At 40.5% G+C, this 576,716-nt stretch overlaps 2 protein-coding genes and 1 long non-coding RNA gene across 15 annotated transcripts; 2 read left to right on the top strand and 1 right to left on the bottom strand.

The window, feature by feature from the left end:
- The first annotated feature begins 99,585 nt into the window (after nucleotides 1-99,585).
- On the top strand, nucleotides 99,586-381,873 carry LOC140187362 (protein phosphatase EYA1-like). 4 transcript variants are annotated; one of them, XM_072242619.1, is made up of 17 exons: nucleotides 99,586-99,732; nucleotides 214,938-215,062; nucleotides 236,504-236,569; nucleotides 241,515-241,581; nucleotides 244,055-244,197; nucleotides 246,125-246,247; nucleotides 273,926-274,008; nucleotides 275,568-275,748; nucleotides 279,773-279,915; nucleotides 285,017-285,100; nucleotides 330,436-330,525; nucleotides 365,972-366,030; nucleotides 366,147-366,307; nucleotides 367,935-368,049; nucleotides 371,601-371,722; nucleotides 374,091-374,191; nucleotides 381,160-381,873. In XM_072242619.1, the coding sequence occupies exons 2-17, from the start codon at nucleotides 214,942-214,944 to the stop codon at nucleotides 381,238-381,240; spliced, it is 1,740 nt and encodes a 579-aa protein (XP_072098720.1). In that variant the 5' UTR covers nucleotides 99,586-99,732; nucleotides 214,938-214,941; the 3' UTR covers nucleotides 381,241-381,873. The 4 variants fall into 4 exon arrangements, with proteins under 4 accessions (XP_072098720.1, XP_072098749.1, XP_072098740.1 ...); XM_072242648.1 differs by having other exon boundaries at nucleotides 279,776-279,915; XM_072242639.1 differs by lacking the exon at nucleotides 99,586-99,732 and adding an exon at nucleotides 103,698-104,059.
- A 71,620-nt stretch (nucleotides 381,874-453,493) lies between these two features.
- Nucleotides 453,494-556,384, bottom strand: zmynd8 (zinc finger, MYND-type containing 8). Of its 10 annotated transcripts, none has more exons than XM_072242670.1 (22): nucleotides 556,286-556,377; nucleotides 547,903-548,097; nucleotides 542,311-542,408; nucleotides 533,553-533,698; nucleotides 501,787-502,005; nucleotides 501,032-501,145; nucleotides 499,430-499,522; nucleotides 496,393-496,480; nucleotides 490,113-490,168; nucleotides 489,707-489,784; nucleotides 486,906-487,021; nucleotides 484,898-485,388; nucleotides 483,910-484,059; nucleotides 483,132-483,284; nucleotides 481,110-481,652; nucleotides 479,017-479,388; nucleotides 477,504-477,700; nucleotides 475,039-475,119; nucleotides 474,859-474,937; nucleotides 473,670-473,909; nucleotides 472,432-472,589; nucleotides 453,494-454,490 (listed from the first exon to the last, which is right to left on the bottom strand). In XM_072242670.1, exons 2-22 carry the CDS (start codon nucleotides 547,983-547,985, stop codon nucleotides 454,389-454,391), a joined length of 3,657 nt encoding a protein of 1,218 aa, XP_072098771.1. In that variant the 5' UTR covers nucleotides 547,986-548,097; nucleotides 556,286-556,377; the 3' UTR covers nucleotides 453,494-454,388. The 10 variants fall into 10 exon arrangements, with proteins under 10 accessions (XP_072098771.1, XP_072098761.1, XP_072098787.1 ...); XM_072242660.1 differs by having other exon boundaries at nucleotides 490,113-490,183; XM_072242686.1 differs by having other exon boundaries at nucleotides 490,113-490,183; nucleotides 501,787-501,930; nucleotides 556,286-556,376.
- On the top strand, nucleotides 554,468-562,663 carry LOC140187424 (uncharacterized). The gene is made up of 3 exons (XR_011883094.1): nucleotides 554,468-554,519; nucleotides 558,680-558,772; nucleotides 562,235-562,663. It is a non-coding gene; the product is annotated as an uncharacterized lncRNA (long non-coding RNA).
- Nucleotides 562,664-576,716: the final 14,053 nt, after the last annotated feature.

Consider the following 576,716-nt stretch of genomic DNA (forward strand, 5'->3'; position numbering starts at 1 on the left):
TTGTGCTTATTTTTCACTCTAAAATGGTGTAAAATTAATAGAGCATGCAATATTTTCATAGTAGAATTAAGTAGTTTTACTTGTATCTTTTCACTCTGCTTTTTCAATTGCAAGTCACTTATGATATTGCTAGTTTATTCAACAGCAAATTCTCTTTGAGACTTAATGCAATTTCATTGACTGAACCATTTCCAAGATAACTAACTGTTAAACTTTTCCTTTTCTTCCTTTCATTATGTTTAAATCACTAAGTCAAATTGACAATGGCACTGTGACAACACTAATAATGTGATGTGAATTCCTATAAAAATTACTACAAATATATCGTACTGCGAACACTCAAGTTGAGTACAATGTTCTCCTAAAGCACAAACACAATAAAATCTACAGATGCTGGAAATCCAACCAACACACACAAAATGCTGGAGGAATCCAGCAGGTCAGGCAGCATCTATGGAAACTAGTAAACAGTCGATGTTTCATGCTAAGACCCTTCATCAGGACTCAACCTTTCTCTTAAAAGATGGTTAATCCTGCCAAGACCCTTCATAGGGACAGTGACGATAATCCAGCCCAAAATATCAACTGTTTCTTCATTTCTATAGATGCTGGCTGACCTGCTGAGTTCCCCCAGCAACTTGTGTGTGTTGCTCTGGATTTCCAGCATCTGCAGAACCGCTTGTGTTTGGATAAAATACATAGCTTTTGTGACATATATGCAGCCACTAATATATCCCCAATATATCCACATATTTAGTCCATGTGACTGCAGTTGAAATTTTCCTCCCTGTTCAACCACTTCATTAATTTGTTCCTATTGTTAACACTTTTTGATGTGATGGGATGAAATTATGCTGTTTCAGTGATCTCATCTTTCTGTATTAAACATTTGACTTATTTGATGTTGCAGTGTTTGCCAAGTTTGGCAATTAGCTTGCAGACATTTCATCATGAGTTGATGCAACATCCTCAGTGCACAGTTGTTGGTGTTTCTCTCTGGGCACGCTCGCATTTATACAGACCCCTGTTTGCTTGCCTGGGTCCTGATTGGCTACCCCTTCAGTTGACCTTTGAATTCTATTAACTCGCTTTTCTTTAGCTCTTAGAGGTTCATAGATGTCTTATTTTTTTTGGAAAAGTATCTAATAATTTCTGATATCTTTCCCTGCCATCACTAACTGCTAGTAATATCCTTTGAATTGTTATACAACCATTTTATTCTGAGTTGTGACCTGTATTAACGTTTCCTACATAGGTTTGCAGGGATCTTGTCATTGAAAAGTCCTTTTCAACGGATTATTAAAAAATATGCAGCACAAAAACAAGGCATTTGATCCAAACATCCAATATCAGCATTTATTCTCCATTCAAACATCCTTTTAACCTTCCCTATTTATCTCGATCAGCATAAACCTCTTTTGCCTTCTTGCATATGTGCTTATCCAAGTTTATTTTAAATCTGTGCACCATTTTCACCTCGACTCCCTGTGGTAATGTGTTCCACGATTTCACCACAGTCTATGAAAAGGTTTCTTTTGAATTCCCTGTTTGAAAGATTTAGTGCTCCCGGTAGTTACTAAATTCACCTTTTGCCCCGCTGTTGCAGTGAATGAGTAAGATCTTGGCACTAAATAGACAAAAACCAGCAGTTAGCCAAACACCTTGCCAACATACCCTCAGGAAATGTTCATGCCCATAAATCTAGACTGTGGTTCTTCAGGTAAGTATGTGCGAGCCTCCAAGAGAATAACGGTGAAACGCATTTTGAACAGAATGAGCAGGCAATTTAAGCAGTGATAACAATTTTGAAATCTTTATTTGTACCTTATTTTAGACACACTTTAGCATCTGCAGAAAGATACATGATATGTAAACATGTAATGTCTCCATTTTAACTTATTTACCATACACACAGTGGCTGGCCTGGGTGTATCTTGCTGTATTGTGACATCACACTCACTGGCTAGAAACTAATCCCAGGTTAATGGGTTTTTAATGTAAGCGGTCAAAAGTAACATAAATATTTTAGTGACAGGTTGACAGACATTAAGTTAACATGTTAATCCTGGCTGCAGGCCCATTTGTTACCAAGTGGCCTTTACTAAAACACTGGTGATGTCAATTTTTTTTCTGAGTTACAACACTCAAAAACCCAGAGCACGACAGCAGGGATATGTAACAGTTCAAAATCTGATGACGTCTTTTCTAAATGTAGTCAAAAGACAAAATTATCGTAGTGTTCGGATGCACACATGAAACAGAAGTAAATGACAATGACCTAAGTACTGCTGAATAAAATTTGTTTGACTTAAGTATATAGTATTCTTACTGTGTGCAAAATTTGGACGAGTCTTTGGGGCACTTTGTTGACCTCACTGTGCATCGGTGATATATGACTGACAGATTCTTGTTAAGCATTTGTGTTCAATAGGCTACAATTCTGGATGAGTACCTTGAGTTGGACTGTCATTGGAATGAGCAATCTAGTGATTGATGATGTGCTGATGCATAATGTAAGGAGTATTTATTCATCCAATTACATCATCAGTGTGATTCAGACCAAGGGTTCCAATGAAAACGTACAAGTAAATATTAACGTTATAGTTATTCAGGATTTGATCTTTTGAATCCAAATTTAATCAAGTGGTACATTCAAAGACAGAATACATCTTGAGACACAATGGCGCATTCCTTGAGAAAGCCAAAACAGAATGGTGGGATCTGGGCTAGTGCCAAAGTTCTCCCTCATTACCAGGCCATTTTGTAATTAATTTGTAATGAAAACTCAGGAATTCTTGAAAGAACATTGAAATATACGGTTTGTGTCAAATCAAATCAGCAAGGTTTGTGCTGGGGGGCAGCCTGAAAATGTTTCCATGCTTCTGGCGCCTACATAACCATATAATCATATATAACCATATAACAATTACAGCACGGAAACAGGCCATCTCTGCCCTTCTGGTCCGTGCCGAACTCTTACTCTCACCTAGTCCCACCGACCTGCACTCAGCCCATAACCCTCCATTCCTTTCCTGTCCATATATCTATCCAATTTAACTTTAAATGACAACATCGAATCTGCCTCAACCACTTCTGCTGGAAGCTCGCTTCACACGGCTACCACTCTCTGAGTAAAGAAGTTCCCCCTCATGTTACCGCTAAACTTTTGCCCTTTAACTCTCAACTCATGTCCTCTTGTTTGAATCTCCCCCACTCTCAATGGAAAAAGCCTATCCACATCAGCTCTATCTATCCCCCTCATAATTTTAAATACCTCTATCAAGTCCCCCCTCAACCTTCTATGCTCCAAAGAATAAAGACCTAACTTGTTCAATCTTTCTCTGTAACTTAGGAGATGAAACCCAGACAGCATTTTAGTAAATCTCCTAAATCTCCATAGCATGCCTGCAACTTACTAACCCTAACTGAACAGCTTTGGAATGTGGGAGGAAACTGGAGAGGCTGGAGGAAACCCTTGTGGTCATGGGGAGAATGGACAAATTCCTTACAGACAGCAATGGGAATCGAACCCTGATCGGTGATTGCTGGTCCTCTAAAGTGATTGTGCTAACCACTACACAACCATATTCTTCTTCTCACAGAATAGGACAGAAATTTTTGCTACCTCCATTCTTGGCCAGCTTTTGATCATAATCTTAGGTTTGTACAGAGTAAAACAACTTATTTTCTTTGGCTGTGGATAGCCAATTACAGAAACCAGGAGACCACTTCACAACAGAGAGTACATTTTATATTCTTCATACTCAGAGTTATCCATTACCATGTAGTTAACAAAAACATGTTGTAGGATGACAAATTGGAGCCCATTAAGTGTCACGGAAAAACAGAGAGATCTTATAATGTATGTCTACAAATCCTTAAAGGTAATACTTATTTACTGCTTGTTACACAGCTGGTGTTTAGGGCAGCAATGAAGGTCCTCCACCTCTGTCTGCCACAGTTAAAGAAGGATTCTTTATTGCTGTTTCCATAACAAATTTTTTTGACCAGTCAGGGTAGTTAGCTCTGAGTTGAACCCCCGAACCTGAAGGACTGGTGGACCACTCTTAGTCTGGCCTCTACCCTTCAACAGTTTGGCACTGGTGACCCTATCAAGAGCCAAAGCACAAGGCCCTGACTAGCCAACATGGCTCCCTGTGTAATGGAGGCATGCAAGCCTCCAAACTCAACGACAAGGTTGTGGTCCTCTTGGAGGTTAAAGGTAATAGGGCAGGTCATTATACTGATTCAAAAGCCAATGAAAATTAGAAAAAACACAGATGCCAGAAATCTGAAATAATAACAGTAACATTCAGCAGGTTTGACAAAGGGCCCTCCACCTAAAACATTAAATCTGCTTATTTTCCCACTGACAGAACATAAAGCAAAGAACGTGACAGTGCAGGAACAGGCTGTTCAGCACACCATGTCTGTGCCAACCGTGGGGTCAATCTAAACTAAACTCATCTGCCTGCACAAGGTCTAGTTCATGTGTCCAAATATTTCTTAAATATTGCTGTTGTATGTTTTCACACTTCCCTGGCAGCATGTTCCAGTCACCAATCTGATTCTATGTAAAAACAAACTTATTCCATGCATCCCCTTCAACACTTTCCTTTTCTCATCTTAAACCTATGCCTTTTAGTACTTGACATCTCCATCTTGTCTCAGTGTGTAATGCGCCAGAGAAAACTTTCTGAGATTGTCTGATCTCTCCCATTAACTAATGCTCTTTAATCCAGGCAACATCTTGGTGACCTCCCTTCAAAGTCACCTAGCTTTTTCTTCATTGTGGCAACCAGAAATACACAGAAGACTCCAAATGTGGCCCAACCAAAGTTTGCTACCACTGCAATATGTTTTACCAACTTTTATATCTAATGTCCTGACCAATAAGGCAAATGCAATGTACCACCTTGTCTACTTGTGTTGTCAGTTTCAGGGATCTGTAGAGCTAAACCCCAAGGTCCCTCTATATCTTTATGCTCCTAAGGGTCAATTAAGCTCCTAAAAAAGCATCATCTCATACTTGAACAACAGGAATTCTGCAGATGCTGGAAATTCAAGCAACACACATCAAAGTTGCTGGTGAACGCAGCAGGTCAGGCAGCATCTGTAGGAAGAGGTGCAGTCGGCGTTTCAGGCCAAGATCCTTCGTCAGGACATATCATCTCATACTTGTCCAGATTAAACTCCATTTGCCATTATGCTTCCCAAGCATTTAACTGATCTCGTTTTGGCTGGATCCTTTCACAACATATCCCACCATCTCCAATTCTACCAGTTTTTTGTGACTGTTTGAGTATTTGCAGCACTTTCGATGATTAATAAACAAATAGCTTTCTTTCATTTATTAGCTGAGATAGAGCACCTAAGAGCAGAGAGTTTGTTTTAGAACTGTTCTAAAAACTAGTTTAAAACAACTTGGGCATTGTCCACAGTTCTGTTCACCACATTATCAGCTGAGGCTTTAGAAAACACTGGTGAGGCCTTACTTGGAGTATTGTGAGCAGTTTTGGGCACCTCATCTTAGAAAGGATGTGCTGACACTGGAGAGGGTTCAAAGGAGGTTCCAGGATTGAAAAACTTGTCATATGAAGAGCAGTTGATGGCTCTGGGCCTGTATTCAGTGGAATTCAGAAGAATGAGGGGTGACCTATTTGAAACCTATCAAATGTTGAAAGGCCTTGGTAGAGTGGGTGTGGAGAGGATGTTTCCTGTGGTGGGAGAGTCTAGGACCAGACACATCCTCAGAATAGAGGGACGTTCTTTTAGAATGGAGATGCCAGAGAGTGGTGAATCTGTGGAATTCATTGCCACAGGCAGCTGTGGAGGGCAAGTCTCAACCTATATTTAAGGCACAGGTTAATAGATTCTTAATTGGTCAGAGCACGAAGGGACATGGGGAGAAGGCAGGAGATTGGGGCTGAGAAGGACAATGGATCAACCAGGATGAAATGGCAGAGCAGACTTGATGGGCTAAGTGGTCTAATTCTGCTCCTGTATTTTATGGTCTTATTACAGAGAAAACAAAACTGTGACTATACTGGTGATGTGCAGAGGATATTTAAAAGGATGTTGACAGATATGGAAAACTGCAGCTTCATGTAAAGACTGAATAATCTAATGTTGATTACTCTGGGGAAGCTTAACTTACGGTATAAAATTATCTACAGAGTATGTAGGAAGTACCTACTTCCCTTAGCACAAGAATATAAATTGGTAGACAGATAAGTGGCAAGATGAGGGAAAACATTTTTACCAAGAGTGGGTGGGGATCTGCAACTTACTGCCTACAAGCATGGTAGAGGCAGAAACCCTCATCGCAATGATTATGTAAAGAATGGTGTCCTGAAAGACTGTTAACCATGGACAGAAGTAAAAATTGGGCTGGATAGCTTTTATTTTATTAGTACAGACTCCTTGGAGGGAATGGCTTTTCTCGGCATCATAAACGTTCTCTGATTTCATTATTCTATGACACCTTAATTTGATTCACAAGGCCAAAGAGTCTTACACTGAATACTTTCAAGTGTGAGAAACACAAAGTGATTTTTGTTGATGACATTTTTCTCAGTGGTAGAAAGCTTTGGTTAGACAGTACTTAAGAGTATCTTGTACAGTCTGATTGGTACAGCTATAAGTCAAATCAAGTTTAATTATCATTCAAACCATACATAGATACAGCTGAATGAGACAGTGTTCCTGTGGGGCCAAGGTACAAAACATTCAAAATAGCAAGCAAACATTCAAAAATAGCAAGTAACATAATTCAAAATATCAAGCAAAGAAGCATATTCACTCTGGGGAAAGAAAACATACAGAGTCAAAGATCCTAAGCGACAAAGTCCAGCAATCGATGGTACAGTCTCCCAGCAGTGTACAGAGGCATGCAATCCAGCCTGTCTATCCACCGCTCAGACACGGGAAATCAGCACTGATGGGAGAGGCGAGGCAGGACAAGAGAGTGAAGAAGAGATTTACCCAGACGTAGCCTGGAGTGGGGGGCTGTCAGATTGGATAGGCTGGGTTACTCTATCTGGGATGTAGGAGGCTGATCAGTAATCTTAGAGAGCATTATAAAATTATAAGGGCATAGATATGATAGATGGGCAGAATCTATTCCAGGGCAGGGGAATCTAGAACTAGAGGGCTCAGGATTAAAGTGAGAGTGGAGAAATTTATAAGTATTGGTATTGGTATTGGTATTGGTATTGGTTTATTATTGTCAGATCTACTAAGATACAGTGAAAAGCTTGATTTGCATACTGTTTATATAGATCAAATCATTACACATTGAGCTAGAATACGGTGAAACAATAGCAGTGCAGAATGTAAAAACTACCGATAGTGGGATAGAACCTGCCCTTGAGCCTGGTGGTGCGTGTTTTCTTTCAGGCTTTTGTACCTTCTGCCCAGTGGAAGAGGGGAGGAGAGAGAACGTCTAGGGTGGGTAGGGACTTTGATTATGCAGGCTACTTTAGGGAGGCAGCAAGAGGTGTAGACAGAGTCCATAGAGCCAAGGCTGGTTCCTGTGATATGCTGAGCTGTGTCCACAGCTCTCTGCTGTTGTTAGCAGTCATGTGAAGAGTAGTTGAAATACCAAATCATTATTCATCCAGGCAGAATACTCTCCATTGTGAGTAGATAAAAACCTGTAAGAGTTGATGGGGACATGCCAAAGTTCTTTAGCCTCCTGAAGAAGGAGAAACATTGTTGAGCTTTCTTTGCCGTGACATCAACATAGCTGAACTAGAACAGAGTGTAGATGACACTTACACCTAGGAACCTGAAGCTCTCCACTCCCTCAACCTCAGCACTGTTGGTGCATGTAGTCAATGACCAGCTCTTTTGTTCTGTTCATATTGAGGGAAAGTTTGTTGTCATGACAACATGTCACTAAACTCTCTATCTCTTTCATCGTCAGATAAAGGGAAAACAATGAGTAAATTTTACACATAGAGAGTGATAGGTATTTGGGATGAGCTGTCAGAGGAGGTGGTAGAGGAAGATATATGTTTAAATGACATGTGGTTAAAGAGGAAAGCTGCAGAGGGATGCATGACTAATGCAGGCAGATAGGATAGACACTACACATAGCACGGGGAAGGTGGGCCAGAAGGGTCTGCTTCTGTGCTGTGTGTTTCTATGTTCCTCATATAAAGATCTCCAAATGTCAAGCTTTACTAGGAACAGATTTTTGTTGACCATATTGTTGATCTTCTTCCAGACTTCCAGCCAGAGACTCATTCCACCGAGATGCAGCACTGAGCGTCATAGGAAGTCATTCCTGCCTGTGGCCATCAAACTTTACAACTCCTCCCCTGGAGGGTCAGACATCCTGAGCCAATAGGCTGGTCCTGGACTTATTTCATAATTTACTGGCATAATTTACATATTACCATTTAACTATTTATGGTTCTATTACTATTTATTATTTATGGAGCAACTGTAACGAAAACCAATTTCCCCTGGGATTAATAAAGTATGACTATGACTATGACTATGACTTATTCCTTGGCATGTAGATTAGAGGCAAGAGTCTTCTCTGAGGATCATCATCTTGTCGTGGAGCAGAAGCTTGTGAGTTCCTGAGATCCCAACAGCAATGTCGTCTGGAGCTTGTTGCAGGTAGAGTCACACATGGGGATAAGGTCAAGGGGGAAGCCCCAAATGAAGAGTATTCCAACCATGACGTCAACAGTGGCTCCTGGCAGAAGATGATGACACATCACAATGGCAGTGAAGGTGGAGGATTGTTGCCACAGTGAAGCTCCCCAGTAATCTTGCCTGTCATACCACTGGGTCTTAAACCTGATCTGTCAAGAACTGTTTGGTGGCTGCACGTGCATCAACCTCCCCACATTAAGCAGTCATGCACTCCATTATGGAAATAACCCCTTGGGAGAACATCATACTCGTTTCAATGATGGCACTAAGGCGAGAGTGGGAGGAAGTTGTACATCAGCCATAGATCTTCACACTATTTTTAAGACCATTGCTTAGACTCTTATAAGTAGCATAGCTGAACTGGGGAACTATTAACCTTGCATACATGCATTTAATAATTTATATTTTCACAGCACTTTTTATACATAAGTACTTGTAGCTTCTTCGGTGCAGCAGATAACAGACGGATTTCAATGTGGGACAGGGAAGTGGAAGAAGAATTTTGAGAAGAGGAGGCAAATGTACATTTGAAGGGCAAAGACTTAAACTCAAAGGGACTGGTAAGGTCCAGTGGAGAGTAAGGGAGTTTCTGAAGGGTTGGCAATGTCATGAAAGCAAAGATGTTGTTGGTAGAAATGAAGGAGCTGGCAAAGTAACAAACTGGAAAGTTTGTGCTACGTCATCTGCTGTTGGACCATGGAAATAGAGAAGTCTTATTCTGCGGAGTGATTTGCAGTGAGTTCTATAAAATTGAAGACAATTTTCTGGATTGAAGACAGCAAAGGAAAGCTGCAGGAACAGATGGGAAGGGATGTGGATCATAGTGTGGAAAGAAAGAAGTTGCATCACGTTAGGTACATTAAGAAAGCTGAATAGTTTATACTAGGCACTGTATGAATTATTAATTATTAAATTCTGTAAACACATAATAGATCAAGCAGAAATCTCTGAAGAGAAACAGCTAACATTTCTGTTCAGCGACCTTTCACAGAACTGGAAGAAGGCTGAAATTTAGAGGTTTTAAGATTAAGAGCCAGAGAAGTATGAAATGCTTTTTTTTAAACTTATATTGGCCAATTAATACACAGCCATTAAAACATCCTGGCTCAATCTATGTGGGAAACGCAATTTCAAAGGAGATTGCTAACAGACTCACCACGTCTTTCTACAGCTTGATTCTCTACGGATTTTCACACTCATTCTTCTTATTCTGCATTGATTCTACTGTGGTTACTTTTCAGCAGGACTGCAGGGAGGATGTTATATACTTGACAATACTGAAAAAGTGGAAATTGCGGTCACAGTGCATAATTGTTAAATGTCTATGTCCAGCCAAAAACAAATAGAAAAGCTCAATCATTGCCATGGACACCAAGTAAGCATAACAATGATCATTTCTTTATATTCGCAAAGGTCTTTCTGTAAACCTTTCTAGGTTAGTGTACTGTGAATAGAACTATACTTAGGCTGGCTCTTTACAATAGAGGTAAACTACAGTACATGCAAAATACAAGGTCTGCATAAATTGCAAATTTTCAAGAAGTTGCAGGTTCTTCAATTTTAGATCTCTGCTGTCATATTTTGTGCCAGGCCTTTGAAACCGTGTCCAGTCCCAATCATCCTTTAGGGCAACACATACAAAATGCTGGCAGAGCTCAGCAGGTCAGGCAGCATCTCTGGAAAAGAGAAAACAGTCGATGTTTCGGGCTGAGATCCTTCTTGACTGTTTACTCTTTTCCATAGATGCTGTATTCCACCAGCATTTGGTGTATGTTGCTTTGGATTTGCAGCATCTGCAGAATTTTTCATCTTTGGAGCTAAGTCATTCTCTTGCGCTTACCCTTTCTTACCCTCACTCTTCTCCGGTCCAGGCTGAAGTGGGAGATACCATAGGTGGACAATATGAAGGATTTGATGTGTGCAGGGCCAGAGAGCATGGAAAATGGGGGTTAAAGTAACCTGTCTGCTGAATCAGTCTAACCCCACCAGTAGGAGACAGTCAGTAGGACGTGTGCCTAGGACTAGTCGCTAGGGCTGTGCCTCTCCCGGGCCTTCAGCCGGCTGAGTGCCACTCGACTCAATACTTGGCCCTCAACAATGGATGGCAGCTGGGGAAGAACAGCAGCTAGTTCTCGTCATAACTCACAAGAAAACAATGTATAATATTATCTTATATGATAATGTAGGTTTTCCGGTCAAGATGGTGCATACCATCTTGACTGAGGTGGTATAAAGAAGAGGGGTATTTTGGGGCTGATGTTCTTGTTGCGTTTTGTGCAGGAGGGAGGGTTTGGGAGGCTGATCATTGTGTTGCCATTCTTTTCTGTGCAGGGGGAATTGGGTTTGCAATTTCTCCCTGAACTGACTTTCATGATGTTTCTTAGTTTTGTGGCTTCCTGGAGAAGAAGAATCTCAGAGTTCTATACTTCATACATACTACTTGATAATAAATGAACCTTTGAACTTTGAACATGCAAGGAGTTTGAACAAATCTACTCGATGACCATGTGTGTTTCCTTTGGGTACTCTGGTTTCTTTCCACATTCCAAAGGTGTGCGGGTTAGTCTTACTAAATTGTGGGCATGCATTGAAACTTGGACTGTACCAGTTGCTGACTGTACGTTTCCATGTTTTGATGTACATGTGACAAATAAAACTAAATCTAATATTTTTATATTTAAATGTATAAAAAGCAAGTTTATGTAGCTTAAGCTCTTTCTGTTTAAGAAAGAACATGCTATTGACTTCTGAAAATTACTGGAATTGGTAATTTCTGCTATTTTTTCTGAAAATCAGCCACATAATTTTTTGAACATTATTGTACACTTGAAGCAGGGGCTTGGTATAAGTTAGTATATTATAATCTCATTTAGTCTATGTGATCAGAAGGTAATTATTTCTAAACTCGGCATTTTGTACAGCTTTAAGTTATCGTTCATTACGTGCTATGTTGTATGACATGGGCAGTCATGGCCTTTCCATGACCATGATTGGTCTCAGCAGATTTTCCTGAAGTGGTTCGCCATTGCCTTCTTCTGGGCAGTGTCTTTATAACATAGGTGACCCCAACCATTATCAATGCTCTTCAGAGAGTGTCTGCCTGGTGTCTGTGGTTGCATAACCAGGACTTGTGATATGCACCGGCTGCTCATATGACCATCCACCACCTGCTACTATGGCTTCATGTGACCCTGCTCGGGGGTGGTGGCTAAGCAGGTGCTACACCTTGCTGAAGGGTGACCTGCAGGCTAGTGGGGGAAAGGGGCACCTTACACTTTCTTTGGCTAGAGATGTATCTTCAACCCACCACCTAAGTGTTGAGTTATAAATGTAAAGTTAGTCAATCTGATTGTTAAATGATTTAAATAATTCTAATCTTTACCTATGCATTGTATCTTGGAATGCATCCAAAATATTAATTATTCTGAGTCAAGATCACATTTTCCTTGTAGGTCTGTTCTGCTCTTATGCTGTAATTTAACTTAAGATTATGGGTTTACCTATTTCACTCATTTTACTATCCCGACCCAGTATAAAACATGTATTTTTTATTGTGATAAGAATGACTCCAACAATTGGAGTGCCTTCCCCTTGATGTCCATTGACTTCTACATTACTAGATGACTGACCCGCATGATTTACTCCTTAGGGACATTCCTGATGGATGCTGAGATAGTGGAACCCCTTTGATTCTATAATGACTACAAATTTATGCAGTACAATCAATGGAATCTCCTTTCCATTATATCATGAAATGATTAGACAATAAGATATGTCCCATGATCCTCTCATACCCTTTTGCCAATCACCTGTCCAGCTCTTGGTTCCATCCCTCCCCCTCCTGTCTTCTCCTATCATTTCGGATCTCCCTCTCCCCCTCCCACTTTCAAATCTCTTACTAGCTCTTCTTTCAGTTAGTCCTGACAAAAGGTCTCGGCCCAAAACGTCGACTGTACCTCTTCCTATAGATGCTGCCTGGCCTGCTGCGTTCACCAGCAACTTTTATGTTTGTTGCTAGAAACAGAATTAGGCTAGTTGGTTCATCGAGTCTGCTCCGCCATTTCCTCATGGCTGATCCAATCTTCCCTCTCAGCCCCAGTCACCTGCCTTTCCCCCAAACCCATTCATGCCATGACTAATCAAGAATCTATCAACCCATGCCTTAAATATATATAAAGACTTGGCCTCCAAAGCTGCCTTGGTAAAGAATTCCACTCTCCACTCTCTGACTAAAGAAATTCCTCCTCGTCTCTATTCTAAAAGGATGCCCTTCTATTCAGAGGCTGTGTTCTTTGGTCTTAGACTCTCCCACCGTCGGAAACGTCCACTCGATCAAGGTCTTTCACCATTTGATCGGTTTCAATTAGGTCACCCCTCATTCTTTTGAATTCTAATGAATACAGGCCCAAAGCCATCAAATGCTCTTCCTATGACAAGCCATTCAATCCTGGAATAATTTTCATGAACCTTCTTTGAACCCTCGCCAGTTTCAGCACATCCTTTCTAAGATAGTGGGCCCAGATGCGCTCACAGTACTCCAACTGAGTTCTCACCAGTCTCAACATTATATCCTTGCTTTTATATTCGCGTCCTCTTGAATTGAATGCTAACATTGCATTTGCCCTCCGCACCATAAACTCAACCTGCAAATTAGCCTTTAGGGAATCTTGCACATGAACTCCCAAATACCTTTGCACCTCAGATTTTTGTATTTTATATTCATTTAGAAAATAATCAGCCTTTTCATTTCTTCCAGCAAAGTGCATGACCATACACTTCCCAACACTGTATTCCATCTTCCACTTCCTTGTCCATTCTCTTAATCTGTCTAAATCTTTCTGTAGCATCTCTACTTCCTCAAAACCACCTGCCCCTCCACCTATCTTTATACTATCTGCAAACTTTGCAACAAAGCCTTCAATTCCATCATCCAAATCATTGTCTTACAATGGAAAATGAATTGGTCCCAACACAGACCCTGTGAAACACCACTACTCACTGGCAACGAACCAGAAAAGGCTACTTCATTCCCACACTTTGCCTCCTGCCAATCAGCAACTGCTTTATCTTTGCTAGTATCTTTCCTGTAATGCCCTGGGCTTGTAGCTTGTTAAAAGCCTCATGTGTGGCACCTTGTCAAAAGCCTTCTGAAAATCCGAGTACACAACATCAACTGAATCTCCTTTTTCTATCTTGCTTGTTATTGCTTCAAAGAATTCCAATCAATTTGTCAGGCCAGATTTTCCCCTGAGAAAACAATGCTGACTATGGCCTATTTTACCATGTGCCTCCAAGTGCCCTGAGACCTCATCCTTAATAATCGACTCCAACATCTTCCCAACCACTGATTTCAGGCTAACTGGGCTATAATTTCTTTTCTTCTGCCTCTCTCCCTTCTTGAAGAGTGGAGTGACATTTGCAATTTTCCATTCTTCTGGATCCAGGTATCATTAGCATCAAACTTAGATTGATGGCCTCTGATGTTTGGTGTTAAGGGTACCCTTAGAGCTCCAAAAGTGTGTGTGTTAAGATTGCTGGTGAAGCTGACTTCATGCGTTCAGTTAGCAATATTGTCAATTCTACTTTAAAAAGGGATTGCTTTTCTTCATTATCCAACTACTGCCTATCCAGGATGTGAATCGTGTGAATCAATGAACTGGTAAAACTGAAACAATTCAGCATCATAGGACAATGGAAGAAATTGTTGGAGGACAATCCTTCCACATCCAGAATAACACTGCAGGAGATTCTTCTGGGTGCGTCCAAGGGCCAGCCATCACCAACCACCTCATTATTGACTTTCCCTTAATCCCAGGTTAGATGTTCAATTCTGTTTGCAACTCCTCAGAAACGGCTGGAAAAATGGGCTGAAAAATGGCTGGTGGAATATAAGGCAGACAGGTGCAAAGTGTTGTACATTGGTTGGACCAGTCTGGGTAGGTCCTCCACAGTGAATTGTAGGGCACTGAGGAGTGTGGTAGAACAGAAGGATCTGGGATTTCAAGCCCATAATTCATTGAAAGTGGGGTCACAGGTAGATAAGGTTGTAAAGAAAGCTTTTGGCACATTAGCCTTCACAAATCATAGTATTTAGTACAGAAGATGGAATGTTATGTTGAAGTCGGTGAAGCCTGATTTGGAGTAGAATTGTATACAGTTTTGGTCACCTACCTACAGGAAAGGTGTAAGTAAGGTTGATAGAATATGGAGAACATTTACAAGAATGTTACCAGTTCTAGCAACCTGAGTTACATGGAAAGAGTGAATAGTTTAGGAATTTATTCCTTGGAATGTAGAAGATTGAAAGAAGGTTTGATAGAGGTATACAAAATTATGAGGGGTATAGAAAGGGTAAATGCAAGCAGGCTTTTTCCACTGAGGTTGGGTGGGACTACAAAGAGAGGTCATGGGTTAAGGGTGAAAGTTGAAAGATTTAAGAGGAATAGAAGGGAAACCTTCACCCGGACTGCTATGAGAGCGTAGAATGTGCTGCGGGTACAAGTGGTGCAAGGGAGTTTGATTTCAATATCTAAGAGACATTTGGATAGGTACATGGATGGTAGGGGTATGGAGGGTTAGGGTCCCAGTGCAGGTCGATGGGAGTAGTCAATTTAAATGGCTCGGCACAGACTAACGAAGGACCTGTTTCTGTGCTGTACTTTTCTATGTAACAGATCATAAATGCAAAAGGGCATGATTTCAAACTTATGCTGATACACGGCAAGTAAAATACAGGGCACAGAAGTGCCAGAGTCTTACCACCTGCCCTTGACCTTCAAGGGCACTAACATTGCTGAGTTCTCCACTATCACTATCCCGAGTAGTTATTGTATACTGAAGCAACAACTCTGCTGCCGAGACCACACTGGCGATGCTCGGATACTCAACAGGGCGAGTATCTGGAGGTTTGTGGCTTGCTGTACAGAACTGCACTAAGCCCCACCACTGGTGATGCTGTAAGCATCTGCAGAGGAGGACCAGGACCATATTCAAAAGGCAATGCCTCAGGAAAGTGGTGTCCATCATTAAGGACCCTCACCATCCAGAACATGCTAACTTCTCATTGCTACCATCAGGGAATAGGTACACACTCAACATTTTAGGAACCGCTTCTACCCCATTGCCATCAGTTTCTAAATGGACCATAAACCCAAGAACACCATCTCAATTTTTACACTACTTATTTACATTTACATATATTTCTTATTGCAACATAAGAAATAAGGTCAGGGCATGAAGTGATTTAGCTGGGGGTGGGGGGGGGAGAGAGGCGAGAGATTGGGGCTGAGAGGAAAATTGGATCAGCCATGATGAAATGACAGAGCAGACTCGACAGGCCAAGTGGCCTAATTCTGCTCCTACATCTTATGGTTTTATAGTAATCTTTTATGTATCGCTCAGTACTGCTGTTGCAAAACAATGAATTTCATGATGTATGTCAGTGATAATAATCCTGATTCTAAATCTGATTCTGATTCTGATTTGGAGAAGGGGAAGAAGAGAAAGATGAATGTAGAAGGTGACCATGACAGCCCCTCACTGCCTTACTGGCTATGAGATGTTGTTACAGGTACAATTAATTGCCCTCATCCCCACGGTGCGAAGTGTCACCTCCCCCGCTGCTGACGACTACAGCATCCCTTCACCACAATGCAGACTAAAAGCCATTACATAATAACCATTAAAACAAATGCGTTTATTTAAAGTATATACAATAGTGAAACAATCACCCTGGTTGATCCTCTTAGTGTCTGCCTCTTGTATACTCTTCATATCCTGGAGTTTGTATGTGTACTACTATCCAGTGACGGCAGTAGGGTTGGAGGAAGGCTGTAGTTATGCTTGGAGGAGGACCTTGAGAAATTGTGGGTCATGCGGTCTTGGCTTTGGTTGGGCTGACTGTCTGACAGACAAATCAATGGCAGTGTTGGAGTGGCAGGAATGGAAAGACAAATACTACCTTCCCGCTGGATGGATACAGTGCCAAAGATAAAAGGATTAGCTTCATTTCTCACACGTATTTCGAAACATACAATGAATTGTATTGCTTGTGCCAATGACCAACAGAGTTTGAAGATGTTGCCGGTTGGTTGCCGGTTACTAGTGGTGTTCCGCAGGGGTCAGTGTTGGGGCCGCTTCTTTTTACGATGTATATCGATGATTTGGATGATGGATTAAATGGTTTTGTAGCTAAGTTTGTGGATGACACCAAGATAGGTGGAGGAGCAGGAAATGTTGAAGAAACGGAAAGGTTGCAGAGAGACTTAGTCAGTTTAAGAGAGTGGGCAAAGAAATGGCAGATGAGATACAACGTTGACAAATGTATGGTTGTACATTTTGGAAGAAGAAATAATCGGGCAGATTATTATTTAGATGGGGAGAAAATTCAAAAATCGGAAGTGCAAAGGGACTTGGGGGTCCTCGTGCAGGATACCCTAAAGGTTAACCACCAAGTTGGATCGGCGGTAAGGAAAGCGAATGCTATGTTGGCATTCATTTCAAGAGGAATAGTGTATAAGAGTAAGGAGGTGTTGATGAGGCTCTATGGGGCATTAGTGAGACCTCATTTGGAATATTGTGTACAGTTTTGGGCCCCCTATCTTAGAAAGGATGTACTGATGTTGGAGAGAGTTCAGAGAAGATTTACGAGGATGATTCCTGGAATGCAAGGGCTAACATACGAGGAGCGTTTGTCGGCTCTTGGACTGTATTCATTAGAGTATAGAAGAATGAGAGGGGATCTCATAGAAACATTTCGAATGTTGAAAGGGTTGGACAGAGTAGATGTGGAAAGGTTGTTTCCCTTGGTGGGTGAGTCCAGGACAAGAGGCCATAGTCTTTGAATTAGAGGTACACAGAGATGAGAAGAAATTTTTTTAGCCAGAGGGTCGTGGATTTGTGGAATTCGTTGCCACATACAGCTGTGGAGGCCCGATCATTGAGGGTGTTTAAGGAGGAGATTGACAGGTATCTAATTAATCAGGATATCAAGGGATATGGGGAAAAAGCTGGAAATTGGAACTAGATGGGTGAATAGTTTAGCTCATGGGGGAGCTGTGGAGAAGACTCGATGGGCCGAACGGCCTACTTCTGCTCTCTTTGTCCTGTGATCTTGTGATCTTGTGATGTGCTGGGAGCAGTCTGCAAGTGTCACCACACTTCCAGTGTCAATATAGCACGCATACAAACCTCTAACCCTAACCATACATCTTTGGAATGCGGGAGGAAACCAGAGCACCCTGAGGAAACCCCCTGGTCATAGAGAGAACGCATAAACTCCTTACAGACCGTGGCAGGAATTGAACTCCGATCACTGATGCCATAAGGCATTATGTGAACCACTTTGGTACCATGCCCCACACTTACTACCCTAAACCATATCGCACAAACCTCATAATCCGTCAATGGACAAATTGCTGGACTTGTAGAAGGCCCTAAAAGTCTATTTGAAAACTGGTATCCTGAACTATGATGCTCATTGCATCAGCCAATAGATGCCACATCATGGTTGGCCACCTATCCTATGTTCCACATGCTTTCTGTCTTGTCTGGTTGACTGTAGACTGGAGGTGTGGATGCTGACTGGGAGAGATTTTTAATTGCCTTGAGAAGAGATGTGAACAGTAATTAAGAGTTGTAGAAGGGACATTAAAACAGGTGTTGTTGATGGTGAGGAGGACAGTCTTAGGTTACAGAACAATATTGATTGGCTGTAAGTTAAGTAGAGCAGATGAAATTTGATGCCATTGAGTGCGAGATGATGCATTTTAGGGGGGTCTAATAAGAGTAAGACATATGGCATCAATATTAGATCCTTGGAGAATATCGGGGAACAGAGCAACCTTGATGTACGATTTCATATATTTGCTAAATGTCTATAATAAGTGATGAAGAAGGTATGTAGGGTGTTGGTCTTCATTAGCTGGGGCACAGAATGTAACAGCATGGGGGCTATGCACCAACTCTGTAAAACTTTGACTAGACCCTGGCTGGGGTATTATGTGCAGTCTTTCTTGCAATACCACAGGAAGTCTGTGAATGCACTGCGATGTGTGCAGGGGAAATTTATCAGGATGTTGCCTGGGGTAGAATTTTCCAGTTATGAGGAAAGATTAGGTAAACTGGGTTTCTTTTCCTTAGAGCTCAGGAGGCTGAGAGGGTGACTGATAAAGCTATGCAAACTATAAGGGGTGTAGGTGGGATGGACGGTGAGAAACTTCTCCATTATGGAGACACTTAAACCAAATGGACACATTGTAGGTTTAAGGTGTGGAGTAAGAGGGTTACGGAGGATCTGAGGAGGAACTGTTTATCACCCTGAGCATGATTAATCCAGAAAACGTTGCCTATGTTCATGCTGGCAGGGGCAGGTACACTCACATTTATGAAGTATCTGGATGAGCATTTACTTAAATTGCTAGTACACAGAAGGCTATGGACTAAGTGCGGGTAAATAGGATTTGCATGGTGGGCTAAGAGACCTGTTTCTACACTGTACGTATGTCTCTATGATCCTATGAGCTAGTGAGATATGGCATTTGGAGATGGATTGACATCCACTTGTTTCAGTCTGGAAGCTCCACATCCAAATCCATGTGGCTCATCTCCTTGCTCTGTGCTTTGAGCCTATTCTCTCCCTTTGCCTTGTTTGTCTGTCTTTTCCAGATACCTTGGGCCCTATGATCTCAGAACTTGTCTCTCCCCCTTTCTTCCTAACCCCCTCTCCCCCCTCCCCTCCTCCCCCTCCCCTCTTTCCCCCTTCTCCCCCTCCCCCTCTCTCCCCCTCTTCCCCTCTCCTCCCCCTCCCCCTCTCTTTCCACCTTTCTTCCCCCTCCCCTCCCCTCTTTCCCCTCTTCTTCCTTCTCTCCCTCTCCCTCTCACCCCCTCCCCCTCCCCTTACCCTCTCTTCCTCTCTCTCCTCTTTTTCCTCCTCTCTCCCCCTCTCCTCCTGCCCCTCTCCCCTCTTCCTCTCCCTCTATTCCTCTCCCCCTCTCCCCCTCCCCTACCCCTCTCCCTCTCTCCCTCTCTCCCTCTCTCTCTCTCCCCTTCTCTTCCTCTCTCTTCCTCCTCCCTCCCTCTTTGGGTTCTGTGCATCACTGATGATGTCAGCATCCAATGGTCATCTCATTGTCCTTGGGAAAGTGGTGGTGAGATGGCTGCTGTGGTCTGTCTGGTGAAAGTCTTCACACATTATCTCATCTCCTGTTAAAAAAGTAACTTGGTAAAAGGGTTAATTATTGTCTCGTGCACTGAGGTACAGTGGATGCATCATTTTGCATGCCATCCACACTGATCATTCCATTACAATAGGCAGGCAATAAGTTGCAAGGACGTAACAAGGTAGGCTGTGAAATCAAGAATCCATATTATCGTATTCGGGGACAGTTCAATAGTCTTGTAATAGCAGGATAGAAGCTGCCCTTGAGCCTGGTGGTACGTGCTTTCAGGCTACTGAATCTTCTGCCTGATGGGAGGAGTGAAGAGAGAGAATGCCCATAAGACCATAAGACACAGGAGCAGAATTAGGCCATTTGGTTGATTGAGTCTGCTCCGCCATTTCCTCATGGCTGATCCAATTTTCCTCTCCGCCTCAATCTCCTGCTTTCTCCCTGTATCCCTTCATGCCCTGAACAATTAAGAATCTTTCAATCTCTGCCTTAAATATACATAAAGACTTGACCTCCACAACAGCCTGTGGCAAAGAATTCCACAGATTCTCCACTCTCTGGCTGAAGAAATTTCTCCTCGTCTCCATTCTAAGGACGCTATTCTAAGGCTGTGTCCTCTGATCTTAGACTCTCCCACCAGTGGAAACATTCACTCTATCAAGGCCTTTCATCATTTGATAGGTTCCAATGAGGTCACCCCTCATTCACTTGAATTCAAGTGATTACAGGCCCAGAGCCATCAAATGCTCTTCATATGACAAGCCATTCAATCCTGGAATCATTTTCATGAGCCTCCCTTGAACCCTCTCCAGTTTCAGCACATCCTTTTTAAGATAAGAGGCCCAAACCTGCTTAGAATACTCTAAGTGAGGCCTCACCAGTGCTTTATAAAGTTTCAACATTACATCCTTGCTTTTATATTCTCGTCTTCTTGAAATGAATGCTAACATTGCATTTGCCTTCTTCACCACAGACTCAACCCGCAAATTAACCTTTAGGGAATCCTACACAAGTCCCTTTGCACCTTAGTTTTTTAGAATTTTCTCCCCACTCAAAAGATTGTTTACCCTTTCATTTCTTCTATCCAAAGTGCATGAACATACACTTTTCAACACTGCATTCCATCTGCAATTATTTTGCCCATTCTCCTAATCTGTAGCCTCTCTACTTCCTCAAAACTACCTGCCCCTCCACCTATCTTCATATCGTCTGCAAACTTTGCAATGAAACCATCAATCCATCAATCCATCATTCAAATCATTGATATATAATGTAAAAAAAATCAGTTCCAACACAGACCCCTGTGGAACGCCAATAGTCACCGGCAGTCAGCCAGAAGAGGCTCCCTTTGATCCCACTCTTTGTCTCCTGCTAATGAGCCACTGCTTTATCCATGCTAGAATCTTTCCTGTAATGCCATGGGCTCATAGCTTGGTAAGCAGCCTCATGCATGGCACCTTGTCAAAGACCTTCTGAAAATCTATGTACAAAACATCAACTGATTCTCCTTTGTCTATCCTGCTGTTATTTCTTTAAAAAATTCCAACAAATCGGTCAGGCGAGATTTTCCCTTGAGGTAACCATACTGACTATGGCCTATTTTATCATGTACCTCCAAGTACCCTGAGACCTCATCCTTTGTAATTGACTTGAACATCTTCCCAACCACTGAGGTCATACTAACTGGCCTATAGTATCCCTTCTTCTGCCTCTCTTCCTTCTTGAAGAGTGGAGTGACGTTGGCAATTTTCCAGTCTTCCGGAACCATTCTAGGGAGGGGAGGAAATGTTGACTCAGACCATGAGAGGCCTGCGTCGGGCATTTTCATGCTTTACAAGGCACAGATTGGAAGTCTGAGTGGGGTACCACTCCTCACACAGACACTAGAGCAATGTGTGGTTAAGTGCCTTGCTCAAGGACACAAACACACTGCCACAGCTGAGGCTCAAACTAGTGACATTCAGATCACTAGACGAATGCCTTAACCACTTGGCCACATGCCCATTCTAGAATCTAGCGATTCTTGAAAGATCAATACTAAAGTCTTCACGATCTCTTCAGCCACCTCTTTCAGAACTTTGGGGTGTAGACTATTTGGTCCAGGTGGCTTATCTACATTTCAGTTTCCCAAGAACCTTCTCCTTAGTTATAGCAACTTCACACTGTTCATGACCACGACATCTGGAACCTTTACCATAACTGCTCGTGTGTTCCACAGTGAAGACTGATGCAAAATACTTATTTGTTTCCGGGGTCTGGGGTCAGTAGGATCTTTGATTATGTTGGCTGCTTTACTGAGGCAGTGAGACAGAGTCCATAGAGGGGATGCTCATTTCCATGATGTGCTGTGCTGTGTCCACAACTCTTGTAGTCACAATATGGTCAAGGTCCATTTTTTTACAGTCATGGCCAGAACAATGATAGTTAGATCCAGAGATGATGAAGGAATCTTGAATTTACTGTCTGTCAGTTTGTACCAATGATTTTGATAATGGGCTCAAGTACAAATATCCAGGCTTGCTGTTGATACCGAGTTGCATAACTATGTAGCTGATGAGGAGGATGAAGATGAAGAGAAAGATTTTAGGCAGATAAATGGACGAGTCCATGGCCAATGGAATACAATGTGGAGAAATGTGAGGCCAACCACTTAGGTAGTAGAAATAGAAATGAAGAATATTTTTTCTAAATGAGGAAAGGTCAAAAGATGTTTGTATTCAGAGGAGCCTGGCTGCCCCAATACCGTGGCAAAGTCTTATGAGGACAGGTTGAGTGAGCTAGGGCTTTTGTCTGTGGAGCAAAGGAGGATGAGAAGTGACTTGGTAGAGGTGTATAAGATGATAAGGTATATGAGATGACTGAGCTAGAGACTTTTCCCCAAGGTAGAAATGGCTAATACAAGGGGCATAATTTTAAGGTGACTGAAGGAATATATGAGGGGGATGTCAGAGGTAAGTTTTTTTTATACTGGATGTGTGCAATGCCTTGGCAGGGTGTAGGTAGAACTGGATATATTAGGGGCATTTAGGAAGCTCTTAGGCAGACATATGGCTGGTAGAAAAATGGAAGGCTATGTAGGAGGGAGGGGTTAGAATGATCTTAGAGTAGGTTAAAAGGCTGACAAAATATCATGGGCTGAAGGCCCTGTAATATGCTGTAAAGTTCTACGTTCTATATATCCTAAGTTAAGATACAGCAAGCAAGTAAAAAGGTAAACAACGTATTAGCCTTTAATGCAACTAGATTTGAGCACAAGAGGAAAGATGTCAGACTACAATTATATGACGAGGTAAGGCCATTTCTGGAGTATTTTGAAGAGGACTGGTTTTCCTATCCTATTGAGCATTTGGTCATAATAAAGTTCAAAGTTCAAAGTGAATTTATTATCAAATTACATATATGTCACCATATACAACTCTGGGATTCATTTTCTTGCAGGCATTCACAGAAAATACAAGATGCATAGAAGAATTAATTATAATGAATAAATAAGTAATAAATATCGAGAACATGAGATGGTGTTCTTGAAAGTGAGTACATAAGTTGAGCGAACAGTTCAGTGATGGGGCGAGTAAAGTTGAGTGAAGTTATCCTCTATTCAAGGGCTTGATGGTTGAGGGGTGATAATTGTTCCTGAACCTGGTGGTTTGGATCCTGAGGCTCTTGTACCTTCTTCCTGATGGCATCAGTGAGAAGAGAGTATGACATGAATGGTGAGGTTCCTTATTGATGGCTGTCGCTTTCCTGCAACAGCTCTTTATGTAGACGTGCACAATGGTGGGGAGGGCTTTACCCATCATGGACTGGACTGTATCCACAACCTTATCTATGCTCTTCCATTCAAGGGCATTGGATTTTCCATACAAGGATGTAATACAACCAGTCGATATATTCTCCACCACACAGCTATGGAAGTTTGTCAAGGTTTTAGATGACTGCAACTTTTAATTTTAGATGGCATGCCAAACTTTCACAAACTTCTAAGAAAGTAGAGGCGCTGCCATGCTTTCTTCGCAATTGCACTTGTGTGCTGCACCCAGAACATATCCTCTGAAATGGTATCACCTAGAAATTTAAAGTTGTTGGCCCTCTCCACCTCTGATGAAGACTTGCTCATGGACCTCAGGCTTCCTCCTCCTGAAGTCAATAATTGAAGCCTGCTTTTGAAGCAGTTGTGTACCTCAGGCTGCTGAAGGGAGAGATTAAGGATATCAGTGAACACTACAACCAGCTGATCAGCACAGGTCTTTAGTACTCAGCCAGGTAGACATCTGGGCCGGTTGCATTATATGTGTATATGTAGCAATACACACAAAATGTCGGAGGAACTCAGCAGGCTAGGTAGCAACCATGGAAAAGAGTAACCAGTCGACGTTCATAGATTGCTTCTTGAAAGGGTGTGTTGGCTTATGTCCGAGAAGAAATTAAGCAGACCGCTGCTGCACTTTGGAAGAGGTGATCTCATTGAAACATACGAAATTCTTAATGGGAGCTGACAGCTTAGATAACTTCATATGTCATTCACCCGTTGTTAATGTGTATTACTTCACTCACCTCATCACTGAACTGAATCCACAACAATAGACTCATTTCAAGGACTCCACAACTTATGTTCTCAGTGTTATTTATTTATATATTTAATCTTTTTTTTATTATTAGCTTTTTTTGTTTGCAGGGTTTAACTTCTTCTGCACACTGATTGTTTGTCAGTCTTTGTGTGTAGTTTTTCATAGATTCTACTGTATTTCTACTATGAGTGTCTGCAATAAAATGAATCTCAGGATAATGCATGATGACATATATGTACTTCGATAATAAATTTACTTTGATGTCAGGATAACGGTTCTCCTGCCATCATGGTTAATAAGGAGTCGGCTATTCAGGACTGAGACATGAAGAAACTTCTCCACCCAGAGGACAGTGAATCTTTGGAATTTGCAGTGCAAGAGGGATGTGGAGCCCAACACATACAGGGCAGAAATAGATATATTTATAGATATTATGGGAATTAAATGACGCAGGAAAGTGGCACTAAAGTAACAGAACAACCATGATTTCATTAAAAAGAAGCGAACAGCCAACTTCTGCTTATATTTCTTATGCTCTTATATTTGCAACAAGCTTTAAATTAATACAACATTGCAAATTTTCAGATACACTTTGGACCTTTAAACAGGTTGCCTTATTTTGTTTAAGTATACTGTATTTTTAACATTGTGTGCAATGTTGTCCTTGCCAGTCATCTCACGTGTGTTTAATATAAAAGCTGCCTCCAATATATTTGCAATAAAATTTGTGAGCTATAATAAAAATAGCTTGTCATTTAACTGCTAATACAGTCTTACGGCATTAAGCCAGCAGAGTTATTATGACCTAATTAAGTGCCCTCACTGCAGAGTAGGATGAAGGAATTATGCTGGCTTTGAGGGCTAGCCTAATGGATCCTGAATGACACCACAATCAATTTATGGGTTTCAGATTTCCTGGCCTCAAACAAATATAAATCACAATGCCAAAAGAGTGCTTAAGTGAACAACATGGCTACCTTGGCCCTTGCTTAGTTACAAGAGCAAAGGTTAGCAGATTAATCTTCAACTGGGTAGGCAGTAGAAACGTGTAATTCTGAAGAGGGTGAAATAGAAGAAATTAAGGCCAAAGAATAAAATATTGAGAGAGTGTAATTTTCATCAGCCTAAGCCTGGTACAGAGAATTCTTAATGTGGTTATGAAGTCAAGTGTGATGTGGTCAGTTTATGAACCTTCAAATGGATAATTTTTACACCCAGAGGAATTCAAAGGAGCAATATGAACAGAGATGGAATAAAGCTGTAAAGTCAAGAAATTTGAAGCAGTAGCAGAAAACACAACCCTAAAACAGACATTAATGCTTGTTGACATTCAGGATTTAAGATTGTTTACTGTAATTTTTAGTACAGAACCGTAAAGGAGAGTGAAATAATTGTCACTGCAAATCCAAGCCAGCACCAAAAACAGCGCAGTAAGATAAAGAACACAATAATAAAAAAACAACAAATACAAATACATAAGATAGTTTATGTACATAGATTGATTATTTGTACATAAAGTGATACTAGGTACATGAGTATCTGTACATAAGGTGACTCTGACAGGAAGCAATAAAGTATTGGTGGTGGGTTAGTAGGTGGAGATGTTGAGCAGCCTTACTGCTTGGGAAAAGTAACTGTTTTTGAGTCTGGTGGTCCCGGGTGTGGATGATACATAGCCTCCTCCCTGATGGGAGTGGAACAAACAGTCTATGAGCAGGCTGGGTGGGAGCCTTCATACTAGTGAAAATATTAGTCATAGTTAAAAAAAAATTAATTCAATACGATTATCGCATCCCTGTTGCAGAAGGGATCTTTTTAGGAAGAAAGTACATCTTCTTTCAAGTTGTCTTTCTATCCTGTTTTTCAAAAATCTGAGCATCATTACCGGGATTGGAATATATGGTTTCTTCATTTTGAAAGATTATGGTGGTTCTCACTTCCTGCAATCATTGACGTGAAGATACATCCACAGGCTGCTTGTTTGGGAGTTCCAGAGTCTTGACCCACTGAGATGAAGCAATGCCGTCCAAGTCAGAATGCCTTTTTGTAACCCATGCATTTGCCCATGTTCTATTAAAAACTGCTGCAATTGGTTCATTCTTTTTGACTTGCGTGCCCAACAACATCAAAAATATTGCCTGATTTCATCCTTATGCTCTGCCTTATTGTAATGCTGCCAAAGCTATCAAACATTTCTTTATCATTTCCAGACCAATCCTGGCTCATTTCCCACTGACTCCTTCTCAAAGCTTTAACATGTCAAAATATCTGCTGACATTACCCTGCATCTAGACCAGCTCACTACTCAAAACACTCGGTCCGCAGTCACCCAATGCTTGCAACCGAAAATGCTCATCATTAGATTTAAACTCCAAACATGTTCACAACCTTTGTTCGCTCCTCCATTTCTGCGCTCTTTCTGCAGGATCTGATGTGTTGTCCATTCTTTATACTGTACTACAGTCTATGTCCCACATTATATGTGATTTTGTTGGAATATCTTCAGCCATCTCGCACCCATATCTTTGTAACCCTCTTACGAAACTCCCTACTTATTTCACCTTCTGGAATGGCATGTCTCAATAGGCTGGAAGGGCCTACTCCATATTGTATACCTAAAATAAAATAAATTGGAGAAAATTGAGATTTTTTTTTAGATTAGATTATCAGGACACTCAGTCCTCGTTTATTGTCATTTAGAAATGCATGCATTAAAAAATGATACAATGTTCCTCCAGAATGATATCACAGAACACAGGATAAACCAAGACTAAAACTGACAAACCATGTAATTATAATATTGACGATCTTCTAAGTTATGAATATGTTTGATACAGAAGACATGGAGAATTCATCTCTGAGAATAAATTAATGAATTCTCCATGTCAGAATCAGAATCAGAATCAGGTTTAATATCCCTGATGTAGGTTGTGAAATTTATTGTTTTGCAATAGCAATAGAATGCAATACATACGAAATACCATGAATTACAGTAAGATATATGTATATGTAGAAATTAATTTAAATAGGTAGTGGCAAAGGGACCAAAAATAGTGAGATAACGTTCATGCGCTGTTTTGTTGTCTGTTCAGAAAGCTACAGGCAGAGGGAAAGAAGCTCTTCCTAAAATATTGAGTGTATATCTTAATAATAAGTCGTTGACGGATCAAATAGAGAACTTAGGAAGTGTTTAATTATGGACGCATGGAAGTCACTGTCACAAGGGATGGCATTAATACATTTAAGATAAATTTTGTGAAATACGGGAAAGAGAAAGGAATAAAAGAATATGGAACCTGTCTGGGAAAGGTTCATTAAAGTGAGATGATTGTAAATGACAGACCATTTGGTTTGAAGGGTTTGTTTTTGCACTCTAGATTCCACATAATTCTAAGTAGTTCCTTCTAATATATACTTTAGCTTGAAAATAAAAATACGATGCATGACCTTTTCCCAGCCATGGAGGCTTCCTGACCTGCTGAACATTTCCAGTATTTTCTGTTTTTATTGTATACTTTGGTTTAGTGAGTGATTTTCCATAATTAACATCTGTTGAATGCCTTAAGCTTGTAACGTCCATAGTACATATTGTTAATACTGCTGTAAATGTAATAATCATTTAGATCAACTGATATTGCACCTGTGGAAGTCTACGTATGACTACTTTAAGTCAGAGACACAAGAGATTCTGCAAAATATTGGAAATCCAGAGCAACGCACCCAAAATGCTGGAAGAATTCAGCAGGTCAGGAAGCATCTATAAACAGCTGACCTTTCGGGCTATAAGATCATAAGAAGCAGACTTAGGACATTTGGCCCATCGAGTCTGCTCTGCCATTCAATCATGGCTGATCCTTTTTTCTGCTCCTCTGCCTCATTCCCAGGCTTTCTTCCCGTAGCTTTGCTGCTGTGCCCAATCAAGAACCTATCAATCCCTGCCTGAAATACACCCAACCACCCGGCCTCCATAGCTGCCCGTGGTAAAAATTCCACAAATTCACCACCTTCTGGCTAAAGAAATTTCTCCTGCATCTCTTTTAATGGATGCCCCTCTATCCTGAGGCTGTGCCCTCTTGTCCTAGACTCCCCCACCATGGGAAACATCCTTTCCCCATCTACTCTGTCTAGGACTTTCAAAATTCAAAAGAATTCAATGAGATCCCCTCCACATCTTTCTTAATTCCATACCCACAGCCGTCAAATGGTCCTTATATGATAACCCTTTCATTCCTGAAATCATCCTTGCATACCTCCTCTGAACCGTCTCCAATGTCAGTACGACTTTTCTTAGATGACGAGCCCAAAACTGTTCACAATACTCAAGGTGAAACCTCACCAGTGCCTTATAAAGCCTCAGCATCACATCCCTGCTCTTGTATTCTAGACCTTTTGAAATGAATGCGAACATGGCATTTGCCTTCCTCACCATAAACTCAAACTACAAGTTAACCTTTAGGGTGTTCTGCACAAGGACTCCCAAGTCCCTTTGCATCTCAGATTTTTGGATTTTCTCCCCATTTATTAAATAGTCCACACATTTATTTCCTCTACCACAGTGCATTACCATGCATTTTCCAATGTTGTATTTCATTTGCCATTTTCTTGCCCATTCTCCTAATCAGTCTAAGTTCTTCTGCAGCCTACCTGTTTCCTCAATGCTACCTGACTCTCCATCAATCTTTCTACCAATCAACCAATGTCCTAACCATGTTAGTAACTTCCTTGTAATACCATGGGCTCCTAACTTGGTAAGAAGCCTCATGTGTGGCACCTTGTCAAAGGCCTTCTGAAAGTCCAAATACACAACATGCACTGCATCCCCTTTATCTATCCTACTTGCAAGATAGAATTCTCCTGAAAGAATTCTAACAGGTTCGCCAGGCAAGATTTTCCCTTAAGGAAACCATGCTGACTTTCTTCTATCTTGTCCTGTGTCACCATGTACTCCATAACCTCATCCTTAACAATTGACTCCAACATCTTCCCAACCACTGAGGTCAAGCTTACTGGTCTATAATTTCCTTTCTTCTGCCTTCCTCTGTTCTTAAAGAGTGGAGTGACGTTTGCAATTTTCCTGTCTTTTGGCACCATGCAGAGTCCAATGATTTTTGGAAGATCATTACTAATGCCTCCAGAATCTCTATCGCTACCTCTTTCAGGACCATCTGGTCTGGTTGACTTATGTACCTTTAGGTATTTCTGCTTTTTGAGAACCTACGCCCTTGTAATAGTAACTGCACTCACTTCTCTTCCCTCACACCCTTCAACATCTGGCACACTGCTAGTGCCTTCCACAGTGAAGAATGATGCAAAAGACTCATTTAGTTCTCCATGTCCCCCATTATTATTTCTCCAGCCTCATTTTTTAGTGGTTATATATCCACTTTCATTTCTCTTATATTTTTACGTATTTCAAAAGCTTTTACTACCCACTTTGATATTGTATGTTAGTTGCTTTCATATTTCTTCTTTTCCCTCCTAATGATTCTTTTAGTTGCTCTTTGTAGGTTTTTAAAAACTTCCCAATACTCTATCTTCTCTCTAATTTTTGCTTTGTTGTATGCCCTCTCTTTTGTTTTTACATCAGCTTTAACTTCCCTTGTCAGCCACAGTTGTACTATTTTGCTATTTGAGTATTTCTTTGTTTTTGGAATATATCTATCCTGCTCCTTCCTCATTTTTCCCGGAAACTCATGCTATTGCCGTCCTGTTGTCATCCCTGCCAGCAACTCCTTCCAATTTAGTTTGGCCAACTCCTATAATCTCCACTGTAAATTTCCACTCCTATAATAACATTGTAATTTCCCTTACTCCACTAAAATACTGCTACATTAGACTTTACTTCCTCCCTATCAAATTTCTAGTTGAGCTCAATCATATTGTGATCACTGCCTCTTAAGAGTTCTTTTACCTTAAGCTCCCTTATCACCTCTGGTTCATTACATAATACCCAATCCAGTTTAGCTGATCCCCAAAGAGACTCAATGACAAACTGCTCTAAAAAGTCATCTCATAGGCATTCAACAAACTCACCTTCTGGAGATCCATTACCAACCTGATCTTCCCATTTGATCTGCATGTTAAAATCTCCCATGACTAAATTAAAATGTTGACCTTTTTTCACTCCTTTTTATTTCCGTTGTAACTTGTGGTCTACGTCCCAGCCATTGTTTGGAGGCCTGTATATAACTGTCATCAGGGTCCTTTTATCCTTGCAATTTCTTAACTCAACCTACAAGGATTCAACATCTTCCAATTCTATGTCTCATCTTTCTACTAATATGATGCCATTCTTTACCAACAGAGCCATGCCACCCCCTCTGCCTACCTTCCTATCCCTCCAATACAATGTGTAACCTTGGACGTTCAGCTCCCAACTACAACCATCCTTCAGTCATGATTCAATGATGGCCACAACATAATACCTGGCAATCTGTAATAGTGCAACAAGATCACCTACCTTATTTCTTATACTCTGTGCATTGAGATATAACACTTTGAGTACTGTATTTTTAGATTTTTTAGATTATGAGAACACTCAGTCCTCTTTTATTGTCATTTAGAAATGCATACATGCATTAATTAATTATATAATGTTTCTCTGGAGTGATATCACAGAAAACAGGACAAACCAAAGACTAACATTGACAGAACCACATAATTATAACATATAGTTACAGCAGTGCAAAGCAATACCATAATTTGATGAAGAACAAACCATGGGCACGGAAAAAAAGTCTCAAAGTCCCCGAGTCGATCGACTCCCGAGTCCCCGAGTCGATCGACTCCCGAGTCCCCGATAGCAGGCGGCAAAAGGGAGAAACTCCCTGTCATAAACCTCCAGGCACCGTCAACTTGCCAATGCCTTTGAAGCAGCCGACCACAGCCGGCACTGAGTCCATCCATCCGAAAACTTTGAGCCTCCGACCAGTCCCTCTGATACAGCCTCCCAAACACCATCCTCTGCTGAGCGCCTTCGACCTAGCTCCGGTCGCTGAAACAAGCAAAACCGAGGATTTCGGGGCCTTCTGCTCCGGAGATTCTGGTTACCACACAGTAGCAGCGGCAGCGAAGCGGGCATTTCAGAAGTTTTCCAGATGTTCCTCCGTACTCTCATATCTGTCTCCATCAAATCAGAATTGTGCACGGTCCCCTACTTGACAGATTACAGATATCACTCACTGGAGAGGCCGCGCGCGCTGCCATCGCGCTGCCATCTTCTTCTCCTCCTCCCTTTTTGGTTCTGCATCCCTAATGCATTGATATTCACCCTGCAGGCTGCAATTTTGTCCTATCATCTGCTTGCCCTTCCTGACAGTCTGACTGCATGCTATCTTTGCTTTTTTACCATCTGTCTTATCCTGATTCACTTCACTCCTGTTCCCACCCCGCTGCTAAATTAGTTTAAACCCTGCTCAACAGCTCTGACAAACCTGCCCAGGGACTCAGGTGCAACCCATCATTTTTCCACAGGTCATACCTCCCCCAGAAGAGATCCTAATGATCCAAGAACCTAAAGCCCTACCACTGCACCAACCTCAGCCACACATTTATCTGCCAGATCATCCTGTCTCTACCCTTACCAGTGTGTGGCACAGGCAACAATCCAGGAATTACTACCCTGAAGGTCCTGCTTCTCAGCTTTCTGCCTAGCTCTCCAAATGATCTCTTCAGGACCTCTTTGCTTTTCCTTCCTATGTCCTAAGACATCTGGCTGCTCTCCCTCCCCCAAGATGCTGTGGATGTGGTCCAAGACGTCCATGGCCCTGGCACCTGGGAGGCAACATACCATGTGGGTGTCCCGTTCACGTCCACGGAATCTCCAGTTTGTGGAGACAGACAGGACTGAGGCTCTTCATCACGACTGGAAAGGAAGGGAGAAGAAGCCAGAATAAGAAGTGGGGGAGGGGAAAGAGTACAAACTGGTGGGTGATAGGTGAGCCCAGGTGAGGGGGGAAGGGGGTGGAACTAAGAATCTGGGAGGTGATAGGTGGTTGAGGTAAAGTGCTGAAGAAGATGGACTCTGAGAGGCTATTTTGATATGGAATTTGATTGGTTTAGGCTTTTTTTTCTTAACAGGTTACAAATTGTTGTTTATGATCTCTAACTTCACCACCTATTTCTTCAGCACTTTGTAAATAACGATCTTTAGAAACACTGTCGATTTGAGTATCTCCACCAATGCTCCACCGGTGTTGGTAGTGTTGGTGAGAGAGCTTGGCTTTCCTTGCGCAGGAATAGAAGTAGCAGCAGTAGACTGAGTCCCTCAGATCAATCCCGTAGTTACAGAGCGTCTCAGTTCTGCATAGCCTAATCAATGTTCAGCAACAGAGAAGCTATGTAGGAAAGAAGTGGGCGGGGGCCCAGTGGTTGTGTTCAAATGGAGAGTGAGGAGGTTATTTAGAATCCTTTAAAGATACTTGGGGGATTTAATAGGGTAATTACCAAGAACTATTTCTGCTGCTTGCAAATATAAAATGGTGGGTGTGTGTGTAAAGAGGGTGGAACATGCTAAAACTAAAAACTAGGCTTTTCAAGAGTGAAGTACAGAAAAGCAGAGACACATGGCAATTGTTAATTTTACATTTGATGTTGATAGAGTTTTATTGACTGAATGTATTGAAGGGATTGGGGGGGGGGTAAAAGCAGGTGCTTGGAATTAGTTTGAATATCAGCTGTGACCTCATTGAAGAGTGGAACAGATTCAAGGAGCCATTAGGGACTTCTCCTGTTTCTCTTGCATTGGCATGAGCATGCTCAGGGCATGATTCAGTTCAGCACAAAATAGATGCAATTGCACCAAAGAAGCTAAGCTAAAATGGACTCTTGCCTGGCTCAGGGAGGCTGTTCTCGTCACTGCTCTGGGGCCAGGCAGAATCAATGAGGTTGCATTGAAAGCCTCAACAGGAAGTTTACCATTGCACGCTATTTTCAGGATGGCAGCTGAAATAGAAAGCTTGAAAACTTGCCCCACTATCCTTCAGATATCTAACTATAAATATGCTTCAGGTATCTAAATATGGATTGTATCTTCTCTGGGTAATAGCAAAAAGAAAACAATTAAACCATCTGAACTGTTATGTCCACATCCTTGGATATAATACAAATCTGGGAGCTATCCTTCAAGATGAATCCTTGTCCAGTCAACTTTTACCCACACATTATTTCCTCCAAGGTTGCAGCCTCCGACAGTCAGTTTGATCTTGTGCATAAGTGGTGAATGATAATATTTGAATGTTTATGACATCAGTATTACACAAAGCTGCATTATCTTGCATCACATCTTTATTATAATAGACAGAATATTAATTCTGAGAAAAAAAGTGAGGTTTAACAAATCTAAATGGCAAGGTTTTAACTAAAGATTCAACCCTGAAAGATAAAAGGTTGGTAGTTTATCATTACTCCATGTCATTCTATCCCAGTATCAAGAATTAAATTATCAACTGGGACAAATAATAATTTTGAATTGTCCTCTTATTCAAGAAGTGCAAAGATGGGAAGCATGATGGTGCAGCCTGTGGAACTGCTGCCTCACACATAGATTCCATCCTGACCTCTGGAACTGTTCATATTGAAGTGAGCAAGTGGCTTACTCCTGGTGCTCTGATTTCCTCCCATAATCCAAGGACATGCTAGTCAGTAAGTTAACTGGCTACCCTGGCATGAGGGTGAGAGGAAGGATATGGCAACCATTGATGGGAATATGGGCAAAGTAAAAAGAAGATTCATGCAAATGAGCTCCTGGTTATTGGTTGGACTTGGCATGCTAAAACGTCTGTTTCATGTTGCATGATTCTATAATCTTCTGAAGATACACACTAATTAAAGTTCAAAGGTCAAAGTAAATTTATTATCAAAGTACATGTACATCACCATATACAACCCTGAGATTTGTTTTCTTGCAGGCATACTCAGTAAATCCAATAACCGTAATAGAATCAATGAAATACTGCACCAACGGAGCAGACAACCAGTATGCAAAAGATAAGAAACTGCAAATACAGAATGAAAGAAAAAAAGGAAATAATAATAATAATAATAAATAAGCAAAAAATATCGAGAAGATGAGATCGAGAAGAGTCCTTGAAAGTGAGTCCATAGGTTATGTATTAAATTGATACAATTCAAAATCTCCAGAAGAGTCCATCAACAACTAACTCCATAGCTGACACAAAAGACCACAGTTCAGAAATAGTGAAATGCATATGTCAGGTCCATTCCCTACAACGATGAAGACATATAATATATTGCTTGGGTGGTTAACTGCTTTAAATCCATACTTTCATTGATGATAGGAACATTCTGTGTTAGTCAGTCTGAATTGCTCTTCACCTAATTCTGCACCAAAGGAAAGCTACAATTATTAGAAGTGCAAACAAGCTTTCAATCCATAATTTTAAGCAGTAGTTTTGCTAAAATAATGCATAAATGCTTCAAAGATCTTTGTGAATAGCAAATATTAGAATTAAATTAATGATTGGCCATAACTCAGGGGGAACCTTAATGGTAACTCAGAGAAAATTTCATTCATCTGTTTTGAAGGGTTTTATCTTTGAAAACTTTCTCTAGTTCCAATGAAAGGTCATCAATATGCAATATTAAATTTATTTCTCTTCCCACAGGAGCTGCCTGATTGGCTGATATTTCCAGCATTCGCTTTTTTATTGCAGATTTTTAATTTTTTTTGTGTTTCAGTTTTATTTTTGTTTACTTACATGAGATTTAAGTGTGGCATCATCATGCTGTGGCTGTTATGGTTCGAGGGATTATAAAATGGTGAAACCATTGCCTATCCTTATTCCCCATAATAATTATTAGGAAAATGTTAGGGATTACATCAGATTCCACTTGCAGGAATGAGAATCTGGAAAAGTGCAGACTGGAGAAACAGTCCGAGTGATGAATGTGTTGGAGACTTTGAAAAATCATGAGGTGATTGGTTGTTGTGGGGGTGGGGACTGGTTGTAAAGTGGAATGGATGAGGAGAAAGCCTTCTCAGGCAGGGGATTTTCATTATTAAAGAAATCAAATTGGAAATAATTGGGAAGAAATGCAAGAGAAAAATGAGAATTGTATTCAGGAAGCAAGTTGCCCTGATCTGAAATGCACTGCATACTCAGAGGTAAATTTCAAAAAGAAACGGATTTATTGAAATGAATGAAATCTACAGGGCTCTGGAAAAAGAGCCAAGGAGTGGGATTAATTGGTTAGCTCCTTTATGGAGCTGGCAAAGGCATGACAAGCAGTTTGGATTTGCTGTCTGCTCTCTGATGCTATGTTTTCATAAATACCAATATACAACTTACCACTGCTTCATTTCACATTTCAGCTAACAATAGCAAGACCATTTAATGAAATGTTAAGACATCATTCACATTAACCATTCTTAACAAGGCAGACTTCAGTTTCCATTGCTGAAAGCAAGATCAAAGTGCCAGAGATAGCACCTTTGGAGCATAAATTTCTATTTAGTTAAATAGATGGCAAAGAAGACTCTGGGTTTAAAAAGCACCCTGCAAGTCTATTGCATACAAGGCCAAAATTATTCTTTTAATCAAGAGTTTTATATGACTTTACTGAATGACCTTAATAGAATGATCTATATAAAACAATTTCAAAGCAACTTAAAATGAAAAAAATTTCTTTGGCAAAAAGAAAAGTGAACGTACATTCCACTTACAAGTGAGAGTAAGGGAGAGCATCTGTAGCCAGCAGTTTTGTTCATGCCAGGTAAATCATAAAAATTGTTGGATATAATGTAGTTTCCATCTATGCAATATTAATATTACCCCATAAATATGTCACATAATCATAAAATACATTTAAATCAATGCAGCTACTTTCTAAAAATCAAACTCTACATATAAATCTTATTGTTATTTACATTCCAGCTTTTGGTAATTAGTTAAAACGGTGTTACTAATTGTTTGGTCTGTAATTAGTGAACTAAACTTTTAAACTCAGACTAAACAGAACTTGCTTCACAAAATATTGGAGCATGAAATGTGAATTATGGCTTGTCATGCACCCTAGTTCTTTTCCATCTTGTTTAATGATTGTCTGGACAAAATAACAGTGTAACCTTCTGATATTTTTATTAGTGCAAGAACATCTGAAAAAGTATTAGACTTTAGCTGTGTGAAGGCACAAGCTGGGATACAAGAGGTTTAGATTACTCCACCCACATTTTCAAAGCAGCGCAGTTAAGTATTTGGATCTGCAAGGTGCCATTGAAAAATGAGAATGTATTTGGATCTGCAAGATGCCATTGAAAAATGAGAATGTTTAATGCAGCAAGCAAGATACGTGGGTTATGACCAAAGAAAGAAAATGGCTGGATCGCTTAGCACCTTAGTGTTTATTAGGTGCGTCAAAAATCAAACTTACAAAAATATGCGAAAATAGTGGAAACTGCCAATATTTACAAAAAGGTATCTAACAGAAAACACAATAATTGCTCCATACTTATATTCTTGTCCAGTGTGAACTCCTGTCTGTCCCTATATCTCTCTCACTGAGGGCAATGAGCTCCGTTTTATTAGCACCATGACTTATCATCTTTAATTAACCACACTTAAGACTACACAAGAATTTGAATATGATGCACACCACAATGTAGATACAGTCATATTACCAAATAAACAGAACTATCTACATTAAATACAACATGCATGCATTTACTAAAGAAATGAAATATTCCACTGTGTATGGTGGGAAAGGCACCGTAAAACCAAGCTGAGCACATCAGCTCAGTTTCGGACCTGCTACGAAAATATACCGGGGAAGACATTGAAGAGTGTACGCTCAGCACAACAACAGCAGAATGATAAGGCAATGTTTGTGTGTAAATGTCCATGTTTAAGAAGTGCGTTTACTGAGTGCTCTCCATCGCAATTCGTTCCATGTATTATGGTTGCTAAATGTGTGCAAGTCATGATGGCCACAGTATTTGAAGCCATCATTAATAGATGGCTTCAATAAAATATGGATCAATATATCTGTAGTTGAGGGATACAGGTTTGTATGTTTGAACGAATTTCATTAATGGATCATATCCTCAAGCACATTGAAAGATATGTGCGATTGAAGGTCACACATCTGTCTAGGTTTGGATCTGAAGAAACTCCAGTCTCCAGCTGCCAAACCTTGCAGCCAGTACAGGTCCTCCTCAGCAACCAAACCCCTGACTCGTGTACATCTTGGACGTACGAACAAGCACCAATGGGAGGGATTTGCTGGCTGTTGTGAGGCTGCAGGCATCATCTGTCAAATGGGAACTTAATTCTTGGCTGCATTTCCAACTTGTGAACAATTTGAATTATGAACAATTCAGAGGATAGGTAAATTAAAGACTTTGTAATAAGACCTTTGTGCCTTTATTATGATGTAGTGGGTGGGCTGCACAAGAATCTATAATTTCTTCATCCTGTATGTGTGGATCAAATCGAGGGAGAACTGCAGGTACAGCAGCAAGAGAGACCAGCAGATTGACACCTTATCATAATAATATTATTATTCACAAAGTAAGATTCTCAATATAACATAAACAAATTGTAAATGCTCTGACTACAATACCTATCTATATCAATTGCTGAATTAAGGTGAATCCTTATTTTATGAGCATTTGGGGGAATAACCTGATAAAATACTGCTGTGTACTTACAAAACATTAATTTATGCTTTTTCTGGCAAGAACTTGCAATGACCTGGAGTAAGATCTTCCTAATCTGGGGCATTGCCACTAACATCCGATTCTTTGCAATAAGGCAATTTTCATCCTGTTCCTTCTGTTCCTTCTTGCTGCTGCTCTTCAACTTTGGTAAATTTGTACATCACTGTTTTAACAGCATAATGTAACATACAAGTACTACTTCATCAACAAAGTGCTTGTAATACACCTAATACTGGAAAAAACATTAATAGTCCCAAGGCACTCTATTACATTATTTCCTCTTTACATTCATCTTCCTAAGTAGTATAAGATGATCAAAATTGACAACATTACAGTTCTAACAGTTTAGGACATGTAACCAGGGTTTTCAATGCAGTTCATCTCATTCTTTGAATGGTTTCTGTAATTTTAATTTAATCATCATTTCGTATTTGCACCTGCATGCAAATTATCTCTTTCAGAGTTCTGACCAATTACATTAATGACAAGGAGAACGTTGCAGAGAAGGTTCACAAGAATGATCCTGAGAACGAAAGGGTTGTTGTATGAGGAATGTTTGATGGCGCTGGGATTTTGAAGAATGAGTGGAGGGAACTCTTTGAAACCTACTGAATATTAAAAGACCTAGATAGTGTGGATGTGGAAAAGAGGCTTACTATAATAGGGGAGTCTAGATCTAGAGGACATAGCCTCAAAATGCAAGGACATCCATTTAGAACAGAGAGGAGGAGGAATTTCTTGAGTCAGAGGGTAGTGAATCTGTGGAATTCATTGCCACAGAAATCTGTGGAGTTCACGTCATTGGGTATATTTCAAGTGGAGGGTGATCATCATCATCATCAGGTGCCATGCCCAGTTTGAGCTTTGACTGCCATGGCCCACACACTCCGGTTTCGGGTCAAGTGGATCAATTCATTGGTACTCATTTCCAGTTCTCTGGCTGCTGTCTCCATCATCATTTGTCTTTGCCTTCCTCTTGCTTTCTTCCCTTCAATCTTTCCCATAATTACCGTGCATTCTAACTCCTCTTTCCTAATCACATGTCCAATGAAGTCACGTTGCCTTTTCATGATCTCATACATTATTTCTCTTTTTGTGCTTGTCCTGTTCATGACATCCTCATTAGATATTTGTTTCGTCCATGATATTCTTTGCATCCTCCTCAAAAACCAATCTCTGCTGCTTCAATTTGTTTCCTCATGTTACTAGATATTGTCCAACATTCTGAGCCATATAACGTAACTGGATAAATGTAACATTTCAGTACTGAGGCGGGTTGTCATGCCTGGTTTAGTATTGGTCAGTCTGCTCTTCATTCTCGTAAAGGTGTCTTTTACCATCACTATTCTTCTTTTGATGTCCATGTCGCACCTGCCATCTGATGTCACCCAGCTTCCTAAGTAACAAAAGTTCTGTACTTGTTTTATGTCTTCCCCATTTATTCTCAACCTGCAGATAGGATTCTCCTTGTTTTTGGATATCACCATACATTCTGTCTTTTTGCAATTGATAGATAGACCCATTTTTGCACTTTCTTCAGCAATTATACCAATTGAATTTTGTAGTTCTTCCTCCATACTTGCAATTAACAGTGTCATTTGCATATCCGAAATTATTGATGTTTTCACCGCCAACTTTGATTCCCAAGATGTCTCTTATTTTTTGTAATATTGTTTCACTGTACACATTAAATAAATCAGGGGAGAAAACACACCCTTGTCTAAGGCCTCTCTTGATTTTCGTAAACTGACTCACTTCTCCATCTATTCTTACGGCGGCAGTTTGTTCCCAGAACAGATTTCTGATTAGGCGGAGGTCTTTTGAATGTAGATCTAGAGTTTCCTGTAATATTTCCAATAACTTATTGTGCTTCACTTTATCAAATGCTTTTGTGTAGTCAATAAAACAAACAAAAAAATCTTTTTGCACTTGAATAGCTCATTCTAATAGTATCCTTAACATCAATATCACGTTTCTTATACCTTTGTCTTTCACAAAACCACATTGTTCTTTACCTATCTCAGCTTGTATCTTATTTTTAGCTCTTGTCATCAAAATTTTTAGAAGTATCTTAGTGATATGACTCATTAAACTTATGGTCCTATGTAATTCACATTCTATTGCTCCAGGTTTCTTAGGAAGAATGATAAATACTGATTTTTTCATCTCTTCTGGTATTATTCCAGTCTCATAAATGTCATTGATTAAATCAGTAAGTTTGTCAATTCCAAGTTCTTCAAGGGTGATAATTTGTTCTGTTACTAATTCATCAGGACCTGCTGCCTTTCCCTTCTTCATCTTATTTATTGCATTACAAACTTCAGATTTTAAAATACTTGGACTTTCAATGTTCTTCTTAATTTCTGGTTTTTCGCCTCAATCATCTTCAAACAATTCCTGAATATACTTAGTCCAACTGTTCATAATCTCATCTTTTTCCATGATAATAGACCCTCCTTTGCTTTCAAACATCCACCTAAAGAACAGAGGAGCTTTTTACCAGTGATATTCTTGATTTGTTGATGTAACCTTTTTGGATCAGTAATAGGGATTCTTTCTACTTGCTCACATTCCTGGTTTAACCATTCTTCTTTGGCTTTTTGACATAAGCTTTCAACTTTTTTATCTAAGGATTTATATTCTATAGGATTTGCTTTCTTCCATTAGATTCTTGATTTCATCTGTTATCCATTTATTCTTTGTGCTTTTTTCTTTTTTAGGAATCACTGACTTTGCTGATTCTACCAAGGCATCCTTTAGAGAGTTAAATTTAATTTCTACATCATTGCTATCATCTTCAACAGATTCTATTTCTAGACTTTGAAATCTATTCCTTACTTCAATTGTAAATTTTTGTCTTAAGTTCTCTTCTTTAATTAATTGCGAGTAGTCAAGGGATTATTCAGGTTTTTGCTTCTTTAATTTTTTAAGTTTTACTTTTAGATGACATGGCTGGGTCATGGTCACTATTACAGTCTACACCTGGATATGTTTTGCTACTGAGTTTCTGAGTCACTGAGTTTCTAAATCTTTGGTTTATAGTAATAACATGATTTCTGGTGTATTCACCTGGACTTTCCCAGGTCCATAAGCGTCTTGAATGGTTTTTAAAGTAGGTACTCATAATGACCTGATTATTCATCTTGCACCATTCTACCCATTTCTCACCTCTTTCGTTTTTCCCCTAGTCCAAATTTTCCTATGGTATTTCCATCAGCACCTTGTCCTACTTCAGCATTTAGATCTCCCATGACAATAACAATATTTTGAGATTTGCATCCATTCTTTGCTTGTTCAAGCTCTTCATAAAATTTATCTTTATCCTCATTTGTTCCATCTGTTTTTGGTTCATATACCTGTATAATTGCTAAATCAAATAGTTGTCCTCTGAATTTAACACGGAGCACTCTTTCTGATATTGCCCAATGTCCTAAAACACTTTTTGCCATGTTTTTATCCATAGGAATTCCTACTTCATTAGTATGGGAAGTTCCACAAGAATAAATTAGTGTTTTCTTTCTATTCTGACATGTTCCAGCACCTATCCGACGAACTTCACTAATTCCCATGATGCTAATCTTTAGTCTTTCCATTTCATTTATTACATTCTCCAATCTTCCTGCTTGATATAGGGTTCTCACATTTCAAGTGGCAATAATTTTCTTTTGTGTTAATTGAATTTTATGAGCAGTAGCTTGATGATGGGCGGGGATCCCCTGCTGCCCAGAATCAACACTACCGAGCAAAGCATCTTCGGAATTGTCTTGAAGATCCTCTTGACACTGTTGTTGTGCGATACATTTTGTGAGTTTGACCATGGTTTTCTTAGCAAATAGATTCTAGGAAACCTAGTATCTAGCAACAGTAGTTTGCTATTGCCTTCCGTTGGGTGAACTAAAGAAATCGCCATTTCTCTTCCCAAATGTTCATCCGCCTGTACTATAGCCATTGACATTTGAGGTCCTAGCTCATCCACCTTCTCCGTCATAAGTTCAGTTACTGAACCTGCCGGATCTGCCGCTGGCCTTCGCTCGTATCCTGAGCAGGAACCCTTGCAGGTGCTACCGTTCCGGGTCAGAGCGGCCCTGGGAGCAATGAATGACTAAGGGGTAACTCCACTTTCCCCAAAGCTCTGAAAGTCCCCAATCAGAGCCTCATCACTGGTAGCAGTTTAGAGTCATAGCCAGGACTGGGAGGGTGATAGGTTCTTGATTAGTAAGGGTGGAAAAGATTATGGGAGAAAGGCAGGAAAATAGGATTGAGACGGATACTAACTCAGCCATGATGAAATTGTGCCAAATGGCCTAATTCTGCTCCTATGTCTTACGGTCTTATTGCAAGGTGATTAATAATATAATTGTAATCCCTTGTGCCTTATACTAAAGAAATAACATATATAAAATAGATTTGAGAGTCCTTCTTCCAAATCCACCTTTTTGATAATGATGGTTCAATGGTCAGACTGAAGCTTACTTTCACAGCTGAGCTCTTTATTTGCTTTTTCATATAGGTTAATATTCTCATGGGCTTCGAGTATATAATCTGCCTCTACTGGAAAGTAGCATGCGTGTATTTTTCTCAAGATACTCAATAGTCTAGATGGAAAAACATTCCCTTGTGAGTCAGATAGTCACTGAGTATTGGTGTTAGTTTATTATTGTCTCACATTCCCAGATACAGTGAAAAGGTTCCCTTGCATACTGTTTATACAGTATAGCTGGAATAAGATAAAACAGTAACAATGCAGAAAAAGTACTGTTCAGGTAAATGATAAAATGCAAGATCAGAAGGAGATAGATAGTTATGATTTCACACTTTACATCAGGAATGGAACATAAAATTTCAGCTGATAAAAAAGGGAGAAGTACTTGGTTGTATGTTGGATGAGATTGCAAAACCCAGTTCATATTTCTCTTAGAGTCATAGAACACTACAGCACAGAAACATACCCTTCAGCCTATTTAGTCTGTGCTGAAGCATTTGAGCTGCCAAGTCCCATTGACCTGTATTCGGACAGTAGATTGCCATGCTCCTCCCACCCATGCACCTGTCCAGATTTATCTTAAATGTTGAAATTTAACATACATCCACCTCTTCCACTGGCAGCTCGTTTCACACTCTCACCAACTTCTGAGTGAAGAAATGCCCCCCTTAAACATATCACCTTTCACCCTTAACCCACAACTTCCAGTTCTAGTCTCACACAACCCCAGTGGAAAAAGCTAGCTTGCATTTACCCTATCTATACCACTCATAATTTTGTATACCAGTTGAAAAATATCTTCTATGATGGACTGATAGCAGATATACAATAATAGAATGATATTAACATGATGGAATGCAGAGAAAATGGCTCCCAATGAATTGGAACACCTAGAATGGATCAACTGATCCTTCAGCACTTTGATTGGAGTTTGCTAGACATAAACTGATTGCCATGCTTTCTGCAACGAGTAACACAAGCATCTTAAAGCGCAGGTACACGTATTTGGAATAGAATGCCACTCCATAAGGCTATAAGACCATAAGACACAGGAGCAGAATTAGGCCATTCAGCCCATCGAGTCTGCTCTGCCATTCCATCATGGCTGATCCTGGGTCCCACTCAACCCCATACACCTGCCTTCTCGCCATATCCTTTGATGCCCTAACGATCAACTTCCACCTTAACTATACCCACTGACCTGGCCTCCACCTCAATCTGTGGCAGAGCATTCTCTCTGGCTAAAAAAAAATTCTTCTTACCTCTATTCGAAAAGGTCGCCCCTCAATTTTGAGGCTGTGCCCTCTAGTTCTGGATACACCAACCATCAGAAACTTCCTCTCCACATCCATCCTATATAGCCCTTTCAACATTTGGTAGGTTTCAATGAGATCTCCCTGCATTCTTCTAAATTCCAGTGAGTACAGGCCCAAAGCTGCCAAATGCTCTTGATATGTTAACCCCTTTATTCCTGGAATCATCCTCATGAGCCTTCTCTGGACTGTCTCCAATGACAACACATCCTTTCGGAGATATAGGGCCCAAAACTTTTGATGATACTCCAGGTGTAGCCTGACTTGCATCTTATAAAGCCTCAGCATTATCACCTTGCTTTTATATTCTATTCCCTTGAAATAAATGCCAACATTGCATTTGTCTTATTTACCACCGACTCAACCTGTAAATTAACCTTCTGGGAGTCCTGTATGAGGACCCCCAAGTCCCTCTGCACCGCTGATGCTTGAACCTATTTTATGCAAGCTCTATTTTCTTATGGTCCTGAACAGACTGCAGAAAATAGCCAAAAGGGTATATCCCGAGTCTCAGTTCGGTTTCAGGTCAGAACGCTCCACAATTGACATCATCTTCTCCCTTCGACAGCTACAAGAGAAATGCAGAGAGCAAAGATAACCACTCTATGTCGCTTTCATTGACCTCATGAAGGCCTTCGACCTTCTGAGCAGAGACTGCCTGTTCAAAATCCTCGCCAGGTTTGGTTGTCCCCCGAGGCTCCTCAGGATAGTTCAGTCATTCCACACAGACATGAAGGGCGTTGTTCAGTTTGACGGCTCTTCTTCGGAGGCCTTCAACATCCACAGCGGTGTGAAGCAGGGCTGTGTGCTTGCCCCCACCCTGTTTGGCATCTTCTTCGCAGTCATGCTGAAGCACGCCTTTGGAACATCAACTGATGGCGTCTACCTCCACACCAGATCGGACGGGAGGCTGTTCAGTCTGTCCCGGCTGAGGGCAAAAACCAAGGTTCGCGAAGTACTCATCAGGGACATGTTGTTTGCAGACCATGCGGCACTGGCAACACACTCTGAAGAGCAACTGCAACGCCTCATGGACAGCTTCTCAAGAGCCTGCTAGGACTTCAGCTTGACCATCAGCCTGAAGAAAACCAATGTGTTGGGCCAAGGCGTTGAGCACCCTCCTGCCATTACCATCAACAACTAGAACTGGTAATGGAGCTGGTAATGTCACGAGTTTACATACCTTGGCTCCACCATCACGGACAGCCTCTCCCTAGATCCCGAGATCAACAGACGGATCGGACGAGCAACCTCAACATTCGCCAGGCTGACAAAGAGAGTCTGGGAGAACAGAAAGCTGATGACGCACACCAAAGTTGCAGTCTACAGGGCCTGCATCCTCAGCACGCTGCTTTACGGCAGTGAGACATGGAACCTCTACTACAGACAAGAGCGGCGTCTCAATGCCTTCCAGCTTCGCAGCCTGAGACGCATCCTGGACATCATGTGGACTGACCGAGTCACCAACAACGAGGTCCTGTCCCGCGCCCAGATACCCAGCCTCTTCACCCCGCTCCAACAACGCCGTCTCCGCTGGCTGGGCCACGTACATCGCATGTCAGATGGGAGAATCCCGAAAGACCTGCTGTACAGGGAACTGGCCTCTGGCAATAGAGCACAAGGGCGGCCCCATCTTTGTTTCAAAGATGTTTGCAAAAGAGACATGAAGTCACTGAAAATGAACGTCGAGAGGTGGGAGGACATCGCAAGCAATCGCTCTCACTGGAGGCTGGAACTACGCAGAGGTCTTAAAAGAGGAGAAGAGAAGCTGAGGTTTGCTGCTGAAGAAAAGCGCACTTGTCGGAAAAACAGCACCAAGATAACACTGGAGTACAGCGTCTTCAAGTGCAGTCACTGCAGACGAGACTGTCACTCCCGTGTGGGCCTCTACAGCCACAACAGACGCTGCTCTAATACAGACTGAAGCAAGACTTTCCAGGCACAGATCCATGGTCTCGCGAGACTAACGGATGCCACCACCATTTTCTCTTTCTGAATAATCTAATGCCCACCATCATCTTCTCAGAACAACAAGAAACAAGCAGCAACTGGAGTATCGTCAAGGTTGATCGCATTCTAAGGACTGAAAAAGGACACTCATGTGACATGATATGTGCTGCAATCTCCATATTAAAGGCATTAACTTTTGCCATTTTTTTCGTTGTTAGAGAACTTCTCTTAACAATGCTCCTCACATCTGTCTCGACCTTCTATTTATGATGTCCATAATACCCCTGCTTACCTTTCATTGGTTTATGTCATGGGTTCCCAGCTTGGGGTCCATGGACCCCTCAGCTAATGGTAGGGGTCTATGGCATAAAAAAGGTTGGGAACCCCTGGTTTATATTAATGGTTCACTGGTTTCCCACATGCCCTTTTATTTTGAAAAATCAATGTCTATGATACCCTGGTTCATGTGACAGAAGTGAACTGAGCAGATAGCTGGGCATGTGAATCTTCTCAGCTAAGCTCCTGGATCAATTAAATGTGGATATTTTTTTCAGTCACGCTTAATCCTTAATGAATCTTTCGTGTTTTGACATTATTGTGTATAATAAGCCTTTACCAAGCATAATGCAATTGAAACGATTAGAATCTTGCCATCCTCTGCAAATCTACATTGACTGCCCAGTGTGTTTGAAACACAAGCTAGATTCCATACTTCTTGAAAGTAACTTTAAATATCTTATTAGGGGGCAAGTATCAATAAAGCACAGATGGAAATAGGAATAAAGGAGCTTTCTGAAGATACTGTGATTTGATCTGATTAGATGGCAACCATTGCCAGATTTCTTATTGCAAGCAATTAGTTTTTATACTAGTAAAAAAATTTTTTAAATTAGAAATTTGTTGTTGGTTTCTCTCTTTATATTGCTCTGTTGCGAAATATAGTTTTCTTTTATTTCAGATTGGCCTTACATGTATCACATCATTTGCACTTTGTTTTTACAGCCTTCTGATTGAGGGCAATGTCTCTGTATTATAGAGTCCATTTAAGAATTATAGATTTTGGTCCATTATCATCCACTGGCATCCCAAACCTATCAATAGTTGGTGAAGCCAAAAGAGAATTCAGCCCTTATAACCCTTTTACCTGTCATTTAATTAAATTATCCCATAATGAAATCTTCCCTAATGAGCTGGATTTTAATAATTTATTAGCTACTAAAGCATCACTCAGGATATCATCAATTATACATGACACAGTGGACTTTTGGATTTTTCAATCCATCTTCTTTTCATTTGTGGTGCAATTCATTATGGGCAGAGCATAGTTACTTAGGGCTCCCAGGTGATTGACATGGAACGAGAGGTCAGATTATCAATATACTCTGCCTAGAGCTTGCCAACAGACATGTGTTAAATTGAAACATATTGTTACACACTAGACTTCCATTTTCATCTTTCTTATTTATCATCTGATAGACAAAACCTACACCCAGTGGCCACTTTATTAGGTACCTTCTGCTGCTGTAGCTCATTCGCTTCAAGTTTCGACATGCTGTGCACTCAGAGTTGTTCTTCTGCACACCACTGTTGTAATGCATAGTTATTTGAGTTACTGGCACCTTCCTGTCAGCTTGTACCAGTCTGGCCATTCTCTTCATTAACAAGGTGTTTCTGCACACAGAACTGCTGCCCATAGGATTTTTTTTTGTTTGATTTTCTCACCATTCTCTGTAATCTCTAGAGACTGCTATGCATGAAAATCCCAGGAGATCAGCAGTTTCTGAGATCCTCAAACCACCCCATCTGGCACAAATAATCATTCCACTGTCAAAATCACTTAGATCATATTCTTCCCCATTCTGATGTGTGGTCTGAACAACAACTGAACCTCTTGATCGTGTCTGCATGCTTTTATGCTGCCTTATGATTGGCTGATTAGATATTTGCATTAATGAGCATGTGTACAGCAGTATTAATAAAGTGGCCACTGGGTGTAGAGTTTGGAGCCAAGGAATGTCAAGGTGTAAATTTATAAACTTTGGCTCCACCAAAGGTCATTTACAAAAAAAAATATATTGAACATTGTACACAGCTGATTAACACTAAGTACAAAGTAAATTTTATTATCAAAGTATAAATTTATAGAATGGTAACTATAACAGAATCAATGAAAGTCCACGCAACTAGGGCGTTCAACTAGAGTGCAGAAGACAACAAACTGTGTAAATGCAAAAAAGTAACAATAATATAAATAAGTAAGCAATAAGTATCAAGAACATGAGGTGAATGTGAATCCATTAGTTGTGGGAACGTTTCAATGATGGGGCAAGTGAGGTTGAGAGAAGTTATCCCCTTTCTTGGCCGAGGAGTAATAACGGTTCCTAAACCTGGTGGTGTGAGTCCCAAGGCCCTTGAACCTCCTTCCCAATGGCAACAGCAAGAAGAAAGCATATCCTGGATCACTGGTCCCCAACCTCCAATCCGCGAAGCATGCAGGTGTGCAGCGGTAGCCGGGAAGCAGCCAGCACATCTTTAAGAAAAAAGCCGAAATAAACAAGCTAATTAATTAGGTGCCGCCCCACACGTAAATTTCGGTCCAGATCAGAAGCGATTGCCGATTTCACTTGCTCTACGCAATTGGCAATCGCCTCTGATCTGGGTCGACATTTACGTGCTGGGCAGCACCTAATTAATTAGCTTGTTTATTTCAGCTTTTTTCTTAAAGATGTGCAGGCTGCATCCCGGCTACCGTTGCTCCCCTGCATGCTTCACGGCCCGGAGGTTGGGGACCACTGTCCTGGATGGTGGCGGTCACTGATGATGGCTGCTGCTTTCCTGCAACAGTAATGATGAGAAATGTCTTTGGCTTCCAGGTTTTCTGCTCTCATAGAATAAGGGATAGAATATGCAAAAGGTGCAGAGACAAGGATTAATGTGTGAGCTGTGAAGTCAAGAGCAGGCATGTATTTGCTGACTCCAGTGAAGATGTGTGAGCTGCAATCTTGAGGCCAAAGTGAAAGGCAGATAAGTTTCTTCTGAGGCTCGGTATGTGAATTCTGGACGAACACAGGGCTACCCACAGTACCTGGAGCAAACACACAAACCACAGGATGAGCAGGGAGCTGTTAATCAACTGCACTGTGATACAGGCATCCACTCAAGATAAATAGATGATCTGTCTCAAAGACAGATACAAGAGAAAGTATGAGTGAACAAACAAACTTGTGATGTATAGAACCAAAAACAAGATGAGAGAAAGCTGTTCTGAACCATGTGCCTGAATGCATACTGATGATCCATTTCAGCATTAGTGCAGTTGTCTTCTGCCAAGTCGCAAACTTACCTTTCCATTCGAAACGCAGAAATCCCCTCAACTAGCAGCCTTTTTCTTAACTTTCTTCCCTATACAGCTCCCATCACCTTAGTTTAGCTTCCTAATGGTGAGGAAGTAAATGGCTAAGTTATCCTTATCCTTGTAAAGGTATTAAAGTGCTTCAGCTGAAATGGAAGAAAAATCATCATCCCCCCACAGTTGCAATTACTTCAAGTCATATGCCTCTGTTAATGTAGAAAACTGTTACAAGGGGCTTCATCAAAATAACCTCAAATAACATTTGATCATATAATGGAAAATCTAGGCAGATGACTGGAGGATTAGTGAAAGCAGGAGGTTTTGAGTGTCTTGCAGGACAGAGTGTGATTTTATTCAGCGATGAAGAATGGCTTAGATTTAGAGGAAGACCTATCTTAGGCAGTTGTAGTTGCATAAGTAACTGCAGAGTAAGGAAAAGGTGAAGCCAAGGGGAGATTTAAAACTGAAGATGTGATTTGTTATTTTGTCAGGAGCAAGTTTAATTCTTGTAGCCAGGAATTGAGGATGAATGAATCCTGCTACGTGACTTTCATAACTTTATCCAGCCCATGTGCTTGCCGATCTACATCATCCCATGGTTAAGTAACAAATTAGCTTTACAAGACCAACCATCTCTTCGACATCTCTTCGACATCTCTCTGCTTGTACACTTCCAATCCAAAACCGTTCTACCATCTTTATGTGGGGCCTTCCTGTTTGAGTCTTTTTATTGCTGCAAATTCTTAGGAATTTGGAGAGCTCCATTTTCCGTCGTAGGAACAGGTACGTCCAACATTTCTCTGAATAGATGTAGTTCTCCATTACCACTGAATAAGGAATCATTTTGCACCCAGCTGCACAAGCCAAATCAGAAAACTGGAGCTCTTTAAAAGTAATTAAATGATCAAAGAATAAACAGAGTAGGTGTTGAAAACAATGACTAAAACCTCATCACTGACTTTATCAATCATAAAATAACTGAGCGATCTACTATCATGATTGCAATATCCTTTGATTTCCCTTGTGAGGTATAAATGTCTTTTCATGCCAACCAAATGTATTTAGCTAAGAGAAAAGAAAAGTAGAAATGTGATGTTTGGCCAATGGATTTCTTCTCAAAAGCCTAAATTCTGGGAATCTGTGCACCTTTCTCCTAAATATTGTCTACCAGCTGCATTTTACTTACTGTGTTAGAAATCAATCTCTCTAAAGATAGGGCAGACCTTTAATAGAACTCTCTGCCATATCCCTGATATTGGAGTAGTATGCAATCCATCAATACATACTCTCCATCAATATGTTATTAATAATTAACTTCAGCTCTGTGCAGATGAGGGCAGTATTTCAAGAAGCTTGTTATTTTACAGATTGCATCGTCATCATTTTATTGATTCATTGGTGCATTACTAGTAGCTAAGCAATACCATAGGGCAGGGAGTGTGTGTGTGTGTGTGTGTGTGTGTGTGTGTGTGTGCGCGCGTGTCTGTGTGCGTGTGTGTGCATGTGTGTGTGTGTGTGTGTGTGTGTGTTTGTGTGCATGTGTGTGTGTATGTGTGTGCGCACACGTGTGTGTGCGTGCGTGTGTGTGCATGTATGTGTGTGCGTGTGTGTGTGCGTGCGTGTGTGCATGTGTGCGTGCGTGTGCGTGTGTGTGCATGTGTGTGTGTGCGCGCACGCATGTGTGTGTGTGTGCATGTGTGCGTGCGCGTGTGTGCATGTGTGTGCGTGCGTGTGCGTGTGCGTGTGTGTGTGTTTGTGCATGTGTGTGTATGTGCACGTGCACACGTGTGTGTGCATGTGTGTGTGCGTGTGTGTGTGTGTGTGCGTGTGCGTGTGTGTGCATGTGTGTGTGTATGTGTGTGTGCGCGCGCGTGTGTGCGTGTGAGTGTGCGTGTGCATGTGTGTGCGCGTGCGCGTGTGTGTGTGTGTGTGTGTGTGTGTGTGTATGTGTGTGTGTTATTTGATGGTGCAGAAGTAGGATTAAAGAGAAAAATGATTAAGAACATGTAATTTGTTGCACTTCAGTTGATATTTTAACTTTAGATTTACCACCAGTGGTATAAGTTTGAAGAGATTTGGTATGTCACCAAAATTACTTGCAAATTTCGACAGATGTGCCATGGGAGCATTCTAACTGGTTGCATTTAACGATCTGGTATTGGGGTGGGGGAGTTACTGTACAGGATTGTTATAATCTGCAGAGCATTGTAAAATTAGTCGGCTCCATCATGGGCACCAGCCTCTGTAGTATCCAGGACATCTTCAAGGAGCAGTGCCTCAGAAAAGTGGCATTCTTCATTAAGGACATGCCCTTTTCTCATTGTTACCGCTGGAAAGGGGTACAGAGGCTTGAGGGCACTCATTGATTCAGGAGCAGCTTCTTCCCCTCTACCAACCATTTTCTGAATGGACATTGAACCCATGAACAATACCTCCCTATTTTTTTCACTATTTATTTAACTATTTTATATATGTACTTACTGTAATTCAGTTTTTTATCTCTATTATCAGGTATTGCATTTTACTACTGCCGCAAAGTTAAGAAATTTCATGACGTATACCAGTGATACTAAATCTGACTCTGATTCTGACGTAGATCCTCTCCTTTGTAGGTCATTGTAAGCTTTCCCCTTTGGCATATGGCTCACCCTCCTCGATTTCTAATGGGATACAATGCACAATGCACCTTATCATGAAACTACTGACTCATGGCAACATGTGGCTCTGTTTCATGGGTGCGGTCCAGCTTCTGATCCCTCAACCAGAAGGTCCCTTGTGATTCTTCCTCTGTTAGCTCATTGTTCACTGAGGAGCTCGGAGAGCGAGCATTGTTAATCTCTTCATCCACAAGCGCTAGCATCGTCCTGTCCCTTATTATCATCTACAGCGATTTGCAATTCTATGACAACTTTATCAGCAAAACTTTCCCAGTTCCCTTTACTTAACTGTAACCAAATAAAAATTGACACAAAATCTCCTATTAATACAGGTAGCATTGGTTAAAGTAGTTTAGTTACAAATTTTGGTCCAATGACATGAATTTAAATCCAATCACTGCAGATGGAGACCTTAAGCTCAGAATCAGTGTCAGGTTTAATATCACCAGCGTATGTCACGAAATTTGTTGTCTTTGCAGCAGCAGTACAATGCAGTACATAATAAGAGAAAAAAAGTGAATTATAGTAAGTGTATATAAATTAAATTAAATTAAAAAAGTAGTGCTAAAACAGAAATTAAAAAATAGTTTCAGGGTTCAATGTCCATTCAGAAATTGGATGGCAGAAGGGAAGAAGCTGATCCGAGATCACTGAGTGCGTGCCTTCAGGCTCCCGTAGCTTTTCCTGCTCCTAACGGTAGCAATGAGAAGAGGGCATGACCTGGGTGATGAGGGTCCTTAATGGTTGGGTGCTGCCTTTAAATAATTACATAAATCTGGAAGAAAATAATAAATGATGGCCAGATTATCATTCAGTAACAACTATTGCTTTTTCTTTAAAGATTAGCTTTATTTGTCACACGTATGTCAAACATCAGAACATGCAGTGAGATGCACTGTTCCTGAGTCAACGACCAAGACCATCCGAGGACTGTGCTGGGGGCAGCCCACAAGTGTCACCATGCTTCCAGCACCAACATTGTATGCCTACAAATCACTAACCCTAACCAGATTCCTTTAGAATGTGGGAGGAAACGAGTGCTACAGTTATACAGGAGAACACACAGTTATAGAGAGAACGTACAAACTCCTCACAGGCAGTGGTGGGATTCGAACTCTGATCAGTGATCGCTGGTGCTGTAAAGCGATTATCCTAACTGCTATGCTACTGTGCTGCCTGCACCTATGCCCTATCATCTATACACCAAAGAATCTCCAGAGCTACAAATATTGTTAACGATTAACCGAATAAATAAACACAAAGAGTGGCCGAAGCTTGATTTGATAGTAAATTTCAGGGATTGCCTAAAATGAATGGAGAGATAATGAGGAAGATTGGATTAACAGGGGAATTCCAGATCCTAGATTCTAGGCTACTGAAGTCGAGTCATAGATTGATATAGCAAGGACACAGGCTCTTCAATCCAGTCAATCCACACAGAGTATCAACCACCCAGTTATACTAATTCTGCATTAATCCCATCTTCTCCATTCCCACAATCTCATCAACTGCTCAAGATTTTACCACTCACTTACGCACGGCCAGTCACCGTTTAACCTGCCAGCCTGTGTGCTTTTAGGGGCATAAGGGAAAACTGAAGGGTCTGTAAGGAATGGGTCATAGGAAGGACGTACAAACTCAACACAGGACTAAACGCAACAACTGAAGTCAGTACTAAACCCAAATCTCTGGTGCTTTGAGGCACCAGTTCTACTTGCTGAATGACCGTGCTGCTCTAGACAGATTATAAACTGGGATATTGAAATTGCCAAGATTAGAGCATAGAGTTTTTACATGGACACAGAGGCTACAGGGCTAAGGAGCTTTTATTCTGTCTTATTCTATCCTCAGTTTCCATTAGAAGATTCCTGGACAAGGTAGCTGAAACCTGTTGCTGATCTTTTCCCACTCCCTAACACTGTATTGCAAGGAAACAGTGATGCTGCTTGTTTGGAACTAATTCTGCATTATGTTAATTTTGGATTTCTTTGTTGAATTCAAAACTTAATGGGTAACAGGTCATAAATGTAAGAATGTAAGAAATAGGAGCAGGAGTAGGCATTTAGCTCGTCAAACCTGCACCACCGTTCGATAAGGCCATGGCTGATTTGGTTGTGGGTTCAGCTCCACTGACCTGCCCCATTACCCTTAATTCCCCTGCTCTGGTAAAATCGAACTGTGACTTAAATATATTTAGTGAGATAGTATATGCTGTTTCCCTTGGCAGAGAGTTCCACAGATTCACTACTCTCTGGGAAAAGCAGTTTCTCCTCATTTCCATTCTAAATCTATTCCCCCAAATCTTGAGGCTATGTCCCTTAGTTCTAGTCTCACTTATCAGTGGAAACAACTTTCCTGCCTCCATTGCTGCTATCCCTTGCATGATTGTTATATATTTCCATACGATCACCTCTCATTCTGAGTTGCAGGGAGTATAGTCCCAAATGACTCAATCTCTCCTCATAGGCCAAACCCCTCATCTCCAGAATTAACTTGGTGAACCTCTTCTGCACTGTCTCCAAAGCCAGTTTATATATTTCTTCAGTGCTCCAGATGCAGCCGTGCCTATACCCTGTACAGTCACAGCATTACCTTCCTGCTCTTAAATGCAAATCCCTCTAACAATGAAGGACAACATTCCATTTGCCTTCTTTATAATCTGTTGCATCTGCAAACCAAACTTTAGTGATTCAAACACTCCTAAGTCCCTCTGCACAATAGCATCCTGCAATATTTCAGCATTTAAATAATAATATGATTTTCTATTTTTTCTTCCAAAGTGGATGACCTCACACTAATCAATGTTGTACACCATCTGTCAGACACTTGCCCACTCGCTTAACCTATCTGTATCTCTCTGCAGGCACTCTGCATCCTCCACGCAATTTACTTTTCCATTCGATTAAATATCATCTGCAAACTTAGATACATTATACTTGATCCTCTCTTCCAAATCATTAACGTATATTGTGAACAGATGCAGGCTGATCACCAACTCCTGTAACACTCCAGTCACCATTGACTGCCAACTAGAGAAATATCCATTTATCACAACTCTCTGCCTTCTATTGGTTAGCCAGTCTTCTATCCATGCTAATACATTATCCCCAATTCCATGCATCCTCTTATTGAACAGCTTTTAGAAATCCAAGTATACAATATCCTCAAACAACTCCAGAATGTTTGTCAAACACGACGTGCCCTTCATAAACCATGCTGTCAACACACAATAGACTAAAAGTGATACCCATGCAAAGCATGGAGCCTGATTATTTGATCTAAGCCCAAGAAAATGAGTAGCTCGAGATTAACGTAGATAGCTGCTTTCTTGTATTATTATTTGCCATGCCTTCTTGGCTGCAGCTACCTTGTAGCTGGTTGATAGGGTTTGAAGTAATTCATTCCCCAATGTATGAGCTGAACATTAGAAGATCATTTATTAATGGTCCAATCACCAAGGAACACTCCTTGATAAATCAGTTAGTGTTATAGTGCCTATAAATGTTACCATCGGAAGCTCTGTAGTAATAGTTAAGTCCTAAATGATTGGCTTCTGACAACCATAGAATCCTCTCATTGCTGCAGATTTTCACTCTGATTCCACTGATCTCATTTTCGCTTGCGTCCAATGGTGAAATTTTTATTGAATCTTATCTTTATGACAGGAGCTACTTTCAACAGACATAGTGGATTGATATATAGATCAGGAAAGTAAAATATTTAGGGCTGGGTGTTTCTTGCAGAACCTAAGCACAGTTAAGCAGGCTATTGTTGAATAGGAAAATCGAGGGCTGGAGATACTCAGCAGGTCAGGCAGCACTTGTGAAGAAAAAGACTATTCCTGCACTGCAGCTTGATGACCTTATATCAGTTCTGACAGGCATTGACCTGAAATGTTAACCTGAAGTGGTCACAGATATCCTACATGTTCAAAGTTCAAAGTAAATTTATTATCAAAGTACATATATGTTACCATTTGCTATCCTGAGGTTCATTTTCTTGCAGGAATTCATAGTAGAATCAAAAAAGAGCAATAAAATCAATGAAAAATCACACACAAAGACTGACAAATAACCAATAGGCAAAAGGAGGCAAACTGTGCAACTACATACATACATACATACATATATACATATGTACATACATAAATAAATACATACATACATACGTACATACATACTTTTGAGGGTATGAGTTGTAGAGGCCTTGAAAGTGAGTCCATAGGTTGTGGAATCAGTTCATGTTGAGTTCTTCCAATATATTCTGTATTTAGATTTCCAGAAAATGCAGATTTTTTTAAATCTTCAATTACTGTTGGTAAGGTGTCCATTGATGGCATCATAAAGTTATCTTCCATAACTTTACTGATGATTATTTGTAGATAGGTTAAGTTTGTCTTGAGTCTGGAGATAAGTCCTCCACAGCTACTAGTTAAAATAGTCATAGTCATACTTTATTGATTCCGGGGGAAATTGGTTTTCGTTACAGTTGCACCATAAATAATAAATAGTAATAGAACCATAAATAGTTAAATAGTAATATGTAAATTATGCCAGTAAATTATGAAATAAGTCCAGGACCAGCCTATTGGCTCAGGGTGTCTGACCCTCCAAGGGAGGAGTTGTAAATTTTGATGGCCACAGACAGGAATGACTTCCTATGACGCTCTGTGCTGCATCTCGGTGGAATGAGTCTCTGGCTGAATGTACTCCTGTGCCCACCCAGTACATTATGTAGTGGATGGGAGACATTGACCAAGATGGCATGCAACTTAGACAGCATCCTCTTTTCAGACACCACCGTGAGAGGACCAAATGTTGGTCCACCTATGTACCTTCCAATTTCTTATAACCCCTTGATTCCCCATGAAACTCTTCAGATTCTAGTTACCCCAACCCTACTGTTATGTACACTCCTCTTCCAAAACTTTACTGATGAGGGACAAAATCCACTCATCCTGTCCTGGTGGTAAAGGATTTGCAAAATCATTGGTTGAGATTTTGGGCATTATTTCTTAATGTTGGATTTGACATTAGGCTCATACCAGCTGTCTCCATACACTGCATATACACATTTGATAATGAATTGTTGTGCAAGCAAATGTACCTCTAGCTTCTAGAGGTTTGGTGAACATTACAGACAATCCAGAAGGAGACATTTAGAGAATTCTGACACCGTTCAGTGCTCTATACCCAGACATTTAAAATGTTCACAGAAACAGCCCATCTGGTCCCATGCTTGCCTCCTAGTTCCAATTGCACACATTCAGCCCATCATTTTCCAAGTTTCTAACTATCCAAATGCCTCTTAAATGTTGCAATTGTACCCACCACAACCACTTCCCCTGGCAGCTGTTTCCACACAATCCCTATCCTCTGTGTAAAGAAGTTACCCCTCAGGTCTCTTTTAAATCTCTCCCCTCTCATCTTGTATCTGTGCCTTCCCAACCCTAGGGAGAATGTACCTCCTCCTTGATGGTAGGAATGGGATGGGAACTTCTTGAGTGATGGGGATCCTTAATGATGGATGCTGCCTTTTTGAGGCATTGCTTTTGAAGAAGTCCTCAATGCTGGGGAGGCTAGTACCCATGATGTTATCGACCTTCTGCAGCTTTTTCTGATCCTGTGCAGTGGCTCCTCCATAACAGGTGGTAAAGCAACTAGTCAGAACGCTCTCCACCGTACATCTGTAGAAATTTGCTAGAGTCTTTGCTGACATACCAAATCTCCTCAAGCTCCTAATGAAATATAGCCACTGTCATGACTTCTTTGTAATTACACCAATACGTTGGACCCAGGACAGATCTGCTGAGATGTTGACACCCAGGAACTTCAAACTGCTCACCATCTCCACTGCTGATCCCTCAGTGACGACTGGTGTGTATTCCCCTCAAAGTCCACTTCCTGAAGTCCACAATCAATTCCTCGATCTTATTGACTTTGAGTGTAACATTGTTGTTGCAACACCATTCAATCAACTGATCTATCTTACTCCTGTATGCCTCCTTGTCACCATCTGAGATCCTGGCAACAATAGTTGCGTCATCCACAAAATTATAAATCGCATTTGAGCTGTGCCTATCCACACAATAGTGGGTGCAGAGAAGAGTAAAGCACTGGGCTATGCACACATCCTTGTCAGTGAGTAGGAGATGTTATTTCCAATACAGATTTCCAATCTGTATTGACTGTGGTCTACCAATGAGGAAATTAAGAATCCAGTTGCAGATGGAGGTGCAGAGGCCCAGGTTTTGGAACGTGTTGAAAGGTACTGAGGGTATGAAGGACTTGAATGCTGAGCTGTAATAAACAAAGGGATTGCTGTTGTCCAGGTGATCCAAGGCCAAGTGAAGAGCTAGGGAAATTGCATCCGCTATAGACATACAGTGGTGGTAAACAAATTGCAGTTGTTCCTGGTCCTTGCTCAGGCAGGAGTTGATTCTGGCCATAACCAACCTCTCAAAGCATTTCATCACAGTAGATGTGAGTGCAACTGGGCAATAGTCCTAGAGGCACCTCACCCTGCTCTTCTTGGGCAGTGGTATGATGGAAACCATTTTGCACTGTGGTAACCTCCGATTGCAGCAGTGAGAGATTGCAGATATCTCTGAACACTTCCACCAGTTGGATGACACAGGTTTTCAGAGCCCTACCAGGTACACTGTTAGTGCCTGACGCCTTGCAAGCATTCACCCCCTTGAAAGATGTTCTGACATCAGCATCGGAGACAGAGATAACAGGGTTACCAGTTGCTGTAGGGATTCACTCAGGTATAGCTTTATTCTCCCTTTCAAAGTGTGCATAAAAGACATTGAGCTCGTCTGGGAGTGAAGCCTCGCAGCCATTCATGATGTTTCTACTACTACTACTGATGTTAGGCTTCACCTTATTGAAAGTATAGTCTGTAAGCCCTGCCAGAGCTGACATGGCTCTGATTCCACCTATAATTTTAAATGAGAATTGTTTCTTCACTCATAAACTAGCCTTCCATTGGTTTTAATTTCACTTTTTGTATAATTCTGAATCACTAGTCTTGAATGCCACAGATCTAGCCCTCAGCAGACTACAAATTTCTTCGTTCATCCACGACTTTTGGTTTGGGTATGTCTGGTATGTTTTCGAAGACACACACTCATCCATGCAGGTTTTGATGAAGTTTGTGACAACTGTGGCATATTTATTCAGACTTGAAGATGAATCCCTGAATATTGTTCCCGAGTATTGCATAAAGTTTAAAGCACTTAATTGTCAATTGTGCAATGCAGAATGATCACTCTTCCTGTTTTAGGTTCTCTGCTGAGCCTATTAATCCTCTATTATGTCTAAAAACTTGACACTGTTGCATAGATTTACTGCCTAAGGTACTTCTTTCTCTGAAGTAGAACATTTCCCTTGCCCTCTGTCCCCTTGGGGTCACCCTCTCCTCCTGGCGTAGCTGCACTAAAAGCGAGCAATAATTGGGGTAGCCATTTTAAGGGCCTGAGATTGCGGTACTTTCCCCTTCTTTTATGAACTCTTATTCATAGTTTTGTTGATTAAAACTGAGTTAGAGCTTACGACAGTCCTTTGTAGTTAACCTTAACAACAACCTCATAATTCTCTGGGATCCACTTATAACTCCACTTCTAAAAGCTAAAAATGTGACAAGGTCTTTTTTCTCTCACTAACCATTAATTACTTCTAAAATGGAATTAGAATGTAGATTCTTTTAGGTTATCCATTAGACATTCTTTTGGTTTTTGCATACATTTACTAATTTGTCAGGATGAGTGCACAGCAGAAAACATCGCCTTGGGTAGGGCAGGTTTGGGCCCAGCCTGTATGCCTGGAGAACTAGCCTGCTAGCTCTCACTTTATGGCTATACAAATGAAGAGTGAACAAACAGGCTGTGGAGGGCAGCTGTTATCCAGAAGTCTCAAATGTGTGATTTCAGGAAAAGAATGGAAAAAAGAAAAATAAAAGGAGCTATCTACAAAACTTTATTTTAATATCTAATTGAATTTAAAGTCAAAGTTAAAATCAAGTTTATTGTCATATCTACAAGTCCATGTATTTTGTACTTTCTGCACCTTGTGGCTCATCGGGCGGCAACCTTGCTGTTTCTTTTAGCATTTTCTCTGTTTTTTTATGAGGCCAAGTTGCTAGCTTGACACTCAACCCAGCACAGATGGGAAGCACGTAAGGAACCGGCCGGATTCGAACCAGGGGCCACTCACCTTGAAGTCCAGCATGGATGCTGCTACACCACTGGCTGGCTAGATTAAATGTGTAGGTACAATGAGAAACTTGATTCGCAACAGCTTCACAGGTACATAGCAACATATAAGCAGCATTCAGAAGAAAAACATCAATTAAACACAGATGAATTATAATTTTTACAAGAAAGAACAAGTTAGAAAAAGAACAACTAGGTTAAGAAGTCCATTTTAGTGCAAAGCGATCAAGGTGGTCATAGTGTTGCCAAACTGTAGCGATTAGGGGTTTGTCTGATGGTTCAAAAACCAAATAGTTGAAGGGAATCATAGTATTTTAGAAAAATGTTGATTTAGTTAGGTGGGCTTATAGTTTAAATTAGCCACATGCCTGAATCATCTGAAGCTTTATAGGGAACCCTCTGAATAAGTCAAGCAAACATTCTAATTTATGGAACCTTCTATGTGAGCTGGTTGATCCATAGGGAGAATCTGCTGTTTTCTCAATACACAAATCCAAAATAACCACACTTAAATAGCAAGTGTAAATTTGCACTCCCCTGTTTCCATGTGAGAGTGAAGCTGTTGAGACATGTGGCTAGGAGATAAAAAAAAAGTTCCCAACCTCATCTACTGCCTGCAGCTCCTTGCTGACACACTGAATTACAGAATTACAAAGTAAAAATAAATTGATTATAAAAGTATATCTATGCCACCATATACAACCCTGAGTTTCATTTTCTTGTGGGCATACTTAATAAATCTAATAATCATAATAGAATAAATGCAAGACCGCACCAACAGGGCAGAAAACCAATGTGCAAAAGACACCAAACTGCATATACAAAAAGAAAGAAAATAAAAGAAATAATAACAATAAATAAATAAGCAATAAATATCAAGAACATGAGATGAAAAGTCTTTGAAAGTGAGACCATAGGTTGTAGGAACCCTTTTGATTACTGGAACACACAAACAAGATACATATTTTATGATGCTGAAAGGTTTTTAATAAAAGATTCATCAAACATATATTACCTGTCCACTTTTTATTATTTATTTTAATTGATAAAGTCACTTTAATGGATTTTGCAGTTTGTAACCACCACTGGATAAATCATCTGAGGCTCTTAAACAGAGATACTCTGACCTTGACATTCGGCTCTCTAATAATGATAGAGGTCGTGAGCTTAGAGAGCGCCAATGGGCCAAAGGGTATTGCTCCTCTGCCAAGAGTTATAGAGTTCACGAATATTTAACAGTAGTGCTGTATTTCATTTCGTTTGCCAAGTCTGACTACCAACTGGCTTTGCAAGCAAAGATAAGGCCCGCAATGGTTTGATTCTGTGTGGATACTGTACAATGTTGGATTGAAGAGTAATCTTCATAAAAACAAATACTTTATATTGAAACTTTGCATATATATTTAATTTTCATTTCCACATTGAATATAAAAATCCAATATAGTGTTAGCATTAAAAATAGATAAATTTACTGCTACATTTGAAACCTTGACAGGTTAGGGTGAGAGCAAAGCCTTCATTCCAAACTTTTTTCAATGTGTATTTCCATGTAAAATTTTCCAGATGTGGGGAACAGTGATTGTGTTACTGGTCAATTAATCAAGTGAAAGCAAGTTCAATTCCCAATGTAAGTGTTTGAATTTTTTTTGTGAAAGCCTGACTGATTGACTAAAGTGCTTTAGGAAAAGAAACTTGATGTCCATATCCAGCATGTGACTTTAATCACACATCAATGTGACTGATCCTTTACTTCCCTGAGTGTTGACTTAGCAAGTCACTGTGTTGTACTAAAACATTATAAGGAGCTCAAGAACACTACTTTCTCAGTGTAACTCAGAGGCGGCGCTGTAGCTTAGCACAATTGCTTTACAATGCTAGCGATCACTGATCAGGGCTCGAGTCCCACCGCTGCCCGTAAATTTATAGCTTCTCCCCATGACTGTGTGAGTTTCCTCTGGGTGCTCCGATTCCCTCCCACATTCCAAGGACGTCCAAGTAGGGGTTAGTGAGTTTGTCACAACCACAGATTTGGCAGCACAGTAGATACGACAAATGCACTTGTGAATTTGCACGTGTCAGCTAATTATTATTTAATTGTGACAGTATTTAACTCCAGACTTGTCATCATAGTGATTGTCAAGACTTGGACAGAGCACAGCACCTGTTTGCTGCCTGTTTGCTTTCAGCCTTCCCTGAGAAATTGGACTTTCGAGTCAACTGATTCTGAAGACTAGCAGTATTTGTTTAATGTTTAGATTTTCTTTTCTCTTAATTCTCTTAACTCCCCATCTTTGAGCAAGAGAGGTGTCCATAAGATTCCCAGCTGCACTAGAGTCAATAAGCGCCTTAAGTTCATGGATCTGAGACCTCCACGACAAGGAAGCTGCGAGCATTGCTGAATTAGAGGAAGCAGATTGAAGAGCGAACCGACCCGTCAGGACTCCCCTCCCTGCTGACGGGTTTTCTCTTTTACTGAACGCTTGGAACATGCCGCCCGGATGTGTCCTGGATCACCACAATAGAGGCAAGAACCTGCTCTCATTCATCCAAGTGAGACTGGGCTTGTTGGCACGAGGTTATCTGTCTCATTGCCTCTGTAACTTCGTTGAGAACAGATTCCATTGCCTGTAGCTTGTCTCCTACCTGACCAATGAATCTCATGGCCGAGGTCAGCTGCTCTCTCTCTGCTGGGTCCATCTTTGTGTGTGTCAGATCTTGCTGTTACCAGGTTCGGATATGGCCCAGTGCGGAGTGAGAGACCCCGAAGCAGGTCGATAGTTCACAAGCTTTAATGTGAACAGTGTTAAAGAGAAAATAAGCAATATATGTTAGGTCAAATGGGGCCATTAGCTAAAACTCTCAAATAGGAAATGAAGCCTACACTGCGGCTGAAAAGAAAATCTAAACATTAAAACGAATACCACTAGTCTTCAAAATCAGTTGACTCGAAAGTCCAATTTCTCAGGGAAGGCCAAAAGCAAACAGGCAGTGAAGCGTTGCTGTTCTCTGTCCAAGCCTCGACAAGGACTACGACAACAAGCCTGGAGTTAAATACTACCAGGACTAAATAATAATTAGCTGACACGTGCAAATTCACAAGCAGAATTGCCATATCTACTGCACTGCCGAATCCGTGGTTGTGACAGAGTTGTTGGCATGCTATATTGGCGCCAGAAATATGCTCGTGTGCTGCCCCCAGGACATCGTAAACAACGCATTTCACTGTATGCTTCGATGTACACACGACAAATAGAGTTAATTTTTCTTTAAAAAACTGAGAATGAAAGTAAATGTAGACTTTGCCACTGACCAGGCAACGAATTAAAATGTTACAGTGTAATACAAGAAATGTAGAAAAGATAGTTAGGTTGTCTCCCTTTGATTTGTCTTTACATCAGTGAATGAGACCACTCATGTATGAGTGATAATCCCATTCTTGCTAGGGGTAGAACTTCAGGGATAAGAGCAAGCGCTTATCTGGTAACTTGGTAAATTAGTTTGTTAATGTCACATATACTGAGGCACGGTGAAAAACTTGTCTAGGATATTGTCTATACAGATCAATTCATTACAATAGTACATTGAGGTAGTACCAGGTAAAACAATAACAATGTGCAGAATAAAGTGTGTCAGTACAGAGAAAGTGCAGTACAGATAGACAATAAATAAATTCTGAGATTCTAAATAGACCACAGTTGCACTTGTTTATAATGTGACTTGAAAAGTTCTCCATGTTAATCTCTGACGGCAGCAGCAATCACATGTAATGAAGTGCCTCAACACATTTTGGAGTATTATCAAAAACAAAACAAGCTTTGATATTGGCTTATAAAAAGGATTTTTCATCATGACTTAGTTTGAAATAACTCTGTTGAACCTTTGGAGATGGACTGCTATCAGAATGAATAATTGAGCAGTAGATTTCCTAGTTCCAAAGATTGTATCCGTTATTACGTCTTTCTTTTGCAGTCTTTGGTAACCATTACTTAAAAGAAATCCTGATTATAGCAGACAGATTGGGTCAATATCATCCAGTGAGTTCACAACTGCGTCCAACTTTCAGCAAGTCTTTTTGTAAACATCTGGTCCATTCTCCCTAAAGGGTAGGATCTCTCAGTAGCTGCATGGAGAATGATCAGAAATCAGGTAGAACAATAGGTGTAGTGTGTGTGTTTGTGTGCGTGTGCGCTATCAATCTGGTTGAGCAGCTTTTAGGAATAGTGGGTCACCACTTGTGCAACACAGATGGTGACTGTCGATCTCTCTAAATTCATTCTGATACTCAAAGCTGCTTCTAATTTGGCATTAAACTGGCAGTTTCAGTTAGTCAGGCCACAGTAAAGTGGAAGAAATGATAAAATGCCTCTCTAGAACAACAGGGAGTACTGTTATAAGGAATGCCAAGGACAAGTAATTAGGACAGAAAGGAGAGAGTTTTATTCTCTGTCTAACTGCCCTGCATCTCACCTCAGAGTTTTTGATGCTGGTACTGGAATCTGACAATGAAAGCACATTTTAATTCAGCCACATTGACACAAAGTTCCCTGGAAAAGCAGTACAATATTAGATGCAACAGTTTGATTATGTGGCCATTCACTTACTGCACTGTATTCTGAGGTCCATGCAATTGATCTGGCGATATCTTTGAATCTCTTCACAGTGCCAGGTAAATTAACTGAGATTCACGTAATTAAAAAAATCTGAAACTTAAAACAACGCACACAGGATGCTGGTGGCACTCAGACAGAGTGTAGGTGACTGGGAGATCCTGCTTTCCCTGGCGGACAAAGCGTAGGTCCGCTCTGTCCACCAGAGAAAGCCGGATCTCCCAGTGGCCACACATTTTAATTCCACGTCCCATTCCCATTCTGATATGTCTATCCACGGCCTCCTCTACTGTAAAGATGAAGTCACACTCAGGTTGGAGGAACAACACCCTATATTCCGTCTGGGTAGCCTCCAACCTGATGGCATGAACACTGATTTCTCTAACTTCCGCTAATGCCCCACCTCCCCCACGTACCCCATCCGTTATTTATTTATATACACACATCCTTTCTCTCTCTCTCTCCTTTTTCTCCCTCTGTCCCTCTGACTACACCCCTTGCCCATCCTCTGGGTTTTTTCCCCCCTCCCCCTTTTCTTTCTCCCTGGGCCTTCTGTCCCATGATCCTCTCATATCCCTTTTGCCAATCACCTGTCCAGCTCTTGGCTCCATCCCTCCCCCTCCTGCCTTCTCCTATCATTTTGGATCTCCCCCTCCCCCTCCCACTTTCAAATCTCTTACTAACTCTTCCTTCAGTTAGTCCTGATGAAGGGTCTCGGCCCGAAACGTCGACTGTACCTCTTCCTAGAGATGCTGCCTGGCCTGCTACATTCACCATGAATTTGCAAGACTTTTTTTACATCAAGACTTTTTTTTCAAAATTGTCGGCTCAACCTCTTAGACCATAAGACCATAAGACATACGAGCAGAATTAGGCCAGTCAACCCATTGAGACTGCTCTGCCGTTCCATCATGGCTGATTCCAGATCACACTCAACCCCATATACCTGCCTACTCACCAAATCCTTTTATGCCCTGACCGATCAGGAAACAATCAACTTCCACCTTAAATATACCCATGGACTTGGCCTCCACCACAGTCTGTGGTACAGCATTACACAGATTCACTACTCTCCGGCTAAAAAAAATCCTCCTTACCTCCATTCTAAAAGGTCGCCACTCAATTTTGAGGCTGTTCCCTCTAGTTCTGAATACCTCAACCATAGGAAACATCTTCTCCACATCCACCTTATCTAGTCCTTTCATCATTCAATAGGTTTCAATGAGATCCCCACACATTCTTCTAAATTCCAGTGAATACAGGCCCAAAGCCGCCAAATGCTCCTCAAATCTTAATCCCATTTATTCCTGGAATCATCCTCACGAATCTCCTCTGGACTCTCTCCAATGACAACACATCCGTTCTGAGATATGGGGCCCAAAGCGGTTGACAATATTCCAAATGTGGCCTGACTTATCTCCTTGCTTTTATATTCTATTCCCCGTGAAATAAATACCAACGCTGCATTTGCTTTCTTTACCATAGACTCAACCTGAAAATTAACCTTTTGGAGTCTTGCATGAGGACTCCTAATTCCCTCTTCACCTCTGATGTTTGAATCTTCTCCCTATTTAGAAAATAGTTTGCACTATTGTTCCTTTCACCAAATTGCATTAATATACATTTCCCAACACTGTATTCCATCTGCCACTTTTTTGCCCATTCTTTCAATTTGTCTATATACTGCTGCAATTACATTGCTTCCTCAGCACTACCTACCCCTCCACCTAACTTTGTATCATCTGCAATCTTTTCCACAGAACCATCAATTTCATTATTCAAATCATTGACAAACAATGTGAAAGTTAGTGGTCCCAGTACTGACCCCTGAGAAATCCACTAGTCACTGGCAGGCAACCAGAAAAGGTCCTCTTTATTCCCACTTGCTGCCTCCTTCCTGTCAGTTATTCCTTTTTCCATGCCAGTATCTTCCCTGTAACGCCATTGGATTTTATCTTGTGTAGCAATCTCATGTGTGGCACCTTATCAAAAGCCTTCTGAAAATCAAAGTAAATGATATCCACTGCTTCTCCTTTGTCCACTCTGCTTGTTACTTCCTCAAAGAGCTCTAACAGATTTGTCAGGCCAGATTTCCCTTCACAGAAACAATGCTGACTTTGACTTATTTTATCATTAGTCTCCAAGTATCCCAAAACTTCATCCTTAATAATATACTCCAACACTTACCCAACTACTGAAGTCAGGCTAACTGACCTATATCTTCCTCTCTTTTGCCTTGTTTCCTTCTTAAAGAGTGGAGTGACAATGGCTATCTTCCATTCTTCTGGGACTATGCCAGAATCAAGTGATTCTTGAAAGATCATGACCAGTGCATCTGTTATCTCTCAGCAACCTCTCTCAGGACTCTGGGATGTAGTCCATCTGGTCCAGGTGACTTATTCACCTTAATATCTTTGAGTTTGACAAATACTTTTTCCTTTGCAATAACAATGGCACTCACTCATACTCCCAGACATTTACAGACCTCTGGCACACTGCTAGTATCTTCCACAGTGAAGACAGATGCAAAGTACCCATTAAGCTCATCTGCCATTTTTTGTCCTCCATTACTACCTCACCAGCATCATTTTCCAATGGTCCAATCTCAACTCTCACCTCACTTTTGCTCTTTATATAACTGTCAAACTTTTGGTATCCTGCTTGATATTATTGCCCAGTTTACCCTCATGTTTCATTTTTTCCCTTCTTATACTTTTTAGTTGCTTTTGTTGGATTTTAAAAGCTTCTCAATCATCCAACTTCCCACTCACTTTTGCTACCTTATATGCCTTTTCCTTGGCATTTATGCAGTCCTTAATTTCCCTCGTCAGTCACGGTTGCCTACCTGTGCCATTTGAGATCTCTTTCTGTGGAACATATCTATCCTGCACCTTGATAACTATTGTCGGAAACTTCAGCCATTTCTGCTCTGCCATCATCCCCACCAGTATTCTCCTCCAATCCAGCTGGGTGAGCTCCTGTCTCATGCCTCTGTAATTCCCTTTATTCCATTGCGAATAACGTGACTTTTGTGACATGTGACTTATGCTTCTCCCTCTCAAATTGCACTATGAATCAGTCATATTATGATCACTGTCTCCTAAGGGTTCCTTTACATTAAGCTCCCTAATGAGATCTGGATTATTACACAATACCCAATCTAAGATACCATTTCCCCGAGTAGGCTCAAACACAAGTTGCTCTAAAAAGCCATCTTGTAGGCATTCACAAATTCCCTCTCTTGTGATCCGACACCAGCCTGATTTTTCCAATCCCTTTGCATATTGAAGTCCACTAGTATAATTGTGTCATTACTCTTATTACATGCCCTTTCCAGCTCCCTTTGCAATCTCAACCCTACGTCTTGGCTACTATTTGGAGGCCTATATATGATTCCCATAATGGTTTTTCACCCTTGCAGTTTCTTAATTCCATCCACAAAGATTCAGCATTATCTGACCCCATGCTACCTCTTTCTAAAGATGTAATTCCATCTTTTACCAACAGAACCACACCACCGCCTGTGCCTTCCTGCTTGTCCTTATGATACAAAGTATACCCTTTGATGTTACGCTCGCAACTACTCCCAACTCTTTCAGCCACGACTTAGTGATGCCCACAACGTCAAACCGACCAATCTCTAATTGAGCCACCAGTTTGTCCTCCTTATTCCGAATGCTATGCACATTTAAATACAGCACCTTCAATCCTACATTCTTCACCATTTTGAATTTTGCCTCTGTGGTACAATCTAACTCTTTGCTCTGTTTGCATTTGTATGGAATCATTGGTTTGTCCTTCCTTGCACTCATGTTACTTCCATCATCTACTTGTAAACCTGCTGGTTCATCCTTAGCTCCATGATACTGGTTCCCTTACCCCTGCCATATTAGTTTAAACGACTCCCAACAGTTCTAGTAAACCTGCCCACAAAAATATTGGTCCCCCCTCGGATTCAAGTGCAACCCATCCCTTTTGTACAGGTCCCACCTGCCCCAGAAGAGGTGCCAATGATCCAGAAATCTGAATTCCTACCCCCTGCTCCAATTCTTCAGCCACGCATTTATGTGCCACCTCATTCTATTCCTATCCTCACTGTCACATGGTACAGGCAGCAATCCCAAGATTATCAACCTTGAGGCCCTGCTTCTCAGCTTCCTTCCTAACTCCCTGTATTCTTTTTCAGGACCTCCTCCCTTTTTCTACTTATGTCATTGGTACCAATATGTACCACAACTTCTGGCTGCTCACCCTCCCTGTCTTTCCTTTTTGGGTTCTCAGAATCGCCTATCTGTCCCCCTGACTATGGAGTCCTCTGTTACTGCTGCCATCCTCTTCAGTTCCCTGCCCTTCTGAGCCACATGACCAGACTCAGTGCCAGAGGCACAGCCGATATTACTTCTGCCAGGTAGGTCGTTTCCCCACCCCCCACCCACTAACAGAGCTCAAAATCAAGTACTTATTGTTGAGAGGGATGACCAAAGTGCTGCTATCCACTATCTTCCCTCTCCTCACATTTATCTGTCTCCTGTAGCCTTGGGGTGACTATCTCCCTGTCTATCACTGCTTCACTTTCCCTAACAAGCCAATAGTCATCAGGTTGCGGCTCTAGTTCCCTAATGCGGTCTAGCATCTTGATGTACCTGGTGCAGATATGGCCGTCAGGGAGGCTGGAAGTCTCCTAGAAATTCCATATCTGATACCCAGAACAGAACACTGGCTCTGTAGACATACCCACTATTCTGTCAAGATTTAAATAAGAAATAAGTAATGAACTTACCTACACACCTTGCCTTTACCTGTTCTCACTGAAGACCTGCTGAGCCAAAGCCTTACTACTCTGCTCAGACTACTCCAATGACGACCACTCCCGTGATGATTGCTCTGCTAGGCAGTACCTCTCTTTTATAGAGACTGGGTTTTTAACGCTCTTTGCCAGATCTGCGCAGGAATGCTTCTGTTGCATCTGCTCAGCTTCAGAATATAAGAAGGTTCCTTTAGAAAAAAGATAAAGAGGAACTTCCTCAGGCAGAGGGCAGTGAACCGTGGATTTCATTGCCACCGACGGCTATGGACGCCAAGTCAATGGTAACCACATGGTACGACAGAGATGTGCAGAAGAGCATCTTTGAATGCACAACACATCAAAACTTGAAGTGCATGGCTACAGCAGTAGAAGACCATGAACATACACTCACTGTCCATTTTACTAGGTACCACCTGTACCGACTAAAGTGGCCACTGAGTGCATGTCAATGATAATAAACCTGACTCTGATCAAAGACTTATCTATTACGGCTCGGGGCAGCAGAGATCAGAGTTCAATTCCAGTCTCCTCTGTAAGAAATTTTGGATATTATTCCCATGTTGTCTTCGGTTTCATCCGAGTGCTCCTGTTTCCTCCCACAGTTCAAAGATGTACCAGTTAGCAGGTTAATTGGTCTTTGTAAATTGTCCTGTGATTGTCCAGTGGGTTGTTGGGTGGCTCAGCTCATTGGGCCAGAAGGATCTGTTCTACACTGTATCTCTAAATAAAATTTAAAATTTAAAAGTAAGTTTATCATATAAAAGGTCTACTCGGGCATGTGGATACATGCATCAGAAGTGGCAGTACTCCAAACTCCCCATTTTGTGAGTGGTTGAGATCACTGGTTTGGGAGATTGAGAAGCCTTAGCAGTGCATTTAGTAGACAGTAAACATAACGGACACTTTCCACGGGCAGTGAAGGAAATCAAAGTTCAGTGGATGACAATCAAGTGGGCAGTTTTGTTTGAATGATGATCCACGTGATTGGAGTTCTACTCAGCAAAGCAATTGGAGAATATTTTATAAAATTCCAGACTTGTGCAATGTAAATTGTGGAACATTCTCTGAGCAGGTTGGAGGCAAGGTGCTCAGTGCAGAATATCAAAGATTGACTATTAATCAGCACACATTCATCTGTAGCTCAAGTCTTCCCATTTTGTGCAATGGATTGCTTCAGGGAAATTGTTCGTAGAATTGAACATTGTGGAATCAGCAAAGATTCCCACCTCCTAATGGAAGGAATTTCATTAATGAGGGATTCGAATGTTTACAGACCTGGGGAAGTATCCTCTGAATCTCCTCAACTGATATTGTAATGAAGAAGGAACCCAAGAAATAGTAGAGCGGTCTAACAAGGGGTATGAATGAAATGTAAATTTAAAATGATCTGGAAATTCAGCCACAATGTGCAGCACAATAGCATTTTATCAATGGCCCAATCTTTGAATATGATCAACTAGCTTGTCTGCTAGTGGAGGATTTTCAAGTATTTGACCTAATTTTGGAGCCTCTCTGTATGAAATAGAGAGATGAATGGAGGCAGGTGGACATTTGCAGTGACATTAAGTGACATTACACTGTTTACCTGATGTCACTCTTGTGTAATTCTATCTTGGATTTGAAGCTACCAACAGTGAAATCCACAAAGCAGTTCTTGACTGATGGACTGAACTCCTTTAGTGCTGTTTAAAAGACGTGATCATACCTGGGCTTTTGCCAGAGATCCTGAGATTCCACAACCCCACAGGAATGCACGCTAGATGTTTCCTTGTTGCTGATTGCATCCATTGACAAAGTTGCCAGACACCCTTTCCCATCCATCAGGTTACTGTTTCTTCCTAATTCCTATAACAATTGTCTCTGTGGCACCCAGCCCCCACATTCCCACCCTCTCCTATACCACTCGCAATCACATCCCACTCAGGATCCTTCTCCCCAGATCCCTACCTGAACTCTAACATTCCACAACTGTGATCTTCCTCTCACACCAATGTGTCAGGCCCACTCTGCTGCTAACAAGGCTTTGGCAGAATATTGGAAGTTGAGACTCTCACCTAAAGTTGACACATTCAAGGCTCTGGTCACCTCTTTCTTAATAGTAACCTTAACAACCAGGAGTAGGGGATGTATAGACCACTTATAACGTTTTTTTTAGTAAAACAAACCATGTTGCAAAGAGAACATGATGTTGATGTTCATCCATCTTCGATGTTGATGAGGACTTCGACACCATTGTGATGGTGTCGAGACTAGCACGTGGTTTGGATTTAAGTGAGGGAGAGTTGCGCAAAGAGAACATACCAGCTAAGTCAACATTCTGGTCATTCTTACTAGTGTAGAAGAAAGACAAGGCCATTACAAGTGATTGCAGATCATTTGATATGAAATGAGGTCAAGGGTATGTGATCTAACTCACACAACATACACACAAAGTGTTTCATGTGGTGGGAAAATCTAAGACCAGAGGATACAATCTCAGAATAGAGGGTCATCTTTTTCGAATGGAGATGAGGAGGAATTCCTTTAGCCAGAGAGTGGCAAGTCTGTGGAATTCTTTGCCACAGGTTAGCTGTGGAGGTCAAGTCCTTATGTATTTTTAAAGCAGAAGTTGATAGATTCTTGGGTGGTCAGGGCATGAAAGGATATGGGGAGAAGGGAGGAGATTGGGGCTGAGAAGAAAATTGGGTTGTCATGATGAAATGGTGGAGCAGACTTGATGGGCCAAATGGCCTAATTCTGCTCCGATAACTTATGATCATATGGCCTTAAAATGCTGGAGAAACTAAGCAGATCAGACACTACCTATGGAGGGAAATGAACAGTCAAGACCAGTCCTAAAGAAGAGTCTCAGCCTGAACCGTCGACTGCTTACTCCCCTCCATAGAAGCTGCCGGACCTGCTGAGTTCGTCCAGCATTTCGTGTGTGTTGCTCAAGATTTCTAACCATCTACAGAATCAATGTGATCTAAATGACAGGTGAGGATAATTTTCAAACTGAAATACAGAATATTATGGAAGTGTACAGGGCAGTAATCTGATTATATTGTGTATATCAGTAAATTAAAATATTGAGTTAGCTACCGTGCTGAAATTATTATGGGGTTCTGATCATGTCATAAACTGGGAGTAAAATTTGCTCTATTTTATATTATTTTATTTCATTTAGAGATTCGAAGTTCAAAAAGTTCAAAGTAAATTTTATTATTGAAGTACATAATATCACCATATACAACCCTGAGACTCATTTTCCTGAGGGCATAGTCAGCAAATCTACAGTACAGCAACTATAACAGGATCAGTGAAAAATCAACCAGAGTGCAAAAAAAAACAGACTGTGCAAATGCAAATATAAATAAATAGTAATAAATAATGAGAACATGAGATAATGTATAAGGACTCCCTAAAATGAGATCATTGATTGTTGGAACATCTCAATGATGGGGCAAGTGAGTGTAGTTATCCCCTTTTGTTCAACAGCCTGATGGCTGAGGGGTAGTAACTGTTCTTGATCCTGGTGGTGCGAGCACTGAGGCTCTTGTACCTTCTACCTGATGGCAGCTGCAAAAAAAAGGGCACGGTCTGGATGATGAGGAACTTTGATGATGGATGTTGCTTTCCTACAACAGTGTTTCATGCACATGTTCTCAAAGGTTGGGAGGGCTTTACCCGTGATTTTTCTGGGTTGAATCCACTACCTTTTGTTGGATTTTCCATTCCATTCAGCATGGTAACAGGCCCTTCTGGCCCACGAGCCTGTACTGCCCAATTATATCCCTGTGACCTATTAACCTGTATGTCTTCCAAATGTGAGAGGAAATGGAAGCACAGGGAGGAAGTCCACACAGTCACATGGAGAACCTGCAAACTCCTTACAGACAGTGATAGAAAGTTACCCGGTTAGCTGGTGCTGTAATAATGTTACGCTATAGCACTGCCCCTATACTACTGTGTCGCCTCATTGATTTCCTGGACACATACAAAAGTTGATTTTTCAACATTAGAAATTGCTTATAGAATGTAATATATGTGAAATAATGGGTGGATAAAATTCACTATTGTATATAAATTAGATTTATCTGTACGTATACACATGAATTTGCATGTGCACATCCACAAGCTACAAAGGCTGCTACCTCTTATTAAATCCAATTATTTTAGAGTTAAGGTATTTTCCCTCATACTGTTTGCCTCTACAGTACTTGTTGTGCTTGCCAAGAAAGTCCTTCAACACTTAGTCTAAGTAGTGCTCAATATGCACCACTCCCTTACAGAGACTGAATGGCATCACTGAATAGAAAAAAGAATACTATCAATCATAAAACAATTTTTGGTCCATCCCTTTCAGCCAACTCCCATTTAGGTAATATTTTCCATGACTAGAGCCAAAATGAAAAGCAATATAAAGCCAAGAAATTTGTCCGGTATATCTTTGAGCCAGAATTTGTGGCCAAAGTAATGTCAATTATAATGGTGCTGTCTGCTAGCAATGCATAACTCTTGCAGTAAGTTATGAGGAAGAGCTAAACCTTCAAATGCAAATTGATATGAGTTATTGGATAATATTTTTGTTATTGAATTTAATGAAATTGGAACCATAACTATTTTTCTCTTTAGCTCATGAACAATAACTGCAGAAGTAACATAGTGGCTACCATGCCGCTATTGCAGCTCAGGGTGTCGGCGTTTGGAATTCAATTCTGTTGCCATCTGTAAGGAGTCTGGACATCCTCCACGTGAGCACGTGGGTTTTAGCCGGGTGCTCTGGTTTCTTCCCAAAGTCCAAAGACATACCATTAGCAAGTTAAGTGTTTGTTATTCCTCTCAGTGCTTCGTGGTGCATCAGGTGGCAACCTTGCCATTTCTTTGGCACTTGTCTGCTTGTACGAGGCCGAGTTGCTAGCTCGATCCTCAACCCAGCATGGATGGAAAGTGTGCAAGGAGCTGGCCCAATTCTAATCCGGGACCACTCGCTGATGCCACTACACCATCAGCCGGCTAGTAGGTCATTGAAAATTGTCCTGTGATTAGGCTAGGTTTAAATCAGGGGGTGTTTGAGCAGTGTGGCTCACTGTGCTGGAAGGGCCTGTTCTGCACTGTATTTCTAAATAAATTTTTTAAAAAGGTACAAAGGCCTTTCAGCACAATTGGATTTATTCTCCTCCCACGCCTTTGAATCCTTTTGCTTTTGCTCTGTTGCTGCAGAAGCAAAGTTGCTAAACAGCTGCTAAAATATGGTAGATTCCCAAGTGTGTGTTTTATATACCACCACTGTCTGTTTCAGATCCTCAGCTGAACTGGGGAAAACATTTAATGAATCTGTGGTATTCCCTTGTTAGTTACTGTGTCTCCGGTTGGATAGTTATATAATGATAAGATTGAAACAAATGCAGTACAAGTTATCCTGAAATACTTCTTCACCTCTCTACCAGATTTTAATTGGATAGATAACAACTCTATTTGCTGCTCAGTAAATGGTTTAAAGGTCATCTATGGCTTAACCAATTGATTTGCTACCTTACAGAGGAGTTCATCCTAAATGCCAGTAACAGATGTAGTGAATGATACTGTAGTGATGCACTTTGGTATCTTTTTTGGTTTTTACCAGGGTCGTCTAGCATTTGCTGGTCTAATCAACCAGCATCACTGACATTGCTCATAAAAGGAGAATAAATTTGCCCTGAATAAGATTGGATCAGACTTTTAATACTGGATATTTCACTTGCCATTTACAATTTTCTCTATTAGCCACTCTTGGAAGACATCGAACAAGAATCCACCTCGACACAATAGATTCTGCAGATGCTGGAAATCCAGAGTAGCCCATAAAAAAAACTGGAAGAACTCAGCAGGTCAGGCAGCATCTATGGAGGGGAATGAAGAGTCAATGTTTCCAACCAAGATGAAGGGTCGATACTTATTGCTCATTTACTTATTATTAATATTTCTTCTTTTGTATTTGCACAGTTTGTTATCTTCTGCACTCTGGTTGAACGCTATAGATGGGTAGACTTTCATTGATTCTGTTATGGTTATTATCCTAAATATATTTATTGAGTTTGCACACAAGAAAATGAACCTCAGGGTTCATTTTGTTGCGTATATGTACTTTGATAATATATTCACTTTGAGCTTCAAACTTTTGAAGGGTCTTGGCCCAAAACATTAATTCTTTATTCTTCTCCAATTAGTTCACCTATTTTTCTTGCACAATATGGGTAAAGCAGACTGCATGTAGTTATTCCATACTTGAGACCTGCTGATCACTGTTTTGGATGGAGCTGTTCCATTCGGTTCAAGATGCATGCCATAACTGATTCAATCACTGAGTAAAATATTCATATAAAAGATCTATTCTTGCTTTAGGACAGTTTTGAGTTATTCCACTAGCCCTAAATTGTCATGAGATTAATTCATATCTCACAACGTTAAAAGGTAATAACCTTGAGGCTATCTGATAGGTTCTGTCTCTACATTATGACGAATGCTAGGTGTTCTAATACACTTTTGCTTGTTGACTTAATTCTGTATTTTTTGACTGGGAACCCTCTAATGAATTGCTTTCCGGTGCTTCAGTGATTTTAGGCTTCCTCGTAAGGATGGACCAGTGGAGATGGAGAACTGGGGATAAATAGCAATGCATACGGGGAGAGCATGAGTACATGCAGAGGAGACATTGCAAGACAGGAGGCAAGACAGTTATGACTGAGCTGAGGAGAAATTCCTTCACCTATAGGATGGGGAATCTGTGGAACTCTCTGCTATAAAAAGGCAGTGAAGGCCAATAATAAATGTATTTAAGGAAGAGATAGACACCAAATCCATGAAATGTGTATGGGAAGAGGGTAGAGAAGTGGCACGAAGAAGCTTTCTAAGTAGTCATAGCCACATTATGTGGGTTGGTTGTGACATTTGCTTGATTCAGATTCATTTAAATCAGGCAAGGTAAATGGTCACATTTTGTACAAGGAAGCATAGAGTGAAGTGTATCATTTGCGTTAGCCTTGTGTTGTGCTGGGGGCAGCCTGCAAGTGTTGTCACACACTCCGGTGCCAATGTGTTATATCCACAATGTTCAGCAGAACAGAACAGGACACAAGTAACAAAACAACAACAGCAAAAAAAGCCCCTTTCCTTCCTCCCACCTGCCCAACCACCCATACAGACAATTCTTCAACTCTATTTGCTTGAGGAGCAATATCTCAGGCAAACTTGGAAGAAAGACAGCTACCATTGAACTGTGCTGTCCAACAGAGTCACAATTTGAGCCACATACTAGAGCATAAAATAGACCTTTTCCACATTGAAGCTGGTGACATGCAGTAACTCCGAGCCAAGTGTGACCTATAGGTTTCTGTTTTTCAGCTACTGGAATCACAGAATCATATGATAACCTAAGGCAGGAAAAAAATTTTAGGGCATTATATCTCTGCCATTTACCTTGCCTGATTTATCCAATTTATCCCACTCTTCCCCCATGTTCCAGATGGTCTGGCATTCCTTTCCTGTCACGTATAAATTTCTTTATGAAAGTTACTATAGAATCTGCTTCTAAAATTCCATTAGTAGTGTAGTTTAATTCATGATAATTCACTATTTTCAAAAACATCCCCACGCTGCCTCTGATTATTTTGTCCATCACTTTAACTTGATTATTACAATACAGATCCATGCCACTCAGCCCCTCAGGACTATACCTGTTTCTCATATAGCTATTCCATCATTCATTCTCTCCTACGGCCTATTCTCTCTCTCTCTCTCACATGCTCACTAGCTCACCTTTGATTATTTTGCTACTTGTCTTCACTGAGGGATAATTGACAACAGCCAATTAACCAGCCAGCTCATCTTTGCACTGCAAGAGGAAACAGCAACACACACAGTTATGGGAGGAACATTCCAAGCCCCACCCAGACAGCCACTGAAGTCCAGATTGGACTTGGGTCTCTGGAGCTATGAGGCAGCAGCATTCATTGCCATGCCTGGTTAAGTGGGTCATATGCACTCAGTGCCCACTTTATCAGGCACCTCCTCATAAAGTGGCCACTGAGTGTATATTCTTGGTCTTCAGCTGCTGTAGCCCATCAACTTCAAGGTTCAACATATTGTGTGTTCAGAGATGCTCTTCTGAACACCACTGTTATAAAGTGTGATTATTTGAGTTTCTGACTAGCCAATCTCCTATGACCTCTCTCATTAACAAGGCATTTTCATTACAAAACTGCCACCAAATGGATTATTTTGCACCATTTCCTCTATAAACTCTATAGATAGATATGTTTGAAAATCCCAGGAGATCAGCAGTTTCTGAGATACTCAGATCACCTCTTCTGGTACCAACAATCATTCCACAGACAAAATAACTTAGATCACATTTCTTCCCCATTCTGATGTTTTGGTCTAAACAACAACTGAATCTCTTGACAATGCCTGCATGTTTTTATGCAATTAGTTGCTGCCCTATGATTGGCTGATCAGATATATGCATTAATGAACAGATGTGTTGTGTACCTAATAAAGAGGCCATTGAGTGTGTATAATTCTGAATCACCATTGTGAAAAGCCTTGCTCACACAACCTTGTGCATCTATGAGATACTTCACCAGTAGCTAATATCTGGAAGGTGTGAGGCTGCTCAGCATTCACTTAGTACACAGATAGCTAAGGAGAGCGACTTTGAGGGATTTTAGAGCTCTCATCTGTCAACAGAAGTACTTTAGTATGAAATATTGTGAGTATCACATACAAAATGCTGGAGGAACTCAGCATGTCCAGCAACATCTATGGAAAGGAATAAACAATGGACGTTTGGGGCTGAATCCCTTCACCCATTTCTGATGAGGAACCTTGGTCTGAAACATTCCTTTCCATAGATGCCGTTTGACCTACTGAGTTCCTCCAGCATTTTGTATTTGATACTCTGGATTTCCAGCATCCGCAGAATCTCTTGTGTTTTTGAAGTATTGGGACTGTTCTCTTCCCACATAATTTTGCAGTTTTGTACACCATTTCCTGCATGTGCCCCAATCTCCTTCAAGATCTAGATGCACTTGTACTAGCTGAAAATTGCCGTCAAAGCAAACTCATTCTCCAGGGATTGTCTACAAATGATACTTTGCTAGCTTTTACAAAAACATCTGTGAATATTTTACACAAGGTTGTTCAGAATTGTTATGTGCTGCTTAATGTAGCATTCTAAAACAGTGATGGACACAGTGGGTGTTCAATTCTCACATGAGATTGTCATGTGGGGAAATGGCTTATTTGCAACCAAAAACCCCTTCCACCATGTCGGCTTTTGATTGGTCTGTTTGAAATCTGTAGCAGCGCTTTCCCATTGGTTGCCTTGTGTGCCACAGATCTGGTGTCAGGTTTCAGCCACCCAAGTATAAAGAATAATAGAGTGCTGCTAGAAAGTTAGTGAGCCGTGTAGAATTTTCTTTATTTCCGCATAAATATGACCTAAAATGTGATCAGATCTTCATGTATGCCCTGAAGCTAGATAAAGAGAATCCAATTAAATAAATAACGCAAAAAAATTATACTTGTTCATTTATTTATTGAGAAAAATTATCCAATATTACATGTATTTGCTGGAAAACGTATGTGAACCTCTGGGGTAACGCCTTCTACAAAAGTTATTTGGAGTCAGGTGTTTCAATCAATGAGATGAGATTGGAAGTGTGGTTGTAGAGGTGCCCTGCCCTATAAAAAGGACACACAGAGTTAGAACATGCTCTTCTCAAGAAAGATCTGTTTAAGAGCACCATGCCTCGGTCAAAACCAAAAAGGACCTTGGAGGAAGAATTATAGTGATGCATCCAGCTGGAAAAGGCTGCAAAAGAATTTCTAAAGACCTGAGTGTTCATCAGTCCACAGTAAGAGAAATTGTCTCTAAATGGAGGAAACTCAGTACTGTTGCTACTCTCCCTACAAGACTGATCCTGCAAAGATCACACCAAGAGCACAATGAACTGAAGGAGGTGAAAAAGAACCCAAGGGTAACAGCAAAGAGACCTGCAAAAATCTCTAGAACTTGCTAAAGTCTCTGTTCATATGTCCACTCTCACACTGAACAAGAATGGTGTACTATAGATGTGAACTTCCCACTATTCTGGACATTTACAAAGACAGGTGTGTAAAAAGGGCCCGAAGGATCATTGGAGACCCAAGACACCCCAACCACAAACTGTTCCAGCTGCTACCATCTGGGAAACAGTACCGCAGCATAAAAGCCAGGACCAACAGGCTCCGTGACAGCTTCTTCCACCAGGCCATCAGAATGCTTAATTTATGCTGAAGCAACTGTATTTCTATGTCTATATTTATTATAAATATATAATATTTATTAATATTTATTATAAATTACTATTATTATATTTATTAATATTTATTATAATAATATTTATTATTACTATAATTGCACATTGCAAATTTGAATGGAGATGTAACAGAAAGTTTTTTTACTCCTCATGTATATGAAGGATGTAAGTAATAAAATCAATTCAATGTTCATGGAAGGACACCACGGATGAAACTATTGCTCTCCAAAAGAAACATTGCCGCATGTCTCAAGTTTGCAAAAGACCACCTGCATGTTCTACAATGTTTCTGGGACAATGTTCTGTGGACAGATGAGACAAAATTTGAACTTAATCCATATTGTTATGTTTGGAGGGAAAAGGGCACTGCACACCAACACTAAAACCTCATCCCAACTGTGAAAGGAGCATCTTGGTTTGCGTAGTCTCCAGCCCCTTGGCGTGAACATTGAATTTTCCAACTTCTAGTAATTCCCTCCCCCTCCCTTCCCCCACCCCAGTTTCAGTCTGCCCCCTCCCCCTACCTCCCTCATGGTTCCGCCTCCTTCTACTACTCATTGTGTTTTTCCCTATTCCTTCTTCACCTTTCCTGCCTATCACCTCCCTGCTTCCCCTCCCCCACCCTTTGATCTTTCCCCTTACTGGTTTTTCATCTGGCACCTACCAGCCTTCTCCTTCCCTCCCTCTCCCCACATTCTTGATAGGGCCTCTGCCCCTTCCATCTTCAGTCCTGACGAAGGGTTCCGGCCCGAAACGTTGATTGAACGTTTCCACGGATGCTGCCCAACCTGCTGAGTTCCTCCAGCATGTTGTGAGTGAATCTTGGTTTGGGATTACTCTCCTGTCTAAGGGACTGGAAGCTTGCAATTGTTGAGGGAACAATGAATTCAAAATTGTATCAAGAAATTTTACCAGAGAATGTCAGGGAAGCAATCCGTCACCAGAAGCTTAATAGAAATTGGATAACGCAACAAGACAATGATCTAAATAAATTGAATTGAATTGAATTGTCTTTATTACATACATCCTTCATATACATGAGGAGTAAAAATCTTTATGTTATGTCTCAGTCTAAATGTGCAATGTGCATTTTATAGTAATTTATAATAAATAGTATGTACAACAGGATAGTCAATATAATATAGAAATACAATTATGTCAGCATGAGTTAAGCAGTCTGATGGCCTGGTGGAAGAAGCTGTCCTGGAGCCTGTTGGTCCTGGCTTTTATGCTGCAGTACTGTTTCCCAGATGGTAGCAGCTGGAACAGTTTGTGGTTGGGGTGACTTGGGTCCCCAATGATCCTTCAGGCCCTTTTTACACACCTGTCTTTGTAAATGTCCTGAATAGTGGGAAGTTCACATCTACAGATGCACTGGGCTGTCTGCACCACTCTCTGCAGAGTCCTGTGATTGAGGAAAGTACAGTTCCCATACCAGGCAGTGATGCAGCCAGTTAGGATGCCATCAATTGTGCCCCTATGGAAAGTTGATAGGATTTGGGGGCCAACACCAAACTTCTTCAACCGTCTGAGTTGGGAGAGGTGCTGTTGTTCCTTTTTTCACCACACAGCTGGTACGTACAAACCGCACGAGATCCCCGGTGACGTGGATGCCGAAGAACTTAAAGTTGATCACCTCCTCAACCTCAGATCCATTGATGTCAATAGGGGCTAGTCTGTCTCCATTCCTCCTGTAGTCCACAGCCAGCTCCTTTGTTTTTGTGACTTTGAGGGAGTGGTTGTTTTCTTGACACCAAAGAAGTATCAAAGAGATAGTTTTCTTGACAGAAAAGGGTAAATTAATAACAAAATGGTTTAAAAAGAAGAAAAGTTGTTGGAATGGCCAGTCAAAGTCCTGACCTTAATCCTATAGAAATATTGTGGAAGGACCTGAAGAAAGCAGTTCATGGAAGGAAGCCCACCAACATCCCAGAGTTGAAGCAGTTTTGTAAGGAGGAACAGTTTAAAATTCCTCCAAGCTGATGTGCAGGACTGATCAACAGTTACCAGAAATGTTTGATTGAAGTTATTGCTCTGCAAGGGGGGGTCACACCCTTTACTGAAAGGAAAAGTTTACATACTTTTTCCAACTAATACGTGTAATATTGGATCATTTTCCTCAATAAATAAATGAACAAGTATAATGTTTTTTGTGTTATTCATTTCATTGGATTCCCTTTATCCAGTTTTAGGATCTACATGAAGATCTGAGCAGATTTTAGGTCATATTTATACAGAAATAGAGAAAATTCTGCTGGGTTCACAAACCTCCCAGCACCACAGTATGTGTAGGAGGCTTTCTCTTCTTTTTTCCTTTGTCTCCAGAGCACACCTCACAGAACCATTGGGAAGGCATGATCCACGTGCACTTTTAGCCATTTATTTTTGCAGTTTGTGTAACTTGGGGGAACTTAATGTTTGGTTGAACCTTTTACTGTTTATAAATAAATGATTAATATACTTATTCATGTCAATGTTTTCTACCTCACTCGCCAAACCTATGTACCTGCTTCCACAATATAGGCATGGAGGATGTTAAATATTAGCTCATTACTTTAACCAAATGATGATTCACAGACCAGAGAGTTTGTGATTCTTATTGAAGAACAGCAGAATCAAGTTTATTATCACTGACATATGTGTCATGATTTTGTTTTGAAGCAGTAGTGCAATACAATGCATAAAATTTACTCTGTGTCTATAAGAAATATATAAAAAAGTTATAGAGTGCAAACAGAAAGCAAATTAGGGAGGTAGTGTTCATGGGTTTATGGACCATTTAGAAATCTGATGGTGGATGGTGAACATGGGTGAACAAGTTATTTAAAATGCACTGACAGAAAAAAAATTGACAGTCACCTGGTCTTAAATACCATAACTAACCATCAATGCAAATAGGCTTTACCACTGCAGTGAATTATCAGATCAATCAATAGTAGTCAGCACATTCTCCTTCTCAGCTGAACTCAGTGCACTCTCTTCCTTTAACTCTATCTTGTTTCTATATTGTGACAGCCTACCTCTGCAACCAAATGCTTGTTCTAATCTATTTCTCTATCTAACATGTCATCTGTATTCATATATTTTTCTCATGACCATGAAATGGCCCATGAAATGTTTTCTACACTAAATGTTCTACATCAATGCAAGTTGTTGACAGTTGCACAAATATTTGGTACATTACCTTTTACAAGAACAATTTGACAGCTTGGTAAAGTGCCATATATGGTACTAAATTGTTATCAGTTTGCGTGAACTTTTTGCAACTGTCTCCAAATGAAAAAATCCACCTATAAAAGAGTTATATCCTGAAATTGATAGGTGAGTTATACACACACAAACACACACACACACACACACACACACACACACTGGCCACACTACTTGGCGGCACGGGAGGTCGTTCCTGCCTGTGGCCATCGAATGTGCAGCTCCTCCCGTGGAGGGTCAGACACCCTGAGTCAATAGACTGGTCCTGGACTTATTTTCCATCTGGGAAAGTTTTGCATTTTGTTGTTTGATTGTTGGGGTTTTTTGTATTGCTATATTTACGCTCTATTCTTGGTTGGTGCGGCTTTAACGAAACCCAATTTCCCTCGGGATTAATAAAGTATATCTATCTATCTATTATTAGGTACTTGAGTGGTCTTCTGCTGCTGTAGCCCATCCATTTAAAGGTTTTATATGTTGTGCACTCAGAGATGCTCTTCTGTACACCACTGTTGTAATTCATTATTTGAGTTACTGTCACCTTCCTGTTAGCTTGAAGCAGTCTGGCCATTCTCCCCTGATCTCCCTCATTAACAAGGTGTTTTCACCCACAGAAATGCCACTCACTGGATTTTTTTCTACAGGATTCTCTGTAAACTGTCGAGACTGTTGTGCGTGAAAATCCCAGGAGATCAGAAATTTCTGAGGCACTCAAGCCACCCCATCTGGCGGCAGCAGCAATTGCCATGGTCCAAGTTACTTAGGTCACACTTCTTCCCCATTCTTATGTTTGGTTTGAACAACATCTGAATCTCTTAGGTACATCAGCATGCTTTTATGCATTGGGTTGCTGCTACATGATTGGCTGATTAGATATTTGCATTAACAAGGAAGTGCACAGGTGTACCTAATAAAGTGGCCACTGAGTGTAAATACTGTGAGCATGGCATTGTAAGTGGAAAAATTCCCATTTAATAATGTTTTAAATTAGTCATATTTACAGGTTTACTAGTAAAACTTGTTAAGGTGAGTAATTGTGTTTTTATATGTGGCAGTGACTTGTCCCTTGGAATGCTATCGGAGAGTATGGTGTGACACTGGTGTGGATATTCAGATGCTTTATATGAGCTCTAAAGATATTTGAACTAGTCACAGTATTAAAAGGTTTGAGAAGATGTAATGCTTTTGTCAGCATGTACACAAATTTTCCATCAAAAACTTCAGCAATGACCAAAAGAAATCAACAATAGAAATAGCTAAAGTCTTATTCAATTTAATTGTGTCAGTGCTGATCAGATCCACAAATCACATAGTCTCAATGTTTCAAACCAGCTTTTTCAGCAGAATTTACAGAGAATACTGCCTAAAATATTTCCATTCAGCATTCAGGTTTGGATTCAGTCCAGGCTCTGGCAATAAAGGTTAATCCTAGTGATGTGCTGTTTACTAGGATGACCGAATTTCACAGTGCAGACCCGTTGGGCAGGAGTCCATTGTGCAGAATGGCTCCTTTCCATAGCCTGAGTGTATAGATCCAAACAGCTGCAAAGAGCTTGGAAAACATTTAAAGAATGTGAAATTAAAATTTTACATGTAAGATGTGAATGTTTCAGATTTTATTGTGATTGCAAATAATGCTGCTCTGGAAATGCTATTGGTGTTTCTTAATGATGTACAGTCCACTACATGGGTTATGTAGATGTTGCATTGAAAACTTATGTTTAAGTAGTAGTATACAATCACTTGAGCTGAGTATGATGTTCTCCCAAGGGGTTATTCCCATAATGGAGAACAATATTCCAGATAGTCAATTATTTCAATTATTTCTCCTTTTATACGTCTTCTACTTATTCTTTTCATCTCAATTGTGTTTCAGAAACTGTTGGAGCCTGTGGCCTAGAATTTGGAGTTCAATCAGGTCACCTAGCACTCTGCTGTCCCCAAGAAACTTCAAGGAGAGGGCTGCAAGCATGAGCTGTCTCAAGCAGAAGACCAGAGACGAGGCGCAGGGCCATGATTGACTCCATCTCTCACCAATCAAAGCGACAAAGAAGATTTAAACATTGAGGCGAAATGTGGAGGAGGCTGAGTCGCTCTACACGAAGGCAGTATTGAGTTGGCAGTTGGGAGGCCACCTCAGGCCAGCGATCGGAGGACTGTGTTGGGCCAGCAGTTGGGAGGCTGTGGGTTGGTAGTCGCTCTCCACAGAAGGAGTGAGTTTGAGTTGTTGCTCTCCTCGATGCTGACGGAAGATGTTTCTGAAATGCCAAGACTTACAGTATATGATTATTGGTGTGGATTGTAGCTTATATGGTCTTCTTCAGCTTTCTGTGTGTTCTTTCTTGTTGTTTCTCGGCTGGGCAATCTATCAGTTTTTTGTGTGCGAGAGATGGGGTTAGAGGTTTGATGTTCCCATTACCGTTCTCTGGATGGGCAATCTGTTGTTTTTTGTCTGAGGGAGTGGTTGGCGAATTTGGGGTTTGCAAGTTTTGTTCCTTTTTCTTTTTCATGCTGGAGGGGGAGGGGATTAATGCCTTTTCTTTCAACGACTCCATGGTTTTTCTGTATTTCATGGCTACCTGGAGAAGACGAATCTCACAGTTGCATTCCGTGTACATACTTTGACAATAAAATGAACCTTTGAAACATTGAACCTTTGTGTGTAGTGTGAGGTTGTTTAATGTGCAGATGATGATGCATACACAGCCAGCACACAGTCCTTGACAATATGGGTCAGGGTCCAGTGGCATGGAAATGCGAGATGATTGGGGACCCTTCACTGTGGCAACAATCCTCCTCCCTCGCTACCATTGTGATGCGTCATCATCTTCTGTCAGTCCCACCAAATGAGATTTTGGTTAGATTGCTCTTTCTCTGGAATCTCCCCCTTGACCTTATCATGGGTGAACCTTCTAGGAGCCAAGCTCAAGACGGCATCGCTTTCAGGATCTCACAAACTCACAAGCTTCTCCACCATGACGAGGTGAGAATCTTCAGAAAAGTCTGTTGAAGTAAATTTCCTTTGATTTAGGTCCCTACTGTATTGGAGCTTGAAATCCTGCAGACAAAGCAGGGAAAGTGACTGAATTTTATATTTAAAAAATCTACAAACCTATCTATCTGCATAATATATATAGGATTCTCATATGTGTGTGTACATTTTGGCATGCAATGCACAGACTTAATTTATTTTTGTATCATTTATTTACCGTGTGAAGAACGCACTGGCAAAGCAAGCAAGCTTGCGCATCTTCAGCTGCCCTTCTTAAGATACCTCCATAAACTGCTCTATTTCATAGGATTAAAGTATTCTCACAGTGATTTCTTTTACCTGAATAATTAAACTTCTTTTCACTTGGAGGTTTTAAGCAGTACTTAAAAATTACCCTCAGCTACAGATATAACAAATGGTTCTTTTTGTACTTGACTCCAATCCTAAAATGACAAATAAAAGAAGCATCATATCGAACATAGAACATGCCACAGTAGTGTAGTGTTTAGTACAACTTTATTACAGCTCAGGGCATTGAAGTTCAGAGTTCAATTCCGGTGCTGTTTGTAAGGAGTTTGTACATTCTCCTCATGACCACATGGGTTTCCTCCGGCTGCTCCAGTTTCTTCTCACGGTCCAAAGATGTACTGATTACTAGGTTAATTGGACATGGTAAATTAGATTAGTAGGTTAATTGGACATGGTAAATTAGGCTAGTGTTAAATATAAGCATTCTTCTAGGGTGCATCACAACCTGGTATGGAAGTTGTCCTGTCCAAGACCGGAAGAAGCTGCAGAAGATCGTGAACACGGCGCAGCACATCACACAAACCAATCTTCCGACCTTGGACTCACTTTACACCGCACGCTGTCGGAGCAGTGCTGCCAGGATAATCAAGGACATGACCCACCCAGCCAACACACTTTTCGTCTCTCTTCCCTCCGGGAGAAGGCTCAGGAGCTTGAAGACTCGTACGGCCAGATTTGGGAACAGCTTCTTGCCAACTGTGATAAGACTGCTGAACGGATCCTGACCCGGATCTGGGCCGTACCCTCCAAATATCCGGACCTGCCTCTCGGTTTTTTTTGTACTACCTTACTTTCCAATTTTCTATTTTTCTATTTATGATTTATAATTTAAATTTTTAATATTTACTATCGATTTGTAATCCAGGGAGCGGGAAATGCAGAATCAAATATTGCTGTGACGATTGTACGTTTTAGTATCAATTGTTTGGCGACAGTGAAGTATAAAGTATATAGGTGGGCTGCTGGTTGTCGCAGCTTGTTGGGCTGGAAGGGCCTAATTCCATGCTGTATCTCTAAATAAATTTAAAAAGTAAAATCATAGAACATAGAACGTCAAACATTACAGTACAGTACAGGCCCTTTGGTCCACACTGTTGTTCTAACATTTTAATCTACTCTTGGACTAATCTAACGTTACCCTCCTACATAGGCCTCCATTTTTCTGTCATCCACGTGCCTATCTAAGAGTTTCTTAAATGCCCCTAACGTATCTGCCGCTACCACCACTCCCAGCAGAATGTTCCATGCATTCTCCATTCTCAGTGTAAAGAACTTACCTCTGATATCCACTCTATACTTTCCATAAAGGTATGAAATTATGTCTCCCTGTATTAGCCATTTTTGCCCTGACTATCCACTCAATCTACACCTCTATCAAATCACCTCTCATCCTCCTGCACTCCAAAGAGAAAAACCCTAGCTCACTCAAACTATCCTCTTAAACCATGCTCTCTAATCCAGGCAGCATCCTGGTAAATCTCCTCTGCATCCTCTTTAAAGCTTCTACATCCTTCTACGTGCTTCTATCTAAATGATCTACATATAATGAGGCAATCAGAATTGAACACAATATTCCAAGTTCAAAGTTCAAAGTAAATTTATTATCAAAGTACATGTATGTCACCATATGCAACCCTGAGATTAATTTTCTAGTGAGTATACTCAATAAATGTATAGAATAATAATCATGAGAGAATCAATGAAATACTGCAAACACGAGGAAATCTGCAGATGCTGGAAATTCAAGCAACACACACAAAAAATGCTGGTGAACGCAGCAGGCCAGGCAGCATCTATAGGAAGAGGTACGTCGACATTTCGGGCTGAGACCCTTCGTCAGGACTAACTGAAAGAAGAGATAGTAAGAGATTTGAAAGTGGGAGAGGGAGGGGGAGGGGGAGATCCAAAATGATAGGAGAAGACAGGAGGGGGAGGGATGGAGCTAAGAGCTGGAAAGTTGATTGGCAAAAGGGATACAAGGCTGGAGAAGGGAGCGGATCGTGGGATGGGAAACCTAGGAAGAAAGAAAGGGGGAGGGAAGCCCAGAGGATGGAGAGCAGGCAAGGAGTTATAGTGAGAGGGACAGAGGGAGAAAAAAGAGAGAAAAAAAGGGGGAGAAGGAGGAATAATAAATAAATAAATAAATAAATACAAATAAATAAATAAATAAATAAATAAGCGATGGGGTACAAAGGGGAGGTAGGGCACTAACGGAAGTTAGAGAAGTCAATATTCATGCCATCAGGTTGGAGGCTACCCAGACGGAATATAAGGTGTTGTTCCTCCAACCTGAGTGTGGCTTCATCTTGACAGTAGAGGAGGCCATGGATAGTCATAACAGAATGGGAATGGGACATGGAATTAAAATATGTGGCCATTGGGAGATCCTGCTTTCTCTGGCGGACAGAGCGTAGGTGTTCAGCGAAATGGTCTCCCAGCCTGCGTCGTGTCTTGCCAATATACAGAAGGCCGCACCGGGAGCACTGGACGCAGTATATCACCCCAGCCGACTCACAGGTGAAGTGTCACCTCACCTGGAAGGACTGTTTGGGGCCCTGAATGGTGGTGAGGGAGGAAGTGTAAGGGCATGTGTAGCCCTTACACTTTCTCCCTTCCAAATGAAATACTGTCCAACTAGGGTGTTCAACCAGAGTGCAAAACACAACAAATTGTGCAAATAAAAAGAAATAATAAATAAGCAATAAATATTGAGAACATGAGTTGAAGAGTCCTTGAAAGTGAGTCCTTTGGTTACGGGAACATTTCAACCAAAGGGCAAGTGAAGATAAGTGAAGTTATCCCCTTTGCTTTAAGAACCTGATGGCTGAGGGGTAATAACTGTTCCTGAACTTGATGGTGTGAGTCTCTTGTACTTTATTTTTAATGGCAGCAGCAAGAAGAGAGCATGTCCAGGTGGTGGAGGCTCCTGATGATGGATGCTGTTTCCTGCGACAGTGTTTCAGACAGATGCCCTCAATGGTGGGGAGGGCTTTACCCATGATGGACTAGGCCATATCCAATATTTTTTGTTGGATTTTCCATTCAAAGGCATTGGTGTTTGCATACCAAGTTGTGGCCTAACCAGGATTTTGCAGAGCTGCAGCATTACCTCGCAGCTCTTGAACTCAAGGACTACACACTATATGCATTCTTTAACATTCTATGCCAGTAAAAAACTGATAATTGCTTATTGTGAAGAATGCTGGTTGGTGGTGTAGTGGCATCAGCACTAGACTTCAAGGTGACGGGTCCCAGGTTTGAATCTGGCTGGCTCCTGGCATGCTTTCCATCCGTGCTGGGCCGAGCATTGAGCTAGCAACCCAGCTTTGTTGAAACACAGACAAATGCCAAAGAATCAGCAAGGTTGCCACCCGATGCACCACAAGGTACGGAGAGGAACACTGTAACATTAATGTGAAGAGTCTTGAAGTTCAACAGGCTTGAACTTTAGGTTACTCATTACTAGATAGTTTGAAACTGGATTAGATTAGAAAAATAAAACAAACTGTGAAAATTCTAATGATTGGGAACTGGGAAATAGAACAGTAACAACAGTGCACCACTATCTCTTTAGTTCTCCATCCTGTGCTCACTCAGGGCTTCTCTGACTCATTGTTATAAGAAACTCCATATATTCCTGAGAACTTCACCTTTAGGTTAGGTATACTGCAACTTGATGGCCTCAGCAGTGAGTTCAACAATTTTTGAAAAATATATGTTCAAAATATTATTTAACATCACAAGTAGTTGACTTCTTTTAGAGTTAGTATTGTATTGTAGGAATCATGGCCATGAATTTGTGCATACACTTTGTGGCCACTTTATTAGATACCTCCTTTGCCTACTAAGGTGGCCACTGAGTGTGTCCTTGTGATCTTCCAATTCAAGGTTTGGCATGTTGTGCATTCAGAGGATCTGCACACTACTGTTGTAATGTGTTGTTATTTGAGCTTCTGTCTTCTTGAATCAGCCTAGTCATGCTCCTCTGCCCTCTTTCATTAATAAGGCATTTTCACCCACAGTACTGTCACTCACTGGATTTCTTTGTTTTTTGCACCTTTCTCTGTAATCTCAAAAGACCATTGTGCATGAAAAATCCCAGGAGATCAGCATTTTCTGAGATACTCAAACCACCCTGTCCAGCACCAACAATCAGTCCATGGTCAAAGTCACTTTGATCAAATTTCTTTCCCATTCTGATGTTTGACCTGAATGACAGCTGAAGCTCATGACCATGTCTGCATGCTTTTATGTATTGAATTGCTGCTACATGATTGGCTGATCAGATATTTGCATTAATGAGCAGGTGTACAGATGTACTTGCTAAAGTGGCCACTGAGTGTAGAAAGCTCATAAAACAGCAATGTAATGAACAACCTGAAAATATTTGTTTAGTTAGTTAAGGGTTGTTGAAGTTCAGCACACCATAGAGATTTTGACATAGTGCAAAGGATCTATCATTTTGGTCCTGGAGAACAGGCAAGTAGCTAATGTTGTTTCATTATCCAAGAAGGAAAGAAAGGATAATTGTGGGAATTATAATTGTGGAGTCTCATGTCAGTAGTAGGGAAGTTACTGGAGAGAAACCTTAGGGATAGGATTTATGAGCATTTGGAAAACCTTGGCCAAATTAGGGAGAGCCAGCATGGCTCTGTGAGGGGTAAGTCATGCCTTACTAACTTAATTGAGTTTTTCTGATGAGGTGACAACACTGATTGATGCTGTGGATGTTGTCTACATGGATTTTATTAAGGCATTTGACAAAGTCCTTCATGGGAGGCACATTCGGAAGATTAAGGTGCATGGGATCTATAGTGAATTGGCCTTTTGGATTTAGAACTGGCTTGCCCATAGAAGACAAAAGGTCAAAGGGGCTTATTCTAGCTGGAGATCTGTGATTAATGTTTTCTACACAGAGAGTGGTGGGTGCCTGGACTGTGCTGGTGTCTGTATTGGGACCTCTGCTGTTTATGTATATAAATAACCTGGATTAAAATGCAGGTGGGTGGGTTATTAAGCTTGTGGGTAATATGAAGGAAGATTGGTAGTGTTGTGGAAAGTGTAGAAGACTGGCAAAGAATACAATGGGACATAGATCAGTTGTAAGTATGGCTAGAGATAGAGTTTAACCTGTCCAAATGCAAGGTGTTGCACCTTGGTAGGTCAAATACTAAGAGACAGGGCAAGAACCTTAACAGTGTTGATGAGCAGAGGGATCTTGTGGTCCAAGTTCATAGTTCCCCGAAAGTGGCTACACAGGTTGATAGGGTGGTTAAGAAAGCAAATGGCACGCTTGTCTTTATTAGTCAAGGCACTGAGTTAAGAAGTCAAGAAGCTACGTTGTAGCTTTACAAAACTCAAATTAGGCCACATCTGGACTATTACATACAGTTCTGGTCACCCCATTACAGGAAGGATGTTGAGGTTTTGGAGAGGATGCTGAAGAGGTTTATCAGGATGTTGCCCAGATTAGTTAACATGTACTATAGCGAGAAGTTGGAAAAACTTGGGTTGTTGGGAGCAGCAGAGGCTGAGGGAGGAATCTGATAGAGGTTTATGAGACTATGTAGAGTGGAGAGAGAGTTTTTCTTGCAAGGGTTGAAATGTCTAATTCCAGAGGATGTGTATTTAAGTTGAGAGGGAGTAGTTTCAAAGGAAGTGTGAGGGGCAAGTTTTCTATACAGATAGTGATGGGTGCCTGCAAGGTGCTGCCTGGGGTGGTGGTAGAGGTTGATACATTAGAAACTTCCATGCAAAAGCATAGAAACAACCTTAAACCACAGACCATATCTTCACCGGAAATGAATGCAAAATACACGCAGTGGCCGCTTTATTAGGCACAGCTGTACCCACCTCTCTTTATGCAAATATCTAATCAGCCAAGCATGTGGCAACAACTCAATGCATAACTCAAAAAACTCAATGTCCTCCCTCAGTACAGGACTGGGATGGCTAATTCTTTTAAAAGTCTGAGGTAAAGTTGCAACCAACTGAGCCACAATAACAAGAATTCTAGGAACTTCAGGTCATAACCAGCACTTCTACTTCCTTGGAGAATAAGTCACTAACAACAATGGATCTGTTGTAACCATGTGTACCTCCTTTGTATCTATCATTTTGTCTCTTCACTGTCCAAATGCTACTGCCAGTTACTTTGCAATCTTATCTGTGCGTTCATTTGATCATCCCTGCCTCCAGCTTATCACTGAATATTTTTTCTTTTAGTTTTTCACTTTGACACTCACCACTCCCACCTCCTCTTCCTGGCTTCCAACTTTCCTTATCAATTGCTAAATCTAATGACTTACAGTTCTGATGAAAGGAGGTGAAATGTTTTCCTTTCAGCAGATGCTTCCTGAACTGCTGAATATATATTTTAAAGCATTTCTTGTTATTCTTTCTCTATATTCATTTGGACTGACCTTAAAGCACTTCTAATATGCATTCAGTAGTCATTTTATTAGGTACCTCCTGCACCAAATAGGGTGGCCACAGAGTGTATGTTTGTGGTCTTCTGCTGCTGAACCCCATCCACTTCAAGGTTCAATGTGTTTTGTATTCAGAGATGCTCTTTGACACACTACTGCTGTAATGCAATGTTATTTGTGTTACTTTCGTATTCCTGTCACCTTGAACCAGTCGGATCCTTCTCCTTTGACCTCTCTCATTAGCAAGGCGACTCACCCACAGAACTGATGCTCACAGGATGTTTATTGCTTTTTGCACCAGTCTGTGTAAACTCTGGAGACTGTTGTTTGATGAAGATCCCAGGAGATCAGCAGTTTCTGATATACTCAAACTACCCCATCTGGCACTGACAATTGCATGGTCAAAGTCACATTTCTTCCCCGTTCTGATGTTTGGTCAAGCAGCACCCGAACAAGGAAAAGGATAGTTAATGTTTTGGGTCCATTGACTGCCTCTTTCCCTCCATGGGTGTTGCCCGAGTTGCTGGCATACGAACATGAGACTACCTTGTCGCATTATCACAAATGTAGGATCACCATAGAAACCTTGCACTCCATGCTATCAACTATTCTTTGAATACCTCAGTTAATAGTTTTATTAGCATTGAATCAGTGCTTGTGTCTACTTGTGCAAAACAGCTACAGTGTAATAACAACCTTTTGCTTATGCCAATTGTATTATTCCAATGAAAACTCAGTTTCTCTATCCACCAATGCTGCCTGACCTACTGACTATGACTATCTCTCGCATTTTCTATTTTTACTTTGGATTTCTTACAGATGTGAGTTACTTCTGTTATTTTTTTCTATTACTTGCAATACTTCTAAATGTAGCTTCATTCTCTCTAATAGCAGCTGATTTAGAGTGAGATGAGTACAAAAGCAGAATTATGTGATAGTCAAATTAAAAAGAAAACAGGAAATACTGTAGTGGAAGCACACTGTATCTGTGGAGAGGGAGAGAGAGAAAAAGAGAGAGACAGAGCTAAAACTTCAGTCAATAAACTATCATGAGATGTTTCAGTCACCACAACACACACAAATACTGTAGCAGCTCAGCAAGGCAGGCAGCATCTATGGAAATGAATAGGCAGTCAATGTTCCAGGCCGAGACCCTTCTTCAGGGCTGGAAAGGAAAGGGGAAGACACCAGAATAAAAATATGAGGGGAGGGGAAGAAGGATAGCCAGAAGGTAATAGGTGAGGCCAGTTGGGTGGGAAAGATACAGGGATGGAGAAGAAAGAATCAGATATGAGAGGAGAGCAGACCATAGGAAAAACTGAAGGACGACGGGCACCAGGGGAGGTGATAGATGTAGGGGGCCAGAGTGAGGAATAGAAGAAAAGGGAAGGGGAGGGAATTTGTTTTTTACCCAGAAAAAAAATCAATATTCATGCCATTAGGTTGGATGCTACCCATCCAGACGGAATACAAGGTGTTGCTTCTCCACCCTGAGGGTACCCTCATCTCGGTACAAGAGGAGGCCATGGACTGATATGTTGGAATGGAAATTGGAATCAACATGTTCGGCCACCGGGAAGTTCTGCTTTTGGTGCTTGGAGCAGAGGTGCTCAACAAAGTGGTCCCTCAATTTATGATGGGTCTCACCAACGTAGAGGATGGTCAGGGTCACCACATCAGTCAAACTGAATACCACTCCTCCCTTACGTATGACTAGAGTCCAACAACCCGATCTGGCAACAAGCCCAGTTTACTTCAAATGAGTATGACTACTCCAGTACAATGAGTGGAAATGATGATTGAAATGTCAACTTTATCATTTGTTATCTATAAATTCTTGATTCAGCTCCCTGTCTGAAATCTCTTACATACCTTTGCTTTGGAATCCTGTGAACTTAATATCATGAAAGAAAGTTTTAATTTAAAAGCACATTTTGAAGTATTTCACACACAGATCTTTCCATGGAAATTGGGCCCAGAAGTTCAATGATATGTTACCAATATTTTGTGTATGACCAATTCCAACCAGCAATTTAGTACATTTGTATACATATTTTGTTTATTTTGCCTACATGTGTTGTATATTGCTTTGCATGAACATATTATCTTTCCCAAAACTACAATGTGCAAATTTTGGTGTATGATGTCCATCTCCTTTATATTAAATTTCATTGACTGATTTTATTAATACTTTCATCAAAATAACAAGGAAAAGAATTTCAAATTAATGCTTCATTTCTATCTTCATATTTGCATTCAGATTAAACTGAGATGCAAAATATAGATAGGAATTAGGTTTTTTTTCGTGTAAGCTACTTTGTTTGTGCCTCATTTGAACATACTGTATATAAAAATTATATCTGCATATTAGGTTACAAATGTAGATTCATTTGAATTTTTATCAGATATTTATTCTGTAGTTCTCTGTTCACATCATAAAATAAATAAATCAGTCCATTTCAATACTGGATAGAGGAATATTAAGGGAAATAATGTATCATTCTTCTAGGCATTGATGTCATGATTACCCCTTTGGTTAGTCTTTCTGTACAGGCATTTTAACAGATAAGCATAAATCATGAGTTGAGCAAATAACAATGCATTGTCAATTACATCCTTAAAGGAGAGATCATTTGAACATGAATAATGTGAGTGATTCCATTCTCATTTGACTGACAGTTCCATTTTGTATTTGTCAAGTCAGCTTTTCAAAATCCAGGAAGTCGCCATGACTGTTTTCTAGATTTTTTTAAAACAGCTTATTTCAAAATGAAGGTAATTCTAAAAATCAACTACAGGAAGTCTGGGAGTAGCCACCAGTGAAAGTAATCTGTGAACAGGAAAATATTAATGGTTAAAAACTGGATCACCTATCTCTATTCAACACTGAAATATCCAACATGGTGCACACCAACATTCTATATTTGACTCTGAAGTATGAAAATAACACACAAGAAAATGGAATTAACAAAATATAAACTAGAAAAATTAGAAAAGATCCAAACCAAGAAACAGTTATGAAAACTATTAACTACCTATGCTCACCTCGAAAGTAAGCAAAATATTTTCTTTAGGATCTAATATTATTACAATAATTCCATTTATGAATGTGTTAAAACACTGCTAGACGCACAATAATTTTTTCATTGACTTGACGATGTTACTTATTGAGCAAACCACTTCTCATTCCAACTGTATTTTGGCATTGTTACTAATGCTGTACTTAATTACTAATCTGACCTGGTCATAAGCTAATTTTAGTACTAGTCACTAACTATACCATAACCTACAGACTCAGTTTCAGGGACTCTACAATTAATGTTCTCAATGTTATTTATTGTGGTTTATTTTTTCAATTTTGCACAATTTATCTTCTTTTGCACATTGGCTATTTGTCAGTCTTAGTTTATGTATAGTTTTTTTCATAAATTCTGTCTTATTTAATCATTTTCCTGTAAATGCCTGCAAGAAAATAAATCTCAAGGTAGTATAGTTGACTTTTATAATAAATTTACTTTGACGTTGATAGTAATATTCAGGTTAATATTATCTTATCATAAAAGCAAGAGGATTATGTCCAAATTACTAAACTCATTTGATTTATACATTCAGTACACTGTATACCCCATTCAAGTGCAGGACATAAATGCAAGCCTTTAATTGTTCTGCTGCTGCATCCCATTTATTGCTCCCTCGCTTGCTATTAAAGATTCTCTGCAGACAAAAATGGGTCTATTTTTTTGTGTCTGAATCCATTTTGCCCCTCCTTGTTGGAATATGCAGAGATGGATGATGTTTTCCAAATGATGCCTCAGTCCACTCATGGCAAGTAACCGCAGCCTTCTCTTGCTGCATGGCACTTGCTGGCCCCTGGTCTTGCTACATTAACATGGGAATGTCAGTGCTGATTCTGTTTCTTATGGAGATCCCACATACCCTTAGCTGTAAGACTGCAGCCCTCTGCAGCTCAGATTACAGCTCCTTAAAATAGTAAACACTTTGACCTTCACTCAGAGGAAGCGAAGGATGGCTGGGCTCCTTTCTTCTTCTCTTTACTTAACACTTTATCGTTGTTTAAATAAATCTTCACAGCCCATTGAAATTGTTAGTATGAGGGTTTTTATTCTTTTAATCATGTTACTGTAGGGGGCATCATCCAGTTGAGATTGTTAGTACAGGGACCTTCATTTCATTGGTATAGTAAGATTAGTTATTCGATCAGAATGATTACTGTAAGATGCATTTTTGAATTTGAATTGTTGCTTTAGCAATCACTGCTGTAAATTTCAGTTCCATTCAAAAATACTTGTGATACTTTTGGCAATCTTTTGATAAGTAGTTACAATCGTGGTTTTGTTTTTTAAGGGACATTTGGGACATTTAACTGTTATCAAATTATTTCCCATGGGACACAGAACTGAGCCAGGGAGTATAATTGTAAAGGGGTGAGAGTGCTTGGGGGAGGGGAGGTTAAAACAGATAGTTTCTTAACATAATCCCTTTTCATTTTATATGTGGAATTTCATACTGTCCACCTAAGACTGCACAGACAAGTATACTTCATGCTTCCTGATAAACCTGTAAAATAAACAGGTCTATGGCCACATCCCTTTATATGTCTTGAAATATATTTTGTGGCAGGCAAACAGTGCAAAGGCATAAAATTATCATAAATTATAGAATAAATGAATAGTGCAACAAAAAAGAGATTACGGGCTAGTGTTCATGAACTGTTCTGAAATCTGATGGCAGAGAGGAAGGAATTGTTGAACGTGAGTCTTCAGGCTCCTGCACAAATCAAATTTCACATCAGTGATTAAAAAACCTGATTCTGATTCGGATCCCAGTAGATGAAATGAAAAGGCACAAAATTTATTTTGAGATTCCTTTATCACACTTATCTGTAGAATGGCAATGTGCTGCTTGGATTCCAATCATCATTTGTCATAAGTAACAGTGAAATTATTGAATGGAATTCTCCAGTATATTTTTACATCTTGATTGTATCACCTACAGGTTTCTCTGCACAACAAAACACATTTTCCAAATACCTTTCAGAGTAAGGTGTAATTTGCTTCCTGGATTAAGATTATTTTTAATTGATCATATTTTAATTGAAACTGGATTTAAAGTTTCTAGGACTCTACAGCTCAAGTCCTCAGTATTATTTATCAATTAATTATTTATTAATATATATTTTTTGTAATTGCCAAGTTTGTCTTCCTTTGCACATTGGTTGTTTGCCATCATTGTTTGTCTGTGTGATGTTTTTCATTGATTCTATTGTGTTTGTTTTTATCTAACGTGAATGCCTGCAAGAAAATGAATCTCAGGATTGTATATGGTGACTTATGCATACTTTGAAATAAATTTGCTTTGAACTTTGATAGTGTTCAAGGCCTTTAGATCTGTGATAACTCTGTTGCTCCTATTTGAAAGTAAAAAAAATGCATCAAACGATTATAATGGAAGAGAGAGAAGACGGGTCTACCAGGTGTGTGCTGGTATCTACTGGAGAAATCCTGTCTGCTCCATTCCTCTGGTTTTCCCTATAGTCCTGTGCTATTTTCATATTTACCGATTACATTCCCTATTGAAAGCTCTAATTAATCCTGCTTCCATTTCTCTAATAAGCAGCAAGCTCCCCTCCATTTACCCTTTCCACCCACTGTGTGTCTTTGTAGCATAGGTAACTCATTTTCCCCTGGTATTTGAACCACCTGTTAATGGCTTCCTTTTATTTACCCCGTCTAAACCAATTCCGACCTGGTACACTTCTTCCACCTTCTTTCCTTCAAGAATAACAAACTCGTTTTTATTTCAGTCTAATTTTGAAGTTGAAATCCTCCGTCCTTATAACTGTAAGTCTTTTCTGCACCCTCTCTCTAAGATATTCATATCATTTCTGTTGTGCGGAAACTAGAACTGGCAAGTGAATGGTTAGAATATGAAAAGGTACACTAACTGAATACAGATCAAAGTCAAAAATAATTATTAAAAAGAGCTGTGGCTTTCTTATTAAATTTCTATTTTTAAAGAAATTAGTTTCCCCTGGTAGTTACTTTGCTTAAGTTTCATGAAATTTTTCAGAGACTATTAGCAGGCATTAACCTAGTTAAAATAAACAAATTGTCGTGCACATTAAATCTCGAGCAAAGATTTTTTTTGCAAGCGTGTTAAACAACGTTCAGTCGGGAAACTAATCCCATTCACATCGACAGGTCACAGATTAGGCCTCGCCATAGCGAAAATCGTCTTTTATTCCATCTACTCCCGTGATATGAACTAATTTATTCTGGAATATTAATGTTTTTGCATTCGACCGACTCCGAAGTGGTGGGCCGGAATGAGAATTTTGCCGCTCACAAGAACTTCAATTATATTTGCACGTTTGCCATTTTAATATTCTCCCTGCAATTTAACGAGTAACGCTTCCATGAAAGCGGCGAACTAATTTCACATGACAATTCTCTACATCACAACACGCTTCTTTCCCTCCGATACCCGTCTAACTTCTCCGATACCACTAGGTATCCTACTCAGCATTGATGAATTCACTTAACGCAAATACTAGATCATAAATGGACATTAAAACTCATTGCAACCTTTTCATAAACATTGAAGAGTGGATCACAAGCTTTGCTTGAGGTTTATTGCCTAATAAATATTCAGCGTGATTTGGGTGTAATCTTATCTAGATCATTTTCGGTAATGCTTGGTTTATTTGAAAACAGTGGATTATTTCCGCTTGTGTTGTTGTTGCTGAGAAGAAGCCCTGAAGGGCTGATCATTTTACCCTTATTTTCCTTATATGGGAAGTGGTCGCTCCGGTACTGTCGGGCTGTTTACTGCGCGAGTTAAAATCTAGGTGTGTGCATGTTGCGCCTGAGTTGCCTGCCCTCTCTGGCATCGCGTTCTGCTTCCTTTGGATAATACCGAGCCTTCTCCATGGAGCTATTTCTCACATCCTGCTGCTCGATTTCCAACGTAGGTTTGAACTGCGCGCAAGGTGAGTTTAATGGTGAGGTTGTTAGATTAAATCTTGGTTGGGGTTTTAAAGACTTTCTCAATTGCCAGGGGTGAACTTGACACTGCGCGGCAAAAAAAAGTGTTGAAAGCATTCGAAGTTTCTGTGCTATGTTTGGGAAGAATCGGGTTTCAAGACGGATAGCAAATTGCTACAAGGTTTTAAATACACGTCCAGTCGTCAGTCTGGCTTCAGATAGGATTCATTTACGCGGAGGTCTTTTTTTGTTTCTAATCGTTAGCTATAGAGTAATGGTGCTAGGATAGATCGCGTTTATAACATTTTTGGGGGATAGAGGCTGGCAATATTGTCGTGACAAAGCAGCAAGTCACGCGGGGAGAATTCAAGATTGTACAATGTCATTTCCTGTACACAAATGTAAGGAGAACGAAATAATTGCTACTCCGGATCCAATGCAGTGGTGGAAACGGCAAGTGTTTTCGAGGGCGAGAGCGGACTACACGAAGGCTGAAATGGTGCACAGAGTTAATACACTGGGATTGACGAGAGACCCAGCAACTGCTTGCTACAGTATCTGTTTAAGTGGTCAATATATTAGAATAAACCATGAACAACAGGTTCAATTCTATGGCAACACGTTTTTTAGGTGGCAATATTAAGTCCAACTTTCAGCGTTGGACGCACTTGTTACATCCAACCCCAATCTCCTTCTTAATTTCCACTTTTCTCAGTTCCCATGTTTTTCATATCATAGGGTCTGGAGTCTGGTGTATTTACCCTCTCCTCCCGCCCCCGCCCCCCAGCCTCTGCAAACCTGCTATGAAACCATATACAGCGAGGTGCACATGACCAGACTCCCTCTCGCCTCCCCCTTCTGCGTGACCTGCATACCGCATCTCCCAACTATGTTATGCGTCAAGACTAACACATACAAAATGCTGGAGGAACTCGGCAGGTCAGGCAGCATCCATGGAAAGGAATATAAATAGTCGACGTTTCGGTTCAGGCCGAGACCCTTTCCGTGGATGCTGCCTGACCTGCTGAGTTCCTCCAGCATTTTGCATGTGTTACTCTAGATTTCCTGCATCTGCAGGATCTCGTGTGTTTATGCGTCAAGACTGAAGTGCAAGGGAGACTGCAGGTGAAGTCTGCGAAAAAACCATTGGTCCGAACGGTGTGTGGCTTAGCCCTGACAGAAACCTCTTCCTTTTCTGCTTCTGACAATTTTAAGTAAACAGTTGTCTACCCAAACTACAGCTCAGAGAAACCCACCATGCAGACCCAATACTTTCCTACATACTTCAGTTAACCACTGCTCCACATCCCATTCTCACCACCCAAGAACAGCAACGTCCAAGTAGAGCGGCCGTTACAGAGCAGTCGATTTTATGTATCTGTTCAGCATAGTCCAAAGATCATAGGACTAGGAAGTATATTGATGTTCTAAATCTTATTCTTTGTGTCACGGAGGTTAAAGACAGGACCAAATCTAATGCCAAAGCCCGATTAAAAATACACCAAAAAATGTTACTGTAAACGCGTCAACTGAACGAAAATATAAACTGACATTTTGAATTCAAAACCTTCGCCAGAACTAAAGTGAGTTATTCTATATCTTTTCTTTGCATTCGATTAACTCATTAAACCCGAATCTGTGTTTCTCAGTTTAGATATAGTTGTAACCTGAGTCCCACCAATGGCAAGCCACACTCTCAAGAAGCGTTGAGGGGGCTCTAAGTCATTTTCTCTCGTCTCTACCAGCATTGCTAAATTTACTTTGCAATCTATTTATAATTCGGTAATTCTTTATTAACACAACTGGCATTCATATTACAGTACTTTCGTTTTCTGAGGTGGCAATTATAATCAACAGATAGTCTCTTGTGTCCAAGAATCGTTCCATATTGGACCGGTTCTTGTCTACAAGAGTAAGAGCGAGCTGGTAAGCAAATCTGCAAGCAAAATAGTGCGTTTGGGGCTGATCAAAAAGTTATTTGTTATCGAAATGACTACCTCATGAACTGGCGAGATCTCTCAAGCACGTCCATCTGATCGGAACATTGACCACTGAGCAACATTTCCACACCTGGCGCGAAACACCGCAAAGCGCATTGTTTGGCTTAATTGAAAAATAAGTTCGCGAACTGAGGCGGGCCCTCTGATCCTGAATTTCTGGAGAAATCAGCACCTTTCTTCAATGGCAGTACAGGATGCGGCAGCTTCATTTAGCTCTTAGTAGTTGTGCAATGGTTTGTTAAATTGTAGTTTAGAGCAAAGACTTCCGTTGTGATAGACATGATGAGCTATCGTTTATTTCAGCAGGAGGTTAAAATTAATCGTTAGCTCTCGATAGGGATAAAAATATTCAGTACCTCTGTGACTTAACTGAATTTTGCCGTTTATAATTAATCGCCAAGTTGAATGGCTTGCATTCGAAACAAAATTTTCTGAGGTGACTATTTTTTTCAATTTGGAGATGTCAGAGTTCACTTCACGATCTCTACGTGAATCTTCACGAATTCATTGTATGCTAATTCCAGCGAACACCAAAAGTACAATAAACCTTATGTATTTCACCTGTGCAAAACAAAGGAACTTCGTCTTCTTTCAAGTTAGTCTCCTTTAAAAACAGAATTATACCGCTAATTGACATATTTATTAAATCATCCAGCGCTTGTATATTTAAGATTTTTGTTGTGCACATTACCGATGAAAATTAGGGTTGTTGTAAGATTACGAGCGAACTCTTCTGGTACTCTGATATTTACTGCTAAGGTGCCTGTGGGTGGTTCCCTTGGAGTTCTCAACGACGTAACCCGAAAACAGCATCAGGAGGACCGTGATGAAAATCAGGCAGTTCCATTAGTCCAACTGGGAACCATTCAATGCGCCTAGCGGTCTGACCATGAGCAGAGTCACTCCATGTAACAGTGTAGCTCATAAAGACAGAGAGAGAGAGAGAGAGAGAGAGAGAAAAAAGCTGGGCTGACTGTATAAAAGTTAGATCCGTTTCGTTGTTAATTCCAGCTGTTATATATTACAGAAAATTCACAATTTCCGAAAAATTGAGAATAAGATATAACTTGTTGTCTAGACTGTCCATCAATGACAATTCAACGGAATTACTGACCTTTGCAAACAGTTTTCTGTAACTACCTTGTAATTCATTCATCTCAAGTCTTTGGTGTCTTGATATATTGCAGCAGAGCATTATAAAGTATTTACTAAAATAATAAACCCAGCGGCATAAATCACAGAAAGTTCTGTGTGGTGTGTGAGTGAGGAGATATATGCGTTGGTATAATATAAACTGGTATTTTCTTGATGTAAATCAACCTTAGTCATTTCTAAGTGGTCCCGTGAAGGTGAGCTCTTCGGCTCTGTCTGTCTCTCTTCCCGAAGGAAAGCATTCCCAGGTAGAGGAATATTCTAGCTCTTCATTCACTGTTTGGCTTACTTCTAATGAAAACTGCATTGCCTACGTTAGGACCCAAGGTACCCCCACCCCCACAAAAGAAACTATAAAAAAAGGTATTCATTTTAAATAATCACAACCGATAACGTGAAACATCAATGCTTTTGCTAACTGTGAAAAGCCAACATGAAAAAAAAAGCGGGCGGGCGGGATGTACACCAGAATCCCGAAGCAATTGGTACAGACCCGGTAGTAAGGTGCTTAAGCAAAGAAAACAGAAGGTGAGCCTTTTTTTGTTATTCAGCTCTGGGCTGGGTCTTTGTCTGAGAGCGCTACTGATAATATCTAATTGAGCCAGATTCAAAGTCTGACCGGGTATTGATCAAGAGAAAAGGAAGAGGGGGAGGGGAGGGAGTTGGTGGGGGGGGGGTAGTAGGGGATTGCAGTGGAATTTATCAGTGCCTTCTGCTAGTAGTCATTTCGGGCTTTGCTGGAAGCTGGCCCGGATCCCTTGGGTCTTAGAGTTGTGCAAGTCTCGTTTGGGACAGTGCCTCGCAGACTGAGAGCAGCATCTAACAGCAGGAGCAGTCAGTGTACATAAACTACTCTGCCAGGGACTAGTTTAAAAATGCACTTCAGATAGCCTAAAGCAGAACTAAGATGTCATGGAAATAAAGACCTTCATCTTCATTATGAGAGCAGCTTTGTAGAACTCGAGTAGCCAAGCCCACTAGAAGTCAGGAGGGAAACCCTGAAGAATCCATCAACACACGAATCGGTGCTGGGACCGCGAGCGTGCTCCCGCTGCTGTTAAATTGTGTGGAACAGACTAGCCGCTCTCAGACCGTCGACAGTTCTACAGAATAGCAACAGCTGCAGGGTTAGACTTTCTGCCTTGGAGACACGGAGGAACACCGGCCCGAGCAGTGGTGGGTAAGCTCGCTCTCGCCTCATGTTGCGCGCGGCGTCGTACATCTTGGCTTCGTGTAAAATGCATTTTAACAACTAAAAATCTTTTGTAAAACGAGTGGTACCAGTGGTTTTCTGCGTTAACCTCAGCTGCATCTCCGCAGATTATACCGAAAAGATACAAACGTGCTCGGGTTCAGAACAGCTACAGAGTGGGGTTTATTTACCGAAGTCCGAAACACAATTATCTTCAAGCTCTTGTATGATGGGGGGTAATTACAGTAAATGGGAGGCGATTTCGGCAACAGAATTATGAAATTGTACTTTCGTGCGCGACCGTTCACGCTGGCGTGAAAACCAGAGCGGGACAAATAACCTACGAATCAGACTGAGAGTACATTAGATTGATTGAACGAGAGCAAAGATCCCTGTTAAATAATAGATAATGCAATTTGATTCTGGATCGTCAGATGTTGGCATTCATTTTTCGCCTTATTTATGATGCAAGTAGAGACATATGAGGCATGTAAAAAAAACTACAATTTTATAGCGATGTGGGAATTAAATAGAGCAAGGAAGAGAACGAACTGTGTAAGAGTGATTCTTATGCTAAAATATTCGTACTTTTTGTTAGTGGAATATCAATGTTGTCATTGTTTCGCCTGACGAGAACGACCGGCAAAGCTGAATGTGGAAAGAAGTTGCGGAGTAGGGGTGTGTAGTGTTTGAGAGGTCTGTAGGATTCCTACTGATATTGAACATAATCATAATGTTTGTCAAAATTGGCATGAAAAGGGCCAGAAACAAATTGTACTCATCTGCGAATTGCCCTAAGCCTAAGGAGACTTTACAGACCTTAGTGTCCAAGTTCTATTTCGGTTGCAAAATATGTTCTATAAAAATGTTAGCAATTTTATTTATTAATATTAAATCCTTAATTTTCATGAATAATTTATTTTTAAAAATGAATATTTTTTTCGGCCCCCTTTCTCTCAGGCATAAAGCCCGACTATCTAAATATCTTAGAGGACTAGAATATTTCAAAAGTTTTATTTCACAATGATTTCTGGGGCATTATAGTTCTATCATGAAATATGAAGAAAAACGATTGTATTTTTAAAAAATGTAGATTAGTGTTGGATCAAAGTTCAAAGTACATTTATTATCAAAGTATGTATACTATATACAACCTTGAGATTCGTCTCCTTACAGGCAGCCACAAAACTAAGAAATCAAATAGAACCCATTAAAAAATAATACCATCCAACACCCATGTGCTTAAAACATATGAACAAAATGAGAAATAGTATCTGTAGTTTCAAACTAAATCAATTTTTAATTACAAAGGCAATGTATAAGGCTTTAAACTAAACAAATAACAAAGACCTTCTCAATTGGACCAAAAAGATTTTCCTGCATCTCAAAATTGTTATACAAATATCATCTGTCAATCTGCTGAAGATATAATCAGAATTTAACGCTAAAAATAATTAGAATTGGGACTTAAAGTGTAGTTGCTTGATTAATATGTAAAGAGGCAAGCAATAGTGTGATATTGCATCTGAGATTATTTTATTTAAATATATTTTAGGCAAACTGTTATTCGACATTCTGGATTCTATGTAAGGAAGGAAAAATGAACAATCTTTAAATATGTTCTTTTGGTGTCCTGAACCTGCGTCTATAGCCAGTACATTGCAAATGACTTCTTGGCAATCCTCATTTTTAATGTCCCTGGCAAACCTATAGGAATTTAAAACAACTCAATTTAGCAAGAGACTTTAGCCAAAAAAACAACTTATAAAATTATTTTACTTATACCTTAAATTAAGATGTAACACTTTTGAATTATAAATGAACATCCCAACATAAAATTTAGAGTTAGGAAAAAATATGTACTGGACCTACAGTGGTTGAAAAAGGTTCCAAAAATAATATATGAATTCTACGGAGTTTAAGTTTAATCAGGTTTCTTAAAAAGTGAGAGAGGGTCAGAGGCAGAAGGCTTGTTCAGCTTATTAAGCTTTGTTTAAGGAGCCTCACTTCAAATCATATGTAGGCTCACTGATCAGCATACAAAGTTTTTAACGTTGTAATTTCAACTATAGCGAGGACGATAACAACAAAATTGTGATTGCTTTGGAAAAAGATGTGACTAATCGTAATGGTAGTTTTATCTGGTCAGAGTTTGGTGACAATATAAGAAGCAGACAAGGAAATACAGGGTTTTATCTACCAACAAAAAAAAAGTAGTAAGTTAAGCTATAGAAGATGCTTGTGAAGGTCCTAGTCTTTTATAAAAAAGAGGTTTTAAATGTTCACCAAACACTGAGCTGCTGACAGAGGAGGAAACTGAAAAACTGGGGCATGGCTTTGCAGCTTTTAGTTTGTTTGCTACACTCCTTAGCTGAAAGATTCACTCAGAGGACAATCAAAATACAGATAGTCCGGCAAAGACAAAGGGACTCTTCTTTCCTTCCTGACTGATCACACTGCTACTAATGGATTTCCACCAACACCCTCTACTAGTCAGGCGAATGAAGATAAACCAGATTTAGGTGACAAATAATTATAATGGTGTCTTAATGACAGTGAAAAAGGGTTCTGTTGTGCTGAGCCTTTGCCCTGAGTTAGCTGCTGTGCTCTTTACTCAGGGCTCTACTGAAATAGTAGCACTTGGCTACCTAACGAGCCATTGGACTGAAAATACAGAAAAGATTATAAGCAGAACTCAACATTTCAGTTCATCCTTCCATTTACAATTTAATGATTTCTCTTAAGAAGTATCACAGACTGATATGGGTGACAATGACATCAGTACTTGAATTAGTAACTACTCTGCTAACAAGAAAATAGTATTAGAAAGGATGAAACGACAATGTGTTTTTAAAATGATAATAAGCACCACGATTACAGGAATTTATATTCCTCATGAAGTTAGTATTGAGGATAAATAAACTTATACAATGCCAAATTCATTAAGTAGGTAGGGAATATGTACTTATCATGTTTATTGGATGCAGAAATAACACAGAGACTAATATCAGCCTCTTTTCCCTGATCTTTCTACTATGTTCTGAGTTATCCTGGGGTGTACTGATAGACAGAGAAATAATTATTTTGGATTTCATCTCTGGAATAATATTGGGAACTTTAAACTGCATAATTTAATTTTGTGATTTTAAGAAGTGATTGACATGATTGTGCACATTTGATTGAAATTGCAGTAAATAAAAGCAATACTGTAATTTCTATCTTTGTTATTCGGGGTAAATTATGGTTTAAACTGTTTACTTCAATAAACACTTCTGATACAATTTTTAATGAAATAACATACCTATTATACGATTATTTCATCTTTGTGGAACTTAATTATGCTGCAGTGATACAGGTGTGTTGCATTTTAGCAGGATTACATACATAAAACCCAGCTTGAATGTAATTGTTCTATTTCTGAATGTAGAGATAGTTATGCAGCGAATGTGTTATAATTCAACTTACCTTTATAATTTCAGTGCCTTTCTGGAGCTTAGTTTCCATGATCCAGAACTCTGCAGTATAAGTACTTCCATGTGTGCTTATAAAATGTATATATGCTCTTCAATCATATTTTATTTGAGCTATTTTTGTAAAGGATTAGACACAGCCATTTTCCTTTACATCACTGGAGATCAATAGAAAATTCAGCTTTGCACTTAACAATTACTTTTTATCCCCCCCCCCCCCAAACCTTGTGGGCATGCAGAATTTCATAGTGTTTTAAATCTTCTGCCAAAATTTGCCATGAAGACTGACCATTCTCGTACTCAGCACAATGCTCATTGGTTCTCTTTTTGGGATGTATTATAATAATTAATAAATAGAGGTACTGCTTCATGCACACACGAACCACTCCAAATAACACATGAGCAATGGAGCCTTAAGCAGAATAGAATGCCACGTCAATCTGTAACATGAATTTCATATCTAACTTCTTGCAATGTATCTTTAACTCCATTTGAGCATAAGTAAACATGAAATGGAATTTCATTAAAAATACACTTTATTAAAATTGTTCAGAATATTACTGTGCACTGAAAGTGAGGTTTTATTTGGCATGTAAGTTATTGTACATAGTTGCTAGTAAGCATATTAATAACAGCATGGTTAAGGAAATATCTTACACATAACACAAATATGTGCATGATGGAGAAATATTCTAATTTCAAAATACATAGATCTCTGTATTCATGGAAGGATACACAATAATTAAATAAATAATTTAATTAGCATGCACCCTGTCCTACAATAGTGACCAGTAACTTCACATAAACTGCCTCTGGTGTATTTATTACCAGTGAAAACAGCATCATTTTCCACAGGGTGTAAAGTACACTGCACATCACATATAATTAAATGTAACTACTACATATCACATGTATTTATTATGTAACTACCATATATCACACGTATTTAATATGTAAACCCAAAAATACAGCCACAGTAATAACTAAGCACTCAAGCATTTACAGTTAAAGTAAAATACTAAGAAACTTTATTGTCACCAAACAATTGATACTAGAGTGTACAATCATCACAGCGATATTTGATTCTGCAAAACCTTGTTTTAATTGACTGTTTATTTGTGAATGTAAATATTTAAATTTTTAGCCACCAACAAATGAGTGCTTGAATATATAATTATATTTATGCTTTTATACATAAATATTGCCCCCTGAACGTAAGCTCTTTTATGCTCTTTTAATGACATGCTTTCTGCTTGGAACTAATATGGCACCTCTTAGTTTGCTACAATAAATTGCTATGTAAATGCAGCATAATAGTAACACTGCACGTGAATGTATTGACATGTGTACAATATATAAATGCACTAAATGCATCTGATGTACAAAGTCAGTATTAGGATATCCAAATTGAACCCAAACATACTTGCATGTATATCAATAGTTAATAACAAAAGCTGCATTGAAAATAATTAATTATGATGTGAAAAAACTTACAGAATTACACTGTTTATAATGAACATGGAAAAACTTGTTGCATTGTAAATGAATTACTTGTGTGTGTAAGCACATTGAGAAAAATATTGTATAGCTTGCTATATATTTAAATAAATCAGCACAAACAGCCGAGGATGGAATATTTTAGTTATGAAGAGAGACTGGAAAGTCCATGTCTGTTTCTCTTGAGCAGAAGTGGTTAAGAACAGACATGCTTATAGGTGTATAAAATTAGCTTAGATTCACTTTACTCTTGCCCCGCCACCTTCCCAAGTCCTGATGCAGGGTTTTGACCTAAAATATCAGCCATTCCTTTTGCCTCTACAGATACTGCTTGACCCACTGAGTTATTCCAGGAGTTCACTTTTTGCTGCAGGATATAAGAAGTATCTAAACAATGACCTGAATTGCATAGAGAACCCTAGGATGGATTAATTCTGCTCCTTTGTCTTATGGCCTTGTGGTCTTATAAATAGCTAAACCATACACTAAGAGCAGGAGCAAGCTAGTTATTTCATTTGATCTCAGCTGATCTGACCCAAGCCTAAATTTCTCTTTTGTAATAGTTACATATGGCTCATAATTCCTTAATCATTCAAAAAAATTAGCTATCTCCCTTTAAAAAAACAATGATCTATCCTTCACAATTCTCTTGGGCTGAGGTTTCCAAAGATTCACCACAGTCTGCAAGGAGAAATCCCTGAACAGTTTTAAATGACTGGCTCCCTAATCTTCTAAATTATGCTCCTCCTACAAGGCACCCCATCAGTGGAAACATCGCTACATCTATCTATTCGTGACCCTTTAGGATCTCATTCTTCTAGCTCCAAAGGAGGGACTGTAGGTCTGATTAGACAAGCTTCTAATCCCAGACATTGTCATTGCGAAACTTTTCTGGATTACTTCCAATGCTGGAATTATCTTTATTTAAATACGTGGACCAAACATATGCTGTACATATACTAATGATGTGGCCTCAACAACACTCTGTTCATTTGTAAAAATACTTATCTAATTTTAAAATCCTACCACCTATGCACAATGGCCAATTGTCTTCTTAGTTACTTGCTACATCTGCATACAAATATTTTGGGTTTTATACACAAGAACACCTAGATGCCTCTGTGCTTCACTCATCTTCAAGATTTCTTCATTTAGAGAGTAGTCTTCCCTTTGATTCCTCTTTCTGAAGTGCATGACCTTACACTTTGCTGCACTCCATTTTTCAAGTTTTATCCACTGACATAAACAATCTATGTTGCAGAGCTGGAAAATCCTCATTGTATAACTTCCTCTCATCTATTTTCATGTCATCAGCAAACTTGGACACCTTTCACTGTTCCCCTTCCTCTACTTCACTACTATAATTAGGGGTCAAGGACTGATTCTTGGGACACTATTAATTATGTATTTCCAATCCAAAAAAGACTCATTTACTGTATATCAACTCTCTGTATGATAATTAGTCTTCCATTCATGTTAATCAACACATCTTTCACTATCTCAATCTCTTATCTTGTGCGAGGTATGATTATATTAAACTGGTTTATATTTGTCACATAATGGAGATGAGGAGGAATTTCTTTAGCTAGAGAGTAAGTGGTGAATCTGTAGAATTCGTTACCACAGGCAGCTGTGGAGGCCATGTCTTTATGTCTATTTAAGGCAGAGTTTGAGCCATTCTTGATTGGTCAGGGCATGAAGGGATATGGAGAGAAGGCGGGAGATTGGGGCTGAGAGGAAAATTGGATCAGACATGATGAAATGACGGAGCAGACTCGATGGGCCAAATGCCTAATTCAACTCCTATATCTTATGGTCTTATGGTCTTGCATTGGGTTACAGTGTTTTCCATGCAGAGTATTTCAATATAACATTACATTGAGGTTAATAGAATGAAGAATACTGTGTTACATTGGCAGAGAAAGAGCAGTGCAGGCAGACAATGAGGCAAAGGCCATAATGAACTAGATAGTGAAATCAAGAGTCCAGCTTATTGTACTAGGGGACCATTCAAGAAGTTAGTAATGGGTATTTAATGATCTCATAGAATTGGATAGATTTATTGAATATCTGGGACTGGATAAAAGCCATTAGCTAAGTAAAATGGAGTTTATGATTCTTTTTCAAATTACATTGAAGGGGTTGATGATTATTTATTGAGCACATTGATGTGCAATTAAAGACAGTTCATGCTTGCTAAGTGCATCAGAACTGGTGAAAGCACTTCACATTTAATAAATGTATATCAGCAGGTGCAAAATTGCACTCAGAGTTGAGACAGTCTCCTATTTCCTTTCACCAATTAAATGGCTGTATGCAGATTGTCTGGAGAAAGCCCAGAGACTCCTGAACTTTACGTCGTTGTCATCTGCCACAATTAATTTCTGGCCATCTGTCAGACTAAATATGCTCCAGATAGATGTTTCTATGTTTGTGCCTCAAGGATCCTATTAGTTAGAATACTTGATATTGAACTGGTTTCCAGTGAAATAAAATGTATGTAGCCAAAACGAGTTAGTTTTTGAAAAAGAGAAGCCAAAATTCCTGGTAGACTGCGCATTCTCGGAACTTCAATTAGGTACAAACTGCCTTGATAAATGTTGTGGCTGTGTACAGAGTTTAAATTCTCAAACAGTGAGGTCAGATTGAATTACAGCAAGGAATTTTTTTTTGTGTATTAAAGATTTGATAACTTAAACATAGTGGACTAGTTTTCATGAGCCACATGCACAAGATGGAAAGAAAGTAAATTGTCATTTTAATGCATTAATATTGGTCCAGGATATATTGGAGAAGTGCTTCTTCTACGTGGTACCATCTGCTAGATGTCCATTACACCATCCTTAAACTAGGAGAAAAACGTTTATACTGCAAGTGGCTAGGTGGCGTGAGGTGGTAATGGGGAAGCAAGGTCAACAGAACATCTGTGACTTTGATGACTTATGGGATCAACTACTCCTCTTAAGCAAAGAAATTTAAAGATAGTGAAGGCAACAGAGGATGGAGAAGGAGAAAACATGGATAGCATCCAATTAAAAAGGAAGGCTGTCAAAGGAAAGATTGGCATAAGAAAGGGAATAGTAACAGAAGGGAAACGTGATAAAGAAGAAGGAAAAATAAGACAGAAGATGTTATAGCTTTAAAAAATACATAGGATCGATTTACCACTTGTAAAATCGAGACTCCATGGTTTCATTTGCTCTCTTTCTGAGCCTCTGAATGGCATTGCAAGGACATAAATCTCATCTTTAAAACAGTACTTATGTTGTTAACTACCAGCCTTGACTTCCTGCACAGAGGTTGATTTCTTTAATGGTGCAAATACAGTGATTTCTTGAAACAGATGTGGTGTTGACATTGATCTCCGGATTTTGCAACACTAATAGAGAGGTGACTCAGCCAACAGCTCACCATGAATTGCTATTTTCTTTTATGCTATAATGTTGGAATACACATTTATCACACTATTATTTCCTTGTTAAATTCTGGACCATTTATCAGGAAAATGTTTGAATCCAATGGAAAATTTTTACTAATGACTATGAATGTAAATGATATACAAAGAGGCTTACAACTTGAATTGTGTATCAGACATGGCAGGAGCTGGCATTTTGAATTCCCATGCAATGATCATTATAGCAGCAAGTTCTTTGAGCTATGGACAATGGAGGTTCTAGAAGATAAACTACTTAGAATATTCGACAATTTTTTTTGTTTTTTTTTAAATAACTTATCTTCTGATTTCAATTTATTGCCTAATAACTTTGTGAATAATTTACTGTGTATATTTAGTTACAAGGGAATCATAAAATAGTTGGCTTAACATCGGTATCCAGCCATAACACAACATATTATTAACACTCACTTAAAAAGGACAAAGCATAATACAGTCTGTATTTTCTACTTTTCTTTTACTATTTTAAAATACCACATTATTAATAAATGGTAAAAGTAAAAACAGAAAATAAAGGAAACAGTGGTCTAGGTAGCCTATGCAGAGGGAGAAACAGAGTTAATGTTTCAAGTCGATATACTTTTAAACTGTTAAGTTTAATGTAGTAAAGAGTCAGGAAATAAGGTTAAGTCATGTCTGTTAGTTTTTTTTGAGTAAGTGGCTGATAGAATGGGTATTATACAGTTTTGAGAAGGTGTTTCCTAGGATGGCAGAGATATCTTGATATATCTAAGGTGTATGGTATTACATTCTAACAGTGACATGCAAAAAAATAATGCGTAAAATGCTGGAAAACTTACCAGGTCAGATGGTATTTGTTGAGAGAGAAAAACAGGGTTAATGTTTAAGGTCATTAATTTTGAAGAGGAAGTTGGCTAAGTGACAGAGAATACAGACTAGTGGTTAATGGACAAATACATCCCAACATTTTTTTAAAAGTACATTAACCACTGCTCGTCTGGATCTGGCACTAAGGACACAACATGAAAATTGGCATAAGTAAGAAAGAAGAATGTAAGTGCCTTAAGGAGGATATAAACAACTTTGTAGATTGGGAAGATAAATGCCAGATGAAATTCAATATGGAGAAATGTAGAGTGGTGCATTTTAGGAGTAGCTAAAAGGATGGTTAAAACATGGTAAACGGGAAAACTTTGATGAGAATAATGATAAAGTGAAGCTTAGACGTTCAAGTACAGACAACAGAATATAGATGAATTTGTAATAAAGTATACATATATATCTTAGATTCTTCAATCATGGAATCAAGTTCAAAAGAAAAGACCCAATAAGTTGAGAAAAACAGGATGTAGAATGCTAAATATGAGAAAGTCTGCAGATGCTGGGAGTCTAAAGTAACACACAAAACGCTGGAGGAATGCAGCAGGTCGGGCAGCATCCATGGAAAAGAGTAAACAGTCAACGTTTTGGGCTGAGACACTTCACTGAAGAGATGTAGAAAGGATTCGGAGTGCATTTAATTTAGGAAGGATGATAGCACTATGGACAGGTCATAGAAGAAATTTACTGAGAAACTGGGGGCAAGATATTTTCTTTAAGTTTCACATTGATTCCTTCCATAAATGTGAAATCAATTTAGAAGAGATCTGATGTAGTTGTGAATATTAGAGTTATGAATAGTAGGCCATAAGGTCATAAGACATGAGAGCAGAATTCAGTCATTTGGCCCATTGAATCTGCTTAGCCATTCGATCATGGCTGATTTATTATCCCCCTCAACACCATTTTCCTGCCTTCCCCATAAACTTGACACCGTGACTAATCAAGAACCTATCAATCACCACAGAAGCCATTCATCAGCCAATTTGATTCACTCCATGTGATATCAAAAAAGGACTGAAATTACTGGATACAGTGAAAGATAAGGCACCAGGCAGCATACCAGCTGTACTTCTAGCCAAGCGATTCTAGTAACTTGTAGCATTGCTATGTGCCTGAAGATGTGGAAGTTTGTCCAGATTTATTATAAAAAGCACCACAGATTCAACAGAGCACACAAAATGTTGGAAAAACTCAGCAGGTTAGGCAGCATCTATGGAAAAAAGAAAACAGTCATTTCAGGCCGAGACCTTTCTTTTACTCTTTTCCATAGATGCTGCCTAACCTGCTGAGCTTCTCCAGCATTTTGTGTGTGTTGCGTTGAATTTCCAGCATCTGCAGACTTTCTCATGTTTGTGATTTACAAATTCAACCCAACTAGTTATTACACAACCAGGCTACTCTCATTAAACAGTAAAATTATGAAATCTAATATCGACAATACTGTCAAGTGACACTCACCAATAACCTACCTATCTCTACCTGGTTCAGACCACTTTACATCAGACCTCATCACACCTTGGTTGAAGGAGCTTAATTTCAATGGTGGGCTAAGTCCCCGGCCTTGCAAGCAAGGCTGCACTTGAATGATTGCAGCATCAAGGGGCCTGGGTAATATTACATTCCGAGAGCAACGGGCAAACATTCCAGCAAATGGAGTCACTTCCCACACAAAGGAAGATGGCTGTAGTTTCTGGACATTAATTATTGCAGGGGTTCCTCAGGATATTGTTCCAGGGCCGAATGCTGCTTCACAAGTGACCTTTCCATCATGTGGTCTGAAGTGGGGAGGTTTGCCCTGTTCTGTTCCATTTTCAGTCCCTCAACACATGAAGCAGTCCTTTCAACAAGACAAGGGGAACATTCAGATATAGACAAGGACAACATTCAGATATAGGCTGATGTGGAAAGGAACACTCACACCTAAAAAAAGCACCAGGCAAGCACTATTTCCAATGGGAGAGGTTCTAACTCACTTATTCTTGATTTTTGTTGGCAGTGCCATTGCCAAATCCCCCACCAAGAACCAGTGATCAGAAATTCAGCCACGTAAATAGTGTTGCTAGCAGCTCAGAGGTTGCATGTTCTGTAGTAACTGACTCATTTCTTGATGTCCTATTTCCACCATCTACAAGGGACAAGTCAAGAGTGTGATGTAATACTGTCCTCTTCCCCTGGACGACTGCAGCTCCGGCAACTTTCCACAAAAAAAGTCAAAGTTCAGAGTTCAAAGTAAATTTATTTTTGAAATATGTATATGTCACCACTTACATACTTTCTTGTAGACTTTCACAGTAGAACAAAAAAATACAATAGAATTAATGAAAACCACATACAAAGACTGAATAAACAAGCAATGTGCAAAAGAAGACAAATTGTGTGAAACAAAGTAATAATAACAATACTGAGAACATGAATTGCAGAGTCCTTGAAAGTGAGCCTGTTTTTCTTGCAGACCTTCATAGTAGGTCAGTAAAATACAATAGAATCAATGACAAACCACACACAGACTGACAAGCAACCAATGTGCAAAAGAAGACAAACTGTGCAAATATAAAAAGAAACAAATTATGATATAAATAAATAAATAACACTGAGAACATGATCAGTAGAGTCTTTGAAAGTGAGCCCATCGGTTGTGGAATTAATTCAAAGTTGAGGTGAGTGGAGTTATCCATGTTGGTTCAGGAGCCTGATTGTTGAAGGGTAATAACTGTTCCTGAACCTGGTGGTGTGGGACTCAAGGCTCTTGTACTTCACGGCATTCAGAGACTAGCAGCCTACTTCACATTACTTCGTTTTAACCACCCTAAACATTCATTCTGTAAACCCAAAGTGCACAGTGGCAGAAGTGTGTTCCATCCAAGAGGGAGCTTAGGATGCTTACGTGATTGCTTATGGTACTCCTGCAGATCCTCAGCTTTTGATGTCAAAGACAAAGGTAGCAGACACATGGGAATACCACTACGTGCAAGTCCTTCTCCAATCATAAACTATCCTGGAGGGATTAGTGTTTGGGTGTTTTTAAAATTTGCTTATTATCCGGTTTGGCACAACATTGTGGACCGAGTACCCTGTTCCTGTGCTGTACTGTTCTATGTTCTATGTTTCTTCATCATTGCTGGGTCTAAATCCTACTGCTGCCTCCCGCCAGCCAACAACACTCTGAGAATGCCTTCATTCACGAAGAAATGAAACAATTCAAGAAGATGGCCCACACTACATACGCTCAGTGTCCACTTTATTTGGTACACCTGTACACCTGCTCATTAGTGCACGTCTCATCAGCCAATTATGTGGCAGCAACTCAATGCATAAAAGCATGCAGACATAGTCAAGAGGGTCAGTTGTCCTGACGAAGGGTCTCGGCCCGAAACGTCAACTGTACCTCTTCCTATAGATGCTGCCTGGCCTGCTGCGTTCACCAGCAACTTTTATGTGTGTTGCTTGAAATTCCAGCATCTGTAGAGTTTCTCGTGTTTGAGGTTCAGTTGCTGTTCAGGTTAAACATCAGAATGGGGAAGAAAAGCAATCTAAGTGACTCTGTCTGTAGAATGATTGTTGGTGCCGGACAAGGTGGTTTGAATATGTCAGAAACTACTGATCTTCTGGGATTTTCACACACAACAGTCTCTAGAGTTTAAAATCCAGTGAGTGGCTGTTCTGTGGAAAAAAATGCCTTATTAATGAGTGAAGTCAGTGGAGAATGGCCAGACTGCTTCAAACTGATAGGAAGGCATCTCTGAATGAACAACACATCAAAGCTTGAAGTGGATGGGCTACAGCAGCAGAAGACGACACCGAGTTCCACTCCTGTACCTACTAAAGTAGTCACTGAGTATATAAATGGCAATTACTCAAGAACAACACACGCAAAATGCTGGAGGAACTCTGCAGGTCAGGCAGCATCAGCAGAGTCTCTTCTGTTGATGATTTACAGAAGGGCAATAAATAGTGCACTTGCCAGTCACACCCACGTCCCTTGAAGTTAATAAACGTAAAAATAAAATGGACGGAGTGAGAGATTAGGAAGATTTGTTTCAAAGAGGCTTGTTTTGGAATGAAATGCCTTGCCAGAGTTCTCCTGGAAGTGAAATCTGTAGTAATTGAAAAATCTGGACTCGAGATAAATATTTGAAAAGCAGCAAACAGGAGTGCGGTTATATGCAAAGTGCTTTCTGAGACCTGAAGCTTCCAAGATGGGTCCGTTCAAGAAAATATTTGCCTTCCATAATTTCTGTTGCTTCCAAATGTTTTACAGTCAATTTTGTGCTTTTGAAATGTCAATGGTATTGTACAACTGTTATAATCCTGGTGTTATCTATACATCCTCCCAGTGGATTATGTGTTTTTTCCCCGGGAGCTCCAATTTCCTCCCACAGTCCAAAAACATACTGGGTAGGCCAATTGGTCATTGTAAATTGTCCCCTGATTATCTTAGGGTTAACTCGGGGGTTGTCGGGGGCCACTCAAAGGGTTAGAAGGGCCTATTCTGCGCTGTATCACTAAATGAATAAAGAAATAAATAAAAATCCCACATTCGCTCAACAGAAACTTTGAACTAATTATTGGCAGATAACAAGGAAAAAAAAACTGCTGTAATTGTGAGGAGTAGAAAAGGATTATAGCAATGCATTTTCATGGTGCTCTGTGGAAGATTATAACTTGGCATTTCCGCATTGCACCGTGGTCCTACAGGGTCAGGGACTTGTGAAAGTTACAATGAATGTGGTTCCAATACAGCGTAGATGGAGATGTTTCTATGGGTGATGACATCATACACCATTGACATTATTTTATGTAATTGATTAGAATGGCTTGCAGAATATTTTTCTTCATGAAGACATTGTCTCCCTAACCTAACCCAGCTGTGTTTTGTTGGAAGGCCAGCAGCATTCTCACTATGTGTGTTGTTTTTTTTTTGGACAGGACCACCACAGGCAAGTGAGCTTGTTGGAAATATATTCTATCGACTGGCCAAAAAAGATGAGTTTTAATGTGAACTGTATAACATCTAAAGGCTGTTAAAACCTAAACAGGTTATTACAACTTCTTATGAGCTCCCAGTGCTATAGAACTGCTCCATTACATCGTAGCTCAGTTTCGAATGCATTCAAAAGGCTGTAATGGTTATGGAGAGAAGGCAGGTGAATGGGATTAACCATGATTGAGTAGTGCAGCAGAATCGATGGACTGAATGGCCTAATTCTGCCCCAAAGTCTTGTGGTTTTATGGTCTTATGGATCAACATTTGAATAGCATTGAAATAATGGTTTATTAAGTTGCCAGGATCAGTTATTCATGTGAACAACCATCTCCCTCAGTTGTGGAAGCCAACAGATTAAATGGTAGGAAATAGCAAAGGGTACATTAACGTTAAGCCTGTACAGTTTAAAAACAATGGCTGCCTCTTCCTCCAACTTCTGCTTTGCGATTGGAATTAGAATTGTAAACACAAAATATTCTGCAGATGTTGGAGATGCAGTGTAACACACAGAAAAAGCTGGAGGAACTCAGCAGGCCAGGCTGCGTCGATGGGGAGGAATAAAAGGTCAACATTTTGGACCTTCATCAGGACTAGAAAGGAAGGGGGATGAAACCAGAATGTAAAGGTTGGGGTGGGGGGGGGGAGAGGGGAAGGAAGTCAAACTGGAAGGTGATAGGTGAAGACAGGTGAGGGGGCGGAGATTAGGAGGAGATCCTCACCTATCAGATCCCTCCTTCTTCAGCCCTTTACATTTTCCACCTATCACCTCTCAGTTTCTTACTTAATTCTAGCCCCCTTCCCCACTCACCTTCTGCCTTACCTGACAATGGATAGCCAGCACCTTCTTTTCCTGGGTGGAAGTGGCACGAGGGCATAATTTTAAGGTGATTAGAGGAAGTATAGATGGGATGTCAGAGGTAGGTTGTTTTTACATGGAGAGTGGTACACACTGCCAGGGTTGGTGGTAGAGGCTGATACATTAGAGAGATTTAAGAGACTGTTAGGCACACGGAAAATGGAGGCTATGTTGTTAGGGAAGTATTGGTCTTGGAGTAGGTTAAAACGTTGGCTCAACATCATGGGCTGAAGGGCCTGTACTGTGCTGTACTGTTCTATGTTCTATATTCTAATGTTTTGGATTATGTGACAATTTAGATAAATGGAGTTCTGTTAACGACACTCCATTAAAAAACAATTAAATTAATAGCTAGAAGTACCATGGCAATTTTGGAGGATTTAATTTCTATTCATGTTCCATTAACTCATCACCAGCCCAATGTAAATCGCTGCAAACACAACTAATTGACTACAAGAAAAAATATGGTCTTGTCAAGTTCATTCTGATATGAATCCCCCAGAAAAACCACAGGGAGACCAAAAACCAGACTAAACATCCATTTACAAAAATGCTACTAACTAAAAGATTGATGCTATCAATCATTACCAACATCCTTCTCTGCAATGCTGCCTGAAACCCTCAAAGAAAGTGGTATGTGTTTCATAGAGTAAATCACAAAGCAAATGGATTTTTAAAAAGAACATATGAGTCTTAGATGTGGTTAAATCAATGCATTATGCATCATGTCACAAAATTACTTATTTTGCGCGAGACATAGCTTTTAATTTTTTTCTCGAAAGATTATTAAACATATAAATAATTCTTTAAAGAAAAGACTAAAAGTTGCACAATTTTGAAGTCTTTTAGACAAGGGATTTGGGAATAAATTGGAACATAATAGAAATTAAATCCCCAAAAAATGCTTTGGTATAGTTCACTATTAATTTGATTACTTTTAATGAAATATTGTTAACACAAATCTTTGTAAAATAAAGTATCTTCCTTTGCATTCTTCAGAGTCTGGAAAGTCTATAAACTGTGGTGTTAAGAGGGAAATAGTGATCACCAATATCACATTACATTAATCAAAAGCACTTCAAATAGAATCAGTTCCATTTTTGGCTGTTAATCTACTGGATCTATCCCATTTAGATTGTACACTTGTGGATGTAACTTATAGGTTGTGTTTTGGATGTGATTCTTCCCTTGTGCCTTGGAAAATTCTGGAGAAACTTTCAAATGGGATTTTTTTTCTTTTATTTTCTAGTGTGGAGCTTTAAATTGTGGTTGGAAAAATATACAGGAACCAGTGATTGTACATGCAAATCATGGTTTCTGTTAGCAGATCTATGCAATACGTTAACACAAGTTGTGAAGATCTAATAGATTCCAGCATACTCTAATATTTTTGCAAGTGGCATCTTAAAAGTAACTTAATGCATCATTACAAAATAGTTTGGTGGAGCAAGAGATTCAAGCACAGTCCGTCTACAAAATTAAGATGAGTTATCCTTTGGTCCATCTTGTGTCCTTACTCTTGTCTAATCCGGAAGAAATAATAGTTGAATGCATTTGTGTGATGTACTGAGGGTAATGGAAAACACGGAGCAACCAATCCCAGGTTACGACTGCTTGACTTATGGACACTTCTGAATACAAACAAGTCCTTATAACATTATTAATTTCAGAAGTCCAACATATGTGGACTCCTATGAATAGCAGAACTAGTGTCCTCACTCTCTCCACTTTTAGTGATCATTGTGTCACATCAGTTTTGTGTGCTTTTGATGCCAGTGATTACAGCAATATGGTAATAGTTGAAGGATTTCTGTATGTTTTCCTACTGATAGACAAATTGACTTTATGGATGTTTATTAACAGTCTATTTTAAACCAGGGAATAGCCTATAGATGCTCACAACAACTGTTGCAATAATATTTACAGTCCGAATCTTTATACATGTATCTAGCAACTTCAATGTACTATACTGCAGCACGGTACCGTAGTGGTTAGCACAAAGCTTTACAGTACCAGTGACCCAGGTTCAATTCCCACTGCTGCCCATAAGGAGTTTGTACATTCTCCCCATGACTGTGTGGGTTTCCTCTGGGTGCTCGGGTTTCCTCTTACAGCCCAAAGGTGTACTGGTTGGTAGGTTAATTGGTCATTGTAAACTGTCCTGTGATTAGGCTAAGGCTAAATTGGGGTTTATTGGGTGGTGCAGCTCGAAAGGCCAGAAAGAACTATTTCATGCTGTATCTCAATAAATAAAAAAAATATTATTTTAAAAAGTGTAAGTAAAGAGAAAGGGGGATAGAGAGTTAGAGAGAGAGGGTTCCAGACTTTAAGAAAAGTGAGGGTAGGGACCAGTTAGCAGAATGTCATGGCAACCAAAGGAGAAACAAGGTCAGAGATGTGCCAGTTAACAATAAATAATGTGCTACAGAAACAAAGGCACTCTACTATTTCACCATGCACAGTGCAAACCAATGGCACTTTCACTGTACGGACAAAAAGAATTTTCATTTTATCCATTCATCAACAAATTTACTCATAACAATTTTGTGGTGAAATTATTTTTTTAACATATCTCTAAGTATAGTTTACCAACACGTTTCAAATCCTGATTGATTAAATATGTCCAGTGCTCAGGCCCTCTACTCCTCCAACTGGTCCAGACCACTAATCATTTTCTAATAGGCTGGAATTTATATTGCTTGTGCAGCAGTGCCAATGATATGCACTGCCTAACACAACATGGTCCATGTAGCTGAATCTCTTTCCTCAATTGCTTCCCCCCCCCCACTGCATGCCAACCCCAACCCCTACTTCCCCATGCCAAAATTGCAGTAAGACTTCACAGCAATCATTTTTATAGAATTTGGGTGTTACAAAGTACAGAAAAAGGACTTTTGCTCCAACCATCTAGCACCTAATTTCCACCAATCGTAAACCAATCCTTGCCACATTCCCATTGACGTTTCCCCAATTCTGCCATTCACCAGGGTCAATTCAAAGTGGCAGATTAACCTTATCAAGTAGCATGTCTTGCTGTGGGATGGAACTGGAGCTCTCACCCGTGGTCTCAGGGAGAATGTGCAAACCCCACATGGGTGCAGACCAGGATTTACACTGCATGTTGGAACTGTGAGGCGTTGTCTCTTCCAGCTGTACCGCTATGCTGAGGTCGGAACTATATTTGTGAAGCAGCTCATCCGAATCCAGTGTGTCTAACCATGCGCAGTGTGTCCCCACATCTGGATCACAGACAGTGCATTGCATGGTAGGGAAGCTCAGGAAGTGTCATTGTAATAATGGAGACAAGCCTCAGATGCAAAATAACCAAAATGCTTATAGCACCTGTAAAATGCTGGTAGATTTTTTGCCCAATCAGTGCATCATCATGACTATGATTATTCCTGGCCAATTTTCTACAGAAATGGTTTGCCATTGCCTTCTTCTGGGCAGTGTCTTTACAAGATGGGTGACCTCAGCCATTATCAATACTCATTAGTGATTGACTGACTGGCATCAGTGGTTGCATAACCAGGACTTGTGATGAGCACCAGCTGCTCCTACAACCATCCACCACCTGCTCCCAGGGCTTCACGTGACCCTCATCCAGGGGCTACGCAGGTGCTACACCTTGCCCAAGGGTGATCTGCAGGTTATGGAGGGAAGGAGCACCTGGAACACCTTACACTTCCTTTGGTAGAGATGTATCTCTAGCCCACGAACAAAATATATATACAAGGTTTGTATATTCGCCCAGCAGTTGAGTAAACTGACATGCAGTGATGAATACGCTTGACAGAGTTGTTGTGGGGAACTTACTTGGGGAGCAGGGCAACAACCCAAAGTCCTTGACATCCACAAGCTGGCAGTTCTTAAGATCGACTAATAGCCTTTGGGCACGCAGGAAATCTGCACTGAGCAGAGGTCTTGCCTCTTTAGCAGGTGTATATAAAAATTAGGTTTAATATCACTGGCATATGTTGTGAAATTTAACTTCATGGCAACAGAACATTGCAATATATGATAAGTACAGAAAAAATGGAATTATAATAAGTATATGTATGTAAAATAGTTAAACTAAAAATAGTGCAAAAACAGGAATAATTAAAAAAAGTGAGGTAGTGTTCATGGGTTCAATATCCATTTAGGAATCAAATGGCAGAAGGGAAGAAGTTGTTCCTGAATCACTGAGTATGTGCCTTCAGGTTTCTGCACCTCCTCCCTGATGGTAACAATGAGAAGATGGTATGTCCTGGGTGATGGGGATCCTTAATGATGGATGCCGCCTTTCTGAGGCACTGTTCTTTGAAGATGTTTGGATATTACAGAGGCTAGTACTCAAGATAGAGCTGACTAATTTTACAACTTTCTATAGTTTCTTTCAATCCTGTGAAGTAGTCTTCATTCCACTCCCCCCACCCCCCAATACCAGATAGTGATCAGCCTGGCAGAATGCTCTCCACGGTACATCTGTAGAATTTTTGAGTGTTTTATGTATTGCGCCCCACGACCTACCAATGAGTGCATGCAAGTATTAAGCCTCCTCCCACCCCTCTTACTTAATCCATCAATAGAATTTTCAAAAGATGTCCATCGACTTTAAATGCTAATCTTGATGTCATAAGTAATGTACTTTTTTCAGGTGAAAAGACTCCCAATCATGGAAACAGGATACTGATTATGGAAGTAAATTTGCAGACCAAGTATATGTTATACAAACTCGTGATTAATGTTTTTGAATAAATGTTAATACTCTTGAAATGTAAATTACATAAAGAGGGAAATTTTAACTGCATGCTAAAGAGGCAAAAGTGCAAAACGACTGTCAGCAGAGGAAGGAGCATGCTGCCTTACAAACCACCCATCCACCAATTCTGTCAGGCATGTCCTGTCCAAACTATGGTGCCTAATAACACAAGAAATAAGAGCAGGATTAGGCAATTTGGTTCTTCAAATCTGCTCAGCCATTCAGCAAGATTTTCTACCCAACTACCTTATATGTTGATCCCCTTAATATCCGGAAACCTATTGATCTCTGCTTTGAAAGAACTCAATGATAAGAGCCTGAACAGACCTCCGGGATTGAGAATTCCAGAGTCACCGATTCTGCAAAGGTTCTAGTGAGCCTCTACAGCAGGGGTTCCCAACCTGGGGTTGATTGACCCCTTAGTTAATGGTAGGGGTCCATGGCATAAAAAAAGGTTGGGAACCCCTGCTCCGTAGCAAATGTAGGAAGCAGATCAAATTGTACATAATACTCCAGAGGTAGCTCAACAGGGTCCTATCTAAATGCAGCAGTATGTCTTTGTTCCCGTATTCCAATCCTCTTTTTGATAAAGGCCATCCTACAATTTCTCTTCTTACTCTCTTGCTTCATTGCTTGGTAGAGTCTATGGGTCCCATGTTCATCAGTTACTAGATAAAGCAGTCCGTAAGACAGTTATTCTTGATCCTGAAAGTCTGCTAATTTTAAAAAATGTCCATTTTGCTTTTCTCCATTTTCTACATTTAGTAAAGCTGTAGTATAGCTATCTGATTCAATAGACTATCTTTACACTATTACACAACCTCTGGGTTATGTATGTTTGGGACTGTTGGTTGTATGAATTGGGCTTTTGATCAAGGAATCAAGATCTAGTTGGTTTAAAGGTTGCTCAATTTAATGTAGAGAATGCTTTAATATGCCTGCCTTTAAGTGTGATTTTTTTTTCTTGTTTATTTGATTGCTCATTTATTGATATAGTAAAGATGATGAATAAGAACATGATAAACTAGAGCAGGAGTTATCTAATCAGCCCTCAAGCCTCCTCTGACATTCAGTTACGATAATGGCTGGTTGAATCTTGGCTTCAACTCTATGTTCCAACTCCACAAACACTCGGAGTATAAATGTCTCTCAGTCTCTACCCTGACTACATTCAACAATTCCTCCTCCATAGTTCTCAGGCTAGAGAATTCTGAAGAAGCACCATATTACAAGGGAAGGAATCCTTTCTTACGCCATGCTATTACAATTTGGGGCATTGGAGTTGGAAGTTCAATTCTGGTGCCACCTCTAAGGAGTTAGTACGTTCTCCCTGTGACCACATAGGTTTCCTTCGGCGGCTCCAGTTTATTCCCATAGTCCAAAGACATACCAGTTAGTAGGTTAATTGTTCATTGTAAACTGTCCTGTGATTAGGCTAGGGTTAAATAGATGTGTTACTGGGTGGCATGGCTTGTTGAACTGAAAGGCCTGTTCGGTGCAGTGTGTCCAAACAATAATAAAAATAATCTTAAATGAGAAATGCTTATGTGCTTCTCATAAACCAACACCTCTACTTTTTGAGGAGGCTGAAGGGAGCTGGATTATGTACTCTATATTCGCATCATTCTACGGTTGTGCAGTGCAGATAATCTGAACGACCTGCATCACTGCGCTGCGGTGGACAAGAAGGCTCTACAACGCATTACTGGCACCATCCTACCCATTATCAAGGACATATATACAAAAAGATGCCTGAAGGATGCTATCCATCCTGCTTGTGGACTGTTTGTCCCACTCCCATCAGGTGATGGCCACTTGACTCAAAATCAATTACTTTCCCCAAGCAGTAATGTTGACCAACACCTTGACCTACTCACCCACCCCTCCATGCCCCCTAACCACCACTACTTTATCATTTCCTGTCGGTCATCTTACGTAAGACACTCCTGTGCCTAGGGTTACTTTATGGACTTGCATCTTTATATTTATTATGTTTTTCTTTTATTATTGTGACCCTTATTGTGTTTTTTTTTGTACTTCTTCAGATCTGGAGTCACAACTATTTTGTTCTCCTTTTCAGCTGTATGTCAGAAGTGACACTAAACAATCTTGAAACTTAAAACTATGACTCCAAGTTCTATATACCCCCATGGGGGGGGGGAGAACATCCTCTCAGCATTCACCCTGTTGAACCTCTGCTGTGTCTTATACAGTTCAGTCAGATCACTCATTATTCTTCCTTACTTTGCTTCAGATATTAACCTCTCCATTCCAGCGAAGCTTCCCTGCACTGTGGTCTCATCCAGAACTGAAAAGTGGCATCAAAACTTTTCGACTTTTGTAGCTGTGTCCTTTTGCAATCAAGGTTGCCATTTCACTTACCTTCCTAATTGCTTGCTGTACATCCACAATGCTTTTTTTCCCCTATATCAGGAACAAATTTCCTTATATCACAAGGTATTACACCATAATTAATTTTTATCCTTCCACTGTAAAATAATTTCACAATTTCCCCATATCTTCCATCTCTTAATTTCATGTCGACTCACTGGACTTGTACTCTACTTACAAAAGATTGTAATGACCAACTGATATCTAAATGACATTTCGCTTCAAGTCAAATCCAGTTGAGTTTATTGTTGCAGGCAAAGTGCCGTGAGATACAGGTAGAATGAACAGCCTGCCTGCAGCAGCATCACACACATATAAATCAGACAACACACAGAACACTTTTTAAAAAAAAAACAGGACAGTGAAGAAAGAAAAGACTGTGCAAAGCAAGACAAAAATACAAATAAAAATACAGAGACAAATCCATTCAAAGATTCAAAGTCAAAGATTCAAGATACATTTATTATCGAAGTATGTATGCAGTATACAAACATGAGATCTTCTTCCCACAGAGGCCATGAATCCAAAAAAAAACACATTGAAAACCTTTCAAAGAAAACGTCAAACACCCAACATGTAAAAAAAACACACAAACAGCAAACAACACACAGAACATAAAACATCAAACCACAGAGTCCTTGAAACAGTCCAGGACTGTTCCATTCCATTCACTTTAGTTCAATTTTTCATTGACTGCAGGCATAGACCCAGTCTGCCCCAATCAAAACCACACAAAGTAGCGAAAAAACAGGAACCAGAAACACATATAGCATGAACTGTAGAGTCCAATTGACAAACCACGTCAATTAAACCTTGCTCAAGACCCAGGCAGTACAGGTCTGGAGCCATCAAACGTTCCTCATACTTTAATCCTTTCACTCCCAGAATCATTTTCGTGAACCTCCACGTGGACCTCTCCAATGCCAGCTCTTCTTTCATTAGATATGGAAACCAAAACTGCATACAATATTCCAAATGTGGTCTGACCAATGACCTATAAAGCCTCAATATCACATCCTTATATGAGTATGAAAAGTGGAGAAATAAAAGCAATCTTTTTTTGTCTGTGGCTTTCCAACTATTCACCCCTAAGCTGAGTGGAAGAAGGGAGAATTTTCACAAAGCCCTATTGCAGATGTTAGTTTTACTATGGTATTGTGTCACCGGCTTCCAGTCCTCATCACAGAACAGCAAATGATAAACAATATAGTAGCAGAGTGGTTGTCCATCGGGTCCAATGATGCCAGGAAACCTGTGTGGTAGAGTTTTTAAAGTGGAAAAGCCATTGCACTGGGCCCAGTCGTATGAACAAGAGTCACAAACTGGGGTCTTCCTTGGTTGCAGTGGATGACCCTAACATCTTCTGTGCCTTGTCGTGTCCTTTGCTCTCCACGGAGTGTTGCAGAACTACCTCCCTGGTTGTTGGATCTCACTGCAGATCTCATCCACCCAGTTCTCCGGAACTGACTTTGCATGCTAGGACGGGTATGCCTCCTATCTCACCGGGGTCTGAGGCCCGCTGGCTACCCGCCTGTCGAAGCAGTGTGGCCACTGTTGCATGCAGACCTGGAGTCACAGGTGAGAGCTGAGTATCCAGTAGGGACCACATGTGAGTGAGCTGCCCCAGAATGGACACGACAAGCCCCTTCACCAGAGGTGCTACCACTCCCTGGACACCCCATACACCCCAGATGATAAACTAAAGCAATGATAATCACCATGAAGGGAAGTTGCCATTGGACTGAATAATTACCTTAAAACACTGGTTAAAAAACGGTGATTAAATGAGCTGCTGTGTGGAATGGATTGCTAATGGGGCCATTCAATTATAACCCTATTTCAGCAGGACTGTAGCAGGCAGAGTGAAACATATCACTTTTATTAGTGTACAGGAATCTTGTGAGAGCAGAATGTACAACATTGCTTTGTGGATAATTATCCTTCAATGAAATGGCTATTAAATGACAGATTAGTTATACTATAGGTGACTATAAAAAGATTATCAAGAATTCCAACTGAGATTATTCTTCTGCGGCTCAAATCTCTCTCACAATAAACTTTCGTTAACCTCTGGGAATCCTGTTTACATGAATTAAATGTGTCATGGAGAGAAAAGGTAAGTTCAGACAGAACAGTGTCTTAGCAACAAATTAATGTGTTGTGCTTTACATGGAAGGTTCACTCATCCTAATTAGTTTTAAAGCCATGTGTATTTAAGGAGCGATGAGGCTCAGTGTGTGCTCTTTTTAAAGAACTAGATTACTCTGTGAAATTAATTTCAATATGTTATGTTTTCATAAACAATATACATGTTTTGAAATATATCCATAAGGCAGGTAGACATAATGAATAAAAAATAATACGGGAAGTGTCATCATACAGTGTGTGAGTCTGCAGTTTAACACAACACTCTATATCCATACAGGTACCTATTCCAGCACTGTCAAAGATTCAGATTAATTTATTGCAAGCACATTGAAACAAACAGTAAAATACATTGTTTGCATTAACATCCAACACAAGCTAGGGATGTACTGGAGGCAGCCTATAAGTGTCGTCGCTTATTCCACCACCAACATAACGTGTCCACAATGCTTGGCAGAACAACGCAGGACATAACAAGCAATGAAACAGCAACTGCAAAATAAGCCCCTTTCCTCCCCCTACCCACCATTGTCCAATGGCAAAGCTAAACCAAGTTAATAGTAACCTTATTAGCAATTGTGGGTGGTGGTAGGGACTTATCACCACTCCAAAGGAGGTGTAAGGCACTCCTTTCCTCTGCTAGCCTGCAGGTCACCCTTGGGCAAGGTGTAGCACCTGCTTAACCCCCTCCCCTTCCCCAGTCAGGACCATGTGAAACTCTGAGCAGGGAGGTTGTATGAGCTGCTGGTGCTTATCACAAGTCCTGCTTATTCAACCACTGACCCCAGGAAGACCATCTCCGGAGAGTATTGATAATAGCTGGGGTTACCTGTCTTGTAAGGACACTGCCCAGAAGAATGCAGTGACAAACTACCTCTTTAGAAAAATTTGCCAATATCAATTGTGGTTATAGACCATGATCACCCATGTCATACAACATACGAGATGGCCTACAGGGACGAGGTTCAGCACCTGGCTGCGTGGTGTACTGACAACAATCTGGCTCTTAACACTCAGAAGACCAAGGAGATCATTGTGGACTTCAGGCACGCCAGGAGTCACACTCACATCCCCATCTACATCAACGGAACTGTAGTGGAGTGTGTATCAAGCTTCAAATTCCTTGGTGTCCACATTTCCGGGGATCTCACCTGGTCCCTGAACTCTACCATCCTGATCAAAAAGGCGCAATAGCACCTTTATTTCCTGCGGAGCATGAAGAAAGCTCACCCCGTCCCAGGATACTGACGGATTTTTACCACTGTACCATTGAGAGCATACTCACCAACTGCATCTCAGTGTGGTATGGCAATTGTCCCGTATCGGACCTCAAAGCACTCCAGCGTGTGGTGAAAACTGCCCAGCGGATTATCGGCACCCAACTGCCCACCATTGAGAACATCTACCATAAACAATGCCTGGGCAGGGTGAAAAGCATTATCAGGGATACATCTCAGCCTAACCATGAACTTTTTACTCTCCTCCCATCCGGTAGGCACTACAGGAGCCTCCACTCCCTCACCATCAGGCACAGGAAGAGGTTCTTCCCTGAGGCTGTGACACTGCTGAACCTCCCATCACAGCGCTAAGCAGTATTGCATCCGTATTGTACTCTCTCAGTACTTTTATATTTGTGTGCTGTAGCACTTTTTTCATTCGCAGTTATTTTGTAAATAACACTATTCTTTGCATTTCTGGTCAGATGCTAAATGAATTTCATTGGCTTTATATCTGTACTCAGCACAATGACAATAAAGTTGAATCTAATCTAATTTAATAGCACATAATGATGATGATGATGATGATTAGCAAATAGTTGTCTGTATAATTCCTGAATATAACAGGGCAGTGATTCACATGTTTCCAAATAAATTGTAGTATTGGTCAGTAATTTTTATATTATACAAGACAGTGTGCTATTTGATCCTTAGGTATAGATACTGGTCACATTAGGATAAGGCCACAAGTAACCAAGGTATTAGTATTCATGTGATTTGTGCAATTCTAAGCAGAATGCTTGACCATATAAAATGGGCATGGATCTGTAAAGGCAGTTCACATTGCCAATTTAAAACCAAGACTATTTAATGGTACACATTTGGAGACAATTAGTGAGAAAATTGATCAATAAAAACATATAAATTCAAAAAGCAGTTCTGTAACTTTTATTTTCAACATTGCCAATGGTTTTAAAATAATGAAAACTTTAAAATACAAACCACAGTTATTTAATAAAGGATATTGTAGTTGTTCACAATCAGTATCAGGTTTATTATCATTGATATATGTCATGAGGTTTGGCAGCTATACAGAGCAAGACATAAAATAATTACTGTAAGTTACAAAAATAAATAGTGGAAAAGAGGAGTGGTGAGATCATTATCAGATTTTCACTTCACTTGGCAAAATCAACCTGCAGTTATCTATCACCTTTAAATTAACATTCTAGGAATTTTTGAGGCAGTACATTATATACAAAGTTTGGTCATCTCAGTCAGAAATATGGCTAAAAGCTTTGTTAACTAGATGGGTTTTAAAATTGAAATGGTTTATGGAGAGGCTGGGATGTTTAAAGCTTGTAGAACACACACAAAATGCTGGAGGAACTCAGCAAGTCAGGCAACATTTATGAAGGGGAATAAACAGTTGATATTTCAGGCTCTGGCGCAGCCTCCCCTACATTGGGGAGACCCGATGCAGATTGGGGAACTTCCTCATCCAGCACCTTTGTTCTGTTCACCGCAAGAAGTAAGATTTTTCAATGGCCACTCATTTCAACTTGACTTCCCATTCCTACATGTCTGTCCTTGGCCTCCTCTTCCACAGTGGGGCCAAGCTCAGGTTTGGGGAGCATAACATTCCAGCTGGGTAGCCTCCAACCTGATGGCATGAACATAGATTTCTCTAACTTGGTATTTACCCCTCTTCTCTCTTTTTCCAATCTCCATTCTGGGTCCCCTATTACCTCTTCCCTTCTCCTCACTGATTCATCATCTCCTTTTGGTGTCCCTCCCACTTCCCTTTCTCCCATGACCACTGTCTTCTCCTCTCAGATTCCTTCTTCTTCAGCTAGTCCACCTATCCCGTCCCAACTTCTTACTTCATCCCCTTCCCCTACTCACACATCTCCCACCTCACATAGGTCTAACCTATGACCTGCCAGCTTATACTCGTTCCCTTCTACCACCCCCTTCCCAACTTTTTCTGGCTTCTGCGCCCTTCCTTTCCAGTCCTGATGAAGGTTCTTGGCCCAAAACACCAACTGCTTATTCCTTTACATAGATGGCGCTCAATTCATTGAGCATTTTGTGTGTGTTATTGAAGATTTCCAGCATCTGAAGAATCTTTTGTGTTAAACATTATGAGGCTAATTGTGGGGGATGGAAAGAACAGAGCTGGAGCAGGAATAAAAGCAGCATTACTGGAAGAACATCAGTACTGATGAAGAGTCATTGACTTGAAATTTTAATTAGTTTTTCTTTCCACAGATACTGCTTGACTGTTCTGCCAGCATTTCTGTTTTTGTTTCAGATTCCAGTATCTGTAGTTTTATTTGTTTCCTGCTTGGGCTAGACAGGCCGCCAATGAACACAGGGATATGGAAGAAGCCAGGCTGGCAGCATTCTAGTTTTAGTGACTTACAGTAATTCCATGATATACTAAATCAGTGTAGCCCTGGAAATCGTTAAGTAAAATGTAGTACATTGAAAAGCCCATGAAAGATGCAGAATGAGTGCTTTAGTGCAGTCTATTGCTATGTGTAGGGTGTGCTGCATTACATGTTACAGAGAAAAATACCTTCCTACATTGATACATCTATCCCAAAAAGGCATTGGTGTTGAAAAATTGCCATGCTAGTGTAGCAGGTCGCACAACGCTTCACTACACGGGACATTCCGGAGCTTGGAGTTCAATACTGGCACTGTCTGTAAGGAGTTTGTACATTCTCCCCATGAACTTCATAAATTTCCTTCATATGCTCTGGATTACTCCCACAGTCCAAAGATGTACTAGTTGATTGGCCATTGTCAATTGTCCTGTGATTAGGGTTGCTGGGCGTCGTGGCTCGTTGGGCTAGAAGGGCCTGTTCCACACTGTATCTCTAAAATAATAAATAAATTGTGGCGTTACTTTCTAGGACTGGAGGAAGACATTCAAGTTTAGTTAAATGAAAGTGATTTGAAGACAACAGTGAGTATTTTGCTGTTGAAAATTTGGAGATTTGAAGCCTATACAAGTCAACTAGCACAGGGGTGCTGGGTCAATGGGAAGAGATACTTTTAGAATGAAGTTGTTTCTTATCAACTGGCTGTATTTTGGTGATAGGAGAACAAGGATTTTCTGAAGATGCTTTTCTAGTAAGTGAGCCCCAAGTGTATGAAAAGTGTCAGTTTTCCATCTATAATCCCAGTTGTCCAAGGACAATGTATTATTTTCTTTCCTCTCTGCCTTAAAAGTAGTGTAAGAATGGTATTTATTACAGTTTAAGGAGTAAATTTCTTACACCAGCAACTGGGACAATCCAGAACAATTGAACAAATCCAAGTTTCACACTGTTAGCTGCTAAATATCAGAGTTAATGACGTGTACATGACAGATCTATAAAAGGCTCACACTGTGTGCCAAAGGCTGGATCTGACTTATAGTAACGAAACAATGGAAAATCTCATGCATTTTTCTTGAGCCTGTAAGGAAAACTGGTACACCACCCAAAAACATTTATGGCTATTTTTAGTGGAACTCAATTTGAATGGATTTGAATAGCAACAAATGGAAAACTGTTGGAATTATGGTGTGAGCCCTTTCAAATTTCAGTTCACGGTTCAAAGTAAATATTATCAAAGTACGTATATGTCACCATATACTACCTTCAGATTATTCTTCTTGTGGGCATCCACAGTAGATAGAAGGAAACACAATAGAATCAATAATACACTGCACAGAAAACAAGGACAAACAACTAACGTGCGAAAGAAGACCAACTGTGCAAATACAGAAAAAACAATGATCATAATAAATTAATAATTTTGAGAGAGAATTGTTATGTTTTCTAACTTCAAAACATTAAATTAATTCAAAGGAAGACACGGGAGTCCAAACTGTGAGCCTAACAAGAATGCTGAATCAAACATATATACACACACACACATATATATACACACAAGATTGCTCAAGTATTACTGAAATATTAAATACAGAACAAGAATGAGTTGTAGAGTGAGTTCATAGGTTCAGTGTTGGGGGTGAGTGAAGTTATTCACACCGGCTCAGGAGCCTGAAGGTTGAGGGGTGATAACTGTTCCTGAACTTGGTAGTGTGGGACCTGCGGGTCCTGTACCACCTTCACGATGGCAGCAGCAAGAAGAGAGCATGGCCTGGATGGTAGGGTCCTTAATGATAGATCATTATCATCACATAGTTATGTACAGTATTTATTTATTTATTGAGATACAGTACAGACCAAGACCTTTTGGCCCTTCGAGCCGCGTCACCCTGTAGTCCCCTGATTTAATCCTAGCCCTATCATGGGACAATATACAATGATCATTTAGCCTACTAATCAGTGCCTCTTTGGACAGTGAGAGGAAACCGGAGCACCTGGACGACACCCATGCGGACACAGGTGGAATGTACAAACTCCTTACAGACAGCAGCAGGCATTAAACCCGGGTCATCTGAACTGTAAAGTGTTGTGCTAACCACTATTCTACCGAGCTGCCCTAAATCATTATTGTCTTAGCAGCCTAAGAACAAGTATACAAGGAACAAAATTGAAAACACGAGAGATACCTTTCCATTGATACTGCCTGACCTGCTGAGTTCATCCAGCATTGTGTGTGAGGAACAAAATCATGTGATTTCCACTTACTGCAATCGACCTGATTAATTTCAAAAGTAATCAGTATACCAGTTGTACCATTTCAGTATTTTGTAAGATGCCCGCCCACATATTTTGTGCATCATGTAGAAATGGTCCCCAGTACCCTAAATTTCCAGTTGCAACTGATGCCTTTTAGTTGAACCTCTGGTGAATTAGGTGCAAGGATGAATGATTATCTTACGGCATTACCTTCCTTCCACATAAGCAAGCAACAGGTGATAGTTCTCTTTCGTACTTATTAACCTAATTTCTTATATTGCAGGGTATGAAACTCATTTACCATTGAGCTGCAATCCCATAATTCCCTTAAATGCCAACACACTTCTCTGCAAGGTTTCCATATGTTACAGGATATGGCCCGTGTAATTCCTCTAACTCCCATATAATTTCAAGATGCTTCCAGGTTCTGGGTCATGCTTTTCCCAGATATCAAAAAATTATGACCCATAAGATTCCTGATTATCACTGGTTACCTATAATGGCAGACATAACTCTTGTAACGAAAAGCACATTTGCAAACATACTTCGACAGTTACATCTCAGTAATTTGAAACATCTCCTGTTCAAAACTATTTGAAACAATTTCTCTTTACACTTGCCAAAGTTCTTTTTGAATTCTGCCAAAACATCATCATCAGATTGGCTTTTATCGGTATTCCCAAAATAACTGGACTGAAATTGATAACACATATCCTAAAGAAATTGACAGTGTACAGTTAAGAAAGGAAAATGGAGCCTCCTGATGGGGTGAGATTACTTCAGATGAGAGGCTCATAAGCACGAGAATTATACACACACAAAATGCTGGAGTAACTCAGCCGGTCAGGCAGCATTCATGGAAAGAAATAACGAGTCAACATTTCGGGCCGAAACCCTTCATCAGGATTGGAAAGGAAAGGGAAGGAAGCCAGAATACAAAGGTGGGGTTGGGAGGATAGGGGCACAAGTTGGCAGATGAGGGAAGCCAGTTGAGGAGGAAGGTAGGTAGGTGGGTTGAAGTGAGAAGCTGGGAGGTGATAGGTGGAAAAGATGAGGGCTGAAGAAGAATAAGTCTGATAGAAAAGGAGAATGGACCATGGAAGAAAGGGAAGGAGGAAGGACACCTGTGGGAGTAGATAGTTGGGTAAGGAGAAGCGAAGAGGTAAGAAGGGATCCAGAATGCGAAATGTAAGGGGGAGGGGAGAAATTCCTGGAATTTAGAGAAATCAATATTTATGTCATCAGATTGATGACAACTCGGATGGAATATGAGGTGTTACTGTTCCAACCTGAGAGTGGCCTCATTGTGACAGTAGAGGAGGCAGTGGACTACATGTTCGAACAAGAATGGGGATTGGAATTAAAATGACAATTTAAACGCCGGCCCAGCTAGTCTGGGGGCTCTTCTCTCCGTGATGCTAAGGCTGTGAGACTGCTCCTGGCTGCTGTGCTCCGTATCTGTGAATTTTGCGGCCATCTGGCCCACTAATATGATGAACTGAATACCGAGGCCTTGGGCCTGCTCTGGAGATTTGGATCGAAGGACTCAGTTTTTGGTTTGCAATGCTGTTGTTGCTCACTTCTATTGTTTGCTTGATTTGTTTTCTGTTTTTTTTTCCCTCCTTCTCTGAAGGCACTGTGGATTGTTCTTAATTTTTTAAAAATTGGGTTTTTCTGAGTTCCTTCGAAGCAAACAAATCTCAAGCTTGTGTAACTTATACATTCTTTAATAATGAATGCACTTTGAATTTTGAAATGGCCGACCACTGGGAAATCCTGCTGGTTGCGGACAGAGCAAAGCTGCTTGACAAGCACTAGAATTAACTTGTGAGGCTAAAAGGCCTGTTCCTATGCCTAAATGTAACATGTACCACAAAACAATTTAAATTATCAGAGTTCACAAAGTACTTCGAGTCCAATTAGATATCCAATCATTTGAATAGTATTCTCTTGTGGTCACCAAAACAATCACCAAAGGAGGTGTGGAAAAAATACAAGTAAAAATGTGCGTTAAAAGCAAAATGTCCATTGAAATCTAAAAAATGACTGGGGGCTATTTTTTCTGTATGTGGGTGTTAATGTGCTTTCCAACACTTTCTTTGATTATTACAATCAAAATTAGGACAAGTTAACAAAACCTGAATATCATTTTGAGATCTTACAGAAGTAGCTGAAGATCTAGGTTTTTTCTTCATCCTCCGTCCTCCACTCACACACCTTCCCCTCATCTGGTCTCACCAATCATGCAGCCACTTTCAAGGAGCAATTGGTTACTTACCCTTATTTTATGCACTAAATAACTGGTGGGTTTGAAGGACAATTGGAATCTGGCTTGCATTTTCTACAGTTCTATCCTCTCACCCAATCCCAGATGGTGGTTAAAGTTTATTTCAAATTTTTCAGTTCTATCATTAAAAGATACGAACAAGATTGCTTCCCCATCCTTGCGAAGTCTATGGAGAAGGTAATGTCAGCACCATCTTCACTAGTCCATCGTACTGCATTTAAGGAAGAATTTTAAATCCTGCGCGAGAAACAGGCAAAAAGAAAGAAGTTACTTGCCAGGAGTCTCCAAGGAGCTGGTATAAAGAAGCAGTCAGCCTGTTTCTCTCAGGCAAAGGAAAGGCAGGTCAGTGGGAAAGGGGCTTGGTGGAGTCACATCGGCATATAGAACAGAGTTAATACGGATGAATCAGATACTCAGACATTCCTTGAACAACGGGGAGGAGAGTATTACAGAACCCCATTTATCAAATAATAAAGCTCCTACAGCCTCTGACACTTAATCCACTGGAAAAAGCAGGGTGATTAATCCACCCTATGGTGTAGATGCATCGGCAATAAGACATCTAGACATTAACATTGTGTCAGGCGTGTACTAGACCAAGAAAGTTAAAATCCTACTTCTGTTCATGGGCAAGAATTCTGAAGTAAAATTCCTGAGATTCTTTAACCTGATTTTTATTTCTATCTTTAAGTTCTGTGCTTCTGGGTCATTAGATGCACAAGTACAGAGTGAAACTTAAGCAATCTCTACAGACAGAGTCCATCAATAAAATGTTGAGTAAATAATGGATCAGCTAAATTATAGATTGCTATAAATTGTTTATCAAGTATTCCATCCCAGGTTATTCATTAATGGCTCAACTCTCTTTCGCTATTTATCCTCTGGTTGACCTCATGGTATCTATTCACAGCAACTGGCTGTATCATTAGAAGGAAAGACAAATTTAAATACAGATTCCTTGGCAACAAAATAAGACACTGTGCTACGCATGGATGGCTCACTCAAATCTTGGTTGGATTTCAATCCATAGACACTCATGAGTGGTAAGCTTCATCAGTATCCCTTTTAAGAATTATCTTGTGAAATTATTAATAATACATTAATTTATATCTTAAAAATATCCATTTTGAAATGCACGTGCATTTAATATTACTATAGGCATCCGTTATTCTCATGAGACTATGGATTTGCACTTTGGAAGGTTTCCAGGGCGCAGGCCTGGGCAAGGTTGTATGGAAGACCAGCAGTTGCCCATGCTACAAGTCTCCCCTCTCCACGCCACCGATGTTGTCCAAGGGAACGGCATTAGGACCCATACAGCTTGGCACCAGTGTCATAGCAGAACAATGTGTGGTTAAGTGCCTTGCTCAAGGACACACACGCTCCCTCAGCCAAGGCTCGAACTAGCGACCTTCAAAACACTGGACAAACGCCTTAAACTCTTGGCCATGCACCAACACTAGGGGCATTTAATAAATCTGAGTCTATCTATTGGGTGATTGCAGAGATGAAAGATGTCCATTAGATATGATTATAGGTTATAACAGTATAGTTGAATCAAAAACTCCATATGCATTAACCAATGTGTTTGAAAAATAGTCCTTCTTAAAACTTTAATGGTCGATTAAATTTGTTTATTCTGCTTTCCACGTACTATTATATCCATTTAGTTAACACATCTTAAAGGCATTGACAATGTGCTAAAATCACAAAACAAGCATCGCACTTCTGATGAATCATATATAATTTAGGCAAAAACTATTACCTCAGGTAGTTGCGAACAACTGAATTGATATTGATTGGCTCTATGTCCTCTGTTGACAAAATGTGTAGTAATTAAAAAGCAGTGGCACTCAGTCAAGGAAAGGAATTCTTTAAAGAGTCAGATCAACATGTTTAAATATTTTTCAAAGGCAAAAATCCATAAGAAAATTAAGAGAACCTTTATGCAGACTCATCCCATGGATTACATAAAAATATAGCAGTAGGTGCAGGCCAGGTGGCTCTTTGAGGTTGCTGTGCAATTCATCAAGGTCTTCTTATTTTATCTATTTTCCTGCACTATCCCATATTCCTTCATTTCCCTTAACATTCAGAAATCTGTACAGTTGATCATTAGTTGAATAAACTCAAAGGATGAGTCTCTCCAAAGAATAGAAATCCAAAGATTCACCCTTCTCAAATTCTTCTCCAGTCCTAGGTGGCCTACTTCTTATTCAGAGACTCTTACCCTAGTAGACCCGACCAGCAGAAACATCTTTTCCGCATCTAGCCTGTAAAAACTATGTACAAAGAGATCTCCTATTACTCTTCCCACCAACATCCCATGTAATGCAAGAGTATAACTGTACTCTTTTACCCAAAACATCTTAAATAATGATACATTATGTACAAAAAAAAACAGAAAACAGTGAGTTAGGAAGGAAGTTGAGAAGCAGGACCTCAAGGGTAGTAATCTTGGGATTACTGTCTGTGCAATACAACAGTGAGAATAGGAATAGAATGAGGTGGCAGATAAATGCATAGCTGAAGAATTGGAGAAGGGGTCAGGGATTCAGACTTCTGGATCATTGGGACCTCTTCTAGGGCAGGTGTGACCTGTACAAAAGGGACAGGTTGCACTTGAATCCGAGGGGGACCAATATCCTCATGGGCAAGTTTGCTAAAGCTGTTGGGAGTGGTTTAAACTAATATGGCAGGGGAATAGGAACCAGTATGATAGAGCTGAGGATGAGCCAACAGGTTTGCAAGTAGATGATGAGTGTAATATGAATGTAAGGTAGGACAAGTCAATGATTGGGTACAAATGCAGACAGTGGAAATAGTTAAACTGTACCACAGAGGCAAAATTAGAAGTGTGAGGAATGCAGGACTGAAGGTGATGTATTTAAATGCACATAATATTCAGAATAAGGTGGGTGAACTCATGGTGCGATTAGAGACTGGTCGGTATGAGGTTGTGAGCATCACTGAGTTGTGGCTGAAAGAAGGCCATGGGAGCTTAATATCAAAAGGAAAGGCAGGAAGGCATTGGCAGTGGTGTGACTCTATTAGTAAGAGATGGAATAACATATTTAGAAAGAGGATCTTCAGAAAGAGAATGTCGAATCTTTGTGGGTGCTAGGAAACTGCAAGGGTAATAAAAGTACTGTGGGAATCATATATAGGCCTCCAATAGTAGCCAATATGTAGGGTTGAAATTGCAAAGGGAAGAGCATGTAATAAGGGTAATGTCACAATTGTAATGGAGACAGGTTGCTGTCAGATCACAAGAAAGTGAATTTATTGAATGCCGATGAGATAGCTTTTTTAGAGCAGCTTGTGTTTGAGCCTACATGGGGAAAGGTTATCTTGGGTGTTTAACAATTCAGATTTTTATTAGGGAGCTTAAGGTAAAGGAACCCTTAGGAGTCAGTCATCATAATATGATTGAATTCATTCTGCAATTTGAAAGAGAGAAGCACAAGTCAGGTGTATCAGTATCACAATGGATTAAAGGGAATTACAGAGGCATGAGAGAGGAGCTTGCCCAGGTGGATTGGAGGGAAATACTGGCGGGGATGATGGCAGAGTAAAGGTGGCTGAAGTTTCTAAGAATAGTTCACAAGGTGCAGGATAGATATGTCCCATAGAAAAAGAAGTTCTCAAGTATAAGGGGAAGGGAATTTTGGATGACAAGGGAAGTTAAGGACTGCATAAAAGCCAAGGAAAATGCATGTAATGTTGTAAAAATGAGTGAGAAGTTGAATGATTGGGAAGCTTTTAAAATCTAACAAAAGGCAGCTAAAAAAAAGCCTTAAGAAGGGAAAAGTTGAAATATGAAGGCAAACTAGCCAAAAATATAAATCAGGATACTAAGTGTTTTTTCAGTTACATAAAGAGTAAAAGGGAGGTGAGAGTTAATATTGGATCACTGGAAAATGATGCTGGTGAGGTAGTAATGAGGGACAAAGAAATGGCAGATGAAGTTAATGGGTATTTTGCATCAGTCTTCACTGTGGAAGACACTAGCAGTGTGCCAGAGGTACGTGAGTGTCAGGGAGCAGGAGTGAGTGCCATTGCTATTACAAAGGAAAAAGTGCTAGGCAAACTGAAAGGACTTAAAGTGAATAAATCACCTGGACCAGGTAGACTAAATCCCAGAGTTCTGAAAGACGTTGCTGAAGAGATAGCAGATGCGTTGGTCATGGTCTTTCAACAATCCCTTGATTCTGGCATGGTCCTGGAGGACTCAGAATTTGTAAATGTCAGTTCAATCTTTAAGAATGCAGGAAGTCAAAAGAAAGGAAATTATAGGCCAGTTAGCCTAAACTCAGTGGTTAGGAAAGTGTTGGATTCCTATTATTAAGGATGAGGTTTCGGGATACTTGGAGACCAATGATAAAATAAGTCAATATTAGCATGGTTTCTGTCAAGGGAAATCTCACCTGACATATCTGTTCGAGTTCTTCAAGGAAGTTACAAGAAGGGTAGATAAAAGAGAGGCAGTGGATGTTATTTAGTGGATTTTCAGAAGGCAATTGATAAGGTGGCACACATGAAACTGCTTAACAAGATAAAATCCCATGGCATGACAGGAAAGATATTGGCATGGATGGAGGAATGGCTGACACACAGGAGGCAGTGAGTGGGAATAAAGGGGACCTTTTCTGGTTGGTTGCCAGTGACTAGTTGTGTTCCTCAGGGGTCAGTATTGGGACCGCTACTTTTCACATTGTTTGCCAATGATTTAGATAGTGGAATTGATCGCGTTGTGCAAAGTTTGTATGGGATACGAAGATAGGTGGAGGGCTAGACAGTGCTGAGGAAGCAATGTGATTGCAGCAGAACTTCGACAAGTGGAAAGAATGGGCAAAAAGTGGCAGATGGAATTCCATGTTGGCAAATGTATGATAATGCATTATGGTAAAAGGAACAATAGTGCAGAGTATTATTTAAATGGGGAGAAAATTCAAACATCAGAGGTACAGAGCAACTTAGAAGTCGTTGTGCAAGACTCCCAAAAGGTTTAATTTACAGGTTGAGTTTCTGGTAAAGAAGGCAAATGCAATGTTGGCATTCATTTCAAGGGAATGGAATCTAAGAACAAGGAGATAATTCAGTGGCTTTATAAGACACTAGTCAGGCTATACTTGGAGTAATGTCAACAGTTTTAGGCCCCATACTTCAGAAAGGATGTGTTTCATTGGAGAGAGTCCAGAGCAGGTTCACAATGATAATTCTGGGAATGGAGGGGTTAACATATGAGGAGTGTTTGGCAGCTTTGGGCCTGTACTCATTGGAATTTAGAAGAATGCTGGGGGATCTCATTGAAACCTACTGAATGTTGAAAGGAGTAGATAAAGTGGATGTAGAGAAGATGTTTCCTACTCAAAATTGAGAGGCGACCCATTAGAACAGAGGTAAGGAGGAATTTTTTTAGCCAGGGAGCAGTGAAACTGTGGAATGCTCTCAATGGGTATATTTAAAGTGAAAACTGATAGTTTCCTGATGGTCAGGGCATCAAAGGTTATGGCAAGGAAGCAGATGTTTGGGTTTGAGTGGGATCCAGGATCAGCCGTGATGAAATAGCGGAGCACATTCGACGGGCTGAATGGCCTAATTCTGTTCCTCTGCCTTATGGTCTTATAGCCTAATAATTAGGTAACGAGTTTCCTTCATAATCATTTGCTGCAGCAGCAAGTTGGATTTCCAGTTCAAGTTCCTTTTCAATACCAACCATACCCAGTCTCTCGCTTTTCTGAAAAAATACTGTTTTCATTTTTTCCTGTTTCATATACCAAAGAGGATAACTTCACATTTTCCTACATTATATGGCATCTGCTATGTTCTTGCCTGCTTGTTCAGCTTGACTGCATCTTCTTATATAGAGATAGATATAAATATAGACTTAGATATATATATCTCTTCTTAATATCTAACTCCCTACTCATTATCTCACCCGAGTTTAGTGTTATCAGCAAACATAGAAATATGGCATTTGGTTCCCTCAGCAAAGCCGTTGATTAGATACTGAACAGCTTGGGCTACAACATTGATCCCTATCATATGGACTAGTCTCAGCCTGCCTATCTGAGAAAAATCCAGTTATTCCCATTATTTCTTTCTGTCCAATAACAAATATCACTGGACAACAAATTTTTTCAAAAGTGTTGCTTCCTCAGAATTTTTTTTTTGTGTATGGTAGACCGCTTGAAGGTGAACACAAATATAATTTCAGACTACTTGCATCACATAGGAACTTGGAGAAAAAACAGATTAACTTTTATTGAGTATAATGTGTTTAATTGCATAATGGTGCTGATGCTTTGCAATAGTTCAACTAAGCTAAAAATATTCTGTTAATGATTTTCATTTGCACTCAGTGTCTGAGGCTTCTCGCTTAAGTGTCCAACAATAATTCGCTAGCATTGATGTATTCCAGTTGCCCTGGTATCTTTTCTACATGACTGCAATGTCCTGGTGAAACCTTTCACCATGCTTGTCACTAACAGTACCAAGATTTGCAGGGAAGAAGTCTAAATGGGAATGCAGAAAATGAATCTTTAGTGACATGTTGCATTTCATGGTTTTATATGCTTGAAGCATGCTTTCAACCAGCTGCATGTAGTTTGGTGCTCTGTAGATGTCGAGAAAAATTTCAATAACTTCCTTGAATGCCTTCCATGTGATTTTCTCTGGTCCCACTAGAAATTCTTCAAATTGCCTCTCATTGATGACCTGTTTGATTTGTGGACCAACAAAACTGCTTTCCTTAATCTTGGCATCAGTTATTCTGGGAAGCATCCGTCTCAAATATCAAATTCCTTCAAAGAAATTTTTGTGCCTGGTGATAGCAAATTCCATCCTTACAGTCCTAAACCCAATGATTATTACTAAAAACAAAAACAACAGGAATTCTGCAGATGCTGGAAATTCAAGCAACACACATCAAAGTTGCTAGTGAACGCAGCAGGCCAAGCAGCATCTGTAGGAAGAGGTGCAGTCGACGTTTCAGGCCGAGATCCTTCGTCAGGACTAACTGAAGGAAGAGTGAGTAAGGGATTTGAAAGTTGGAGGGGGAGGGGGAGATCCAAACTGATAGGAGAAGACAGGAGGGGGAGGGATAGAGCCAAGAGCTGGACGGATGATAGGCAAAAGGGGATACGAGAGGATCATGGGACAGGAGGTCCGGGAAGAAAGACAAGGGGGGGGGACCCAGAGGATGGGCAAGAGGTATATTCAGAGGGACAGAGGGAGAAAAAGGAGAGTGAGAGAAAGAATGTGTGCATAAAAATAAGTAACAGATGGGGTACGAGGGGGAGGTGGGGCCTAGCGGAAGTTAGAGAAGTCGATGTTCATGCCATCAGGTTGGAGGCTACCCAGACGGAATATAAGGTGTTGTTCCTCCAACCTGAGTGTGGCTTCATCTTTACAGTAGAGGAGGCCATGGATAGACATGTCAGAATGGGAATGGGATGTGGAATTAAAATGTGTGGCCACTGGGAGATCCTGTTTTCTCTGGCGGACAGAGCGTAGATGTTCAGCAAAACGATCTCCCAGTCTGCGTCGGGTCTCGCCAATATATAAAAGGCCACATCGGGAGCACCGGACGAAGTATATCACCCCAGTCGACTCACAGGTGAAGTGTTGCCTCACCTGGAAGGACTGTTTGGGGCCCTGAATGGTGGTAAGGGAGGAACTGTAAGGGCATGTGTAGCACTTGTTCCACTTACACAAATAAGTGCCAGGAGGGAGATCAGTGGGGAGGGATGGGGGGGACGAATGGACAAGGGAGTTGTGTAGGGAGCGATCCCTGCGGAATGCAGAGAAGGGGGGGGAGGGAAAGACGTGCTTAGTGTTGGGATCCTGTTGGAGGTGGCGGAAGTTACGGAGAATAATATGTTGGACCCAGAGGCTGGTGGGGTGGTAGGTGAGGACCAGGGGAACCCTATTCCTAGTGGGGTGGCGGGAGGATGGAGTGAGAGCAGACGTACGTGAAATGGGGGAGATGCGTTTAAGAGCAGAGTTGATAGTGGAGGAAGGGAAGCCCCTTTCTTTAAAAAAGGAAGACATCTCCCTCATCCTAGAATGAAAAGCCTCATCCTGAGAGCAGATGCGGCGGAGACAGAGGAATTGCGAGAAAGGGATGGCGTTTTTGCAAGAGACCGGGTGAGAAGAGGAATAGTCCAGATAGCTGTGAGAGTCAGTAGGCTTATAGTAGACATTAGTGGATAAGCTGTCTCCAGAGACAGAGACAGAAAGATCTAGAAAGGGGAGGGAGGTGTCGGAAATGGACCAGGTAAACTTGAGGGCAGGGTGAAAGTTGGAGGCAAAGTTAATAAAGTCAATGAGTTCTGCATGCCTGCAGGAAGCAGCGCCAATGCAGTCGTCGATGTAGCGAAGGAAAATTGGGGGACAGATACCAGAATAGCCACGGAACATAGATTGTTCCACAAACCCAACAAAAAGGCAGGCATAGCTAGGACCCATACGGGTGCCCATAGCTACACCTTTAGTTTGGAGGAAGTGGGAGGAGCCAAAGGAGAAATTATTAAGAGTAAGGACTAATTCTGCTAGACGGAGTAGAGTGGTGGTAGAGGGGAACTGATTAGGTCTGGAATCCAAAAAGAAGCGTAGAGCTTTGAGACCTTCCTGATGGGGGATGGATGTATATAAGGACTGGACATCCATGGTGAAAATAAAGCGGTGGGGACCAGGGAACTTAAAATCATCGAAAAGTTTAAGAGCGTGAGAAGTGTCACAAACATAGGTTGGAAGGGATTGAACAAGGGGTGATAAAACAGTTTCGAGGTATGCAGAAATGAGTTCGGTGGGGCAGGAGCAAGCTGAGACAATAGGTCAGCCAGGACAGGCAGGTTTGTGCATCTTGGGTAGGAGGTAGAAACGGGAAGTGCGGGGTGTGGGAACTATAAGGTTGGTAGCAGTGGATGGGAGATCCCCTGAGCGGATTAAGTCGGTGATGGTGTGGGAGACAATGGTCTGGTGCTCCCTAGTGGGGTCACGATTGAGGGGTAAATAAGAGGAGGTATCCGCGAGTTGTCGCTGTGCCTCGGCAAGGTAGAGGTCAGTACGCCAGACTACAACAGCACCCCCCCTTATCGGCGGGTTTAATAATAAGGTTAGGATTAGTGCGGAGGGAGTGCAGAGCAGAGCGTTTCGAAGGAGTGAGGTTGGAATGGGGACAAGGTGCGGTAAAGTCGAGACGGTTGATGTCCCGTCGGCAATTAGCGATAAAGAGATCCAGAGCAGGCAGAAGACCAGAGCGGGGTGTCCATGAAGAAGAGGAGGGTTGAAGACGGGAGAAGGGGTCATCGGTGGGGGTGGAAGAGTCCTTGCCGAAGAAGTAGGCTCGGAGACGGAGACGGCGGAAGAAAAGTTCCGCATCATGGCGAACATGGAACTCACTGAGGTGTGGGCAAAGGGGGACAAAGGTGAGGCCCTTACTGAGAACAGAGCGTTCTGCCTCCGACAGTTGAAGGTCAGAGGGGATGGTAAAGACCCGGCACGGATGAGAGCTGGGATCAGAGGGGGGAGGGGGGAGGCTGGGGGTGTCAATGGAGAGGGGAGGGTTGGGGTGAGAGGAAGATAGAGCCTCTGAGAGCCCAGGAGTTGACGGCGGGATCTGAGGAAGACGGGGCTGCGGAGTGGTGGTGGGGGAAGGGGAGACGGGAGTCACAACAGCAGCACATAAAGACCCGGCCAGGAGTTCAAGGCCGGCGTCGCAGTTGGTGGTTGCGCAATCGCTGTGAAGGTGTCCATTATCGTTGCTGGAGTCCGGGGTTTGAATATGCTTTTGAGTATTATTACTAAAACCTGTTCTGCCATGCAGCAGCTGTGCCGCCTAAGCATGCCCAAGCATGCCTGGACAAGATAGGAAACTTTCCAGTTTACGTTGTAGGCAACATTTCAATTGACTTGAATTATGAATTGAAATAATAAACATAAGTTTATTTTTAAAAATGGTGCGTGATAGGGAAATTTCATGGTGATTTTCATGATCAGTAGCCCAAAATTCATAAGATACACCTAAAGGTACTCAGAAAGCAAAATCTTTGTTGTCCAATGTTAACCCACATCAGTATATTACCTCAATTTACCTCAATCACCAGTGAATCTATGTATCTTTTGGTAAACCTCTTGCACAGGAACTTATTGAGAGCATCTCCTGAAAATTCACATCCACTTCACAATTCCTTCAGGATTATTGACTTCCTCATTCTTGTTAGTATTTCTAAAAAAAAAACAAGAATAAAGCAATTATATTTACGTATATTTACGTCGTGCCTTTCATGACCTTGGGACTTGTTGAAACTTTTTATTTTCAGTTAAGTATTTTTGAAGTATGGTCATTCATACAGTGTAGGAAACACTCTAAAAAAGGTAGATGTGTCAAGGTCATACAAATATCAATGAAATGATCACTAGTTAATCTTTTTAGTGATGTTAATTGCAGTATAAATGTTAATCAACAACTGGAATAACTTGAAAATCACAAAACTACAGATACTGGAAATCTGAAGTACAACAGGAAATGCTGGGGATATTCAGAAGGTCAGGAAGCAGCAACTGAGTTAATGTGTCAAATCATTGGACTATCATTGCAGTTGTTGTGATGAAATGCTATTAACCTGAAACAATACCTCTATTGTATTTGTCCAATTATCTTACGCATTTTTTTGTTTATATCACCTTTCAGGTTCAACATACTTTCAAGTCAGTGAGCAAATAAAACTTTAGTCTAGTTGCGCTACTTATGATGGGCTTGACTTCCTAAGTTGAGGGAACTTCTAAATGAGCAACAACTGTTTGGGTTTGCTAGATGTTGGTAACGTTAGTGGGATTGGCAGAGTGGTAGTGGCAGCCAATTAAGGGCTAGATAGAACATAGAACTGTACTACACAGTACAAGCCCTGTTGAAGGTTCGGAGGAAACAAAATAATCGTGAATAACTCAGTGAAAGAAAAATGAAAATAAAAATAGAAAAAAAGTCAAAAATATTTCACCTGTCTGGTCGCACTTGTGGAGAAAATGGTAAACCTTTCAGGTCAATAACCTTATGAAGCAGGATTTGAAGGAAGAAGTTAAAAAGTTTAAATTTCCATCATGTATATGCTCCATATCTAGAATAATAAAAGGCCAAAATTAATTATATTTGAAACACCTGAAAATAGGAGTCTTCTTGGAAGGATGAACCAAGTTATTTGCATTTTAATTAAGTTTGGTTTTATGCAAATAAGTTTTGTATTTAAAAGGCCCATAGTAACATTTCAGTAAACAGCTTTAGTAACACTTCCCAGTTGTGTCATTATTAAAATACTTAAATAAAAGTGCTAAATTAAAGTATTTCAGTAAGTTTGCTGTTGATAGTATATCCTAGAACTCAATACCATTATCCCCTCAAATCTAATCAATGCTTCCAGACCTTGGCCTCAATACCTCCTTGTTCAATTGGATCCTTGATTTCCTCAGTTGTAGACCCCAGTCGGTTTAGATTGGCCCAACATCTCCTCCATGATCTCCATCAGCACAGGTGCACCACAAAGCTTTGTGTTTAGCCTCCTGCTCTACTTGCTTTACACTTATGACTGCAGCTAAGCACAGCTTCAATACCATATTCAAGTTTGCTGATGACACCACCATCATAGGCCTAATCAAAGCTGATGACAAATCAGCATATAGGAGGGAGATTGAAAATCTGGCGCCACAACAATAACCTCTTACTCATTGTCAGCAAGACCAAAGAGCTGATAATTGACTTCAGGAGGGGGAAACCAAAGGTCCATGAGCAGTCCTCATCAGAAGCTTAACTATGGAAACTACTGTATATATTGCCTGGATTCAATCTTTAGTTTCTGTTAACTATGCAATTGACCATGAAGCTGCTGCAAAAGTATTCAATTAAAAAGAATGAGCACTCCTAAACCTGCAAAGGATAGGACTGGACTATGTTGATTGTCCGGACCTCTAAAATGAAGACACACTTGGGTGAGCTGATTCAGAGTGCTGACGGTTATTACAGTTAAGGAAAGAAGGATGAGGCGGGAAAGAAGAAAGGGTAAGTGGACTGATAGTATTGCATCATTCATGAACTTGAGGTGGCACAATAGGGTAGGGGTTAGCATGATGCTATTACAGCCCCAGTGATCCAGGTCCAATTCCCATCATTGTCTTTGAGTTTGTCCTTTCTCCCTGTGACCATGTGGATTTCCTCCAGGTGCTCCTGTTTCCTCCCACATCCCAAAGACATATGGGTGTGTAGGTTTATTGCTGTCGTGGGTGTAATAGAGCGGCGTGATCTCCTTTGGCTGGAAGTTCCTGTTACCATGCTGTGTCTCTAAAATAAAAATAGATGTATTCGGTGACAGAGGCATCTTGGAGGTCCCTCCAGGTTACTCTAGTTTCTATTCCTTACATTGTTCTACTGTTTTTAAGTAAATCAGGAAGAAGATTCAGATTAGTTTATTGTCATGAGCACCAGGATGAAATGAAGTTGTTTGACTGTGTGTGGCTCAAGGAGTAATCGGTATACAGCATAATAATAAATGGAACAAAACACAGTGGTGAGTGTGATGCAACAGAATGGTGGGAAAATGCAAGATTCAAAGTACATTTATTATTAATGTACGTGTGCAGTATTCAACCCTGAGGTGGTTCTTTCCACAGACTGCCATAAAACAAAGAAACACCATGGAACCTATTCAGAGAAAACATCAAACACCCAACACGCAAAAGAACAAATCACATAAACGGCAAAAAAAAAATGAGTGAAAAACACACAGAACATAAAACATCAAGCCATGGAGACCTTGAAACAGTCTAGGAATGTTCGGTTTTATTTGGTTCACTTCCATTTTTCATCGACTGCAGGCCGCCCCGATCAAAATTGCACAAAATAGCAATAAAAAAGGAGTAACCAGTACCAAGAAAGACACATTACAAGAACTGCAGAGTCCAATCCACAAACCACGTTGATTAAACCTTGCTCAAGACTCTACAACCCGCAACAGAGTGGTGCACAAATAGGCAATATTATCTGAAGTCATACAAAAATGAATCTCTAATGTGACAATGGAATAACCAAGAGAGGTAGAGTTATAAGTCCAAACACTACTGGGAAGGGGTTGTGAAAGAGGTGACCAGAGGGAGGAAACAATTTGGTTTGCAGGGGAAAGGTACTATTACTGGCCAATCAACCAACTATTGTGACACAGCTTTATTTGATTTTATTTTCTTGTTCAGCAAACTATGAACCTGAAAAACCAGAAACAGAAATTAGTAAACCTTTTCTAATTTTAGTGCAGCTACTAAACTGTTAATGTTCAGTGGGGTGACTTGAAATTGCTGGAGTAAAACTGGTTGCATTCCACACATTGTCTGCTTTAATGTCTTAAGGCCCATATGGAAATGTCAGTTCTGTTCTGCTACTCAACTCAAATCTCCTCTTCTCATGGTTTTTAGCCATCAGAGCTCCAAAAGCTACATCCAGACTTGCCAGTGATCTCTTTCCATGTCAGCAGAAGATATCCTGATTTTGCTGACATTGTGTATGTACTTCTGCACGTACAGGTGAACATGTCTGTAGGAGGGTAGAACCATGCGCAGTAAACCAGTGGCATTGTAACATCCAGTCAAATTCAAAGATGTCAACAAGGGCTCAGCAGAAATATCTGGGGAATCTGGACAAGCGGAAACAACAAATCATTACCAGGATTAGAATTGTAATGGACATTGGTAGTCAAATTCGTGTCTGAATTTTGGTTAATATTATTATGTAACTTTTTCTATGGATTTTAGGTGTCCTGCTGTCCAAGATGTATTGAGGGCTTGTTTCATTTATTTATTTATTTACATTGCGAAACAGGTCCTTCCAAACCTTTGAGCCACACCGTCCAGCAATCCCCTGATTTAATCCTAGCCCTAATCACATGATGTCATAATGACCAATTAACCTGCTAATTGGTGTGTCTTTGGATCATGGGAGGAAACCGGAGCACCCGGAGTAAACCCACACAGGCACAGGGAGAACATACAAACTCCTTACAGACAGCAACGGGAATTGAACCTGGGTCGCCTGTACTACAAACCATTGTGCAACCACTAGCAGTTCTAATTCTTTTCCCCTTCTTTCTTCGAGAATTGAAGCAGATTGATTTAATAAATTGCTAAAATTAATTCAGGCAAATTGCATCAAAATATTTAGCAACTTCTTCATCCTATTGTGGTAAGCTTTTTTCTATTAACACAGTTTCTATACAGGTACCTGCTGAAGTTCTATATTTGGAACCCAGTAACAACTTAAAGAGCCATCTGCTCCCTTGCCTTACTTTCTGTATATTGAACATATGATCTTAACTCCAACATTGGAATTTATAGCTTCAGTATTGTCCCTCCAGAAATTCCTACAAGTCCTGTGCTGAACATTTTAGTAGACTAAAGAGATCTGTGTTTTTAATTGCTCACGTTGTTTTAACACAATGGTAAGTTTGGAGTTAGGAGTCATTTTTGCTCCTTCATGTTCTATATTATATTTACTACGTGGGGTGGTGTAGCAGCTAAAGCAACAGTTTACAGCATCAGCAGCCCAGGTTTATTTCCCACCTCAGTCTGTAAGGAATTGTAAGTTCTCCCTGTGACTGTGTGGGTTTCTTCCAGGTGCTCTGGTCTCTTCCCACATTCCAAAGATGTATAGTTAGTATAGTTAATTGGTCATATGGGTGTAATTGGATGGTCTGAGTTTTTTTTTGGGCTGCAAGGGCCTGTTACTGAGGTGCATCACTAAATGAATAAATACACTAATTATCTCTATATATATGTTGTTATTGATGAGTGTCATCGAGTCATCCATAGTGTGGTTAGTGTAGTGTCCATAGGGCTTTCATGGCAAGATACAGAAGTAGATTATCAGGCCCTTCTTCCACACAGATACTGTTGCTGCCCAGGTTGGGACCCAGCTGGATTCAAACTCAGGATCATCTGCCTCAAAATCCAGTACTGATGCCACTACACCAATGGCCAGTCCATATATATAATATAGTAAAAACTTTTTAATTGCAGCTGATCTGGACGTGATGAATTAAAACAGTGAGGGAAAACAATGATGGACCTATGAGGTACAGAACACCAGAGTTGTTGGGAATATGTAATATAAACTGGAAATGTTCAGTCTATGCTCAGGCAGCATATGTGGATAGAGAAAAGCAGAATTAGCATTGTAGATTAGTAATTTTTCATTAGAAATTACTGGTCCTAATGAAAACTGGAATGCCTGGTTAACTGAAAATGTTAAACAATAATTCAGCAATTTCAGATAACAGAAATTTTTATTTCTGTTTCTTTCTGTCCTCTGTTTTCATCCCTCTCCTTTAAGTTAGCGCCTCTCCATCCAGCATAACTGCCTCTTACGTGCATTCTCCCTCCTTCAGCTAACACAACCATCACTGAGGCATTAAGGCTCTCCTGACTCCCTTCATTCTTCTTCCACTCCCCCCACCTCTGCAATTTAAGCATGTTGAATTTATAACTTCCCTTAGTGCTGATGATAAGTCATGAACGAGAAACATTAACGTTGTTTCTCTCTCCACAAAAGTCACCTGAACTTGAGTATTTCCAGCATTTTCTTTTTCATTCAGTCTCAAATCTGAGCTTTCTTTCTGCAATTAAACATATTTATTGAAGAAAATTAATAAGCAATTGGACTGTAGAATTTACGCATATGCATCTAGTAAACTGCCTATCCCCTGCAAAAGGAAGATATTGTAAATTTTCCATCCATTTATGAATATACTTAAATCATCATCACACCTTCCCTTTTGTCTCTCTTATTACTGGCTAAATTAATGGCTAAATATTACTGTCATTCTTTGATTTTAGTATTTTTGATTAAATTCTTCTGAAGATACTAGAACCTAGGACATATGACATTAGAGCACAGTTCAGGCCCTTCAGCCTACAATGCTGCACCAACTGTTTAACCTACACTAAGATTAATTTAACCTTTCCCTCCTACATAGCTCCCCATTTTTCTATCATCTATGTGCCTAAGTTTCTTAAATGCCCATAATGTATCTGCCTCCACCAACAACCCTGGCAAAATGTTCCATGCCTCTGACATCCCCTCCTTTTCTCCATCACCTTGAAACTTTTTCCCCACACATTAGCCATTTCCACCTTCTCATCTCAATTTCTCCTTGTCTACAACTTTCAATTGGTTGCCAAGTGTAGTTAGAAATTTTTAAATGTCAGTGTCTTTCAGTAAAGAGAAGAGGCTGTCTTGTATGTAATTGTACCAATAATAACATATGATTATGTTAGAAACTGTGTCAAACTTAGTCTCAAATTTATTACTGTGGAGGTAAAAATATTATATCTTTGCAACATATCTTTGCACAGGCTGAGGCACTGCATGTGTTGTCAAACTCTGAGATATTGTGCCTGAGGTAAAGGGGCAACTATCAGCTCAGAAAGGGGGAAAAAAAACTGCTTCATATTAGTTGCATGAACCTAAAGTGAAGTACATGAGTGTTTGAGTTCGATTTCAATCTTTTTTGATTAAGCACCACTCAAAATACTAGAATACATTTTAAAGGGACTTGGATCAGGATTCCCTAAAGATTAATTTGCAGGTTGAGTTGGTGGTGAGGTAGGTAAATGCAATGTTAGCATTCATTTCGAGAGGACTAGAATATAAATGCAAGGATGTAATGTTGAGGCTTTATGAGGCACTGGTGAGGCCTTGCTTGGAGTATTGTGAGCAGTTTCGGGCCCTTTATCTTAGAAAAGATGTGCTGATTTTGGAGAGGGTTCAAAGGAGGTTCAAAAAACTGATTCCGTGATTGAAAGGCTTATCATATGACTGGAGTTTGATGGCTCTGGGCCGGTACTCACTGGAATTCAGAAGAATGAAGTGGGGGGGGGGGATCTCATTGAAACCTATTCAATGTTGAAAGGCCTCAAAAGAGTGAATGTGAAGAGGATGCTTCCTATGGTGGGGGTGGATCAGAGGACACAGTCTCAGAATAGAGGGACATCCATTTCAGATGGAGGTGAGGAGAAATTTCATTAGCCAGAGAGTTGTGAATTTGTGGAATTCTTTGTCACAGGTGGCTCTGGATGCCAAGTCTTTCGGTATATTTAAGTTAGAGGTTGATAGGTTCTTGATTAGTCAGGGCGTGAAAATTATGGGGAGAAAGCAGGAGAATGGAGTTGAAAGGGAAATGTTTCAGCCATGATGGAGGAGGAGCAGACTCATGTGGGTCAAATGGCCTAATTCCGCTCCTATATCTTATGGTCTTATAGGCTGGCAGGATTGTTGCCTCAGTGATAGAGAGCTGTGGACATTTGATATCAGGGAGTAATTTTACCTTTCTGCGTCAATTAAAATAACATTGAATAAGAAGCCTATTTTGCACCTTGTGTAATCTTTATTTCCAGTGACAATAATGAAGAAGTGAGACCTGAGTGTATGCTCCCGTGTAGGACTGAGGGAATGCTGTACTGTTAAAAGTTTTGTCTCTTAGATAAGATAAAGAACTGAGAAGTGATCCATCTAGTCAATGGATATTACAGATTCAGGATGGCATCTAGTAACTCATAACGTTCTGCAAGCAAACTACCAAGGAAAATAAATTAATTCACCATCTTTAATTTATTGCTTGGGAAATATTTTTGGTATAGAATATTCTGATAACATCTCCACCAGATAAAATGCAACATGTCATAGGAATTACTTTAAAGTTGTCTTAATATGCCATTATGTAAAGATTTCTTCACACCAGGGATATTATGAGGCTGTTACTTTATGGGACAAGCTCAGTATTATTTATTCAATATGGTTCTGATTAATGCAGAAATGAAAGTTTGACAGTGATAAACTTGATTGGCAGTTTGGCTTGTTTAGAATAGATAGCTTCAGTTTCAGAGTCATTCTGCAGGGACACAAGGCATTCAGGCCAACTGGTCGATGGTAACCAAAATGATCATCTCAGCTTTCATCCATGGTGGTAGAAACAGAATGATAAAAATCAAATAACTCCTTAAAATGATTGGTCATATCTTTTTAATCTCCATTTATCTCCTCTTTCTTGCCACAGCTATTGTATTATAAAATACCTACATGGCTTAAATGATGCTTGGGAATTACTCCCTGAGCACTGTTGACTTATACATATCTTTTTTTAAATCAAGTTCCTAGTTAGATGGAGGTGTTAACCAATTTAAAACATACAGGTTAATGTGTCCACTGAAACACAAAGGATTAAATGAAATCACATTTAGTGTAAGTGCCACACCAGCAGTTTGGAAGTGTTAATTTCTGTTGTTTTAAACCTACCTAAAACTGCAGTCTCATCAGCAGACATGTGGGAAACATCTCTTTAGAAGTTTAAATGGGTCTTTGAATTATTGTGTCTTCAGACCTCACCAATGGGGCGTTGTCTATACATTTATGGGCATTACCTTAACCTCGAGGACCCACTGCTGGGGATTAAAGTGATTTGTAATTTTACTCTGACAGAAAGCCTCTCAGACCAACAACATTCAGGAAACAATAATGGCTGAGTAAAGGTCAAAGGGCAGGGGGTCAAAGAGAAAAGTAATTAAAAACGGTTTAGCAACATGCATGTGCTAAACCTGGGTAAAAACTAAAAGCTAGAAGAAGTACTAATTCACTTTATAGTGTACAATGAATCCCTAGTGATTAATAATACAACATTTGCAATCCATCAGGATTGTTTGGCTTATGGTGAACAGAATTTGCATGTTGAGTGCTTAAACTAAGTAGCAAGCTTTACAACAATATAGATCTAGTAAAATCATTGTTCAGCCTTTGAAGCATTGTGAACTGCTTTAAAGCTAATTTTTTAACTTAAACCATAAAGCTCTTCTTCATTGCAATTTTATGAAATAGATGGTATCATGACCTATTATGTTAATGTACAACATCAAGAATATGCATTGAATCCCATACAGAGATGTAGCAAAAATCTAAGTTCCTTGCAAAGGGAAACCCATCACATATATTAATTTTGAAGTGAGATTGTTGGGTTCATTGACAGCCAATTTTGATGTGACACAATACCCAAGACATTTACTTTTGGTAGTGCTGGTTGAAGGAAGAATATCTAGACTTTTTTAAAAAAAAGGTATGAACTATGGTTTAATAGTGGTAGCTAAAGGACCATTTGGTTTATTGAGCCCCCTCCACACACTCAGATATCTAGAACATCTTAATTCTGGTCATCCTGCAATCTCTACCCAACCTCCTGGAAGAGGCGCATAAATAATAATTCCCAATTCTCAAAAGGCCAATTAAAGATGAAAAAAACCTTTGAGAAATTCTTCCTTTCATACTAAAGCAATCAAAACTATGTCAAGTGACTATAATGTTGACAATTTATATTACCTTGTGTATTGCCCTCTTAATGATGTACATTGAATCACAATCCCAAATGCATGAACTGGCAATATGCTATGCAGCCCTACATAACCATTGTGACATCAAATCAGTCCCTGGGCTTTTCTGAATCCATCTGAGCAGGCAGATTGAGCCAACGCCTGCCTTTATTGTTGATAATTTTATTGTTAATAAGTCTTAACTCTTGACCAAGGGTTGAGAGTAAATGAACAGTTTATTGTAAACATCTTTCATTTGTAAATGAACAGAGAGTCAATGCATGATTTTATTGTAAATAACTTTATTGAATAAGGACTCAGAGTCAACGAAATGTTTTTTCTTATATGTAAATAACTATTTTGTAATACTTCTGAATAAAGTATTTTTGGAAGAAAAAAAACATCTGCTCTGCGTGTCAATGTAGAGAATCATAGAATGTTAAAGCATAATAAGAATCTACACTGTCTATAGTGCCCATGTTAGCCAAGAATGGATTACTTCCCACTTTTACCTCTTGGTCCCTATAGTCTCCAATTGGTCATCTGTGTACTTAATAAATGTAGTAAAGGTTTATGTCTCCAACATCCTTTGAGGGAAGAAGATCCAAGCTCCAATTACTCACTAGATAAAAAAAAATACCAGATTATGTGGATCTTGTGATCCAGACAAGAAATTCTCCTATACTATTGTCCTTTTTCCAAAGAGATCACCTCTTGGTGACATGGCAGTTGACAATTTGTGAAAAAGATGCTGGGAGTATCTTCTAGGGTAAGGGGGGGGTGACTATTATACAGGCAACTTAAACGTCTGAATTCATGATTATATGTATGCATGTATAATGTGAATATATTACTTCATGACATATGGAAGTGATAATAAACCTGATTCTTTACATTCATTATATAAGGTAAGAATATAGAATCCAGATTTTATGCAGGTTGGCAACTTAGCCTTAATGCTATTATTAAAGAGCAGAAGATAATGTGAATGCTCAAAGTCCTTGGGGAATGGTGAGTTGCTTTAGCACATTCTTGAAGTGCACATCAGTAAAGTGCTCCTGAGACTCAGAGACAGCAGTCAAGTCCAAGTCATGACATGTGGTGTCTTCTGGATTTAAATTTTTTAATAAAACCATAAATGTTTGATTTGATTATATTCTGACTTTGATTTAATAAGGCAGGTAAGAATAGAGATAGAGAGATAAAGATATCAAACCCAATACCCACCCAGACACTACTGTTATTAATGGAGATGGGTTAGGGGACAGGTGGTCACCCATTTCATTATGAGGAAGCGTTTGCTTCTCTTTTGATAAAGTCATGGGAGCCGGATTTTTCTGGGACTCTTCAAACCAAGATCAAAGTAACTTTATTATCAAAGTATATGTCACCATATGCTACACAGATTCATTTTCTTCTAGGCATTCACAAAACAGAAATATAATAGAATCAATGATAAACTACATGTAAACCAAGACTAACAAAGAACCTAAATGAGTCAAATTGTGCAAATATAGAGAGAAAAATAAATAGATAAATAATACTGAGAACACAGGTTTGCAGAGTCCATGAATGTGAAAGGATTCTGTCCATTAGCTAAGTACACTCACTGAAAGGCTCATTGGCCAACAGGAGAGGTTACTTGAGGTTTCCTTACAGATGTCACCATTGGCCAATGTTCATCCTCTCTTCAATCTACAAGCTGCTTTTCACCTGCTTTCCTACTCAACTGGCTACCAGTCAGGCTGACAGTTACATGGAAACCATCCTGAAAAAAGAAAAAAAAATAAATAAATGGGTAGTGTATCTTGCATTTATTTTACGGTGAAGCCAAAACTTCCATAATGCCCTTTTGAAGATCCTTCAGATATGTTGTGACAAATCTGAGTAAACATTGGGACTATATCGTCTCCCAGGATCATGCTAAAATTCAGTACATCGCAAGCAAATGTTGCAGATTGGATTAGAAAAACAGTTGAAAAGAAAATCCTACAAAAAGTAGTGGAGATTACCCAGTACATCATAGGTAAAGCCCTCCCCACCGTTGAGCACATCTACACGAAGATTGTTGCAGGAAAGCAGCATCCATCATCAGGGATCCCACCATCCAGGATATGCTCTCTTCTCTCTGCTGCCATCAGGAAATCGGACTGACACTGTCAGTTTCAGGAACAGTTATTACCCCTCAACCATCAGGATCTTGAACTAAAAGGGATAGCTTTACTCAACTTTGCACCCCATCATTGAGATCTTCCCACATCCTATGGACACAATTTCAGGAACTCTTCATCTTATTGTTTGTTTATTTACTTCTGTCTTCTTGTATTTACACAGTTTGTTGACTTTTGTACACTGGTTGAACGCCAAGTTGGTGCAGTCTTTCATTGATTCTACTTTCGTTATTGTGGATTTATTAAGTATGCCTGCAAGAAAATGAATCTCAGGGTTACATGTGGTGGCATATACAGTATATACTTTGATAATAAATTTACATTGAACTTTGAACTTCAAAAATCAGTACCTCTATCTGCTGGTTGATAATACAATACTATGAAGTACCAAAGAGTTGAATTCTGTTTACATATTTCTGTGATATTCTTTTTACATTATTTTAGTCACCTTTAGACTATCAGAATTAAGCACAATAGATTATGCATGGAATTTATAAATCAGAGTATTAATACAACTTCCTACAAACATTTGATTTTGCATCTTTGGTAAACAGCTTAGGTGGGCCAGGGCTTAATGGTAATTGTTTATTCGTCATAAAACAAACTGAAACTCCTCTTCAAAGCAGAGTCACCAGATGGAGAAAATACAGCTGTTTTATTTGACAATAAAAACTCAGAAAGCCTTTCAATTTTTCTGGTTGAAGGTGAGGAGGCAAAGCAGGCAATTTTATAATGTGTGTTTACTTTGACCACAGAATTTTACAAATCATGCCACAAAAGTTAAACCAGATGTTGAATTAAGGCACCCTTTCTGTTTTTAATAGATCTTGTAATAGTTACTATAACAGACAGTCCATGAAATACATTATTCTTTTTGGTTACAGAAACATATCACTATATATTGGGCCTGAATTTTCTTTTGGTCCCTTGATCTTCCTTTATTACAACTGTTGGAAAGAGGTTATCAAGGCTCTGCCCAGTAAGAGGAAGCCCAGAAATTCTAATGAGGGATAGAAGGTAGAATTTACATCAATGTTCCTGCTTGGAGAAAAAATGCTGCAGAGCTTCTGGGTTACTCCAGGCATCTTGTCCAACACCACAAGACAACCACATACACTTTAGAAATAGGAAAGTTTCCCAAGTTAGTGCAGAAAGTTGTTATCAAATAAGATTTGACACAAGGACAGGTAAGAAAATATTCAGGCAGCTAACCCAGACATGGTGAAAGAGTTAGACATTAAGAAATGACTTAAAGAGGAAGATCTGAAAGTGTAATCGCTGCTGGAGGGCTACATTAATGTGCAAAAGTCTTAGGCGTCCTAGATTGTTTTTTCACAAACATGAAGAAATCTGCAGATGCTGGAAATTCAAGCAAGACACACAAAAAATGCTGGTGAACGCAGCAGGCCAGACAGCATCTATAGGAAGAGGTACAGTCGACGTTTCAGGCTGAGAGTGTCCTGACGAAGGGTCTCAGCCCAAAATGTTGACTGTACCTCTTCCTGTAGTCGCTGCCTGGCCTGCTGCGTTCACCAGCCCTTTGTGTGTCTTGCTAGATTTAAAAAAAAACAACAACAAACATGGTTTCACCTAGTATGGCCTCTGCAGAGCCCTGATCTTAATGTCATTGAGGCTGTCTGGAATTACCTGGAAAGCCAGGAGCAAGTGAGACAGCCAATGCCTGCAGAAGAACTGTGTCAAGTTCTCCAAAATGCTTAGAACAACTTAACAGCTGATTTTCTTATAAAACTGCGACCTGAGAGAATTGATGCAGTTTTAAAGGCAAAGGGCAGTCACACCAAATATTAATTTGATTTAGTTTTTGATTGCTTACTGCTCTTTATAGTAATTCTTTTTGATATTCAGAAACTTTTCATTATTTTTGAAAGCTTCTTTGCTTTACAGAATTTTTTTCTACCTGTGCCCAAGACTTTTTCCACAGTCCTTACTGTAAATGCTCAAAAGTGATGCATTGGCAGGCTGGTATTTTTTATTTTCATTTATTTAGAGATGTAACATGGTAACAGGCCTTTCAGGCCCAAGGAGCCCACACTGCCCAATTAGACCCATTTGACCAATTAACCTCGAAAGACACACGCCATTGCAATGTGAGAGGAAACCAGAGCATCTGTAGAAAATGCATGCAGTCATGGGTCGGGCATACAAACTCCAAACAGACAGCAGCTGAATTGAATCGGGTCACTGGCGCAGTAATAGAGTTATGTTACATTGCCACACAATCTTTAAGTGATAACAGCGGTGGAGGGGGAGTACGGCCATAGAAAAGTTTCTGAATGGGACTGATGCAAGTGTACATATGTGGTTACTTCCCGAGTGGGAATGAACGGCAGGTGTAAAGGATAGGGCAAATTAAGATGTGGACAGCGAATATCTTAAATGAAGCAATGAGTAGAAAGAGCTAAGCTAGTGGTACATGCAATAACAACATTGCTAAGGGTTTCGCCAGCAGCATAGCCAGAGTCAGATACTGTTTCAGAACTGCAGGTAGTTTTCGTTTGGGCTTGTTCTCCAGAGCATTTAGAATCTAACTCGGAACATTCACTTGTGAGGATATATTTGACAGGTGTTCTGTTGTGGCCTTTGGAAAGGTCTTGGAAGCATTGCAACCAAGGGTAGCTGAATGTATTTGTTACATCTAGAAAATAGTGAGGGATAATAAATCAGCAGTGATGGAATGGCAGAGCAGACTTGATGGGCCGAATGGTCTAATTCTGCTCCTATGTCTTGTGAATTATAATTTATTGCCTCTGAAGTCAAAGAAAAAGTTACAGGCTCATTCTTGCTCTCCTCTATCTCAGAGCAAGTTCTCTGCAGTAATGACTCCTCTGCTGTGTCCTGTTCAGTAATGGTGAATCAGTGCATTGCCAGAAAAGATAGCAATCTTGTGATTTTATGGTTAGCAAAGCAAAAATAAAACCTGCAAGTGCCGGAATTCTGATATTAAAGCTGAAAGTGCTGGCACCCCTCACCGGCACTGACCTGCTGCCTGCTGCCAGACCTACTGAGCACTTCCAACATTTTCAGATGTGTTATTGGGTTTGGCACCAACAGTTGGCCCTCTGCCCTCCCTCTTCTAGGAACCGAATATAATTTTAGCCCAGATCACAGATGTCAAATGTGCTTAACTTTTCTTTGAATAAGACCAGATGATGAAATGCTTACAATACCAGGTTATTTGACATAAAATTGACTTACCTTTTCTTAACTTATACAGGGGTATGGTGATTTTGGTTTTGAAGTATCACTAATTGCCCCTAAGAGTTTAATAATGAACCATTGTCCATGTAGTGTGACGGTTGTTTAAGGCTGAAGAGCTTTTTAAGACATTTTGTAGTGCAGCTATGGGGTCAATTACATTACTATGGATCTGAAGTTAGTTAAAGGTGTGTAAAGTTGGTAAATTATTTTCTTAAAAGAACAAGTGATCTAATCTTTTTTGCTTTAATGACAGTTCAGTACTTTCATAGTGAACATTTCATGCCAGATTTTATTTAACCACCTCTGTGGTCAAAAAAGCACAGCAGCATTTCCACTTCCTGAGGAGATTGAGGTGTGTGAGGCTCCCTCCCCCCATATCCATTCGAACCAAATTTACAGGAGCACCATCGGGAGTGTCCTGACCAACTTGCTAACCATCTGTTATGAAAATTGCAAGCCATCTGACCACAAGGCTCTACAGATGATTGAGAACTGTTGAGAGGATCATAGTGATCTCTCTTCCACCCATCAGCAATACGCATCAGCAGCACTGTATACGCAGGTCCCTTAGCATTGTCAATGATGGGAAACAGCTTCTTCCTCCAGGCCATAAAACAACTGAACTCCCTGCCAACACTCAGGTCTGATCACACATGAAGCACCAGTAGTGTTATACTGTTTACTTTTTAACTTGTGTCATAAGTGCATGGTATTATTTGTTAGTTTACTAATGATTTTATTACTTTGTGTTGTGAGTGAGTTATATGTACTGTGTTGTGCACCTTAGTCCAGAGAAAGATTGTTTCTTTTAGCAGTATATATGTGTATGATTGCATGACAATAAATTAAACTTGAACTTGAATTAACTAAGCTGTTCAAAAATGTCACCTCAGAATGAACAATACATGCAAGCCCTAAATTCTGAGCAACCTGAGTCAGCTTTGCACTCATTTCTTAGGCACATTGGTTTATGTACCTGGATTATTTCTCCAAAAAGCATACACAATTTACAATCACATTCATCATTTCTTTGTCCCTCAGTGACACTCATGTAATGGGAGTTACTGACATAACATAAAGGAAGCACTAACATTTGTAGTGCCTCAGCCTGGAAGAAGTTGGAGTATATATAGAAAAATGGCATCCCCTACCTTAATTGTCAGTAAGCACTGGCAATGACTAAACCCAGGTGCAGAGGAACAGTAGAGCACTAGCAACAACTGAATCCACATGTGGAGGAATGGCAGACTCCTATGTAGAGGCAGAAACAAGAGATTATACTTGGGAATTCCAACACAGCATTGGTAGCACAACCAAGCAACACCACAAGATAAATCATTCTCCACAGGATGACTCCACAAACAGCCCTGTCTGTCTGTCTGTCTGTATCTTGTTTTACGGCGGTTGGCATCCAGCTTAATGGTGCATTACCGCCACCCTCTGCTCCAGAATGTGCACTAGACATACATTCTAAATCCCTTCACCCAATCTCTCTCTCACACACACACACACAAACCTACACTTCACCCTCCCATCTTTGACCATCCTAGTATCCTATTCCTGTTTATTCGTCATATTCTATAAAAAACCCCTGTACCCCTTAAAAATGCTAAAAATACCCGGACTTGTGCTCTCTCACCCATGCCCAGCAACCCTTTTAATGTGAATTCCTGCATCCCCAACTCCCTTAATTTATTTCTCATCATCTCTCTCTGTATCCCATACTTCCTGCAACTCAGAACTACATGTTCTACTGACTCCTCTTCCTGACATTCCTCACACAATCCTGTCTGGTGTTTCCCTATCATTTTCAATGTTTTGTTTAATGCACAATGCCCCAGCCTTAACCTAGTCCACACAATTTCCTCTCTTCTGTTTCCATTACCTACCCTAGTAACTGCAACACTCTTTTGTATTTGATATAAATGCCTCCCTTTCCCCTCCCTGTCCCATCTTTCTTGCCACATTCGGTTGACTTTTTCCCAGATTACACACTTAACCTCTGCTTTACTGATACTAATGTGCATTTCCACATTTTCTTTCTTTAACGCCCTCTTTGCCAACTCATCCACCCCCTCATTCCCCTTCACCCCTACATGTGCTGGAACCCATAGAAATTTTACCTGACCTCCCTGATTTGCAATTCTTGTAACTAACTGAAGGACTTCATAAAGTACATCTTGCCGACTGTTTGTGTGAAAAGACCTTAAACTTGCTAGAACTGAGGATGAATCTGAACATATCAATGCTTTGACTTGTCTGGCTTTCTGCACCCATTGCAACGCAACCAACACTGCCAGCATCTCCACTGTAAACACTCCTAACTTATTAGATGTTCTTCTACTGATTCCAATTTCTTTTGCTAATATGACCACCCCAAACCCTGTCACTCCTGTTGCAGGTTCCTTCGCACCATCCATATAAATGTGAGTATAATCGCTATACTTTTCCATCACATGACAGTTAAATGCATTTACCAAATCTGTTTTATATCTTTCTTTCCTTTTTACCTCTAACAAGTGCCAGTCTATGTCAGGCCATACAAGCTTCCATGGAGCTACAACCGGATAAACTACTGAAGGACTTATCCTCAGATCAAATACTCCACATTCTTTCGCGTTATCATTCCCTACCCGACTAAAGGTATCCCTCTGAAACGTCCCATTTTCCCAGCACTCCTGCAACACTCCTTTAGTAGGGTGAGAATCATTGTGCCCCTGCAAGTTAGCCAGTAGTTTGCCATCAGTTGCATCCTTCTTAGTTCCAAAGGCATTATTCCCATTTCTACCTGTAGGGCTGACACTGGTGACGTTTTAAAAGCCCCACTGCACACTCTCAAGGCCTGAGCCTGAATCACATCCAGTTTCCTTATAAGAGACCTAGCTGCTGATCCATATACTATATTTCCATAATCCAATACAGATCTTACTAAAGCCACATACATTCTCTTCAAAGCTGAACAACTTGCTCCCCATTCCCTACCAGTCAAACATCTCATCACATTTATTACTTTTTTACATTTCTCCTCAGCTTTCCTGATATGGTCTGCCCATGTTAATCGTGAATCAAATATAACTCCCAGAAATTTAAATGATGCAACCCTTTCTAATTCAACCCCATACATCCTTAACTTCTTCCCTACCTCAACCCTTTTCCTGGTAAAAAATATAGATTGAGTTTTGTCTACTGAAAATCTACATCCCCAATCATAACCCCACTCCACCACTTCATCAATTGCTTCTTGTAGTTTCCTGATTATATGGTCCATGTTCCTGCCTCTTTTCCACAAGGCCCCATCATCCGCAAACAGTGACCTACCTATATCCACTGGTACCTTTGTGAAGACATCATTGATCATAATCATGAAAAGTAATGGGCTAATCACACTACCTTGAGGTGTGCCATTTTCCACTATGTACTGTTTTGATAATTCTGATCCAATCCGAACTTGAATTTTTCTACCAAACAAAAAATCTTTAATCCAATTAAAAACTCTCCCACCAATCCCTATCTTGTGCAGTTTAATTAATAATCCTTCCTTCCACATCATATCATAGGCTTTTTCAATGTCAAAGAACACTGCCACTACTGACTCTCTATTTACCTGGGCCTTCCTTATTTCAGTCTCTAACATAATCACTGAGTCCATGGAATTCCTTCCCTTTCTAAAACCACTCTGATAACTTGCCAGCATTCCCCTTTTCTCAAGCTCATATGATAACCTTTCTGTTATCATCCTTTCCATTATCTTACATATACTTGACGTTAATGCAATTGGTCTGTAGCTAGTGGGTTTTGACAGATCCTTGCCAGGCTTCCTTATTGGAATTACTACTGCTTCTTTCCATGCACTTGGTAATCTTCCCTCCTCCCACACTCTGTTATAAAAATGCAGCAACTTCAAGAGCGCTCCTTCTCCTAGATTTTTTAGCATCACAGAGCATATCAGATCTTTCCCTGGGGAGGTTGGTCTCGATCTCTTTATTGCTCTCACCATTTCTGCTAATGTAAATGGATCATCAATTATATCATCTGTTCCTTCCCTCCTGCTTAACACACCTGGGTGTTGGCTCATGATTCTTTCCCTTCTTCTTCTCCCTTCTTCAGACAAATTTTCTGAACTGTGTATCAGTACAAATGACTTGGCCATGACCTCAGCCTTATCCCTACTGGAGACTGCAGTTTCCTCCTCAGATATCATTACTGGATATTCCCATTCCCTTCTATCTCCTCCCATCCTCTTAATCATTCCCCATATCTCTCCCACAGGTGTTGCTCTTCCTACCTTGTCGCAAAAACTCCTCCAACTTGCCCTTTTAGCTTGACGTATAGTTCTTCTCACCACTGCCTGTGCTTTCTTATATTGAACCAAATGCTGCATATTATGGGTTCTTTTAACTAGCCTGAATGCTCTATTTCTGCTTTTTACAGCCTGACAACATTCCTCTGTCCACCATGGTACCAGTTTTCTATTCATCCTATTTTTACTCCTAGGTATAGATCCTTCTGCTGCCATGATAATTGCTGAAGTCACCTGACTGTTTAATTCATCTACATTTCTAGAAATATCAATCTTTGTCAACCCTTCTTCACTCATCTTCTGGAACTTACCCCAATCAGCTTTTTCAAACACCCACTTTGGGGTTCCGCCACCTGGTCTTACTTCAACTCTCTCACCCACTGAACACAAAACTGGGCAGTGATCACTGCCTACTGCTGAAGCAGTCCAAACTCCCCAGTTACTAACGCCAGCCAAGGTATTAGACGCTAATGTAATATCTAACACTGACTCAGTTCCTGTTGTTATATCTATCCTTGTCCCGCTACCATCATTCATATACACCAAATCCCTTTCTTCCATCAAATCTTCAATTACCTTTCCATTTGGATCTGTAATCTGATCCCCCCATATTGTGCTATGAGCATTGAAATCTGCACACCACACTACTTTATGTCTGTTTTGTCCTTATATCTTTAATAGACTGTCCAAATCCAACCTTTTACATGGATTGTAGTAGTTAATTATAACCACTCCCTCCCCTCTCTCCCACACTTCCACCACTATGTATTCCTGATCATCTCCTTTTTCCAGTACCCTATATGGTATACCTTGCTTGATTAACATAGCACAACCCCCTCCTCCCCCTAGATTTCTATCTTTCCTTATCATTGTATACCCATGTACCACAAAGTCTAAAGTTGGTTTCAACCAAGTTTCCTGAATACACACTACATCCGGTTTTACAACCATTTCTTTAATAAAGTGCTTGAATTCTTGGCTATTGGCCACAAACAGCCCTAAATGGGAGTCCACTTTAAATAATCATAGAATACGGAAAACCCATGCCAGTCACTATTGACTTGACAAGATTAAATGGAAAGCACCAGAGCTTAATGACTCTAGTTAAGACAATAATTATTAAATACAGATGCTCAAGTAACTTAGAAGCTCAATGCTCTGTGGAATGCTGCAGAGCTCATGACATTAATGAACCAGTCTTTTCTTCAGGAAGAGTGCAATATCCTAAGTTACCAATGTTAGGCCCAGTTATTGCATCTTGTGTCAGAAGCAATATATAATGTGGATATTTTATATTCTTTCAATGGCTTAAAGCATCACTGGCAAGGGCCGATCCTTAAGTACTCTAGAAAAGGTCAGCTGCCTTCTCGAATCATTGTCATTCTTGTGATGCCAAATAGAAAATTGGAGGGTTTTGACACCATTGATAATGGTAATCCATTTCCATGACAGGAAAATGTGTGATTTGGACACAAAAGTTACCAAGAACACACAACATGTTACTTATCATTTCTGGAGAGAATAATATAATATTTAGACTAATTACTCTTCATCAGAATCCAGAGCTTAGAAATTCAGCAGTTTTTAAATACAGTAAGTATAAGGTCAAATAAATCAATGGGTAAGGTTTGTATCAGGGTGTGGGACAGGGGTAATTTATTTGCATTTTACGGCTGGAATAAATTAATCTCAGTAACAATCTCTACCTGGAATAACACAACTGGGGGAAGGGAATGGGCTTAACCAAATTCAACCTGGATTCAATTTGGAGTTGTTTTTTTTCGTCCCAATGTCATGTGGCCCATTTTAATCCTCACGTAACTAGTCCATTCCTTTCTCTCCTAAATGTTTCTTGACCAGTCTTTGACCAGCACCAGAGATTAAAGACATTTGGTAACTGATTTTCTACTGCATTTTTTTTAAATTTGTTGTTCCTCTCTCAACTCCACAGCCACACACCTTTCACTAGATTGAAATGAATTCAGGCAATCTGCTTCAAGGTTTTGTCAATTGTAATAATTTTTCCCATATTTTTTTGGTTGTGAGATAACAAGGAGTCTAATAGAAAAAATACGGTATGTGAAATATAACGTTTTGTGAAAGATGAGGTCACCTCACATCTGTGTTTAATTGACATGGAAGTTTTACTTTCATTTTTGTATAGGGTTGTGGTCTGGTATTAAATTACCATCAGTTGTTGATTCAGGATTAACTAGATTTAACAAATTTTTACTGGACTTTGGAATTTATATGATTTTTTTTTCACTTTGTATTTATTGTGTGGGTGGAAACAATAAGAAAGATTTTTATTCCAAGATTTTGTGGTCAAGAAGTGCTTATGCTTAACAAAGCAGTCATATCATCAGTGTATTCCATGGCAGACCTTGTGCAGTGAGCAACTTCTTCTGTATCAAAATAAAACCTGTCTCACAACAATGTCATTCAGCAGCAGTGGCTGTGAATATTGTACTGAGCTCTGGCTCAAGTATTGCAACAATGCCTTGCCAACTAAGCACCCTCTCCCATTATCAACACAATAATGAATCAACTTAACACAAGGTATAGGTTTGGGCCAGTTTTACAATATAGTTTTGCCAAGTGTCAACGGAACATCTATATGATGTGGTGACCTTGAGAGGGCATCAGGGACCAGTGTTAAATGGGAAAGTATTAATACATCTCCTTAACCAATCACTCAAAGCAATCAATAGCGAGCAGTGCAGACTGTAAACCAGGAAGTGTCAGCCAGAATTATGAACTTAATGATAAATCAGATATAGAGATTGAAATAATAAGAGGGAAAGAATGGATTGTAATAGAAATAAATTGCAGACAAAAATGTATTATCTTTTTTAAAAATCCCTAGCAATGTTACCGAAAAAACATAATTGGCAGGTCAGTTTTATTGAACTATGCTCCTAAACTGTGGAATTCAATACCCAAAAACTATAAGCAATGCAGACTCAGTGGACACTTTTAAATGCCGACTCAGAACCTATTTATTTAACCTTGTTTTTAACTGATATCTTTTTTGGTCTTTTATTTTCATTTTGCACTTTATCCTATTATAAAGCACTTTGAACTACATAGTCTGTGTGAAATATGCTCCATAACTAAGTCATTATTATAATTATTATCTGAACCTGCTCAACTTGTAAAAGCTGCTTTCAGAGCTAAAGTAGTTGTTTGTACATCTTAAAAAATTGGATTGCATAGCACTCATTTTGAGGTGATATTGAACTGGAAACATTCTTGCTTCATTCACATGAACATATTTGACTTCATCATGCCATCATCACATACCTAAAGCCATTGGTGGCCTTGAAAACTTCCACCCATGAAGAGGTAATTTGGAGTGGAGAGTCCATATTATAATTGTCATTGAACAGTGTCAGTAGAACTAGCAGCACATTGTACTTGTTTACTGTTTTCTTTGTTCTTTTTGTTGATATCAGATAACCTGACCAAACACCTTCTGATGTCAGAATCAAAATCATGTTTATTATCATTGACATTTATCTGATATTTGTCATTTTGTGGCAGCAATATAGTGCAAGACATTAAAAAAGTACTCCAAGTTTCAGTAAACAAAGAGTGCAAAAGTAGAGTAGTGAGATGGTGTTCATGGATTCATGGTCCATTCAGAAATTTGTTGGCTGAGAGGAAAAACATTGAGTGTAGGTCTTCAGGATGGGTATCTCCTTCTTGTTAGCTGTAATGAGAGGAAGACATGCCCCAGACATTAAGGGCTCCTAACAATGGATACCGCCTTCTGGAGGCACCACCTTTTGAAGATGCCCTCAATGGAGGGGAGGATTGTACCTGTGTTTGAGCTGGCTGAGTTTACAATTTTGTGCAGACTCTATTGAACCTGTACATAGTGTAAATTCAGGTTGATAAAGACCTTCCAAAGTTCACAAATTATTCTTGAACTAACAGTTTCCCCCCCCATCATATAGCTGCTAACATATTCATTTAATAGGTGATGACCCTTCCAGCACTGTGTTATTGTTGAGGACGGTATCTTGGCCATGACTGGCCAGCTAGGGTGGTTTGGGGAGCGAAGAATCCAATAGTCCAATTAGTAATATGTCTACTCTTACAGAGACTCCAAAGCCATGACATATTAAGCAATCCTGTCCAGAGTCTTTTGAGGCTCAGGTCTTCATCCCTGAGATTGGTGACATTCTGCAGGAAGCCCTTTAACTAAACCTTCATGTCTGAACTGCACCCTCCATGCATGTAAGGTCACATTGACTCAGTTTCCTTGCCTCTGAGTTGTTCCAAGTGGCAGAAGTAAACGGTGGCAGTGTCTCCCAAGCTCTACAATAAAATGCACTGAACTTGCTTCAAAGTTAGTCCCCTTGCTTTGTTTTTAAGGAGGAACAGGTAATACCTTGGATAGTACAACATACAATGTTAGTATGTTTCATACCGACATTGCCGGCTTCCCACAACTGCAGGCAAACACTGACTGTAGAAACTGGCTGCCATTGAATGCCCTTCATGGTAAATGATACTGCTTCAGGTACTCACACCTCTGGATGAAATACATTTCCTATGAGAGTCTCCATTCTGAAGGTGTGACAATATCTTACATACAAGGGCATAAAAAGGACTATTTCAGTTGATCAGATACATACCATCTCCCAAAAGAGCCATCTCATTCTTCCCCTCCTTACTTCACTGATATCCTGCAACTTATTTATCCTCACCTGTCCATCGACTTGCCTTTGGTTCTGTTATCACATAGCTCCACCAAGGGCTAATTTACAGAGACCTATGTGCCTTTAGGATCCAGGAGGGAAGTAGAAAACCTGGTGAAAACCCACATAGACATGAGCAGAGCATGGGAATTCCTAACAGCCATCACCCAAGGTCAAGATTGAACCCAGGACCCTGAGGCAGTGATTGAATGGCATCTTCTTCAAGCCCCTTTACACTGTCTGCCACAACAGGTGGGATTTCCTGGTGACCACCAATTATAATTCTACTTCCCATTCCCATTCCCATTCTGACATGTTAGTCCATGGCTTCCTCCATTGCCATGATTAGGGCACTCTCAAGCTGGAGGAGCAACACCTCATATTCAGAGTGGGTAGCCTCCAATCTGACAGCATGAACATTAATGTCTCTAACTTCGATCATTTCTACCCCTCCCACGTAATGTTTTTCCATTGCCTATTCTGCCTCCCTTCTTATGCCCTCCCTTCTCCTCAGCTCCCTCTGGTGTCCATTCACCTTCCCTTTCTCCAATGGTCCACTGGCCTCTCTTCTCAGAATCATTCTTCTTCAGCCCTTTACCTCTTCCATTGTCAAGCTTCTCACGTCATCGCCCATTACCTGGCTTCATCTATCACCTGCCATCTTGTATTCCTTCCCCTCCCCTATCTTCTTATTCTGTCCATTTCCATTCCAGCCCTGATGAAGGACCTCAACCCGAAATGTTGACTCTTTATTCCACTCCATTTGGATGTTGCCTGACCTACTGAGTTCTTCTAGAATTTCGTGCATTGCTGATGGAGTAGGTTCTGTGCCACCACACTGTGATTTCTCTCAGCGTTGCTCCACCAATGGGAAGAAGATGACTGTTGCAGCCACTTCATGGCAAGCTCTTTTTATGGTGGCCCTGCCAGGTCCTGATGCACAGGAGCATTCTCTTTGACCGAGCCACGCATATCCCTTTAAGTGAATATAGAAGTTGTCTGTATCTGTCTGGTTTCAGTCATTGCTGTGAAATGTAAAGTATGTGTTATAACAGCCAAGCAAAATGTGCACTTTAGGGCTGAATCTATCTTCTGAATGCTGTACAGCAAAGTTTCAGAGCTACACACAATTGTGCAACATCCCATTATAGCACTTGTTTCTAGTGTAAACCATCTAAATGGTATCCCAGACTGGATGTTAGCCAATTTTTGCGAAGTTTCTTCTTGTCATGTATTAGAGCACTAAAACTGGGTACAATCCAATTTCTGGACTCTTAAACTGACAGGCACCTTCCTACTTGTGGTGAGTTTAGTCCATTTCTGTTCAGTAACTTCATGCAGCTAAATGGGGACCCAGATGTAGGCTGTCACTTACACAGGGACAACTCCATATATTCTCATTTAACCATGGTCATCAGAGATTGTTGCCTAATTAGTGTATAAATAACAGTGAACTCACTTAACCTCGACATTATTTCATCGGAAAAACCTGTCAGCAGTTGGGAACAAATGTTAAAATCTCTGGCCAAATTTTTTTTTCTTTAGATATTCAAAGCAACATTCCAGAGCTTTTGTGTGTTTTTGGATAGATAGGCTGCCATCGTTAGAATGGAAATAATGTTTTGAAGCCTTTGTAACTCCAAAAGTAAAACTTGTTTTCAGCTTTCCAGTGTCACAGAACACAATTATATTTTTTCCTGAATTTCTAACCAGAATTATAAAACCTGAATTAATTAAGTAATTAAAATGTCATCGATTCATACAACACCAAACAGGCCCTTCAGCCCACTGACCACCAATCACCCATTTTTACCTGAGTCCCAGGGTGGCGATGGTTAATATGAGAGGACATAATTTTAAGGTGATTAGAGGAAAATATAGGGGGGATGTCAGAGGTAGCTTTTTTACACAGAGAGTGGTAAGTGTGTGGAACACATTGCTGGGGTGGTAGTAGAGGCAGGTGCACTAGGGACACTTGAGAGACTCTTAGATAGGCACATGGATGAAAGAAAATGGAGGGCTATGTAGGAGGGAAGGTTGGATTAACCTACCCCAAGACATTAAGCTTAAAGATTGGTACAATGTTGTGGACTGAAGGGCCTATACTGGCTGTACTATGTTCTATGTTCTCTGTTTAATTGTTTTAAGGCAGTCATGTATCTGGGCTCTAATCCAGGTCCACGAATGATAGGTAAGCCATTGATTAAGGCTTAGATCTGGGGCTATGGGCATGATAAATGAGGCATAAATTAAAACTAGGATCTTGGCCTAAAATATATCAACTGAGACTTAGTTTAATGCTTGAGTCCTCAGAAGTGACAAGTGGATACAATCATTCGACATTAACATCCTCATATGATTGATTGTGGAATTAAGGATCATGTTCTGAAACTTTTAAGGGAGGGATTGTTGAGAAAGGAAAAGAGCCAGCAGTAACGATCAACTAAAATTGGTCTTTATATATGCTACCTGAAATTATACATCCATCAGGAGCAAGCGAATAACTAGAGAGCAAGTAGGGCCACTCTAGGATAAAGGAGACAGCATATACTTGGAGGTAGAGGGAGTGGATGAGTACTTTGCATCAGTACTTACCAAGGAGAATGACCTGGAGGATAGGGAGATCAGTGTGGAGTGTGCTAATTAGGGGGCGAGGGCATTTTGAGATAAAGAAGAAAACAGTGTTGGATCTCTTAAAGAACATGAAGGCTGTTAAGTCTCCAAGTTCGGTTGGGATTTGCCCCAGATAATTGAGAGAGGTGAGAGATAGATTAACTGATATTTTTATGTCCTCTCTAGTCACAGATGAGGTCAGGAGGACTGGCAAGTAGATAATACTGTAGTCAAGACTTTTCATCAGAGTCCTGATGAAGGGTCTCGGCCCAAAATGTTGACTGTTTACTCTTTCTCATAGACACTACCTGGCCTGCTGAGTTCCTCCAGCATTTTGTGTGTGTTGTTTGGATTTGCAACATCTACAGATTTTTTGGAGATAATATAGTTTCGTTAATCAAGAAGGAAACTAGGGATAATCCTGGAATCTGTAGACTGGTGGGTCTTATGTCAGTTGATAGGGAGGTTACTGGAAAGATCAGATTTATGAGCATTTGGAGCAACTGGTCCACTAAGCACTTGAAGTTGAAGCCTCCACTCCATGCTCGAAGGCCAGCGACGTGGACATGGGGACAAAGGACATTCAAGTCCAAGCCTCCAGTCCAGCGATGTGGACGAGCAATGAAGAACATCCGTGAATATCGGGCTGTCCCAGATTGATAGGTGCTGGGATCAGATGTCCATGTGAGCAGGTGGCAAGAGCTGGTTATTCCGTGCACCTGGCGTTCGGAGTCCTGTCATCAACCAGTCCGGGGGGAGGTCAATACCAAAGATTGAAACCCAAAGGCCGATCAAAGGTCTGGAAGTGAAGTTGATGACTGAAGTCTGGAGCCTAGAGGGTCAAAGGCCTGTCCTGGAGTTGAAGAACTGTGTGACTGTGTGTGTATTCTGTGCAGTTCTGCTGAACATTGTGGGCATGCTATGTTGGTGCCGAGATGTGTGGTGACAACGTGAGGGTGCCTGTAGCACATCCCGAGGTGCATTGGCTGTTCACTCAAATGACACTTTCCACCATATGTTTCGATGTACATGTGGTAAATGAATCTGAAAACTCTGGCCTAACTAGGGACAGTCAGCATGGCTTTGAGCCATGCAAGTTTTATATTACGTTCTAAGTCCTGTCTTGCTAACTTAATTGAAGTTTTCTGAGGAGATGATTAGATGATTGATGAAGGTTGAGCTGTGGATGTCATTCATATGGATTTTAATAAGACATTTGATAAGGTCCCAAATGGGAGGCTTATTTAGAAGATTAAGATGCATGGCATCCACAATGAATTGGCTGTTTGGATTCAGAACTGGATTACCCATAGAAGACAGAGGGTAGTGGCTGAAAGGGCTTATTTTAGCTGGAGGTCTGTGATTAGTGGTGCTCCTCAGGGATCCATATTGGGACCTCTGCTCTTTCTGATTAATATAAATTGCCTGGAAGAAAACATAGATGGGTAGGTTAGTAAGTTACAGATGATATGAAGATCGGCGGTGTTGTGGATAGCGTAGAAGACTGGCAAAGGATGTAGCGGAAAATAGATCATTTTCAGATATGGGCAGTGAAATGGCAGGTGGAGTTTAACCTAACTAATTATGAAGTGTAGCACTTTGGGAGATCAAATGTAAAGCAAAACCCTTAAGAGTGTGAGGTGCAGAAGGATCTAAGACCACAGTTCCCTAAAAGATAGGTTGGTGAAGAAGGCATATGGCATGCTTGCTTTTATTAGCTGAGGAACTGAGTTCAAGAATCAGCAAGTTACTTTGCAGCTTTATATAACGCTAGTTAGGCTGCAGCTAGACATTGCATTCATTTCCGGTTTCCTCATTATAGGAAGGATCTGGATTGGAGAGCATGTGTGATCAGGAGAACTGATCAAACTTGGGTTATTTTCTCTGGAGGCTGGGGGGAGATCAGATAAGATTGTGAGAGGCATACTCTAGGTAAAGTAGGCACAGTATATATTTTTGATATAACTTAATTCTGGAATGAAAAAAAATGTAATGAGAACCATTCACCATGGTATTTATTGCAACTAGGCTTACTTAATGTCTAATACCAGAGGGCATGCGTTTATGGTGGAGGAGGCAAATTCAAAGGAGATGTAAGGGGCATGTATTTTTTAACACAAAGTGTGGTGGATGCCCAGTATGTACTGGTGGTGGAGGCAATTACAATAGAGATGTTGAAGACGCTCTTAGAGTGGCATCTGAATGTGCAGGAAACGAAAGAATATGGACATGGGATAAGTTTAGTTGGCCATTTAATTACTAATTTAATTAGTTCGGCACAAGATTGTGGAATGGTAGAATCTAGGAGGGAATGGGGCAGAATATTAAGAGAGTAATCGGGATTAAAACAACTTTAGTGCAAATGGATACATGATGTTCTTTGCAGACTCAGTGAACTGAAAGTCCTGTTTCTGTGCTGTAAGGCTCAGTGGCTCTATGACTGTATGATGCTGAAAACTTTAGAATGACACAGACATGCTATACACATTTGCACTTGCCCTGCATTTACTTTCTATTCGCACATAGAATGTGCTCAAAGCTTTGAAGTATAACTCAAGCTCTGACAAATGGTCATGCAAAACGGAGAATAATTTCCCACAGATTGCAAAAGGAGAAATTCTAACCATAATTATGAAAGGAATTGTTTGCCAATGTTATACTAAAACTTTTCACTCAAAATGCTAGTATATTCCTAACATCCAAGAAGCTGTATGCACATAACACAAAGGTGATTGAATCCCTGTAGAAAGAGATTTTTAGAAAACATTGAAAGTAAGCAGAAATAACACTAATCCTTTACTGTGGTGTGCATCATAGAAAGAAATGTGACCCTTTGCTCAGGTTGTGATTCCTTACCATTTCCAAAACCTAGTATGAACCTAATGACTGGGCAAACTGCCCTGTAATTTTATAACCCATGTTCTGTGAACTAATTTTGTTATATGGTTGTGTCTTACAACATATTTTTGATATAAATTAATTCTGGATTTAGAAAATGTAATGAGAACCATTCACCATAATATTTACTGCAACTATGCTTACTTCATCAACCCAACCATCAGGTTTTGTGCTGTAGGTTGTATTTATTGTGTCTTTGCTACAAAGTCTACGTTTTCTTTCTTAGAGGCTATTTAATTGTAGGTCAGAATCAGATACCACCAATTTCAATGGCTAGAAAAGATGAGTCCATTTCAGTTTCAAGAACGTGCAGAAAGGAGATTGAAATTACTGCTTTAGGGCCTCTTGGCTCAGCTGATGCCACTTTCACCTCAGAATCACAAGGTGGTGGGATCAAGTTACACTTCAGAGAATTCATCACAAACTCTTGACTGGTTCTCCAATACTGTTAGAGGTGCCATCTTTAGGGTGAAACATTAAACCAGGTTCCTCCCTGCTCTCTCGTATGGACGCTAAAGATCCATGGCAGTATTTTGAATTATCACTGGTGATCTTTCCAATAGTGATCGCTTAACCAACATAACTAAAAGGAGATTACCTGATCAGTATCACATTGCTGCTTCTGGCTGCTGCATTTCCTACATTACAACATTGACTTTACTTCATTAGTAGTTCAAGAAGTCCCAAAATGGAGATAAAATGCACTAAATACAGTAAGTGCACAATGGTCTTTCCATATTACTGAAGCTAAAATTAGATGACTAAAGGGAAATTGTTGACTTAATGTCAAAATAAGAAACTGAGGCTTATGAAAAATATAGACCAATAGATCAAGTAGATTTTAGAATTAATATTCCCATTAGGTTCAATAAATTTTCGTTGTCTGAAACAAAGGCATTAGAATACACTTCAGATCCATGTTTTTATGGCTTTTGATCATCCTTGTAGGAACAAACAGAAAGTTCACATAGAGTTGGTGTTCCAATAGTGAGCGATTTATTAGAATCGGGTCAGTACCAGACCAGCCAAAACTGATCTACCTGAGCATAAACTTGGTAAAACTTTTACATTTTAAGTTGACGAGATCACCAGTAAAACTACATTTTGATAACAAAATGGTGGTGACAGGAAGACTTAATTTAAGTAACAGACATCGTCCTGATTACAGAACAAAATGATTATCCACAGGTCCAACAGACAATCCAATTTTCTATCACAGCAATGGGTGCATGCTGTAACATAACTCGTGAAGTTCCTGAAACTCGGGTGTCATCGCTGCTCTATTCTATGTCTCTACTTTTGTCTGTGGCTCCCTGCGCATTAGCACAATCCACATCACTATTTACTATATTAGTTATTAGCCCTCACTATTCTTTCCTCTACAATAATCCCCAATTAGCCTTCCCTGGTGTCTTCGCCCATTGAAGAATTCAGCCACACTAATAACTATACCACAAGTAGGCCATGAATCAGACACATAATAAGTACACTTCTTCACCAATTTTGCTTCATTCTGTGAGGCAGTATTGTCTCTAATAGCATTTTCATAGTAACTTACTCTGTAAAAATGTAAATTTTGCTATGTATTGAAATAAAGCAAAACTCTAAGTCCCCTACCCTCCCATCCATCACACTGTCTAAACAAAATGTGGAAAGTGTTATGTCTTGTAACTTCAAAACATTAAACTAATTCAAACGAAGACTTGGGAGTGCAAAATACTGGTCTAACTTCGAGATTACTTTAAGCGAGGCATGCACATATCACGTAACATGATGAAGTATGCAATTAATGTATTTTTACAGATAACCTGTACTTAATTATTTAAATGAACAAGAATGCTTAATCAAACTACATATGTGTATATATCTACAAGATTACTGAAATATTAAATACACAACAGATAGGAATTGTAATGCATTGCTAAGCTACATCACCAACAGCCCACTGGCTGGCGTTGGCTTTAACAGACGCACTCTGCCTTGCCAGCAATGAACTGCTAATCAGAATCATGTGGGATTTCTAAGCATCCGATTACACAACATACATGGTCCAATAAAAGTGCGAGACAAACACTTGTTATGGAATGCATACCACGTCCCTTAGACCACAGAGTGGATAATACTATTTTAGCACAAATCAGTGCAAATAAAGGTGAAATGATTTAAAGCAGCTGTGCTTTCTCTCTCTCTCCCAATCACCCAGAGTGATCTGTTGCGAACATAAGGAGCCACTGCACATGTGCGCACACAGCTCCTGCGAGGTAAACCTTGTGATTGTAAATAAAAGCAGTAGCGATTTAAGTGAAGCAAATGTCCCTTATCGTGCAAAAACAAAGCAAATCCATTTCTGCTTCTCAAATTTTCTTCCATCTAGATTGATTTGCATGTAATTATAATTCAATTCCCTTCTGTGCCTAATAAAGTGGCCACTGAGTGTCTGTTCGTGGTCTTCTGCTGCTGTAGCTCACCCACTTCAAGTTTGACTTGTGCCTTCAGAGATGCTCTTCTGCACACCACTGTTGTAACATGTGGTTAATGTGCTTCGGCGAAGAATGGCCCTGCAGCCTACATTAACTGGCGGTGCAGTGCTGAACTGAACTAAACTGAATACTACTTGACTCTTCAGAGTCAACGAATGTTTTTTCTTATATGTAAATAACTTTATTTTGTAAAAAAAATCTGTTCTTATTGGAAGGACCACGGTATAGGTTTCTTCACCCGCGGGAGTGTGAGGGGCCGGGTGGAGGGGAGTATACCCCCTCAACAATGATGTGGTAAGGTGAACAACTGGAGTGCCACATGGGTGGCCATAAATATGGATAGGTACTACCTTTAATGGAAACGTATGTAAAAGATGGAAAGTTATTGAATGGTTTATTGTATATATCTATTTTTAAATAAAGTATATTTTGGGGAAAAAATCTACTTGACTCCTGGTTTGGTGCTTGCCATTCTGTGTACTGTCTGCTTGCTTTTAGCCATTTGTGCAATTTGTTCTCTTTTTTTGCATGTTGGATGTTTGATGTTTTTCTTGAATGGGTTCCCTGGTGTTTCTTTGTTTTGTGGTTGCCTGCAGGAGGATGAACCCCAGAGTTGTATTCTGATACATATCTTGATAATAAATGCACTTTGAATCTGAGTCTTTGAATCTTGAACCTTCCTGTCAGCTTGAAGCAATCTGGCCATTCTCATCTGACCTCTCTCATTTTTGCCCACAGAACAGCCACTCACTGGATTTTTTTTTTTGTTTTTTGCACCATTCTCTATAAGCTCTGATACTCAAACCACCCCGTCTGGCACCAGCAATCATTTCACGGTGACATTTCTTCCTCATTCTCACTCTCCACTCCACATTGACAAATACAAATATAAGTGTATATGTGCCTAAGACTTCTGCACAGTGAAATGAAATGAAATTATCCCTAATGACCCAAGGAACATTGGTACAAAAGGAATTAACCTGAATCAGATATACCTTGACTAGCCTGTAAGACAGCTCCTCCATTTCACAGGAAGCAAGATTGGAATATGAACACCTTTATTGTATCCAAATCCAGTTTGTGGTTCAATGAAGTTTGTGTCTGGATATATGGAGAGAATTGGTTACAAAGGAGAATTACCTGGGGAGTGGGACTACTCTGTGAGCTGAGTGGGCTGACTGGCCTCCTCCAATGTCATAAGGAATCATGAAAATATATTGAAATGTGCTTTTCCAGACCATTTCAAGGAACATTTAGGAATCAAGTACACTACTGCTAGTCCAGAGTTACATACAGGGAGATTTTCTAAGACTGAAGATTAGTGTTTAATTTTTAATAATAATCCTGTGGTCAGTACTACTGAGTCTAGATTGTTTAAAAAACATTTTTAATTAACTGAAAATAATTTATCAAATTGCATGGTTGGCTGTGATCTCACAGCTCTGTTTAGGCCTCTTGATAACTAATCCAGCAATTTGACATCGGTATTGCCATTTTCACAATGTTTACAGACAGTCCTAACCCATCTTCTTCTTTATAATTCTGCAATTATTTTCTACCTCAAGATTTTTCATGTATTCTCTAAATCATTCATTATTCACATTTAATCTATGTGTTTTGGTTTCACTGTTTCATTCTGCTTTGAACTGTAACCATTCAATAACAGTGCAGGCTCTCCTCAGGTAATGAACGGGCTCTGGGTGCCCATGATTTTGTTCATAAGAGATCTTAATGGTGGATGCTGTCTTCTTGAAGAACCACCTTTAGAAGGTGTCCTTGATGGTGAGGAGCTTAGTGCTCATGATAGAGCTGGCTGAGTTTACAACTCCCTTCAGTTTTTTCCAATCCTGTGTATTGGTGCCTCCATACTAGATGGTGATGCAACCAGTCAGAATGCTCTCCAGTCTGTTGACATGTTCTTGAGTCTTTGCTGTCAAACCAAATCTCCTCAAGTTCCTAATGAAACATAGCCATTGGTGTGCCTTCTGAATTGCATCATTATATTGGGCCCAGTTCACATAGATCTTCAGAGATGTTGACATCCAGGAACTTGAAGCTGCTCACTCTTTCCATTGCTGACCCCTCAATAAGGACTGTTGTATGCTCTTCCGACTTCCCCTTCCAGAAGTCTACAATAAATTCCTTTGTCTTGTTCATTTTGAGCATGAGTTGAAGTCGGGCATTCTTAATAGAAGGACAGCCTGTCCTACACTTTGTTGGTTGCAATAAAAATAGAATTCTCAGCAGGTCAGGCAGCATGTGTGGGGAGAGAAATAGAGTTAATCTTTCAGACTCTTCATCATAACTGGTTGTAAAGTATTTTGGAACATCCGGAAATGGACATGAGAAGTGCAATTTAATTTAACTTTTTTCTGCTTCAGTGCAAACAGATGTTCCATATCATTTCACCTATGGGATCTGTGACTTTTCTCTATTTGGAGAATTTTACCCCACTCTTAGCGAAATTATCCTATTCTATCTGTTTGGCTGGTCTGGATGAAGAACAATAATTCTCCCAAGTATGTTGAGCAAAATTATTCATCCAATAAATAAACATGCATCTGTTCCAGTATTCACATTTATTCTTCATGGCACGCATTGTACAGTAATTAGAAATAATTAGAGACAAATGCAAAATTTATCAGTATTATTGATAAAATTGTATATATATCCAGCTGTTTGTATATAATGGTATAAATTATATATAAATATATCATTATCAGATGAAATAATGGACAACTTTCTGTTTGAAATATCACTATTTCAAGATGTTCATTGAAGTATTTTTTATATCACTTTTAAACCTATGTTCAAGACATTTCGTGCAAGTTTTGATACAGGTGGTAAATCTAGACATTTAAAAGTATTGAGAAAGAATGTTCCTCTGTAACAAACCATTAATCCTACTTATATTTTCAACTGATATGTTATTCACTCTCTCATACTCGCTGATATAGGTTGACAGTTTATATACATTCACCCAAGTACATGGAAAAACATTAAGTATTTTTGATGCCGGGGTGAGGGATGGGCAGTGCAGGTTGCTGCTCCATGAGCTTTACTCTCTGCACTGAACTGAGACTGTGGCCTGTAACTAACAGGCTGTGATGTCTGACTTTGTGTCTGACTTTGTCTCGCTTTCGACTCACTGTGGGTTCACTGTCGTGAACTTTAGTTCAGAATGCTATTTGCTTACTTATATTGTTTTTTCTCTCTGCACATTGAGTGTTTGTCTTTTTTATATAATGGGTTCTATTGGGTTTCTCTGTTTTGTGGCTGTCTGTAAGCAGACAAATCTCAAAGTTGTATAAAGTATACATACTTTGATAATGTACTTTGAACTTTGTACTTGGCAGATGTTCACAGAGTGAGCGTTATCTCAGAGTCAGTAGAGCTTGTGGGCACTGTGTAGCATTTGACCCCACTCTTCAAGGCATAAAGTTTGAAGACTGGGTCAGAGGCTACATAGTTTTACACATATTGGTGAATGGAAGACTTGGTCATACTGGTTGTGAATTTTTTTTGCTTTTCTTCAACATTTCTTGTTTATTTGCTGCCTGAGAGACGAAGTTATTCAAAGGGCATGGTTTCCTCATAATGACAGTAACTGCCAAGATAGTTTCTTCATTGCTTGAACTTTCCAGCTTACAGTGTCAATTCCAAATTGCTTCATAGATCATAAACACGAGATATTCTGCAGATGCTGCAAATTCAGAGCAGCACACACAAAACGCTGAAGTAGCCCAGCAGGTCAGGAAACATATAACAGGGAAATAAACAGTCAACATTTTGGAAAAAGAATCCAGTCCTGATGAAGGGTCTCTGTCCAAATTGTCAACTGTTTATTCTCCTCCATACATGCTGTCTGACCTGCTGAGTTCCTCCAGCATTTTTTGTGTGTTTCTTCACAGATGCTTTGAAGATGTGTTCATAATGTATCTTTTGACCTCTAAAAGTTTCTTGGTTTAGGATGAATTGCCAATGAAGAAGTTGTTTGGAGAGACACTATTCTAGCATGTGCTTGCAGTGATGTCTTGTCTCATTACAACTAGTTTTAGGTTCAGACACTGAAGTTGTCTGGTGGTTTTTCCATTTGTTTCAGAGGATTGATTGAAGATTGTCCAGATGGCACTATTTTGAGGTCGTTCAACATTTTTGAATGGAAACCCAGGTTTTACAGCCATTAAGAAAGGACGTCATTGAAGCTTGGTTAGAGTCCAGGCACTATAATTGTTGAAAATGTGGTGTAATTGCTTCCCGTAGTAGAAATTGTACTCCTTATTGTTCAATGGGCATATTTACATATATATATAACATGTGTTCGTACAACAGATACAAAATTCTTGTTTATTGGACAAATCTCCACCTACAAACATTGTTTCTCATAGCCAAACCATTTAGATTGAAAGAATGCAGAGAAGACTGAAAGAATACAGAGAAAATTTATAAGGATGTAAATTCAAGGGTCTGAGTTATAGGGAAGGTTTGAACAGTTTATGACTTTATTCCCTAGAATGTAGGAGAATGAGGGGAGATTCCATTGAGGTATACACAATCATAAAGTGTTGGATGGCACAAAACAGCTGAATGAAGGCAAGTCTGAAGTTGTCCTATTTGGCCCCCCTGACTCCATCAAAGTGATTACCAACAGTCTTGGTAACCTGTCCACCCTTGTCAAACCCCATGTCAAAAAGCTTGGTGTGATATTTGATTCCGCCTTTAAGTTTGACAAGCAAGTTAATGCAGTAGTAAAAGCCAGTTTTTTCCAACTTCGTACTATTGCCAAAATCAAGTCGTTTCTCTCTTTCAAAGATTTCAAGAAACTCATCCAAGCCCTTATATCCTCCTGCTTGCACTACTCCAACTCCCTGTATACTGGGATTAGTCAGTCGTCCCTGTCCTGCCTGCAACTGGTCCAGAACGCCGCAGCCAGACTCCTGACAGGTGCCCGGAAGAGGGACCATATTACTTCTATCTTGGCCTCACTCCACTGGCTACCAGTACCGTTTAGAATTGATTTTAAGGTTCTCCTGTTTCTTTATAAAGCCCTAAATGGGCTGGCTTCCTCCTATATCACAGACCTTCTAATCCCTTATTCTACTTCCAGGTCCCTTAGGTCAGCTGACTTGGGGCTCCTGGCTGTCCCGCGATCTAAACTTAAGCTCAGGGGTGACTGTGCCTTTGCTGTTGGAGCCCCTAGCCTGTGGAACAGCATTCCCCTCCCTATCAGATCTGCCCCCTCCATTGACTCTTTTAAGTCCAGGCTCAAAACTTACCTTTATTCACTAGCATTTGAATCTTCCTGATGTGGCTGATTTTTGGCTTGTGCCTAGGCTCATGTGTTGTTTATTTTGTGCCTATAAGCTATGTGCCTTGTTGTTTATATCTGTGCTTCTTATATTTGTGATTTTAGCTACCTGTTATGGTTTGTACAGCACTTTGGTCAACATGGGTATTGTTTTTAAATGTGCTTTATAAATAAATTTGACTTGACCATGAAGGGTATAGATAAGGTAAATCCTAGCAGGCTTTTCACACTGTGGGCAGGTGAGACTAGAACTAGAGGTCATAGGTTAAGGGTGAACATTGAAATACTGTGTTCAAGGGGAACCTGAGGGGGAACTTTTTCACTCAAAGACTGGTGAGAGTGTGGATCGAGCTGGCAGTGGATGTGATTACAGGTTCAATTTCAACAGTTAAGAGTGATTTAGATAGGTACATAGATGGGAGAGGTAGGATGGCTATAGTCCAGATATGGTTTAATGGCAGAATAACAATTTGGCACAGGCTAGATGACCAGAAGGGCCTGTTTCTGTGCTGCAGTGCTCTGTGACTCTCTGACTCTAAACTCAAATGAAACTCATGTGAAAGAGGTGTTCATCTTTAAGATTAACCACAAAGTTCATTTTAACACATGACTCTTTTACATAGTGATTTTTAAAAATGAAACTCTTACACATCTTTAACGTATGAAGCAGCATCAATCTTAGGCTTAGGCAGAATCACAGTGTCCTTGTACGGGAGGTTGACACAAATCAGATATTTTAGCCATTGAGAGCCATTCCTCTTTAAGGTAAATCAATCCAATCTAACCTCACTTTTTGATAGAAAACAGTTAATCCATCTCCCTACCCAACCTCTCCCATCCAAAATGTGAGGAATCTGACTTCACTTCCTCCAATAAACCCAAAATCTTACACTTAAGAATAACTCAACAGTACTCGCTCTTTTTTCAATAAACAAGTCTTCTACTCTTCGAGTGAGTTTAAGTCAAACTACCTCTACTTCCTTTCAGGCAAGAACCAGTTCAAAGATGCCTTGGGGCATAGCTCAACCTGACCTGACTTCCAGCCAAAACAATTATGTTCACAAGTCTAAATCAACCCCCGTCAACAAGAAACAGTAGACCACTGCTCTGTTCTTAAACCAGCTGATAAACCCCTAATCACTACAGTTTAGCAACACAATGATCACATTGGCCACTTTACACCATAATGAACTTCATTTATTTTTGTTTTAGTTATATTTTCTGGATAAACCTGTATATAGTTAATGGTTAATTTATGGGTTTTTTTGTGAATACTGCTTATAGGATGCTATGTGCCTGTGGTGCATGCAAGTGCATACATGTATTTTTGCGTATGATAATAAAGTCACCTTTAATTTTGATTCTAAAAACAACTATCTTCCAGCAAGAGCTTCAACATCTAATCCACAATGGGGAAATAGTAAAAAGATATACAGTACTGTGCAAAAGTCTTAGGCATGTACTGTATATATAGGTAGATGTCCTAAGACTTTTGCATAACACTCTATTTGTCAACGTGGAGCAGAAAGCGAATTTGTAAATCTGGAAATCTGGCAGGAGCAAAGATGTTGGGCATGGCGAGTGTGGAGCGCCACGGGAATGGTGTGAGACAGGTGGCAGAGAAGAAGTGCCGGGGCAGGAGGTGGCATGGGTGCAGACACACTTAGCCCTGAGAGACCAGACAAAGTCACAATTGGTTTATAGAATGTCTCTCTGGTGCTTCCCACTCCCTCCTCTCTCCCTTCCCCTTTTCCCCAACTGTGATTCCCCTCTCCCTGCTCCCTTCCCACTCTCAGTCCACAATAGAGACCCATATCAGAATCAGGTTTATCATCATTCACAAATGTCATGGAATTTGTTTTTTTGTGGCAGCAGTACAGTGCAATACATAAAATTACTACAGTACCGTGCAAAAGTTTTAGGCACCCGAGGTATTTACTGCATATATACCTGGATATTTAAGATGTCGGAAAGGATCTGTAGCTTGGGTTAAGGATGTTGTTGTTGAGTAGCTCGCCAAGCTGGCTTGTTAGCTTGCAGACGTTGGTAACTGTTCATCTCTTATGTGTCCTGTGATTAGTCCGTAATCACAGGACAATAAAAGATGAACAACTACCAACATGTCATTCGAAGTTGAACTGATGATGGTGCCTATCTGGGTAACGAAACGTCTGCAAGCTATAAGCTAGCTTGGCAAGCCACTCAACAACAATACCTGGATATATATGGTACTGTTCATAGGTAAAAGGAAGATTTAAACAATGGAGGAAGAGAAACCAGTTCATGCTTTCCTCTCGCGGCTGCCATCGGGAAGCAGGTACAGGAGAAATACACACAAAATGCTGAGGAACTCAGCAGGTCAGGCAGCATCTATGGAGAGAAATAAACAGTCAAAGTTTCGGGCCATGACTCTTCTTCAGAACTTGAAAGGAAGGGAGAAGACGCCAGTGGGATGTAATAGGCAGGTGAGGAAAAGAAGTAAGAGGCCAGAGTGAGGAATAGAAGAAGAGAAATCAATGTTCATGTCATCAGGTTGGAGGCTACACAGACAGGATATGAGGTGTTGCTCCTTCACCCTGAGAGTAGCCTCTTCATGGCAAAAGGAGGCCATGGACCAACATGTTGGAATGGGAATGGAAATAAGAATTAAAATGGTTGGCCAATGGGGAATTCCACTGTTGGCAGATGAAATGAAGGTGCTCGACAAAGCTGTCCCCCAATTTATACAGGGCTTCACCGATGTAGAGGAGGCCACATTGGGAGCACCTCCAACGGATTGGCTTGTCATAGTCATAGTCATAGTCATACTTTATTGATCCCAAGGGAAATTGGTTTTCGTTACAGTTGCACCGTAAATAATTAAATAGTAATAAAACCATACATAATTAAATAGTAATATGCAAATTATGCCAGGAAATAAGTCCAGGACCAGCCTATTGGCTCAGGGTGTCTGACGCTCTAAGGGAGGAGTTGTAAAGTTTGATGGCCACAGGCAGGAATGACTTCCTATGATGTTCTGTGTTGCATCTCGGAGGAATGAGTCTCTGGCTGAATGTACTCCTGTGCCCAACCAGTACACTATGTAGTGGATGGGAGACATTGTCCAAGATGGCATGCGATTTGGACAGCATCCTCTTTTCAGACACCACCGTCAGAGAGTCCAGTTCCATCCCCACAACATCACTGGCCTTACGAATGAGTTTGTTGATTCTGTTGGTGTCTTCTACCCTCAGCCTGCTGCCGCAGCACACAACAACAAACATGATTGCGCTGGCCACTACAGACTCGTAGAACATCCTCAGCATCCTCCAGCAGATGTTAAAGGACCTCAGTCTCCTAAGGAAATAGAGACGGCTCTGACCCTTCTTGTAGACCGCCTCAGTGTTCTTTGACCAGTCCAGTTTATTGTCAATTCGTATCCCTAGGTATTTGTAATCCTCCACTATGTCCACACTGACCCCCAGATGGAAACAGGGGTCACCGGTACCTTAGCTCTCTTCAGGTCTACCACCAGTCTTTTTTACATTAAGCTGCAGATAATTCTGCTCACACCATGTGACAAAGTTTCCTACCGTAGCCCTGTAGTCTGCCTCATCTCCTTTGCTGATGCATCCAACTATGGCAGAGTCATCAGAAAACTTCTGAAGATGGCAAGACTCTGTGCAGTATTTGAAGTCCAAGGTGTAAATGGTGAAGAGAAAGGGAGACAAGACAGTCCCCTGTGGAGCCCCAGTGCTGCTGATCACTCTGTAAAGTGTTGCCTCACCTGGAAGGACAGTTTGAGGCCCTGAATGGAGGTGAAGGAAGAGCTAAATGGGCAGGTGTAGTGTTTTTTCACTTGCAGGGGAATGTGCCAGGGAAGAGATTAGTGGGGAGGGAGTAGTGGAGCTTATTGGAGTGCAGAAAGTAGGGAGTGGGTGGGGGGGAGGCAAAGATATGTGTGGTGGTAGGATCCAGGAGCCTTGGGTCCCACACCACCAGGTTCAGAAACAGTTCTCATCCTTCAGCCATCAAGCTCCTGAGCCAGTATGGATACCTTCTCTCACCTCAAATCTGAATTGGTTTTGCAATCAATAGGCTCACTTTCAAGGACTCTACAATTAATGTTCTCAATATTATTTATTTAAATCTTTTATTTTTATTATCACTTGTTTGTTTTTGTATTTGTTTATCAGACTTGGTGTGTAATTTTTTTCATTGATTCTATTGTATTTCTTTGGTCTACTGTGAATGCCTGTAAGAAAATAAATATCACCACAGTATATGGTGACATATACATTCATATTACATTTAGTATTTGAGTAGTCATAATCTAAATCTCATAAGAAATTATGTTGAACTATTGAAGAACAGGAATTCTCCATTGGCCTTTCTTCCTAAACTAACATTACCCTTTCAGAAAAATAGTGTAGGAGCTAATTTTCTGCTTTAGTGAACCTCGATGTGTTCATATTGATTACTATACTTCCCTAAATTACAACAGAACTTCACTTCACAGGTAACACACAGCAGAAGAAACAGTCGATGTTTCATGTTGAGACCTTTCATCAGGTCTTGGCCTGAAACATCGACTGTTTATTCCACTCCGTAGATGCTGTTTGGTCTGCACAGTTCCTCCAGCATTTTTTGTTTACTGCTCTGGTTTTGCAGCATCTGCAGAATCTCTTCTGTTTATAATCCACTTCAAAAGGAACTCATTTGATTATTAAGTACTTCACAATAACAGGAAACCATGAAGAAGGGAAGTTTGTACTGAGATCCGCAGATCTACTCATTCTATTTTCAATGGAACTGAATTTCAGATACTCCATGTTACATATTAGGTTTGACCAATTCAAGAATAGATACAAGTTCCATCTATAACAGAAAGCAAACACATGGGTTGCACAGAGGAGAAATAGTAAAAGAAAGTTACAGATGCAAATCATTTAGATTTAGATGCAAATCTAAACAGAAACATGGAGTAAGGCAGAAATGAGCAAGAAAGAATTAATAATGCACCATATAACTGAAATATTTATAAAATGGAACAGAAGGAACTACAGTACTATGTAAATGTCTTAGACATACTAAGGTGCCTAAGACTTTTGTACAGTGCTGCAGTAATTTTATGTATTGCACTGTACTACTGCCACAAAATAAAAACAAATTTCATGACATATGTGAGTGATGATAAACCCTATTCTGATATGGGTCTCTTATCATGGACTGAGAGTGGAAAGGGGGCAGGGAGAGGGGAATCATGCTTGTGAAAGGGGGTAGGAAGAGGGGAGGGAGCAGAAAGCATCAGGGAGACATTCTGTAATGATCAATAATCCAATTGTCTGGAATCAAATGACCTTGCCTGGTGTCACAGGGCTAGATGTGTCTGCATCTGTGCCACCAACACCCCCCCGCCCCATCCATGGCACTTCCTTCTCTGCAACCTGTCCCAAACCCCTCCTGCGGTGCTCCACCCTCGCCATTCCCAACATCCTTTGCTTCCTGCCAGATTTACAAAGTGGCTCTCCACTCCACATTGATAAATACAGTACTGTGCAAATGCCTTAGGCACCCTGGCCAAATACTTTTGAACAGTATGGCCTGTGCCAAGGAAATGTACAAAATATATCCCCCATGCACTATCCCAGATTTAATATTATCTGGAAAATATGCAGACAATAATAAGTCTGATGATCCACTTTATACAAATTAAAGCACTGAGCATGAATTGCAATAATTTCATTATTCTTGTATAAATCAGATTAAAACCCATTTGTCGAATTGCTCCTGATGTGACAGATGACTAAAAACTTCTTAACAGGACCACGCCAGAGGAGGGGCAATCCATTAACATTATCAGCAATGACATTTCCAGAAGGTTCTCCTGTGGATAATCTTTATTGGATTGATTAATCCAAAGTTTATCCTGCTGTGCACAAGTTATGGTCCTGCAACAAATAATATTAGAAATACTGCAACATAGATTCTATAATTTGAAATAGAGATGCCATGTAATTTTAATACGCGCAATTTGATGTAATTGTATGTTTTGATTGTGTGCGAGCTGTGCTTTATGCAAATATTTTTAACAGATTTAAAGTCACCAGGGAACTGTTGCTTAATCTCATCAGGAACAGTCTGTAGAGAGTCAAACTTCTGATTTAATTCACTGAGCCTTACGTTAATGTTTGAAGTACTTTAGCGATGAACAGCTGTACTGGGAAGGCCTAAGGCTGCATTCTGTTGCGTGCAAATAAATGAACAACTGCCATTGGACATAAATTTTCCACAATATTCTTTTGAAATAAGAATTGTTAAATGGGAGAAATTTTACACTGAGAAACAACTGCTGCTGGACTTGTCTACCACTGTCACACTCTCAGCTCTGTTCAACCAACTATGCCAGGCTGTGTACAAATATTTCAACCAAAGACATACATATGACTCCCTGTGAAGAGTTTAGGTTAGACATCATCATTTTCAGGCTTCTGTCCCTTCCTTTCCAGTCCTGAGGAAGGTACTCAAGCCCAAGACATCTTTCTTAGGTGCTGCCTTATCTTCTTCCAGTATCTGCAGAATCTAAACACAAGAACTTCTGCAGATGCTGGAAATTTCAAAGCAGCACACACAAAATGCTGGAGAAACTCAGAAGGTCAGGCAAGATCGATGGAAATGAATAAACAATCAATATTTTGGGCTAAGACCCTTCCTTAGGACTGGAAAGGAAGGGAGAAGATGCCAGAATAAAAAAGGTGGGGGGGGGGGGAGTTGAGGTGAATGAGGATAGTTAGGAGGTGATAGGTGAAGCTGGATTAGTGGCTGGAGAGGAAGGAATCTGACTGGAGAGGAGAGAGAACCATAGAAGAAATGAAAGGTGGAGGGACACCAGGTGGAGGTGATAGCCAGGTAGAGAAGAGGTGTGAGACCAGAGTGGGGAAATAGAAGAGGGGAGGGGGAGGAATTTTTTTTTAACCAGAAGGAGAAACCAGTAATTACAGTGGCATGCAAAAGTTTGGGCACCCCTGGTCAAAATTTCTTTTACTGTGAATAGTTAAGTGAGCAGAAGATGAACTGATCTCCAGAAGTCATAAAGTTAAAGATGAGACATTCTTTTCAAAATTTTAAGCAAGATTAGTGTATTATTTTTGTTCTGTACAATTTTAGAGTGGAAAAAAAAGGAAAAGAGCACCATGCAAAAGTTTGGGCACCCCAAGAGATTTGAGCTCTCAGGTAACTCTTACCAAGGTCTCAGACCTTAATTAGCTCATTAGGGCTATGGCTTGTTCACAGTCATCATTAGGAAAGGCTAGGTGATGCAAATTTCAAAGCTTTATAAATACTCTGCCTCCTCAAACCTTCTCCCAACAATCAGCAGCCATGGGTTCCCTAAGCAGCTGCCTAGCACTCTGAAAATTAAAATAAATTATGTCCACAAAGCAGGAGAAGGCTATAAGAAGATAGCAAAGCATTTTCAGGTAGCTGTTTCCTCAGTTCATAATGTAATCAAGAAATGGCAGCTAACAGAAACGGTGGAGGTCAAGTTGAGGTCTGGAAGACCAAGAAAATTTTCAAGAGAACTGCTTGTAGGATTGTTAGAAAGACAAATCAAAACCCCCGTTTGACTGCAAAAGACCTTCAGGAAGACTTAGCAGACTCTGGAGTGGTGGTACACTGTTCTACTGTGCAGCGACACCTGCACAAATATGACCTTCATGGAAGAGTCATCAGAAGAAAACCTTTCCTGTGACCTCACCACAAAATTCAGCATCAGAAGTTTGCAAAGGAACATCTAAACAAGCCTGATGCATTTTGGAAACAAGTCCTGTGGACTGATGAAGTTAAAATAGAACTTTCTGGCCGCAATGAGCAAAGGTACGTTTGAAGAAAAAAGGGTGCAGAATTTCATGAAAAGAACTCCTCTCCAACTGTTAAGCACGGGGGTGGATCGATCATACTTTGGGCTTGTGTTGCAGCCAGTGGCGTGGGGAACATTTACTGGTAGAGGGAAGAATGAATTCAATTAAATACCAGCAAATTCTGGAAGCAGACATAACACCGTCTGTAAAAAAGCTGAAGATGAAAAGAGGATGGCTTCTACAACAGGATAATGATCCTAAACACACCTCAAAATCCACAGTGGACTACCTCAAGAGGCACAAGATGAAGGTTTTGCCATGGCCCTCACAGTCCCCCGACCTAAACGTCATCGAGAATCTGTGGATAGACCTCAAAAGAGCAGTCCATGCAAGACAGCCCAAGAATCTCACAGAACTAGAGGCCTTTTGCAAGGAAGAATGAGTGAAAATCCTGCAAACAAGAATTGAAAGATTCTTAGCTGGCTACAGAAAGTGTTTACAAGCTGTGATACTTCCCAAAGGGGGTGTTACTAAGTACTGACCATGCATGGTGCCCAAACTTTTGCTTTGGGCCCTTTTCCTTTATTGTTATTTTGAAACTGTAAAAGATAAAAATAAAAAAGTTTTCTTGCTTAAAATATTAAAGAAATGAGTCATCTTTAACTTTATGCCTTTTGGGAATCAGGTCATCTTTTACTCGCTTAGCTATTCACAGTAACAGAAATTTTGACCAGGGGTGCCCAAATTTTTGCATGCCATTGTATGCCATCAGATGGAAGGCTATCCAAATGGAATATAAAGTGTTGCTCCTTCACCCTGAGAGTAGCTTTATTGTGGCACAAGAGGAGGCCATGGACCGATGTCACAATGGAAATAGGAATCATAATTTGGCCACCAAAAGTTCTGCTTATGGCAGATGGGGTGGAGGTGTTGAATCTTTTGTGTTTAACATCTCTCCCTTTAAATCTTTTATTTGTGGTAGCATATTTCTGATAAATTAATTCAGCTCTTTGTACATATTCATGTTTCATCTTTAAATGGGTCATCCCTGTGAAGCTAGACATGTAGTGCCAACCACTGCCATTTTCCTCTGGTGAAGGTACCAGAGGCTGGAAAGGGCAGTCTGTGTGACCCGCCTCCCGATGAAAAGCCTCAGCTGAAAATGTCGACTTCTTATTCCTCTCCAGAGATGCTGCCTGCCCTGCTGAGTTCCTCCAGCATTTTGTGTGTGTTTCTCTGAATTTGCAGCATCTGCAGAATCTCTTGTGTTTTGTGCAGATTTGCAGGCTATTATTTATTCAGCAGAGTGTTCCTTAATACAATACAGAAGTAAATGTCTTGCATACCTGGAGCTTACGCAAGAGACTGACTGCTTCCACTTTACTTTGGAGAGCTAGGCGTGTACTTGGACATGAATAGAGAGATGCTGGGCTGTAATTATCAAGCCGTTTTGTCTAATCAGCCTCGAGGTCACCATTCAGATACTGAGCCCTGCTCATTTCATAAAGATGTGTTTGATTTGAGGTGCAAGTGGGTGGTCAGTCTGCCTTCAGACAGCGGCCCTGGAATTAGGTCACTGATGGGTGGGGTGTGGGGGGGGGTGGGGAAGAGCTTCTGCAGATAAACTTTCACAGCAGAAGTCACATCTGATCCATATTAATCAATAAAGTATGAACATGCATTCACAATAGGACAGACTGTGAGCATGCTGAGATGGGGAGGGTTGTGAAGTTTTGTTTTGCAGTCGATAGGAGAGGGGGAGGGTGGCGGGAGTCACTGCTGTGTGCTGAGCCTCACTGGGGACTTAATGCATGACTTCTCTCCTATGAGCTGCTTTTAGAGAGAGCTATCTTTTTTTTGTAGGAAGATCCGGCAGCTTACCTTGACTAAGCTGTTTTGCATGAGGAGTCGAAGTGTTTCAGGGAGGTCCATATCCCAGCTGTTGCCTGTGATAATGAATGACCCTCAGTCAGTCTGCTGCCTTCTGTGATTGGGGGAGGAGCAGATATCCAGGAGGCAGAAGAAAGGGCCAAAGTAATATTAACCTACACACAATGACGCTCAAAGAGAGCATTTGCTTCCAATCTGGCTGGTAGAAATGTGCCCGTCACATTCGGCTCCAGAGCTTCATAAAGTGAAATGTGCAACAGATGGATCTGCATTAATGGGACATTTATTTCACTTCTATCAGATTTAAGTTTAATTGACTGTCCTGTCTTGTTGCTATTCAGAAGCAGGTGAGTACAGCTCCTGGCAATGAGTAAGTGTTTTGCTACAGGCTGATATAAATAAAAGTTTTTTTCAAAAAATCACTATAATTGTCAGTATTCTAGCAGGGAAATGATTTGCATGTTACTTTAAACTGTAGTTCTTACTGCTGGCTTACAGTGAACACCCACTAATGGGAAAATAAGAAGGGGTTTGGCCTGAAACGTCAACCATTTACTCTTTTCCAAAGATGCTGCCTGACCTACTGAGTTCCTCCAGCATCTTGTGTGTGTTGCTTTGGATTTCCAGCATCTGTGGACCTCCTCGTGTTTGTAATGGCAATGTTTTGTAATATTAATTATGCTGGAGCTGACTCATTTAAAACTTTGGATTACTCAGTAGAGTTGGAATAATATTCTTTAATTTTATACAATATGTGGTGTTTCTGCTAGCCAGCAAGGTGAAAGTTACTCATCGTAGCGTGGAACAGTTTTGATCTAGAAAGGGGTTACTCACTGTAACTGTATGAAGCTCTTGACAATTGAAGAAGATTTTGGCTTTGCAGTCTGTCCTTATAACTGTTCTCCATGACTGTGTGGGATTCAGGTCCAATGAGGCAAGCGAAAGGTTCCACACTGTGTATGTTTGGTCCCTGCTTACTTAGTGCAGTAAACTTGTGATTGCAATGATACTGCTACATTGATTCAGAATTACCAGCAGCCCAGGCTTTGGAAGTAAGGCCTCTTTAGAATCAGAATCAGGTTTAATAGGGTCAGATGTCATGAAATTGGTTGTCTTTACAGCAGCAGTGCAATGCAATACATAATAATAGAACAAACGTAAATTACAGTTTATATGTTTCTATATATATAGTTAGATTACGTAGTGCAAAAATAGAAATAAAAATAGTGAGATAGTGTTCATGGGTTCAATGTCCATTTAGAAATTGGACAGCAGAGGAGAAGAAGCTGTTCCTGAATTCAAGGTTATTGTTTCTTTGGCAGACTAGAACGTTTTGTATGAAAGTCTATAACATGGAGTGCTTATTTTATTTACTGGACTTAAGCAATGTAATTCAAGGTGGATTTTTAAAAATTGAAATGCTGGACTTGAAGACACATCCACAAGTAGGATCATAGTGAGAGATATTGAAGAGGAAATTTAGATTCAATTAGCCAATGTGAGGACTACATTGTCTAGTCCATGAAGCTGGTGCTACCTGGTCAACTGCCTCCACTGATTACTACATACAGAACATGGCAACCTCATGCTTTCCTCTCATTAGATGATTTGCTCACCCGGTCAATGTAATCCATGCTATGTAGAGGATGCGTGTGTCAGCAGAGAGCCAGTGTTGTTACATGCCAGCACCACTTAAAGAGGACAAGCATTTTGAGGGCAAAGGAAGACTATTCTTGTTCCTCTAGGGAGGCGGCTGCACGGAAAACCCCTATTCCTCCTCTTAGTAAAAGATGGGGAAAATCAACCCAGATAAAGCCTGTGGGGAAAGTACGTTCATTACACTTCGCTGTTTAGAAAATACAGATGTGACGCACAATTATTTTACTAATATTTAAACTGATCAAGTGCAAATGTGATTATTACAAATGTGAAACTTGAATGAGACATTTGCACTAGGCATTATTTTGCTAATAGTGCCTTGTCAGTTTTGAATGGCCATCAGTCAGAGACAGGGCTGACAGACTGGAAGTGATTACATTTTGGGTCCTTACTCCTCCTCTTCTCCTGGGCTCAATGAAATTACCCTTATCAGGATATTTTTGGCTGCTCTGAACATTGCTGCCTTGTGCTTGCTTCAGTTGAGCATCCCTAGTTGACCCTCGGATTTGCATTCCTATGTATGTGATAGGACTCAAGTAGTGTCACGAGTCTTCTGACTGATCAATGTGAGTGACTAGGATGATCAAGGCCACATAATGATACGTGTGGTCGGAGCAGAACATGATCATAAGTTTAAATCTCTGTTTCTGGGGTCATTGCTGACATTTTCTTAGAGTTGGGATGACACAGTTGAGTAAGGCTTAGTATAACCCCATTACAGTGCCTGCAACCTGGGTTCAATTCTCTCCACCACCTGTAAGGAGTTTGTACATTCTCCCAGTGACCATGTGGTTTTCCTCCAGGTGCTCCAGTTTCCTCCCAAATTCCAAAGACGTACAGGTTAGTAGGTAATGGTAACCCCACTTTATAAGTATTCTCACATGTGAAGTATAATTATCGTGAAACTAAATATGAATATTTGTGATTCCGCTGTTAAAGAGATGAGCAAGTTTATTTCTTATTTCGGAACTTTAGCAGCAGCCATTCAAAAACCAGCTTAATTTTGTATTCAATAAAGCCAATTAAAATGGCATGTATTAATCCACAGTAATAACACATGCCACAGATGAAGCAAGTTTTTGTAGGGTGTGTACTTTCTCTAATGACAACTCAGCTGTCTTCAGGGTCATGGTCTGTAACTCTGCCTAACCAAAAACTGGATGAAAAGGCTATCAGGAACCGATTTGATAACTATGTCAGTTTAAATGGGAGCCTCATGGTAAAACACCACACTTATTTGAGGTTGAATTTTGTCATCATTTTTATTCTACATCAAAACTTCAAAAAGTGCAGAACAGAAGAAAAGTTGTTAAGAAGGCTTTTGACAGCTCTCCCAGCTTGGAGGTCATAAAGTTAATTGTAGCATCTAGTATAATTGATGCAGTGTACTGTTTTATTTTGAATGTCCAAAAAAGGAAGGAAGATGGAAAGGAATGTCTGGTATGATCAAAAGGAAGAGGAATAGAATAGCACATGGTACAGACAAAGCCAGACTATCTCTGTCTCTCCCCTTGAATGGAACTGGAGGGAAGTGAAGCTGTTCAGCTCCAAAGAGAGAACAAGTCAGAACAATAGAAAAACAGTTATAAATAAAAATAAATAAATTTAGCTAATATTGTTCAACTGTTTGGAAGTATGGTGGGATCTGTACGCGCTAGCCCTCCCCCCCCACCACCACTTTAAAAGCTCAGGCTGTTTTCAATAAAGTCAAATGTTTTTTTCAATAAAGAGGTCAGTGATAGGAAGACCCAAACCAGAGAGTTCAGTGTAAAGTTCTAGGCCAACACTCTTGCACGATATTGAGGGGGTGCCACACTTTCAGACATGAAAGATTTTAAATAAGACATTAAGCTTTGACCCTGTTTACTCGCTCTCATAACATGACATGAATTGAGTTATCTCCAATGGCCTGAACTCAACTGACATTCTGTCAATGGGTCGTCTAGTCATTGGGCTAGATGGTGCTGACAGCAAGTTGATGGTGCTGAAGAAATATCAGTGCACTTCACCCTTATACACAGAATGTGGCGGAGGTTAGATGGACTGGTTCTTGAGCAGACCAATGATTCTGAAGGGTTTTTTTGCCATGTGCTGAGCTTTGGGAGTTGAATATACATTGTATCTCATTCTTCCTCCCAGCCATTTTGATCATTGATAAAAATGTGTATAATTTTTAATTACTTTTTAATGAATATTAATATAGTTAATTTACATGAATATAACATTAATTAAGCTTATGAATGATAATTTTCAATAAATTTATTACTTTTTACCTTCCTAAAATTAATGATATTCTAAAATTATTTAACAGTCTGTCCAGACCTGCTCTGCATCAGAACAGTGCCTCTGTTAATTGGGGACAGTTACAATCAAGGAAAAGTCCTTTGGCACAAGTTTCATAAAGGTATAAGGGCAGTTCGTGGGTTGGGCAGTATTACTATCCATTGTGGTCTGGTCTCTGTACCTGCACTGCTTTGCCTTGAAGAAGGGTTATGTCAGTATTGCCAGTAAGACACTAAGAGCAAAATGCAGATGCACCAGTGGGGAGTGAACACAAGGGTCCAACATGGTCTAGTCCAGTTATCACAGTGCTACTTTTGGGAACTTTCAGTGTGCAAATGAATTGCAGGGTTTCCCATGTTACAGCAGAGACTGTACATAACTATTCAGAACCTGGTTAGTGTAATTCTAATGCTGACCTATTAATGGTAGGTTAAAGTGACTATGAAGTAAATCAATAAGACGCAATCATTGGCAAAAGGCTTGTGGTTTCTAAAAGATTATTGTTTGAGGAAGCAGTAAAACAGCAGGTAGGTAAAAAGTTAAACAATTTTGAAACCTATTATAAAAATAGTAGAATTGTTAGATGATATTACAGTCGACCTTCACTAATCCGACTACCTATAATCCGGTTCCTTCGATAATCCGGCACTGATTATGCTTAATGTGATCCTTCTGTAATTCGGTATTTTCACTAATCCAGCACTCCTCTGGTCCCAATGGTGCTGGATTAGTGAAGGTCGACCTGTACTTTCTGGGGTGGTATATTGGAACTGAAGATTGCCTAGAGGTAGGGCAGGTGCAGGTTCATGCTTCTGCACAAGCCCCTTCATGGGGTGCTCAGCATTATCCAAGAAAATATTAGTCTCGGAGATGAACGATGATAGAGGAGGATTAGGATTGAGAGGTAGATCTTTATCATCCCCAAACATGGAGGATCAACAAAAGGCCTGAAATGGCCAGAGAATATTGTTAATCCATTATCAATAGCGCTCCAAGAACACTATAAGGGGCATTTTCCCTGTAGGCAATCCCTCAGGATCAAAGGAGTGTCTGTTCATGGATTTACTTAATATGATATGGGTGTTGCACAGCAGACGCGACAAAATGAGGTCTTGGTCCAATGGTTAAAAGGACTAAGATGATTAAGGACTAGACTTAGCATACCACATACATGGACACACATAGGTACAAACGCATGCACATCCGTACATCAACACAGACACCTTGGCATTAAAATATATTTTCTGTAAATCCTTATGGAACATCATCATGCTTATTTTCCAGTTCCACCCTGTTCTCCCCCTGCCTTAGCTCCATAATTATCCTCAGACACAAAGCCTGCAAGTCAATCTGTACTTCTCTAATTCTAGCCTCCTATATATCCCAAACTAAATTGCTGTACCATTGACAGCTTTGCCTTCAGTTGCCAATGCCCACATACTCTTTAAGACTTCTTGAAACTCAAAAAATTCTTAGACCTGGATTTTGGTCAAGAGAATGTATTCCTTATGGAAGTTGATGTCAACTTGAATTTCATTACAATGTCATGAAGTGTTTTGGAACAGTTTCCATTGTTAACAACACTATACAAAGGGAAATTGGTGTTGAAAATGACTTAGAAGGTTGCTAGATAAATGCAAGACTTTTTGTTGAAAGAATGGCATGCTACTTCCAATAAAGACTTGTGGAAAAGTAAGATTAATAAAGGAAAGCTCATTCTTGACAATTTTATGACAAGTAAAATTGAGTGGGAAGTATAAATGAATAACTAACACCAGATATGATACGGCATAAATTATTATCTTCACACGAGATTCAAAATCTTGTCAAACTTCTCCCAAAATAGGGCAAATATGTTTGTTGGATAAACATTGATGGGCAGTTTATAAAAACATTGCTTGTAGCAAATGAGATATGCTCAGAGAATCCTCAAATCATTGTTTAAAATCAATTAAGATATGTTAAAATTAAAACGCAAAATAAAGAGGTGAGTTCTTTTCCCTTAGAATATGCCTTTCTATAACAGTAAATAAATTGATGATGTAGCCAGGGGTTGAATGTACCAGCTGTTTCTCAAGATAAGAGAACGTTTATGGCCCTTAATCTTTTGGGCTATCTGCAGAATGAACAGAAGCGGTGAGTAGAAAGGTGAGTTCTTTCTTAAGAGTGACTCAGAGGTATCCATGTGCTGTAGATGAAGTTGCAACAGTGGGGATCTTTTGAAGTTGCACACAGCTGTCACCTCTTGTATTCTGCTCTCCGACCAGAGTTTAGAACAATTGTACAAATGCTGAGTTCAGCCATTTCATCATATGCCATGCCTAGAGGGCTCCAAAAATACAAGTCAGACCCCACAAACGTCTGAGTCACATGGAAAGTAATATTGCTGTATTTGAAACCAGTTGTCATTTTTATCTAAGGCTTTTGTATACAAAGGTAGCTTTTTGCCATTGATGAATGCCACAATGTAATTAATAGTTGAGAACCCCACCACATAATGAGACATATTATCCCTGGCTTTTTATTTTCTCCATGTTCTATTCATTTCTCCATTCTGGATTTTAATAAAAGATTCCCAGAATCTATATTGGAAACTGTTCACGTTAATAAACCAGAATCAAAACTGTAAGACTGGGTCCCAATTTAAAATTTAAACCTTATCATTTTGCCTTTCAGAATCTGACTGACTTACTACAAACTTTCTATTTGTTCTATATTTTCAAGATCATTTACATCTGAATGTCAAAGCAGCTGGGCTCTGAAATTGTGCTGTTTTCAGAGCGTCAACTTGCTGTAGGCATTAATGTTGCAAATCAATTGACAGATTGTGAATCATGTTGTGAAGCAGTTACTTTCATCAGCACATCCCTCCCGAGCCAAAGGTCCTGTATTCTCAGAAAGGAACAACCACTTGTCCTTTTTTTTCTGTAAATAAGACCATATACCTTTCCCTCTCGAAGAGCTGTTACATTTCATCATTGCACTCAACAGCATTCCCCCTCAATTTAAAATACATTAATAATGGTAAATGGTCAAAGTTCAAAGTTAATTTTATTATCAAAGTGTGTATACTTTATACAACTGTGAGGTTCATCTCGCTGCAGACTGCCATGAAATAAAGAACTCCAACAGATCCCACTAAAAACAAAGGAAGACACCATCCAATCACCCTCTGTGCAGAGAGGTGGGGGGGGGAGAAAAAAAGACAAATCATGCAAACAATAAAGCAAGCAAGCAGCATTCAGAACTGAAGTTCACAAAGCCAGGCATCATTGAGGTCGATTCAGAAGTCCACTAGTTTCAGGACACAACCTCAGTCCAGCACAGAGACTACCAAACCCCGCAGAGCAGTGAGCCAAACCCCGCAGAGCAGTGAGCCAAACCAGCCTGTCTCTCACCTCCAATCCCAACACCACCACCATTTCAATCTGGCCTGGTGCTTAAATCGTCCACACTTCATTCGTTCCTCACCCACAGGCTTGGGCTCTTCTGGCTTGATACAGTCAGGACCCGACCTTTCCAATTTGTCTCAGCTCTTAAATCAATCAAACCTCGGAACTTTCCTCGCTTTCCCTTGCCTCAGGTCTGCTGGAACGAATTACCTGATCTTTCTGGTGTTTGTTGCAAGTTCGAGTTCTTTCTTAACATTTTTGTAGTGTTTAGAAATCATTGGTTGTTTCGGAAAATAACTCCCTTTTTATTTATCATATGCCTTTAAGAGAACATACTGTACTGTATGATAAATTTCGGAACTTGGTCTGGATAGAGTGAATAGATGTTTCCATTAGTAGGTGAGACTAGAATCAAAGGGCACAACCATAGAATAAAGGGACATCACTCTAAATCTGAGCAAGCAAAAGAATTCTTCAGCCAGAGGGTGGTGAATCATGGAATTTTTTGCCACAGAGGGTTGAGGAGGCCAAGTCATTGGATGTATTTCAGGATACTATGTGCTGTTCCTTGGCTGTCTTCGATCACAGGGAATATATGGAAGCTGTATTTGTCATATGTGCATTGAAATGTTCAGTGAAATGTCTTGTTTGCATTAACAACTTTCACAGTTCGAGGATGATGTGCTGGGGTTAGGCCTGGAGTGTCTCCCTGCTCGTGGCACTAACGTAGCATGCTTACTTACGCGTACATCATTGGAATGTGGGAGGAAATCAGAGCACCCCAAGGTCATGGGGACAACATACAAACTCCTTACAGACAGCAGCGGGGGCAGAACCCTGATCTCTGGCACAGTAAAGCGTTGCTCTAGCCACTACTGTGCACTCCTATATAAGTTAAAGAAATCATAATTGTCAATGAATAGATATTTGAACTACATTAATCTTTTATGTAAATACCCTTACATGAATATTGAAACATCAGAACTAATGCTTCACAAATACTATGGGTAACATTCACATTTTAGTCATTTTCTTGATGTGAACAAGTGGGAGAGGGGTTGAATTTCTCTAGCATTCTCTTCCTTGTCCACTATACCTTTGGTGCAGGGTCATTTTAAAACCTCAGGTTAACAACACAAGGTTCTCTAGGGGCTTTATTTATTTATTTAATGGTACATCTACATGCCCAACAACCCCACAACCCCAAATAACCCTAACCCAATCACAGAACAATTTACAATGACTAATGAATCCACCCAGTACATCTTTGATCTATGGAAGGAAACTGGAGCACCCAGGAAAACCCATGCATTCCACGAGAGTCCTCCTCACAGGGGTACACAGACTTCTGACAGAATGGTGCCAGAATTGAACTCTGAAATCTAGAGCGCTCTGAACTGTAATATTGTCGTGCTAACCACTATGCTCCCGCAGTGTCCCAGAGGTTTCCTTAGATACTCAACTGTATGTAAGTTGACATTCACAGAATCTCTTCAGAGAAATTCAGTTGCTGAGGAGAGTTTAGCAGTTCAGATTTCTTCAGAAGTGAAAATATGTCTCTTTCTCTATAAATATATTGTTAACAATTCAGCATCAGAATCAGTCAATCTGTAAATCAATCCTTAAATTAGGTAAATTCTCAACAGAAATTGTAGAGATAAATAAGATCCATTATTGCTGTTAGTTTATTATTGTTATGTGTACTGAGGTACAGTGAAAAGCTTTTGCTTTGTATGCCATCCAGACAGATCATGCCATACGTAATCATACTGAAGTACTAAAAAGAAATCAGAATGCAGAATATAGCATTGGAGTTACAGAGAAAGTGCAGTGCAGGTGGACAAATAACATGCAGGGGACATTGGTGAGGTTGATTGGAAATGAACAGTACAATAATTTATCTTTTAAAAGTTAAATTCAGACCAACACCCCCAAAGAGACTGGAGCCATAATCCAGTGCCTTAGACAATTCAGCATGCTCTCTGCTCATTCACTGACTGAGATTGGCTTTAATTTTAAAGTTGTTCTCTACTCACTGACTGGGGTTAGCTCTAATATTAAAGTCACCTTACAAATAATGGCATCATCCCTCCTAACCTCATAAATGTTACTTAGCATCACAAGACTCCTACATTTCATCAGTGGTCACTAAGTTATGCCTAGTTTCAACCACTTCACTGCTGTTAGCTGTGCATTCAGTAGTCTCAGACTAATCACTAAAATCACACTACAAGTGTGTACAACTCCGAGTTAAAGCTTCTGCCTTGATTGTATAAGCCAAACACACATAGTAGCAACACCTGCACCTTGAACTCTGGTCGGAAAATTTGGGACCATTGTTTGTAATGGAATTGAATTTTGAAAGTATTGTATAACCTACTACTCTGTTGCACTTCTAGTTGTACTGATCTAAGTTAAGCATTCCAGCTTATAACTACCACTTTCTTCCAAACACTTACATGCAGAACAAGTTGTTTCAAAAGCCAGCTCTTCATTGGTAGGACCCTACAGAGTACAGGGCCATTGCTAAATAAATATCAAGCCTCCCCCCCTAGAAATCCTTGCAGCTGTCAAAACTGTTGAGAGACTTTGTCCATGTATGACATTCACAAATATTGAATAATATCCAAAAAAAAGGAAATTAAATTATTAAATCTATTTATATTATTGAAGATACTAACATTGAGACTGTAAGTTAAAAATTTAAGCATTTAAAACAATAAAATCCATTTTAGTTAAATCATAAGCAAGAGAAAATCTGCAGATGCTGGAAATCCAAGCAATACACACACAATGCTGGAGGAATTCAGCAGGTCAGGCAGCATCTATGGAAAAGTGTACAGTCAACGTTTCAGAAACGCAAACAACAGGAATACTGCAGATGCTGGAAATTCAAGCAACACACATCAAAATTGCTGGTGAACGCAGCAGGCCAGGCAGCATCTCTAGGAAGAGGTACAGTTGACGTTTCAGGCCGAGACCCTTCGTCAGGACTCAAGCGTCCTGACGAAGGGTCTCGGCCTGAAACGTCGACTGTACCTCTTCCTAGAGATGCTACCTGGCCTCCTGTGTTCACCAGCAACTTCAATGTGTTGCTTGAGTCAACTTTTCAGGCTGAGACTCTTCATCAGGACCCTTCATTAGTTGAGTACATTTTAATTAAGATTCAAAGTACATTTATTCTCAAAGTATGTATACAGTATACATGCACTGTACATGAGATTTGTCTTCCCACAGGCAGCCACGAGACATAGAAGCACCAAGGAACCCGTTCAAAGAAAATATCAAACACCCAACACACAAAAAAAGAACAAATTGCCAAACAGCAAACATGAGCAAAAACCACTGAATGTAAAACATCAAACCACAGAATCATTGCAACAGCCTTGGAATATTCTGTTTAATTTAATTAAGGTAATAAATTAAAAGTAATCAAATTTATCTCTCTTTTCTGAAGTCTAACCTGGCACAAGATTGAAGGGTAGGTTTCTCAACTTCATTGTAAGGAAACAATAGTAAGTTGCCCTCAAACTCTGGACTGTAAGTGGAGTCTAACATAGAACACAAATAAACGACAGCAACACACACTTCTCAGAACTGATTCCAATTGTTGTTTTGGCCTTCAGTGGATGAATATTACCCTCCACTGGTTTAGTATGAATAAGAGTCAGGTCTAATATCACCTGCATATATCATGAAGTTTGTTAACTTTGCAGCATCAGTACAATTCAATACCTAACAATAGAAGAAAAAGCCATGAATTACAGTGTGTATAAAATGTATATTAAATAGTTAAATTAAATAAGTAGTGTAAAAACAGAAATGAAAAGTAGTGAGTAGTGTTTATGGGTTCAATATCCATTCAGAAATCTGATGGCAGAGGGGAAGAAGCTGTTCCTGAATCGTTGAGTGTGTGCCTTCAGACTTCTGTACCTCCTTCCTAATGGTAGCAATGAGAACAAGGCATCACTGACATATGTTGTTAAATTAATGTATTGGTGTTCTGATGAAGTGCCTCAGTCCGAAATATCGACCCTTTATTCCTTTCCGTTGATGCTGCCTGACCTGCAGAGTTCCTCCAGCATTTTGTGTGTGTGTTAATGTTGTTAAATTGTTGTTTTGTGGCAGAAGTACAGTGTAAAACATAAAATTTGCAATAAGTTACAATAAATAAATAATGTGAAAGAAGAATAGTGAAGTATTCAGTGAAGTGCTCGTGAATAGTGTTAATAGGTTCATGGATCGAATGGTGGAGGGGAAGAAGCTGTTCCTGAACACTGAGTGTGGGTCTTTAGGGTCCTTGATGATAATAATGAGAAAAGGGCATGTCCAAGATGGCGTGGGTCCTTAATGATGGACGCCGCCTTCTTGAGGTGCCATCTTTTGAGGATGTGTGGTTGAGATTAAATTTCTGTCAGCTCCTATATTTTTCACTCTTTCTTGTTCTTAAGTCTCCTTACTCCCTAACATCCATCATCAAGCATATGGTTTCCCATTTGCATTTCTCCTTTTGTGGTCTGTCAACTTTTATCTGAAAATGCCACGGTCATGTTGTACTGTGTCAAAGCCACTGATGTTGTTGCTACTCACGCAGTCAAGGGCTAAGTTCTCACCCAATTATTGGCTTTGATCACCACTCCGACAGATAAACAGGAACCTTACAGAGATAAAGGAGGCTGAAGCCAATGTTTTTAAGTCACTAGCTGACAGAAAGTAGGGGAGGCTTCCTAATTTAATCATGCTGCTGTCTTTCATTTTCAATTATCCCACTCTGGTGAGGCAGCTTTATATTCTGTGGAAACATGTCTTAGCAGGGTTTAATCTCTCTGTCTCCTCTGTACTTAAGGCAAATATGAGCAATTTAATTAATCAGGAAATTATGGGATTATTTGCCACCTATATTTTGTCTATCTACTGGCAAGGTATAGCTTGAGCTTTTGGGGTATTTATTTCAAATCTTCAATCTGGGTCAATGCAATTAATTTCAAAAGGTAGTTTTAATGTCAAATTTCAAAGTTCAAAGTAAATTTATTGTCAAAGTACATATATGTCACCATGTACTAACCTGAGATTAATGTTCTTGCACACGTTCACAGTAGAACAAAGAAATACAATAGAATCAATGAAAAACTATACACAAAGACCTGCAAGCAACAAATGTGCAATAGAAGACAAACTGTGTAAGGACAAAACAAAAAGACAAATAATTATAATATGAGAATTAAGTTTTAAAATTCTCACCTTTCTGATTATTTATAAAACCTTCTCCTTCCCTATAATTGATCTAGATTTCTGCATTTCTCCAATTCTGGCCTCTCGAGGATACTCAGTTTCATCCAGTCATGCAGTACCTAAGTTTTAAAATCAACAATGAAGCCAGAGGCCTGCGTGACCATGGGGTGCTGAGTGGATTGCCTTCATTGTGTAATCTCCCCCACCATAGAAACCAGGATAAAGGGAATTCAATGAACTTTGTGTGATATCATGAAACAACCAGGAACACTTAAAACAGCAGTGGCAATGACCATAGAGTATTCTGTCTGTATAAGTGAAAACCTGATCTCTAGAACAAGCAACACACATAAAAGTTGCTGGTGAACACTGCAGGCCAGGCAACATCTCTAGGAAGAGGTACAGTCGACGTTTTGGGTGAGACCCTTCGTCAGGACTAACTGAAAGAGGAGCTAGTAAGAGATTTGGAAGTGGGAGGGGGAGAGGGAGATCTGAAATGATAGGAGAAGACAGGAGGGGGAGGGATGGAACCAAGAGCTGGACAGTTGATTGGCAAGGGGGATATGAGAGGATCATGGGACGTGAGACCTAGGGAGAAAGGGGGAGGGGGTAAGCCCAGAGGATGGGCAAGGAGTATAGTGAGAGGGACAGAGGGAGAAAAAGGAGAGAGAGAAAAAGAATATATATATATAATGGATGGAGTACGAGGGGGCGGTGGGGCATTAACGGAAGTTAGAGAAGTCAGTGTTCATGCCATCAGATTGGAGGCTACCCAGATGGAATATAAGGTGTTGTTCCTCCAACCTGAGTGTGGCTTCATCTTTACAGTAGAGGGGGCCGTGGATAGACATATCAGAATGGGAATGGGACGTGGAATTAAAATGTGTGGCCACTGGGAGATCCTGCTTTCTCTGGCGGACAGAGCATAGGTGTAGGCTCCATAACAAGCCATGTCTCAGCCAAGCTGGTTTGAGACAACTGTTTCAGTGGCATCTACCTACTGGCATCGGGACAATTGCCCAGATATATCCTGTTCATAAAAAGCAGAAGAAATCCAATCTGGATAGCTTAAACAACCTAAACATAGACACTAACCTTAACATCATTCCCCCTACCACACAGGATGGCACAGTAGTGTAATACTATTACACTACCAGTGACCCAGGTTCAGCTCTGCCACTGTCTGACAGGAGTTTGTACAATTCTCCCCATGTGTTACCATCAGATGCTCCAGTTTCCTCTCACATTCCAAAATGGTGTGGGTTAATATAGGTTAAATAGTCACACAGGTGTAACCAGGTGACATGGGCCAGGAGGTCTTGTTTCTGTGCTGTATCACTAAATAAATTACTGTGCTGTGGCTACAGTGTGTGCCATTCACAAATGCATTGCATTCACCTAGCCTTCTCTAACAACACCTCCCAAACACGTGGCCCGTGTCACCAAGAGAGACAAGCAGCTAACATCCCTGTTGCATTCCTCTCTAACATGGAAGTATATAATTGTTCCTTCATTGTCTCTGCATGTAAACGCTGCAGTTCACTACCCAACAGCTCTGTGGGATTGTCCTTACAAGGAAGACAGCAGTGTTTCAAAATGGCAGCTCATTTCAAGGGCAATTGGGAAAGGGAATTGGATGCGAACTTTTGGAATCAATTAGGCATCTAGAAAAATGAATAACTTTTATAATAATTTGTGTATATTCCACACCACCTAAAGAGGCATAATCTCAGTGAACTCCCTCATACCACTGGAACGATAGAGCCAGACCCTCCTCACTAGTGAAGCCTGTCAACTAGTGATATTTGACAAAGTGTGCAAATATTTAATCCTCCCACATTCGGTTTAAAATTGCACTGGAGTCCAAAAGACATCTGGAGAGTACTGATTATTAGATAGATTCCTACTATTTCCCTCAGGAGGACACCACAGCCATCCTGCAGCAGGCTGTTGTACAGGAGGGTCATTGACTCCTTTATAATGTTCAGTCACTGAACTGACACCAATTTTCTGAAAAGAAATTATGTTTCACTATACATAGTAAACTGTACAAAAAATAAAGAATTTGAATGAAGGTGCCAGATTTTGATAATTTCTGGGATGAAGAATTATCAGATTGATTCCTAGGTTGGTGGTATTTTCCCTTAAGCAGATATTGAGTAGGTTTGGCCAATGGTCACTGGAGTTCAGAAGAACTTGAGATGAACTCACAAAAAGATAAAATTCTGGGAGGGTTTGGCAGGCTGAATGGTTTCTCTTGGTCAGAGAGTCTAGAACTAGGGGGCACTACTTCAGGGCAAAGGACCAACTGCAACGAGGGGGAATTTCTTTACTGAGAGTATTGCAAACATTGAGAATTCCTTATCCAATGGGGCTGTGGATGACTAATCATGAAGTATTTTCAAGCCTTAGTTTGTTAGCTTTTCGGACTCTTTGGCAGGGGGGAGTGGTGGAATCAAGGGATAGGCAGTAATGTAGACCTGAGGGTCAATTACATCTTATTAAATGGCACAGTCGGTATTAACAGGTCAGGGAATCTATTCCATTTCCAATAACCTTATGTTCTTAATGAAAAAAAGATCGACTCTGGCAATACCATATTGCAACAAGGATGAATCACAAATCTAAAGATTTAACCTTATAACACCTCAACTAGAGTCCTTCTATACCCCTATAAAAGAATCTGTTGGTAGTATTTTACTACTGTCTGCCACTTTGCCTTCAACCTTATCTGCTCCAAGCCTAACTGAGAGGGGCCAGTGACCCATTTTCTAACAAGTAGTTCCTAGTTCTGCTCACGGAAGAGTTATAGGTTAGGAAAGACTTGGGTATATTTTGTTTATACTGTTGATTTCTAAAGTATTTTTATATCAGAAGTAAAATTTTCATAGTTTGCTATAAAGTTACACTTTCTACTGCGTCGTGTGCAAGCAAAATATGGATGATGATGGAAATCAGAAACAAAATGCTAAAAGCCACTCATCCTCTGTGGATAGAGAAAATATTCATTAGGTGAGCACCTATGTAGAGATAAGATCAAAGGTAAAAACAAACTTGCACATGGCACCTTCTGTATACTGCACTTACTTATGAAATGTGCTTTTGCTATACAGCGATGTGACACTGGCTTCCGTTCCAAAGATTGACTGCTGAGCAGGTGAGGAGGGCTGTGGGGAAACTCTGACCAGGCAAGGCATTGGGACCGGATGGTGTGAACCCTAAGGTCCTGAAGGAGTGTGCTGAACAGCTGTGTGGAGTTCTCCAGCACATTTTCATTCTGAGTCTCAGCCTGGAAAAGGTCCTGATTGTGTGAAAAACATCATGTGTGGTCCCAGTACCCAAGAATGGCCAACCGAAAGTCTTGAATGACTACCGTTCAGTGGCCCTGACCTCACACATCATGAAGACCCAAGAGAGGCTGGCCCTGTCTCACTTCCAACCCCTGATCAGATCAGCCCTCGATTCCCCACAGCTTGCCTACCAGGAGCATACTGAAGTCGACGATGCTGGCATCTACCTGCTGAACAGAGCCTACTCCCATTTTGGATAAGCAGGGCAGCACTGTGAGGATCATGTTTTTTGATTTCTCAGGTTCCTTCAATACCATACAGCCCTCATTACTGGGGGAAAAGGTCCGTTCAATGCAGATTTGCACTTCCATTGTATCCTGGATAATGGACTACCTGACTGATAGACCACAGTTTGTGCAGCTTCAGAGCTGTGTGGCAGGCATGGCTATTAGCAGCACTGGGGCCCCCAGGGGATTGTATTGGCTCCCTTCCCGTTTACCCTGTATACTTTGGACTTTAGATACAACACTGACTCATGTCATCTGCAGAAATTCTCTGATGGCTCAGCCATAGTTGGGTGCATAAAGGGAGGATGAATACAAGGCCCTGGTGGAGGATTTTGTCAAATGGTGCAAGCTAATCATCTGCAGCTCAACATCAGTAAGACAAAGGAGATGGTGATGGACTTTAGGAAGACTAAGCCTGCGCTGCTCCCTCTTACTATTGACGGTGAGGACCTGTAAGTACCTAGGGTGCAGCTGGATGACAGACTTGAGCGGAGCACCAAAACAGAGGCTGTGTACAAGAAAGGCCAGAGTCACTTCTACTTCCTGAGGAGAATCAAGAGTATTCAGGCCTCTCTTTCATATGTTCTACCAGTCTGTTGTTGTCAGTACAACCTTCTATGCAGTGGTGTGCTGGGGCAATGGCATCAACATGGGTGATGTCAACAGGCTCAATAAACTGATTAGAAAGGCTGGCTCTGTTATAGGAGTCAAACTGGACACACTGGAGGCTGTGGTAGAACAAAGGACCCTACAGAAAATCCTGGTAATTCTGGACTATGTTTCTCGCCCTCTGTGTGCCACCTTGGCTGAACAGAGGAGCACTTTTAGTAATAGACTAAGACAACTGTGCTGCTCCGAAGAGTGCTATATGAAGTCATTCTTACCCTTGGCCATCAGGCTCTAGAACGAGCAAACCTACACCCAGGGAAGTGATGAACCCTCCTGTTAGACTGCGATAACTTATTTTCTTATTCTTTCTTACTTCTCTTTTAATATTTGTATATTTGTAATGCTACTGTGACACTGTAATTTCCTTTGGGATCAATAAAGTATCTGTCTATCTACCTATGATGCCCAGTGTCTTTTCTCCCCACCACTGTCTCTAAATGGTCAGATTGAAGACTAGATGTGCTGAATTTTCTAAATAATGGAAGGAACTTTTACGTAGATTCTTCTCACAAACTCTTTTCCTTAGCCAATAACTCCAGCCTCCTGCCAATGGCAGCTCTGTGAAAGTGAGCTAAATTGTTCACAACACTGATGCGCTCTTGATCCTGAGACGAGGTTCAGGCCATATTTTTGTACCATCTGTAAGCCTGATGTTTTTGAAACCAGAAGTATCTCAAAAGAATCACTCTACTATATCTCATTCTTTACTGCATTATCTGTAAACTCGAAGATCTGACCTACCTCCTTAGTTCCACTTCCTTCAAATAAAACTTCACCGCCCATGGCCTAACACACACAGACTCCATCTATCCACCGCCCCTAGTCTTGCTGACTTATATTGGCTCCCATGTAAGCAAATTGCCCATTTTTAATACGTTCACCTTTTTCTCAAATCATCATGTCCTCTCCACATTCTAATTTTGTGACATTCCTCAGGCATAAATTTTTCTGGGACATCCACACCCATTTAATTCTGCCCTTTTCCTTCATTCTTAAGATAAGTTGCTCCACCATTGGTGATTGTGCCTTCAACTACTAAGCCCCCAAGCCCTGGATTGTCTCCATTTCCTCACCTTTAATTCACGCTTTAAGAGCCTCTTAAAAAATTTAAAAGGTTTTTGCATGTCAGCCTATTGATTCAGTATTTGAGGAGGTGTCTATGAAGTGTCTTCAGATATTCAGTTAGTTAAAGGTCTGATTTAAATACAAGATATTGCTGTCCTTTGCTTTTAAACTTCCTAGCTTGTAATTTTGATGTTCGTCCTTCAGAAGGGGATGAGTTACTGATAATGAAGAAGCGGCCTCAGGATCAGAATCAGAATCAGGTTTATTATCACCAGCATGTGACGTGAAATTTGTTAACTTGGCAGCAGCAGTTCAATGCAATACATAATCTAGCAGAGAGAGAAATAATAATAATAATAATAATAATAATAAATAAAATAAAACATGATAAATGAACAAGTAAAACAATTACGTATATTGAATAGATGATTAAAAATGTGCAAAAACAGAAATACTGTATATTAAAAAAGTGAGGTAGCGTCCAAAGCTTCAAAGTCCATTTAGGAATTGGATGGCAGAGGGGAAGAAGCAGTTCCTGAATCACTGAGTGTGTGCCTTCAGGCTTCTGTACCTCCTACCTGATGGTAACAGTGAGAAAAGTACATGCCCTGGGTGCTGGAGGTCTTTAATAATGGACGCTGCCTTTCTGAGACACCGCTTCCTGAAGATGTTCTGGATACTTTGTAGGCTGGTGCCCAAAATGGAGCTGACTAGATTTACAACCTTCTGCAGCTTCTTTCGGTCCTGTGCAGTAGCCCCTCCATACCAGACAGTGATGCAGCCTGTCAGAATGCTCTCCATGGTACAACTATAGAAGTTTTTGAGCGTATTTGTTGACATGCCAGATCGCTTCGAAGTCCTAATGAAGTTTAGCTGTTGTCTTGCCTCATTATGACAAGGGACCAGGTTAGATCCTCAGAGATCTTGACACCCAGGAACTCTTTGCACTTCTGATCCCTCTATGAGGATTGGTATGTGTTCCTTCGTCTTACCCTTCCTGAAGTCCACAAATACTTGGGCTTTTCAAAGTAGGGAAGAGGTTTGCCTGTTAATTATAACAGAAGTGAACATAGTCAAAAAGTACAATTTATTAAGAACAGTGAGATTCAGGTAATGGAAAATCACAAGAGTAAAGAGTCATAGCAATAAATGTTGAGATTCCCAATATGAATATTCCATTGAAATGGATGTGTGAATATTTATGAGCAATGAATATTTTCTCTGTTTTACAGCAGCATAAGATAAACTAAAATAGACAATGTGTATTTGTTTACATTTTGAATTAAGGATCTCTAATGTGCCAATAGGAGTTGTTAAGCTAAAATGAGTCCCTAGCCATATGGTGAGTGAGGATTCCTCTAGACACAGAGTATTTCTCCAGTTGATGTTTACAACACAGGCTCCTGATGATGGCAAATTCTACTGAGATTCCAAGCAAAATTTTATCATGCAAAATTAAAATTTACATGGTGCGAAAAACAAAAAAAGATCCAGTGAATGACAGTTCTGTTGGTATAAATGTCCTTATTAATGAAAGGCCAGAGGAGAATGGCCAGACAGATTCAAGCTGACAGGAAGGCAACAGTCGCTCAGGCAACCACACATTACAACAGTAGTGTGCTGAAGAGTGTCTCTGACCTCACAACACATTAAACCTTGAAGTGGATGAGCTATAGCAGTAGAAGGTCATGAAAATACACTCAATGAGTGTACTTTGGCTGTCAAAGTACAATTTATAGTTGTATCGTAATTCTTTCCACAATCTAAATTAAGTACGGCAGAGATTCTTAAGCACTTTGACGCTTCACCCACTTCAGAGAGTTTTGTTTGATTCCATGATTCCGTTGCTCTTCAGAGGCTGAGTTTCCCCAGCATTTTCTGTTTTTGTTTTATTCTAAATGTCCGCCCTGCCACCCAACAGCAGTATTCTCCACTGCTGGGATAGGGAAACACTTCATGCACAATGCCTACATACAAGGAGATATAGTAAACATGGGTTACTTTATCTATATGACTAGCATATTTACATTTGCACTTAATAGCTTGCACCATTAGACAGAAACAAATTCACCTGCAGCATTCAAAAGGGGGCTGAATAAGTTTAATATCAACATCTAAGAGAACTTTGGAAAAGTACGTTGATGGGAGAGGTGTGGAAGGTGATGGTCAAGGTGTAGGTCGATGGTCAAGTTCAGTTTGCAATAGATGGGCTGAATGGCCTGTTTGTGTTCTGTAGTCTATGACTCTGTAGTGTTAGAGTAATATGAAAATATCAACTTTAACAAAAATGTAAATGTAACATTATAGAGATAATTAAATGTAACATTAAAGAGAGGGCACATAATATAGCAAAAATTAGTGGGAAGGTAGAGGATTGGGAAACTTTCAAAAATCAACAGAAGGAAACTAAAAAAGATATGAAGAGAGAAAGTATGAAACATGAAGTTAGGCCAGCCAATAATATAAAAGAGGATACAAAAAGTTTTTTCAGGTATGTAAGGAGTAAAAGAGAGACAAGTGGATATCAGGCTACTGGAAAATGCTGCTGGAAAGGTAGTATTGGGGGACAAAGAAATGATGGAAGAACTGAATAAGTATTTTGCATTTGCCTTCACTGTGAATGACACTGGCAGAATGCCAGAAATGTGAGAGTGTCAGGGCAGAAGTGACTGTCATTACTATTACTAAAGAGAAGGTGCTTGGGAAGCTGGAAAGTCTTAAGCTAGATAAACCACCTGGACCAGATGGACTACACCCCAGGGTTCTGAAAGAGACAGCTGAAGAGATTGTGGAGGCATTAGAATCTTTGAAAACTCACTAGGTTCTGGAATAGATCCGGAGGACTGGAAAATTACAAATGTTGTTCCACTCTTTAAGAAGGGAGGAAGGCAGAAGAAAAGAAATTGTAGGCCAGTTAGTCTGACTTCAGTGGTTGGAAAGATGTTGGAGCTCATTGTTAAGGATGAGGTTTCAAGGTACTTAGAAGCACATGATAAAATAGGCCAAAGTCAACATGATTTTCTAAAGGGGGAAGCTTGCTTGACATATCTGTTGGAATTTATTGAGGAAATAACATACAGGAGAGACAAAGGAGAGCCAGTAGATGTTGTTTATTTGGATTTTCAGAAGACTTTTGTCAACGCGAGTTTGCTTAACAAAATAAGAGCCTGTGGTATAATGGGAAAGGTACTCAATGGATTGAATATTGGCTGTCTGCCAATAAAAGGGAGACAAAGGGTGGAATAAAGGTGGCCTTTTCTGGTTGGCTGCCAGAGACTAGTAATGTGTCACAGGATTTGGTGATGGGACTGCTTCTTTTCATGTTGTATGTCAATGATTTGGAAGAAGGAATTGACAGCATTGTGGCTAAGTTTATAGACAATTCGGAGACAGATCGAAGGGCAGGTAGTGTTGAGGAACTAATGTGTCTGCAGTAGAACTTAGGCAAATTGGTAGATTGGACAAATAAGTGGTAGATGGAATATAATGTGATGTTCCCATGTACTTGCTGCTCTGTGTTTTACAGTGATAGACATTGTAGGTTTGTGACATGTGATTGGAATGACCTGGGCAAGTAACTGTAACATTCTTTAAAGTCTCTGCACATGCTATCAAATGATGAAAGTATTACTTTTCATTCCAGGTGCATGGAAATGTTAGATCTGGTGATCCCACAAAACCTGACTGCAAGTATTGAGTGTTCCAACAATTCAGACTTCAACAACAGTCACATCAATAACATCTCAGAGACATCAAATGGAAAAACAGGTAGGGAAACAAATCCAACAGGTTTATTTGTGACTATAACTTGGTCTCGGAAGATGCTATCATTACTGGAGGAATAACAGGAAAATTATTAATTGAGATATCAGAGTCCTTTTAGGTGTTGCATAACTAAGCTAAAAAAATACATTGAATTCCTCTAATGTCAACTAATCAAAACAAGATTAATACTTGTATTTTTGACAACTCCAAATGCCTAAGAATTCACCCTCAGTTATTAGTGTTAAACATGCCAATGGTAACAAAAATTGAGATGTTTGTTGAAAGCAGAATACAATATTTAAAAGTATAAAGTGTATTGGGCCACTAACTGGGAATCTATTCCTTAATACCTTGACTAATTAGACTTAGAGTAGATGTTCCCACATATGAGTGTGGAAGGGACATTCAAAGATATGAGTCACAAATATTCAATAGGGAGCCAGTAGGAATTCAAGAGGAACCTCTTTCCCCATCAAGTGCTCAGAACATGGTGTGAGCTCGACCATTGGGTCGTTGAGTTAAGGAGGATCAATGCATTTGCGACAAGTGAGGTAAATATGGCGATGGAGAAGATTGAATCACAACAGGAGAAAGCTCACAAGGTGCATGAATATTTGGATGGGACAATTCAGATGAGTGGGCTATCAACTGGGTGGCTTCATCTTGGAGGAGTGTGAAGGTTGGGTCATAGGAGGTATTTAAAGAGAAGGTACATAAAGATTGGGGATTTCATGGCTAGGGGGAATGGGCACAGAAGAGGAGTAGAGACCTTAGGCAGATCAGACATTATAATATTTAATGGCAGAGCAGACCAAAAGGCCTAATCCTAGTTGTATATTCTTGTATTCATGTTTATGTTCTATCCTATAAATCCAAAGTTTTTTCTGTGTAAGGAGTGGTGCAAGGATATATTCAGAACTCATAGGCTTTGAGATGGGAAACCAAATAAGCGTGTTATGGAACTGAAATTATCCCTTTTCCTACCCCGCCCCCAGAAGTTTCAAACATGTGGAAAATCTGCAGATGCTGGGTGTCAAAATAACGCACACAAAATGCAGAAGGAACTCGGCAGGCCAGACAGCATCTATGGAAAAAGAGTACAGTTGATGTTTCGGGCTCAAGCCGTTCATCAGAAGTCCATACTCTTTTCCATAGATGCTGCCTGGCCAGCTGAGTTCATCCAGCATTTTGTGTGTGTTACCTTCCAGAGATATTCTCTGATTTAAATCAATGGCAAATATAACATTGTGACGAATGGAACAACAGGCTGGAGACTACCAAGGTGGAATATGAGTTGCTGTTCCCCTAATCCATGGGTTCCCAACCCTTTTTATGCCATGGACCAATACCATTAAGCAAGGGGTTTGTGGACCCCAGGTTGGGAACTCCTACTCTTATCAAAGTATAGCTTCAACTTGGCGGTAGAGGAGGCATGTCAATGTGGAAATGGGAAACAGAATTAAAATGGCTGGTCACTGGGAGATCCTGGCTGTTACGGCAATGGAGCGAAGGTTTTAATGAAGCAATCCCTCAATCATTGTGGTTTTTCTGTACAAGTCATTGGCTGATGAAGTGTTGTCATAGAAGACATGCTAGGGATAGATGTTAGGTGCTGTAATACTCTCTCCTCAGTTTGTGAGACACCGCATGTCCTTTGTTGTTATGTTCATCCAAGGTGGTGCTCAGAGCTTTGGGAATTAGAGGTAAAAATCTACATTCACCCACCATCTGTTCAAAGTTCAAAGTACAATTTATGATCAAATTACATTTAATGCATTTTACCGTATACTATTTTGAGTTTCATTTTCTTGCAGACGTTTAAAGGAAAATAAAGAAATATCACAGATTTATGAAAAACTATATACGAACATAGACTGACAAAAAAATCAAAGCGCAAAAGAAGACAAATTGTGCAAATGAAAAATAATACTGAGAAAATGAGTTGCAATGAGTTCCTGAAAGTGAGTCTGTAGGTTGTAGAATCAGTTCAGTTGTGGTGAATAAAGTTATCCACGTTGGTTCAGGAGCCTGACTGTTGAAGGGTAATAACTGTTCCTGAACCAAGTGTTATGGGACCAGGGTTTCTTTACCTCCTGTCCAGTGGTACTAGCAAAAATAGAGCATGCTGTGGATGGTGAGGGTCTTTGATAATTGATGCTGCTTTCCTCTGGCAGCACTCCATGTTAATGTGTTCAATGGTGGGAGGGCTTTGCCTGCAATGGATCACTTTCTGCAATCGTTTCCATTCCTGGGTGTCTAGGTTTCCATACCAGGCCGTGAAGCAACCAGTTAGGATACTCCCCACTGTGCATCTACAGAAGTTTGTGGAAGACTTTGGTAACATGCCAAATCTATACAATCTTCATGGAAAGTAGATGCACTGTCATGCCTTTATTGCAATGGCACTTGCATACTGGTCCCAGGGGAAATCCTCTGATATGATAGCGCCAAGGAACTTAAAGCTTCTGACCCTCTCCAGCTCCATTTCCCCTAATGAGGGCTGGCTCATGGACTCCGACTTCTTCCTCTTGTAGTTGATAGTTCGCTGTTTGGTTTTGCTGACATTAGGTGAGAGGTTGTTGCTATGGCACCAGTGAACAGATTTCCAATCTCCCTCATATATGCTGATTTGTACCTAGCTTTTGATTCAGCCAACCACAGCGGTGGGTCATCAAAATTAAAAACTGTTGTGGTGCAAGGTAAAATCTGGTCATAGTAAAAGGTCAAAATACATGTAGGTATAGGTGCAATGCAATACTCCCACGTAGCAGCTTCACAGGCACATAGCATCATATACACAAGAAACATTCACAAGAAAAACAAATTAAATATGTTTACTATGAATATATGTTTATTATGTATGTAAGGCACCGTGGTAGAGAAGCAGTTAGTGCAATGCTAGGACAGCTCAAAGCATTTTGGCGTTCGGAATTCAGTTCCAGCGCTGAATGTAAGGAGATGGAACAATCTCTCAGCAAAACTTCTAGGTTTCCTCCAAGTGCTCCAGTTTCCTCCCACAGTCCAAAGATGTACCAACAGGTAGGTTGTAAATTGGTCATTGTAAATTGTCCTGTGATTAGAAGAGAGTGAACCCTCCCAAAGCGGAAGGTCCTGATGGACTACTTGGTAAGGCTCTGAAAACCTGTGCCAACCAACTGGCGAGAGTCTTCAAGGACATTTCAACCTCTCACTGCTACGGGCTTCAAAAAGGCAACAGTTATACCAGTGCCTAAGTAGAATAATGTGAGCTGCCTTAGTGACTATCGCCTGGTATCACTCACATCTACAGTGATGAAATGCTTTGAGAGGTTGGTCATGACTAAGCTAAACTCTTGCCTCAGCAAGGGCCTGAACCCATTGCAGTTTGCCTATTGCCACAATAGGTCAATGGCAGATGTAAACTCAGTGGCACCACACAACCTTAGATGACCTGGACAGTACAAACACCTATGTCAGGGTGTTGTTCCTTGACTATAGCTCAGCATTAAATACCATCATTCCCACAATCCTGATTGAGAAATTACAGAACCTGGGCCTCTATACCTCCCTCTACAATTGGATCCTCGATTTCCTGACCAGAAGACCACAATCTGTACGGATTGGTGGTTACATCTCCTCCTCACTGGTGCACCTTGAGGGTCTGTGCCCACTGCTCTACACTCTCTATACCTATGACTGTGTGGCTAGGCAAAGCTCAAATCCCACCTATGAATTTGCTGATGATACAACCATTGTTGGTAGAATCTCAGATAGTGATGAGAGGGCGTACAGGAGTGAGATATGCCAACTAGTTGAGTGGTGTCACAGCAACAACCATGCACTCAACGTCAGTAAGACGAAAGAGCTGATGGTGGACTTCAGGAAGGGTAAGAGGAAGGAACGCGCACCAATCCTCATAGAGGGATCAGAAGTTGAGAGAATGAGCAGTTTCAAGTTCCTGGGTGTCAAGATCTCTGAGGACCTAACATGGTCGCAACATATCGATGCAGCTATAAAGAAGGCAAGACAGCGACTATACTTCATGAGAGAGTTTGAGGAGATTTGGTACGTCAATAAATACACTCAAAAACTTATAGATGTACTGTGGAGAGCATTCTGACAGGCTGCATCACTGTCTGGCATGGGGGTGCTACTGCACAGGACCGAAAGAAGCTGCAGAGGGTCGTAAATTTAGTCGGCTCCATCTTGGGTACTACCCTATAAAGTACCCAGGACATCTTCACGGAGTGGTGTCTCAGAAAGGCAGCATCCGTTATTAAGGACCTCCAGCACCCAGTGCATGCCCTTTTCTCACTGTTACCATCAGGTAGGAAGTACAGAAGCCTGAAGGCACACACTCAGCGATTCAGAAACAGCTTCTTCCCCTCTGCCATCCGATTCCTAAACGGACATTGAACCCGTGAGCACTACCTCACTTTTTTAATATATATTATTTGTTTTTGCACGATTTTAATCTATTCAATATACGTATACTGTAATTGATTTACTTATTTTTTCTTCTTCTTCTACTTCTATATTATGTATTGCATTGAACTACTGCTGCTAAGTTAACAAATTTCACGACACATGCCGGTATGGAGGGAAGGCTGGGGCGGGGTTCTGAGTTGGATGATCAGCCATGATCATAATAAATGGTGGTGCAGGCTCGAAAGGCCGAATGGCCTACTCCTGTACCTATTTTCTATGTTTCTATGTTTCTATAATAAACCTGGTTCTGGTTCTGATTCTGAATAGTGTTGGGACAATTTAAGTGTCGGGTCAGATTGAAAAGGTTAGGGTGTTGGGGCCAAAGGCGAAGGACGGATCAGTTCAGTTTGCTGCTCTGCAACGTGTACTTGGCTCTGCTCTGAACTGAGGCTGTGGCTTCATGTCCGTGAACAGACTCACTTTTGTAAACTTCAGTTCTGAATGCTATTTGCTTTCTCTTATTGATGGCATGATTTTTGTATTTTTTTTCTCTGCACATTGGGTGTTTGGTGGTCTTTTTTTAGTAGGTTCTTTTGGGTTTCTTTGTTTTGTGGCTGCCTGTATGGAGATGAATCTCAAAGTTGTAAAATGTATACATACCTTGATAATAATTGTACTTTGAACTTTGAACTTATTTGGGTGTGTTGCAGGGTGCTGCAGCTTGTTGGGCTGGAAGAGCCTGTTTCCTGCTGTACCTCTAAAGAAATAAACATAAAAATAAAATGTATACACAATTTTTACAAGGAACAACGCAATGAGAACAGACAAAAATGATCAAAGTGTTCACTGTGATTAGAGTTTCGCTGCTGGGTTCAAGAACCAAATGATTGAAGGGAAATAGAGGTTCTTGAACTTGGTGATGTGGATTTCAGGCTCCCGGACCTCCTGCCTAATGGTATTAAAGCCATAGGCCACTGCTCCCCCCTGTCTATTTAACTGCTGGTTGCTGAGTTTCTCTTTAAATGCTTAAATGAGTATGGATACAAGAGAGATTAAGGCAGGGGTTCCACACTTGGGGTCTATGGACCCCTCGGTTAATGGCACAAAAAAGTTTGGTAACCTCTGGGTTAAGGAAAAAGCCACGTTAAGTGTTTTTTAAGTACTAATTTCTGTCCAGATCGTGAGGATTTCTCCTTAAACTCTTGACAAACCTTTACTTCTATAAATGCAGTATTCAGACATTGAAATGTGCCAATTTATTAAAAAGCCACTGTTTAATTCCACTGGAAATAGTTCTTAAATTACTTCCCTCAAGATTGATTCAGATTTTAATCAAATCTCCTGATTTTCTACACCCAACCCACTGGAGGAAAACTCTCCACGCCTAGTAGTGATTTAGGTATATTTTTGTAAATAAGAGGCTACTTCATCCCCATCACATGCACGCTAATCTGCTTATAACGTGGACTTCCAGGGGTAGTGGTGGAGGCAGATTGAATAGCAGCAATCAAAAGGAAGTGGTTAAGTTCTTGAAAGGAAGGAATTTTCAGGGCTTATTTAGGGATGGTGAGTTAGTAGGACCAGCAGGATTTTTCCAAAATAAAGCCAGTACTGACTTGTGCACCACGACCAGTTCATAATTCAGTGATTCTAAGAGAAATATTTCTTTAAAAGTATAAGTGTGATATGTGCAACATCCTAATCTGTATTATAAGGAACAATTTCAATTCAATCCAATTCAAGTTTAATTGCTGTTTAACCGCATATGACTACTCATGAATACAGCCAAACGAGACAGTGTTACTACAGGGAGAAGGTGCAAAGACTCATTACCAACAGTCACACACAGTAAGCACACAGATCACAATCACGTAATAAGATTTGTGACTATCCTCTAAGTTCAAAGAAAATTTATTATCAAAGTATATATATGCCAACATAAACTACCCTGAGGTTCATTTTCTTGCCAGGGTTCACGGTAAAACAAAGAAATACAAAAGAATCAATGAAAGACTACACACAAAGACTGACAAGAAACCAACGTGCAAAAGAAGGCAGACTGTGCAGATATAAATAAATAAATATTGAATTGAGTAAAAATCTTTATGTTACGTCTCCATCTAATGTGCCATGTGCAGTCATAGTAATTTTTAATAAATAGAACGGTCAATATAATATAGAGTAGACTCAGATCAGTGTGAGTTCATCAGTCTGATGGCCTGGTAGAAGAAGCTGTCCCAGAGCTTGTTGGTCCTGGCTTTTATGCTGCTTTACTGCTTCCTGGATGGTAGCAGCTGGAATAGATTGTAGTTGGGATGACTTGGGTCCCCAGTGATCCCACGGGCCCTTTTTACACACCTGTCGTTGTAGATGTCCTGAATCATGGGAAGTTCACAACTACAGATGTGCTGGCTGCCTGCACCACTCTCTGCAGAGCCCTGCGATTAAGAGAGGTACAGTTCCCATACCAGGCAGAGATGCAGCCAGTCAGGATGCTCTCAATTGTGCCCCTGTAGAAAGTTCTTAGGATCTGGGTACCCACATGAAAACTTGCTCAACCGTCTGAGGTGAAGGAGGCACTGTTGTGCTTTTTTCACCACACAGCCGGTGTGTGCAGACCACACGAGGTCCTCGGTGATGTGGATGCCAAGAAACTTGAAGCTGCTCACCCTCTCAACCCCAGATGATGTCAGTAGGAGTTAGCCCGTCTCCATTTCCTCCTGTAACCCACAACCAGCTCCTTTGTTTTTGCAACATTGAGGGAGAGGTTGTTTTCTTGACACCCTGCGTCAGGGAGATGGCTTCTTCCCTGTAGGCCACCTCGTTATTGTTTGAGATAAGGCCAATCAATGTAGTGTCATTGGCAAATCTAATTATACTGAGAATATATAAATAATACTGAGAACATGAATTGTAAAGTCCTTGAAAGTAAATCCACTGCATGTGTCCAGGGTTCCGTTCAGTGTTGAGGTGAGTGAAATTATCCACGCTGGTTCAAGGGCTGATGGTTGAAAGGGGGGATAGCTATTCCTTCAACCATTGGACTCCTGAACCAGTGTGGATAAATTCACTCTCCTCAACGTCGACCTGATCACTGAATACAACCTATACATCCGCAATGCAAGTACTCCTTTATGCATTAATATTTCAGGTAAAATACAAGAGTAGTATGTAGGGTGTTGTAACCTGCAACCAGTGTATTTGGTTGGAATAAATAACTATTCAGTAAAAGCAGTGACTCAAACTGTGAACATATCATTCCTGAAACATTAGATCTAGTAACAACCAGCTCAGAATCCTCACTGCATATCACACCACCACAAGCTCAAACATCTGACCGTGGCATCACTTACAAAAATGTAGGCACAGCTTGCCAGACACAACTAAGCAAAGTGGCACTGAAAACCCATCAGGCATGAATAGCTTGAGTATCGGTTTAGTTTAACCTTTTCACCCATTGGAGGAAAAAAACACGTGTTAAAAAGTAGGATTCATGTTAAAAACCATTCACAAATGGCAGTGAGACTGTATAGAAACGATGGCATGAAAAAAATTATACAGCAGGGGATTAATACTTCGTTGTTGATGTTGTTCCTTTCTGCACCTTGTGGCACATCGGGCAGGCAATCTTGCCCTTTCTTTAGCATTTGTCTGTTTTTTTACGAGGCCAAGTTGCTAGCTCAATAACCTAATACTTTACATGTGATGAAATCAGGAAAATGGTTTTACAGAGTTGAATTGAATCTTTGTTCCTGTTCGTATTTACGACGTATGCAACAGCTATTTAGGCAAATATGTTCATCATTATCACTTTATTTTTAGTTCAATTTTTAATGACCTTTACTTAGATTGTGGAAAACATGATAGTACACTGCATCACCTCCTATTGTATTGCCAAGCTGGGACAGGTATACTGGTAAAGTCAGTTATGCGGAATGTAATTACAGAACTGTTTTTATCCTCTCCTTATGGTTCTGCAAATTTCCTTTCAAATACTTACCCAGCCCACTTCTGAATGCCGCAGCTGAATTTGTCTCTGACTGATGGTGCAAACTATTAAATGTATATGTAAATATGTTCATCATATAGATAAAGTATGTGTGTGGCTGCCTGTTAGGTAGTGAATCTCAAGCTTGTATAATGTATACATACTTTGATAATAAATCAGACATCCCACCTCTCCCGGAAGTTCCGGGAGTCTCCTGCATATTAATATTGGCTCCCTGATGCCCGCAAATTATATACAATGTCCCGGAAATTCATTTTTTTTGAGAGCGAGCGTGAGAGAACGCGCGAGAAAGAGTGAGAGAGCGAGCGCAAAAACAAGAAAGCAAGTGAAAGAGAGAGCGACCACAAGAGAAGGAGAGCACGAGAGAGAGAGAGAGACCAAGAAAGCAAGCGCGAGTGAGAGCGACCACACGAGAGAGAGAGCGAGAGCAAAAGCGAGAAAGCAAGCGTGCAAGAGAGAGCGAGAGCAAGAGCGAGAGAGACCACAAGCGAGAGTGACAGAGAGAGCGAGAGCAAGAGCAAGAAAGGGACAGCAAGAGCAAGAAAGCAAGCGCGAGAGAGCGACCACAAGAGAGAGCGCGAGAGTGAGAGAGCAAGCGTGCGCGAGAGAGAGCGAGAAAGCAAGCGCGCGCGAGAGAGAGAGAGAGAGAGAGAGAGCAAGAGCAAGAGCGAGAGAGTTCCAAAAAAAGTCAGAGTGGCAGAGTGTTCCAAAAAAATATATAAGACTTACGTCACCGCAGACTACACTAAAGTGTACGCCTGCCTAATAGGGGTCAAAATAATGACAGTGTTGCTCGCTGCACTGTTTGCAACAGTGATCCTTCTATTGCCCATGGTGGGTTCAGACTGTAAAAGACATGTTGAGGTGAGTTTAACAGGTGTCATTTGTTCATTAGCATAGCTAACGTTATTTAAACTAGCTGACTAGCTGCTAAGGAGCTACTCTATTGCAGACATCCCACCTCTCCCGAAAGTTCCAGGAGTCTCCCGCAAATTGATGGTGCTACCTCCCTGAAATGAGTTTTTGCAGGGTGGGATGTCTGATAAATATACTTTGAACTTTGAAGTGTTTCCCTATCCCAGGATTGGAGAATACCGGTATTGAGTGGTGGGGTGGACATTTAGAATAAAGTAAAAATAAAAGCAGAAAATGCTGGGGAAACTCTGCATCTGAAGAGCAACAGAATATCACAGAATTAAACAAAACTCTCTCAAGTGGGTGTAACTTCAAAGTGCTTAAGAATCTCGGCTGTATTTAATTTAGATTGTGGAAAGAACTGTGATGCAACTCAATATTGCATTTTGACAGCCAACATACACTCATTGGTCACTTTATTAAGTACATCCTGTACCTAATAAAGTGACTACTGACCGTATGTTCGTGATCTTCTGCTGCTTTAGCTCACCCACTTCAATGATGATGTGTTGTCTGTTCAGAGATGCTGTTCTGCATATCACTATTGTAAATCACAAAGACAAGAAAGTCCGCAGGTGCTGGAAATCCAAAGCAACACACAAAAAGTTCTGGAGGAACTCAGCAGGTCAGGCAGCATCTATGGAAAAGGGTAAGAAGTAAGGTCTTGGCCCAAAACATTGACTGTTTACTCTTTTCCATAGATGCTGCCTGACCTGCTGAGTTCCTGTAGCATTTTGTATGTATCATTGTTGTAACATGTGGTTGCTTGAGTTACTGTCACCTTCCTGTCAGCTTGAACCAGTCTAGCCATTCTCCTCTGGCCTCTTTCATTAAAAAGTGATTTTCAACCAGAAAACGGTCATTCACTGGATGTTGTTTGTTTTTCGCACCATGTAACCTCTAGAGACTGTTGTGTGAAAACCCCTGGAGATCAGGAGCTTCTGAGACACTCAAACCACCCTATCTCACACCAACAGTCAGTCCGCAGTCAAAGTCACTTTGATCACATTTATTCACCATTCCGATGTTTGCTCTGAACAGCGACTGAACCTCTTTACCTTGTCTGCATGCTTTTATACATTGAGTTGCTGCCGCAGGATTGGCTGATTAGGTATTTGCATTAACCAGCAGATGTACCTAATAAAGTGGCCACCGAGTGTATTTGCAGCCACTGGCAGACAGTCTTGGCTAAGTGTTTCTGTGATCTCATTTAACAAATACATATGGTGGAACCAGTGTAAAGGTGGTTAGTGTTACTGAAACCTCCTTTGCAAAATCAATACAGTTTAAGTTATCTCAATACTTTGAAATCTTTGCACATGTGAGCCTCAGTCCACACTGACTCATTTAATAATTAAATTGCTGACCTTGGGAAGCTCAACTGATCTTAGTCTGAACGTAAGTAAATTGTTGATGGAGGTCATGAAACTATTTATGTTTAAAAAGGATAATACAGTATGCTACCACCCTGGCTATCTGTTTCAGGAATAATATTATTACATCACTTTCGTCTTGCAAAGGGTGATGAGCCTGTGGAATTCCCGACCTAACTGGGTGCATTGGCAAGACCAATGAAGGAATCTATAGAGGAGGTAGATACATTTTTGGTAGCTTGAGGTATTGATGGTTATAGGGAACTGATGCAGAAGAGAATTTGATGCCTCAGGCTGATCAGCAATGATCATTGTAGTCAGGGGGCAGCAGGATGAAAGGGCTAAATGACATACATCTGCTCCTTGTCTCATCTGTTCTTGTAGTCACTATCTGACATGTACAAACGTTTGTACATTGGACTTCGGCTGTTAGTCTGGGCAATGCATTTTAGGTAGGATATCAAGATTACGGAGGGGAAATGATCCCAAGAATGAGGGACTTCAAGTGTCCAGAGTGGGAAGAGAACACGGATTTTAGTTTCAAATATAACAGATTTTTAAAACCATAAATTAGTGAGTTGTTTTGTGATGTCACCTCTCTCGCTGTGAAACAGGGACACCCCTTTTTCCCTTATTAGGGAGAGAGAAAGCCTGTGGTATGTCGAATTACCGGGTGAACGAGTAGTCTTTGGGGTACTGCAAGTCTGTGTCTTTATTGATGCTTTGCTGTATGCTTGAATGCTTGGTGGGGGTGGGGGGGTGCTGATGTTTTTTTGCTGGTGGGGGAAGGTGGGGGATTGTTGCTTTGCTGCTGCTTGTGCGTCGGAGGGAGGAGTTGAGGGGGACTTTGGGGTTCTAACATTTAACTGTCATTCATTCTTTGGGGCACTCCTTTGTTTTCATGGTTGTTTGCGAAGAAAAAGAATTTCAGGATGTATATTGTATACATTTCTCTGACATTAAATGTACCAATTAAAACCTATTGAAGTGTCTGTAGTATGATCACACCCCACGTGTTTCTGCTATCCATCTGTACTTGCACTGAACCACTGAAATGAGACCATTCACTACCTTGTTATATTTGGACTTGTTTCCCTGATACAAATTCTAAACATTGGGATGGGTCAATCAGAATACTCCAACATTACTGACCTCCTGATTGTGTAATCACATTCAGATTTTAATCACATATCTGGTGGCTTAAATTCATTATATAGCAGTGAATTATTTCTGTCTAGTGCTAACAATCTCTGATTAACCTTTCATGACAAAGACATGCATTGTATCTGTGAAAAACTTGTTCAACTAGCTTTGCTGCTAATAGTTCTTTGAAAAGATTTTTGTACTTCTTTTTTCTCTATAACACAACAAATTGGATCCAAGATTGGCTTGGCAATAGGAGGCAAAGGGGAGAAGGCAGGAGGTTGTTCATGTGATTAAAAGCCTGTGACCACAGGTGACACACAGGGATCATTGTTAGGATCCTCTGGTTACAGGCTTCCAAACACGTAATTAGGATCCCCGCTGTTTGTTGCAATGTTAGCATTCATTTCGAAAGGACTAGAATATAAAAGCAAGGATGTAATGCTGAGGCTTTATAAGGCATTAGTGGGACTGATGTGAACTAATTTAGGGCCCCTGATCTAAGAAAAGATGTGCTGGCATTGAGGAGGGTCCAGAGGAGGTTCATGAGAATTATCCTGGGAATTTAAAGGGTAAATCTATGAGGCACTTTTGATGGTTCTGTGGCTATACTCACTGGAGTTTAGAATAACGAGGGTGGATCTCAGTGAAAGCTATGGATTTAGTATTGAACAGCCTATGGAGTGGATGTGGAGAGGAGATTCACCAAGGTGCCTGCTGGGATGGAGCATTTCAATCCTGAAGGGGGTGGGTTAGACTGGGTGTGTCATCCATGGGGTGGAGAAGATGAGGAAGAACCTGACAAATTATGAAGGACATACAATAGTTTCAATAGTAAAAAAAATGTTCCCTACAGCAGAGATGACTGAAACCAGAGAGCAGAGGTTTTAAGTAGGAGGCAGAGGATTTTGAAGGGATTGGAGGAAGTATTTTTTTTACCCAGAGGGTGGTTGCAATCTGAAACCCACCGCCTGTGCGGGTGGTGGAGACAGGGAATTCCACAACATTTGAGAAGTATCTGAACAAGCACTTAAATTTCCAAAGCATATAAGGGTAGGAGCCAAATACTGGAAAACTGGATTTGCATTGGTGGGTACTTGATGATGAGTATGGATATGGTGGCTAAAACGTTTGTTTTTGTGCTGGCTGACTCTGTTATTCGATGCATCTAACTAGATGAAGGCATTTTTGAATCAAATTGTGAAATCACAAATGTACCAACATTTTTTAAAAAGTCTATTGTACACATATTTCAATACCCCAACTTTCAAAAGTATCTTACAGCCAAATATAGTTGCTAAGGCAATATAGGAATGGCAGCCCTGAAAACTCTCACAAACAGCCATGCCATGTGATATTGACCCAATTATTTGCATCAGCTATCTTGTTTGTTGCACAAATATTGACCAGGAACCAGATGATGTTTCACCTATTTTTTTAACTTCACCATTGGTGTAATCAGCCACAAGGAATGCCACTGTGCAGAATGACAAATTAAAGCACTAAATATGTAACCTACTGTGCCAAGTATTGGGCATATTTCATTTCTTTCAAACTCATGGAATGAAAGGGATGTTTTCTAAAAATAACAAGCAGGAAATCTCACACTCAGGTTGGAGGAGCAACACCTTCTGCCTGGAACCCTCAATCTTATGGCATGAACATTGATTTCTCTATCTTCTGGTAATTTCTTACACCCCCCCACCCCCACTGGCCTTCTCACTATTTCTATTTTCCATTCTGGTTCTCCTCTCAACTTTGCTTCTGCTCATCTGCCCATCACCTCCCTCTGGTGCCCCTCCTCTTTCCTTTTCTCCCATATTCCACTTCGCTCCAGACCTCTACTTTTTCCACCTTTCACCTCCCAGCTTTTCACGTCATGCCCTCCCCTTCCCCATCTTCCTATCTTCCCCTCAGCTGGTTTCACTTGTCACTTGCCAGCTTCCCCTCCGCCCCCATCTTCTTATACTGTTTTTACCTCCTTCCTTTCCAGTCCTGGTGAAGGGGCTTGGCCTCAAATGTTGACTGTTTATTCCTCTCTATAGATGCTGCCTGACCAGCTGAGTTCCTCCAGCACTTTGTGTGTGTTAAACTGGAAACCAAGTGGGTGAATCTGGAAACTAACCTCAAGAAAGACACTCCAGTTTTTTTTTATTAATCCAAACTAAAATGTAAATTTATGAATGAGCAATCCAGGCTAATTAATGGATTGAAATCGATGGGGACCACGTTAATTTCCTCTATTTCTTTATATAACCATATAACCATATAACAATTACAGCATGGAAACAGGCCATCTCGGCCCTTCTAGTCCGTGCTGAACTCTTACTCTTACCTAGTCCCACCGACCTGCACTCAGCCCATAACCCTCCATTCCTTTCCTGTCCATATAGCTATCAAATTTAACTTTAATTGACAACATTGAACCTGCCTCAACCACTTCTGCTGGAAGCTCGTTCCACACAGCTACCACTCTCTGAGTAAAGAAGTTCCCCCTCATGTTACCCCTAAACTTTTGCCCTTTAACTCTCAACTCATGTCCTCTTATTTGAATCTCCCCCACTCTCAATGGAAAAAGCCTATCCACGGCAATTCTTCTCTGAGGTTGGGGCAGATGGAGGGGTGGAAACACAGTTTCCATCTATTAAGACACTCGTACACGACAAGTTTTGCATCCCAATTCAAAACTCTTTCCAACATTATCTTTACTGATCTTAAAGTAGAAGTGCAACACAGCTGTGTTTGTTCTGGGTGTACTTTGAATCAGTACCATTTACTTACAAAGAAATAGCTGTTAGTTCTGATCTAGATACTGACTATTAAGAATTGAAGTGGGAAGAGCTAGTGCTGCCAACATGTGGAGTCATCAATTCCCTTCTGTCATCAAATGGGAGACTGATGAGTACATGATTAAGAGAAAGTAGTTTACATGTTGTATCTTGAAGCATCTCTTTTCTTTTAATTTCTAACCCTTCACTGCGTGTCAAAGGTTAGCTGGAGCCAGACAATGGTTTATAGAATAAGACTACAAGGGAGAGGAGCAGAATTAGGCCATTCAGCCCATTGAGTCTGCTCCACCATTCTATCATGGCTGATTTATTATGCCTCTCAACCCGTTTCCCCTGCCTTCTCCCCATATCCTTTGACACCCTTACTAATCAAGAACCTATCAACCACTGCTTTAAATAAACCCAACAACTTGGCCTCCACAGCCATCCGTGGCAATGAATTCTGCAGATTCAACATCCTCTGGCAAAAGAGTTTTCTCTTCATCTGTTTTCTGAAGGATGTTCTTCTACTACTAGGCCGTGTCCTCTGGTACTAAACTCCTCCACTGTGGGAAACATCCTCTCCACATCCCCTCTATATTTGATAGGTTTCAATGAGATACCACCACCACCCCCCCCCCGTCCCATTCTTCTAAACTTCAACGCCAACAAAGGCTCCTCAGATGTTAACCCAATCATTCCCGGGATCATTCTCATGAACCTCCTCTGGACCCTCTCCAATGCCAGCACATCCTTTCTTAAATAAGGGGCCCCAAACTGCTTACAATACTCCAAGTGTGGCCTGACCAATGCCTTATAAAGTTTCAGCATTAGATAGATAGATAGATGTACTTTATTGATCCCGAGGGAAATTGGGTTTCGTTACAGCTGCACTAACCAAGAATAGAGCATAAATATAGCAATACAAAACCACAAACAATCAAACAACAATATGCAAACTATGCCAGATGGAAATAAGTCCAGGACCAGCCCATTGGTTCAGGGTGTCTGACCCTCCATGGGAGGAGCTGCAAAGTTCAATGGCCACAGGCAGGAATAACCTCCCATGACGCCCAGTGTTGCATCTCGGTGGAATATGGCCGGAGTCTAACAGCAAAAAGTTCAATATCCGGTCTACAAACACGTTCCTCGATCGTAATATGACCAGGATTGCACCATCTGTTGTTAACCAGAACAGCAAGCCCCCTCTCCTTTACGCTTACCGCCCTCAGTGCACTTCCGGTCAGCCCAAACCCTTGCTTTTCTATTGTAGTCCTCTCAAAATGAATGCTAGTATTGCATTTTCCTTCCTGCAATTCAGCCTGCAAGATAACCTGCATGAGGACTCCCAAGTCCTTTTGCAACTCTGATTTCTGAATTTTCTTCTGTTTCTGAGAATAGTCTACGCTAATAGAATCTCACGACACAAGAAGTCATTCTGCTCAGTGATACTGTCCTGTGTCTTTGAAAAAAAACAATCAAATTTGTACCATTCATCTGCCCTTTTCTTGCAACCTATGGCTAATTTGTCTTTAAATATTTATCCCATTCCTCGTTGAAGGTTATTAGCTTATTTAGATGAACTGTATTCTAGATTATAATAACTTGGTGCAAAAGGATTTATGTTTCTCACCTTTGAGTCCTTTGCCAGTTATCTCAAATTTGTGTCCTCTGGGTAACAGCCTTTTTCCTAGATGTTTGTGAAGATTCGGCATGTCATGTAAAACACTGGCAAGCTTCTATAGATGTGTGGTGGACAGTATATTGACTGGTTGCATCATGACCTAATATGGAAACACCAATGCTTTTGTATGAAAAGCCAATAAAAAGTAGTGCATATGGACCAGTCCCTAATGGGTAAAGTCCTTCCCAGAACTGAGCACATCTGCACGGCGTGCTGTTGCAGGAAAGTAGAATCCACTGTCTAGGGACCCCACCAGCCAGGCCATGGTCTCTTCCCACTGCTGACCTCAGCAAGATGGCACAAGAGCCTCAGGACCCACATCCCCAGGTTCAAGAACCGTTATTACTCCTCAACCAAAAGGCTCTTGAACCAGAAGGGATAACTTCATTCCTCTTCACTTGCCCCATCACTGAACTGTTCCCACTGAACTGGACTGCCTGCAAAAAAATAAACCTGGTGTATCTGGTGACAGATATGGACTTTGATAATTAATTTACTTTGAACTTTAATGGAACAGATCTTCCTTAATTAGTCTAAAAAAATTGTGATTTTAAGCACTTCTGCTAAATTCTCTCAATGACATCTCAACTCTGAAAGCCAACAATATCATGTTAAGTTGTGTTCTCTGGAGCAGTGGAGGCTGCGGGAGATCTCACAGAGATTTAGAAGATTATGAGAGGCGTAGATACAGTAGACAGACAGCATCTTTTTCCCAGGGTTGAAATGTCTAGTACCAGAGGGCATGCATTTAAGGTGGGAGGGAGTTATTTCAAAGGAGCTGTGAGAAGCAAGATTTTTTTTATATTGAGAGAGGTGGGTGCCTGGAATGCATTGCCTGGGGTGGGGGTGGTGGTGGAGGCAGATACATTAGCGACTTTTCAGGGACATTCAGATAGTCACATGAATGTGAGGAAAGTGGAAGGATATGGACATTGTGCAGGCAGAAGAGATTAGTTTAGTTGGCCATTTGATTACTAATTTAATTAGTTCGGCACAACACTGTGGGCTGAAGGGCCAGTTCACCGTAGAACAAAGAAATGCAATAGAATCAAGGAAACACTGCATACAAAGAAGACAATCAATGTTAGTTCAATAACAAAACAAACAATACTAATAAACAAGCAAATAAATAATACTGAGAACAGGAGTTGTAGAGTCCTTGAAAGTGAGTCATAAGAACATAAGAAATAGGAGCAGGAGTCGGCTATCTGGCCTGTCGAGCCTGCTCTGCCATTCATGGCTGATCTGGCCATGGACTCATCTCCACCTACCTGCCTTACCGTGGCAAAGAGTACATATTGACCTTGCTGGGCCACTCATGGACTCCATGTTTCTGATTGCTGAGGATGCTCATTTGAAGTGGCCAGAGGTTATCCCAATGAAGTCAACCACCTCAGCAAAGACTGTCCCTGCTCTGAGGACTATCTTCACCGGAAGTGACTTACCAAAACAAATCCTGAGTGACAACGGACCATGAGGGAAAATGGTATCAGACATTTTAAGATAAGACACCTACCTAACCCCAAAATCATACCAATTAGTAGGTTAATTGTCCATTGTAAATTGTCCCGTGATTAGGCTAGGATTAAACTGGAGGATTGCTGGGTGGCGTGGCTTGAAGTGCCGGGAGAGCCTATTCCACACTGTATCTCAATCAATCAATCAATAATAGATAAGTAGATAGATAAATAATAAATAGATTAATAGATGAATAAGTAAATACATAGATAATAAATAAATAAGTGTTTTTGAATCCAAAAACTAAAGGGACAATGCTGAACTTATTTAATCATGCACAGGTATGATAGTGTGAAGCTTATGTTAAAAGATAAAGGGGGCAGAGTTATGAATTTTAATCCCTTCCTTGTGATTTGTGAAAGAAAAGATTATCAGTAAAGAATAATGAGAGAGGTTTGAAGCTTATTTCTTTTCAATCACGATATTCCATAGCCCAGCAGTTTTATTAGACTCAGATGTGCATGTAGAATCAAGCAGGCTTTTAAACTAGCAGTAGCTACACAGATTAATTGGATAGCGTTTCAGATAGTCGGCCAGGTGTGCTGAGCTAAGTGGCTATCTTCCACATTGTGAAAGATTATTGTGTTCCTCATTCAAACATCCTGAGCCAGTTTTGCCAAGCTGAAACTTGGCCAATTTATTGTTATTCCACTTCTTAACTTGAGTTTCTTCCTCTTCTGTTAGTACTTTGACTTCTGGTTCACTTACCTACCTGAACCAGCACCAAAGGCAGCAGTAATCCACTGTGATGAGGCATATCTGAGAATGTTCTCACACTTGCTTTCCAGGTCTTGGGCAGAAGAACTGCCAAAACTCAGAAATAAGGGAATAGATTCCTGCAATTTGCTGGTATTTCGTTAATTCTTCTGCCAAAGGAAAACCTCAAAAGAAATTCACAGGTTATAGTTGTAAGTGATTGCATTTGGATTTTATTTTGGTTTCTTTGATCTTCTGCCCCAAGTTGTGCCTTGTTGTTCTGCCCAAATGTTGTCCTGAAGTATAGTGAAAAAATGGCAGAAAGTAACAACGCTTGTTTTGAATTGATTTTATTTATTGATATACAATGCAGAAAAGACCCTTCCAGCTCTTGAAACTATGCCACCCAGCAATCCCCCAAATTAATCCTAGCCTAATCAGGGGACAATTTGTAATGCTCAATTAACCTACATTTTTGGATTACGAGAGGAAACCGGAGCACCCAGAGGAAATCTGCATGGTCACAGGGCAAATGTACAAACTCCTTACAGGGAGCAATGGAAATTGAACCTGAGTCATTGGTAAACACCATGCTCCCGTGCTGTTTTATAGCTACGTAATGCTGCATTAGGGTTAGGATTCGTAAAAACAAAACCCGTATATCATAGACTATATGGACAGTATACTGTGAATTTGATTATCTTAATATTCCAAGATTTCTCTGAAGTTAGAGCAGATAATTGGGAGAATCCATATGAAAGTAAGCAACTGTGTATTAATAATTGTACAAGCAGACTACAGGAATATCAAATATATTCACTTTAGAGCTTTGGACTGCAAGTAAAATTGCACTAATTTGGATTCTATTCTGCAATATTATTAATCTCATATGTAAACTGTCATTAGAAACTTACTTTTGGTGAACTGACCCTCTGGAATTTAAATACATGCCTTAGTCGATGTTCAAATGTTCAAACATTCAAATTTCAAAGTAGTTTATTATCAAAGTATGTACAGTATATATCACCATATATTATCCTGAAATTCATTTTCTTGCAGGCATTCACAGTAAATCAAAGAAATACAATATAATCAATGAGAAAACTACACACAAAGAAAGACTGACAACCACTGTGCAAAATAAGACAAACTGAAAATAAGAAATAAATTAAGTAATACTAAGAACATGAATTGTAGAGTCCTTGAAGGTGAATCCATAGGTTGTGGAGCAGTGAGTCCTGATGGGGGATGGAAGTATAGGTTGTGGAGTTAGTTCAGAGCTATGGTGAGTGAAGTTATCCATGCTGGTTCAGGAGCCTGATAATTAAAGAGTAATAACTGTTCCTGAACTTGGGACCTCAGCTCCTGTACATCTTATCCCGTGGCAGCAGCAAGAAGAGAGCATGGCCTAGATGGTGGAGGTCCTCAATGACGGATGCTGCTTTCTTATGGCAGTACCACTTTGTAAATGTACTCAATGGTGGAGAGGGTTTGGCCTGTTATAGACTGGGCCGTATCCACCACTTTTTGTAGACTTTTTCCATTCTTGGGCATTGATATTTCCATATCAGGGCATGATGTATCCAGTCAGGATACTCTCCACTGTGCATCTATAGAAGTATGCACTCACTTCCCACCATTCTCAAGTTCCAGTCTGAACTGCTGCTACACTTGTTCTTGAAAAATGTCGGAACTGGTTAAGTCAATAACTCAGATGATTATCATTCCATAGTGGATGGTACACCCGTGAAGAAATTGAGCAGCAGGTACATATTTCAAGTCCTGCTTATATGACCACTAACACCAGGCAGACAATCTCTGAAGAGAATTGATAATAAGTTTCATCTATCTTGTAAAGACACTGTCCAGAAGAAGGCAAGCTGCTTCTGTAGAAATATTTGGCAATAACAATCATAGTTATGGAAATATCATGATTGCCCACATCATACGATACGTCGTAGCACATAACGAACAAACAAATGGCTGGTAAATTGTGTCAGGCATATCAGGCAAAATTTCCCCAATATCTCAACATGTTGGAAATCTGCAAGAAGTCTCACTTCCCAGAAATACATCCCCAATTGGTAGCTTTATAGCACTATATACATTTTGTGCTCTGCCTCAGAAATGTTTCCAATGAAATTGAAGAATTGAAGCTTGCATGTAGAGCACAACACACCAACAGCATCAATTAGCATATTTAGTGTTACCAACTTGAGATAAAAATTTTCCAAGGAAAGTTGGGAAGGGGGCACTAGGAAATGCAAAAAAGAAACTCATAAAGAGAAAATAAGCAAAAGAGAAATTCAGAAGACAACCTTGTGAAAATGAACAAATAAAAAAGGAAGAGCGAAAGAAATGTAAATATATTTATTGCCACTTTCTTTTTATCCTTTCCTTTTACTAAAGAGGAAAAAAAAAGAAAATCAAAGATATAGATGAGCACAGGAATGGAATGGAATATATTTCAGATGTCTTAAATGGAATGAAAATTTATTGTTTTCGACTAATATTGTACAGCCTTCCTGTAGACTTTGTTGCTTCACAGATCTATTCTCTACTGTTTATTCAATGTTCAAAAGTTCAAAGTAAATTTATTACCAGAGTACATATATGTCACCATATACAACCCTGACATATCTTTTCTTGCGGGCATACTCAGTAAGTCCAAGTAACATAATAGAATCAATGAAAGTTTCCAAAAGGACGGACAAGCAACTAATTTTGCAAAAGACAACAAACTGAAAGTACAAAAAAGAAATCATAATAATAATAAATAAATAAATAAGTATCGAGAACATGAGATGAAGAGTCCTTGAAAGTGAATCCATAGGTTGAAGGAACAGTTCAATGATGGAGCAAGTAAAGCTGAATGAAGTTTTGTTCCAGATCTTGATGGTAATGTGCAGTAAATGATGTATTTCTTTTCAGATAAATCAGAGTCAATGAGTAGCAGCGAAATTGCCACAACGTCATTAGAACATCTCTCTAATCCAGGTATGTTTACAGTGTTGATGCTTGCACTTATTCAAAATATACTGTAGAGTGATAAATCAAACCAGAAGTCTTTGGCTAAAGGCCTCTACATTTATTAGATAGGAGGGCCCTTCTATAGTTATTCATCAGTCCATACACCTCCTCACACATATATACTGTAATAGTAGAGCCCACTTTATTTTTCCAAGAGAAAACTTTCTCTGGTTACACAACTTGAGCAGATCTTTTATAGCTAGGCATGGCAGCCTCTACTTATGCATGGTGCAGGATGTCTTCTCCAGGTTTGTGGACTGGAAAAAATCAGAAAGTTACACACAAAGGAGGTTATTCAGCCGATCATATCTACAATGGCCAAAAATACAATGGCTCAAGGGGATGCATAGCTAGATAAGTTTGCTAACTTTTGCACTTTTATTTTTAACACTCTAATGCAAAAGTATGCATGTGTGCTCACAATCTACATAAGTTATATTTTGAGTGGATTATTGGGATGGTCATACCCCTGCGGATGCACCCTGTGTCTTTGCAACCATACTCTTCTACACATCTTGCATCCTTTGCACACGTTCCTCCTCAGGGTAATCCTACCTCTCAAATCACAGTCCTTGACCCTGTAAATTATGATATATTTTGTATTTCTTTTCAAGTTTCTTTTAAACGTAGTGTAGGTTTATGCTTCCACAATGAGTTCCAAACTCCTTCCACTCAATTCTTTTCAACTTCACACCAAATTTCCACCTTCATTCTATGTCCTCCTGTTACTGATCTCTTTGCTGAAGGAAGTTCACTCTCACAGTTCAGAATCAGGTTTATTACCACGGTCTTACATGATGAAAAATGTGTTGTTTTGCAAAAACATAAAATTATTATAAAGTACACAATAAATAAGTAATGTAAAAAAGGAATAATGAAGTAGTGTTTATGTGTTCATGGTCCGTTCAGAAATCTGATGGCAGAAGGGAGGAAGCTGTCCTTAAATCATTGAAAATGGGTCTTCAGGCTCCCATGTATTTCTGTGCATTCCAACTACGTGGGGTGGCACAGTAGTGTAGTGGCTGGCATGACACCTTACAGGACCAGCAATCAGGGTTCCATTCCCGCTGCTGCATGTGAGGGGTTTGCAAGTTCTTCCGGTGACACACATGGGTTTCCTCTGGGTGCTCCAGTTTCCTCCCACAGTCCAAAGGCCTACTGGTTGGTAGGTTAATTGGTCATTGTAAATTGTCTCATGATTAGGCTAGGGTTGAATCAGCGGTTGCTGGGCTGCGCAGCTCGAAGGGCCAGATGGGCCTACTCCATGCTGTATCTCAATAAATTTAATAAAGTTATCCTCATCCTCTGAAGAAAACAACTCAACAAAGCCTGTCTCTCCACATAAAATTCTAAAGCCCTGGAAGCATCTTTCAAAATCTCTTGTGGCTCCTCTCCATTACTTTTATATGCATCCTGTAGAGTGGTGACCAGAACATAGAGTACAGCATGGAAAAGGTTCTTCGGCCTATACTTGTCTATGCCAGCTAAGATGTGTATTCAAGCTACATGTGTAGTGCCCAAACTACTCCGTACATAGTTCTCTAGCATTGGTTTAATTGATTTAAATTGTTCTCATATTATCTGCTGACCCATAAAGTCAATGAATCAGCTACCATAGACAAGTTTCCTATTGCCCTTCTACCTTTCCCACTTGGTCCTAGACCTCTAGCTACGAACTCTAACATCCCTCTGTTCCTCTACATTTCACAATATTGCATGTTCATTTCCTTCCCAAAAACATTACCTTCCATGTCTTTGGATTCATTTCCAGGAAGCAGAACTTCCCGGTGGCCAAACATTTTAATTCTGCTTCCCATTCCTGTTCTGACACATTGCTCCATGGCTTCCTTGTGTGACATGATGAGGCCACTCTTAGGGTGGAGGAGCCAGACCTCATATTCTGTTTGAGTATATAATCTGATGGCATGAATATTGATCCTAAACAGGAGAAAATCTGCAGATGCTGGAAGTTCAAGCAACACACACAAAATGCTGGAGGAACTCAGCAGGCCAGGCAGCATCTATGGAAAAGAGTACAGTCAACATTTTGGGCCAAACCCCTTTGGCAGGACTGGAGAAGAAAAGATGTGGAGTAGATTTAAAAGATGGAGGGAGGGGAGGGAGAAACACAAGGTGATAGGTGAAACCGGGGGGGAGGGGTGAAGTAAAGAGCTGGGAAGTTGATTGGTGAAGAAGATACAGGGCTGGAGAAGGGGAAATATAATAAGAGAGGACAGAAGGCCATGGAAGAAAGAAAAGTGGGGAGGAGCACCAGAGGGAGATGATGGGCAGGCAAAGAGATAAGGTAAGAGAAGAAAAAGAGGATGGGGAATGATGAAGTGGGGTGGGGTATATTACTGGAAGTTCGAGTAATTGATGTTCACACCATCAGGTACGAGGCTACCCAGATGGAATATAAGGTGTTGTTCCTCCAACCTGCATGCGGCTTCATCACAACAATAGGGGAGACCATGGATAGACATATCGGAATGGGAATGGGAAGTGGGATTAAAATGGGTGGCCACTGGGAGATTCTGCTTCTTCTGGTGGACAGAGCATAGGTGCTCAGCAAAGTGGTGTCCCAATCTGAAGCCACACCAGGAGCACTGGACACAGTATATGACCCCAACACACTCACAGATGAAGCATCACCTCACCTGGAAGGGCTGTTTGGGGCCCTGAATGATTGCGAGAGAGGAGGTGTCGGGGCATGTGTAGCACTTGTTCCGCTTGCAAGGTTAAGTGCCTGGAAGAGGATCAGTGGGGAGGGACGAATGGACAAGGGAATCACATAGGGAGCGATCCCTGTGGAAAGCAGAAAGTGGGGTAGGGGAAGGAAAGATGTGTTTGGTGATGGGATCCGTTGAAGAATTAAAAAAATCCTTTAAAAATATTTCCTTCCCCTGCCCTCTTTGGTTAAATAAAATTAGGCTTATGTGAATATGGAGGACTACCAGTAGTTATAAATTTGAAAAAACATTCTACTAGTTAGATATCCTTCATATTCACAAAAACCTACAACACATCACAGTTACAACTGGCAACCTTTGTTTATCACTGTGCCTTAACTGTAATCATTCAAGCACTTGTTGATTTTGACACTGAAGCTGCAATAATAGGGTTACATTATGAATGACATTAATCATTGCCTAATTTTACCTAACCAAAGAGGTTTCCAAAGGTAACCTTTCTGACTGATGTTTGCACCATCCCTTAATTTCTTTGACTATAAAGAAGTTTGTTTGGATTTAAATAACAGTGCAAATGAACTCAGGAGATAATGAATCTTTCAGGGCTGCCACAGGAGAATATTTATAAATGGACGTTAAAAGGATCATTAACCAGCAATTAAATAAACATACAATTCATAAAACCTATGGAAAGAGCTCTACCAGGGAGACAAGTAACCAATTATTTGGACTCAAGAGGACACTATTTAACTGTCTTAAATTAACAGATTTTACTTTGAATGAGTTACATATAAATAATAGTTGATAACAATTAAAGATATTAGAAACGAGTTCTGATAAGCAATTGCATCAGATTATAACCTGTTATTTTGTCAAATGTTGTGCATCTCAAACATGTTCTTTTGAGTTTAAAGCTTGTAGTGTGCTAGGTCAGGAAGGAAAATATCTTTTAAAAAAATATGTCTGAGGATGTGGAAGTCATGACTAAGGCTAGTGATTATGTTCAAGTTGCCCTTATGAAAGTGATACCAGTACTATCAGACCTTGGCTTCTGGATTGTGGAGTTCCGTACATGTGCTAATTGTCATAATACCTGCAAGTTTAACATATTAATATCACTTAACTAAATATTCATCTGTTAAAAATAAACACATCAACTTTAAGATTTAAGTTTTAAAATTTTCAAATTTAGTTTGATATACAAATTCAATAGTGAAAGTAAGAAATATCTGAATGATTCCTCTAGGCTGTATTCCCAAATCTCCTTTGGTTTTGTTTGGTTTTTTACTCCTCCCTACAGGTGGTGTGTCAGCATTGACAACAGAGAAAACTCCTTCCCTTGAGAAGTTTTAATGATTTTTATGTCAATCAATTCAATCATTCACCACTGTCATTCATAATGGAATTTCCAATGTTCCCTCTGTATTTTTAAAATTTAAATTACTATTTTCAAAGAGATTTGTCATTTCAAATCATTTGAAGAGGTTATCAGTCAAATAATTGAACACTTTTTGACCACAATTTTACGCTTGCAATTAGTTTCTTGCAATATGTTGCTAAAATGAAATTATTGCAATTCAAGAACTACAAAGTTGAATAAAACTCTTAGATGTCCACCTTCTTTTATTCTCATTAGTGCCATTTCACAATTATCCTTTGCCTTCCATTCTCACTGTTTCAAGCTATCTTTTCCGTCATTTATCTTAACAATTCTCTGCTTGGTTTGATCATGTGACATAGCCTGTAATCACCCCTCTCACTTATGTTTAACCCTACTTTTACTGTACCAGTAATGTAATTTCTCTGAATATCTAAACAGAATTTCTAATCGTTAAAACAATTCTATAAATTGTAACAATTCTATCTTTTATATGATAAATGAAAAACAATTTCATATCATGCACTTCAGATTGTGCCCTATAAAACAGAAAATCTCCTTCTTATAGATACACAGAAATATGTTACAGTATTAAATCTACTTATCCACCTTTCTATTTCATTGATTGATTCTTAGCCTGATTGATTAGCATTTGGTGTAAACCAATCACAATATATGTGTACTATATGATGAAAATTAATATTAATTGATGCTGATGAATAATACTTTGTGCTATAAGAAGAATATTGCATGATCAAGTGCTGTAGTCTAATTTTACATTTGTTGTTTCTTCATTATTTGTCAATTAACTGTATTGTCTAATTGCTGGCTTTACATTCTTTAGCTAATAGAAGTGATATTTTCAGTAAAAGGCAAGCACATCAGTTTTCGTCCCAAGTTTATACATCAAAGTAAGTTATCTTTAAGTAACATTTTGTTTTAATTTATAATGGGGATTTATCATTAAATTTATAATTTACATGAGGATTTTTACTCCTCATGTATATGAAGGATGTAAGAAATAAAGTCAATTCAATAATGTGTCATTTCACATCTTAGCAAGAATAAAGAACGGTACAGCACTGGTCATGCCATTTGGCCCACATTGTTATGTCAATCCAAATGCCAATTTATACTAAATGTCCTTCTCTTGTGGGAGGGATCATCCTCCATTCTCTTCATATTGATGTGTTTATCTAAAATCTTCTTAAACTCCACCTTGACCTGGATAATCTGCTACTTAGGGCTATATAGAGTTGGTCATTGATGAAGTTGAATCCCTTTTGAATTCATCAGAGGTCTGAGTGCTATAAGGCACCTGCGACGTGTATATTGTTTATAGTACCACTCAATATGGAAAAGTGCAATCAAACCAAGCCCATGTGCTCCTGGCAAAAGGGAATTCTTCATCATCTCCTTGGATGGAGAGACTTAGTGTCATTGTCAATAAACGGAGGACATCAAACTGTGAGATGTTGCAGATATCTCTGACTAGCCTGAAAGGTGCCATGTGCATCCATGTTCACTGACACACTCAGCTTGGCAGCCAGTGTCGACATGGTCAATGCCCTGCTTTGAGTTGTGGTCACAATACTTGGGCAATTTCAGTGATCAGCTCCGCAGCGAAGCGTAGTGATTTTATATACAGTTCCTTACAGATGCTCAGCCAGAACTTGTTTTTTCCTTGCACACTTTTCATGAGGATGTGTTTCAACTGTTCACTCCTTAACCCATCCTGCACCAACCCCCTGTCTTCCAGCAGCTGGTCTTGCTCTCTATGAGGTCTGTTCATTCTTTACTCCAAGGGGAATGTCTACTAATGGAGTCACTCTTGGGGGCAACTGGTTTGTTCAGAAACCTTGAAGTCAGGAAATGGTCTTTCAACACCTGCCATTATATTCCCTGTAGACGTGTGTAACTTGAAACAATTACAAAGAGCACCAATACATGTAGAATGGTAGCAACAGCCACAAGTAATCAATTAGCAACTAACCTGTAAGTGGTTGATAATCCCCTTAAATAGCCCTGTTGGGGGTCCTTGTTGCTGTCAGACACATGTTCAGCTGTGCAACATTGAGAGAGCATAGGCTGGAAGCTAACACTTCAAAATGGCTGCGTGTGTGTGTGTGTGTGTGTCAACCCACAACTTGCATCGATTGTCATCACGATTCTTACTGCTTTGCATAATTCCAATCAAAACTCACTGTGAGAGCAAATGAATCCCCACGTCAATCTGTAGATTTGGCTATGTGTTCAGCAGTCCAGTTCTGAGGGACACTTATGACAACTGAGATACCTCACGTTGTCTGTGCCAGCTTCTTGTGCTGGATGACATGTTTTGAGAATGAGTGTGATAAGTAAGAAGGAGCACAACAAGTTTTCCTACATGTTGAAAGGCCCTTTGATTCCACAAAAGATTACAGAAAACCACAAACTGGAGCTTACTTATAGCTCTAAGTTGTGGATGCAAATGCCTTCCATCAGTTCGAAGAGCAATGCCTCTTTTCAAAGTAAATTTATTACAGAAGTGTGCATATGTCACCATATACTACGTTAAGATTTATTTCCTTGCAGGCATTCACAGTAAAACAAGGAAAGACAATAGAATTGATCAGAGCAAACAAAGACTGCCAACACTGCAAACAACCAAGTTTTTCTGACTATGCACTTGGGGATTTTAGGAGGAGTTCAAAGATTTCAGAGATTAAGCATTCCAGTCCTTCTGTCTCTCATTTCCACCATTCTTTCATTCTTGTAATTGCAGATACTTATTCATCCTTTCCGATTTATCCTTGCTTCTTCTTCTGTTGTTCATTAATGCTTTTCCTCTTAATCACTTTCACACTGTCCTTCACTTCTTCTGTCAATTAAACCCTCTTGCCCACCATGGACCTTCTTTTCTGGTCCCTCTACCCTTCCCCGTATCCTATTTCATTTAATTCAAAGTTATTCCCAAAATACATACACAGTATGTCATCATATACTATCCTGAGCTTCATTTTCTTGCAAGCATTCACAGTAGAACAAAGAAGTACAATAGAATCAATGAAAACTGTACACAAACAAGAAGTAACAAGCAAACAATATGCAAAAGAGGTCAAACTGTGCAAATTTAAAAAATAATAATAACTATATAAGTAATGCTGAGAATAAGTTATAGATGTGCTCAATTTCCTCGGTTCCAAAGAAAGGTGATCAAACCAAAACTCTTGTTTCTCCTTTTCTGACCAGATGAGTGATCCATTGGGCATTGGGGCTGTGGTTATTGCTACTGCATTGGGATCATTTCTTCACAGACTTCCTAATTGGTGTTGTCTAATAATTTAGAAGAAGAGATAATGTAATGTAAAGTTCGATTTATTAATCATTTATTTATCTATTTAGATCATATCCCCACATTATTCCTCCACCTTCCCTCCACGGCATGGCTGCCTACGGACAGGCGCAGTACCCTGCAGGGATTCAGCAAGCGACTGCTTATGCAACTTACCCACCACCAAGTCAACCCTATGGATTACCTTCCTATAGTGAGTACAGACAGCATACCATACACTTGTTATTTACTCAGTCAGACGTCAATAAAATGCAGCAAAGTAGATGAAAGCTTCAAATTGACCCCTAAAAATATTCAACTTTATAGAATAATCATGTGAAAGCTATCAGGAGCTAATATATCAAGACAAAGAGTTGACCAGTTGGGATCGAGATGAGGGAAAACACTTTTACACAGAAAACTTTGTCTCAGGAGATCATAGATCAAAAGCTGAGATTACTTCTTAAAAAGTTATATGCTCCAGTTAAGCTCCAGTAATAACTACTGACTGTCACAAATAGATAGGGTTGTAAAGAAAGCTTTTGGCACCTTACCCTTCATAAATCAAAGTGCTGAGTAGAGGAGTTGGGATGTTATGTTGAAGTTGTATTGGACATTGGTGAGGCCTATTTTGGAGTACTGTGTGCAATTCTGGTCACTTACTACAGGAAAGATATCAATAAAATTGAAAGAGTGCAGCTAAAATTTACAAGGATATTGCTGGGACTTGAGGACCTGAGTTATAGGGAAAAGTTGAATAGGTTAAGACTTCATTTCCCTAGAGCATAGGAGAATGCAGGGAGATTTGATAGAAGTATATAAAATTATGTGGTTGGGGCGTTGGACTAGCGATCTGAAGGCCGTGGGTTCGAGCCTCAGCCGAGGCTGCATGTGTGTCCTTGAGCAAGGCACTTAACCACACAGTGCTCCAGTCTACCCAGCAGAGAATGGGTACCGGCAAAAATGCTGGAGGTTAGCCTCGTGATAGACTGGCGGCCTTTCTGGTGGTGGGGGGGGAAGTCTCGTACTCTCAGTCATCTCACACCACAGAAACCGGCATAAGCACCATCCTGATGGGCCACAAGGCTCGTGACAAACTTTAATCTTTAATATAAAATTATGAAGGGTATAGGTAGGGTAAATGCAAGCAGGCTTTTTTCCACTGAGGTTGGGTGAGACTAGCACTAGAGTCAGGGGTTAAGGATGAAAGGTGAAATGTTTAAGGGTTACATGAGGGTTATCTTCACCCAGAGGGTGGTGAGAGTGTGGAGTGAGCTGCCAGCAGAAGTGGTGGATGTGGGTTCGACTGTGACATTTAAGAGAAACTTAGATTGGTACATGGATGGGAGGAGTATAGAGAGCTATGGTCTGGGTGCAGGTCAATGGGACTAGGCAGGGTAATAGATAAGCATAGACTAGGTGGGCCAAAGGGCCTGTTTCTGTGCTGTGGTGTTCTATGACTCTACTGATTATAATGTTTATTTTTGCAAATCTTGTGTTCCAAGCATACCAGCCTCAGAATATAAAATAAAACGGTTGTTAAAGATACACATATTGCCAGCAGGCTAGGCGTGGATGTCAAGTTTGGCACAGCATTATAGCCTGGCTGCAAACATTTCACTTTCCTCCAACCATTCCCTCTGAAAGGTTTGTCAAAACGATCTGTAGAATCAAGTAGTGAACTGGATGATGTACAGAATTGATGGGAATGTTGAGAGCATACTGTAGGCTATGGAGGAAACTGGGGGGGAATGGGTTGTTCTGTGAGCCAACATACACTTGATAGCCAAAATAGCCTCCTCTGATTTATAAGGAACTATGAAAATATTCCTGGGATGGACAGAGGTCATGTCAAGACACTGAAATTGAGAGCTCTGGCAAGCAACATAATTAATGAAGTAGGATGTTTGTGTTGAAATAGAGGATATTAATATTTTAACACCTCAGTCTCTCAAAACTAGATGGCCTACTCAAGTCGAATTAATGTCCAACATTAAACAGAAGTATTAATTAGCTTTCAATTAAACTCTTGAAAGAGTTACTTAAGAGAATGTTTCAAGGTGTATTGTGAGCGGATGAATGACACCATGTCTGTGGTTTGACTTGCATCTTCCTGAATTAATAGTCTGCTTTTCAATCAGGCATCAAGACAGAAGATGGTCTGAGCCAGGCACATTCACCAGGACAGTCGGGATTTCTTGGCTATGGCTCTAGTTTCAGTACCCCTTCACCGGGGCAAGCACCTTATAGCTACCAGATGCACGGTTAGTATTTGCTATGATGAAGCATGTTTCCCACCCCCAACCCCAACATTAAAGGGTGCAGAGTTGTGTAGCATTTAGTACAACACTTTACAACAACCAGCTGTAAGTTTATTTATCACGTGTACATTGAAGCATACAGTGAATTATATCAACTGCGTTAACAACCAACAGACCCAAGGGTGTCCTGGGGTGGCCTACAAGTGTCCATAGGTAAAGAGGCAGGCATGAGCAAAAGAGGCATCAAATTGCAAACTTGTAAGTCAGCTGTTTTTGAATGGATGAAGTTTGCAAAAACCTCAACTACAGAAGGTGGAAATAAATAACAAAGGAAGTAATAAAAAAAGAAAACGCACAGGCACAAAAATTATGTCGACAGACACAAGAGGGACTGGCAATCTAGAGCAATATGCACAACATGCTCCCCTAGCACATTGTGTTATAGCACAAAATCATGAGGATTGGAAGAGGAGACAGAGAACTATTTAGCAATTTCTAAATTAGGGCAAATATTTGGATTTGATTCCTTAGATGATGGAAGGTAATAAAGGTTGTTGAGGACAGGATGGATATGCGGTAGCTTGCAGGAATCTGAGATATTAATAAATTGAAACCTATGTAAGGCAAAGTTCAAGAGCAAGTGAGAAGTCGGTAGCTGAATAACTCAGGAGCAGTGTAGGGGCAAAGAGTGACGTTGGACGTAGGTGGCCTCAATGATGTATGAGACAGAGGATTTAAAGCCTGGCTGTATAAAGAACATTGTGTGGGAACCTCCTGAAATGGTCTGCATTTGATTACAGCCTGTTCTGCAAAACATATGCAGCAATTTCTGTGGAGCAAAGGCTACATTTCTAATTCAGCGCAATACAAGAAGCTAAGTACAACGCAATGGACCATTGCACCACTTCTTATTTTCTCACAGTTACATTTTGTCACCCAAGGTGCTTCTCGCCCACTCCAGCCTTCTCCTCTTTTCCTCAATCCTGCCTTCTCCCTCTCAATGGCTTGAATTTCCTGTTCTATCAGAATGACTTTGGTGGAACCTCACAGTTGTAAACAGGGGAAACTCTTAAGGAAATTTTAATCAATGCTATGCTTCTAAAGTTCAAAGTACATTTATTATCAAAGCATGTATAATTTATACAACCTTGAGATTCATCTGCTTACAAGCAGCCACAAAACAAGAAACCCAAAAGAACCAATTTTTTTTAAAAAAGGATCAACACCCAATGTGCAGATAGAAGGTAAAAAAACAAATCATGCAAACAATAAAGTAAGCAACAGTATTCGGAATGAAAATGAGTCCATAAACCCGAAGCCTGGAGCAGGTCTATAGCCTCAATCTCAGTTCATCACACAGCGGGGCAAAACGATGTGAAGCTCGCAGACTCTTAATTTCTACTCTCCACCAACACATCCACCCCCTGCCCACTGAACAGTCAAAAGCACAGGAAATATCTCACTCCATAAAGGATCCATTTTCATTTTCATAAACAGCTCTCATGAAATTGTGATAGATTTAGCACCCTTTATTAACTGATAACATCAATGGTGTACAGCTCTCCCAGCTGTTTACACACAGCAAAAAAAAGGTACAGTACTTAGTTTAACACAGCAGGAGATGCAGATTTACTTTGCTAATGCATTTTCAAACATTTCATGGATTAAGCTTCTTAAATGTAACAGTCACAAAAATGAAGGATGATAAATGTCCTTCTAAGACATTTGGGGTTGTTCCATGCAGTTAACACATGTTATAGCAGCACATGCACATTGCAATCCCCTTCAAAACTGAATGCTATTGCCTTCCATAATACTGCAACTGTTAAACTTTATGGTATATTTCACACCATTAAACAAAGTTGAGATTTCTACTCTAATTTTATATCCCGCTGTCAAGAACTTAATTTGAAAACTGAATCTATGTGATTTTGGATCCATTTGCTGGCTTCAATGAGAAAAAATATCATATTGAACTTAAACAGTTAAATGGGAAAGCAGCACATGCAAAATGCTGGAGGAACTCAGCAGGTCAGACAGCATCTATGGAAATGAATACACAGTCGATGTTTAGAGATGAAACCCTTTTTCGGGACTGAAAAGGAAGGGGGAAGACACCAGAATATAAACGAGGGGAGGGGAAGGAGACTAGCTAGAAGGTGATAGGTGAAGCCACGTGGATTGGAAAGTTAAAGGACTGGAGAAGAAGGAATTTGATAGGAAAGAGAATAGATCATAGGAGAAAGGGCACCAGGGGAAGTGATAGGCAGTTGAGAGGAGAGAAGAGGTTAAACCATAAATTCTTCAGCCATTTAAGAATATGTTGAGTGATTAAATCAAAGTGAAGATAGAAAATACTCAACAGTAACTAGAAATATATCGATGCGATCTTTAATGTGAATCACTGCCTAGGCTAGATATTTAATAACTAGAAATATATCGATGCGATCTTTAATGTGAATCACTGCCTAGGCTAGATATGCAATTGAAACTTAAACTTTAATTCTGATGATGTATGGAAGCTTTCAAGAAATGGGTGACTATATTAAAGAAAGCCCCAACTCTCCAATAGTTCAATAGTTTCATTTAATATCAGAGAATGTATACAACATACATCCTGAAATTCTTGTTCTCCGCAGACATCCACAAAAACAGAAATGCCCAAAAGAATGAGTGAAAACGTTAGAATCCCCAAGCCCCACCAACTCCCCCCTCCCTCACACAAGCAGCAGCAAAGCAACAACCATCCAGGGGTCGGTGATTGTTATTTGGCTGTGTTTTGCTGTAGGAGAGGGGAGAATTTTGGGGTCTGCGAGTTTCATTTCTTTTCCGTGTGTGGGGCGGGGGGGGGTGGAGTTGATATATATATTTTTCATTAACACCCATGGTCCTTCTGTATCTAATATCTATCTGGAGTAGACAAATATCAGAATTGTATCATACATGCATACTTTGACAATAAAATTAATCTTTGAACCTTTAGCCCTCCCCACCCACTTACTTCAGCAAAAAAAAGCATCAGCACCTTTCACCCACTAAGCAATCGATAGCAAAACGCCCAGAAGAGACCATGATCTGCAGTACAACAGAAACTAATCGTTCACCTGACAATTCGACATACCAAGAACTTAACTTCGGTAACTAGAAATAGTTGACTGAGAGATAATTTGGTTCCATTGAAATCAGTGGAAACTGAATATTAGGAGAGGATTTTAGGAGTTGAAAGTCAAACTTATACCCATATTGCTCCAGTGGGGCAGCTACCCACGCTTTAAATTATCTTTCTGACTCAAGACAGGTGCCATTTTATTGGATGAGTGCCAATTCTCTCATCAGTAAATAGAAAACATGGAAAGTTATCTCCACTGTCTCCTATACTTATCCCAGACTCAGAATCAGGGTTAATATCACTGAGCAACACACACAAAATGCTGGAGGAACTCAGCAGGCCAGGCAGCACCTACGGAAAAGAGTACAGTCGACATTCCGGGTCAACACCCTTCAGCAGGACTGGAGGAAAAAAGCCCTCCTCATCTGGACTCCTCATTTCTTTCCCTCCAGTCTTGCTGAAAGGTTTCGGCCTGAAACGTCGACTGTACTCTTTTCCATAGATGCTGCTTGGCCTGCTGAGTTCCTCCAGCATTTTGTGTGTGTTGCTTGGATTTCCAGCATCTGCAGATACTTTCTTGTTTGTGATTTAATATTACTGACATATGTTATGAAATTTGTTATTTTTGCAACAGCAATACAATACATAAATAATATTATAAATTAAAATTATATAAAATGAGCAAAAGTAGTAAGGAAGTGTTCATGAGTTGGTTCATTGTCGGGTCAGAAATCTGGCGGAAGGGAAGAAGGTGTTCCTACAATATTGAGTGTGTGTCTTCAAGCTCCTGTACCTCCTCTCTGATAGCAGTCATAAGAACAAAATTATTATGCTTGCTAATATATTGGTCTTTTGAGTGTTTTCTGTGTGCACATTGGCTCCTGCTTTGCATATGGAACAGTATTGACACTTCAAATCTAATTTATTACCTATGAAATCCCTTGGATGCTTCAAAGGATATGGAAGGGGCTGGGAGAAGGAATTGGAAACTGAAGGGCAAAATTTAACCCAGCCAAGGCTCATACCGCTGAACTTCCAACAAGGATCATTAACTGATCGGCAATAGCAACTCTAATGTATTATCCTTTCCTTGCCTCTTCCCACTGAGCATCATCACCAATAATAGTGGGACAGAAAATATTGGAAACATTCAGCATGTCAGTGGGCAACTATAAAAGGAGAAATAAAAATAATGTCACCCACAGTCAGGTTTCTGTTGGGGGCATTTTTTCTTAGCACAGATAGAGCTCAGAATCAAAGTAGTTCTTATCTATGTGGCTAAGCAAATTAATCAGCCAAGGTATTAGCAGCAACATCTTACATTTAACAATTTTCAAAATTCAAAGTAAATTTATTATCAAAATACAAATATGTCACCATATGCAGTCCTGAGATTCATTTTCTTGTGGGCATACACAGTAAATACAAGAAATACAATAGAATCACGTAAGACCGCACCCAACAGGGCAAATGACCAGTGTGCAAAAGAGAACAAGCTGTGCAAATACAAAAAGAAAGAAAAATAATAATAATAAATAATTATTTATTGAAATGTGATTCAAGAGCTTGATGGCTGAGGGGTAATAACTGTTCCTGGAACTGGTGGTGTGGGTCCTGAGGCTGCTGTATCTTTTTTTCTGATAGCAGCAGCGAGAAGAGAGCATGGCCTGGATGGTGGTGGTCCTTGATGATGACTGCTTTCATTGAAAGGCACTCCATGTAGAGGTGCTTGCTGGTGGGGAGGGTTTTACCCATGATGGACTGGACTGCAGCCACCATTTTTGTTGGTTTTTCCATTCAAAGGCATTAGTGTTTCCACACCAGGCCAGGATGCAACCAGTCAATATCCCTTCCAACACTTTTCTAGAGAAGTTGGTCAAAGTTTTAGATAATACACTGATTAAAAGGTTTTGGATAGGTATCAGTTTCAATCATTGAAGCATCACCTGTGGCAGAAACAAATCTCATTTTATTTTTTTAATGATGCTGACTGTTCATCTTATCTCTTGAACCTGTCGGGACACACTTTCAATTCGGAGTAAACCGAAAAATGCAGCCACATCCCAAAGTAAACAAGGGAAAACAAGTCCACATTGAAAATAAGACTATACTGGTTGAAGATCAAAGCTCCTTCTAAGGGCTATGTCAATCAACTTATAAAATCAGCTAATTTTTTTGTTTCAGTTTAGGTTGGAATTTACACTCACATGAACACTGAACTATAATGCTGAACATGCCTGCACTTGGCAGAGTTAAATTAAACCCCATTGTTCAAAGCTGCCATAACACCAGGTGTGCAGTGTCACAGTTAACAACTCTGAGCTTTTCAATAACAGCTTCCGGTTGTAAGTGGTGAAGTGACTACTCTCTCCGTTGTACTTGTGTGGCATTGAACTAATTCCGGTTTCGATAATATTACATTATACAATACCAGTTGAACATGATGTCCTCTTTGAAGTGGCCAACCTGACACATAAATGGGCCGATTGGCCAACCATGACCATACCAACCTTTTCCACTTTGGCAGTAATCCCATTTGCCTGCATTAGCACTGCATCTTTGTATACCTTCCATATTTAAATATGTGCCTAAATGACTCTTAAACATCGTATTTCCACCATCGTGTCTGGCAGTCCTATGATACAAGTGACATTTGATACATTGGTCCTATGATACACTGGCAGACTGTTTAATATCATTGCTGATTTTTATTTCCATAGAATTCATTGAAAATAAAAGCTAGGAAAATGTAAATCATTGTTGTTTCACCATTTCTTGTTTTACACTGTCTCACAAAGTCAAGATTAACTTCTAGGACCCATAAAAAGGCATATGATCTGTTGGTCTTCATTAGATGGGGGGATTGAGGTCAAAAGTCAAGAAGTAATGTTGCAGTTCTATAAAATTCTGGTTAGACTACACTTGGAGTGTTGTGCTCAGTTTTGGTTGGAAGTGAGAGGGGGCAGAGGAGATTCACCAAGATGCTGCAAGGATTAAAGATCGTGTTTTATGCAGAAAGGCTGAGCAAGATAGGGCTTTTCTCTGTGGAGTGAAAGAGGATGAATGCTGATTTGATAGAGGTGTAAAAGGTGATAAGAGGCATAGATACAGTAGACAGCCAGCACTTTTTTCCCCAGGGTGGCAATGGCTAATACAAGAGGGCATAATTTTAAGGTGATTGAAGAAAAGTATAGGGGTATGTCTGTGGTAGGCTTTTTACACAAAGAATGGTAAGTATGTGGAACATAATGCCGTGGGTGGTGATAGAGGTAGATACATTAGGGACTTTTAAGAGACTGTTTGGTCGGCACATGAATGAAAGAAAAATGGAGGCTATATGGGAGGGATGAGTTAGATTGATCTTGGAGTAGATTAAAAGGCTGGCACAACATTGTGGGCCAAAGAGCCTGTACTGTGCTGTAATATTCTATGGTCTACATTCTAAATCATGAAACCACACAGAACACTTCTTACACATGAGTCAGTTTCTGCTCAGAATGTACAATGGATCGGAATTGGAATTTTAAACGTAAAGTTAAGACAGAATAGGTTTGAAACTTCGTCTCGTTGCCACCAGGGAGATAGCTCAGGATCTGTATGTCATTCCTTACATCAATAATGGCTGCACACCCTAATTGAACATTTTTGAAAGAATTAGGCTTTAGGCATGGGAAAGGATGCATTACACAGGTCATCACTGTGACTCTAAATCCAGTTACCTCCATGCTGCATTATTTCCAAGACGTGGGTAGTACGACACACCCAAAGGTTCAAATATCATATTCACTGCACTTTTGGTTCTGTAGAAGATTCAATATTCTTTAAAACCATACTCCAGCTTTTCATCCTGCCTTTTTTTTCTCCATTGCCATTAGAAAACCAACCATCACTACTTTATCATTTCACAGTCACTCATGTGCCTAGCATCACTTTATGGATATACAGTCAGTCTATGTATATAAGTAAGCTTTCTTATGTATTTATAATTATATGTGTTTTTTTATTATTATTGCGTTCTTTATCTTATTGTTTTTTCGTGCTGCATCAGATCCAGACTAACAATTATTTTGTCCTCCTTTACACTTGTGTATTGGAAATAACGTTAAACAATTTTGAATCTTAAAATTGAACTGGCAACATTAAAACAGTTTTATCCTTTTCAATACACAGACACGTAGTGGAGATTTCTCATTATAAATGCAATAGTTTATGGAAATAATCATTTTTCACCTTCACGCACAAAATGTTGGAGGAACTCAGCAGACCAGGCAGCACCTATGGAAAAGAATAAACAGTCAACATTTCGAGCCAAAACCCTTCATCAGGTCTGAGAAAGAAGAGAGAAGATGCCAGAATAAAAAGGTGGGGGGAGGGGAAAGGGGCTAGCTAGGAGGTGATTGATGAAGCCAGGCAACTGGGAAAGGTCAAGGGCTGGAGAAGAAAGAACCTGATAGGAGATCTTCCCCTTTCCTTCTCAGTCCTGAAGAAGGGCCTCAGTCCAAAATGTCGACTGTTTACTCTTTTACATAGATGTTGCCTGACCTGCTGAGTTCCTCCAGCATTTTGTATGTGTTGCTCTGGATTTTCAGAATCTGCAGACTTTCTTATGTTTGTGATTTGTCAAGTTGACCGGATTTCTCTTGACGTATGTTGGTCTTTGCTCACTGATCACTAAAACAAGTAATGAACTGAAAATAAATAATTATTCTATTTTTTTCTCCTGAGGTAAGTTAAACAGAATCAGTAAAACTGAAATTTACTTTGTCTTGGATATTAGAGACTCTATCATCTTTGGAAGGACAGTTTGATTGCCTGTTTTTGTTCCTTTGCATTCTGCTTGAACAACTGAGTCAAAGCTAATGTTTGACCATTATGGTTATTCTTCATGAATAATCTCACTTCTTCCGCCTCAATTTCATCTCTCATAATCTCTCATCTCTCATAATGACAGCACCTCTCTGATTTGTAGGCAATTAAGTTATAGCTGAAATCTAAACTCTTGTCCCCTGATTAAGAGCCAGCCCTTTACCTCTAGAGATATTGGACATTAATGCATCTCCAGATTCAGTGTTCCAGCACGCCTTTATTATTCGTGGCCAGCAATGAATTTCTGTCCTGTTATACCTTGTAAAGAGACATAAAAGCATATTAACCCTTCATGAAAATCTAAGTACAGGTCCATCCTAAGGAGGAGAAGACTAGTCTTTCTCATGGGATCTATCAATTTCTCTCAGCAGGCTTGTCTCAAATCCTGTCTTTTATGGAGACTTTGGGAACTCTACAAGCTTGAACTTTGATCTTAACAAAAAGGAGATTGCTCTTTTTTTCCAAGAAGAAAAGTTCACATAAGTACACAACCTTCTCCCCATGCATCCAATCTCCAAATACTTCAGAAGTCCCTTTATAACTTATTGCAACAGCTAAACTTCTGCCATATATAATTTAAAAGCAAAGCCACCATAAACTCCTGTGTCCTCTTGGCCTCTCACTCTACACATGGTTCTCATTTGGCACAGTCTCTGAGACTGCCATGGTGGTGAACACAGCACGAGAGCAGCTGCTTCCTTCAGCAGAGGTCAAACCCCTCACTTTAAACAGCAGGGTAAAAAATCACTGCAGAAAATCACCCCATCAGGTTCCAAAGTGTTCAAACAAACATGGGTCGACTGTAAATATAGCAGAAATAATCACCTTTACTGTTTCAATATAAGCGTGAAAATGTGCCTGTTCCTATGAAGCTATAGGCTACAGTGTTAAAATACAAATGTGGGAAATGAAAACCAGGTTATCCAAATTGGGCAATAAACCACAACAAGTACAATTTGGCTTTCTATCATTGCACTTTTTAAAAAGTTGCTTCAGAGATGATAAAGAGCATATCTTCTAAATTAAATTGTAAACCACAATTATGAAATATATTCTTGAACTACATTGGTTGAATGTCTTACTGTAATAAAAACAATATTCTGTATGTGTGCATAAAGATCTTCCAATTATACCATGCAAGTATTGATCATAGATGTTTATACTATACTGTTGCCAAGTATTTTAACTGAGAAGTTAGCCTGTTTATTTGAAACAGTTTGAATTCTATGTTGGTAACAGAGGTAAAGACTGATGTTCGAATCTCTTGTGTTAAGGAATGATGGGGTTTATTTGTTAACATCCACATCCTTACTGCCTGTTATGCTGCTGGTGTTAGAGCAGCAACGAAGGTCCTCCATCTCTGGCAGTGTTCAGGTCTTCTTTCATCGTGTCAATAGCTTCCTCTCAGTTTTCGCTACTGGCAGTCATGCAAGTCCCAGGCGGAAACTCAGGAATATCGTCATACTCAGAAGTAGAAGGACTCTTCATTGCTGTTTCTGTAACAATTTTGTTTTACCAGTCAGGGTTGCCAGCCCTGAGCTGAAACCTCGAATGTGAAGGACTGGTGTAGCACTCTTAGTCTGATCTCTACCTTTTAACCTGTTTGGCATGGGTGACCATACAAAGAGCCAAAGCATAAAGCCCTGACTCCAGCCAAGATAGCTCCCTGGGTCGTTGAGGCACGCAAGCCTCCAAACTGTACAACTAGGTTGTGGTTTTCTTGGAGGTAACATCCACATAGCGTAAATTTATAGTGCAAATTTCAGTGAAAATACAAACAGAACATATATTATCTATTTTTATTCCTCTTTGGAGCATCATTCACTGACCAATAGAATTAACTGTCTCTCCTAGTCAGATATCTGGACAGTAAATCTAATGGAGTTGTAGTTGGAGTAAAATGCGAGAAATACACTTTCATATATAAAAGGTTTGAGAATAGAAAAAGGATTCAATTAGAAAAAAGAAAGTTTCTCTATACTCTTTGCTTAATTCAGACCTTTAATGAGAAGAGCCTTTAATAATGTCAGTAATGCACCAAGCCACAGTCTGAATATTAATTACACAACAGGACAATTCCACAAAACTTTAAATACTCCCTTAAGATGGCAAGGGAATGACCGCCAGCTATTTGCTGGTGATAATCAATGATATTGTGCATATTATGAAACAAACGGATTGCCAACACAAGTGGTTTGTTTATGAGTATTAGGATGATGAGCAGCTACTGAAATTATGGGCTAGACAAAGCTTTACACTGTATCAGATTTTATACTTTTAAATGTGTTTGAATTGGGCTCTTACCAAGTTTCCTTTTAGATATTTCATCTCATGGCAAACTACTTAAAAGAGAGACAAAATACACCTGTGTATTTCCAGTTTTTTTAAAAAACTCCCTTGAAGTAAGCAGCAGGAAAGGGATTTAATGACGTTCTCTTGGATATAAGGCTGAATTAATTTCAGTACTGCTAGAAAAGGCTGGAAGCAAAACACTCAGTTCATTCTATACATAGGTTATTTCTATTAGCAGCACACTGACAGTGATAAATATAAGACCATAAGACACAGGAGCAAATTAGGCCATTCAGCCCATCGGGTCTGTTCCACCATTTCATCATGGCTGATTCATTATCCCTCTCAGCCCTGCCTTCTCCCCTTGACACCCTTACTAATCAAGAATTCCACTTTAAATGTACCTAATGACTTGGCCTCCAGAGCCATTTGTGGCAATGAATTCCACAGATTTACCACCCTCTAGCTAAAGAAATTCCTCCTCATCACTGTTCTGAATGGATGTCCTTCTTTTCTGATCCTAGACTCCCTATTGGTATAAGAAACATCCTTTGCACATCCACTCTATCTAGGCCTTTAAGTATGAGAGAGATTTCAATGAGAACCCCCTTCATTCTTTTAAACTTCAGTGAGTATAGGCCCAGAGCCATCCAACACTCTTCATACACTTACCCTTTCATTCCTAGGATCATTCTCATGAGCCTCCTCTCGACCTTCTCTGATGTCAGCACATCCTTTCTTAGATAAAGGCCCAGAACTGCTCACAATCCTATTCTATATGCCAGATAATATAATTGTCAACTCTAATTATTCATCCGCTGGTTATTTCCACTGACATGTTGTATTATACTTAAGAAATTTATTCCATTGAAGTCATGTGTTGTGTTCAATATTACTTTATGGCCCAGTAGCATGTTTAGTGTTACAGAATGATGGTGCATTTCTAAGGAAGTGAAAGCCCAACAATTTATCTAGATGAATTGGAAATAACTGCTGAAGTGGCCCTTGAGTTACTTTTCAAGTGTATTCAGTTGAAAAGTGGAGAATGCATAATGAAGGTATTAGCTTTTCCCCTTTGCCAAGTCATTTCAAGTATATAATAATAGGTGGATTACTAATATTTACTTCCACTTTTAATTACCTATCATTGCCTGAGCAGGCATTTAGTTGTTGATCATTTATTGTTTGATTTGTAGGTACCGTGCAAATATCTCTGGTCAGTCATAACTCTAACGAAAACTAATATACCTTTCTCATTTTATTGCCAGAGCAAGCAGTGGGAAATTTAACAGTAATCCACTCAGTAAGCCAAGGCTGCTGTGGAATTGCATAGACTTGATGTTTGCCTCTCACAGCGTTGAACTTAAATTCAATTCAAAGTACATTTATTATCTAATTATGCATGCAGCATACAACCCTGAAATTCGTCTTCCACAGACAGCCACAAAACAAAGAACCATGGCAGCAACCCCTTCCAAGAAAAACATCACCCCCCCACCATGCAAAAACTATTGCATAAATGGCAACAAAACAAAATGCAAAACACAGAATATGAAACACAAAATCAAAAGGTGTATTTCAGTTCAGCTCAGTGTTCATTATCCGCAGGTTGCCCCAATTAAACCATCTCAAATATTAGCAATGTCACATGTAAAACATCCTTGACCAGTCCATTTTGCCTTCACTTGTGAAATATTCATCCATACATTAGTACCTTAATTCAACATTGTGCCAGTGTTCTTTTCATTCATTCCCTAGGCTTAAACTTAACTAGAATTCGAAAGCCATGTCTTTTCTCTGATAAGTTCTTTGCCAGCTATGTACCCTAACCTTATTCACTGCTGTTGGCTCCCCATTTGATAGCTTTTGAAATGAAATCTCCAAATCCTTCCCTATATTAGATTATGAGGACATGCAGTCCTCCTTTATTGTCATTTAGTAATGCATACATTCAGAAATGATACAATTTGTTCCTCCAGAATGATATCACAGAAACACAAGACAAACCAAGATTTAAAAACTGACAAAAAACACATAATTATAACATATAGTTACAACAGTGCACACATTATCGTAATTTGATAGAAGAACAGACCATGGGCACAGTAAAAAAAAGTCTCAAAGTCTCTCGAAAGTCCCGTCATCTCACGCAGATGGTTGAACGAAGAAAACTCTTCCTTCCATGAGCTTCCAGCGCCGCAAACTTGCCGATGCAGCATCCTGGAAGCACCCGACCACAGTACGACTCCAAGTCCGTCTGAAAACTTCGAGCCTCCGACCAGCTCTCCAACACCGAGCACCGAGCACCATTATTCTTTGTTTTCAGTACAAGGTCCTCCAGCTCCACTTCCCTGTCAAGTTTCTCCACCTTCATACAATAAATTGACTGTTGCACCTTCATTATACCATTCTGGCCAAATTTACACCATCTGGGACCACAAACAGAAACTCGCTTCCTGTTTCATCTTTCTACAGATTTGCCTTAACAATGACAGTTTTCTTGTTGCTGATTCAGAACAGTGTGAGTTTACCTACTTCCGAGGGCTAATTGAGGCCGATATTTCATTGCTCTGTAGAGAATGTAATGCACTATCAAAAATAACACATTTCACCTGAGTTTCGAAAACTGAGACCCTCTCTACTTGTTTATGGTGGGATAGTTAATGGAGCTGTTATCTCATAGCTACAACACCTGGGTTCAATCCTGAGCTCCAGTACAGTCCCTATGTAGCTTGCATACTCTCATTGTAATCATGTGGGTTCCCCCAAGTGCCTGTTTCCTTTCACACCCCAAATATATGTGAGCTGGCTGAAAAATTGGCCACTGTAAATTGTCCCCTTGGATGTAGGTGAGTGGTGGAAACTGGAGGACGTTGATACAAATATGGGGAGAATAAATTGGGTTTAGTACAGGATTAGAGGACACAGGAGACTGAAGATTTTGGAATCTGGAGAAACACATAAAATGCTGAAGGAACTTATTAGGTCAAGCAGCATCTGTGGAGAGAGTGGACCCTCGACAGTTTGGGTCAAAACCCTTCAGAATCAGGTTTAATATTACCGGCATATGTTGTGAAATTTGATGTTATGCGGCAGCAGGACATTGCAATACATAGCAATAAAACTGTAAATGAATACATATATTTAAAAATTTAAATTAAGTAAGTAGTGGAAAAAGAGAAAATAAAGTAGTGAGGTAGTGTTTGTGGGTTCAATGTCCATTCAGAAATCTGATGGCAGAGGGGAAGAAGCTGCTCCTGAATCATTGATTGTGTGCCTTCAGGCTCCTGTACCTCCTTCCTGAGGGTAGCAAGAAGGAAAGGCATGTCCTGGGTGATGGGGGTGCTTAATGATGGATGCCGTCTTTTTGAGGCATTGCTCCTTGAAGATGTCCTGGGGAGCTGGGGAGGCTAGTTCCCATAACGGAGCTGACTGTGTTTACAACTTTCTGCAGCTTATTTCAACCCTGTGGAGGGCACTCCTCCCCCCCCCCCAAACCCCATTCCAGATAGTGAAGCAGCCAGTTAGAATGCTCTCCACGGTACTTTCATCTGGACTTAGTGTAGATGAGGTCACTGCAGTCCGGGTATGACAAATATTCCATGATACCATTCAAATAACAGAAAAGAACACCACCAATGTCTGGGTGCCAATGTTGGCACGTGGCCATGTGGTTAAGGCATTTGTCTAGTGATCAGAAGGTTGCTAGTTCGAGCCTTGGCTGAGACAGCGTGTTGTGTCCTTGAGCAAGGCACTTAACCACACATTGCTCTGCGACGACACCGGTGCCAAGCTTAAACAAGCATAATGCCCTTCCCTTGGACAACATCGGTGGCGTGGAGAGGGGAGACTTGCAGCATGGGCAACTGCTCGTTTTCCATACAACCTTGCCCAGGCCTGGGCCTTGGAAACTTTCCAAGGTGCAAATCCATGGTCTCATGAGACTAACGGATGCCTATAAATGTCTAGGCCACGATCTCCTCAGTCAAAGCTGAAACAGGTGATACTGATCATTAATTTCAGTGTTTTTTTATGGGTGCCTAATGCACCCTAAGTGGCCACTATGTTTCCTACATTTACTGAGTAATTTCAAACAATTCTGTGTTTTGGGACATTCTGAATTTATGGAAGACATGGTGATATGGAAGTCTTTATTAATATCTTGTTAAGAAAACCTTTGGCTACCTATAATAACTACTCACAATTTTTATTTGGATATGAAGTAGACTATTTGTTACTTCAAGCAACCCATATACGTGTAAATCTTGACATGAAACTTGACATCAAAATCAACCCAATTGCTTCATTTCCTACTGCTTCCTGCCCCTCAGTGCTGGATTAATGTCCTTGTATGTTTTTAACTGGACAAGCCTTTGATAAGTCACTTGAGGGCCGTGAAATAAGCATTATAGCAAGGGAGCATTGATTGACTGGGTTTTACCTAAGGCAAATCAAACTCTTTGGAACCAGTTCACCAGGAAGAAAACTGAAATAGTTTGAGTTGCTCTTTACTTATGTTTAAAAAATTAAAAACGCCAGATCTACATCCTGTTTCTGTAAGCAGTAGACGTTCTTGTCAGTTGCATTCCTGTACTATAAATTGTATCTCCATAGCCAACACTATAGTTCACCATGAAATCCATCCATGTTTTCACCCATGGTGGAAGGGAGACAAGGTACAATAGGTGAGTAAGGGTAAATGGAGACGCAGAAACAATACAAAACAAAGGAAAACCATTATCATAGTTGGTTGTTTTCATATTGAGCAGATTATTGTGCAGTGGTATTGTTTGATCTTCACCATCATCATATACTGTGTCGTATGATGTAGGCGAATGTAGTCCATGACCATGATTGCTCATGGGCAATTTTTCTAGAGAAGTGGTTTGCCATTGTTTCATTTGGGTAGTGTCTTTAGAAAACAGCTGACGCTAACCATTATCAATGCTCCTCGGGGACTGTCTGCCTGTCGTCAGTGGTCACAAACCAGGACTAATGATGCACACCAGCTGCTCACACAATGATCTGCCGCCATTGCTTAGGGTCCTTATAAACAGTTATTTGTCCCCCTGCTACAATTCAATGATAGCCTATGATGTGAGAAGACCGAAGGAATTTCTGTAAAAATGATTAATACTTTACATATAAAGCCTTGCCACATGAAAAGACGTGTAAATCACGAGCTTCCAGCACATGAGTGAGTTATGACACTCTCTTGAATGGAGGACACTCCCAACAATATACAATGTCCCATTTATTCAATGGGCTTAGTTCTGAACATGTCCTGGAATGTATCTTGTAGTTCAGTCCGTTAAGATGTAATCTCGGGCAGTTATTAGTTTTATTCTTATTGTGATATTCACATTCCTGAGCAATGGAATTATCTTCAACTCCCACAGAATTAAGAAGGGCGTCATTTTGAGGTAGTGTGAGTAAAGCAGGGTATCATATTGCTAGAGTACAGGTAATAAACTTTTAACATTCAAGTTCTTTTTTAGTGTTGGTTGCCTAAAGCTGTGTCCTCTCATTGACAGACTTAATAAAGAATGATGGATCTATATGAAGTGACATTGTTAAGAGTAAAAAAAATCCAGCCTGCTTTGTTTCCCAGCTCAAAGATACAAGGGCTTTTTTGTTTTGGTATCAGTTATTAAGATTTTGCCTTACAGCAATAAAGCTACCTTCTTTCCTCTGCCCTCCATTCAGAAGAAAAGAATTAGGTATTTTGCATGTGATAGTTCAGACAAAACAGGTCTACTGGGGCCTGAAGGAAGAAGAGTTTATACAAAAGTAAAGCCCGTGCTTCCTGTTTTTTGGCAAAGGGGCTTTAGGGCCACGTGGTACTGAGGTGTCTTGTTAGGGCACTGGTTTTTCAAAGGTTTTATTTGCAGGGATGACCCAGTTACTGAAGGTTTTACAGCTGTCCCCTCCAACCATTTAAAATTCATTTAAGAGAATTTCATTAAAATAAGCATCATAACTCAAGACAAATGATGGATGGAATTCTTCATCGTCCTGCTGTGTGAAGAAGACAGGTACAGAATGAAGCAGAAAAATAGTTCATTCTATAAAGAGCAAAGCTAATGACAGCACCATCTGCCTATTATTCAAGTGAGCAGTCCTACTGAGAATTAACATTCCATTTCCTCCCCTGTAATGGAAGCTCATCAGATCTATTTCATTAGAAGTTTGAGGACATTTGCTATGTCACCAAAGACACTCACAACTTTCTACAGATGTATCATAGAGAGCATTCTAATGGGCTATATCATCATCTTGTATGGGCGGGCCACAGCACGGGATTGAAATAAGCTGCAAAAAGTTCCATCATGGGCCCTAGTTTCCCCAACATCCAGGACTACTACTTCCCCTCTGCCATCAGATTTCTGAATGGACATTGAACCCATGAGCGCTTTTTTAATTTAACTATATATATGGTAAATTACAGTTTTTATTATGTATTACGATGTATTGCTGCTGTATAACAACAAGTTTCACAATGTATGCCAGTGATATTAAACCTGATTTTGATTCTGGTTAATTCTGTGCTATGTTGTAGAGAGCAGAAATACCAGTAACCAAGAACTGTAGGATGATGTTTATTAGTAAGAGACTCGATTATTCGGGTTGATACTTCTACTCAACAGTTGAGAATAGAATCAGTCAGAATAAGCCACAGTTTTCATTAAATTGGAGGGTTATTTACAACTACTTTAGATTTTTGGCACTTTTGTGTTTGTTTCTGTCATTTATTTCTCCTTCTCCACAGACGTGCTTAGCACCTTGTGATTTCAAATAGCTGATGGAAACAATCTAGTTCTCCAGTCATTTCAGTGCTGCTGTTTGGTCAGTCCAATCACAGGTCAGCAATAGGGCCATTCCCACCCATGTAATTGGAACTATTTAAGAACTGATATTCATTTCTAAGTTAAAAATAACAGTTCTCTAATTTTCCTTATCATCAAGAACTCTTTTCTTAGTGGCTTGATAATGGTACAGAATACCATGTTTCTCCTCTTTGCCATCCAGTTTCTGAATGGACATTGAACCCATGAACACTACCTCACTGCAGTTTTTATTTCTATTTTGGCACTACTTATTAATTTAACTATGTAGTATATATACTTACTGTAATTCATGTTTTTTTCAATTATGTATTGCGTTGAACCGCTGCTGCAAAGACAGCAAATTTCACGACATGTGCTGATGATATTAAATCTAATTTATTTATTTATTGAGATATGGCAAGGAACGGGCCCTTCTAACACTTCCAACCATGCCACCCAGCAATCCCCCAATTTAAAACAACACAGATTTCCAGCATCTGCAGATTTTTTTGTGTTTGGGGTCCCCCAATTTAACCATAGCTTACTCACAGGACAACTTACAATGACCAATTAACCTACCAACCAGTATGTCTTTGGACTCTGGGAGGAAACCGGACATCTTGGAGGAAACCACACGGTCGTGTACAAACTCCTCAGAGGCAGCAGCAGGAATTGAACCCAGGCAACCTGTACTGTAAAGTGTTGTGCTAACCACTGCACTACCGTCCACCCCATTCTGATTCTGATTCTCATAATCTTTATATAAAGTGGAATTTCAGCTCATGATACTTATTCAAATATTAATTGAAACATAATATATATAATCCATCAACGTTATCTGAATCAAGGCTGTAAAGACCGGAAATGAAACAAAAAGTGTAATCCTATTTTCTCTCGTTTGTGATTTCACTACGTTTTTGTTGCATAACAACAAATATCATAACATATGCCAGTGATATTAAACCTGATTCTGAGGTGTATGATCATGATTTCCCCTCTTTTGATATCTGTTGTTCATTAATTTAAAATGTTTTAATTTAAACTGTGAATGTTAATTACATAATTGGAGGAATTATCTTGCAGAAGTTATTAAAGACCAGAAAATGAGGGAGTTGTTTTTAATGCATACAGTTAAGGTTGAAACGTGTAAAGTTAATGAAAGCATTTCTACTGAAATTAATCCACCTCCCACAAACTGTTTATCTCAGTCACCTCTCTAAGCCGTGATCTTTGAAAATGTTGATTATTTAAGTAAAATATATTAAACAAAGTAGGAATAAAGGCAGATTTTTAGAATAGCACAGAACATTCAAAAGTGGCCTCAAGAAAATTAGAATAATGTGTTTCTTCCTCCCATTCCCCCACCGTCTAACTCTGACTCCTCATCCTTTTTCCTCCTGTCTTGATGAAGGGTCTCAGCCTGAAACATCAACTGTGTACTCTTTTCTATAAGTGTTGCCTGGCCTGCTGAGATCCTTCAAAAAAAATAGTGAGGTGGTGTTCATGGGTTCAATGTCCATTGAGAAATCTAACACAGCGAGAAAGAAGCTATTGCTGAAACGTTGAGTGTGTGCATTCAGGCTCCTGTACCTCCTTCCCGATGGTAGCAATGAGAAGAGGGCATGTCCTGGATGGTGGGGGTTCTTAATGATGGATGTCATCTTTCTGAGGCATCGTCCTTGAAGGTGTCCTGAATGTTGCAGAGGCTAGTTCCCATAATGGAACTGCCTGAGTTTACAACTTTCTGCAGCTTTTTCTATCCTGTGCAGTAGCACCCCTCCCCCAACCCACCTCCCTATACCAGACAGTTCTGCAGCCAGTTAGAATGCTCTCCACAGCACACCTATAGAGCCTTGAGAGTGTCTTTAATGACATACCAAATCTCCTCAAACTAGTAATGAAATATAGCAAACACAAGGAAATCTGCAGATGCTGGAAATTCAAGCAACACACATCAAAGTTGCTGGTGAATGCAGCAGGCCAGGCAGCATCTCTAAGAAGAGGTACAGTTGACATTTTGGGCCAAGACCCTTCGTCAGGACTAACTGAAAGAAGAGCTAGTAAGAGATTTGAAACTGGGAGGGGGAGGGGGAGATCCAAAATGATAGGAGAAGACAGGAGGGGGAGGGATGGAGCCAAGAGCTGGACAGGTGATAGGCAAAAGGGATATGAAATAATGAAATATAGCCCCTGTAGTGCCTTCTTTGTAACTGCAACAATATGTTGTGCCCAGGATAAATTCTCAGAGGTATTAACACCCAGGAGCTTGAAATTGCTCACACTTTCCACTTCTGATCCCTCCATGAGGACTGGTGTGGGTTCCCTTGTCATACCCTTTCTGAAGTCCACAATGAATTCTTTGGGTTTACTGGTGTTGAGTGCAAGATTGTTGCTGTGACACCACTCATCCAGCAGATCCATCTTGCTCCTGTATGCCTTCTCTACCATCTGAAATTCTGCCACAATAATTTCATCAGTAAATTCATAGACGGCACTTGGGCTTTGCCTAGCCACACAGTCAAGGGTGTAGAGAGAGTAGAGCAGTGGGCTAAGCACACATCCTTGAGGTGCGCCGGAATTGATAATCAGCAAGGTGAAAATGTTATTTCCAATCCGCACAGACTGTAGTCTTCTAGAGAGGACATGGAGTATCCATTTGCAAATGATGATACAGAAGACCAGATTTTGGAGCCTTTGGATCAGAACTGTAGGAATGATTGTTTTGAAAGCTGAGCTATAGTTAATAGACAGCAGCCTGACGTAAGTATTAGTATTGTCTAGGTGATCCAAAGTGTGTAGAGCCAATGAGATTGCATCCTCTGTTGACCTATTGTGGCGATAGGGTAATTGCAGTGGGTCCAGGCCTTTGCTTAGACAGGAGTTTATTCGGGCCATTACAAACCTCTCAAAGCACTTCATTGCTGTAGATGTGAGTGCTACTGGATGATAATCGTTAAGGCAGCTCATCCTGCCTGTATTCCTTAATTACTACTAATCCTTTTGAAATGGGTTATTTATGGTAATTACTTAAATAATCACTCCCCAGACTAAAAGATGTCATCATATTCGTTTATGTTTAATGTTCTAAGCAGGTTCTTGGGTGCACTGGGAACCTAGGTCCTAGCTGAATCACATGGTTATTCTCAATGATAGATGTTGGCTGCACTCACACAACAGCTTGAACAGCTGGTGAAGATCTTCCCCCAGGTTCACTGGCTGTCAAGGATGCATTTTAAATTCAATACATTTTTAAAAGTAAAAAGACTCTAAATATTTATGATTTAAGATTGTTTATGGTCATTCATCAGAACACATGTAAAGGAGAATGAAATGGTGTTACTCCAGATCTACTGCAGCATAAAAAAACAGAAAAAGTATAAAGAGCACAATAAAAACCACAAAAAATATAAATACATAAGATTAGCTTCTACACATAGACTGATTGTACGTATAGAAAATGATGCTAGGTACGGGTGTATCTATACATAAGGTGACTCTGACAAGAAATGATAAAGTAGTGGTGGTGGGGTGGTGTGGTTGGGTGGGTTAATGGGTGAAGGTGTTGATCAGCTTGACCTCTTGGATGAAATAACTGTTTTTGAGTGTGGTACCCCTGCGATGGATGCTGCGTAGCCTCTTCTCTGATGGAAGTGGGACAAACAGTCCATGAGCAGGGTGAGTGGGACCCTTCATGATTTTGATGGTCTTCTTCTGGCAGCTTTCTGTATGTATTCTGTAAAGACACACAGATACACACACGCACATACCAACAGAAACTTTAAAAAACAGTGCAGAATATTAATTCTCACTTGTTAAAAAGTTTTACTCAACTTTCTCACACCAGCTGATTTTGCTGTTCCTGTCAGTCGGCCAGTTCAATGCAATGTGGGTTAAGTTATTGAATTCTCTGCAACACACACAAAATGCTGGAAGTACTCAGCAGGTCAGGCAGCATCTACGGAAATGAATAAACAGTCATCATTTGGGCTGAGACCCTTCTTCAGGACTGAAAAGGAAAGGGGAAGCTGCTAGAATAAAAAGGTAGAGGGAGGGGAAGGAGGCTAGCTGGAAGGTGATGGGTGAAGCCAGGTGGGTGGGAAAGGTCAAAGGGTGAAGAAGAAGGAATCTGATTGGAGAGGAAAGTGGACCATAGAAGACAGGAAAGGAGGAGAGGACTCAGGGAAATGATAGGCAAGTGACAAGAAGTAAGATGTCTGAGTGGGATTCTCTGGTCTGAAACCTGGGAAATCTGTGGAAACTATCCCATCAGACACCATAAGATGTTCACCAACAGAGCGGCATTTGAGCTTCAAGCTTCGAACTTTGAGTTGTCCCATGCTAGCTCTCTGCTAAATAGAGGCTATACTGCAGCATCTACTGGGGAACAACCCAGTAATGGGAAAACAGCCAGTGCAACTATGTGAATTCCATCAGAAGATTGGTCCCTGTTCTGAATGAGTATATCGCCAAATAATGACTACTTTCATTAATCTATCTTTTTGCAAATAGATAGCTGTTAACCTCTTTTAGTGCTAATTAATGGTCCCAGGTGCTTACTTATATATTACAATGGATTAAACATTTGATAACTAGTGAGCCTATCAACCTGTACTCATCTGTAAATCCATAATTGAACCAATTAGTGTATGTGTCAATATTTCCATACTTACATGAATATAATTATTAAAACCCTCACCTTTCTACTTATCTGTACCTTTCCCTGTTTACTTTTCTTTCATTCAGGTGCAGACAGTTCATTTTCCAATTTTTTTTGCAGTAATGACATTTACCTACAATTATCTATCATTTTGTTGTACTAATATCCATCAATATCAATCTATAAACGTATTCATCTTGAAGCAAGCCTGTTGTTAAATCTAGCCATCTGTTATTCAGTAAATCTTTCCATCTGTCAATCTACATCGGTTAATCAATAATTCTCACCACCTGTCCAGCAATGGAATTCTGGATTAGTAAATCCATCCAGTTACTAATGTATAATTAATATGTTTTCCCATCTGTCCATTTGTAAGTCTAACAAAATGTAAAATCTGCTCATTCACAATCTGACAATTGATGCATATGTCCATACATCTACAGTATCTGTTTTCCCATCGCCAATTAAATGTATTAATCTTTAACCAATCTTTGTATTTCCACCAGAATCTATCTCTATTCAAAGTTAAAAAGTAAAGTAAATGTTATTATCGAAGTATATATACGTCATCGTATACAACCCTGAGATTCATTTTCCTGTGGGCGTACTCCATAAATCTATAGAATGGTAGCGATAATAGGATCAATGAAAGATCGACCAGAGTGTAGACAACAACAAACTGTGCAAATATAAGTACGTAAATAGCAGTAAATGACAAGAACATGAAATAATGAGATAAAGAGTCCTTAAAGTGAAACCAATGATTGTAGGAACATCTCAATGATGGGGCAAGTGAGTGTAGTTATCCCCTTTTACTCAAGAGCCTGACAGCTGAGTGGTAGTAACTGTTGTTGAACCTATTGGTGTGAATCCTGAGACTTTTTTACCTACTACCTGATGGCAGCAGTGAGAAGAGACCATGACCTGGTTGGTGGGGTTCTTTGATGATAGTTGCTGCTTTCCTATGACAGCATTTCATATAGATATGCTCGATAGTTGGGAAGGCTTTACCTGTGATGTACTAAGCCGAATCCATTTCCTTTTGTAGGACTTTCCGTTCAAAGGCATTGGTGTTCCCATACCATACTGTAATGCAGCCAGTCATTATACTCTCCACTACACATCTATAGAAGTTTGTCCAAGTTTTAGCTGTCATGGCGATTCTCCACAGACTTCTGAGGAAGTAGAGGCGCTGTCATGCTTTCTTCATATTTGCACTCATTTGCGGTATGAACATGAAAATATTTCTGTATCCCATTCAGTTGCAAATTTGCCCACATAAAAGTGTATTGAAGTTGAGTCCATTCTTAGCACTATCTTGCCTGTCTGTATATATAAGTTTATCAACACATTTGTGCCCATTATTTGAAACAAATATTAAGTGAGGAAAAAACAATGCAATATAGGTCTTTATTTCTTGTAGTCCTTGTGCAGGATTTCCTAAAGGTTAATTTGCAGATTGAGTCTATGGTGAGGAAGGCAAATGCAATGTTAGCATTCATTTCAAGAGGACTAGAATATAAAAGCAAGGATTTGATGTTGAGACTTTATAAAGCATTGGTGAGGCCTCACTTGGAGTATTGTGAACAGGTTTGCACCCCTTACCTTAGAAAGGATGTAAGGATGTGTGAAACTGGAGAGGGTTCAAAAGAGGTTCACGAAAATGCTTCCAGGATTGAATGTCTTGTCATTTGAGGAGCGTTTGATAGCTCTTGGCCTGTATTCACTAGAATTCAGAAACTGAAGGGTGACCTCATTGAAACCTATCAAAGGGTGAAAGGCCTTGATAGAGTGGATGTGGAAAGAATGTTTCCTATGGTGAGAGAGTCTAAGACCAGAGGACACAGACTCAGAATAGAGGGCATCCTTTTAGAACGGAGATGAGGAGGAATTTCTTTAGCCAGACTGGTAAATCTGTGAATTCTTTGCCACAAGCAGTTGTGGAGGCTACGTCTTTATGTATTTTTAAGTCAGAGATTTGATAGATTCTTGATTGGTCAGTACATGAAGGGATACGGGGAGAAGGCAGGAGATTGGGGCTGAGAGGAAAATTGGATGAGCTGTGATGAAGTGGCGGCGTAGATGCAATGGGCCAAATGGCCTAATTCTGCTCCTATATCGTATGGTCTTACAGTCTTATGGTCCACTTTCAAGGCCATTGGAATTCAAAACTGAGGAAGGAATGTTTTAGCTGTGCAAAATTTCAGTCAAATCTTATTAGTACTGATTTTAGTTCTGGACAAGATATCACAAGCAAGATATATTCTCAAAAGAAGTTAAATATTCTTTATTTTAGAAAGTTGAGGGCTGATCTAATCGGGTTATATAAAATGACTAAAGGATAATGTACAAGAAATAGAGAAACTATTTCCTTTTGTGGGGAAAATCCAGAACTAGTGTACATAGTCTTAAGATCAGAGCAGGCCATCTTGAGAAAAATAGCAGGAAGGTTGAGTTAACTTTTCACAATTGTTGTGACTCCTGGCTCATTTCAAAGGATGCATCTGACTTTGGACCTCAAGCAGGTCTTGGCAGTGAGTATTGTCAGAACATCCAACGTCAGGAGCCAGTGAACCTGACTTCATTGTTACCCTAATGTTACTCAGTGTTTATGTTCTTAAACTTTAATCTGGAGAGTGATCAGGGGCACCATGAATGCCCTGGGTTAATGATAAACTATTTCCCAGGTTCCTTGGCTTGACAATAAACTATTTCCAAGGTTGTCTTTCTGTTTTATACCACATAAATGCCAGTTTATATCTTAATTATTAATCCATATCTCTAACTGTTACTAAATAAGCCACTGTCTCCCATCTATAATTACGGGAATAAAATTAGCGAATGACCAGTTTTGTTTTCAAAAGCACTGCCACTCAACCATCAGGCTTTTGAATAAAAGGGGATAACTGTACTCGCTGTCCCATCATTGAACTGTTCCACAACCAATGATCTCACTTTAAGGACCCTTTATCTCATTATCTCAATTTCTCATTATTTATTGCTATTTATTTATATTTGCATTTGCACAGTTCATTGTCTTCTGCACTCTGGTTGATATTTCATTGATCCTGTTATAGTTACTATTCTATAGATTTGCTGAGTATGTCCACAGGAAAATGGATCTCAGGATTGTATATGGCAACTTTGATGATAAAATTTACTTTGAACACTGAACTTCCATAAACAACTTTGCCTTTGCATATGATAGTACCTGCACTTTGTATTGGCATTCAAATCTATATCTCAAAACTTAAGATCCTGATACAAAAAGCTATGTATGTTTGTTTATCTGTTATCAGCAATGAAATATGACTTACTCTGAACTTTTTTCAAAGTAAAATTTACATTGAACTTTGAACTTTTTTAATAGTTGGTGAAAATTATTAGTCTTTGCGAACAAAAATTATTGTGTAATATTTGGCAGCATGACATCACAAACCTTTTAAATGACTATTAATATACTAAGATCTTAATATGTCAATTTTAATTCTGTCCATTTGTAAATGTATCCTGGCAGCGTTCATTCTGTCCACCTGTAACCTTGTTTGAGTTTAAAACCACATACTTTTCATTACATACTGTAGCCTATCCATTAACCTTCCACATAATTTAGAGGGCTTACCATCTGTTTGTTTAATGTAATTCACCTGCCAGTCCATAAATCTGCCCCATGTCAATCTATAAACCTTTTCTCCTGTTAGTTTACAGATCTGCCCAATCTAAAATCTATCAGTGTGCAAGCCTATTCACCTATCACTGTATCCATGAATCTCCCTTTCTATGATTACGTCTTTATTTTTTGTTTTGCTTCACTTAATTTTCATTGCAGTTATCTTCATGAAACCCTGCAGTTGTTAAAATCAGTTATATCAGATGACCTAAAAAAGGTTATAACTGAAGACATCGGAATAATATGAGAAAGTTGAATGTGTGCATGTGCAGCATATATAAAGTGCGAGAGGAACTCAGCAAGTCAGGCAGCATCTACGGAGCGGACTAAGCAGTTCACGTTTTGGGCTGAGACCCTTCATCGGAACTGGAAAGGGAGGATGCAAAAGCCAGAATAAGAAAGTGGCAAGGGGGAATGAAGTAAGAAACTGTAAGGTTGGGGTTCCCAACCTTTTTTATGCCATGGACCCCTACCAGTAACCGAGCGGTCCGTGTGCCCCATGGTGGGAAACCCTGCTGTAAGGTGATAGGTGGAAGAGGTAAAGGGTTGAAGAAGAGAGAAGCTAATAGGAGAGGGCAGTGGACCATGAAAGAAAGCAAAAGTGGAGAGAGGCAATGGGCAGGTGAGAAAAGAAGGGGTGAGAGCGTAACCAGAAAGGAAGAACTGCAAAGGAGCGGGGAGGGGAATTAATGAAAAATTAGTTGGCTCATCACGTCTGTTGACCATCAAGTAATTATCTTTATTAATTGCATTTACTAGGACTTGAGAAGGGATGAGAAAATCACTTCAATCACCTTCAATAGGTACATTTAATGTCGGAGAAATGTATACAATATACATCCTGAAATTCCTTTTCTTTGCAAACATCCTCCCCAGCTCCCCCACCCATACACAAGCAGCAGCAAGGCAACGATCACCCCTCTCCACCAGCAAAAAAGCATCAGCACCCCCCACCGAGCGCTCAAGCGTGCAGCAAAGCATCAATAAAGACACAGACTTGCAGTACCCCAAAGACTACTCGTTCACCCAGTATTTGACATACCACAGGCACTTTCTCTCCCTAATAAGGGAAAAAGAGATGTCCCTGTTTCACAGTGAGAGGGGAGACATAACAAAATAACTCACTGATTTATGGTGTTAAAAGTCTGTTGCATCGCTTTTCTGAGCTCTGTGCCTCTGGGCACACAGCCAACAGCAAACCCAATGCTTCTGATCTTCCTTGTTCTCCCTCAATGCGTTAATCGGCGGCACCAGCGTTGAATCCGCCAGCCTCCAGAGCCACAAAAATCCGGCACCCTGAAGGCATGCTAGCCTTCCAGGCTGTGTCCTTGGCATATCGAAAAGCAGCCAGTCGTGAGGCCTAGAGAGTGGGTCCCATTCCCTCAAAGAACCAAAGTCAGAATGTAACACCAGGTCAGGGTCTTCAAAAGAACCTTGAAAGGGAAAAAAGAGATTGTCAAAGATAGAAATAAAGTTGTTTCCAAAGACGCAAGCAAAGGAGTCATCGTTTAGTGCCATCATCACTAAGCTCCACCCTTTCAGTTCCCTTGCCCATATCGCCCTATTTTTATTATGGATGTCTAGTCTCTGTACATTTCCATCCCCCATCAGGAAAGCCTTTGAAGTTCTCTGCTTCTTTCTGGGCAACAGACCTAACCAGATCACCTCCTCCATCTGGCAGAACTGGTTCTCACTCTCAACAATTTCTCTTTCTGCTCTTCCCACTTTCTCCAAATCAAAGATGTATGGCCCCAGCTATGCCTACCTTTTCATCAGCTATGTAGAACAGTCCATGTTCCAAGCTACACCAATACACTCACCATCTTTTTCTCTGCTACATTAATGACTGTTGGGTGTTGCTTTCTGCACCCATGCTGAGCTTGTCAATTTCATTAAATTTGCTTCGAACTTCAACCCTACCCTCAAATTTACTTGGTCCATCTCTGATATGACTCTCCCCTTTTCGATCTCTTTGTTTCCATCACCAGAAACAGTTTATCTATTGACATCTTCTACAAACCCATTGACTCTCAAAGTTATCTTGACCATACCTCTTCTCATCAGTCCTGATGAAGGGTCTCAGCATGAAACATTGGCTGTTGATTCTCCTCGATAGATACTGCCTGACTTTTTGAGATCCTCCAACATTTTGTTCGTGTTGCTCAAGATTTTCAGCATCTCCAGAACCTCTTCTGTTTATCTCTGTACACACACCTTATCTTTGTGAATTGAATATAATGAGTGTGTTCTTCTTTCACAGGTAATGGTCTGACAGCAACATCAGGGATTTATCAGGGAAACAATACAATCACCAGCTCAACAGGCTTTAACAGTGCACAACAGGTATTACTGATATTACTCAATTCAATAGATATCTGAGATGTCTCTCAGAAACCAGCTTTGTAACAACTGTGCTGTCTTAGCTATAAAGAATACAATCCATGTTTATTGCTTGTTTATTTATTATCATTATTTCTTTCTTTTTACATTTGCACAGTTCATTGTTTTTTTGCACATTGGTTGAACACCCAAGTTGGTGCAGAGTTTCATTGATTCTATCGTTATTATTCCATTATGGATTTACAGAGTATGCCCACAAGGAAATGAATTTCAAGATTGTATACGGTGACATATACATACTTTGATAATAAATTTACTTTGAGCTTTGAACCAAAACTACCTGAACTTTGAGAAACCATTGAGAAAGACATAGTTCCTTAGAAAGGACTGCGCAAGGTCAATTATTCAAGTACTGAAATGGCAGATGTGGAAAAGAACCAATGTGGCCCTCTTAATGATACACTTAAGACCACCTTCTGGGCTAGGGTAGTAGGAGATTTCGATAGTTAGACTGCCCAATTGCCACCTCTTGTCAATTATTGGATGCAGCTGAACAGATATAAAGAAGCAAACCATAAAAAGAATCCCAAACCAAGCCCGGAAGCCATTATGCCATGTAACAATAATTCCATTTTCTATTTTAATCAGGTTGTGACTACCTGAGCTTCAACACAAAAATATCCTCTTTTTTTCTCAGAGCTGTATTTTGCTCATAGATAATCATAGAGGAGTGTTAATAAATGTTAAACCAATTCTGCAGCAAAATCTGCTTTCTTCAGCACTTATAGATAGTACTATAGTGGGAACAGAAAAAAATTAAGTGAGCAAGGGCACTTCCATCAAGCAAAAGAAAGTTTTTTTTTCCGAAAGAAAGGACTATGGTAATAAGGAGTGAAGCCTGTGGTATTTATCATCTATATGAATCAGTTAATCAAATTAGTTTTAAAATACTGTAGAGGTTTTGTGTCTTGGCTGTGGAAAGTTCACTTCTTGAATAAGAGCCAATCCTAGTTGGAGATTTCATCATGTGACAGTCTTCCTCCCAATAGCCCCATCCCCACCCAATGAGCTTATTTCTACAGTGGAAAAACCAACAGGTTCTTCAGCAAATTACTGAGGGATTCTGCATTCAGATAATCTTTGCTTTCATGGTTCCACAGTTCCACCATGTTAATAATTGAGACTTCAGCCAATTAATTGTCAGTCTCATCTGGGACCCGAGGTAAATATCACCTGAGGTGATAATTCTATTTTAATGAGTGATGCATCCACACTAGACATTTTAGTCAGTATACCTATAAAATGGTTTAGGGATCCTATCAATTTGTACCAGCCCATTTACTTTTGAAACTCCCATTTAACAGGGATGATGCTTGGATTTTAACTTCTGTTCCACATTATTTCTGCCACCTGAACAAATGTGAAAATCACTTTTATAATCTGTGATAGAGTTTGTGGCATTGGGCTCGAAACACAGTTCAAATTACTCAGAAAAGTGTTGCTGATGCTTGTATTTAATTTGATTAAACTGACAAGATTGTTGGTTGCTTCTGTTTTTTTAGGAATATGCAACATATCCAGGCTTCCCACAAGGGCAATATCCACAGTATTACAGCTCTCCATACAGTTCACCTTATGTAACAGCAAACAGCATCAGTCCATCGGCCATTTCCGGAATGACCTATCAAATCCCGGAACCACCAATCGCTATAACCAATCAAACAAGTGTAGAGTCAATGTCAGGTAAGGATAGGACATAAAATATAATGGGCACATAAGGAGAAACTTCTTCACTCAGAGGGTCGTGAGAGTGTGGAACAAACTGCCAGCACAAGTGGTGCTTGTGAGCTGGATTTCAATGTTGAAGCGAAGTTTGGATAAGTATATGGATGATAGGGGTATGGAGGGCTATGGTCCCGGTGCAGGTCGATGAGAATAGGCAGTTCAGATGGTTTTGGCATGAACTAGATGAGCTGAAGAGCTTGCTTCTGTGCAGTACTTTTCTATGACTCTACAACCCTATAAATCTTCAATTTTTCCAGTAGTAAGTGTTTTTTTCTGCTATTTCTGAGCTCTACACACAGTATTGAACTAAATTAATTCTCTGCAAAGAGCTTGCAGAAGGCTAGAAACTGAAGATCATCAAAAGATATAGTATCAATAATATTGGTAATCGGTTTATAATTTTCACATGTACTGAGATATAGTGAAGAGCTTCTGTTTGTACGTGTTCCAGACAGATCACTCGATACATACGTAGGTACAACAAGGTAGTACAAAAGGAAAACACAACAGCAAAATGCAGAATACATTGGTGCATTTGTAGATGGGGTGCAGCGCAGATAGACAAATAAAATGAAAGGGTCACCTTGGGGTAGATTGACAGATCAAGAGTCCGCCTTTATTGTATTAGAGGTCTGATCAAGAGCCTTATAAACAGGATAGAAGTTGTCCTAGAGCTGGGTGGTATGTGGCCTTACATTTTTGTATCTTCTGCCTGATAGAAGGAAATGAGAGAATGACCGGTCCTTGATTATGTTGGCTGATTTCCCACAGCAGTGCATAGTTTTACCACAGATTTGTATTATGATTGTTAACATCATGATAAGCAATTTTTTGGAGGGATAACATTATTTAAGTTGAAGTGTGAGAACTAGTTGGGTAGAGAGCAGTGTGCAATGGAGGATATCTCAACCAAAACCATCTAGCAAACAAATGAGAGGACCAGGGAGGTTCAGAAGAACAACTCTGGGAATGAAAGGCTTATCATATGAGGTGAGTTTGATGGCTCTGGGCCTGTACTCACTGAAATTTAGAAGAATGGTGGGATCTCATTGAAACCTATTGAATAATGAAAGGCCTAGATAGAGTGGATGTGGAGAGGATGTTTCCTATGGTGAGGGAGCCTAGGACCAGAGGGCACAGTTTCAGAATAGAGGGACGTCCATTTAGAATGGAGATGAGGAGATACTTCTTTAACTAGAGAGTGGTGAATGTGTGGAATTCATTGACACAGGCGGCTGTGGAGGCCACATCAATGGGTGAAATTAAGGTGGAGTTTGATAAGTTCTTGATTAGACAGGGCATAAAAGGATACTGGGAGAAGGCAGGAGAATGGGTTTGAGAGGGAAAATGGATCAGCCATGATGAAATGGCAGAGCAGACCCAATGAACCAAATGGCCTATTTATGTTCATATCTCATGGTCTTATTACCAGAACAACAAGTTTTCAAATCCTACACAACATAACTGTAACACTATATTGCTGGAAGTAAAAATCTTATCACTTGATTTTTAAGAAAGGAAATGAATTGAAATACTGTTGGCATTGTCTGCAAGTTAATATATCACTGTCAACTCCTTTTGGAAGTGATTAAGTGGGTTTTCAATTATTACAGATAAATGTCCTATTCCCCTGTCTTACAAGTAATGTGCCAGACTCTCTCCTACAGGCCTCCTGCAGGTGAATGTACAATTTCATTCCCCATACATAATTCAGCAGTCCCTCTCCCACCAGTAAATCTGACCATTCTCCTCCACTGCAGCTAAATCCTTCCTCAGTTAGTAACATGCCAGCCACAACTCCGAGACCAACTCCATTCTGAGCTTCTGGAAGTTAATTTGACCACTTTAATTGCATTCATGCCATGCCAATCCCAACTGCAAATGGATTATTATATTGTATTCATCAAGTATATAGGCAGAAATATGAAAGCATAAATAATATATGAAAACTAATTACCCTTCCCTGCAGTAGGATAAAATTATTTTTGATCTTTTACCTCAGTGTTTAATTACAGATTAATGTTGGTGACATATTGAAATATGTCAGTTCAATAAAATTGCAAGAACTTATTTTACACATTTGATTACAAATGACGAGCTTCAAAAACTTTAACTTCAGGAAGTATTATTAGACCTGGGTGATTATAAAGTACTGAAACAATATCAGTCTGAGGAACAGGAGTAGCAGGAATATGTCATTGTTCATGAATTTAAATAGTTGCTTTGGGGTGACTGCTTTAATGTGGAAATCTGGTACAAATCAAAGTCTGCCTTGAGTAGAATTCTTTATAAATTGCCTTCTTACTGAAGGCTTATAGTGTAAAATGGAGAAATGTGAGAAGGGAGCCACAATGCGAGGGGTACATTGGTTTTGCCAACTTGTGGAGATTCTTGTGGCACATCAAGATGATTGTGAATGACTGTAAAAAATACATTGCAATGAATAATGTTGAATGGAATTGCAATCTAAACAATTCATTGAAGACTGGAGGATGTGGCAGACACACCTGGAACCACTTCCAGTGGTTTATCGCCTGTCAATCATTGTCACATTTTGCTGTTACAATGCAAATCACGGGAAATGTTTACACTCAGTGAGGTGGGAATAACAGCCTTATTTGAAAACAAAAGAAAGACTTTCATTTAAGTAATGCCTTTCATATCACTTTGAGACCATCACAGATTTCCTTACAGGCAGTAAAATATTTCTGAACTATGATTATAATTGGATTGTAGGAAAGACAAGAGCCAATGCATACATTTAATCTTCCATAAGAAAAGTGTATTAATGACTGGGTAATCTATTCTAGCAAGGAAGTGCAAGGCATAAGTATACTTGGAAACTGGGAATAACTCAGCTGCTCTCTCTTAATATAGATCCGGTTAAGGTTTTGCATTGGATACTTTTTAATGCCACTTTGGAGAGCAGGTCGGCCTCATCCTAGAATGTCACATCCAAAAGACATCTCCGGTGATAGTACCTCAGTTGTCTGTCAGCCCAGAATCACTATTCGAATCTGCAAACTGACTCCATTCAGTAGCAGACTCACTGTAGAAATCAACCAGAGCATGTGTGGTGAGGGAAAATCACAGAGCTGCCATTGCATTATCAAGTCCAAAGTAGCCTCTTTTATAACGAGCATCACTTCCTTATGATGCCACTTGGCCCATCGAGTCTGCTCTGCCATTACATCATGGCTGATTTATTACCCCTTTCAACCCCATTCTCCTGCCTTCTCCCTTTAAACTATGATGCCTTTACTAATTAGGAACTTATCAACCTCTGCTTTAAATGCATACAATGACTTGACCTCCACAGCTGTCTGTGGCAATGAATTCCACAGATTCACCACACTCTGGCTAAAGACATTCCTCTTCATCTCTGTTCTAAAGGGACATTCTTCTATCCTGAAGTTGTGCCATCTGGTCCCAGACTGCCCCGCTATAGGAAACATCCTCTTCACACCCACGCTATCCAGGCCTTTCAATATTCAGTGGGTTTCAATGAGATTCCCACTCAATCTTCTTAACTCCAGTGAATCGAGGAACAGAGCCATCAAACACTCTCCAGGCATTAACTCTTTCATTCTGGGATCATTCTTGTGAAATTGCTCTTGCCCTCTTCATGCCAGCAAATCCCTTCTTAGAAAAGTGGCCCAAAACTGTCCACATTGCATTGCTTTCACATTCTTGAACCTGACTAACTTACATATAAAGCAATAAAATTTAATCCATGGTCACCAGTGACAAATAAGCTAAGTGGTATCCTATTGTGACTTCCTCCCTATATCCCATCCCACTGCCTTCCATGTAACTAAATACCGTATCAGGAAGTGAACACTGTAGAATGTGTGACCGATACGATAATGCCTGCTTTATAGTGGAAATCAGAACAAATTTCTTACCTTCATATTGTAATTGTTTCAAAACTCTGAAGTACTTTGTTGGATCGGTGCAGAATGGCCTGTTGTATTCATTCCAGGAGATTACAGTACTGTGAGTCGACCAAGGACCCCTGTGAAAGATTTGGATTCAGATCGGCAGCGGAGAGCCTCAGATGGAAAGTTGCGAGGAAGATCAAAAAGGAACAATGATCCCTCCCCTCCTCTAGACAGTGACATTGAGGTATTGTCCGCGTAACAATTTTAGCAGAACTTTTGGATTCTTTCCAAAGTGTTACTGTCTTATAAATCAGTTATAATTCTACATTGAACTACAGGTGCTTTCTTGGTATTATGGTAAAACCGCTTCCCAAGTTTAATATCATGTAACCACAGGAATTAGGGTTGACTGTGACAAAATTAGTGTGTGTCAGAATCAGAATTCCAGTGTGTATGAATTATACATTTAGTATAAACTTTAGTGGATACCTCCTGCACCTAAGTAGCCACTGATTGTATGTTCATGGTCTTCTGCTGCTGTCGAACATCTGCTTCAAAGTTCAACGTGTTCAGAATCCCTACATTCAAAGACTCTCTTCTGCACACCACTGTTGTAGGGCGTGGTTATTTCAGTTACTGTCGCGTTCCTGTCAGCTTGAACCAGTTTGGCCATTCTCCTCCGACCTCTCTCATTTGCAAGGCATTTTCACCCACAGAACTGCCACTGTTTCTCACACTATTTTCGGTAAATTGCAGAGACTGTTGTGTGTGAAAATCCCAGGAGCTCAACAGTTTCTTGAGACAGTCAAACCATCCTGTCTATCGCCTACAATTATTTCACAGTCAAAGTCACCATTTCTTCCCCATTCTGATGTTCGGTCTGAACAGCAGCTGAACCTCTTGACCTTGTCCGCATGCTTTCATGCATTGAGTTGCTGCCACGTGATTGGCTGATTAGATACTTGCATTAACGAGCAGATATAGAGGTGTATCTAATAAAGTGTAATTCCACTCATAATATTGGAGATCCGCAATGTGAAAGAGTTGACATTACAGTTAAGCTATTGCCTCATTAGAGAGTTAAGTGTGTTGATTTTCCCTCCTCTTCACTGGGGAATAATCTCCAGCTTTGTGTTACTTCAGAAATCCACACAGTGTTGCTCCAGCCTAGGTTAAGATCTCTCTCAACACCATCGGCAAGCAGTGAAGCTAATTTGTAGCCTTGCCAATGTAGGTGGTGATTTTTTTTTTAGCTGCTTTGAATCTCTTTTTTTCCTGAGAATGTTTCCTCTGTAGTGTCATGTCCAGTAACGCTACTCAATCTAAAACGTACAGCAGCATGCCATTGGCTTTCTGCCAAATATTTGCCCACCCAGCACCATCATTCCTCTCCTCCTCCATAACCCCTGCCGACTTCTCTATACTGGGTCTAATATCTGGGTCCTAGTCTCAGTGGTGTGACAGCAAAAACTGTGGATGTTGGAAATCTCAGTTAAAAGCAGATATTGCTTTAAATACTCAGGCGGTTTGCAGCACCCAGACAGAAAAACAATATTATTGTTGTGGATTTCCTACAGCATAAATATCAGTGATTTTATGGTATCCCTTTAAAACCTGCAATGACATCCTCTTTTACAGTAACCTGGGATCCCAAGTGAACAATCATTCTATGTGACATTGTATTACACAGGACTGTGCAAAAGTCTTAGGCACGTATATATAGCGATGGTACCTAAGACTTTGGCATAGTACTTGTCTACATGGAGCACTGTATTTGTCTATGTGGAGCAGAGAGCGAGTGTCTAAATTTGATCGGGAATGGCAAGGGTGGAGCGCCACAGGAGGGGTTTGGGACAGGTAGCAGAGAAGGAGTGCCAGAGGTGGTGGTGGGGGGGAGGGGTGGTTTTGTAGGTTCTGACACACCCAGCAGGCATTTGATTTGAAATAATTGGTTTATAGATCATTACAGAATGCCTCTCTGTTGCTTCTCACTCCCTCCTGTCTCCTTCCCCTTTTCCCAACCATGATTCCCCTCTCCCTGCCTCCTTCCCACTCTCAGTCCACAATAGAGACCCGTATCAGAATCAGGTTTATCATCACTCACATATGTCATGAAATTAGTTTTCTTTTGTGGCAGCAGTACAGTGCAATACATAAAATTACTACAATACTCTGCAAGGATCTTAGGCGCATACGTACATATAGCTTGGGTGCCTAAGACGTTTGCTCAGTAATGTATTTTTCACCTTGGCTGTTGAATTGCTTCTTAATACATTCAAGTGAGATACCATCTCCACGGCATGCATTTTAGAGTAACATATTTTCAATGCATTGTTTCTCAATACATTTCTGTGACTTATCCCCTTAATATTTAGTTTGTGTTTTTTTTGAATAGTGCATTTGAAATCCATATAGGTTTTGAGTAAAATAACTTCTCTGAGTTTGCCACTGGATTTTTGTTTCATTATTTGGGAGTTAGGTCTATGTAATATGATGTTAAACAGCAATTTCTAGATTTTGTAGAAAATTATTTTTATTTCAGTTCAATTCAAGTTCAATTGTCATTCAGCCTTGTGTGAATAGCCATGAATACAGTCGAATGAGACAGTGTTTCTCTGGGGCTAAGGTGCAAAACACAGTACAAACAGTCACACTGTACAAAGCTTACATATCACAAACAAGACAGCAAGTACATAAAGATATCAGTAAGATGCAGCCACGCCAAAAAAATAGTCCAGACCTGAGCCACGAATGCCGCAGAAATCTGCAGTCGACCACAATACAGCTTGACTTCTGCCCGGTGAACATGAGTGAAGTGGGAAAAATCTTAGAATTTATTTCTTAAAGATGAAAATAGCCAAAACCTCCTTTCTTTAGAGCCATCTGTGTGCGTCTTCATTTTGAATTTCACCCAAAGGCATTCAAAAAAATTCTTATTTAATCAGCAACGAGTTTTGAAGTATAGCATAATTTCTTTGATTTAAATTATTATAATATTTTGGTTTATACTCGATTTCTTTTTCATATTGGATAGGAGGTCCTGTTCTGTACTCCCACTCTTTCATTCAGTATCAAGTGCCTGCTTAACTCAGACAGTACAATCAGAAACCCGAGAGTTCATGTATCACTCCAAGTCTTGAGTGGATAATCTTGGATAACATTCCAGGGGAACAATGAAGGAGTACTCCAGTGATGAATGATTTGAATTTTGGTAAAAGTATTAAGTACGTTTTTGGAGGGAGTATTCAAAATATCGTGGGGATATTTTTAACACTGGGAAATATTCTAAAGCAGCTAATATTGATACATCCTGTTTTACAGTGAAATCAGAAGAGATATAAGATAGTGATTGAATCAAAGTTATTAATTTTATATTACTGTATGAATTAAAATGTCCCCATAAAGCACATTTTCAAAGAGCAGCAACTCTCTGTAAAATGCATTAAACATTTGTTGTGCAGCAGGGAAAGGTACGGATATGAAATGAGTAATGTGCCAGGCAGGCTGCATCCTGCAAGTTCAGGGAGCGAGACCTGGAATAGGGAGGAGCAGATAGGGGTGGCTGGTATGAAGAGGGAATGGGATGAGGACATGCAAAATCAGAATCAGGTTTAATATCACTGGCGTATGTCATAAAATTAGTTTTGGTTTGAGGCAACAGTACATTGCAATACATAATAATAAAACAGTGAATTACAGTATGCGTATATGTATATATATAGTAGCAATGAGAAGAGGGCATGTCCTGGGTGATGGGGGTCCTTGATGATGACAGGAAAGGGAGCTTGTTGGGATGGTCATTGTTGGGGGAGCGAAAGGTCAGAAGGAAGTGTTAGGGATGGTAGAATGGTAATAATCCTTCACTATTTCAGGAAATAGACACAAGCTTGGGAAATGGAGAGGATCATTAAATCTAATGGGATATGAGGGAGAGGCAGATAAGGAAATTGCTTTAAGGGAATCTGTTCGTCAAGTTGCCAGCATTAGCTGGTAATTTCTTAGAAGTGTCTTAAAAGTCACATTAAATCTCTCTCCACCGCCACTTGAAAGCTATCCGAGAGGCTCAGATACTGAGGAGGGTATAGTAGTAGTCATAGTCATAGTCATACTTGATTGATCCCGGGGAAATTGGTTTTCGTTAGGAGAGTCTAAACACAATACCCAGATATGCATTGGATGTCATTGGATGCCACTACACATATCCAGTTTGGATCGGGCCTGAGAAAGAAAACGTAATGGTTCCCCAATTTTAGAAATCATTCATTTTGCATAGACATTAGCTTGCATAGCGAACAAAAGGCGAGCTATACTGTTCTGCTTCTGAGATGGAATGTTCAAAATGTCCACGATAGCATCCTTCCTTTAACCACCAGCACCCATAGAGAATTAAATGGTTACTTTTTCTCTCTGATTTTCTTTTTAACGTAATCGTGTTGAACACAAAATAGCACTTAGTTTAGCCACATCTATGGCTGCATTTCAGACCGATTTTATAAAATGCTTTTTGACCATTTTCAGGATAGAGGATATATTCCTTCCTACTGCCCATTTAATATATTACAATTCCTCAATATATCTTTGTCATGATTTATTTCCACAGAGCAATACTTTGCAGTAAAATAAATAAGTTTAATACTGTTTTTATTACACAGAAGTCCATGATTCTTACAGGTGTTTGGAGGATTGAATTCCAGGATTCTATCTGCTTATAATTAGGGCTACTGGTTCACAGTTTCCAAATGAGTCCAATTCTATTTTCTTTAAACGAAGCAGTAGGGTTTTCTGGGAATTTTACCAGTGCTTTGGGCCTAATATTCTGAGATTCCAATCATTTTTCTATGAAAACTGAAAAGTAACAGCTTTTGTTAATTTAACACGTGATCAGCCTTGATGATTTATAATAACACCTTAAAAATATTTCCTGAAGTATTCGACTATTAATATTGCCATTGAATGTTTATTCCTGTCCTAATTCACTTACCTCTCTTGGGGTGGTGGCGAGGACAGGATCACACAGACAGTTGCTACTAGTGCTATTTGTCCTCAAATGCAACCAGCAACTCCAAAGAATTGATTGATATCAATACAGCCTGAAATAAGTAATAATTCCATTTGTTTTGTTTTATTTATTTGATTTAATTAGAGGTACAGTGCCGAACAGGCCCTTCTGACTCTTTGAGCCGCGTTGCCTGGCAACCTACCTATTTAACACAAGCCTAATCACAGGGCAAGTTACAATGACCAAGTAACCTACTAACCAGTACATCTTTGGACTTTATAGGCTGACAATATTCAGCCATTTCCAGAGCTAACCTCTTTCTTTCTTGTTGTTCTTTTCTCCACAGCGGGTTTTTGTGTGGGACTTGGATGAAACCATCATTGTTTTCCATTCGTTACTCACAGGGTCATATGCCACCCGATATGGAAAGGTAGGACCTGTACTCAAAGCCCCTCAGAGGATAAAGAATGCTGTGTGTGTATTTATTTACCAAATGAATAGTAGAAGCCCCCTTTTATGTGGTATACAGAGGCTCTTAATTAATCCCTTGAGGATTCGGGTAACATTAACTCAATCGACTGAGACAATGTTGTGCTTATGAAGAAACCACTGCAAATTAAGTTTCTGTCAGCTTGTGTAACTTGCTTCGCTGTATGAGGCTGTATCTTTGGAATTTAGAAGGCAACTGTTTTTTCAAGGGATTATAATAATAAAATATCGAGCATCCGTCACCAGATGTGGAGAAAATAGAAAAATCAGGTGCTTGAAGGCTCCCTTTTAAAACAGCATTAACATTCTAGCATGAGTTCTTGTGTTTTCAGCCAGCTCATTGTAAAGATTTTATGTTCTCAGGGGCCATATGGGAAAATAACGTTTGTTCAGCAGAACCCAATCCTGTGGTATGGAAATGTGTGCTTCATGTTGCCCATACATCATGGTGCAGTTCCAAAGCATTAGAGAGAGTCACAGGGAACAAGGAACGTCACAAATGCAGCTTTTCAATACACGCGAGGGGACAAGTGAGAAGAGCTTTTGATCATCCTATTCACCATATCACAAGGAGTAGTTCTAATGAGAATTAATACAATCAACTCTCTCTTGATGAACCCTATGCAAAGCTGGTGCATATGCTTATCACACACCATAACTAATAACTTCCACTAAAACCACTGAGCAGAGGAGGCCATCCCATTTAAACACATGTCCGTGGACCTAAGGCACTTTGGTTATTCGGAAAAGTTTTCAACACCTGCTTCCATATTCCCTTGTTACCACAGTGACAATATCTCAAACAATTTGGTTAGCTATAAGCTTATTTGAAACTTTTTAATTTTGTGAAAATCACAGATAAACACAAAGCATTACTTATATATTGCTCACTACTATCCCTGGAAATCCAGAGGCAGTAAATATAAAATGTTGGTTAAAGTTCAAGCAAAACAGAAAAGAGAAAATGAGAAAATTCTACTTTGTGTTATGCTTATATATATATATATATATATATATAAGAATCACATAGGTGTATCATAACAAATTAATTAGTTACTGTAATCACACTGTTGCCCCAACAAATAAAATCCTAATAGTAGCAAGACTCAAGATCAATTTTTTACCTTCTCATCCAAAAATAGCCTTTTTGAGATCATAACACCACAACTTCAGCAGTGCTGCAGAAGTTCAGTGCTGAGTTATGTGCTGAAGTCTCTAGTAATAGGCATGAAAAGACGACAGTGAAAGTGAAAAAGGCCGAATGACAAAATACAAGGTGTATTAGATTAAAAACCTGCCCGCAGTGACACTTAACACACACTTGTCTTCCAACTTTTATATCTGTCCAACTGTTTTTTTTTAGAAGCTGTTGTCTCAACTATTTACTCTGGTAGCTCATTCCACACATATATATTTATATACTACTTACCTTCTGTGTAAAAAAATAAGTTGCCTCTTAAGTTTCTCTTAAATGTTCCCCCTCTCACCTAAGCCTATTGATTTGTTCAAACTAAATAAATGTATTCTTGCAATGAATGTGGTCTTCCACATAATTATGCCCAAGGAGAGGGGGATTTAATACTGTTTGTGGTGAAATCATAAATTTGATTATCAACTGCCAACTCTTCTAGATTTTTTTAGATCTTTTGTTGGGTACAGTCATTACTAACGAGGCAAATATGCTGAGCCCACAGAGCTAATGAGCAGCAGTCTGTCAATGATACTGTACATTTTTAAAGTGCTCTTTTGAGGACCTGGCAATGGACACAATGGGCTGTAAGATTTTCTGAGTTATCACCTTTCCTCCCAAGATTTCACTCTTGACAGAGACACCTGCATTGCATGAACTTGTGAGAATCTTAGCTGAAGCTAACACTGCGAAGATGTCTGGGTTTTGGTAGGAAGTAACTAATGTTCCATTCTGAGATCCATAGCTAATTGCTTTGCCATGTAGCATTTCCAAAAGGTCAACGTTCTCTAAACAAAATGCGATGTCATAGGTTTAGAGTACTTTTGCCCCCATAAATTTCTTAATCAAATACAAAGGTAGGAAGCTCAGCTTTGTGGTGCCTGAAGTACTTACTGTATAACATGCAATATTTAGATATCTCTGTGTCCAACTTAAACAGGACGTTAATTTCCTCGGATATTCAAATGAGCAACCTAATACCAAGTCATGTTGGTTAATGCCAGCCAAAGCAGGCTTAGAACCTTCGATAAACACAAGAGATCCTGCAGATGCTGGAAATTAAAAGTAATACACACACACACAAACACAAAATGCTGGAGGAACTCGGCAGGTCAAGCAGCATCTATGGAGAAGAATAAACAGTCAACATTTCGGGTCAAGGCCCTTCATCAGAATTTTCCCCTTCCTTTTCAGTCCTGAAGAAGGGTCTTGGCCTGAAATATCAACTGCTTATTCATTTCCACAGATGCTACCTGACCTGCTGAGTTCTTCCAGCATTTTGTGCATGTTGCTTTGGATTTCTAGTGTCTGTAGACGTTCTCATGTTTATTGCTACTGCATCTTTAGGTTTAGTTTTACCCCGCTGGTAACCAGTCTCATGATGATCCATACCAAGGTTCAGTTGTCTGATAATAGGCAGACAATCCAATGCTTTATTAATTCACTTTGATAGGAAGGATTGAAGCATAAAAAGAATCATTGTTATCCCAAAGTAGTCATCATAAACTAGTGAACCCTGTGGTAGCTTTTTTGCAGTTTTCTGTTTAAAAGCTAGAAAGTTAGAAGGTGCTTAAGCCCTGACCACCTTAGTTTGTCCTTATGTTGAAAAATAAATGTCCTCCTGTGTCAAGGATCAACTTTCTTTGCCATTTACATTTACGTGTATAAGGAATTTGCTGTGGTGGTTTGGCATGCATCAAAAAGCAACATTCAACAATTATAATGAATAAAGAATTATAGAGAAAAATAAAGTTGGAGTTTAAAGCATTGAATAAGATGTGTATAAATACATAAATGCCAGCATGTATTTACAATGTAAACAGCATTATAAAAAATGGTTTAAAGTGTTTACAGTGCAGTGTAGTGACCGAGGTAATAAAGGGCGATTGGGAGATAATGATAATAGTTGATCAGATTAACTGCCTGAGGGTCTTTGCTGGTATTCCCACATTTGCTGAGGGCTTACTTCCAGAACTACTGGATGTAAATCACTTTCCATTAACTCCTGATGTAGCCAATAGCAGTAGGTATGCCCACCTGGCTTGCAAGGAACTCCTGAAAACTGTTGCCAGTTTGTATCACCTGCCAAATGATTTATTCCACCCCCGCCCCAGAACCTACAGAAGCCAGCACACACTGTTGCAGCTATCCCGGTGCAGTGGGGCTGCAGTAGCTGATGTGCCAGTGAACATGCACTTGGTAACTGGATCTCACAGCAGATACCTGATGCCCACATTGAGAGAGAAAGGAGATGCTGGAAATCCAGAAAAACTCACACAAACTCAGCAGGTCAGGCAGCATCTATAGAGAGGAATAAACAGTCGATGTTTGGGCTGAGGACTTCCAATGAAGTGCCTCAGCCTGAATCATCAACTGCTTACTCCCTTTCATACAGACAGACGTATTTTGTCTCTCTACCTTCTGCAGAGTGCCCTAAAACTTTGGCGTTAAAAGTTTATGACCTACACACTCACTTCCAAGGATTCTTTACAATTCACGTTCTCAATATTATTTTTCAGTTTGCACAGTTTGTCTTTTTTTGTGCATTGGTTGTTTTTCGGTCTTGGTTTATATACAGTTTTTCTGAATGCTGTTGTATTTCTTTAGTTTCCTGAAATGTCTGCAAGGAAATGAATCTCAAGGTAGTAAATGATAACATACACACATATATATATGTACATACTTTGATAATAAATCTACTTTGAACATTATTGAGACCAACTTAAACCTGAAGCCTCCAGTGTTTTAGTCAATATGGCTCAAAGAGCTGACAATCGGTTCCATGAAGCAGATTTTGCTGTAATTGATAATCCTCTAACTCTAGCAACATTAGTTTAACCTTGTATTTGATTTAGAATCTTCTAGAGTCACGTGCCTAAATGAGAAGGGTATAATGAAGAAGAATTAGGTTGGGGAGGTGGGGTGGGGGGAGGAGTTTAAGCCCCAGTTAAAAAAGAGGAGTTAAAACAAGTTTGAAGTGCTTTGTATGAAGCTTGTGGCAATCCCTGATTTGATCTGAGAATCTGCTTGTTCAAAAGGCATATTGCCATAAAGTTTCTAGACCACTATCTCAAATAGCTCTAGACTCTGGATTCAGAACCAGTCTAGACAAATGAGATCAAAGACTTCTTTACTTTGCCTTGCAGCTATGCCTGACCTGGGAATACTTGATGTTGGTGCTGGTATAAACTCTCAAGTTTGTTTCAATCCCTGACTTTAATAAAAAAAATAAGTTCATGACAGCCTTCTCTATGAAAAATATATTGAGCTCCTTTTTATCATTACAGAAAAACTGAACTCTTGATGCTGGAGTCATTATTTCAATGCAAAAGACCAATATACTACTACTAATGATACTGTAAGGAAAAATAAAGCTTTAACAGCAGCCCAGTCATTCCCCTGACAGGAATTTGCTGCAATATGTTGAGGAAAAGGGAAGCAGAGTCAGTAGGCCTATTTCATTGTTTGATGAGCAGTTCTCTATTGGATCTTGTCAAGTAGCTCCTGAACAAGGAAAGGATCTGAAGAATTATACTGTACAGAATTTGCAAAGAGAATAAGTGACTGGTGACATCATGACTGACACCATTCCCCTGGAATAGTTCCGCTGTCGACTGTAAATTAATAACTTTGAAAGAGTGGGGGGTGGTGGTAGGGAAGCCTTTAGTTGGTATTTTGTCCTGAATCAGGAGGCAAGAACAGCAGGAGTCTGGCTTAGGAAGTATTCTGAGAGATCTAAGAGGTTGTGAACGGATATAGGCTGTGACCGCTGTTACATTAGCTCCCTAGGCTGCAGTACTTGGGGGAAGTTGGATTTCCTTCTGAGGGTCACGCTGTTTCAGAACTCAAGATGTTGAGTAACATAGCTTTAACCAAATTCCAGGATAATCCTCAGGAACACTCTCTTTAAATTTAGTGCTGACTGAGTGTTTAAGTTCAATGGGAATCTAATATTAATCTGTTGTGCTATAAGTAATATCAATTGAATGCTATAGTGCACAGTGCTACTTTAAGAAAGTGTTTCAGACAAGTTCCTGAAGTCTTTAGCCACATTATTTCAGGAAGTGGGAAGTAAAAAGTTCGTTTAAACTCTGCAGAGAGAATTCACAACGCAGAAGTGAACATTTAGGCAACTCATGTTTGGCAAGTGACATAAGACAGCATTCAGGATGGTGCTGATGGTTGGCCAGTGGACCCATAGAGAACTGATAATTAGCTGCAGCCTGAGTGTCAGCTTGTTCTGCAGCATGGAGTTACAGTAGGTGCTGACAGTCAGATGCAGGTGCATTCCTGGATTCAGTAATGTTTTGTAGGTGTATCGAGCTGAGTGAGCCAAAACAAATTGTATCTGGCACCTGAGCTTTATGCTCGTCACGCCTGGCGATCTAGCATTTGAAAAGGAATCAGAATCAGATTCATTATCACTGACGTATGTTGTGAAATTTGTTGTTTTGTGGCAGCAGTACAGTGCAAGGCATTAAAAATTACTGTAATTTATAATAATGAATAAATAAATTAATAAATAGTGCAAAAGAGGAATAACGAGTTCACGCAGAAGTCTGATGCAAGAGGGGAAGAAGTTATTCCTAAAACATTGAATGTGGGTCTTTAGGCACTTGCTGAACAGTATTTAACCTTCATTAATATGTACTCTGGTAGATTTTTTGCTTACTTCATTTCTTGTTCTTGTATCTTCTTACTTCACTTGTTCTTCTGTAATTAATGATATTCTAATAGGTTTTAAAATGCATTTTTTCATTTGATGTGATTCCTTTATATTGCTTTTAATTATTTGTATCAATTTCGAGTGTTGGATTTTGACGGCACAGTGTGCAGAGGGCAGGGCCTCGGTACTTATACATCAAGAGACCTTTCATTTTATTCAGAGATACAGCGTGGGCAGGCCCTTCCTGCCCAGTGAGCTGCACCACCCAGCACCCTGCCTATCTAACCCTAGACTAATCACAGGATGATTTACAGCAACCAATTAACCTACCAACTGGTATGACTTTGGAATGTGGCAGGAAACCAGAGCACCCAGAGGAAACCCATGCAATCATGTGGAGGAGGTACAAACTCCTCACAGACAGTGCAGGAATTGAACTATGAACTCCTACGCCCCAGGTTGTTATAGCACTACCATGATGCGCTTGTGTGTGGCACAATAGTGGTTAATGAAATTGTCAGCAGTCACCAATTGGAGTTTGTACCGTCTCCCTACGACCGTGTGGGTTTCCTCCAGGTACTCGGGGTTTCCTCCCACATTCCAAAGACATATGTTTAGGGTTAGTTAGTTGTGAGCATACTAAGTCAGCACTGGAAAATTGGCGACACGAGTGGGCTGCCCCCAATACACTACAAACAATGATGTAAAGGAGGAATTCCACTGATTCAATGTCCATGCGACAGATAAAGTATAAAGTATATTACCATGATGGGGTGGATGTGAGTGAGGGTGGGAAAACAACTAGTTTTGCTGTTGTTGTCTTGTTTTGTTGGTGTTGCTCTGCCCAACATGATGGGCGTGCCATGTTGGTACCAGTATGTGTGGTGACACTTGTAGGCTGCCCAGCACATCCCTGCGTGTGTTGGTTGTTAACGCAAATGAACCACTTCACTGTATGTTTCAATGTAGATGGATACTTTGTTGATCCCAAAGGAAATTACAGTTATGGAAGCATTACAAGTGCACAGATATACAAACATACAAATATTAGAAGGGAAATAAGAAAGAATAAAAAAAAATACCTCAAACAGTCTAACAGGAGGGGTCACCACTTCCCCAACTAAAGATTATAGAGCCCAATGACCAAAGGTAAGAATGACCTCATATAGTGCTCTTTGGAGCAGGTCAGTTGTCTTAGTCTGTTACTAAAAAGTCCTCCTCTGTTCAGCATGCTGAGGGTGAGAAACATTGTCCAGAATTGCCAGGATTTTCAGTAGGGTCCTTTGTTCTACCACTGCATTCAGTGTGGCCAGATTGACTCCTATAACAGAGCCAGCCTTTCTAATCAGTTTAGATGCCATTGCCCCAGCACACCACTTCAAGAAGATTGTACTGGCGACAATAGACTGATAGAACATGTGAAGGTGAACATGTGAGAAATAAATCTGAATCTGAATCTGTAACCAGGGCTTCTTAACCATCATGTTACTTATATTCCACATATTTGACATTCAGAGTTATTGAGTGTTTTGATGTCCACCATAAGCAGAACGTGCAAATCAAAATCTGAAACAATTCACGCCTATTATATAGATGTGGCACCACATCATCTTGAAACAGATTGTACAGTTTTAGATTGTGAATTGCAGTTTTGGTACCAGTATACAACCAAAACAGGACGTTTGCTGATGGCACAGTAAATAAAGACACAAGCAAAAGTAACCACAGCCCTAATACTCTATGAATTTTGTCATAGAGTATTAGTGTAATTCACTGATTCTGTTCCTCAGTTGTCATTAAATCAAATCGATTTATATCAAAAAGCATAATGAATCATAGCACCATACAAAGACAGGTGTGTAAAAAGGGCCCAAAGGATCATTGAGGACTTGAGTCATCCCAACCACAAACTGTTCTAGCTGCTACCATCTGGGAAATGGTACCGCAGCATAAAAGCCAGGACCAACAGGCTCCAGGACAGCTTCTTCCACCAGGCCATCAGACTGCTTAATTCATGCTGACACAACTGTATTTCTATGTTATATTGACTGTCCTGTTGTACATACTATTTATTATAAATTACTATAAATTGCACATTGTAGATTTAGTGACGTAATGTAAAGATTTTTACTCCTCAGGTATATGAAGGATGTAAGTAATAGAGCCAATTCATTTCAAAATACAAACAGCTCCACCACTGAATATATAAAACCATATTGTTCCATTCAATGTTTCTGTTAATTTTCTCCTGGAGTTACAACAATCAGTTGAGAGAAAATAACGCCGATTTTTCTTAATGTCTCTTTATCCCTCCTGTTCCTGTCAGTCTCACATGCTTACCACGTGCATCCTGCACCTTTTGGATTGCTCTTGGTACGTTGCTGACCGTATCAGAAATGCAAGGGACAAACTGCACATTCCTGCATCTCTGAGCCTAAATAAGTTATTGATAAGGTGATGTTTCTGCATTTATTAGCAGCTTCCAATGAACTTCATGCATTGGACACAAAACCTAGAAATGAGTTTCCTGTCATGATATCTAATTATAATCATCTGGCACTGACAATTAATATTTACACTATACCTATGGCAGAACAAAGTCAGGTATGTTAAATTCCAATAGCATTGATCCACTGAGCACTGGAGATATAACATGTGAGGTACAGAGAAAGATCCACTAATCCACCCCACCATCACTGCTTTATCATTTCCCATCAAAGTTATTTAGAGACACTCCTGTGTCTGTCTGTCTGGTGTCATTGTATAGACATACAATCAATCTACATATGTATATTGGTTATATTATGTATTTATACTGTATTTATTCTATATTTTAATATTTTGTTCTTTAACTTATTGTGTTTCTTTTAGTCCTGAATCAGACCTGGACTAACAAGTATTTTGTTCTCCTTTATACTTATGTGCTGCAAATAACATTAAACAATCTTGGATCTTTGAATCTTTGTCTTTAAAGTTTGCCCTTCATTGCCCTATTCAACCACCCAATAGCATAAATTCAACGCTGCTGAATTTGGCTCCATATCAGGCTTTGATCCATGGCACAATCCAGTTTTCCCGGCGTAGGTCAGTCGTTGTGCAGAAGAAATGTTGGAAACCACAGCTTGGAAATTTGCTGAGATGGTATCCCAGTAAATTACAGCTCCTAGTGGGAGCTTGGAATTGCTTTGGGTTTAGAATGCAATAGTTTTTTGACGTAATAGTTTTTAGAACATAAGAACACAAACTTTCTACATCAGAAACAAAAGAATAGTTCACTGCCTTCCCAAAGACATATCTTATACTTAAGCATGACAGAATGTTCTGTTCATGCCACCCGACTATATTTCCCAATCTTCTTTAAAGTTCAAGTGACATAAATACCATTCGTTCATTCATTATGTGCCGCGTCATATGGATTGGCTATCATGGTCTCTCCATGACCGTGATTGTTGTTGGCAAATTTTTCTACAGAAGTGGTTTGCCATTGCCACCTTCTGGGCTGTGTCTTTGCAAGACAGGTGATCCCAGTCATTAGCAATACTCTTCAGCGATTATCTGCCTAGCATCAGTGATATGCACCAGTTGTGATTCTATGACCATCCATCTCCTGCTCCAATAGATTCACGTGACCCCGATCGGGGGGTTTGGAGTGGGGGGGGAGGAGGCTAAGCAGGTGCTGCACCTTGCCCCGAGGGTGACCTGCAGGCCAGCACTGGAAAGGAGCAACACACATCAAAGTTGCTGGTGAACGCAGCAGGCCAAGCAGCATCTGTAGGAAGAGGTGCAGTCGACGTTTCAGGCCGAGACCCTTCGTCAGGACTAACTTACACCTTACACCTCCTTTGGTAGAGATGTATCTCCACGCCACCACTCCTAGTTACCATTAACTACACTAATTTAAAAAATAATGAGCATTGTAATTATGTTCAACAGTTTAATTTAGACATATGTACTGTACATGTGAATCAGGGATAACAACAGTCTAATCAGCACCTCATAGATAGGGTACAGAGTAAGAAAAAATTTCACATGGCAGTGGTGACCAAGGTCAGAGGACATAGGTCTAAAGTAGGCATTACCAACCTTTTTATGCCATGGACCAATAAGCAAAACATCCATGGACTCCAGGTTAGGAACCCCTGGTTTAAAGTAAGGACTGTGTAGTGTAGGTGGAAGAAATGTTTTCACCCAGAGGTGTTGTTGGAATCTGGAATACACTGTGTGAGGGAATAGTACAAGCACTTGAATTGTCAACTCATAGTAGGCTCGAATGCAGATACTGGAAACTGGACCAAAGGATGAGCTGCTGCCAGAACTTTGTGGGTCAGACAGCAAATGTAGGGGTAAATGGACAGCGGGTGTTTCAGGTTAAGATTAGATCAAGTCCTCATAGCACAATTAATATGGATAATTACTTGATGATCAAAAGACATCAAGAATTAACTTCTGGTAATTTCTCCTTCCTCCCTCCTTCTATCTTTTGCATTTGCCCATTCTGGTTACCTCTTACCCCTTTTCTTCTCTTCACCTTGCCTTTTTGTTCCCCTCCTCATTCCCTTTCTTCAATAGTCCACAGTCCTCTCCTATTAGATTCCTACTTCTTCAGCACTTTACCTTTTCCACCGATCATCTCCCAGCTTCTTACTTCAACTACCTATCTTCCCTTCACCTGATCTCACCTGCCACCTCTCCCCACATCTTCTTAGTCTGGCTTTTCCCCTTTCCTGTACAATCCTGATGAAGGGTCTGGGCCCAAAACAGCGACTGTTTGTTCCTCTCCATAGAAGCTGCCTGACTTGCTGAGTTCCTCCAGCATTGTATGGACGTGGCTAATGAGCTAGAGGAAACATTTCTGTGCTTTATGACTTGAAGACTCATGAAGAATCCAGCTGCCCACACAGCGTTGGTAGATCATGGCCACCCTATGATCGATGAGCAGACGAGGAATAGGGAGAATATCAGGACACAGTGGTGAATGAATGAGGAAAGCAGGAAACCATCCCCATCTCCAAACCACCATAATGGAGTTAGTGTCACAGCTTATAACTTAAGACCTTGGAGCTTCCAATAAAGCTCCTTTTCTTTTATATCTACACAGCTTCTCCTGAGAAATTCATTAAGGGTTCTCCAACAAGGGCTGAGCTGAAAAAGGAGGTGCAGTTGCTGACAGAGTTACTTACCACCTGTTGAATGTATTTAAAATGTTATGTCCGTAACTGTGATATTTGGCATTTCTGTTTTATGTTAGTTTTGCTGAATATTGAGCCCCAGACTACCTGGCTTTGATTTAGCAATACCTGAAACAAAGTGAATAAAGCTTTTTTTGAATTTAATCACTTCTAAAAAGAACAGATGGAAACAAAGGAACAAAGTAAACTTATTATCAAAGTATGTATATGTCACCCTGACACTCATTTTCTTGTGGGCATTCACGCTAGATGCAAAGAAACACAATAGAATCAATGAAAAGCTAGACACAAAAAAAAAGACAAACAGATAATGCACAAAAGAAAACTGTGCAAATACAAAAAAATACAGATTCGTTAATGATGGAAACCAGATATTTCTTTAAAAAAAGCATAGGAAACACTAATGCAACATACACAAAATGCTGGAGGAATTCAGCAGGCCAGGCAGCATCTATGAAAAAGAGTAAACAGTCGATGTTTTGAACTGAGAACCTTCATCATTTTCTTAAGAAATAGGAAACTAATTTTTTTAGCATTGTTCTGATACTCTGAAAAGAGTTAAAATTAAAATATTGTAACTCCTTGGATGAATGTGTAATTAAAATGGCCTTGTAATAGTAAAAAATTACATCAAAGGTATTTCAGTGATGGAGAGATCAATGATTTCTATGTTTGTTGAATTACCTTGTGTTTCAGACAGAGCCTCATGGTCTCCATTGTGTTTAAAAAAAACAGCTCCATTTGAACCAGATTGGCTGAATTAGGTATTTCTTGGCCCAGCATCAGCAATGGGCAACTTCAATAAATTCTGCTTCTTGTGAAACACAAAACCACTGTCCCAAGTTTGTTATTGAAGAACCAAAAGAAAAGCTGCCAAAATCCCAAGACGTAACGCTCCTTTAAGGTTAAAATCAACAGGCTTCCCCAAGGACTATTAGTTAAAAGGACCATGCAGATTCCATTCCTTTTACACGAGACTTGGCCCTGTCACCTTTGTGCTCAAACTTCTGAGAGATCTCCATTCTTTGGACAAACACTTTAGACAGAGCGCTTAACCGCATTTGTTTATTTTATTTTTCTAATGAGAAAACCTTCCAATTTCTGCCTGGCTCAGCTGTGTTTATTTACACTATGTTAGTCATGCGTGCTGTGCACTCAGGGACATTAAAGAGCTGCAGATGCCTTACTCCAATGCTGGCTTGGCTTACAGGCAAAGAAGTGAAACAGAACCCACTAAACCCTTTAAACTAGTCTAGAAAACAAATAGAACATAATGTGCTCAGTAGACCGTGGATTTTTAAAGTGCAGAATTTAATAAGGCATTTCTAATACGAGTCACAGACCTAACCCTTTCAGGTCACATGATCATGATGACACAAGAAGAATCCAGAATGACACAATGAACCCAGAAAAGAATGTTTGTTTAAATAGATTGCTAATATTTTTCTTAATTTTGCCTTTTTTTCCATTAGGAAATTGAAATTGCTGTTGTATCACCACTTGTAGAAAAAGGCACACCAGAATTTTAAACTGCAAAACCTTCAATGGAATAGAAGAGTGGGGAGGTTAATGGCTGCATATACACTGAAGTGGCCACTTTACTAGGCACCTCCTTTAACCAATAAAGTTGGCACTGAGTGTATATTCATTGTCTTCTGCTGTTATAGCCCATCTACTTCAAGGTTCGATATCTCATGCATTCAGAGATACTCTTCTGCACACCACTGTTGTAATGCATGGTTATTTTGAATTACAGTTGCCCTTCTGTCAGCTTAAACCAGTCTGGCCATTCTTCTCAGATCCTTCTCATTAATGAGGTGTTTTCGCCCACCAAACTTCCACTCACTGTTTCTTTCCTTTTGCTTTTTTGTACCATTTCTTAAACTCTAGATACTGTTGTGCATGAAATTCTCAGGATACTAAAACCGCCTGATCTGGCACCAACAATCTTTCCACAATCAAAATTACATAGATCACATTTCTCCCCATTCTGTCTGGTCTGAAATAACGGAACCTCTTGACCATATCTGCATGCTTTTATGTATCGAGTTGCTGCCACATGATTGGATGATTAGATATTTGCATTAACAAGCAGGTGTACAGGTGTACCGAAGAAAGTAGCCACTGAGTGTAGAACGATTCTTAAAAATCAAAAAGCCATAAAACAGAATTCATGATTTAAGGCACTTGATATAAAAGCAAGGAAGTGATGACAAATTTGCACAAGAATAGTTTGTTTAAGATCAAATTATTCTGTACAGATATTGGAGCATAAGGAAAGGAGCAAAATTGATTTATGGAGTGATATCAGAAATGGCAGAATATTGAAAAATGTAATTAATAATTTTGTTTTGTGGCATTGAAGAATAAGGGGAACTTAAAGGTGTGTAAAAGTTTAAAAATAGTTTCTAAGAGTAAACAGCAAAAGATTATTTCCTCTTGACAGCAGAGAGGGATGTTATTTTAGAACAGTAGTGCATGAGTTTCCATGCCAGGCTCTGGTGCAGCTAGTCAATATACTCATCACCACACATCTATAGATTTCCAAAGTTTTAGATGTCATGCTGAATCTTTGCAAATTTCTAGTGAAGTAGAGGTGCTGCTGTGCTTTCCTCATAATTGCACTTACGTGCTGATTCCAGGACAGGTTCTCTGAAATGATAACACCGAGGAATTTAAAGTTGCTAACCCTCTCCATCTCTGATCTCCCAATGAGAACTGGCTCTTGGACCTCTGGTTTCCTCCTCCTGAAATCAATAATCAACACCTTGGTCTTACTGACATTGAGAGAGAGGTTATTGTTGTGATACCATTCAGCCGGATTCATCACCGCCTTTAGTTTGGCCAACAACAGTGGTGGTAAATATGACATTGGAGCTGTAATTAGTCACACGATCATAAGTGTAAAGCAAGTAGAACAAAGGGGTTAAGCACCTTGTGGTTCACCTATGTTGATGGAGATTATTAGAGTTGAGTTTGCAAACTGATATGAACTGACAAGAAAATTTATCCAATTGTGTTTCACTTCAGAATCAGAATCAGGTCTAACATCATCGGCATATGTCGTGAAATTTGTTAACTTTGCAGCAGTACAATGAAGTACACGATAAATAGATATAGAGAAAAAATGAATACAGTAAGTATATGTATGTTTATTAAATAGTTAAGTTAAAATAAGCAGTACAAAGAAAAAACAGAAATAAAGAAGTAGAGAGGTTGTGTTCATGGAATCAGATGGCAGAGGGGAAGAGGCTGTTCCTGAATCTCTGAGTGTGAGTCTTCTTTACCTCCTTCCTGATGTTAACAAAGAGAAGAGGGCATGTCCTGGGTGGTGGAGCTCCTTACTGATGGTCACTGCCTTCCTAAGGCACTGCTCCTAGAAGATGCCTTGCATATTATGAAGGCTAGTACCCATGATGGAGCTGGCTAATTTTACATGTTTCTGCAACTTACTTTGAACTAGAGCAGTAGCACCCCCCCCCACCCCCCATACCAGACAGTGATGCAGCCAGTCAGAATCCTCTCTGCAGTATATTTGTAGAAATTTTTGAGTGATTTAGTTGACAAACCAAATCTCCTCAAACTCCGAATAAAATATAGCCACTGTCTTGGCTGCATTAATATGTTGTGTCCAGGTTAGATCCTCAGAGATATTGACACCCAGGAACTTGAAATTGTTCACTGTCTCCACTTCTGATCCCTCTATGAGAGTTAGTTTGTGTTCCCTCAGCTTACCCTTTCTGAAGTCCACAATCAGCTCCTTGGTCATGTTGACGTTGAGTGCAGGGTTGCTGCTGCGATTCCACTCAACTAACTGATATATCTCTCTCATGTCCACCCTCTCAGCTCCATCTGAAATTCTGCCAACAATGGGTTGCATCATTAGCAAATTTATAGATGGGATTTGAGTGTGTTTAGCTGCGCAATCATGGGTGTAGAGAGAGTAGAACTGTATCCTTGTGCTCCCTAAGCACACATCCCTGTGGTGTGTCAATGTTGATTGTCAAAAAGAATTGTTTTTTTTATTGAATAATGCTGAGGAAATGGTGCTATGCAATCAATTTTTTTGGCAACTATTCTTAATAAGAGAAAGAACAGAAAAGAATGGATGACTTCCAGTATTTTAAAAGATCCAGCAAGAACAAGACTTGGTCAAGGAAGAAGCTTGTAAAAGAATGCTTTATTAAAGACAATGAAGTACTTCCATGAAGAATGAGGAGTAAGACAATAAAATAGTTATATTATATAGCACTCTTGATATAATCCAAACATCATTCTGCATTTCACAGATATGTTACTTTGACCTGAGACACAGAAACTGATATTAAGGCAGATATCAAAAAGTTGGCGGGGTGGACATACATCTCTACCAAAGGAAATGTAAGGCGCTCCTTCTCACTGCTAGCCTGCAAGTCACTGTTGAGGAAGGTGTAGTACCTGCTTAGCACCCCCCAGATCAGAGTCACATGAAGCCATGGGAGCAAGTGGTGGATGGTCGTATGAGCAGCTGGTGCATATCACAAGTCCTGGTTATGCGACCACTGACACCAGGCAGACTATCTCTGAAGAGTAATGATAATGGCTGGGGTAAGCCATCTTGTAAAGAATCAGGCAATTGTAAACCACTTCTGTGGAAAAAAAATTGCCAAGAACAATCATGGTTAAAGACCATGACACCCACGTCATTTGACGTGCCACGTGATGATGATGATGAGGTAATTTTTGAAGTACGCTACTTGTTTTGAATTAGATGTATATGCTATGAGTTGAAAATTTTTAAGGAAGGAAGAAGGAGGTGTAGAGAGGAAATTCAAAGTAACATTCATGAAAAGTGTCACCTTGCAAATGTATAGAATCCTTTCACCTTTTGCCTTCTTGCTCAAAATTGGATCCTATTAAAATGGCTGCAGTGGATCAGTTTGTACCACCTTCTGAAAGAAAGTGACAACAATTTTAACTCTGGTTAAAAGCTACCAACATAGCCAAAACATTTTCTTGATATTTGTACTGGGCTAGCAGTAGCTTCACACCTCCCTCTGCTGCCCCCCTCCCCTTTCTCCTATGGTCCACTGTCCTCTCCCATCAGTTTTCATCTTCTTCAGCCCTTTTACCTTTTCTAACTATCACTTCATTGTCCCTTCCCCACCCACCTACGTTCCTCCTCACCTAGCTTCACCTATCACCTTACATTCCTTCTCCTCCTCCCGTCTCCTTATCCTGACTTCTTTCCCCCTTCCTTTCCAGTCCTAAAAAAGGGTCTTGGCCTGAAATGTTGACTCTTTATTCCTCCGCATAGGTGCTGTTTGGCCTGCTGGGTTTCTCCAGCATTTTATGTGTGTTGAGACCAGCCAGTTAAAATAAGAATTTAAATTATTGTGTACAGTAGGTTAATCTGAACTGGTCTCTGGAGCTGTGCATCACTGTCTCTCATACACTCAGACTTGAGGGTAAATACAGCCTTTCTTTGAGGCATCAGTCTTCAAGTGAAACAAAAACATGTTTCTGGCAATGTTGCAATGGTTAACCATGTAACACCTTCAAAGTAACCTAAAGCCCTAAGCTTCTTTTGGAATATTGTGTTCAGTTCATTTGCCTTTAATTATTGTGTTCAGTTCTGGTTGCCTCATTATAGGAGCAATGTGGAAGCTTTAGAGACGGTGCAGGGGAGGTTTACCAGGATACTGCCTGGAATGAGGAGCAAATCTTATGAGGATAAGCTGAGGGAGCTAGGGTTTCTTCTCTTTGGAGCAAGGAGGATGAGAGGTGACTTGAAAGAGATGTACAATATGATAAGAGGCATAAATTGAATGGAAGCCAGAGACTTTTTCCCAGAGTGGAAATGGCTAACACAATAGGAGATAATTTTAAGGTGATTAGAGGGAAGTATTGAGGGGGATGTCAGAGATACGTTTTTTTACGCAGAGTGGGAGGTGCGTGTAGCACGCTGCCTGAGGTAGTGGTAGAGGTAGATACATTCTGGACATTTAAAAGACTTTTAGATAGGTACTGTGTATAAGTGAAAGAAAGATAGAGAGCAATGTGTGAGGGAAGGGTTAGACTAATCTTACAGCAAGCTAAAAGGTTGGAACAACATCGTGGGCCGAAGGGCCTGTACTGTGTTGTAGTGTTATGTGTTCTACATTTAACACTTTTCCTAACAACAAATGTCCACTACATGTCCTGCAATTAATTATAGATTTTTCAACTCATAGAATAGAGAGTAATACAACACAAGTGATATATTATAAATTATTTCTGATAGTCACAAGTTATTAATACTCATTGTATTCTAGAGTATATTGACATCATGAAATATTGGGTTTGTGTGCTCCTTGTTCATCAGTGTACACTATACCACGTTCCCACTGGCTGAACGTCATAAAATATGACCTAGCTGTCCACTAGCAACGTAAGCACCATAGCAACCGGAAAGCCTTTGGTAGTGTTTACTATCTCCTTGAATTTCAACATTTCAAGAGAAAGGAAATGGAAAGGTTGATTCTGCAGTTCATTAGATCAGGACCATGCCCCACTGTTACCAATTTACCAAACATTCTTTACCCTCTTAAAACTGCCACACAGTTCCTAATATGAAACAATCTCAATTATTTCCCATTTAATAGCAGTGTTTTTATCTTTGATTGAATGGATTGGTTTGTTCTATTCATGCATATGCACGCTACAAGTGTGTGTGCAAAATGAGTCTTTAATGTCTATACCTGCATTTCTGTCATCTGTTTTCCATTCTTAACTATATTTAAAAAATTGGTATTTTGCTTAGAAATCTCTAAGTTGTGATGCATTAGCTTTTATCCAAAAAGCAGTTCAAAACTGCACTGCTATGCAAAGTGCAGAGGATCTTGGAAATAAGAATCACAGAAGAGAAACGTCAATAAGTCAGGCAGCAGGTGTAGAGAGAGAAACAAAATGATTGTCTCAGGCTGGTGGACCAGCCATCAAGTAGAGTCATGGAGTCATAGAATGGTACAGCATAGAGACCGGCCGTTTGGCCTTCAAACCTGGAAGAAAATGCCGATTCAATAGTTTATAAGCAAATGCAGAACTAGCGAAAATTGAAAGAGAAAAGGATGCAATATGATGGGAGACAGGAGTGATTAAAACATAATGAAGAAAATAATGTGTACAAGGCAAAAGGGAGTCATTTGAAACAACAGTGGTAGGGTGGTAAAGAAGGCATGCTTGCATTGATCAGACCTTTAAGTATAAGAGTCAGGAAGTCACATTATAATTCTATGAAACTTTGGTTAGGCTGGATTTGGAGTATTCTGTGCATTTCAGGTCACTGCATTACAGAAAGGATGTGGAAGCTTTAGAGAGGGTGCAGAAGAGGTTTATGAGGATTTTGCCTGGATTAGGGAGCATTAGCTGTAAGAAGAGTTCAGACAAACTTAGATTATTTCCTCTAGTGTCAGAGGCTGAGAGGAGACTGGATAGACATTTAGAAAATTATGCCAGGCATAAATAGGGTGGGTAGTTTGAGTATTCCCCCCCCCACCCCGGGGTGGAATTGATGAATACTAGAGGACACAGCTTTAAACTGAGAAGGGGGAAGCTTAAAGAAAATCTGCAGGTTAAGATTTTTTTATACCGAGAATTTTAGATGCCTGGAATGCAGCTGTGGGGAGGTGGTAGGATTGGGAACAATAACAATGTTTAATGGTTATTTTGACAGACACATAGAAAGACAGGGAATGGATCATGTGCAGGAATATACTGTAGGTTTAGTTTAATTTGGCATCACAGTCAGCACATATATTATGGACCAAATGGCCTGTGCCTCGGCTGAACTCTTCCACTTCCTATATAATAAGTTTCCTTGAAAGTAATTGTTAAGAATCTTAAAAATGTTAGGAACAAACTGGACCCAATGAGCAAATAAAGATTTAAAAGAGGAAATAAACAAAAGAGGATAATTTCATATTGCCATAATAACAGATGGTTTGGTATTTAGAAATTGTTAACCTAGAATCTAAGCAGATCATAGACTGATCTATATCTGTTAACTAACAATTATACTACAGGTAACTTCTTCGTATGTGTGGAAACCTAGGCTGGGATATGGTACAAATTGTATTTTCTAACCTTGTGAGCTCTTGTGGATGTTCCAGCTGCTTTTTGAAACAGACATGGAACTAAAGCTTTTGGAAGCAGTTGAGCCAACTTATATAACACTACAGTGCTGTGTATTTTTGTATTTAAAATGTAGTTTTCACGGTCATTTCTGAGGTACACTGCATTAAAAAATTAGAGTTGATTTATTGAGTATTGAAAGTTTAGCTTATAAGTTAGCATGATTTCTTTTACTTTCCTGTCATCTGCATCAGTTCAGTAAAAAAAATATTTTAAAATGATTATATAAACCGTGGATCATATACTGCATTGAACAAATATCTGGCAGTGAGCTTGGAGGAACAATTCAAACTGTCAGTTCTACTGCCAATACAAACTGCTTGAGCCTCACTCTCAGGAAGTAATAGTGTCCAGTCACAGGAAGTAATATGGCCAATACTGGAAATGATACATCGTTAAATAAACAGCTGCAGGAAGGGTTTAAGGTGTGCGAGATGAAACTTAAAAGTTTCATATGATCCACAAATGCATTTTATGAGAATTTAAACTTCTGACTCAGAGTAGAAATACTGAATCTTTTCAGTAATTTTCAGGTGGCACAGATAGCGTAATGCTGTTACGGTACCAGCTATAAGATTGGGGTTCGATTCCCACTGCTGTCTGTAAGGAGTTTGTACATTCTCCTTGTGAGTGTGTGGGGTTCTCCTACTGCTCCCGTTTCCTCCCACATTCCAGAGGTGTACAGTTAGGAGTAGGGAGTTGTGGGCACGCTACATTGGCGACAGAGACAGGGCAGCATTGCGGACTGCCCAGCACAATCCTCGCTGATTTGATTTGATGCAAATGACACGTTCCCCTGTGTGTTCTGATGTACATGTGACAAGTAAAGCTAATATTCAATCTACTGATATATCTCAGGGAAATGTTCGCCCTCCCCGCTCGAGAAAGGTGAGGAGAATTTGACTATCGTCCCTGCAGTGCCAACTCAGATCAGAGCACGTCAAGACCCAGATCATCTTCAATCTAAGCACTTAAATCCGCAGAGTATCTCCCCCTTCAAAGGGACCTTTGCTGATCTGTGACCTAACTCCACATACCTACCACCCATCTCCCTTAATATCTCTGGATGACAGAGACACTGTAGTGCAGGCATGGTATCTCGGTGGTTAGCACAATGCTTTACAGCGTCAGCGATTAGATTTCAATTCCCACTGCTGTATGTACATTCTCCCCATGACTGTGTTGTTTTACTCTGGGCGCTCTGGTTTTCTGTCACATTTCAGGGACGTATGGGTTAGGGTTCACAAGTTATGGGCATGCTACATTGGCGCCAGAAGCATGGCAACTCTTGTGGGCTGCTCCCCGCACATCCTTAGAATGTGGTGGTCGTTGACGCAAACAATGTGTTTTGCATATGTTTTGATTCTGCGATGTAGAAATGACGGTGCTCCCTTCAGTCACTGGAAAGGTTGTTTGGTCCTTAGATGGGGTACAGAAAAAGGTGTTTCATTTCCTGAGGCTGCTAGGAAAGTGAGGTGAGAAGAGAAATGGTTGGTGAAGATGGAAGAGCAGAGCTGAATGACATGAAGGAAAAAGTCCTTTTGTAATTATGAAAAGGGAAGTGTGCCTGATGTTGGAAAGCAAACACCAGGGAAACTTAACTCATATAAGAGGAGACAAAGTGAGATAGAGGTGTGGGAAATAGATGAGACATGGTAAGAGGCTCTGGCAACTAAGGGCATCCATTAGATGTTTTCCCACCCTCCCCCCACCTTCGTTATAGGGCCTCTGCCCCTTCCCTCTTCAGTCCTGATGAAGGGTTCCGGCCCAAAACGTTGACTGATCATTTCCATGGATGCTGCTCGACCAGCTGAGTTCCTCCAGCATATTGTGAGTGTTGCTTTGACCCCAGCATCTGCAGGTTATTTTGTGTTATCCATTAGGTGTGTTTGCAATGAGGACAATCCACTAAAAGCTCAGTGACTTGATTCCTGGAAAGAAGTGTTTATTAAAGAAGAGCACCATGGTAGCATAGTGGTCAGCACAACACGTTACATTACCAACAACCTGGGTTCAATTCCCGCTGCTGTCTGTAAGGAGTTTGTCTGTTCTCCCCGTGACCACATGGGTTTCCTCGGGGTGCTTCAGTTTCTCCCACAGTCCAAGACATACTAGTTAGTAGATTAATTTGTCGTTGTAAGCTGCTAAATCAGGGGTTGCTGGGCAGCACGGTTCGAAGGGCCAGAAGGGCCAATTCCATGCTGCATCTCAATAACCCCCAAATAAATTTGGGGTGGCACGGCAACATAACGCGATTACAGTGCCAACGATCCAGGTTTGATTCCTCTGGGTGCTTTTCTTTCCTCCCACATCCCAAAGATATATGAGGGTTGGTAGGTTAACTGGTCACATGGATCCAATTGGGTAGCACAGACTCGTTAGGCCGGAAGAGCCTGTTACCATACACTATATCCCTAAATAAAAAATAAATTAGCTTTACAACGAGATGCCGGAGTGATATTCTCACTGCATAGGATGTCTAAAACTGGGGGGGGGTCACAGTTTTTAAATATATGATCGGCTATTCAGGACTGAGATAAGAAGAAATTTCATCAAGAGATGAAATCTTTAGAACTTTTGTAATTTCCTATCCCAAAGAATCATAGAGGCTAGGTCACTGAATATGTTCAAAATGGAAATAGATAGCTTTGGGATACTAAGGGTGTTCAAGGGTATAGGGTTAAAATAAGAAAGGGAAGCTGAGGTAAAGGACAGCATTGATCGTACTTAAAAGCAGACCAGGCATGAGGGGCCAAAAGTGCATCTGTTTCTTATAGTCTTGGACATCATAGCAATAGTCTTGTTCTTGTGGTCTTTGGTTTTGAAATATAAAGTCTTAATAACTGCTTATCAAACCCTTCACTGGACGGGATCTTCCAATGGACAGCATTCTGGGTGCATTCACCCAATGGGAAGCCTGTCTACTGCTAGCTGGTGAAACCCTGCATCTTCCTGATCATAAGTGGCCTTCTCCACCCCTGAACAGGCATGACAGCCAGGAAAACACCACACTGGTGAATTGCCTCTACAAACCTGGAGGTATGCAGGCTTCTACTATATTTATTTAGAGTTACGGCACAGTAACAGGCTCTTCCAAATCAATGTGCCCACGCTGGTCTGTTAAGGAACCTAATGGAATATATCTTATTAAAGATCAAATCCCGAGGAGCTGGAAAGTAATGGGCCCCATTGCCAGCCTTTGCTGGATGAGCTTGTATTGGGAGCTGTAAGTCATCTTGGTTCTGCTGGGATTCTGATGGGAATATACCCTTACAGCCTAGGTTCTGGACTCTGCCCTCTAGCCACTGGCTTTTGCCTTTTGGTGAGGGGGGAGAGTTAAATCATTACCACAGACAGCTGTGGAGGTCAAGTCATTGGGTATACTTAAAGCAGAGGATGATAGGCTCTTACTTAGTAAGGGTGTCATAGGGGGAGAAGGCAGAATGAGGTCAAGAGGGATAATAAGTCAGCCATTATGGAATGACAGAGTAGACTCGATGGGCCAAGTGGCCTAATTATGCTCCTATGTTTTATGGCCTTTTTTCCCCAGAGTGGGTGGTGGGAAAGTGTTCGAGTTAATCTTGGATCTAGATCTCTCCCTTACCCAAGTGCCCAGAAAGAGCTCAGGAGCCAAGAGACCACAAGGAGAAACCTGAAACCAGGAACTCTGTAACCATAAACACAAAAAAAGTTCTGCAGATGCTGGAAATGCGAAGCAATGCATGCAAAGGATCGAAGTACATTTATTATCAAACTATGTATACAGAATACAATTCTGAGATTCATCCTTCCTCAAGCTGGAGGGACTCAGCAGGTCAGACTGCATCCATGGAAACGAACTAACAGTCCATATTTTGGGCCGAGAGCCTTTGTCAGGACAGTAATTTATCTAACACAAAGTACATGCCCCAAGCCAATTCAACAGATTAGGGGCATCAACTCAACTCAAGGCTTGTCTGGATCACCAAATATCGGGGGTCATTCACCGACACAGGGGCACAGCCCAGGCCGGATCAGTGAGGTGCCATTCCAACGACTGCACACTCACCTATTTGCATGTCTTCCAATTTAGGTCTGCAACTGCCACAATATTTTTATTCAGAAATAAACGTTATTCATAGTAAATAAATATACAAATGAATGAACACAATGCAAAACGTTTTACATTCATGGTCAATGCATTCAGTAAAGTGAACCATTAAAAAAAACACAGCACCATTGCCACCTCTGTTGCCCCTCTGGAGCGATTGACCATTTCACTGTCCAAAGGTCAAAGTAAATTTATTATCAATGTTCATCTATGTTACCATATTTTACCTTGAGATTTATTTTCTTACAGCCATTTACAGGTAAAGTAAAGAAATATAACAGAACTTTATTTTTTTTAAAACTATACATAAACAAAGACTGACAAACAGCCAATGTGCAAAAGAAGACAAACTGTGCAAATAAAATTACTGAGATTATAAATTGGAAGGAGTCCTTTAAAGTGAGTCTGTAGATTAGCGAATCAGTTCAGATTAGTAGTTATCCTCGCCAGTTCAGGAGCTTGATGGTTGTAGGGTAGTAACTGTTCCTGAACTTGGCGGTGAGGGACTTAAGGCTCCTGTACCTCCTGCCCAATGGTAATAACGAGAAGAGAACATGTGCTCCTGACCCAGCCCTCAGTACAGTAGCAGAAGGAGCCTGGACTGTGGTCCTTCAGCAGTAAATGCTGGCAGGCCTTTGGCAATTTGATTGTTTGTTTAAGCCCATCACCCCTAATGGAGCATGGGCCACCAACAGCAGCTCACCAGTGTCTTCTGTCATGGGCCAGTCTTCAAAGTTCAAAGTACATTTATTATCGAAGTATGGACACCATATACAACCTTGAGATTCATCTTTTTGCAGGCAGCCACAAAACATGGAAATGCAATGAAACCCGTTCAAAGAAAACCCCCACACAAGACCATCAAACACCCAATGAGTGAAATAAAGAACAAATTGTGCAACATTAAAAAGTAAGCAAATAACATTCAATGACAGAGACCCCAAAAGTGAGTGCTCAATGTTGTGCTGATGGTCGCAGGCCACAGCTGTACAGTCAGTTCAGTACTGAAGTGCCCCGATCAAATCACGAAAACAGTAAAAAAAAGAGTAAACAAAAACACAAGGAAGATGAAATGTGGATTCCCCAAAAGGAAGTCCACAACTGTAGAACGCGTTCAGCGCTGAATGCGAGCCCGTCCAAAAGCCCAGTGACTACAGGGTAACAGACACTTCTGAACCTGGAAACGTGGAGTCCAAGACCCCTGCACCTTCCGTCCACTGGCACAAGTGAGAGACTGGTCAAACACAGACAAACAGTGCTGAACAAACGTCTGCTCAGTTTTCACTCTTGTCCTCAACGATTTTAATCTTGGTCGACACTTTAATCAGCATGAAGTAATGGAGCCGACCACAAGTACATACACCATCATTAGGAATTGACACAGAATCTCATCCGTGCCAAATCCCCCAGGAGATTACAGAAATGGTAGATCGTTCAGTCGGCCCAAAGATACATTCTTAAAAGGAAAATTACCGGTGGCAAGCCATCGCAGTTTAGAGGAAGAAGTATATTTAGAAGAAGAGTATCTAGTTTTTGTAAGCTGTGTGCAAGATGCTGCCATTGGTCCCTGGCACCATCTTGCCAGAACTAGGACCTTCAAGTTTTCTCCAGGGTGTAGCCCATCTTTGAAAATCCTTCCTCTCGGAGCCGGCTGGTGTCGCAATGATATCAGCACCGGACCCGGGAGTGGAGGTTCCTGGGTTCAAAACTAGTCGGGTCTGCTCCTGAGTATGCTTTCCATCTGTGCTGGGTTGAGTGTCGAAATTGCAACTCGACCTTGTAAAATAAAAGGGGAAAATAATGCGAAAATGTCTGTGTGAGGAGTGGCGCACCACACAGTCTCTCTCTCTCGCTCTGCACCTTGTAAAAGCCATGAAAAAGACATCATCGCAGATGCACAGATGCGCACGCATGCAGACACACACGCACAGACTCGCGCGCACGCGCGCACACACACAGGCACGCGCCAAAAAAAGAAAGAAAATCCTTCCTCTGCCAGGGAAGAGGTCTTTGGAGCTTCTGCTGCCATTTCTATAGTTCTGGGTTTTTACGGGATGGGGTTACGAGCACCATCCCCGACCCTCCTCCTTTCATAGCCAGGCTTGTGACTGTCCATGGCGGAGATTTGAGAGATCTGACATAATTATAAACACTAACATACCAACATAAGAAATAGGAACAAGAGTAGGCATCTGGCCTGTCCAGCCTGCTCCGCTATTCAATAAGATCATGGCTGACCTGGCCATAGGCTCATCTCCACCTACCTGCCTTTTCCCCATAACCATTAATTCCCTGACTATGCAAAAATCTATCCAACCTTGTCAAGTATATTTACTGAGGTAGCCTCCAGTGCTTCATTGGGCAGAGAATTCCACAGATTCACCTCTCTCTGGGAAAAGCCGTTCCTCCTCATTTCCATCCTAAATCTACTCCCCCTGAATCTTGAGGCTGTGTTCCCTAGTTCTAGTCTGATCTACCAGTGGAAATAACTTTCCTGCCTCTATCTTATCTATCCCTTTCATAATTTTATATGTTTTGATAAGATCTCCTCTCATTCTTCTGAATTCCAGCAAGTACAGTCCCAAGCAACTCAAACTCTCCTTATAGTCTAACCCCCTACTGGCAGATCACCAAGTCTGCATTTGTTTTTTTTTTGATAGGGATGATCTCTTTTGGTATCATTCTTATAAAATATGTTGCAAAACCTGGATCTTTGCACCTTTTTTCATGACTTTAAACACTTTCTGAAATATGAAGAAGAGGATAATGCACAGTATAGCTGGGCAGAAAGTGTTTATAGGCTGTTCAGAGGCAGAATAATTAGTTGTGCAGTAATGTTCTCCATAGCGCAGTGTCTATGCCACAGGGTTCTCACAAGTTCACACCGCAGTAACAATGTTCAACTCTACTGACTAATTACAGTCTTCTTAAACACAGGCCACGAAACCACAAAAATCTCTGCACAACCAAACCTCTGCACTTTTCTCTTCACACCTTTTAATTAAATGAGAAAGCTTTCAAAGCTTTGAATACCTTTGAAGGGCTGGCTATAGAAAACCAAAGCAATTTGGAAGCTTGGGAACCTTTTATTTATTATGAATGTGGGGGAGAAAGTAGAATCGGCCGCTGCCTCCTCCATGCTCTTGTATAATGCTCATCGCTTTGCCTATCACACATCAAATGATGCGGATTGAGAACTTGGCACCTTATGACTCGTGTGATAGTTGCTCTGTGAACAATAGGCTCATTGGTTTATCTGATGATGCTTTGAATTCCCAAGACCGGTTGTTGCCATGTCATTCGGTCAAATTTATGGCAGCTGAACAGTTGATGCATATTTCAGTCCAATATTAACTGACATGCTGCCAAGCATCTAATACCTCCAAGCATTTCCTCTGTAACTGTTGAACAAGTCTTTTCCAAATGTAACTGAGTACATATAAAGAGAAAATAATCGTTCGTTTTTGGCAACAGCATGAATTGCAGCCAAGTATTGCACATTAATGATCTCACCTGCAAGCACTAACATTAAAATGAAGCAAGGTCAGACCACCAAATAAGACAAAAATTATTTTATACAAATTGTTACTTAAAAAGAGCATTTACTAGAATAATAATTAGTCATCTGATTGAGTAATATAATTAAAAAAGCAATAAGGAGATAATTTTAATCTCTGATCTGTTCAACCTTAATAGGTAATTCTGAAGATTTAACTTGGAGAAATGATATTTTAGTTTGAGAAGGTATCCCATTTACCAAAGCTTCAAAAAGCAGCCTAGAATTGATATTCTTATGTTAAATTTTACAGGTCTGTGAATATTGATTAGGAAAGGTAAGTTCCAACTAAAGTCTCAGCAAACAAGTGAGTTCAGGCTTTGACTGACATTTAACAGTTGCATTACAGAAATACTAGTTGATAACCATCTCATACTGAAGAGGAACACACATCAAAGTTGCTGGTCACGAAGGGTCTGGGCCCAAAACGGCGACTGTACCTCTTCCTAAAGATGCTGCCTGGCCTGCTGCGTTCACCAGCAACTTTGATGTGTGTTGCTTGAATTTCCAGCATCTGCAGATTTCCTCGTGTTTGCATCATACTGAAGAGGGCACTTAACATTATCATTGCTAAATCCACCTCCATCAACATCCTGGGTACCAGCATTGAATGGAAACTCATGTGAACTGGTCAATACTGTGGCTAACAGAAGAGGTCAAAGGTTAGGTGTCTTCCGAGTGTGAGCCACCTCCAACACCAAAATATCTCCACAATCAGGAATGTAATGGAATATCCTCCTAATGCATTTAGCTCTACAAAAGCTCAAGAAACTTGACAATGTCAAGGCCAAAACAGTGAACTGCCATCCAAAGCATCCATTCCTTCTGCCACTGGTGTACAGTGGCTGCAGTGCAAACCGTCTACAAAATGTACTCATGTTTCTGGCCTAGCTTCTCCCAAAGCCACAGCTTTTATCACCAAGAAAGATGAGGGTTTCAATTGCCTGGGGATATTCCCAGCAGAGGTTCATCTCCAGTTCACATCCCATCCCATTTTTCTGTTCCTACGCTGTTGCTGATTATAAATCTCAAACCACCCTACCCAATATCAGTGTGGGAGTTTATTCCCTGAAAGATTGCAAGAAGGCTGTTTGCCACCATCTTCCCAGAGGTAATACCTACTGGCTGTGTCCATGGCAACCAGATTTCAGATAAATGAATAAAAAAACCTGTGACGTTCACTAGGACTAACCTAGATTTCAGCAATGGCTGTGTTTTGTTTGCTGAAGAGAAACATACCAGGACAGTACAATACATCCTCAAGAGAGAAAAAAAGAAGGGACGGAAGAAATAATCCTTCACTTTGGGGATTAATTGCTGCCCATTGTGCTTTAATATGGTTAAACATTAGCTCTCTTGACACAGAAATGATGTTGGGAATCCACAGTCCCACACATTGAGAGGAACTGAAAGAAAATGACAAAGATAATATTATTAATTTGGTTTAATACAGATAATTTGTAAAAGTCGACAACAGGAGTCAAATACAGTACTGTGCAAAAATTTTAGACATATATGTATGTATAGCTAGGGCTAAGACTTTTGCACAGTTCTGTATTTGTCAACGTGGAGTGGAGAGCGAGTTTGTAAGTCGGGCAGGAGCAAAGGGTTCATGGTTGGGAATGGAGAGGGTGGAGCACCGCTGAAGGGGTGTGGGACAGGTGGCGGAGAAGGAATGCCAGGGGTGGGGTGTGGTGCGGGTGCAGACACGCCCAGCCCTGAGACACCAGGCAAAGTTATTTGATTCCAAACAATTGGTTTATTGATTATTACAGAATGTTTCTCTGGTGTCTCCTGCTCCCTCCCCTCTTCCTTCTTCTTTTCCAAACCATGAATCCTCTTTCTCTCTGCACCCTTCCCACTCTCAGTCCACAATAGAAGCTCATATCAGAATCAGGTTTATCATCACTCAGATATGTCATGAAATCAGTTTTTGGTGGCAACAGTACAGTGAAATACATAAAATCACTACAGTACTGAGCAAAAATTTTAGGTACCCTAACTATATATATATGTGCCTAAGACTTTTGCACAGTACTGTAGATAACGCTGTAACAGGGTTCAGTTCGTGCCACTGTCTGTAAGGAGTTTGTATGTTCTCCCAATGACCACATAGGTTTCTTCTTGTGCTCTGCTTTCCTCCCACATTCTGAAGATGTTCAAATTAGTAGGTTAATTGGTCACATTGGTGTAATATGGGGCAGCACGGGCTCATTGAGTTGGAATCAGAATCAGAATCCTTTATTATCGCCAAGTATGTGGACACATACAGGGAATTTGATGCCGGTTTCCCTGCGCTCTCGCTGTACAGAATCAAAAAGCAAATAAAACAATAGTGCAAATAATCGTGAACTATACACAATGAGGTATACCTGTGTATGTACATGTGGACTTGGTTTATAATAGACTAAAATTCAAGTGTTCATAAGACTGATGGCATACAGAAAGAAACTGTTCTTGTACCTATTTGTCCTGGCATACAGTGATCTAAAGCGCCTACCAGAAGGAAGGAGTTGGAACAAGTGATGTCCAGGGTGTGATGGATCTACAATGATACTGCTTGCTCGCTTCCTGACTCTAGATGCATATAAGTCCTGGATCGGCCTGTTTTCATGTTGTATCTAAGTAAAATAAAATTAAATTTAAAAAATAGAATTTTCTCTAGAAGCATTTATACTGGCTACTGTCAGCTAAAATAATCAGATACAATTTTAGTAGCTTTTTTTAAGAGCTTCTCAGAGACATCAAAATTTTAGAAAATGTTGGTCCAGCCTACTCTTACCAGACCAACTGGGTAATGTCGCTTAACACCACTCAGTCCTTTGTAACCTTCCTTTGTAAACACTAAGATGAGCTACCTGACACCACAGGTCAGAGCTTACAGTTCAACAGTGACCCATAACCAGTCTGTGAATGGCTCCTCCGGTCTCCCATGTCTTGGAAGTTTCCAGGCCATCAGCAGAAAGTTACCGTCTTTCTGGCACCAGCAGCTACTTGGAAACAAATGTTGGGTAGCGTAAATTCTTCACATACCTTTGGTCAAAGCCATCCCTTTTCGGGGAAGCCATGAACATCATTATTCATGTCTTGTCAGGCAAAAGTTTCAGGTTTAGAGTCATTACACTGCTTCCAAATATTCCAAAATAATCCATGACACAGGGCATTAAGGATGCCAGACACTGTGCAACATGCCCTTCACAGTTTATTTTGTGCTTTTTTTCCGTCTTACATTTTCTTAACTAAAAATAGCTGGATGTAAAATGGAGCCATTGCCGGGAGGTGGGAAAGGAGCAGGGGGGGGGGAGGGGTGGTGGTGGTGTGTAGCGGTTAGATCAAAAGACCTGTACAAACAACGTATTCAGTAACCTTAGTGTGATGGCCCAGGCAGTAGAGCTGCTGCCTCAAAGCTCAGTGGCCTAGGTTTAATCTTGATTTCCTATGCTGTCTGTGTGAAGATTGTATGCTTCCCCTGTGACTGCATAGGTTTTCTCTATGTGCTCTGGCTACACAAAAACTTGTGGGTTGGGAGGTAAATTCACTGCTTCAAAAGTGCCCCTAACATGTAGGGTGGAATTCAGAGGAGAGTTTTTGGAATTGTAGAGAGATTAAAATGGGTTAGGATATGATTAGTATAAAGATGGGTGTTTGATGGGCTGAGTGGCCTGTTTCTGTGCGGTATCTCTCTATGACAATGACCCCCAATGTGCTTCACAGCCTTTTAGATGTTTTTGAACCATAATTACAGCAATCATGCACGTGTGGCGGCACTGTAGTGTAGCAGTTGAGTCACACAGTTACAGTGCCTGCAATCAAAGTTCAATTCCCACCACTGACTGTAAAGAGTTTGTACATTCTCCCTGTGACCACGTGGATTTCCTCTGGGCGCTCCTGTTACCTCCCACAGTCCAAAGACATACAGGTTAAGATTAGTAAGTTGTGGTCATGCTATGTTGTCACTGGAAGTGTAATGACACTTGTGCGCTGTCCCCACCACATTTTCAGGCAGTGTTGCTCATGACGCAAATGATGCATTTCACTGTATGCTTTGATATATACATGACAAATAAACCTAATCTTCGTCTTTAATCTTTAAACACACCGGACAGCACAAATGCATCATGTGATTGTAAATAACTGGTGTGCACATGAAAACCGGAATACAAACCTCTGATCAATGGCCACTTGTGATGAATCTGTACCCCTAATTAGTGCAGGTTACTCTTTACTCAAGAATACCCAAAAGATTACCTGCTATAAACCTTAATAAAGCTCTTATTTATGTTGGAATAGAATGATTAGAGCTTCATGCTTATGAATGGTTTGTGAATTATTTCTAAGGTTAGTCACAAGAGACATGGCAGACAAACTTAACAAGTATTTTGCATCAGTCTTCACTGTGGAAGATACGAGCAATGTGCCATAAATTCAAGAGTGTCAGGGGGCAGAGGTGAGCATATTTGCTATTGCTAAAGAAAAAGTGCTTGGGCTCCCAACCTTTCTGCTGCCACCCCAATGAAAGTAATTGGCTCCAATCTCACTTGTCCCACCCCAGCACATGGCTCAGGCTCCAGGCCCGCCCTCTCCCCCTACCTCAGCTCCCACAGCACAGTCTCAAATGTGTCTGTGGCCACTGAGCCCTTGTCCCAAAATATTTCCATTCCCACCGATGTGCAACACCTGTTCACTTGTGTCACAGACCTTTGACCTGAGGAGTGAATGAAATTTGGAATGGGGGCCAAAGGACCACCAAGAACAGTTGTTAACTTCCTGCTAATCTACCATCTTGGCTGCGGGAAAAATTCTAGGCCTACCCTTCCATCAATAATAACAACAAAAGAAAGAACTTTACTGGCTAGCGTTTTTGTGAATATATTGTCAGTCGGCCTTATCTCCACATCTTTCTCTAAGTACTGTGATGAAAATACTTCTAGTGTCAGTGAAAATACGGCTGCCTGATAAAATCTATGACCACAAATGCCCAGTCTAAGATAGACTCACAAGAGTAATTTAGGCATTAACAGATGTCAGGCTAAATATATCCTTATAGAATAGACTGCACACCCCGCAGATGCAAAGCGTAGAATACACTGGGCATCCCACAGACGCCAGGCTAAATATATAGCCTTGGAATAGATTGGGCATCCCACGGATGCATGGCATAGAGTACACTGGGCATCCCAGAGATGCCAAGCTAAATATGTGCCCTTGGAATAGACAAAGCGTCCTGCAGGTTCATGGTACAGAATGCACTGGGCATCCAGCAAATGCCAAGCTGCAGATATGCCCAAGGAGTAAACACTGCAAAAACAGCTAAAGGGTTCCAAAGTATAATCCTGAGTATGGTGGTAAGTCAGGAGAAAGATCACTGGTGAATTTACAATGGGAAGAAGTGGAGTGATATTTGGAAACTTGTCTTTTTAAAGCATCAGTAACCGAGCAAATTACATGTGGATAGTGTGCAGAACCTCTTAAGTTATTGTTGACAGTGTTTTGCTAGCTGTTAAAATGAAGACTTCTAGTTATAAAATTCAGTGTGCACATGTTGTTGTCACTGGGCAGAAAATTGCACCGCACAAGATTTTTGCGCACGCTGGTCATTACAAATTAGGGGGAACAGTGACACAGCACTATTTCAGCGCAGGGCATTCCAGAGCTCAGAGTTCAATTCCAGGGCTGTTCTGTAAGCTGTCTCTGTACGTCCTCCCGTGGACTACACAGGTTTTCTCCAGGTTGTCTGGTTTCCTCCCACAGTCCAAAGGCATACCAAGTAGATTAATTTGTCATTGTGAATAGTCCCGTGGTTAGGTTAGGGGTTAAACGGCATCATGGCTTGAAGGGCTGGATGGGCCGACTCCATGCTGTACTTGCTAAACTAAAATAAAAACAGAAACAGCAGACAGTGCTTGGTTGACATAATGTGTGTATATTTCTGCTGGGTGTATGGGGCTTTTTCATGTAAGTGGGTTAACAGGGGATGTGAATTGTCCCTAGTGTATGAGTGATGGGTAGGATCCCTGTGTGTTATTCCTCTCCATGCCCCGTGGCGCATCCAGCGGCACCCTGGCCATTTTTCTTTGCATTTTGTCTTTTTTACGAGGCTGACTTGCCAGTTCGCCGTCCAACCCAGCATGGATGGAAAGTGTGCAAGGGGCCATTCAAACCACTCATCTCAAAGTCCATTGCTGATGCCACTACACTACCGGCCAGCAGAATCCCTGTAGGAAGGATATTAACAAGCTTGACAGAGTGTGGAGAAAATTTACAAGGATGTTGCTGGGACTTGAGGCCCTGAGTCATTAGTAAAGGTTGAATAGGTTAGGGCTTTATCTATTGGAGTATAGGAGAATGAGGGGAGATTTGATAAAGGTATACAAAATCATGAGGGGTATGGATAGTGTAAATGCAAGCAGGCTTTTTCCATTGAGGTTGGGTGAGGCTAGAACTAGAGGTCATGGGTTAAGAGTGAAAGATGAGATATTTAACGGTAACCTAAGGGGGAACGTCAGTAGTTATGTAGAAACAAAATCATTAAGTACTAAGGAATCTCAAGGTAGTATATGGTGATATATATATATTTTGATAATAAATTTACTTAGAACTTTGAACAATGTAGAGGAAATTGGGAACTCATTTTCAGAAGGCAATGGATTCTGAGTGGACTGCACTGTCAGGTTGAGGAGTGGCCATTTTCTTTCTTGGAACCTAGGCTGGTTAAGCTAACTGAGGTGTAGGTTAGCCAAGATGAATGGCGGAACATTGTCGAGGGGTGAGTGACCTACATCTGATCTTCTGTAGCTTATCACGACATCGGGGAGTTAATTTTGGCAAAGTTCCCAGAAAATGAAGCAAAGATAGCAACACTCTCTGAAAGCATATTAATTTGAATGAGTTAAAAACATTAAACATATCAATACTAATTTTTAAGATCTTAAAGACAACTAACTAGATGAAGTTTAAAGAGAGCACTGTATCCTATATGGTGCAAAAGCTCGAAGAAGTTATAGTAGGCTATAGCTTCTATAGTATACTAAGCATAAGGGAGTGGACTTTATTAAAATTAGACCTATATTCAATTTGGGTTTAATTGTGCGAGAGTCAACCAGAGGTTAGGCAGGGATTAGTGCATTGCTGAGGGCTCTTTGCAATAATCGAGATCCTCTCATTTCTAGTTGGAACACAAAGCCTGTTCCTAGCAAGCTAGAAGCTGACAGCAATAGTTTAATTACTTGGAAACGCTTATCACGTTGACATGCCATTCTGTTTGACTGCAGTTACACATACACAAAAAAATACTCAGCCATACCTGTTCAATCCTGCAATTATGTTGCAAGACTTCAAAACCAAACTGTACTTTCAGATAATAAAGATTTCCAAATTTACACGCAATATCAACAAGCAGATGCTTAACTATTTTAACCTTGTTAGATAAACTGTTTTAACCTTGTTAGATAGACAATGTAGTTTAAATAGGATGCAAAAGCTGAATATGATAAAATGGGACTTCAGATCTGGTAGCCTTTTTAGAAGGAGGAAGCGAGGGGTTATTTTCAATATGATGCTCTTTATCAGAAATTAAAATACACTCAGTGTTCACTTTATTAGGTTCCTCCTGTACTCAATAAAGTGGCCACTAAGTGTATGTCTGTGGTCTTCTGCTGTTGTAGCCTATCTACTTTAAGGTTCACTGTGTTGTGCAATCAGGGATGCTCTTCTGCACACCGCTGTTGTAACATGTAGTTATTTGAGTTGCTGTCACCTTCCTGTCAGCTTGAACCAGTCTGGACATTCTCCCCTCTCACTAAAGGCGTTTTCATCCACAGAACTGTCACTCACTGGATTTTTTTTGTTGTCGTTTTTTGCATCATTCTGTCAAGTCTGTTGTGTGTGGAATTCCCAGGAGATCAGCAGTTTCCGAGATACTCAATCCACCCCTTCTAGCACCAATAATTATTCCACGGTCAAAGTCATTTAGATCACGTTTCTTCCCCATTCTGATGTTTGGTCTGAATGACAACTGAACCTCTTGATCATGTCTGCATGCTTTTATGTATTGAGTTCTATCACACTGGATATTTGCATGAATGAGCAGGTGAACAGGTGTGTACCTAATAAAGTGGCTACTGGGTGTATTTTTATTGTGACTGAGCAGCAACTCAAACACAACTGTCTATGAACTGCACTTCATGTGCTTTGTGACAATGTCTGAGTTGCGTATTCCATAGCTCGTGATATGTAACACCAACAAATATCAATTTACCCTATGCCACCTCGTCATGGGGAACAGTAGACACCAGCTGAGTTTGCATTACTGCCTCTCTTTGGAATGTCACCTGGAGATTCAACAGCATAACCCTGCGCAGTGATTCAATCCCTACATAAGTAACATGTAAATGAAAAGTGGGGCAATTCCATGGGAGGTAAAAAATTGCGGGCTGTTTTCCCCTTGTAATGCAAGGAAGCTCCTGGACCTGTCCTGTGAGCATCCAATGACTTGTATCAGGAGGGCACCTCTTGAATTTTCATTCACAAATGGGTAAGATCCAACCAAAATAATTATCTTGCAGAAATTGAGATTTCTGAAATATTAACCCACTCTGACTCTGGTATCAGATTCAAGTACTGGCTCTCTCTCTCTTGCACACAAAAGTATATTCTCTGGCAGACACAAGGATATGTACACATTTGCACATATGCACTAACATTCACACAGCTCTCTCTCTCTCTCAGTCTCCATCTCCCTCTCTCTCTTCCTCTCCCTCTCTCTCTCCCCTCTTTCTCTCCCCACCCTCCAATGTGCGCGTGCACACACACACACACACACACACACACACACACACACACCTACAGAGACTCGCTCTCACACAATCACACATTTATACACACAGAGAGGCTTCTTCTGTCACACACCATATACACACAAACTCACAGACTCTCCCTCTCCCTCTCCCTCTCTCTCACGTACACACATACACACATAGTGTCTCTCTACCTCTGACACAAACAAATGAATCTGCAAATAGAAACAGTCTCTCTCTCTCTCTCACACACACACACACACACACACACACACACACACTTTCTCTTCTAGGTGCCCACAGAGAGACTGCTGGTAAGTGTGACCTTCACCAAACAACCTGCAATCTCCTGAATTCTTCCACATCCAAATCAATCCTGGCCTCAGTTTCCATGACCAAATTCAGACCACCCCCTCCAGATAAGCAACATCTCCCCAATACTAGCATTGGCCTTACAGACAACAGCATTCTATTGACATTCACTCTGTCTAACAAGCCCAGATGACAGATATTAAATTCAGCCTATGGTCACTACACCTGACTGATATCTACCACCAATCTATAGTTACCTCGTTCCTGACCATTGACACCCACTACCCTGTGTTAGCCAATAATCAGAGCTCCCAGATCCACCCTTGCCCTCTTGATGGTTGTAAACCCAAGCATCCCACCTCCGTCGCATCACCAACTGCCAGCAACCAAATTTCTCAGCAAGCCTTTCTTTAACAGTCGGTCCTCTGACCTTCCTTTCCCGCCCTTGTGGCTCTCTAACTTACTGGCCCAGCTCTCAGACTTCCTTGCCATGAACACAGAAGAAAATTTGTGTAAGACAATTGAGCGATGTGCAAAATCTTGGGCCTTGTGCACTACTGAATTTCATGCAGTAATCCCTCTAAACTGAAAGTATAAGAGCATATTGTGCAAGGACTGTAAAATGCACCATTTCGGGAACCATAAAATTTGAGCCTGTATCTGTTGCTACCATTCTGCTGGTCAGTGAATTGGGAGTGGGCTGGGATTACAGCAATACTTACAGCAGTCTATTTTACAGCAACCACCTTTATTCATTTATTCATCGTCTGCTGTAAAATACACAGTGCCCACTTTATTGCATCAAACCTATACATCTGCTCATTAACGCAAATATCTAATCAACCAATCATATGGCAACTCAGTGCATAAAAGCATACAGACATAGACAAGAGGTTCAGTTGTTGTTCAGACCAAACGTCAGAACAGAGCAGAAATGTGGTCTAAGTGACTTTGATCATGGAATGATTGTTAGTGTCGGATGGGGTGGCTCGAGTATCTTAGAAACTGCTGGGAATTTCACACACAACAGTCCCTCGAGTTTACAGAGAATATTGTAGAAAATTTAAAAAACATCCAGTGAGCATTAGTTCTGTGGGTGAAAATGCCTTGTTAACGAGAGAGGTCAGAGGAGAATGGCCAAACTGGCTCAAGCTGACAGGAAGACAACAGCAATTCAGATAACCACCCGTTACAACAGTGGTGTGCAGAAGAGCTTCTCTGAATGCAAAACACATTGAAACTTGAAGCAGATGGGCTTCAGCAGCAGAAGACCACACTTCGACCCACTCCTGTACCTAATAAAGCTTCCTCTGAGTGCAGAACAAAATCTATTTACATATTTTGCTACAGGAAACTGTCTACAGAATCTGCATAATATCAGACTGTGAAGTTTCAGTCATCAGTATATTCAAATGAAACTTTCATATTGCCATTAAGTAACAATAAAGTGAATGAATTGTGGAAAGTCATACAATACTAGCAGATGATTTCCCTAGAAAAATGCTGAAAATTACATACAGGTTATGATCTTAAATTAATCTCAGCAGCATTGTGGTGTCTGGTCTTGATTAATGAGAATGATCCCAATCATGTTTATTCCGGCTAAAAGTAATGGCATCAATATAACTAACTGTCCTTAGAGGCCACGTTTCAAACACCTATTTCTTTTGACAATGATGTGGTGATCTTTTGCTTTCTCCCCTTACACATTCCCAGTTCCCTCCACCTGCATTCTGCCTTTCCTCAAACAGATTAACAAAGCACAATTTTAAATTAGTCTTCTCAGATCTGGGTTGAACATCAGATTTGCCAACTTCAGGTAATTCCTCGTTCTTCCTATCAGAACCTGGCTTCATTTTAGAGTCCTTGAGATGTACTGCATAGAAACAGGCCCTCTGGCCCATCACATCCGTGCCAGTTCAGTTTGATTCAGGTTTTGCTTTGTATAGTCTGACTTATCGGGCATGTTCCACAGTTTCATCACCATATACACAGACAAAGAAGAATAATGTGTTTACACATGCCTCCATTAACCCCATTTTAATTCACCCCATCAGAGGTATTCTACTGAGCTTGTGTGAGACTAGAACCAGAGGTCATGGGCTAAGAGTGAAAGGTGAAATATTTAAGGGGAACCTGAAGGGGAACTTCTTGGAATTACAACTTTAGAAGCAAAATCTGTAAGTACCAATGAGCCTCAAGGTAGTATATAGTGATGTACATACTTCGATAATAAATTTACTTCGAACTTTGAACATTATGGAGGAAGTCAGGAACACATTTTCAGAAGGCAATGGATTCTGAGTCAGACAACACTGTCAGGATATCCATTTTCTTTCTTGGTAACAACGTCAAGGGATAATAGAACAAAGTGCCGATGAATCTCCAGGAAGTATATGGCGAAGGGCCCACTCTATGCTAAATAATAAAATAAATTTTAAAAGCCTTTCCTAGCCTTTTAAACATTTACTTCTAAGATTAATGTTTGCTCTTATACTTGAAACATACACCACATTCTATTTTGAATGTTGTTTAGATTTTTGCTAATAGCTAATATTGTATTTGTGAATGAAAAAAGAAGAGCATGAGTTCATATGACAGCTTACATGCACAAATTATTTTCCTCCAACAACACACTGCACTTTTTAAAGTAATAGCTGTGCCATATAATTTTTCAGTTAATCTATTTAGTTGATGTTCATTGAGAGATGAATGTTGGCCAGGCCTTCAGGAGAACACACTGCTCTGCTTCACAGATGTGTCTTGATTTCATAAGTGTCTAGCTGAACAGACATTTAAGCCATCTCACTTCTGACAATGTAGCAACTCCCTCAGTACTAACTAAAATAGTAGCAGAGATTTATGTGCTCGAGTTATGGAGTGAAGTTTGGACCCAAAGCTTTTTTAGCTCAGAGGCCAAATGCTTCCACTGAGCCAAACTGACACTTATATTTATGTAGAAGATGAAATTATTGGAGAAAGGTGCAAATAAACCTGAAATCACAATTTAAAGCCAGATTTACGCCTCAGGAATCATTTGTAATCAATTGTTAGCTCCTGTAAATTTGGTGACCTGATACTTGTGACCCCCACTTTACAAGGTGGTGTGGGGGGGTGGGGGAGTAGTGGAGATGCATTTATAGAAACAGGCCATATTGCAATTTTCTATAACATGACGCTGTGCCTTCTGTGTGTGCAAGTTGCAAGAAGCACCAGCTGATAAAATATAGATTTTGTGTTGATCTATTTACTTTCTTTCATGTAGATAATATGAGAGTGTATTTTATACTGTATCTCCAAACTTTGGGTAGTGATTTGTGAATCTTCTGGGCAGAGATAGATTTTCCCTAACTTCCTTCAAATAATTATACCAATTTCCTTAATTTGTTATCCCTTAGATCGGAACTGAGCTTCTTTCTAAGAAAAATGCACTCTGTGGCCACTTTATTAGATACCTCCTGCACCTAATAAAGTAGCCTCTGAGTGCATGTTCATGGTCTTCTGCTGTTGTAGCCCATCTACCTCAAGGTTTGAGGTGTTGTGCATTCAGGGATTCTCTTCTGCATACCACTGTTGTAACATTTGGTTATTTGAGTTACTGTCGCCTTCCTGTCAGCTTGAACCAGACTGGCCATTCTCCTCTGACCTCTCTCATTAACAAGGCATTTTTGCTCACAGACCTGCCGCTCACTGGATGCCTTTTCTTTTATTTTCGCGGCATTCTCCCTAAACTCTAGAGATTGTTGTGCGTGAGAGTCACAGGAGAACAGCAGCTTCTGAGATTCTCGAACCACCAACAACTATTCCACTGTCAAAGCCACTTGGCTAACATTTCCTCCCCATTCTAATATTTGGTCTGAATGACAACAGAACCTCTTGACCTTGTCTGCATGCTTTTATTCATTGCATTGCTGTCACATGATTGACTGATTAGATACTTCTATTAATGAACGGCTGTATAGGTGTACCTTATAAAGTGGCCACTGATTGTACATCAATGTTAAACAACGTGGCATACATTTTTAAAGATATACTTACATCCATATACAATGCACTTAGTGTTTATATTTTACAGCTCTCATAATTTAATACATCTACTAAGTTGTCTGATGATATCATACATATATTTTAGGTCTCCCACTGTTTTATACACCAAAGCATCATCTCTTTCAGGTTGCAAAGAATGAAGTTTATTTCCCTTGAATTTTACAGCAAAAGGTTCTTTATATTTTAGACCTGGAAATTTACCTCTCTGGATCAGACCACTGGAGCATATTCGAAGCTGACACAGCCCATAGCTGAAGTTCACCTGGCACCTGCTATTCCATTTCAGTCAAGACTGATTGATTGATAAATGCTAATCAGCAGACAGAGAGTATTTCGTCTGCTTGCCTTCAAAGGAACACCATGGGACCATTTTTTGCCATTAATGGGGATAGGTACTGTAGATTCTGGGTTAACGCCCTATCAGAGGAAAGCACGGCTGACGTGACAGCACCTTCTCATTACTGCAGTCCAATTCTGGTACTCCAAGCTGCTGAATGAGATTTAAGCCCATTGCCCTCAGTCTTAGGGACAAGAGAACATTCAACAGAGTTAGAATGTTCCCAATTAATCAAACAAGTATCTGTAGAAAATATTGATCTGCACCTTCCTATTTTACACAAAAATCAGGGCTTTGTGAAATTAGATTTAATTTTAATTCTATAGATAAAAATCAATTCAGGCCATTTATCGTTTAACTATATGCATGTATATGTCAAACGAGACAATGTTTCTCCGGACTAGGGTGTAAAGTACTGTAGTACATATAACACACAATAACTTTGGAAAGTAAGGATGAAATCAAAAGATGAATTACACATAATTATGAAAAGCAATTTAAGCTGAAACTAGTTTTCCCCTGTCTTTAGTGCTTCACTAACTTGCAATGCTGAGTTAAAATGGGCTGCTCTAAATCAGGGTAAACATGATCCACCATCCCTGTCCCCAAGCACTGGTGCCCTGTCATGTCAGAGTCCTTTGATAGGTGAAGTTAATTTACATCCTAAATGTGTTTTCTATCATTTAGTAACTACAAGAAGGGGTTTCTGTTATGTTATAAGGGTCTCGCAGGGGTCACATTTTAATGTTGATTCTATGCTACATCGAGAGAATCTGATACCAACCTCTAAGGCATCAACGGCACAGGAGCATTCAAATCCGGCATAAACTGCTCCTAGTTGACATCCTTTTGAGTGCTGAGGTCAAACTGACATAAAAAAATCAAATTTCAAGGGGAAATTCTCTAATTGGCAATTATTATATGTGAGAATGAAAATAATGAAATGAAAGATGGAGAAATTCAAACATCTTTTTCTACCCATTACAAAAATGCAACCGTCCTTCTTTTCGAGCATTTAAAATACAACAGTCACAGAGACAGAGCTAAGCCGACAATTGAACACTTATACAGTCGTCCTAAGATCTATGGTCAACACTCCAATGATATGCATCGTGCTCATCTAACCACAGTAATGACTGGACATGAGGACATCAGTGTTAAATACACTAGTAGCAGCTCCACAGGCAAATCATTCATTTCACAATGATGAGGTTTAGAACTCTTGTTGGAATTGGGTGCTGAGAGTGAAGATGAAAAGCCAGAAAGATATCTTAAGATAGTAATTTTGTTAAAAAGAGGGAAAGATGGACATTTATGTGGTTGCTTTTATGTATCATCTTTGGACTCTGTCTATGCCTTTCACTGCCTCATTTAAGCAGCCTGCATAATCAAAGACCTCACCCTCCCTGGCATTCTCTCTTCTCCCCACTCCCATTGAGTAGAAGATACAAAAGCCTGGATGTACACACCAAAAGGCTAAAGGGTGGCTTCTATCCCACTGTTATCAGACTCTTGAATGGAACTTTTGTCCAATAAAATGGACTTCTGACTTTATAATCTACTCATTATGACCATTGTTTACCTGCACAGCATTTTAGTAGCTTTTACACTTTACTCTGTATTGTTATTGTTTTATCTTATTCTTGCTCAATGCATTGTGTAATAATTTGATCTGTACAAACAGTATCCATAACAAGCTTAAACACAAGAGATTCTGCAGAGGCTAGAACACCAGGGTAACACATTCAAAATGCTAGAAAAACTCAGCAGGTCAGGTAGCATCTAGGGAGGGGAATAACCAGTCAACATTCCCGGCCAAGACCCTTCATCGGGATCATCAAACCTGACCTGCTGAGTTTCTTCAGCATTTTGTGTGTGCTGCAAGACTAGCTTTACTCTGTATGTCGGTGCATGTGACAATAATAAACCAGGTACCAATATTAATGTGTAGAATAGGCCCTTTGGCCCATTTAGTCTGTGACCACTAAGGCCATACCTACAGTAATCCCAGTTTATTCCCATCAATTCTCACATTCTCAATTCCCTCTCAACTACACACTAGGGACATCTTAAAGTGGGAGGAAATCTAAAGCACACCCAAGCATGTCAAAGAGAGAACACGCAAGCTCTACATAGACAGAACTGGAAGACGAGGTTTGAACTGAGGACTCTGGTGCAGCAAGGTAGCTGTTCAACTCTACATTACTCTGCCGCCTCCCGATTTCACAACGTCTCCTCACCACCAATGAAATTCTGTTGTAATATAGACAACATAGCAGTCAATTTACACACAGCTAAGGAGAACCTGGTGGTGTGTGTTGGTGAAAGCTCTAGTATTACAGAATTCAACCATGTTGACAGTACTGCTCTGAATTAGATACCAACTATAAAGCATGTGAATATACCTTCACACACACAGTTGGAATAAGCTGAAGAACACGGTTACTGGTAGGCTTTCCCAGTTTACCTTCTATTCCAGTGATACCTCATTCTTGTGTTTGACACTTTGATAGGACTACTGGGTTATGACAAGTCAATCATATACTAAGAATATTCCACATTCGGTTCCAGTGAGTGGGTAATGGAAAGAGAGAAGACCTTGTATTTATAAAGGCCTTTTTCATGTCCCTGTCAAGATAGCCCAAAGTACTTTACAGTGAATTAAATGTTTTAAAGGATAATCTCTATTATAGGAGAAGTAGCCAATTTTTTGAAGAACAAGTTCCCAGAAAGGTCAGTGCAATAATGGTTAGATAGATAGTTTTCAAGGTGTTGACTGAAAAATAGTCACCAGGGGTAACCATTTTGTCTTCCATGAAATACAGAAATAAAAATTCAACTCAAAATCACGATATATATGTATATCTGTAAAACCTTGCCAACACTTATTAGGTAAGCATTGCTACATGTCAGTATTTCACTCGTTTATTCCTAAGTGTACAGCATAAGGTATAGACTCAGGTTTAAGCCCTTATCCTTCAGTGCAGCAGTGAAGGAGTGCTACATGGACAATGGTTTGAAGGAATCCCATGCTACTCCCATTGTAGTGTGTTCTCCATGGTGTTCTGGGCAATATTTGTTCTTCAACCAATATCTTTCAGCCAATCATCTGTTTCTATCACACCACTGTTTGTAGCATTGTGATGTTCCAAAGTTCAAACTTTAAACTTCAAAGTAAACTTATTATCAAAATACATTATCTTGATTCATTATTCATTATCTTGTGGGCATTCACAGTAAATACAAATACAAGGAAACACAATAGAATCAATGAAAAAGCACACACAACAAAGGCGGACAAATTGTGTACAACTTGCTCTATGTGCTTCCAACATTACATCAGTAATCCACATTTTCAATGTGCTCAATTGACTGAGCTTTTTATTATGCCCAAAACTTGTGAGGGTAATATTTCTGTTCTCCTTGGATCCTATTGTTCCCTGGGGGTCACACACCAAGGCAAACAACAACTGCTACTGGAAAATTATCATCTCAGTGAAAGACCGTCCTCGGTCTACTTGAAACTTTCGGGTCTCCTGGAACACGAAATGTCCATAAGGGTATGCTGCCAACTGGCACATCCCAAGAGTACAAGCTGAAGGAGGCACTGAAGCTTGGTGCAGCCAAAGCAAAGACATTGTGAGGAAGAACCACAGGCTAGATTCCTTCCACTGCTGCCATGGAGAGGCTGAACGAAGTAGAGAAGTCCCTCAAACATTGAAATGGTGTATCACCCCAGGGACCACATAAGTGGCAATGATGCAATGGTTTAAATAGAAGTGTTAACACTACTGAATTCATTGACCCTATGACACTAAAGATATAAAACATTTGGCACTGTTTTATTCTTTTGTATATATTTTTTATTATGAATAAAGTTTATTTTTGGAAAAGAACAATCCCATTGGGCTGAACTCTTTCCTTGAATTACAGCCATGCCTACACAAGTCCTGTAATTGGAATACACTTTTGGATCTCTCAATGACTTCATGTCCTCATCCCTGGGGTTGTTTCAGGAGGAGGAGTGGGCCTCAGGCAATACAGACAGCTGTTTACCACCCTGATAGCAGGCTGACAGTGCAAACTACCAGAAAGCCTTCTCATGACTTCCAAATATCTGTGACGATCAGAGATACATATAAATAATTGAACACAACACTTAATTATTCTTAAATTTAAAAATAATAATTTTTGTAAAATCATATTAAATTGCTGTTATTTAACTTAGTACTTAAATTTACTGGGTAATAAACATTGACAATAAATTTAGTGAGCTATACTTTTCTAATATGGTCAGCAATCTCATTCATATGAATGAGGCTATGCTGAATATACAGCTGTCACGTTTAGGAGCCAGACACAAAGTGTGGTTGATGTATTTGCTCAGCAAATTGTGGAACAGCAACTAGACTCATTGACAAATCCAGGCACAGACCAGGATGACAGGCAGATTAGATTCTGACCTCCAGTGTGCTTCCCACATTGCAGTGGGAAGTCCACAATTCACTGATGTACCATTACAGCCTGTTAACTGTTGTCTGCAGATTCATTGATCGGCCATCAGTGACAGCCAGCCTATCATCTTGTCAACTTTATGCAGATACAAGCTGGTTTGTGCAGGAAACATTACTCAACTGGAGTATTCTTCTTGTCTCAGATCTTACACGTAATCTGTGTTTGTGTAATGTCTACACTGATCAATCGGTTAACTAATTGATCTTATGTCTTTATAAAGTTCAAAGTTCATTTACTATCAATGTATGTATAATGTATATCACCATATAGTACCCTGAGACTTATTTTCTTGGTATGATATTATGATAATGAGAAAATTATTTAAATAAATTATTTTTCAAGATTCAAGTAAATAGGACATATTCATCAACTCTCCAAAAGTCATTAGTAGATCTTCAAATTGAAGCTTGAATCTCTACTTTTTGACAGGATACACCCACAGCAGTGTCCCTTGGATTGCGAATGGAGGAGATGATTTTTAATTTGGCTGATTCACACCTATTCTTCAATGATTTAGAGGTAAGAAAGAGATTTTTATCTAAACAAAGCACAGGCATCACAGAATACTATTTTATGGTTTTGAAATGACCCACTTTAGCAATTGTCTAGAGACAGCTCTAAGATTTAGGATTCCCAATCTAATCCTCTCTGCTTCGATTCCTCACTTAAGGACTTACACATTGCATCTTTCAAAAATAGGTGGGAGGACATATGGCAATGAAGGAAGTTGGACTCCACAACAGAATATAGATAAGTTGAGTGAATGGGCAAAAAGTTAGCTGATGGAGTTCATTGTGGGGAATTGTGAGGTCATGCACTTCAAAAGGCAGAGTATTATCTAAATGGAAAGAGGTTGTAAATGAGTTGAGTATAGTTGGATCCAGGTGTTCTTGTGTATGAAAGAGAAAAAAGTCAGCATGCAGGTGCAGCACGTAATTAAGGCACAGGACATATTGGCCTTTATTGCTGGGGGCTTGGAATTTTAAAATAGAGAACTATTGTTACAATTCTGGAGCATGTTGGTGAGACACCACCTGGAATACTGTGTATAGTTTTGGTCCACTTATCTAAGAAAAGATGCATCAGCGCTGGAAGCGGTCCAAAAGAGAATCGCTTGAACTAGTTTCTGAAATGAGAGGCTTGTCTTACTACAGCAAACTTATAAAAAGTTGCATCTGTCTTCTTTCGATTTTAGAGAAAAATGGGTGATCTCAATGGAACATATAAAATGCTGAAGGGCGTGACCAAGTAGACATTGAAATGTTTCTGCGAGTTGGGGGAACTTGAACAAAAGGATGCTGTTGCAAGATAAGAGGGCAATCATTTATAACTGAGGTACTCAAGGGAGTTTCCTCACAGAGTGGTGAATCTCCAGGATTCTCTAACCAGAGGGTTCTGGAGGCTCAAGCAGTGAAGATTCTCAAAGAGGGGGCAGATAAATTGCTAGATACATTGTTGAAAAATCAGGCAATGGTGAGCTATGTGGAAGTGAGGCCGTGGGCAGATCCACCACGTTCATATCAAATAGGAGTTGTGTGTGCAGGTTTGAAAAGCCAGGTAGCCTACTCCTGCTGCTACTCGTTGTGTGTCTTCCTGTGTGATTAAGTTTAGTCAGGACACTAATGCCCCTTTATGTGGCTTAGCATACATTTTTATTTGATAACAGTCCGGAGAAGCACCTTTGGGCATTTCGGTAAGTAAAAAGTTTTGGATAAACAAAGTTATTTTTGTATGTTCATAAACAAGCAGTGTTATAATTGAGACGAATGTATCGATGACTATCAGGCATTTTAAAATGGCACTCATTCAGCTCATCAACAAGAAATCCTCCAGGTGTCTTTCTCCTTGAGACATCGCTTCCATCTCGGAGAAATCCTCCACTACAATATATTAGTGACCATACAGAATGTGTAAGCCAGAGTAGACTATCTTAAGGTTATTCAGCTATGGTGTGAAGAGTATTTCAGTAGAAATCGTTCCTAGATGGTAGTATTGAACAAGTATTGGCAACTGATTTATACCTATCCAATAGTGAATTCAGTTTTTAGCATAAAGAAGAGGAAAACCAATGTGATGCAGCCTGTTTTGCATACCACCAACGCAAGATTGATCGTTCTAAGTAGAACATCATAGAACAATACAACACAAGGCAGACCCTTTGGATGACGATATTGTGCAGACCTGTTAACCTACTCCAAGATCAATCTAACCCTTCCCTCTCACATAGCCATCCATTTTGCCTATCCAAGAGTCTCTTCAATGTATCTGCCTCTACCACAACCCTCGGCAGTGTGTTCCATGCACTTACCACTCTCTGTGTGGAAAACCTACTCCCAATGTACTCCCAATGTACTTTCCTCCAATCACCTTAAAAATTTGCCCCTGTGTAATTGCCATTTCCACCCTGGGAAAAAGTCTCTGGCTATGCCTTTTATCATTTTGTACACCCCTATCAAGTCTCCTCTCAGACTCCTTTGCTCCAAAGTCCTAGCTTGATCAACCTTTCCTCATAAGACATTCTCTCTAATCCAGGCAGCATCCTTGTAAATCTCCTCTGCACTCTCTCTAAACCTTCCACATCCTTCTTATAATGAGGTGACCAGAACTGAACACAATACTCCACGTGTGGTCCAACCAGAGTTTTACCTCATGGCTCTTGAACTCAACCTGCAAAGGACAACGCACTGCTTAACCATTCTAACTACTAATGTAGCAACTTTGGGGGATGTGTGCACTCGGACCACAAGATCCTTCTGTTCCTCCAAGTCTAATTCTGCCCTTGATAAATATTATCAGCACTGTCGCCTTTTCCACCCAGGGCCAATGGATATATCAGCTAACAACCTTGGCTGATTCCTTCCCCCTGTCTCGGGGAACTAGGCAAATTGCCTCTAGTATTTCACCAGCAATCTATTCTGGGAGCCTTCTGCTTTGAATGCCTCCGTGTCATGCCAGGTGGCATATTTACCCATTGACCTGCATTCACTCTCACTGATGGACTGTTTTAGTGCATGCAGCTGTGTTGGTGAATTTGGTTATTTGTAATTCTATACATATGTATATATTAAATCCACTCTGCTCAATAAAATGTACTTATCCATGGACAAGATGGGTATACTCGCAATAAAGCTGTGTTTCTTGGATGTATTTTGTTAGTATTCAAACAACATCAGGCATGTATATACAAAAAGTGGTGCAGGTAATCTGAACTCACTTCCTGTCTGTAATATTTGAAAGAATTTCTTCACTCGGTAACATGATAATCCACTGCACAATATGTCCCTAATATTCTCTATCTCTGCCATGAAAGTATGGAATGGTGATATTCCCTACTCCTTTTATTGATAATGGCATAATATATAGAATCTGCAAAATAGCAAGATCAAAAGATTGCTATCCTATCAGGAATTTTTTCATTTTGGGCACCAAATCTAATAAGATCATATTTGAAACCAATTATCACCCATCATCAAGGGCACTAACTGATCATGCCATGCTCTTCTCTTGCTTCTGCCACCAGGAAAGTGGTACAGGAGCCTTAGGTCCCAGTTCCCCAGGTTCAGGAGTAGTGATTACCCTTCAACCATCAGGCTCCTGAACCAGTGTGGATAACTTCATTCACCAAAACTCTGAAGTGATTCCACACTCTATGGACTCAATTTCAAGGACTCTACAATTCATGTTCTTAGTATTATTTGTGTGTTTGTTTGTTTATTTATTTATTTATTGCACAAAATTGTCTACTTTTGCACATGGGCTGTTAGTCTTTGTATGTACTTTGTCATCGATTCCAGTGTATTTCTCTGTTCTACGGTGAGTACTTACTTATGTACTGCCTGCTGGTATTTAGGGCAGCAATGAAGGTCTTCCTTCTCTGCCTGTTCTCGGCCACTCAGATGCAGAAGAATTCTTTATTGCTGTTTCTGTAACAATGTTGTTTTACCTGGTCAGTGTTGTTAGCCCTGAGCCCCCCAACTTCCAAACCTGGAGGACCAGTGGACCTTTGACCCTAACAAGAGCCAAAGCATATAGCACTGACTCCAGCCAACATAGCTCTCTGGGTCACTGAGGCAATCAAATCTACAAACTATGACATGGTTGTAGTCTGTTTGGATGTCTGCTGTGAATGTCTGCAAGAAAATTAATCTTAGGGTAGTATATGATGACATATACATACTTTCATAATAAATTTTACTTTGAATTTTGAAAAAGACAAGGTAAACCGTTAGCTTTGAATTTGCAGTAGTAATGACCGACAAATTATTGAAATGTACGAATCTCACTCCAAGACATTGATAGCAGGGTCGGGATCTCTGTATTGGTGGCTTATCCCATAAAATGCAGCATTAATATCAATAATTCAGTGCATCATCACTAACTGTACTGTTTGCAGCTGCCTCTACTCCAATCAAGGGAAATATTTTGAAATATTGTGAATTTAAGTTAGTTATCAACTATTATTGAGTATTGCACTAATATATATCATTTCCATGATCACTTAGAAAGATTGATGTCCTGTTCACCAAGTATGTTTGTTAGGTGAGTTTCCCATGAGACGGTAAGACAGAGGAGCAGAATTGGGGCATTCAGTTTATTGGGTTTGCTCTCCTGTTTGACCTTGACCGATTTATTTTCCTCTCAAATCCATTCTCTTGCCCTCTCCCCACAATCTTTGACACTCTTTCTAGTCAAGAGCCTGTCAACCTCTGCTTTAAATATACCCAAATGACTTGGCCTCCACATCCATCTGTGGCAATGAATTCCATAGTTTGACCAGCTTCTGGCTAAAGAAATTCTTCCTCATCACTTTTCTAAAGGGGCATCCTTCTGTTCTGAGGCTGTGTCCTGGTCCTAAACTCTCCCACTGTTGGAAACGATCTCTCCACATCCACTCTATCTAGGTCTTTCAATCTTCAGTAATCTTCAATGTGATTCCCTTCTCCCACCCTAGCCCCCTGCCCCCCTCAGCACCCCATTCTTCTAACCTCCAGCAAATTCAGGCCCAGAGCCATCAAATTTTCCTCATACATTACCCTTTCGTACCTGAGATATTTTCAATACCTTCTAAGTAATTATTACTACTTGGCATACTACATGGTTTTACTGAACTAATTTGATGCTTATACATTGCAATTCTTTAACCTAAGCATTTAAATGTGTAAAGTATTTTAAATACTTTATTGAGCAACATAAGTATTGTTTAAAAATGTAATTAAACATTGAGGATTTGCTTCCTGAAATGCAATCTGTGGGGATTCCTGATGTGATCGGAAGTGAACCAGCATGGTGACAATTATGATGTCCCATGGGATTGCCAACAGGGAATCCTAACAGCACAGGGCACTGGATCAGTGATGTGCAAGTTTTGAGGTGCTAAGACCAAAATTCCTAGTAATTGATTTGTTCAGGTTCTAAGCTTTAGAAGATGAGATGGGGGGCGGGGGGGGGGGGATCTCTTTGAATCCTATCAAATGTAGAGTGGACATGGAGAGAATACTTCCTACAGTGGAGGAACTCTAGGACCAGAAGGGAACAGCCTCAGAACAGAAGGATACCCCTTTAGAACAGAGATGAGAAGAAATTTCTTTGGCTGGTTGTGGTGAATCTGTGAAATTCATTGTCACAGATGGCTGTGGAGGTAAGTCATTGGACATACTCAAAGGTTGATAGGGTCTTGATTAATACGTGCATCATAGGTTACAAGGAGAAAGCAGGAGAATGGGGTTGAGAAGGAAGATGAATCAGTCATGGACAGATAGTGGAGCAGAATCAAAGGGCCGATTAGTGTAATTCTACTCTTATGTATTATGGTCCAATGGATTTTGTGGACATTGAGTGCGTCTAGTTTCCACTGTAAACATCCCTTGAATACATTTACGGAGAAAAAATACAAGTGAGGGACTCAAGTTCAGAGATGAAGAAATTATGTATTTTCCTGAATTTAAGAATGCAATTTTGAAAATAAAATAATGATGGATTTGCAGCTTCTGCCACTTGCCCATTAGAGTGTAAGGGCAAAAGTTCATACTTGTTTTAGAAAAGGTTATTCTCAGAAAATAATGGTACAGCTTTAAGAGAACTGGGTGTTGCCAGGCAGCATCTACGTAAAAGGGTAAACAGTTGACATTTTGGGCCGAGACCCTTCATCAGGACTGGAGGGCCACAGTGACCACAGAAGGGGAGCAGTGAGAGTGAGTTTGAATGAACTCCCAACGAAGGGAAGGCTTAAACTTCTTCAGGGTGGGCATCCCTTGATACAGCTTTAGTTTCTGTTTGGGTGTCAAAAGTTGATCATTAATTCTTACACTTTAGCAATATTGATGATTTTAAATATGCACATTTAGTACTGGTAAATATGTAGAAATTGGTCCTCTATAAATGAATAAATGTAGATTTAATAACAAAATGCATATAAGTGGGCAGTGGAGAGTTCAGAACTGGTTGCTGCTGCCAGTGTCCCTTCCTTTAGCTAATTAAGCGCTTCATTTGCTAATGATACATCTGTGTAGCCTCGGTGCAATGAACTGGAAAATATGTGCCTGAGCTGGGGGTAAAGAGATAGTGGAAAGGAGAAATGAAGCCTGATTACAAGGGAGAAAAGACAGAGGAGAGGTTGGGAAAATCAGACGTGGAAGCTTAACTGCCTCCCGTGCAGTATTCAAGCTTTCTCTGTTAAGCACTTCTCTGTGCTTTTGTGAATGTAATCAGTGCTTACATAAAAGGGATTTAGTGTAATTGAAAGGCAAGCTTTTCAGTGCAAAACTGGCAATCTCCTTCACTAAGAATTTTCCTAACAAAGGACGATTTTCTAGAGGCACATGCTAATTTCAAAGTCTGCTGTAAAAACTGTGGAAACGAGCAAGGCATTGGCAAGGAGAGAGCAGAAGGTGTTAGAACAGGAGTGCCCCTGCTTTTTATCAAGAGCAATAGTTAATATTTAAGATCACTCAAGAGGCAAGAAAACGGGATGCATTTCTCCCAAACTCAGAGAGCACCAATAATAATGATTACAGTCCGTTGAAGAAATGGGTGCTAATCTTTCACTGTTCTGTATTTAAGTTTATTCTTTTCAGTTACTCTCTCACAAGATGTGGACACAACTGACATGAGAGGCGATCAGAATCAGAATCCAGTTTATTATTATGGACATATGACGTGAAATTTGTTGTTTTGCAGCAGCAAGACAATGCAACATACAAAATATACTATAAGTTACAAAAAGAAATGTATATAAATAAAAGTAGTGCAAAAAGCGAAAATAGTGAGGTAGTGCTCATGGCCCATTGCCCATTGAGGAATCTGATGGTGGAAGGAAAGAAGCTGTTCCTAAAATGTCGAGTACTGTATGTCTCTTCAGCTTCTGTACCTCCTCCTTGATGGAAGCAATGAGAAGAGGTCTTGTCCTGGATGGTGGGGTGGGGTGGGGGGGGGGGGTCCCTTAATGATGGATGCCACCTTTTTGAGGCATTGCCTTTTGAAGATATCCTCGATGGTGGGGAAGCTAGCGCCCATGATGGAGCTGGTTGAGTTTACAACTATCTACAGCTTTTTCCTAATCCTATGTAGTGCCCCCTCCATAACAGTCCAAAAGAGACTCACTAGGTTAATTCCTGGGATGGTCGGTTGTCCTATCACAAGTGGCTAAATAAATTAAATCAACTTTCTTTGAAGTTTAGGAAAAAGAGGGTGATCTTATTGAAACATATGAGGTAGCGATGGAGCACACCAGGTACATAGATGTCGAGATGTATCCACTAGGGATGAATCTTGAATATCATGATATAGTTACAAGATTAGGGCCAATCTTTTAAAGATGAGGTATGTGGTACCTTCTCACAAGTAGAGGCAACTCTCATGGATTCTCTAACCCAGCAAGATAATTTAGAATGTTTGGCAGCAGAATGTGTGGTGAAACTTGTGGGCTCCACCCCCCCCCCCAACCCAACACACCCTTAGACATGTTGGTTGCTTGTGCAAATAACACATATCACTGTATGTTTCACTGTACACATGATATATAAGCTTGAATCTTGATTTTGAATATTAAATGAGGAAGTAGATACATGTTTGACTGATTGGGCAATAAGGGGCTACAGGAACTGACATAGAAGAAGAAATGAGGTCTGGGGAAACTGAGCCATGGTCCTGTTGAATGACAGGACAGGCTTGAGTGACTGAGTGGCCTACTTCTGTACCTGCTTTCTTAATTACTAACCATCCCTATTTGCCCAGAAATAAGAACCTGTTAAAGACTTAATGCAATATGTTGATTGGAGTTGCATGCATACTGGCTTAGAAGAGGTCACTGAACTGAAAGGCATTAATAAACCAGATGGGTTATCACCGAATCCATGAGGTTTATTTAATTAGATTAACTTTATTTTCCTTAGCTGCCAGTGTTGGATTAGAACTTATGTCTTTGAATGGACAAGTCTTCTTGATACTAGTCCAGTAAATTAACCACTATCCTGCCATACTGAGTGTTTCCTGAACATTTCCGTGCTGGCTGAAATCATAAAACTATAAAAACATGCACAAAAGGAGCCTATTTAAACTATCATATTTGCACTAGATTTTGATTGAGCTATCAGAAACTTAACAAACTGAACAAAACATTCTAGTTTTTCCTTCAGTCTTTCATCGTACACCACCTCACTGAAAGTTGTACACTCTTACCAGTTGTGCCAATGCAAGTAATTGAAGAATAGATTAGCCCAATCCATACCTTTTGCATTACTTCTTAACATCCATTTTGGAGTTTCTCGTGTGCGAAGTTACAGGCTGCTATTGCCTACAGGAGGAAAGAGTAAGGCAAAAACAAGTATTGTTTTGGGTTTAGTAGTTGAGAGGAATGGACAAATGGTGCAGGTGTATGCATTCAAGTTCTGCTAGGGCAGGTAGAAAACTTAAGTGCAATTGATTAGTAATCTGGATTAGAGACTTCAACCTCCAATGAAATGATGAGATTTTATTTTCTAAAAAGGAACTGATTTGCTGATATAAAAAAAAATCAGGTTTATGTACTGATCTGGTTGATAAATGACTAGTCCTACCAGAATGCAATTTAAATGGCTCATTGGGCCATTCAGTTCAGGAGAAATTAGGGATGAGCAATAAATACCAGGTATGGTCCAAACACAGATCCCAGAACAATACAGTTCAGGAACAAGCTCACAGCTCACTATATCAGAGCCATCCATGGTGCTAATCTGAAATAATCTGATCTTCCTGTGCATGGTCTCCATGCCTCTATTCCCTGCCCATTCATGTGTTCCTTAAACATTGCTATCATCTCTGTTTCTATCAAATCTTCATGAAGTACATTCCAGGTACCTAACACTCTCTACGAAGTAACAACTTGCCTCACGCATCTCTTTTAACTTTTACTTCTCTCACCTTAAAGCCATGTACTCTAGTATTTGATATTTCTACCTTGGGGAAAAATTCTCTCAACTATCTACCTATCTGTGCCTTTCATAATTATATATATTTGTATCAGGCACCCCACCCCCAACCTCCAACTCACCAGAGAAAATGATCCAAGTTTGATTTATCTCTCCTTATAGCTAATGTATTCCAATCCATCCAAAACCATGGTGAACCTCTTCTGAGCTGTCTCCAAACCTCCACATCCTTCCTACAGTGTGGTGACCAGAGCCACACATAATACTCCAAATGTGGATAACTAGCTTTATATATGGCTGCAACATGATTTCCAATCAATGAAAGAAAGTATGCCATGCATCCTCTTTACCACCCTTTTCACTTGTGTTGTCACTTTCAAGGACCTGTGAACTGGCACCCCAAGATCTCTCTAGACATCAGTGCTTCTAAGAATCTTGCCATTTAATGTATATCTCTCTATTGCATTGACCTACAAAAGTAAATCATTTCGCTCTTGTCTAGATTAAATTCATGTTTTTGCATACCCCTCACTGATCTCACCATTGCTCATTCCCTTTCCTCAGTTAAAACCAATATCTACTCATTAAGGTTCTCTCCTACCTCCTAGGACTCACAATAAATTCTATTTTCTGTCCTCGAATGGGCTGACCCTTTCTCCAGCCACCCTTTTGCTTCCAATGTGGATAAAATGGCATGGGATTTTATTTGATCCTACTAGCTATGGGCATTCCATGGCCTCTTTTAGCCCCCTTAATTTTGAATCATAGGGTCATAGAGAAGTACAGCACAGAAACAGGACTTTGGTCCATCTAGTCCATTCCAAAAGCCATTTAAACTGCATATGCCCAATGACCTGCACTGGGACCATAGCCTTTCATATTCCTACTATCCATGTACCTATCTAAACTTCTTTTAAATATTGAATTCGAGCTTGCATGGTTGACTTGTGCTGGCAGCTCATTCCACACTCTCACAAGCCTCTGAGTAAAGATGTTTCTCCTCATGTTTCCCCTAAAGTTCTCACCTTTCACCCTTAAGCCATGACCTCTGCTTGTAGTCCCACCCAACCTCAGTGGAAAAAGCCTGCTTGCATTTATCCTGTCTATACACCTCATAATTTTGTATACCTCTATCGAATCTCTTCTTAATCTTCTCCATTCTAAATTTCTTGTTTAAATCAGCAATACCTTCACCCACAAGCAACTTAAAGAGAAAATAATTTACTGAATGAAATTAGCCTCAGACACTCAGTGACAGAAGTTATGATCAGCACTGTCTTCCCACAATCTGGTTTACTGAAGTCAAGAAAAAGAGAGACAGAAGCTCCCATGGCAGCAGCTGAAGAAATTCACTGTATCTTCTCCTGAGTTAACTAAACTTATTTCCTGACCGCAGAATAAAAATCAACGGGAACATAAATCAGGTAGTTACTACAACAGGCAGATGATCTATTTTGCATTTGGGACAGTGAAAATTATTCCCAAGAATGAGAACCACCTACTTAGCCCTCAAACTTTCTCTGAGGTGGAAGCTAAGTGCTGGATTTGTAGTTTACTGATTTACAGCATCACTCCAATCCAAAGACAAGCCTAAGGATATTATAGGATCACATTCACAAAATCAAAGCTATAATTTGCCTGTTATTTGGAGAATTGGAAGGATGTTAGTCTAATGAAAAATACATATTCTTGATTGAGTTCAGTTTATAGTCATTTGAGTTTGTGCCAAACCACAAGACATAGGAGCAGAATTAAGCCATTCAGTCCATTGAGTCTGCATTCCATCACGGCTGATTTATTTTCCTTCTCAACACCATTTTCCTGTCTTTGTAACCTATGACGCCCTTACTGATGAAGAAACTATCACCCTCTGCTTTAAATATACCCAATGACTTGGCCTCCACAGCCGTCAGTAGCAATGAATTCTGCAGATTCACCATCCTCTGGCCAAAGAAAGGCCAATCACTATAATGTCTTGGTGAAATCATATGTCAGCAGTAGAGAAACAAATATATTTAACAAGCCAGACAGGCAGTTAGTTGGTCATTGTATTTGTAAATAAAGGAAGGGAGGTCACATATTTGAGCTTACGGCTGATATTAACTTAGAATACATAAATAATGTCACTAGAAGTTGCAAAATGGGGAACTTATGAGAGTATTAGACTGAGGCAAATAACATTCAGTGTAGAGCAGAGTTAGGTCCTCCATTTCATACCTATGAAATATGAATCAGAGTGTTTCCTACATGCCTGGAGGGTAAGAACCTTATATGTACTGTGCACTTTATAGAGTCATAGAGTTATAAAGCACTACAGCACAGAAATAGGCCCTTCAGCCCAATCCTGCCCATCCCGAAATGTTATTCTGCTTAGTCTCATCAACTTCTGGACCATGACCCTCCATAACCCTTAAAGGTCTATGTATAGAAATTACTCAAATGTACTGTATATCATTAGCTGGCTGGTGGTGTAGTGGCATCAGCGCTGGACTTCAAGGCAAATAGTCCCGGGTTCGAATTTGGCTGGCTCCTTGCACGCTTTCCATCCATGCTGGGTTGAGCATCAAACTAGTAATTCGGCTGCGTAAAAAGTAGACAAATGCCAAGGAAACAGCAAAGTGCCACCCAATGCACCACAAGGCACGGAAAGAATAACACTGTATATCATTAAGCTCTGTTGTGGAAAAAGGCCATTCAACCCATCGGATCTGTGCGAACTAGCATACACCCATTTACATTCCTCCCATTTTATTCTGTCAGCAATTCCAGCTAAATTCTAGTGCTCACCCATACACTAATGGAAAACCAAAGAGCCTACTAACATGTACAAGGTTCGGGAGGGTTTAAACTAATTTGCAAGGGGGATGGAATCCGGAGCAATAGAGCAGTGAAAGAAGTGCATGGAGTAAAGCCGGATCTAACATATATTTTTGAGGAAAGAGAAGCAGAATATAGGGTGTAAAGGTAGGAAGGTAGAAGGACTAAAGTGCATGTACTTCAATGCAAGAAGCATCAGGAACAAAGGTGATGAACTGAGAGCTTGGATAAATACATGGAATTATGATGTAGTGGCCATTACAGAGACTTGGCTGGCACCAGGGCAGGAATGGATTCTCAATATTCCTGGATTTCAGCGCTTTAATAGGGATAGAGAGGTGGGGAAAGGGGAAGAGGGGTGGCATTACTGGTCAGGGATACTATTACAGCTACAGAAAGGGTGGGTAATGTAGCAGGATCCTCTTTTGAGTCAGTATGGGTGGAAGTCAGGAACAAGAATGGAGCAGTTACTCTGTTGGGAGTATTCTATAGGCCCCCTGGTAGCAGCAGAGATACCGAGGAGCAGATTGGGAGGCAGATTTTGGAAAGGTGCAAAAATAACAGGGTTGTTATCATGGGAGACTTTAACTTCCCTAATATTGATTGGCACCTCATTAGTTCCAAGGGTTTGGACGGGGCAGAGTTTGTTAAGTGTGTCCAGGACGGATTCCTGTCACAGTATGTTGACAGGCCGACTAGGGGGAATGCCATACGAGATCTAGTACTAGGTAACGAACCGGGTCAGGTCACAGATCTCTCAGTGAGTGAGCATCTGGGGGACAGTGACCACCACTCCCTGGCCTTCAGCATTATCATGGAAAAGGATAGAATCAGAGAGGACAGGAAAATTTTTAATTGGGGAAAGGCAAATTATGAGGCTATAAGGCTAGAACTTGCGGGTGTGAATTGGGATGATGTTTTTGCAGAGAAATATACTATGGACATGTGGTCGATGTTTAGCGATCTCTTGCGGGATGTTAGGGATAAATTTGTCCCGGTGAGGAAGATAAAGAATGGTAGGGTGAAGGAACCATGGGTGACAAGTGAGGTGGAAAATCTAGTCAGGTGGAAGAAGGCAGCATACATGAGGTTTAGGAAGCAAGGATCAGATGGGTCTATTGAGGAATATAGGGAAGCAAGAAAGGAGCTTAAGAAGGGGCTGAGAAGAGCAAGAAGGGGGCATGAGAAGGCCTTGGCGAGTAGGGTAAAGGAAAATCCTGAGGCATTCTTCAATTATGTGAAGAAAAAAAGGATGACAGGAGTGAAGGTAGGACCGATTAGAGATAAAGGTGGGAAGATGTTCCTGGAGGCTGTGGAAGTGAGCGAGGTCCTCAATGAATACTTCTCTTCTGTATTCACAATGAGAGGGAACTTGATGACGATGAGGACAATATGAGTGAGGTTGATGTTCTGGATCATGTTGATATTAAGGGAGAGGAGGTGTTGGAGTTGTTAAAATACATTAGGACAGATAAGTCCCCGGGGCCTGACGGAATATTCCCCAGGCTGCTCCACGAGGCGAGGGAAGAGATTGCTGAGCATCTGGCTAGGATCTTTACATCCTCGTTGTCTACGGGAATGGTACCGGACGATTGGAGGGAGACAAATGTTGTCCCCTTATTCAAAAAAGGTAGTAGGGATAGTCCGGGTAATTATAGACCAGTGAGCCTTAGCTGTTGGAAAAGATTCTTAGAGATAGGATCTATGGGCATTTAGAGAATCATGGTCTGATCAGGGACAGTCAGCATGGCTTTGTGAAGGGCAGATCGTGTCTGACAAGCCAGATAGTGTTCCTTGAGGAGGTGACCAGGCGTATAGGTGAGGGTAGTGCAGTGGATATGATCTATATGGATTTTAGTAAGTTATTTGACAAGGTTCCACATGGTAGGCTTATTCAGAAAGTCAGATGGCATGGCATCCAGGGAAGTTTGGCCAGGTGAATTCAGAATTGGCTTGCCTGCAGAAGGCAGAGGGTTGTGGTGGAGGGAGTACATTCGGATTGGAGGATTGTGACTAGTGGTGTCCCACAAGGATCGGTTCTGGGACCTCTACTTTTCGTGATTTTTATTAATGACCTGGATGTGGGGGTAGAAGGGTGGGTTGGCAAGTTTGCAGACGACACAAAGGTTGGTGGTGTTGTAGATAGTATAGAGGATTGTCAAAGATTGCAGAGGGACATTGATAGGTTGCAGAAGTGGGCTGAGAAGTGGCAGATGGAATTCAACCCGGAGAAGTGTGAGGTGGTACACTTTGGAAAGACAAACTCCAAGGCAGAGTACAAAATAAATGGCAGGATACTTGGTAATGTGGAGGAGCAGAGGGATCTAGGGGTACATGTCCACAGATCCCTGAAATTTGCCTCACAGGTAGATAGGGCAGTTAAGAAAGCTTATGGGGTGTTAGCTTTCATAAGTCGAGGGATAGAGTTTAAGAGTCGCGAGGTAATGATGCAGCTCTATAAAACTCTGGTTAGGCCACACTTGGAGTACTGTGTTCAGTTCTGGTCACCTCACTATAGGAAGGATGTGGAAGCATTGGAAAGGGTACAGAGGAGATTTACCAGGATGCTGCCTGGTTTAGAGAGTATGGATTATGATCAGAGTTTAAGGGAGCTAGGGCTTTACTCTTTGGAGAGAAGGAGGATGAGAGGAGACATGATAGAGGTGTACAAGATAATAAGAGGAATAGATAGAGTGGATAGCCAGCACCTCTTCCCCAGGGCACCACTGCTCAATACAAGAGGACATGGCTTTAAGGTAAGGGGTGGGAAGTTCAAGAGGGATATTAGAGGAAGTTTTTTTAATCTCAGAGAGTGGTTGGTGTGTGGAATACACTGCCTGAGTCAGTGGTGGAGGCAGATACACTAGTGAAATTTAAGAGACTACTGGACAGGTATATGGAGGAATTTTAGGGTGGGTGGTTACATGGGAGGCAGGGTTTGAGGGTTGGCACAACAATGTGGGCCGGAGGGCCTGTACTGTGCTGTACTATTCTGCATTCTATGTTTAAGAAGTGTTTAAGCAGGTTTCAGCAACATTAGGTTTTAAAAGCTGGAATACAAAGACAAGGAAATTTTGTTGCACCTGTACAAATCATAAGTGAGCCACTCATCTGGAGGAAGGAGTTTAGTTTGGAAGGAAATACTGATGTTGGTGGAAGCACATCAATGTCCATCAGAACTACAATCACTGCAATCTGCAGCCTGTACTTTCCCTTTTAAGAAATGTACTTTTGCACCATTTAAATGAATTCACGATTTAACAATTTCCTGAAGAATCTGACAAACTTGACTCCCAGGAACGCAGGTCTGGCACTTTGAAGCGGACGAAGGTCAGCCATCGCCGGAAGAGATAGTGCAGTGGCAGACTTCAAGCTAGTTTAAAGCATCAAGGCCGGAGAGCAAAAAAACGAGCCCACCGCTCCAGGCCAGCCAAGATACCCCGCATAATCCCATCCCATCTGCCTGCATTTGACCCATCTCCCTCTCCTCTTGCTACTACAGTGCAGGAATCTTGGGTTTCAAGTCACCAGGTTCAGGAACAGTTGTTGCCCGACAGTCATCGGTCCGGTCTCCTAGACTGGCGTGGATAGCTTCACTCGCCTCAGTGCTGTTCTGACTCCACAGCCTATATTCTCACTTTCAGGGACTCTGCCTTTGTTATGTTTGGTTTTACATGGATTCTACTGTATTTCTTTATTTTGCTGTTGGTTTCTGCAAGAACATGAGCCTCAAAGTTTTACAAAAAGTTCAAAGTAAATTTTATTATCAAAGTACATATGCATCACCATATACAACCTAGAGATTCGTTCTGCTGTGGGCATGCTCAGCAAATACTAACAGTAACAGGATCAATGAAAGTTCGACCAGAGTGCAGAAGACAGCAATAAATAACGAGAACATGAAATAAAGAGATAAGGGGTCCTTAAAGTGAGATCGTTGGTTGTGGTGAGTGTAGTTATCTCCTTTTGTTCAAGAGCCTGACGGTGATAACTGTTCCTGAACCTGGGGCCCTGGTACTTTTTACCTGATGGTAGCAGCAAGAAGAGAGCTTGACCTGGGTGGTGAGGATCTCTCAGAATCAGAATCAGGTTTATTATCACCAGCAGGTGTTGTGAAATTTGTTAACTTAGCAGCAGCAGTTTAATGCAATACATGACGATAGAGAAAGAAAATAATATAAATAAGTAAATAAATAAATCCATCAATTACAGTAAGTATATATATGTATATTGAATAGATTTAAAATAGTGCAAAAACAGAAATAATGTATTGTTTTAAAAAGTGAGGTAATGTCCATTTAGGAATCGGATGGTAGAGGGGAAGAAGCTGTTCCTGAATTGCTGAATATGTGCCTTCAGGCTAAAGTACCTCCTTCCTGATGGTAACAATGAGAAGAGGGCATGCCCTGGGTGATGGTGGTCCTTAATGATGGACATCGTCTTTCTGAGGCACTACTCCTTGAAGATGTCTTGGGTACTATGGAGGCCAGTAGCAAGATGGAGCTGACTAATTTTACAACTTTCTGTAGCTCCTTTTGGTCCTGAGCAGTTGTTTCCCCATACCAGACGGTGATGCAGTCTGTCAGAATGTTGTCCCCAGTATATCTATAGAAGTTTTCAAATGTTTTAGTTGACAAACCAAATCTCTTCAAACTCCTAATGAAATATAACCACTGTCTTGCCGCCTTTATGCTTGCATTGATATGTTGGGACCAGGTTAGATCCTCAGAGATCTTGACACCCAGGAACTAGAAATTGTTCACTCTCTCCACTTCTGATCCTTCTATGAGGATTGGTTCAGGTTCCCTCGACTTACCCTTCCTGAAGTCAACAATCAGCTCTTTCGTATTACTGACATTGAGTGCCAGGTTGTTGCTGCGACACCAATCAACTGGCTGGTATATCTCATTTCCATCTGAGATTCTACCATTCTCCATCTGAGATCTCTGATGATGGATGCTGCTTTCCTGCATGTATGAGGGGTGATTGATAAGTTCGTGGCCTAAGGTAGGAGATGAGTTATCCAGCTCTCGCTGCATGCACATGCAGTTCAACTCTTTGAGTGATTATGCAGAAAGTTTGAAGTTAATAACTCACCAGGGGTGATTGATAAGTTCATGTCCTAAGGTAGAAAGAGCTGAGTAATTAACTTCAAACTTTCTGCATAATCACTCAAAGAGTTAACCTGCGTGTGCCTGTAACAAGAGCTGTATAACTCATCTCCTTCTACCTAAGGCCACAAACTTATCAATCACCCATTTGTGGACACTTTCCGAAGATCCAAGATCCGTATGCTCCACGACCGCTGGACTAAGTGTGTAAGTGTAGGAGGGGACTATGTTGAAAAATAAATGTGCTAGGTTTTCTAACATTGACTCCTTCTACCTTAGGCCCCGAACTTATCAATCACCCTTCGTAGGCATGCTCAATGGTTGTACATGGTATACATACTTGGATAATAAATTCACTTTGATCTTTGAACCAGAATTTTCAAAGATGAGAAAGAATAAATTATGAGCACATGTTGCACACACAGATGCAGTTATAGATGATCTAAATGATGTGTTAACAATAAGTCAAGTGGTTTATAGAGTAGATAAATAGAGTCCTTTGGTAGGAAACTCTAAGCCAAAATAGTTTAAATTTGGATATAGAGAGAGTCGTTCAGGTGTGAAGACAATGAACACTTCCTCGGAAGAGGATTAGCAGAAATCTATGATAAGAAACACGCTTGACAGGAGCTCCATAGTACTACAGCTCTGTCTCCAGTACTCTGCACTCTATGTGGTAAGGTTAGACCGGCAATCCATGGGAACTGAAATGCTCTGGATAGGTCAGGTACAGTACATTACCACTGATGCAGACATATTAAATCATAATCATGTGACAACACCATTCACTCCTGCACAACCTTTTGAATGGCCTGCTGACCACAGCTGAACTGTTTGATCTTGTGTACAAAGAAACAGCATCTACTGTATGTCTTCACGATATTCATTTCAGGCTGGGAACAGAAGTTTATTATCAAGCAACCGTTCTTTTATTTTTCATGTGCATTCTAAAACTTCATCTAATGTAATGATATTAGATTGAGGATAAAAAATGCAAACAAAACTAAAATGGTCTCAACAAGTAGCAATTGAGTAGTCCCACTTGCCAGTCCAAACGAGTGTCTCAGTCAATTTCTGTTCAAGTCACTTAGTCAGTAACCTGATAGCGGCTGCTGATGGGCTCTGAGGTAGTGTCTCAGTTAATTTCATGGTATTTCATTAAGGCAGTAATGTGATACCTACCAGAGTTGCACGTTCCTCCACTGAACAATCAGTTAAAAAAAAAAGAAAATGGAAAACACAGATCTGGAGCAAATACCAAACTGCTTAGACAGTTTGAACTGTTCCTTAATAGGAACTGGGTAGGCACCACAACTCTCTGCATAATTAATCCACAGTATGCTTGCATTCAGCTGGGCAACAGTCCCCACCACAAAAGGAATATTGTGTGAAAAAGTAAATCACAAATTCTGAGACTAGTAATTGAAATTATACATGTTGCAAATATATTGATTATCAGTTATACCAAAAGCAAAGATAAACCTATCTAACACTTCAATTGCATTAAATTGTAAAGTTAGTACAGTTCTCTCTTACTGTTCTTAAACAATGTCTCAGACAGTACATGCCCAACAGATTCTCTTCTAATTTTAAAAATGCAACTTCTTTGTCAATGTATTTCCAAGGAAATGCCCTGCAACAGCTACCTTTAAGTCTGCAAACGAAATTAACATCATGTCCTGAAAAGTTAGGATATAGAAATGTTATACAGTACATATTAACAGTGATATGGACTGAGTGGCAGTGACCTTGTAGACATTTTCCCCTAAAGATCTTGTAATCCCTTTTTCAATGTCAGTTGCAATCCAGCTTCTGTTAAGGTGGGTCTTTGGCCTAGTAACAGGAATGATATCACACAGAATGAATGGCTAGATCTCCTGAGCAATAAATCAGGAAGTAAAATATACCTATTTGAAATCACTTTTTGATTATCTATAAATATTCAAAAAGTGATTTCAAGTTGATAAATTTTATTACAAAATGTTATTAGAAAAAAAGCAATCTAAAATTGAGCTCTAAATGTGAGGTGAAAATCATATCTGAAATATCACAAACAAACTTTAAAAAACAAATTCCCATTTAAGTTGATAGAACTTTCAAATAATTATCCGAGTGGGCAAGAATTGACTCATAAATTTAGTGCTTTTAGGTTCGGGTAGATTGTTGAATAACAATTAAGCAATAAAATGATGTTAAGAACTCCACCATTCATTAAACCTTAATATTTCCAATATTTTTGCAGTGAAAATTCTTCATAAATATCTGGAGTTTTCATCACAGTAAGGTACAATGGGATATCTTGCAGGGAAGCTGTGACAGCAACGTTCACAAAGAAATCCTCTCCATGATTTTCATTACTAATCACTGATCTTTATTTTCTCTTGGAGTACACATGATAGGATGTGTATCTCCTTGCTGGGGTGGGATTGGGGAATATGGATGATGGTGGAATGGAGGCAATAGGGACACTACGGTAGTGCAGCAGTTAGTGTGACGCTAGCACAGCTTGAGGCGCTCCAGTGTTCCGCTGCCATTTCTGGCGCTGCTGTCTAAGGAGTCTCTGTACGTCCTCCCCATGGACTGTGTGGGTTTCCTTCAGGTCGTCCAGTTTGCTCCCACAGTCCGAAGGTGTGTAATTGGTCATCATACATTGTCCCGTGATTAGGGTAGGGTTAATCGGATTTATCAGAGGTTGCTGGGGCAGTGTAACTCAAGGTGCCGTGAAGGCCTACACTGCACTGTATTGCCAAATGTATAAATTGTGGCAGAGTTAACAGTAAACTTTACAAGGCAGCTTTCTGGTTGTGAGTAATTTGTTGGTGAATCCTGGAGGGTTGTTGTTCAATTATAGTTTTTGGCTTTTGTTTAAATACTGGATAGAAAATTCTCTCTCTAATAATCTGGAAAGAAAAATTCTGTTATAACGTCAGAGAGTGGATTATGCAGGAGCCTTTTCTCATTTTAAGGGATAACATAGATTTGTCTTCAAGTTTCTTGTCCAAAGGATTTCGCAATGCCAACCTTTGTTGGCTTTCCCTTTATGAGCCCTGAACTGGTGTCACAATAAGAATAGACTGGGTAAGGATGGGAGATTTCCTTCCCTGGAAGACATTAGTGAACCAGATGCACTTTTACAATCATCCGGAAATTTCATGGTTAGTACTAAGGTTTTTTTCTAATGTTTGAATTCCAGATTTATTTAATTACTTGAATTTAAATTTGCCAGCTGCCATAGCAGAATTCAAACCTGTGTTACTGGATCAGTTCACCAGAGCTCTGGTTGCTAGTACAGTTACTTAACCATTTCACAACTATACCCATTGGCCCTGACCTTACAACCTTCTGTCTTGGAGGCAAGAGTGCTGCTTACTAGGCCACAACTGACATTGTGAGGGGACCTGCAAAGCGTTCCCACAAAAGAGGAAGAAGGGAACTAATCAGTAATGGAATTATCATTAGTCTTTAGCATACATTATCATCTGTGTTCAACATCGGAAGCTTAGAGGTAGATTAGAGGGCCTACCTGACTACAAAATGCCGTTTATTACTGAACAATTACTATAGACAGAATTTTTTTAAAAACAGAAAATGGTGGAAACATTCAGCAGGTTGGGCAACACCTGTAGAAAAAGAAAGTGAATATGTCAGGTTCTGACAAAAGGCCTTTGACCTGAAACTTTAACTCTATTTCTCTTTCTGTAGGTGCTGACTGACTTGCTGAGTGTTTTCAGTGGTTGCTATTTTTCTTTCCGATTGCTAATGACAGAAAGCCAAAACAATGGGTCAAAAGGAGTTGGGAGAGCTTTCCCAACAGTCAAGCAACCCAATGAAACAAAATCTGTTAATTTACTCTTAGTGAAGAGTTATATATATACAGTGGCATGCAAAAGTTTGAGCACCCTGGTCAAAATTTCTGTTACTGTGAATAGCTAAGTGAGTATAAGATGAACTGATTTAATTGAATTCATTTTGGAAACAAGTCCTGTGGATTGATGAAGTTAAAATGGAACATTTTGGCCGCAATGGCATGGGGAACATTTACTGGTAGAGGGAAGAATGAATTCAATTAAATACCAGCAAATTCTGGAAGCAAACATCACACCGTCTGTAAGAAAGCCGAAGTTGAAAAGAGGATGGCTTCTACAACAGGATAATGATCCTAAACACACCTCAAAATCCACAATGGACTACCTCAAGTGGCACAAGCTGAAGGTTTTGCCTTGGGCCTCACAGTCCGCTGACCTAAATATCATCGAGAATCTGTGGATAGACCTCAAAAGAGCAGTGCATGTAAGACGGCTAAAAATCTCACAGAACTAGAAGCCTTTTGCAAGGAAGAATGGGTGAAAATCCCCCAAACAAGAATTGAAAGACTCTTAGCTGACTACAAAAAGCATTTACAAGCTGTGATACTTGACAAAGGGGGTGTTACTAAGTACTGCCATGCAGGGTGCCCAAACTTTTGCTTTGGGCCCTTTTCCTTTTTTGTTATTTTGAAACTGTAAAAGATGGAAATAAAAAAGTTTTCTTGCTTGAAATATTAAAGAAATGTGTCATCTTTAACTTTATGCCTTTTGGAAATCAGTTCATCTTTTACTCGCTTAGCTATTCATAGTAACAGAAATTTTGACCGGGGTGCCCAAAGTTTTACACGCTACTGTATGCAAAAAAAACTACACAGGTTCTTCCTTTTCTGAAAAGGATTCCTTGGAAGTAATTGTAAATTTAGCAGGGGTCTGTGTGGAACTCCTGTGAGAATAGCTAAACTATATGCATTATTCTGAAGGAAAGGTGCCGTGTGTCAGATCGCTCATTTGAAAATTTAAAAGTTGTATCTAAATAATTGTACTTTGCAACTTGGAGAGACGATGAAATATATTCCAGGATAGAAAACTACTTTTACAACTAATACTCACCTAGCATATTCCAGTCTTGATACAGAGTCTTCTCAGTCTGCTTTTATTTAAAGATACAGCACTTTAGCAGGCTCTTTCAGTCCAACAAGCCCATGCTGCCCAGTTACACCCATGTAACCAATTAACCTACTGACCTGTACATTTTTGGGTTGTGGGAGGAAACCGGAGCACCTGGAGGAAACCCACACGGTCATGGCGAGAAAGTGCAAACACCTTACAGGCAGCAGTGGGAATCGAACCCCTGTCACTGACTCTGTAAACTGTTGTACTAACTGCTATGCTACTGTGCTTAGAATACAAAGCCAGCTACCGACAGTTGGCATAACTTCTCAGTGATCAGGCCAAGTTTGAAGCAACTGCCAAAGAAAGACAAACTATCTTAGAATCATACTTTCACTGGAAATCATGTTCGGCCATTAAGTGGGCACAGAACCCTGCGTACAGACTACAGACGTCACATTTTAATAGTTGATGCACTGATGCCAGTGAAGCAATTACAGTATAATGAGTTTAGAAAAGACACTTCTGGAGAAGAAAACTTTGTAATAATTCTTATTAAAAACAATTGAACTAAAGGAGGTGCCAGCTTCACTGTAATCAAAAGTGGAAAGAGTGAACAATTTCAAGTTCTGGGTGTCAAAATCTGCAAAGATCTAAGCTGGGCGCAATATAACGATGCAGCTACAAAGAAGGCATGATCTTGGCTAGATTTCATCCAGAGTTTGAGGAGACTTGGTATGTCACCAAAAACATTCTCAAATTTCTACAGATGTACTGCGGAGAGCAGTCTGACTGGCTGCATCACCATCTGGTATGGTGGTGGGGAGGGATTGGGGGGAAGTTACTGTACAGGACCGAAGTAAGCTGCAGAGAGTTGTAAACTTAGTTAGCACCATCATGGGCACTAGTCTCTGTAGTATCCAAAACATCTTCAAGGAGTGATGCCTCAAAAAGGCGGTGTCCGTCATTAAGGACCCCATCACCTTGTTCTCATTTCTACCATCAAGGAGGAGTACAGAAGTGTGAAAGCACACACTCAATGATTCAGGAACAGCTTCTTCCCCTCTGCCATTTGATTTCTGAATGGACATTGAACCCATGAACACGGTCTCACTACTTTTTTATTTCTATTTTTGCACTACTTATTTAATTCAATTATTATTATATATACACACACATTTACTGTAATTTAGTTTTCTTCTCTACTACTATGTATCATATTAAGTCAACAAATTTCACGACGTATGCCGGTGATGTTAAACCTGATTCTAATTCTGATTCTAATAAAGTAAAGGCATCCGTTAGTCTTGTGATGCCATGGATCTGCGCCTGGAAAGTCTTCACTCTCCAGGGCGCAGGCCTGGGCAAGGTTGTATGGAAGACCGGCAGTTGCCCATGCTGCAAGTCTCCCCTCTCCACGACACCGATGTTGTCCCAGGGAAGGGCATTAGGACTCATACAGCTTGGCACCAGTGTCGTCGCAGAGCACCGTGTGAATAAGTGCCTCGCTCAAGGACACAACACGTTGCCTCGGCTGGGGCTCGAATTCACGACCTTCAGGTTGCTAGTCCAATGCCTTAACCACTTGGCCACTGATTCTAATAGCACACAACAAAAGAAACAGAATTTTTATTTCTGGAGCTGACTCAAGCACTTCCTTTCCTCATTCTTAGAAAGTGATTAGTACTCTTAAAGGGGGAATGGCCATGTGCAGTGGACGTCATGTTCGAGGACTGATTACTGCAAAGTCAGATATTGAAACCAAACAAGATTCACATGGGAATGACTGCTTTATATACCTTGGTTCTGAAGAGAATTAAGATGCAGTGTGGGGTGGGGAGAGGGTAGAAGTTTTGTGAACAAAGAAGATAAGGAGTGGGAAGAAGTCATGAATAAGTAGCGGGTTGGCAGCCATAGCTCAATACTGCGGTTAGGGTGAGTGTCAGCCAGGAATATTGTGGTAAGACTAGTATATAGGCCATTGCTAGGGGAACCGGCGTATGGGGAGGGTAAAGTTTGCTGGTATTCTGGAAGGTTTCGGATGGCTGACATCCAATTGGGTTAGGGTATGGTTGTTGGTGGAGTAGATGGCATTTGGTGAAGCATCAGATTGATGATTGGTAGACTGTGGGGGTAGTGATGCTGAGTGGCAGATCAGTTGGTGGGATGAGTGGACAAAAATCACAATGTGGAGATAAGGGGGTTAAATAGGATGGAGGGGTTTGTAGAGGGTCTAATGGAAAGACGTAGTGATGTCTGGCTCTATTCATTATACACTTGAAAATGCTTTATTGTATTTCATTAGTGTAACTGTTTTAGTTCTGGTGTCATATATTTTTGTAACTGTAAAGGAACATCATGGAAAGTCCAAGACACAAAAGGTCCTACAGATACTGGAAATCTCGAGCAACACACACAAAATGCTGGAAGAACTTAGAAGTCAGGCAGCATCTATGGAAGGGAATAAACAGTCGACATTTCGGCCGTCTTCTGATGAATATGGAATAACGGGAAGGAGGTGGGGAATCAGAGAGGGGTGATAGGCAGGTCCTGAAGGTGGGGGGGAGGGGGCTAGGAGAAGAGAAGGAGTAGGAGGGTAACCAGAATGAGGAATGGAAAAAGAGAGAAGGGGAGGGGGGAACAGAGGGAAGTGAAATATCGATTGCCTGTTTCCCTCCATGGATGCGGTCTGACCTGCTGAATTCCTCCAATATTTTCTGTATGTTGCTCATGGAAAGTCCATTCTATTGACCCTCCTGAATGATCCCTACATTTGAATATTTTTATATCCTTATCTGGAATGTCAATATGGGATCTTGCTGACTTCTTGTTACTAATTTAAATTTGCTTTTATATAGAGCATGGACATACTGTAGGCACTCATTCCCACAGAGACCATATTGACCATCAGCCATCTATTTAGGCTAATTCTCCTCTCATCTCATTTGATTCTCCCCACACCCCCAATGAGTTCCCACACCAACACCCTCCCCACCAGATCCAACCACCTACGCATGAGGAGCTGTTTACAGTGGCCAATTAATCTACCAGCCCATAGGTCTTTGGGATGTGGGAGGAACACGAGGGCACATGGAGGAAACCCACATGATCACAAAGAAAAGGTGTAAACTTCACGCAGACAGCATCAAATCCAGATCCCTGAAATTAAGGCTATGTCCGCACTACGCCGGATAATTTTGAAAACGAAGCTTTTTCTCTTCGTTTTGACCCTCCGTCCACATTGAAATGGCGTTTTCATCCCCTGAAAACAGAGCTTTTCTAAAACACTCTCTAGAGTGTGTAAATTTGAAAATGATTGTTGCGTGTTGTAATGTGGAAAGGGTAAACGGAGATATTTTAAAACGCTGTCATGACAACACCACAACAATGCTTTTTCTGCTTCTGCTTGGATCTGCGCAAGCACTGCCGGACGGCTGTTATAACGCGCAGTTGGTGTGAACGGTGTGGGAGTTAAATTGTAAAGTGAGCTTTTTTGACTAGATCCCCTAAATTGATTTGATTGAGTCTATCTTTAAAAATATTAATGTCAGAAATACTGCGCAGGTCTGGTGGCAGAAGATTCCACTCTCTTGTTGATCTTGGGTAGGGGACGGCTTCATGCGTGTGTTGTTTACTTTATTGTCTACGTTAATAGCTTGTTTGGAATTAAACATCTCCACGTTCGCCGCTGCTTTGCTGACTTTGTAGTCGTTTGTAACTCGCAAAAACAGCTCGACTTCATTGTCTGTCTAAACGAAGAAGTCCGGTCTGCTTTTTCCAGCAGAAGTTTTCTTTGTATTCCTTGAAGACATTGTTGAAAACTTTCTTTCGCTGTTGTTGTTGGTACTCTAGTTTTTGACCAATGGAAATAGCACAACCCCGCCGTGGAAGCATAAATATTATACCATTTCCTCTTCGCTTGTTTTCTGTAGATGTGTCTGTGCATGCCCAGTAGCAGTAGATTCGGCAAAATACAGTATCCGTTTTAATGTGGACAGAGATATTTTGAAAAACGCCTGGTGTAGACGCCTGTCGTTTTTACTCGAAACCAGCGTTTTCAAAATTATCCGGTCTAGTGTGGACGTAGCCTAAGAGACAGCAGCTCTAATAGCTGTGTCACCACATCACTTTGCTGCTTGCTTGCTCTTTGCTCCAAGTGAACAAATTAGCTCTAATGACCTTGTGAATGGTGTGAAATTCATTAAGGTTCCAATAGACATAAATAACCTCAATACAAACTTCAGTAGCCATTTTAGATGTACTTTAACCATGAACCCATAAATACTCATGACTTCAGGAATGCACTTCAATAACTGTCTGATACAAGATTTCTGTGGAGTGTATGCGTCCCCAAGGAAATTCTTCCGGAAAATGTGCAATGAATACCTACTGGGATGATTTCTGGGCTCTGATCCAAGAAATACATAGATTGAAAGGTTTTTTTTTCAACAATGAAACAAGACTAAGGGATCGGAAGGGACATAGGGCAAGTGTTTAAATTGCTGAATCGTTCCAGTGTAAATTAACGAGTATTTTGTTCCTCCCATGGAACATGAAACCAGTGGACATGACCACATGAGCTGGAAGGAAAGGTCTAACAAGGAATTGGCCATAACTTTCTTTCTTCAGAGGATGAGGAAATGGGCAGACGCACTATCATAATCTTCAATAATTAAAAACACAGTGGGTTGCTATTCCTGACATTTGTTTTTGGAGAATGTGCATTCCCTGGGCACAGAACACAGGATATAGAGGAGGAGACCTATTTTGCGAAATGTCCAGCCCAAATCCTGCCTCCCACAAAAAGCATGGAAAGGAAAGAATTGGAGTGGGAGTTTTTAGAGATCATTATTTGAAGAATGAGGTAAGTAATCCATCTTTTCGATGTTCATTTGGCTTATAAAAATTTACTTAGCTGGAGATGGGCGAATGTGTGCCGTAAAAGGCAACTTTTTAAAGAAAACGTGTCCAAAAAGACATTGTTTACATAAACCTTGACAAAGTCTTGCATAGTAGGCTATTATGGAAGGAGGACTGCCTTAAAGCCAGGGTGAGCTACCAAATCGGATACAAAGTTAGCCTGGTGAAAGGAGAGAGAGGGTTGTAGTGGACAGTTATTCGGCCTGGCGGCTTGTGACCAGTGGTATACCACAGGGACTAGTGCTCAGTCTTCTTCCTAGAGTAAATAAGTCTAAAACTAGAGGAGATAGATTTAAGGTGAGATGATAGAAAACAATTTGAAGGGCAGCTTTTTCACACAGAGGATGGTATGTAATTGGAACATGCTGACAGGAAAAGCTGTAGAAGCAAGTACAATTATAATACTTAAAAGACATTTAGATAAATTCAGATATAGATTTCTTCATTTCTCTCATATACTTCAAAGCATTGTTTGCATTAACAACCAACATACCTAAGGATGTGCTGGGGGCAGCCTGCAAGAGTCACCACACATTCCGGTGCCTATATTGCATGCCCACAATGCTTGGCAAAGCAACGCAGAGCACAATAGGTGCATGGATAGATATGATTGAGAGGGATGTTGGACAAACACAGGCAAATAGACAAGCTCAGACAGATATCTTGGTTGGCATGGATGAACCGGTTCCAAGGCCCTGTTTTCCTGCTCAATAACTCTATGATTCTATAATTCTATGATTCTATGAGTGCCAAAATAACAAACTCACAATTTCTTCAATATGTTAATGAAAGAGGTAAAATATGAGACCTACGCACAGATGTGCCATGTTAATGAATGCATTCTTAAAGAAAGCCTGAATGGCTACTATGAAGCATATTTATTCTGCTTGTTTATTAGTACTTGGACATGCTGGCAAAACTCTCCATTTGAGTTGACTCTCAATAGTGAGTCTCCACAGTGCATATGTTGATAGCTGTCCCATGTTTAGTGATCTATATACCAGTCAGGATTACATTGTAATTTCGGCCATTGATATGGGAAAGTTGTGGGTTATGTAAGGTGTTGAGGAGATAATTCTGTTCCTGTATTCACATTTCAATGGTCCAAGGACCATGGGTCTGAAGTGCACACCAAAATCGCACTGGGGAATTGTTACGGTCCATGAACACCCACACTGTGCACTCTAAGCTGTGTGGGTGTGTGGCCGCACAGTAACTGAAATGCTCCCACGTATATAGCTTTTGTTGCCACGCAGCTGGAATTTTTCTTTTATATAATGTTTCATTAAAGTGCTGCGCAGTTTTCAGGCTGTGTAAAAATCTCCTGCTCAGAGCAATGCTTGGTTCTCACAGCTGTAAAAAAAATTAGAGGGAACGTTTGCCTATTTAATAGGACTGGATGGTGATTGTCTGATTATTCTATCCGTTCTTGGATTGGAACTTTACTCAGATTACGACGCATGCACATTGTGGTAAAAGCAAATCTGGGATTAGAACTTTGTGCCACAGGCTCAAATACCTGGTGTGCTTCAGGTATGGATCAGTTGGCAATGGTCTCTGAGTCAGAAGCCCATGGATTCAAACCCTACCGCACATCCCTGAGCACATAGGCCTAGACTCAGTGCAGTACTGAAGGAATGCTGCATTGTTGTTGCAGCAGTAGTCTTTTGGATATAAACTTGACTGAGGCCCTGCTTGCTTTCTCAGCTGGCACTACTTTGAACAGTTCTGACTAACTCTCAGCTCTCACTCAGGTTTATTGGAAGAGATGTGCCTTGTGCTGGGTGTGATTGATGGGATTGTATTTAAACCTTGGCCCCCAAGTAACGCTGTTTCGTTTGGCTATCTCCATGTATGGTTGAATGACAATTAAACTTGAACTTGAACTTGAATTATCTGGTTATTATCGCATGGTTTAGGTGAAGTTCCTGCATTGCGGTAGCAACTACACACCAAAAGTGTACTTGCTATTGTAAGTACTTGTGGTGTGTATACTATGTATAAAAGTACTTCACTGGTTGAAAAGTTCTTTGGGACATCCTAAAAGGATGTGAAAGGTGCCAAATAAATGCAAGTCTACCTTCTTGCCATTTAGGATTAAAATTTTGTAATTTCACATCTAGAGCCTTCATTTTGGAGGTGCTGGTGGAAACTGTCAAATACAGAAATGCTTAAGCTTTGAAAACTAAACAACTTCAGAACAGTAGGGTACTTGATTCATTATTTTTACCCAACTATAAATCTAAAAAAAAAACATTTATGAAAAGCAGAGAAACCAAAGTATTCACAGAGCACAGGTGGCCCACCTATTACATAGCCCAAAGACCACACACCATTCTAACATCATGTCGATTAGTGTGATTTGGAAGTGTTGTTTGTTCTCAGAGCATCAGTCCACCTTTGTGAGAAGAAACACATAGACAGGCAATCAATCCTTCACGGATTTGGCCGAGGCTTGAACATGTTTATTCCACAGAGCCAATGCACATCTAATGGTCTTGGCAGCATATGGGATTTTCTTTTTGGTCGATGAACACCAGCTAGCATACATGCTTGACGGTGCAAGGTCTTGATCTAGTGGGAAGGGGTTTAAGATGTCTGGCGACTAGGGTCTGCTAGATGGATATTAGCCCTTGGACACAAGTCTTTCATCAGATATGCACTCATTCTCTCTCTCTCTCTCTCTCTCTCTCTCTCTCTCTCTCACACACTCACACACGCACACACACACACACACACACACACACACACAGTCCATTTAGGAATCGGATGGCAGTGGGGAAGAAGCTCTTCCTGAATCATTGAGTACGTGCCTTCACACTTCTGTACTTCCTTCTTGATGGTAGCAATTTTTTTTAAGCGTGTATCGTACCAGACATTCTGGCACATGGTGTCAGGATTAACCAGGTTACGTTATGAATGTTCGTGACTTGACCCTTGTATTTTTTACGAGGCCAAGTGGCTAGCTCAACACTCAACGTGGCATTGATGGAAAGCGTTCTCGGGGGTGGCCCGACCTGGACTCGAACTCGGGAACCTTCGCTCCGGAGTCCGGCGCTGATCTCACTGCGCCACCAGCCGGCCGGATGGTAGCAATGAGAACAAGTCATGACTTGGGTATGGGGGGGGGTGGGGGGCGGTGGGTGGATCCTTAATGATGGATGCCACCTTTTTGAGGCATCGCTCCTTGAAGATGTCCTGGATAACTATGGAGGCTAGTGCCCATGATGGAGCTGACTAAGTTTACAACTCGCTGCAGCTTATTTTGATCCTCTGTAGTAGGTCCCTCCATCCCCATACCAGACGGTGACGCAGACAGTTAGAAGGCTCTCCACTGTACATTGGTTGAAAATTTTGAGTGTTCTTGGTGACATACCAAATTTTCTCAAACTCCTTATGAAATATACAAGTAACCTTTTTTCCCAATGCCTCCTCCTACTGATTTCCAGCATCTGAAGGATCTCTTGTGTCCCTAATTAGATTTAGTCAGCTCAGATAGACAGACCACACCATTCATGTACCCGGCACCAGATTCCCAAAGCAGATTCTTTGTTTTGAGCTCTCACATGGCAAGAGCTCACCGGTAGGACAAAGCAAATTATTTAAGGATATTCTCAAAGCTTCTTTGAAAACGAGTATTATTCCCCACAGGCTGCTTGGAATCCCTGGCCTATAACATTCAAAATGAATGGTATTGAGAACTTTGTGTCCATGCGCTGGGGACTGACAGAAACCTCAAACAAATGGTGGAAGGCATGCATCATCTCCCAAACCACTCAGCATTTAGGGGCAAGTTCGCCAATCCCACACTGAACTGATTAGCCTCCTCAGAACGTACAGAGCTGGAATGGAAGCAAGTTGTTCTTGATCCTGAGGGACTGTCTCAGTACAGGAAGATAATGGCCATGCATAATAAACATCAGCGTTTACCAATAGTGTATAAAAGTGAATCAATACAGGAGGAAGTTTGATTTTGTTTTATAAGGAATGAAATGATTGACCCACACTGAATGGAGCAGTGAAAATTGCTCTGTGTTCTGAAAAGGTAGAGTGATACAGAAGCTCTTGTGTGGGTACAGTAGCACAATGGTTAATTTACTGGGCTGATATTATTGCCTATTGGTTTGGAAGAAGGAGTTCAAATCCCACCATGATTGCTGGGGAATTTAAATCCGGCTAATTAAATAAACCTGGAATAAAATGCTAGTGATGGCAACTGTGAAACTACTGTTATGATTTTTAGAAACATCTGGTTCGCTAATGCCCTTCAAGGAATGAAACCAGCTGTTCTTCCTCATTCTGACTGACACTATTGCCCAGACAAGCAATGATATTGATTTTGAAATGGCCTCACATATAGTTCCAGGGATAATTAGAGATGGGCAATAAATGGTCCAAATTGAACAAATAAAAAAAAAATTCCACACATGAAAACTAGTTGCTCTCTTAAGAAAGCTAGTAGTTTTTTGTCCAAAACTATGTCAATGAAGATGGATAAGGACTGCTCGCAGAGGCCTTTTTCCACACATTCTCAACTAGCCAAAACCATTCAAAGTTTATGGAGACCCCTCAGAATCAGAATCAGCTTGAATAACCCTGGCATATGTTGTGAAATATATTATTTTATGACAGAAGTACATTGCAATACATAATAAACTATAAATTACAATAAGAAATATATACACAAAAGAATTAAATAAGTAGTGCAAAATGGAACGAAAAAAAGTGAGGTAAAGTACGTGGGTTTATTGTCCATTCAGAAATCTGATGATAGAGTGGAAGAAGCTGTTCCTAAAATGAGTATGTGTCTTGAGGATCCTGTACCTCATCCTTGATGATAGCAATGAGAAGAGGGCCTGTCCTGTGTGATCAGAGTTCTTAATGACGGATGTCAGCTTTTTGAGGCATTGCCTTTTGAAGATGTCCTCAGTGCTGGGGAGGCTAGTGACCACAATGGAGCTGACTGAGTTTGCAATTTTCTGCAGCTTTTTCCGATCCTGTGCTGTGGCTCATCCATACCAGATGGTGATGCAACCAGTTAGAATGCTCTCCACTGTACATCTGTAGAAATGTATGAGAGTCCTTGGTTACATACCAAGTCTCCTCGAACTCCTGATGAAATATAGCCACCATCATACATTCTTTGTAATTGCATTGGTTATGCTGGGCCCAAGATAGAACTTCAAAGGTGTTGACACCCCAGGAACTTGAAACTGCTGGTTAAACTACATTCAATTGATTGCCAATGATCGAGAGGACAGGTTACCTGAAAGGACATTGAAAATGGTTGGGCACGCAACAGGAATTCTTTGTTTCAGGTCCTTAATATGCATCTAGTCTTGTGGCTTTATTTAAAGGCTCCACTCCGAGTGCTTGATCTCAACACTGCTGTGGTGAGTTGATGTTGACTGACACCATCAAGGACATACACTCAATGTCCACTTTATTAAGTACTCCTGTACACCTGCTCATTAATGCAAATATCTAATCAGCCAATCATGTGGCAGCAACTCAATGCATAAAAGCATGCAGAGATGGTCAGGAGGCTCAGTTGTTATTCAGACCAAACATCAGGATGGGAAGAAAAGTGATCTAAGTGACTTTGACTGTGGAATGATTGTTGGTGCCAGATGGGCTGACTTGAGGACGTCAGAAACTGCTAACTTCCTGGGATTTTCATATACAACAATCTCTAGAGTTTACAGAGAATGGTACAAAAACAGAAAAAAAGAGCCAGTTCTGTGGGCCTTGATAATGATGGTGCTCAGGGGAGAATGGCCAGGCCGGTTCAAGCTAACAGAAAGGCGAATAACCACATGCTAACAACAGTGGTGTGGAGAAGAGCACCTCTGAATGCACAACATGTCGAACATATGGATGGGCCACAGCAGCAGAAGTTCACACTGGATTCCCCTCCAGTACCCAATAAAGTGGCACCTGGTTATGTATGTAGAAATGTGATGGGAAAAGGCCGTCAATATTGTGAAGGCTCCCACCCACCCAGCTTATGGACCGTTTATCCCACTCACATCAGGGAAGAGGCTACATTGCATCCACAGCAGGACGACCAGACACAAAAACAGTCTCCTCACCCAACCTGACAAGTTTATCAACACCTCCACCCATTAACCCAACACCCCTACCATCACTACATACACATTACCTGACATTATCTTGTGGACATACAATCAGTCTATGTATATACTTACCATACTTGTACATTATGTTTTATAGGACTGCTTTCATATTTATATTTATTTTGTGTTTTATAATTGCATTCCTTGCACTTATTGTGTGTACTAAAGAATGAAAATAAACTATATTGAATCTTGAATTTTCAGTTTTGAATTAGGATCCATTGAAGTGTCTTGCAACATAACCCAAGTGTTATCGTTGGGCAGGTTCCGTACTATTTGAATTTCACAATCCCGGTGTTCAGAAATCTAGCAAGCTTTAAGGTAGCCATTAATGTATAAGTTTCAATTTCACTGAGTTTTCACTAACACTATTAACTGATGTGAACTCTTGTCATAATTTGATTTACAATAAAGATGGCTGCAGTTATTTTACAGGCATGTGCAAAAGGTCACATCCTTGCTTCTGAAGGTATCAGGTTTAGGGTAAGCTACAGAGTTATTTAAAAAAATGCTGAGTGTTTATGGGACATGGTGGCTCAGTGTGTTAGAGGACTCTCTTTCACCTTTGGGACCTGTGTTTGATTGCAACCCAGACTGAAAGGATTAAAGTTTCCTCTCTGCCCTCTGTAAAGATCTCACAGAAAATGAGTTCCAGCCTGTCAAAGAGGTTCTAGTACAGCACAGACTTATCCCTACCTGCCACTAAAGTGGAAGCCTGAAACAGGGAAGAGGTTTGAGAAGCAAATCTCCAAAGTTGGAATCAAGACAAAAGCAGAACAGAAGCTTTACTGTACGTATCAGTAACAGAGTACGTGATCAGGGAGTGGTTGATGCAGACTCTCTGTGTAAATACTTGTCTTTCCTGAGCACTGGCATGCTATTAAGACAAGATCTAACAAATAAAAAAGGTTGTCAAGGTGGTCGGTTCTGGAAGAGAATATTGAGCACGTTTAACTTTGTAATATTATGTTTGGAAATAATTTACTATTTCTGAATTAAGAAAACAAGCTGGCACTCACAGGCACACATTCCATTCCATTATTTATTTGTGTTATAATTCCACATCTCTCTCGCCTGGCCTCCCTCATGCAGTCTCTATAAACTGGGTTCCTCGAATTCTGGCTTCTCACTTATCCCTGATTTTAATCACCACCCCCCCCCCCCCCCCACCATCTTGACCTTCAGCTGTCAAAGCCCTAAAAGTTTTGAATTATATCATTAAATATTGCCACCTCTCAAGACTTCTCTTCTCCTTAGAAGACTGTGTTTATGATTTTGTTCTGGTCACTCTTGTGACACTATGTCCTTTTAAAGGCACAGTCTCACTTTCAAGGACTCTACAGCTCACAATTATTTATACATTTATTTATTTTTGTATTTGCACAGTTTGTCTTCTTTTGTACATTGGTTGTTTGTCAGTCTTTGTGCCTGTTTTTTCATTGATTCTATTGTATTTCTTTATTCTATTGTGAATGCCCGCAAGAAAATGAATCTCAGGGTAGTATATGGTGACATATATGTATTTTGATAATAAATTTACTTTGAACTTTCTTTTTGGTTGCTTACGTTCTTGTTATATTAAAGATGCTCCATAACTGGAAGTTATTGGGTGGCCGGTGGTGTCATGGCATCCACACCAGACTTCCAGGTGAGTGGTCCTGGGTTTGAATTGGGCCAGCTCCTTGCACACATTCCGTCCGTGCTAGGTTGAGCATCGAGCTAGCAATTTGGCCTCGTTAAAATCAGACAAACTCTAAAGAAATGACAAGATTGCCGCCCGATGCACCACAAGGTGCAGAGAGGGAAAAGAATAACTGGAAAGTTATCATTGTTCTATTGTTTCCTTTCTCCACTATTTATCTCCCAAAATAGGACAAGTATCCAGTTTAAGCAATGCATTGAGACAGAACAGGAACATTCCTTTCAATCTTCTTCCTTGCTGCTCACATTGGTTCACCTGCTAAAAACTGCTCAAATTAGCAAATCCACCACCGCCCACATATTTATTTTATAGAAAGCGCTCCTGTCAAAACCATTCTACATTTTCTAACTTTTCAGGATGAAAGTCAAGCCAGTGGCTTAACCCCCTTGCTGCTGAATGAAGCTCATTTGAGATTGACAATCGACTGGCTATGCTTCTAACTATAACACACTTGCAAAGCTGGGGCAGACTGCCTCCAAGCTACTGAACTGGAATGGATGTTTCAGCTTTCAAAACCTCTGCACATTTACCACCAAATGAACATCTGCAAAAGGAATTTACTGTAACTTCTTCCGATAAAGTAGAAATACAGAGCCTGACAGAACCACTAAACATTTCCTCATTAGCTGTATTTTCCAACAACATTCTTTTGTTCAGACTATGATCTTGCTCGTAGAATATTAAAAGCCAACATGGGTTTCAACTTTGACCTTAGTGCCTTGAGAGAACACTGTTAAGTAAGACAGAACGTAGATATTGATCAGAGGCTGAAGGTTGAAATCATTTTTCTGGAGTTCGATACAATCTTCCAATTCCATTTTCTTATCCCTCAATTGTTTCAGGAAACGATCTTTTTCATGGGAAAGTGCCTCACTGCAGACAACTCGGTGACAAGAATACTCAGTGTGCTGCAGTTTATTTAAACTCTGGAGTTTTTGTTTTGATTATATTTCTGCAGGAGTGTGACCAGGTCCACATTGATGATGTGTCTTCAGATGACAATGGGCAGGATCTGAGGTGAGCTTGCACAGAAAGTAAATCCCACACGAGCTGCATAATTCTCCAGTGTTTCAGCTGTGCATTAATTAATGGAACTAATGCCACTAACAGCCTTCCTCTCTCCTCCCACACAGCACATATAACTTTGCAACAGATGGTTTCCAAACAGCCGCAGTTGGTGGAAGCCTTTGCATAGGCTCTGGAGTGCACGGGGGTGTAGACTGGATGAGGAAATTGGCATTCCGCTACCGTCGAGTAAAAGAAATGTACAACACTTACAAGAACAATGTTGGGGGCAAGTATCTACAATTTGATGCTGAAGGAAAACTTTCCTGTCAATAGATCATGCCATGCCCAGGCCATGATGTGTCACAGAATGACAACTCCACTGTAAAAGTTTCAGATAAAATCTCTTTGTCTGACAAATCTAATATCCAAGATACAAAATGCTTCTTGTCAGAATCAGAAGCAATCCGGTTTACTTTCACTGACATATGTTGTGAAATTTCTTGTTCTGTGACAGCAGTACGGCGCAAGATATAAAAATTGCTATAGGTTAAAAAAAGTAGATAGTGCAAAAGACAGATAATGAGGTAGTTTTCATAGACCATTGACAGATCTGATGGCAGGGGGAAGAAGCTGTTCTTAAAACATTGAGTCCAAGGCTACCTCCACACTAGACCAGATAATTTTGAAAAAGCCGGTTTCACGTAAAAACGATAGGAGTCCACACCAGGCGTTTTTCAAAATATCTCCGTCCACATTAGAATGGATATTTGGGCAAATCTCCTCCCACTGGGCATGCGCAGGACACACAGAAAACAAGCAAAGAAGAAACGGTATACTTGGTGCACGTTTGTCCAGTTACAGAGTAGAAAAGCTTAAAAGGAATTGCTCTTGGCTCTCGCGCAGGAGGGCTTAAAACTAAAAAAAATACAAATACTGGAGCGTATGGAGGCAACCGACAGGGAGCTCATGGACAGTATGACCCGGCTGGTGACGAACATTGAAAAACTGACTATCTCTGTTGCATTAATAAAGCACCTTGTTAAATGTATAAAACATGTCTGCGTCAGTGTTATCTTGTATTTCCATACCATGTTACATTAAGGTGTTACACATCTATTATCAGAGAAGTTCTTGCATAAATAGGTAAACCACCTTCATACAGGCAAGGACAGAGAACAGGGCAACAAAGTGAGTATATTTATTTATTCAGTACACTATGGGTCAAAGTATTTGGTGAGAACATTTCTAACTCTTCTGGCTTCAGGCTCGTTGCCGTCTGTTCTGAAATTGTTAGGTAGTGCGTTCAAGGAAACAGTGAAATGCCGCGCTGCCGCCATCTGTTCCGGCACGTCATGACGGTGGTTTTAAAAAGCTCTGTTTACACCATCCACACTGCAATGGATATTAGGTGTTTTCAGATTTATTCACTCTGGAGACCGTTTCTGAAAATCTCTGTTTTCGGGGGATGAAAACGCCATTATAATGTGGACGGAGGGTTAAAACGAAGAGAAAAAGCTTCAGTTATGGATTTATCCGGTCTAGTGTGGACACAGACAAAGTCTTCAGGCTCCTGAACATCCTACCTTTGTCAGCCTCAATGAAGAAATTGCTCTCAAAAGCAAAGAGCAGAATACAGAAAAAAGCAAACTCCACAGGATATGATAGAGGACCAGATCATGGTTAATTAAGTCAATAAATCATCCATTATATTGGAGGAGTTTAGTAAATACAGTAACTCGGCACCATGGAAATATCCTGCATTATTTTTACTGGTGAATTTGTATCTGGCCTCACATGAAGGATGGCCAAATACTTGACAGTTATACTTTGCATATTGTTTTCCTGGCTAATCTTGGCTACAGAACTATGCAGCAGCAATGTGCATTAAGACTTGGTTCTGCGTCACTGCACAGGTTTAATCGGGACGCCCAAGAGAGAAGGGTGGCTGCAGCTGAGGGCAGACATGGAGGCTCTGACTGACCTGTGGCTGACACACGCACTGAAAGCACTCAGTCTAATTAACTCTAGGTAAGCCACATGTGGTTTTCTGGCCCTTTCTCATCCAGCTGTGTTGACAAGTTTGGGAAGGGGAATGGGTGAAAGACATACTGGAGAGGGTGCAGAGGAGATTCACCAGGATATTGCCTGGACTGGAAAGCTTTCATCATGATGGGACTGACTCAGAAGAGGATGCTAATGTCCATAAACAGTATTGTTTGTCAATAGCATGTAAAAGTGTATCAATGAGATGTTATGTTTCGGCTGTAAAAGCCATTAATGAGACTACAATTGGAACGTCACATTCGGTTTTGGTCACCTTGCTCCAGGAAAAATGCTATAAAGCTGTAGAGAGTGCAGAGGATGTTACTGAGTGACTGAGTTATGGATAGAGGATGGGACTTTTTTATTACAGCATGGGAAAATGAGTGGTGATTTTATAAAGGCTCATAAGATCATGAGGGGCATAGATAAGGTTAATGGACAATCTTTTTTTCCAGGGTAGAAGAGCTAGAGGGCATGGCTGTAAAGTGAGAAGGGAAAAATTGAACAGGAACTGGAGAGACATTTTCACACAGTATCTGGAATGAATGGGTGGCAGAGTAGAGATATGTCTCCACCAAAGGAGGTGTAAGGCATTCCTTCCCTCCACTAGCCTGCAGGTCAGCCTTGGGTAAGGTGCAGCACCTGCTTAACCCCGTCGATCAGGGTCATCTGAAGCCATGGGACCAGGTGGTGAATGGTTGTATGAGCAGCTGGTGCATATCACAAGTCCAGGTTATGCAACCACTGATGCCAGGCATTCTCTAGAGAGTATTGAAAATAGCTGGGGTCACCCATCGTGCAAAAACACTGCCCAGAAGAAGGCAATGGCAAACCACTTCTGTAGGAAAATTTGCCAAGAACAATCATGGTCACTGATAGACCATGATTGCGCACATCATACGAGACAGCACAGAATGATGATGATGCTGTGGAATGAAATGCCAGAAGAAATGGCTGAACAGATACTTTAAAAACATTTAAAACATTCAGGTGAGGAGATTCCTAGGATTTTCAGAAGGATTTGTATTCTCACTGGCAACAGACGAGTCTCAGTGGACCAGAAAGTAGCAAATGTTGTGCTATTATTCAATAAGGGAATTAGAATTAATCCAGGTAATTATGGGCCAGTGAGGCTGTTGTTGGTGGTAGGGATTCTACTGGAGAGGATACTGAGGCATAGGATTTATGCACATTTGGAAAGGCATGGCCTGCTTAAGGGCAGCCAGCATAGTTTTATACAGGATTGATTATGTCTTACAAACTTGATGGAGTTTTTTGAGGAGGAGGCAAAATTGCTTGATGAGGATAAGACCATGGATGTTACCTATGTGCAAGGCATTTGACGAGGTCCCTCAGTGTTATTTTACTAAGAAGGTAAGGATGCATGGGATCCAAGGTGAATTGCTTCTCTGGAATTGGAACTGGCCTGACAATAGAAGACAGAGGGAAAGGGTAAAAAGCCATTATGCTGGCTGGTGGTCGGGACCAGTGTTGTTTCACAAGAATCAATGCTGGGAACTCTGTTGTTTGGGATATATATCAATGATGGATGGATGGATTAGCAAGCCTGCAGATGACACCAACTAACGTAGAACTGTGAACAGTGTAAAGGACTGTCGAAGAAAACAGAGGGATAAAGATTGGTTATGGATATGGGCAGAGAAGTGGTAGATAGAGTTTAGTATGGGCAACTGGGATGCACTTTAGGAGGTCAAATGAAAGGAGGAATTATACAGTTAATAGGGGCCCCCTAGTACCACTGAGGTAAAAAGGGATCTTTGGGGCTAGATTCATAGTTCACTGAATGTGGCTACATCGGTAGATAAGGTGGTAAAGTAGGCATTTTGGACTCCTTCCATCATTGGTACGGGTGTTGAGTCATACTGCAGCTGTATAAAACTTTAGTTGAGCAACATACACAAAATACTGGAGGAACTCAGCGGGCCAGGCAGCATCTATGGAAAAGAGTACAGTCGACATTTCGGGCCAAGACCCTTCATCAAGACTGACAAAGCGTCTCTTGATGAAGGGTCTCGGCCCGAAATGTCTTCTGTACTCTTTTCCATAGATGCTGCTTGGCCTGCTGAGTTCCTCCAGCATTTTGTGTGTGTTGCCTGGATTTCCAACATCTACAGATTTTCTCGTTTGTGATAAAACTTTAATCAGACCACACGAAGTATTGTGTGCAATTCCCTTCACCCCATTTTAGGAAGGGTGTGCTGAAAAGATGTAGAAGAAATTTACCAGAAAGCTGCCTGGATTAGAGGGTAAAGAACAGGTTGAATAAACTTGGGTTGCTCTCAGAACAATGGAGGCTGAGGGGAGAGCTGACTGAGGGTTTTTGTTTAAATTATGAGAGGCATAGATAGGGTAGATAGTCGAAGCCTGTTTCCCATGGTAGAAATGTCGAACATCAGAGCACATGCTTTCAATATTGGGGTGGGGGGGTGTTTAAAGGTGATGTGAGGGGCAACTTTTTTTATGCAGAGTGTGATAGGTGCCTGGAATGTGTTACCAGGAATAGTGGGGGAATCAGGCAGTTTGGAAGAGATTAAGAGGCTTTTAGATAGAAGGAAATGGAGGGATATGGATGATAAACAGGGAGAACATTTACTGTCAATCAGCATCAAGATCAGCACAACATTGTGGGATGAATGGCCTGTCTGGTGCCGTGTCATTCTATGTTCTAAAGTATATGGATAGGAAAGGTTTAGAGAGATATGGGCCAAATGGGTGTAGCTTAAGTGGGAATCTTGGGTGGCATGGACCACGTGGACTGAAGGACCCATTTCTGTGCTGTATTTCTCTATGACTGTGGTCGCTCCTACAGTAAAATGGCCTGCCAGAATTCTCTGTAAAGAATCAAAGTTCAAGTTCAAAATAAATTTATTATCAAAATACAGCACATGTATGTTACCTATCGAATATTGAAAGACAGAGATACAGTGGACATGTAGAGGATGTCACCTGTGATGGGGAGGTCTAGGACCAGAGGGCACAGCTTCAGAATAGAAGGATGTCCCTTTAGAACAGAAGTGAGGAGGAATTTCTTCAGCCTGTGGGTGGTGAATCTGTGGAATTCGTTGCCACTGACAGCTGTGGAGGCCAAGTCATTGGGTATATTAAAAGCGAAGGTTGAAAGGTTCTTAATTAGTAAGGTGTCAAAGGTTATGGGTAGAAGACAAGAGAATCAAGTTGAGAGGGAGAATAAGTCAGTCATGATGGAATGATGGCGCAGACTCAAAAGGCCAACTGGCATAATTCTGCTTCTCTGTCTTATGGTCGACTCTCTTGAGATTCATTTTTTGCAGGCATTTGCAGGAATAAAAGAATGAGAATGTAGCACAACTGGCAATTTGAACAATGCTCAAGAGAGACCAGATCTCTTGTTTTCTCAGAGAATAGTTATAAAAATTATTTGCTTTCAAGATGATAGGCGAATTGTTTTGGTATGATAAAGTGTTACTTAATGAAACCCTGAGGCATTGTGTAGCTCTGCTCTAAAAATATTTTGAGTCAATTGATTTATTTTGCAGATCAAATTGTGTGAATATTCTAGTTACAACAACACAACTGATACCTGCCCTTTCAAAGGTATTATTGTACGGACTGGGTACGGTCTTCCCTATAGAAAATATCTACAGCGCTACCAAAACAGGTAAGCACATTGGAATGTTAACGACTCTTAAAAACCTATTTTTATTCTAAATTATACGTAATAATTGGCTTGTGTGAAAATAATGCCCAGACAAAGGCAGAGCCTGAATTCAGCAAACACTAAATTTGCTCATTGTTGACTTTAGAATCCCTGTGAATGACACTAATAGATAAGTAGACGAAATGCAAACAATTAAGGCAAGCTACTTTGAATTGAATGTAGATGATTAGCCAACGTATTTGGCCCAAGAACAAGAAAGTGTCAGTGCAGCTTGGTTGCTCTGTGATAAAGCCTAATGCCATTGTGAAAATTCTCACCTTAGCTGTGGAAAGAACATGAAAAAACATCTTCACTCAGTTCGGAGGAACATCACTGTGGTTGTCTAATGCACACAGAATGCTGGAGGGTCTCGACAGATCAGTCAGCATTTAGGGAAGGGACCAAACAGTCAACATTTTGGACTGAGACTCTTCATCAGGATTGGAAAGGAAGGAGACGGTAGCCAAAATAAGCAGGGGAGGGGAAGGAGAATAAGCTGGCTGGTGATAGGTGAGACCAGATGAGGGGGAAGGTGAGTGGGTGGAGAGGGGGAGGGGGAAGTTAGAAGCTAGGAGGGGATGGGTGGAAGAGGTAAAGGGCTGAAGAGGAAGGAATTTAATGGGAGAGAACAGTGGACCATGGAATATAGGGAAAGAGGTGGAGAACCAGAGGGAAGTGATGGGTAGAGGTCATGAGGGTGGGGAGGAGAAGAGAAGGTACAAATTTAGAGGTGTACAAGATGATAACAGGCATAGATTGAGTAGATATCCAGAGACTTTTTTCCAGGGGAAAAATAGCTAATACAAGCGGGCATCTTTTTAAAGGTTATTGAAGTAAAGTATGGGGGGATGTCAAAAGTAGTGTTTTATACATAGAGTGATGGGTGCATGGAACATGCTGCCAGGGGTAATGGTAGAAGCAGGTAATGCTATAAGACATAAGAGCAGAATTATGCTATTCGGCCCATTGAGTCTACTCCACCATTCCATCATGGCTGATTTATTATCCCTCTCAACCCATTTTCCTGACTTCTTCCCATAAACTTTGATGTCCTTACAAATCAAGAAGCTACCAATGTCTACTGTAAATATACCCAGTGACTTCGCCTCCACAGCTATCAGTGGCAATGAATTCAAGAGATTCACTACCTCTGACTGAAGAAATTCTTCCTCAACTCTGTTATAAATGGACATCCTTTTATTCTGCGGCTGTGCCCTCTTGTCCTAGACTCCCCCACCATAGGAAACATTCTTTCCAGATCCACTGTATCTAGGTATTTCGGTATTCGATAGGTTTTAATGAGATTGCCTCCCTCCCTCCACCCCACTTCGTTCTTCTATACTCCTGCGAGTACAGGCCCAGAGTCAACAAACACTCTTCCTGTGTTAGCCCTTTCATTTCCATAGTCATGTTCGTGAACCTTCTCTGGACCCTCTCCAATGCCAGCATATCTTTTCTTAGACAAGGGGCCCAAAGCTGCTCACAGTGCTCCAAGTATAGTCTACCAGTGCATTATAAAGCCTTAGCATTATGTCCTTGCTGTTATATTCTTGTGCTGTCAACATGAATGCGAACATTGCACTTGCCACCCAATCAACTTGCAACTTAGGAAATCCTGCTCAAGGACTCCCAAGTCTATTTGCAACTCCTTTTTCTGAATTTTCTCCCTGTTTTGCAAATAATCTACACATTTATTCCTTCTACCAAAATACATGATCATACACTTACCAACATTACATTTCATCGGCCACTTCTTTGCACTCTCTCCTAATCTGTCTGAGTCTTTCTGCAGACTCCCTACTTTCTCAACGCTACCTGCTCTTCCACCTATCTTCGTATTGTCCTTAAACTTGGCCACAAAGCCATCGATTCCATCATCTAAATCATCGACATACATATAACGTGAAAAGAAGCAGTCCCAACACCAACCCTACAGAACACTAGATACATTAAGGATATTTACAAAACTCTTAGATAGGAACATGGATAATAGAAAAATGGAGGACTATGTATGAGGAAAGGGTTAGATTGATATCAGGATAGGTATAAAGGTCGGCACAACACTGTGGGCCAAATTGCCTTTTACTGTGCTGTAATGTTCTATGTTCTACGTAAGGGGTAGGAGGATAACCAAAACGGGGAGTGGAAAAAGAGAGAAGGAGTAGGGTGACGGGGTGTGGGATGGAAGACAGGGGGGAGTAAAACTTTGGCTGTTTATTCCCCTCCATAAGTGCAGCCTGAACTGAGTTCATTCAGCATTCTGAATGTGTTGCTCAGGATTCCCGGCATCTGCAGAATCTCTTGTGTCTATAATGTTGTTTGTTTTTAGGGAAGGAAAGCTGTTTTGAAAGAATAGTTCAAAGATTTGGAAGGAAGGCAGTCTACATTGTGGTGGGGGATGGTGTTGAAGAAGAACAAGCAGCAAAAAAGGTACGTCTGTAATGTTGAACCGTATCACTTTCTAAATAGAATAAATTATTAGTGATCAATTATTAATTAGAATAAATCTGTTAGTTATCAGTTATTAATTATTACCTCAAGGATTTGAGAGTGCATTCATAATTAGAATCAGATTTATTATCACACTTTGATTACATGATTTTTTGTGGCAGTAGTAAGGTGCAAAAACATAAAATTATTATAAATTACTAAGTTAAACAAATAGTGGAATAAAGAGGAATAGTGAGGTAGTGTTCATGGATTGATGGCCCATTCAGAAATCTGATGTCAGAGGGGAAGGAGCTGTTTCTGAATCACTGAGTGTGTGTCTTCAGGCTCCTGTACCTACTCCCCAATGGTAGTAATGAGAAGAGGGCATGACTCAGATGATGAGAGTCCTTACTGATGGATGCAAACTTATTGCTTCTTGAAGATGTCCTCGATGATGGAGAGTGGCTGGCTGAGTCTATAAAACTCTGCAGCTTCTTGCAGAAATGCAGTTCCCCATATTCCTAATGGTCTCTATGCATTTTCTATCGAACACCTACTCACCCTAAACTGGGAAATAATCAATCCAATCCTGGTGGTTTCAGTTCTGCTTTGGGGAAGATTATTATTTACAGGCTTCTGGAGAATTAAATGCAAGATAACTTTAGCCCCTTCCTTCCTGTTCAATTACATTTTCAGACAGCTATTTAATTTGGTGTTTGACAATTTCTTCCACAAATGACAGGAATGTTGATTAAATTCTATCACTATTGTAGGACTCCAGCAGCAGGTGCAAAAATAAACAGGTCACATAAGATACCAGCGGTAGAAAGTATTGGATATGGGAATTACTGATTAATAAATGGGCCTCCCAAGGCCCACCATGAAAATACAGGATTATGGGAACCTGTCTGCTCCTCTTCTCAAGACTTTCAAGCATCCAGACTTGTCTTGTCTACCAGCCACTAAACACCCCGCAAATGATCTCTGATCCTGACACATACTCTGAGCCTTGAAGTCGAGACCAATCAGAGGCTTTTATAGACACACTGCTGGCACTGAACCCATTTTAGGGTTGCATTACAGTACTCATCTAGTACCTGTCATGCTTCCATCACTGGCCTTTCTTCAAGCTTCAGGTCAGCTCACTGATCCTTGCTGATGGCCCCCATATATCTTTTCAGCAGACTTGGCATTGTTCTGGGCTCGGAGATTTGGTTTCCCAAAAAGATAAAATGAAATGTTTACACTCCTTCAGGCTCATGGCATCCAAAAATCTTAATGCTATTTCTATTATTTTCATGAACTCTATTGTTGTAGGATGGACATGCAGCCTCATTGTATAACATGTATACTACATTCAAAATAGTATTGTACACGTTCTTGTGGTATTGTTGTATTGGTTTTGCAAACTTATTATACAGCGCCAGACTTGAATCTAATTTTTGTGCACGCATAGATATGGTATATCTGTACAAATGTATTATACCTCAAATTATTCATGTTAATTGATACAAAACCAGGTTTTCTTCTGACATAATTCAAACTCAATGAAAATCTGAATTGACCATTTTCCATACTAATATTGCAACATCCAAATTTGGGAAGTGGGGTGTTATGGTGGCGTGGTGGTTGGCACGTGACCCGGGTTCAATTTCCGCCGCTGCCTGTGAGGAGCTTTCTCTCCACAACAGAGTGGGTTTCCTCCGGGTGCTCCAGTTTCCGCCCACAACCCAAAGACGTACAGGTTGGTAGGTTAATTGGTCATTGTAAATTGTCCCGTGATTAGGCTAGGATTAAATCAGGGGTTTGCTGGAAGGTGCGGCTGAAAGGGCCGGGAGGGCCTATTCACTGCTGTATTCCAATAAATTAAAAAATAGATAGATAGGTAGATAGAAATAGATAAATACATAAATAGATTAATTTAGCACTCTATTATGCAACAATTTCCATTGCCTGCCATGTGCTATATCAACTATGACAAATAATGAACGTCCTACCAAATGTACAGCACTATCCCAGCAACCAAATCAATGTACAAATTGATGTGACCCGAAACATCAAAGCAAACCCATTTCCATGCACCCCTCCCACCACCACCTGAAGCAACTGAGCAAACAAAGTCTTTGCCAGAATATTTAACTCTAATAAGCTTCAATGAATGTTTGAAGAAAAGGTCTGAAGTGGCCTCTTACTGATGTGCACCGGTGTGAATGCTCTGTTTGTGTAGCGAAGGCATTGCGTGAAGAGCAGCCAGCATGCCTGTCTATAGGTTGATTGATGAGAACTGCTTACTCAGCGATACACCTGAGTTATGTATAATAGCATGAAGAGACTTTCGCTTCAAATAACTGTAGTTAAGATGCTATCTTGGATTCCCACTTTAACAGGCCCTGGTAATTTTTATTTGGAAAAAGTAAAGGAATAGTGCCTTAAAAATGACAAAACATAAAACTTTTACAGAAGAATCAAAAGCTGCATATTAACGTTGTGCTTTGGATAACCAAAGTGCTTCTTCACTTGGTTCATTTTGGGCTACCTTAAGGGAAAAAAGGAGAAGGGCAAAGATTACTCCATCAATGAAGGCCAAGCTGAGAAGCAACTTGCCAGACCCACTCAGGCTTCAGTATTAGAATTAATTATTACTAAGTAATTGGCCATTACACCGCTGAAATTTAGAGCAATAATGAAGGTCCTCTATCTCTGTCTGTTAGAAACACAGAACATAGAAACATAGAAAACCTACTCCACAATACAGGCCCTTTGGCCCACAAAGTTGTGCCGAACATGTACCTACCCAATAGTCTCTTAAAAGACCCTATTGTATCCACCTCCACCACCGTCACCGGCAGCCCATTCCACGCACTCACCACTCTCTGTGTAAAAAACTTACCCCTGAAATCTTCTCTGTTCCCCAGCACCTTAACCCTATGCCCTCTCGTGGCAACCATTTCAGCCCTGGGAAAAAGCCTCTGACCATCCACACGATCGATGCCTCTCATCATCTTATACGCCTCTATTAGGTCACCTCTCATCCTCCGTCGCTCCAAGGAGAAAAGGCCAAGTTCACTCAACCTGTTTTCATAAGGCATGTTCCCCAATCCAGCAACATCCTCGTAAATCTCCTCTGCACCCTTTCTATGGTTTCCACATCCTTCTATGTTCTTGGCCACATAGAAGAAATCTTCACTGCTGTTTCCGTAACAACTTTATTTTGACCCTGAGCTGAACACCTGAAACTGGATGACCAGTGGACCAGTCTTGGTCTGGCCTCTACCCTTTGACCTGGGTGACTCTGCCAAGAGCCAAAACATAAAGTCCTGATCCTAGCCAATGTAGCCCTCTGGGTCGTTGAGGCATTCAGGCCTCAAAGTCCGACAATAAGGTTGTAGTCCTCTTGGAGGTCAGTAACAGAAACATCCCATCATATGATCATAATCCATCTGTGCATGAATAGTACAGATTAAATCTTATGCAGTTTGTTTCCCTTATCGGGTTGCACTAATCATAAATGCAAGCACTTTCTAAAAAAAAATAATTGGGGACAAATTTGTCTTTGGTTCCCAAGGATAAAAAGGTATGAGGAGCATTTGATGGCCCTGGACCAGTACTTGCTGGAGTTTAGAAGAACGAAGGATGATCTCATTGAAATCCATTGAATATTGAAAGGCCTAGATAGAGTGGATGTGGAGAGGATATTTTTAAAAGTTGGAAGTCTAGGACCAGAGGGCACACCCTTAGAACATAAGAATGTCCCTTTAGAACAGAGCTGAGGAGGAATTTTTTTTAGACAAAGAGTATTGATCCTGTGAAATTCATTGCCACAGGTGGCTATGGTGGCAAAGTTATTGAGTATATTTAAAGTAGAAGTTGATAGGCTCTTGATTAGACAGGGCATCATAGGTTACAGAGAGAAGGCAGGAAAATTGGTTCAGAGGAATGATAAATCAGCCATGATGGAATGGTGAAGCAGACTTGATGAATTGAATGGCCTAATTCTACTCCAATGCCTTTAGTCTTATGGAATGACCTTGCATTGGTTAAAAGCTTACTTTTCTGTTGCATGAATTAAGATGACAGTTTAAACTAGTCTGAGGTTATATTGAGTTAGCATTTTTGTCTTCCTGGAGGAAGCAGTAAACTGTGTTATCTGTTGCATGTTCAGTCTCACTTTACAGTGTTTGTTAACTCACATGCTGGTTTTGGGCATGCTAGATAAATGAGTATTTCCACTAAATCAGCAATACTCACCAAGTAGTTTGAACAGTCAGTTTTAGATATTTATCTCAACTTTTTGGTTGGGTTGATGCCAGCACAAACAGAAACTGCTTCAACACTAAAGAACAACAATACACCATTCGTACCCAGCGTGGATCCTCACAGTATCCCAGTGAAGAATGAAGTTAAGATGAGAAACCTCAGGCCTATTCTCCTGCCTAGTGTGATTCTATGTCATAAATAGATCACAGACTTACCTTCATATTAATATTGTTCATCTTATTTTTTTTATTTATTGGGATACAATAGGACCTTCTGACCCTTCACACCCAGCAATCCCTGGATTTAATCCTAGTCTAATCACAGAACCAATAAACAATGACCAATTAACCTACCAACCAAACAGTGAGAGGAATCCCACACAGTCACTGGGAGAACGTATATGCAGCGGTGGGATTTGAACCCAGGTCACTGATACTGTAAAGCATTGTGCTCACCACTATGCTACCGTGCCACCCTATGACCTAAGGCACAAGTGTTATCAAGATTGTAAAGCAGTTATCAAAATCAATGTTGAATTTATTGTTGTATGCAGATTTGCAATGAAAAACGTGCAGCAACATCACAGGCAAAAACCATCATATAAGCACATGAGAAACAAAAATTAAACATAAAGCTTTACAAGAAAGAATACAATTAGAACAAAAAAGTCAATTTCAGTGCTGAGTGACCAAAATCAGAGTGTTCATAGTCGTAAAGTGTTGTTAAATCAATGATTAGGGTTTTGCAAGTTTGTTCAAGAACTGAATGGTTGAAGGGAAGAAGCTGTTCTTGAACCTGTTGGTGTGAGACTTCATTATGGATGTGCAAAATAATTTCAGTGTCAGTGCTCAAACTCTTAGCATAATCTTTGGTCCCCATTGCTTTTAGCTTGCCACAGGAGTTTCCAAATTCACTACCTGTTGACATTAAGTCTTCTCAAGGGAATAAACTGCTCAGGGCAGTTGATCGGTTGTAATTTTGAAACACACCTATCATTATTGATTGCATTACAGGCAGAAATATTTCACTAAAATAATAATGGATTTGCATACATTCCCTACCACTCGACAAAGTCTTTGGCTGCCTTCCACAATGCCTCTAACTTGAGAGGTTGTGCAGCTGGTCTGGAGAGCCCACGACTATTGAGTAGCATTGTTTTCTTGGGTGCCACATGATTCCATTTCAATGAGAAAAACAACAGAAGCTGGAAAGTTGAGAATTTACTGTGTTGATTGCAAAGTCCCCTATTTTCATCCTGGGTCCTCATTGTGTCTATTGTGCCAATGCAGGGAGCTGCCAATCAAATATAGCAGCATTCCATGACATGGTTGCTCAGCTGGATGCCATTTTTGTGATTTTCATTCCACAGGTCCCTCGTGCAGAAGATTCACCTGCCAGTCTGTTTCATCAGTACAATAAATTTCACGATATATACCACACTTGGAGTATTGTGTTCATTTCTGGTCACCTCCTGTAGGAAGGATGGATTAGAGAACATGTCATAGGTTCAGCAAACTAGGGTTTTTCTCTTTGGAGTGAAGGAGGATGAGAGGCAACTTGAAAGAGGCCTATAAGATGATAAGAGGTTTAGAGAATATTTCCCAGGGTAAAATATGGCTAAAACCAGGGGCATAATTTTAAGGTAATTGGAGAAGAGTATAGGGGGAGATGTCAGAGGTAAGTTTTTTGAACAGAGAGTGGTGAGTGCATGGAGCACCCTGCCAAAAGTCATGGTAGAGGCAGATGGATTAGAGGCATTTATGAAACTCTTGAATAGGCACATGGATGATAGAGAAATTGAGGGCTATATAGGAGGGGAGGGTTAGATTGATCTTAGCGGAAGTTAAAACGTCAAAACAATATCATGAGCAGAAGGGCCTGTATGCACTGCAGTATTCTGTGTTCAAATTCAGTGATAATAAACTTGATTCTGATTCTGATCTGGGCCCAGTGCAATGCTGAGAAGACACAGCAGGCAGATCTTCTTTTAATGAGTCACCCTCACCCAGATTCCCCTCAAATCTCACTCTGTTGGTAATTTCTCCTCCATCTCCTCCAAGCACTTGACATCCACTTGTCACTCACCAATCTGCTGACCAATCTCAAACCTCCCAGACTCATCCCCAGCTACCATTCTGTCCCATAACTATCAAAGCCACCCAAATATTGAGTTTCCAAGCTATCCCTGACTATGAGTGACATGTCCCAGTGTTTGACCATCTCCCACCCCCAACCAAGTGCCACTTTCCCAACCACAGCACACCCACGCTATCACCTTGATGATGACTAAAATCTTCTTCAAGTCCAATCCACCCAGTTCCAAGTGTCCCCCTTCTCCTTGGATGACCTGGTTTCTCTCCTGGAGTCTTTGATGGAGAGTGTACGGCAGCTAGATCCTCCACCCGCTAACCCACCATTACAAGCTGGAGCCAAAGCATCAATGGGTTGAGCTTCTTTCCCCCTTCCTTTCCAGTCCTGATGAAGGGTCTCAGCCCATTTCTTTCCATAGATGCTGCCTGACCTGCTGAGCTCCTTCAGCATCTTGTTTGTGTTGATCTGGATTTCCAGCATCTGCAGAATCTCTTGTGTTTATAACTGGGCATATATGTGTTGCAATGTTTGTTCTGAATTAAATCGTCTGACTGGTCACCATGTTGCAGATTGAAGCCTGACACCATTCCTTTAAGCAAACTCTCCTGTGCTTCTTACAGAACAACATGCCTTTCTGGAGGATCTCGTGCCACGCAGACCTCGAGGCCCTACGACATGCGCTTGAACTTGAGTACTTGTAGCAGAGGACAGACTGCACCCTCACTCCTTGACTGTGGCGCCGATCCAGCTATGAGATGTGTGGATTATGCAGCTGATGTTTGCTTTGTCTTAACCCTCAAAGAAGGAAAATGAAAATGGCTTCCGAGTTATGAATGAGATCTGACCTTCAAAAAAAAACTTAATTCATTTTAAACGTCTGCACCACTATCTTCATTACGGAAATGCGCCTTTATTGAAAAGACACAAATCTGATATGATGTTAACTACAATGTCAACTGAACCCTTCTTTGTCATTGAGACTTTGCTTTGGACATCATGGGGGAAACAGTGACTTGTTGTTATCAACAGCGTGGTACAATCACTGTTTTTTTAATGGTTCTTGCTATTTATGAACTCCTGCTTTTTCCCCAATATGAACTGTGCCCTCTGCAAGCACACTTGCCCCTCCCAGTGGAAGATAAGTTCTTATTTAAAAAAAACCCCTGCTATTGCTAAGACAATCAAAAGACAAATAATCCTTTTTTGTGTAAATTTGTAATCTTACGATATTTCTCTCTCTCTCTTTCACTGATACTGCTCAATTGTTTTCAATAGTAACTGCAAATAGCAACCTGTGAGTGATTTTATTAAAGCTAGGTGTTCTGTGGACTGTGCATGTGTCTACACTCTACTTTATACCACCACCTTGTTGATCAATCTGTGCAGTTAGTACTTTTGTGACAGCCAATCTTGTGGTTAAATGGCATTGAATAAACAAGGATTTGAAATTTTTCAAGGGCTTTTTGAAACTAGTCCATGCAGCCGGATTGTATGACAGTTCTCAGAGAGAAACAGACGCACCCTATGTCCAATAACAGGAGAGGGATCACTCCTCATAATTGCCAAGTACATCCTCATACCAACTGTATAAGGGCATGGAAAAATCAAGGTTAATTACACTGGCTTTCAGCTAGGTATGCCAAGGACTCCTGGTTGTACATTTTTTTAACTTATTTTTTTGAGGTATAGCAGAGTGACAGGCCCTTACCTAGTTATACCTATGAGGCCATGCTGTCTTATTGTGACCAATTAATGTGGGAGGAACCAGAAGCAGCCAGAGGAAACCTTGGGGTCACAGGAAGAACATATAAATTCCTTACAGTTGCTAAACCTCTCCGCATCTAGTGGTGCATCAGGTGGCAAGCTTGCTATTTCTTTAGCGTTTGTCTGTTTTTTACAAGGCCAAGTTGCTAGCTCAACGCTCAGCCCAGCACTGATGGCGAGTGTGCAAGGAGCCGGCCAGATTCGAACCCGCGACCACTCGTCTGGAAGCCTGATGCTGATGTCACTACGCCACCGGCTGGTGTCAGACAGCTGTGGAACTGAACCCATGTTGCTAGCACTGTAGGGTGTTGCACTAACTGTGACTGTGCTGCTCCCTGATATTCCAAGATAAAGTTAGCAAACTATCAGTTAAATGCAAGTCACAGCTAGTATCAGACAAAAGTTATCCCTTAGTTGTTCTGGGTGCTATAATGCTCAGAGTTTAATACATGCAGTTTGTATCATTGGCCAACTGCTGGCAATGGGACACAGTAATATGGACAAGAAATGACAGCAGTCCACCCTGAAAGTCACATGGAACAATGATTATAGAGTTGTTAACAAATTATCTCAATTAATCGGAAAATCATTACCCAGTCTAGTACTCAGAACCCTATATTGAAGTAGCCACAGCCCATTGGTGTTCAAGCACTTTGTGAGACGATTAAACTTCAAATATGCTTCTTCCACTAATGCCAATGAACATCTAACCGTTAGTCTCCATAATGTAAATATTTTCAATCTTTCGATCAGTAGGATCCTCAGATGAAGCTTAACTTGAGAATGGTAAAGTGTTACAACATTCTTAAACACATACAATATTAATATGGTCAGGTACATCACATGAGGCCAAGATCCAACAAGGGTGCCCTCCCTTTCACTATGCCCCTCTCTATTCTTAGGGAGCCTTCCGAAATCCCTAAACTGCTTCAAAGTCTGTAATTTTATTTGTCTATCACTGGAAGCCTTGTCTCCAGTTTCCATGGTCCAAGCTCCCTCAATTTCATCATCTTGTCTTACTTGAAGGTACTGCTGAAAACCTTCTCCTGCTTCTAAGATAGCAGTCATCTACCCTAATGTCTCTTTAAGTGCAGTATATTGAATTTTAACAACTCTCATGTGAAGCAGATTGGGACTTGTACCCTAATAATGATCTGGTGATTATGTTCGTTATTGCTCTTGTCTTAATTACTGGGCAACACGATTTCTATAAAATCTGCCACTGTTGGTAATTGTAGGGAATGAACGACTTGCTGGATTCTGTTCAAAAACTCATTCATTACATGTTATCCCTCCTTTTCACTGTGGCAGGTCTCAAGTTTTAAACTAAATATGGATTTTAAATAGAATATCATTATTCATGCAGATTGTTGAGGGTCTGAGGATTAACTTAAACTGTTGAATTTGTTTTAGATAATGTTTTGAAAGAATTAAATTCAAGGTGAAAACTGTACAAATGTTTATAGTTGCAAAATTGGTCAAGACAAATATTAAAACATATTCATAAAGTAAGATCCTGAATTTTACTCAACAGGTCAGGCAGCATCTGTGGAGAAAGAATCTATACCTTTCTCTGCTGTCTGACCTACTGAATACTTCCAGCAGCTGCTTCTTTATGAAGAACGAAAGTAATCTGTCTCAAGGCGGCATAGTTTTAAGGTGCTTAGAAATAGGTACTGAAGAGATATTGGGGAAGTTTCTCACACAGGGAGTGGTGGGTGTATGGAATGCACTGCCAGCAACAGTGGTGGAAGCAGATACAACAGGGTCATTTAAAGGCCTCTTAAATAGGTACATGGAGCTTAGTAAAATAGAGGGCTATGTGCTAGGGAAATTCTAGGCAGTTTCTAGAGTAGGTTACATGGTTGGCACAACATTGTGGGCCAAAGGGCCTGTAATGTGCTGTAGATTTCTATGTTCTATGTTCTAAGGTCTCTGGCATGAAAAACTAACAGATGAGAGTATAACTCTCATCACACAGCTGATTCACACAGATACGTATCTCCCAACAGATGACTAGATGATATCAAGACCCCTGCAACTACGAAACCTGTAACCGTTGACACTTTTTAATCTCTCCGGTATACTTTCCTTCAACAATTCAACACATATGCTGGCAAAACTGTGGCAGTGTAGCATAGATTCTCTCTGGCAATTCTCAAACACCTTAATTTTCGACACTAATTTAATCTACATTAGGGACTCCCAACATATTTTATGCCATGGACCAATACCATTAAGCAAGGGGGTCCATGAACCTCGGTTGGAAACTCCTGATCTACATTAACACGTAAGAGAGAAACAGGAGACTAATTATTCTTCTAATAGTCAAATTCAAGGGCAAATCACAGGAGAAGTGAAAGGAAAACTGTTAAACCAAGTCTTCAACTTCTCTTTAAGGCTAAATCTACAGAAAAGTATAAAATGCATTTAAAATGTGACAAAATAGTTCCATCAGACTGTACTACAACTTTCTACTTCAAGTGTGCTTTTCCAAAGTTAAATTCACACCTCTGCTGCATTGAATATTATTTAAGTTCTCTTCCAGAAATTCAATGACAAAATCTCTGAGAGAGTAATTTCTGACTAAAGATGAAGCTCATGGAATTGAAGTCAAATTTCTGGCTTGGCAGTGTAACAGGAAACACTGAGTGTGGGGACAATGGACAAGTATCCTGATTGACAGGTTGTGATTAATGGGACCACACTGGGATCTGGGTTGGGTCTCAGTATATTTATAATTTGCCTCGATAATGGGATAGCAGCACACACATCCAACATTGCCGATGAACAAAAAATGGGCAGCATTGTGGATAATTTAAATGGAAGCTTTACATTACAAAATGTAGCAAAAAGACTTCAGCTAAAGGGAATGAGATCATTCACTTTACACCTAAAATGCATATAAAATACTTTCTAAATAGTGAAAATCTAGAAGCAGTGGTGGTCTGAGCAGATGTAGGGGCGCATGTACAAATAACATTAAAGCATCAGAGAAGAAAATGGAAAATGGTGATGAAATATTAATTGGGATTCAAGATGAGTGAATTGCCACAGCTAAACAAACTCATTAGGTCACACCTAGAGCACTGCAAGTAGTTCAGGGTACCTCACCTTAGCAGGTTTCTAATGCCCTAAAAGGGAAAGTTCAAAATAAATTTATCAAAATAAATATATCAAAGTACATACTGTACATTTTACCATACACAACCCTAATTTATTTGTAGGCATACTTAATAAATCCAATAACCATAACAATGAAAGACCACGCCAACAGTGCAGACAACCAGCGTGCAAAAGCCAACAAACTGCAAATACAAAAAAAAAGGAAAAAAAGAATAAATTAGCAATAAGTATCAAAAACATGAGATGAAGAGTCCTTAAAAGTGAGTCCATATGTTGTGGGATCATTCAGTGATGAAGCAAGTGAAGTTATCCTCTCTGGTTCAAGAGCCTGATGGTTGAGGGGCAATAACTGTTCCTGAACCATGTGGTGTGAGTCCTGAGACTCTTGTACCTTGTCCTGATGCATTAGTGAGATGAGGATATGACTTGGGTGGTAGGGGTCTCTAAAGATGGATGCTACTCTCTACCACACATCTATGGAAGTTATAGATGTCATGCCAAATCTTCATAAACTCCTAATAAAGTAGAGGCGCTGCCATGCTTTCTTCGTTATTGCACATGTGCTGGGCCCAGGACATATCCTCTGAAATAGTAACACTGAGAAGTTTAAAGTTGCTGATCCTCTCCAACTCTGATCCCACGGGTGAGGACTTGCTCGTGAACCTTCAGTTTCCTCTTTCTGAAGTCAATAATCATCTCCTTGGTCTTGCTGACATTGAGTAAGAGGTTGTTGTTGTGGCACCACCCAGGCAGTTTTTCATTTTTCATCCTATCATGCTGATTCATCATCACCCTTGCTTCAACCAACAACAGTGTTGTTATCAGCAAACTTGACTATGGCATTGGAACTGCACAGCCTCACAATCAGAAGCGTAAAGCAAGTAGAGCAGGGGGCTATGCACACATCCTTGTGGTGCACCTGTGCTGATGGAGATCGTGGTGAAGGTGTTGTTGCCAATCCGGACAGACTGGGATTTGCAAGTGAGGAAATTGATGATCCAAGTGTACAAGGAGGTATTGAAGCTTATTGATTAGGTTTGAGGGAGTGATAATATTGAATATGTACTGAGCTGTAGTCAATAAAGAGCATCCTGATTGTGCACCTTTGCTGTCCAGATGTTCCAGGGTTGAGTGAGGAGCCAATGAAATATCATCTGCTGAGGACCTGTACAAGTCGTTTCTCAGGCAGGAGTTGATATATTTCATCACCAACTTCTCAAAACACTTCATCAATGTGGGCATAAGTGCTACTGGATGATAGTCATGAGGCAGGCTACCAGGTTCTTCTTAGGCACTAGTATAATCGAAGCCTACTTAAAGCAGCTGGGTACCTCAGACTGCTAAAGCAAGAGGTTAAACATCTCAGTGAACACTCCCATCAGTTGATTAGCAAGTCTTTAGTACTTGGCCAGATACCCAATCTGGGCTGGATGCTTTCCATGGGTTCACCCTTCTGAAGGATGCTCTCATATCAGCCTCAGAGACTGAAATCACAGGATCATTGGCGGCTGTGAGAGTTCATGATGGTTCTTCCATGTTTCGACGGTCAAAGCGAGCATAGAAGGCATTGCGCTCATCTGGAAACAAAGGCCTGTTGTCACCTATGTTGAGCATCCTCCATTGATTCAAGAATTACCACTTCAACCATAAGATAACTTAAAGAAATCGTACCTGAACTTCTTGTAACTTTCTTGGTCACTAGACTTGAATGCCTCTGATCTGGCCTTCAATAGATTTTGGATCTCATGGTTCATCCAGGGCTGCTGGATGGGGAAGACTGAATGATTTTGTGGTGACAAACTCATCTATGGCCATTCTTAGAAAGCAGCAAAAACCTAACAGATGATACACAGACTGCAACAGTCCAGTTGAGAGGAGAAATAACAATAACAAGGGTTCTGTTCTCTGGAACTTAGAAGATTAAGAGATGATTTGATCAAATGTTTCAAGATAATAAGGATTATTATTTATTTTCACCTGTTTAGTTTCACCTATCACTTGCCAGCTTGTGCTCTTCCCCACCACCCCCTCCTTATTCTGGCTCCTTTCCCAGTCTTTTCCAGTCCTGTTGAAGGTTTTCAGTCCAAAATGTTGATTGTATTTTTCCTCTCCATAGATGCTGCCTGACCTGCTGAGTTCCTCCAGTATTTCGTGTGTTACTCTGGATTTCCAGCATCTGCAGAATTTCTTGCGTTTGTAATAATTTCTTTTGCTTGGGGTGTGTCCAGTTGCCGAATAAATCCAAAAATAAAAGCCAAGCTTTTCATATGTAACTTAAGGAAATGAATCCACATGCAAAAGATGACAGAAACTTGGAACACCCTTCCATAAATAGCAATTGACATTGGTTTAATTTGAAATTCAGTTGTTGGATTTTTATTAATCTCACTTATTATGCCATAAATGGAGCTAATAGGCCAGGTGTATCAAGTTAGAACAATGATTATCGTAACTTCACTGAAGCTTGAGAAGCTAAAATTTCAGTCTTCCCACGTGCTGTAATTTCTACAGAATTTTGCTTGGATAATGATTTGGCAGTTTCCTTTCAGTACCAAAACTTTTTGCATGATTGTATATTTACTATTCATATGATTAAAACTATTATTTGATGTATTGTATCAGTGCAGTTTTTTTGTGGGGAGTAGTAATGTTGGCTAAGGTAAACGAGTTTTGCTACCTCACCAACATACACTCAGTGGCCACTTTTTTAGCAATGTCTTTTACCTAATAAAGTGTCCACTGAGTGTACGTTCATAATCTTCTGCTGCTGTAGTCCTTCTACTTCAAGGTTCAATGCTCTTCTACACACCACTGTTGCAATCCATGGTTATTTGAGGTAGTCATCTTCCCGTTGGACTTAACCAGTCTCCCCATTCTTTTCTGACCTCTCTCATTAAGGAGGCACCTTCACCCACAGAGCTGCTGCTCACTGGATTTTTTGTTTGTTTGTTTTCCGCACCATTCGCTGTAATGAGACTTGTGTGTGAAAATCCCAGGAGATCAGCCGTTTCTGAGACACTCAAACCAACACACCATTAGTCATGCCACAGTCAAAGTCACTTAGATCACATTTCTTCCCGTTTCTGATGGTTGTCCTGAACACTAACTGAGCTTCTTGCCCATGTCAGCAGGCCTTTGAGCATTAAGTTGCTGGCACATGATTGGCTGATTAGATATTTGCATTAATGAGCAGGTGTACAGGTGTACAGGTGTACCTAGTAAAGTGGCCACCAAGTGAATGTCATTCTCTGATTTCAAGGATACTTCACGTACAAGCTACTGTTCATAATCATTCCTTTGGAGACAGCTGATACAATTCCACCATCACATATGCATTTTTTTTTGCTTTTCTAAATTCTTTCATTAATGGTATTTCAGAGTCACGGCAAGGCCACATTTATTGCACATTTCCAGTTTCCTTTGGAATTGAATGGCTTGCTTGACCATTCTGGAGGGTAGCTTGGGGTAAACAACATAGAGTCATAAAGCAATACAGCATAGAAACAGGCCCTTTGGCCACTGGATGCACACCAGCCATCAACCACCTACATTGCACTAATCTCATATTATCTCCATTCTTTCTATTCTGTTCAACCCCCCCTCATACTCCACAACTCACCGACACACTAGGGGCAATTTACAGTGGCCAATTAACCTGCTAACCTGCACATCACCATCCCGCCAGAGGCAGTATTGGGCGCCACGGTAGCATTGCGGTTTGCTATTCCTCTCCGTGCCTTGTGGCGTATCGGGCAGCAACCTTGCCATTTCGTCAGCATTTTCTCTGTGTTTTACGAGACTGAGGTTGTTAGCTCGAAGCTCAACACAGATAGAAAGTGAGCAAGGAGTGGCTGGATTCAAACCCAGGATCATTTGCCTTGAAGTCCCTTGTTAATGCCACTACACCACCAGTCGGCTTACAATGCTGTTTCAGGCTGAGAGCTTTCAACAGGACTGGAAAAGGAGGCAGAAGAAGCCAGAATAAGGTGGGGGGTGGTGGGAGGAGGGAGGTGTTGGTGGGAAGAGCACAAACTGGCAAGTAATAGGTGAAACCAAAGAGGCAAAAAGAAATAATTATCCTTTATATCTTGAAATACTACAGCTTGGGAACTCTGGAGTTCAGAATTCAATTCCAGCACCATTCTGTAAAGAGTCTCTGTACGTCCTCCCCATAAAATGCATACATTTTCCCGAGATGCTCCTGTTTCCTCCCACAGTCCAAAGACATACCGGGTAGGTTAATTGGTGGTTATAAATTGTCCCTTGATTAATCGGCTTTGTTGGGGTTTGCTGGGGTGTCATGGCTTGAAGGGCCAGAAGGACCTATTCTGCACTGTACCGCTAAAATAAAGTAACAATTACAATTTGTGGGCATGCTATTTTGGCATCGATATGTGTGTGCCGACACTTGCGAGCTGCCCTCAGCACAGCCTTGGGTGTGTTGCTTGCTAATACAAATGACACATTTCACCATACATTTCGATGTACATGTGAAAAATAAACTAGAATCTTGAATTCTGATCTTTGGGGCATGACATCAAAGCAGAGTATTCAGATGTTGTGCAAACTTCACAAAGAGCACAGCTGAGGTCAGGATTGAATCCATTCCCTGGTGCTGTGAGGTAGCAGTTCTACAAGTCGTGCCCCTGCGCTGCCTGTGGAGCTGAGTCTGAAGTCTTGCTTAAACTAGGATGGGCAGTGAAAGTGAATTGACACCCTCTGAAAAGGCACGAATGCACTGGATATGTATTTACAATTAAGTGGTAATTTCTGGCTTCCCCTCCCTTCCTTTCCAGTCTCGACCTGAAACATTAACTGTTTATTCCTCTCTATAGATGCTGCCTGATCTGCTGAGTTCCTCCGGCATTTTGCTTGTGTAATTCTGGATTTCCTGCAACTGCAGAATCTGTTGCGTTTAGGGTTTTCTTTGCCACCTTTACTGATAATTGTTTTCTTATTTCCAGAATACAGTGGCATGCAGAAGTTAGGGCACCCCGGTCAAAATTTCTGTTATTGTGAATAGCTAAGCGAGTAAAAGATGAACTGATTTCCAAAAGGCGTAAAGTTAAAGATGACACATTTCTTTAATATTTTAAGCAAGAAAACTTTTTATTTCCATCTTTTACAGTCTCAAAATAACAAAAAAGGAAAAGGGCCCGAAGCACATGTTTGGGCACCCTGCATGACAGTATTTAGTAACACTCCCTTTGGCATGTATCACAGCTTGTAAACACTTTTTGTAGCCAGCTAAGAGTCTTTCAATTCTCGTTTGGGGGATTTTTGCCCATTCTTCCTTGCAAAAGGTTTCTAGTTCTGTGAGATTCTTGGATCATCTTGCATGCACTGCTCTTTTGAGGTCTATCCACAGATTCACGATGATGTTTAGGTCAGGGGATTGTGAGGGCCATGGCAAAACCTTCAGCTTGCACCTCTTGAGGTAGTCCATTGTGGATTTTGAGGTGTGTTTAGGATCATTACCCTGTTGTACAAACTTAGAAGCCTTCCTCTTTTCATCTTCGGCTTTTTTACAGATGATGTGATGTTTGCTTCCAGAATTTGCTGGTATTTAATTGAATACATTCTTCCCTCTACCAGAAGCATGTTCCTCGTGCCACTGGCTGCAACACAAACCAAAAGCATGATCGATCCACCCCCGTGCTTAACTGTCAGAGAGGTGTTCTTTTCATGAAATTCTGCACCCTTTTTCTCCAAACATACCTTTGCTCATTGGGGGCCAAAAATTTCTATTTTAACCTCATCAGTCCACAGGACTTGTTTCCAAAATGCATCAGGCTTGTTTAGATGTTCCTTTGAACCTTCTGAATAGAACGTTTTGGCCACAATGAGCAAAAGTATGATTGGAGAAAAAAAGGGTTCAGAATTTCATGAAATGAACCCCTGTCCGACTGTTAAGCACAGGGGTGGATTGATCATGCTTTGGGCTTGTGTTGTAGCCAGTGGCTCGGGGAACATTTACTGGTAGAGGGAGAATGAATTCAATTAAATACCAGCAAATTCTGGAAGCAAACATCACACCATCTGTAAAAAAGCCGAAGATGAAAAGAGGATGGCTTCTACAACAGGATAATGAACCTAAACACACCTCAAAATCCACAATGGACTACCTCAAGAGGCACAAGCTGAAGGTTTTGCCATGGCCCTCACAGTCCCCTGACCTAAACATCATCGAGAATCTGTGGATAGACCTCAAAAGAGCAGTGCATGCAAGACGGCCCAAGAATCTCACAGAACTAGAAGCCTTTTGCAAGGAAGAATGGGTGAAAATCCCCCAAACAAGAATTGAAAGACTCTTAGCTGGCTGCAAAAAGTGTTTACAAGCTGTGATACTTGCCAAAGGGGGTGTTACTAAATACTGCCATGCAGGGTGCCCAAACATTTGCTTTGGGCTCTCTTCCTTTTCTGTTATTTTGAAACTGTAAAAGATGGAAATAAAAAAGTTTTCTTGCTTAAAATATTAAAGAAATGTTTCATCTTTAACTTCATGCCTTTTGGAAATCAGTTCATCTTTTACTTGCTTAGCTATTCACAATAACAGAAATTTTGACCAGGTGTGCCCAAACTTTTGCATACTACTGTATATTTAATTACCCAACTTAAATATCCGAACTCTAGTGATGGGATGTGATCTCAGGTGTTGGAATCATCAGTCTAAGCCTGTGTACTGTTAGCCCGGTAAACATCCATATTCTCTAAATGTTTCCTTCTTTCAGTTAACGTACTGGCATTAACAAGGGACTTCAAGGCAAATGATCTCGGGTTTGAATCCAGCCACTCCTTGCTCACTTTCTATCTGTGTTGAGCATCGAGCTAACAACCCAGTCTCGTAAAACACAGCGAAAATACATGCATATACTTATATGCAGGCAATCAAATTCAGTTCAGTTTCCTTATTCCTTTCACTGGATAAATGATGCTACAGTGGAACCGTTCTGGAGTTGCCTAACAGCTCCAAATCAAAGTAAAGTCAAAGCAAAATGTATTATCAAAGTTCATATATGTTACCATACACTACCTTGAGATTCATTTTCTTACGGGCATTTACAGGAAAATAATGAAATACAATAGAATTTATGAAAAGCTATACACAAAAACTGACATACAACCCATGTGCAAAAGAAGATCAATAGTGCAAGTTTAAAAAAAATACTGGGAACCTGAATTGTAGTCCTTGAAAGTCAATAGGTTGTGGAATCAGTTCAGAGTTGTGGTAAGTGAAGTTATCCATGCCAGTTCAGGATCACGCACTAGTCCTTATCGAGGATCAACAGTGGAAAGGAAGAGCAGCTTCAAGTTCCTGGGTGTCAACATCTCTGAAGATCCATTCTGGCCCCTCCATACCAGACAGTGATGCAGCCTGTCAGAATGCTCTCCGCAGTACAACTATAGAAGTTTTAGAGTGTATTTGTTGACATGCCAAATCTCTTCAAACTCTTAATTAAGTATAGCCGCTGTCTTGCCTTCTTTATAACTACATAGATATGTTGGAACCAGGTTAGATCCTCAGAGAACTTAAAACTGCTCACTCTCTCCACTTCTGATCCCTCTATGAGGATTGGTATGTGTTCCTTCGTCTTACCCTTCCTGAAGTCCACAATCGGCTTTTTGTCTTACTGACGTTAAGTGCCAGGTTGTTGCTGTGGCACCACTCTAACAGTTGGCATTTCTCACTCCTGTACGCCCTCTCATCAGCACCTGAGATTCTACCAACAATGGTTGTATCATCAGCAAATTTATAGATGGTACTTGAGCTATGCCTAGCCACACAGTCATGTGTATAGCGAGAGCAGAGCAGTGGGCTAAGCACACACCCCTGAGGTGCGCCAGTGTTGACCATCAGCAAGGAGGATACGTTATCATCAATCCGCACAGGTTGTGGTCTTCCAGTTAGGAAGTCAAGGATCCAATCGCAGAGGCCCAGGTTCTGCAACTTCTCAATCAGGATTGTGGTAATGATGGTATTAAATGCTGAGCTATAGTCAATGAACAGCATCCTGACGTAGATGCAGTGATATTAAACCCAATTCTGAGCCCACTGGTTGTTGGGACATAACTGTTCCAGAACCTGGTGGTGTGGGATCTAAGGCTCCTGTACCTCCTGCCCAACAGGAGGAGTGAGAAGAGAGCATGGCCTGCATGGTGGGAACCTTGATGATAGATGTTGCTTTCTTGAGCCAGCACTCCATGTAAATGTGTTCAATGTTCACCTGTGATGGACTGGACTCTATCCACTACTATCTATAATTTCTTCCATTTCTGGGCATTAGTTTTTCTATACAAGACAATAATGCATTCCCCTGTGCATTTGTAGAAGCTTGTTAAAGTTCTGGATAACCTTCTGAGAAAAGTAGAGGCACTATTGCGGCTTCTTCATGCGGGTCCCAGGACAGTTCCTTTGATACGATAACACCAAGAAGTGTAAAGTTACTGACTCTCTCCACCCCCAGTCCCCTAAAGAGGACTGGTTCATGAACCTGTGGTGCTCTTTAAACCCATCTCACTGATTATGCATTTGGTTTGATTTCTCTTTTTTGTGGTCTCACTTCCAAGTTTTGTTGACAACACCGTGGCTAATACCTTTAGACTTTTCATTACAGTATGCTTGAGATGGGATGCAAATGTGAGTTGCTGTTGTTCCAAGTGGATGCACCAATCTGGAAGACATATTAACAGTCGACAAGTCTGCTCAACACAATCTGAAGAAGTCAGGCATTTAATAAAGGTTTTCTGGATACCAATTGCAATGTACTGCTGCCACAAAACAACAAATTTATGAGAATGATCTCAGGAATGAAAGGGTTAACACGAGGAGCATTTGATGGCCCTGGGTTTGTACTCACTGGAATTTAAAAGAATGAAGGAGGATCTCATTGAAACATATCGAATATTGAAAGACCTTGACAGAGTGGATGTGGAGAGGTTTGTTCCTATAGTGGGGGAGTCTAGGACCAGAGAGCACAGCCTCAAATTGAGGGGTGTCCATTTAGAACAAACAGAGATGAAGAAACATTTCTTTATGCAGAAGGTGGTGAACTCATTGCCCAGGATGTCTGTGCAGGCCAGGTCATTGGGTATATTTAAAGAAGAAGTTGATAGATTTTTGATTAATAAGGGCATCAGAGGGTATGAGGAGAAGGCAGGGGAATGGGGTTGAGTGGGATAATTAATCAGCCCTGATGAAATGGCAGAACAGACCTAAAGAGTCATGGGGTCATAGAAAAGTACAGCACAGAAACAGGTCCTTTGGCCCATCTAGTCCATGCCAAACCATTTAAACTGCCTCATCCCCTTGACCTGCGCCCAGACATTGGCCTCCATACCCCTACCATCCATGTTTCTATCCACACTTCTCTTAAACATTGAAATCGAGCTCACATGCACAACTTGTGTTGGCAGCTCATTCCACACTCTCACAACCTCTGAGTGATGAAGTTTTCCCTCATGGTCCGCTTAAATTTTTCACCTTTCACACTTACCCCATGACCTCTGGTTGCAGTCCTACCCAACCACAGTGGAAAAAGCCTGCTTGCATTTACCCTATCTATACCCTTCATAATTTTGTATACCTCTATCAAATCTCTTCTCAATCTTCTATGTTCCAAGGAATAAAGTCATAATCTATTCAGTCTTTCCTTATAATTCAGGTACTCCAGTCCTGGCAACATCCTTGTAAATTTTCTCTGTACTCTTTCAACCTTAGATTCACTAGAATGATTCCGGGAATGAGAGGGTTAACATATGAGGAACGTTTGTCTGCTCTCGGAATGTATTCCTTGGAGTTTAGAAGAATGAGGGGAGACCTCATAGAAACATTTTGAATGTTGAAAGGCATGGACAGAGTGGATGTGGCAAAGTTGTTGCCCATGATGGGGGAGTCTAGTACAAGAGAGCATGACTTAAGGATTGAAGGGCCCCCATTCAGAAAAGAAATGCGAAGAAATTTTTTTAGTCAGAGGGTGGTGAATCTATGGAATTTGTTGCCATGGGTAGCAGTGGAGGCCAAGTCATTGAGTGTATTTAAGGCAGAGATTGATAGGTATCTGAGTAGCCAGGGCATCAAAGGTTATGGTGAGAAGGCGGGGGAGTGGGACTAAATGGGAGAATGGATCAGCTCATGATAAAATGGCGGAGCAGACTCGATGGGCCGAATGGCTGACTTCTGCTCATTTGTCTTATGGTCTTATGGTCTTATTTACATCTTTCCTGTAAGTAGGTGACCAAAACTGCACACAATACTCCAAATTAGACCTCACCAACCTCTTATACAACTTCAACATAACATCCAATCTCCTGTACTCAATATGTTGATTTATGGCTAATGTGCCAAAAGATTTCTTTACGACCTTATCTACCTGTGTCTACTTTCAACAAATTATGGACATGTATTCCCAGATCCCTTTGTTCTACCGCACTCATCTGTGCCCTATCATTCACTGAAGCGTGTAAGACCTATCATGGATGGTCCTACCAAAATGCCACAGCCCGCACTTGTCTGGATTAAATTCCATTTGAGTGGCCAAATGGCCTAATTCTGCTCCTATCTATTATGGTCTTATGGTCTTATAATTAACATATCTTAAAGGACAACAAAATTCACAGAGTAAGTGTTAACATCTGCAGGTATACTGACACTGCATTAAGTCTGGTGAAAAGATGAGCCATTACTTGCCTTGATTAATTTGGCCATAATTTTAGCTCTTGCTGGATGGGGAGTCATAAACTGGAAGCATACCTGCTGAGGGACCTTTATAACTTTGTTCTGGGCCTTGTTTCTTTCATTCAAGATTTATTATTACATTTATTATCTAAGTATGCATGCAATATACAACCCTGAGATTCATCTTCCCACAGACAGCCACGAAACAAAGAAAGCCATGGATCCCATTCAAAGAGAAACATCAAATGTCCAATGTGCAAAAAAAACAAATCACGCAAACAGCAGAAACAAAATAAGTGAAAAATACAGAATATAAAACACCAAACCACAAAGTTCACAAGATCACAAGACAAAGAAGCAGAAATAGGCCATTCGGCCCATCGAGTCTGCTCCGTCACTCCACCATGAGATGAACTATTCTCCCATCTAGTTCCAATTTCCGGCTTTTTCCCCATATCCTTTGATACCCTGACTAATTAGATACCTATCAATCTCCTCCTTAAATACCCTCAATGATCAGGCCTCCACAGCTGTATGTGGCAACGAATTCTATAAATCCACGACCCTCTGGCTAAAAAAATTTCTCCTCATCTCTGTTTGAAATGGGTACCCTCTAATTCTAAGACTGTGGCCTCTTGTCCTGGACTCACCCACCAAGGGAAACAACCTTTCCACATCTACTCTGTCCAACCCTTTCAACTTTCAAAATGTTTCTATGAGATCCCCTCTCATTCTTCTATACTCTAATGAATACAGTTCAAGAGCCGACAAAAGTAATCGGAAGAGCAAAAGCATATTCAGAACAGCTCAGTTCAGCCCAAACCAGTGCTGTGTTTTTGTTATCTGCAGGGCACAGGGCTGGTCCACTCCAATCAAAATCACACAAAATAGCAACAAAAAAATGAGCAACCAGAAAACAAGAAACACATCATAATGAGAACTACAGAGTCCAGCTCACAAACCACATCAATTAGACCTTGCCCAAGACCCAGGACTCTGGCACTATCCTCCGGCAGCCTTGAGTGAGAGGGAGAGAGAGACCAGTCACCTGCAGACACCTTTCTCCAGCGGCAGCAAGCAAGACAGAGAGAGAGAGAGAGAGAGAGAGAGAGAGGGAGGGGTCACCTGCAGGTAGTTGGCGCTGAACACCCGCCTGCCTTCTACTCTCGTCCTCATTGATTTCAATTTTCTCCGACGCTTTTAATCGGTGAGAAATGCAGTGCATCATGGGCTCGCACCCTCTCTCCAGGCTTCTTGGCCACCAGCGTGCATACTTTACTTGGAACCTCATTGAACACCCATGGAGACAGCAAAGCAATAGATTGCTCCGTCAGCCCGAAAACACACCACCAAAATGTAAATCACCGGTTCCAACAGTAGCAGAACCGCATTTGAAGGAAAACGAAGTAAAAGAAATGAAAGAAGTAGATGCGTGAGCTGTCTGGGGGTTGTCATACTTGGTCATGTTGCTCACAGGCGCCATCTTCTTCCCATTAGAACAGTGGTGAAGATTGCCTGGTCCAGAGACTTCCCATCTAACTCTGAGTTAAGTAGTCATATCAGAATTAACACACTTAGGATAGGGTCAGCATTGGGGATTGTGGGGCTAGATACCCCTGAGGAATGATATTCAAGACCGTGGAGCTCAGAAGAACGCCCTATATCTCCCAGTAAAAGAAATATTTCCTTGCTAATGCCACTTCTGACCCATCCTAATTTTCCCACTGACTTCACCTGCTGCAAAAGTCATAGATTCATAGAGCACTATAGCACAGAAACAGGCCCTTCAGCCCATCTAGTCCATGCCGAACTATTATTCTGCCTAGTCCCATCAACCAGCTCCTGGACCAAGACTTCGTACCAAGTCTCTGTGCTTTTCCCCCACCTGGGCCCAATGATGACATTGTAACCTTTGAACAAGGGTCCTTTCAAAATTTCAGAGCAGTGAGCTCCTAGCAGTATTCTATCAGGAAGGCAACTTAATCAGCACAATGACTTCAAAAGGTAACTTTATTATTGTCTCCAATTTCAATAAAGAATAAAGCTGAGTCAGAGTTACAAAGGCCTATGGACTAGTTTGGGTTCCTGCAAAATGAGACCAATGTTGCAGCTTGACAAAAAGGAGAATGCTCTGGTTTTCCTCTTTTTATTTGATAACAACACAAATATTTTGAGGGAGGACTGAAGACTTTGGGGATCAGGCACGAAGTTGAGATGGGGCAGATCATCCATCTTTAATGGCAGGGCGGATTTGAGAGACGAGGTAGCCCTTTCTCTTGTGTTCTTCTGTTGATGTCAAACAACATTTTATCCACTCTCTTGCATCTGTACTTACTTACTGCTTGTTACGCCACTGGCATTCAGGGTAGCAATGAAGGTCCTCCATCTCTGGCGGTGTTCAGGGTTTTCTTCATCGTTGTCAGTAGCTTCCCTTTGGTATTTACCACCGTCAGTCATGCAAGTCCCAGGTGGAAACTCAGGAATACAGTCGCACTCAGATGTAGAAGGACTCTTCATTGCTGTTTCCAAAACAATTTTGTTTTACCAGTAGGGTTGTTAGCCCTAAGCTGAAACCCAGAACCTGGAGGGCCGGTGGACCACACTTAGTCAGTCCTCTACTATTTGACCTGCTTGGCATGAGTGACCCTGCCAAGAACCGAAGCATAAAGCCCTGACTCCAGCCAACACAGCTCTCCAGGTAATTGAGGCATGCAAGTCTCCAAACCATGACAAGATTTTGGTCCTCTTGGAGGTCTTGCATCCATAATGCATTATAATTCTCTGATAGATAGCGCCAGGAAATTGTAGAAAACAACCAGATTCTTAGATCAGTTTTGTCAAGCAATCTTGATAATTAACCAGCTTTTTATGATCTCTCCTAATGTTACAAAGCACTGCTTTGCAGCATAATCTCAGTGACCACTTTACCGGACAATTCCTGTACATAATAAAGTGGCCCCTGGGTGTATGTTCATGGTCCTTTGCTGCTGTAGCCCATCCACTTCAAGGTTTGACCTGTTGCGTGTTCAGAGATGCTCTTTTGCCCACCACTGTTGTAATGCATAGTTAATAGAGTTACTGTCACTTTCCTGTCAGCTTGAACCAGTATGAACCCTCCCCCTCTCCCAGGTTTACCTAAAATCTATCACCTTGTACTTTTCCCTCTCCTACCCCCACTTTCTTACTCTGACTTCTCCTCTTTCTTTCCAGTCTTGATGAAGAGTCTTGGTCCAAGATGTCGCCTGGCCTGCTGAGTTCCTCCAGCATTTCTGTGTGTTGCTTTGCCGACTTGATTCTTTCTGTCTGCCTTTAACTTTATAATTTCAAAAGCTGGTCTGAGATAAATACTGAAGTGACAAACACCAGGAACACCCAGCTATCATTGGATGTCAATTCCAGCTATTGTATCGTAAGAGAATAGATTATATTTTCCATTCAATAATCCTGATACATAATATGGTTGTTAATGTTTTGTTTAAAGCTTGAATTCAGAATCAATTTCCTCAAAGGCATTATTAGAATGTGGAACTCATTGTAACAATCTCAGTCTTCGATCAAGGCCGTGACGCAATTAGTGCAATGTTTACAGCTCCACAAATCAATCAGAAGATCTGTGTTCAGTTCATGCCACTGTCAGCAAGGAGTTTGTACGTTCTCCCTGTGATCACATGGAGTTCCTCTGGGTGCTCTGGTTTCCTCCCACGGGTTAGGGCTAGTAAGCTGTGGGCATGTTACATTGGCGCTGGAAGTGTGGCCATACCAGGGGGCTGCCCGCAGGACAGTGCCATTGACAGAAAAGATACTGATACTGATACTGATAGATACTGATAGTTCACGGTATGCTTTGATATACTTGTGACAAATAAAGCTAACCTCATGTTTATCTTTAACAGACTATATGCTATACTTTTTGACTCTTTTACTTCCTTTAGGTGCTTGAGAATATCCAGCAGCTTGTGTGTTGCTGTTATTCCTAAATATGGTGTATGATAAATCTCCAGCATACACTTCAGGATGGAAATTTAACAGATCAGTAACTAAGCACTTTTGACTTTTTATATTCTTTCACGGTATGTGGGTGTCATTAGCAAGGCCAACATTTATTGCTCTTCCTTAATTGGCCCTTGAACTCAGTGGCATGCTAGGCCACTTCAGAGGTCAGTTAAGAGGCAATATCTGGCTGTGAGCTGGAGTCCCCTGTAGCCCACTGCAGGTAAGAACAGCAGATTTCCCTCTCTGAAGGATACTGGTGAAACAGATGTCTTTTAATGATAATCTGGTGGTTTCATGATCACAATTACTGAGACTAGATTTATTTAATTCCTTGGATATAAGTTCCACTGCTGTTATGGTGGTATTCAACTCCCGGTCATCAGCTTTGTCCTCTGCATGTGACACCACAGTGCTATCATACCCTATATAAAGAGGAGAATGGATTCTCATGCACCCCATTGCTGCTATATCAGGGTAGTGTTGACAGTGATCAGGGAGCAGTTTATTACCTTAATGCTTTTTTTATGTCTTCCATTGGTGTATTCTCAGCAAGGGTGAGGGAAAAGAGAAATTACCAAGTGACTGAAAAATATTTACTTAATACAAAAAGGAAGAGTTATTGTTGCCTCTAATATAAATTACAGCTGTGGTAACAAGATTAAAATACACAGCAGATCAGCTTTAGGTTCTTTTTGTCTTAACTGTATTCATCAGCCAGACATTCATATTGCTAGAGGCCAAGTTCCCGCTTACCCCACAAATAGCAATTAATCTCTGGCTAAAGTATTTCCAGGTGCCAGTTTAGAAAGAAATAGATTTAAATATTTAAATTCAATACACAAGGAGAAGGAGAATTTTGCCCTTGGCGTTTGGTTCCCCACCAGAGGAGAAGTGTGAAAAACTGGCCTAAAGCAATAGGATTATTGCGGAACCACACAAAGAGTACTTAGGTTTTAGGGGTACAATCTACACTTGGAACCTTGAACTGCTGAGGATAAACAGCTACTTTGGGGTACAAAGTGACTATTTTCAAAAGTCCCCTGCAAAAGTCCTCAATTTACCGGAGTGATATAAAAGACTGGCTTAAATCTGCTTCAAATCCAAATGTGGAACATTGATAATGGACATTAATTAGCCCTGCTACTTTCAGAATTAGATAGAAGTAGATCTGATTTTTAAGCCTTCGGGCCACTGATTGCAAAATGGCAGAGAAATGCTGGCTGTTTATTACAGTACTTGGCATGAACATTTCTGTAAACACAATGCAGCCTCAGATGTTTAGTAGGACTTACTCCTAATAAAGATCTTTTATCTTAAGCATTATGTTAATAAGTACACCACGGCACTCTTCTCAATCAAAATATCGTATGCTTTTTTAAATAGAAATATTTCTCAGTGTCTCAAAGACAGGTACGAGTGCAATTCTCAATTAATGAAATCCTTAAAACCAAAATCAACAATATGCTGGAAAAGAGAAAGCTATAATTGGCAGTATACAGTGGAAAGTTATCAAACCACATTCTTGCATGCAGACCAAATTCAATTTTTCTTTCTGGGTTTCAGTTACTTTGCAAGACTTGTTGTTGTTCCTTTCTGTACCTTGTGGCACATTGGGTGGCAACCGTGCCGTTTCTTTAGCATTTGTGTCTGTTTTTTTTTACGAGGCCGAGTTCCTAGCTCGATGTTCGACCCAGCGTGGAAGGAAAGCATGCAAGTGGCCGGCAGGATATGAACCTGGGACCACTAGCCTTAAGTGTAGGTAGATGCCACTATACCACCAGCTGGCCTACTTTGCAAGGCTGCCTCCCTTTTTCTACATACTCATCTACATGCTCAGTGCGGAGGAAAGGACCAGAAGCATTCATTCACTACGTTGCAGTCACATCAGGGTGGTGTTAACAGCTACGTTACATTTTCCCTTAATTTGAACACCATCTTTCCAGTGAGATCTTAGTTTATCCTTCACTTATAATAATTCAAGGTGGTACAGCTTGCCCAGTGTAAAAGTCAGCAAGGTACTTCAGGAGCTCCAGTTTGATGTGCTGTGGAAGTACTGCATTGGTTCTGTGTCCAGGGTCCTCCACAAAGTGCAAAGCTGATTCCGCAGTGGTATCACAGAAAAATATCAGACGGAGTCCAGAATCCTCTGTGCGGGGAGGGAAGGGGGGGACTCCTTATTTCCTTCTTCTAAATTCCCCACTAGAAATATTCATTCTACCTTGTGAAAGAGACACTGCCAGAGAGCACCAAGGAATTAAAAATCTTCCCGTCAAGATGGTTTCCGAGCTGAGCTCGCCCTCAATGCTGTTGCTCAGACTTAGTTGATTTTTTAGGTTCAAGGGGTGGTTTCGGGGACAGAGAGGGGAATTAGGGGTCAGGTTTGCGCTTCGGAGCAGGGATGTGGAGCAGATCAGGCTCAAAGGCCAATGGAACGGACTTGTGACGAAGGATATCCCCCATAGATATTGGGCTCTACTAGGTCGGTGGGTCCCAGGATCATATGTGACGTTCTGGGTGGGGGCATGGCCGACAGCCTGCCCCTGCATTTCTAATGACCAGTACTGTTTATTGTTCTTGTGTTAAAATGCTTCTGTGGGATTATGGTGGGAAGTTCCAATTCATTTATTGTTACATTTTAGTTTGGGTTATATAGTTACTTGCTTGTGTATTTGTGGGTCACCCTAACTGTAACCAGGGTGTGTGATGGTCACCTCCCCCGTCGGTGTGAGACTGGTTGGGTTCACTCTCCAGGTCATGGTGCCTGGTCTGTTTTGTGTCTATCACAATAAAACATGTTGTTGAGTTAAAGAGCTTCCTCGTCTGTCATTATGGACCAAATGCTCACTACAATATGTTGTAACGAGTTACAAAATTGTGTGAGCAGGAGCCACATGAGCCTGGACTTCAGCGTCCTGTCATTGGCTAGTCCGAGACTCAGTGTCGAAGATTGAAGCACATAGATCAATCGGAAGCCCAGAATTCAAAGCGGTACGGCTGAAGCCTGCAGACTGGAGACTGGAGTCCTGTCCTGAGATTGGAGAACTCTCCACATGTGTGAGTGAGTGGGAGGGAAGAAAGGGGCTTGTTTTGCTGTTGTTCTTTTGTTACTTCTTGTTTTGTTCTGAAAAGCATTATGGGCATCCTATGTTGGCATCAAAATGTGGGGGGGGGGGGTTGCCCTCAGCACATCCTTAAATTTTGTTGGGTTGACGCATTTCACTGTATGTTTTGAAGTACGTGTCATCAAAATGAATCTGAGATCTGAGTCGGAAAATACTTTAAAGTCACTATAAACTGGATGTATTCAAACAATCCAACAAAGATACTTTTTTCCAGCTGACACCCTATTAGTTAGGGAGAAAATCACCAGGAAACTTCCACAGTCTTCGCATAATTGTTCTCAGAAGTAATGCACATATGTGGTCTGGGTCGTCAGACTGTTGCACAGATCTTAAAACTGAACAATATTAAGACACATTAAAGGAAACCCCCTAAGTGAAACATGTAACAGATGGAAGCTTCTGATGAGCCACGAGGTTGGCCTGGGGGACTCTGCAAATGGAGGTTACAAACCTGTTTAGGTAAACCGCTGAGGCAGTCTGCACAGCTGTCATTGAACCCTACAGGGAAAAAAATCAATCTAAAGGTTTAACCTTTTGCAAAGAGGTCAAAATACCCTCTTTAAGCCTAAACTTAAATGTGGTAGAATAATTTTCGAAATCCTGGGATGAGCGTTGTGGCTGAGATCCCTACCATCAATAAAGAAAACACTGCGGCGGTTTTTCTCCCAGCAATATGCTACCTTGTGATTTTATTGAGAAGTGCTTGCTTTTATCACATGGTTCCATCTCATTAATTAGAATAACAAACCTCAGAATGCATCACAAAAAGAGTCATTTACAGAGAGTTCTAGTTCTTTAAATATTAAAGTATCAATTTGCACACTAAGGCTTGATGGTTAGAAGCTTTGAGCCATAGGTTTGTAGTTAAAATTGAGAACAGATATGTACATGGAAAGATAAATCTAGGAGTCACTAATGTCCCTATGTGGGCATCATTTATCATTTCAGGAACAAAAGAACCGTCACACTCCCCTACATCACACTGTGCCGTAGGTATCTGACTGTCCTCTAGTTCACATTAATGCACGTAGACGGTGCTCCTGTGATGGCAGCCCGGGATCAGGTATAGACACAGCAGTCAAGCTGTCACATTTCTCGATGCTACCTGCGGCTACAGACTTGACAGGTTGGAGGGGATCTGTTTGAGCAGACTATTCACATGATCCCTGCTGTTTCCCCTGCTCATTCACAGTCTCACGTTTGAAAGGCAAAGTTATGACATCCTCTTCTACAGTCTCTAGGGGAGGCTGTTCGCCAACAAGGCAACTGAATGTCAAAAAGGCCATCATCTAAGGCAAGTTAAAGTAATTGTCTGCCCTCACTGCCCGCCAATTTTTTGGTTTTTTCCCATGCCATCAAAAGAATGAGGCAACAATAGAACAATGGCGGTACAGTGATAGGACATATTTTTCAGATCTAATTAGTCATATCATCTCTTTATGTGTCGGCATAATGTTGATGTGTTACTCTGGGTGGAGGAGGATGATGAGGTGAGTAAACTTGTCAGTGCTAATGAAAAGCCTGACAATCTAGCTCACGGCCACTTCGACTTCATCCTGCAGTCTGCCCATTTGCTCAACAACCACCAGGTCTGGTTCTAACATGAATTTAGGAGAGGGGAAGTAAATCACATCAATTACTCGTCAGGAGATATCCCCTGCTATTTGGTTATACAGGAAATACAACTGTCAGTGAAAGAATCATTCAGCATAAATTAGCATTCATTGATATTTTGAACTAAGCTTTGCACAGCTGTGTTTTCAAAATTTGTCAAAACAACGTCTAAGGTGGGGTTTACAGTCAACAGATGGAGTCACATGGGTGCTAAAATTCCAAAGGATACCAGGGTCCTCTAAAACCCAAAATACAGGAGGATTTAAAGGATCAATCTGTCTTGGGGTCACCCTGGAGCATCAGACTCTAAGAACTTCATTGTTGTGGTTCCCATTCCATAGAATGAACCCTTAAGGTACAAGAGGCAGGGAGTTTCCAGCCATTATTGGTGCAGGAAAACCAAAGTCTGTAGATTCACTAAAAGGTGACGAACTCAAAACCGCAGCTATTGCCTTGGCACAGAACTCTAACCAAGTCCTGATTGTTTTGCTGAGACATCACAGTTTTCCATTGACTATATTTACCAATAAAAACAGTTTCGTTAAAACTCATCACCTCTGTAATTAATATCAATTTACCTGCAAATGGGAGGAGAAGATGGCGGCGCGACGGTGTTGATATCTGTTATCTGTCAAGTAGGGTGCCGTGCACAATCCTGATCTGATGGAGATAGATGTGAGAGCACGGAGGAACATCTGGTGAAACTTCTGAAACACCTGCTTCGCTGCCGCTGCTACTGTGTGATCCAGAATCTCCGAAGGGGAAGGCCCCGAGTCCTCGGCTTTGCTTGTTGCTCGGCGGCCGGGGCGGGGTTGAAGCGCTCAGCAAGGGATGGTGCTCGGTGTCGGAGGCTCCAAGTTTTCAGATGGACTCAGAGTCCGCTGCAGTCGGGTGCTTCCAAAGGTGCAGCATCGGCAAGTTTGCGGCGCTTGGAGGTTCATGGCAGGGAAAGTTTCTCCCTTCTGCGTGAGATGATGGGGCTATTGGAACTTGGAGACTTTTTTTTACCGTGCCCATGGTCTGCTCTTTATCAAATTACGGTATTGCTTTGCCCTGTTCTAACTATATGTTATAATTATGTGGTTTTGTCAGTTTTAGTCTTGGTTTGTCTTGCGTTTCTTGTGATAGCATTCTGGAGGAACATTGTATCATTTTTAAATGCATGCATTTCTAAATGACAATAAATGAGGACTGAGTGTCCTCATAATCTAATCTAAAATAAGCATCTACTAATGGTTTTATCTAACTAGCCAACAGGAGGTACAAGAAAGGCCCACTCATTGATGGTTTTCTTGCATTTTCCTCTCAGTCTATGGAAAAAATATTTCACCTGCACCATCCATCTCTGATCAATAGTTCAATGAGCAGTGTAAATAGAACAAAGTTCAAAGTAAGTTTATTATCAAAGCACATATTTGTCACCATATACAATCCTGAGATTCATTTTCTTATCAGCATACCCAACAAATCCTTAGAATAATAAACCATTATAATAACCATTATAACCATTATCAGTGAAAGACCGCACCAACTTCGGTGTTCAACCAATATAAAAAAGACAACAGACTGTAAATACAAAAGCAAGAAATAGCAACATATAAATAAATAAGCAATAAATATCGTGAACATCAGCTGAAGAGTCCTTCGAAGTTAGACTGTAGGTTCTGGGAATATTTTAATGATGGGGCAAATGAAATTATCCCCTATGGTTCAAGAGTCTGTTGTTGAAAGATAACAATTGTTCCTGAACCTGTGAGTCCTGAGGCTCCTGTACCTTTTTGCTGATGGCAGCAGCAAGTAGAGAGCATGTCGTGGTTGATGGGGGCTCCCCCATGATGGATGCTGCTTTATGGTGACAGTGTTTCGTGTAGATGTGCTCAGTAGTAGGGAGGGCTTTACCCCTGATGGTCTGTCCTGTATCCACTACATTTTATAGGATTTTCCATTCAATGGCATTGGTGTTTCCATACCAGGCTGTGATGCAACCAGTCACTACACTCTCCACTACACGTCTATAGAAGTTTGTCGAAGATTTAGATGTCATGCTGAATCTTCACAGACTTCTAAGGAAGTATAGGGACTGTTGTACCTTCTTCATAATTGCACTTACATGCTGGGCCCAGGAGAGGTCCACTGAAATGAGAACGCTGAGCAATTTAAAGTTGCTAATCCTCTCCACCTCAGATTCTCCAATGAAGACTGGCTCATGGACCTCTGATTTGATCAGCTCTTTGGTTTTGCTGACATTGAGTAAGAGGTGTCAGATTATCAACCAGATTTTCAATCTCCCTCTTTAGTGTTGATTCATCACCTCCTTTGATTCGGCCTATGACAGTGGTGAAGTCAGCAAACCTGAGTATGGCATTGGAGCTGTGCTTAGTCATATAGTCATAAGTGTAAAGTCAGTAGAGCTGGGGACTAGGCATACAGCCTTGCAGTGCACTAGGGTTGCCACCAACTGTCCCGTATTAGCCGGGACATCCCGTATATTGGGCTAAATTGGTTTGTACCATATTTCCCCCGCTACGGTAGAGTGTTCCTATGAAACTGTTCGTAAGCTGAAATGGCGTAAAGCAAAGAAGCAATTACCATTAATTTATATGGGAAAATTTTTTTTGCATTCCCAGACCCAAAAAATAATCTACCAAATCATACCAAATAACTCATAACACCTAAAATAACATGAATATATAGAAAAAGCAGGAATATAATAAATACACAGCCTATATAAAGTAGAAATAATGTATGTACAGTGTAGTTTCACTTAGCAGAATCGGGGAGATTAAGCCAAAACCGATCTGTAGAAAAAAAATTGGCACATACACGCATGCGCACGCACGTATGTGCGCGTCATGTATGCGCACACAGGTGCCCATGCAAGGCTTCATGTCATAGTAGTCTTTCTCAAGGTAAACACAAGTGTCCCGTATTTGGCTGCTACTTTTGTCCCTTATTTGAGAGTGAGAAAGTTGGCAACCCTACAGTGCACCTGTGTTGAGGGAGATTGTGGAGGAAATATTGTCGTCAATCCAAACCAACTGGGGTCTACAAGCAAAGAAATCCAGGATAGGATCCAATTGCACAAGGAGGTATTGAGACCAAGGTCTTAGAGCTTATTGATTACTTTTGAGGGGATGATGGCATTGAATGCTAAACTGTAAACAATAAACATCCTAATGTATGCATCTTTGCTGTCTAGATGTTCCAGGGTTGAATGAAGAGCCAGTGAGATGGTATCTACTGTGGACATGTTGTGCCAGTAGGAAAATTGGCCTAGATCTGAGTCGCTTCTCAGGCACAAGTTGATATGTTTCTGTCGCAGGCTTAGATTAACATCTTGTCTCAATATTCATCCCTTTGACAATACAGCACTCCTCCTACATACTGTATATGTCACTATATACAACCCTTGTAGGTATACTCAATAAATCCAATAGCCATAATAGAATCAATGAAAGACCGCATCAACAAGGCAGACAACCAGTGTGTAAAAGACAACAAACTGTGCAAATTCTAAGAAATAACAACAAACAAACAAACAAATAAATAAGTAAATAAGCAATACATATCAAGAACATAAGAGGAAGAGCCCTTGGAAGCGAGTCCACAGGTTCTGGGAACATTTCAACGATGGGCAAGTGAAGTTGAGTGAAGTTATCCCCTTTTGCCTGTTGTTGAAAGGTGATAACGTTCCTGAACCTGTAAATCCTGAGGCTCCTGTACCTTTTCGCTGATGACAGCAGCAAGAAAAGAGTGTGTCCTGGGTGGTGGGAATCCCTGATGATGGATGCTGTTTTCCTGAAACAACAGAATCAGAATCAGGTTTATTATCACTGGCATGTGTTGTGAAACTTGTTAACTTAGCAGCAGCAGTTCAGGCAATACATAATATAGATGGGAAAAAACACAAAATAAAATAATAATAAATAAATTGCAGTATACGTGTATTGAATAGATTAAAAATCATGCAAAAAAAACTCAGAAATAATACATATTTTTAAAAAGTGAGTTGGTGTCCAAGGGTTCAATGTCCATTTCGGAATCGGATGGCAGAGGGGAAGAAGCTGTTCCTGAATCGCTGAGTGTGTGCCTTCAGGCTTCTGTACCTCCTACCTGATGGTAACAGTGAGAAAAGGGCATGCCCTGAGTGCTGGAGGTCCTTAATAATGGACACTGCCTTTTTGAGACACCGCTCCCCAAAGATGTCCTGGGTACTTTGTAGGCTAGTACCCAAGATGGAGCTGACTAGATTTACAACCCTTCACAGCTTCTTTCGGTCCTGTGCAGTAGCACCTCCATACCAGACAGTGATGCAGCCTGTCAGAATGCTCTCCACTGTACCTCTATGGAAATTTTTGAGTGTATTTGTTGACATATCAAATCTCTTCAAACTCCTAATAAAGTATAGCCGCTGTCTTGCCTTCTTTATAAGTGCATCGATATGTTAGGACCAGGTTAGATCCTCAGAGATCTTGACACCCAGGAACCTGAAACTGCTCACTCTCTCCACTTCTGATCCCTCTGTGAGGATTGGTATGTGTTCCTTCACCTTACCCTTCCCGAAGTCCACAATCAGCTCTCTCGTCTTACTGACATTGAGTGCCAAGTTGTTGCAGCACTTCATGTAGGTGAGCTCGATGGTGGGGAGGGCTTTATCCATGACAACTAGACTGTATCCACTATTTTTTGTAGGGCATTATTGCTTCCGTACCAGACTGTGATGCAGCCTGTCAATATACTCTCCACCACAAAAATGCAGAGGTTAGTCTGCATTTTTCTGCAGTGTCAGGTTTGTGCTCGATGTCCTGCAGAGTGACATGAATCCACAATCCAAGTTTAAGAGGGCTGTCAGTATCTAGGACATTACTTGGAGAAAAATTGAAAGTACTTGAAGTAAAAAAAACTTTCATTATGTTGTCCACAAGAAATTCTTATTGAACAATGGGTGGTATGTTGTCCCATTCATAAGAAAGGAGAAGTAGCTGTATCCATTACTGTGTAGTCAGTAAGTGAACTGAAGAAGCAATAGGTCAACTAGTGCAATATCTACAATTTATCAGAATCTGGACTGACACTTTCTCAGCTTATAAATTCTGTCTGATTTCATGAGGTTTCATATTCAGCCTCCACAGCTGGTCAATATTATAGACAATAGTCATACCTAACCACTTCCTCTCAACAGTTTTATAACGACATTCAATAAACTTCTATGACAGAATTTCTTTGTTATTAGTTTATGTTAAGGTCTGGATTTTGGATTCCACGTTCTTAGCATATTTTACATAGCAGGGAGTCAGATTTTCTTTCCCCTTCTTTTCAGTTTAGCAATTGTGAGAAAGTACAATGTTGTCCCTGTTTTCCGCTCCCATTGAATGAGCCTTATTCTTGTCTAAAAAATTTATATTTTACAAATGATTGCCAAATTGTCTGCTGTACTGGATTATGGACCTAACATGTGAATGAAACCCCTGGACCCCTTTGATGAAAACGATACATCTCTGAGGTAGCAGGGACATATGGAACAGCTTTGGAGCTACGAGTATTGGCAGTGTTGTGTTTTTGGAAAGCTTGCTCGTTTGATTCTGGAGCCATCACTTCACAAACACTTCTAACAACTGGTCAAGACGTACTGTCGTTTCAAAGGATTAAGTATTTTAAAAATTCTGTCTAACATCACCAGCTTCTGGCTTGTGAATTAATGTCCAAAACCTTAAATGTAACATTAGGAAAATGGCCAGCTTATTTACTCTGGTGGGCCATCATTCTGAAGTAGACAGGAGCAGTCTTACTCTATTATTACTATTTGTTGTCTTTGAAGAAACTTATAATAAAACAATCTAATTTTTAGAACTTTACCCTGAACATCCAGTAGCGCAGAATGATACTACAGCACCAACGAACCAGGTTCATTTCATGTCACTGCCTGTAAGGAGTTTGTATGTTCTCCCCGCAGCTGTGTTGCTTTCCTCCGCGTATTCCGGTTTCCCTCCACATTCCAAAGTCGGACGGGTTTGTAGGTTAATTGGTCATATGGCGTAATTGGGCAGCATGTGCTCATTGGGCTGCAAGGACCTGTTACTGTGCTGTATCTCTAAATAAGTAAAAATTAAAACATGATATGCATTTAATATATGTACCACATCACATTATACTGCATACTTAATGCAACTTTAGAAATGTTATACCGTGTGAAGTAGATACATTTAAGCTAATCTCACCTGTGTATATTTCGCTTTTTAAATTTCCTGCAGAGGATGCAATATCAAGAGCACTGTGGTAACCATAGTGTGGTTCTACTACAGTCAGAGTTCAAACCTCTGCCCTCTAGTACTTGACCTTTCATCCTTGGGAAAAGACTCCAACGGAATGGTACAACTATTTGGAAAAAACACTGATAACTTGTTGAAACATAATACAGAGAATCAAGATGAATTTACATACCCAATCACCAAAGTGTATTATACTGGTGTTTACTCAATGATAGGCAGCGAAATGTCTCACATCCAATGCAGGCATCCGTCATTTTGAGAACATTCAATTCACAAACTTTCATATGAACTCCATGGAAGCTTTATGATATGTGTCCTCAATTCACAGAGTGGTTCTCGGTGTAATTAAATCAATGACATTCTCTAACCTTAATACGTGAATTACAGGGTCCTGATGAAGGGTCTTGGCCCGAAACGCCAACTGTACTTTTTTCCATAGATGCAGCCTGGCCTGCTGAGTTCCTCCAGCATTTTGTGTGTGTTACAGTGAATTCTGGTTTATTGACCCATTGGTTAATCAGGGCAGTTGTTTATTTGGGATAACACTTAAAGAACAAAAACTATTCGAGAAATTAGCCAGGATTTCCATCATTTATTTGGAACACTATGTTGCTTAATCGAGGCAGGAGGCCATTACTGAACAGTTTCTAACTAGCGTCAGTCGTGTTCACATGCGTGACCATTAGGCACAATACCATGTTTTGAGCGAACAGTTTTAAAATAGTGTCAACTGCATGCGCTTGTGTTCAAAAAGCAGTGATTTTTGTCACTGATTTTTGTCACTGATTGTTGATGAGAAATAAGCAGTAAGACAATCCAGAACTCTTCAACTCACTGCAAAGTTTCAAGCATTCAGGCTTGGAGATGCAAGAAATGGCTGGGACTGAAAATGAAACGATTTCAGTACTTCAACAAGTTAGAAACTACAAATAAGTTGAAAGTATCAACAATCTCCTTGAAACTTACAATGAAAATAATGATTTTGAGGACAAAATCATTTGACAGCATTGTATGAAGGCAGTCCATTATCTGCAGCAGATGGCTGCAGTGATTTTGTTCATTTACAGTCAAAAGGTGTGACACGGGTGAATTCCTCCATCGATATATATTAGGAACTAATACAGTTTTATACTACCGTAGTAGTATTGATAATGTTTTAAATTTGTTCTGTATTTCATGTAAATACATCATTTATTACTCAGTTTGTCTTAGTGGAGCGGGCCCTTCCAGCCCATCAAGCCTGACATCAGTGCTCGAAGGCTTCCCCCAGACAAGCTCCGACTGGTGAAGGAGGAGTTCAAGAAGGTGGAGGAATTGGGGATCATACGACGGTCCGACAGCCCATGGGCCTCCCCGCTTCACATGGTGCCCAAGGCAATGGGGGGCTGGAGACCATGCGGTGACTACCGCAGACTGAACGAGGCTACAAAGCCAGACCGCTACCCTGTGCCGCACATTCAAGACTTCGCAGCAAACTTACACGGCGCAAGGATCTTTTCCAAGGTAGACCTCGTCTGGGGATACCATCAAATCCCTGTACATCCGGACGACATCCACAAAACAGCACTTATCACCCCGTTCGGACTTTTCGAATTCCTCCGAATGCCATTTGGTCTAAAGAATGCTGCACAGACTTTCCAGCGGCTAATGGACGCGGTGGGACGCGATCCGGACTTTGCATTCATCTATTTGGACGACATCCTCATAGCAAGCAGTAGTCCGCAGGAGCATCTGTCCCACCTCCGCCAGCTCTACTCCTGCCTGAGCGAATTCGGCCTTACAATCAACCCAGCCAAATGCCAGTTCGGACTGGACACCATCGACTTCCTGGGCCACAGGATTACTAAAGACGGGGCAACCCCGCTGCCCGCCAAGGTAGACGCGGTCCACAACTTCCCCCGACCCAACACAATCAAAGGCCTGCAGGAATTCGTGGGTATGGTGAATTTCTACCACCGTTTCCTCCCCTCAGCAGCCCGAACCATGCGCCCCCTGTTCACCCTGATGTCAGGTAAGGGCAAGGACATTACCTGGGACGAAGAGGCCGCAGCCGCTTTCGTTAAAACCAAAGAAGCCTTAGCAAACGCCGCGATGATAGTGCACCCCAGATCGGACGTTCCTACTGCCCTCACAGTGGACGCATCCAACACAGCGGTCGGTGGAGTGCTGGAACAACTCATCGAGGGTCGCTGGCAACCCCTGGCGTTCTTCAGCAAACACCTACGACCACCCGAACTCAAATACAGTGCTTTCGACAGGGAGCTATTGGCACTATACCTGGCAATCCGGTGTTTCAGGTACTTCTTAGAAGGTAGGCCCTTCACCGCGTTCACAGACCACAAACCGCTTACCTTTGCGTTCATGAAGGTGTCCGACCCCTGGTCGTCCCGCCAGCAGCGACATCTGTCCTACATCTCCGAGGACACGACGGACATCTGGCATGTCTCTGGAAAGGACAATGTCGTGGCGGATGCACTATCCAGACCTACCATATAGGCCCTGTCCCAGGGGGTGGACTATGCAGCGCTGGCAGAGGCACAGCAGGGAGATGCTGAGATCCCCAGTTACAGGACTGCAGTCTCCGGTTTGCAGCTCCAAGACCTCCCCGTAGGCCCAGGTGAGAGGACCCTACTATGTGACGTAGCTACCGGCCAACCCCGTCCCGTCGTCCCAGCAGCCTGGCGCCGGCAGGTTTTCGAATCCATTCACAACTTAGCGCACCCCTCCATCAGGACAACTGTCCAGCTGGTCGCCAACAGGTTCGTGTGGCATGGACTGCGTAAACAGGTCAGTGAATGGGCCAAAACGTGCACGCAGTGCCAAACGGCCAAGGTGCAGCGGCATACCAAGGCTCTGCCGCAGCGGTTTGAACCCACCCGCCGGAAGTTTGACCACATTCATGTGGATATCGTGGGGCCCCTGCCAGTGTCGCGACGAGCGCGGTACCTCCTAACTATGATAGACCGGTTCACCAGATGGCCAGAGGCAGTCCCGCTCACCGACACCACCTCCGAATCCTGCGCCCGAGCACTGATCGCAACCTGGGTAGCACGCTTCGGGGTACCAGCCCACATTACCTCTGACAGGGGCGCCCAGTTCACCTCCAGCCTGTGGTCGGCTATGGTCAACCTTTTAGGATCGCAGCTACACCACAGAACTGCCTACCACCCACAGTCGAACGGACTAGTGGAGCGCTTCCACTGTCACCTGAAATCGGCTCTTATGGCCCGCCTGGAGGGGCCTAACTGGGTGGACGAGCTTCCTTGGGCCCTGCTCGGAATCCGCACGGTGCCCAAGGAGGATCTGCACACCTCGTCGGCCGAGTTGGTGTACACCGCGCCCCTGGTCGTCCCAGGAGAGTTCATACCAGCCCCAAGGGGGCAAGAGGAAGAACCCACAGCAGTCCTGGACAGACTACGGGACAGACTCAGTAACCTGGCCCCCATCCCCACTTCACAGCACGGACAGAGCCCGACCTGCGTACCCAAAGACCTGCAGAACTGTAAGTTTCTTTTTGTATGACAGGGCGGACACCGGGCACCGCTACAGTGGCCCTACGAGGGGCCGTTTAAGGTGATCAGGAGCAACGGGTCCACGTTCGTGCTGGACATTGGGGAGAGAGAGGAAGTTTTCACAGTGGACCGACTCAAACCGGCCCATGTGGACTTGGCGCAGCCGGTCCAGGCTCAGGCACCACGGCGCAGGGGCAGACCTCCCAAACAGAGGCCGATCCAGACTGTGGACATTGGGGGAGGTATCGCCAGTTCTGCGGGGGGGGGGGTTATGTGGCGACCCACTTTCTGGCACACACGAACTGGCTCACAACAGCATGCGCAGGCAGAGGGCCGGCCCCAAAAAGGGCGCCAGGCCATCTTCACCAGCAGGGGGAAAATCCCGCGCGCGGAAAGAGTCTGGGAATATGCATTCCCCACAGTAGTCCTGCCCAGGGAGGGCGGGAATGGGAAGGCTTTAAAGCAGGCCGCAAAGTTTGAATAAATCTCTTTCATCACAACTCTAACTCACCGACTCCATGTGGTTATTCTAGCGCTGTGTGTAGCACACCGCTACAGTACCATTGGGCAGGAGGTCAGATACCTGAAGTCCTGCACCACCAGGTTCAAGAACAGCTACCTCCCTTCTACCATTCAGTTCTTGAACCAGCCTGCACAACTCTAATCCCTACCTCAGTACAGCAACACTATAACCATTTTGATCACTCTTTCACTAAAATGAACTTATTGCTCCAATTGAGTTCTTTCTTGTGTATATTTTGTTTAAGTTATGTTTTTCTTGTGAATGCTGCTTATTGGATGTTATGTGCCTGCAATGTTGCTGGAAGTAAGTTTTTCATTACTTTGAATTTAGGTCACAGCTAATCTGATTACAACCACTCCTCAATCTCACCTACTCACAGCAATTTTGTGTCCCTTTGCTTATCAAAATTTACTTATATACTGCTTATATTGTCCTTTGAGAAAGGAAGTTTCAAAGACTATCAACATTAAGAGAAAACAAAACCTTTGACTTAAGTAAACACAAAATAATCTGCAGATGCTGGGGTCAAAGCAACACTCACAACCTCACCTACCACCCCACCAGCCTCCGGATCCAGCACATTATCCTCCGCAACTTCCGCCACCTTCAACAGGACCCCACCACTAAGCACATCTTTCCTTCTCCACCCCTCTCCACTTTCCGCAGGGATTGGTCCCTCCGCAACTCCCTGGTCCACACGTCCCTCCCCACGGGTCTCCCACCTGGCACTTATGCCTGTAAGCGCAAGTGCTACACCTGTCCCTACACCTCCTCTCTTGCCACCATTCAGGGCCCCAAATAGTCCTTCCAAGTAAGGCAACACTTCACTTTTGAGTCTGTTGGGGTCATCTATTGCATCTGGTGCTCCCGGTGCGGCCTCCTCTACATCGGTGAAACCCAACGCAGATTGGGGAACCACTTCGTCGAGCACCTCCGCTCCATCCGCCACAACAGACAGGATCTCCCAGTAGCCACCCACTTCAACTCTGCTTCCCACTCCCATTCAGATATTTCAATACATGGCCTCCTCTACTGCCATGATGAGGCTAAACTCAGGTTGGAGGAGCAACACCTCATATACCGTCTAGGTAGTCTCCTTTCCCTTGGTATGAACATAGAATTCTCCAACTTCTGGTAATTCCCTCCCCCTCCCTTCCCCTATCCTTATGTCACTCTGCCCCCTCTCCCAGCTGCCTATCACCTCCTTCATGGTTCTGCCTCCTTATACTACCCATTGTGTTTTCCCCTATTCCTTCTTCACCTTTCCTGCCTATCACCTCCCTGCTTCCCCTCCCCCACCCCTTTATCTTCTCCTTACTGGTTTTTCATCTGGAACCTACCAGCCTTCTCCTTCCCATCCTCCCTCCACCTTCTTTTTAGGGCCTCTGCCCCTTCCGTCTTCAGTCCTGACGAAGGGTTCCGGCCCGAAACGTCGACTGATCGTTTCCATGGATGCTGCCCGACCTGCTGAGTTCCTCCAGCGTGTTGTGAGAAATGTAAGCTCACCTGGTGCCTACTATTTCCCATGATGAGGTGGCATTAGGTAAATTGATATTTGTTGGTGTTACATATCACGAGCTATGGAGTATGCAACTCAAACATTGTCACAAAGCACATGAAGTGCAGTTCATGGACAGTTGTGTTTGAGTTGCTGCTCAGTCAGAATTAAAATACACCCAGTAGCCACTTTATTAGGTACAATTGTTCACCTGCTAATTCATGCAAATATCCAATGTGGTAGCAACTCAATACATAAAAGCATGCAGACATGATCAAGAGGTTCAGTTGTTGTTCAGACCAAACATCAGAATGGGGAAGAAATGCAATATAAGTGATTTTGACCGCAGAATGATTGTTGGTGCCCGGTGAAGTGGTTTGAGTATCTCAGAAACTGCTAATCTCCTGGGATTTTCACGCACATCAGTCTCCAGAGTTTACAGAGAATGGGGAGGAAAACAAAAAAACATCCAGAGTAGGAGTTCTGCGAGTTAAAACTCCTTATTAATGAAAGAGTTCAGAGGAGAACGACCAGATTGGTTCAACCTGACAGGAAGGTGATACTTAAGTAACCATGTGTTATAATAGTGGTGTGCAGAAGAGCATCTCTAAATGCACAACATGTCAAACCTTGACGTGGATGCGCTACAGCAGCAGAAGACCACGGTGGGTTCCATTCCTGTACCTAATAAAGAGGCCAATAAGTGCATACTGTAAAAAGTTTGATAGTAAATTAATTTTGAACTTTGAGGTATGTCCAACAACATATTTTTTCTGGGTTCTGTGACTCTCTTTTAAAGGACTGAGGCTTGTGGTCGTGGAACTGTTTCTGCCACACAGTCGGAGTTTACTGACAATTTCAAAGCAAACAAAATTAAGATCACTTTAGACCCATATTAGCAAAAAGGAGCTTGCATTTCTACAGTTTCTTTCATCTTTTTTGCAGCACTTCTTTGCCCACTGAAGCACTTTTAAAGTGTTGTCACTCCTGTAATGCAAAGCAGACAACAGTCAGTTTGAACCCAGAGAGCTCCCACAAACAGAAGTGTGATAGTAACACAGAAGTTTAATTTTCAAAGGAAAAAGTTACAATCACAGCAATAAGCTCACTGGCCACATGAGCACCTAAAACTAGAAAACTATCTGTATGAGAATAGCACTTTAGATTTAGGAGGTAATCCAGACAATATTAATGGGCAATTAATTCAACCGTCCATTTAAATCAATAGATGTATTTTTCACTTCAAAAACTTATGTTGAAAAAATGTCATACAGATGGAAATCAAAGTGAACTTTTATACGTTAACCTTGGGATTCAAATGAAAGTATTACTCATGATTTAATCACCCTGGTGTTACATAGATCTACTTACAGAAAGTGCCTACAAGATCTCCCATGTTATTTCATCATAACTCTATTTGACAATAGCATATTAAATCATGGATCATTTTCTGAAAGCGATCACTTTTGGCCAAATAATATTATGACGCTTACATCCACCTAAAGAGACTGCACCTCATTACCATAGATTTAAGATTATATGCCAGCATAAAGAAAAATCTCTAATTCTAATTATGTAGGAATCATTTTATACACCTTTATTAAGTCACTTATCATTCTTCACTACAAAGAGTAAAGCCTTAGTTCACTCAACCTCTCCTCATAAGACATGCTCTCTAATCCAGGCAGCATATTGATATATCTCCTCTGCACACATCATTCTTTTAATGAGGTGATCGGAACTGAATACAATATTTCAAGAGTGGTCTAATCAGGGTTTTATAGAGCTGCAACATTACCTCACAGTTTTTGAACACAAACCCCCAACTAATGAGGGCCAACACACCATACACAATCCTATCAGCTGACCTCAGATGCTGTCTGAGTGGAGTTTGTCTGTTCTCCTTGTTGCCATGTATGTTGCTCTAGATCAGGGGTCCCCAACCTGGTGTCCTCAGAGCCTTCAGTTAACGGAGGGGCCCATGGCATTAAAAAGGCTGGGAGCCCCTGCTCTAGCTGCTCTTTTTCTCTCCCATATCCAAAAAAACATACAATTTGGTTGCACAATCACAAACAAGAGAAAATCTGCAGATGCTGGAAATCAAAGCAACGCACAGAACATGCTAGAGAAACGCAGCAGGCCAGGCAGCATTTATGGAAAAGGGTATAGTCGACATTTCAGGCCGAGAGCCTTCATCAGTTTTGGTTGGTTTAGTACCTTTATATTGCCCCTAAGGAGTTGGTGAGTCATAGAATGTGGGAGGTGGAGGGAGACGATCGGAGTGTCAGGAGAATAAAATGGGATGAGAGTAGGATTAATGTGAATGGGTGCCTCCTGGTCAGCACAGACTCCGTGACCTGATGAGCCTGTTTCTACACTTCATGACTCTGCAGTGATATCTTTCTGAACTAATAACCACAAGCGTATGCCAAACATTTTTAACAGTGAAAATAATTATTTGAATATTAACTAATTACAGCATTATCTGTGCACATTGGATGTTTGTCAACCTTTTTTTTAAAAAAAGGGTTTTTTTGGGGGGTTTCTTGCTTTGAGGCTATGTATAAGAAGACAAATCTCAAGGTTGTGTAATATATACACATATAGATAAGAAACGTTCTTTGAACTTTTAGTATGTTAGGAATCTCCATAAGTAAAATACCCTGGAATTTTCTGCTTCTATGGTCATCCATTGCTAATATAAAAGCAATTGAACCGGTTGCTTTGGACTTGTCAAATGTTATATTAATAAGTTTTCATGTGCCATTGTTTACTATGGGTACAATTACATAGAAAAAGTAAATATAATATTTGCAAGAAATGTGATCTGGATATTACACTTGGTCCACCAGAAAATACTCCAAAGAGAAGATAGCTGTCTGCTGCTCCTGTTAAAGATAAATTTACTAAAGTACTCTAAGCCAGATGCAGTGTAGATTACATTTGCTTTGACATAATCCTCATGAAAGGTTGCTCAGAAATACTTTGCTTGAACTAGTCTCTTATTAAACAAATTCTGATCAATGGGTAAATTGGTTTTAATGCTTCTAATCATTTTAAACAACTCTGATGAAGATGTCAACAAATGTCTTGTGCCTTGGCTGCAGAAACTGAAGTAAGATGAAATAGATAAGGTTTCAGAAAGCGAAAGGAATTTTATGTGGAAGTCTCCACTGAGCAAAAAGTGTGTGGATTGTCTCTTCAGGGCAAAGATCGGGGCAGCCATTCCTGTTCCAGTTTTGATGCTCTTATCTCTGGATTGGGTGATGGGGTGGAGATTCGTCTCTACCAAATGAGGTGTAAGGCACTCCTTCCCTCTGCTAACCTGCAGGTCACCCTTGGGTAAAGTGTAGCACTCGCTTAGCCCCCCGATCAGGGTCACGCTAGGCCATGGGAACCGGTGGTGGATTGTTATACGAGCAGCTGGTGCATATCACAAGTCCTGATTATGCGACCACTGACGCCAGACAGACAATCTCTGAAGAGTATTGATAATGGCTGGGGCACACGGACCAGAAGGCGGCCATGGCAAACCACTTCTGTAGAGGAATTTGCCAAAAGCAATCATGATCACCTACGTCATACAACACAGCGCATAATGAACAAATACAAACATAGAGAACCTACAGCACAATACAGGCCCCTCGGCCCACAAAGTTGTGCCGAACAGGTCCCTACCTTAGAAATTACTAGGTTTACCTATAGCCCTCTATTTTTCTAAGTTCCATGTATCTATCTAAAAGTCTCTTAAAAGACCCTATCGTGTGCGCCTCCACCACCGTTAACGGCAGCCCATTCCATGCACTCACCACTCTCTGAATAAAAAACTTACCCCTGACATCTCCTCTGTACCTACTCCCCAGCACCTTAAACCTGTGTCCTCTTGTGGCAACCATTTCAGCCCCTGACTATCCACACGATCAATGCCTCTCATCATCTTATACACCTCTATCAAGTCACCTCTCATCCTCCGACACTCCAAGGAGAAAAGCCCAAGTTTACTCAACCTATTCTCATAAGGCATGCTCCCCAATCCAGGCAACATCCTTGTAAGTCTCCTCTGCACCTTTTCTATGGCTTCCTCATCCTTCCTATAGTGAGGCGACCAGAACTGAGCACAGTACTCCAAGTGGGGTCTGACCAGGGTCCTATATAGCTGCAACATTACCTCTCGGCTCCTAAATTGAATTCCATGATTGATGAAGGCCAACACACCATACGCCTTCTTAACCACAGAGTCAACCTGCACAGCTGCTTTGAGCATCCTATGAACTCAGACCCTAAGATCCCTCCGATCCTCCACACTGCCAAGAGTCTTACCATTAATAATATATTCTGCCATCATATTTGACTTACCAAAATGAACCACTTCATACTTATCTAGGTTGAACACCATCTGCCACTTCTCAGCCCAGTTTTGCATCCTATCAATGTCCCGCTGTAACCTCTGACAGCCTTCCACACTAGCCACAACACCTCCAATCTTTGTGTCATCAGCAAACTTACTAACCCATCCCTCCACTTCTTCATCCAGGTCATTTATAAAAATCACAAACAGTAAGGGTACCAGAACAGTTTCCTGAGGCACACCACTGGTGACCGACCTCCATGCAGAATATGACCCATCTACAACAACTCTTTGCCTTCTGTGGGCAAGCTAGTTCTGGATCCACAAAGCAATGTCCCCTTGCATCCCATGCCTCCTTACTTTCTCAATAAGCCTTGCATGGGTACCTTATCTAATGCCTTGCTGAAATCCATATACACGACATCTACTGCTCTTCCTTCATCAATGTGTTTAGTCACATTCTCAAAAAATTCAATCAGGCTCGTAAGGCACGACCTGCCCTTGACAAAGCCATGCTTACTATTCCTGATCATATTATACCTCTCCAAATGTTCATAAATCCTGCCTCTCAGGTTCTTCTCCATCATCTTACCAACCACTGAGGTAAGACTCACTGGTCTATAATTTCCTGGGCTATCTCTACCCCCTTTCTTGAATAAAGGAACAGCATTCACAACCCTCCAATCCTACGGAACCTCTCCCGTCCCCATTGATGATGCAAAGATCATCAACAGAGGCTCAGCAATCTCCTCCCTCGCCTCCCACAGTAGCCTGGGGTACAACTCATCCGGTCCCGGCAACTTATCCAACAAATGGATGATCTCCGAATACTCATCAGACCAAACACACAGGAGCAGAATTAGGCCATTTGGCCTATCGTCTGCTCCTCTAATCCTTTTTTTTTTCCTTTCTCAGCCCTACTTCCTGGCCTTCTCCCCATAACCTTTGATGCCATGTCCAATCTAGAACCTATCAGGATCTGCCTTAAATATACCCAATGACTTGGCCTCCACGGATTCCTGTGGTAACAAGTTCCATAATTCCACCACCCTCTAACTAAATAAATTTCTCTGCATCTCTGTTTTGAATGGACGCCCCTCTATACTGAGGCTATGCCCTCTTGTCCTAGACTCCCCCTCCACGGGAAACATCCTTTCCACATCTATTCTGTCTAGGCCTTTCAACATTCGAAAGTTTTCAATAAGAAAACTTCTGCAGCCTATCTGTTTCCTCAACACTACCTGCCCCTCCACCAATCTTCATATCACCTGCAAATGTGGCAACAAAGCCATCTATTCCATCATCCAACCCCAACTCCTGCAGAACACCACTAGTCACTGGCAGCCAACCAGAAAAGGATCCTTTTATTCCCACTCAATGCATTCTACCAATCAGCCAATGCTCTAACCATGCCAGCAACTTTTCTGTAACACCATGGGCTCTTAATTTGGTAAGCACCCTTATGCATAGCACCTTGTCAAAGGCCTTCTGAAAGTCCAAATATACAATATCCACTGCATCCCCTTTACCTATCTTACTTGTAATCTCCTCTAAGAATTCCAAAGAGTTCGTCAGGAAAGATTTTCCCTTAGGAAACCATGCTGACTTTGTCCTATCTTGTCCTGTGTCACCAAGTACTCCATAACCCCATGCTTCACAATTGACTCCAACATTTTCCCCATCCACTGAGGTCAAGATAACTGGTCTATAATTTCCTTTCAGTTGCCTTCCTCCCTTCTTAAAGAGTGAAGTGGAGTAACATTCCAGTCCTCTGGCACCATGCCAGAGTCTAATGATTTTTGAAAGATCATTACTAATGCTTCCACAATATTGGCCACTACCACTTTCAGAAACCTAGGATGCAGTTCATCTTGTCTGGGTGACTTATGTACCCTTGGGTCTTTCAGCTTTTTGAGCACCTTCTCCCTTGTAATAGTAACTGCACCCACTTTTTTTCCTTCACACCCTTCAAAATCTGGCACACTGCTAATGTCTTCCACAGTGAAGACTGTTGCAAAACACTTATTCGGTTCATCTGCCAACTCCTTGGCCCCCGCTTTTATTTCTCCAGCCTCATTTTCTAGCAGTCTTATATCCACTCTCATCTCTCTTTTATTTTTTTACATATTTGAGAAAGCTTTTACTATCCACTTTGATATTATTTGCTAGCTTGCTTTCATATTTCATCTTTTCCCTCCTAATGGCTCATTTAGTTGCTGTCTGTAGGATTTTAAAATGCTTCCCAATCATCTATCTTCCTGCTAATTTTTGCTTTTACATTAGCTTTGACTTCCCTTGTCAGCCACAATTGTACTATTTTGCCATTTGAGTATATCTTAGTTTTTGGAATACATCCATCCTGCACCTTCCTTATTTTTCCCAGAAACTCAAGCCATTGCTGCTCTGCTGTAATTCCAAACAGCATCTCCTTCCAATTTACTTTGGCCAGCTCCTCTCTCATACCACTGTAATTTCCTTTACTCCACTGAAATACTGCCATGTCAGACTTTACTCTCTCCCTATCGAATTTCTAGTTGATCTCAATCATATTGTGATCACTGTCTCCTAAGGGTTCTTTTACCTTAAACTCCCTAATCATCTCCGGTTCATTACATAACACCCAATTTAGTATAGCTGATCCCCTAGTAGGTTCAATGACAAATGGCTCTAAAAAGCCACCTTGTAGGCATTCAACAAACTTACACTCTGAGATCCATTACCAACTTGATTTTACCAATCGATCTGCAAGTTGAAATCTCCCATGATGATCATAACATTGCCCCTTTGACATACCTTTTCTATTTCCCATTGTAATCTGCAGTCCACATCCCAGCTGCTGTTGGGAGGCCTGTATATAACTGCCATCAGGGTCTTTTTACCCTTTCAGTTTCTTAACTCAGCCCACAAGGATTCAACATCTGATCCTATGTCATGTCCTTCTGTTGATTTGACGCCATTCTTTACTAGTAGAGCCACGCCACCCCCTCTGCCTACATTCCTATCCCTCCGATGCAATACGTAACCTTGGACATTCAGCTCCCAACTACAACGATCCTTCAGCCATGATTCAGTGATGGTCACAATATCATACCTGACAATCTGTAAAAGTGCAACAAGATTATCCATCTTAATTCTTATCAGTGCATTGAGATATAACACTTTGAGTACTGTATTTGCTACCCTTTTTGAGCCTGCATCCCTAATGCAGTGACACTCACCCTGATGGTTTTCCTAGCAATACAAATTCATTTCATTTCTATCTATTGCTTTACCGGGGAAACAACTTGTGATAGTGTGCTCCTATAGTTATAGCAGTTAACACAATCAATTTACAGCACCAGCAGCCACTGACTGGGGTTTGATTCCGGGTGCTGTCTGTAAGGAATTTGTACAATATACCCATAGTGCATGGGCTTTCTCCTGGTGCTCCTGTTTCCTCCCACACCTTAAAGACAGATGAGTTACGGTTAGCAAGTTGTGGCCATGTTGTGATGGCGCCAGAAGAGTGGCAGCACTTGCGGACTACTAGCACTTTGCAATTGATTACAGCCGATACATGTCACTTTACATTTCATAGAACATAGAAGAGTACAGCACAGGAACAGTTCATTCAGCTCATAATATTGTGCCAAACCAGCTAAAGAGCAAATCAAGAACCCGTAAACACTAATCCCTCCTACCTACACCATGTCCATATCCCTCCATCTTCCTTACATCAATGTACCTATCCAAATGTCTCTTAAAAGCCTCTGATGCACTTGCCTCTACCACCACACCAGGTAGCAATTCCAAGCATCCATGACTACCTGAGTGAAAACTTACCTCTCACATCCCCTTTAAACCTACCGCCTCTCGCCTTCAATGCATGTCCTCTGGTATTAGACATTTCAACTCCAGGAAACAGATCCTCCCTCCACTCTATCTATGCCTCTCATAATGTTGCAAACCGCTATCAGATCTCCCCTCAGCTTCTGACATTCCAGAGAAAGCAACCCAAGATTATCCAGCCTCTCGTGATAGCACATGCCCTCTAAACCAGGCAGCATCCTGGTAAACCTCTTCTTCTTCCTCTCCAAAGCCTCAACATCCTTCTTATAGTGGGGCAAACAGAACTGTATGCAATACTCCAGATGTGGTCTAACCAGAGTTTTATAAAGTTGCAACATAACCTCCTCACTTTTGAACTCAATGTCTCAGCTAATAAAAGCAAGCATTCCATAAGCCTTCTTAACCAGCATTGATCTGTGTAGCCACTTTCAAGAAGCTATGAACTTGTATCCAAAGATCTCTCTGCTCAGCAAAACTGTTAAGAACCTTGCCCTTAACAGTGTACTGCCTCCTTGCATTTGCTCTACCAATGTGTAACACCTCACATTTATCTGGCTCAAACTCCATCTGCCATTTCTCTGTCATAGAGGGGGCGCTGGGAGTGGACCCAAATGCAAGACACAGACACTGAAGTACTAGGAACAGGACAGGACTAGAGGTAGGGACGTGACTGGATGCAGACTAGGAGCTGGGAACTAGGAACCTGGGCTTGGACTCCAAGCCAGAGACTGGACAAGGACCCAGAATCTGGGTCTTGACTCGGGCTCAGACCCTGGAACTAGGCGAGGACATGACGTGGCTACAGCACTGGGTCGAGACAACAGAGACTTACAGAGAACAGGAGTTCGGTGGGTAATACCGTTCCAGCTGACCGGAAGTGCACTGAGAGCGGTAAGCGTAAAGGAGTTGGGTGCTTACTGATCTGGTTAACAACGGATGGTGCAATCCGGGGCATATTATGATCACGGAACATGTTTGCAGACTGGATATTGAACTTTTTACTGTTGGACTTTGGCCACATTCCACTGTGATACAACACTTGGCGGCACGGAAGGTCATTCCTGCCTGTGGCCATCGAACGTGCAGCTCCTCCTGTGGAGGGTCAGACACCCTGAGCCAATAGACTGGTCCTGGACTTATTTTCCATCTGGCATAGTTTGCATTTTGTTGTTTGATTGTTGGTGGTTTTTGTTTTGCTATATTTACGCTCTATTCTTGGTTGGTGCGGCTGTAACGAAACCAAATTTCCCTCGGGATTAATAAAGTATATCTATCTATCTACATGGCTTGGGTTCCTTGAGGCGAGGACATGACGAGGCTTGGGTTTCTCGAGGCAAGGACATGACGAGGCTTGGGTTCCTTGAGGCGAGGACATGACGAGGCTTGGGTTCCTCGAGGCGAGGACATGACGAGGCTTGGGTTCGGACTCCGAGCCAGAGACCGGACAAGGACCCAGAACCTGGGTCTTGACTCGGGCTCGGACTCCAGAACTAGACGAGGACAAGACATAGCTACAGAACAGGACGTGGAACTCCTGCACAGGTCAAGGCACATGGACAGGACAAGACCCCGAAGCCTTGACTTGGTCAAGGAACAGCCGAGCCTTGGACTTGGGATGACAGGAACCTCGGAACCTTGGACTTGGGACGACAAGAATGAAGAACACAGAGCCTTGGTCTTGGGAGACAGGAATGCAGGACCTTGGTCATGGGAGGACAGGAACACAGAGACATGGAATACAGAGCCAGGACCCCTCCTTGGGAACAGGACATAGGGCCGGGACTCATACACAGAACACAGACAGACAGTTTCAACATAAGGTAGAAGCAAACGGCTGGACCTACCTAGTGAAGGCGTGGACACAGAGACAGTTCCCAACACTAGGTAGCAGTAAATGGCTGGACCTACCTAGCAAAGGTGTGGACACAGAGAGACAGTTCCCAACACTAGGTAGCGGCAAACGGCCAGACCTACCCAGCAAAGGCATGAGCACAGAGACAGTTCAAAACAACAATAGACAGTTCCTTATCTTGCTCCAGCAGTTGAACTTGAAAGCAGTGCAAGCGAAGGTTGCAGGCAAGGGTTACAGGCAAGGCAAGACTCCAGATACTGGTTGCAGGGCAAGACTTCAGGAGGCAGGGGCAGAGAAGGGATTCAGACTGGGAGTTTGGACAGGAACAATCCAGCAACTGAAGCTGAGCCAAGGAGCTATTTACGTAGCCAGCCCAAAATGTGAATCAGCTGCCTCAATTAGAGGACCCAACAGAAAAAGGGAAAACCAGAAAACCTGGAATAAGGATCAATGGACCGATCCATGAACCGGAGTGCGAACTTCACGAATTGGACCATGACATTCTCAGCCCATATCTACAACTGATCTATATTGTCCTGTATTCTTTGCCAGTCCATAACTCCGCCAATCTTGGTTTCAATGTCCATGTGACATATGAGGCTGATCTTTAAATCTTTAATAGCCAAGGCCTGTCTGATATTCATGGTCAAGCCTCTCTGCTATAAAGACAGTGGCCTCTTTATGAAAAGGTGGGGAATCCAGCTGCTCCGCCAACTAGTGGGGGCCAACTATGAAAGGTACATTAAAGGCTATAGGAGGGGTTGTGTGGAGGATATATCGTGGATGGGAAGAGGATCACATAGATCTATTTGTGCAGGAGTCAGAGAACGCAGGAATAAGATGACACCAGCAACCAATGTGACCAATGGTGACATCCTGCACACAGCTCACAAAACTACTTCTAGTTCTTCTTCTTTTGAATACCTTTCGGCACCTGAACACAATCAACTGCACCCTTTAACTTCCACATTGTTGAAGTGTTTTTCAGCCAAATGAGCGACCTGGCACTTTTGCTATCTCCTGAGGAATGCAATGAAGTTGAAAGCATAGTGTGCAGCCATCATTTCTTAATGGCAGATCCATTACCCCTTGCTGATTAAAGCAATGAGCAAAATTGAAATCGAAGAGGACAATCTGGAAGACGAGCGGGTGTTCAGCGCCGTCTGCCTGCATTTGACCTGTCTCCCTCTTGCTGCTACCAGAAGAGGGTGCAGGTTTGATCACTGCACCAGTGTGGCTTGTGGCTCTGGGATTCATTCTCAGGGGATTTAGTGTGCTCCACAGTTGTGGAATCATTCTTGGAGGACTCTGCTGATCATGTTCCATGTGCTTCTAGTTACTGTCTTTTGCAATTTGTGTGATCTGATCGAGGCACTTCAGCACAGAACTGGCTCCACGGCTGAGCCCTGCAGTCATTGACACAAAGTTAAACTGACCTGACTCAGAGACTGTCAGTCCCAGGCCATTTCAGGAACTCTACAGTTTGATGTTTAATATTTTGTGTATTATTTGCTCAATTTTTGCTGTTTGCATGATTTGTTCTTCTTTTCACACATTGGGTGTTCGGTGTTTTCTTTGAATGGGTTCCCTGGTGTTTCTTTGTTTCGTGGCTGCATGTGGGAGGAGGAATCTCCAGGTTGTATACTGTATATATACTTTGATAATAAATGTACTCTGAACTTTGACCTTCCATGAAGATCATTCACAAAACTATTTCACATGGAGTCATAAGTGTTGTTCAAGGAAACACAAGTTTTAATTAAGTTTTGAACACTGCACATGCTGATTAAAAATAGACAGCAAGTGTCTGCCTTTTTCTTCTTCTTGGGCCCTTTGCTCAAAGGTTCAAAGGGTAATTTATTATCAAAGCATAAACCATAAGACCATAACATACAGGAGCAGAATTAGGCCATTCAGCCCAACGAATCTGTCTGCCACTCCATCATGGCTGAACCCTTCAATGGAATGGTTGAAGCTCATCACTGTTTCTGTAATCCATTGTATCCACTGTACAGGGGATTGGCCTCTACAGCTTCACCAGAGCCCCGTTGGCCAGCCTTACCTATTTCCACCTCTCACGATGAGGACATGGTGTTGGACTTTGAGACTTTGTCTCTTAAACATGTTAATTGTATTTGATTCCACCATAATAAGACAATAAGATATTAGAGCAAAATTAAACCATTGGCCAATTGAGTCTGCTCCATGACTCCATCAATGCTGATTTATTATCCTTCTCAACACCATCCTTCTGCCTGCTCCCTGTAACCTTTGACACCCTTACTAATTAAGAACTTATCAATCCCCACACTAAATGTACCCAAAGACTTAGCCTTCACAGCTGTCTATGGTAATGAATTCCACAGATTCATCACACTCTAGCTAAAGAAAATCCTCCTCATCTCAGTGCTAAAGGGATATGCTTCTATTCTGAGGCTGTGCCCCCTGATCCTAGACTCCCCCACTATAGGAAACATCATTTCCACTTCTATTCTATCTAGGCCTTTCAATACTTGATAGGTTTCATTGAGATCTGCTCACATTCTTCTGAACTCCAGTGAGTACAGTCCCAGAGACATTAAATGGTTGTCATACATTAAACCTGTCATTCCCGGGAATCATTCTCATGATCCTCCTCTGGACCCTTTCCAATGCCAGTGCCTCCTTTGTTAGGAAAGGGGCCCAAAATGCTCATAATACTCCAGGTGTGGTCTGACCAGTGTGTTATAAAGCCTCACCATTACATCTTTGCTTTTATGTTCTAGTTCTTTTGAAATGAATGCTGACGTTGCATTTGCCTTCCTTACCACTGACTCGATGTGCAAGTTAACCTTTAGGGAATCCTGCACAAGGGCAATGAAAGTTTGCATTTTGTTAATTACGTGAATTGATTGGATGTGTACTCACCGTGCTTCAAACTCAACTCAGTGAAGGAAAATATGTAAACACTTTCCAAAGTATCTAGTTCCTTATAAATTGCTTGAAATATTTTTATCTGCTTCATTGGTAACAATTACTCCTTTAGATTGAAGCTGCATTGCAAAATAGAAACAGACTCTATTACTGCCTAAATTGGTCCACCACTTGAACTTTATCACCATTGTTATACAACGCAAAGTTCAGGGCCAAGAGTTTGATGTGAGGAAGTCAGCTATTATGTTTAGTGACAATCTTAGGGTGCAATTTGATGCGATTATATAAATGTACTTGTTGATCACAGGCTGATTACTGGTGTGAATACTGTAACTGTTAAAATTTACAGAATATAATTCATGAGTGAAACAAAGAAACAGAGTTAGTACTAGGTTTAATATTATTGGTATATGTCACAAAATTTATCACTTTGCAGCAGCAGTACAGTTTAATATATAATAGTAACTATAAATTACAATAAGAAAATTATTTATATACAGGCTGAGCACCCCTTATCCGAAATTCCAATGTCCGAAAACTTCAGAAATCTTTGAGTGCTGACATGATGTCACAATGGAAAAATAGACAAAGTGCTGGGAAGATTCCCAGACAATGCATAGGTCTCTGCACACCACAGACAGTTCTGAGAAGTTACCTCACATGTGTAGTGAACAGAAGTTAGAAACATGCTGCATAAAGTGAAAAATGAAGACCTTGAATACGTATTGAAAGAGTGGATTCATGAGCATTGGAGTGAACATATGTTGCTTAATGGTATGCTGATCATGAAACAAGCAAAGATCTATCACTACAAGCTGAAAATTGAAGGTAATTGTGAATATTCAGCAGACTGGTTGCAGAAATCTAAGAAAATGCATGGCATTATATTTTTAAAGATTTACGCTGATAAAGCATCTGCTGATCACAAAGCAGCAGAGATATTCATTGATGAATTCGCCAGGATCATCACTGATGAAAATCCAACACACTGAACGGCGGCATCAGTACATATGTGTGATGTACGAGTGTAAGGCAAAGACTGCTGACCGGTGGCACACAAATTCAGAATTGGAAATGATGGCGATGCCAAATAGCCACTTACTGTCCACCTGGGCAGCTAAGGTAGTGATAGCTATTTAAAAGATTATATAAAACTACCTTCAGAGTGTATATATAAGCTGTATATGTAATGTAAATAGATTTCAAGTTTAGATTTTGGTCCCATCCCCAAGGTACCTCATTATATAGATGGAAATATTCCACAATCCGAAAAAATCCAAAATATTGTAGTAGTGAGTAGTGTATAGGAGTTTACTGTCTGTTCTAAAATCTGATAGTGGAAGTCTAAAAGCTGTTCGTAAAACATTGAGTGTGTGTCTTCAACTCCTATGTTTCATTCTTGTTGGTACCAGTGAAAAGGGGCTATGAACTGGGTGATGGAGGGTGAGGGTGCCCCCTTTTTGAGGTATCGCCTTTTGAAGATGTCCTCAATGCTGGGGAGCCCAGTGCCTATGATGGAATTGGCAGGGTTTGTAACTTTCTGCAGCTTTTTCTGATCCTGTGCAGTGGTTTTTCCATACCAGAGGGTGATGCAATCAGTTAGAATGCCCTCTGCGGTATATCTGTAGAAATATACCAAAATCTCTGGTGACATACCGAATCTCCTCAAACTCCTAATGAAATATAACCACTGTTGTGTCTTTGTAATTGCATCAATATGTTGGGCCTAGGGTAGATCTTCAGAGATGTTGACACCCTGGAACTTGAAACTTCTCACCCTTTCCACTACTGCTTCCCCCAATGAGGACAGGTATGTGTGTTCCCTCAAATTCCCCTTCCTGAAGTCCACAATCAATTCCTTGGTCTTACAGACACTGAGTGCAAAGATGTTACTGTGATACCACTCAACTAGCTGATCTATCTCACTCGTATATACCTCCTCGTCACCATCAGAAATTCTACAAACAATAATTGTGCCACTGACAAATATATAGATGGTGCTTGTGCTGAGTTAGCCACACAGTCATGGGTGTAGAGAGAGTAGAGCAGTGGGCTAAGCGCACAGCTTGAGGCTTGCCAGTGTTGATAGTCAGCGAGGTGGAGATGGTATTTCCGATCCGCACAGACTATGGTTTCCTGATGAGGAAGTAAAGGAGCCAATTGCAGATGGAAGTTCATATATATATATATATAGACAGTAGACAATAGACAATAGGTGCAGGAGTAGGCCATTCAGCCCTTTGAGCCAGCACTGCCATTCACTGTGATCATGGCTGTTCATCCACAATCAGTACCCTTTTCCTGCCTTCTCCCCATATCCATTGACACCACTATCTTTAAGAGCTCTATCTAACTCTTTCTTGAAAGAATCCAGGGAAGTGGCCTCCACTGCCTTCTGAGGCAGAGCATTCCACAGAACCACAACCCACTGTGTGAAAAAGTTTTTCCTCAACTCCGTTCTAAGTGGTCTACCCCTTATTCTTAAACTGTGGCCTCTGGTTCTGGACTCCCCCAACATTGGGAACATGTTTCCTGCCTCCAGCATGTCCAATCCCTTAATAATCTTATATGTTTCAATCAGATCCCCTCTCATCCATCTAAATTCCAATGTATACAAGCCCAGTCGCTCCAATCTTTCAACATATGACAGTCCTGCCATCCCGGGAATTAACCTCGTGAACCTATGCTGCACTCCCTCAATAGCTAGAATGTCCTTCTTCAAATTTGGAGACCAAAATTGTACACAATACTCCAGATGTGGTCTCACCAGGGCCCTGTACAACTGCAGAAGGACCTCTTTGCTCCTATACTCAACTCCCCTTGTTATGAAAGCCAGCATGCCATTAGCTTTCTTCACTGCCTGCTGTACCTGCATGCTTACTTTCAGTGACTGATGAACAAGGACACCTAGACCTCGTTGTACTTCCCCTTTTCCTAATTTGACACCAATCAGATAGTAAACTGCCTTCCTGTTCTTGGCACTAAAGTGGATAACCTCACATTTATCCACATTAAACTGCATCTTCCATGCATCTGCCCACTCACCCAACCTGTCCAAGTCACCCTGCATTCTCATAACATCCTCCTTACATTTCACACTGCCACCCAGCTTTGACTCATCTGCAAATTTGCTAATGTTACTTTTAATCCCTTCATCTAAATCATTAATGTATATTGTAAATAGCTGTGGTCTCAGCACCGAGCCTTGCAGTACCCCGGTGTAAAGACAGTAAGGTAGAAAGGCTGAAATGTGTATACCTCAATGCAAGAAGCATCAGGAACAAAGGTGATGAACTGAGAGCTTGGATACATACATGGAATTATGATGTAGTGGCCATTACAGAGACTTGGCTGGCACCAGGGCAGGAATGGATTCTCAATATTCCTGGATTTCAGTGCTTTAAAAGGGATAGAGAGGGTGGATAAAGAGAGGAGGGGTGGCATTACTGGTCATGGATACTATTACAGCTACAGAAAGGGTGGGTAATGTAGCAGGATCCCCTTTTGGGTCAATATGGGTAGAAGTCAGGAACAGGAAGAGAGCAGTTACTCTATTGGGGATATTCCATAGGCCCCCTGGTAGCAGCAGAGATACAGAGGAGCAGATTGGGAGGCAGATTTTGGAAGGGTGCAAAAATAACAGGGTTGTTATCATGGGTGACTTTAACTTCCCTAATATTGATCGGCACCTGATTAGCTCCAAGGGTTTAGATGGGGCAGAGTTTGTTAGGTGTGTCCAGGATGGATTCCTGTCACAGTATGTGGACAGGCTGACTAGGGGGAATGCCATACTAGATCTAGTACTAGGTAATGAACCGGGTCAGGTCACAGATCTCTCAGTGGGTGAGCATCTGGGGGACAGTGACCAGCGCTCCCTGGCCTTTAGCATTATAATGGAAAAGGATAGAATCATAGAGGACAGGAAAATTTTTAATTGGGGAAGGGCAAATTATGAGACTATAAGGCTAGAACTTGCGGGTGTGAATTGGGATGATGTTTTTGCAGGGAAATGTACTATGGACATGCGGTCGATGTTTCGAGATCTCTTACGGGATGTTAGGGATAAATTTGTCCCAGTGAGGAAGATAAAGAATGGTAGGGTGAAGGAACCATGGGTGACAAGTGAGGTGGAAAATCTAGTCAGGTGGAAGAAGGCAGCATACATGAGGTTTAGGAAGCAAGGATCAGATGGGTCTATTGAGGAATATAGGGAAGCAAGAAAGGACCTTAAGAAGGAGCTGAGAAGAGCTAGAAGGGGGCATGAGAAGGCCTTGGTGAGTAGGGTAAAGGAAAACCCCAAGGCATTCTTCAATTATGTGAAGAAAAAAAGGATGACAGGAGTGAAGGTAGGACCAATTAGAGATAAAGGTGGGAAGATGTGCCTGGAGGCTGTGGAAGTGAGCGAGGTCCTCAATGAATACTTCTCTTTGGTATTCACCAATGAGAGGGAACTTGATGATGGTGCAGATAATATGAGTGAGGTTGACGTTCTGGAGCATGTTGATATTAAGGGAGAGGAGGTGTTGGAGTTGTTAAAATACATTAGGACAGATAAGTCCCCGGACCTGACAGAATATTCCCCAGGCTTCTCCACGAGGCGAGAGAAGAGATTACTGAGCCTCTGGCTAGGATCTTTATGTCCTCGTTGTCTACGGGAATGGTACTGGAGGATTGGAGGGAGGCGAATTTTGTCCCCTTGTTCAAAAAAGGTAGTAGGGATAGACGGGGTAATTATAGACCAGTGAGCCTTACATCTGTGGTGGGAAAGCTGTTGGAAAAGATTCTTAGGGATAGGATCTATAGCCATTTAGAGAATCATGGTCTGATCAGGGACAGTCAGCATGGCTTTGTGAAGGGCAGATCATGTCTAACAAGCCTGATAGAGTTCTTTGAGGAGGTGACCGGGCATATAGATGAGGGTAGTGCAGTGGATGTGATCTATATGGATTTTAGTAAGGCATTTGACAAGGTTCCACATGGTAGGCTTATTCAGAAAGTCAGAAGGCATGGATCCAGGGAAGTTTGGCCAGGTGGTTTCAGAATTGGCTTGCCTGCAGAAGGCAGAGGGTGGTGGTGGAGGGAGTACATTCAGATTGGAGGATTGTGACTAGTGGTGTCCCACAAGGATCTTTTCTGGGACCTCTACTTTTCGTGATTTTTGTTAATGACCTGGATGTGGGGGTAGAAGGGTGGGTTGGCAAGTTTGCAGACGACACAAAGGTTGGTGGTGTTGTAGATAGTATAGAGGATTGTCAAAGATTGCAGAGAGACATTGATAGGATGCAGAAGTGGGCTGAGAAGTGGCAGATGGAGTTCAACCCGGAGAAGTGTGAGGTCATACACTTTGGAAGCACAAACTCCAAGGCAGAGTACAAAGTAAATGGCAGGATACTTGGTAGTGTGGAGGAGCAGAGGGATCTGGGGGTACATGTCCACAGATCCCTGAAAGTTGCCTCACAGGTAGATAGGGTAGTTAAGAAAGCTTATGGTGTGTTAGCTTTCATAAGTCGAGGGATAAAGTTTGAGTCACGATGTAATGGTGCAGCTCTATAAAACTCTGGTTAGGCCACACTTGGAGTACTGTGTCCATTTCTGGTCACCTCACTACAGGAAGGATGTGGAAGCATTGGAAAGCGTACAGAGGGGATTTACCAGGATGCTGCCTTCTTTAGAAAATATGCATGATGATCAGAGATTAAGGGAGCTCGGGCTTTACTCTTTGGAGAGAAGGAGGATGAGAGGAGACATGATAGAGGTGTACAAGATAATAAGAGGAATAGATAGAGTGAATAGCCAGCGCCTCTTCTCCAGGGCACCACTGCTCAATACAAGAGGACATGGCTTTAAGGTAAGGGGTGAGAAGTTCAAGGGGGATATTAGAGGAAGGTTTTTTACTCAGGGAGTGGTTGGTGCGTGGAATGCACTGCCTGAGTCAGTGGCGGAGGCAGATACACTAGTAAAGTTTAAGAGACTACTGGACAGGTATATGGAGGAATTTAAGTTGGGAGGCAGGGTTTGAGGGTTGGCACAACATTGTGGGCCGAAGGGCCTGTGCTGTGCTGTACTATTCTATGTTCTATGTACCCCACTAGTCACTGCCTGCCATTCTGAAAAGGACCCATTAATCCCTACTCTTTGTTTCCTGTCTGCCAACCAATTTTCTATCCATGTCAGTACCCTACCCCCAATACCATTTGCTCTAATTTTGCCCACTAACCTCCTATGTGGGAGCATATCAAATGCTTTCCAAAGTCCCGGTACACTACATCCACTGGCTTTCCCATGTCCATTTTCATAGTTACATTCTCAAAAAATTCCTGAAGAGGGGGAGGTGGGGCCTTAGCGGAAGTTAGAGAAGTCGATGTTCATGAAGCCCCCTCGTACCCCATCTGTTACTTATTTTTATGCACACATTCTTTCTCTCACTCTCCTTTTTCTCCCTCTGTCCCTCTGAATATACCTCTTGCCCATCCTCTGGGTCCCCCCCCCTTGTCTTTCTTCCTGGACCTCCTGTCCCATGATCCTCTCGTATCCCCTTTTGCCTATCACCTGTCCAGCTCTTGGCTCTATCCCTCCCCCTCCTGTCTTCTCCTATCATTTTGGATCTCCCCCTCCCCCTCCAACTTTCAAATCCCTTACTCACTCTTCCTTCAGTTAGTCCTGACGAAGGGTCTCGGCCTGAAACGTCGACTGCACCTCTTCCTACAGATGCTGCCTGGCCTGCTGTGTTCACCAGCAACTTTGATGTGTGTTGCTTGAATTTCCAGCATCTGCAGAATTCCTGTTGTTTGCCTATTCTATCCTTACAGTTCACTAACCGAAGAATTTCATGACCACTCTCGGGCAACTTCACCCTGTTGTAAGGCTGACATCAAAAATCCATTTCTTGGGATATTGCAGATATAATCTTAAACCGTACCATTCCATGGTGTTGCCCTTTATTACATTATCTCATTTTAATCAATATTGTACAATTAGATAAATCATTGTCTCCTTGAACTAACCTGAAACTCACCCCGAATAATATCTCACTATATTTCTTCTGAGTTGGGTATCACTTCTCAAGTTATTTAAATTCTATACAAATAGCTACAAATCACCTCATGTAGCAGCTTGTGATAGTTTTGACATTAATCAGAGTCTGTCTAGTGCCAAAATAAGGATTAATTTAAACTAACACCTATGGCCATTTAATATTATATTACATTTTTTCTTTCAAAAAATCAGGAATAATTAATTTAAAAAGTAAGTGTTACTGTAATTTCCAACAAGTCACACATCATTTATATAATTTTTTAAAAATCATTTTCTTACACCTCATCTGTATTTCAAATGCATATGACAAAGTCAGTACACGGAAACATGAAATTTACAGCGTGGTGTCTAATTTTATGTTACATTCCATGTAAAGATCACAGATGCTGGAAAACAGATGCCTCTCTGTTCTCTTTACCATTACAAATGACTCATCTTACTTGATCCACCTTTCACCTGGAAGGTAGAATAGTGCAAGTGTAAGTTCATGCCTCACCTGAAGGAAGAGTGGGGCTTCTACCCAGGATTCATTAGAGACTTTCACTTTTGAGTTTTATTGCCAGGAATTGTAAGCATTTTAACCTCAACCAGATTGTACCTCGCCCACCTGAAGTAAATATGTACTATTGAGAAGTTTATTGCAAATTTTTTGCTCAGCTAGTTGGAGGTCACTAAATCTGCCACACCCGGTTCAATGTTACATTCTGCCAGTGGAAAGAAATAATTAAAATAATGAAGGCAGAATTCTCTTCCTGACAACTACCTACTTCAGAGAATTAAAAACAGCAAATGTTGGAACTCTGCAAAAGGAGTATAAAATACTCAGCAGGCCATTCTGTGGAAAGAAACATTCAATGTCCAAGTTAACACTTCAGATTGAAGACACCCAATATGTTAACTGATCCTCTCTACAGAAGCTGCCTGACCTGCTGAGTTCCTCCAGTGTGTAATTCTTCATCAGATCCTTGTCTTCTTGGGAAGTCCCTTGATGTCAAGGATAATTTGCTTCCACTCCAGTCTTGTGAATTCTGAAGTAGTTGGTAAGGTCAGTGCTGGACCCCAATCTATTAACCATTAACCATTCACCACAATGAGGCAAAAGATGCCTTACCAGTCAGGAATCTAGATAATTTGTGAGAAGGGGGTGTTGCTTATATCAAGTTTCTGTATACTTCCAATGCATAGACTCAAAATTCTCACCTCTTTCCATTTTAAGTGGCCATGGGCCATAAAGGAGACTTCTAATGCCTCCTTGAATCCTTACCTCTGGCCTCCTGGTATGCTCTTCCCAGGACAGAATTCAGAATTCAGGGATAGGTGTTGGGCACGTCTATATAGCATGCAGAGTATGGTAGACTATGACAGATGGTGGTGGGGGTAGGGATAGGGGTTTGTTTAGGGTTCAAGTATGAGATTTAGTGAGTTAAATAGAAGGGACAATCTGAATATACAAGATAGCAATGTGGATAATAATAACCAGTGTCAAATAGTAAACTAAGCTTACTAACAGAAGACTGCACTTGCTAATTGAGTCACAGCTGGGGAAAATCAGATGCCTTAGGTCCCAAACCAGCAGGTTCACGAGCAGTTATTACCGTACGACCATCAGGCTCTTGAATCGGTGTGAATCGCTTGGCTCACCACTGCTCTGAACTGATGCTATGGCCTACAGACTCACTTCCAAACACTCTCCCGAACTCTTAATTGCCACATTTCTTTATCTGCACAGCTTGTCTTCTTTTGCACACTGGTTGTTTGCCAATCTGTTTATGTATAGATTTTTCTTGAAATTCTATGAAATTTCTGCTTTTTTTTGTTCTTATGTAAATTCCCACAAGAAATTGAATCAGGAAAGGGCAGTAATGGTAACGTACACTTGGTTGCCACTTTGTTAGGTACAGCTGTGCACCTGCTCATCAATGCAAATATCTATTCAGCCAATCATGAGGCAGCAACTCAATACATAAAAGCATGCAGACATGGTCAAGAAGTTCATTTGTGGTTCAGACCAAACCTCAGAATAGGGAAGAAATATGATTTAAGTGACCTTGATCGTGGAATGATTGTTGGTGCCAGATGGGGTGGGCTGAGTATCTCAGAAACTGCTGATCTCCTGGAATTTTCACACACAACAATCTCTAGAGCAGGGGTTCCCAAATTGGGGTCCATGAACACCTTGGCGAATGGTGGGGGTCCATGGTATTAGAAAGATTGGAAACCCCTGCTCTAGAGTTTACAGAGAATGGTGCAAAGGCAAATAGCATCCGGTGAGTGGCAGTTCTGTGGGTGAAAGTGCCTTAATAATGAGAGAGGTCAAGGGACAATGATCGGACTGGTTCAGGCTGACAGGAAGGGGACAATAATTGCTTAAATAACCACACATTACAACAGTAATGTACAGGAGACCATCTCTGAGTGCACAAAACATTGAGCCTTGAAGTGGATGGACTACAGCAGCAGAAAACCACAAATGTACACCTTGTGGGCATTTAATAGGTATAGAAGGTGTCTAATGAAGTGGCTACTGAGTGTATATATGGACTGTGATAATACATTTACTTTGAACTTTGAGCCTTTCCTCAATCCACCAGACAACTCTAACTCCTGTCTCATCATTCCTCTTCTCCTCTTTATACTGGCCACCTCCCCTCGTAGACCTGATGCCGGGATTTGACCAAAACCAATGACAGTTCCTTCCCTCCCACAGATGCTGCTCAAGCCATTGAAGTCCTCCAGCAGATTGTTGCTTTACATTTTCTTACTTCAGTCTAAATGTGCAAATGCTGGTGGTCTTATTCAGACCCGCTTGCCACGGGCAACAAAATTCTATTCTTTATGATCTCAATAAGAAAGCACTGAATCGCCACAATGAAAGGGTGGAAAATTCACACCCGATCCTTTGCCTCAAAACTACCAATTGGGAAAGGCATCTGAACATAGAACAGCACAGCACAGGACTAGGATCTACACAACACGTGCCACATCAATTAACCTCATGCCTTTCTACATCAATTACTTCTGCCTTCACATGGTCCATTTTTCTCCATTCTCTGCATATCAATGTGCTGATCTAAGAGCATTTTAAATGCTTCAACCATATCTATCTCCACCACCACTCCTGGCAGCACATTACAGGCATCCACCACTCTGTAAAAAAAACTTGCTCGGCACATCTCCTTTAAACTTTGCTCTCACCTTGAACGTAAGCCTATCAGTATTAGACATTTCAACCTTAGGAAAAATATACCATTTATCTGCCCTATCTAGCTGCTTACAATCTTATAAACTTCTAACAGGTCTTCTCTCAGCCTCTATCGCGCCAGAGAAAGGACCCCGAGTTTGTCCAATCTTTCTTTATAGCACATGCCCTCTAAAAACTAGCTTTATTTGTTGCGAGTTCATCGAAACATTGTCACATGTGGTACAATGCATCATTTGCATTGAGGACGTGCTGGGGGCAGCCCGTAAGTGTCACCATGTTTCCGGCACCAACAGAGCATACCCATAACTTACAACACTAACTTGTACGTCTTTGAAATGTTGGAGGAAACCAGAACGCCCAGAAGAAATCCACATGGACACAGCAGAGGATGTACAAACTCAGTAGAGACAATAGCAGGAATTTAGCTCCAATCTTAGAGCTGGTGAATTTCACTAACCGTTATGTTCTAATCCAGGTAGCATCCTGAGGAACCTCCTCTGCATTCTCTCCAAGCTCTTCATATCCTTCCTATAATGGATGACCAGAATTGAATGCAATACTCCGGATGTGGCCTAAGTAGAATTTTATAAAACAGGTTAACCAAGTTAGATTAGAATGTTTCTCTCTGAGCAACTTTCATGTTCGTTCTTTGTTCTGTGGTTATCTGGAGAAGACAAATTTCAGAGTTATATATGGATACTTACTTTGATAGTAAGTGAACCTTTGAACTTTAGTCACTGATCCCCGCCTCCACTCCTCCAAATATTTCCAGAAAATTCTCTCAGCATCCCAGTTCCAAACCAGAAACAAAACGTGCCAAAATTAGATGTATTCCAGAGTTAATTATTCTAGAGTATCACTTCAAAGTAGAAGAGATCTACATCAGGGAAAGCAATGGACTTGCACAAAGCTGTGGCTTTTTGAGTAAAGCTCTGTTACTTCAGAATTCAACCCACTTGGAATTCCTGAGTGAGAAATGAGTTGCTGGGGGAACTCAGTGGGCCTGCAGTATCTGTGGAGGGAAATGGACCCATATTGTGAAATTCTGGTGGTTCAATGTTCACTCTTTATTCTGGAATGTGAGCCTGAGGTCCAGGGTGAAACCAGAGTGTGTAGCCAGAGCCAGGAATCGGAACTTGGGGGGGGGGGGGCTGCAGCCAGAGCCAAAGGTTGGAAAGTTTGCTTATTTCCTGCTTTCTTTAAACCCACCAGGTTGACTGGAATATTTATTACATTTCTGCATAACACAAAAGAAATGTGAAATAAAATGTAAAATAAAGGTAACACCCATCAGTTCAGAAACTCTGCTCACTTGGCACTACCATCATCACAAGAGTGCCAGATCATCGAAGTTTTACTGTACTAATGCTGAGGTATAAAAAATTTTAAATTAAAGATTAGATTTATTTATTACACATACGGTATATTGAAACGTGGAATCATACCTTGAAATCCATCAATGACCACAGTCCGACGATTGTGCTGGAACAGGGGTTTCCAACCCGGGGTCCACAGATCCGTTGGTTAATGGTAGGGATCCATGGCATAAAAAAGGGTTGGAGACTCCTGTGTTAGAGGCAGCCTGTATAAGTGTCGCCATGCTTCCGGTACCAACTTAACATGCTCGCAGGTCACTAACCCTAACCGTGCGTCTTTGAGATGAGGAAGGAAACCACAGCACGCGGAGGAAGCCCAGGCAGTCATGGGGGAGAGCATACAAACTCCTTACAGGCAATGGCAGGAATTAAGCCCCGATGAGTGATTACTGGCGCTGCACAGCAATGTGCTAACCACCACGCCACCGCGTGGTCCTTAAGGCAAGATACCCCCAGTATTTTATCATGAGCAACGCTATTCTTTTGTGTGTGACTAATACTAAGCAACAGGGCATGTTCTCTCTCGGTCCCTAATTTTAACTCCACAAGATGCTCCAATTTGCTTCAGTCCTCAAGGGATGAATGACAGAAAACTATTCTTGTGGAGGGAATGGAGCTTATCTTAACTGCAGCAGACAGAGTGAAGTGGCAGGATGTTCTTACACAAAACTAAATTTGGCTCCGGTAACAAGAGCTGAAGTCACAGCTTGCCGTGGGGATACATTTTGTCTGACGGCTTCAAAGCAATTAGCCAAGTTTCAAATTATTTAGTAGCCTCTGAGAAAATGAATGCATTACTAAGATTTATAATAGTTCCTCTATCACGCCTCTCTAGTTTTTCCTCCTGCTCTCCTGAAGGCATTGAACCCTTCCTGTCCTATGATTCTTGGATGCCAGTCATCTGAACTTCACCTCAGTGATTACAAGGGAAACCAGACAATGAGCACTAGGAGCTACGTCAATGTTACAGGCAAGCACAGTCCTGCCCAGAGTCAATCCATACACAGAATAGAGAAAGTAACAGGAACCCTGGCTGATGTTATGCCTCCCAAGAACATCAAGCGGAGTCATTAAGGCACCTCTACCAACACTCTAAAGTCCTCTTGGACTTCCTGACTAAAAAATTCATTGCATAAGTGTGCCAATCCCTTCCAGGAGGAGCCAATGCAATCTCCATTACAAGAGACTCTGGTGATGAAGATAAAAAAAAACAAGCAGACTGCCCCCTGCTAATTAGTGCCAAGGCAGTGGGGGTCCCTCAGTTTGAAATGACCACAGAGTGGGCAACTTCAATAGGAAACAGCCCAACTCCACTTGATCCTAACATTTTGTCTAGGTCATAAAGCGATGTTTGACTTTTGGGTCAAAGCCAAAGCTGTCACTGCCTGGGGCTGACAGCCTAGATGTTAATGGGCTGAGCAGTAAGGAGTTGGGGAAGTGTATAGGCATCAGTCACGACAGGAAATGTTTACTACACTGTAGAAATCATGAACCATCAGAACTGCACATTAGCCTCACATATCGTGCAAAATGAAAAGGCAAAATTACTTAATACAGTACAAAAATAGGAGAAGTTAAAATTTGGAAAGGTGATTTAAGTTACACTGGCATAACCTGTCAATTCTTACAATAAGTGTATAAAGCTATAGAATTCAGAGCATATCAAATGCTGCGAAAGTTCATGAGATCATAAGACATCAGAGCAGAATTAGGCCATTTGGACTAGTGAATCTCTTCCACCATTCAATCACAGCTGCTTCTTTTTCTGCCTTCTCCCCATAACCTCTAACCCTTTTATCAATCAAGAACTTATTAAACTCCGGCTTAAATACACCCAATGATTTGGCCTCCACAGTCCTCTGTAGTAGCAAATTCCACAGATTCACTACTCTCTGATTGAAGAAATTTCTCCTCATCTCAGTTCTAAAGGAACATCCCTTTATTCTGAGGCTGTTCCCTCAGATCTTGGACAATCTTACCAGTGGAAACCTCCTCTCCTCATCCACTCTATCCAGGCCTTTCAGTACTTGGCGGGTTTCAGTAAGATTACTCCTCATCCTTTTGAACTCTATTGACTACAAGCCCAGAACCATCAAACACTCAAGTCTTCATCAAGCCTTTCATTCCTGGGAACCTCCCTGGACCCTCTCCAGCACTAGCATATCTTTTCTTAGATATGGATCCCAAACTTGCTCACAATACAGGCTTTTTCCACTGAGGCTAGGGGAGAAAAAAATCAGAGGACATGGTTTAAGGGTGAAGGGGGAAAAGTTTAAAGGGAACATTAGGGGGGGGCTTCGTCACACAGAGAGTGGTGGGAGTGTGGAATGAGCTGCCAGATGAAGTGGTAAATGCAGGCTCAATTTTAACATTTAAGCAAAACTTGGACAGGTACATGGAAGAGAGGTGTATGCAGGGATATGGACCAGGTGCAGGACAGTGGGACTAGGCAGAAAAATGGTTCGGCGCAGCCAAGAAGGGCCGAAAGGCTTGTTTCTGTGCTGTAATGTTCTATGGTTCTATGGTTCTAATACTCTAAATGTGGTCTGGTCATGTAACGCCTTATGAAGCCTCAGTAGTACACCCTTGTTTTTATATTCTAGTCAATTACTTTATTTGAAACTTTCAGTGTTATATTCCAGATATATTGTGGAAATTTTATAGTAGCGAACTAGACAACTTCCTGTCCCTTATGAAGATGACACTGGGAACATAAGCCAGAAAAAAATGTTTCCTCTAAGGTGTGTGCATGTGTGCATGAGCACATCTTTTGCTACAAGCACACAAGGGAATTTAAACTGCTCACAAAAGGTTCTTATTCTCTACCCTGTTGGCATGTTAAGTATATTTCATGATTGTACCCAATCACATTTACTACTACTACTACTACTACTACCACTATGTCGACTCAGGCCTAGGGGGCAATCACATTTCCTTTTCCAGTTCTGATGTGGACGGTGTTTGACAACGTGGAGTTTGCGATGATGTGTCTGCAGATTTTAGAACTGGCTTATTTATACTGTTTTTATTGAAGAAATTATTGATGCGCTAAGTCGAATTCCAAAGCAGCAAAGGACATGAAGCACAAAAGAACTGCTAGTTCATTTAAAGTGAATGGCTTAATGAAATAGTAGAAACTGACACATTGAAAGCTCATGAGGTCAGGTATTATTACATGCTGTCATATAGTAAATGATGCGTATTATTTTATTTCTTTTAAACAACGAACAACAAACTGGACTTGGTAGCTTATTATCCTTAGAATAGCTTCAGGTTTACTTTCACTTAAAATCTCAATGCACACATGTTGTTGTCACTGGACAAAAAAAATTGCACAGCACAAGATTTTTGTGTAAGTTGGTCATTACAAATTAGAGGGAACATTGGCCAGGTAGGTGGCACAGAGAAAAAAACCATGGGGGATTGATACCTTTAGTTTCACTGGAAAATATAAAAAGGGTTCATTGGCGTTAATGATGTAAACACTGATGATTTTGCTACATAACTGTGTAATAAAATGGAGATACCATGATTGTTTACCAGTTTATAGCAACAACTGTACATGTTCACCACTACCACAAGCGCTCCATACAGTATATGCACATCAGACATAGTATTTCCCACCGTGGAAGTTGCAGCAAGGCAAGGGTTAAAGTGGAGTTCTCAAAGGTTTGGTTCAGCTTGGAGACTGTACAGAGTGCAGACTCTGTACAGTCTCCAAGCTGAACCAAACCTTTGAGAACTGGACTCAGCCTTCTCTGAGTGTGGAAGTTCAGTAAAGCAAGAGTCAAGACGATAAGCTGGCAGAGACAGTGTTCAGACATGCAGTGGTCACCCAAGCTGAACACAGCCCTTGAAAGCCTAATTCTTTGTACAGACTTTCTGTTCAATCCTGGACTCAAGGTCACCAGGCAAACCAAAACACCATAAAGATGCAAACGAAGGATTCTAAGACAACACTTACTCTTGGACAGTTACTTTTCAAATTCTGAAGTATTATTGACCTTTAAAACTTATATTTTATTGGTTATTAATACCTGTATTATGATTGGTACTTAAATATGTAAATGATGGGATTCAGAAGTGCACAATGTTTCTATAGGTTCAATGTCTGTTCCAATTAGTCAATTTCTGCTAAAAAATAGCATTTCTTTGTTCAAACTTTTGAAAGGTTTGGAGATAGGGGCCAAGCTAGTCTCCTTGTACTCAGGTAAGCAATATGTGACAGGACTGAGTGTGAGCTGTCATCGTTCAGTCAATCACCACTCTGTCTAAAGCCAGCTCAGTGAAACCTGAGGTCCTCCTAGAGAGTCTGATACAATCTAGTATGTCTATCTGTGGCCTCTTCCACCGTCGTGATGAGGCCATACTCTGGTTGGTGGAAATTCATCTTATATTACATCTGGGTAGCTTCCAACCTGATGGCGTGAACATCGATTTCTCAAACTTCTGGTAATGAACCCATCCCCCACCGCCCCCACTTCATCATTCCCTTTTCCCTCTCTCACCTTATCTCCTTACCTGCCCATTGCCTCCTTCTGGTGCTCCTCCCCCTTTTCTTTCTTCCATGGCCTTCTGTCCTTTTCTATCAGACTCCCCCTCCAGTCCTTTATCTCTTTCACCAATCAACATTCCAGCTTGTTTACTTCATCCCTCCCCCTCCCCATTTCACTTATCACCTTGTGTTTCTCCATCCTCTCCCCTCACCTTTTAACTCTACTCCTCATCTATTTTTCTCCAGTCCTGCTGAAGGGTCTCAGCCCAAAATGTCGACTGTACTCTTTTCCACAGATGCTGCCTGGCCTGCTGAGTTCCTCCAGCATTTTGTGTGAGTTGGATTTCCAGCATCTATGGACTTTCTTTTGTTATTGTCCGATACAAGCACTGGTTGTGTCAGTAGCTAATCTATTCAAAGAGGCAAGAGAGATCACAAAAAATCCAATGAGTAATTAAAACAGCTCAGCACATCACTGGGACTCAACCACCAAACCTGGAGACAATCTACAACTCTCAATGTGTACAGCGTGCTCATAACATCATTAAAGACCCATCCCATCCTAGACACTGTCTGCTCGATCTCCTGCCATCTGGTAGGAGATACAGAATCATCTTAGCCAAGCTAGTAAGACTGAAAAACAGTTTCTTCCTGAGGGCTGTTGTGCATCTGAATTAAGCTACACCCCAGCTTGCCAATGGTCTCTGAGTGTAATGGACTATTGCACTCTCTTGTTGAAAGTAGGTATGGGAATTTTTTATTATTAAGCCGTACAACATACATCGTAAACACCTGTTTTACATGGACTGGAGTAGCACCACACTCTCATTGTCTTGAGCAATGACAGTAAAGTTCTATTCTATTCTAAATAATATTGAGAACATGAATTGTAGAGTCCTTGAAATTGAGTCCATAGGTTATGGAATCAGTTCAGAGTTGTAGTGAGTGAAGTTATCCACTCTAGTTCAGGAGCCTGATGGTTGAAGGGTAATAACTGTTCCTGAACCAGGTGGTGGGGGACCTCTTTCCCAATGGCAGCAATGAAGATGTTAGCATGGCCTGGATGGGGTCAAGTAAGTTTCAATCTTTGTGCAACTTTGCAATTGCTGAATTACACCATTTTCAATTAGGTGGAGCAAATCTCTGTAACCGTGAAGAGAAACTTAGAAGACATTGATTTATATAGATACAAAGGTTTCTGCAGATGCTGGAAATCCAGCGGAACACACAGAGAATGCTGGAGGAAACCAGCAAGTCAGGCAGCATCTATGGAGAAATAAACAATCACACCTCAGACTGAGACCCTTCATCAGGATTGGAAAGGAAGGGGGAAGAAGCCAGAATAAGAAGGTTGGACGCAGAATGTGTGAAGGAAAGGAGTACAAGCTGGAAGGTGATAGGTGGAGCCAGGTGAGGGAGAGGGTGGTGGGTGGGAGAAGGTGGAAAAAAGTAAAGGGCTGAGGAAGAAGGAATCTGATAACCCTTTCACAAGGGGGAGCAGGGGGCCGGAGGCAGGCTATCAGTAACACTAAAATGTATTGCAGCAGCAAGGAGGCACGACAGAAACCACCATTCAATCCAAGTTCAGCTCCTCCTTGCAGTGGCTACTCAACATCACTTGATCAAGAGCTGGATCTACAACCTACAGCTTCAGCTGCCTGACGGACAGCAACTTGCTCACCACCAGTGTCAGGAACCTGTTAGACATCGTAAGAAGTTGCTAATTTACAAAGGGAGTAGGGTGATACAAACTTTCAGGAGAACTTTTGAAGTACAATTGGCAATTTTCATCTGGTTAGGCTCCAAACTTCAATGCTAATTCTCTCCCAGCAAAGTATTCACTTCTTCAACAATCACAGGGACTCAGCAGGTCAGGCAGCATCTGTGGAGGGGAATGAAAAGTGAACGTTTTGCATTGTGACTCTTCAGGAATGGAAGGGAAGGGGAAGGAGCCAGAATAAGAAGGTGGGAGGATGTGAAGGAGCAAAAGCTGCCGGGTGATGGTTGAAACTAGGTGAGGGGAAAGGTGGTGGGTGGGGAGTGGCTATGAAGTAAGAAGCTAGGAGGTGGAAGAGGTAAATGGCTGAAGGAGGAGGAGAGTGGGCCATGGGAAAAAGCGTAGGAAGAGGGGAACCAGAGTGAGGTGATGGGCAGATAAGTCGAGGAAAAGGTAACATCCAGTAACTACTACCCCTCCCTCCTTCTTGCTTTTCCATTCTGCGTTCTGGTTATCCTCTCACCCCTTCTCTTCTTCTCCTCCCCCTGTCCTCAAGACCTGCCTATCACCTCCCTCTGCTTCCCCGCCTCCCTCCCTTTACTCCATGATCCACTGTTATCACCTATTAACAGTCTCCTTCTTCAGCACTTTATCTCTTCCACCTATCACCTATTATTTCATCCCCCTCCTCCACCCACCCACCTTCCCCTTCACCTGGTCTCATATACCACCTGCCTACTTCTACACCTTCGCTCACCTACACCTTCTAATTCTAGCTTCTGTCCCCTTCCTTTCCAATCCTGATGAAGTCTCAGCCCAAAATATCAACTGTTTATTTCCCTCCATAGATGCTACCTGACCTGCTGAGTTTTTCCAGCATTTTGTGTGTGTTGCTGAAGATTTCTACCGTCTGCAGTATCTCTTTTTTCCACATCTTCAGGAGCACATTGAGCACTCTCTACTAATGTATTCAAGAACAAGAGTAAAATAAACAAATTAATTTTATAAAGCTCATTTATTATTAGTCCAAGCCATATGAGAGGCATAATCAAAAACAAATGAATGCAGAGACAAAGGGTGGCATGTTAGCATAACACTATTACAGTAGTAGCAAACCAGGTTCAATTCCATCCCAATCTGTAAGGAATTCGGGCATTGTCCCCACGATCACATGGGTTTCCTCCCACATTCCCAAGAAGTCCTGGTTAATTGGTCCCATAGGTGGAATTGGGCGGTGCAAGCTCATCGGACTGCAAGTGGGGAGAAAATTCAGAAAGCAGAGATGCATGGTGACTTCAAACTTCAAAGTAAAATTTATACATGTCAACACAAACAATCCTGAAATTCTTTTTTCTGCAGGCATAGTTAGCAAATCTATAAAACAGTAACTATAAATAGGTTCAATGAGCAACAATCTGTGCAAATGCAAATATAAATAAATAGCAATAAATAACAAGCATAAAATAACAAGATAAAGAGTCCTTAAAGTGAGACCATCAGTTGTGGGAACACCAGGAGTAGAATGAGTGTAGTTATCCCCTTTTGTTCAAGAGCCTGATGGTTGAGGGGTAGTAACTGTTCTTAAACCTGGTGGTGTGAGTCCCGAGGCTCTTGTACCTTCTACCTGATGACAGCAGTGAGAAAAGAGCATTGCCTGGGTGGTGAGGGACTTTGATGATGGATGCTGCTTTTCTACGACTTTTCATGAATAGGTGCTTGATGGTTAGGAGAGTTTTACCTGTGATATACTGGGCTGAATCCATTATCTTTCATAGGATTTTCTGCTCAAAGGCATTGGTGTTCCCATACCAGGCTGAAATGCCAGTCAACCACACATCTATATAAGTTTGCCAAGGTTTTTCATGACATGTCAAATCTCTGCAAGCTTGGGAGTCCTCATACAGGGTTCCCTTAAAGTTAACATGCAAGTCGAGCAGGTAGTAAGGAAAGCAAATGCAATGTTAGTATTCATTTCAAGAGACCTAGAATATAAAATCAAGGATGTAATGCTGAAGCTTTATAAGGCATTGGTCAAACCACACTTGGAGTTCTGTGAGCAATTTTAGGCCCCTTATCTAAGAAAGCTTTGGAGAGGGCCCAGAGGACGTTTGTGAAAATGATTCCTTGAATGAAAGGAGTAATGTATAAGGAGCAGTTGATGCCTCTGGGCCTGTAATTGCTGGAGTTTAGAAGAAAGGGGATCTCATTGAAATCTATTGAATATTGAAAGGCCTAGATAAAGTGGATGCGGAGAGGATGTTTGCTACAGTGGGATAGTCTAGTTCTAGAGGGCACAGCCTCAGAATAGAAGGACATCCCTTTAGAACAGAGGTGGGGAGGAATTTCTTTAGCCAAAGGGTGGAGAATCTGTGGAATTCTTTCCCACAGATGGCTGTGGAGGCCAAGTCATTTGGTATACTTAAAGCAGAGGTTGATAGGTTCACTATTAGCAAGGGCATCAAAGGTTATGGGGAGAGGTCAAGAGAATGGAGCTGACTGAGGTAATACATCAACTATGAGTGAATTGTGGAGTCAACTCAATGGTCCGAATGGCCTAATTCTACTCCTATTCCTGATGGCCACATGGTAAGGATCTGTTACTGTACTGTATCTCTAGATTAAAAAGTTACTACTATTAACACTTTTTAAGAATTAAAGGCTGTAGGGAGAGAGAAATGAGGATAAGAATCAAGGGCTACATAAAGGAGGACACAGTAATAACAGGGTGAAATAGGAATGTACTTCCAAAAAATGTAGAGGTGAAAGAATAGGAGGATTAAAGATTACACAACTAGGAAAGGACTGAAAAATCAAGAAGCAGTATAGTTTAGGGGCAGGAGGGGAATGGGCCACACCACAGCAGACATCGCTGGCAGATTGGGAGACTACTCAGAGAAGCGATAACCAACTTTGGATTTGAGAAATGTATGACAGCAGAGGATGGGCTTGGGTGCAGGTGGATCCACTGGGCAAAGGAAAACCCAGTCGGAAGCTCAGCTCATGCCGAATAGGAAACTGAGGATCAGTAATGGGCTTGAGCTAAATACAGCAGCAGTGAAGTTAGGTTGGACACAAAGCAGGGCAGTTATGTTAGGGTTAAGGTGGTCTTTCCTCTGGAGGAAAATGCACCTCACTCCAGATGCCAATTGGTTAGATTATTGAGGAGACAGTGCAGAGGTGGAAACAGAAGGGTGGTGTCATCAGCTTACATATAGAAATTGACTTTGTCTTCCGATAATTAATGACGTACACTGACAGAAAATGTCTAATTTCTCTATACAAGGTACTTCTACTTTTCAATCCTGAGTAATCACCATATCACCCCATCATTCAGCCATCCTGGGGTCACACTTCCCCTCACCCAATCTCTTAACCCATAATGAGGATAGATGGATGGGGGAGTGCTATATCCGTGTCTTTGTGTGCATGCACACACACACATACATAGAGGAGTTGGGAGAGAGAGATAGGGATAAAGATAGATATATATAGAGAGAGAAAGTGAGAATAGTATCTGAGGTATCTCCTCCTCAGTTTCCACAACCTATAGAGCAGGGGTTCCCAACCTTTTTTATGCCATGGACTAATACCACGGAGGCGTTCATAAACCCCAGGTTGGGAACCCCTCAACTGGCACTAACTCTTCTTTATAAACAACTCCCTCAATAGGAAATATTTGCACCACCTCCATTCCGTCATGTTCCCACTGGATTGTGTACAAAATGTTTCAAACAAATAATTTTTCACTCGTCTATTCTCCAGCAAGTAGAAGCTCGTTCAACCCACCCAGCTCAGGTGTTAATCCAGTAAACTTTCTCTGAACTCCTTCCTTTGTATTAACATCCTTCCTTAAATAAAGACAAGGACACAGAATACTACTCCCAATATGAACTCACCACAGCCAGATGTAACTGAAGCTTAACTTCCCTACTCCTACGTTCAGCTCCTCTTGAATAAATGATCATTATTTTTTCTTATTATTTGCTGTACCTCCATTCTAGCCGAAAGCAAGTCACACATATTATGTCCAGTTCTTTCTACATCTATGAGCCCTGTGATCTCTATCTGTATATGCTTTTTGTTTTCCTGCCACAGTTGAAAATTTCATACTTCCCACATTATATTCTATTTCCCAGATCATTGCCCACTCACTTATATACAGTACATATCCCTTTTTGGCTTTCTCACATCCACATCACGATTTATTTTCCTATCTTTGCAAGCTTCTATGCTTTCATCCAGGTCATTTATTTAAATTGTAAATTATTAAGGCCCAGCATCAATCCCTATAACTTATCATTCACTATATCTTGGGTCTACCAGTTGGACACCAAAAACACAATTTTCCATCCACCTTAGCCCAGTAGATTGGCGGTTTGCATAACGCTATTACAGTGCCAGTTGTAAGACTAAGGTTCGATTCCTACTGCTGTCCGTAAGGACTTTGCACATTCTTCCTATTATCATTTGGGTTTCTTCCCACATCCCTAAGACAGACAGTTAGCATTAGTAAGTTGTAGGCATGCTGTTAGTCCCAGAAGTGTGGTGACACTTTCAGGCTGCCCAACTTAATCCTCGCTGATTTCATTTGATATAGGTGATGCATTTCACTGTATGCTTCATTAGATAAAGCCACACTGTTTTCATTATCATCTAAACTGTGAGCTTTTGACTTCCACAATAACCTTTGAAAATGTTCATTAATTCACCCTATCCCCAAAATTTGCTATACTGACAGCAGAGAGAATGTTATTTTACCTCTCTAAATCCACTTTAATACTTTACAGAAAGACTATTCTTCACAAGTCCAATGTTTAGATTTAGAGAAGGAAAAAAACCTTTATGCAACTTTAAGTTTTCAAATACAACAGCACCACCATGTGATAACCAAGCCACATTACACATAGACACTGATCTTCTCCTTGGTTAAACAGAGTACTGGAACAGCACTTCACATTCCACCTTGGTAGTCCCCAACCTGCTGGCACAAACAACAATTTCTCTAATTTTTGGTAGAGAAAGCCTTCCCTACTCTTTTTAAAAATCCTACCAGTCCCACCTTTCCACTGCCCTTTCGTTTTGGCCATCAACCACACATTCCTCCTTTTGGTTCCCCTTTGCACCACCTTCCCTTCTTTCCACGGTCCATTGTCCTCCCTGATCAGATTCCATCTCCTTCAGCCCTTTGTCACTTCCACCCATTATGTCCCAGGTTCTTGCATCATTCCCACTCTCCCCCTCCCTCATCTGTTTATTAATCCCCACCTTCTCCTGGATCTACCCACCTGCCAGCTCTCAGTCCATCCCTTCGCCCTATTTTTTTTTAAAAAAGATGCTCCTGACTCCTGATGAAGGATCTCAACCTTTGCCTGTCTGTTTCCCTCCATAAGTGTTGCCTGACATCCCTCCCCCACCCTCAAGTTCCTCCAAAATTGTGTTGCTTATACATTGATGTAACATTCATTGTGAGCCCTGGTGAAAACAGGAGATTCTGCAGATGCTGGAATCTTGGCCTGAAATGTCAACTGTTTATTCCCCTCCAGTGAGGCTGCCTGATTGCAAAGTTCCTTCAACATTTTGTGTGTTGCAAATTGTCAGGGTGTTTTAAAATGAATGGATAAACTATGTAGACACAATAGACTGCAGACACTGGATTCTGGAGTAAAAAAACAAATTGGTGAAGGAATTCAGCTGATCAAGCAGCATTGGTCAATGTCTCTACAGATACTTCTTGATCCACTGAGTTCTTCTAGCTGTTTTTTTTTTGCTCCATATAAACTATGTATTCACTTAAGAACATTCATCTGATACAAATGCAGAATGTGCAATATTTTATGCTTTCTGCTCACTGTGGCTATTTAGCTGTTAATTTCTATCCCTTAATGTCAGTTGTCACACAATTATAGGATGGCTTACTTTCTCATCTAATTTTTGAAGCTGTCTCCACTTTGTACAGGACAGCAAAAAGCATGTACACTAATATCCAGGAGTGCAAATCTGGATGCCATAGTCAGCTCAGCTCAGCACCAGTGTTATCACACTGCTCAGTAACTTAATTCAACTCTACTAAGATGGCAATAGAGAGAAAAAAAAATACATGTATTTCCTTTTTCATCTATTTTAATATAAACTTTGTACAAAGAAATGTGAAAAAATACTTCCATATGCTAAAAGCAATCCTGTTTCACAAGTTAGGCTAGCAAGTATGTTCTCAAAAACAATGGTAAATTTACTATAGTGTCAATTTTTTTTTTCTAATTTTTATTTTAGCATTTACCCAACAGGACTGGTTGAAAACTGTACAAACTGCTTATATAAATCAGGATGAAAAATAAAAAAAAAACAAAAATATACACATCAGAAAAGCAAAGGAACCATTCTGAACACAAGGATCATCTCATATACACAAACTCCTTCTGTTCAAATATCAGACACTCCAAGAGGAAACACGAGTGAAGATGGGGAGAAGAGAAACATTGAGCAGCGAGACATACCTCCCCATTTTGTATTCCTTCATTAGAAATGCCAAGACATTGCCCACCCCCCATTTCATGCTTTTACATCACTGGATTTCACAGACTCCTACATATAAATATTATATGCCGTGGTCCAACTACTAAAGGCTTTTTGTTTTGTAGCATGCTGTATATGTTCCCCATTTCACTACCTTTTCAGAAACTAGAGTCTACAATCTTCCATCAAGTCACATTAAAGGAAAATACCAATGGGGATGGAGATGACAAATTCTAGAAAGAGAAGAAAGATTTGCCAGATGTGGTCGTCTTCTGTAGACTTTGGCTTAATTCTTTTTAATGCTAGCAAGTATGTAGTGTCTCAAAAGCTCTGTATAATTATATACAAAGCAGATAACCAATTAATTTGTCTGTTCAGGATTGGAAAACGAGGGCAGTACTGATGAATTCCCATGCAAAGTCTGACTCCATTACGCTGCTTTTTTCAAATGTCCTTAGACAACATCAGGGGCTTTCAGGCTCTGCGGGTTTGGACAGGCATGGTGGTCTGAGTGCACTGGACTTCCGATTGAACTGACGTTACTCCAACTGGTGTATTCACCACAACTGGCATGACCTGTGCAGGGAAAAAGAATAAATCTCAATTGTAATACAATCCACAGTTAGGCAAATCCAAACACAGAAGGTATATTTTCCAAACAAGAGTAGCTCTGTGGAGAGAGAATACTTACTCTAACATTCCATGTACCAGCCTTCATCCCAAGTCCATGCACAACTTAGTGTAAATGCATTTTCTCTTTGCTCACCATCCAACCAACTTAAAAGCAGAGGGAGACACAATCAAGGATGTAATGCCGAGGCTTTATAAGGCATTGGTCAGACCGCACTTAAGCAGCATTGGGTCCCTTCTCTAAGATTGGATGTGCTGGCAATGGAAGGGGCCCAGAGCAGGTTCATGAGAATGATCCCAGTAATGAAAGGTTTAACATTCGAGGAGCATTTAGCTCTGGGCTTGTACTCGCTGGAGTTCAGAAGAATGAGGGGAAATCTCATTGAAACCTAATGAACATTGGAAGGCCTAGATAGAATGACTGTGAAGAGGATATTTCTTATAGTGGGGGAATCTAGAACAAGCGGGCACACACAGCTTTACAGTTGAAGGGCAACCTCTCAGAACAGAGATGAGAGGGAATTTCTTTAGCCAAAGGGCAGAGAATCTGTGGAATTCATTGCCACAGACAGCTGTGGAGACCAAGTCATCTGGTACATTTAAAGTGGAAGTTGACAGGATCTCATTTAGTAAGGACGTCAAAGGTCATCAGGAGGAGGCAGGCAAATGGGGTTGAGAGGGATAATAAATCAGCCACAATGAAGAGAATGCAGATAAGTCTTGATGGGTCAAATGGCTGAGCCCTGCTCCCATATCTTACGGTCTAATAGTTCAGTACTGGATTTGGTATAACAAGGATTTAAGACCTTAAGAACATAAGACATAGGATCAAAATTAGGCCATTTGGTTCATTAAGTTTGCTCTGCCATTTAATCATGGCTGATCCTTTTCCTCCCCCCTCCGCTGCCCCACTCCCCGGCCTTCTCCTCGTAACCTTAAATGCCATGGCCAATCAAGAACCTATCAATCTCTGCTTTAAATACACCCAACAACCTGGCCTCTACGGCTGTCTGCAGTAACAAATTCCACAAATTCACTACCCTCTGGCTAAAGAAATTTCTCCACATCTCTGTTTCCCCTCTATCCTGTTAATTTTAATAACAAACAAATTAAACAACTGCATTTAAGCTACCAATTTCACAATAAGACCTTGATCTATAAGTCAATCCCTTAAATTTAGACACTTGAATCACAATGTATCCAGTACTTAGCACATGCTGCTTCCTTCTATCTCAGCACCCAACCAGTTAAAAGAATTTACTTGGTTATAAGCAGCAATCGTCAAAATGTTCAAGGAATGAAGCCAAACATGTGGACATATCCCACTAGCAGACCTCTAGCTAATGACAGATGTGGCTAAAAGGAGACAGACCATTTGATTATTTCACACTAATAACTGGCATTTACTCAGTCTCAATCCCTGATTATCCACAGTGCAGCTGACCACCTAATTTGACTGCCAACAGTGGGAGTAAAGCACAAGAATACATACAGCTATATAGCTTTCACTAGCCACGCCAATGAGTCTGCAGGAGGGTGGGCAACACTCTAACAGTACTTGTCAAGCCTTTTTTATGATGTGGTACAATAACCAGTGAAATTTTAAGTGTTATGTGAACAGCCAGCCAGTCCTATTCCTTAAAAAAAATGAGGAATAACAACTTTAAAAAGAGACGTCTCCAATAACTTGAGACGTCTCCTGTGTCATAATGGCACATAATGAACAAACTGAAGTAATTGTTTACATCATAAAGAAACTAATTAGAATGTCCTCAAGTGACCATGATTGTTTTTGCCATCTTCTGGGCCGTGTCTTTACAAGATGGGTGACCCCAGCCATTATCAATACTCTTCAGAGACTGTCTGACTGGTGTCAGTGGTTGCATAATCAAGACATGATATGCACCAGCTGCTCATACAACCATACTGATTGTGGATGCTTAGCCATGATCACAGTTAATGGTGGTGCTGGCTCGAAGGGCTGAATGGCCTACTCCTGCACCTATTGTCTATTGACCATCTACCACTGACTCCCTTGGTTTCACATGACCCTGTCCAGGGGGCATCTTACACCTCCTTTGGTAGACATGCATCTCCACCCTACAATCCACATCAACTCAGTGATCACTTTATTAGGTACAGCTGTGTAGTAAAGCAAATATCTAATCAACCAATCATGTGGCACCAACTCAATGCATAGAAGCATGCGGACATGGTCAAGAGGTTCAGTTGTTGTTCAGACCAAACATCAGGATGGGAAGAAATATGATCTATGTGACTTTGACTGGGGAATGGTTGTTGGTGCCAGAAGTGGTTGTTTCAGTATCTCAGAAACTGCTGATCTCCTAGATTTTCACGCTGTCTCCAGAGTTTAGAGAATGGTGTGAAAAAAAATCAAGTGAGCAGCAGTTCTGTGGGTGAAAACACTGTTAATGACAGAGGTCAGAGGAGAATGGCCAGACTGCTTCAAGCTGACAGGAAGGTGACAGTAACTCAAATAACCTTTCGTTATAACAGTGATATGCAGGAAGAACACCTCTGGATGCACAACATGTCGAACCTTGAAGTGAATGGGCTACAGCAGCTGAAGACCACGAACAGACATTCAGTGGTCACTTTATTAGATAGCTCCACAGATTAGCACTTCATTTTATATCTTGAGTTACTATGCTTCAAAAGGTTATTCCCTTAAAAAAACAAAGTTCAAAAAGTAAAATTTATTATCAGAGTACATACATGCCACCACATACGACCCTGAGATTCTTTTTCTGTGGGCATCCTTAGCAAATTTATAGAACAGTAACTGAACAGTAAACAAATTGTGCAAATGCAGAAAATAAATAGTAATAAATAACGAGCATGAGATAACATAATAAAAAGTCCTTAAATGAGTGTAGTTATCCAATTTTGTTCAAGAGCCTGTTGGCTGAGGGGTAGTAACTGTTCTTGAACCTGGTGGTACGAGTCCTGAGGCTCTTGTACTTTCTACCTGATGGCAGCAATAAGAAAAGACATGGTCTGAGTTGTGAGGATCTTTGATGAAGGATGCTGCTTTTCTACGGCAACATTTCATAGAGATATGCTCAATGGTTGAGAGGGTTTTACCCGTGATGTACTGGGCCAAATCCACCACCTTTTGTAGGATTTTCTGCTCAAAGGCCTTGGTGTTCCCATACTAGGCCATAATGCAAACAAAGCAACTTTTCGGTTTACCATCTCAACAATTCAACTACACTCAAGGCAGCTTAGGTTGATTTTCGTTCCCATAAGTAACAAATCTCACCATTGTTTGCTGTGAAAAAAAGAAAATGGGGTGATCCAAATGGGGAGGTGGGAGGTAACTTCCGCATTTTGCAATTTTGTATTCAGATTGTTGCTGCCAATGGTGTTGAGGACTGGTTTCTCAGTGTGACAGGACTGGCAAGTCAAACTTAGACAAGGGCTCACAATCAAATATCAAGCCCTTGGCTGTAAATGCAGAGTGACCACTGCTTGCTAAGGAGTAAAAGGGCTCCAAGACCTTTCTGTTCTCGACATGGAAGGCAGCATTCATCCAAATAATCAGCTTCACATTCCACACACTATTCTGAGAACTTAATTGCCCAACAACATCCAAAAAATGGTATTGTACAGAATATTTTCACGAATGTCAAAATCACAAAATAGCAAATGGCAACAGACACCTGACAAACTAGAAGCAAGGTTGAAAGCTAAGAATAACATATTTTGTAGGTTTTGCATCAGAAATCATCTCTACCTCTTCACACCACTCTCTAAAGTAGCATACGAAGTATCCACTTCCGAAACGAGTTGCTGCAGTATTCACAAAACACTAAAGTAAATAGCTTCTTTCTTTCTTAACATTTGGACATACTCAGTCATCAAGTGATTCCTCAGAAAAAATTTATTGTGAAATCTCAGATCAAAATTGCTCTTCAGCTCTGAGACAACATCCCAGACAACATCCTGTTTAATTCTCATTTTCTCATCTTTCTAAGTTCCACTGCTTCCAAATTGGGTACATATGTATGTAGCCTTCTGCCAAGTGCAAATATCTCTCTTCAATCACTTTGGACCCAGGCGTGCTGGGCCAATTCAACGAATATTAAAAAGTCCACCATACTGGTGGGTTCGGAGTCACAAACAGGTCTGACTGGAGTAAAGAAGGTAGATTACTTTCAATGAGGGACAATGGTGAACCAGATGTATTTTCACAAATATTCAGTAGCTATGTTCTCATTAGTATCAATAACTTGTATTTTCATTAAGTTACAGATGAAATTGAATTGGATTTACTTTATTACTTACATCCTTCACATACATGAGTAAAAATCTTTAGGTCTGTGGTCCCCAGCCACCGGGCCGCAAAGCATGTGCTATTGGGCCGCGAGGAAATGATATGATTTGGTGGTATGATGAATAAACAACAAACATCGTTTGACAGTTTCTTTAGAAGAGGTGGTAGGGGAAATAAAAGGCCTAACGATGATAACGCTGAGATAGCTGAGACTGAGACTACAAAAAAAAAAAGAAAGCTTCCTTCAACAGAAAATACGACGAGTCGTACATAAAATATGGCTTTATTGCGACCGGTGACTCACACACTCCAAGCCCCCTGTGTGTGGTAAGTGGAGATAAGCTGTCTAATAAGGCAATGAAGCCCTCAAAAAATGCTTCGGCACCTTGAGTCCAAGCACCCTGCACTTAAAGACAAACCCATTGAGTTTTTTGAGCAGAAAAGACGTGAGCAAGCGAGACAGGAGCAAGTGCTGAGAGCCACCGCCTCCACAAATGTTGCTGCTCTGAAAGCATTGTACTTAGTGGCTAGCTGTATTGCTAAGGCTAAGAAACGTCTGTTTGAGCAGCTTTGCGAGGAAATTGATGCAAAGCACAAACGCTTACACACTGAAGTCAGGTGGCTATCAAGGGGGAGAGCCCTGGCCAGGATTTTTGAGTTAAGAGAGCAGCTACAGAGATTTCTTTCAGGAAAAATGTCAGCACTGGCAGTACACTTCAGTGACGAGGAGTGGACAGCAAAACTCGCTTATCTGTGTGACATCTTCAATGAACTCAATTTGTCACTTCAGGGGAGAATGACAACTGTCTTCAAGTTGGCCGATAAAGTGTCTGCTATCAAAGCCAAACTGGAACTGTAGGGATGGCGCGTGGACAGAGGTATATTTGACATGTTCCCAACATTAGCTGGGATTTTGGGAGAGACTGAGACTGCACTGTCTTTGTTACAGCTGGTGCGCGATCACCTATCTTCACTGTCGACAGAATTCCAGCATTACTTCCCAACTGCAAATGACCCAAGATGTGCAAGGGAATGGGTCCGTGACCCATTTGTGAATGTCCCCGGTGAATCATCCATGTCAGCGCGGGAAGAAGATCAATTCCTCGAGCTTGCAAATGACAGTGGGCTGAAAAGTATGTTTGAAATAACATCTCTGCCGGCATTCCGGATCAAAGTCAAGGCTGAAATGTTGCTTCCGTTTCCAACATCATATCTCTGCGAAGTGGGATTTTCTGCAATGAATGCAACAAAAACTAAATTGCAGAATAGACTGGATATAAGGAACCCCCTTCGAGTATCGCTGTCTCTCATCACCCCTCGATGGCACCGTCTTGCTGCAGGGAAACAAGTCCAGGCCTCCCATTGATTCAGCGATATTGGTGCGTTGCAATGATTTTATATGAGGAAAATATGTGCTGTGTGTTTAATATCCAAACGTTATTTAAAATGTTATTGACTTATAAGGGTCTTATAATTGACTTATCACTATATTCATGCGAGGAAAATATGCACTGTGTGTTTAATATTAAATTCATTAGATAAACCCTTTTAGAAACGAAATTGAGTGTATTAGCCACTTATAAGTGACTTATAGTTGACTTACCTATATTCCGGTCGTGATTAACACCCACCCCCCACCCGCACCCCGTCGGCCGGGCCACAAGAATATTGTCAATATTAAACCAGTCTGCAGTGCAAAAAAGGTTGGGGACCCCTGGTTTAGGTTACATCTCCATCTAAATTTACAATGTGCAATTTATAGTCATTTGTAATAAATAGTATGTACAACAGGACAGTCAATATGACATAGAAATACAATTGTATCAGCATGAATTAATCAGTCTGATGGCCTGATGGAAGAAGCTATCCTGGAGCCTGTTGGTCCTGGCTTTTATGCTGCAGTACCATTTCCCAGATGGTAGCAGCTGGAACAGTTTGTCGTTGGGGTGACTTGGGTCCCCAGTGATCCTTCAGTCCCTTTTTACACACCTGTCTCTGTAAATGTCCTGAATAGTGGGAAGTTCACATCTACAGATGCACTGAACTGTCCACACCACTCTCTGCAGAGTCCTGCAATTGAGGGCAGTACAGTTCCCGTACCAGGCAGTGATGCAGCCAGTCAGGATGCTCTCAATTGTGCCCCTGTAGAAAGTTCTTAGGATTTCAGGACCCATACCAAACTTCTTCAACCATCTGAGGTGAAAGAAGCACTGTTGTGCTTTTTTCACCATACAGCCGGTATGTACATTCCAGGTGAGATCCTCTCTGATGTGTATGCCAAGCTGTTCACCCTCTCAACCCCAGATCCACTGATGTCAATAGGGGTTAGCCTGTCTCCATTCCTCCTGTAATCCACAGCCAGCTCCTTTAATTTTTGCGACATTGAGGAAAAGGTTACTTTCTTGACACCACTGTGTCGGGGTGGTGATTTCTTCTCTGTAGGCTGCCTCGTTATTATTTGAGATTAGGCCAATCAGTGTAGTATCGTTAGCAAATTTAATTAGCAGATTGGAGCTGTGGATGGCAACACAGTCAGGGGTATATAGAGAGTAAAGGAGGGGGCTTAGGATGCAGCCTTTAAATGAAATCAAATTCTCCAAATTCTACAGTTTCCATTTTGAAATTTAAACTCAAATCTTTGGATTCTTAATCCAGATTCCAAGATATTACTATGCCTATTTAATTGCTGAACCATTTATTTACTTGTCATATTTAGTTGGTTATCATTACCATTTTTACAAATACTGATGAAACCTGTGAGTGTATGACAAGGCCACTAGCACTAACTGGCAAGTGCTAAGCACACAGAAGACAAGATCATAAGATTAGAGATACACCCCAAGTCTAAGTTATCACTTCATGAACAAGGAGAGAGATAGGGATAAAGCTGCAGTGACAGAGAACTCATTCATAGTCCAACATGCTTGTTCATGTTCCACGTAGGAAAAATAACCTTGTAATCCAAAACCTAATATGTTAATTCTTTTCGTATCTTCATTATTTCTGAATACCTGCAATTTTTTTTCAGATTGCCAAGAACACCATTATTTGTTTTTCAAATTCTTACAAGAGAATATCCTGCAAGTGGGCTAAGTGCTACTCCTATCCAGACAGCTCCTCCCTCACCTCCATTCAGAGCCCCCAACAGCCCTTCCAGGTGAGACAACATTTCACTCACACATCTGTTGGGGTTGTCAATTGTATCCGGTGCTCCCAACGTGGCCTCATCTACACTGGTATGACCCCTTCGTAAATTGGGGCTGCTTTGTTGAGCACCTCCGTACCATCCGCCACATGCAGGATTTCCCGGTGGCCAGTCATTTTAATACCAATTCCCATTCCCATTCTGATGAGTCAGTCCACAGCCTCCTCTTGTGCCAAGATGAGGTCACCCTCAGGGTGGAGGAACAACACCTTATATTCCATCTGGTTACCCTCCAACCTGATGGTATGAATATCAATTTCTTCTCCTGGTGAACAAAACTACCCCACCCCCCACTTCTATTCCCAAATCTGATCTTTTACTTCTCATCTGCCTATTACTTTCCTCTGGGTCCCCTCTTCCTTCCCTTTCTCTATTTGTCCACTCTCCTCTCCCATCAGATTCTTTCTTTCCCAGCCCTTTACCTTTCCCACCCACCTGGCTTCACCTATCATCTTCCTGCCAGTGTCTTTCCCACCCCTTCCCCCAACATTTAATTCAGACATCACCCCCTTTTCCTCTCAGTCCTGAAGAAGGGTCTCAGCCTGAAATGTCAACTGTTCACTCTTTTCCATAGATGTTGCCTGACCTGCTGTGTTCCTCCAGCATTTTGTGTACGTTGCAAAGGATAGCAAAAAGTTTTAGTACAAATTAATTCAGTTTTAACTTGCCTCAAATAGTACATTTCAAAATCAAGAGGATAGGAGGAGGCTTTTTACTCTCCTCCCATCCGGTAGGCGCTACAGGAGCCTCCGCTCCCACACCAGCAGGCACAAGAAGAGTTTCTTCCCTGAGGCTGTGACCCTGCTGAACCTCACATCACAGTACAATACTGGGTGCAATACTGCTTAGCGCTGTCTTAGTACTTTTATATTTGTCTGCTGTAGCACTTACTTTTTATTTGCAGTTATTTTGTAAATAACACTACTCTTTGCATTTCTGGTCAGATGCTAACTGCACTTCATTGGCTTTGTATCTGTACTCAGCACAATGACAATAAAGTTGAACCTAATCTAATCTGAATTAAGATGATTTTCCTCATTTCTATATGAATATGTCATAGAAAAAAATATGGGAAGTAGGTAGTAAATGTGCCAGAATAATTGAACATTTTCTGTGCCAACAGAGAGCTCTACAGTGACTCCAAGAATAGGTGGAATTCCTCAGAGCTGAACCAAAGTTTTATCTTTAGCATGAAACACTAAGAAACAGGAAAAGCAAGTGTATCTAACTCATCCTTTCCAAGCAGAGCCTAGGTCATAATTACAATGCTTCATTAACACAGCCAGTCAAGCAAACGACTAAATAGATGTACTGGAGAAAGGATAGGTGGCTGATGTCCATTGTAGTACTAATTCTATTTACAGTCCACAACAGGCTGGCTCCGTCTTTCAGTATACTATGCTAGACATTCTATTTTCAAACAACAATAATATTGGACACATTTGTCTTAAAAGAAAAATCAGAAAATGTATGCATTTTCCCCTCGTATAAGAACCATCAACTCTACAGTAAAACCCAAAAAAATAAATGCACTTGCAGACTTATTCCTTTTAATAGGCATCAACATTTAAATGGCTTCTATCCAGGCTCGAACACTATTATTTCGCTTTTACTTAATTTGGTTGAAAATACATTGATTTTTCTGCTAGGATGATGGACCTCTCATCATCTACTATGTTTTATAACTAGTTTCAGAAGTTGCTTTAAAAGGAAACATGGATTGTTGAGATCATTTGGAACGGAATAAAGCACAGGAGGTAAATGGTACAACAGGATGGAGCAAAAATTGGTCATTAGTGAGATTTTAGTTAATTATTCTAAGATGCAAGGATGTTCTGCCCAAGCAATTGAAAATGAGCAATTGTTGTAATTTAGACAAATGGAAGCTGCTTAAAGCAGCACTTTAAGCCCAGGGGATATGTGAAGATTTCTATCAGCTTCTCTCTCCAAGAGCTAAAGAACTCTCTCAACAACTGTCTAGTCAGTAAATGGCTGTATTTCAAATTATGGGCTAAGCTGCTGGAACGTAGGTGGCTGTTGCTGCTTGGACCTGGATCAGTTTAACAGGCTTGTTGCTGGTCACAACTGCTCTTATTTGCAGTGACAGTATTACAATATTAAGCACAATTTTTTTTTAACAGAGATATATATCTGGTTTTATTGATTCCATATAAGGCAATAGTTCTTTTGTAAAATAAACTGCATTTAAATCATTAAAATGCAACTTCCTTCTTTAGCCTTTTGGCTGACTGAATGTTGAGAGTTCTGTAAATGCTTTAGCACAATAATTTTGATGTTAAATTCAACTCTCCTCAAAGGTTCAAAGGTTCATTTATTATCAAAGTATACAACTCTGAAATTGAACATCCTATTGGATAATTGATAATTTAAACATGTATCCGCTAAAGTTCAATTTCCTTCCTCGGCTACATAAATCAGTCTTTAATCAAATTAACAATATCCAACTTCAATAATGATTAATATTTAACATTCATTTAGAAGACCTTCAAAGGCCTCAGATCTTCATGCCTGTTCTAGCACTGAGTCAACTTCTTTCTCCTTTGTTTAACTCCTCAGATCCACTACAGATTTAAATAGCATATTTTGTTGTGGTTTTTGTATTAGTAAATCTCCTGTGGCCTTGATCAGGGTTAGTTGCAGGAAGTAGTTATTTTCAACTTAACAATGGAGCCAAACTAAAATCAGCAGTCAGAATCAAGCGCCAGCTATAGAAATTAGTTTCCTGTAACAGGTGCCCAGCGGGTAACGTCAGCTGCAAGCTCTAATAATATTGCAAAAAATTAACCCCATTGTGTTTTTAAGCTAAGTTCATTACAACAATTCAGAACTATTTGTAGATACAAGCAAAACAGCACAATGCCAGTGGCTTAAGTACTTAAAATCAGGAGTTCTGCATCTAGAAATGAAAGTGGTCATTAAAATAACAGGTGTTACATCTAAGACTAGCGTGTCAACAAAATAGGCATGACAAATGGAAGGCACATTAAACTTATTGTTCCTCCCATTTTAAGTTTCATTCTCAAGCTTGGGCAAGGGTAGAGAGAACTGGAAAATGCAGCTGATTAATATCATGCCTCCCTCTAGTACAAGGCTTATATTTTACAAAATGCTTGCAATTATCAGTGGCCTTCAGCATAACAGAGCAAACTGAGAGCCATTTCAGCAGAATCTCTCCTCCATGGGTATATTGCAGTATAAGTGGTATATTGTGACCAGGAAAGCAGCAGTCAGATTAAAGAATCCTTTACAAGAGAAGCAATTTAAATCAAAAAGTGCATATTTTAAATTTAAATTTAAATTTATTTAAAGTAATTAAAACTTGGAAGCTATGAGACTCCATACTATAAAAGCAAATTTAAGACCAGTTAGTTGCAATTAACACTTCAAACTCCTACAATTAATCCTTAAAACAAATTTTTAATTAAATGTGCAACACCAGATTTTTTTCCTGGTGTTTGTGATAGGCAAGTACAGCAACTTCGCTTCCTTCATGTATCTTACTACAGCTGGTGAGATAGCATTATATAGCATTTCAGAGATACATAGGACATCAGAGACAGCAACTTACAGATTTCTATGGTTTACTGCAATTCTAAAGACACTGAAAGTTGCTCTGCAGTCCAGTGTCCTCCACAGATAAAGAGTGATGATGGCCTCATTTTATTGGTGTAGGAACTAGGCCAATAGGTTTCCGTTATGACAATCATAACCACTGGGCAGCTACAATGGTAAACAATAAAATTTAATTTTGAACTGTGCTCTCGGGATGTCCTGTTTTAGGGTTGGGGAAAATGGGGGTGTCCTGCTTTAGGGATGGGGAAAAGAGGGGAAATGAAGAATGAATATTGTGGATAGAGTGAAGCCAATTTTACTCTGCATCTTGCTGCTGAACTAAAGCTGAAGCTCATTAGGTGTCTGAAGTTGAAGTTAAAGTGTTATAATCCTCAAGAAACAGGTTCTTACTCAACAGCAAGGATTACAACAATCCCTGCTCAAAAGGTAGAGGATTCACTGTAATTTACTTACCTATTGATTTTCTCTCTTCCTTTTGAGGAAATTGCACAGCTCTGTGCCAACCGAATAACAAATTATAAACTTGCTGTTTGGAGTGCATTTACTGGTATCACAACAGAACAAATCAACACATTGCTTGATCTGAAAACTCTAAATTAGCTCAGTAGGTCCTTGATAAAGAAAGGGCAAGAAAATAAGCTGGGTGTATGAAGCCAGGATTATGTTTATACCGAAATACTCCTGACAATATGGTCACGATATAGATCAGATGGAAGACTGGATTGAAGAGTGGCAGATGGAATGTAATCCTAACAAGTGCAAGGAGAAGCATTTAAGGAAGTCAAGTAAGGATAGGACAAGTGGCAGAGCACTAAATAATGTTGATGAACAGGGATCAACTAAGGATCAAGTCCATAATTCCCTGAAAATGGCAACAGATGGAGATAGGGTGATGAAGGCGGCTTACAGCATGCTTACCTTCATAGGTCAAGGCACAGAAAATAAAAGTAAGGACAGTGTGTTACAACTTAACAAAAGGACTAGTTAGTTTGTATTTGGACTATTGTGAGCAGTTCTTGTCATCAAACGATAGGAAGGATGTCGTTGTGCTCAGAGGAGTGCAGAGAAGATTCACCAGGATGCTGCCTGGATTGGGAGACTTTAGTCATAGAGAGAAATTAGATGAGCTGAGGCAGTTGTCCCTAGAGAAACAAAGACTGAGGAGTGATCTAATATATGTATATAAAATTAGAAAAGGCCTAGATAGGGTAGATATTTAGAACCCTTCCCATCCCCCATGTTGCCTCAATGTGATGGCATCTATCATCAATGTCCCCATCCATCTAGACTATGCCCTCTTCTCACTGCTACTGCTGCTAAGAAGATACAGAAGCTTCAAGACCCCCACCACCAGGTTCAGGAACAGACACTTTCCTACAACCATCAAATTCTTGAACTGACCTGCACACACTAATCTTACCTTACCAATAGAACACCACAGACCTATGTACCTTTCCCATTACCATGAACTTGTTTCTAATTGTATTGGTACACTATTTCTCAATTTGCTGTCTTTTGCTTCAGTGCCTTGTACAATTTGTGTATAATTTATGTTCTGTGTCATCTGTACCTTGATGCCTATATTGCTACTGAAAGATATAACAACTAGTGGAGTGGTGATGAGAGAGCATACAGGAGTGAGATATGCCAACTAGTGGAGTGGTGCCACAGCATCAACCTGGCACTCAATGTCAGTAAGATGAAAGAGCTGATTGTGGACTTTAGGAACAGTAAGACAAAGGAACACATACCAATGCTCAGAGGGATCAGAGGTGGAGAGAGTGAGCAGTTTCAAGTTCCTAGGTGTCAAGATCTCTGAGGATCTAACCTGGTCCCAACATATTGATGCAGCTATAAAGAAGGCAAGACCGCAACTATCCTTCAGTGGGAGTTTGAACAGATTTGGTATGTCAACAAAAACACTCAGAAACTTCTATAGATGTACCGTAGAGAGCATTCTGGTATTGGGGGGGGGGGGGAGGGGGGGCACAGGACTGAAAGCCGATTAAAGGACTGAATTTAATTGGCTCCATTTTGGCTTCTAGCCTACAGAGTACCCAGGACATCTTCAAGGAGCAGTGTTTAATCCATTATTAAACATCTCCAGCACCCAGGGCATATTTTTCTCACTGTTACCATCAGGTAGGAGGTACAGAAGCCTGAAGGCACACACTAAGTGATTCAGAAACAGCTTCTTCCCCCCTGCCATCCGATTCTTAAATGGGCATTGAACACATGAACACTGCCTCACTTTTTCAATATACGTTATTTCTGTTTTTGCACAATTTTTAATCTATTCGATATACATATACTGTAATTGATTTGCTTATTTATTTATTATTAACATTTTATTTTTTTCTCCTCTTCTTCTTCTATATTATGTATTGCACTGAACTGTTGCTGCTAAGTTAACAAATTTCACGACACATGCCAGTGATAATAAATCTGATTCAGATTTTACCATTGTATATATATATACAACCATAGTTGTGCATAAGACAATAAAGTCAACCTGACTGGCAGGGATATTGAAAACAAGAGCTCATAGGTTTAAGGTAAGAGGAAAGAGATTTAAAAGGGATTTGAGGGTAAAGTTTTTTTTAAATATACAAACTGTGTTTGTATACACAGTGGTTGATATCAGGAAAGTGCTGCCAGAGGTGGTGGTAGAATCAGATACAATTACTAAGAAACATCAAGAGAGGCACGACAGAAGCATTCAAACAGGCAAGGGAAAAGAAGTGTACCGACCTATTGCAGGCAAATTAGAGTAGATGGGAAAAAAAGTCAGCAATGGGCATCATGTGCTTAAGGGCCTGTTTCTGCACTGTAGAAATCTGTGACTTGCTGAATTGTAACATGCATTTGCAAATCTCCACCTAATTAATGGCATTATTGCACGATATCCAGTGCATGACCAATCCTGATGAAAGGTCTCAGACCAAAACGTCAACTGTTGGGTTTCTAAAGCATTTTGTGTGTGTTGCTCATGACCAATCAAGACTGCTGAAAGGAAAAGACTACTGAGGATACATAGGCAGGAACCAAAAATGGCCAGAAATTACTGGCAAGTAAAGGTACCCACAGACAAAAGAGATGTTGTAGTGTGGCAAAGTGATCTCTTCCTTGCAGGGCCAGGCAACAACTCTCAAGACACGTTCTCTAACGTACCCTTGAAAAGGAACCCCTCAAGACCATCAGGCCATTGTCTCCGACACCATCAACAACCTCATCAACTCTAGAGATCTCCTATTCACAGCCACCAACCTCAGTTCCCTTACCCCGCATTGCTCGTTTCTACCTCTTACCAAGATCCATACACCTAACTGTCCCAGTAGGCCCACTGCCCCCTCCGGCTGCTCCTGCCCCATTGAATTCATGTCCTCATACTTTGACTCCATTTTATCACCCTTTGTTCAAACCCTTCCCACCTGCATCTGCAACATTTCACACGCTCACTATCTCCTTAAAAACCTCCAATTCTCCGACCCCAATCACCTCATTTTCACCATGGATATCCAGTTCCTACACACGTCTATCTTTCATCAGGAAGGCCTTAAAGCTCTCTGCTTTCTCTACAACAGACCTGAGCAGTTCCCCTCCTCGATATGGCAGAACTGGTCCTCACCCTCGACAATTTCTCTTTCAGCTCCACCCACTTTCTCCAAACTCACATGAGCAACCACATGGGCCCCAGTCATGCCTGTCTTTTCGTTGCTATATGGAACAGTCCATGCTCCTTTCCTGGTAATGCTCCTCAACTCTTTCTGCTCTCTACTGATGACTGCATTGGTGTTTCATGCACCCATGCTGAGTTCTTCAATTTCATCAGCTTTGCCTCCAAATTCCACTCTGCCCTTAAATTCACTTAGTCATTTCTGACACCTCTCTCCATCGCTGGAGACTGTCTTTCAATATTATTTATAAATCTACCTATTCCCATGTCTATCTCACTCCTCCTCCCACCCTGTCTCCTGTAAAAATATTAATTGCTTCTCTTAGTTCCTTTATCTCTATTGCACTTGTTCCCCAGATGAAGCTTTCCATTCCACGACATCAGAGATGTCCTTCTCCAAAGGACAGGGTTTCTCTTCCTCCGCCATTGATGCTGTCCTCATCTGCACCTTCTCCATTTCACAGACATCCAGCTAGCACCATCTTCCAGGGATAAAGTTCCTCTTGTCCTTACCTACCACCCCATAAGCCTCAGCATACAACACAGCTCTGCCACTTCCACCATCTTCAATGGGGCCTTATCAGCAAACACACCTTTACCTCTCCCCCCACCCCCAATTCTCCACTTTCCTTAGGGAGTGCTCCCTCCATAATCCCTTGTCCATTCATCCCTCCCCATTAGTATCCCTCCTGGCACAAACCCCTGCAAGTGACCAAAATGCTTCACCTGCCACTTACCTCCTCCCTCACCTCCATTCAGCATCCCAGTCATTCTAGGTGAGGCAACACTTCGCCTACGAATCCATTGGGGTTGCCTACTGTATCTGGTGCTTCCGATGCAGCTTCCTCTACATTGATAAGACCCGATATAAACTGGGGGTCCGCTTTCTCAAGCACCTCAGCCACATCTGCAAAAACTGGGATTTCCTGGTTGCCATCCATGTTAATTCCTATTCCCATCCTAACATGAGGGTCCATGGTCTCCTCTTCTGCCACGATGAGGCCACTCTCAGGTTGGAGGAGCTACACCTCATATTCCATCTAGGTAGCTTTCAACCTGATGGGATGAAAATCAACTTCTCCAACTTAAAAGTAATTTTTCCCCCTTCCCCTTCCCTCTTCTTCATTTCACTCTGGCCTCTTACCTTCTCTCCTCACTTGCCTATCACTTCCCACTGGTGCCCTTCCTTTTCTTCCATGATTCCTTGTATTAGATTTCTCCTTCTCCAGCCCTTCTCCACTTAGCACCTCCCAGCCTCCTACTTCATCCCACCCACCTGGCTTCACCCATCACATTCTAGCTTGTCCTCCTTCCCCTCCCCCACCTTCTTATCTAACATCTTTCCCCCCTCCTTTCCAGTCCCGATGAAGGGGCTCAGTCCGAAATGTCCACATCCATTCATTTCCATAGACGCTGCCTGATCTGCTGAGTTCCCCCAGCATTTTGTGTGTGTGTTGTAGTAAAGGTGAAAAAATATTTATACAAAGTCCAAGGGAAATATAACCTTGGCTATAATTAAGACATTTCTAAAACAATGCTACGTACAACTATGTTGATTGCATTATTCTTCAGTTGGAGGTTGAAGATTTGGAATAGAATCTCAACAAGTAGGTCCTTGAAACACAGATGACATTTTATTATCTTGTTCAATATCCAATAGTCAATGAACTAGTTATTTAAAGTCCAACTATTTATATTTCTTTTGCCAATCAGACAATACAAAATATTCCTGCTTGAGTCTACATCCACAGAAAAAGGGCACAATTTATAAGAGTAAAATGTGAAACAAGACGACCAAGAGAACGTGAACATGAAAGTAAGAACAACCATGACAAACGGATTTCAAAGTACTCAGAAAGGACATTTAGTCCATGAGCCTTTAGTAAGAGGTTGGTCAGAATGAGTCTAACAGCATTTGGTAACCAGCAAATTTTACTTAATGGTCACAATGGTCAGTAAAAGACAAATTTCACCAAAGATGCAGACATTGGTTTGCACTATTTTTGTTTCACTTCCAAATTACATTTTTAAGGCGAATAGGTTTAAAAGACCAAGATTATGTCAACTAGCCCTATTAACTCCGTGGTAATAAATGGAAAAGAAGTGGAAGCAGTGACAGATTTTGTCTTCCTCGGTTCAAAGACTTCTATAGACGTGTTGGCATGTGGCCAAGTGTTTAAGGTGTCGGTCGAGTGATCTGAAGATCGCTAGTTCGAGCCTCAGCTGAGGCAGCATGTTGTGTCCTTGAGCAAGGCACTTAACCACACATTTCTCTGCGACAACACCGGTGCCAAGCTGTATCGGCCCTAGTGCCCTTCCCTTGAACAACATCGGTGGCATGGAGAGGGGAGACTTGCAGCATGGGCAACTGCCGGTCTTCCATACAATCTTGCCCAGGCCTGCGCTCTGGAAACCTTCCACGGCACAAATCCATGGTCTCACGAGACTAACGGATGCCTATATATAGGTGGTAACTGTAGCCATGAAATTAAACAGCAATTACTTCTGGGGAGGGCAGAAATAGCAAATTTAGATAAAATACTGAAGAGCAGAGACATAACATTGTCTATGAAGATCCGTACAGTCAAATCTATGATATTTTCAGTTATGATGTGTGGCTGTGAGAGCTGAGCTATTGGCAAGGCGGAACACAAAATAATCGACTCCTTTGAATTTGGATACTGGATGAAAGTGTTTGTTGGAGAGCAAGAAAATCCAACAAGTCGATACTTAAAGAAATACTGCCACACTGCTCACTAGGAGGCTTGATTATAAGACAAAAGCTCAAATATTTTAGTCACATCATGAGAAGACAGGATTCCTTGAAGAAGACTCTCATGTTTGGTAACACAGAAGGTAGAAGAAGGAGAGGATGGCAGAGGCTATGATGGATAGATAGTATTACTCAGACAATGCGCATGACCTTGGGGGATCTCAGGGAGGCAGTTTCCAACAGCAAGGCTTGGTGTGCAGGAGTCCATGACATCACAAAGAGTCGGACTTGACTTAACAACTGAACAACAACTGGTTTAAAAACCCAGAAGATGTTCTAAAAATACAATGGCTTAAGTGTCTAGAGGATGTATTTTTTATTTTAGTATCAAGTACAACTTACTGTGACATTTTCCTTGTTCTTATCTGTGCTGGGATCTTTGTCATTTTGGCCAGATTTGGTCTCTGTCGGTGACTGCTGGACAGTAGGGGCTGGCTGTGTACTTTTATTCAATGCCTCAGAGCTCACTTCTGATTCGGGTTCCTGCTGAGTCGCTGTGGCTGCAGTCAAAAACAGAAACACCTGTTAAAACTGCAGCACTGGAGAGATGTGAACCGCCTCTCCATTTGATTCCATTTCAAGAGCCACTGCTTATGTGAAAGATTAGTTTCATAAATGGAGACCAGCACACTTGTACACCCGGTCTAAATCCCTGCCGCCGCCACCCTCACCACCCCTCCCCTCCCCTCACTACTCCCCAACTCAGACACACTTTCATCTTGCGCTGGTTGCTTTTCATCTTTTATTGCCGTTGTTTCATATATTTGTATGAGTGCTTGCTTTATTTGTAATAGTCCAGTAAGATTATACTGTCTTACCTAAACATGCGCCTGCCACTTTATGTCTATCCGTCTATCTTCAGGCCATGCTACTCAGGGAGTTATGCTAATATTATTTTGTGACTATATATGCTATGTGCAGTGTGACTACTTGTACTGTGCTTAGCCCCAGAGGAACGATGTTTCATTTAGCTGTATACATGTTTACAGTTGAATGACAATAAACTTGAACTTTAACTTAATTACCATGGACAATTGAACTGGCTATGCTTACAGTTATTTGATAAAGAATGATAACTGTGTCCACATACTTTAATTGCTTAAGCTTAGAAATAATGGTGGCACAGAAATCAAATGAGATGAAGAACTTTAACTTCACAACTCAGGGTAGGTACCAAGTCCATACTGTGATCAGAACAATGTGACTATTTTGGTCCAATTTTGTCTCTATTGAAAGGATTGTGGAGCAACAGCTCAGCTAGTCACTATGTTCTCAGACAGCACCCAGCCAAGCAGAATTGGGTCTGGTCAATACTTCAATGGGAAACTACTTAGCAATGTCTGGGATAGGCCTGCTTTCTAAGTAGACAAATGATCCAAGTAACACATCAAATTCAACAAGAATCTCAGTCACATTGCAGTTGTTTACAATAAAGGGTAAAGCATTATGAACTCACATTTATTTAAATCCCCTTTTCTACACATAGCAAAAAATGCCCCACTATCATATTAAAGTTAGATCTTTCAGTAACAGCAAATGTATAATGTTCTAGCCTGGGTTTAAGCTGCCACACAGTATACCTGACTGAGTACAAGACTTCATGTGTTCAGGCCAATGTGCCTGCTGGCAAGGATAGTCACAGTAGCTGGTGTTCCAGCAACAGTAGAAGATGGCCTCCTTTCTGCAATTTGCACACCATTGCTTCTTCTTGGTTTCATCCACAGCCTGCTGCTTCTCTGTCTCCATCTGCTTCTTCATCTCAGCGACCATGCGATCTTTTTCTTGCTCAAGACTCTGGCGCATCTCGGCCATAGTTAGCTCTGTAAAGCACCAATTGGAGACCATTTAGGAAAACTGTCCTCTGTTGATTTGTCAAAAGTCTGAAAAGAACAAGATTTCTAACAAAAAGACAGGTAATATTATTTAATGACATTTCAATTCTCCAACCTGCCCTTTTTACTCTATCAACCCATTATTCAGAAGTAACCTGGAGTGAATGTTTTAAGCAGATTCACATCTTCTGGGACTATGAAATGCTTTTACATCAACATAAGATCTCCAACTGTTGGTCTCCACCCTTCTTCACTTCATGATTGGAGAGGAATACAATCCGCTCCTAGATTACTTCTGGCAAAAAGAACTTCAAAAGTAGAAAGCCATACTCCCAAGTTAACATCTACGCAAAATATAATACTGTGGCATGTATGCAAAGAAAGTCCACAAGTTCCATGAAGGATAACACAAGAGTGTTTAAATTTGTTCTCAACCATGAATTGTAGTCAGATTGAGGTGCAACTAATGAACAACTTTTCAGTAATCAGTGTACTTATAATAATGAGTCTATATATGATACAATGTCAAGGTTATTCCTTTGAATAATAAACACTAAAGATTCTGAAAATGCTAGAAATCTTGAACAACACACACATAGAACACAGAAGGACTTCATCAAATCAGACAGCATCTATGGAGAGGAATAAACAGTCGATGTTTTGGGCCAAATACCTTCATCAGATCCCGATGAAGGTTTCGGCCTGAAACGTCGGCTTACTCCTCTCTACATCTGCTATCTGACTTGATGAGTTCCTTCAGCATTTTGCGTATGTTGTATGAAATTATTTGACAAAGACATCTGACCACAAATAGTTATGAGTTTCTGCAATCTCTTGGGTCAGAATAATGAAATACAGTACAGTGAGGACCAAATAAGATGATTTATTCAACCAATATATCAACTAAAGGGAAAACAGGCTGACTTGTAGCACATACCAAGATTATGTTTCATTTCAGCAAGTTCCTGCTGATGCAGCCACTGCAGTTTATCAATTTCAATTTTCATTCGTCGAATCTGCCAGAGGACAAGGCAAACCAACAATTCAGGATGGTTGTATGATGTCAGTTGACGTTATTTAACAGCAAGACTCTCCAATTTGAATACCAATGACTAACCTCTGCTATTGTGCTTCCAGAGCTATTTCTAGAGAGATCATTGTAGATTTCAGTCATTGTTCCTTTTATTGCTTCCATCATCTAAAAAGTAATGGTTGTTTTGATTTATTAGAAAACAAACAGAGTGAAGTTAAAGATAGCAGTTAGTCACAACAGACAGCAGGGCTTTGTCGACTCAGCCAGCTCCATCCTCCCCACCATCAAGGACATCTTTAAAAGGCAGTGCCTCAAGAAAGTGGCATCCATCATTAAGGACCTTTACCATCCAAGATATGCCCTCTTTTCATTAATACCATCAGGGAGGAGATACAGGAGCCTGAAGACCTACATTCAATGATTTCTTCCCCTTCACCATCAGATTTCTGAATAGTCCATGAACCCATGAACACTACCTTGATAGTCCTTTATTTGCATTATTTATGTTTGTCATGCAGGCCTGCACTGGACTGCTGCCATAAAACAACAAGTTTCACATCATCTAAATTAGTAATAATAAATCTGAATCTGATAAATCAAAGGAAATATTTATGTTGTCAAAAAAGAGCAGTAATCCCAAGGACTGGGAAAATTTCAGAATTTAATCAAGAAATCGAAACTTTGATAGAAGTTAAAATACTGGGATAATCTCATGAGGAACATTAAAAAAGATTCTATAACTTTGTAATAGAGGCAAGATCAATTTGAACCCCTCACAGTCTGAAACCACAAACTATATTAGGAAATAAGAGAATTGCAGATGAAGTAAATAAACGTAGCTGTCGTCACAGGTGAGAAAACATGCATTTTAGAAACAGTGAAAAGCAACAGGTCGAGAGGGAAGAGATGAGGGAAACCAGCAAGAGCAAAATAAAAATGGAAACATTTTTAAAAATTAATGCCATGGTAGTGTGGTGGTTCCCACAGCTCAGCTCAGGGCTTCGGAGGTGAAGTCTGACATTGTCTGTAAGGAGTGTGCATGTCCTCGCCATGTAATGCGTGGGTTTTCTCTGGGTGCTCCAGTTTCCTCCCACAGTCCGAAGGAGTAAGTTAATTGGCCCTTGATTAGGCTAGGGTTAAATCAGGGGTTGCTGGGTGGTGTAGCTCAAAGTGCCATAAGGGTATATTCCACGAGACAGACAGACAAATAGAATCAGTGGGAATGGAAACTGATAAATCCCCAAGACTTGATGATCAGTAACTTAAAGTTTTGGAGGAGGTAGTTATGAAGACGGTGGGCAGCTGACATTAAAACTTCTAAATTCTAGAACAGTTTCCGCAGATTGGAAGTCAAAAACATAATCCCACTACTTAAGGAGGATGAGAGAAGATAATTAGCTTAAAACCTGTTAGCCTCGTATCAGTAGTAAGGGAAAAGAAGTGACTAAGTACAAGATAAATATTTATTTTAGTAGTGCTGGCAGGTAATGCAACGATGCTAGCATTTGGACATTAATTAATCATTACTTAATTAAATTTAATTTAATCAATTAACATTAATCAGGAATTTGCATGGACTTCGCTTCTTCATTGCTATTGTTATGTTTCATTTCAAGAAATATGCAAGATGAAGCTAAACTTTCATGTACAATTATTCAATACTTGAAACAGTGAGAGAAAATCAAAGACTGTTCAATGATGAGTCTGCTTTAATTAATATTGATAACTGGGTTGTGACCTTTGCACACTTACTATTCCACACAGCCTTCGAAGATGACAACAGTGTCAGGTCTAATTGTCTATCTTGTTTTAGAATGGACATAGTTGAAACTCATTCTGAGACACAACTTGGCTGCCTTTGAAAACACTCATTTAATACTGTAGAAAAACTTCAATATTAGCTCACCATCAAAAAAAAAGACAAGAGAAATAACATATTTAATGAAGCCTTTCTTAAGTAAAAATAATTCACTAAAAAGCAATCTATTTAAACATTTCCGGAAGACCTGCTAAAACCTCTCTAAATTTACATTTTTGGAACAGGTGTGAGGGATTATAATCCAGTTTCAATAAACATGCAATTATGCTTTGATTTTCAAAACAGTGCTCTGTTATATTTTTGATTTCATAATCTTAGCCCTACTTCTTAGTCCAAATGATGTGGAGAACCGCAAGCCCCACTCTTTTCATGCATACCCAACAGTGGAGCATTCATTATTTGCCCTGATCATTTCAGGCATAGAGCATGTAGATGATAATTACATTGGACTTTGGCACTGTGCCCAATAAAAGATATCGTAAAAGGACAAGAGGCTAAGGTATTTACAGCAGGCTAAGGTATTTACAGCAGAGTGATGCATATATATTACAGCCATTAAATGGACGATTACCACATTGCTCATTTTATGTTCTAGAACTAAAGAGGCAAACCCAATTGCAGCAGCAAAGGGGTATTCATAAGAGTGGTTGGAGAAAATTATCTACCTTGTATTTCATTTCTCTGCAATTCTATGTAGCAGGTCTTGGTCTATCATAGTAACAAAACAAACCTTATTTGTATACTTTGTTAGGTCAGCAGCAACATCAGCGGATGGAGTAGCTATGGGTAAATCTGTGCTGTAGACTGAACTGGAGGCTGTATTCACTACTCCTGAGCTGCTGCCTATTGCAGATGTAGAGGATGTGCTTGTAACCAAAGTAATGGAAGACGTTGAAGTTGCCAGGATTGCCTCTTTCTGCTGCACAGCTGCAATTGGAAATGAAATTAAAGAATGAGATACCAGAGTAGGTCATTGTCAACAAAGTGAAGTTATCACCTGAACCAGCGTGGATAACTTCACTTCACTTACTTCAACTCTGAACGGTTTCCTCAACTTATGGACTAACTTTCAAGAACTCTACAACACATGTTCTTGGTATTATTCATTCACTTTAATACTTAATTATTTTTTAATTTGCTCTGTTTGTCTTCTGCATATTGGCTTTGTGCGTATAGTTTTTTTATTGATTCTATTGTATTTCTTTGTTCTACTGTGAACACCAGAAAGAAAATGAATCTCAAGGTAGTATAAGGTAACATATATGTACTTTGACAATAAATTTACATTGAACTTAAAATCATAGTTTTCTTACTTGGCCATCTGTTAAGAATCTTCTAAATTCTGCAATGCTAATCAAATTCTGTACAAAATTTTGGAAACTATTGTAATGTTGTTCTTTTACACTGTTCACATTGCCAAAGAAAAGCAGGTTGTTCATCCTGTGATGAGAGGAAAATGGCAGATTCTAGTATGCAACCTGGCTCCATTAATCTTAAAGGAACTGTCTTTACTGAGAAGCTTCACAGTTTCCAAGGAAATTCAATGAACTCCTGGCACTTGTCCTAGTGTTTATTTAGACCAGAGGTTCCCAATTGGGGTCCATAGAACCCTCGGGATAATGGTAAAGCTCTGTGGCATATAAAAGTTGGGAAACCCTGATTTAGGCAACAAGAGCAGAATTAGGCCATTCGATCAATTGAGCCTGCTCTGCCATTCCATATTGGCTGATTTATCATCCCGCTCAACCTCATTCTCCCGCCTTCTCTCTGCAACATTAGACGCCCTTAGTAATCAAGAGCCCATCAACCTCTGCTTTAAATATACCAATGCTTTAAATATGGCAATGAAGTCCAGATTCACCACCCTCCTGCTACGCAAATTCCTCCTCATCTATTTTCTAAAGGGATGTTCTTCTATTCTGAGGCGATGCTCACTGGTCCTAGACACCCACCCCCACTATAGAAAACATCCCCTCTATAGCCACTCTATCTAACCCTTCCAAAATAGGTTTCAATCAGAACCACCGCCCCCCATCCTGCCCCTCATTCTTCTAAGTTGCAGACAGTCTAGGCTCTGAGCCTTCAAACACTCCACGACAATATTCTTTAGGATCGCGCAAAAATCTACTTACTACCGATTATACGTAAGAAAGATAACTTTACTACAGTAGACAAGTAGAAGCTATCAATATAACCTGAGCTGGCACCTGCAAGAGTTAGAGCTCGAATCAAAATATTTGTACCTTTCACAGCCAACCTCGTCTGGTAGCGTGTTCCTGTGTTCTGAGAATGCTGCTGAGACACTGGCACTTGCTGTTGTTGCTGCTGCCTTTGGACCTTCTGCATGTGCCACTTCTGCGAGGAGGTCTGAAACTTGGTCGAGGGATTCCACACGACTGCACGTTGAACAGCAGGTATTGTTTCTTTTGGCAAAAGAGGCCGCTGCTTTTTAACTGGGCTGTTGGTAAGAGCAACAGCTGGAACGGTGGCTGTGGACACCACACTGGCAGTTGTTGTTGTGCTGGTTGAAGGTGCCTGGCTCGGGAGGCTGGGAACCGAAGAAGCAACTTCACCCTTTGGTTGACTGGAGACTGTTACAGTGGGTGATGCTTTACCTATACACATAATTAGCAATATTAGTTTACCCTTATAATGGAAAGGATAATGTGCAGTTCACAATTGTGTTTTATTGTAAAAGGCTGGTGGGAAGGGCACTTTTATGACTACGCCTCCTCGCCTCCTCCCACAATATGTATAATGAAAAATATTTACTCCTTAAAAATCTGGTTTGACTTTTACTCTTCACATCATAGTTTTCAGGCTAACCTTTCACTCAAATATTGCCAATCAAGACATAAAAGAATATTTTATGCTCCTGTATCATGAAGCAAGCTAACACTGAGGAAAACGTGGCTCCGGTTAATCCTGTTGTAAAAATTAACATTCAAGATCAGAAGAAGCCAAATGAGCTTTTATCTAGAAAAATAAATCTTATTCGCCAAAAGGAGGAAATACTTTGAAGAAAGTACTTCCTAAGACATTTTTTCCTGTTTAAGTATCTTATTCCTTTATTTCAACACATTAAGTAGCTGAACTGAAACTTACACCAAACCAATAAATTTCTGATTCAACGAGTCTAAGACTTCTACTTTTCATTGAATCGAAGTACACATGTATCATACACAAAAATGCTGGATGAACTCAGCAGGCCAGGCAGCAATTATGGAAAAGTATAAACAGTTGACGTTTCAGGTTGAGACCCTTCATTAGGCCTGCTGATTTCCTCCAGCATTTTAGTTCGTGTTGCTTTGGATTTCCAGCATCTACACACTTTTTCGTATTTGTTACACATCATAATTTGGCAGTTCATGCTTTAGAAATAAAGAACAATAAACTCCACATCCCAAAGTCCTTTTAGTTTGTTAACATAGATCATTCAGTTTGGTGATCCTATTGTTTTTTTTATACACTCCGTGCACACTTTATAAGGTACCTCCTGTAGCTAATAAAGTCACTGAGTGTATGTTTGTGGTTTTCTACTACCATAGCACATCCACTTTGAGGTTCAACGTGTTGTGCATTCAAAGATGCTCTTCAGCACATCACTGTTGTGCTGCGTGGTTATTTGAGGTACTGTCACCTTCCTGTCAGCTTGAACTAGTCTGGCCATTCTCCTCTGACCACTCTTGTTAACAAGGCTTTTTCACCCACAGCAATGCTGCTCACTGGATGTTTTTTAAAAATTTATTTTCTGCACCATTCTCTATAAACTTTAGAGACTGCTGTGTGTGAAAATCATAGAAGATCAGCAGTTTGAGATATTCAAACCACCCCATATGGCACCAACATTCATTTCACGCTTAAAGGCACTTTTCTTGTCCATTCTGATGTTTGGTCTGAACAACAACTGAACCTCTTGACCACATCTGCATGCTATGCATTGAGTTGCTGCCACAATTTGCATTAACACACTAATAAAGTGACAACTACAGTATTTCTAAATCCAATCATGTAAAGTCATAGAATCATAGAAAAGTATAACACAGTATGCACATTATTCTTTTGGCCCATCTAGTCTGTGCCAAACCACTTAAACTGCTCAGTCCCAGACCATAGCCTTCCATACCTCTCCCATCCATGTACCTATCCAAACTTCTCTCCAATATTGAAATCGAAATCACGCTGGTAGCTCGTGCCACTCTCACCACCCTCTGAGTGAAGTTGTTTTCCCTTAAACATGTGGAGGTAAACACAACCATTGCTGAAGACCATCCAGGTTCAACAGTGAGAAAAGGTATAATATCACCAAGGAAAACACAGGTTTAAATATACATACTTTCTGCATTTGGAGTTGGTGACTCCTTCAGGGTTGGCGTTGGCTCCTTTCTGCTCTTCTCTCCCTTCTTGCCTTCACGCACAGCTTCTTTGCTTTCATCTCCCAGATCTATAACCAGTTCATTGTCAGAATCAGAATCAGAGTCCAGTCCCAAACGCACTGTTGGAGAATCAGTCTCATCTTTATTTCCTAGTTTCTCCTTTGCTCCTTGATGGAGATTTTTAATCTTCTCAACATGTTCTTTGTCTGAATCACCATTTGCCTTTTCCTTCCCCAAAGCCTCATTTTTGGACACAACAGAACTTGGACTGGTCTCCTGTTTCACTTCACCATGAACTGTCAAATGTTTAGGTTTCTTTTTGACAAAAGGTGAATCCTTTTCACTCCTGATGCCTTCCTTCTCCTCTCTCTCTTCTTGTCCATTATTTAGTTTGGGTCCTTCATCACTGGCATATTCACTGTCAGAGGTATCTGATTTTTCTGAGTCTTCAGAGTCACTGTGCTCAGCTCCTGCATCGACATCTTCAGAAATTTCATTTATCCCTTGGGATAAGAACACATGGAATTTGAAACTGAACCAAACAGCACCCAGAGAATCATTAATGACACCTCAGATATAATTATTTGCTTCAAAATTGATGATAAAGATACAAAACTTGATAAACAGTAACATCATGAGAAAAGCCCTACAAGCACTGAGCACCTGTACATGAAACATTGCCATCAAAAAGCAGCATCCATCAAAGACCTTCATCACCTAGGCCATGCTCTTTTCTTGTTGTTGCCATCAGGTAGAAGTTACAAGTACCTCAGGACTTGCACAACCAGGTTCAAGAACAGTTACTACCCCTCAACCTTCAGGCTCTTGAACAAAAGGGGATAATTACACTCATTATATTTTTGTTCCCACAACCGAGAGTCTCACTTAAAGGAGTCTGTATCTTATTATTTCATACTCTGTACTTATTGCTATTTATTTATATTTGCATTTGCACAGTTTGTTGTTCATTGTTCCTGTTTAACAGTTACTGTTCTATAGATTTACTGAGTATGCCTGCATGGAAAAAAAACCTCAGTGTCGTATGTGGTGACATGCATGTACTCTGAACTTAGAAAACTAAATAATATTCTAACACAGGAATCCACTATCTCTATTACTGGTAGCATTTCCTTTTAACCAATGTAACGATATAATGTCCAATTTGTCAATACAAGCGAATGGAGCAAGAATCAATGTTGACAGATGATGCTTTAAAACTAAACACAAAAAATCATAGCAATTCAATCAAATTATCATTTTTTCTTTATTAGTAGGCTTTTTCATCAGTACTCCCTCCTCAAAGACATCATATACAGTAAATGTAAATCTCAACAAGGGTCATTGGATATTACCAAAATGCATACATTCAACTGATTCTTTAGGAAACGTTAGTAGAGTCCTTCCTCAAATCAATTAACAGTGCCTAGGGAAATTTGGACATTTTATTTTCTGAGATATAAGGCTTTATAACCTTGTCCTGTATTCCAAATGTAAAGTGTTATCATTGTGACACAGAGTGCTGAATGCAAAGCACAAAGACTTACAAGACTGTTATATTCAAGTTTTGCTAATGACTCCAGCATAACTAAACAAATAATCTTTATGATAATCAGAATACAAATACGGTAGATGAAAAGTTAAAAAGAAAATTAAACTGAATCAAATATCTTAATATCACATCTTAGACTTCAGCAGTTCCAGGTAAAGTGCTGGTTTCCCAACTAAATCCTAATACAAACCTCTACCTCAGAGCTTCTCTTCAATACATAAACTTCATTAGTTCCTATCCAGCATGTTGATTTGACTGTTCATTAAAGTGCTTCTCTTGAACTTCACAGTAGGTATAGGGAAACACTTTTGTCTCTCAAACATATCATACCCCAGATGATCAAACAGATTAAAAAAGGCAAAATGCCAATTCTCCTAAAATCATAAACAATAACAAAGTTTGGAGAGAAATATCTTTAAAAACATATCCTCACCTAACTGTGCTTTACAACTTTCTATGGTCTTGTCAAGATTAAGCAGGAAGCTGCTCCGAACTGGTTGTTTTTTGGGTGAAGTGAGGAGCACAGGAGCTGACTGTACCACAGATTCACTTAGCTCTTTTAGATCCATCTCTGCTTTACTGCGATCTATTAAGTGAGAAAGCAGAAATCAATTACATGAGATCAGCCTGCTGGACACAATGTGAAAAGACAGAGATAACCCAGAACCCAGGGCTCATTCTGGAGTGCTGTGTTTAGAGATGAAAAGACAACAATTGACACCATGGCCCTTTGAAGCAGTAAATTGGTCAGAATATCAAGTTATTATTCTTTTAGGTCCAATATAGAGATGCTGTTGAAGACACAAAATAAGTAATAAAAGCAAAAACAACAAGTTTTCAATCGCGCCAAATGTCTGATACAGAAGACTTCAGGAAAAGCTCCCGACTCAATCATATAACCTCCAGTATACAATAAAAGATAAATAATTGGGACAGTGTGTTACTGGGAACTACTTTCAGTCATAAAAACAGAAATTTTTTTTAGATAAAGCATTATACTTTTATTTCTTTTTATTAATATCCCTCTCAAAGAATTTAATTCATTGCTCTAAAGTCTCTTCCCCTGGAAAATCTTGAAGAAGCAGCTACACACCAGCATACAATCCCAATGCATGCACATACTCTGCTCTCACCAAACCTCTTCATCTCACTGTAGGTTGATGAAAGATCCCACAAAGTCAATGGAAAAACATTTTGTGGTCACAACTAACCAAGGTTTAGGTTAAGGATGCTGCCCGTAGGAGGGGTTTTCAAAGTCCTTTCTGATTTAGCAGCAATGGGAGTGGAGGACTGAGGAGAGAAGGGTTTTGGGCTGCCCGACACACTGCCAGCTTGACTTGTCTTCACAGATCCAGGAGAAGCTGAAAGAGGAAACAAACTGGATCAATGTGGAGCTGTCAGAGAGTTTCAGGTTTTGAACACTGTAACCTGCATCACAACTGGGCAGGAAGTCAGGAGGAGGAGAAAGGTTTGTCATCCAAGACTCCGCACCGACCAAGACAGTGAGCGGAATTTTCCATCTCGCATACACAATGATGCATTCGGATCCTTGATTAAGATGCAATTAACTTTAAGGCAATTGACAACCCAGCAGACCAAAATGACTGTCCTCGCTACTTGAAAGTGATTCATTATATACTGGTATCATCCGCTTAATATCTCCAAAATATAGTACTTTCAATGGAAAGTACTATTCAAAACTCAAGGAACATTTTTTAAATAATTTTTTCCCCCACTTTGGTTTGGCTGCATAAATTCTCAGGAGTCTAATGACCCAGCATGAGTCATTTCAGCCTCCCAATGAAATTAAGTGAATACAGTCAGTCACCCACTCTCAGTTTATCTGAGGACTAGCACCATTATGATTCAGAACTTCCTCTATATTGTGATATCTTGAAAACGGAACTGAGTATCCTCAGTGCAGGACAACCTAAAAATTAACAAGAGTCTAAATATCTTCAGACAACTTACTGGGAAAGATATGGTATCCAAAGAAAGAGAATTATATCGAAAGAAATTCAATAAAATTACTAAATACAAGTCTTGAAGGATTCATAGAAGTTTAACCACTCCAATAGATTCCTTTCACATACCTTCATGAAAAAATGTTGCTGTCTTACTGCTTTTGCCTCCTGCTCCATCACGTGCTGCCCCAACATTTCTTTTGAAAACAGTTGTTAAAATTAGGGTATATCATACCTGTGCTCCGGTCAATGAAGTCCATGGACTCCTCACTTGCACTAAAGTGACTGGAAGTTGCTTTCATGTTCTTCTCTGCAGGTTCAGTTTCTAGGTCAGAACCGGTGTGCACCGAAGAGTTGGTGCTCATTGGCGAGCGGGGCGTGTCCGTGAGTGAAATTCTCTGACTTGGACCACCAATTAATATGGGCTTGCTGAGAACTATTTTTGGAGATGCTGTCATATCAAAGTTTAGTTTGATTTTCTCATATTTATCAGGCTTAGCAGTTCCTGCTGCTGGGTTCTGGGGATCCTTCAGCATCTGGAATTGGCTGTTGGGAGTGTATGGTGACCGAAAAGGTGCATAATTGAATGTTCCAAACTTTTTACGAATGTTCTCCACATATACTTCCATTTCTTGCATTGCACTGTTGAAGATGCTTTTAGTCTTTTTTACAGAAAAGGGAATTTCTCTGGACATGAGGTAGCAGTTATTTATTGGAACCCAAGCTCTGTGTATAGTAGAAATATATTCAATTAATACATTAGATTAACTAGCTAATATTTTTTCTCATCATCTAGGCATCAAAATGATTTTTAAAAATTTATTTATGAAAGCACGCCAGCCCTTTCCCAGTTGAGGAGCAGAACATGCTTTGATTTAAAGAGCAGAATGCACAGAAAAAAGTTAATATATTTTATCAGTTTCTCTTCCTCACTTGAAGCTTTTTTCAATAATCACGCTTGTAGGCCACTGCAATGCATCCCAGTATGGCAATGGTGGTTAGTCCAACCCTATGTCCCCATTGTGGCAGGTGGAAGCAGGTAATGCCAGCCAACAGGGCTCTGGTGAAGCTGTATAAGCCAATATTCTGTACAACGGATACAATAAATTACAGAAACAGTGATGAACTCCAACCATACCATTGACTTTGGACGATGGAGACAGGGTATCATCAATGGCCTTTGCTCCACTGGGAGCTAAATGCCCAAGAAGAAGAATTGTGTGGAGTTATTAAGATGATTGAATAAACTAGAAACAATGCAAAAGATGCCTGATAGCAACCAATCCCCTCCTGCTATGTTATAATGCTGCCATGATTCCAAGAACTTAAGGGTTATTTTCATTGGAATGAAGGAGGATGAGGGGCAACTCGATAGAGGAATATAAGATTACAAGAGGACATCCAACAACTTTTCAATAGCTAATAGCAGAGGACATTTTTTTTTAAACGGTGAGTAAAGTATAAGGGAGAAGTCAGAGGACTCTTTTACACAGTAAGTGCCTGGAATGCTCTTCTGGGGACTTCACATAATGCAGGGCAAAGCTACACACACGACTGGCATCCCATAGTCACCTGAGTGATTCCTTCTCTCAACCAGCAAGTTCACAGTGGCTACAGTTTGTACCTTCCACATAATGTACTGCAGTTACTTGCCCAGGCTCCTCGAAACCCTTCAACCTCTATAAGCAATAAGGGTCACAGCAGCAGGATCACAAGAACACCACCACTTGCATTTTCCCCTTCAGGTCACGGCACCCTAATCTCAAAACATATTGCTGACCCTTCACCAGAGCTGGTTCCAAATCCAGAGCTTCCTAACCAACACTACTAAGAATGGATGCTTTAAGAAAATCAATCTTTAATTTAGATGTTCATGACAGACCGTATTATTTCTTTAACAATTAAAAATGGATTGGTATCCTGATCATTCTGTTCTCAAGATACAAATTCATGCTATAGTTCTGAGCTCATTACTGAAGGAGACAACTTCTGTATATTTCTACTAGATCATACAATACAAGTTAATGAAAAGCACAAAGGATGCCATGGACCTCTGGCAAAGCGCAATCAAAACTGCAAAATTATTTTCTCTAATGGACTATACATTTAAAAATATTAACAGCCACCTTAATATTTTCACATCAAATCTCTCTGTTCAACTGCCTGATTTAATTACCTTTGAAATGCACACTGATTCAAGAGAATATTAGAAACGATCTTCCATACATTACAAAGTAATTCACCTGTCATGCTGGCCAAAGAAACGTGCATCGACCTGTCCGTCCTTGTCCCGCAGTGCTTTTGCCGGCCAAAATGGAAAGCCTTTAAGCTTTGCCCAGACAAGTGGATGGGGATTACTCTGCAAAACAAAATACAAATATGTTTGGGTCGGAAGACAGGTAAATCTATAATTTTACAATACAAGAACTCTTTCAAGATTGCTGCAATGCTAAATGCAAAAATAAAGTAGAACCTAAAGACTTGACTGTGGAGGCCCAAATCTCTACATATATTTAAGGCAGGGGTTGATAGATTCTTGATTAGTCTGGGCACAAAGGGATATGAGCAGAAGGCAGGAGATTGGGACTGAGAGGAAATTGGATTAGCCATGATGAAACAGCGGTGCAGACTTGATGGGCCAAATGGCCCAATTCTGCTTTTATACCTTATGGTTTTATAAAGAGCTACACATGTTCAGAGGAACTTCTTTAGCCAGAGCGTGCTGAATCTGTGGAATTCACTGCCACAGACAGCTGTGGAGGCCAAGTCATTGGGTTATATTTAAAGCAGAGGTTGATGGGTTAGTGATGTGTAAGGGTGTCAAAGGTTACGGGGAGAAAACAAGTCGATGGGATTGAGAGGGATAATTCTGCTCCTATGTCATATGATCTAATACAAACAATTCCAAACAAAAAGAGTGGAACCCACATCTAATAAATAACAGTATAAACACAAATCTTCAGTGGAGTATGCTGCAGACAACAGACACAGTAACTATTTGAAGGGACTACACAACCGGAACACTTGGCAGTTATTTATAGCATCCTGATACCTGGTAACATTTTGCCAGCTTTTCCCCAGAGTTAGGAGCTGTGGTTTGCAACCTAAATTACTACACTGAAACAACCAGAGCCTCCCTGTGGAGACTGAAAATTAAGAGAAACCAGCTTAACTTTGTCTCAAAAGTATTACTCGTTAGAAATCATTCATAAAACTTGCCACAGTACTTGTTTTCAACAAGTTATTTGGGGAGATTAGAAATCTATTTCAAAAATTTAACAGGTGTGGCTGGAAGACATACAACTTCAGGGTGCAGAGTCGTGTACGAGTCGGTTCCTCACAGTGGGAGACTGAAACACCAAGTGTGCACTGCTGATGGAAGGCCCCTACACTCGAGCAATTTCTCTCTCCCACCCTCGATGATGAGACAGAGTTGGTGGGCTTGCAGAAATGATGCTGAAGATTGTAACATCCAAACCACTGCTGGTCTCCCCTCTCATAAAGCAGGAGCAATATCACTCTCTCCCTTGTTAGTGACAGAAAGCCGGCCTGAGATGTCAGTGTTCGGATGGACAGTAATTTTTGATGGACTCTAGATCATTGTCTCTTTGGGGGCTTTGCTATTGCTGCATGGTGGGTGGTGGAGGGTTAATGCTTTTGCTACTGCCTGTGCATAGGAGGGGGAGAGGGGGTTTTGGGGTTCTAACATTTTCTGTCATTCACTCATTTTTTTTTCCTGTTTTGTGGATGTCTGCGAAGAGTAAGAATTTCAGGTTGTATTCTTTATATATGCCCTGATAGTAAATTAAATCATTTGAAACTATACCACAAGTCTTTATAATTTTTTCCCTTCAAAGGTAAGACAGTAGAGATGCGCCAAAAATATGAATGTGTTTGGTGAAAAATAACATATGTTAAAAGTGATTGATTACCTTTCAAGAGCAGGCCTATTCCACCAGACTGAACACTTGATGAAAGATTGAAAAGATGAATGAAAGATAGCATCATAGAGGAAATAAACTATTCTTCATGGACAAATGGAGGATACAACTAGGAAATTCACAATCATTGAACAGGATTAGGAACTTTATTGCTGACCCACAGCAGAATTTTAGAGGGTAAGTTCATAAAAATGATATATGAACTTGGAGCAACATTCACTTTTATGAATATTCTCAATACCCAATGAAAAAGCATGATGGATGGTTTTAGCAGTATTTTATTGAAATGTTTAAATGCCCTATCCTTCCCTTCATCAACCATCCACTACACACCAATACCGCATCTGGCACTGATGAAATAATTTTTCTCAAAGACAGATTTCTGAGTGAGAGTGCAATGACTTGGAATAGCCATGTATGGATTCTGGAAAGAATGATTGAAAGGATTTTCTGTTGCTACTAGTTACACCATAACCCCAATCAAAATTTATAAAAGCCCAAGAGATACATGCATAATTAAAGAGACCATTGGCAACAATTTATTATATTCTCAAGGAAAAAAGATAATTGTTCTTGAAAGCAACCATTGCAAAATTAAACAGACATTGGGTAAGTCTTTCTGATATATTGGAGGATAACTGCAGCATATCATACAAACCAGTATTATTATTCAGCTGAGCCCGTGATGAACTACATCCTTTGATGCCACGAGGTAAATTTGTTTATCATCCTGGATCAATTAAGGCCAAATGTTCTTTAACAAATTAGCAGGTCAATTAGAGGTCAGATTGGTTTAAAATTAGAATCCTTAAGTCAATTAGAAAGCATTTTACGCTGCTGGCAAATTTTTCCACCAGGTTCTGGATTCGATTGTCTTGCTTCTTTCATTGCTAATTGAGCGTAAACACACTGATCTGATGGCCGAGATAAAATTCAACATTTAAAAATCCGAAAGGTGGCTAACACTAAAGGCGATAATAAAGATCCAAATTAACCAAAAACAAAGTTGAGCTGAAGTCCAAGTATTTGTATTTAGTACACAAGCAGTTATTTGATTCAATTAGTACTTTGATGTTTACAGTTTACAGAACACCTGAACTTACACATGGCTCACAAAACCAGTTGTCTCTCTTTTGACATGCAGCCAAATAGCATTCTGGACAAACTTCAATTTCATTCATCTAAGAAGAGAAAAATATTAGCTTGAAACAACATACTTTCTTCAGTATAACAAAACATCAACAAAAAAAAAATCAACAGTGAACCTTGAAAAAAGTAAATAAAAGTATCTGACAGAAGAAAGGAGAAAAGACAGATTCTTATGAAAAATTTTATGAGAAAGTTAAGAGTTTTTCCTCTTTCAGTGATCCAAATGGTTTGTTTAACATTGTGCTGCTATTTCATCATCACAAGCTTGATCCAAAGTAAATGGCCTTCTGTACAGACCTAATAAATCCAATAAAATCAGTTTAACAATAAAATACAATACTCTTCCTTGCCAATACTTACTTCATGCTCACAGATCTTTATGATCACTTTAGCTGTAGCTGTTAATTTGTGATTGGCTGCAACACAAAAATCTATTATTTATTTTAAAAACAGAACACAGTGCAATATTAACATCTCATTTAATACAATGTAGCTAATAACTGCACTGTTACACATTTCTGATTCACTCTGCATCTGCTTGACAAAGTTGGAATTTTCTCTAAGCCAAAAGAGAAGATGATGTAATAAAATCAGGATGAGCACAGGCTGTATTTACATTTCCAATACAAGATTTAAAGTGTTGCTGTGTCAAAAATAAAGCCTTTCAGCTGAAATGGAACCCATTTTGACTCATCCAGATAAATATAAAAGACCCCTACATACATGTTGCAATGGTAGTTAATAACTCATTAGCCTATGTGACATCACTCGTTGATTAGTTCAGGTATACAAGCCATAATTTAATCCTTAACCCTCCGCTTGGATAACAACAGCACAGTATGATTAATTTAAACCCAACAAAGGAAAAAACATTTCCATTCAATCACTACCAGCAACCTCTGCTTCAAATTGCATGAATGCATGCATTCACGAATGTGCTGGTATTGGAACAGGCCCAGAGGAAGTTCACAAGAATGGTCCAGAGAATGAAAGGTTTAACGTACAAAAAGCTTTTGATAGCTCTGAGCCTGTACTCATTGGAGTATAGAAGAATGAGAGGGGAAGCTCATTGAAAACTTTGGAATATTGAAAGGCCTAGATGGAATGGACTTGAGAGGATGTTTCCTATAGTGTAGGAGTCCAGGACCAGAGGGCATAGCCTCAGTATAGAAGGATATCATTTAGAACAGAGATGAGGAAGAATCTCTTTAGTCAGAAGGTAGTGAATCTGTGGAATTCCTTCCCATAGACAGCTTTGGAGGCCAAGACATTGGGTATATTTAAAGCAAGCATTGTTAGGTTCTTGATTGGTAAGGGTATCAGAAGTTATAGGGAGAATGGGTTGAGAGAGATAGTAAACCAGCCATGATAGAATGTCAGAGCAGACTCTACAGGCTGAATGACCTAATTCTGCTCCTATATGTTATGGTCTTATTTTGTCAAGGACAAGATTTGATAGAAAGTTATCAATTTTATCATTCTTCAACTAAATCTCAGTTCTCGCTATTTTCTATTGATGTTGAGAACATCAATGTGGTGAGGACATCGCTGTGTTGAGTATCTATAAGTATCTGGAGATGCACCGGGAAGACAGACTTAAATGGAGCACCAACACAGAGGCTGTATACAAGAAGGGTCAGATTCGCCTCTACTTCCTGAGGAGACTGAGGTCCTTTGGAGTATGTAGGCTTCTCCTTCACTTGTTCTACCAATCTGTTGTCATTGGTACTATCTTCTATGTAGTGGGGTACTAGGGCAATGGCATTAACACGGGTGATGCCAACAGGCTCAATAAACTGATTAGAAAGGCTGGCTCTGTTATAGGAGTCAAACTGGACACACTGGAGACTGTGGTAGAACAAAGGACCCTACAGAAAATCCTGGCAATTCTGCACAATGTTTCTCACCCTCTGCATGCCACCTTGGCTGAACAGAGGAGCACTTTTAATAATAGACTAAGATGACTGTACTACTCCAAAGAGCGCTATATGAGGTCATTCTTACCCTCGGCCATTAGGCTCTACAATGAGTCAACCCATAGCCAGGGCAGTGATGACCCACCTGGACCAGATGGAGTACATCCCAGAGTCCTGAGAGAGGTTGCTGAAAAGATAACAGATGCATTAGTTATGATCTTTCAACAATCACTTGATTCTGGCATGGTCCTGGAGGACGGAAAATTGCAAATGTCACTCCACTCTTTAAGAAGGAAGGAAGGCAAAAGAATGGAAATGATAGACCAGTTAGCTTAACCTCAGTGGTTGTGGAAGTTTTGGAGTCCATTATTAAGGCTGAGGTTTCGTGGTACTTGGAGCCAATGATAAAATAAGTCAAGGTGGCTAGCATGGTTTCTGTAAAGGGAAATCTTGCCTGACAAATCTGTTAAGAGATTCTTTAAGTAACAAGCAAGGTGGACAAAGAAGAGGCAGTGGATGTCATTTACTTGGATTTTCAGAAGACAGTTGATAGGTGCCACACATGAGACTGCTTAACAAGATAAATCCTACTGCATTACAGAAAAAATACTGGCATGGATAGAGCCATTCATGGATAGAGACTCATGGTGTTTCTCAGGGGTCAGTATTGGGACCGCTACTTTCACATTGTTTGTGAATGATTTGGATAACGGAATCGATGGCTTTATGGGAACGTTTGCAAATGATACAAAGACAGTTGGAGGGCTAGGTAGTGCTGAGGAAGCAATGCAATTGTAGCAGGACTTAGAAAAATTGGAAGAATGGGCAAAAAAGTGGCAGATGGAATACAGTGTTAGGAAATGTACGATAATGCATTTTGGTAAAAAGAATAATAGTGCAGACTATTATTTAAATGGGGAGAAAATTCAAACATCAGAGGTGCAAAGTGACTTGGGAGTCCTTGTGCAAGACTCCCAGAAGATAAATTCACAGGTTGAGTCTGTGGTAAAGAAGGCAAAGACAATGTTGGCATTTATTTCTAGGGAATAGAATACAAAAACAAGGAGATAATGCTGAGACTTTATAAGACACTTGTCTTAGGTCAGATTGGGAACAAGAATTGGGTTCTATTATTTCCGTGGATGACTGGGGGCAGATTTTACAATTAGTCAATACTTCCTCTATCTATGCCAAACATTCCCTAATTCAATTTAAAGTTGTTCATAGAGCACATATGTCCAAAGATAAATTAGCTTGTTTTTATTCTCATATTAATCCTTTTTGTGATAGATGTCCGGGGCAGATAGCCTCTTTAACTCATATGTTTTGGTCTTGTCCTACTCTGGAAACTTTTTGGAGAGACATTTTTAATATTATCTCAAAGGTATTGAATATAGATATCTCTCCTCATCCTATTACTGCTATCTTTGGATTACCTAAAATTTCCAGTAATCTTTCCCCTTCAGCCCATAGAATGATTGCATTTCTTACTTTAATGGCGAAAAGATGTATCTTACAACATTGGCGAGAGCCTAATGCTCCAACTACCTTTTTTTGGTTTTCCCAGACGATATTATGCTTAAATTTGGAGAAAATTAGAAGTAATCTTTATGATTCCTCACTTAAATTTGAACAGACCTGGAGATCTTTTATTCAATATTTTCATTTAATGTAATTTTTTTTCTCTTTTGTTCCATATTTATATTCCCTTCTTGCCTTTTTTTTAAAACTGTTTTTAATGGAGGTCAGGTTTGAGGACGTGATTTTAAGTTCTTTAACTCTACCTGTTTCCAAGTTAGCCCATTGCTTTGCTTTGCTTTTAGTTTAGTTGCACGGTGGGTTTTTTTTTGGGGGGGTCTTTTTTCCTTTTCTCTATTGAGATATATATATAAAAATTAGTATACTATTATTTTACCCTATTATTTTATGTTTAAATTGCACTGTTTGTATCAATTTTTTCTTCTGTATTAATATCTCCTGTAATTTCTAACAGTGTATTAGTGCCTTTATGGTTTACCCTTTGTATACTTATTCAATAAAAAGATTTAAAAAGAAAAAGAAAGAAGACACTTGTCAGGCCACACTTGCAGTACTGTCAACAGATTTGGACCCCTTATCTCAGAAAGGATGTGTTGTCATTGGAGAGAGTCCAGGTGGTTCTCGAGGATGATTCTGGGAATGAAGAGATTAACATGTGAGGTGCATTTGGCAGCTTTGGGCCTGTACTCACTGGAATTTAGAAGAATGCGGAGTAGGATCTCATTGAAACCTACCGAACGTTGGAAGAACTAGATAAGGTGGATGTGTAGAGGATGTTTACTAGGGTGGGTGTATTTGGAACTAGAGGGGACAACCTTTTAGAACAGAAGTAAGCAGAAATCCTTTTTAGACAGAGAGTAGTAAATCTGTGGACTGCTCTACAATGGAGGCCAAGTCCATGGGTATATTTAAGTCAGAAGTTGATGGTTTCCTAATTAGTCAGGATATCAAAGGATATGGCGAGAAGGCAGGTGTATGGGGTTGAGTGGGATCCGGGATCAGCCATGATGGAATGGCAGAGCAGACTCAATGGGCTGAATGGTTTAATTTTGCTCCTATGTCTTAATGGATCACTTCCTGTTAGACTGTCTGAGGTAAGTTATTTTTTAACCTGCTTACTTCTCTTCTAATATTTGTATATCTTTGCACTTTAATGATACTGTGAAACAGTAAGTTCACTTGGGATAAAGATCTATCTAAAGCTCATCATTAATCGGCCTGGAGAAAACAATAGTTTGCTTTCTTTTTGAACTGCTGCAGCTTGTGTGCCGAAGGTACTCCCAAAAGGTGTGTGGGAAGGAAATTCCAGGATCTTGACTCTGTTCCAATGAAGGAATGGTAATATACTCTATATCCAAGCCAGGCTGTAGAAGAATTCCAAGTATTTCCCCAGTCACTCATTTCCCTTGCCCTTCCATGTGGTGAAAGCCAGAGGTTTAAAGCCGTGGCCAAAAGAAACTGCAGTTCACCCAGCAGAGCATATTTACCAGATGATGGTAGAAATTGATTTTTTAAGACAATAATTCACAATGCTTCCATCATTTTGCTGATAATTCACCATAAAGTAATGGGGAAATTTTTGGTAATGTCAGGCCAGTTCCATGATGCTGTGTCTTTTAGTTGCACTGGAACAGTTTAGCCAAAGACACAGCAAGTTCAAGAAAATGTCTTCGTAACTACTGCCAGGAGATTGTCAGACCTATATTCTTTGTCGTGTCCAATACACTCAGCCACTTGCTGAAGTCAAAGTGAACAAGTCAAGTTGGCTTATGTCTTGCACCTGTGCCTTTACGAGGAAGCCTACTGTCAAAGCTCAGATAACTAATTTGAAGTATCAAAAGGCACAGAGTCAATTCAGCAGTTAATGACAGAGAATTGTAAGAGAAAAAAAGATTATTTTTCAGCTCCTCTGCTATCTCGATGAGAAACAGAACAATTTTTAAACGTGTGAAATTCTGCTTCAATTCACATTCACAAACATGACATTTGTTGGTATCTCTTCGATCCTATTTCCAAGTATCACAGGCAAAACAAGCCAGCAATAGTCCTTCATCAACTCGGTGGCTAGATGTTCCAAATGTGCAGACAGTGTGTTTCAGTTGTGCAGAAAGCACAAAGGTTCAAAGGCTTAATCTTCAGTAGGCACCAAGGCAGCAGACATCAGAGAAAACAAAAGACCTTTCCTGATGAAGGGTCTCCGCCTGAAACATTTGGCTCTTTATTCCTCTCCAAGGATGCTACCTGGCCGGTTGAGTTCCTCCAGCATTTTGTGTGTGTTCTCTGGATTTCCAGCATCTGCAGAATCTCTTGTGTTCTGTTACTCTATTAATAGCGTCACTATTCATTAGCAATGGACAAAAAGTGAATGGGAGAAATTTGACACAGAAAGTGGTCTCACATTCTGAAACTTTAGCTAGATTACATTCACAACAAGTATGGTTTGTTCTTTGATATCCTCCACTGTTGGACAGTCTCGAATTATTTACCAGGTGCTGTTGATACAAACAAGGTTGTAGAAGACTATTCACCATACTTCTTCTGTTAAAAGAAGTAATTGCACCCCATAGGCATGCATTATGAGTTTGGTAATGCAACTGGAGGCAGCATGCTCAAGCAAACACAAGTGCAGAAGAGGAGAATATTTAACTAAAAAAAAAAATTACTTTTTCCAGAACTTGTGCTTTGTAAGAATTATAAATAGTGGCCAGTGTAAAATTTTTGTAGAAATCATCATCAGTGTTCTCTTGCACATTCATTGTTGAGTATCACTCAAGTACATCAGCTGACATTGAATGCAACATGTATAATCCTGGATTTTATTCTAATACACAGGATTAATAGAGAACAATTACGGTCCACTTCACATTCATTTAAATAGCTGTAGTTTAATTTTACATTCTACAATATGCTTCAACTGCTTACTTACATAAATTATTTACATTTTTCTGTAAAGAGTCAAATCTTTGACAGTCTTGGATTTCAATGTTATTGGAGATTTACTGCAGTTGATATTAAAAATAATATGATTGAATTATTTTAAATTAGTTCCAGTTCTATAATTTCAGCAAACATATAGAATCCAATCATTCCTTCACTATAAGTATCCACTAGAATGGGAGAATACAGGATAAAAATGTTAAAAAGTATATACTTCAAAATAACTATTGAGTATAAATGATATTTACCACCGTTATATATGATGCAGTTATGCAATATCCATTTAACATCAGCAAGGAAAGCCTCAGTGCAACCATACATCTTCTTTTTGACATTCTAAAAGAATAGAATAAGTCAATAGTATTGAATGCATGTGCAGAATTAGAATGACAACAACACTGAAGAACCCTCAAGGTCACAAAATGTAGTCGATCTTTAGTGAAAGCCAAGTTATTTAGTCTAAATGATTGAGTGGTTAATCAATAGACTTCAACTTTCCCAGTGTGTAACTTATGTACAAGAAGTCATTATGCTCTCATTGAACAGCCAAGCATTTACTAGAATTGTGTCAAAAGCACAATGAAACATTGTGTCCATGGTTCACTTTGGTATTGGCTGCTTGAACATTGTCACAGCATACAAGAAATAAAAATGAATTTCATTCGCATGAATCCTGTCCCAATTTAAACCTGATAACTTAATGCACTAATGGATTATTGGCAGGCAGTTTGCTGGGCATCGTTCTTAAATTCGAACACATATCTGCTATGTTAAAAAAAACTACATATATGAGCAAGGCTTTTAAATTACCCCCGGACAGCATTGATTTTTTTTTAAATTTTACGCATTTAGCAGAGTTTCTATGTCAAGAACAAGGGATATAAATAGTGAGGAATATTTTTAACATACAACATTCACTAAAGGCATTTTTCTTGTTTGTAATCACAGGTGTGGAGAGCAAAGGGATTTGCTAGAGGTTGATAAATCATTTAAAGAAGCACCACAGATTAACAGGGTCATAAAGTAACACAACAAGCCCATGAGAGGAGGGAGCAAGGTGGGGTCTTTTTCCAGAGAACAGAAATAAGAGGTTATTGTGTGCATTTCTATTCTTTGTATTTCAAAGGCCTGAGCAGTATTGAAATTGTTATGTTCATGAAACAATGGTCAGAATTCTGGAACTGAATTAAAATTCTACTGTAGTAAACAGAGAATTATAAATTCCAGTAATAGAAAAGAGAAATATCTAGTTAAGAACAAAAGAACACACGAAACAAGTATATGTAGGTATAAGCCAAGTGGCCACTGAAATTTGTTCTGATCAATAACATCATGGCTGCTCTAGTCCTAGCCACAGCCTTACTCACCTACCTATTTTTAAAGGTTTTAAGGTTTTTCCTTTTGCTCCAGATCGATGCTTCCAACTTTTATATCATGTATCACAGAGGAGACACGGGTAATGAAATCGAAAACATTGCTCAATTTCTACAATCATATGCAACTACAACAAACCCCAAATTGCTAACTTATAGTTAAAAAACTAAACATAAATAATCAAAGTGTTCAGAAATTTTGGTGCAATAAACAGGTGCAAAAAGGCAGCAAAAATATGATAGAAACTGTTCGGAAGATTTTCAACTCTCTTACACAAGACCTTTCCCAGAGCAGTTTCTGGCAGCAGCTACCAGAACAAATCAACCTTGTTATTACTGTAGCTGCAACTCCCAGCAAGAACTGCTCTCCATGGCAGCCGCAGCAGCTACTGAAAAGTCACTGGTCAGACTGCACTTGTGAGTAGTTTTGGGCCACTTATCCAGTAAGGGATGTGCTGGCATTGGAGAGGGACCAGAGGAGATTCACAAGAATTACTCTGGGAATCAAAGGTTTATAGCAATTGATGGCTCTGTACCTCTACTCGCTGGAGTTTAGAAGAATGAAGGGTGATCTCATTAAAATCTATCAATTATTGAAAGGTCTAGATAGAGTGGACATTTCCTACAATGGAGGAGTCCAGGACCAGAGGGCACAGCCTCAAAATTGAAGGACATCCCTTTAGAACAGAGATGAGGAGGAATTTCATTAGCCAGAGGGTGGTGCATCTGTGGAGTTCATTGCCAAGATGGCTGTGGAGGCCAAATCATTAGGTATATTTAAAGTGAAAGTTAATTAGCAAAGGTATCAAATGTTACAGTGAGAAGGCAAGAGAATGAGATTGAAAGGAATAATAAATCAGCCATGATGGAATAGTGGAGCAGACTCAATGGGCTGAATGGCCTAATTATGCTATGTCTTATAGTCTGCATAGAAGTGAAGAAATGTAGGGGAGGGTGTCAGGTCTTCATCCTGTAATCTGCTATCATGTATCCAGTACAGTGAGTGTCACCAGACAAAGGTCCCTCACACTGGCAGGGACTCCAACATCCGGCTGTGTGTGTGTACACTGTGTAGGGAGGCCAGAATAACTAACAGGACAACAGCAATGCTTCTTAATACGTATTTATATTCCGAGCACTACACTGAGGCTTGATAGAAAAACAATAGATCAATGTATAAAGTAAGGCGCTACACATCATGTCATTTTGCTAATCTCCTTTAGTGTTTTATGAGTGACAAATACAGTTTGTAATTTCTAGATTTAACAGCCAATTTCTGCCTGTCAATGTATAACCGTCCAACTGATGGCAGACAAACGTTTGACCCACTAATCCAGGGGTTTACAACCTTTTTTATGCCTTGAACCAATGCCGTTAAGCAAGGGGTCCATGGACTCCAGGTTGGGATTCGCTGCACTAAGCTGAATTGTTCCCAGGAAGTGTCCAGGGGAATTTCCTGGTGGTCTCTAATTGACCAGGGAAAGATCTCTGGCACAATCTAACATGCACAGAACAACTTTTATAATCACAGCATGCATAAATAATGTGAACCAATGGGTTCATTTTCTCAGTGCATAACTTTAGCCTTGGCAGACATTTGAGCAAATGTCTGCCGAGGCCTAATCTTGAAAATGTACAAGTTTATAGAAACGCAGGTTGTTAAATTCAATCTCTGCCACTGGATGGCACTAGACAAAATGATATTCTTACAAGAAAATGTGCATTTACTTTGAACCAGGATTCAGACAGCTTTTTGAAATAAAATACTTCAGCTTAGTATAAATCAAAGAGGCACATTAAGAAAGAGGGTAATTAAACAACTAGGGAGATAATAAAACAAAAATCAAAAATGAATATTGTATATACAAGGAGAAAGTAATTATAGACCATGAGTTCCTCAGTCTTAACATACCTTTTCTAATGTGCAGATGTCCATCGGATGAAAGATATATTCAGCATAATCAGGATGTTGTTCTAATGAAACTGGCTTGTGGAAGGGTTCAGTCTGTTAAAAAGCAGCACAGTATTTTAAGAAGTTAAGAATAATTAGAACCAAAGGAATTGTTGAGGAAAATACTTTAATAATTAAAGTTTGGATTTAGTTTCCCTTCTAAAGAAAGAATTTGAAAAAGGGATAATGGCTGCTGTATAATTATGGCAAACAATTAGTCATAACTGAGCAAATCTCACTAATCACAAACAAGCGAAAATCTATGGATGCTGAAAATCCAAGCAACACACACAAAATGCTAAAGGAACTCAGTAGGCCAGGCAGCATCTACAGAAATCAGTACAGTCGACATTTCGGGCCGACACCCACTAATGATGTTTAGTACAGCCTGCTGCATAAATGGAGTAATTTTGTCCATATAGCTTGGGGGCACAAGGAAGAGCTTAACTATGAATGGATCAGAATGATGATAAATTGTTACAATAACAGGGGGCACCATGGTAGTGCAGCAATTAACTCAACACTATTACAGCTTGGGGCATCAAAAGTTCAGAGTTCAATTCTGGGGCAATCTGTAAGAAATTTGTACATTCTTCCCATGACTGTATGGGTCCTCTCCGAGTGCTCTGGATTCCTCCCACGTAGGTTAATTGGTCACTGTAAATTGTTCTGTGATTAGGCTCGGGTTAAATAGGTGGGTTGCTGGGCGACACAGCTTGTTGGGGTGGAAGGACCTTGTTCCCCACTGTATCGCTAAATAAATAAATATGTAAAAAGGTCGGATGGTGGAAATAATACGAATACGCCACTACTCAGTGCTTTGAAACTAGGTTTATGTATAATTTCAACGGTTGTCAGCAAAAATTTGGTAACACCCACTTGAAGCTGTGACACTGTCGAGAATTTCCACTGGCTAATTCCTTCAGAGGTCACCCACAAGAGCATCTCAGAGAGGCCCACTTTGTTGTCAGTAATTAAATTAAAGACAGGAGTGAAAAAGTGAAACTTATCGAGATGCCATTGAACTGCAAAAACAGTATTTCTTATAACTTATCATTTGCAGTTTATGTTTGCAAGGTGTAGCTGTGCGGCAGCAATCTCAAGAAGGCGTAACTTCTATGGCTGCTGGATACTGAACAGTTAAACAGGCTATCAAGAAGCATAGAAAAGATTCTTGTTGTTCCAAGCAAACATGTTAGAATAAAATCAAGTGTTTTATGTTTTAGAGAGATTGGTTACTGAATTCACTTTTTGCAAAAGGACTGCTGAAAACATGTGATGATGTGATTTATTAAATGTTTAATATTTCTAAAATTACATAATAAGATTCATATTCTGCACTGTATTCAATTCTTTACATCTTGTTCTTATTTCTAACTATAAATATCATTCCATACTTATTATTGCATAATTATTTTATTTTATTTTTTCACAAAATTTAATCCCCCCCTCACTGTCACTCAAAACCCTAAACTGATAGCTTAGCTAACATCAGCAACACGTCCCCTCTAGAAGTCCGGGAAGATATTACAGTTATTTCACGGTGTTTCCGATTGTACTTACTCCTGGCTGCTTCATCTTCTGTAGTGCAAATTTCAGCAGATAAGACAATTGATCTATAGTGAGCATAGTCATAGCTTTACTCTGAGTCTCAATACATTCAGCGACCGTGATTTTCTGTGAAATAAACAGATTAAAGAATTATTTTTAAAAAGCACTAATCTGCTTATGTTGCATGGGTTGGGAACCACCTCAGCACAACACAGATATGACATGCCATTGAACGCTGCCTTCAAGAGAACGTGCCATTAATCTTCAGTTAGACATCCTTCTTACTCATGAACTCTACAGCAGTCTGAATGACAAGTGTGCCAAATGAGTCCAAAGCCATCAGGTTTAACAAGTTACTGCATTAACCCTTTGAAAAATATCTGCTAGCTTCTAAAGCTGCTGATTGTAAACTTACTACAGATGAAATAACAAAATTATAAAACCTGGAACTTAAGAAAAGAAAAATTAATAAGTTATTTGATTAACTTTATACCTCATTGCTCAAAGGGTTAATGATACAATAAAGAAATGTTCCATCAAGCTCAAAGAAAACTAATCATTTTTTTCGCAACTCAGTCAGTTCCCTGTATCCATACCAGTTTGTGTTACTGATGAACCTTATCCTAAGAATTGTGGCTACATGCATTTTTTACCCAGACTCATCATATATAATCAAAATAAAAATCCCACTTCCTTAATTAAAGAATGAATTTGTACAAATTCAGACCCATTTCCCTCACCATAGTTTTAACTATCTTTTATCATACCTCACATTCTGGACAGAACCAGTCCCCTTCCGGTTCAGCGTTCAGTTTTAAACACTTTGCATGGTAGACACGAGGACAGAGTTCGCAGCACAGAACCTGGCCCTCCCGGTGGCACACCCAGCAATAGAAGTCATTTCGACCATCCTGTGGTACAACATGAAGAAGGTCTTTGGTGAATGGCTGCTTCATAGAAGCAAAGGGACCACGTCTAAGTGTCAACTGAAATGGCAGGCAAGAGAAACAGGCTTGGTTTCAAAATGGGGTGATCATCAATTGTTAGGATGCAAAAGAAATACCAGTTCTGTTAGGCTTCTCATCCCAAGCACCAGATGGTTAGGAGTGCAATAGGAACAACTGTCCAATGAACAAATTTGCCAGAATAGTAAAGATATTCAGAAGATGACAAATTAGTGATAAGGTTGTTTTTTTTTTCCAAGATATCTAAGAAAGTCTCATCAAATTCAGGGAATAATTTTCTTTACTTCCAAGACATGCACTTAGTTTTGTTTATTACATTTATCTTGCAAGCAAAAGAATACAAAATAAATAAGTGATAAAGGTTACTGATTTCTGCACCTTTTTATTTAGACAGAAGTGGGGAAGAAAGCACAGAAAACAATGGTCAATTGATTTAAGCTTAATATTCAGCAAAAAAAAAGCCAAAAAACTAAATACAGTGGATTCTAATTAATTGGGCCATCAGCTAATTGGGGCAGCCACTTATTTGGGACAACTCTTAAAGAACAAAAACTGAGAAAATAGCCAGGATTTCCTTCATTTATATGGGACACTGTTGCCAAACAGTTTCTAACTGGTGCCAATTGCATGTACCTCTGTGGTTGTGAGACACTACACTATGCTTAGAGAGAACAGTTTTTAAACAGCATCAGTTGCATGTGTTTGTATTCAAAAAGCATGTTTTTTGTTATTGACAGTTAGCGAGCAATAAGCAGCAAGACATTTCAGAAGTGTTTTCCTCACTGAAGTTTTTCATACATTGTGGCTTGGAGATGCCAGAAATGGCTGGAAGTGAAAGTGCAATGATTTTGTTATTTCTACAGGTTAGGAACTATGAATAATTTGAAGGTATCGAGAGGTATCTTGAATGTTACAATGAAACTGAAGACTTGGAGGATGTAAACATTAAAAGCATTGTATGAAGGCAATCCATTATCTGCACGAAGTTCCTGTGCTGATTTTTGTTCACTTACTGTCAATCAAAAGAACTGGGCAACGTACATTGAATGAATTCTTTCATTGACAACTATTGGGAACTAATATAGTATTATAGTACTGTAGTAGTGTTATAATTTATTCTGTTAAATTTAAATATCATAATTTGTTTTTCAGTTAAACAGTAATTTGTCTTTGTTGTACCATTTTAACTATTCCCATGAAATTTCAGCTAATTGGGCTAAAGTGTGCTGGTCTTGATGTGTCACAATTAACCAGAATCCACTGTTTTGTATTGAAAAGTTGTAGAGAAAACCTTCCATCTGAATAAGTAATTCGATACCTAACATGTACCGGTATTCTAATGACACTACAACAGGATTAATACATCTCACAAATACTGCATTTAATAATACTCAATACATACAAAACAACTAAATTAACTAAAAATTGCTGTATGTATATCAAGAATATATGGTCTGTGCATCATTACTTCAGCTCTTCTCTTTCAGAATGATGAAAGCCATCAATTTACGTAGGTCCCCCCACCTCACCCAAGAAAACTGGTGGCTTTCAGTACATGATTATATACCTTCCTTTTCAACTCCTGGTCAAGTGGAGGTGAACTATTTCTACAAATGCGAGGATCATTGACTCCATTCAGTTTAGGAAGGGCTTAATATTATTCTTGATTCAACAGTACCACTTAGCCATTGATCAGTACTCACACCAAACAGAGCTTAGAAAGATTTTGCTGAAAACTAGGTAGATTAAACAGAAACACGAGGAAATCTGCAGATGCTGGAAATTCAAACAACACACACAAAATGCTGGTGGAATGCAGCAGGCCAGAGAGCATCTATAGGAAGAGGTACAGTCAACGTTTTGGGCCAAGACCCTTCATCAGGACGAACTGAAAGAAGAGATAGTCAGAGATTTAAAAGTGGGAGGGGGAGGGGGAGATCCGAAATGATAGGAGAAGACAGGAGGGGGAGGGATAGAGCTAAGAGCTGGAAAGTTGATTGGCAAAGAGGGATACAAGGCTGGAGAAGGGAGAGAATCATGGGATTGGAGGCCTAGGGAGAAAGAAAGGGACAGGGGAGCATCAGAGGAAGATATAGGGAGAGGGACAGAGGGAGAAAAAAAAAGGGGAATAAATAAATAAATAAGGGATGGGGTAAGAAGGGGAGGAGGGGCATTAACAGAAGTTAGAGAAGTCAATGTTCTTGCCATCAGGTTGGAGGCTACCCAGATGGAACATAAGGTGTTGTTCCTCCAACCTGAGTGAGGCTTCATCTTGAGAGTAGAGGAGGCCATGGATGGACATATCAGAATGGGAATGGGACGTGGAATTAAAATGAGTGGCCACTGGGAGAGCCTGCTTTCTCTGGCGGACAGAGAGTAGGTGTTCAGCGAAATGGTCTCCCAGCCTGCGTTGGGTCCCGCCAATATACAGAAGGCCACACCGGGAGCACTGGACGCTGTATATCACACCAGCCAACTTACAGGTGAGGTGTTGCCTCACCTGGAAGGACTGTCTGGGGCCCTGAATGGTGGTGAGGGAGGAAGTGTAAGGGCATGTGTAGCACTTGTTCCGCTTACAAGGATAAGTGCTGGGAGGGAGATCGGTGGGAAGGGATGGGGGGGACGAATGAACAAGGGAGTCACATAGGGAGGGGAGGGAAAGATGTGCTTGGTGGTGGGATCCCGTTGGAGGTGGTGGAAGTTACAGAGAATTATATGTTGGTCCCGGAGGCTGGTGGGGTGGTAGGTGAGGACAAGGGGAACCCTATTCCTAGTGGGGAGGCGGGAGGATTCTGATATTTCTATCCACGGCCTCCTCTACTGTCAAGATGAAGCCACACTCAGGTTGGAGGAACAACACCTTATATTCTGTCTGGGTAGCCTCCAACCTGATGGCATGAACATTGACCTCTCTAACTTCTGTAATGCCCCTCCTCCCCCTCGTACCTCATCCGGTATGCATGTATGTATTTATTTATTTATTCCCCTTTCTTTCTCTCTCTTTTTTCTCCCTCTGTCCCTCTCACTATATCTTCCTCTGGTGCTCCCCTACCCCTTTCTTTCCCCCTAGGCCTCCCGTCCAATGATCCTCTCCCTTCTCCAGCCTTCTATTCCTTTTGCCAATCAACTTTCCAGCTCTTAGCTCCATCCCTCCCCCTCCTGTCTTCTTCTATCATTTTGGATCTCCCCCTCCCCCTCCCACTTTCAAATCTCTTCTTTCAGTTAGTCCTGACGAAGGGTCTCGGCCCGAAACATTGACTGTACCTCTTCCTATAGATGCAGCCTGGCCTGCTGCATTCCACCAGCATTTTGTGTGTGTAGCTTAAACAGAACTCAGCTGAACACAAAAAATGTTCCAAACTTTCAACTGGCTTACACTTGTCCTACAAATTCTATACCCCTACCCTCCACTGCCCAACCCGACCAGCTTCTCAAACTGAATCACAAACTGTCATTGTATTTGCCTTTGAAATGAGCTTTAATTTCCTATTTTTCATCACCGAGATTGCTGGTTTTATAATAAATGCAGACTTCATCTCCACAACCACACACCCTCTGCTGCTACCCCCATTCTCAACTGTTCTAATGCCATCTTGACCTATCTTCATCAAATGCTCTGTTGCTGGCATTTGAACTCACACCAAATCCCATTCTCCCATCATCCACATTGACAAGTCCTTCAATATTTTTATCTCTCCAAGACCCTGTACTTAAAAAGAAATCAACATATCTCATATCTGGTCCTCTTACATCCTTGATTTCTCATTCCCTAGCAACAATGACTGTGACTAGAGATATTCCAAGATTACTGTCTGGAATTTCATCCACATATCTTTCTCCCTCCTTTACAAAATAAACCTTAGAACCTGTCCTTTTCCCAAAGTTAATGGGCATCTAACTATTAATGTGGTGGATGTCTCTAAATATGGTAGATGTCAAGTTTTATATAAAATGGCTTTCTGAATAACTTTGGAACATACTAATAGGGTTAATACTACAGATAAATTCAATCTTAAAACCTTCAGTGTTATCCAAGGCAAAATGCCTTGAAAATGTTTATTTGTCATTCCTTCAGCCCAATACTATAACTGGTAATTGAAGAAACATTAGATTTCTGCATTGGATGGTCTTTGAAATTATTTCCAGCACTTCATCCCTTCTTCACATTGAATAATGTTACTGCAATTTGGTTGAGACTTTCCTTACAGCCAGCAACGGTGCCATAGGTACCTTCTGATAATATGGTTTAAACTGTAATGTTCTCATCATTACAGAGAGACAGACAATATTCTGACTTAACAAAATCTATTACGTCTTTTTGATAATTATTTTAGTATTCAAAAATTCGCAAGCTAGAACTGAAATCCACACCATGCTGAACCACCATTACATGTGAAATTACATGTAGAGGTAGTAACTGGGGTTTTCTGCATTTAAGCATATACTTTCCATTCAGTTGAATGCAGATGTCATAGATATGATTTCTGAAGATGCCCGTTACTATGTTAAGACACCAAGTGTGCATCTGTTAACTTCCCTCTGCCATTGCTCTCACTTTGTGTGGACCTTAAGAGCTTTAGAATGGTTTATTACACAAAACTGGTGACCTGCCTCCTACACCCCAGGGACGTAGGAGGTGTCCTCGCTGGTGAAGAGGCTTGTTGTGTCCATTCACTCACCTTTGGCCCCCACAGACACTCAGTTCTCACAATGTGGCCCCCAAGTATCTGTTTGCTGCAATAGTAGCCACACCCCAGTACACCACTTCGAGAGGTGGTCTAAAGCAGGTGAGGGTGGGCACTGGCCTCACACCCCAGTGAGTCACGGGCATGCCTGGCCTAGCTTGTGAAGACTGGATGGATGAGATCTACAATGAGATCCAACAGCCAGGAATGTGGTACTGCAACACTCCAAGGAGAGTGACGGGCGTGACAAGGCACAGAAGACGTTATAGTAATCCACTGCAGCGACGGAAGACCCCAGTTTGTGAAGCTTGTTCGTACCACTGGATTTGAATTTCTGAAGTCAAGAGTGAAAATGTCCCAGTGCAACGGCTTTTCCACTTTAGAAACTCTCCCACACAGGTTTCCTGTCGTTGTCGGACACGATGGACAGCCACCTACCTACTGGTGGCTTGCCAGTCTTTCAATTCATATTAAAATGTTGAAATTACAACTTAATGACAAATCAGACTGAGCTTTTGGTTCATGTGAAGGGATCATTTTTATGAATTTATGCTTGATTATTGAAGTCAGCCTTTCAAATTTGCTTGAAAATCATTGTTCAGACTATAAAATGCCAGAATTTCAAACTACTGATCATAAGGAAATCTGCATGGACATATGACAGCTCATAATGAAAATGGAGGTTATGATACAATGCAATGTTTTTCAGCCACATTTCTAAAAGAAGAGCGTAAATGCACAAGACAGAGGTGAGAAGTGGAACTACTACTGTGTATGAGTCATCTTTGCAACACACCTGCAAAGAGTGAAAATTACACTGACATCTGGTTGCAAAACTATGGCTCATTCTGTTTTTTTGCAAGGCATAACCTTTAATATTTAAAATAAATAACTATCCTCGATTGGTGAGCAAAGGAATGAAATAAATAAAAGGGAAGGCATAAAGACTCTATGACGAGACATAGAGTCTCTGTAACGAAAACCAATTTCCCTCGGGATCAATAAAGTATGACTATGACTACTATGACTATGACAAAAATGGGCGCCACAATAGTGAAGTGGTTAGCACTTGGGGTGGATTTCAGCATTCAATTCTGGCGCCATCTGTGAGGAGCTGTACATTCTCCCTGTGACCATGTTAATTTCCTCCCACAGTACAAAGGTTTACCAGTTTGTAGGTTAATTGGTCATTGTAAATTATCCTGTGATTTGGCCAGGGTTAAATAGGTGAGTGACACTGCTCATTGGGCCAAAAAGGGCCTGTTCCAAGTTTTATCTCGAAATAGGTAAAATTATACACAATTCTGAGGGCACAGATAGGGTAAATGCAAGTGGGCTGTTTCAACTGAGTTTGGGTGAGACGACAACTACAGGTCATGGCTCAAGGGTGAAATGTGAAATGATGAGAACATGTAGAACTTCTTCTGTCCCGCAGACAGTTCATGAAACTATTTCTTTTACTTCTTTCAAGTATGATTCGACTATTAAGCAGCATGTGATTGGAACCTGTGACTTACATTTTGATGGTACGTCTTTGGGCTGATTGAGCAATCTGGTGCTTTGTTGTCTCCAAGGGAGTCTCGTGAAGTTTGGAATGGAGTGTGCAGCCTGGAAGCTTGGAAGCCTGGAGTCAGGGAAGCCCATGATTGACTTCATTGCTTCTCTCTGATTGACGCATCATGATCAACTTCACTGCTTCTCTGCGATTGAAGTGTTGCACAAGGTTGAAGTTGAAGAGGACCAGAGCAGAGGATGGGTGGATGTTCTGCGCTGTCTGCCTGTGTTTCTCCAGTCTTCCTCTCCCTCTCACTGGATGCTGTTGGGGAGAAGTGCAGGAGCGCTGGGATCCACGTTGCAAGGATTGATTGGTGAGGCTGTGGACTCGTTTTGGGGGTACGCTGAGGTTCATGTTGCATGCGTCGATTCTGACTACTCATTTTTTTTTTGCTGTTTTTGAGCCATTTGATTGATGTGGACTGGGGTGCATTGGTGAAGTATGGCCCTGCGGCCTGCAGTGGATTAATGGCATGGTGCTGAACTAAACTAAACTAGTGGACTGCTGGATTGGCATTTGATATTCTGTGTTGTTCATTTGCTTTTTGCTGTTTGTGCAACTTATTTTCTCGTGCGCTGGGTGTTTGATTGTTTCTTGAACGGGTTCCATGGCGTTTCTTTGTTTCGTGGCTGCCCGCAGGAGGACCAATCTCAGAGTTGTATTCTGCATACATACTTTGATAACAAATATACTTTGAACTGCTGGAGGAATGCAGCACAGAGCTGACAACATTGGGGTAGAGCATTAAGGTAGTTCAAGTCAACAAAGCTATGGATGTTCTTGGACTTTAGTTCTTTAAGTTTAGTTACTTCACCTCATACTGAATCTGACCCCTATTACATTTGTTAAGGAACATCAAGAGTGCATCTCAGTATTCAGCTCCTGTTCCATTACACAAAGGAAAGGCTTGTCATGTCACCTTTTGTCAAGAAAGTACCTTCTCTTAATTTCATTCCTTTTTGATAGAACCAGCATCAGCAGCTTTTCCTTCCACCTCCACTCACTTTAAGAGGCATATAGTTTCCACCCTTGACATCGTCCTCATTCTTTGCAACATAATCACTTTATACATGTACATTGCTCTGGCAGACTTGGCGGATGAGATCAAAGGTAAGATCCAAAGGACAGGAAGGCAGTTCTATAATGCTTCATGGAAAGCGAAGGGCATGACAAGGAACAGAAGAAGTAATGGTTATTCACTGTAACCAAGGAAGTCCCCAGTTGTGATGACTACCCATACTGCTGGACCCAACTTCCCGAGATCGAAAGTGGAGCTGCTCCAGTGCCAGGCTTTTCCACTTTAAGAACTTTCCCCACATAGTTTCTTCGTTCAGTTCCCAGGAATAGAACAAATCTGGCTGTCATGATTGGATACGACGAACAATCAACCAATCACAATATTAATAAGACTTCCAATACATCTCCTGTCTCATTGAGCTTCCAAACATGAATACTATCCAACATCAGTTTGGTTTGTCTCTCTCTTCAATCTACCATTCCAACGAATTCAATGCACTTGACACTTCCTCACAGCTTCCTTCCTTGTTGCCCACCTTGACCCAAAATAGAACACTCATCCCATTACAAAACCTGCTTTCAGTAAAATAATGCAAGAGGTTATCATCAGGCCAAGAGATAATAGTTGCCAAACTCTGTTTAGGTTCCACCATGACCAGTTAGTCCTGAGCCCTTCTCAAAATATGGAAATTTCCAGAAAACATCTGACAATAGCTGGTTTGATATAAAGGCAATATTTAGCCAAAAGAGCCCTAGTAAAACCAAAATTAACCCAAAAAAAAATCAATGGAAATCCAAGTGGCTAGACTCCTGCCAATTACAAAGGAAAATGGCAGTGATTGTCAAAGGTTAATCAGTACAACACTAGGATGTTGCCGTTTTTCTCCTCAGGGCAACATCTCATCAACAATCAATGAGTTCATCAATGGTCTTCCCTGCAACATAAGATTGGATGCAAAGAGTGTAACCTGTAACATTAAGGTGTGACTGAAGTCATGATGAAAGGAGGACCACAAGGTTTAGTGGCAATGGAATCAATCCTGATAAGATACACCTGTACAAAATGGATGTCATAGCTGGGAAGTTCATACTAAGCTATCAAGACATAGGCAATTGTATGTAACAATAATAAGGTGCACAAAAAAATTGGCAAGTGGTAGATGGCACCAGAGTAGAAAATCATAGAGTTTTAAATTGGAGCCAAATAAGTGACAAAGTGAAAAGACGAAAAAAAGACCTAAAATACACGTAATTCACAGAGCGTCATAAGCATGTTTAGTAAGATGAAGAACTAGCAGAATGAGAATATGATGTATTGTAATAAATAAAACACAACATAAATAGTCAGGATTAGGCAACAATACTGGTGGATACAAGATGTTCAAGAAAGACAGGGGAGGAGGAAAGAAAAGAAAAGCAGCAAGTGATTAATGAAGATATGATTAAGCTAGAGGGAGAGTGCACCCTTGAAAAGACAAGTCCAGAATCCATTTAGTTAGAGTCAGGAAATGGAAATGAAAATGAAGTCATCACACTACTGGGGCTATTCTGTAAGTTTCCCTAACAACTAGTAGTAGCAAGATGAGCAAATTTGCAGGGAAATTACAAAAACGTCCAAAAACTATAGCTGTGAGATTGTAGAATTCCAATACACTCTTTTAATTTATTGTAATGGTTAATGAACAAATAAAGCAAGGACTTTACAAAATGTGCCCAACAGAATTTCCTCGATGAGGACTTATCTGGCCAATGAGGCACAAGACATTGTCAGATTAATTCTGGGAAGTGAGGTGAGGCAAGTATATCAAGGTTCAAAGAAAGGATACTTGGGAAGCAGAGATCATCAAATCATAAAAAGGATTAGATTAACAGTAAAGGGCATAGAACAATCGAAAGCAAAGCTTCTTAACTGGACTAGGACTTACTTCAATGAGATAAGCAGAACCAAGGTGACAAAGAAACAAATACTGGAGGTAAATTATAACAGAATACCAAGTGACCCTTCTTGGGGGAGGTGTGGAAATGTTACTGTTACTGTAGCTGAAACAAGCTGGAAAGTTAAGAGAATAATAACTAGTCCTTCATAATGGTAAAGGAGATACAGAAGCATATACAAAAAGAGGTCATATGATACACGTCAGCTGAATAACTCAAGAGAACCACGCTTGCTGCCAGTTAATATAGGAAACCCTGAAGCCTTCTGCAGCCATGCGTGGGGCTAACTAGTTTTAGTTTAGTTTAGAGATACAGCATGATCTAAAAAGGGGAAGATCTAGCCAGAATAAAAAACAGATTTACTGATCAATGGAAGCCTTTCCAGCTTTATATGCTGATGAAAAATGAACTTTATATTAATCAAATTCCTGAACCAGTCTCTACAAATGACTATGTAGAAAGGGCAGATTGGTACAATAGTATGTACTCAGTGTATTTCCCCCAGGGTGGGAATGTCAAAAACAAGATGGCATAGCTTTAAGTTGAACAGAGAATGATAGGTGCCTGGAGCGTGCTGCCCTGAGGAATGATATAAACAGATATGATAGCAATGTTTAGGAGACATTTAGATAAGCACATGAACAAGCAGGGAATGGAAAGAATGACACCATGTGAGATTAGCTTAAATCAGCATCATGGTGTCTCAGCTATCTTGGGCTGAAGGGCCTCTTCCTGTTTTCTATGATGAGTATGCTGTCAAAATCCAAAAGAAAGAATTAGCAAAATAAATAGAAAAGGAGTGAAAATTGATGAGGACAAGATTCTGAAAAGGCTGGTTATGCTTAAAGTAAACAAGTCCCGTTATCCACATGGAGTACATTCTTGATTGTTTGGAAAGGTGTGGCTGGATGTTACAAAATGGCTTGCTGTAACCGATCAAACCTTCAGAGGAGATACCTCATGTTAAAAAGGGGATACATGACAATTCAGTTAACATTATTTTTTCAGACATAATTTGAGAAGAAACATTCAGCCCATTTAAGGGAAAGCATGTTTGACTAAATTAGGCAATTCTTTCAATGCAACAAGGGAATGGAAATACCATAAAATAATAGGAGCAGAATCAGCCAGCTGGTGGTGTAGTGGCATCAGCACTGGACGTCGGAGCGAAGGCTCCTGAGTTCAAATCCAGCCGGCTCCCTTGCACGCGTTCCATCCATGCTGGGTTAAGCGTCGAGCTAGCAACTCGGCCTTGTAAAAACAAGAAAGCCTGCTAAAAAAATGCCGTCATGTCAGCATCCCGATGACTCCACTTGGAGTTAAGGGCTTCCTTCTGCTTTCTTCTATACGAGCAGAGTTAGGCCATTTGGCCCATTGATTATGCTCTGCGATTTCAACATCATTGATCTAATTTTCCTTTCAGCCCCAATATCCTGCCTTCTCTCCATATCCCTTCTTGCCCTAACCAATCAAGAATCTATCAACCTCTGCCTTAAATATACATAAAGACTTGGCTTTCACAGCTGCTTCTGGCAAAAAAAATTCCACAGATTCACCACTCTCTGGCTAAAGAAATTTCTCTTCATCTTTGTTCTAAAAGGATAAATGTCCCCAATGGTTGGTAGGGATACTCCTATGATCCTCTCAGCTGTTCTCAGTCCTTTGTGGGTTCTTCTGATCCGATGCTCGACCTCTCCCATGTCAGATGGAGATCCAACTTGGCAGGATGCTCTCAATAGCGCTCCTGTAAAAAGCAGTTAAGTTAGGGGGTGGACCGAGCCTTGCTTGCCTCAGTCTTCTTAGGAAGTGGAGGTGCTGTTGTGCCTTCTTGTTCAGGGAGGTGATATTAAGGGACCAGGTGAGGTCACCCGTGATGTAAACTCCCAGGAACTCGGTGCACTCAACTCTCTCTACGGAGGAGCCATGTATTCGCAGAGGAGATGGTTTGTCTGCGCCTTCCTGAAGTCCACAATGACTTCCTTTGTTTTCTCCATGTTCAGACTTAGGTTGTTCTTCTCCCACCAATCCACCAGCCTCTCCACTTCCTCTCTATAATCCATCTCGTCATCATTCTTGATAAGGCCAACCAATGTTGTGCCATCCGCAAACTTGATGACACAGTTTGAGCTGGAGCTTCATCATTCATCCTACCCATGTCATTGGTACCTACATGGACTACAACCTTTGGGTATTTACCATCCCACTTAAGAATGCTGAGGAGTAAATCCAAGATATCCCAGACATTAGCACCTGGAGGCAACATACCTTCCAGGAATCTCGTCCTCGCCCACAGAATCTCCTGTCTGTCCCCTGAACTAACAAATCCCCAATCACCACAGTGTGCCTCTTCTTCTCCCCTTCCCTCTGACTCAGTGCCAGAGACCTGAAAACTCTAACTTTCCTGTTAGGTCATTCCCCCGCCTCCCCCCCCCCATCCCCTGGCAGTATTCAAAATGATATACCTGTTGTTGGAGGGATGGCTGCAGGGGTATTCTGCACTGGCTCCTTAACCCCTTTCCCCTTCCTGACTGTCAGCCAGTTTCCTGTACCTTTTTATATGTCATTATCTATCACCCCTTCAGCCTCCCAAATGAGCTGGAGTTCATTCATTTCCAGCTCCAACTCCTTAATGTGGATTCTTAGAAGCTGCAGCTAGATGCACTTCCTGCAGTTCTAGTCGTCAGGAACACTGGAGGTCTCCCTACCTCCCACATCCCACATCCCACAAGAGGAGTATTCAACCGTTCCGCCTGGCATCTCTACTATCCTAGCTGAGCAGATATAAAGGAGGGAAGGAAAAAAAAAATAACCTTGGGATTTTCATTTTTTGCTTTCTCTGACTAAAGCCCCTCTTTGCTGAAGCCTCAAAGAGATAAAGCCTCAAGATCTCCACTCTGACTCTGTCCACTCAGATGATAGCCTCTGTGCTTGCCCCTGCCTTCCTTTAATTTGCTCTTGCTAACCAATCTCAAACATGGACTAGTCACTGGACAAACTCTATCACACTGCCGTGACCTGCTGCTCCCTTTCTCTACTTGGGCAGTGGATCCGAGTGAAATCCCCTCCTCTCAAACTTCTGATGTTTAGAATGGTAACTGGTCAAAGCTCTCTTACACAGCCACGACCCGCTGTTCCCTTTTTCTCTCAGGCAGTGGACCTAAGTGAAATCCCCTTTACTCAAACTTCCAATAGCCGGATTGGTTGCTGGTCAAAACTCTAAAGATTTGAGCTTTAGGTGGTGAAAGGAATATGGTAGAGGTTGTTGTGGATTTCCTAAAATTCATGATTCCATACAAAAGACTGGTTAGCAAAATTGACAACTGCAGATTCGAAGGGTCAATAGAAACAATAAAATGAACCTGGCTTCAAGAGTAACAAGTTGTTGTTCTGAGAAGTGGTACACTACAGGTAAGTCTAGGATCATCACACACAGAATACTGGAGAAACTCAGTAGGTCAGGCAGCAACTATGGAGAGGAATAAACATACACCATTTTGTGTCGAGCAACTTCATCAGGACTCTCTGTTCCACAGAGTCAGGATCAGCTTTTTGTCCAATGTATTAATGCTATGGAAAGTATGCTGGATTCAAAAAAGCACAAGTAGATGCAATAAAACAGTGACAAAGGTAGAAACAGACTGCAAGAGGATAGACAAGCTGAACAAGATTGGCAAATAGCTGAAATATGATGCAAGTAATATACAATTGCAAAAAGGACAATAAGAATAAAGACTTAATGGCACAATACCAAAGAGTATGCCTGAATGTAACCTGGGTATGTATAACTAAGAGTCTTTGAAAACAGTAAGGTATATTGACAGGATAATAAGAAACAAAAAAGGGGTCTTGACATTCAGAAATACACTGGTTAGATCACAAATGTAGCTCTGCATTCAATTCTGGACACCTCATTTCATAAGGTTTTTTTCAGTCACAAGTAGCCAAACAAATAATTAGCTTTCAAAGATAATTTTGGAATTAAAAATGAAGAGTGTATTGCAAATTATTTTTTTAAAAATTGCAGAACAAGCAGCGATGAATACAGATCCATCTGGTATTTTTAGTAATAAATTCCAGGAATGTTTTGCTGCATTTCTGGGGCTTCATATATTTACCAAATAAATTGTCAAATTGTCTTAGCTCACAGAGCAGGATGCAGCTAAATACAGCATATTACTTCACAAATTCTATCCAATATCTGTAAAAGCTCAAGTTTGGAATGCATGGAAATATTCTTCATTTGCTGAGATTAAGATCAGTTCCAACACTCAAGTAGTTTAGGCAGCCAAAGATCATAAAAGACCAAACAGCCTGGTTGTTTGTCAACTGATCCACCTCATAAAATCAAGCAACACACACAAAATGCTGAAAGAAATCAGCAGTCCAGGCCACATCTATGGAAAAAAGTACAGTTGACGTTTCAGGCCGAGACATCGATTGTACTTTTTTGCATAGATGCTGCCTGGCCTGCTGAGTACTTCCAGCATATTTTGTGTGTTGCTTGGATTTCCAGCATTTGCAGATTTTCTCTTGTTTGCCACCTTATAAACACCACCCTTTTAACCATAGCTATAGCATTTGTCATCTAAAGGATACAAAATAAACTACAACAGCATACCATAATTTCTTCAAATTTGACCTCTCAAAAGACCAGAGTAGGAGGAACACGAGTTCACCACTGCTTGGAATTCTTTGACCTATTCACAAGCTGTTCTGATTTGGAAATATGTGAAATCCCTCCACAAAATTTGGAATGTCCTCCTAATAGGCATTACAGTTGTTTAAGATGTCAGTACATTAACATTTGTGGGCACGTGGCCAAGTGGTTAAGGCATTGGACTAGCGACCTGAAGGTCATGAGTTCGAGCCCCAGCCAAGGCAACGTGTTGTGTCCTTGAGCAAGGCACTTAATCACACATTGCTCTGCGACGACACTGGTGCCAAGCTGTATGGGTCCTAATGCCCTTCCCTTGGGCAACACTGGTGTCGTGGAGAGGGGAGACTTGCAGCATGGGCAACTGCTGGTCTTCCATACAACCTTGCCCAGGCCTGCACCCTGGAGAGTGAAGACTTTCCAGGCGCAGATCCATGGTCACGCAAAACTAACGGATGCCTTTACTTTACTTTACTTTACATTAATATTTCCTCAAAAGGTCAGCAAGGATGAGCAAAAAAAAAAAAGCAGGCTTGCCATACTGCTTTTATCCCACTAATGAAGATACTAAGTGGCCACGTTATTAAGTACCTCCTGTACTGAGTAAAGTGGCCACTGAGTGTACGGCAGTGGCCTTTTACTACTGTAGCCCATTTACCTCAAGGTTCAATGTGTTGTACAGGTGTCCCCCGCTTTTCAAACGTTTGCTTTACGAAACCTCACTGTTACGAAAGACCTACATTAGTTACCTGTTTTCGCTAACAGAAGGTGTTTTCACTGTTACGAAGAAAGGCAGCGTGCGTCCCGAGCAGCCGCTCTCCCCTGGATTCGGAACTGCATTCTAGCCAGCATTGCTTAAACACGTGCCTGTGAGCAGCCATTTGCAAGATGAGTTCTAAGGTATCGGAAAAGCCTAAAAGAACTCGTAAGGGTGTTACACTTACCGTAAAGCTACACATAATTAAGCTTTTCGATCATGGTGAACGAAGTAAGGACAAAGTGAGTTTGGCTTGTGGAAGTTGATGAAGACGATGTTGAAGAAGTTTTGGCATCTCATGACCAAGAACTGTTAGATGAAGAGCTGATGCAATTGGAAGAGGAAAGGATAACAATCAAAACCTAATGCAGTAGCGAACGGACCGAAAGTGAATTCATCCAGGAACTGAACGTGAAGCAACTCCATGAAATTTTCGCTGCAATGATGAAGTACAACTTTAGTTTTGAAAGGGTACGTAGGTTTAGGGGATATTTGCAGGATGGTTTGAGTGCTTACAAAGAACTGTATGATAGAAAAATGCGCGAGGCTAAGCAGTCAAGCAAGCCTTCCACATCAGCCACAGCAGACAAAGAACCTCGACCTTCGACACAGAGGCAGGCAGACATAGAAGAAGATGACCTGCCTACCCTGATGGAAACAGACGACACCCCAGTGTCCCACCACCCCAACCACCGGGCCGCGGACCGATACCGATCCGTGGAGAATGCAGCAGTAGCCGGGAGGCACCCAGCACATCTTTAAGAAAAAAAGCTGAAACAAGCTAATTAATTAGGTGCCGCCCAGCACGTAAATGTCGGCCCAGATCAGAGGCGATTGCCGATTGTGTCACCTCTGATCTGGGCCGATATTTACATGCCGGGCGGCACCTAATTAATTAACTTGTTTATTTTGGCTTTTTTCTTAAAGATGTGCTAGGTGTATCCCGGCTACCGCTGGACCCCTGCATTCTTCGCGGATCGCTATCAGTTCACTGCCTGGAGGGTGGGGCCACTGCACCACCCCAACCTCCAACGACTCAGCCTAACACACCATCATCAGTATGTTCAATGTCTTCCCGATTCCCGTAAGTGATACTACACTGTACATACATTATTTCTACTTTATATCAGCTGTGTATTTTTACGTGTTATTTGGTATGATTTGGCAGCTTCATAGCTTAAAGGTTACTGGAGAGCGCTTGCGTGAGATTTTCGCTACGAAGAACAGTGCAGCAATGATTGTGGAAAAGTATTTCTATTTTATATAGGCTGTGTATTCATCATATCATTCCGGCTTTTACTATATGTTCTGTTATTTTAGGTTTTATGTGTTATTTGGCATGATTTGGTAGGTTATTTCTGGGTCTGCAAACGCTCACAAATTTTTCCCATATAAATTAATGGTAATTACTTCTTCGCTTTACGACATTCTGGCTTACGAACCATTTCATAGGAACGCTCTACCTTCGGATGGCAGGGGAAACCTGTATATTCAGAGATGCTCTTCCGTCCACCACTGTAGTAATGCGTGGTTATTTGAATTACTGTCACCTTGAACCAGTCTGTCCATTCTCCTCTGATTTCTCACATTAACAAGGCGTTTTCTACCATAGAACTGCGCTCATTGGATGTATTTTGTTTTTCATACCATTCTCTGTAAACTAGAGGCGGCTGTTTGTGAAAATCCCAGGAGATCAGCAGTTTCTAAGATACCCTTGTCTGGCAGTAACAATTATTCCATCGTCAAAGTCACTTAGATCACATTTCTTCCCCATTCTGATGTCTGGCCTGAACCACAACTGAGCCTCCTGACCATGTCTGCATGCTTTTATGCATTTAGATATTTACATTAATGAGCAAGTGCACCACTGGGCATATAAAGAAAATGTCATTTCCTATTCCAGTCTCTCTGCTGCTCAAATCCTCCAAGGAGATGTAGGGGATAATAGGCATATAGACTCAGGTGGGGGAAGGCAAAGTGAAGTGGAGACAGAGGATAGAGGGTGATGAGTAGGGACACAAAGGCTACAGTACTGGAATCTGTTAAGCAAGGAAGGTGGGAAGTATTCAAGATTTAAAGCTAAAGATTAGCTTTATTTGTCACATACATATACAATGAAATGTGTTATTTTGCATCAACAACCAACATAGCATGCCCACAACTTGCCCTTGCTAACAATACATAATTAAAATGTGGGAAGAAACCCACATGGTCATGGGAGGAACATACAAACACCTATAGTGACAGAAATTGAATCCCAATCATTGGCACTGTAAAGCGTTACAGTGGCCACTATGCTGCCCTGCAAAGAACCAGATGGTGAGTGGATGGTTGGATGGGGAGGGAGAAAACAAAAGGCAATTGATAAGGAAGGGACTGGAGGGGAGTGGTACAGGAAAGAGAAGAAAAAAGATGGGAGGATCATGGGTGGATCAGAAGAAGAGAGATGAGGAAAAACCACATGGGGTAGGATCACCTGAAAGTGGAAAGTTCCATGTTCATACCACTAGTTTGTAGAGTACCCAAGCGGAATATGAGGTGTTTTTCTTCTAGTCTGTATATGTTTCATCCTGGCAGAGGTCAGTGTCCGGATGGGTACGACAGATGAAATAGTGTGAAAATGGAGTTCAGGATGGCACTGCAGACAAAACACAGGTGCACTTGGTCTCATTAATGTAAAGTGGGCCATGTCTGGAAACATCAAATACTGTAGACTTGGTTAGAGGAAGTGCATGTGAAGGGCTGTTAAAGTTCCTGGATAGTGGTGAGGGAGGAAGTGTAGGAACAAGTCCTGCATCTCATATACAGTCAGCCCTCCTCATCAGCAATGATGATCAGCTATTATCAAAAACTAATACATTACCATCTATTGCAAACTTGAAGAGCAGATGCACAAATTGATTATGTTACACCTACTGGCTATAAAGTAGAAAGCAAACCTAGAGGTCATGAAAACTAATGCAAGTTTTTATTTTCCCCCTTCCATAATGTGTGACAAATTCATTGAATGGATAAAAGATTATAAAATAAAACAGAATCTGAAACATGAAGAAAAACTAAAGATATTTATTTGGTACTCATTGCATTTAGTTGCTACATTTAAACACACAAGATAAAACTTTATTTATTTAAACACAAGTAATTCCCAACTCTTTCCTGGAAATTCTATTTCCATAGATTTAAGATCAGACACAGCACAAAGTAGATGTGTAAAATAATTTAAACACCGGTCTTTATAATTATGATGCCAACTCTGAATTAGAAGGATCTCGCTCCAAGTTTTACAAGAATAACCTTTAAACAACTGTGAAAAGGCTATCCAAGGTAACTCAAAGCAGTTCTGTCTGCACTAATACTCCAAAAATACAGATCCCGCACTGTTTAACTGTATCCTGCTTAGTGCCAAATAAAATATTTTTGAATGAAGTACAGAAAATGTTAAATTCAAAAATACAACCACTGTACTATTCCTTAAATGTATTACTGAACATACATCATTCACAGAAAAGCTGAGAACAAGTAACTGAACAAACAAAATAATGTTTCTAAAGGTAATTTTTAAGAAACAATGATGCTACCACAAATGTTTTTAAAAAGCACATATTTGGCAAATAAATACGTACAAATGTTTGGGTCTTTTTATAATCATAGAAAGAAATGCAGCACTAAATACTCATTCAATTCTCTCTAAAGGGCTGTTACCGAATCTGTTTCCACTACACGATTAAGCAGTCCATTTCAAATCCGAACCACCCACTGTGTGAAATGTTTATTTTCATATCACCACTGTGCCTTTAGAAAATCCACTCTTTGTCCTATTTCTTTTTCCAAACTTTGCCTATGACTTCTGCCAGAATAGTGCAGTCTTTAAGTATTTCTTCTCATACCTCAACATGCTCATTCTATTCTATCTTAAAACCAAACTCCATTCACTTACTCTATTTTCATCAGAATCTATCTCTCATTGCTACTTCAATCCATAGTTCCTGATATTTTCTGCACATGCTGGTGCTGTGCATAAAAGTTAGTTCTACATTGAAGTTTTTACATTAACAAAAAAAAAAAATCCTCTCCAAACTGAACCACTGAATACTACTTTTTTAACGCCTGGGAAAGTAATTGGACACCAGCATTCATAATTCTGGCTTTTACCAATATTGTCAATACTGCGTCAGAAATTGTAACTTGAAGTCCTACTCCAGACAGTGGAGCACAAAATCGAATTCTAACTTTTTGTGTAGTCCAAAGAAATTAAATGACTTGAGATCTTATGTTCTGATGAGACATAAACACAACATTTTGTTTGAAACAAGTAAAATATCACATTACATTGAAGTTACTAATCTCACACTAAAATCAAGTATTGGAAACACTAATGAAACCTCTGTACACCATTGCTAACTATTAGATATACAGTCTTTATGAAACAAGGTCATGAATGAAGCCAGTCTCCATTACACATCCAGAATATGGGTTTTTGCTCATGCGAGGAACCAAAGACAGTTTATAAGACATAAAAGATGTCTCATTGGAAGAAAAGAGAATTTTTGAAAAAAAATGCAAACTGCATGAGAAAAACAAGACAGCTGAAATAAGTGAGAGCAATATTTAACGCACTTAATAAAGAAAAATTATTCCAGGTACAAAGTTCGAGAAATTTTGGAAAACATCTCAGACGGACTCTAACATGCTGTGAACAAACATCATGCTGATAAGAAAGCAGCCTGCCAATGTGAAATTGACAAAATAATCAATGTATACATTAAAATAGATCAGTAAATGTTCACCGTCCACACAAAGGGACTAAAAGCAAGCAAAAAAAAACAAGGCAGATGAAGAAATTATATAAACTAGATAAAGAGCACATTGTGATACTTGATGTTGTTGGATTTGCAGAAGTTCTACCAGTTTGTAAACAAGTCAAATTTCAGCCACATTGTTATCACCCTTAAGAAATTCTGCAGATGCTGGAAATCCAAAGCAACATACACAAAATACTGCAAAAACTCTGCAGGTCAGTAAAGTAATAAAGCAGTCGATGTTTTGGGCAGAGACCCTTCAGGACTGGAAAGGAAGCAGGAAGATGGAAGATGCCAGATTAAAAGGCAGGGGGAGGGGAAGGAGGCTAGGCTAGCTAGAAGATGATGGCTGAAGCCAGGTAGTTAGGAAATGTAAAGGGCTGGAGAGGAAGGAATCTGATAGGAGAGGAGAGCAGACCATAGGACAGGGGTCGGCAACCCTTTTTGCCTCTGTGGGCCGGATCATGTATTAGTGAGCGGACGGTGGGCTAGTTAAATTCCATTAAAACTTGAAATACGGGAATTATCCATTTAAATACATCTAGTTATATTTTGCCTCAAATTAATAAATGACATGCTAGAAAATCATCTGTGCTTAACCTAGGATGCCAATTAGTAATCAAAGAACTCAGTTTAGTTGCAATTCAATCAAGGCATCTTTTGAATCTATTAAAAGGACACAAAGAATCTTTAAACATAAAACGTATGAACATGATGCATTGAATGGTGGTAAATTAGGTATAATAAATAAGAAAATTTTAACACAAACAGTCAATAAATCAATGTGAAACTTGATGCTGTTTGTTGCTTGAAAGCTTCTCAATATTGGGTGTCAGACTTGTTGATGCCAAGAGCAAGGCATTATCCAGAAGGGCATCAGTCAATCTTGTTCTCAAATGGTTCTTGGTGTGCTTCATTTTTGAAAATAATTGCTCACACAGATAAGTGCTGCCAAACAATGATGCCATCTTTTTTGCAAAGACCACTAAGTTAGGATACTTCCCAGTTGGATGAATATATTTTCTATAGAAGTCGAGCACTGACACATCGTCAGAATGGAATTTCGACCTCAATATGCCATCACACTGCATCTCAATCAATTCCATTTGAAAATTTTCTGATGCAGTGTCCACTTTTTGAGACAATATATTTTGAGACTTCGTAACTGGCACGGGTACTTCCTTCATTTTCACTGCTTTTCTTGGCAAAAATTGACGTTTGTTTTCCGAAACTAGCCTTCATTCGCTCAACTTCATCTTTCCTTGCTTGCCCAGTAAACTTGTTAAAATTTCCACAATGGCGGGTCTCATAATGTCACCTGATTATTTGCCACCTTCTTCACATCAACATTTTCTCGGCAAATGAGACAAACTGAAGAAGTAATCTAGTGTCCAAGTGTCCTGGAAATTTCGGCACTTAGTGTCTACCTTCCTGCGTTTTGCATTCATTGCCATTGGAACTTTTTTCCTTCGATTTTATTTCGAAACACGAGTTATTCAACAAGTACCGTAGCACATGTAAATATCTGGATTTCTTGTTAAAACACAGTGATGCTGTTTCTGTTTACAAATTTGAACAATCCCATCTGAAAACCTGCACATGCATGGAGAGTATCTAATACATATTAATAAGGTAGTCTGCCTTCCCGTCATTTGTATATACCAGTGTTTGGTTTGGAACAAAACGGAACCTGAGGCCAGTGTAACAAGACGCCATGCATGTCCATCAGTGTGGTCGCGTGAAACACTCAGAATAAGGAAAAATCGCTCGCGGGCCGGATAAGCATAGTATCCCAATATTTGCTCATGGGCTGGATCTGGCCAGCGGGCCATAGGTTGCCTACCCCTGCCATAGGAGAAAGGGAAGGAGCAGGACACTGGGGGGAGGGGGGGGGGTGATAGGCAGGTGAGAAGAGATAAGAGGCCAGAGTGGGAAATAGAAGAGCAGAGGGGAAGGGAAAAATTATATTACTGGAAGAAGCAATTGATATTCATTTCATCAGGTTAGAGGCTACCCAGATGGAATACAAGGTGTTACTCATCCACCCCGATGGTAGCTTCATCATGACACAAATGGAGGCCAGGTACTGACATGTTGGAACTGGAATGGGAATCAGAATTAAAATGTAGGGTCACTGGAAAGTTCCACTTTTGGTGGATGGAGCAAAGGTGCTCAACAAAGTGGTCCCCCAATTTACGATGGGTTCCACCATTGTAGAAGAGACAACACTGAGGTCACTGGAAACAATAGGTGACCCCAGCAGATTTGTAGGTGAAGTGTTGCCTCACCTGGAAGGATTTCTGGGGCCCTTGAATGGAAGTGAGTGAGGTAAAAGGGCAGATGTAGCACTTTGACTGCAGAAACCCTTCAAGACTGGAAAGTGTCAGGAGGGACAACTGGACAATGAATCAGAGGGAGAGATCCCTGCAGAAAGTGGAAATTAGGAGGGGGGTGAGGTAAGGATGTATTTAATGATAGGATCCCTTTGGAGATGGCAGATCCTATGGAGAATGATGTGCTGGATGTGAAGGTTCATAGAGTATTCAAGGACATTATCAACCTCTCACTGCAACGGATGGAAGTTCCCATTCGCTTCAAGGCAACAATTATACCAGTGCCTAAGAAGAATAATGTGAGCTGCCTTAATGACTATCATCCAGTAGCACTCACATCTACAGTTATGAAATGCTTTGAGAGGTTGATATGTCAACGGCAGGTGCAATCTCAATGGTTCTCCACACGGCTTTAAACGACCTGGACAACACAAACACCTACGTCAGGATGATGATACTGTTCATCGACTATAGCTCAGCACTTAATACCACCATTCCCACAATCCTGACTTGAGAAGTTACAGAACCTGAGCTCCTGTACCTCCCTTTGCAATTGGATCCTTGACATCATAACCGGAAGACCACAATCTGTGCAGACTGGTGATAATATATCCTCCTCACTGGCGACCAACACTGGCGCACCTCAGGGGTGTGTGCTTAGCCGACTGTTCTACTCTCTATATACACATGACTGTGTGGCTAGGCATAGCTCAAATACCATCTATAAATTTGCTGACGATACAATCATTGTTGGTAGAATATCAGGTGGTGACGAGGAGGCATACAGGAGTGAGATATACCAACTAGTGAAGTGGTGTCGTAGCAACAACCTGGCACTAACGTCAGCAAAACAAAAGAGATGATTGTGGACTTCAGGAAGAGTAAGACAAAGGAACACATATCAATCCCCATAGAGAGATCAGAAGTAGAGAGAGTGAGCAGCTTCAAGTTCCTGGGTGTCAAGATCCCTGACGATCTAACCTGGTCCCAACATATCGATGTAGTTATAAAGAAGGCAAGACAGTGGCTATACTTCACTAGGAGTTGGAAGAGATTTGGCAGGTCAACAAATACACTCAAAAAACTCTATAGATGTATTGTGGAGATCATTCTGACAGGCTGCACTGTCTGGTATGGGGGGGTGGGGGGGTGCTACTCTACAGGACCGAAAGAAGCTGCAGAGGGTTGTAAATCTAGTCAGCTACATCATGAGTATGGGCCTACAAATTATCCAGGACATCTTCAGGGAGTGGTGTTTCAGAAAGGCAACATCCATTATTAACGACCTCCAGCACCCAGGGCATGCCCTTTTCTCACTGTTACCATCAGGGAGGAGGTACAGAAGCCTGAAGGCACACACTCAGTGATTCAGGAACAGCTTCTTCCCCTCTGCCATCCGATTCCAAAATGGACATTGAGCCATTTTTTTAAAAATATACAGTATTTCTGTTTATTGCATGATTTTTTAATCTATTCAATATACGTAACTGTAATTGATTTATTATTATGTTTCTTCTATATTATGTATTGCATTGAACTGCTGCTGCTGCTAAGTTAACAAATTTCGCGTCACATGTCGGTGTTAATAAACCTGATTCTGATAGTTTGCTCATTTCCATGGATGCTGAATGACCTCCTGAGTTCATCCAGCATTTTGTGTGTTGCTTTGCTATCACTCTACAAAAAATCTGCATTAACTCCATGTAACAGCAAATCAGAGACCTACTGCATATAGTAAACACTAAATTAAACTGCAAGACAAAAAGGCACTGAGATCAAAGTCCACTCCACAACTTAACTTCTGCAATCTACTCTAGATAAATAAGCATATATTAAATATTACACTGCTTGCTGGTCTGTCCTAGGACCTAATGTCATTTAATATATCAACACATTAAGATTTAATCACAATAATATGTTGACAGATGATTTTCTAAAGCTCAGAACAATACGTAAAGTTGTAAGATATGAATTGGCCTCTTGCTGTAAAAGAATTGGTCAAAAACAGACACAAAGCATATCCAGGCATTAATCCAATGCTTTCTGAAGCTCTTGGATGGCATTATTACTTCAATAATTCCAAACACGATTCTTATATTAAATCAGCCAAAGAAAATCTATTTTTTAAATTAGTCTGTGTAATACATTTCAGAATGCATGCTAGATGCAGGAAGCCTGTTAAGTGATTTCTAAAGCACCTTTTGGCATTTTACAAGGTGTTGTATTTTTCAGAGTCCCTTTAATTTCTGAGAAATTTCCAAAAACAAAAGATCTCATGATACATTTCTAAACATTGAAGAAGCTCCCATCACAGCATGTGGGAACTTAACCTAAACTGCAAAGAGACAAGCCAATAAATTAATGATCTACCAGGGGCCACAACATAGAAACAAAGCTAAAGCCGAGTTTATAAAAGGGACAGGATGTTTGGGCACAGGGATCATTTGAAAACAGGGATAGACAGACTGTCTAAAACTTAAGTCTGTTGAAAATACCTCCTACACCAATAGAAAAGTGATTAAAATAATTCATGAATGAACACGTCAATTTACACTGAAATTATCAGCAGAACTACTTCACTTTGAGTCACAAGAGGAAATGTCACCAAAAGAAATGTCGTGTGAATCATCACTGGCTGATGTGAGACACACACCCCTGACGAAAAAAAAACTTCACTACTCTAATTTGTAGCAATTTGAATATTAAATTTTGAGAAAACAAAGAAAAATACATTGTTTGAAACTCCAAAGAATGAGTGTCCAATTTTAAAATCAAACAGATTTAACATTTTCTAGAAGACAAGCAAAGATATTTCTTGCTGATGATGCAAAGTAGGTGTGCTCAGTAATAATGCTGAAATTTAGTAACTAAATAAACATGTCAGAATATGTTAGTACAATTAAATAATCCCCTAAATGAAGATGAAAATATTAAGATTCTGCAACCCACTGCAATAAGATGGATCACATCATAGGCATCCGTTAGTCTTCTGTGACCATGGATCTTCACCTTGGAAGGTTTCCAGGGCGCAGGCCTGGGCAAGGTTGTATGGAAGACCGGCAGTTGCCCATGCTGCAAGTCTCCCCTCTCCACGCCACAAATGTTGTCTAAGGGAAGGGCACCAGTGTCGTCGCAGAGCAATGTGTGGTTAAGTGCCTTGCTCAAGGACACAACATGCTGCCTCAGCTGAAGCTCGAACTAGCGACCTTCAGATCACTAGACCAACGCCTTAACCACTTGACCATGCACCAACACATCAAGGATCACCATTTAATTAATTTGATTTGCTAAGCAGTACAAGAGTTGTTGTGCCACTAGTTTTCCCAATGACTTAGAAAATACTGCTGTTGGATCAAGATTTTTGAAAAGAAAACCACCAAGGTTTTGCTTGAACACTCAAAACTGATCCACCTCAGTGACACAAAGTATCAAATGAGATTAGTCAGTTCACAAGCTGGTTAAATAAAACTAAATTTCAATTATAGGCTGACACCTGACTTAAGGACACTCCTACCTACTCACCAGCTTCCATAATATTATTAAAATCAAAAAGTCTGATGTACGTACATACAACGCCAATAAAAAAGTATTCATACCCCTTGGAAATTTTCATGTTCTGTTGTAACCCCTATTGACATCAATGGATCTGGGGTTGAGAGGGTTTAAGTTCCTCGGCATCCACATCACCGAGGACCTCACGTGGTCTGTACACACCAGCTCTGTGGTGAAAAAGGCACAACAGTGCCCCTTTCACCTCAGACGGTTGAGGAAGTTTGGTGTGGGCCCCCAAAATCCTAAGAACTTTCGACAGTGGCACAACTGAGAGCATCCTGACTGGCTGCATCACTGCCTGGTATGGGAACTGTACCTCCCTTGATCATAGGGCCCTGCAGAGAGTGGTGCGGATAGCCCAGTGCATCTATAGATGTGAACTTCCCATGATTCAGGACATTTGCAAGGACAGGTGGGTAAAAAGGGCCCGTAGGGTCAGTGGCGACCCAAGTCACCCCAACCACAATCTATTCCAGCCGCTACCATTCGGGAAGCAGAACTGCAGCATAAAAGTCAGGACCAACAGGTTCTTCCACCATGCCATCAGACTGATTAACTCACACTGATTTGAGTGTACTCTATGTTACATGACTGGTCTTTTATTATAAATTAGATTTATATTATTTATTATAAATAATATTGGAGGTCACATATTAGGTAAATGGAGATCTGTTTTTGGAGACCTGTGTGCAGTCAAGGTGTTTCAATTGATTGTAGTAAAAATGCACCTGCATATGGCAGGTCCAGCTGCTGGTGAGTCAGTATCCTGGAAAAAATTACATCATGACGACAAATGAACACTCCATGCAACTCCGCGAAAAAGTTACTGAAAAGCACAAGTCAAGAGATGTATACAACATACAGTTAAGTCAATCATCAAAAAATGGGAAGAATATGGCACAGCTGTAAATCTGCCTAGAGCATGCCATCCTCAAAAACTGAGTGACTGTGCAAGAAGGGGACTAGTGAGGGAGGCCACCAAGAGACCCATGACAACTCTGGAGGAGTTACAAGCTTTAGTGACTGAGATGGGGGCGACTGTGCATAAAACAACTGTTGGCCGGTTGCCTCACCAGTCGCAGCTTTATGGGAGAATGGCAAAGAGAAAGCCACTGTTGAAAAAAAGACTCACATGAAATCTCGGCTAGAGTTTGCCGGAAGGTTGTGGGAGGCTCTGAAGTCAGCGGAAGAAGGTTCTAAGGTCTGATAAAAACCAAAATTGAGCTTTATGGCCATCAGAGTAAAGGCTTTGTTTGATGTAAGCCTAGCACCACACATCATCAAAAACACAACATCCCTATACCAAGAAGCATGGTGGTGGCTGCATCATGCTGTGTGGATGCTTCACTGCAGCAGGCCCTGGAAGGCTTGTGAACAATGCAGCAAAATACAGGGAAATCCTGATGCAGTCTGCAAAGAGAATTGCAACTTGGGAGAAGATTTGTTTTCCAGCAAGACAATGACCCTAAGCATAAAGCCAAAGCTGCACAGGAATGGCTTAAAAACAACAAAGTTAATGTTCTGGAGTGGCTAAGTCAAACTCCAGACCGCAATCCAATTGGGAATTTGTGGCTGGACTTGAAAAGGGCTGTTCATTCACAATCCCCATGCAATCTGACAGAACTTGAGCAGTTTTGTAAAGAAAGGGGAAAAATCGCAGTGTCCAGATGTGCAAAGCTAATAAAGACCTATCCACACAGACTCAAGGCTGTAGTTGCTGCCAAGGGTGCATCTATTAAATTCTGACTTGAAGGAGGTGAATACTTATGCAATCATTTATTTTATATTTGTGATTAATTTAGATCACTTTGTAGACATCTGTTTTCACTTTGAAATGAAAGAATCTTTTTCTGTTGATATGTCAAAAAAACCAAATTAAATCCAGTGTGATTCAATGCTGTAAAACAATAAAACATGTAAACTTCCAAGGGATGTGAATACTTTTTATAGGCGCTGTATGTAGATGGCAATAATACACCAGTGATGGAGGAAAGGAAAGATCAAGGTTGTGCTCAAGGTGCTAAACACCTGGAGCACTTTGTTCTAGATCAGAGTGTTGAACCTTTCAAAATGTCATTGAAGCTGCTGTCTTCTAAGCAAATGGTGAGCATTCCCAACTTCTGTATTGCGGTTACAGTATTGGAAAAGTTTATCACAGTCAGCATATAGTCTCACTCACCAATGAATGCCCAGCTTTTGACCTGTTCTTTTGGTCTCAGTAGTGATGTAAAAATAACACCAAAAGGTAAAATGCTCCATTAAATAAGTCAAATCTTCCAAAAGCTACGTTTTCATTTGTGATTTCTGTAGATATTTCAATTGTAGCCTTTTCTTGTACACTAAAAAACTATTTCTATGGGAGTCAAACCTGATCATCAATTCTTAAATATAAAACAAAACAGACCCATAAAAAGAAAACAGGCCAGTCAAAAATAATTTTGTTGCAGGAATGGGAAGAATTTGACCACAAATGAAATTGGAGGAAATGTGAATTTCAAAATAAAATTGCATTTGGCTTCCTGTGAAAACCTAGAAACATTGAATGTTTCTGCCCAACTGTAATTTGTCAAAAATTGTATCATTTTATGGAGGACCAGCAAGCTTGTGACTGGGTCCACACTCCATGATACCTAATTGTATCTGTTAAACAGATTTACAAGGAGTTCAGCAACAATTTTTTGAGTTGATTTACAACACCACCAGCGGCAAGTTACCATCTTCAAATTCCAGTAGACTAGTTCCTTGTCATTAATCTCAAAATGAAATCCTACTCTTACTGAAATTACCTTAAACTGTAATTAGCAATAAATCTTAAGATCTTTCATAGTCCATATATGGTTATATGGTTATATTATCTCAGTCCTATTTTTAAAAGTATATACCTACAAATTACTACAGGATATCATTTTGAAGCAGAAAGTGTAACCCAAACCTGTGCATTTAGAATAATAAGCAGGGTTGTTTGGCATTATTATTAAGTAGTTCCATAAAAATCTGCAAAATTTTGTATCAAAAATTAAACTAAGCTTCAACAAACTATTAAATTTCTGAAATCTAAAACTACAGAACATTATATCTGCAACGTGGTACTTTTTTTAAAAAAAAAGAAAAATCCTATTTTTGCACTGCAAGACACTTGAAAAGTTTTGGTTAAAATTTTAAAAGGTGTGTACTGATAAACATTAATCATTACAGTAGCACATTTCATCTCTGGATTCCAGCAAAGGGAAAGGACTGGTATTGGATAGTAATTACCTGAGCCAGGACAACAATCAATTCATGAGCTGACACTCCCATAATCAGAAGGCTGAAGATCTACTTGAATAAAGATTAATGGATGTCACTTCAATGAAATGCAGAAGAGGTGCTGTTTTGCTAGTGGTTATGTCTTTCAGATGGAGGCTAAACTGTGAATTAGCCTGCCTCTTCAGACTCATGAGAAATTCCATGACACTTGACATACAGAAAAGGAGTTTATCCTAGAGCCTTATGCAAATTCAGCCCTCAACTACATTGCAGTCTTTGAGATTGTTCTTTGTATACACTGCATGCCACATTTTCATACGACAATCCATAAACTGGCTGAGAAATTTTTCTGTGTTTTGTAAGTGAAGATTTTTCTTCCTAATCACTCAGCAAATTTGAGCTACAGATAAAAGTAAAACCAACTAAGCCAAATTCTATCAATTGACTGTACAAAGCAGGGAAATCTGACTAGATGTGATGTGGAGAACTAACTGCAGCATGAGTGAACATCTTACTACTAACAGTTGAAAAGGGGTATTTCAGCATGTTACCTGACAAGGAGAAGTAGTAAATTCACTTTTTAAAACACTATTGAGGGATATATAACATACCCACAAAAATAAGGGACTGTAATTAAATCAAAATTCATTAAATTAAAATTTTTAAATTTTTCAATAACAGAATTGAACAGGAAAAAAGTGTTCAAGGCAATTCTTGATAAGATAATCGTTAAAAGACGGTTTATATTTTTTAAATGGCAATACATACTGTATAATTGGTTTAACTACAGAGATGCACTTTTTAAAAGGTTGGAAGTAATATTGCAAATTATGGAGTTTACGTTGATCTCAAAACAACACTGATACTCTGTGCAGTACTAAATCAAAGGATTTAGATTGGATTATTAATAATGCATTGTACTAAGATCAAATGAATCAACCTGTCCTCTTGATGGCAGGTTTGTGTACACAAATAAACTTTGAGTTATACTTCAGTGATATTATTTAGAATAATAAAGCTATTCTAGGTCTTGAATCACTAGCTCCTTGATTTTGGATTGATGTCAGTACAGGGTATGACCCTCATTTCAGACCACTGGATAAGTTCAGTGGACTTGTCACTAAGACTCAGCTTGCTGATTTCAGAAAAGTAACTGTTAAATGTGATGGACAGTCAAAAGCTGTGTACACATCCACCAAGACACAATAAAAATGCTAGATTCTGAAGCAGCAAACAATCTGCTAAAGGAACTCAATGGGACAAGCATCATCTGTAGTGGGGGGGAGGGAGAAATCAGTAATATTTCTGGTTGAAGCCCTGCATTAGGCCCTGATACAGTGTTTCAACTCAAAACATCACTTCCCCACAGATGCTGATCAACCTGTGAAGTTCCTCCAACAGATTGCTGAAATATCATGTTTGATAATGATTGCCCAGAATATAAGCAATATTCCCACATGAACTAGGATATCTCTACTAGCAAAAGTCATTGAGAACTTGATGATAAAGTACTCTTAAGATGAAGCCTTGCAGCTAATTTAAAACTGATATATGTGTAACTGTTTCAGGACAGGGGTTTTACACACCACTTGACCTTAATGAGCTTGGACATCACATGATAATCTGATATTGAACATATAATGTCACTTGTATGTTAAAATACACCCAGTAGAGTCTTAGATTCAATTTAGAAGGAAATTAATTTACTAGCAGACCACTTTCCAACATGTCACATGCATAGTGCTGTGTCTAAAGAACACAAACGGGTATGATAAACAGGTACAGTTTTAGAAATACTGAGAAAGCATAACAAGTAGTTAACACCATTACAAGTAAACATACCACTAACTTTCTTGTCACACAAGCAGAGAATAAAACACGGTAAAAATGTAAAATTTTGTCTGATTTAGAAGCTGCATTACACCATATTTTAAAACTGCAAATTATAAGCAGATCAAAATAAAATTTATTTGCCAATTCATAACAGCCCCAGCCCCTTAATATTTTATCTTCCAATTGTTCAATTGATGCTACACAGTGGAGTTCGAACATAGTACATGTCTAAGGTCTTGGCTGTGACAAGTACTTAGTGCTTTTATCTAATGAAATCAGATTAATACGCTAATTTTCTGTCAAACTGATGTAAACTTTAAACATTTGGAAGTACATTTCAGCCTTAAAAATACAGTAATCTTGTCAACATAGCTCATACAGAGCTGGAGGAAATTTGGAAAAACTCCAAAATTAGTTAGGGGTTAGGGTTGGCTATCAGTGGACAAAAGGAGAGAATAATGTTACTCACTGATACAGGAATAGGCAATGAAAAGCAACACATGACATCAACAATTTCCTACAAACATGGATTGTTCTCCATGGTTCTCCATGATTGTTCTCCTGCTCCAATGGTTTCATACACTGGTGCATATAGCTTTTAAGGCCATGTTCCTCCTTTTATTCAATAACTGTAATGCACTTTTGGACAAGATTTATATCTACTAAGTATCATTTTTGAGCTAGACAACCTGAGCTAAAATAACTGTATGGTATGAGGTTTTCTACTAAGCAAATATTAAATAAAATACCTACAACAAAAATGGATCTCTTATTTTCCCACTAAAATAAAAGCACTATCACTAATTTCTCCAGAAGGAAATTTGACACATTCCCATCAATAGAAACTATGGGCTCCAATGATCTCCTGGAAGTTTGTTCAATTAAACTCTTAAGAGAATTTCCTGTTAACTTTATTCCCTCCAGAAGATCCCATGGTTAGGTTCCTGATCCAGAATAAACAAACAAAAAAATTGCAAATGCTGGAAAATAAAAGAGCTTTTGACCCAAAACGTTGGGATGCTGCATGCCCTGCACTGTTTCTTTTCCTCACTTTCCCGTTTCTTAATTTCTGATCAGCTGTTTTTTTTTTGCTTTTGCCAACTATTCAAAATGATGACCATGAAATGATTATGGTGTAATACAGCTAGATAAGATTATGAAGCATCAGAGTGTGAACCAGGCAGACTCGGATGTTACTATACCTGCTCTTTACTAGAATTAGCTAAACCAGGTTTCTTCTTCTTTTTCATGGGACTCAGTGCATCATCTTGTGGAGAGTGTCCATTTGAAGATGGCTGGGGGCTAAGCTGTTTTCGTTTTAGACCCGTACGTTCTCCAGAACCAAGATCTGAAAAATAAACTCAAAACATTAAACCACGAAAATTTCATCCACTCATGGCAGCAAAACTAGAGAGACCTATTGGGAGAGAGCAGCTTCAGTGAGAATCATGCCTTTTGATGTTACTATTGAATTTATGCAAAGTTCATTTATGTTTCCATTTACAGTATGTCTCAAGTATCTTTACAAAATACACTAAAACAAAAACCAATTCTTTGTTGACTGCCCTCACCCATTTCTCAGTAGTGTAACAAACATTTGCAAGCATCTTCAGGACACTTGAGTGGTAAAATCTCAATGAACCATAAGGCATTTGTAGTGTTAGTAATCGGAGTATTATTACATAAATAGAAAATGGCATCTTAGCAACCATAATTACTGGGTTCATCTGTCTGAAGAAAAATTAAAGTAGAAATCTTAAGAGTAACTTAAGAAAACTTTTTCAACCAGAAAGGAAGTAGACTGTGAAACACATCAACAGGGAAGTTTTCTGTAATATAGGCAGAATAAGTAAGGCCCATTATGTTAGAAGACAGAAAAAATAAACACACCAAGAAGAAAATGTAGGCATTTACTCTGGATAAAAATGAGCTTAATAAACATAATACTCATTATGTTTCTGAAAAGTCTGCACTTATGAAACAATGGCTAACATTCATCTTGATTTTGCAGTTGGAATTGAACCAGCAGTTGTTATTCATTAATCTTAAACTGCAATTGGGTATCAGAAGTCTTCAGTCACATGGCAATCATCACACTCTGCAATACTAACAATAACATGTCCCTTTAAACTACAGTTCATTACTTTTTACACCATCTCCAACAATTAAACCACTAACGGAATAAGGATCCACACTTCAAAATGTCTTGCATTGGAGAAGTTGCCAGTAATAACTAATATTTATGATTTGATACAAATTACTTTTGTTTAAAATGATCAGGTCTTTACATGTTCTGACAGCTTGTATCCATCTATCACAACATTCTAACTTAGTCTCTTGGAAAGTGTCTGCTGTAAAAATATCCCACAGCATCCAAGACAATGTATTTGAAGTTCAGTAATCCTTTTAAATATCTTTTTTGTTAAGTCTTTAACATCATTGTTATGTAACCATATAAACCACATGCACCCAAGTGTTTCTTGCTCCAAGGCTAGTCTAGTACATTTCCACCAGACAATTTTCTGTTAAGTTATTTTAATGCTAAATAACTCTATTAGCTCTATCTTACAGATGTATGTTCAGCATTTTCATTCATTTAAAAGTACTTGCATTGAGGAATCTATGGATATACTACAAATAAATATTTGCAACTGCAAAAAGCAGTTTTCTATTTTGGGTAGAATTTTGATATGGAGTGTCTGCAGAGAGATATAGATAGGTTAAGTGAGTGGGCAAAGGTCTGGCAGATGGAGTACAATGTTGGTAAATGCAAGGTCATCCACTTGGAAGGAAAAATGAAAGAGCAGATTATTATATAAATGGTAAAAAAAAAATTGCAGCATGCTGCTGTGCAGAGGAACTTGAGAGTGCCTGTGCACGAATCACAAAAGGTTGGTTTGCAGGTGCAGCAGGCTATCAAGAAGGCCTTCATTGCTAGGGGGATTGAATTTAAGAGCAGGAAGGCTATGCTGGAACTGTACAGGGCACTGATGAGGTCGCACCTGGAGTACTGCATGCAGTTCTGGTCTCCTTACTTGAGGAAGGATAAACTGACTTTAGAGGCAGTGCAGTAAAGTTGTTTCCATTGGTAGGTGAGACTAGAACTAGGAGACATAGTCACAAGATTCAGGGGAGTAGATTTAGGAAGGAGATGAAGAGGAACTGCTTTTCCCAGAGTGTGGAATTCTCTGACCAACGAAGCAGTGGAGGCTACCTCAGTAAATATATTTAAGGCAAGGTTGGATAGATTTTTGCATAGTAGGGGAATTAAGGGTTATGGGGGGGTGGGGGAAGGCAGGTAGGGGGAAATGGACAGATCAGCCATGATCGTATCAAATGGTGCAGCACGCTTAACAGGACAGATGGCCTACTCTTGTGCCTATTTCTTATGTTCTTATGGGTGAAAATACAACCCAAATGAATGGTCATTTTATTGACCCACTATTCCCAAAAGGTAACAAAAGTGAAACAAATCTAGGCCCACACAGATTACCACTAATTGTGGAATAAGCAGTGGAATGCTTCATGTTCTTTTGGAAGGAATCCTATTACTGACAACCAAACCAAGCACACATTTCTTATTCAGTTAGTAACTAAGCTGAAAAGTGCTAATTCAATAGCAATTGCCATTATAAAGTATAATCAAATCTTCATAATTTTCCCCATCACATTAATCAGTTAATAAACTTTTTAATGACTAATTACTTCTGTCTCAACAGAGCAATAAGTTCATTCAATATCCCAAACCAATACCTCAGTGTTTCTTTTCCCCCCACTTAGACCAATAAGCTTAAAAGGTCTGCAGTTGACAATGTCACCAACACCACCCCCATGGCTAAAATGCTCTGCATACGGAGAATTCTATTTTGCCATTCTACTTAGCAAGAGAGTTCTTCTCAGTAATCCTGGCCGCCGTTTACATTCCATCAGAAGCTGACATAGATCAGGCACTTGAGATACTGAACAATGCCATCACCAAACAGTTCACCACAATGTATTTCAAATCATGGTCAGGGACTTCAAATGTTGAAGCGTTTTGAGAGGCTTGTTTGAAGAAATCTGTACCCAATTATCATCAGCACGTAACTCGCAGCACCAGGGGTACCAAGACACAAGGCCACTGCTATACCATGATTAAGAATGCCATCTGTTCCATGCCCAATCTGCATTTTAGGAAATCTGTTCATTGCCTGTCCTACTCCTACCTCTTACAAAGTGAAATCAAGCAACATAGGTGCCAACAAGGCTTTGATCCCAGGTGAGCTCAACATCTTCTATGCTCGCTTTGACCATCAAAAGATGAAGGAAATTTCATGAACTCCTACAGCCTCTGACGACCCTGTGATTTCAACCTCTGAAGCCAACGTGAGAGCACCCGTCACAGAGATGAACCTACAGAAAGCATCTGGCCCAGAAGGTAAGTTAACCAAGTACTAAAGACCTATGCTGATCGACTTGCTGGAGTACGCACCGATATCTTTTACCGCTCACTTTGGCAGTCTGAGGTCCTTACCTGCTTCAAGCAGGCTTCAGTTATACTGCTGCCTAAGAAAATATTAATCTGCCTTAATGACTACTGTCCAGTAGCAATTACATCCACTGTGATGGAGTGTTTTGAGAGTTTGGTGATTAAACATCTGAACTCCTGCCTGAGAAGCAACTTGGATCCACTCCAGTTTGTTTATCAGCACAACAGGTCAGCAAAAGATGCCATCTCATTGGCTCTTCACTCAACCCTGGAACATCTGGACAGCACAGATGCATATATTAGAATTCTCTTCATTGACTATAGCTCAGCATTCAGTACTATCATCCCCTCAACACTAATCAATAAGCTTCAAGACCTTGGCCTCAATACCTCCTTGTGCAATTGGATCCTCAATTTCCTCACTTGCAGACCCCAGTCAGTTCAGATTGGCAACTTTTGCTCCACAATCTCCATCAGCAAAGCGGCACCACAAGGCTGTGTGCTTAACCCCCTACTCTCATGACCGTGGCTAAGCACAGCTCCAATGCCGTATTTAACTTTGCTGACAACATCACTGTTGTTGGCCAAATCAAAGGTGGAGACAAATCAATATATAGGAAGGAGACTCTAAATCTAGCTGAGTGGTGTCATAACAACCTCTTACTCAATGACAACAGAAGCAAAGGGCTGATTATTGACTTTAAGAGAAAGAAATCAGAGGCCTATGAGCCCATCCTCATCGAAGGATCATTGGTGGCGAGGGTCAGCAACTTTAAATTCCTCAGTGCTATCATTTCAGAGGACCTGTCCTGGACCCAGCACATAAGTGCAATTCCAAAGAAAGCACGGCAGCACCTCCACTTCCTTAGGAGTTTGTGAAGATTTGGCATGACATCTAAAATTTGGACAAACTTCTATAGATGTGTGGTGGAGAGTATATTGACTGATTGCATCACAGCCTGGTATGGAAAAATCAACACACTTGAACGGAAAATCCTTCAAGAAGTAGTGTATATGGCCTGGGCCACCACCCCACCATTGAACACATCTACACGGAGCGCTGTTGCAGGAAAACAGGATCCATCGGAGATCTCCACCACCCAGGTCATGCTCCCGTCTCACTGCTGCCATCAGGAAGGTGACACAGGAGCCTCAGAACCCACACCACACCAGGTTCAGGAACAGTGATCATCCCTCAAGCATCAGGCTCTTGAACCAATGGGGATAACTTTACTCGACCCACCACAAAACTGTTCCCATAACTCCTAGATTCAGTTTCAAGGCCTCTTCATCTCATGCCCGATATTTATTGGTTTTTTTTTGCTTTGTATTTGCACAGTTTGTTGTTTTTTGCACATTAGTTGTTTGTCTGTCCTGTTAGATATGGTCTTTCATTGATTTTATTATGTATCTTGGATTTACTGAGTATGCCCACAAGAAAATGAATGTACATGGTGACATATATATACACACTTTGACAATAAATTTACTTTGAGCTTTGAATTTTGAAAATGCAGCACAAAAATGTGGTTAAGGTACTTCAGCTTCTGAGTACTGGCTTCTCCCTACAGACTGCAGCTGTCAGATTGGTTCTGCAATACTCAGAACGGGCAGACTTAAGAGCACAATCTACTCTTGAGACCTTTCCACCAATGTTGGCAGCACTCATAGTGCTTAAGTTCAGATACCTGACCAGATTATCTATGAATGCCTTCATGTCACTCCTTCAGGTACCCAAAATTCAGATTTATATTTATTTAGCATATATACACCAAAATATACAGTGATATGTGCAACTTGCATTAACAATCAGCACACCCAAGAATATGCTACGGGCACCCGCATGGTTTGCCACCCATCCCAACAGCAATATAGCTTGCCTGCAATAACACAAAATACAACAAAACAGAACATACCAAGCAACAAAAAAGGCACTCCACTCCTTCCCAATACAGACACCCAACTACATACCCTGTCCTGTAACACCAGTGGACTCATTCAGACACTGGCCTGCAACTTTCCCCCCAGTGGACTTGCAGAAATTGGCAGACGATTGGGCCTCAACTTCTGATTGACCTTTGATCTTCGGTATTGACCCAGGACTCAGAGTGGGTGGCATGGTGTCATGGCGGTAAACGCAGCACTTACAGTAAAGGCGATCCAGGCTCAATTCCTGCCGCTACCTGTAGGTTCTCCCTGTGACCATATTGGTTTCCTCCAAGTGCTCCAGTTTCCTTCCACAATCCAAAGTAGTACCGGCTGGTTGGCTAATTGGTCATTATATAGTGTCCCATGATTAGGCCTGGATTAAATCAGGAGATTGCTGGGCAGCGCAGCTTAGAAACAAATTTCGCGTCACATGCTGGTAATAATAAACCTCATTCTGATTCTGAAAGGGGCTAATCCACATTGAATCTCAATAAGTTTAAAAACTTATGATGAATAAGGACCCTGTATGATAACCTGAACTCCAGGCCTCAAACACAGAACACACCACTGATGGGACCTCAAAAACTAGGCCTCGTATGGTCATTCTAACCATTGCAGTCTGCCTAGCCCACAAATCTTCAATGTGACAAGATTCACTTCAATATCATCATTATGAAATAACTTACCTCTCTACCTAACTGCCAATCTTGAAAATGCCCTTGATTTATTTAGAGGAAACATAGAACGGAAACATTGTGCAGCTTGCTTGCTTTCTTTTCAGTTTGTTAAATTCAACAGGGACTGGAAAACATTCACAATGGTAAAATATTTTACAAAAGAATATTTTTTCTTCCAAAGAATTTCCACCCCAAACTATGTCAGATTCCAAAAACAGTAGTTGCATTCATGCTTGAGGGAACAGGTGATCACTGAAATTTGTGTTTCTTGTTTTCCCCTTTCAAACAGTTACTAATCAAAAACACAGTTATCACAATTATCCAATTTCTGTTGAATACTTATGGTAAACAAGTAAATGCAAAGACTTATTTTGTTGACCAACAAACCTTGAATGATTTTGCCAAGAGCAGATCCAGTCTTCCATAGTAGAAGCAGTCATTTTATCTTAAACCATAAGGCAGGAATTTTTACTCTTTTGCCAAATATCTGACAAACTGCCAACTCTATTAATAGGTCTTCCCTTAAAAGGAGAAATGCAATTTTACTCCTAATTTTTTAAAAAATGACACATATACTTCTACAGATTTATCTGAATATTTCCAGCAACCTTTAAGTTCCTAGCTATTCAGTACAAAATACAATGACAATTGAGATACAAGAGAATGAGATGCTGGAAATCCAGAGTAACACACACAAAATGCTGGAGGAACTCAGCAGATCAGGTGGTATCTATGGAGAGGAATAAGCACAAACACATGAACAGTGTCCTTAAGGGTCTTAGCCTGAAAAGTTGCCTATTTACTGTTTTTCCATAGGTGCTGCCTGACCTGCTGAGTTCCTCCAACATTTTGTGTGAGTTGCAGATGATAAACAATTGACTTTCAGACTGAGACATTTCATCAGGACTCTTTTAAACACCCGGATGAAGTTCCTCAGCCCAAAGTGTCAATTGTTTCTTCATCGCCATAGATACTGCCTGGCCTGCTGAGTTCCTTCAGCATTTTGTGTGTTACTAAGAATAGAGACAATAGTCACTGAATAGGAAATAGATTATTAAACTTTTCAGAGCATCTGGGAACTTAAACCTTACCAATTGATCAATATTTTCTATGGTCAAACTTGAGTATCACTAAATTCTACCCCTAACTGTTCCATTGTTCTAGGATCAGTAATGGCAAGTTAATATCTGCAAGATCTGCATTTCTAAAGCCAAAACTTACTGTTCAGAGCTTGGCATTGTTTCATACAGTTGGTATATCCAACATTCAACTGTGAAACATTCTGAAACTGAGCCAGAAAAAAAGCTGCTAGAGATTGCAAATTTGAGGGATAACTGCCTTGAATGGACAAAAACATCATTGCTACATTATCAGTTTAAAGGGGGAAAAAGTGGCATAAAATAGTACTAGATGTGGTTCAATGCATTTTCTAATATAAAAATATCTCTAGTTCTCCAAAGTTTTCACATCACCATATAAAATATACTATTAAGAAAGGCCATTAAAACCAGAGAAGATGTACTCTTAAAAACTATTTTCACTCTCTGCATTTTTTAAAATTGCTAACAGATTATACAGACCACTTCCCACATTCCAGATTTTGTTATTCAGCACGACAGCAACACAGAATCATGAAACCTTCAAAAATAGCTGTCGAATTGAACTGGAGAAAACAACATGCTCATCGGAAATTCATTGCTACATTGTCTGATGCTGGCTTCTTCAAATTAATTAATATTTCAAAGCTGTAAAGATGGGAATTTCAGATAAACTTAAATGTGGATTCATATCCTTGAGTTGCACAGATGGAAAATATAGTAGATGCATTAGTGGAACAGTCAGCATAAAACATTTCTACTTATTACTTCTATAAGATCAGAGTGTTTCTGCCAAAGATTTCCTGCAATACTATCTTGCTGCTAAGCAACCTAAAACATTTCATTTAAAATTGATACTTCCAGAGAGATAATGTTACATATTAGCATTTTAAAAGCATTAGTCTATACAGTTCTATTAAACTAATGAATTCCTATAATGCATTTTTTTTAATATTTGTTCACATACATAATGTAGTCATCATTTGGAGTGCCAGTCTATACTGCCCCTCCCTAGTTGTCCTTGTAAGGTTTAGACTCAGCTTGGAATAATTACATTGCAATTACAGAAAAAGCCAATGTAGCAAATGGATGAAAAGATACATCCAGGCAAGAAACTCTACATATGGCTCTAACCAAGCCTAAATAAAATCTGTTTTCCAAGTTTCAACTCAAATTAACAACAGCACCACTCATTTTACAGGCCTTTCAATGTATCAAAATGATCTTAAAACACAAATTTACAAGCGTATTAAGTTCAATTTGACACCACTGCATAAGGTCTAGTGACTAAAAGCTTAATCAAAGTGATACTCTTTTATTTAAGAGTATGGTTAAAAAGAGGAAAGGATGAAATTGCAGAACATGGACTTCAGCAGGTGAAGCAATTGCTAGCTCTTGCAAGGGAATAAAAATTGGGTCACTGAAAGGACAAGAGAATGTCAGAGATCGATCTCACAATGTCACATAGTTAGGAATGGCAAGGTCTGAAGTCATTGAACATAAGGATGAAATTGTAGAATAACCATAAAGCAATATAATACAGCATGTAAACAGCTCATGATAAACGATTTTCAGGAGAGCTGGGACTTCAATAGGGTGAGTTTCAGTTAACGTACAAGCCACTCTAGATGGGACAAATGGAACACTCTTGCAGATGCCACAATTTGGAACCAAATGCAAACTGCTGGAGAAAGTCAATATGTCAGACAGGATCTGCAGAGCGAAATGGATAGTTGATGTTTCAGTTCATGACGCTTCCAGAGAGAAAGAATGCAAAACTTTCACCTACCCCTAGATCTGGTTGAGATCTCCATCCCCTCCTCCTCAACCTCTTCTTCCTCTTCTTCCTCCTCTTCCTCCTCCTGTTTAGGCAGGTCCTCTGCCAAACTATACAAATGAAAAAGGGAGACCAATAGCTTTTAACAAATATTACAAAAAACTGTAATTTATTTAAGCACAGCAATATAGAAACAGTATTTGGCAAAAACATACATTTTTCTCAAATGCCACACAAAATGTCATGCTTCCCCCAAATCCTTAACCTGAAGCACCACATAACCTAGTCCAAAAAGAAACTGTCGTTTCCTTATTTTCAAAACAGTTTCACTTTTCATTTGTCCAATCTCTCAGGCTAACAAGACATAGCTTTGGAATTTATAGTAGTGTTAATTATCCTGTTTTTAAAATTTCCCTCCCAGACTAAACTGCAAGAGTTTCTACAGGCTGTACAAGGTTGTCTGTATTCCTCCAATTTTGATCTTCTAGCATTCTGATTTCTTCCACTCTGCCAATCCAAATGCAATGCTACCTGTATTTCATCTGTCAAGATCCAAAGACTGAGAATCACTCATGGTTTTATAAACCCACTTGCTAAATACCCTTTAAATCTTACTTCTTTTCACTATGTGTTGACCTACCTTTGTATCCCTTCTAAGAGCAGTGTGCTGTTTGATAAACTGCTCTTAGTAAAGTGGTCCAAGGCCCTTCCCACCTTGAAAACACACACACAAATTTAGTTTATTGTTATTGTTGAAAACTAAAGGAACAGGTACGAAGATTAAATTCCCCAGACAGACCATAAGACATAGGAGCAGAATTAGACCATTCAGCCCATCGAGTCTGTTCCACAATTTCATCATGGCTCAACCTGGATCCCATTCAACCCCATGCACCTGACTCTTATCCTATCCTTTGATGCCCCGACCAATCATGCATGAATCTATCAACTTCCGCTTATACCCTCACCACTCCTTGGCTAAAATTAAAATTCCACCTTACTTCTGTTCTAAAAGGTCGCCCCACAATTTTGAGGCTGTGCCCTCTAGTTCCGAATACCCCTATCAGAGGAAACGTCCTCTCCACATCCACCTTATCTAGTCCTTTCAACATTTGGTAGGGTTAAGTGAGATCCCCATGCATTTTTCTAAATTCCAGTGAGAACAGATCCATAGCTGCCAAACGCTCCCCACGTTAACCCCTTCATTCCCGGAATCATCCTCGTGAACCTCCCCTGGACTCTCTCCAATTACAATACATCCTTTCCGAGTTAAGGGGCCCAAAACCGTTGACAATACTCCAAAGTGCAGCCTGACTTGGATGGTGTCAGCTATTTTCTTAATTTTTGTAAGAATTTAGTTTTAAGAGCTCCATGCTAGCATAGCTGTTAGCACGATGTTATTACAACTTGGGGTAGAGTTCAGGCGCCATCTGTAAGGAGTTTGTACATTCTCCCCGTGACCACGTGGGTTTCCTGCCAGTGCTCCAATTTTCTCCCACAGTCCAAAAAAGTACTGGTTAGTAGCTTAATTGGTCATTGTAAACTTAGCTAGGGCTAAATTGGTGAGTTGCTGAGCAGTGCAGCTACTGACACTAATAAGCAATATTTAATATATTGATTAGCATTTCATAAGTCTTAGTTAAAAAAATTATCAACTGCTTAATGCCATAACATACAAGTTTATCCCATTTGTCATCTATATCAATGATCTGGATGATAATGTGGTAAACTGAATCAGCAAATTTGCAGATGACACTAAGATTGCGGGTATAGTGGACAGTGAGGAGGACTATCAAAGCCTGCAGCAGGATCTGGACCAGCTGCAAAAATGGGATGAAAAATGAGAGATGGAATTTAATGCACTTTGAGAGGACCAACCAGGGTAGGTCTTACCCGGTGAGCGGTAGGGCACCGCAGAAGGATCTGGGAATACAGATCCATAATTCCTTAAAAGATGAATCATGGGTAGATGGAGTCATAAAGAAATCAACTGACATACTGGCCTTCATAAATCAAAATATTGTGTAGAGGAATTGGAATGTTATATTGAAATTGCGTAACATTTTGGTGAAGCCCAATTGGAGTATTCTGTGCAGTTTTGGTCACCTACCAGGCAAGATGTCAATAAGACTGAAAGAGTGCAGAGAAAATTTACAAGGATGTTACTAGGTCTTGAGGACCTGAGTTATAGGGAAAGGTTAAACAGGTTAGGACTTTATTCCCTAGAACATAGAAGAATAAGTATAAAAAGGGGTGAGTTTAGAACTAGAGATCAAAAGGGTGAAAGATGAAATATTCAAGGGGAACTTGTTCACTCTGAGGGTGGTGAGAGTGTGGAACATGCTGTAGGCAGAAGTGGTGGATGTGGGATCAATTTCTACATTTAAGAGAAATTTGGAGAGGGGTATGGAGGACTATAGTCTGAGTGGAGGTCAATGGGACTAGGCAGGTTAAATAGTTCAGCACAGACTGGATGGAGCAAGGGACTGGTCCTGTGCTGTAGTGTACAGTTTTACAACTCCAAAGAAGAAATTATTGGCTGCTGTATGGCTGCAGCCATCATCTGCTACCTGGGAACCTGTTCTGCAAATGCACTTCCGACTTTCAAGTAGTTCACAGAAACAGAACCCTGCTGCAACCTGGGACATCGCAACTCCTCTATCTACTTGCTCACAATTTGGTTCAATATTTTCAATGACTATATTCTCCTTAAATGTTGAGCAAGGACAGAACTTTTAGAAGAAAAGATGAATCACAGAAGACAGGAAGTGGACAAAGAAAGAAAGACAATGACTAAGGAACGGGTTATAAAATTGGCTACAAGGTCCTTGAGCAGTAGGTTTGAAAAACTGTTTATTTGTTCTTTTTCAAATCATTTTTACTCAAACACAATGCTTTACTTGCAATATGTTATCATTTCAGAGGGTCTGTCCTGGGTCCAGCACATAAATGCCAAGGTGAAGAAAGCACGGCAATGCCTCTACATCATGAGAAGTTGAAGATTTGGCATGACATCAAACTTCTACAGATGTGTGGTGGAGAGTAAATTGATTGGTTGCATCATGGCTTGGCATGGAATCACCAACGCCCTTGAACATAAAATCCTACAAGTAGTGGATACAGTCCAAGCCATCATAGGTAAAGCTCTTCCCACCATTGAGAACATCTACACAGACTGTTGTAGCAGGAAAGCAGCATTATTATCATCAAGGACCCCCACCATCCAGACCATCCTCTCTTCTTGCTGCAGCCATCAGGAAGGTGGTGCGGAAGCCTCAGAACTCACACCACCAGGTTCAGGAACAGTGATTACCCCTCAGCCATCAGGAAGGAGGTACAGGAGCCTCAGAATTCACACCACCAGGTTCAGGAACAGTTATTACTCCTCTAGCTCTTGAACCAGAGGGGATAACGACACTCAACTTGACTTGCTCCATCACTGAACTGCTCCCACCACCTATGGACTAACTTTCAAGGCTCTTCATCTCATGTTCAATATTTATTGCTTTTTTTCTTTAGTATTTATACAGTTTGTTGTCTTTTGCACATTAGTTGTTTGTCTATCCTGTTGGGTATGGTCCTTCATGGTTCTATTGTTTCTTGGATTTACTTTGTATGCCTGCAATAAAATGAATCTCAGGATTGTATATGGTGACATGTATGTGTTTTGATAATAAATAAATTTACTTTGAAATTTCAACTTTATTTCTTATACCATATGTATTATCAAAGTCATGACAAGGATAATTAACTAGCCCTCTGACAAAACTGGAAAAAACACGTCTGGTACTTTCACGTTTTCCAGTCATCCTGAGAGTTACAGAATATCCAGTGTGCTGTATTTAAAAAATTCACCAGAAATTTCTCTACAAAATGATGTAATGGGACAGTTTACAGACTTCAAAGTTTAAAAAATATCAACTCAAAGTAAGAATGCAGAAGAGGCGTCAAAAGGTAATTTATTATTAATTAGACCTCTGAACATAGCCAGGTACAGGAGAAAACAAACCGCGGTTTTCAAGTTTGAGTGGGTGAGAGAAATCTGGTGATAACCAGATATAGATGTCAATATTCAATTCACCTTACGTCTCAACTGTACATTCTGTGCCCCCACTAAAAATGGTTGGTAGAGCAGGTGAATTAAGAAAACCAACTGAACCTCATATCTGATCTTGCTATTTTACTTACAATAGATCACATGTTATTTTGATTTTCAATGAAACAGAAAACCTGCAATGACTTATTGGCCACAGAATTACTGCCTTATTCAGTGATATCTGAGCATGTTACACAAGTGATGAAAGCAAATTGTTAATTACCCTGGCATACAATCAACAGATGAGTAAATGGTAACATAATTTTGTAGTAGGGAACCCAGTTTAGTGCTTTAAAAAAATCATAACTGTAATATTCACTGTGCCCACACAACCTCAAATAGACAATGGCATTTGTGGTTTCATTATTAAGTGATTCACCGTGAAAGAATATATGATGCACATTGTGCATACCTAGCCCTGCCTATAATACATAACCATTTTTTAAAAAAAATCCCCAGTTCATCAGCTAACTGCCTCTTGGTTTTACAGAGACTGAATATCCATGACTATTTAGATTTTATATAAGAGAATTGCCATGGAAATAATTTTCCCCCTGGATTTATTGAGATTTTTAATACAAAGCAGAAATCCTGTTTGCAGCGAGTAACTCAGCTGCTCTGCATGCACCAGTAACCATTTACTTGTCCTGAGTGCACAGTGTTTACACTATGCAGAGTCTAAAAATGGAACCTGGCACAGTAGACTACTCCTATCTGTGCCTAAAATGGTGGCAGTCTCCATTATCACTCCGGCAATTGTCAAGCCTGCAAACCTGTACCACAGAACCATTTAAGACAGAATGAAGTCTGGTAATCAAAAGATATTAACTATGTCTTAGTACAAAGCAAAACAACCACTAAACTGCATGCAACCAACACATAATTCAGGAAATATTTCACATGGAACAAAAACAAAGTCAACTGAACATCTCACTGGTATTAAATGCCAGCTAGAATCTTAAGGAAAATGCCTTGTGCTGTAAACTGAAGGCATGTAAAATGCATTTTGTTCTATGCAGCTCAGCAAATCTAACCCAAAGTCTTAAAACATGATTTAAAAGACGATTGTGGGATTGAAATATTTACAGAGAAAGCAGCTCCACTGCAGATATAGCAATGGGAGGCTTGATCAGACTGGTTTGAGCCAGTTTTTTACCTTGGTCATGACATCTGCTTTTCTTAGACACTGAATTACATCATTATTTTAATCAATTTTAAACAATTTTGCTTTGTGTCTTTGCTACAGAATTTATAACATCAAAATTATGTAGAACAGAGCTGAATGCACGTCCCAAGAGGGTTCTGGGCATAAGGAGTCAATGCACTGGGCTGTCTGTTCTTGTCTCACAGCTTGTACAGCATATCCCATCAACACCAAATATAAACTGTTAACAAAACAGAAGAAATTGCTCCTTTTTAGCCGTGTAGTGTATGTTACATAAATGACAGAGAATCACACCTTTTAACTGTTAAAAATATATAAAGTTCTTCAGCTTGGCTGAAATTACCTTGTTGTTGGTGGAACAAAGATGGAGGAAATTTCCAGAAGGCCTTTTTGAGTCCAGCTACTGTGATTGTCAATCTTTAACATATTCTGTGCTGCTATTGGCTAAATGCTGCATGGCGAGATACGATTGGCTTGCAGTGAAAAGCTGTACAGCTGCTACTACCTTGTTACAGACAGCATCTTTCTGCATTGCAGCCTAGATTATAAGAAACAGGAAAGTATCTGTACAGATGACTGGCAGACAGGTACACAGACACTTTGGGAGGAGTAGGAGGGAAATTTAAGCTTGCCCCCCAAAAAAATTGAACTGTTTTCAGTCATTCATGGCACAGCAATGATATGGTCCCTCACAATTATGATGGTGTTGTTCTTCCATGAAGGCCCTTTCAGTGCAGCCATGTTAATACCCTGCTGCAAATACTGACAAAAGAATATCTAGGTAGGTCCTGTCAATAAATACAGTTCTTCAAGTACAGCAGTTGAGATCACCACTCTGAAGTGCACCCTTCTGCAATTAATTACATTTGAGAGCACAGAGAATACCATGCAAAAATTAAGTATAATGTTACTGCTATATTTAAATTTAATTTGACAAAATGTTTATATTTAGAGTATCAGGCTGAATATCAGAAAGCATCTTTAAATCTGTACATTGTATTTGAAACTTCTCATCCTAATAATCAAACCAATATCCACACTTTTTCCAACTAACACTTTCTAAAGCTTACTCATTTGATAGATGGGTTAAGTAAAATAGCAAAAAAAAAGAAAATTTTAAAGGGAGAACTACTGCAGAATTGTCTCCTTTCCAAGTTGGTACTTTACCAAATTCCTGTTGTGGAAAAGGGGTAGCCATCTTGTACAATAGCATTATAACTCAACAATGTAGTGCTTTTTGGATGCTCACTTTATTGTTTCCTCACAGATCGCATTCCACAACCCTTCCCCCACCTTCTGCTGCTGTCTGCCTGCACAGGTCCCACTTGAATATGGCTCATGTTACAATGAATGCACATTGCCAGGGAGAGCTGTTTAGCCCACACTCATTGTCTTGTCCCTGAGTGTCTCTGTGACGAACAGAGACTTAATAATGTTTAACAGCTCATGTCCTCCTTTCCTCCGACACTCTATGACACAAAAAAACACAAGATCTACGTACATACTTACTGATCTAGCTAATGCAAACACCAATTCGTTTTTTTAGCCATTTACACAATGTCAGCAGTATATGTTTGTCAGCAGGCAAGCTGGCTGTCAAATCGCGATCATAAATATAATATGTATGCAGCATTATCATAGCCCAGGAAAGTTCCACTGCTATTTGGGAAATACAGCAAATACTGCACACATTGTTGAAGTGGATATAAATGTTACAAGACTAGCACTTAAAAAATTTACAAATCAAAAATAAAAATTAAAACACCAGCAGATTTTTTTGCTAGACATAAGAAGAAACAGACCATTGAAAACAAAGTTATATCAGTGCAACTAAAATCACAAATACTTAAAGTAGTTTGTTATATTGTGGACAAAGATAACAACACAATTTACCTTTGGGAGGGAAAAACAGACAGACTAAATTTAAACTCAGGCTATATAGGGGGAAATCACCGTTATCATAATTCAACATGAACAGCAATGTTACAAAATGAAATTTAACCCCGAGCCACATGCACACTTACAACAGCAGAAGATCAAAAGCTTGGTGATGGAGATAGGTATAAAGGAGCCCACCAAAAAAAAATCAGAGTCAAGTAAGGAAAAGCAACATCTATGGAAAAGAGTTAGCAGTTGATGTTTCCGGCTGGACCCCTGCCCAAAACGTCGACTGTTTACTCTTCTCCATAGGTGCTGCCTGGCCTACTGCATTCCCCCAGTGTTTTGTGCATGTTGCTTGGATTTCCAGCATCTGCAGATTTTCCCATCACAAGAAGGGAAATTCAGGTGTAGACAATTGCCAATGTTGTAATGCTCAAGTTCCAGAAAGGTCAAAATGCTTGAATCTGAGTAGTGCTGACATATCATGGGGTTGCAAGACTGAATGATGAAGTTAAAACCCCAGCAAGTGAAGTGCAGAATGGGCGAATATTCCCAGGAAGGAGTTAGAGTACTTGAAGACAGAAGCAGTGAGGATGATGATCTCAAAGATGAATTTACCATGACACAAACTGTCAGTAAATTTGAGTAAGGGATGCATGGGAAAGGAATTGCATTGACCACAAGACACAAGAGCAGAATTGGGCCATTCATTCCCATCAAATCTGCTTTGCCATTCGATCATCGCTGATTTATTTTCCCCTCATAACCCCATTCTCCCTGTAATCCTTGATACCTGTACTAATCAAGTAACTTTCAATCTCCACTTTCAATATACCCTATGACTTTGCCTCCACTATGTCTGTGTCAATGAATTCCACAGATTCACCACCATCAAGTTAAAGAAATTCCTCCACATCTCTGCTCTAAGGGGAAGTTCTTGTATTTTGAGGCTGTGCCCGCTGGTCTTCCTCTCTCCCACCATAGAAACACACTCTCCATGTGCACTCTCTCTAGGCCTTTCAATATTCAATAGGTTTCAATGAGATCCCCACTCATTCTTCTCAGCTCCAGTGAGTACAGGCCTAGAGCCATCAAACACTTTTCATACATTAAACCTTTCATTCCCAGCATGATTGTCATGAACCTCCTCCTGTGGGCCCTCTCCAATGCAACCACATCCTTAGATATGGGGCCCAAAACTGCACACAATACTCCATACGGGTACATCTTCCCCATGACCCATTCCACTCCACACCAGGACAGCACACTTACCTCCTGGCTTGTCAAACTTTTCAATAATCTAAAAGATACAAAAGAGCCATGGCATAGACATATTTCACAACATGTGCCAGTGATATTAAACCTGAATTTGATTCTCTTCCCTTTCCTGGATGATTTGTCCTCCAACAACAGTGAAAAAATTTATCAATGCCAATTGTACATGGGTACAAACATGATTGGTACCTCACAGACCATCTTGCAAATTCATTCTACTCAATTATTGCACACGGTGAGTATTGTGTATACCAACTACATGATCAGTGCAGCAATTCACAACAGACCTCCCAAGCCTGTGATTTCTACCACTTAGAAGGGCAAGGGCAGCAGATCCATGCAAGCAGCACTTTGTTGCTGGGTGAAACAAAAAGAAAAAAAATAACAAAATGTCCAACCAAATGGTACCAGGTGAGCACCCTCACAAGTATTTCAACAGTTCAGGCAAAGGACTCACAAACACCTTATTAAGGGCCCCAATTGTGGTATTAAGATCCTGTGAATGAATATTAAAATCTCTACAGGCTACAAACAATGACAGCATTTTGGGAAGGGGGGGGGGAAACAAAATAAAATCCTAAATGGAGTGAGCGCATGAGTAGAAACACAATGGCAAAATCCCAGACGTGGGAAGCATGGGTCTTCATAAGGAAGAGTTCAGCTTAACATTGAATAGAATGGCAAGGATGTGGAGGCAAATGAGGACTGAAAGACAGAGGCATCAGGCTATCACAAGTGGTACAGCAAGTCACACAATGCTAATCACAAAGATGCTATTCATGAATTTAAACTGGGAAGGGTGGGTCAGTACCATTACAAAATGATATAAAGGGTTCAAAAGTTACTTTTTTTTAATGAAAAATGCAATTTTAACATTGAATGAATGTCCCTGACGGCTTTATCATCACAGGAGGCCAAAAAGCATAGCCACTGGAAGATTTTTTTCACTAATGCGCACATTAGGTTTAATATGGCAGATGAGAGAAAATAGAAAGGAAATTCAAGAAAACTGCACCCAGATCCTGGAAATCATGATTCCATTAGTTGACCAAATAAAAATCAGGGATGCCAAAGATCCAGAACTGCAACAGCACAGAACCAACAGGACTTTGGGTCTAGCAGAAACTGCAAGGTTAAATGAGGTACAAAATTGAGGATTTGCAAATCAAGGATTTTGAGAATTAAAGCATTGCTGTGTCAAGCACAAGTGCGATCACAAACACGATAACGTTCAGTAAATTGAAGTTTAGCTGTAGGCAGCAGTCTTAAGCAAACTTAGGAAACCAGTCCGGAAAGCATTGAAATAGTCAAGAATGGAGGCAGTACAGATATGACTAAGGTGCCAGCAGTAGATGGCCAGAGACAGATATGCTGTAGAGGTGGAAAAAGTTCATTTTCATTTCTGAGAAGACACAAGAAGTTTATTTTGGGGTCAAATTATTTAAACAGTAAGAAGTGTGAGTTGGAATCACTGACAACAGTGGCCTTCATTTTCATAATATCCCACTTCTTTAGGGATGGGTATATTCTTTTTCAAAAAAAGAGCACAATAAATCAGATACATTGCAGGAAATGAGAGATTTATGGGCCCAATTTCTTTCCAGATAATGTTCAAAGAAATTTATTATCAAAGAATATATACATTATACAGCCTTGAGATTCATCTCCTTCCATGCAGCCACAAAACAAGAAACCCAGAAGAACCCATAAAAAAAGACTGACAAACACCCATTGTGCAGAGAGAGAGAAAAAATTGTGCAAATAATAAAAGTAAGTAAATGGCATTTAAAATGAACTGTGAGTCCTCAGACATGAAGCCCAGAGCTGCTGGAGCAGGCCACAGCCTACGTTCAGCACAGTGGGGTAAACGTCACAGAACCCAATGCCACCAAAGACGGTATTCAGGTAAGAAAAGAAAGCAGCCAAGGCTAAATTCTTGAGGGACTCCATGTGTAACAATTCAGATCTGTAAAGATAGGTCTTGGTAGGTGAGTTTATGCCATTGGCTGGAGAGAGAGCAGAATGGTACCATCTATTGATGAATACACACAACTGGGTGAGACATATCATAAAGAATGGATAGTGTTGAGAGTGAATCATATCGGAAGCCACATGTCATTTAGATCTGCAGTGTATCAGGGCTGGGGAAGGAAAACAAAACTACAGATATACAAATATGGAATTTCATGAAAGATGAACAAAAATGTGGGAGGATGGTATTCATGACTAAGTAGCAATGTCAGTGCAGTGGGCAGAATTATTGATGAAACTGCAACATTGTACTCCTAACAGCACTGTCCCACTCAAGTCAGAATTCTAAGTGTGCAAACTAGACTACTACTTGCAGCTAATTGCACTGTGCACATGTTAAATTTTATATTTTTCCCCCATTTACATATATGAATGGTGAAGATCCGGAATGTATTGCCAAGCAAGCAGTAATTTTAAGCAGTCAAAATTAGATTTTATTTATTTATTTGTTTGTTGAAATATAGTGCAGAATAGGCCCTCCTGGCCCTTCAAGCTGTGCTGCCCAGCAATCCCCCAGTTTAATCTTAGCCTAACCATGGGACAATTTAGAATGACCAATTAACCTGCCAACCAATACATCTTTGGACAGTGGGAGGAAACCCACACGGTCACGGGGAGAACATTCAAACTCGTTACAGGCAGCGGCGCGAATTGAACCCAGTTCGCTGTTACAATAACGCATTGTGCTAACCACTACGCTACTGGGCCGCCCCAATCATCTGAACGAAAAGGCAGGGAAACAGAACTGGTAGGGTTGCTCTTGCCAAGAGACAATTCAGATTCTAAGGGACAAATCTTCTCCCTCCATTCTGTGAAAAGCCTTAACCCATTCTCAGATAAATATAATCCAACTCTGACTAGTGGATAGTAATACGGTTCAGGGGTCCAAGATGTAAGAATATAGGAGTTTAACCTGGTGCCGCACTGCTGCCCAACTGAGATTGACTAACTCAGCAAACACCAGGAACAAAACTTGTCAAACCCTTCTGGACTCAGCGGGTCTATTCAACATCAATCTGCACATGCATTAACTCAGCGAGCAAGGTAAAGGTGTAAATAAAATTAAGCCTTCTTCCACACTGTCCATTTCTTTATTAGTCATCAACACTACATAAAAACAATTTTTAAAACGTAATTCACAGCATCTTGACTTACCACAAATCACATCTTGATGTATGCTTCCTTTGTGCACATTATAGATTGGGTTTAAGAAACTTAAAATACTAGGTGGTTGCAAATGGAAAGTGGTGGGGCCAGTTCGCAATCCAATTTTTAATCAGTTGTGAAATTAAATAAAACAGAGCATGTTTTAAGTAAGTGGAAAGATGGTGTAGACCAATTTGTGAGAACCTGTTTCACGATCATTCCACTCAACTGGTAAACATCTGTTGCATCTTCCTTCCTTGCAACATTACAATGCAAAAGCAGTTAAGTCCTTCAGTTTTAGGCCAGTAACTTTGCAGTTATTAAGGAAAAAAAGACAGACTGCAAGCACAGTACACTTTGGCTGAAAAGTGCCAATAAAGTAGCCAAATACGTGGTTCTCCTCACGATTTTCCACATGGGTTATTCCTGATTGCAGCTATAAAACGTCAGGGACAAATTGTTTTTCCAATCTTCCCACCCTTGCCCATTCCCCACCACTAAAGGGTTGGGGGGAGGGTAAAGCAGCAAGAGAGAAATAAAAGAGAGTAAAGTCATTAGTAAGATCTTTAGCCTCTCAGCTTTCAGTTCATGATAACGTCTGCCTGTGTAGCTAATGCAGAGGCCAAGGTAAATAAATAACTAGATATTTCTTTCATTGTAAGATGGCATTATAATTCTATATCATTAGGCTTTGATGAGTAGTGTGATTATAGTTAATTAAAACTAGCAACTGGAAAAAATATTGTAAAATGTAGATTTATTCTGCTGCACTAGGCATGTAGACATTTACAATTCACCATGAGGGTGTGCAACTTCCATTTTGGACCATATTTGTGTGTCTATCATGGTGTAGCTGGTACATAACCTCAACTCAGACTTAAAAGCTTCCAGATTCAACAGCAACTTGAGAATATCTTCTCAGGTGGATGCAAAAGATCCTGTGGCACTATTCAGAAAAGGTGGGGTATTTTCCCAAAGCCTTGGACAATATCACTCAAACTAAAGAGAATAACAAGTTATCAGGACACCAACAGGCAAGAGAAAATATGCAGATGCTGGAAATCCAAGCAACACACACATACACACAAAATGCTGGAGGAACTCAGCAGGCCAGGCAGCATCAGGGTTATTCATGGGAGCTTACAGAGGAAAAATTTATTGTTACATAACTACCATACTTCAAGTGCTCTCTGCTGGGTGTGAAGTGATTTGGAATATTATGAAAAGCATGTTATAACTCAAGTGTCATTGGAGAGCCAAATAAAGCATATTCAAGGATATAAAGAGAAATTAAAAAACTACAACCTCACTGTAGAAATATTTTTTCCATCTGAATTCCTATAATATTAATCCCATTCCACAAGAAAATAACTTGATGAGGGAAGAACCTGTAAATATTCAGATAAGAAATAATGGAGACATGAAGGGTGGATGTTCATAAGCCATATTTGCCCAGTCAGGGAGAAAAAACCTTAGTAAAGCAAGAGCCTGCAGAAATAAAATCCTCAATTTTTCTAAACCACAGTTAACAAAACAGAAATTGATGCAGTTGATTGACAGATTGAGGAGCCTTACCTATTCCTATAAAATTCACTGTGCCATTAACTGCATTCATCTCTTTAAATAGTTCATTCATGAGCTTCTGAATGCACATATATGTGACTCAGCATGTCTGTCTTTCTTGCACAAAAGATATTCAATATCACATTCAGGTATAACTCCCTCTAAAAGCAGTCTGGTTCTGGGCTGTGCACATCATACATACACTATCAGCCACCTCTGATATCTCATACAATTTCAAAATTTCAGGGAAGAAATCCCTTCCCATGCCCACCCCATGTAATTTGCCATTTTGCCTTGACACTAAAGAGAGGTATACTGAACTATTATTGCTAGAGGAAGAGATCTGATTTTAAGTGTAACAGCACAATCTATGTCCTACCTTCTTGAATGACGATGGTGATCTTGTTTGCAATTCAAACTAGCTATAGCCTGCCTTGATTCCCTGTAGGGCAGTAGCCTTCTTCTGTACTGCTTCTTCTATTTGCCCACCAACAAGCATGTGACTCTGCTACACAATAGGGCAAGGACCTTCTGTTAAAGAGAAGGCCACTATAATTGACTAGTGAACATCTAAACTCAGTGAACCAGAAGTCAATTTCCCCTTCTTTAGGAATATTTATAATAACACTGATGATTACACTTTAACAGAGCCAGTACTGAACAAGATGGCAGTAACATGTGACCAAGGAAAGCAAAAAGTAAAAAAGTCTGTCATTGTAGCTGCTCTAACTACTTGGACTGCTAGTTTGCATAGCAATCAGGCTATTAAAGTAAATGGAAACAATCTTTAACACTTTAAAAGTACATAAAATAAACTGTTTACTGCTTACCTCTGTGGTTGCATTGTACTGTAACACAGGGTTAAGTCAATACTTTATAAAAACATGGTGGACAGTAACAGTAGTCAGAGAAGGGCTTGGCACATAAGCTTGATGATCTGTCAGTCTCCAAAGTACCTGAAATGTAATTGGATGGGCTTCTTTACCAGCCTATAAAATTGAAGCTGATTGGCTCATACACTTCCTGAATGGTTACTTCTGCACAGCTTTTACAGACAGAAACCATTCTGTGAAAAGAATTTAAATTTGAAGATTGGCTCAGTTTCAGAAGCAGAAAGCAGAAATATCAAAGAAGCCAACACATATCAAACTATTGTTCTAAACTAGAAAGCTAGGAATGTCCTGTTGTACTCTGGCAGCTCATTTTAGCACATTAGCTTGGTGTTATTGTCCTTTTCCCTGAAGGTAAAATGACAAGAACTGCATTTTGTGAATAAAGGGATTTCTCTGTGTTCTCTGTGTCAAATAACTGGGAGTGCTACAAATGTTTCAGTCTCTTTGAAACAAATAGGAACATCACAAGAGTTATCACTAAAAGATCACTTTTCCAATAATGTAACTATTTTAGAAATGAAATGCATTTGTTGGAACAAAATACAGTATTGCAATACTCAGTCGACATCTTGAATCTATATGGCTCTTTTAACAGAGAAAAACACTCAAAGGTGCTTTTTTGCAGAGAATGAAATTAAAAGATGCTGAGTGAAAGGCGGCCACATTGAGCATCCTGAGAAGGGTTCCTGAAGGATAACACAAAATAATCTGCAGATGCTGGGGTCAAAGCAACACTCACAATACGCTGGAGGAACTCAGCAGGTCGGGCAGCATCCGTGGAAACGATCGGGCCGGAACCCTTCGTCAAGACTGTAGGGGGAAGGGGCAGAGGCCCTATAAAGAAGGTGGGGGGTGGGGGAGAAGGAGAAGGCTGGTAGGTTCCAGGTGAAAAACCAGTAAGGGGAAAGATAAAGGTGTGGGGGAGGGGAAGCAAGGAGGTGATAGGCAGGAAAGGTGAAGAAGGAATAGGGGAAAACACAATGGGTAGTAGAAGGAGGCGGAACCATGAGGGAGGTGATAGGCAGCTGGGGGAGGGGACAGAGTGACATAGAGATAGGGGAAGGGAGGGGGAGGGAATTACCGGAAGTTGGAGAATTCTATGTTCATACCAAGGGGCTGGAGACTACCTAGACAGTATATGAGGAGTTGCTCCTCCAACCTGAGTTTAGCCTCATCATGGCGGTAGAGGAGGCCATGTATGGACATATTTGAATGGAGTTGGGGAGCAGAGTTGAAGTGGGTGGCTACTAGGAGATCCTGTCTGTTGTGGCGGACGGAGCGGAGGTGCTGAAGGATTCCTGAAGGATGTTTCCCTTTACCTGGAAAAAGAGATGATGCATCAAACTAAAGAATCAACCATTAAAGATTAAGTAGGTTTGGAACTCTTGGAACTCGGGAGTTCAGGGGATGAACCAAGATGGTGTGTTGCAGAATCGTTACAGACAGATTTCCGACACCCATACAACTAGCCCAGGTGTGAGGTTGGATTGCTCTGGGCACCCAGCTGATTTGAAGAGATTGAGGGGCTTCAGGCCGGGCGGTGAAATCTGGGCCCGGAGCAAATCATTGGGCGTCATGGTCCTGACCCCAAGCAATTCACAGAACCTGAATCCTAATGCAAGGTAATAATCCACTGTTTAGACAATTTAAACGCCGGTTTGATGTTCATTTCTCTCTCTAGGATGCCAAAGCCTTTTGCTGTTCTGTTGTTTGGTCAATTTAAATGCCGGCCCAGAGAGACTAAAAGGGTGTTCGGTTCCGGGGCGAGAGCCAATTTCACATGCTCTCCGTGATGGTCATTCCTCTCTCCATGGCACTGAGGCTATGAAGACTGCCCTGGCTGCTGTGCCCCGTGCCCTGTGCCCGCTATAATGATAAAGTAATAAATGAAGCTTAGGGCCTGCTCCAGGCTGCTCTGGTGTTCGGATCTGAGGACTCCATTTTGGCTTGGAATGCTGTTGTTGGCTTCAATTATTTGCATGATTTGTGTTTTCCCCCCTTCTTTTGTGCATTGGGTGTCAATTTTTTTATTTTTATTCTGCTTTTCCCTCTTTAATTGGGTTGTTTTGAGTTCCTTACTTTCTGGCTACCTGTGAGCAAACAAATCTCAAGGTTGTGTAATTTATACATTCTTTGATAATAAATTTACTTTGAATCTCGAGAAAGGGATCACAGAGAACAGGTAGGAAGCTCAGGTTGCAGCTACAATCAAATGATCTTATTGACTGGTAGAGGGTGGTAAGACCAACTTGTGCTCCTCTTACTGTTGTGAAAGTCAGAATCGGATTTACTATGACTGACTTGCACAATGTGAAATTTGTTGTTTTGCAGCACCGGCATCCTTCTCAGAGGATCATCATTTTGTCATGGTGGAGAGACTCATGAACTCCTGAGATCCAGAGAGCGATGTCATCTGGAGCTTAGGTAATGGTATGGTCACCCTCGGCGTAAGGTCAAGGGGGAGGTCCCAGTTTAAGACCTGGATAGTGGAGCTGGCAGAAGGTGATGACACATCACAACAGGAGTGAAAGCGGCAGAAGGCTGCAGCACTGAAGGGGCCCCAGTCTTGCATTTCACGCCACTGAACTCTGACCCTGATCTGTCAGGTACCCTCTGGTGACTGCCTGTGCATCAGCCTCCCCATGTTAAACAAAGTCACACAGTAAGGGAATAACCCCTTAGAGTGGGCTTCCCAACCTTTTTTATCCCATGGACCCCGACCATTAACTGAAGGGTACATGGACCCTCATCTTGGAACCCCTGCCCACAGGAATGCAATTCCAGTACATAGACAGTGGAAAACAAAACTGTTGGAATGGGAGAGTCAGTAGAATGCAACGTTCACAGACAGAAACAGGGTCTTGAAGGGTACAGAACATAAAAAAAGGAGCTGACAAAGCATTTCCTCTTATCTGCTTTGCCATTGAATTAGATCCTGGTTGATACTTCTTCTCAGCAGCATTTTCCCACACTAACTCCAAAACACTTAATTTATTTCTGCTTATCATTTCAAGTCTTTGATATAAATCAGTATCTGAGCTTATGTACCCCAGCAATGGAGATTTCCATAAGACTGTCCTCTAGTGAAGAAATTTCTTCTCATCTTCATTCCCTTAACACCAACACCTTCAATTTCTTACCAGTTAAACAAAACATTGTGGGTTTCTTTGTTCTCCAGCAAAGCAGAGGAACTGGCATTCCAAGGCATGTCCTCACCTATTACTCAACCTGTATGTATTTCACTGAAGAATTCTCCAGCAGCCCATTTGATTACCTAGCTTGGTGACATCAGATAATTGATCCTCAGGTCACAAAAGTATTTTTCATATTTCATTAGGAGACCTTTCAGCCCGTTCAATAAATGCTCTTTCTCAGGACAATCCCATCTCATTTCCCAATAAATGATAAACACAAGAGATACTGTTCATGCTGGAAATCCAGAGTATAAATCCAGAGTTTAATATATTTGACAAATGTGATCTCCTTTTCATACACCCTGTTCAACCCTCTAATTATTTTTATAAGTACCCTGCTATTCCTTCTCTAATAATAGATTTCACCATTTTCCTGTTGCAATTTTCAATGCATTGTACTGTAGAACCAAGAACCAACTAAAGTCAGCAAGGACAGAGGTAACGAATGAGGCGAAATACTTCATGGTAAAGGATAAGTTGAAGTTTACAGTTAGGCAGGATGCCAAGTAGGCCTGGAAGAATTGCGATAATTAATTCTAGAATTAATAAGCCATGGATGAGGGTTTGAATAGCAAATAAGCAGAACTGAATGAAAGGACATGTAAAGTTAACGCGAGGTTAAAGGAGCTGATGTTTGTGGGGCAGAGCTACTCAGCAAAGATGGTATGCTGTGATTACAAAATGTCTGATTGTGTTTTAGATTGGGAAAGGAATTGTTGACATGTATATTATGTTTCTACCAAGGTCTTAAAAATATTTCATCTAATATTTAACTGAATGAAACTGCAGCTTAACCATGACCACACATGAGTGCATCAGCAAGAGCAGGTCCATATTTTTGGATGATTTTGGTATAACACAGAATGAGACCTTGAATGTGGGAAGCCAGAAGCCACAGTGCAAATTGAACAAGATCTCATTGATTGCTTTAAATCACGTGGAACAGGATTGAACGAAAGAAAAACAGTTCCATTCAGGAAGTGGAAAAGAAAGATGTCTGTCTGTGTCTTGGGGATGGATCAAGGGTGGTCTCTCAGAGTAGAAATCATTTAAAATATTATTCAACCTAATAGAGGGTCTAGAAAAGACAGATAATCAACAGATTACTAGGAATAATTTATGAGAATAAATGGTGATTCTGAAACATAACTCAACTGGATCTTTTGGAACATAAAAACATAAGAACATAAGAACAAATAGAAGCATGAGTAGCTATCAATTTCTCTAACATGGTATTTTCCTCCCTCTCCCTTCTCTCTTCGATTCCCTGCTGGCCTCTTACTTCTTCTCTTCACCTGCCTATCATCTCCCCTGGTGGCCCTCTTCCTTCCCTTTTTCCCGTGGTCCACTCACCTCTCTTATCAGATATCTTTTTTTTCCAGCCCTTTACCTTTTTCACCTATCACCACCCAGCTTCTTACTTGATTCCACACACACACACACACACACACACACACACCTGGCTTCACCAATCATCTTCTAGCTTGTTCTCCTTTCCCTCCCCCACCAACTTATTCTGGCATCTTCCCCCCTTCCTTTCAGGACTGAAGGTTCTCAGCCTGAAATATTCATTTCCATAGATAATGCCTGACCTGCTGAGTTCCTCCAGCATTTTGTGTTTTGCTCTGGACTTTCGGCATCTACAGGATCTCTTGTGTTCATGAGTACGCCAGTCAACTCCAGTGGCCTTCTCCACTACTTAGACACATGATGACTAATCTTTTATCTCAGACCATTTTGCCACATGAATCCATATCCCTCCAACAATCTAACAAAAAGTTATCGATCAGCAACATGATGATGTCATTTTGCAACTAATTGCTTTATCGTGAAAGCCTCAAAGGAAATAGGAGTGAAACCAGCAAGAAATTGCGCTCAGGGCAAGGGAATACAGAGTTTGGTTTTCACTATGCTAAGGAAGCCCAGGCAGGCTCATAGAAGAAAATTTGGAGAAGATGAAGTCCAGAGTAACACACAATGTACTGGAGGAGCTCAGCAGGTCAGAGAGTATCTATGGAAAGGAATAAAGAGTCAACATTTCAGGCCAAGAACCTTCATCAGGACTTGGAGTGGAAGGGGGAAGAAGCCAGAATAAGAAAGTGGGGGGGGGGGGAGGGGAAGGAGTACAAGATGGCAGGTGATAGGTGAAGTTAGGTAAGTGGGAAGGTAGATGACTCCTAGAGGGGTCCATAAGAGCAAAGGGGATTCTCCTGGCTCACCAGGAAAGGAAAGCAGATTGATATTAAGAATGTTTCATCTAATTTCTCATCTAAATCATTTTCTGTAACATTTGGCTGCCAGCGAAACTTCCATGAAGCCCTCATGGTAAATTTGCAGCAGGACACCCAAGATGTCAACTACTATTCAATTGAAGGAACCTGCTGCTTTTCAGAGGGAGCCTCATTAGTTTGCTCCAACGCGGTTTCATATTGCAATCACAAAGCCAACTGTATCACCACAGAAGTAGCTCAACTGTTTATCTAGATACAAGGTTCAATTTGTCTCCACAGCACCTTGGAAAAACACTATTGATAGAAGATTTCAAGATGATGCAATTAGTTGAAAAATGAAATCACCTTGTTGCTGATTTCAGTTGACACTTTTTAAAATCATAGTTAAAGTAAATATATTGCCAAGTACATTGCCAAGTGCGCAGCTCTCCGGTGAAAATGATATTGTATCTGTTAAATAGGGGCCGTGGACAATTCTGATTTGATGGAGGCAGACGTAAAAGCACAGTGGAACATCTGGAGAAATTTCTGAAATGCCGGTTCGCTGTTGTTGTTACTGCGTGATCGAGAACTTTTCTGGAGGGAAGACCTCAAAATCCCTGGCTTGGCCTGCTGCTGGTGACTGAGACTGAAGTCGAATCGCTCGGATAGAGATGGTGCTCAGTACTCGGTGTCGGAGGGCTGATCGGAGGCTCAAAGTTTTCAGACGACTCAGAGTTGGACTGCAGTCAGGCATGGCAGGGAGAGATTTCTTCCTTCTCCCGTCTGCGTGAGATGTGGGACATTCGAGAAACTTTGAACACTTTTACTGTGCCATGGACTGTTCTTCATCAAGTTATGGTATTGTTGCACTGTTGTAACTATATGTTATAATTATGTGGTTTTGTTAGTTTTTTCAGTCTTGGTCTGTCCTGTGTTTTGTGATATCACACCGGAGGAATATTGTATCATTTCTTAATGCATGCATTACTAAATAACAATAAAAGAGGACTGTGTGTCCTCATAATCTAAAAAAAATTTGACAGAATTACCATGTTTATATTCATAGAATCACAGAATCATCAGTGTGGAATCTTCAATCCATGCCAGCCATGATACTCATCTAAACTAGTCCCATTTGTCCACATTTGGCCCATATCCCTCTAAACCTTTCCTACAGATGTACCTGTCCAAGTACTTTTTAAAATGGTCTTAATATGTCTGCTTCAACCACTTCCCTGGCAGCTCATTTTCTATACTGACCACTCCAAGGGTGAAAAAATTTGCCCTCAGGTTCCTGTTAAATCTCTCCCTTCTCACCTCAAATACTTTCCCTCTTGTTCTTGATTCCTCAATCCTGGGAAAAAGAGCTGCATTCATTCATTTTATCAATGCCCGTGAATTTTATAAACCTCAATAAGATCACACTTCATTCCCCTATACTCTAATGAAAAAGGTTCCAACCTTCTCTAGTTCAAACATAACTCAGCCACTCAAATCTCAAGAACATGCTCATATTCTCCTCTGCATTCTTACTGACAAAAGCTGATCACAATATTCCAAATATGGATTTGCCAATATCTTGTACAAATGCAAGATGGCATCCCAACTTCCATGCTCAAGGCCCTGACCAATGAAGGCCAGTGTTCCAAAAGTCTTCTTCATTACCCTGTCTACACCACAGGGAACCATGTAGTAGTACTCTGTTCCACAACACTCCCCAGGGCCCAACTATTCACTCTGAAAGTCTATCCTTATTTGTCTTCCCAAAATGTAACACTTTGCACTTATTCAAATTCACCTCCATTTATCCTCGGTCCATTTATCCAGCTGATCAAGATATCTCTGTAAGTCCTGACAACCATCTTCACTCTCAATGGTACCACCTATTTTGTTGTCATTGGCAGACTTACCAACTATGACTTGTACATTTTCATCCAAATCATTGATATAGATGAGAAATAGCAGTAAATCTATTACCAAGCCCTGAGAAACACCACTAGTCATGGGCCTCCAGTCTGAAAAACAAACTTCCACCAATATCCCCTGCTTCTAGCAATCATGTAAATTCTCTATAAGGTTAAATAGCTCTCCCTGAATCCCATGCATCTGTTTCCATAGAAGACTACCGTTAAAATCTTGTTCTACCCATCCTGGCAACATATCCTTATTATCCCTTATTCCTCCTGTTTCAATGCATACACACCATAAACCTGTTAACAGTTCAGAGAGAAAGAGTTAAGTAGAAGGCTTAGAAAGAAAGAAACCTTGTCAACATGAAATGAGACTGTGTGTAATGGGGTCATGCTGACATCTTTTTAGTGCTGATGCGGGGCGTAGCGTGTTGGTACAAGAACATAGCTGAGACAGCTTTACAGCATGTTCAACACTCCTTTATCACTGAGCAGGGAGAAAGCAGAAAAGGGTGTTCTGACATGAACAGATATGTGCCAAGGACTGGTTAAATTATAGAAGTAGAAACAGAAAACTTTGAATAGTGGAGCAGGTTTCTAAAGATATAGCCCAGTCCATCACAGGTAAAGTCCTCCCCATCATTGAGCACATCTATACAGAGTGGTGTTACAGGAAAATAGTGTCCATCATCAAGGTCTCCCACCATCCAGGCCATGCTCTCTTCTTGCAGATGCTATCAGAAAGGAGGTCCCACATGACCAGGTTCAGGAACAGTTATTACCCTTCAACCATCAGGCTCCTGAACCAGCATGGATAACCTTACTCACCTTAACATTGAACTGATCCCACAATTTATGGACTCACTTTCAAGAACTCTACAACTCATTCTCAGTATTTAGTACTTGCTTATTATTATCTTTTTTTTTCACATAGAATATAGTACAGTACAGCACAGGAACTGCACTTTGAATCACAATGTTTTGCCAATTCAAATAAATTAGTAATCAGGTGGCCAACTAAACTAATCTCTTATGCCTACATAATATCCGTATCCCTCAATTTTCCTCACATTCATGTGCCTATCTGAACTTCTCTTAAAAGTCCCTCATGTATCTGTCTCTACAACCACCCCAGGCAATGCATTCCAGGCACCCACCACTTCCAGTATAAAAAGCTTTCTCCTCACATCTCTTTTGAAATTACTGCCCCCTCTCATCATAAATGCAGGACCTCTGGTATTAGACATTTCAACCCTGGGAAAAAGATACTGTTCTACACTAGCTATGGCTCTCATAATCTTGTAAAACTTTATGAGATCTTCCCTCAGCCTCCACAGTTCCAGACAAAACAATCCAAGTTTGTTTAACCTCCCGTTACAGCATATACCCTCTAATCCAGGCAACATTCTGGTAAACCTCTTCTGCACCATCTCTAGAGCCTTGACATCCTTCCTATAATGGGTGACCAGAACTATAAGTATGTAATACTCCAGATGCAGCCCAAGTAGAGTTTTATAAAGCTGCACTATAACTTCCTGACTTTTGAAGTCAATGCCTCAACAAATAAAAGCAAGCATGCCACATGCCTTCTTAACCACCCTGTTAAGGGTCTTGTCCTTACAGTGTACTGTCTCTTTACATTTGACCTACTAAGGTGCATCACTTGACATATGGCCAGGTTAAACTCCATCTACCATTTCCCCACCCCTATCTGCAACCGATCCATATCCCAGTGTAGTCTTTGCCAGTTATTTAGGCTATCGACAACACCACCAATCTTCATATCATCTGCAAGCTTACTAACCCATCCATCTACACTTTCATCCTGGTTATTTATATACATCACAAACAGCAGAGGTTCCAGCAGAACACCACTAATCATAGACCTCCAGCTAGAATAAGTCCCTATGACCACTACCCTCTGTCTTCTAATAGGCAAGGCAGTTCTGAATCCAAATGGCCAATTCACCACTGATACCATGCATCTTAATCTTCTGAATAAGTCTCCCATGACAGACCTTGTCAAATGCTTACTAAAATCCATGTAGACAAAACTCACAGCTCTACCTTCATCAAACACCCCTGTCACCTCATCAAAAAACTCATTCAAGTTAATAAGACATGACTTGTCTCGCACAAAGCCATACTGGTTCTCCCTAATTAGGTCATGGTTTTCCAAATGCTCATAAATCCTATCCCAAAGAATTCTCTCCAGTAACTTCCCTATTACTGACTTGAGGCTTGTCGTTCTGTAGTTTTCAGGATTATCCCTGGTTCCCTTCTTGAATAATGGAATAATATTAGCTACCTGCCAGTCCTCCGGGACCTTTCCTGTGGCTAGAAAAGACACAAAGGTATTGGTCAAGGCCCCAGCAATCTCTTCACTAGCCTCTCTCAATGATTTGTGGAACACTATCAGGCCTTGGGGACTTATCCACCTTAATGTTCTCTAAGAGACCAATGCTACCTCTTCCTTTATTTCAAAATGTTCTAGCATATTGATATTCTCTGCACTGATCTCCCTATCCTTCAGGTCCTTCTTCTTGGTAAATACTGATATAAAATACTCAATAAGGTCCTCACCAACATCCAAACAAGTGTTCCTCCTTTATCCTTGAGTGGTCCCACCTTCTCCCAAGTTATCCTCTTGCTCTTGATATATGCCTTGGGATTCTCTTTAATCCCACTTGCCAAGGACTTTTCATGTCCCCTCCTAGCTTTTCTAATTCCCTTACTGAGTTCTCTGCTGGCTTCTTTATAATCCTCAATGGCTCTGTTTGATTCCTAAGTGTTACATACTACCTCTTGACTAAATTCATCACCTCCCTTGACATCCAAGTTTCCCTTACCTTGTCATCATTGTCCTCCCTTCTGACCGGAATATACCTGTCCTGTACTCTGTGCAGTTGGTCTTTAAACACCATCCATATGTCAGATGTGGCCTTGAACAAAAACAGCTGTTCCCAAATAATTCTTCCTAGTTTCTACCTAATGCTCTCATAATTTGCCCTGCTCCAGTTCAATACTCTCCCACAAAACTTAAGGAGTTGTGGCCATTGTTCCCTAACTACTCACCCACTTAATGGTCAGTTACCTGGCCATGCTCATTACCCAACAACAGATTCAGTACAACCCCACCTCTTGTTGGATTATCTACAGATTGATTTAAGAAACCCTCCTGGAAGTGCCTAACAAGCTCTGCTCCATCCAAACCACTTGCACTAACTCAAAACATGCAGCTCTTCTCTGGATCAATGCTAAAATAGTCTTAAGTTATGGAGAGAAACCATTGGGAGAAAAGAGCCTGAGTCCAAAACTTGAAGAAGAACTCATCGTACCAAACCCCAGCCAGGTCCATTTGAGCAGGTGACATGTGGATACAAGTTGTAGGTTTTGGGAGCAGTGAGAGTAAACTAGAGTTGTATAAACTGTTAAAATTAAATAATGAGTCTGCTTCTGCAGATCCATAACTATCACAACACAGTGGTTTTAGCTGGACATACCTTATTAGTATCAGCATGTAAATCATTTTTATACCAATGGCACTTTACATGCCACAAGTGCTCAATGTTCACCTGATCTAAAATGTCTGGAAATTACACTATTTTCCCAATATCTTCAGCTTGACCATATATTCAGCAGCTGTTTCCTTTGCTTCTATTCCACATGCCAAATTTCTATCCCTTGAAAATCTCCAAAGGTGTGAATTAACAGTTTCAAAGTTTTTACAATATCCTTGTGTGTAACTTATGGCACCAATAGACTCATCGATATCATGCACGATTCCAGCCTTGCCACCTGTGATTAGTAAGACTGGTTACATTTCCCAAGCTTTCCAAAAAGTGTCCATTGCCCGTCATCATTATTATACCATTTGCCATTAACTTCATACTTGAGTGCTCACACAAGCAACCCCATTTTCTTGTTGCCAATGTAGCTGCTAAAGTTTCTTTGGTCCAGCTTATTAAGGCACATATCAGCAGGTAAAGCTAACAATAAAACATTTTTTTACTGAAGGCAACATTTTTTTACTGAAGCCAATCACTTACAAATAACAATTAGGATACATCTAACAATGTATCAGTATTTATTCCACATGGAACACACAATTCCTAAAGGTACAATATCAGTTACATAGGTTAAACTATTCCGTATACATATTCTCACAACTCTTGAGGTGTAGTAAGTGTTGACGCTGCTGCAACAGCATGTAATTCTGCACCAAGTAGAATTAATAACTTTAATAGTAATCTACTCAAGTAAATTAAAAGGATACTTAATCCATATAACTGATTGTGGCATATTAAACCATGGCAGCAAAAAAAAAAGAACAATCAAAACTCAAGACATGCAGCTCTTCTCTATACTAATGCTAAAATAGTCTTAAATTATGCACTTCAGTAAGTGTGATTTCAGTGCAACATGGATCTGGGCATGTTGATTGCTAACGTATTTTTCTGCCTCTGTTAAATATCTATCTCAGGCTGTGTTCAGTTCTTTATCTGAAGTTGACAATGTAATAAAAATAGGGTGTTTCATTTTGTTAGATTTTTAAGATGAGACAAGGAAAGGAATTTCTATTACAAATTCCAGTGGATACTTTTGAAGGCTCTGATTTGAGAGATATCTCTGTGTTACTGTACTTAGGGGAGCCAAGTTCAAGTGGTTCTGAATTCAGTCATCAACACTGTTCTGATTATAATGGATAATCTAAATAGGATTCAACTAACAGATGGACAACTGGGGACTAGGAATATACTGGCTCTGATGCAACACTTGGCCTAGTATGTATCAAGGAGCTCTAGTAACACTGAAGTAAATGGGAATCAAGAGAAATGTTTCTGTAAGGGGTTTCTTCTTGTATGTTACTGCTGAGCCTAATAAAATGGCTTCTTTGTTCCGTTATAATAAAATGGCTTCTCTGTAATGTTAACTGCTGAGTTATCAGTAGCAGCTTGTTTGGGTTATAATTGCTGATAACGAGAATTGTATTCATTTGCTAATCAATTGGGATAGATGTTATTCTTTCTTGTGTGTCTGTAAGCTATTGTTTTCGCGGGCTTTGGGCAGACGGCGCGATGGGGACAGAGAATAGAGATGCGATGCTGTAAGATGGGTGAGGATCAGATCCAAGAGGGAGTCCGAGGCCCAGGGTTTTTCAGGAGGAGAACCGAAGAGGAAGGACGTGCTGGACGCACTCTGGTTGACCATCGTGGTTGGTCCCAGGCAGCGGGTCGAGGAGGTCGGAGGGGATCGAATGGTGGAAAAAAGACTCCGTTAATTGAGCTCCAACAGTTGTGCACGAAGTGGTTGAACGTTGATAAGTTTGGCGCCTTTTACTTTCCTTTTATGTTGTATCTCTATTAATTACATAGTTCCAGTAAGATCTATAAAGTGTAATTACTTAATCACATATGGTGTATTGTCTGTTATTTGGTGTGGTGGGGTACATCACACAGCATCCACACAAACTTGATTACCTAGTTTGGCGGGCTGAAGGCTGTTCCCCCAGACAAAAAAGTGAGCTGAGCGAGCCTGAGGCTTACCAGGGGGCTACATTTCATATTACCCATTCCTTGTCAGAATGAAGAACATTGCAGTTGTCAGTGTTTGATTTGCTCAGCATCTGAATACTGCAACAGCAGCTCCTCAGGGCAATGTCCTGAGCCAACAACCCTCAGGTACCATATTAATGACCTTCCTTCCATCATGTTAGTAATCAGAATTTGCTGATGATCCTACAATATTCAGCTCTATTTTCTATTTCCTTAGAAAATGTAACAATCACAACTGTATGTAAAAAGACTTTATAACATTCAACCATGGGTTTTTAAATAGTGAACTATATTTGCACCCACTTAAGATTGATAAAAAGACCATCCCCAATGGGGGACATTGTGGACCAGAAATTCAAGTAGACTAACAAAAGTAACATTGGGGCCACAACAATAGATCAGTTATTAGGTATCCTACACTAAGTGAGTTAGCTCCTTCCTTTACAATATCTACAAGACATAACTCGAGAGTACAAGAATTGCTCTCCATTTGCCTGGACGGTAAGTTGTTTGATACCATCTATAATAAAGCACTCCGCTGGAATTTCAAGTCCTATTGACCCCTAAAAGTTCACTCCTCCATCATTGGTACACCAAGAACATATCTCACCATTCTTGACCATAAGATATAGGAACAGAATTAGAGCATTTGGCCCATCAAGTCTGCTCTGCCATTTCATCATAACTGATCCATTTTCCCTCTCAGCTCCAATCTCCCACTTTCTCCTTGTATCCCTTCATGCCCTAATTAATCAAGAATCTATAAACCTCTGCTTTACGTATACCCAATGACTTGGCCTCACCAGTGGTTTATAAAGCCTCAGTGTTGCACCCTTGCTTTTATATTGTAATCAGATTTTACTTTCATGTATCATCACAGGGCCTAGATGTTGGAAGTCACTGGTGAACTATACCATGGAAATTGCAATGGTTCATGTGGACAGCTCATCACTACCTTCTCAAAAGCAAAAATGGATAATAAATGTTTGCCTCACCAGAGACAAATGCATACTGGTTAAGATTTAAAGAGATAAAAATTCTATCAGCTTTAGCAGATGCTGCTATAGGCTGTTGACCAATTGGTAGAATTATTTAGTTTGTTCTCAGGCTGTGTCATTTTTCAGGGAATCCTGTATGAGGACTTCCAGGTCCCTTTGCAACTCTGATTTGTGAATTTACATCAGACACCATTCTGTCTTTGAAATACTTGCTCAGCGCAAAACTGTGCTCTTTCCTGATTTATACCTCATGGTATGGCACAGTGGCATGACTGTGACCTGATAGCTCCAGTAATCCAGATCAGACTTAACTTTGGTTGCTCTCAGTCTGGAGTTTGTACAATTTCCCTGTGAATCGTGTTGATTTCCTTTGGGTCCCTGTTTCCTTTCCATATTTCAAAGACATACTTGTTTGTTGGTTAATTAGCTATTCTGAATGGTGGCTGATGTCCTGATGAGAATATGGTGAGATTATTCTAAATGGGTAATTGATGGTCAGCATGGGTGAAAAGGCCTGTAGCTATGTGTAGGATTTTATGACTCCATGACATTTTCATTGTCATTGGGTCAAATCCTGGCAGCTATTATCACTACGTTGATTAAGCTGCAAATGACAAATTTTAAGGCAGAAAGTTGGCTTTGCCATATACTCATAAATACCAACAAAATCCTCATGTTTTTGGAGCATTATGGCAAATAGTTGACTTTTATGCAGCCTACGCCTACACAGGTCACAACTTGGAAGTAGGGCGTTGTAGTCCAATAATCTACATTTATTCTGAATGTGACAAATTTTCCTCACAAAATTAATTTAACCTGCTTCCTTAACTACATGAACTTTCCATCCTTTCTTCTCTTATTTTAATCACTTCTATCATATTACCCCATAATGTGTTTTGTAATGAACATGAACTCAAACATTTCACGTCTTTGTCCTGAAAAGCAGTTGTTCATATTAGCAAGGATCCCAGTGAAACATACTTTACTTTTTAAGTTATAAGAAAGGCTTCCTTTGCTTATTTTGAGAAAAGGCACAAGAAAGAAAGAAATTTTACATTTCATGTGCAGACCTTTTAAGCACAATAGCAAATCCAACAATGCACTTCTCAGAATGCTGAAGAAAATATCCTTATCAACCATGTCAACTGCAGTGTTATTGAGGATATTTGATGCTGAACTAATGCACAAAATTAGTTATAATTTATTATTTTCTTTTTAATTTTATTGCAGCTCATGTTACCAGATATTAATACTTATTGTGAACATCCACTAAAATTTGATATTTGTTGGATATTTTATTCAACTAAATGACAACTTCAACTTACTGTCGAAGTCTTCTACTGCTGTAGCCTATCCACTTCATTGCTCGATGTGCTGTGCGTTCAGACACGCTCTTCTCTACACCACTGTTATAATGCATGGTTAATTGAGCTACTGTAGCCTTCCTGTCAGCTTGTACCAATCTGGCCATTCTCCTCCAATCTCTCTCATTAACAAGGAACTTTTGTCCACAGAACTGCCGCTCACTAAATAGTTTTTGTTTTGCACACCAGTCTCTGTAAACTCTAGGAGGGGACTATGTTGAAAAATAAATGTGCTAGGTTTTCTAAAATTGACTCCTTCCACCTTAGGCCATGAATTTATCAATTACCCCTCATATCTATGTCGGATAGGGATTAAGATCTTCATTTGAGTTCAGAACTTCACAGACAGCAAATCCAATACCATCAGATGGAAAGAGGTTTGGTGACCAAGTTCCAAAGCATAAGGGTTAGGGTAAGGCTGATAAGTGCACCAGACCAGAGGTGAAGTCATTAATTCTAAGGATGAGGAAGAGTCCAGTATTTGTGAAGATTAGATGTCTTATGTGTTGGCGCATGGCCAAGTGGTTAGGGCATCGGTCTAGTGATCTGAAGGTCACTAGTTCGAGCCTCAGCTGAGGCAGCGTGTTGTGTCCTTGAGCAAGGCACTTAACCACACACTGCTCTACAACGACACTGGTGCCAAGCTGTATCAACCCTAGTGCCCTTCCCTTGGACAACATCAGTGGTGTGGAGAGGGGAGGCTTGCAGCAGGAGAACTGCTGGTCTTCCATACAACCTTGACCAGGCCTGCGCCTTGGAAACCTTCCAAGGCGCAAGTCCATGGTCTACGAGACTAATGCCTATTAGTAAAGATGTTTTATTGTGCTGCAGAAGACAGAGCTAGAGAGAGAGTGGCAGTCATGACCATGCAAACAAGGAAGAGAATTTTAAAATGATGGTATTACATAACTGGAAGCCAGAGTAGCCAGCAAATAAGTAATGTGAATTTCATTGTACTGAGTGTGGTAAACTTATGTCAAGGGATGCAGACAGTTTGAGAGAAAGGTATGATTTTTTTTTGTCAAAATCAAATGGGATAGCATTACTAACTATGATTGGGATTTGGTTAGATCTGTGGGGAGCTGGAGCTGAGGGACGGGTGATAATTGATTTGAGGGGATTTGAACAAAGAGTTCAGCCTAAGATAGTAGTAGTAGTAGTCATACTTTATTGATCCTGGGGGAAATTGGTTTTCGTTACAGTTGCACCATAAATAATTAAATAGTAATAAAACCATAAATAGTTAAATAGTTTTATGTAAATTATGCCAGGAAATAAGTCCAGGACTAGCCTATTGGCTCAATAGATGGTGATGAACTTGAAAGGCTGCAATACATTCAAAGTTTTTGGAGAAGAAAGAGAGGTTGGTGATAGGCCAGTTTGCAAGTACAAAAAGAGGGCACCATGGTAGCGTAGTGGTGAGTGCGATGCTATTTCAGCTTGGGGTGTTCTGGAGTTGGGAATTCAATTCTGGTGCCATTCTGTAAGGTTTCTCTGTATGTCCTTCCTGTGAAATGCATGGGTTTCTCTGAGTCCTCTAGTTTACTCCCACAGTCCAAAGATGTACTAGGCAGGTTAATTCGTCATTGTAAATTGTCCCGTGATTAGGTTAGGGTTAACCTGATTTGTCGGGGGTTGCTGGAGCAACATGGATTGAAGGGATGAAGGGCCTACTCTGCGCTGTATTGCAAAATAAATAAATGAATGAATGGTCAAACATTGGAGGTTAATAACAGCATATTCAAAGAAGAGCTCCAGTATAAAAAGAAAGAAAACTTTTAACAGTACCAATTAACAAGATAACTAGAAAAGGAGGTTGAATGATCAAAAGTTTAATAAGCAAATAGGTGGTAGATCACATAGAGAATGAACGACAACAGGGAAAAGAACAAGATATAAGTATGGGAATAGGTCTGGGAGCTTCAGAAAATCCCCTCAGAGGGCTGAAGGGAGTGAAAGTGTAGAAGCAGCCAACCAAATGGTTTCAATCTTAATGACAAAGCAAGTTATGAGATCATCACACTATTGTATATGAGGGAGCAGTTTAAGAAGGCACATACTGAAGGAAAAAAATTGCAGTTATCTTTCCAGCTCAGGAATAGTTGAACAGTTCCAGCGTGAACAGTTTTGGCTGTTGAGAGCAAGTTGATTAGATGTGAACAATTTTTTAAAGTTCTGTTATATCAGATAAGTAAAGAGTTAATGATCTATGAATTAAATTGACTGATTAAAGCTGGCCAAATAATTTAACATTGTTGGTTCTAGTGTCCATCACAACTTACAGCTTTAGCAAAGGTTCACAGTAACCAGCATAAAAAAATACGTTAAACTGGAAAATTGTAGCTGGAGAAGTAATGTGTGGTATATTTTAAGAAAAAAAACAGGAAGCATAATACAAAACGATTAGTGAAGTCATTAAGAAACAACTAACCACTGTGTGTGGGCTGAAAGGTCGGGTTCCATTGTACTCAGTTGCTTTGAATAGCTCAGTAATGGGGCTGGTAGTGCTGATAACTGTATACAGTCAATCCATGATTCAGAAATGCCTGAATAGACATTACAAAAAGAGCTACACAAAAGTGCTAGAATATTAAACAGTTTATTCCTGAAGATTAATTAGTGCTGTTTGTTTCAATAATAGTATTTATTCTCAAAATGACAAACAATTCTTAATACGTTTCTGGAAATAAAATTATTTATTTGATTCCTATCACTTAGAAGATCACTAATGGGTGATCATAGCCTGGCTAAACATCAGTGTACTCACAATTAGCTAATGGATGAAAGAGAAACAAGATTCTTAAACATTTGACATAGCAGCAGGACTCAATGGCATGGAGAAACATAAAGGCTCAGCCTTTAGGAAAAGCAAACTGCCATTCCAAAGAGTTAGCTGGTAACAGGAACATAACAAACCAGAAAGTTATTCCGTCCATTTTACCTTTTTTTGATTTTCCACTCTCTTTCAGCTCATGAAAACTTTACATGATACTTCAACTGCACATCCTTGTGAGCAGTTGAAATTCTTTCAATTTTCACATTTCTTAAATTCAATTTCAGCATTTTGATAATTCTTATGTTTATTGCCTATTCCCTTGAGCAGGCAATGATGCTTCCTTGCGCCTCCTGGCCTCCTTGGTGGTAGTTATCTTGGCTTTGGGAGATCTTGTCAGATTAGGTTTGGCAGATATTTACTCTCCATATTGTAGGCTGTACGTGTTGCAGCTACTGTGCACTGGTAATAGAAGAAAAGAATATTTAAGGTAATTGAAAAGATGGCAAACAAGTGGGCTGCTTTGTCCTTGATGGTATTAAGTTTATTGAGATTTTAGGATGAATACAAGTGGAGAGTAGTCCATTGTGCGCTTGGTTTGTGCTTTGTACTGTAGATGTTGAAAAGGACTGGACTGTGAGGATGATAGTCCCTTACCAGAGGATATCCAGCCCTTGACCTACTCTTGAAGCCACAGTATTTATACTGCAGGTCCATTTCCTTTTTTTGATTGATGGATCCCAGGGTATTAATAGTTGAGGATCACCCATTATAATGTAAGTGAACTTCAAAATGTTAGATTCTAATTTGTTGGAGGTAGTTATTGAATGGCAGTTTTGCAGTGTCAGCTAGCAGTTAATGTAAAATAAATGGCCAGACAGATCTTGTTCTGTGCCATAACACTTCCCTGATGCCTAGATAAGTCATGAGCAAAATGAATGTCATTTCTTAGGCATACTGTACTATGATTGAAAGATTTGCAGTCCAAGGAGCAAAGGGCCTGAGAACAATTGATTCATCAGGAACACTGCTCCGTCTAAGCTGCACAGGTGTGTGGCCATGCAGTAGCTAAAATACTCATGGCAGATAGACTTTGTTACCATGCAGCTGGAATTTTCTTTGATATAATGTTAATATAATTTTAAAATTATGCTTATATAATTTAGAAATCTATGTTAATACAATTGTGAAATAATCTGTAATTAATCATGTATTAATGAATATAATCCGTAAATTTTCTAAATAAAAACATACCACAACCTTTTCTTTGAAACATTTTAGAGATTCATCATATTTATATTGTCAGTGTTTCAAGTAACAGCGCTGTTACAAATTGTAACAATAAACATAGAATGGAAGTCAGTAGCTCCTTATTAATAAACTGCTGGTACTAGAATACATCTAGTCAAAAATTTTACTTTGGTCATTGTGCCTGCCAGTTGTTTTGAATCACAGCAAATCTGTGATTTCAAATTTGTCATTTCTAAGAAATTTAAGATTGGTTCAACTAAGACATTGATTGACATGTTGAACTATGTGTTTCGAAATGAAGAATTCAAAGAACTGTCACTTCTTGTTGACATTATTAGAACATCTCGAGCTTCTAGTGCTGACAGTGAAGTCTCTGAATTCAATCAAGCGTGAATCCAGAAACAGACTAGAAGTGAAACATTTGGATGATCTAATGAGGATTAAGATATGTCTTTCATTTGAATGCAAAATTAATCTGGGCAGAGTTTTTAGACAATGGATTTGTAATAAAGACAGATGAGAAAAAGTTTCTCCCCCTCCCCCTTTCTTTCTCCTTAGCCTCCCGTCCCATGATCCTCCCCCTTCTCCAGCCTTGTATCCTTTTTGCCAATCAACTTTCTAGCTCTTAGCTCTATCCCTCCCCCTCCTGTCTTCTCCTATCATTTCGGATCTCCCCCTCCCCCTCCCACTTTTAAATCTCTTACTATCTCTTCTTTTAGTTAGTCCTGATGAGGGGTCTTGGCCCGAAACATCGACAGTGCTTCTTCCTATGGATGCTGTCTGGCCTGCTGCGTTCCCTCAGCATTTTGTGTGTGTTACTTGAATTTCCAGAATCTGCAGATTTCCTTGTGTTTACATTTTCTTTATTGTGCTATGCTTCATTATACCCTTCAATTAATAGATAAAGTCAAAAGTAAGTGATTTGTCAATTTTCATTTTAATTATTCATAGTATGCATATTATAAAGAAAATTAAAGTGCCACACAGTTTTCAGGAGATTCATAAATTTTCTGCTCAGAACAACGGTTGGTCTGCGCAGCTATATAAAAAAATGAAAGGGAACGTTGAATTCAGGAACATATAATGGTAGAAGTCACTGCTGAAGTTGCA

Source organism: Mobula birostris, chromosome 2 (genome assembly GCF_030028105.1).
Source record: "Mobula birostris isolate sMobBir1 chromosome 2, sMobBir1.hap1, whole genome shotgun sequence".
NCBI lineage: Eukaryota > Metazoa > Chordata > Chondrichthyes > Myliobatiformes > Myliobatidae > Mobula > Mobula birostris.

Coding starts and splice junctions, on each gene's coding strand:
- zmynd8 (XM_072242660.1), bottom strand. CDS start 547,985: ATGTTAAAGATTGACAATCACAGTAGCTGGACTCAAAAAGGCCTTCTG. Junction 485,389..486,905: donor TTCTTTGGCCAGCATGACAG/GTGAATTACTTT, acceptor TACTATACACAG/AGCTTGGGTTCCAATAAATA. Junction 473,910..474,858: donor TGAAATGAAACATAATCTTG/GTATGTGCTACA, acceptor GGTGCTTTACAG/AGCTAACTATGGCCGAGATG.
- LOC140187362 (XM_072242619.1), top strand. CDS start 214,942: ATGGAAATGTTAGATCTGGTGATCCCACAAAACCTGACTGCAAGTATT. Junction 246,248..273,925: donor TTATAGCTACCAGATGCACG/GTTAGTATTTGC, acceptor CTTCTTTCACAG/GTAATGGTCTGACAGCAACA. Junction 279,916..285,016: donor CTCTAGACAGTGACATTGAG/GTATTGTCCGCG, acceptor TTTTCTCCACAG/CGGGTTTTTGTGTGGGACTT.